Raw genomic sequence first — 565,844 nt, 5'->3', positions numbered from 1 at the left:
ATTTGTCTAATCAGCCAATGGAAGTACAAATAATTTGTGTGAATAGCATGTCAGGGGTGCAGGCAGGATTTTAAAAATACTTGGATAATGATTCCACATTATACTTTTAATGCTATGGATACGTTTCACGGATACATTTCATGTCCTTACATTGTGTCCTTAATGCTGTTTAAAAGAAGTCTTTACATTTACAGTAATGTAAACATTAAATCATATAAATAAATATAATTTTGATATATTATCAAATCTTTCTTAGGTTTTATAAATGTCTGTATTTGTATAATTTAAACGTTTTTACAGGTCATTAAAGTCTGAACATTTTCAGAAACCATATTGAGGACATGACCCCAGTAAAGGAAGAATCACGCTATCAATTGTATATGTCAAATACGTTCACAATCGTGTCATTGCACACACTTGACAAACCAGCAGAGACATAGAGCTACAATTTAAACAGACAAACCAAGAAAAAGCTATGAAAAAAAAACCCCATACAGTCTGCCCCTAGAGACAGCAGGTGTAGGCCTATAACAGGTACAACACGGTTCTATGGGGAACGCATACGGGGCTATAAGGCGCGCAATATACGTCTCGTTGTTTTTCTCATCGCTGCTTTCTGTTTTCATCTCCAGGTTGAATGCGATGTATTCGGTTTATCTTTTCGACCAATCAGAACACAATGCGCGTTGCGCGCGAGGTGCAGCAGCGCCCTCCTATTGGCTGAGGTGTTTTTTTTCCAAAGGGGCGTATTTTTCAACCCATCTCGACTGATTATTTAGCCTCATCCAAGGAACATTAATTTGATATCTTCTGAATTTTGCAACCCCTGATTTGGGGACCGACATCGTTTGACAGGTTTAAACCACAACTATGAAACCAGGTCGAGTTTATCTGTCTGACCGAAGTCACAGCGGAGAACTGAAGTACTGAAGATGACGCTGTCGCTCCTGAAATGACCGGCTAGCTAAGCTAACGGCTAGCATGTCCGCCTTGGTTGCAGCCTGTCACTAGCTGACATTTAGCTAGGCGCAGTTATCCTGTTTGCCACCCGCACCGCAGAGGACGATTTGACAAGGTAAACCACTCCCGATATGTGCAGCTTTCCCTTTAGTGAACCAGCCCGTTTGGTTAACGCTACACGACTTCTGTGTGTCCTGTCCGACCGAGTATCGTTATCACATCAACCAGACAGTCTTTTTTTGCAGGGGTCTGGAGCACAAAGCTGTAGACGAAACGCTGCACATTTGCGGTGTCGTGATCTAATGTATACATGCAAGTAATTTATGCATTGAGGCACGGTGCATACAGTGTGTCTGCTCGTGGGATGTATAATTGGGCTACTAATCAACTTGCAATCCAAATGTTGTCTCTGCTGTTGTGCGCTTAAAATGGCTGACAGATGTTAGATACTCGGGTTGGTATTTAGCGCTCGTCAACCTAACTACGCACAGCAACAGGGGAGAAAAAAAAATAGAGGATACTGGCATTTGATTGGTCCGAGGGAAATAAGGGGCGGGTACAGACTCCTGATTGGACCAATGGAGAGACAGCTCAGGCGGATACATGCAAGCAGTACAGAACTAACTGTAGTTGTGTTTGTGCAGCAAGAGTACTTGAGGTAACATGCTGTGTTTTTATTACAACAGCACCAGAGTTGACCTCCTTATTCCCCTAGTAACTGTTGTGTCCAGAATTGAAAATGGAAACGCATCAAATCTTAGGAAAAAAATTGCAAATAAGATTACACTTATATTGGCAGCAGGAGAGGAGCATGATTAATCAGGGTGACACAACATACATGTAGAATATAAAACAAGCTCTGAGGGCAGAATGTGATATAATTTTGTAAACAAATTATGAACTATTCATGTTTAAAGGCAATATTATATAATTAATTGCTTATAACATTAAAACTGTTGGTATTTAGATTTTTTATAATCAAAATAATTAGCTTAAACAGCAAGGGATAAGTTTAAGCGATGAACAGAAATGGTGATATCCTCAAAATTTACAAGGCATTGCTGTTTTTTTAATTGAAACAGCCGACACTGTAGATTAATGTTAATTTATAATTCAACATTTACTGCAGGTTTCACTCGTGGTGTAATAATAACCTGATATAAATATAGTCAGATTCAGATCTCACACTTTATTTACTTGCGACCATATATACATGGTATAGATAACAACATGTACAACTCAATAATGACAAAACATCAGCTACTGCAAATCTTAATAGATCATTTTGCAAAGTACAAAGTGTTGACACACATTGCATTAAATCATTTTTCTTCCTGTGTGTCTGCTAGGGAGCTGGTTTAAACTCCCATGCGGAAGGTGAGGAGGTGGGAATGTGAGACAGTTGCTAGCGGACTCAACATGGGTAGGGGCCGAGGCAGAGGGAGAGGACGGGGCAGGGGATCATCTGGCCAGTTGCGGCCCCCCTCGCCCTACAGACTGCAGCTCTCTCCGTCCAGGGAGACTTTGACGTACGCTCAGGCGCAGAAAATAGTGGAAGTGGACCTAGAGGGGAGGCTTCATCGGATCAACATCACGGATGCTCTGCCAGTTATTACTGAGGACGAGATGATGGCCCAGGACATCGCCGAGTGCAACAGCAACAAGGAGAACAGTGAACAAACGCAGAGTAAAACTAGATCTTCGAGGAAACCCTCAAACAGTAAAAGCAGGAAGAGCAGTAAAAATATGTCCAACCAGAACCAACGGTCTGGCTCCCAGCAACACACGGGACCTACTAATTCTCTCCAGCAACCGTCCCACCAAATCCCTCTGCCTGAGCCCATCTTTCGTGTGCTGAGTTCAGTTTGCCCCTCAGAAGCGCCTCCTCTCCCAACAGCCTACTATCGTTTCATAGAGCAGTCAATGGAGGAACAGGACAGTGTGGCTGAGTACGACATGGACGAGGAGGACCTTGCCTGGCTGGAGATGGTTAACCAAAAGAGGGTGCGTGACGGCCATGCCTCCGTATCTGCGGACACTTTTGAGCTGCTAATCGACCGCCTGGAGAGGGAATCCATCTTGGAGTCCCGCAGCCAGGCTCTGTCCCAGAGTGCCGTGGACGAGGATGCTTTCTGCTGTGTCTGTCTGGATGACGAATGTCTGAACAGTAACGTCATTCTGTTCTGTGACATTTGCAATCTGGCCGTCCACCAGGAGTGTTACGGTGTGCCCTACGTACCCGAGGGTCAGTGGCTGTGCCGCTGCTGCCTGCAGTCCCCCTCCCGTCCCGTAGACTGTGTGCTCTGTCCCAACCGAGGAGGTGCCTTCAAACAGACAAGTGATGGACGTTGGGCCCACGTTGTCTGTGCCATATGGATCCCAGAGGTGTGCTTTGCCAACACAGTGTTTTTGGAGCCTGTTGAGGGGGTCAAGAACATCCCTCCCGCTCGCTGGAAACTCACCTGCTACCTGTGTAAGCAGAAAGGCAGAGGAGCATCCATCCAGTGCCACAAAGCCAACTGCTACAGGGCCTTTCATGTCACCTGTGCCCAGAAGGCTGGCCTGTTTATGAAGATAGACCCAGTCCGGGAGACAGGAGTCAACGGCACCACCTTCTCTGTGAAGAAGACGGCGTTCTGTGAGCATCATTCTCCAGTGGGGTCTCGGCGGGACGGGTCTGGAGACGAGTCAGTTGAAGGGAGACTGGTGGGGGGCAGGGGTAACCGGGGTCAAAGGTCCTACACTCAAAGCCCCCCACCACCACCACCGAACAAGAAGGCTACCAAGGGCCAGAAGAAGAAGAACACGAAGGGGTCTGGTCGGTCGACACGCCGCTCAACTGTGCCTGTGCTGCTCGTGCCTCAGATCCCCTCTCACAGGTGTGACATTTGCATACTGTCCAAATTTACATACCCAGCATGCCTTATTCATTTACTGTGGTGTCTGCTGCCTTACAAGATATTATTAGTTTTCTTGCAGGGTTCCACAAGAAACACGTTCCAATCTAATTAGATTTTTGATCCAATGCATTAAAAAATGAATATTTTATACTTGTATTGATACTTAAAATAACACCTTAGTGGTGTTATTATGACCACCAGTACTGCCACACAGGTTTAAATGTCCAACTGTTATATCTCTACAGGCTGAACAAGATCTGCACAGGAGTTGAAGTCCAGAGGAAGAATCAGTTCATGCAGAGGCTTCATAACTACTGGTTACTGAAACGACAGTCACGAAATGGGATGCCTCTAATACGCCGACTTCATTCCCATCTACAGACCCACAGGACTGCAGAGCAGGTGAGGAGAGAGATAAGGACCAGTGTATGTGTTTAAAATGAAATATAACTAATAAGTACTTTTAAAGCTGGCAGCTTCATTGAATTTAACTTAATTAATATAAATATGTTGGGTGGAGCAAGATCATTGATTCACACCAGTATATTTACATTAATTTGAGTATTAAGCCTTCACAGAACCAATGAAGTCTGCTCAGGACAGAATCAGCCAAGTCAGTGAAATCAAACCACACCATGTTTGTATTCTCACACACTGAAATCCAAACATAAGTCCAGACATCACACTTGAAATGGCTGATTGAAATAGACGGTGGGCTTCCACAAAACTCTTCACAGCTCTGTTATCTCTGCTGTAGACCTCTCACTTCTGCAGAGGGCGACAATGTGTAAAAAGTTCTGGATATTAGTTTCAAACTATTGCCCTTAAGCTGTTAGTTGTTAAGGTGTTAAGGTGTTTTAAACCATAAAATGCAAGTTTAAAAAGATTTACTCTTGGCTGTGTATGGGATTGTAAAATGCATTATTATGACAGCATACATTTTTTACAGTAATGTCTCTATGGTTGCTTTTTTGAAAGGTTATTTAATTTAAGTGAAATTTTTTATTGTTTGCAAATTGAATCAAAATTGTGATTACACAGCTTTTGCTTATTGGACATATGACCGGGTCATAATTATTTTCTTTCTTGATGGAAAACTTGAAGTAAAAAAAGTGTAGGACTAATAAATAAACTTTCCAATAAGAGTCTGGAACCTGCTGATTGTGGTGGGATCAAGACTGATTGTGGGGGATTTTAAAACTAAATCAGAAGTGTTTTCTCTTTGTGCTGGTTGCTTTTGTGTTCAGAGGGAGCCTGATGAGAAGCTGTGTGCGGCCAGAGAAGAGCTACGATACTGGCAAAAGTTGAGGCAGGACCTGGAAAGAGCCAGGCTTTTGGTGGAACTGATCCGCAAGAGAGAGAGGCTAAAGAGAGAACAGGTGCGTTACAGAGGAAGTTCTGGGCAGGCTATAATTATTTAGGGTATTTTTTACAAGACTCCCGTCAGCATTCTCTTTCATACGAATACCTATTAGAGCTGAAACTATTTCTCAAGTAATCAGTCGAATGTGAGAAAATTATTCAGCAACAATTTGATAGTAGATAAATTGTTTAAGCAATTAGCCCCAAAATCCAATGCTTTTTGTCTTCTATGACGGATATCTAAATATGTTTGCAATGTGTACTGTTAATCGAACAGTACACATTGCATCTATTTAATAAATTATTCATCATTTAAAAGAAAACAATAGATAAATTGATTATGAAATTTGATGCACCATTTATCTCTGTTTTACTTGGCGATTGTTTTTCATCTGAACCACCGTAGCGTGACCATGTTATTCCTCTCCACACCCGTGTGTGTTTACGTCTTCTCTCCTTAGTTGAAAGTTCAGCAGGCTGCTCTGGAGTTGAAGTTGACTCCTGCGTTGGTGCTTCTGCGATCCACCTTGGAACAACTGCAGGAGAAGGACACGGCAAAAATCTTCTCTCAGCCTGTCAATCTATCAGAGGTTGGTGCAGTTAGAAAGCAGTCCGCTTAAATACACACTTTACATCAAGCAGCGTAATTGCTTTGGCTTTGACTCGGCTAACAGTCTCATTTTCATGATTTACCGAGGTCCCAGATTACCTGGAGTTTATTTCCCAACCCATGGACTTCTCCACCATGTGTACCAAACTGGAGGGACATGCCTATTGCTCCATCGCGGACCTAGAGAAGGACTTTAACCTCATGATCTCCAACTGCCTCAAGTACAACTCCAAGGACACCATGTTTCACAAGACAGCCTTACAACTGCGCGAGGTGGGTGGAGCAGTTCTCCGTCACGCCCACAGGCAGTCTCAGAGCATCGGCCTGGACCCCAGCACCGGGATGCATCTCCCAGAGTCTCCCAACAGACATGGCTTCTACAACTGTACGTGGGACGACGGTGAGTTGAGAGTGGGAACAAGCTATTTCTCCTCGATCGTAACCTTCATGCCTCATCTGTTTTTCTTCCTTTTTTTGTTTCTCTTCTTACACCCTCTACAGTCGACTCTCTGTTGGACCCGGAGAACAGACTCCACTTAAACACGGACGAACAGCTGAAGGCCTTACTGGACAAACTGGACATGGTTGCTTCCATGCGCACCAGTGGTGGTCGAACCAAACGCATCAGGTTGCTGCGCCGAGAGATCAACTCTCTCAGACAGAAGATGAACCAGCAGCAGCAAAACTCTCAATCAGTGAATGGCAATGACAAGGAGGATGAAGTAAAAGAGGAGGAAGAGGAGGAGGAGGAGGAAGAAGAAGAGGAGAAGAAGGAAAAGAAAAAGAAGACAAATAGACCTTTGAAAGCCATGTCAAACTCTGGGACAGGTAAAAAATATATATATTTCATTTAATATATTTTGTGCCATTTGAACACAATGTAGACAGTAATAGCACATTCTTTTATGTATTCAAAGCAACTAACAAATATTTGCATTATTGATTAATCTGCCGTTTTGATTTTAATAATTAATAATTTTGTCTAGTGCATGTCAAATTGTGATGCCTATTATAATTCCCTAAAGTCCAATGTAACGTCTTCCAGTGTCTTGTTTTGTCCGATCAATAGACCTCATCATCATCATCATCATCATCATCATCATCTTACAATGAATGAAACATTGAAAAGCAGCAAATCTTCATATTGGAGATTTTAGTTAATGAAAGGCATATAAGTTTTAGTGACTAATCGTTTCAGCTGTATTCATGATGATTCAATAAATGTCTCTTTGATCCAGATGACGCTCCACCTGTGCTTGAACTCACCTGCCCAGTCTCATCGCCGCTGCCAGGAGATGCTCCTCTGGAACCTCCTGTCCTGGGCATCGTACCTGGAGGGCGGAGGTCTCCTGGACGCTCCTATAAGCGCCAGAGGTCCTCCCGCAGTGGAGGCAAAAGCCAAGGTGAAGATGAGGCTGAAGTTGGTGAAACGCCGTCATCACAACAGGAGGCGGTTCATGAGGTTACTCCGCTGGGGACACCCCCGACTCTGCCTTTGGTTGGAGTCGGTCGTCGTACGTCTGTTCTGTTTAAAAAAGCTAAAAATGGGGCGCGGATGGTTAAAAACAAGTCCCCACCACAACAGAATGGTAAAACGTCTGAGGGTAAAACCAACGGGTTGGAAAGCCCCCCTGCCCGCCCAAATTCACCCAGTGTGACCAACATCACCCCCTTACCATCCACTCCAAACGCCTCCCCTGCACCTCCCTCTCCTTCCTCACACCACCTGAGGTCCAGAGGCCCCAGCTCAGAAAGTGAAGCAGACAAACTCCCTCCACCACCCAGAGAAGGAGGTAAGGAAAAAATAGATCAGTTTAATAAAATCAGAGATTCTAAAAGGTCCATATTTGTCACCATTTCATTCGTGTTTCTGCTAGGCCTGACAAATGGAAAGCACACCTTTGCAGAGCATGATGATGATGACGACCAAAAACTAAAGTGAGTATTGAGTCACGGAGGCAATGGGCCCAATGCAAGAACCACACGAACATACAGATTGGTTCTCTGGTGGCAGTAAAATAAACAGAGGGATGCACATTGAAACAGCTGTATGAGTCAGCTTGTTTCCCTTCTTCTGGATTAATGCAATGGGTGGAAATGAAATTAGGACCAAAAGCTCTATTTACAACCACAAAAAGCAAGAAGGATAAGAAGCTGTGTCTCTCTGTCTTATGACTCACCGCAGCTACAGAAACAGACAACAAACCGCTTCCTTCATTATTCTGAAACAACAAAAACAACAACAGCGAAGCGATGGCAACATGAATCTCCAGCCAGATTCAACTTTGTACATTTTTAGTCGGGGGACTCCTCAAGATTAGATAGTCTCACCGTAAACTGTGCTTTAACTTAAAAATCACCCACCTTTTGTTGCTTTTCTCTCCTCTTGTTTACAGCTGTAGTGTCTCCCCACCCAAACGAAGTCGGGGTAAACCTGCATTGGCAAAAGTTCCTAACAGTGAGAATGGAGACATCTGTGGGTCTGGTGTGTATGATGAGAAGGCAATTTGAAAATACAGTGAAATGCCTCAATTTTTCAGTGTTTAATGGATGCATAATGTAAAATGCTGCACACAACTTATTTTATGAGCAATACAATTTCATGACATTTTATGTTTGGTCTCAAGATGTGTCCCGAATACAAATTAATTGGATGTATTGGAATATCCTGTTCACAGGACAGTCTACACTTCTATCTTTAGATAGTGAGGCCGAGCTCGGACCTTTGGACCTAGTTTGGGCCAAATGCAGAGGATATCCATCGTACCCAGCAATGGTGAGGACCTATCTGCTCTTGCAGTTTATGCTGTATTATACTAAGTCTCAGAGCGGCATCCCATAGAGGGGCACGACAAACCGGTCATCTTTGACTGACATAATTTGTTGTTACAGATTGTTGACCCAGACATGCCCCAGGAAGGGCTTCTTCACAACGGCATCCCCATCCCAGTGCCTCCCGTGGAGGTGCTCAAACTGGGCGAGTGGAGAGAAACGGAAGAAGGGGAAAAGCTCTTCTTGGTGCTTTTCTTTGACACCAAAAGAACTTGGTAAGATTCAGACAGGCCAGCTAAACCTCATGCTGATTTTTTATAAACAATCACGTCTTGGTCGCTTTGATGAAAGTTGTGCCTCTTGGTTTTCAGGCAATGGCTCCCTCGGAACAAATTGCTGCCGATGGGGTTGGACGACACTGTAGACAAACTGCGCTTAATGGAAGGAAAGAAACCGAGCGTTCGCAAGTCTGTACACACTGCATACGACCGGGCCATGGTACATTTAAATCACGTGAGAGGAAATCTAAACTTCACTCCCTCCAATTTTATATAAAGTTTTAAGATTTTATCATGTCAAAAAGGCTTTGTTGTTCTATGTATAGAAGCTTCATCAATGCTCTTAAAAGGGTGGGAAAGTAAAACAAAGGGTTAACAGTTGGTGGTATAAGAGAGTTTTCTGTCATAAAACTGTTTCTCTGATTTATAAAATGTAGAGGAAAGTGCTCGAAGACATTTTCCTAGATGAATATGTTCCTTTACTCATGAAATTTTTGTAAAAGATTTTACACAACCACTGTTGCTATGTGTCTATATACAGATTTTATTTTAGGCCAAAGTGAGTCAAGACTTAGGTGAGAGAAGTGTAAATATTAAATCGTCAAAGGGAACGTCTTGATTCAAAACATATTTAGATTGTATTTGCCATTGAAATGTCACTGTGTTTAATGAAGTGTGAAAGTCCTACTTAATGTTCACGTCATATCTGGAGCAGCTGAATAGTTTGGCTTTGGAAGAAACGTTTAATTTTTGCCAAATAAAATGACTCTTTAAGTTATCAAATCTAATGCTAATTGGTATATATGTAAATGTTTTCATTATTTTCAAATGAATGTAAAGGGTACAAGACTTAAAACCATTCCTCCAGATCCTCCCTCCATTGAATCAGAGAGCCTTTTAGTTATCATTGATATTGAACAGAACATTATCATAAATAACCACATCAAACCTGCTCAAGCTGGCATTGACATTACATTTACCACTAAACCAGCAGTGGATCATAACTTTGTTTGGCTCCTAGATTATGTTTCGAGTGTGTACACACTTCATTCAACAATTCTGAGAATTGCTCAGTTAACACAAAATATTTGTCAAAAGAACAATTTGAAATAAACAGAAATACTGATAGCTGATGCCAGGGCAAACATTGAACTTTTAGTCCAGATATGACGCGTTGTAGGTGGGACTTTAGAGGTCTTTACTTATTTTTCCATATTGTGAAACTGTGTTATGATACTAGAATGTTGGAGTATCCGGTGCAGCTACTTGGTTAGTGAGGTGTGAGGCCACTACAAAGATGAAGCTGATTATTATGTGGTTATGACAAATTCTACTGCAATCACTCACTGAAGAACTTGCAAATCTGGCTGAAACGACTTGAAAAGCACAAAGAGTTTTAAAGAAGACTTGTAGGATTGGTGTCTCCTGGAGCCATATATGTGGCAAAAACGTGTGTGTGTGTGTGTGTGTGTGTGTGTGTGTGTGTGTGTGTGTGTGTGTGCGTGTGTACAGTATATACATATATAAAATACAACCTCAATGTAGTAAAGGTGCATGTGTATAGTTTTGTAAATATGTAAATGTATGTTTATATTGGCTTACATGAAGTAATTTAAGGAATGCAAAAATCTAATTTAGATTTTAATTTATAATTTGTGGCAGTCGAGAGTGTTATTTAATAAGTAAAATATTGAAAAGATTTATGTATGATGCTAAGTAGCTCTTTGTAACAGTGATGGTATTCACCAACATGTCAGAATATATTCTCTAGATTTGAGGCGGCACAAGACCTGAGCTCAGTAGGCAGCAGTGACCGCACTAGTCTACAAAAGCTGTTTTTTTTTTTTTTTTGGTTTGTTTTCTTGGGTGGAACGGGAGATTTCTGATCTTGTTATTTGAATTGTACTGCAAGATCTATAATCTGCCTGAGACAATATTTTCTCACACAAGAATAAATGCTGTTTGAAAAAAAACTGCATGTGTGTCATCTAATAATCAAGTTTCACATCAGTAAACGGTTTTATATGAGTTTTGTCTTTTGGTCAAAATATCATTACAAGACAGAATCTAAAGTATTAGAAGGGAAGATAATGTGAAGGTTTGAAGTGAAAGTGTCCCACATCACCACAGGCTCTTCCACATTTCTAGGAATATAAGAGGTAAATATTGAAAGCTCCGATGTCATGGAGGTCTAACAAAAGCCTTGAAGGTTGAGTCTTTGTATGCTGCTTTGTAACTTTGTGCGTGTAACTTTTTGCAGTGCGTTTTAACTGGCGGTAACTAGGGTAAGGGAGCTACTAAAAAATATTTACCAAGTGTCTACAATGTATGAGTCACAATTCAAAGCTTGTACTCTACACATCTTGAAAGTCATCTCAGTTAACCACTGGTATTAACACTTTGTTGACTGCTAAAAGGGAGATTCTAGGTCATACCATTTTGAGCAACAGGGCCCAGGTACATTCATTTTGGCTAATTGCTTTAACGGAGGGTCAGATGAGGGCTGGCCTTCCGTCTCGTCAAGCCCCTGAAGTTTGTTAACGGCAGAATAACACAAACACATCATGACAGTAAGAATATCAAATATATTTTGGTAATGCTTGATTTTATGGGTCCCTTAATTCCTAATACCATTCTTAATTTTTCCCAGGAAATGAACTATGTAATATGGTACTAACTAAAGTATTACCACTCCACAGAAATCCAAGTAAATATTCACTCATTTCTCATTTGTTGTTGGAAACTTTATTCATCATATTTGTTAACTGAATGCTCACCTTTAAATACATTTCCCATAATTGCACCTAAAGCTCACCTGCCATGCACGTTTAAAAAAAAAAAAAAAAAAAGACTCAAGTTAAACAAGCAATTAACTGGCAGTCTACCAACTGTCTGTTTTTCTTTTAATAAGAATAATAATTAGTACCAAATTAAGTAGTTCAATAAACTCATAGGAAAATATTTTAGAAAATGCCAGACCCAGAAAATCAAGTGTTTCTTTCTGTAAAGTGAATTTTTCATTTTCTGGTGGGTCATAAATGAAGCATATTCACTTCAACATCTCTATTTAATCAGAACAAGGTTAGACTGGTGTAACCGGGGATTTATTTTATAATACTATTGACATACTCTTAAGACTTTAATTGACAGGAAATTCCTCAAAGGACACAAAGATGAGGCTACTGTTTATAGACAATTATTACAAAACTATTATCCAAAAGGACAAGTCACCTGAAGTCACTAAGTCAAGTGTCGACTGATAGTCGTACCTGCAGAAAACACTGTGTGAGCTCAGTGGCATCTTCTTAGCTTAACTAGAGGACGATGAAAACACAAACAATGTCGATCCTGTAAAGCGATCAGTTGTAACAGGCTGGGATTTCCTACTTGTTTTCTGCACAAAATGTAACATTAATGAAACCTGATCATTTAAATTTGATGTAGAAACGTCAGTGGGATATGAAACGACACGTTTTCATGTTGTTTCAGAGGGATGAGCCACCAAATCCATAGAGGCCAGTTCATGACCCAGTATGACGCATGGTGGCCCATCCCTGTACTCGCAGTTCCAGTTCATTCATTTCTTGCATATCCTGTTTTGTGACATTGGTATGTTATTGTTCAATGAAAGAAATCTAAGAACTAGTCTGAGAAAGGTAGTTTAAGTTAATTTCACTCCTCATCTTAATTTACTGTTGTGAATAGTTATAGCATATGAATGAACTGTCATCTGTGTGATACATTCACTGTCCGTGAGGAAATTTTCCTTCTTGTTCCAGTTATAAAACAATATAAAAACATACAATTAAATATCATTGCAATTATTTTTCTACCACAGTTCGATTTAAAACGCACTAACGCTGTCTCGCCCTGACTGTTTCTGATCGAAAGCAGTGATCCAATGAAGAAATAATACTAGACTGAAAGAGTTCATTCCTTCTTAAATAGTGTAAAACTTTTGTAGTGTTGTAGAGATTCCAGTAGTCAATGTCTGTCAAGTCCAACAAGAGTCAAAAGGGGGTTCAAAAATATCTTGGAACCAGTGTACAAACTATTGTTGAATGAGGCTGAGCGCTAAGAAAGTCCTATAGAAGAGATAAGAAGCCGTTATCTGTGGAGTCTTGCTGGTCAGATTTCCCGCCTCGAGAGCTCTTGCTGGGGTTCGGGGTGGTTGAATACTTTGAAGGGTATCTGATGAATAGACGGTCCTCCTCCTTTTTAATCCACCGTAGAAGCTTAGTGATAGCAGTGATAGCACAGGCCTTCGTCACCAGAGGACTGAAGCAGGTGTACAGTTCAAACTTACTTGTGACCTACAGCAGAGAGGAAAATTAACAGTTTAGGTGTTATTTTAGCAAACTGAAACAATCTGTCACTGTCCACATTTATATAGGAGTTGTTTGATATTTTGGGGAAATACTCTTATTTGCTTTTTTTCCCTGAGCGTTAGATGAGAAGGTTGATACTATAAAATCTGTTCATTTAATATGAAGCTACAGACAGCAGCTTTGACGGCCCCTCTGTTTGGTTCCTCAGCTGTGTCTCCAGGGCTGCAGACCTGACTGGACAGTAATCAGGGGGCAAGGGACACACCTGGGCCCAGTACGCCCCAAAAATAAAAGCCTGAGCAGCAGAAATCCATGGGTTGAAGATTTCTTCTTACCCTTTAGTGCTGTGTGGTGACTTTTGGTTTCTTTGCCTTGTATTACAGCACAATATTCATGCAGGACATTTGTTCCTTATCCACTCCCTTAACCACTGACTTTACAGATTCCTCCCACCCATTTGTTCAAAGGTAAAAAAAATCCACGTACCATCGCTCGTAAAGCCCACTAATCAACAGGCTAAGTACTGTGCCCAGCCAAGAAATATTCCAGCACACAACCCTCAGTTAAACCACAACAGCAAGCTTTTACCGACTGTTTCCAGTCTTTATACTAAGCTAAGCTAACTAGCTTCATATTGAATGGACAGATATGAGTCTGGCCTTGATGTTCTCACCCAACTCTACGTAAGTAAGCAAACAAATGTATTTCCAAATATCTTTCCTGTAAAAAATTCTTAAAATATATCCACAGACTCTCATGTCAAAGATAATTGAATAAATGCAATGACAGTACTCAGAACAATGTGTATATAGTGACAGTGATGAAGTAACATAAGCACCGCTACATACCCAGGCTAGCAGAGTTTCCCTCTCAGCGACGTGGTAGATGAGCTTGAGGGGTCTTGAGGTGTGGTGGATGCGGCTGTGCATATAACGATAAAGGTCCAGGAGTCTCATTTTCTCCTCTTCACTGCTGTAGGGGGCCTCCATCTCTGGGCTGCATGCAACAACAAATTGTAAAGGTTACAGACAGGAAAGACGAACAAAGTTTCCACATAAATAAAGATATAGTGATATACATAAACACGAGGGCTATGGTGTACTGATGCAACAAAGATGCACAGCTTCACAAAACAGTCATTTTTGTTCTATGTAACTTTATTCTGAGCCATATAAATAAGTTATTTTTTTTATCATTTTAAGTGCGGGGCTTTGATTATTTGTAAGACTTCACTTTCATTGTCAAGGTTTCAAATGCCTACTGGCTTATGTAATAAAGCGCCTACTGTTTTCAGTTCAGCTCATTGAGAGATAAGTGGAGTGAATTGACAACATTAGTGGAAGGCAATTTGAATTTTCTTTTTTTCCCCTCATTTGTATTTCTCTGTGCCCTTGTAACTGGAAGCTAATTAAAAAAAAAAAAAACTTGTATTCTGAACAGGGCACATTCATTTTTAAACAACAACCACACTAGGCTGTATTTTTTTTTTTTTTAGAGGAAATGGGCTTTCATGCTTTATCTTATGCAAGGTATATAAACTTCTTGAGACTAAGAAAATGTTATATTTCAGACACATTTATAAAAACAAAAAGCACACAAACACACCTGGTGAACTGAGTTAGCTGGCGGTAGTTGTCGGGCACATCAAAGGGCTTGTACATGAAGTGTCTGAGGTCTGAGACGCCCACCTGGCTCACACTGTACGACTGGACTTTGGCTATGAGGCTCAGGGAGTTCTGAGCAATCATGGCCTCCTCTATCTTCCTCTTGCAGTCGGCTACGGCGTAGAAAGCCTCCTTGTCTGTCGAGAGCAGCAGCAAGCAAACAGTGCATTCTGGAGGGTCCAGGTAAGAAATGTATGCATAAAAGTAACAGTCAGGGTTAAAGAGGGGGAGGCAGATGGGAGTCCAGATCTCCCCAGCCTGAAAGGCAGAGGACGCTCCGATTAGGTTGAGCAGAAGGTGGACGTCAGCAGGCTCCAGCCTGGCGTCCTCAATGACAGTCTTTTCTTGGACGATGGTGAGCAGCTGGTTCTTCGCAATGAGGATGGAGAAAACCAGATTGGGGGTGATTGCTTTCTGCAGGATCAGGCTGAGAGAGTCCCTGAGAGAGGAAGCTATGGGCAAGCAGTGTACTGCTGCTAGCAGGAAGCTGGGGTCGGAATCCACCAGGTTGAGAAGACCGTCCAGGATCTTCTCCGAGCCCGCCAGGAGCCTCCTCAGGTCGTAGTTTTTCTTGTGCTCAAAGATGCGGGAGATGCTGGCTTGGGTGAGCATGCTGATGATCTGGTAGTACACATAGAGGAGCTCTCCACGGAGCTGCTGCTCAGTCTGACGACTGCAAGAGACACACACCAGCACTAGGGGCCCTTTCTGTAAGAACACCACGGTGTGCCCCTCTGATGGAAGGAAGAAAAGACATCAGAAAAGATTAAGAATATTGGAAGTAACGTTGGATGTTTACTAACAATGCCACTAGGGATAAACAGCTCTGCACTCAAATATATTGGATGTGTTGTGGACTTAGAAATGAGTGTTAATGTAACAGGCATTTCCAAAATAAAATAGTTTACTTCAAATAAACCCAAAATGAATGTGAAAACACTTCTGTAAATACCTAAATATCTGCTTGCTCATTGTATTTCTCAATGGAGCAGAACTTTCTGTCAGTTGGTATTAATTAATTTGTTCTCTTTGGTGAGCCAGAGCCACTGCTGCCACATTTACTGGCTGCTCCTACACAATTATCTGTGAAATGTCTTCACTTGCTCTCATTTATGTTATTAGACAATTCCTTTTACAATAATGTTAGAAAAAAAAAAAAATCACACTAATGCACTCACCTGAATAGACTGAGCGGATGATATTATCTCCACTTTGAACAAAGGACACCAGCGCCATCATGACTCCCATTGTAGATGAAAGAGCCTCTTCACTGCCATATCGGGAATAGATGGGTTTGCCTGCTTCACTCAACACGAAAACATGCTTCCTGTGCTGCCGCCAGCTTTCAGCTGTCACGTCCTCATCACGATGAGACATAAAAGCAGGGTATTCCTGGATGCCTGCCTCCAACAAGGGAGATGACCTTCCCTCCACACCTATTCCTTGCTCCTCCAGCTTGGCCTTGGCCAACATTGTAACGACAAACTCCCCCGAGTCGCTACGGTCATTCTCAGTGGCAGCATCCTCGGTTCCCTCGTCAGGCGGCTGGGAAGACACATTGTTCTGACACTCAGAGTTTTCTGTCTCCTCCGTCTCTGGCTCTGTTACCTGGTTGGACTGGGGCTCTTCATCCAGACTCTTCTCCTCTGCTGTAACATCTGACAGGATTGAATCTGCAGGCTCCTCTTGGTTAACAGTGGTACTGTCCTTTCTCTCCACCGGATAAGGAAACATGTGATTCCCCAGGAGGGAGAGAGAAGTCGCCAAGGTGTCAGCTAAAATAATAACAAAAACGTAATTATGAAATGAATGATGAAGGGTAAGATGTAAGCTAAAATGTGAATCGCTTTAAAGAAAGACTAAATCATTTACCAGGTGGATTTCTCTCACAGGGTGGATCACAAATCTTCACTCCCTGTGCCTCTCCTTCTTCATGATTGTCTCTCTCCATGATACCATACCAGTCTCTACAGATTTAAAAAAATAAAAATAACATTAAATACATACTTCAACCAAACAATTCCGAATAAACAGCTTTATACCCCTGCATGCAGCCCCTTCTCTTATGAATAGGAGCACTCATACTGGACCAGTGGTCAGGTCACATGATTACAGAAACAAACTGGTTACAGAGAATTACAACTTCCAGCAGTCTGGCTAATGTTATACTGCAGATAAACTGGACAGAGAGAAGAAAGTATAACAGAAAAGTACAACAGCTAAACCTACTTATGAAGCTGATGATTGCTTCTCTGCTAGCTTGCTCACGTGAAGAAAGCTCACCTTTTTAACTCTGAATAAGCATTTGACTGGGTATTCTGTTGCAACTCAGTAAATGCTGGCTGCAATTACATGGCTAACATTGCCTGCTAGCAAGCGACACACACAGATCAATTTCATGGCCTCGATTTAACAGTGAGCTTGCAGGCAATGGTGGTCCGCTAAAACTAGACAGATACAAGTCAGAGAATAACACTTACGATGTGGTGCCGTCGAAACGCAGGGTTGAACATCTAATTCACAGCATCAACTTTCATCAGCAGCCCGGCAGCAAGCAAGCTGTCAAGAATGAGAAGCAGAAAACAAATTTTCCTCTTACGACAGCAGACATCCGGAATCTCTACTGACAAGCTAAACCGACCAATCAGAATGCTCGGTGGCGAGGGCTAGCCCCGCCCTCTGACGTCACGTTTCGGATAGCAACGTCACGTACGTTTCTACCTGGATAAGCTACCGTTACGGCCAATTGAATATGGGTTTTAACGTAAGCCAAACGTAGGACGGTATTCGTCTGTGGGGTCACAAAAATACGACTCAATATCCACCCCGTGGGCACAAGAGTAATTTAGAGTATACATAATAAAATGTGCGGTTCAGCTAAAGAATAAATATAATATAACTATTTGTTTGAAGGATGTTGTTTAGCGTTGTGGGGCTGCGCAGCGTAACCTACGTCATATCCTATTCCTCAATCCTCGCTACGCAAACAGCGTAACGGTAAAGATGGCGACGCTGTTCTCGTATCTGGATGTGGTACGCTGACGCTACCTAGGCAGAACGATGCTCTGAAAATGACCCATTTTGTTCACACTGTTGGTTTTCACATAACCTAAGCTGAGACACCGGGCACCATGGAGGAACCGTGGGATTTTGAGTTTTTCTCCCGCATCGCTGACAGCTGCTTGTCGTTCCTGTCCGAGTTTGTTGACGACTGGCTCGCCAACGACATGAGAGTTTGCATCTTCAAAATCCTGCTCAGCTGGTTAATTGTAAGTCTGGTCGCAATTCACTTTGCATGGAAAGTCTACGGGAATACAGTCAACGACATGTATTATCGACAAGGTGAGTTGTCTCCCACCGTGTGTCCACATCATTTGCAGAACTAGTGCATCCCCACATCATTTAAGATAAGATAAGATAAGATAAAATAATCCTTTATTAGTCCCGGGGGGGACTAATAAAGGACATTTACAGGATTACAGCAGCATAGAGGATAGTGCAAAACAAGAGACATAGTAAAAAAAAAACAAAAAAAAAAAAAAACATCAAAATAAGTAATATAAATGAGCAATAAAAAAAAAAAAAAAAAAAAAAAAAACAGTAAAGAATCCACAGTAACTATTATATATACTATATGTAAATATTATATATACCAGTGGTTCTCAACCTCTTTTCAGTGATGTACCTCCTGTGAAATATGGAGCAAAGCATTTTAGGTTGGAAAAAAGATGTAATACACAGCGCTGTGCCATCAGTGTCTGATTTATTAAACACTGAAAATTGCATTGTTGCATTGAATTCAGTTGATGAACTTACACTTATATTTTATTGAATATTTATTAAATAACTATTTTTAAAGGATTTTTGAAAGGATGCTAATTTTAAATATATTTTTTAAAAATCTCACGTACCCCCTGGAGTGCCTTCACGTACCACCAAGGGTACACGTACCCCCATTTGAGAACCACTGATATATGCTATATGTAAATATTATATATACAGACAGAAACTATTATAACTATTGTATTGCACAGTGTATTAGTGTCATGTGGTCTACTGGGAGCTGGGATTTGCTGAACTTGGCTTGATCTCTGTTGGTGTTCAGGGACTGGACAGAACGGAGGCACACCTGACACAGCACCTCACCTGAGTGGATGGTAGGTTTCTGATCGTCCATTTCGCTTCAAACAGATAGATTATCCTCCTCACACAGTCTGTTGCCATACAGCTTCAATTGGTGTAGGCTTGAATTAGTGTGAAAGCTAGTTTTAGGATCTATGCCTAGGATTTTGTTTCTGATTAAGTGAGCATCCAATAGTTAAGAGAGAGTACAGTGTAATTGTGTTCTCCCAACTGAAGCTGCAGCATTTATTGCCAACATATCACTGAGGGTGGTGGGTAAACAAGTGTTTACTAGCGTTGTAGATGTTTTGTCATGCTGAAATTACATTACAGTTACTGCTTATTAAAATAGTTGTGTTAGTAATGACACTGTGTTATTCTTGCAGGGAAAGCAAAGCAGGAGATGCCCCGAAGACTCATCGAGATTAACAGGACAATGGTGTTGGATTTTGGACTTTATCCAAGTGAGAAATGGACTCCAGTGATGAGACAGTAAACGCACCTTTTAAAGTTCACTGATAATGAAGTATCTTCAGTGCATTCATGGATGCACTTTCTGGAAACTGCATGGAAAAAACATCTGTTATCCATACCAACAGTGTCACACTGATCCACTGTATCAACCACATAGTGCTGTGAGATATTTATTTTGGCTTGTCAACGTTGGTCATTGAGAAGAACCTTACCCTCACTACTTAAATAGTTCTGTTTGGCTATTTATACAAAGTTCTACAAATGTGACAAATGTTGCTGGGTTTGTGTGTAAATTGCACTGTGATGATAGCGGAGTAAGCATACATAAACATTTTCCATTCTGACCATGAGCAAAATACTTGATTTGAATGATGTATGGAAGGAAAATAGACCAGATCCACCAAAAGCAGGTGTACATCTTCCATAATTTTTGCCTGAAATGTTTACCACAGTGTTTCTCATAACATGCAAGGAGCATTGTGTGAGCTTAATGGGAGATATACATAGATATAATAGATATGTTTGGCCTGATTTGAGTGGTCATCCCCTTTTGACTTTTTCACATTTAACCATTCTCACAGTGAAGTCCTGTATCAAAGTGAAAACAATCTCTACAAATTTATCAAAATTAAGTTCAAATATACAATTCAAAAGTATTTATTAGACGAGCAAATTCACCCTGTTCATGACACACTTGAAGTGCATAATTTGAATTAAAATCACCTGTGTGTAATCAAGGTGTGACAGATTATGTAACAATATGTATCTGAAAACCATCAGCTGGTTAATCAATTTCTTGGCAAAAACTACACGATGAAGCAAGAAAGCAAAACTAAAAATTGCTTCAGAATAACAATTGAAATGTCCTGTAGAGGTCCCTTAAATGTCCAAACTTTAGTTCAATTCATAATTTGAAGCAGAAGGACATGAAGATTGCTGTTCATCCTGTCCCCATCTCAGTCGGAAGTGCTTGAGCAGTTTTACAAAGAATGGGGGGAAAAATGCATTATTCAGATTTGCAAAGCTGAAACCAACCTATCCATATCGGGTAGATTCAAAGTTGTGATTACTGCCAAAAGTGCCTAGTCAAATAAATTAAAAATAAAAAAATATGTCAAAGGGTTGTTGAATGAGCCATATTACAATCAGCTATTATATCTGAAGTTGAAAAAAAGACAAGTTAGTGGTAGAAGCCAATGTACTGCAGTGTGCATTTACTGAAATGTTATGATATACATAGTCTTGAACCGAACAACAAAATCATCAGCATATTGTAGATATCTGAAGAGACAAGGAGCAAAGATCATACAGCATGTTTTGTGTAAATAGCTTGATTGATATTAAATTTGCTGTGTTTGAAAATACTGATGCCTCTAATTTCACGAGCTGACTTGTAAAAAATATTTTGCAGTGATTTCAAAAAGGTATTCAGCTTAATCACTATTTCTCAACTTCTCTGTTCCTGGTTGAAACCTTAAATCTGATCATCATACTGGTGGAATTTTTTTTTTTTATTCCTCTCCTATCTTTTACTTTGTGTTGTTAGAATGTGATATACCAATACCAGTCTTGCTTTCAAGTAGAGAGGGAACAAAAAACAGGTACTACAATGCCAAGTCAAATGGACGATTAATGATTTTATTTATCCAGATCTATTGGACCAAGATCATTTTATTTGATATGTGTTTATCTCATGTTAATGGGAATTGGTGGAATAAGTAGCATGTGCACATCCATCACATTGGTGCAGGTTAGGCCAGGTACAAGTAGGCGCTGCCCGGAAGAAAGACTTGTAAAAAAAGTATAAGAATCATTGTTGGTGAGGACGTTGTCGATGTCCAGCCCCTGTGCTAGAGCCTCTTCGTACAACCCCCCATCAGTGATGGCCCCCGCTGCCTCAGTGGGTCCATCCTGACCGTCAGTTCCACCACTCAGGAAGACGGGACCATTAGGCGGAAGCTTCAGGCCTCTCAGCTCCAATCCCACTCGCAGAGCCAGCTCCTGGTTTCGACCCCCTCGACCCTTGCCTGTCAGCTCCACAGTGGGCTCCCCTCCAGCCAACAGACACGTGGAACCCCATCCTTCTGTACGGCCTTCACCCAAGACCTGCATGGTACGGCAGAGGTCCCAGCTCTCCACACCTACTTCCGGCCCCAGCCTCAGAAGCTCAGCCGCAATCTCTGGAGGAGGTTCCTCTCGGGAGCAGGCAAAGCGAGCCAGGAGGCCGTATAGTCTGGAGACTGACCTCACATCGCCACACACTCCTGGTGCCAGCACAACGGGGCAGAAACCTAACTCCCGAGCACGGCGACCGGCCCATTTGAGGGCAACGCTGTTGGAGCCGATCACAGTATTGTGAACACGTCCTGATGTATTGGATTCACCTTTAGTCTCCCTCCACCTTGGCATTGGTCTCCCGAGAACTTCCTTTACTGAGGCTGGTAGGCTGTTTAACAGCTTGTAACGTTCAAGGACTGACAAAACTTCTTCAGGCCACACCTCACTCCACACGGTGGGGCCACTGGCTATCAAGTCCAGAGGGTCCCCAATGACATCGGACAATATCAGTGAAACCACCTGTGAAGAAGAGATTAGAGGGGTGATATTCAAAACACTGCTGGAATGAGTTCTCCACTGCAATAAAAGACAATTAAGAATAAGTAGGTTACCTGGGCTGGGTGAGCACAATGCGCAAGCCCTCCACCCTTTAAATCAGAAAGGGCCCGTCGCACAGTGTTCAGCTCTTGAATAGTGGCACCGGCACCTGCAAGTTTGCGGGTCACATCCTGTTTCTCTTGCAATGAGATTGGTGGGATGGGGGCAGGTAAGAGCGCCGAGCCTCCACCTAAACACAGTTTCACCACCTTGTATTAGATATTTACATTTAAAGGTATGAAGAAAAATAAACGAGAAGATATATTTTTTTACCTGAAATCAGTACAAGTAGCAGATCGTTCTCCGTCAGTTCACTGGCTAACTGCTTGATCCCTTCAGCTGCATTCTGGGCATCAATGTCAGGCAGGTTGTGTTTAGCTCCCTCCATCACTCTGATGCGACTGTTTTCTTTTAACAAGAGGTGACTGTGATGGAAGTGAGAGATTTTATTATGCTGCTTGATCTTATTTTTTTGTAATACTTTAAAGTTGTTTACAAGTCTTTTGCTTACTTTTTTCCATGCTGCTGTAATGTCTGCTGAATCCCATGCGGCACGCTTATTACCCCTTTCACCAAATGATCCCCCATAATCCTCTCTGCCTCAGCAGCCATACCCAGTACAGCTTTTCCAAAGCCAACCAAGTGCAGGTTGTGCTTAAGCGTGAATGTATGACCACTGATTATGACTGAGTCCTCCTTGCGCTCTATACTCTGCCGGACCACCGTGTCTGGCTGCACGGCTTCCACCGCGGCTGCAAACACCTTGCGTGCCCGAGAGTCCATTGACATTTTGCACAACATAGGTTTTCTCCTCCCCACGTGGACCAGAAAAGGCTGAGGACGAAACAGGGAAAGAACACGGGCCATGGACAGTTCAGTGGTTCTGAGCCGAAATTGCCTGAAAAATTAGAAAGTCATAGTTTATAGTTTCCACAAAAACATGTTATTTTAAAAAGACCATGTTGAAAATAACCATGGTGTAGTGAGTACTGTTGAATATGTCAATTATATCACTGTGAGGTAATTGCAAAACTTTAAATACTAGCATAATGCATTTAAGATTAAAATGCCAGTGACATTTGCAGCATTGTAACAAATAAAGCCAAAAACAATTAGCTATGGCCAAGAAATCTATACTTATATTGCAACACTGTTATACTTTATAAGTTGTACAGTGCTTAAACTGATTGGTAGCTCTGATCTTTCCCGGTTAAATCTAAAGACTTAAGAAGTGCACTAGTGTGTGGTGTGTTGTATACATATTCTACTCACTTAATGAATAATGTCTTCATGTGTTGCTTGTTAGCTTACTTTTAAAGGTTGTAAACAAAATGTTGGCAACCTTTAATGTTTAAATCAACCATAACCCTGCATAGATCATAGATGTTATCATCCTAAGCCTGTTACACATTTACCTGTAAAACAGTGCTTTCTAAATACTCATGAGTTGGCCTACCTGGGAAGGTTGTAAAATGGAATATAGAGCCTGTTTATTCCTGTGGAAGCCTTTTATATGCACTCCAGCTCAGCAGTCAGGCAGTGTAGCAGAAATCTGACCAGAGACTGACTGGAGTTGTGTACCCTGTGTGTAATGATTGACTTGAATGCTCCACAGGACACATGAAACCTCTGAACACACAGCTGGGCATTTGTCGGTTCTTGGTTTTCGCCCCCCCAGAGTGGTAGCCTATCTGCAGACAGACTTTGGAGCTATTCACGCTGCAGCATAGTTCAAAGGGTACAACACCAAACACTACTTTACATTGAATTCCTGTGCAAACTGGTTTCAAGTCTTGTTTTCTCAACAAGTTGTGAAGACACCTGCATTCATAACGTTTGAAAAAAAAAACATGACAATGAGGCATGCAGTGTTCACTGTTTGTTTGTGGGAACTGAAAATTCCCTTACTATCAATTGTAGAAATGGCAGGTAGGCAAGCAAATTAAATTTGATGTGAAATGTTGGTACTGAGCCACTGGGACTTGATAGACTTTTGGTACTTTTGTAGATTTCCCCGCTGCAGGACTAATAAAGGATTATCTTATCTTATCTTATCATCAAAAACCCTGACACAGATTCAGGTCATGCAGTGTTGGAAAGTTGCATTTTCAGAATCAGAATCGGCTTCATTGGCATACATGGAATTTGACTCCGGTTACTTACACTCAATAACACACAAAAACAGACAAATAAACAAAAAAAAAATCATAATTTTTGATATGTTTTTATGCTTATTCAGTAAAGAACAACACAACAAAAGAAAAGTGTGACATCATGTAGAAGAGATTCTTTTGAGAATGACAAATAAAAACAGTTTTGTAATTTATCAGATCAGCTATGTCTTCTAAGACATAGCACATTGCCCACTGGTGGTTGGTGATATGAATTGGTCAACCATCAGGGCTTCTGCTGTTCTGTAGGTGTCTTTTCCTCTGGTTGTATGAAGCTTTGTAACAATATTGGATTTTGATATGTCGTTTTGCACCAATTGGAAGTACTTTAATTTTGCAGGTATCTGATGAGCCAGAGACAACCAGCCCCTTCTGATTGAAAATGTGTGGATAGAAAGTGTATTATACCATGATAGCCTACACATTCATGTATAGAAAAGTACAAATACCGTGAAAGAGCATTTTTTTTCCATATCACCTTGGCCTACCCTTAGTAAACAAGTGGTAAAAATTTAAAATCAAACATATTTGAAACATTTGTTTGCATTAGACCCTTCGAGAAGTACAAATATGTTATGTTGAATGACTTTAATATTTAGAGAGTGGCTTCACATTGACTTCCCTTTCATTGCGCTACACGTGTATGTGTATGTGAGGAATAACGTTCAACGGCCACACTGGTTGCCATAGTTTAATCGAACGTTCTCCGGAACCGACGTGGATTCTATTTCAAACTGCTCTGACGTTCCGAGGCTTGACTGCATTTGTACGTTACCATAGTTACCGTCGTTATAGCTCGATGTCCGTTTGGCATAACGCTGCGTTCACTTTAACGGCGACCAGCCGTCGGTGTAGCTGACCATACATGGCCGTTGTGTCGTGTGTATACATAGAGTTAACGTTGGTGTTTACCTCAGACTTTCCTTATAACAGCAGAATTCCTGCTGTTATTTTCGTCTTTACACTCCCTCGCGTCCATTTTTTGCTGCCTGGAGAAAAATCTGGAAAAACAAAACCCCCCAAATACGGGCTGACAAACAAGTGCTGCACCAGAGTGGTAGCGCTGGTGATAAGACGATAATTCACACAGACAGATAATGGGAAAGATAAATTGTCTTTAAGCCTCCCCCAAGTCCAACATGACAATGATTGTGTGCAAAACATAAACATATCTCATTTCGTAATTCATGCACAAGCAGGTTATTTTCAATTCAACAAAGTTGTTTATGACTTCTGGACCACATATTCAACTCTCGCGATAACTCCCATACACATCATTCTACCGCGCGATTTCCGACCAATGCGCGTGTCAACTGATGAGTTGCGCGTCACCGACGTCGAGAAGGCGTCGCTGGGCTTTTCCCTCCTCCTCCTCCTCCTCCTCCTCCCCTCTCCCGTGGATTAGAAGTATCGCAGGCGGGCTTTTGTCGCAGTTTTTGAATTATACTTCTTTAACCAAAAAAGAACTGTTGGCAAATATATATATAAATCATCATAATTACATTCAGTGGCCTCTGTAAACCCCCCGATCACAGGTGAAGCGAGGGCCCGCGTCCGCCTCTCACAGACGGAGCATGAAGCTGACGGACAATGTGCTGCGGAGCTTCAGAGTGGCGAAGGTGTTCCGGGAAAACTCCGACAAAATCAACTGTTTCGACTTCAGCTCCAACGGAGAGTCGATTATTTCCAGCAGCGATGACGATTCCTTAGTGCTGTACGACTGCCAGGAGGGAAAGTAAGAGAGGTTTTTCTGCATTTTGCTCCATTGTTTTTGACGTTAGCTACTTGCTATATGCTAGCTTAGCGAGGCCCTGCTGCAGGAGCGATTGAATGAGATGCAAAATGTCTGTGTGTGTGTGTGTGTGTGTGTGTGTGTGTGTGTGTGTGTGTGCAGCTTGATACATGTCTGTTTGTAATGTGTTATGTTATAAGGTAGTAAGTAATGGTAATAAGGTTATGTTGCATTGTGTCTGTCATAAATACTTGAGTTGTAAGGTTATAATTAAATAGGCTTATTGTTTGAATTCATGAGTAAACCTGGCAGTGGTGGATCACATGATCAATGCATGCATCTATACAGTACCAGTCAGAAGTTTGGACACATCTTCTCATTCAATGGTTTATTTTTATTTTTTTCCTACATTGTAGATTAATATTGAAGACATCCAAACTATGAAGGAACACATATGGAAATATGTGGTAAACAAACAAATGCTTAACAAACCAGAATATGTTTTATATTTTAGATTCTTTAAAGTAGTTGAATGAGAAGGTGTGTCCAAACTTTTGACTGGTACTGTACGTCTGAGTAATAGTGCTGAAATGATGAGGTGACGCCAACCATTTTGATATTTTGGTAATTCACTAATATATATTTATTTCAGAGCAAAAAGTCAAAACATTTGTTGCTTCTAACTTGTTAAATGTGAACATTTGCTGCTTTTCTCTTTATTAGGCATTTTGTATTGAATATCTTTGGGTCTGGGATGGGCAAACCAGGGAATATACTATTTTAATTTGTGTGTTTTTTTTAACTGTTTTTTGACAGTAATTTAAATTCTTATTCTTTTTTTTCCGTCTCACGTAATGTGATGGATGGCAGACCTAAGAGGACTCTCTACAGCAAAAAGTATGGGGTGGATCTCATCAGGTACACGCATGCTGCAAACACTGTGGTCTACAGCTCCAACAAGATCGATGGTATGTTGATGCACAAATACTTTTTTGTAATGTTTGTGTGGTAATATAGCATGTGTATGTTTCAGTTTGTGTCCAATGTAAAACTGTTCCTAGAATGAGGAACTCATTAACGAATCAAATATAACAATGTTTTTTGGAGTAAAATCATAATCTGATATGTGTGGTTGTAAATAATCGATAGAGTCGTTAATAATAGGTACAAGGTCAAACAAGTAGATATATATTGTTGTGCTTTTCACTTGACTAGAGCTGTTGTATGCATCCAGAGAGGTGAATCGCTTCACTGTAATGAAGGAGAAGACAACATTTAAATGATGTCACAATATTTAGAATATTCTTAATTGTTAACATTATGTAGTCTTGACATGTTACTTCTATCTACACTATAAGCTAAAGGTTACAGTGTGTTTGACTGGTTGAACTGTGGATGCTCACGACCCCCATGAACCGCTGCTGGATCGCCGGACACACTGCTCACTTTGGTCTGAGGTAGTTGTTTGTACAGTTTGAGGGTCTGTGATTCTGCCCCATACAGGAGCTAACTGTACAAGTGACTGCCTTGCCCACGGTCGAGTCAGCTCATCAGACCTGCCTGTAATCAACTTTGTGTTTTGGATGCCAGATGGTTTCTTGCTGCTGCTGGTCAGGTTTGACATCTTACGTGGTAATTTCATTATTGTGTTGTTTTTCTTTAAGATACTATCCGATACCTGTCTCTTCATGACAACAAATACATCCGCTACTTTCCTGGCCATAACAAAAGGTGAGAACTGGATTTATGCTAGACTGTGTGAACCTTGATTTGATGTAGTGTTGAGTTGGAAGTTCCTCGGTTCTAATGTTTTCTCCTTTTTTTTTGTCTAACCAGAGTGACATCTCTCTCCATGTCTCCTGTGGACGACACGTTTATTTCTGGCTCATTAGATAAAACAATCAGACTTTGGGATTTGCGGTCACCTAACTGCCAGGTGAGTCAGTTTTTTCTAATTTGGTGAGGATCCACTGTTGTTGTACTAATATGTTATATGAAATTTAAAACAGGCATAAAGCTGATATTGACCTTCTCTTGTCATCTGTCAATTTTAGGGTTTGATGCACCTGCAGGGGAAGCCAGTGTGCTCCTTCGATCCAGAGGGTTTAATTTTTGCTTCAGGAATAAATTCAGAGATGGTTAAACTTTATGATCTGCGGTCGTTTGACAAGGTAAGTTTGATGGCAAAAGTTCAATTAAATAGCTGTAATTTGTTAGGAGCAAAATATTCACGACGCCTCTTGTCAACAGGGTCCTTTTGCAACCTTCAAGCTTCCGTACGACCGGACGTGCGAGTGGACCGGACTCAAGTTTAGCAACGACGGAAAACTCATTCTTCTTTCTACAAATGGAGGAGCCCTTCGTGTTTTAGATGCTTTTAAGGGCGCTGTGCTACATTCCTTTGGGGTAAGAGATGACATGCACAATGTGTGAAAACATTTATTACTTAAAAAAGGAACACAAAGACTGACTTTACATCTAAATCACAGTTAGGACAGTGTGTCAGTGAAAATGACAAATGTTTAGAAAACCCTGACATTGTTGATTCAAACCCGTTCACTGACAAATTAAAACGATGAAGGTATTTATTGAGTTGTCATTACTGTTTTTAAAAATATTATGAGGATCTGAAAACTTCTAAAAAAAAAATTCACTTTGCCGAACTAATCTGCACAAATAATTAAATAATTACTCATGGATGCCTTTAATTCACCCACAGGGCTACAACAACAGTAAAGGTGTAAACCTGGAGGCATCATTCACTCCGGATTCACAGTTTGTTATGATCGGTAAGTTCCTCAGTGTTGGAAATGGATTCATTCATTATTTCACCAAAGGAGTTATATAACAATCATTAAATTAAAATTTTATTTCCAATACAATCGTGTTTTCATCAAATATTTGTTTGTTTTTGTCAATATATTTAAGGCTCTGAGGACGGAAAGATCCACGTGTGGAACGCAGAGAGCGGCATGAAGGTTGCTTTATTAGACGGGAAGCACACGGGACCGATCAACTGCCTGCAGTTCAACCCCAAGTTCATGACATTTGCAAGTGCTTGCTCCAACATGGTGAGTGGGGGGGGATTAAGATTTCTTAATGATAACTTATGAATCTGCATTAGGTAGTTAAACACAAGGAATCTCCTCCTTTTGTATCTTAGGGCTCACTTTTGATGCTTAAAAAAGTCTGAGGACCAGCTTTGCAAATAAATGAGAGAAAAAAACACAACATTACATATAAAATCGAAACTAGTGTTTGTGTTATGCCCCTTTCAGCTGTAATGACAAAAAATATATACAGTGCTTACCTTCACCCAACATTGCCAGACAATGTGAATCTGTAATTAAGGGGGTTTTCAGGGTTATGCTTCCTCACCACACAGCAGGTTGGTCTCCCGAATCGAAACGATCCATTTTGTGTCACTGCATCTGAAGCAACATAAGCAAGCTAACGTTTGTGTTTACTTGATGATGTGTTGTGATTGGCGTGGCGCTATTAAAATGTAACTGGTAACAAAGTTAGCTTTGTTTGAATTACTGATTATTTTGTGTGTGTGAATTCTTGAGCACATTTAGATATAGAAATAACTAGCTTTATAACTTACCTAAAATAATATATATTTAATTTAATATTTCCCTTTGGCAGTACATACGCATCCAACTAGGTGGTGCTCTGAGGCCCTCCAATGGGCTCCTCTCCAGAGAATAGTTTATTTTATGAGATGAAGTGTTAATAACATGTTTGTGTCATGTAATGTCACTAAACTGAGTATTTCACATTTACAATCGTTTTTTTGGTAAGACTTTTGATGCCCTCAGTGACTCCCATCTAAAACTGCAACCACGCGATATAACTGCGTGACTGACCTTCAGCTTTTCATGTCTCAAACTCAGTTTTCAGTTATTATTCTGCTCTCAGAAGACTGGAAAATCAAATAGATTCTGATGTCTAAATGTGTTTGGATAAACATGCGTTTAAAAAAAGAAGTGTGACATCACCTATGGAGCACACGCACACATAAAAACACCAGTAATTACAAAATGGTTCTAATGTGATGAAACATTTTTAATGCTTTCTTATTTTTTCAGGCATTCTGGCTCCCGACCATCGATGACTGATGACGACAAAGCGAAGGCAAAGCTTCTGTTGAAGGCCAAAGGGAGCAGCCGAGTTCAGCAAAGTCATCGCAGTGTAAATTTCACAGGAAGTGTTGCTATTAAATTCAAATTGTAAATAAGTAGTTCTCAGAAATAGATCTTTGTCTATCCTTTTTTTATATTTCTATTTAACATTAAACTGTTTCTTTGTAAGATGTTGGTTTTGTGTATTTATTATTGTGTGGGAGATATGTACATGTGTATTGCACAAGTCATGAAGAGATTCAATGATGCAAGTCATATTTATCTGATTCAACCACTGATTTTTTTTTTAATGAATGAATCTATCCAAACCTACTGAAATGTGTCTTAGATTTTTGTCCTGATTCACAGTGGTATCGGTTTAGAAAGTCAGTTTAAAATGCATCTTTGCAATATGAATCACTTTGTATAACCCTTTTGAAAGGAAATCATACTAGAAGTATGAATAGGTCATAACTCTATAAAACATTTCCTGTTTTTGATCCAGTTCATATGACTTTTTACTTTCCAATCTTGCTTATAATAAGTTTAAGTTGTCAGTGAAATATTCTTTTCATGTTTAATTTCCGGGTTAAAATTATTTTGTAATTTAAAGCAGCAGTAAGAACCGTAAATAACAGTTGTATGTTTGTGGATCTGAGGTTGGGAAAAGGCTGTCACCATGTCCAGGTGATTTGTGATGGCAAAGACATCTTACACAACCTGTTGACCATCACGGTCGTCATGTGGAAATTGAGATTCCTTAACTTTCCATAAACAACACACTCCTGTAACTGCTGCTTTTTTGCTCTTTTTATTCATTTTCCAAATCATTGATTTGTGATTCATAAACAGCAGGATATTGGTGATTGTGGATTTGCTTTGACAGTACATGATAAAACTCATTAACAGATGAGAGCAGTCCACTTCTGGGTTTTAATAGTAAAACAATAGTTCAGTGGGGAGTCTGCCCTAGAAATCTATCATCCTACCAATGACAATACATCCTACTTGAATTGTTCTTTGCTCAGAAATTGGTCATTAGGTTTGCAGGTCAAAGTCTCCTCCTCCAGCGCCTGCTGTGTGGCGTTGGGGGTGTCACAGTCCAGTACCCAGTCCTGGGCAGTCTGTCAGTGAGAGCTAAATTTGGGAAGACAGGTGATCGGGTTTCCTGTCTGTGTGCACATGATACTGTCCTAGTTACTTGAGCGATGCCCCTTCTCACACTGTCACACTCTCTCAACGAATCCAGACACACTCAGCGATCTTCTTCAGCAGTCAGAACTGCATTTAGTCACATCATCTGAAGTGAAGGAAGGCTTTTTTTGGTCAACAGGCTCCTCTGGTTGGACTTAAGTGTCTCTTGACTGGACTGAATATTTGGGCCTAGTGCTGTGGAGCTCCAGTCCTGTGTTTTTCTTCTTCTTCTTCGTCTATCTTTTAACACCACTGCTGCAGTTCTCGGTGGGAGGAAGAGACTGCTGACCCGCCATGTTTCTCGCACTAGTGGTGACGACGGAGCTGAGGGACTTCTTGGCCAGGGCAAGAGGTGGATCAGTGCGCCTCATCAAGGTGCGCATCCAAGACGGTGAGTGACCCAGGACAGTGCACAGTGGAGCTCTCAGTGTGATGTAATATAGAAATCATCCATGTTATTAGTTTAATGTTTCAGTGTGATTTAAAGCACCTATTTGATTTCTATCATACATAGATTGCTTTGAGTCTGAGAAAAGAAACATCTTACACAATCTGTTAGGCAACTCTCCAGAACTTGTCACTTTACAAATTGACGCTGAACAAATCACTGTCATCTGCAAAAACAAGTTCTTTGTGCATCGCTACGACAGTGGTGACCAACACTTTTGGGTTATGGCCCCTTTAAATGTCTACTTATGACCTCTAATCACACATTGTGGTCTTTGTTGACATGAAGTCTGAACAGTTCAGTCAAAGAGCGATTATTTAGTTTTTTACTTCCTTTCTTCTGTTTCATTTGAAGGATTGTTAGAGGTGAACGTATTTAGTGTTCACAAGAATAAAAAGCAAAGAGATGTGTAAGAGTGATGCATGTAAGTAGTTTTACTTTATCCATTCATCATTTATTGACCCCTCAGATTTATCTTGGGACCCTTTGCTGGGTCCTAACCCCCAGGTTGGAAACCACTACTTATAATTGAATTTATACCTAACAGATAGCTGTAGTGGCCTCCAGTGGCTCAAAAAGTTTTCAAACCAGTCATGTCCGTTTTCCATGAGCTTTAAACTCGTTGTTTTAAACCATAGACCTATGGTTTCCAACCTGGGGGTCAGGACCCTCACAAGGGGTCGTGAGATTAATCTATGTGGTCACAAGATGATTATAGAAAATATTAAAATACAAAATGATGTTTACTTTTAAGTATCTTTTCTAATCTTTGCTTTTTTTTTCTTGTGAAATTAAATTACATTTAGTTTTACCTCTAAAATGTATTGTCATGAAACTAAAATAAATCAGTGCAATTTATCCACAGTTTGTGCCTCTCATGTCAATGTTTCAAGTCACACAGCTATCACTTAAAAAAAAAAGAATGTACTGGTTATCGCCAGAAAAGAAACATGTTGTTTAACTAATATATTCCGTTTATTGAGCCATATAAAAGATTTTCAAGCCGCTTGTCAAGTTGACCAAAAATTACATAGATCCATGCTTGTTTTGTACAAGACAAAGAAAAGAAAAGAATAGTTTAAACTCAGTATAAACTAATGAAACTGATTTGTAAAAGTTTTGTCTTACATGTTAAGAATTAAGCAAGAACATATGTTTTATCCAGCTGCCATCTTTGCAGCAAACACAATATTTGTTCATCCAGTTGAAGAAAAGAAGAATATTTTAAAGATTGTGTTGATATCTTCAGAACTATTTTTTGGGGGAAAACGGATGTTTGGCTTTGTGACTTAAGTGTAAAGGAAAATATTCGCACACATATTTAAGAATTGACCAATGTTTCGACATGAAAGTCTTCTTCAGCGCATTCGAAGACTGTCATGTAGAAACGTTGGTAGAAAATGGTCAACACCTCTCAACCACAGATGTGCGTTCCTCTTCTCTCTCATCCTGAAAACCTGAGAGCACAAACTGAGGCTTGATTGAAAAACAATTAAGAATTCTCAGATTGTTTTCACGTGAGTAACAATAGCATCGAGGCATCATGAGTAGATATGGCTTCTTATTTAGCAGTCCCAAACCAAAAACAAAGTTGCTTAACCACTGATATGGACTTTATCTAACTTCTGGGATTGTGCCAGCTGTGTGACAGCAGACATCAGTGTGTCAGCTGAGCGATGAAAAATGGTCAGTGAGGCAATCGGTCTCTAGGTAGCAGATTATGGAGGTGGACTGACATGTTCACATGGTGTTTATATCTTGTTTTAGTATCTGACACTGTAATCTGATTCCTGACAGATGCATTCGGGGGCTATCTTTGTGAGCTGTGACACTCATATCAAATATTTAGTCTCATATCTGAAGCATTGATGTCAACAGAGATGAGCTTGGTGCTGCAGAGACGCGCTGTCGCACAGCGAAAAGACTGTCGGCCCTGTTTTACTTCCTCACTACAGCACTGTGGTCTTTCCAGGCGTCACTTGGCTATTTTGAGTGAAGTGTGACGCGACATGGTTGCCTGCTGCTGCCCAGTGACACTCATGTTCCTTTCAATGTCAAAAGAGAAACAAGTTCAGTGTGGTGGATTTCATCACCGCTGGCTTTGGTATGCCACTTGGTTTGCTCTGACCAAACTGTCCCCCGAAAGCTTATGAGTTTATTTCATTGTTTTAAACATGAAAGGAAAGAAGAAAACCTAAAGTGTGTCATTTGCATACAGTCCAATACTAATACAGACCCATAAAAACAGGGACTGAGAGAGAATGGCTGATGGAAAGTATGTGTGTGTGCAGAGCTGGAATGTGTTGTGACTCAGAATAGCAACAAGCCCCAGGAGATGGTCAGGAAATCCCCCTGCACCCCACAAGGACATCAGATGATTTCCAAGCCAGTAAAGTTTGGATTTTCTTTTTTGGTTTTGTCGATTTCATCAATAGACTTTCCCTTGTACTGTCAAGGCAGTCAGAAATCAATCAGAAGTCAGTCTTTGCCTTCTTTTCACCACAGCACATGGAGCAAACAGTGAGACCTCATGGACCGAGATTTTCAGACTGACTTGATCAATGAGTTGGTCGGAAAATATTTTCATGATCAACCAAAAATGCCAAATCTTTTCAGGTTCTCACTTCTCAAATGTGAAGATTTTCAGATTTTCTATGTTTTGTAAACACAGTAAATTGACGGCGAATTTTGAACAGTTGGTCGGACAAATCATAAATATTTGAAGGTTTCACCTCAGCCTTAGGAAAATTTTATATTTTTCCCCATTAACTGACATTTTATAGACCAAGCCATTAATCTATTTATGGATACAATTATTTGCACTTTAATCAATAATAAACATATTTTTTAGTTGCACCTCTTTATTGATCAAAACAAAAGTTTAAAGGTTGATACATTTTGACAGTTGACCTACAAGCAGTTTCTTAACATGTATAGCAAAGGTTGGGTTCAAGTTCAATAAAAACAATTACGAGAATATGTAGTTATGTTCATGAATTGTCAGATATACTACGAATGACAACTAATAATCTATTTAAATTATTACAAATACGATATATATGTTATGTACTACATATTATATACTATAAATATTTTGTAGGCAGACGATTCAAATAAAGTGTTACCCTCTTTTCTTCTTATTTTGACAACATGGACCAGTTTAGGAGTTTGTATTTGAATGCAACAACATGAATATATACTGAAGCTATTTATACTGTACTTAGAAATATTAATACTGTACTTAAAACATAGAGACTCAGTAGAGATCATACATAAGGTAAAAAATAAATGAGTGCCTGAAAGTGTTTAAAAGTTGTTTGTAATAAGACGCAATGATTACGTGTGTTAAAGAAACATCACATTCCTCTTTAATGTAAAACATTATTGTACTTCAGGTAAAAGAGTAAAAATATGCAGCTTATTTGAGTTTACAAAAGGAAAAGAACGCTATAATTTAGTGAACAGATATAAAAGTGTGATAGAGAGTATGGACAGAGTAACATTTTGTGTGGTTAACCACCTTAACACCATCAATGCATTATTTAAAAAAAGCATTAATCCTCCTAAATGTTAATCACTACTATCCCTGACTGTAGACTGTAGTCTAACGTATACTGTATGTGTCGTTGTGTTCTCTAAAGGCCGTGCTGCATATAGGGGGGTAAGGTATGTGATGAGTGGTGGTCTGATTTTCAGAGCAGCTGGTGCTTGGGGCCTACAGAGAGCCAGAAAAGAGCTGGGACCAGGATTATGATCACTTCCTGCTTCCTCTCCTGGACGACCAGGAGCCCTGCTACATCCTGTACCGCCTCGACTCCCAGAATGCACAGGGCTACGAGTGGCTCTTCATATCGTGGTCTCCTGATCATTCTCCGGTAAGCCTAACCACATGTTCTTCATTCAGCACCACATACTAAAGCTACATGCACACAATTCTGTTGATATTAAAAGCCTTACATTTAGACATTTTAAGTAAATACTTCCACCAAATTTTGTATTGCACTTCCAAACACCTGCAAGAGTCTGATTAAAATGGTCTAAATCAAAGCAGCAAAGATCACAATATACTGACTTTAAGCCCCTAGTCCGTGAATTTTTTAGAAGAACCAACAAATCCTGCACTCCGTCAATCCCTTATACTCACTTTGTTGACAACTTATTGGTCTTCAGACAAAATTCACACAGGTAAACAGCATCAGTACCATATGTGTGTTTAAACATAACCAAGGAAACAACTACCAACCTGCACCAGCAGCACTTCTTAAGGTCAATACAAATGAATGAGGTCCTCTGATTATAAACACAACCGTACTGGCATCATCCAGTTTTAAATAGTAATAGTATGTTTATCATACAGTAGGAAATATAAATGTCATGAGTTGGATGTGAACCCCCCAAAAATAAATCAAAATGATCAAAAGAATCTGAGTTTAAGAATAGGGTTTTGATGATGTCATCAGGGTTAGCGGAGTGCCCCTTTAAAATCGCTCCTGTTTTTATCTTGGTGACATACTTTATTAAAGTTATCTGTTCGATTTTCAAGGTGATTACAACTGATAAAATATAACTAAATACATTTACTCAAGTATTGCACTTTGAGGTATTTGGATACTTACATTTGCACTACATTTTGGAGGCGGATATTGCACTTTTTTCTCGACTACATTTATATTATAGCTTAAGTTACTAGTTACTTTGCAGATTCCGAATATCAATAAAAGAATAAGGTGTATTATTATTATTATAAATACCTGACTACCCATTTAAATATAAAGTAATGAAAAGTATCTTCATCTTTACCTGCTGCAACATACATGTGATGGATACATTATTGCATCCCTAAATATAAATCAGTGATATAATTCGGAAAATGGGCCTTTCTGCGATTCGTCTTCTTTCTGCTTCGATCTTGCCACACGACAGCAACATCAATACAAACAGTTCATATATTGTCCACTCTGTTGGCTGCAGGTAAAACAAAAGATGTTGTATGCTGCCACCCGGGCCACAGTGAAGAAAGAGTTTGGCGGCGGCCATTTGAAGTATGAGATGTTCGGCACAGCTGAGGTTAGAAATATTAATATATTATAATTTACTGTGACAGATGTGATGACGTGTGTTAGAGGTGTTTGTCCTGTTCTGCCTGTAAAGGGACTTTTGTTTTTGTTGAAACACTAGGAGGACATCTGTTTGCTGGGCTACCAGCATCATGTGTCATCCTGCTCAGGTCCTGCCCCGCTCACGTTAGCCGAGGAGGAGCTCCAGAGGGTCAAAACCTCAGAGGTCAGAGGTCAACATACCCTCGGCAGAGCTGTCATCATTGCTTGTGCCACAGTCTGCTTGTGTCTGCAATATAACTTCCTTTATTTGAAATGTAACTTTTTGTTCTGTTTTTCTTTTCAGGGCCGAGTTAAACAGGTATGTTTATGCATCATTTACTGTTTATATTTAATATGAATTCAGATTTCAGAGGCGAACGGGGAACAACACATCTATTGGTTGTTATAAGGCATCATTTATGAAAATGTAAAGTTATATTTTCCCGTGGAAAACTGTGTGTGCTTGCTGCCCCCTGTAGGTGAAAACAGATATAAGCGTGGAGAGTAAGCACCAGACACTTCAGGGCCTCGCTTTCCCACTGCAGGAAACAGCCAAAAGAGCCCTGCAGCAACTTGCCCAGAAAATCATCAACTACATACAACTGGTGAGCTTAAGGAGTTGATATAAAACTGAGCTCCCTCCAAAGAAGTGACGTTGTTACATCCGTGTTGACTTATGAAACTGCTGGTGTTTTACCTTGAGAGAAAAGCATCCTGTGCTTTATTAACGTTTCAGAGGTTGGATGTAGAGAAGGAGACAATCGAGTTGGTCCACTCCAACCCGACAGAGATCCGGGATTTGCCCCGCAGAGTTCCCAAAGACACTCCCAGATACCACTTCTTTCTCTACAAACACTCCCACGAAGGAGACTACCTGGAATCTGTCGGTAAGTCACTAATCCCCTGTACTTTGTCCTGTACAAGAAGTACTGGAACGCATCACACATCTTCACACCTGGACTGCAGATGCTGAGAGAAAGAGAGCAATAGTGCATGATATATCATCATACAACATTTATTTTATATTTAACACTTAAAATGATGAAGGCACTTGCAAATGAAAAGGTAGAACAAAATGTAGACCACACTTTGGTCTTTCATTTTTAGTTTTTACTCAAGATTTCATTTCAAACATACTTTTTTTTTCATTTAACAGAATGAACCGCTACACTGACAATGAGCAAGATCTTGTTTAGATTATAATGAGAATAAAAATAAAACTGATTTTTTGAAACTGAAAAAACATGTCTAACTTTCTTTACAGCAATTTTGACATTTCATAACAGGGTAAACACAGGGGAAAATGATAAAAAAAAAAAATGATTGTGGTCCCGTCCAGCCATTCCGGTGAGCCAACATGCATAAATACCATGAACATGGTCCACCTAAATGCAACGGGGCCATAATTAATGTTATTAACTACACTTGTGTTTACCCTACAATGACGTGTCTTAATAGCTACCTGTAGTTATGCCCCTTCCACTGAGGTTGACCAACCTCAGCAGACAGTTGGCTGTTGTTAGTTTCATTCAGCTCACCTGGTGCTCACTGTCTCTCTCCATTCCTACAGCTGATGTCTGACCTGCATCATCTCCAGCACAGCCACAGCATATGTGACAAACATCCGTGCACTGCTTTGATTTGCTGACATTGCTGATCTACACACTCCTTGTTAATTTGAGTAATCCATAGTTAAAATAATAGTTTGAGTTGAGTTTCATTTTAAGTTTAGCCTTGTGTGGGCTCCCTTTTTGTCACGTTTCCTGAGCCAGTTTGTAACACTTGTCAACAGGGTTTTCAGTTCAACCAAATATTTATTTTACTTCTCTAATTGTTTCATTTGTAAAGGCCTGAAGGTGCTACTTTCAAACCATTTTGTCACAAGAAAAAAAATAAAAAAAAGCTCAATTCAGAAGAAAATCAAGTTTTAATGTGACAGAAATGTATGTTTTCCTTAATTTTTTTTAATGATGAGTTGTCTTCTTCTCTTCCACTGTCTGCAGTGTTCATATACTCCATGCCTGGATACAGCTGTAGCATTAAGGAGCGGATGTTGTATTCCAGCTGCAAGAGTCGACTACTGGAGGACGTGGAGAAAGATTACTGTTTGGAAATTGCTAAAAAGGTAATGGAGGGATAGAACCAGTGAGAACACTGAGGTCACTTCCTCTGTTTATTTTTATTTTAGAGGCTGATTTCTGTGTTTTTAGACTCAATATATTTAATTTTAACTACTTTTGGCTCTGCATAAATAAGTAGATAAAGGATCATCCGTGTCCTTCACCAGACTTGTTTTCTTAGCTGTGTGTAGAGGCTTTGCCACAGACCTTCATGTTGTAAACAGTTTTTACTGAAAATATAACTGAACTTTTTATATAAAAGTATGAGGAGGGGGAATTTGGACTCATGACCTCAGCATTTCTAATATCCAGGTTTTATGCACAACCTGAAACTGACTAATAGATGTTATTTATGTTCAGCCTATAATCCAAGCAATACGTTTCATTCACCTGCGTGCTTCTCTATGTATTTTTTTTGCATCTGTGTGCAGTTGGAGATTGATAACGGAGATGAACTGTCAGACGACTTTCTGTATGATGAGGTCCATCCCAAGCAGCACGCTCACAAACAGGCCTTCGCTAAGCCCCGCGGCCCGGCAGGAAAAAGGGGACATAAGCGTCTCATTAAAGGGACAGGAGAGACCAGACAGGAGAGCTAGAGGGGGAACACGTTTCTCCCAAAGTCAAGTCTGCAGTTCCAGCCCTCCCTATTTCCCCGAACCCACTAACACCCACTAACACCTCATCTGGCCCCGAGGAACAAGAGTGTCCTCTGTTGTTTATGTACTGAAACACTTGTGCTGTATAAATGAAATGTTTTTCATGGAAAATATGCTGATAAATTATTCGTCTCTCCCACAGACAAATCAAGTCTTACATGCAAATAAATGTAAACACACAAAAGTTATAGATAACTTCCTCCATTTGAAAAAAATATATATAAAGATTCGGGCTGGAATCCTGGCAGATGGCCTTGTTATTGTGAAGCCAATCTGTCTTGTTTCTTCCATACTTAATATAATAGATGTGTAATTATTTGTACATGCTTAGTCAGGCGTCATGTCTGGCCTTCAATACAAGATTTGTACAAAAAATGTTTGTAAGACAATATGAAAGGTAATTCTAAATAAATTTTGTTTATACTGTGGTATTAGACCTTCTTGGTACAGATTTTGTGTGTTTTTATCTAGCATGCAATATTTAATGGTGGAAATACTTCTTGTTACGTGTCTGTAAATGTTCTACATAGTTGTGGCCTGTTATGTTGAGATAATTCTGTGGATCAAAATTACATCATGGTTTTAAATTAGACCAACAGCTGTACATTCAGGCATCCAGACAACAACCTACGTCCTGTAAGACCGTGTTCAGTTCAGCAGGATTTCTGACCGGTGTAGTGTCAGAATACAGAGCAAGTAAACGTGCAACCACCGACAAACAACAAATCAAGACACTTAGTAATGAGATCACTTTCCGTAACTGGTAACAGCTCTCTGACTGTAGAGCCACTTAGTTCCAACCACTCAGCTGGTGGATCAGTCTGTGTACTTGTTGTAAACTTCTTCCACAATCCTTTGCTAAGCCTGCTGGGAACAGGGTCGCTTTTTTAGACTGGTAGTAACTATATGCACACACAGTAGAAGGGCTGCTCGCGCTTAGTCTATTTGTTAACTAATCATCCATAAGTGTCTTGGTTGATTAAATAATCTTAAACTGATTAGTTGCATTCATATTTCGTTTATTGGGAATGATTGTGCTCAGTCAGTACTGAAACAAAATAATAATCCACAGCCATGCTTGCTGATCAGTGAGACAATGCTCTCAATGACAATACTATGGTGATGTTAATATTTACCATGTTTACAATCTGGTTTAGCATGTTAGCATAACAGTTGTTAATTAGCATTAAACACAAAGTGCAACAGGCAACAGTACAGCATGACGGGGTTGACATCAGTTTTTCAGGGATTTAGTCGTTAACAAAGTTCTGAATAAAGTAACATTTTGACCTGATGGTGGCGCTATATGAAAAGTCAGGGACCACTAAAACCAGTATACATCCTCTCGGGACAATGCATTTATGAATTTACCACTATATATTTCAGTCTCGACCAAAGCAGTAGACAAACTGGCAAAAAAGTCGGTCACATTTTAAACATCATGCATGATGCAACACCACAGTGATCTGCAAATTAAATCAACCAACTACTAGTTGAAATTGTTTAAGTTGACAAAGACTTTCTTTTGTGGAGGAGAGCCTTACTCAGCAGATGTCTTGCTCCCTTTAAACAAAGCTCTGCTGATCTGGCTAATTTATGTTGATGGTTTCATGAATTTGAAGCTTTTCTCGGAATCCTCTGGAAAACACCCATTTCTATCCTCCATTTTGAAAGAGGACAACAGTGATGCATTGTCCCACACATCAATCCACTTACACATTCTTATTATGTAGTGTTTTCACAAAGAAAAACATAGTTATAGGATCAGTATTTGTTTGTGTGTGTGTGTGTGTGTGTGTGTGTGTGTGTGTGTGTGTGTGTGTGTGTGTGTGTGTGTGTGTGTGTGTGTGTGTTTAGAGGCACTATTGTGCTGCAATCCAGCATATAATAGAAATGAAGAGGTTTGTCACAACTGAACATTTTTCAAGGTAATTTGCGCTCAGAGGCAGACAGCTTCAGAAGAAACTTGGGGAAAAAGGGTTTTAAGTGTTTTCTATTACAAAAACATGGTATGGTATTTTTACTGTAATATACGAACAATGGCTCAGATATTTTAATAATGGAAACAAAACTACATATCTAGTGGTTAATTACTAGTTTTTGCAAATAAATTACATTGATAACTTGTTGTTATTGTAACAATAATAATATTCCTTATCTGTATTCTATATATTTTGCCACTTGAGAATGTGTGTTTTTAATTACAAGAGATAAATGCTGTCTAGTCCACAGACTTTTTCCAGAGACATTGTCTTGTTTGCAGAGAAAGCAGCTGGCAACTTTTTAATCAAGATGAAAAAACACACAGTCAGTAGTATTTACTGGAAACGCACAACAGGAAAAGAAAAGAAACAGACCTTTAGATAAACAGCATAAAACCCATGCAGCTTATTTTAGGAATTGTGGCCACTAATCATATGGTAAAAGCTGTTAAACAAAACGTTAATGCCCTGATTGCCTTTGTATGTCTCTAGTTCTCAGAAGTGTAATACAGCGAAAAAATTGCAAATCCCAGATTGGAGTTTGTTTTGAATTAAAAAAGATTAAAAAGGAACACTCTGCACACAAATGTAATTCTGTTGTAAAGCCAAACATTTGTTCATTGACATAAGATAAATCTCAAAGCCTATAATGACATCAAGCTCAGTATGGGAAATGCAGTTCAGAGTAGTTCCCATAAATCCAAACAAGAGCTGAAATGATTTGTCAATTAATCCATTCGTTCATCAGCAGATAATAAATTGGCAATACTGTGATGATCAATTTATCATTCAAGTCATTTTTAAGGCAAAACCGGCAAAAAAGTTCACCGGTTTCTGTTTGACAAATGTGAATATTAACTGCTCGATCTGACAAAATAACACTTAAAAGTCTTCAATTTGGGCTCTGGGATTATCTGTGTTATTTTGTCAGATTGCTGAGTAATCAATTAATAAAGATCATGAATGTGTAATGAAAATAATCATTAGATGCAGCCTTGGTCCAAATATATTGGAATATCCACATATAAAATTGACCATAGATTTGGATTAGTGTGTGCAGAATCTTCTTTTCTCATATTTAATGTTTTTGTGCCCTCTTCGATTTGCTCTGAATAAAATAATCTTCTCAAGAGTAGTGCTTCAAAAATGTAGAATTATGGAAGATAGACCTCAGTGGGGACATGGGGCCAGGACGGCTCATACAGTAGTCTATATATATATATATGCTCCTTTCCATCTTCAAATTCTTGGTAATTTCCCTTCCTTCCTCATAAAATGTTCTCCAGTTACCAAACTGTCCCCATCTGCCTTTAAGCTCATTACCAGACCCAGGACCCCACTGACTCGAACCCTTACACCCTCAGCACAACTACTTACAGTGACACATCCTAGCACAACTTTACTCATATACTTAGTTTGTTTATTTTTTATTTTGAAATAAACTATGACTTTTACTATTGCATTACTGTTACGCACCAATCACCAAGCCAATTTTCCTTGTATGTGTAACATACTTGGCAATAAACCGTTTCTGATTCAGATCTGATTCGGATCCTAAGCCTCTTCTCTCTTGGCTAAACTGCCTTTTCATAATTCATTATACATCTGGAGATAACATTCACTTGAAAATGCTGCCATATCACATGCATTGCATTCAAACACCACATTCAAAGAATCTTTTATGAGGAATGTCATTTCTTAAATATGTTTTTCTTACCAGTAAAAAGAGATGATATCGTTATAATAAAAACATTTTCGAGCTGAACTTAATAAAACATATTTGTTCAATCCCATCCGGAAGAGAAAGATAAAAGTCCACAAGACTTCATAGGAAGAAAACACATTTCAGGATTTCTTGGAAAACAGGTTTTGGTTGTGGCTGTTCTGGATCAGGAGGCTCTCATCTGGCTGTGATTATATTACAGAATAGTTTCATGTGTTTCTTCGATTCCTATCTACCCCGTGCAACGTGTGTGTGTGTGCGTGCGTGTGATTTTATGGGCTGTGTGCGTGTGTGTGTGAGACGGCTCAGACTACTGCTGGCTTTTATTTTTGAAAACTGGAACAACAATATGCTGTAAATCCAGCATCAGTATAATGCTCAGCAGCCTTTTATTCCTCCTCTAATTTAAAGGATATAAAAATATATTTTCCCTAGAAAACAAACGCCAGGAGAGATTAAGAACAGAAATACGATTTAACATTCTGAACACAGACACTATTAACATTCAAATATCAAGAAGAACAAAGGTTGTGAGTAACATGACATTTCTCTCTGGCCAAACAGTAGAGTTAACCCGTTTTCTAGTTTATTGTCACAATAACAACTTGCCTTGTCGTAAGCGTAATTACTCAGACAAACCTCCGAGAAAACCTCTCGCCGTGTTTTTCACCAGGATCGAGGGGAATCTATATTACTGGAAACCGCCTGTGTGCATTCCTATTATCTTTAATGTTGAGGCGGTGAATTCCCAGAAAGAAGGCTCTGTCAGGGCCGCCCGGCGGGGCGGAGTCAAGCCCTGCGATTATTCCTGGAAAGCAGATAGGGAGAAGCTGCCGCGCGATTCTTGGGAGCGAGCGCCGGTTCAGCGAAGGCAGAAGCCGGCGGCCGACAAACCGGGGGGGGAGAGAGAGAGAGAGACGAGCCGCAAAACACGGAACCGGAGAGAAACGACGGGGCTCTGTCTGCGGGGGTTTCATCCCGACACCTGAGTGTAAACAAAGACGAGCTTTCGAACCGGAGAAAGAAACGGTGAGAGCGGCCGCCGCGTTTCTCCGGAGCGACGCGACCGGAGCGGCCGGTGCGGAGTGGGAGTTGGTGCGGCCGGTGTGACGTCAGAGCCGCCGGTGCTGTTCTCAGAATAGACTTCTAGGAAACGGTAATTTTTAAAAGCCGAGCCTTTACACTGTGTCCTTCACACATTTGGATCCCATTCCGTCGACAACACACTCCAAACCCGCTGCTGAGGAGATTTCTATGTTTTAAGGTTTATTGTTTTCATATTTTTTTTAACTGAACATTTTGTATCCGGCGTTTCTTATATAAACTACAGGAACAAAAAAACATAACCCCCCCCCCCCCGTGCTGGATAATACATACGGTGCCTTTTTATTGTCCTACTCGTTTCTTACCGATGTTAAGGCTCATTTTCTCGCTAAGTAGTTTTTTGATTCTCCAGAGCTCAGTCTCTATATGTTTTCCTTAATTTTTGAAGGAGAAATACTGAGCGGATCTTAGCCAAGAGGATTCAAGAAATAGCATGATTCTTTGTGTACCAGGGTGAGTTGACTTTTTCTTTGTTTCTGCTTTTTCTCTTGTATTGCCTGTGTAAAGAACATGTCACAAAACCATCATGCCTGTTGAAGTAATGCACTCTTAAATAGTGTTAATTTATCTATAAAGTATTTTAATTAGATTAATTATAAATATTTTCTGAGGGTGAGGTCTAAAAATTCCAAATACAAAGTCCTGTTGCACTGATGCTTGAAAAAAATAATTGGAAACGTCTTTATACTAATAAAGTAATTATACAGTACTTTTTTTTTTATTTAACCTTTTTTTTTTAGCCTGACTGTGGTTAACATGTTCATTTAGGGTGTCTTTGCCATCAATAAAAGGCAAAAAAACAAGTTACACAAAATGTGACGCATAATCTGTACAAAATAAGAATGACGTTATACAAAAAAAAAACCAAATATAAACATTGCGTGGTTGAAACTGGATAGAGAAGTGAATGTCTTCCTCTTCTCCTAATTTAGCAATAAACTATGGACGAGGAAAGCCTGCTGTGACTGTTTTTGAAACTATATTTTCCATTTTATTTTTCAGTCCGAGAGCTCCTCTGCCCGTTGCTCCGTCCTCTGAAACCCCACGGGGTATGCGGGCAGGAACTGTACCTCCCACCCCATGCCTCCAAAGCACCCCTGCACTATGGGACCCAACAAAGGACCTGCGGGCAATTGCAAGCAACTTCTGCTATCTAGAAAATTCAGGTACAGTTTGAAAATAGTTTCACCTTTACATCCGCAAATACCATTATTGAAAATTCAGTTTGGCACATTTCTATCTTCTACTGTAAGATATGTGGTTAAATGGCTTAATTGTGGACTGTAAACTGTAAAAAAAAACAAACAAAAAAAAACAAGCACTGTACAGGACATTGAAAGAACAGACTGCTCAGAGTGACTAATATTTAGGAATCTGTGTGTGTGTGTGTGTGTGTAGGTTGGTACTGGGGAGCTGTGACGGCAGCTCAGGCCCACGCTGCACTTCAAGAGTCGTCTGAAGGAGCGTTCTTGGTGCGAGACAGCAGTCACCCTCTTTACATGCTGACCCTCTCGGTCCGGACGGCACGCGGTCCCACCAGTATACGGATCCAGTACAGCGGCGCCCAGTTTTTGCTGGACTCCAGCTCCCCGGCCCGGCCCAGCCTGTCGTCCTTCCCCAATGTGCCCAGCCTGGTGCAGCACTACATGGGACCAGAGAGGAAAGCGGAGGAGGGGAAGGTGGAGGAGGAGGCCCCTTTGAAACCCTCTCAGCAGACAATACAGGAGACGTCTGTGGTATTAAAACTGAAGCGGGCTGTGTACAAGCCCCAGGGTCTCCCCTCTTTACAGCACCTCACACGCCTCGTCATTAACAGACACTCTGACTACCCCGACCAGCTACCACTCCCGAGGCCTCTGCTGCGTTACATACAGGACTACCCCTTCAAGGTATAAGAGGTCCCTCAAGTCTATGATTACGACTTCAAGGAAAAATAAAACTGTCAAACAGGTCCTGTCCTCCAGAGACTGCAGCGACCGGCCGTTAGGAGGCCAGTCACGAAAATACTGGACACAGGGTCACGTCTTTGCTGGAGAAATGTGCACAAGTTCAGTTAATACTGACGTGCCTGGTTTCAGACTTAATTTGTGGAGGACTCATTGATGAAGTACCAGAGAAGAAGACAACTTGTGAGCAGACCTCAGTACTGTAATCCCTTATTTCATGATGGATGAGGAAAATTGTCCATATCTGTATAACCTTCATCAGCTCTGGATGTACATGCTGTTCCTGAGAAGTACACTGATTCCATTGAGACATCTTTTACGCCGTTTTATTTTTCTCAGTAAAACATTTTTTCTACCTTTTACATGTGTACATTTTTCTATTAAAATAACCGATTGGAGTCCAACTCGCTGTCCTTAAAATCCTTTTCTCTTGCCAAACGGCAGTATAACTCACAGGGTAAAGAAACAAAAAATACCATCCGTCATCATCATCTTTATTAACCGGCACATGATGATTTGCTCTTGTGACACTTGTTACAATATTTTCTGCTTCAAATCACCTTTGAAACACAAAGACTTTGAGCTTCAAGTGTGCAAGAGATGTCGATTGTGTGAGGAAGTAAAGGCCACATTGTGTCTCTGTGTGTGTGTGTGTGTGTGTGTGTGTGTGTGTGTGTGTGTGTGTTTTTGCTCAACAATGCGTACAGCCTGCATCTGACTCAGCTAGTGGACGAGCGAAGGGGAGGACCGTTCATCAGCGGATTCACAGAACTGCTGAATGCTTCCTGGGAGGAGGGAGAGATTCTGAGAGGGAGGGTTCTAAGAAAAGCCTCAGTAATTACCTTCAGCTTTCAGTCTGCTTCTGCGGCACCTCGCACACAGTTTTTTATGGCAGAGCAGGATACGATCATAAATGTTACCAGATTAAAAGTGCAACAGTTACATGAAAATGATTTGAGCCTCTGCAAATGGTGAATTTGGAGTAATGATATCGCTGTGAATGCGTGCTTGGTGGCTCAGTGGGGGTAGGGGAGCTGAGGCTGTGGCGACCTGGGCTAAAGCCAGTGTAATAGGATCTCGGTTTCTCAATCCAGATCCAGCTTGTGGTCCTTGCTTGACTTCTCTTTCTGAAGGATGCAAAATCGTGGCCTAAGAAACAAAAACAAAACAGACTGAATTTGGCGTCAGTCTATTGAGCTTAATTATGTGATTATGTTAAGCTTTTAAAATGATGGCATTTTACTCTAAATCAAGAACAGTGAAGGTACAGTAAGTTAAATGATGAAAAAATTGTTAAATGACGCTCGGGTGGAAGGAGCAAAGGCGGAGAGGCTCTCTAGACAGACCTGCCGGTGATGTCGTGTCGTGTCTCCACGTAACGCATCTCCTTCACATTCGCCTCCACCCACCGTCGAATGAGCGGGGGGTGTCTGGGATCCACTTCCAAGTAAACACGTCTGTTATTCACCAGAAAGAGAACACATAATGGATTAAAAATGTATCATGAACAGGACAGAATTATCACAAGTGCCATGTCACTGGACCTGTTTTCATGGGAAGTCCTTTAAAAAGCTTAACCCATTAAAGAGGCAACATGATACGCGTGTTTTTCTCAATATGGTGTTCCTGTGACAAGCCAGTAGGCTGGTGGGAATTAAACCCAGGTGTGTGTGTGTGTGTGTGTGTGTGTGTGTGTGTGTGTCGGGCAGAGGGGTTTCTTACCCATGATTTGATAGAATCTGAGGAGCCAGAGTCAAAATCTGTTTGATTACTTTCAAACCATCTTTACCTCCATCTAAAGCAGCATGGTCTTCAAACCTGGGCACACAGTAAAACATATATCACTTAAATACATTCATTTCATGTCATTAGATAAAAAAAATATACAATCCTAAATGACACCTAATGCACTGATCAAAATTCATTTTAGACATTTTCAAATAAAATAAAATAAAATTAACCACATACAATTTAGTTGTTTTTTTGTTTTTTTAATGTGTTTTAGTCACCGAAGTATTTCAGGTTCCAACGTGCTCATATCCTCTGAGAACAGGTACGGGGGGTTACTGACCAAAGCTGAGACATGGCGACAAAGGCTCAACACAGTTTCTGTATCTGCCAACACACAAAAACACAACTTTTTTTTATTTTTATCAGCAACATGTTGAGGTTCATTTCACGACTATCTGCAAAGCACTGCTTCCACTTACCTTTCATTACATCTAAATGATGAATCTGTAATCTGTCCTGAAGCCCCAACCTGCAGAAAAAAAACCTTTATCAGACTTTACGCATTCATCTTTACACCCAAGAAAAAATTAAATAATGAATTGTGATTCTTTAACCACAATAAAAGTAAATCAATAAGGACATTTACAACTTGTTTTCGTGTGCTATGGTACAATTACCTTAACGCGTTCTCTCCTGTTAAATCCACTGCATCCAGGCTTTGATCCAGAGCAGTAACTTTGAGCTGTTGGAAGAGAAACAGACAGCAAATAAAAGGGATGTTTACCCTTTGGACACAACTACCCAAGGGACAATAATCTATTTGTCTGCATGACTGTTTTATGATCTGTTAACAGTGTAGAGAGTAAATAAACAGATATAGCGGAACTTATGACAGGATAGCAGAAAGTTTGTTTGGTTCAGCATTGAGCTGACACTTTATGCTGAGCTTTGAGAGGTGAAGACAACAGTGTTTTCTACTGCGAAGCTCTTTTACTTAGCCATGCATCTATTCTACAGCTGTGGCTAATGATGTTTGTCTTCATTAATTAACCTAATGATTTTTAAATCATACTATAAGACTATTCTATTAAGAGATAATTATTTAGTCCCTAAAATGTTAAAAAATTGACACATGGCCATCACCTGTAACCAAAACAGAATTACTTGAATAGTCTGACTAGCAGCCTAAAAACCCACAGTATTAAGTATAAGTATAGAAAACTGACAAACTACTTCTGTAATAAATGCATTTTCTCTGAACCTACTGATCACTTAACTGACTTATCATTTCAGTACTTACAAAACAAGACAAAGAGTCAGCAGACTAAATGCTGAATGTTGAAGGGGAACTCCAGATTTTACACTTTAAAGTCTTTCATGGCTACAGAGACTAAACATTTGAAAATGGAAAAACATCCGGGGGTGTGGCATAGAAAGAAGTGAGCTAAGCTTAACATATCAATCATAACACACCCACATCTCCAACTGAACTGCTAGTGGTTGTGTTGCATTTTGGGTAATGTAGGCACCATGTTTTAACAAGGAAGAATAATGCGTGGAATAAAAAGGACATTTTGACAATGTTATAGGAGTGCAATGCTAAATTGGTGGAGTCCTTTTTTAATGTCAGCATTGCAAAATGCTCACAATGACCATGCTAACATGCTTATGATTGGCAGGAGTCATATTAAACATACTAAACTAAATCAAACTACATCTTAGTTTAGTGTGTTAGCATGCTAACATTTGCGTATTATAACTAAACACAAAGTTCACCTGAGGCTCATTATTTTTGACGGTATCTATATCTAAATTGAAGTTATTCAGATTTATCCTGAGGGGAACATGAATACCTGTACCAAATTTGATGGAAATCCATCTAATAGTTGTTTCACTCAAAACCACAAATGTCAACCTCAAGGTGTCACTCGATGAAAAGTCATGAATAACAAACTCACTCAGGATACTTCCTCTGGGAACCATGAATACAAAATGCAGGCATTTTCCTCTGGCGAATGTATGTACAAAATCCCATGGCAATCCATCCAATAGATACTTCAGCTTTAATCATTGTGTTGGACTGACGGACCGACACTGCCATTCCAAGAGGCTAGCTTGGCTAAGAATCTATTTCATACAATAAAAACAAACCTAACCTGAGGCAGACTCTTCAGCAGACTGAGACAAATGGCACCGGAGCCACATCCCACTTCCAAACATGTATGCTGGCCGTCTGAACCAACTCCATAATTCATCTCCAGATCAGAGAGCACGAGTTCAACCAGTTCCTGCACCAACACACAGAAAAAACGACGCTCCGGTCATGTGTGATTGATCGATGGGATTTCACTGAACATTGTTTCGTATGTGTGGAATGTTTTTTTCTCCCGTCAAACCTCGGTTTCAGGTCTTGGTATGAACACAGGAGGTCTCATCGTCAGTGTCAGATCTCTGAAGTCCCACTCTTCAATCACATACTGCACTGGCATTCTGCATCAAACACACACATTTAGGAGTATGAGTATTCTCAGTGAAAAAACATATGAATACTTATTTATATTGAGGTGTATGTAGAAACCTTTTTACCTGGATAGGCGTCTATTGCAGAGCTTCCACATTTGCTCTGTTTTTTCTGGGCTTAGTAGCTCTGATAACTTCCCCCGCTCAAGACTTTCTATCTGGATACGGCATGAGAGAACAGGAAGGTATGTTGTTAAATGTTAATGCGTCAGTTCAGACACAGACATTATGTCAAAGTATTGTTGAAGGAGCTCAAGAAATTTCAACTCACAGTTTTAGCACCGAGCAGGTGAGCGATAATGTATAGACTGGAGTGGTCCGGCTCCATCACGCCTCTCTCCGCAAAGTGTTTCTTCCATAAATCCACCGCCTGAAGTGCGGTAATCCGGCTTGCAGGTACCGCTGGAGCGCTGTATTTACGCACCACATGGAAGCTCCAACGTCCCTGAAAGATTAAAGTGAGTTTCTAAATAACCGAAAATATACAGCTATTCTGCATTTCAGCTGTGGTTAAACAGGAACTTGTTGATTTCCACGTTGTAACTCCTCCTTGAGGGAATCCTTATCACCATTTATGTGTCGCCAAGAAGTCAAATCTAAGAATTGCATATCAAATAAGTTATGTGAGATGATTAGATATACCTCCACAATCTAATGCGGTCCAGTACAAGACTGCATGACCCTCAGTAGTGTTTCTAATTATGTGTCTCTCATATACTAAATGGACTTCTGTTCAGTGACAGGGAAACTAAGATAACTTGTTATATTAGTGAGCCGACCAAATATTTGTGGGCGAGAGCTACTTATTATTAAAAAACAGAATACCTGTCACAACTCCAGCCTGCTCACAACATTCATGTTTCCATCAACTTGACCTTCTCTGCTCGCATATTCACCTTCTTTCCATTTCCCTTATCAGCAGCAGAATACATACCGGCCCATCTCCACTCCCCATATCCCCAGAGAGGGAACATGGTTATTATTCATAGCAGTGATAAAATTTATTTTAGCATAGAGTTAATATTATTGTGTTTATTGTTATAAATAATATAAACAACATTAAAGTTTATTGTTGTATGAGTATTGTTTGTCTTTTGAGGAACAAAATCTATGGGGGTGGTAAATTACCTCTATTTATTCAGCGCTTTTCTAGTCTTAGCACGACTCAAAGTGCTTTAAAACATAAGTCAGCACTGAACATTCACACACACACACACACACACACACACACACACACACACACACACATGTACTTATGGCAGGAGCTACCATAAGATGCCCCCTGTTACTCAGCAGCGGTAAATATCCAATTAAAACTTGCAATTTGGTGTTCAGTACCAAGGACACTTTGACATGTAGACAGCAGGCCAGGGATTGGACGATACTTCACATGCCCACCGTCTAGTTACGTTTGCCTGTTTGGACGGAGTACCTGGTATTGACAGTTGCTTGTTTTTCAGAGCTCGGTAAAAAATTACTTTTATCTTTGACGGTTGCTACGTTTGGATTCAATCTTGTAGTGTTTCTGAGCAATTACAATACCTCTGTGTCTCAACTGTTAGTCGAAGTAGGCAATCAATTTTGAGACTTATCATTAAGTTCCATTAACTTGTGGTGGCCGTTTATAAAATACGATGTAAAGATTAATCAATAATGAAGTGTTAATTGTAGCCCTACAAATGTCATTTCGATATAAATGGAATCTTGACCCACTAAATATTAAAAAGGGGACAATGAATGGCTGGCTGCCATTGTAGGAGCTATTTATAGGATATTAGTATTTAGTTATTTTATGCATAAGTAATGTTTAATTATTCTAGATGTTTGCTTATTTAGGTTAGATTGTTTGATTTATTAAGATAGCTTTTCTATTGATGGTCATTTGTTTAGGTTAATAATGTTTTTGTTGTTGTTTAGTATACTTAGTTTTGGGTTTCGTAATTTGTTTTGAATTGGGTAACACTGTGGGCACCTGCGGTTACATATAGGAGTAGGCAGGTATAGGACCAGCATGCGCCGGGGTGGGCCTATAGTTTTTTACCAGAGCCAGAGAGTCAGTGACAGGATTACCTTTGTTCTTTTGTTTGTTTGCCTTATTTGTTTTGACCAAATAAATCATCAGCAACACAGAATTCTGTTTGGACATTAACCTCTCTGCCTGCGTAAAACCACAAACCCATGGTGCGTCAGTGCCCCTTTGATTTAAGTTTGTTTTAGGATTTTTCGGACAATTGGCCATATTCATTTCATACACAAGAGCCCCTCCTTTACTTTGTTTTATTTTGGCGATAAAGCGAGGCATTGTGAGTGTGATTATTTACCCAGATTTGATTGAGATTGTGTCCCTTCTGAAGTTTCTTACCCATATTCAGTAAGTCAAATTGCAATAGGCGACACACACACACACACACACACACACACACACACACACACACACACACACACACACACACACACACACACACAAACACACACAGAGAAACACACTGAAATGTAAATGCACATCAATCAATGAATGGCTCAATAAATAAACAAACAAAGCATGGTGATTGAAATATGTGCACTAGTTTGTAAGTGCCGTTGTCTAACTGCTACAAAGAATTGACCTATTAGAACTCAAAGTTTTGTATGAACAGCTTTAAGTAATAATAAGGATTTATCTTGAATTTCATACTGTTCCATTTCATGTATATATGTATGTATGTATGTATGTATGTATGTATGTATGTATGTATGTATGTATGTATGTATGTATGTATGTATGTATGTATGTATGTATGTATGTATGTATGTATGTATGTATTTTCAACAGCCTGCTTAACTCCACTGTCCTTAAAGCAGATGGCATCGTTACCAAGAGGACTCCCTGAAAACAAAAACAAAAATCCATTTGACATTTAGTTACCTTTGGTCCAACAATCCTGCACCCAAAGCTACGGTACGCTGCACTCAGAGATGTCCTCCACATGATCAATCTTTATAAACACATCCGTTTTACATCGTTATTCTTTACGTTTTACAGGGACACATCGTATATGTACACTTTATGTACCATTTGAACCGCCCTATATGGACATTAAGCTACAGTTTCTATTGATATTGTGGAGAGTATTTCCTACACATGGCGCAGCAAACCTCCTCAAGTGTTGACATGACGCACGCTGCGCACACTGACCCTAATGAACAGTGTTGCCTTTAAGGACTGTCGAATATTTGACATTTCTAGCCCGTAGCTCCCAAAAAATCAAGAGAAAAGTAGTGACAGTCACTGAAACCTGGAAGGTTTAGGGATTTTATACGTTGAGATAACATAGATTGTGTGAACAGCCGAGAGTAAATCGATGTATGCAACTTCTAGACAATGTATAAGCTTCAAACTTAAATATGTATATTATAATCGTAAATATGCTTCACCCACATAATAAGGAAACTACAGATACATCAAATGTGTCGGTAATAAAAATATATTGTGCTGTCATTATTTTTGTTTGTTAAAAAAAAAAACCCACCTCCACTGTGGTATTTAAGACTTCCGTTATCTGAAACTGTAAATAACGAGGAGCTCGTGAAGGCATCAGTGTTGTTGTTCCTCAAACTGGAGTGCATGAATGCATCGGGTATTTGAGAGTTGTTGGATAGTTTACTATTAGATTGACAGCATTTTTTCCCCAAAGCACAGTGATAACACATTGGTTGGGACGTTGCCCTGACGTTAGAGCCGCTAAACGTATCTCACACGAGGTCAATAGCTTGTTTTTCAACGTTACAACGAGAAGCTAGCAGCTAGCTTCAGCTGCTAAAGAGCAGGCAGATCAGGAGGCTCATCTGACAACTGAGCCTGGTTGGAGTTTGTTAAACTGGACATTTGGTGAACTATTTGGTAGTAGGGTTGCCCTGACAACCAGGTATATGATGGGCATGACCTCTCGAATAGAGTGTATATTTTTCAGTGAGTTTCACCCAACCCTGGGTCCCAAGATAACATATCAGGTAGGTTATAAAGGGTGCAAATGCTGTGTTTTTAACAAGGGGAAAGGTGTGTTATTAGTTACCATTGCAACTACCAACATGGCTTAATTACCCCCATGATATTGAAGTTGTGGTAATCATATGATTTGACATCAGAAGCATAAAGTATGTTAAAGTAAGTCATACAGTAGTAGTCAAAAGTTTGGACACACCTTCTCATTCAATGGTTTTTCTTTATTTTAATTTTTTTCTACATTGTAGATTAATATTGAAGACATCCAAACTATGAAGGAACACATATGGAATTATGTGGTAAACAAACAAATGCTCAACAAACCAGAATATGTTTTATATTTTAGATTCTTCAAAGTAGTTGAATGAGAAGGTGTGTCCAAACTTTTGACTGGTACTGTATATGCTGTTTCTCATTTGATAAGTATGCGGAACACTTTTTAAAAAAAATAGTATCCGTAGTTGCCATAAGTCTCGGTAAATAGTTTATTTTTACTGCATGTTTAATGATCTTAGCAGGTATTTAGTCCCTCTTTATATTCTTGTGGTATTGACCTTGGAATTGAAACGTACACAATCTTCTTAAAGCTTATATCGTATGAGATATATTATGTCACACAGTGTCCTCTATGTCCTCTCATGACAGGTCCCAGAGGAATACATTTCACGAGAGCTATTTGACACAGTTCAAGTTTATATCATCACCAAGCCAGAACTGCAGAACAAATTGATAACGGTGTATGTATAATGCTTCATTCTCCTTGCCACAATGATTTGTTTTTTGCCTTTGTGATCTGTGATTTTGCCTTTGCTGCTCTTTTTCACTACCAAACCATCCCATTTGCTCTTTTTACCTTTTTTTTAGCACCGCCATGGGAAAAAAGTTAATCGGGTGTCCTGTGTGCATTGAGCATAAAAAGTACAGCAGAAACGCCCTCCTGTTCAACCTTGGCCTTGTTTGTGACGCCCAAACCAACACCTGTGCCCTTGAACCGATTGTCAAGAAGTTGTCCGGGTACCTCACAACTCTGGAGGTTGTGAATTATGCGTTTTCATAACTGTACTTATGACTTGATTGCTCTGATGTTTGCGTAGGTTTCAGTAATAAGATATATCAGAGATGATTTTCAATCTTTTTGTCTTGTTGTGTTGCAGCTGGAGAGTGGCTTTATTTCCAATGAGGAGAGCAAGCAGAAACTTTTACCCATTATGTCGACCTTGTTAGAAGAACTTAATGCCACAGGAGCCTGCACCTTACCCATAGGTATATAATTATATTTTACTGTTTATATTCCAGTTTTATCTTTGGCAAACAACCATCTTTCTCTTTAACATACAAGCGGAAGATGGTGGTGAAATGTAAATTGTGTGTGTGGTTTAGTGAGGGACTGTAAAAGTGTGTTGAGAAGTGTTAGTAGAAAACATCTTGTTCAGCTGCTTATTTTGAAACAATAACCAATACTATTGATCCTTCAAACGTGTAAACATTTTTTACCAATGCTTTAATCTACTTTTGTCTTTGACTTTAATTTATTTAGGTAGAAAGCGCAGTAGTGACTTCCAACTGTGATTTACTCTTTTATGAAAAGTATTGAGCAATTAAAGTTCATGGTTTGGCATCTGAATATGACATTTTGGTTGCAACAATTGGAAGTATTCTTTTTTTAGTCTCTCTTTCTGTTCTGTCTTTATTTTTAGATGAGTCTAACACCATCCACCTGAAGCTGATCCAGCTGCGAAAGGACCCTCCGATTGTCCAGGAGTATGATGTGCCTGTCTTCACCCAGTGCAAAGACCATTTTATCAAATCTCAGTGGGATCTCACAACTCAACAGGTAGGCCTTGTGGCTGATATCAAGGGGCTTTGTGATAAGATGAGATGTGTCAAAATTCTAAGAAGTGGAAAAAGATTAGTGCTTAAAGGCCTGTTATCAGCAGTACATGGAGTGATATGAACACATGTATCATTTTATGGATGATAATTAGTCATTAGTGTCGGAAAAAGGAGCCATTTATGGGTACAACAATGTATAATTTCTGGTACAAACTAGTGTATAAAGATCTGATTAATCAAGCAATGCAGTACAAAGAGACTAGTACAAGCCAATAATGTTTCACTGCATGTTTACTGCAGATCCTGCCCTATATTGATGGATTTAGACACATCCAGAAAATCTCTGCTGAAGCGGATGTAGAGCTGAATCTTGTTCGCATTGCTGTGCAGAATCTTCTGTGAGTACATTTCAGTGAGTAAAGGGCAACACACACCAGCGGCGGCAGACGTTCTTCAAAACACCCTCATCCATTGTTTTCTGTGTACAGTAAGCCCGGGGGTTTATAGTGTGACAAACCACTATTCCATTTATCAGTGCTGATGACCGCCAGCAGCAATTTTATTACATTTGCTCTCTTAGAATTACTCTGTGTGTGTGTGTGTGTGTGTGTGTGTGTGTGTGTGTGTGTGTGTGTGTGTGTGTGTGTGTGTGTGTGTGTGTGTGTGTGTGTGTGTGTGTGTGTGTGTGTGTGTGTGTGTGTGTGTGTGTGTGTGTGTGTGTGTGTGTGTGTGCATTTCAGTGTTGTAAGACTTTTATTTCCAAACCAAACAAAAAGAGCGATGCTGAAATCTTCCTTTTCCTCCACAGGTATTATGGTGTTGTGACCTTGGTGTCAATATTTCAGGTATGTTTGTACTATATTTGATATTAAGCCACTGTGACTTTGAGAGTCAAATCTAAATATTTTGAGAAAAATCCTAATATTTTGTGAAAAAGTTTACACTTAAACTACAACTCTTTCATTTGACAATCTTCTGTTAAAGAGTATTAACATTTTTAAATATATTTTTCTCTCATATTTTCCACTTTAAACTTAAACTATAAACATACTTTTTTTTCTCCAAGCATCTTTTAAAAAACTCTTTTTTTTTTTGAGGCGGGTTTGCGGAGAGTATGTCTAACAGCGTCCTAGTTCTGTGTCATACCTATTTGACGGTTTAACTTTAGTAATCGTTTTCTGCCTTTTTTACCTCCCTCCAGTACTCCAATGTGTATTGCACCACCCCCAAAGTCCAGAACATCATAGATGATAAGTTCGTTCAGGAGGAGTGCCTCAACTACGTCACTAAGCAAGGTAAATAATGGTCATGTTTGTTGATGTGTTATTTTTTCCCTTTTATTTTGTGACGGTCATAGTTTGATTGTCTGTCAGGTCAGAAGCGTGCCAGTCTGAGAGATGTGTTCCAGCTGTACTGTGGTCTGAGTCCAGGAACAACAGTCCGAGACCTTTGTTCTCGCTACTCGCAGCAGCTTCAAAGGGTTGACGAGAGGTCGGCATCAATCGCCTTATCAGTTCCTGTGAATACTTTATGACTCCTGAAAGGTTAGTTCAGAGTGACTTTTGTTTACATGTATGTCATGTCATGTGTTGCTTTTCAGGAGGCTGATCCAATTTGGACTGATGAAGTCTCTTATTAGACGGCTGCAGAAATATCCAGTGAAGGTGATCCGTGATGAGAGGAGCAGGCTGCCTCGACTCTACACCGGTTGTCATAGTTATGATGAGATCTGCTGCAAGACAGGCAGGTTGCTCTCTGTTTTTTGACTAATGACAGTAACTAATGGAGGCAAACAAGTCTGCTTACAGAGTCGTTATTTTACAGGGATCAGTTACCAGGAGCTGGACGAACGTTTGGAAAATGATCCAAACATCGTGGTGTGCTGGAAGTGACATGGATTTGTAAAAGGACTGAAAGATTCAGAGATGCCTCAACCAACGATGCCTTCAGTGGTGGAAAGACTTTTCTTGGAATACTGTTCAAAGTGAAGTAGTATTAGTGTGTGTTTTGTTTTCGTTTTTACAAATCTAATCAAGAATTTGCATTCTGTTTAGGTCAAGTTAGGACTGTTATATTTATTGATACTGTAAAAAAGAGAATTTGTTATTAATAAAAGAGATTATCCTACAATGTGACATTTAAATCACAGTGAATAAAAATCATGAATTTTACAATTATTGTCATTTAGTAACCATTAAAAAATGAGCCTCTGATTGAAACATAAGATCTCATGTTATCAGACTGTGGACTAAAATATTTTTCTAACTTTAAAAATACAATAAGAAACATCGTCAACATCTGTTTTCATTTTTTTTTTTTTGGATCTATAATTGAAAGGTATAAGTACTTAACTGAAATTTTACTTTGTACACCACTAAAATAATTTGACAGCTATATTTGCCATTTGCTTTACAAATCAAAATATATGATAAGCTAGATAAGATGTTAAATGCAACAACACAATAAGTACATTTACCTTTGAATCGTATAACAATAATGTATAGAGCACTTTTTAAATTCCATGTTACAAACTGCTTCTCAAAGGCAGCAAAAAAAAAAATCAGGTTTAAAGTAAACCAGCTGGAAAAAAAGGGGTATAAAATCTAAAATAAAAGACAGTGCAAAGGAAAAGTAAAATCAGGAAAAGCTCTCAAAAAAGTAGCCTTTGTTTTAAAAAAAAAGAAACTTAAAGACATTCACATACTCAGTCGTGGTGTCCTGGACTTAAAGTTAATTTTGCTGGTAATATTTACTTGTAATGGTGTATTTGTACAGTGTGGCTGCAGCTCCAGCTCTGGGAACTGTTTTCATTCCTTACTATGCACCGCCCCTCTCCGGCGGCAGGGAGGGACTGCGCTCTGGCCTGGGTGCGCTCGGTTTACAATCACCATGACAACCACAGGAAGCTAAGGGCATCGCTGTTAGTCGACAGATAGTTACTGTCTTCTGTTTTACTTGAGTAGTTTCCTACGACGACATGGACACGTGTTACATTCTGCCTGTCGAAGCAGAGGGGCTTGTTCAAAGTCTGGAAACTTTCTCTCTCAAGGAAGTTGGCTCTGAGAGGTAAGAGGAGCTAGCTAACAACATTTTTAAAAGTATTGAACATGTCACCATTTTTCTCAGTAAATATATTTCTAAAAGTGCTATTGACATGATTTTTTCCCCAGATGCCGGTAACAACCCAAGTAATCCATGCATACAAAGAAAACCAAACAAATAAGTTCAGATATTAAGTTATGTGTAATCAAATGGAATGAGCGTTGTCTCCCACAAGGATGTAAGGGCTGTCTGCTCAGTTTATCACACACATCCATGTCAAGTCAGAACAAACCGTTAAATATAAAGTACAAATTTAACATCTGAAATTAGATTGCATATATTTTTTCTCTCACAGACAACAGATATAAATATGATTAAAACACCTTGGTGACATTTTCTGTTTGTAAAAACTCCAAAGAAAGTGTCCAGTACCAATGTCTTGTTGTGACTATAATGTTTTTGTCATGTGAGTGTGGTTTCCAGAATGTTACTCCAAAGGCTAAGCCACTTTATTTGTAAAGCACCTTTCAGCAAGGCAGTTCTAAGTGTTCTTTACATAAGTTATACAAGTCTTGAATGAGTACAATATAAGCAGGATATGAATTTATAGTTGAGTCTACGCAGACCTCTTGTTTGCATAGAAAATGAATGTTGCATCTCCATGTTAGTTTTTACTCTATGGGATAGTAAGCAGACTTGTAACAGGCGACCTGAAAAGGTTGCACGGTTCAAGAAAAAGTAGCGGTTTCGTAAAGTCTAACTGTGCTTTTTTTAAGGATTTTTCTCTTTGTGTGTTTACAGGTGGTTCAGACAGCATGCGCACATCGAGAAACTCAACATGCAGGCGATACTGAATGCTTCTGCCATGCATGATGAGTTTGTTAAAGAGCTGCTGGTGTCATATGGAAAGGTGACTGTTACCTCTCTACATGTGATGTTTGAATGTCAGTGGAATTTAGTGGAGCCCTGCAACAATCTAAGAAAAAGTCTCTTGAAACAACTTTTCTGGTTGTTTCTATTTCTTAGAATTACATCCGATGTCTCAATGAACACATTGAAAAAAAACTTTAATCTGCAGAACCTTTTTTCCCTCCCCCTTTTCTAGATACCTATTCTGGTCCATGAAATGATCCTTGTCGAAGTTTGGAAGCACAAAGTGTTCCCCATTTTATGTCAGCTGGAGGACTTCAATCCCAAGAACTCATTTCATCTTTATATGGTGGTGAGTGTAAAATTCGGAGTAAAATAATGATCATCCTGCAGCGCTCATAACCTGATTTTATTTTGTTTACTTAAATGTTTCTGTCTTAGATCCACCATGAAGCAACGATTATAAACCTACTTGAAACGATAATGTATCACAAGGTCAGTATGTACACAAACACATACATACCCCTAAATTATATTGATCTACATCATATCTTTAAATTTGTTAAAGCATAAAAGTGATCACGGGGCAAGGCAGTTCAGACTCTCTCCCTCTATTATATAGTTCTAAATGAAGCTTCATGTGACATGTTGATGAAGGTTTTTATATTGTGCAGGATTCGTGTGAGGCGGCTGGTGATTCTGTTCTTGACTTGGTGGATTACTGCCACCGCAAACTCATCCTGCTGGCCAGCAAAGCGACCAGGGACAACCCAACAGGGAAAGCAGTTGAATCCTCGACAGACCTGATGGAAGAGTTACAGATGCAGAGCGCTGCACAGGAATTTGAAATCTCCCTGAAGGCGGTCTCTGTGCTGCGCTTCATCACTGATCACACCGAGAGGTACGGAAGTGTCCGGACCAATAAAGTTTAGGGATTAGAAGTTTACAAGAGAGAATCTGAGAAATTTTCTTAAACATTTAGGCATTTACACTTCAAGCTAAACCATTGCATTATACTTACTAACGCTGAAGCTAACAGTTATTTTAATAACTTAGTTATGTTAAGTTATTTTATTTTATTTATATTAATAATTTTGTTTATAATACAAGATACAGTTGTAAAAAATAATGTGTGTTATTTCTCGGAATAAAAGTTAACATCTTCAAATTGCCTTTTCTTTTCTGACCAACAGTCCAAACCCCAAAGATGTTAAACTTACAATTATTATAAAATTGAAAAAGCAGCAAATTCCCACATTTGAGGATCTTGGATCAGGGATTGTTCTGCATTTTGCTTGAAAATAGACGATTTATCACTTATTAAAATTGATGCAGATTAGTTTTCTGTTAATGTATTAATTTACCATTCCTTTCACCTGACAGAAGGACTTTTTTTTCTTTACAGTATTAGTGTCATCAATCGCATGCTGTGCATCCATAACATGCCTTGCGTGCTGGTTCAGTTGATTGACTGCTCTCCTTGGAGTCGCTGTAAAGACGGTATATCACACCTCTTGCATATCAAATGTGTCCTTGTAAGAATGTGTGACTCTTGGCTAAAACGTGGCCCTTCATTCAATGATGTACTCTCTGTCTCCCACTGAAGGTGAGGTAGAAAAGTACATAAATGGCAGATGGCAGAAGATTCCTGTTGAGGACCACTTGAAGATGACAAAACTAGACGGTCAGGTCTGGATTTCCCTTTACAATCTGCTGCTGAAGGAAGACTGCCAAAGGAAATATGACTTCAACAATTTCAACAAGAACCAGCTTCTAAAGGTATACTTTCAATAAACTGTTGACTGACTCTTCCTTTATGTTCTTGAGTCATTTTACTTTACTGTATATAAGCTGTAAACTGAAGCGTAGATATTGTGAGTGCCAGATCAATGTCCTCCAACTCCATATCTGTTCTCCTTGCTTGTAAAAACACAGATTCAGTTTCCAAGGGTTGTTTTGACTAAGATGTTTCCTCCTATTATACCCTTTCTCATCCTCTTCCTGTACTCTTCCTTGATTATATAACCAGAGAGCCTTGTGCATCCTCTCTTAAGCACATTTCTTTTCTTATGCAGTCTGTTTAACTCATTATAGTAAGTTCTGCTGAAGTTGACTTTATTTTTGTTTCTGAGGATTCATTTTTGTGCTGATCGTTCATGTTCCATAGCTTCGAGGTTTCATGACAGAGGTGTTGATTGATCAGCTGCCAAACCTGGTGGAGTTGCAGCGTTTCCTGGCTCATCTCACCGTTACAGACCCTGCCCCTCCAAAAATAGAGCTCATTTTGGAACAGGTACACGCACACACATATCTCTGTACCTACAGTGACTACGTCCCTTGTGCGTTTACCCTCAGCTTTGCTTTATGTGTAGATCCCAGAAATATGGAACCACATTGTGAGAGAGAATTCTGGGAAGTGGAAGGCAATCGCAAAGTATCAGGTCAAAGAAACTTTCAGCCCATCTGACAGCGAACTGAAGCTGCAGGCACAGAGGTAACGCTGAAAACACAAGTCTAATATACAAAGAAATCCACTCCATCCAATATCTCTGTGATTATTATTGATATTGTTTTACCAGGTTGAACCAGGTGTACAATTTGGATGTGATGGAGAGTTTACTCCCCGAGAAGCCAAAGTGTGCATCCTGTGGGAAAGAGGCAGCAAAAAGATGCTCTCGATGTCAGGGAGAATGGTACTGTCACAGGTAAGACACATCTAGATAGAAGTACGTAAGTCAGTAATGCAGAAGCTCTGCCGGACTGTCGTGGTGAAGAGGTGGCTGAGCCTGAGGGCAAAGCTTGTGATTTAGTGGTTGATGTATTTTCCAAACCTTACTTATGATCACATGCTCTGGGTAATGACTAAAAGAATGAGGTTGTGGATTTAAGCTGCCAAATTATGTTTCCTGTCCCGACATCCGCATAGAGCTCAGAATAAAACTGCTGCTCCCTCAGGCTGAAAGGAGCTAGGTGAGGTAGTTTGCGGATCATGAACCCAGAACATGCTTGAGAAATAACATATCCTAGATGGCTTGAATCACCCACCTTACTTAGCCTGCTGCCACGGCAACCGTCTGGCAGCAGGCTAAGCAAGGTTCATGCAACCTTACTTAGCCTGCTGTAAGGTTGCATATAAACACAGACTTATATGGATGGATATAAGTCTGTGTTTCTACATCCGATATAAAATTACATCTAAAAAATGACCATTAGAAATACTCTCCTGTGATACTGAATATCTTAATAAATGTTTTGTTATATTGATATCATACACTTAATGTGTGATTTGTTTCTGCTGATGTGTAGTCTGGGTCATCTTATTTATTTTTTTTCACAGAGAATGTCAGGTGAAGCACTGGTCTAAACACAAGAGAGCCTGTCAGCTCATGGCCGAGGTCACAGAGAAGATCCAGAGAGACCTGCATGTTAACAGCTAATAAAGAGAGACTGTTGAAGAACATGTAAGGACTGATGGCGGATGGGAGACTGTTGAGTCACAAGATGGGAGGAGCAGATCTGCTTGTGCACAATGCAAATTTGGATCTTCTTTTTAATGAGGACAAGTTTATTCACAGTTTCAGTATTGTGTTGCTTCTTTTTGTTTTGAATACTGTTTATGATGGCCTTATGGCATATCGTTTTAACAAATTGTTTGTCTTTTTGAAATTTACACTCTTTTTTTGAGTGTATTTTGTTATTCAACACAGTTCATTACACACCAGCAACAAATAAAATGCTTTACCAACTCTCTCTACATTGTCTTTTTCCCCATTGCTATTAAGAAAAGAGCATGTAGGTGTGTGACCACAACAGATAGAGTCACCTATTTATGTGTGACCTAGTTAAAGAAGCTATGAATTTGTGGTTGAAAGTTATTTTCAGACTTCAGCCTCTCTGAATGTTGGATTACTGACTTTCTGTCAGTAAAAACACATCAAGATTAAACATATTTCTAGTTTAAAGTGTAAATAAAGTACATAATAGGCTATATGCGTTAGATTTTTCACTTCTGTAAATGAAACCCACATCCAGCACAGTCTGAGAAAAGTGTTGGGGGGGAACTTTGCACGCCCACTGAGCTGCTGTGCTCTGGACTCAGAGGCACCCCCTATGTGAAAACATCCCGGATGTCGGCGCAGCTCATGATCATCTTACTCTCTTGTTTTTCATGATAAGCGGCTTCCTCCTACAACACAGTGTGAGAAAAAGTATTAGTGTATAGAGAAGTGTTCAGATTCAGGTTCCACTGATGTTACAGAGAGTTGTTTGTTGCTCCGTCGCTGCTGGAACCAGCCGGTGATTATTTCCAGAGATGTAGTCGCGGCTGCACACCTCCGTTACTCGGAAGCCGTCAGAGATTCTTCTGCGGAAAGTTTTTTTTTTTTTTTCTATTCGGATGGAAGTTTTGAGACAAAGCGGGTTTCCACAGGGCTGCTCTCTCCCCTGTGTTGGTAAGTTAGACTGTAAGATTTACTTTGAAGTTGTTCATTTCATTGACCAAGCCTGTTGTTTGGGACTAAACATTTGAGTTTTCATTATGATTTTCATAATTTGATTTACAGTAATTACTGGGCTACTCGTGCTTTGTAAAACGTGTAGAAAGCTACATCTGATACATTAACATATTAAAGTGGTTTGTTTCACATTAGGCTGTTGTGGTTACTTTCATACCCTGCTTTACTTATGCTAGTTAAGCAGACTGTTTAATATGAATTACCATATTTATATAGAGGAGGCATATGCAAAACCAACGTGTCATTTTCAAAATACGGCATACCAAAAAAAATGGTATGTAAAGTAAATGTCTGAAATGTTCTGTTTGAAAACGTCCTAAGCTAAACAAACATTACATAAGAGGCTACTTATATATAATCAATGTAACTAATTACTTTTACTCTAACACTGTAATGCAACTTGAGTACAGTTTATTTGAGTATTTCCATTATATGCTACTATATTTAGCCTATACTACATAACAATTATAGTGAAATATTGTACTTTTTACTTTCCTGCATTTATTTGACAGCTGTACACAATAAGATTGGTTTAAAAAAATATGGAGTATTGATACAAATGAATCTGCCTAACAGTATACATGTGTTGAAATGAAAATGGTCTCAACCTTGCCAGGCTTAAACGTTAAAATGCTGTTTACACCTTAAGGCATCAGCAATAATAATCCAATCATATAGTATGTAAAGGGTCCATTGTGCTGCATGAGTACTTCACTTTTCATGTGTTTAGTGCATTTAACTGTTATACCTCTGTACTTTACTGAAGTTTTTAAATTGACTAACTTTTATTTAATCTTTATTAATCAGGAACTTGTTGATATTTAGTCCTCCTTTTGAAGAGAGACCTAAGAACAAGGAATATTCAGGGTAAAATTTTGATTTCTTTAGATCTTAAATTGAGATAGAACCTGTCAGTCCAAGATCACATTGTTTTAATTGTTAAACTGTTGCCAAGTCATCTTTTGCCAGTACCAGTGTGTTATGGTATGTTTTTCTGTCTTTCAGGGATGATGGAGGCAGCCGGGCTCTGAGTGACACTATGTCTTGGGGGGAGTTCATCGAGCTCCGTGACCTGAGGCTGGACAGAGAGCAGATAGAGGCGACACACGGCTCACTTTCGCCCTGCTCGCCTCCACGCCTGGAGAGAGCCAACGCCCTGAGGATCACCCCGGGGAAGGTGCCAGACCTGCTGAGCCGGGCGGGCATCATCAGAGTTCTGAGCAGCACCCAGGACCCCCAGCTCCCTGAGGAGAAGGGAGAAGGGCACAGCTTCCAGCCCTGCAGCCACGCTCAGCCCACATGGTGTGACCTGTGCGGTGACTTCATCTGGGGCGTGTATAAGCAGAGTCTGCGGTGTGTCAGTGAGTATAGGATGTCTGTGCATATACAAGAGCAGAACTGAAAGCAAGACTGAGAGCAGGTGAAAAATTGAGCAAACAGGGAAAGATGAAGCCACCGATGTAGTAGCAGGCCAAAATTGCAAATTTCCCCGCTGCGGGACTAATAAAGGATTATCTTATCTTATCTTAAATAAGACTGTACTCATTCTGATTCTTCAACACGTAGAAATCCTAATCTTTGTCTGCTTGGTTTGCCGTGTAATACATTTTCTCCATGTTGTTAGTAGTTTTTTGAAATAGAAGAATCCAACATTCATGCAGTTGTTTAGGTGGTTTTGGTGGTGAGATCATTATCTGAGGGTCCTCAACAGACCTGTGTGCTCTTTATGCTCAAGACTCATCTTTGCTATAGTTTTGAACTTCCTTTCCATCTACTGAAACCCACTGAAATGTAGCTGTGGTTTCTGTAAAGCATTTAGTGTGCAGAAAAAAATGCTTCTTAACAGTTATCTCAAAATAAAACCACATAAATCACAAAGAAACATTGACACAAAGTGTAACTGTATTAAAAACATAGATCTTTTCTTCCTCTCAAATATGTTTGTACTCATGCAAGGTTTAAATGCATCAATTATCATAACATAAAAATAAAAAAAAAAAAAAAAAAACATTGTTACATCTGGGGTTGCATGCGACAAATATAAATATATTCATTGATACAGAGTCATAGCTAGAATTTTGATATAAATCTATAAGACACCCAATATTTTTACTTCATCTGAGTATTGTATATCATAGCTCTGTTTAATTCACGACTTCTCTCAACGGATGCAGGTTTGCTAACTGTGTATCTGAAGACAGGTGTTTGCTATTTATTAATACTATATAGACTCACTGGCCACTTAATCATGTCCACCTGTACAATCTAATGCAATCCAAAACAACCGTCCAACCATAAAGTCTACTTTTATTATGTCTATAATGTTTAGTTCTTGGTGACATTGTCAGAAAAGTGTAATTTTAATTATATAGAATGTTTAGTAATGAGGTCATAGTATAGAAAGGTGTTGGTGAACTGAGCTGCATTATATGCACTGGTGTTTCTAATATTCTGCCCTGTTCTATGTATGCAAATTAAAGGGAAAAAATAGAAACACCTCTCAATATAATGTTGTCCAGTACAACACCACCTTTAAGTACAACCTCAATAACAAACACACATTTTAATTTACACATTTCAAACCATGGCAACAAGAAGGAGAAGCAGAGGAAAGCACACTTAAAGTAACTGCAATGAGCCGTAATGGTCAGAGGAGGACATCTCTCATTCAGAATCGTACTCTACAGTATTATCACAATTGTGTTAGCCGTTGACGACGTCAAGTGTATTTTATGTGTTTGGCAGCGTTTGTGTAAACCCTCGACTTTCTACACTTACAGATTGTAGATTCACGTGCCACTACCGCTGCCGTCCTCTGATCCAGTTGGACTGCAGCTGGGACCGAGGCTCCGCGGCCGACCACACGCTTGTAGTGGAGCACACCATCGAAACAGACACCAATGTGGTAAGGACCTTTTGTATTTGCGATAAGACTGGCCTTGTATTCTCTGGATGTTCATAAGCAGCCTTGCTCACAGTCAAAGAACACAACATCAAGAAGTTATTGCCATATTGTATCATTACGGTTACCATGAAAAACAAGACAATCAGTGAGGACACTAGTAGCTTGTACCAGTCTCTATTTTACATCCTAAATAACCAACTACCTGGTAATTCTGCTGGACTGCTTTAAGGAACTAAATCAAATGTAAATTTGGCAAAAAACGGGAACCATTTCACATGGCAAATTAAGACACAGCGTTAATCCAGTTCCAGTTACTGCAAACTGGGGAAGTTTGATATTGTTGAGAAATGCAAAACATTACAGGTTAAAGCTTTTGCAAGATCTGGTTCAGTTTATTTAAGTACTACAGTGAAACATCTGTTTGCAGAGTCGCTGAGCAAGTTGTTACTCCCATTGTTTTACAAATTTAAGAAAACTTAAACAACATGATTCTTTCAGAATTATGTACCATAAAATGAGGTTGACTTTAATTGTAGAGTTTCATGCTTTACTCCTGCCTTTGCTTAGTTTTTTAAAGGGGCATAAAGTGCCAAAAACATTGTAATATACCCTTTTATAGATAAACAGACAGATAAAGTCAAGTCCTAACTGCTGTACATCTTAAATCTTACTAGAAGAAGACTCCTTGCTGTGCTTTTCTGTACCACATTGTTATTTGTAAAGGGGGGAGTCAAGGCTACAAGCGTTTAGTCGTTCAAGGCAGCTGGGTTTGGTTTCTAGGTAACAGGTTTTATTCACTCTTTATCAAACAACTATTGCTTATCAAAGGATGACTGGAATGTAAAAACTTCAGCAGAGTTTAAATAGTTGAAGAGATGGCTGGATATTGTCTTGGTGCTTTGGTTTTTGTGTGCATAGGCCTTTTACACAACAGATGTTTTTACTTGACATACCAGGAGAAAGTACAGGTGGAACTAATGGGGGATGGCTCCGTTATAGTGGTGTGTACCAGTCAGCAGTGCCAGGGAGTCAGCATGCGAAGCACCAGGGCCATAATTAATGTCATTAAATAACACCTGTTTAACACATCTGCATTGAAAAACGTATAAAAAAAATCAGAGCTGTAATGTAAGAACAGCAGGAAGATTTCTGGGCGTATCAGTCCACATATGTGAACTCTTAACTTCACACTAGGAGGCTCCAAAGTATTTCCTGCCAGTACACATGGGCCAGTACTTGTGCTGATAGCCGAAGAGATATGAACAACTCCTCAGCATGTGAGAAAAACACTGGGGATATTTAACAAACGTCTCCACCAGTTGGACACATTCCCATGTTTTTTATGTTATCTGTGTTATTACTTGAACCAATGAAAAGGTTAGGCTAGGCGTGGCATGTTTCAGATAAACAAAGGCAAAAGTCTCAAAATCATAGCTTTAAATGAAGAAATTAGAGACAATTTTATAGACCTGATTATAATTTTCTGTAGCCAGATTCTCACTGAAAGGTTATAAACTTGGTACTGAATCATCATCTGTATTCATATTATTGTATTAGTCCGCCTGATGGTTTAAGAATAGTTTGCATTGCAGCATACTGAAAACTAGGGATTCATTGCATGCATTTTCTCAATTATTTAATTAATAGTTTGTTTGTTTGTTTGTTTAATTGTTTTGTCTATAAAATGTAAGAACAGGATTGCAAATATATTTCACATTTCCCAGGGTGACATTCAAAATACACTTTTTCTGACCAACTGTCCAAATCTCTAAAAAAAAATAATTTATTGAGATTAAAAAAAACAAAAAATATTGGTTTTCAGCCACTTCAGTGTCGGTAAGTGCCAACTAACATATATCAGAGTATTCAGAAAAATCTATTTGCCAGTCATAATTGGAACTTGGGACGTAAACGCTCTCTACAATTCAAAAACAAATTTAACAATTACTCCAAGAAGTCATGATAATGATGGATCCTAATGAGTTGCATTGTGGGAATTGTAGGATCCAGTGTTTTAAGCGCTTCTAGGCACTGAAAGTCAGGATATCTTGGCCTCGGCTGCTTTGATAATGTTGTATTTTTTGTCTTCCTCTTCCTTGAATCCCTTAGTTGTATTAAAGTATAATCGCTGGAGAAATCCTAATTTTCTATTGATCAACTTATCGATTGAATGACAACATGATTCAGTGCAACTGAAAATATCACACCCATATCAAAAGAGTGATTCTATTTGCATATGGTGGCATTTAGGGGGATTCTGGGTATCTCCCCCTTGTCCCCTTGAGAAATGACATGGTTTTCACCTCTCTCAAGCTTTTCAAACTAAAAAAAGGAAAATGTCACCTAACTGTCTAAGTTCTAGGTTGTATGTTTGGTGCCTATAAATCCAATATACAGTACCAGTCAAAAGTTTGGACACACCTTCTCATTCAACCACTTTGAATAATCTAAAATATAAAACATATTCTGGTTTGTTGAGCATTTGTTTGTTTACCACATAATTCCATATGTGTTCCTTCATAGTTTGGATGTCTTCAATAATAATCTACAATGTAGAAAAAAATAAAAATAAAGAAAAACCATTGAATGAGGTGGTGTGTCCAAACTTTTGACTGGTACTGTATTAACTTACAGCTCATACACTGATGATCAATAAGAGCCTCGTGTTGTCTCTGGCTTTGTGTGACCATCGAACTGACCTATCATCACGTGATAAACCCAGCGTGGAGGGTTCAGCAACCGTGGGAGAGAAGCGGCAGAAAGAGAAGGGGGAGAAGGGGGGATGAACGCCGTCCAATCGCGACCGGCACTGGAGGGATTGTGTATTTTCCAAACTCAGCTCAACGGACCTGGGTGGGGCGTCTGCGGGGGGAAGGAAGCGAGGCAGCAAGGGCGGGGACCCGAAACACATCCTGTTCTCACAGACTCAGACTTCACACAGTGGAAACGTGGCCGGTCGAAGTTAGAGAAAGAAAAAGAGACAGTTGTATTTTTTTTTTTATCGATAAGACTTTTATTATCAAGGCGCAAGAGTGAGTTATTTTCAGACTTTTTTTTTGTAGTCGTATCTCAAGTTTGTTACCGGTAGATAAGCATGACAGACGCGGCTATCAGCTCGGAGAAGGCTCCCTCCTTCGAGATGACCTGGGGCAGCTCCACCAGCAGCGGCTACTGCAGCGACGAGGAGTCCGACTCCGAGTTCGAGCAGTACTTCACCGCCCGGACCTCCTTCTTCCCCCAAACCCGGACAGCTAACGTTAATGCCACCGTGAAGAAGGTGAGGGGAACAAAAACAAAAGTTAACATGTAATAAAGTTAGGTTAAAGGTAATAAAAGTCCTGTCCTCAGTGTAAAAAGGAGAAGTGAGACCAGAGATCAGAGCTGAAGTTCCTCTCGCGTTATTTAAGGTTCCTGCTCTCTGTTCCTGCTCTCTGTTCCTGCTCTTTTTAAAAAAAAAAGTATTTTATTCACATGTTTAGGGGGAAAAAAATGCACTTGTGTTGTTGCTCAAGGGCACTCAAGCATGGATGCTTGCCAAGTGAGCTTTAAGGTTCAGGGTGGAGTTCTGGTTCCTCCAGTTTTGAGTAAATAGTCTTGAGATTTACAATTAAATGTTTATTGAGAACCTATTAAAATGCATGTCAGCACTGGGGGAAGAAACACAATCCAGCAGTGCATATTTGTAATTGTAACAAGCACAGACCCACCGCTGAACTTTTGCAAAGAACAACTCATTTGTCATGTCTTGTGACGCACAGCCGCTTCTCAAGTTTCCAGCCTAACACCCACCATTCATTGACTGGTCAGGTTTCTCATACTAATTTCTCAATCGCAGATGATTCATGTGTTGTTTTGGAATTGTTCATTTTCTGTTCCTTTTAGTCACCCACGCCCACTGGAGTATCGGCTTTCTTTACTGTAAAACTCAATGACATTCACCCTTTTTATATGCCTCTGTGCAGAAGCCATTTTTATTTCATGTTGTTGGCACTGTCAACTCTGTGTTTTTCATATGACACTCCATTTGTGGACTCGTAGAAATGCAGTTGTTGCATACGTTTCTCCTCCTACTGTTACCATATGGGGAAGCTCAAAATGGCCCACATATTGATTAATTGACTTGTTAACAGCAGCATATTAACTCTGCAGTCTTTCAATCTTCGTAAGGATCCCCACTATTGATCTTGTTCTGCTTGACATCGATTTTAGAAGCTACCCAGCCCTTTTAAGGCTTGCCTGGTTTGTTTTCATTTGACATTCCACAGTAATGAAAATAGAGGCAAGGTAGAATAAGATACATTTTGACAATATTTTGAAGAATAAAAAAACTCCCTTAATGTATAAAGCTTGTTTTTAATAATGGAGAAATCTGCATAAGTGTCAATGCAGCATCCGTAGATACTGGATATTGATTTTACTCCTCAGGAAACCCCTGCCACTAGGACCCTCAAGGCATTAGCTTGAGCACAGTATAGGACATAAATTAGTGCTGCTTCACAGTTCTGTTGCATTTTCCTACTATACAGGAAATACCAATTGGTCAGTTCACTCAGGAAAAGCCCTCATTGAGTTTATGGTCATGCAGATAGTAAAGACCAAATGAGCCTAACTGGAACATGACTAGAACATGACTGCGATGTTGCGGTTGATGAGGCAGCTGACTTCACAGGATGTGTCTGTAAAACAAGGGAGGGCTTTGTCTCTCCCCCTTGTGAAAGCCGGAGAGGGGAGGCTATTTTTACATGAATACCAAGTTGAAGAATGCAATGCAGAACCGTTGCTCGCACTCATTACAAACAGCTGCAAGTTGCGCATACCCCTCCTTCCTCTAACCCCCCCTGGGCCGAAGAATCAGAGCAGGCGAACAGGATTGGGCAGAGCTGACATCATCGTTTTTGCCTTTGCTGCGTTGTCAGGAAGTTGAGTCTGATGCAACTGGTGCTCACTGTTAGAAGTAATGGTGGCCTAACAGGAAGTCACTGATCAACATCTTTTCTGACCTTTGGCTGTTTGTGATCTTCTTCTTAACAATATAGTAACAATAGTCTTGGAAGAGGAACTTGTTTAAGTCAAAATTTGAAAACTTATTTTGAGACGTACAATGTTTTCATACAACAGCAGCATGGGTCAGCAAGATTTTCACATCTTTAAAAGTCTTACCCTCAATCAAGAGGGTCATCGACACATATTTTATGTTGTCCCGTGTCCATTCATGTACCGGTGAACTGTGAGTGTTGTGCGGTGCTTTCTCTCGGTCCTGTTGCGGTTTGGAGATGAGCCCTGCCACCTGGTGGTTTAACACTGTATCTCCTCACTGTCCCCCTCCAGGATGAACAAATTGAAGTGGGAAAGCAGGAGTTGACAACTGCAGACCTTCAGCAGAAGGTGAAGGAATACAACGCTCAAATCAACAGCAATCTGTTCATGAACATGGTGAGTAGCGATGATTTACAACAAATCCATGCATTTTTAAGTGACAGGGTTTTTCATTAAGTGTGACATTTTTTATTTTTTTTTAATCCACAGAACAAGGATGGGTCCTACACTGGCTTCATAAAGGTGCAGTTCAAGTTGGCCCGTCCTGTGTCAGTTCCACCTCCGAAGAAAGGAGGTCACGATGCTGGAGGGAGGAGGGCTACCGGAGTGAAGCGTCGCACCTCTTTCTACCTGCCAAAGGATGCATCCAAGCATCTGCACATCAGCTCACGCACTTCTGCCCGTGAGGTCATCGAGGTTTTGTTGAAAAAGTTTACTGTGGTGGACAATCCTGGCAAGTTTGCTCTGTTTGAGCGTAGCGAGCGTCATGAGCAAGGTATCACTCCACTTCATTACGTCTAAACATTGACCTCCTGCAGTGTTTTTAAATCAAAATGTGCATGCTTTGCATTCATTGGGGGTTTTTTTCTGCTCTTTCAGTTTATGTTCGCAAGGTGTCTGATAATGAGAGTCCACTCCGTCTGCGTCTGTCTTCTGGGCCAAATGAAAAAGTCCTCAGCTTTGTCCTGAAGGAGAATGAAACTGGAGAAGTCAATGTGAGTGTAACATTAATTAGAGAATGAGGGCCAGACCATATGGTTAGTTCATAAAGGGTACTAATGGCATTTTTTTTTAAATCTCCTTACAGTGGCATGCCTTCTCCATGCCTGAGTTGAAGAACTTCCTGCGCATTCTGCAGCGTGAAGAGGAGGAGCACGTCAAGCAGATAGTGCAGCGGTACGCTCTGGCCCGTACCAAGATGCGGGACGCTCTGGATGGCTCCACCCCCGGCTGAGACGACTCTGCGCTCGGGGTCAAACGTGCACCTCTTGGCTGGATAATCGCCTGAAGACGACCAGTCATCGCTGCATCCAAAGATCCCAGATAATACAACTCAAAACACCTCTTGGGTGAACGAGAGAGTGAGACAGGGCGCAAGACAATGAGAGAGAGAGAGCTAGCGCGAATGTGCGTGTGAAATGATGCGAGAGATGAGAAGTGCCTTACACCCGGAGAGTCTGATGTGCCTGAGAGAAATGAGTTGCGAGAAACGACACTGGCAGATGAGACTGTGGTTGTATTCAGTAATGACTGATAGTCCTATGTACCTCAGCTGTGTCACTTTAACTTTAAAGAATATGTCAGATGTGGTTTTAGCATTTTTTGGTTTAAAAACGTAGTTCATACACATTTGTAGATGCATTGCTGAAGAAGAGCCCCATGTTGTAATTACGATGATAATCACACGTCTGGAAGTTGCATTCCTTTTTAATTTTCCAGATCACAAAATTTGTAACATGACATTACTGCCAAGTTTAGACAAACTTAATCTGGTCCTTGAACAACCTACCATGAAAACCATTAACTTCCACATTGACATTTTTCATTTATCTTATTAGAAAGTTAAATACACATTTGTTGCTGAAGAGTATTGGGATTTTAATTTGACCCAGGCTCAAACAATCTGCCGTGTCTCGACACCCCTGATGGGTACAACTCTATTTTTTTTTTTTTTACTGTCAAATTGTGAATTTGACTGATGTATGGACATTTGTATGCAACTATGAATGTCAGAGAGAGCAGTGTCACTGTGGTTGACTGGAATCTTGAATGAATATTTGGTATACATGTGTTTCACTGAATGCTGTTTGTCATTCCTTCATATCTTTGTTTTTTTCTATCCCTTTTAAGAAAATGTTTGTGAAATGTAATGAAATCTTTCGTTCTTCAGTTCACTATCATTGTACCCGTCTATGAACGTTTTTACACTTTGAATCAACGATTCAAAATGTGACCAATGTGCAGCGCGTTCAGTAAAGAATTCCCCAGTTCAAATAAGTTTCTGTATTTATTGGATATCATAAATTAAAGTTGAAATATTCCCCTTTTTAAAAACAAACAAAACCCTAACCCCCCACATCGTAGACATAGGGTTAAATGCATTTGTATATAGATTAACATACAGTACCAGTCAAAAGTTTGGACACTCCTTCTCATTCAACCACTTTGAAGAATCTAAAATATAAAACATATTCTGGTTTGTTGAGCATTTGTTTGTTTACCACATAATTCCATATGTGTTCCTTCATAGTTTGGATGTGTTCAATATTAATCTATAATGTAGAAAGAATAAAGAAAAACCATTGAATGAGAAGGTGTGTCCAAACTTTTGACTGGTACTGTATGTGTGTTTATTTAGCTAAATTTTCCCAGATTTATAATATTGTTTTTTTTACCAGTTTGTTGCAGGCTATTAATGATAATAATCCTCACCATGCATATTGATTGTCCTTAATCTGGTTAGTTTATGTGGTGAGTGACCAGTGTAAATGCTGCATTTAATTAATCTGAAATTTAGTGTAATATTCATGAATTTCCCAGCTAACATACAGTACCAGTCAAAAGTTTGGACACACCTTCTCATTCAACCAAGTATAAAACATATTCTGGTTTGTTGAGCATTTGTTTGTTTACCACATAATTCCATATGTGTTCCTTCATAGTTTAGATGTCTTCAATATTAATCTACAATGTAGAAAAAAAGAAAGAAAGAAAAACCATTGAATGAGAAGGTGTCCACACTTCTGACTGGTCCTGTATGTGACTGTCAGTGTTTCCTTTAACTGTGTAGTTCCGCCTGTCCGTCCGATCAGCTGATCTCCACCGTAAAGACCCAAACAGACACCGCTAGCTTAACGTAGCCGCAGGTCCAAGTTATGAAAGGACACGACGATTTAATACTCTATTTTAAGGTAGGACATTGTCGACACACAGTGTATCAGGGTTAGGCTGTCCAGGGCAGATATGCTTGTGTGTGTTTGTTTAGGAGATGTGTCGCTGTCAGGTCAGGCTAACGTTAGCCGCTGTAGCTAACCTGCGTCAGTGGACAGAAGCTAACAGGCTAACTCCCCTAAGCTAACCTTACACATGCAGGTACCGTTAGCTACAGCGAGCTAGCTGCATGCTAATAGCTGCATTGGCCCAATACTAAGACGGTGTTTTGTGATGCATGTTGTGTTTATTACGTATGAAGTTATGGTTGATTTACACCTTAATATGGTAATGTAAGTAACCTTTAAGCTTAGCTGGGTGGTTGGGGTTATATATATATATATATATATATATATATGAGTGTGTAACATATAATATAACGTAGACATGGTGTTGTTTTATAGTAGATTCGCCTGTTTTAATCATGACAACAGTTATTGTGTCAGCATTTTTGATTCAATTGCGTTTCTGAATCAAATTCTGACTCCTCTGACAGTCTTTAGATTGATAATAGCTGTTCATTAAATCTAGTGTATCATAGCCATTCATCAATAAAGTATCAGATCCACCTAATAAAAAGCCCCCTGCTAAACAAATATGGTTTTACAACATGCTGCAGAGTTGCACAAGTATTCACACAACTACCTGAACACCAGGAAGTGAAAGTCAAGTCTGATGTGTGTGTTTTTGTGTTTCTTTTTCTTTGTGCACTGTTACTTCCCAGATCCGGGCTTTCATAAGGAATTGAGAGCGTCTGGTCACCAACCAGATTGAAAGCTTTAACTGGAGAATAACTATGTCTTATCTCTGAGAATGGGAGGAAGTGGATCCAAAGCCAAAGGTGTCTGGCCTTTCTCAGGCAGTGGAGCAGGAGGGGATTCAGCCAGTGATGGGAACGAGCAGTCTGTTGCCCGACTCAAAGGTTCCAGAAATGCCACACCGTTTGTTTTTACCAGGAGGAGGTAATTGATGAATGATTTAAAATTGTAAAGGTTTTGCGTCAACCAAATCATGACTTATTTGTCTTAAGTAATTCTAGTGGAGGTTGTTTTTTATGTTGTTTGAGATAGGAGTATCCTGTAAATACAATAGAGGTGAACGGCTATATAATGAAGGCATTTTACGCCTCTATTATATAGCTGAGAGTAGAGAGATGGGAATGACATGCAACAAAGATCTCAGGCTGGATGGAACCAGGGTCTCTGGGATTCAGCACCCTAACCCTTCTTCAACAGGGCGAGTCAATAAAAAGTAGTAGCATTAAAAGATTGTCCAAAGTGAGGCATTTGATTGAAACTGGGTTTCAGTCAAAGGCAGATCTCTTAATTCAATAACTTTAAATTAATTACATTAGAAACAATGGCAGAGCACACACACAGCTAATAACACAAAATAATACAAGAAATAGTAAAAATACTTAAAAGTGCAAAGTGTATAGTAACAGCTAAAAATGCTAGGTGTTAGGCACAATAGTCAGCTGTGGGAAGTAAGGGTTGGATTCTCAAAACCTCTGCAAATTAAACTTAGCTGGATGCCGCAAGAGGTGTGTGAGAAAATATAAGATGGATTTTTTTGGTAAACTTGATCATATAATGTTCACTTAAATCTGATCTGGTGCAAGTTTCCATCTCCTGACTTGTAGTTTTAGACTGACTTTGACTTGCTGTGTTGGCAGTTCTTTGTACTATGACGAGGACGGCGACCTTGCTCATGAGTTCTACGAAGAGACGGTGGTGACAAAAAACGGCAGAAAAAAGTCCAAGTTGAAGAGGATTCATAAAAATCTGATTCCACAGGTGAGCCAGGTCCAAATTTTGGCAATGCTGATCTGAGGGAAGGATTTTCTGACTAATTTGTTGATTTTAATAATTATTTTTTAGGGAACTGTGAAGCTTGACCACCCCTGTATACATGTAGATTTCCCCGTCGTCCTCTGTGAGGTGTGAAAAGTTGCACTGGACTGATCTACTATGAAGTGCAGCCACAGGTACTCTTCCTGGAGCAAAGTTTTGTCTCAGTGTCAGAGCATCAAAGTCAAGACTGGAACCGTCATGTGGAGAGCAAAAGGAAAATCCAACTGTCGTATAAAACTGATACAATGAATGAAATGTTATACATTTGAATTCAACTTCGGTGAGTGGGTGCCCTGCCCACCAAAAAACATATTTTGATATTGACAGAAGTAGTATTGGTGCAGGATGTGTGTCCACTACCCAGCTGACATGTAAGCAGTCTTTGAGAATACATCAAAAATGAATTTGTATTTCTCTTGTGTGTTTTTTTGCAGGGAAAAACATCCTTGATGTGAAAAAAGGCTTTAACAGTTTATGCCTTCTGTGAGACGTAGAGTGAAACTGTATGTGTCTTTGTATGTGTACATGTGTGCACTTAGGTTTGAGTGAGTGTGAGTGATAGAGGGAAGGAAGATGTAATTACAGGGTAGAATAATGAAGGATTGGGAAAATATATTGTATATATGGTCATGTTCTGTATTGTCATGTCTGAGTCTGTCTCAGTAACCGGAGCTCAGCCCTGCACTAGTGAACATATTGTACTGTAAATAATATCAGATTTCTTAGTTGGAAATACTTGAATAAATGGTTTACTGAGCTGAATATCTGGACTCAAGACCTTTTTTCTATTGTGTTGGTTATGGCCTCCTATTACCATTGAGTTATGTCAAATAACATTTTATTTCTTCCTCCCACACACAACTTACTTTTAATGAAAATGGGTGAAAAGGTTCACATAAAATGATTTTTTCTTTCTTGCCAAGAGTTAGATGAGAAGATTTATACTACTCTTGGATTAAACAAACATGATTTAAATATGTTAATATGAGGGATTTATTCATTTAGCTGCTTTTCCTCACATACAAATGAGGTATTTTGGATCTTGTTTACTTCAGTGCATTGAGGGCAAATTATGTAGTAAACTTTTATTAAAGTCAAACCCAAGAAATTCCATTTACCCAAATGTATCGCAATGCATTAAATGTTTTGGACGCAAAGTGAAGGTGGAAGGGCGTGCTTCCAGTTTCCGTGCCATTGTTTTTTCGCTTCCTGGCGGTGCTGAGTTCTGCTGATGTAACGATCAGGAGGCAGAGGTCAAAGGCAAGCTGAAACTAGAGGGAAGCCAAGTCATTCCTTTGTTCATTTCCCTCCCCTCTTCATTCACATGGATGTCCCCATTTTCCTTAAAAACACAGAGAGAGAAACTGATGACATGGTGATGTGGGTTAGCAAAGCTCGGAAAACAAACAGCGGAACGGGCTCTGACAAAGGAAAGCATCTTACTTCCAGGCCGTGACCTCGCCCTACAGTCATATGCTCCGGGATCCTTCAGCTCACGAGTATCCGCAAAGAATAAGTCTGATTTTCAGAGTAACACCCTAATTCAAAACCTTACTGACAGAAACACACTCAGATTTCCTTCTTCCAATTTACACAAACTTTGAAAACTGTTGGTTTATATTTGGTTAATTATGTGTCAATGCGCGGCCACTACCCTCTTCTCTAATGGTCATCATGCCTCATGTCTAAACCCGGCTCTGCACCATCCCATCTGCTGTACTTGGCAACAGGATGGCATGTGGTACTTGGTTACTTTACTGAGACATTGCCAGTGGCTGTCAACGCATGCCTCCGGCCGCAGGGACATCTGCATACCACATGCCGTGTGCCCACTGTCTGAAGTGTGCTCTGGGAATTAGTGGAAAAAAACATTAAACTCACTTCACTCAAGTAGCAAAACGAAAACGTTAAGGAAACGTGTCAAGTAGCAAAAGCTTTTTACATGTGAACGCATCAATAAGTGCTGCTTCATAATAATTATAGCCTTTAACTTTTGACACTTCTGTACTTTTGCTATTTCAATGTGAGACTTATACTTGTGATGGAGTATGTGTGTGGTGTTGCTACTTTAATCTTACTATTCCTACTTTAAGTAGAATATCTGAATACTTCCTCCAGCCTGAGCCAGGGTGTTGCTAGTCTACTGCAAAAATGAACAAAAGTTAATCACAAAGTAAATACAGCTGTATAAACGAAGAGTAGTAGAGAAATAGCCTCACAGAATAGAAGTTCAGCAGACTTGAGGGAACTCACTGCTTATAATCGCTTAAATTTAACACCCTTTTTTTTTTTTTTAAATCATCTGCTTATTATAAGCATTGGGATCCTACATGAGCACATTGCAAAACACTGTTTTTTCTCATACGAAAGCTTTTCTCACTTTCAAGCAAAAATATACTCCTCATGTTTTTAAAACTAGAATAAAGTTTTCACAACATTTCTAAATAGTCATATTATTCATAAGCTATATCTGATAGCCGAAAGGTCACAGGCACACGGTGGTCATTTGTGGGCATGCTCTTATTTTTAGGGATGTGGCTTCTGGCCCGCTGTGACCTTCTGAGTCTTGACATTTCTCTTTACAGTATATCTGTTTCACGGCGCTCGTGGCACACTTCTTGGACAGATCTATTCGAGTCGCAGCGAGAAAATCAAAACAGCAAAATGACATCAAAACGTGGACTTCACATAACTTATCCCTCAGGGTTATGTGTACATTTGCAGGTTAAAGAAGCACTTCGCTGTAACACAAGAAACGCTCAGAGACTTGTTGGGGATGTCCGGTTTGTATCGCCACTCCCCCCGCCCCCCTTTTTCTCGACATGAATGGAACATCCTGAAAGTGGTTTGGCTCGCTCGGCTGCGGAGTTGGGACTGACAACATCGCAGGGGGGCGACTTCTCTTCACTCCGCCGACGGACAGCAGAAGTTGCAGAAGAGTCCGTCCCCACCACGCATGCCTTTGTCAAGTCAGCTCGTCGTCATTTTTTTTTTCTAACTTAAAAGCAATGTTCATTTTGAATTTTTCTCATTTCTTTTGAGGCAACACACACACACACACACACACACACACACACACACACGCACACAGAGAAACGCGGCTTGAAGGAGCAGGCTTCTGTTTTTTTGGGGAATGCTTCCTCAGTTTGCTGGCAAAGGTAAGTTACTCCAGCTGCAGAGATACTGATTCACTTTGCTGTTGATTTGGCGTCATTCATTGTTAAAACATACCAAAACTGTACTATATAGTTACTATGACAGAAAGGGGTTGGGAGATTATTAGGAAACTGCACATATAACTATTCTAATGATTGCTTTTTTAAAAAAAATATAGACGAAAACCAGCTAGATTATTGTTTTCTCATTATTTTTTAAAGCTTTGTTTGAAGCATTTAATATAATAGTGCACAACAGTAAAACGTCACTTTCTGTCAGCTGATATAAATGTAAGGCTCAGTTTTTCTTGACAAATAACTAAGACGCTTTCTATTGATTAAAAAACCAAAAAACAATGCAACATCAAAGTTTGTGATTGAAGCATTGCTTTTTCTTTAAAGCATTGCACTGAAATTGAAAGCATTAATTATAATAATACATATTAAAATGAGCCTTTTGAGTAGCTAACTTAGTGAAGGAATGTACTGACTGCCACTTATTTGAAAGTATACAATAAGAAACTAAATTTCCATCTTCTCTGAAACTTGTAGATCAGAGAGCGACAGTCCCATCTGTCAATTCACATCTGAAGACATGTTGTACTGGACTCTGCCTGACTGTAAAGTACTGTTGCTGATCGTGCTTCTATGGGACCGCCTCTGTGCTTCGGGGCTGAAACCCACGAGATGGCCACTGTATTCACAAAAGCCTCTGCTCCTCGCTTGGAATGCCCCGACTGAGGACTGTGCCCCGCGGCATGGTGTTCACTTTCAGCTGGACCTTTTCCAGATTGTGGCCTCTCCCAATGAAGGCTTTGTTCGGCAGAACCTCACAATCTTCTACAGGGACCGCTTGGGCTTGTACCCCCACTTTAAACACGATGAAACGGCGATGAACGGGGGGCTGCCGCAGGTGGCCAGTCTCACCAAGCACCTGGAGAAGATGCCGGAGGGGGTGCAGAAATACATAAGGGAAGTGGGGGCTAAGGGTCTGGCCGTTATTGACTGGGAGGAGTGGCGCCCACTCTGGATACGTAACTGGGAAACCAAAGATGTGTACCGCAGACATTCTCGTGAGTTGGTGCGTCAGAAGAACCCCACTTGGCCTCCGGAGCAGGTGGGAAAAGTGGCCCAGCAGGAGTTTGAGATGTCTGCCAGGAAGTTCATGCTGGAGACCCTGAGGTACGCCAAGAACCTGAGGCCCAACCAGCTGTGGGGTTTCTACCTCTTCCCCGATTGCTACAATCACGACTACAGGCGCACTCTGGAGAACTACACTGGCCGTTGTCCTGACGTGGAGGTGGCCCGCAACGAGCAGCTCAAATGGTTGTGGACGGAGAGCACGGCCCTCTTCCCCTCCATCTACATGGCCACAGTGCTGCGTTCCTCGGATTCTGGGCGTCAGTTTGTCCGGAACCGAGTGAAGGAGGGAATGCGTCTGGCATCATCAGGCGATGGGTTGGCACGTCCTGTCTTTGTGTACACCCAGCCCACCTACGCCAACTCCTTGGAACAGCTGACAGAGGTGACACTTCCGTAGTTGAATTTGGTTTCTTTAACTTTTTTTTTTTTTTCTGTACCATTCTGGGGAAGTTTTAAATGACTAATATGTTGCGGGGAAGTGTATGCTAATGGTATATGATAACATTTAGAAAGCCGAGGCTATGGACTTTTTGTTCCAAGATTAACTCTCAGTGACAATGTAGCTGTAACATTCAGCATTCTCTCGCTCGCTCTCTCTGCTCAGTGCATGCTGCATGGAGCTATAACTTTTTCCTTATCGGCAGCCACAGCCCTTTCCTGTTCTGGGAGCTGACAAACAGTCACCCCAATACCTCCCGTTTATGTTGAGTGTGCAGGAAGGGTGTTGGTCAAGTTGAAAATCTCACTAACACCCTATAGACCGTTTCCTTATGGAAGAATGAACAGATAAGAGCTGGTGTTGAGCTTCACACACAGTAGCTTATGCCCCACTAACATCTTGACCCTGTTATAGTGATACTGAACAGTGTATTTTTCCTGTGCAGCCTTAAAAATGTATGAGGTTAAATTTGATATGTTTTTAAAGTGGTGTATTGTCTTTTTACAGACCGACCTCGTCTCCACCATCGGGGAAAGCGTGGCTTTGGGAGCAGCTGGAATCATCATGTGGGGAGACGCAGCTTATGCAAGCAGCAAAGTAAGCATCCACACGCTAATTATAAAACAAACACATTATCCTCTCAGACTCTACTTACATATTTGATCATAAACATTATCAGCTGGGAGGTTTTGACCCGGCTGCTCCTGTCAGTGAAGTATGCAGTCATCTGATAGCTAACAATTATTCCCCGTGGGCTCCAGTTCAAGGGAGGTGGCTTGAGTCACATGGACATTTTCAGATTCACAGGAGATGTGTTTGTTTTTTCACATTTAGGCTGCCAAGTGATTGTAAAAGCAGCCAGTGTTTGATCCCAGTAATGAAGAACCAGTTGTTGCGGCATATCTCGCATTCACTCAAACAGAAGAAAATGAGACAAATACTTTTCAGTTGCCGGAATGAACATGGTCCAGCAGCATTTCAGTGACTGTGTTTAAATGTACTACTTTTCTTGAAGTAGCTGAAATAAAGCAACTGAATGCTGTTGAGCAGAGATCAAAATAGATGTCTAACATTTAAAATCCACTGTATTTTAACCTTGTAATCACCAAACACAGCATTACTAGATCAGATTGTGAGCTTACAATAATGTGTCTTTTGTTTTTGATCTATATATTTTTTGGGTCTCCAACTAAATGTAATCTTCAGTTGCTGTGTTTTGTCCCTGTCTGATATATACAGTACAAATATATTTAAAGTGTGAAGTAGGCTACAGCCTAATACACAGGGAGATTCCACCACTTTATCATCCTTTTAAGGAAATGTAAGTCTGGTAAATGTTGATATAACGGACAATACTGAATTAAACTTTGTGTTACCTTATTGACACTTTATTCTGCTCTGACTCAGGTGAGATAAATGTGTACACTCCACATACACATGCATTATTATCTCTACATCCACTGGATTAAAATGGAGGCTCTGTTTACCTGTTGCCATGGTGAATCATGGTGCCGGCGCCCCTTTGATGATGGCTTTCTTCTTTCACCACCCACAAGCTCAAGTCAGAGAGAACAAACTCTGCTATTCTGGAAACAAAAACTCTTTGAGTTTCCTGTCTCAGGGTTAGTCAACTCACAAGAGATAGGCAGAGAGTTTGTAAAGGGCGTGAATACTTCTCCCACCACCGAATGTTACATCGAAAGTCACACCAATGAGCAATATAGTTAAAAACAAAGGCAGGTTTTGTGTTTCAGGCCGGCATACTGGTGTGAATGTTTACCTAAGTGAGTGATGACTGTTTTTTTTCTTCTTTTTGGCCTCTCCAGAACAGCTGCTCTGACCTGGACTCGTATCTACGGGGTGCGCTGAGTCAATACCTCCTCAACGTCTCCACGGCAGCAGAGCTATGCAGCCAGACGTTGTGTGGTTCTCACGGCCGCTGTCTGCGCCGTAATTCAGACAGCGATGTCTACCTGCATCTGAACCCCCTCAGCCACACCATCGTCATGCAGCGCGGTAAGCCAGCGGTCGTCGGTGAGCTTGGCGAAGAAGAGACGAGAAGTTTTCAAACCCAGTTTCAGTGCCAGTGTTACAGCGGCTATCAGGGAGAGGGCTGCGATCAGACAGACCCTCTACACCAAAGAGGGAAGGCATCTCAAATCACTACGTCAGCACTGCAATGTGTGATCTTACTGATAATCTCTCTGATCCTCTGATAATACACCATGAATACTGTAGATATGACTGCGTTTTATAATACTGGAGCATACGAGATGAACAGGTGGGAATTTTAAGGAGTGAGGAGTGTCCTTTTTTTCTTTCAATTACTGTAAAATATGGATGACACAAAGTGAAATTGTAAAAGAAACACTGTGGAAATTGCAAAGTAATACTTTTAATCTTTATTTTAAACAATGGAGGGCTCGCTGGAAATGACCTTGTTTACATTTTGCTCTCAGTGTCCTCTCGGTCACTGTTTCCCAAGGTGTCAAATTCCATGTTTTTCTGGGGGGGAATGTTAGGAACAAGTGGATGTGAGTCTGTAGGTGGGTGGTGAAAGTGGAATTGATGCACTTAAGTCTGTTTATAGCACAATATATTTGAAGTGCCTGATCTTTTTTCAACATGACATCTGATGTTTTTTTGGAGGCAGTTACAGTATTATTATTTATTTGAATGTATTTTTAGGTGTTTTATATAATATTTTCTTATTTTTTTGTCCAAAACATGACTACTAGTTTTCTCTTAAAACAGCCTTTTCTCTATTTCAGAAGTATTTTACATCAATATGTAAAAAAGCAAATACTTACACTTTGTATGTTCCCAAAATTTCACTTACTTGACCGTTTCTCTCTTAATGCTGTTTTCTCAACTTTGACTTTTGTCCAAGTAAATAAACTTCTTTGTTAAAGTACATGTGTAATTTATTTGAAGATTTACATAACACAGTGGAGAAGGGAGAGTAAACTTTGAAGCCAAGGCTATTTTAATAACAGAGGACTGTTCATACACAATATAACTTGAAGTGCTTTACAGATGCATATAAGTATATAAAACATAAGACTTTAAGTAACCATGAAAATTGCATTCATAAGACAATGAAAACAAAAGGAAAATTAGGACATGCAAATAAGTAGTCTAGAATAAGCTCAGTTGTAGATTAAGAATATGTGTCCAATTTATTGACAAGCAACAATAAATAATGTTTTAAGCCCTGATTTAAATGAGCTGATAGTTTCATCAGACCTCAGCTGATCAGGAAGCTTGTTCTATAGATGTCGAGCATAGAAAGTTAAAGCTGCTTCAGCTCACTTGGTTTTGATTCTGGGAACACTGCTTGTCCCAGATGACCTGAGGGCTCTGGAGGCTTCACAGCGTACAAGTAAATCATAGACTTGTAGTGCTTTATTGACGATTAATAACATTTAAAAATCCCTCCTTGAACTGAATTTGGTTTTCAGATAACAGAGGTATTGTTCTGCTTTTTGCGGTCATTAAAGGACAAGCATCATGGGGGGGAAACAAGTCAGCATTGTCCACTTAGGGGAGGCGAGGCCAGCTGGTCCTCAGGGAGGGACACTTTTTGCAGGCTGCTGCCTCATACCCCCTCCCCATGTAATTGTAGGGTACCGTTAAGCCAAGAGTTATTTTTATGACTTTTAAGAGTTGAGCAAAGCATACATTTAAATTTGCAGGAGGAAGAGAGTTCATTATGGCTTGCTTGAAAGCTATTTAGAGTATAACTATATTGCCTTTAGAGGTCAAGTCCCTTTAGTAAACTGTTTTTTTATCTTTTTAAACAAACTGATAACTTTGTTTTCAGACTTTTAACTTTCCTGTGACTTTGAATGTGCTCCTTAAAATGATCTACATATTTCCTATAATTGGCTGCCAGGGATTTTGTGCATGCTTCTGATTGGTTGTTTGAAGTATTTGCTCTCTTCTGATTGGTTGGTTGACAGTGCAGACTTTTGTTCCTTCCCCATTTTCATGTATGTGTCCTTCAGATCATGAGACTGCTGGCAGACTTCTCTTCACGTTACAACCACAAAGTCGCCTTGCATATCCTCATCCAGCTGTTGAAGAGGTAAGTTACTGTTTGTCATTTTGTACAAAATCATTATGTCACACTACATTATAGTTTATTGCTTTAGTTCCATGTATCTTCACCACAGTTGTGAGTCATCTGGGAAACCATGCTGGATTTGTGTTAGTTGAGAAACTGATTTTCTTGGTGACTTATACAGATTCTGAAAAACACAATAATGAATTTGCTTTGAGTTTTTGTATCTTACAAACATCAGTTGCCTTACAACTTAAAAAAAGAAGTCAGTTGGAAGTTAACAGTTTTGCAATATCCTGTCAAAATTTCTCAACACATTTGAGAGATTCTAACAGTGATATTGGTAGACTGGTTATATAATAGCCGAGTCGAGGTCCATGACATGAAGGACCTCTGCTGTTATCGGCTCCTGGGATACAGGAGCGCCAACCTTTTCTTTTTCTCTTCTTTCTCAATTCACAGCAAAAAGACTGTAAAGACAAAAAAAACAAAACAGTAAAACAAGACTAAAGCTTTATTCATATTTTATGACACAGTCAATAGTTATCTTTCGTATAATATGTGAGAACATGTGGATGTTCATGGTGGCAGTTCAAGCACACATTTAAATACTGTGTATTTCTGCATAGCCACCTTCGCCTACAGCTAAAATTGTTGCCATACTCATCAATGGATGTTTATTGCTTGCTAGAAAGCTAGCTAGCTTTGTTCAGATCAAATGGATAAAAATCACCTATGTTATTGTAACACAAACAATTAGTTAGCCCAAATAGTTTCATTGAAATCCAAAATAATGGTAAAATGATTTAAGATAAGATAATCCTTTATTAGTCCCGCAGTGGGGACATTTACAATTTACATTTAAATTTACATTTAAGATTTCAACAAAAAGTAAACAGGACAATATGAACAGGACAACAAAGTTACTGGTCAAAAAAAAAAGCTACTGGGCAGATCTGTACTACTGGATATCAGCAGTGCGTTCTTTTCCTTTTCTGCAGGGATGACGTCCTTTCATCATAAGGTGCCGCTTTTCTTAAACCTGATCAGCCTTGTTTCAGGGCTGCAATTTGCAACATCCCCTTTTTCCCAACTGCCTTTCATCACCATGTGGAACGCTCCTACTGCCAGCTGTCTCTCTCAGTATGGCGTGGACCTGGACTTGGGCACGTTCAGCATCGTCCGGAACGTGAACCAGACCTTTATGGGCCAAAACATAACCATCTTTTACGCTGATAAGCTCGGTCTGTATCCCAGGTACACCAGTCAAGATGTGGCTATCAATGGCGGGGTGCCGCAGAACGCAAGCCTCGAAGAACACCTCAGAGTGGCCTCTGAAAATATCCACACCTTGATCCCTGACAGGGATTTTCAGGGTCTGGCTGTGGTGGACTGGGAGAGCTGGAGACCAATATGGAAAAGAAACTGGGACAGTAAGAAGATATACTGGGAGGGATCAGAAGCACTGGTGAGGGCCAGGCATCCGGACTGGAGCCCTGAAAAGGTAGAGGCTGCAGCTCAGGTGGAGTTTGAGGAAGCCGCGAGGAAGTTCATGGAGGACACACTGAAACTCGGGCAGCAGGAGAGACCAAACGGGCTGTGGGGTTATTATGGTTTTCCCAACTGCTACAACTACTACAGCGACAAAAGCATCAACTACACTGGGGAGTGTCCTCCTATCGAGTTAAAGAGGAACAACGAGCTGCTGTGGTTGTGGAACGTCTCTTCTGCTTTTTATCCCGACATCTATCTCAGCCTGGAGATGCGACACCTCGGAAGAGAAGTGCTCCTCTACACACACCACCGCACCCTGGAGGCCATGAGAGCAGGAGCTCTGCTGACTCCATCAACGAGGCCTGTGTTCCCGTACGCTCGCATCGTTTACACCTACACCTTAGATTTCCTCTCTCAGGCAAGTGGCAAATGTTTTGACTCCACGCTATTTTTTTCTTTTTTTTGGATTGTCATGATTTGGTCTGAACGTTTCCTTTTAACCCTCTTGTTTTGTTCTCCTGCAGGAGCACCTGGTCTACACCATCGGAGAGAGTGCTGCTCTAGGGTCTGCCGGGGTGGTGCTTTGGGGCGACCATGCCTTCGTCAAATCTCAGGTAGGCCAACAGTAATTGACCAGTTACCGTGATCGATTGGATGGCTGTCAAGGTGATCCGATTATCACGTTTTACTGGAGCAGTGCAACATGTTTTAATTGTGATGGTGTGGCCGTTCTTACAGTTAGACCATTTGAACAACTTGATCCCTTTAATAAACGCTATTGTACCAATATGTTTTGGAGATTTACCTCCTTCCTCAGAGTTTTTCTTTTTATCGGTTTCTTTAAAACTTCTTAAATTGTGTTATTACTTTCTTCTTCTTTAATTCATGTGTTAGAATTGTTCTTCTGGCACTATTTTGTATCTCTTTTATTGTCAGTATATAGCATTCAATGGTTTAAACATGAAAGAAAAATATATAGTTTCCTTTAAAAAAAAAAAAAAAAAAAAAGCTAAATACTTTCCTAAAAACATGCCTTGATGTAAGTCACCTGCTGGGAAATTAGTTTATTTTTATTTTTTCAGGAGGACTGTCCCATAATCAGCCCTTTTCAGAACTGAAATAAGTAACATTGAAGCCATCATCTATGCGTTAAAGTGTTGACTTTTTGTCTTTAATACAGAGGCCTAAATGTTAATGCTTTATCCGTGAGCTTTGCTTCTTTCCTTCTTTTAGGCCACTTGTAACTCTATCAAAACCTACATCGACGAGTCTCTCGGTCCTTACCTGGTGAACGTGACGGCGGCGGCCATTCTTTGCAGCCAGACCATTTGCTCCTCTCAGGGAAGATGCCAGAGGAAGAACCCGACCTCAGGGATCTACCTCCACCTGGACCCTGCCGTGTGGAAGGTGGTGTCTGAGAAGAAACCAAACAGCCGAAAGAACTACACAGTTTTAGGTCAGATGAGAACAAATGAGGTAACATTCTTGAAGTCTGAGTTTGATTGCAATTGTTACCCAGGGTGGGGCGGTGAGAGCTGCTCTAAACCAATTCATGGATAAAAGATTTTTCTTCAGGGAGAATGTTTCTGTTTTCTTAACTAATACCTTCTTTAATTTGTCTTGATTTAAATGGGTGATCATTTTGAATAAGTTAATTCTCAGTTAATGATGTAAACAGACACATTTTTACATCCAAGCAATGATTTACAATAAATGAAGCATGATGTTTAATTGCATAAAATGTGTAAAATCTATTTACCATAAAAGTTTCAGAAATCAGCCTTAAACTCTCAAAGTCCCCCTCCACTAAAAATGTGTTTTGCAGATTTTTACCTCACCATGACGCATCAGTGTGCAGAATGATGAAGAAGTTTGTTTATGCTGAACTTAAATCTGCTTTTAATGTTTGTACGTGGAACAGGACTTCGGGTCAATTTATACAAGTGTGATGTGGAAACTTGAAACCTCCATTACACAAACACTGAAGCTGCCTTCCAAATGATATACTTTTTCATTTTAGCCCTTACAAAGTGCATCCTGTTGCATACAGTATGCACTCAATTAGGACATACTACTTCCTCATAACGTGGAGACTTGTACATGTTACATATATCTGCCAAGCAAAGGATTGTGGGTCAGAATAGCCAGAAAAGCATGCTTGTAGTAGAACATCCTGGTATTTGTTGCCTTCTGCATTTGACGTACTATCTATTGGGACGTACCAAACATTTCTTTTGGTATACTAAGGGAAGGGACTTCACAATGAAGTAGAAGACATCTTGTGTCCAGCAGCGAAAATGTGCAATTCATAGATTTGAGATTTTTCTTCAATGATTTTTAAATGGTAAATTAAAAATGTTTGTGGAAAATCATATATTTTCAAATAAAGAGACTTAAAATGTGCCTGGAGGATGTCTTTAATGTCAGTTTTTTGTTTTCAAGTAAACACCACTTATAATGTTTTGCAGTTGCTAAACCAAAATTTCTGAATCTAGGGCACTCTTCTCTCTCTACACACAAAAACCAAAACCATATACATAACATAATCATCTCTTGCAAAGTAAACACATTATTAAAAAATGTATAAACCTATCCCATATTTTTAATTTTGCATCATTACTTTACACAAAAACTCCAAATAAAAAGCGCTTTCCACATGCAAACTGCACACTGATGTAATACTGTGAATATAAAACACTATTATCTAGAGTCTCTGAATTTTTTATTTTTAGCATGCTATAAATATAGATTACAAGTACACATACATTTCCCATTATTACACACCAAAGAGCAAACCTGAATGTTATTTATAGTGTTGAAGTGATCATATTAGTTACCGATGTTTTCACAGGTGCAGGTCAGTGTGTCAGTGAGTGTGTGGCATTTCAACAGCAGAGTTATCAAACAACACACACAGGCTTTTAGTTTTAAATGATGTTTCTAATGTACATAAGGGGATTTGTTATTTGTAAAAAAAAAAAAAAAAAAAAAAAAGTTTCTAATTTAAAGCTTATGTTACATGTGTTAGAGGTTTCAATAAGTGTGTCACTGGTACCCGTCTTTGTGTCTTGGCAATTGTAAACAAACTGTAATATAGAAAATAAAATAAAAATAATAATCAGAACGAGGCCAAGACAACCAGTGGTGAAAAAGTAACTTGTAACTTATTACATTACCTCAGATACTGCACTAAAGTATGATTTGTGGTAGTTGTAGTTATCTGGGTATTTACCACCATAGGAGCCATCTCTGGAGCAGAGTATGAAGGACACCAAATCGGTCAGGTAGGTGCTCTGGGTCATCTTTACAATATAAGTAGGAACTTTCACTCAGGTGACAGGTGTTGCTGCCCGGAGGAGGAGCACTAATAGATTTCTGACCACGCGTCACGCGTTGCTAGGTGAATCCTATGTTGTTGCCACTTTGTGTTACTTGTTACTTCTGCTAGACTACACTTCAGTGTGAAATACTGGACTTTCAAAGCTACCTACTTTACAGATACACCTAAGTTATCCAATAATATATTTTATTGGAACCAAACACTCTAATGTTATTTGAAATAACATATTGTTTTGTTAGTTAGTTTATTAAACACCACTTGGATGTGATTCCACATGCTTTTGCTTTAAATTCAAATATAATTTGTGTAACGGTGTCTGACCAGCAGGTGGCGTTGTTGGACAGCTCACTAGAAGAGATGCAGGCGACATCAAGGTCAGAGCCTTGGCTGTTTATTGTAATCACAAGAAGAGTCAAATCACTGTAGAATAAAAAGACATATTTAACTTAGTATGTCAGATTCTGATAACTTTTCACCCCAAGTCTGCAGCTGAAGTGTTAATGATGAATTAAACAGTAACTCAGAGGCAGAGAGAGCACAAGGTGACCTTGATTGATTTATGAGTGGTGTGAACAATGTTGTCTTATCTGATAGCCTCCACTGCTCCAAACTGGTGTTGTTGATAGTCATTTCCCTCCTCTGTCCCCTGAGGGCCGGCGGGCTGGAAGGACAGACTCCCTAGAGGCCCCGCTGTTTCCTGCTTCCGGCTTTATCATCACTTGCTGGATTGTGAGGAAATGAGCAGGAGATAGACACTTTTTTTCTAAAGCTGTGGAGCAACATATACAGCCAAGGAGCTTTTTTAAATATAATTTGGTGTTGATTGTTTAGTTTCTAGAACCAGACAAACTGCTCAATTGGCTTCCAAAGACCGAGAACAGAATTTAATGTTTAAGCTAAAACACCATATTTACCTGCTGTTACGTGATAATGGCAGGAAGAAACACAACAAGGCTCCCATACTGATTGACATTAAATGCTGTTTGTCAGTCTGTTCGTTTTTATTATTGTCTTCACCCAGGCGGCTTAAAGTCCAACTCCCAAATACAGAGAAGGAATTATAATAATGATTTGTTTTAATTGGCTTTGCTTTATTTAAGTTTTTGTTTTGTTTGCAAAATTAAAATCCTATTTAAAATGTTATAGTTTAACTTTTCCACCTGTGTTTGCACATTTAGACCATAAACATTCAAAAATAAAACAGTTATTTGACATTTTACAACAGGTTGAAACCTCAACTGCTGTAATATTTGATATTACACAGTAATTTGACACAATTTGAGCAGCCTTTTTAAAATGATATCACAAACTATAAAATTACCTTTCAATGTCATCAGATACTACACAAACAGAAGCCAGTCTGATCTGTTTATCCGGTTTGGATGGTCCTCTTTTTTTTCCATCCACCCTCTATCAGGTGTGGCAGGCCCTCTATTTTTTCTATCCTCCCATCTCTGCATTTCTTCATTTTGGCGTCTCGCTCTGTCACCCCTCCATGGTCACGTCTCCCCTTTTCCCTGCCGCTCGGTCTAGAGATCGTCTCGCTTGCTCTTGGTTTAATAACTGTTTTGTCACGCTCTGTGTCTTTGTCCTTCAGAGGATTCGACTCTCTGATCAGGTTTTTTAAAGATCTGATGCGCACTTGTTTGCATGATTTATGTGCGTACATGTCAGTAAAGCCGTGGTGATGTGTGCATGGATCAGGCTATTAAATGTGTAACTTAAAGGAATAGTTCGACATACATTTATTTGCTTTCTTGCTGAGAATCAGGTATGAATATCGATTTCACTCTCATATCTGTGCGCTAAATATGCAGCTACAACAGTAGATGGTTAGCTTAGCTTAGCACAAAGTCTGGAAACGGGAAAACTCTTAGCCTGGCTCTGTCTAAAGGTACAACAAAAATGATAGTGTGATGTTGTTATTGAGCCACAAAGTCCAGATTGCTGTTAGTTTCCTGTTTCATATCAGTCAACTAGGGGTGTCCCTGACTTCTGCACCTTAGATAGTCGAGTGTGTTTGGTCAACTGTTGCCTACAATCAACTGATCATCAAATCATGTCTGGTTTTTTTCCTGCTCATTGATTCCCCTTGTCGAGCTTTATATATCCATAGAAAAATAGTCAAACAAATGAGATTCATGTTACCGTCATTTGGCTATTGTTTCAGAATAATGGACAGACCTGTTTGTTTTTGTGTGTAGTTGTGGCACTGTCCATAGTCAGCCTGTTGACTATATACATAGACATAGGGGCATGGTATCTTGTCCTGCTTCGTTTTCATGGTTGTAAATCCAACTTTCGGTCCTAATTCCATTTTCCTCAATGTGTACAGACAAAAGGGAAACGACAGGGAAGCTAAGAGACAGTCAACAGGAGAGAGAGAAGCAAGCCACAAACAGCTGTTTCTAAGCACCTCCCGAGTTGATTTTAAAGAAGCGTTCATAAATTCAAAAATACATTGAGCGCTCTGATTGTGGTACGTTATAATTTGAGTGCTCAGATTACTAACTGTAGGCCTATTCTTTGATTTTGAAATAACCACGTTGTTATTTATGCATGGTACTTTGTCTGTTTACCACATTTTCCATCACCTTGACAAGTCCACTGTAAGATCTAATCAGGCTCCTTGATCAAATATTCAACTGTTTTGGGGTCACCCCTACAGTCAACATTGGTTAATCATTAACTGTTACCAAGTGATTATGTGCCGAACTATTTCATGGTTGGGAGAAGTGACACTTTAAAGACTCTACAGGTTTTTGTACACATTAAAACCATTTTTTAAATTTGTCACAAAATGTTGAAATACTCTAGAAGCCCTAATAATATTTGACGGTTTGGATTTCAAAAAATGAAGGAAGATCAGCTCCACATGATCAATTATATGCACCTGTCAGATGGCAAGCAACACTTTTTGTAAGAGCTGGTATAAAATGCCACTAATTCACACTTACAGCAACTGATTGTGAGTGAGAAGGCTGTGAGAACCGATGGAGAAGGGTCCTTGAATCACTTTTTATCACATCTCCATGTACGTAAATGAAATCAGAGCAGGGAATCGGAGACGTGAAATGAAAAGGCAGAGGAGGCCAAGTGTGAGAGAGGTCACAGCGTCCTATTACTTAAGAGACGGAGCTCTGACATGTCTGCACTTAGTGAGGGGTTTTGTGGACCGGCTGGATCCCTACTACCAGCAGCAGTCAGACCACATCCTGTAGCAGTACGTCGCTACGTGGTCGGATGCAGACAAGCTGATGGTTATCAATAGATAAATGAGATCGTAGGAATGTGCAAAAGAACAAACAAATAGATCACAGTGTGTTTTAGTGTGTGTGTTGTTGAGGATTTGCTTTCTCTGCTGTATGCCTCCTGATGAGAGGTGACCTGACAGACTGTCCCATGTGACTTATCCTGAGACGGGCAGCACCCCCCCGCTCTTCCTTTAAGACCCCATCAGAGCTCGGAGAATAGGCCCACTATTTCAGAGCAACTCACATTCACACACACACACACACACACACACACACACACACACACACACACACACACACACACACACACACACACACACACACACACACACACACACACACACACTGGTGATACAAAGGTGGCTCCTGCCAAAGTCACACAATAACTGCGTGTGTGCCCTCAGGAGCCATTCAGGTGGAAAATTACAACGCCCAATCAATCGCTAATAGAAGGTCTTTCCTCCGGCAGGGGCCAATCAAATGCTCACGTTGGGCCTTCTCCTTGAAACAACAGCCAATCAGTGGCTCACAATGCTTGCAGTTGTCATGTTGATCCTGATAAAATGCAATTATTCTCCAGTTTCATGGACACATATTGATGGCATTGGGCGGTGATGGATGATGAGCATAAATAAATGCAAGCTAATAAGAAAATAACGAGAAACTGGAAGAGAATAAGCATTTTCTTTTCTTTTTTCAACCAAGACGCCCTTTCAGTTTGTAATTAATTCAAATATGATTTTTTTTTCTGCAAGCATATAATCCATTTCAGCGTTTTCCTCATTCATTTTAAAGGATTTGAACGAGGCTCATTTGAATAAACATTTTGCTCCATATCAGTCTGGGTAATGAAGTGGATCTCAGTAGAAAAATGCTTTTGTTACAAGAGTGGAGACTGCTGTGTCACTCTGGTCACCTCAGCAGGGAAATTGCTGATTGGATACCAGATTCAATTTAATACAGAATACTAATAATGACTTGTAATTTTTTTTGAAGAAGAAGAAGTTTGAATGTCAAGAGCGATGAGCTGGGTGTTTTAGAAATGGGAAAGTGGGGTTTTATTCACAAATCATCATAGATCCCACTCTCCATGTTGGATTGAAGAGTAGAAGTCTTGTCGCCACAAACAGGTTGTTGAGTTTAGCAACACTAAACTTTAATCCTCCCCATCTATAATACCCCCTAGTTACCACACTTTAAAAATATTCACTACAATTACAAGTCCTGCATTCAAAACCTTACTGAAGTAAAAGTATGTAAGTATTATAGGCTTATTTTACTTAAAATTTTAAAAGAAAAGAACCCATTCTGCAAATGGTCCCTGTCAGTGTTTTATTATTATATATCGTGTTTTTTTAACTAATATTACTACTGCATTCAAGTGCATGTTGCATTTTACTGTTGTCAATGTTTTAACTCCTGTGTACTGTTGGGAAGTTAAATATACAGCAATACATCATTTGCTGTTACATTTTTGTAGCGTTGCTGTCCTGTAAGAACCACATATCTCCAAAAACTTAAAATTTTTAAAAACAGATTTCAAATTGTTTGGAGATAGTTGTTTTTTTACTGGATGTGAAGAGTATGAAAAACTGTAAACTGAAAAATACCTAAAGCTGTCAGATAAATGTAGTGAAGTATATAGTACAATATTTGCCTCTGAGATTTATTGAGTAGAAGTATAAAGTAACATTAAAAGAGAATACTCAAGTAAAGTTTAAGTACCTCGGATTTGTACATAAGAACAGTCCTCCTTTTGCTGTTGCTGTATAGACAAAGAATGAATTAATTTAGTAAAACATAGTTGTAATAATATTAAATATTATAAGTCTTATATCTGCATGCAATCTTATTTGCTTAATGTCCAGGTGTCCACACACTATTGGCCATGTAACAGTAGCCTACTTTCTTTTTGAACAATCTCTCACAAGTAACATCAAGTCAACTTGTCGGCATCATCCTTTGTCCTGACTAAAGATTCAAGAGTCATAATTTAGCATGCATGCAAGAAAATTGATGTTTTTATAATATTTCTGTGATAAATTTAATTTAAATAAGCTCAGATGAACCTGAAAAAACCCCAAACATACATTTCTAGACACCCAGGTAAAGTGTTTTCATTTTTGAAACTTAATACACTGTGTATTTCTTTAAATGAATCCTACATTTTCAGGAAAATAACTGTTTTGAAGAGAGAAATAAACTGTTATTTTCCAAGATGATTTCACCTGTTTATATTATTTTATGTATGAATAAGGTCAACAAAGTGGTTCAAAATTCATTTCCTGCCTCTGGAAAGTGTTCTGGTCTCTGATACTAAAATACATAAAGGCAGAATGCGATTTAATGGGATTCTTGACTCCTATTTCACTATCTTAATCGACTGTCTGTTCCTCCCATATTTGATTTACCAACTTTTATTATAAACAACTACAGTATGCAGCGTATACACACACTCACACACAAAAACACACACACAAAAACACACACACACACACACACACACACACACACACACACACACACACACACACACACACACACACATATAAGCACGCACTTGTATGCATTCAAGATTAGTCCACGGGATTCAAGGATTGCTGGGTCTCAACACAAATGTCATTGTGAGTCGTAACCTTTACAGGAGCACGTTATCTGCTCTGATATAGCGTGGCCGGGGCCAGGATGGGGGACTAAACGCGATGCGATTGGATTTGAAAGGTCCCCATCCAAGTCATGCCCACCGGCTATCTTGCCTCCACAGTTCAGCAACACCAGCACTATACGGCACGTCGCAAAGTTTCAAGGATCCGATCTGTCCCGCCGAATCTGCATCTCCCTGCCCTCAATTAATCAGCTGTGGCTGGAGAATAGGAGCTGGGTCACACCGTGTTGGGAGAGGATGTGGGATGTGCAGAAACATGACACAGGATGAGATAGTAATGCAAAAATCACAAAAAGTCAATTTGACACGTGTCAGCTGCTTTTTTTAATTATATTTTGAGCTTAAATTGCAGAGAGGGTTGTGAGAGAGACGGGGGGAGAAAAGAGGGCTGTGGTATTAGAGGCAGATGTGTTTGCACAAGTGCTGACATGTGTATCTGTCACCACGGGTCATGAGTTATGAAACTGACAATGCCAGCTCCTTGCTTAAACAACGCAGATCAGAGGTTGTCCTTGATGTCAGCTTCGATAGACAAATGGAGATCTGCATTACATAAACCATGGTGCATTAAAAAAAAAAAAGGCAGCTGCAGGGATGCTGTCTTCCATCTTAACTACAGCTTTATTATTATGTTGATAATAACAGTTATAGAGTAAAGAAAGGAAACGGTTTACTCTGCATTGCAAAATAATTCATTTTTATTCATGTTTTGATCATCACTGTGTCCTACTTTCAACTTTATTATCCTCAAGAGGGAATTTGTCTTGCAGTCAGGTGAAGCACAGAACACAGCGGGACTTGAGCATAAAACATAATAAGACACATAAAACATATAATAACAAGAGTCAACAGACCCATTAGCAGCCCTGTGAGGCTGCATTCTAGTTAAGGCACAGCAGGGCTTTGACTGAAACGCTCTTCACAAATTTATACGGCAATCCATCCAGTAGCTGTCGAGATATTTGAGTCTAGACCAGAGTGGTGGATTTAACCAAACCAACACAAAGTCACACATAAAACAATGAACACTAAGTGATAAATCAGAATAAAATCTGGCGTGCATCAAGATGACTCATAGACAATTAACAGGTGATGGCATGAGACATGCAACAGTTTCTCACCCTTTTAGATTCTTCATTTGGAGGATGGAGAGGACAAAATGACTCCAGCCTTTGAAATTGCTCTCTGGCTAAATATGTGAGACAGATCAGGTAGTTTACAGCACAGATTATCCTTAAAAAAAAAATCTAATTACACCTAATTATTAGCTGAACTACAACTACTTTTTACATACACACATTTTTTTTACATTACTTCTCGGAATAAAAATGATAGTTACAGTCGTGTTGATTGGTTGGATAAAACATTTTCTTTGAATTACTTTTATCTTATAAATCCGACATGAGAAAGCTTTTAGAAGGACGATATTCAAATGGTAAGAACAATTACAATTATGTCACAGTGAACCGTTTTCAGTGCCCATTTGTGGTCAAATGAGCTGCTATTGTACTTTTACTGAATAGTTTTCAAGACAAGTAACCTTTACACCACTATTATTATTATTATTAAGTGGAGGAACTTTAATTCTACAGAGGAAGGATATTCTGATCTACTTCTGGTGAAAGTGTTCACATGTGGGTGCTTTAGGCTCCAGGTTAGCATTAATGCTCACAGCAGGGGGCAGTAGTGAATAGTGTTTCCACTCAGAGACACGTCTGAAGTCTGAAGCAAGATGCCTGTTTTCTATCAGCGTTTCTGGGCGAGTTCACGATTTTAAAGAATTCAACATTCATTTCCATCTTTATTCACCCATACTTCACGACATACATGTTTAAATAAATATTGACTGCAGTAATAATTCACCACTGAAACGTGTGAGAAATGTCCATTTTAAGAACAATTATTTCAATCCGTTTACTTTTGCATGTTTTGTGAGTCCCTCGCTTATTTTTCATGGATTACACTGAAGATAAGGATTATAACATCAGGTGGTCTCTCTGCGTTTTTTTTATCCTGGTCTTTTACCCCCCAGTCTGCCTGAATTGCATCCTTCAGTGCTTCAGTGGAGCAGCGTGGCTCCGCGGGGTTACATTGGCTCGGCATGCTGTTGTTTCTTGGGCGTTGCTAAACAGTGGCTCCCCGCCGGTTGCTCAGCCACCATCCGAAATGCTCCATCTCTGCACCTGTTTCCAGGACAACTGACATTTAAAGGGGCGGCTCTGGTTATTGACTGTTTGCCCTTGACCAGTACTCTTCTTGCACTTGAAAACTGTTTTGGCTCAACTGGCGACTGTCTCTTTATTTTCCCCCTGAAACTCGCGGCAAACTCACTGTCCCTTCATGGCAGCTGATAGCGGATGTTGTTGAAGAACAAACAACGTTAGATGCAAACTACGTGGGGACTTTTTCTTTTGGGTGGAGCAACAGTATGAAAAAAGCGTCCATTTTTAGTCATACTTTTTGAGTAAGCCGGTCGCCTTAGATCAGTTAAGTAACAGGACAACAGGTTTATAACACACACTGGCACCCTCCTGTATAACCACCATACCACCAAATTAAAAATGAAACCACGTAAGATGAACACAGTAAAATGTTCTCCTCCTTCTCCTTCAACACAGAGCCTGATGTCTCAATCTGGCAACCCATCTCCTGTTTCATACTGATTATGGTGAAATTAGTCCCTAAGAGGTGAAACCAGTCAAGCACAAATAATGGGATTTCTCACCTCAGAATAGCAGCACAGGTTTTGCCTCTGGATATTTTCAACAGGGAGATTTGTAAAGGATTCTTCAGGGATTTAGTATTGCACCTCTGGTGAAAATACTGTATAACAGAAATCAAAATTGAAGCAGCATAGTCCAGAGATCCTGATTGTTAACTGTCAGATTCCACCCATTGGTAGAACTATTGCGACGCTATAAGGTACTGTTCAGGCCTTATTCTTTCTCGTCTCATTAGCCTATACTGAATAGGAGACCACTGACATCCAATAACTGGGTTTACGTTGTTTCATTCACTGCGATAGAGAGAGTTGATTGCAGCAAGCAGAGGGTTTGAAGTGGAAATGTCTTAGCTAGATGTGTGTAACAGAAAATGAGCAGAATCCTGAGCCTTTCTTCAACTTGCTTCACTATCAACAACCTCCACTGACATCTGAAGCTTGTGGGAGCAAACAAGCTAACTAAGTTTGGTTCCATTTGGAGGAGGCGTATATCAGCTGCGATGTAGCTACGTCATAACCACTTAAAGCAGACCTATAAATCCAGATTTAGTCCTTAGTATTGGTAAGGCCACATTAGTCTTCTGTCCAAAACCGTATAGGGACTCGTAAAAGTGAGTTGTAATCTGTCAAGTGAAGCACGCCAGTGACTGTAAAGATTTGTTCAGTTTATATAAGGGGGAAAAAAACAACCTGTTGCACTGTAATATAACAATAATCAATTCTAAAAATGTTCATTGTAACCTGTTGATTTCAACTTAGTCCCACAGCAGTTTCTGAAATAGTAACAAAATGCATCTTCATGTACAGCAACATGAATTGTCAGTTTTCTTTGTGCTACTTGGAAATACTTATTTCAAGAAGACATTACATCACAAACATCATGGTCGGGTTTAAAATAACGACGTACAGTTAGGTTTAGGAAAACTGTCCCGAAAGCAACAAAACCACAACAACACTTTGAGACACTCATTCGCAAACACCGGTCTATTGGTTTAAAATGCACTGTGTTTATTGCATATGTTAAATCACATAAATTAATATAAACAATCTAATAATGTGAAATAAATATCTATTCACCGTGACAGTTTAAAGAAAGCCTTTTCTCATTTTTCATTTAAATGCGCCAAAAGAAATCTAACTCTGTGAGTGTCTCCACAGGTGTGGGTTAGATTAAATGCTATTCTATACTGATTATACACAGATTTATTTACCTGAGAAGCTGGATCTAGAGCAAGATAAACAATCTATAAATAATCAATGTTTTTAATTATATGACTTTGACTGAGGATGCTATTTTATTGGTCCAGACTTGATTCAATTTGACAAGTTTTTTTTTAACTACAATCACACAATTTCCATTATTCTATTCCTTTTTATTCAAGCAAATCAAGCAACGGTTATGCTTGAAACAAGAACAAAGAGAAGAGACCATTTATTTTTCATTTTCGCTCTTTCCGTAGAGGCTATAAAATTGTGATTAAATAGAGTGGATAGATACAGTAGACTGGACCCAATTTATTTTCTTAACCTCTAACTTCCTGTGGAGTATCTGCAGGTAAAGGTAATTTTAGGGATTCAAAGCTCAACCTTAATTTAAACTTTGAGCAGATAATTCAGAGTTATATTTATTTGCAATTTCTTCATTATCGTGTAGAGTGTCGTGTTCATCTAAAAATGCTGCTTTATCGTTTGTGCAGACGCATAGTTTTTAAAAATAGGAATGGTTTCGGTTCACAGTGGGGGCATCAGGCAGCACACCACTGTATAGATCTCACTGTAACACACCCAAAATAAACAGAAAGCCCGTTTTACTGAGTGACTTCTGAGCTGTTACAACGCTCATTTACAATTATTCAATTACATAAAGAAAATGTTAATTAGACTGAAGACTTACAGCTGTAGACAAATAAGTCCCACAGTCGTCACAAAGACGCGTTACAGCTTTAGTCATTAATTCTGTCTCAAGTCACATCAGAGTGTAAATTGTTGAGTTTAGTGGAAGCTTTGTGAGTTATTTCAGCTAATGAGGCAATTACAATGTTAACAGCCAGAATAGTGAAACCAAACAAATAAATGAAGATGACAGAACTAGATCATATAAGTGGATTTTTGCTGCATCTATTTACATTTTCATTGGTTTTGTGTCAGAAAAATAGGATTTCATTGGAGTATTTACTTTGTGATGAGTGTAGACACATCTGGGGGCTTTTAAAAAAATATTCTGCAAGAGCAAGATTTTCCAGAAGTTTCACGTCAAAGGCATTTGTCCATTCAATACGCATTCATTACAAAATGTCATGTGCTGTAACAATGTTCAGATCTCCATTTGATGTCTTGCAACGTGCCTTTAAAGGTCATGCATACAGCTTATTTTCATCTAGAAAAAAAAAGCCCATGTGAAGTTAAGGAAGGGATTCTTGAAGGTAATCAGGCAGATAGAGAGCAGACAGACAAATGGAGCAAAAGAAAGGACACTTGATGCATATTCACTCCAATAAACACCCCACTAAAAAGGGCTTTCAAGGTCACCAAGATGAAAAAGCGAAACCATAATCTTGAAGTCCCACTTTTTCTGTCTCCCTGACTAACATCACCCTCTCTCCTCATCTCTCAGTTGTTTTTTTCCCACCCTCTTTCTCTTTCTGTCTCTTTCACTCTCCTCTCCCTGTGTCGTCTCCCTGATCGGGCGGCAGACAGCGTGTAAGTGCTCTAACCCAGAGAAGTCTCCAGGAGCTCCTGTGATTGGCTGTGCTCTGCAGCACAGTTCACAATCGATTAAGGCACGGTGAGCTCCCGTTAACAGCTTTTCTCTGCTGCTCCTGTGGCTTTGATACTGTCACATAGACTCCAACTTCGCCCTTAACCCTTCAACCACTGTCCTCTCTGTCTGTGTCTCTTTGTCTCCTTCACTCTCTCGCTCTTTGCACTTTTCCTTTCATTTTCAAAGACCCAGACTATTGCCACTCAAAGACATCTCGTACAAGTCTCACTTCGGGTTGCGTTACTCTCTCTCTCTTCTCTTTTTCTTTCTTTCTTGAAGTTCTTACTCTTAAGTCACTAAGAGCCTCTTCTCCGCTCACTCACCTTGTCCTGTCATCTTAAATTTCAGTCAGTTTTGTGTACTCAGGGGGAGCAAAAGATGAAAAGAAAAGAAGATAAAAGAGAGAGATGTTCTTTACAGCAATAGGTTGCCAAACACAATGATTGATGTCTTGCATAATATTGGATACCTGAGCAAAATGTAGATGTGCCTGATTATATATGCAGGGGTGTCGTAGTCTGAAAAAAGTCCACGGCAAAGTATCCCCAGGAGATACGCTCCATTCAACACATTTCAATTTATGTCCAGTGCACATTCAGGGCCTGAAAAGTGAAGCATAAGCAGAAGTAATTCAACTTGCATTCTGTATAATGGCCATCAAGGACGACTCCTCTGGTTTTAAAAAAGTGAAGTGAAGTGAGAAAATGCCCCTACTTCTCTCTAGATTTGTTACCTTAGTAAACATTGTAAAAAATAAGTGTATGATCTCAAAAGCTACTTTCAAGTCTACTTCAATACAGCATGATGTTCCTTTAGTAAGTCATGGTCCCATTTAGAGTAAAATAGAAGATAAAGCAGGGTAGGGTTTAGGGCGTGGCTACAGTCTAATTGACAGGTCGTTACCATCATGCTTCCGATCCCGGAGTTGTCTGTGTTTTTGTCTTACAAACCTTTTATAGTGCGTTTTCAACTCATGAAATTAATTGTAACCCAAAAATGTCTTATTCAGCGTTGCGGTTGTACTTAGTTCCACCCTCTCATTCACTTCTGGTTGCAGAAAACCAAGATGGCAATAGACAAAATGCAGAACCTGAGGCTTCAAAACTGTAGTCAAACCAATGGGTGACGTCAGGGTGACTACGTTGACTTCTTATATACAGTCCAGTGCACATGTGGGGGAGGTCATTGATGTATAAAGTCAACTGGATACAGCGTTGGAGGCCGACTCCTGTTCGTTCCTATGAAATTTGCTCATATGCACATAAAGCAAACAAAGTTTGACTTCCAAGTTAAAACTCGGATAAAATTAAGCGGAGCTTCTGGCAACCTTCTGCTTTATGTGGACCATAGAGCAAGCGCACTAGCATTTTCCAAGGTGAACAGCCTCTGGCATGTTAGATCAAGGCCGGTAAGGGAAGTCGGCAAATCAGATCCGTAATTTTCTTTACGGGCCACTCAGTCCAGCCTCGTTCTCGGGCTCATCAGACGTAGTCATTGTGCCAGACTTACAATTAAGTATTTAAAAAAAATAATAATTATGAACCGTACACACATTGTATCCCTTACCTTGATATAAGCTTTTAATTAAGCATAATCCGAGGTTTTATAAATTATCTGTGTTCCCTATCAGTCGATAGGTTTAGACCCCAACATGGGGGCTCTTATTCAGCTGTCTTTTATTATGAAATACTGTAACACTTTCGCTTTACAATGGCCAGTAAGTCCAATTCCTTTTTCAAATAAATAAAAAAAAAATCATGATCCAAACACATATGAGGAAATATTGTTATATTGTGTACAGTATGTAGAAACAAAATCTGACAAAAAGTATGTGGACACCCCTGACCAAATACGTACTTTGGTTTGGGTGATGCCAATTAGCAAAAAATAAGTGACATAAAATCTTACAGCATACATCATATGCTAGACAATTATGTTTGTTTGTGGCAATAGGCTGTGGAAGGCCCAAAGCGAGTTAGGTGTTGAATAACTTGATCCGGCCCACATAGTCCTGACCCCATCAAACACCTTTGGGATCAATTTGGGGCCGGCTCTGAGCCAGGCCTTCTCACAAAACAGCACTAACACTCCTGTGACTGAATGGGTGCAATTTGCTGCAGACAGGTTTCAAAATCATGCAGAAAAAGTTTCCCCAGAAGAGTGGAGATTTTAATCTTAGCATGTTTGGAATCAGGTGATCAACCATCACTTAAGGCGTCACATTCAGGTGTCTGCATGCGTATTGGTATGCTGAGATTTCAAACTTTTTCTTTTTTTAGTAATATTTACTTACCCATACATGGTCTAAACAGTCCTTAACCGATTACTCTATAACCACAACAGATGCATGTCTATAGTTAGTTTTGTTTAATGTGTGTAGTTGTTGATTCAGTTATTTATACATGCATAAGAATGGATGTATTAATACGCTAAGGGGGGCCACTGAAACGGCCCTGATATTTTTTTAGCATCTGTAGGTTTGCATTTATTAATTTACTGCATATGAACATGTGTGTGTGTGTGTGTGTGTGTGTTCTCATCGGTAAGAACAAATATTTGCAGCCCCCAAATGTCTGTTTTACTGTCTAAAAAAGTTAGAGAAAATATGAAGCGCGTATTTAAAAAAATCTGGTCTCTTCAGTGGCAGTTGTAGCCTTGTGTTTGGGTGAACTTCTATTTGACAACAAAATAAACATTGTATAACAAAATCACAGCCTTTGCTTCTATTTACTTCTTACCAGCAATTAAATCATTACTCCGTCGCAGCCTTTCTGTAGTGAATTGTCGTATCCGCCTCCTTGGGATGGAAGGAGAAAAAAGTAGAAATGTTTGAGTAGAAATGCATGCACATTTCCAGCTTTTTGTGAAGGTGTTCATGTAGCAGCTAGCAATGGAAGGCAGCATTGCCTGAAGAAAATTATGTTTTTTTTCCCCCCATGGTTTTTATTGTCAAAAGGCAGTGAACCATTCTCTAGGAAACACAAAAGATGTGCAGTGAGAGAGGCCAATGGCTCGATCTGCCCACAGAGTGTTCTTTTCTTCTCCCCTTTTTCTATTTTCTCTATTGTGGCTCACAGAAAAAGCTTTAAGTGGCATTTAACTCTTCTACTCGCTGCAGACATTGCCTACAGCAGCTAGACTCTGCTCTATTTCTCTTCAAGTATACATGAACATACCTGCATCTCACATAGTATATCTCTTTTCCTTGCTGTTCTAGAGCAATTCTAGTATTGTTTATATTCTAAACGCAAAGTTCACAAGCTTTTTCTGGAGATTTTGATCAAATCCTATGGCCTTCTTCAGCATCATCATGTAACCTAAGCATTGAACTCTGGTCATGTGATAACAAGCGGTCGTATATCGAAAGGGGAAAGTAGCGGTTTGTCCAACTATCAGAATATAACTGCTCTTAGGGTTCACGTTTGGTTAGCTTTAGGCCTTTGAATGACTTGATTAGAGTTGGGGGGAAAGCTTTTGGTCTTTGTTAAAAGAAACCCATGGTGATTGTTGGTGGGAAACAGGAAACAAACAGTGAAGTCCTTTGGCAAAATCTGGTGTTTTGGTGACCATTTGGTGACCGTCCTCCTCTGCAGACAGGGTGAATCTATAACAACGTCGCTTATTCATTTCGATGTAAACACATGTTGTTGTTGACTATTTGCTGAACGACTGACGCTGACATTTTTCTTGTTCTTGTTCAAAGATTGGCTTCAGCGTTGGATGTCAACGGCCTCCTTGATGTTTCTAAAGTTGAAAATGATCAATCACTTTGCTGATTTGAGGTGTTCAGTTTAAAGATTCAGATTCAGAGCCTGTCAGTTTTTTCCCCTAAGCTGTGCCACCACGTTATAGTGCTCTTCAGTACATCAATAGACTGTCAGTTCATAAGGCCTTGATGTTACAGCGCCGAGATGACATACAGGACCACTGAGTCGTAGCAGGTGAGTACAAAGGTAGACACATACAAGCACCAGCAAATCATCTATTTACAACAGATGTAAGGTGAGCTAAAATGCAAAACACCTCTGATTCAGACAGTGACACTTGTTACGACCCTCTCATTGTCTTGAAGGCTGTCCTGGCCAAACTCAGCAAGCACTTGGCTCACAAGACAGGGTCGTCAGCAGGATTAGGCTGACCTGGGCTTTCCAGGCTATACAAGTCGGTCTATATGGTTACGTCTTTCTCCCTTCCTACAGCTGACATCCACCCTGCATTACCTCCTTTTGGTTTTGCACCTTCAACACTTTTACAGTACACATGGCATACATACATGCAGGGGCGCCGCTAGGGATTTTGGGCCCCATGAAAAGAATCTTTACAGGGCCCCCAACACAGCGGCAAAATTTCTCTCTGGGCCCCCCTCCATCATGGGCCCCTAGAATCCGTCTCCTTTACCCCCCCTTTTCGGCGCCCCTGCATACATGCACTGCTTTCATTACTGACTTTGCTGATCTGCACACTCCATTGTTTGTTTTGTGATAACCTTAGTTTAATAATTTCTAAACTAAAGCCTCAAACAAATCAATGATTATTAAGTATAGTTGGTTATGTTTGACGATTTGGGTTTAAAAATGTTGTCCGTGGGCCCCTTTCTCGAACGAGTCCTTGAAGATGACTTTGACTCTTTTGAAGTCCACCTGATTCATTATCAGGCGACTGAAACGCTGATCTCAGGTCATACAATGACACCTGAACAAATCCATTTGCTGAAGGAGGTTGTGGGGTACGCTCAAAAGGTCTGTTAAATCACTGTGGATGAACCACGATGAGAAAAATATTCAGTTTTTACGGAGAATGAAACTTCATTCTTGGCGTTGGAAACAGCAGCCCTGTCTCCTTAAAATTACGTTCCTGGCAATGAAACTGCATTCTGAATAACGTTTCAAGGGAAACTTATTTTGACGTGGATTACGTTTACTTTTAAACGTATTACAAATAAGCTTCAAATTAGTCTGCAGAAAACTGCATAGGGAGGAGGTTAAAAGAATCAGGGCTTTCCCCCAGGAGACTGATGTCCATGTCCTGTGTGAACCAAATTGTTTTTTTGCCTAAACCTAACCAGGTACTTTTTTGTTTTTGTTTTGTTTTGTTTCATTTTCATAGTAATTTTCAGCCAAATCATGATGTTTTTTATTGAACCCAACAAAGTAGTTGTATTGTGTTTTTAACCACGTGTTAAACTATTTTAAACTGGGACCTTAATCCAGGATAAAAATATGTTTCTCTTAAAATGCAATTGAGAGTGCAATTTAGTTGTAGGGGAGCCTTTGTAGGAGACCTGGTTGCACCACGAGGGGCCATTTAGCTGTTCTGGGGGTTTCAATCATATCACACGATCTTCCACAGCAGATTTTTTCCAGTTACCATGGAAATGTAGATGCTCTAATAACCATTTTTTGGAGCACATCGAGGATCCATATTGGCTTAAAAATTGATATTGAAAGGAGGTTGCTCGTTGTGCTTGATTGTGTGATGAATGAAAGCTGTAAAACAGCTACTAAATGGACCTTATATTGAGATTGTGTTTGTCCACTGATTCGGAGGATGAATTTTCAATCTTAATTATGAATGGTTTAAAGCGTTCAGAAAATGGAAACTTGAACATTGACAATTCGGAAATCCTCACACAGCTGAAGAAGCTCCTGTGATGTGATCGAAAGCTCCAGAACAGCTACTAAATGGAGCTGAGATTGTTTTGGCAACTATTCTTTTCAATCGCAGCATGTGTGGTGACAATGGTGGAGTATGTGGCAGTTTATTTTATTTTTCAGTATCGCGTAACAGTTTCAGTAATCAGTTGTGTGTCTATATCTTGTCTTGTGTTCGTCTCTGCCTCATTGTGTTCGTATACCTTGAATGCATTAGAGAGAAAAGCTGACAGATTCAATGCCACGCTCGATGTCATCATTGCCCAGATTAAATTATTTCCCCTCACTCTCCTGCTGTGTCTCCATGACTCCCCAGAAGATGCAGACTTGAGAGGATTGTAGCAAAGCAGTGTGTGACAGGTAATGAAGATCTCCAACACAAAATAACGCATGACGATCAACCTGTCGGCGTCTGACATGTGCCTAAAGCCCTCTGGGTGGTGTAGTTTATACTGCTCTCCCTCCTTTGGCATCAGCAGCTAACTGCTCTTGATGGCAGGTGCCACTTGTAATGGAGGGATGAGGATGTCGCACTCCTGCAGCAGACACGACCTCCAGGGTCTCGGCTCATCGCGTTTAGTCGGAGACGGATCTGGTTGGGACCTTTGCCGGTGCATGGTGTCCCCTGCCTGGCTCCGCTCTCCTCAGAGCCATAATCACAGCAGACTGCATGTCACAGCGCCCTGCTCTAATTGGCCTGTCACTCTCCATGCGCTGTAGGAGGGGGAGGGGTTGGCCTTTGTGGGGCTGCCATGGCGACTGGGCCATTTAATGAGAGCGAGCACGCTGTGACTAATGACATCCCTGAGCCCATCGGATATACTGCAAATGGACAATTTGCTGCATCACTCACACACAATACACAAACATAAAGGCACACACCTCAGCGTGGTCAAACCTCATTGAATAGAAAAGCGTTTTCAGCATGAATCAATGCATGACAAGTGGACTTCAGTATGAATGCTAAGGCCATCATCTATTCTCATACACTCTTAAGCATTAATAGTTTTATCTAATAAGGCTACTGCTAATGTTGTATGGAGATTTTAACTGCAGCTTTAGATGCACATTAACTACTAGGTGGGCCATTGCCCTGGAGCCTTTAATGGGAGGTATGAGGCATGTCATCCATAACAGGAGTATGGATTTGAAGCGAGGCGCGATAACAGTCGACCATGTTTGCAGGAGAGAGAGGAAGAGACATTTACTCGATCATCTTCCGTCTCTTCCCATCATCCTGTTTATTGGTCCATTAGTGACCAAGTGACAGCGTGAAACGCGCAGGTATCTATCAAGTATATCACTTGCCAAGCTGGACGGCAACTTGCCATATTTTTGACTTCCCAGAAGGTAACGACGTAACAAAAACAACAGTCATTCATGAGGTTTAAGGTCATGAGGCAGTCACGTTTACAAGGATAGCACGATTCAGCGAGTATGCGGCCTCCTGTATTAGATTATATATATTTTTTCATGCTTAAACTAGTCTGGGGCCTATTAATTGATTGATTAGTCTATGGAACTTTTTAGTGAATACACTTATGAACAATGGTAGACATTGACGTTCAACATTTGAAAGGCAATTTCAAGTGTTTGTAGTGTGTCTACTACAAACACTTCTGATGATTCTGATTCTGAAGTACTACATAAGTTACGTTAAAAATATTGATAATATTTGATAGGATCAGTAAATAACTGCAGAGAGAAGGCAGGCAGAAGCAGAAATAATCAATTAATTAAAACATGAAAAAGTTGACTCAAGTGAGAGAATATTTCAGGTAGTCTTGCTCACATCAGCTCTGAATTAAGCTCCTTTTTAAGTCTGAACACCTGTGTCGCATGAGCTATAGAGACACCCAAAGGCTTTTGTAGTCACTTTATTTGCTCATCTACTATCGACTTGTACTAAAGAAGAAGGTAACAGTAAGTTTAGTAAAACCATTAAGAATGCATTGCATTAGTTCTAAACTGCTTTATGTCTTTCAGCTCATTGGTTTGTTTTTTTCGGAGCCACAACTTTATTGTTTTGGTTCAATCTCACAGCTCTGATCAGAGATGTTTTCAGCATAAAAGCTCAAACGCTACCTCGCAGAATCAAACTTCAACAGACAAAGTTAGTGCCACCAGAATAACTTTAAAAGGATAAAGGAGGGGGAATATTGAACTATCAAATGGCCGACGGCCAAGTTCGGCATATCAACTTGAAAAGTGATGATGCGTTTGTGTGTTCTGCACAGCTTGTTTATTCACCAAAAAACTATCCACTGCAGGTTGAAGTTATCACATATTGTGTAATTTGAGCAACATGAACGATGCTGGGTGATGGGAGCCGGAGAATGGGAGAAACAGCAGCCAAATAAAGGAAATTAGACAGGATGTTTTTTTGTCAAACATCTGGTAATGTCTTGGTTATAGCCCCATACAGCCTTATCCTTTAGCATGGCCTATGACTTAGTGGGGAATATAGAGAAAGGGACACTGCTGTTATCTCACTCTGTGCCTTTAGACTCATTAGCATTAATTAGTGCCTTGGCGAGGCATCGTATCAAGAGTTCAACATGCTTGCAAAATCAAAACATGAATCGAAATGCCAGGGAAAATCTGTCCCTCGCTGCAATCCCCAGTTAATCAGCAGTGATAATGTTTTGCTAAACTATAATCTCATCTGTGAATATTAATAAGGACTCTGAGGGATCTCAGCTGAGTGATGAGGGAGCGCTCGTGGCTCCAGTCTGAAAAACGGCCAAACTGTGGAGGCAGACTGTTGAATCACTCAGCTCTCACTTTGGCTGCCTTTGTTGTCCTCAGTGGCTCTCCAGTGTGAAAGCAGAACATGGCTGTGTTTCAGTAACAGCAGAGAGTTTTTTTTATCAACAAACAGTCATTTTGCAGGCAACACACCCACGCGGCCCAAACAAACACACACACACACACACACACACACACACACACACACACACACACACACACACACACAACACACACACACACACACACACACACAAACACGAGGGAACACAGTAAGATGGCATGCATGAGATCAGAGTGTACCTCACTCCCTTTTCTTCTTGCAGGTTTGGGTGTCCTACAATGATGAGGAGCGATATCTCTGAAGGGCATCAGAAATGTTTACAGCCCAATGTAGCCTTTGAGAATCGATAATGACATGAAGACCCTGGGCAGGTTAATGGTGTGTGAAGGGACTGCTATGTATAATATCCAGATTGTCGCTCGTAGAAATGGTGCATGCATCACATCTGAGTCTGACTGCTGCGGCTGATCCAAGTCTGGCCTGTGACCCTCGTCGAGATGCACGTCAAATAAGCTGAATCAATCATGGAGACAGCGTTGGGCCATTACAGACCAAATGAGATGACCGATGCAGTCAGCCCGGCGGGGTTGCCTTGATTTAACAACATATTAAAAGCACATTGATGACAGTGGCCAATGAGTGTGGATGTGCTCTGAAAGCGCAGGTCCGGGTTAAGTAATCATAACAATAAACCATGATGGGAAAAAAAAGGGTAAAAGCACACTGAGATCTGGACCGAGGGGCAATTGCAGCACTGCTTTGTGGCTAACCAGCTATGGTTTGGTTTCTAGCAGGGGCATCCCCGGCTGATGGGACATGTAACCCCTCGGAGGTGAAATTTATTGGTATGGATTTTGTGCTGCTACTGGTGCATTGAATCAGTGTGACCAAGCAGGCAGCCAGAGGGAAATGGGGCTGTTCTGAGAGTGAATTATATGCAGTCACACACTCAATTTACCCCTGCAAACCTAGTTAGGGAGGGAACAGACAGGGAGGCGTACACATGCAGTGGGATGGCGCTTATGTACGCTGACCTATATGCTCCATTTAAACATGCACTCCACATTAGTTTACAGGATTAAGAACATTAAATCAAGACAGAAATTAAATCCAATTTCTCATTTGTGTAAAAAAATTAAATTAAACAGTATTTTTTGACATTTGATATTTCAGCACATAAATGTGCTCAAAATAATGTGCAACATAATAAAAAGAGCATCTTCAAATGCAGCCAGTCATTACTGATTATAATGCAGGTATCAGTTAGTTTGTGTCATTAACTTCCACTACTCATGCATATTAAACCTCAACTATACGCCGTCCCGCTATATAACTGGCCGCATTACAGGCGGCAGCCTCGCAGACAGACAGTCAGTGGAGAACCGTGTTGCCAGGCTGTTGTGTTTGATCTAGATGACTGTGTTGAAACCTCTTAATGCCAGTTCACATAAAATATTCATCTTCATTTCGCAGGCCGTGAATCATCAAGGTGTTTCTGGCCCTCCGCCCTCGCTCCTGTCCCGTTGCAGAGCAGACAGCTGTTTGAAATTAGACACCAGATTGTGTTACTTAAACCGCTAGCAGGAGCGATGCTGATCGCTCGCTAACCCAGCAAGCAATCTGTTAGTGTGCTGAATCGTGGGAATGTGATCATGAGTGTGTTCTTGTAGTATTTAATGCCTGGCCTCCCTCCCAAACTCACTTGAGAATAAAGGCCTATAGTGATGCTACTGAATTACACTTGAGAGGATAGCAAGTTGTGAATTTATTTTAACAGCAGTCTTGGGCAAAACTATCACATGCTCACAGTCAGTTTACTATTAATGACAAACTGATGCTTCGTCTGTCCAGTAATGAGCAAGATCAGTCTGTGAGGCAGCACTTAGGCACACTGGTGTTTAGAGCTAAACGCTAACGTCAGCATGCTAACATGCTCACAATGCCAATGCTAACATGCTGATGTGCAACAGGTGTAATGCTCACCGATTAAGCCACCTTAATTCAGTGTGCTAGCATGATGTTATTTGCTAATTAGCAGTATAGAAAAAGTACAACAGAGGATAATGGGTACGTCATTAGTTTTACAGGTGTTTAATCATTCATTTTTTCGATCTGATGACGGCGCAGAGTTGTTACAGTTCATGCTGAGGGCAGCATGTTTGAGCTGAGCAAAATTTCATGACAATCCATCCAATAGAGGTTGAGATATTTTACCTAAAACCACAAACTTGAATCTTATAATGGTGCTAGAGGAGTAGTTGCTGAGATATTTCAGTCTTGGCCAAAGAGGTGCACTAATTGTCATATTGGTATTTTCATCCCTAGAGCAAAACAATAAACCAGTATAGGAATTTCAGGTAAAACAGCGTTCAAGAGAATGAACGTCTGTCTACAATCCTAATTCCATTTCAATACATAACTGAGTAGAGGTGTTTGACGTGAAAAAAAACCGTCAACAGTGTTTGTAAATTAAACTTGAATAAACATCTATCATAAGGCATCAGATTATAAATTCTCTGTCTTAACTTAACTTTTTGTCTCTTCTAATTCTGTTGTATTATTTTCTTTCTATATATGTTACTATATTTATCTGTTTGAGTCCCTATATATACATTATTTTTCTTATAGCCTGACTCTAATGCTCAGAGATTTCAAATATTAGAATATGTAAATATACATACAGTACCAGTCAAAAGTTTGTACACACCTTCTCATTCAACTACTTTGAAGAATCTAAAATATAAAACATATTCTGGTTTGTTTACCACATAATTCCATATGTGTTCCTTCATAGTTTGGATGTCTTCAATATTAATCTACAATCTATGTATAAAAATAAAGAAAAACCATTGAATGAGAAGGTGTGTCCAAACTTTTGACAGGTACTGTAGTTGTGACCTTTACATCTGTGTAATATTAGTTCTCAATACTTAAATCTTGTATGCATCTTTGTATACAGTATCACTACTCATTATGTTGTCATTGTTAATGAGTCATTAGTTAAGGCAATTGAAACCTTAAATTCGGCTGTTGCACATGTTAAAGAAATGTCATTAATAAAGTGCCATGTGTTTTGTGTGATCTGCCTCTACCTGCTCCTATCTTATTCTGAAAAAAGGTTTACTTTGCAAAGCCTATAGTACTAGACTTTGACATATATGGGTATCTCGTTTTAATCCTGTTTATATCAGTCATTGACGTAATTATTTCAGAAGTTTGGCTCCTCTTTTGATTTTAATGAAGCAGCTTGTGGCTTTAATATTTTTAGTTTATGTTGTTTCATACTGTAGATCTGATACCTGACAAATGTTCACAACCATAACATTGTATCTCTAATATACTCAGTTTGCCTGAAATCAACCGTGACTTTTTACCCTTTTAATTTCATCATTGGATTAATAAACCATTTATAAAGCCATTATTTACAATTTAAAAGCTCATTATTAAGGATGACTTACTCCAAAAAAGAACCCTGTTTCTAAACCTCCAACAATCTTTAGCTTAGTTTTTGCCTCAGGTGAGATACATTGATCTTCTATTCTTAACTTTTACCAATGACCAGTGATGACTGAGGAATGTTTACTCATTCATCAATACCTACTTTGACTACGGGTTAGCATTAGTCAATACTATGCAATTACACACAGGATATGATGTCAAGTGATAATCCCCAGTAGCTGTCTTGTAAAATCAATCAGACCATTGAAGCCCAGAGACAATAGTTGTGAGATGACTAGTGAATGCTGTGGTGAAGCCAGCACGGCTTTGACTGATGGTCGTATTCTCTGTAGAAGGCAGAGGAACAGATTGTGATTAAATCTCCAACAAAGTGATTTCCGGATGTATTAAAAAGAAATTGCTGCAGTTATTCCCCCTTTTTTCTGTTAATGGTTTATGTGACAACAGTATGTGCATCTATTCATTTTCTGCATGCAGAGCTGAGAGGTTGTAATGCAAAACCACTCACTCACTCCGGTCTTCCTATCATTCTAGTGATCCTTTCATAATGACGTTTAAGAAGAAAATGAATTAGTGTCATACACCGACAGCCGGTTTTTGGCAAACATTTATTCATAACACATTAAAGGGATCGAAATGACACATGAGCTAATCAAAACTGGATATTAAGCATTGATTTGAAGCTGGTCTCTCCCGACACTCAATTCATATGAAGCTCTTTAATATTTGGTTACATGAATCAAACTCACATTAACCTTCAGCCCTGTTTCTCTTCCCAACATTCAACGCTGACTCTGATTGTCACAGAACCTGCAAGCCGTGTTTTTACATCTAAATGTTTTTGCAAAACAGACAGCATTTTGGTATTGGTAAATGTGGCTTGTTTATCCTTCAAAAGAAACCATTAGTCAAACAAACAAAGAGCGGGATGTGAGCAGACGTTACTGGCAGAAGCATTAAAATCCACTGCAACTCTCTGCCAGGTTAGTAATTGCTCTTTTTATGGTGGTAATTATTTCCTCTAAGGTGCGCACTGTTGCACACTGCAATTATACATGTGCTGCTATCTCTGTGTGGAAGGGAATGTGGATGGAGAGATGTGGGGAGTATTCTGAAAAATTATACATTTTCTAAGTATGTGTGTGTGTGTGTGTGTGTGTGTGTGTGTGTGTGTGTGTGTGTGTGTGTGTGTGTGTGTGTGTGTGTGTGTGTGTGTGTGTGCATGTGTGTGTGTGTGTGTGTGTGTGTGTGTGTGAGATGTGCAGCGAGAGAAAAGAAGAAAAATTGAAGCTGTTGAGATCTGAATTGCACAGGACAACAAAAAACCAAACAATGGTGTGATGTGGCTCCATTTGTTATATATATATATATAAATATATGTGTGTGTATTCCTGCCTTCAGTTAAATCCTCGCTTCAGTAGCACAACCCTGCTGAAAGGCAATGTACAGAAAACCCAGCATGTAAGCATGATAAGGCCAATAACCTACTATTTATAATTCTGTTTTCTTTGTCCCCATGTCCTCTCTATCTGTTTTTTTCTTCTCTGTTTGCTTCAGACAGTGTGACCTGCAGGACCAGCCTGGAAAATACTATTACACAAACACCTCTCACAGAGAAGGTCTCCACTGGGAAATAGTTTTTCCCTGATGTTTCTCAGATGCTGAGAGGACGCGGGAGCTTCTGGGCAGAAGAACAGAGATCCAGAAATCATATGGATGATTCTGTGGAAATGCAGCAACAGAAGCACTCAGCGGTTTCGGGTGATCTAAAGAGAAAACCTCCTAACCTTTATAGTCATAAATTTAAATACATTTTTATCTGCCCTATATCTCGTCCCAGAGACTGTCCAGGTAGGTGTCTGCATTCTGACAACATTAACTTATTAATAAATGACTATACCCTGTAGAGGATAAAATGCTGCAATGTCCTACTCAAGGAGGGGCCCTGAAGTATACAGAGCAAATTAAAATGTGGTCAGATTAAAAGAACATTTTGCAGATGATCTTTGGACTTCTAACAACCCAACATGACAGGGTTCATAATTGAATAAAGCAACACAACTAGAGCCATAAATTGAAACGCAAAAGAGAAGTGAATACAAATTATCCTTTTCTTCTTTGCTGAGTGACCTTCAATCGCAAATGGATTCACATTTGTATGTTTCCAGTGCGTACGGAGAATTCAGAACATGTTTTAGTTTAATGGATGTGAATTCATTAAGTGAAACGCTTGTTAAAAGGTTACTTAAGTGAAAAATAAATTGCCCGTCCTTAAATCTGCACTATTCAGTATTTTTAGATGAAAAACAGGTCCAACGAATCACATCTAACATGAAAGGGGACACTCATAGTGGAAACTAACTCTGCTGTTCCCTTCACTTGGCGAAGCGTTTTAGCATCTTTTAGCTCGTTGTTTTGATGTAACAGCTCACAACTTTACTGTTTTAGTTCACCGTCACTGCTCTCTCTAGCTAAATTAACTTTATATGGCCACTTTGATTTATTTGTTGTGGAGTTCTGCCTTCAAGTGACACAAAAAAGACTAATGCATCTTTAATGTGAGTATTAATACTACTACATACTCCATTACAAGATGAAGCAGTTAATAGTGGGCTGTTTGAAAGTGTTTAATATGTAAGCAGTATTTTTATGTTGCAGATGTTTAAACTAGTCGTTCCCAAAGAATTGGTCGGGACCCACAGGGCTGCAGTAGATTTTATTAGCATTGCCAAATAAATTAGCAAATTTCTTCCATAGCCTTTTATTTTTAACATTTGTATATTTAGTCACATGACGGAGCCTTAATGTTTGCTTTGTTCTGATAATTGTGGCCTACATTTATAAACTCTCTCACTTCCTATTCAAGCCTGACCAATACATCTTCTGGCTGATATTAAGGTGTAGGCAGAGGGGCTCACTCTAGTTATGTCACGTTACTTACCTAGTTTATATGTACTTATTTTTTTGCCAAAATGTGAAGTTTTTCCTAAACCCAACTGCTATGGCTAATGGTAATGTTGTGACATAAAATGACACACGGAAAGCATAAAATGGTTTTTCATGACTCTCAGAATGTCCTTAAAATTTGTGCTGTTTATATTTCATCTCCATGAGATCAGGTTTGACTGTTACTAGCAGTCTCCTACTCTCTGTCTGCTGTGCTGCTGCTGCGTCCATTGTTTTGGTTTAGTAAGATAAGATAAGATAAGATAAGATAATCCTTTATTAGTCCCGCAGCGGGGAAATTTGCAATATGTGTTAATATGTGTTACAATATATGTTACTTTAGTATATTTTCATGTTTTGTGTTGCATCTTTAAAACACCCAACCAAATATATTCTTCCCTCTTGCACCCACAAGCTCTACTGACTCCAGTAGCTACTCTTTTAATTTGTTAAATGAAGCTTATTTTGTTAAGTGGTGTCTCCCTTTTGTTATGTCTACTTGAACCTGGTCGTGACGGTAATTATCACAAAAACATTGCTCAGCACAAGCAGCATGTCAGCCAAATAGTAACTAGAAATCGCAGTATGCCAAAGATGCAGTTTATTTTTTAGGTTATTTAAAAACCCACCGCACAAGTCTGTTTTTTGTCTCGCTCAGTACATATTTTAGCCACAATTCCTTAATAACCAAATTGAATGGCTACTAATCTGTATCAATGAATGAATGCTACTTTCACCATTGACTCTGTCTGATCCTGGCGACGACTGTCGGAGCCCCATAGGGGGTCTTATCAATCACTCAGTGTGGTCGGATGGGAGGAGATGCAATAATTGTGCCTTCCTCTATAATGCGGTATCATAACCTAATTCTAAGAGACAATATCTCCTGGGAAGATTCTTCATCTCGTCACATTGCTCCACATTCCCATTCAGCTGAACTGGAAGCTATATTTATTACCAATTTTTTTTTTACCCCCATTAACATTTGGAGGATTTGTTATCATTGTTCAACCTGTGAATTGCTGAGCAGCTGCCAATTAACCTGACTCCCCTCTGTGTTTGACCTCATCAGTGTGGCATTAAACTGCCACGGTCACCAGAGCCCTGTGCCGTATCACAAAACTGTGCAGCCGGGAAGAGAAGGAGGGGATGAAGGTAAATCTATGCCAATTTGTGTTTTTTTTGGTGTATGGCTCGTAGGAAGGAACAAGCTGGATGTGGGGCCTCAGTGAGAGAACATTTGTGTGTGTGTGAGGTCTCGATGTAAGTCAGTCTTCACTTGACTTTATTCTTCAATGTATCTAAATTCTGTCCAACCTCTGTCCACCTCTCTGCAGCGACATGTCTTTCTGATGTGTTGAATCTCATTACACTGTGTGTGTGTGTGTGTACGTGTGTGTGCATGCATCTACGTATGCGTCTGCGTCTGTGTTTTGTAATGCATTGGCTCGCTCCTCCCAGCGGAGTGCCAGTCTAAACTAAGCAGCGTGATGATGATGCTCTCTGTGAGCTGACAAAACCCATTTGGCCAGGAGGAGCTGATCTACACCAGCGCTGCTCGTTTACAGTATGGGAGGGGGGGAGGAGGGAGGAAGGGGAGGGTGCGAGGGTCTGTCTGTGTCCGCCTCGCCCTCGCGTCCTTGTCTGGGTTATTAGTAGCAGAGAGAGAGACTTGAGCATCATTTGTTGAACATTAAGTACACTGTAACTGCATTTACTGGGTCTATACAATGTTTAATGCTCCTGTGCAATAACAATAACCCCACAACTGCTTCCCTCTGGTCGGCACTGCAGAGCACTGCACACACCATCACACTCATAAACATTTAAATCAACAATGTGGTGTCTGCAATATCCCTATTATACCAAATCCTCACCTCACTGTACAAACAGTTAACATCAAAGAGCGTAATGCGCACATTTTGAAATACCATGTACATAATATGCATTTATTGGCTCTTTATTTGTTTTAAGTGTTATCAGGTACATATATTCAATCTAATGCAATCCAGTACAACAGCCCTGAGTATCTGTCTTTATGTCAGTTATTGATGACATTTTCAAAAATGTGTTAATTTAATTATATGTTTATTACTGTATTGTGACCATAGTTAACGATGGTGTTCTACTGGACTGCAGTATATTAGAGGTGTTTACATTTTTAATTCTCCCTCTACATGAGGGGGCAGAATACTAAACATCTCTGAATACAATGCGGTAACATCTCAATGCTGAAAAATAAAAGTGAATTACACAAAGGACAAATGAGTATACACCAAGAAATGTAAAGTATCATTCAATGTTGGTCCTAAACTAATCCTAACTTTTGTCGTTTTCGGAAAAAAAATAAGAAAACAAAACAAGAAAACAAAAAAAAGATAGATTATATAATTTGAAGTTATATTTTAGAATAACCTCCCTAGAAATTGTAATAAATAGGCAGCAACATAAAACTTGTTCACAAATAGGGAACATTTAATAAAAAAAATAGCATATGAAAAAAGCTATAACCTGTGTTTGTATGAAAAGACGTGGATATAATAGTAATAATACACAGAAATTCAACCAAACTATTGTAATTAATGAGGCTGTAGTTTGTGGTGTTGTTTTATTGTAATACCGTATTTAACAAGGGGTTGCATACTGAAAATGTTGCCTTGTTGTTAGGTTAATATATTCTATTGTAGATATTTGCATTGCGATTTAAGTCAATATTCTAAGAGACCAACTGCAGAGATCTAGTAAAATTATTAAATATCTTAAAGGCATCTTTCTTATAGTCCTATGTATCAATGAAACCCTTATTCATCTCATAAGTGGAGATGGTTGTTATCACTTGCACTATAATCTGACTGTTTATTTGTTTAATGAGTCATATTAAACATTTAGTGGCGCAAACTATAATGTCAATGACGCAATATCATTGAGAGAATCAAGATCAGAGGCCCTGCAACCCCCGTCTCTACTTCCACATCCCTCCTCGTTGTTAAAGGAACAAGATAAAGAAGGAGATGCAGTGAAACAAATGGTGTTTGGCTGGCCACAGCTCAAATGGAGGGTAAGCTCTTCATTAGCACTAGTGAGATAGTGTTTCTGCACAGGGAATTTACCAGCCTTGTCACGATGTTGTGGTATTATTTAGCTAAATGATTTCAATCATTTGTGCATCAAGAAGGTAAATAGAAGACACAGTGATATATAAGTAATGCTTTGTTTTACTGGGCTGTAAATTCCTAATAATGTCCTCTGAAGTTTCCTGGAAGTAATTACAGGTAAAACAGAGACAATTACCTAATTCTAATTATTTGTTTAAATCTTGTTACCAGGACACAGCAGGTCAGCAGAATGTGTCAGACACTCCAACCAGCTCTTACTCATCCTGTTGTTTTTCCCCGCCACCTTGCTAACTCTCAAATGCGTTTCATTGGAAAGTTTCATTGGAAACTGTTTGGAAAAGGGCAGGCACCTTCAAGCAATGCATGAAAGGTTATTGGATGAACCATCTGTCAACCAAACTCGAACAGAAGCGAGTCGTGAGAAGAGCGAAAACATCGTCTCGGTTAAGAAAAGCCTTCATAGTCATTCTTCGCTCTTCTTTCAATTAGGAAACATTTTCAAGTTCTAATATAACTGATGAGCAGCATCTTTGCTTACCCCTTAGCAGCTGCCATTGCTGTTTAGAACGACAGTCGCCTCTCTGTTTCTTCTAAAGATAAAAACCTGTGCGTATAAATAAGTGAAGACCAGATGACAGACAGTACATTCTACAATAAAACTCAATATTTTACAAAACATTTTCACAATAACGACATCAAATTGTGTATTTTTTTATTTATTTTTGTACAACTTGTAGCTTGAACTGCGTTTCTTCATACCTTGGATTTAAAGTGCCCCTAAATTCCCAGTGCAGCCACCTTCACCAAATCACCACGCGGCTGCTGCTTCATTGTGTTCATAATTGTAATCCCTTGGACCGATGAAAGGGGCGAACTCTGCTGGTTAATTAAAACTGCAATCAAATTTACCCCTTAAACTGGCTGCAAAAAGGGACCTCATTCAATTAAAACATGCATCACTTTCCTTTCAATAACATACAAACAAACAAGTGAGGGGGATGGAGTCGTGTAAATCCACGTGCATGTTGATTGCCTTCTACTGCTGGGATTGTTTTAATTTGGTAAACAGTGGCTGAGGTGGCGTTTGAGGTGCCATGGAGGAGAGTCGGCGGAGCAAAGGGGATTAAAGACCCTTCCACTGGCCTTCTATTGGTACTTGTCATGCACTTAATTTGATGCTGTAATTAACTTTTGAAATCTCGAGGCATTTTTGCAGCATGTGTACGCAGGATTTTTTGCAGATAAATGCAGAGTGGGGGCTGATAGGACGAAGGAGCTGACTGCTGCAGAAAGCATTTCCTGTTTATCTCTTCCCACTACAAGAAAGGCCGTGATCCTGGAGCCCTCTGAAGGCCTGATGTTATACATCCTCATTGTGCGAATGTGTGTGCGGGCCCATGTGCATTTGTGTGAGAGTAATTATGTTGATGGAATACCTTGTGCTTGCAATGTTTCCTTCTATTTAGAGCTTCACTTTGCACAGCAGATGTTGTCCACCTGCTACTTGCTATCTGCCTGCTTGACTGAGAGAATATAAAACAGTCAAGGACCTACTCGGATGCAGTCAAGGGTATACGTTTTTTTTTTTGTACTTATATACAAAGACACACACATTTAGACACACTGAACCGTGCGTGAACAAACAGGGCATACACGCAAGCACACACGCACACACACACACACACACACACACACACACACACACACACACACACACACACACACACACACACACACACACACACACACACAGGTAAATCAATTTATGCAGGAATCCACAACGGTTTAACAGAACGGAGAGCGGTCGACTTTTTCATGTGGGCCAGCCAATCAGGAGATAATTGCTTTGAAATTAAGTACCTTTTGTATTTGAATGCTAATTAACTGATGAAAGAAAAATACTCAATAAGTCATTAACAGAAACCCAAAAGCGAATGTTGACCAAATGAGTGCTTTAAAAAATGTGGCGTTCTTTTTAATTTTTTGAGCACCAACTGCAGATAGATTGACTGTTTGAATGAGAGAAGGTAATGAATTGTCATTGACCTTGATACACAAATCATTAAAGTTTAATTGGATTTACATGCTGCCCTGTTGGTTATTTACTGTAGATGGTTGTCAATTAAATATAGCTTTGAATCACATTAAATGAGACAATATAATGTATTTAAACACTAGCCTTAAAGCGCCCTTTAAAGCTGCTAAAGTATGTATGTGGGTGGTTAATTTCATATTTCAACCCCATTGCCCTCGGCTCCTCAACTACAATTCGCTTGGCTGCAGAGCTCTCTGGGTCACTGAAAAACTTCCCATGTCAGTCTTCCCTCTTTTTGCAGCCTTGAGATAAGACCTCTGTGTTTGTTCTGTGCACATCCAGCCTCTCCCAAAAGTGTTATGCACTTCTTAGAAGGAAGAAAAATAAAACAGTGAATATCTTCTTGAGAAAATGATTCTGTAAATGCTTGGAAAAGGATCCTGTTGAACTGTTGAGATGTGAGCAAGGGCACAGTGAAGGGACAACAGCAAGATAAGGTGTCTCTGTCTGGTTTGTGCAAATGTGTGTGTAACATTCACATGCACATAGTAAAGCTGTCAGAATAGCAGTTTATTTACTCAAGTATTGGAGTTATGTACTTGTTCATTACTTGAGTATTTTATGCATCTTATCTGCTCTATACCAATACACCACTATTTCAGGGGGAAATATTGTACTTTTTACTTCACTATTCATGTGACAGAGGTATTAACATCTTTTTTACATTAAGAAACACATAATAACATTACAAAGCACAAATCATTGTTAAAGGTTAAACCAGTTGTTCCCAACGTATTTGGACTGTGACCCCTTACAAACAAACAGTTTCCTCTCTGGTGTCAGTTAAATAACTGTTTAAATAAAAAGCAAAGTTAAGTGAAACTTCCCGAAGAATGAATATCCATTTGTGCAGCAGAACATAGTTTTTTCCCTTTTCCATCACCATTTGGAGGGACCGGACCTGAACTACTGTATGCAGTTAGCTATAACAGTAAAATTCTGCTTACAGGATTATGCATAAGTATTAAAAATCATAAATAATAAAGCCATCTATCAGTCACGGGAGAACATTTGTTGATAATACTTCTGTACTTTGGTGAAGTAGGATTTTGAATACTTGTAACAGTTGCTGGTTTATTTGTACCTAAGTGAAGGATCTGTGTACCTCTTCCACCTCTCTAGATCAGGTGCTGTCAACTGTTCTATGTTAACTTGAGAAACAGTGTTTAAAGAACAGGGGTTTTGCTCCAGTTCATGAATGTGTGTGTGTCTGTGTTTGTGTGTTTAAGATGACTGTTATGTCGCCTCCTGATGTTCTTTGGCCGAGTCATTAACCTGGGATTAGCCTTGCACAGATGGAAGTCAAGGGTCAGGAAGTAAGTGAGTCACCCTGCTGCACAGTCTGGTTTCCAAGTCATGAATTGAAACTCACTCTTATATTTGTGAAAGAAAGAAAAGAAAAACATCTCCTTAACTCAAGGGTACTTGAATTAAGGACAAATAAGTGGAAGTGTTTTTCTGGGTTGACCTGCTTCAGATTTGTTGAGTGGATAGTTGGTATTTCTGTTAGCCTCTTTTTTTAATCTTCAACATGATTTTTGTGATGCTCATATACGTTTTAAGTGCTGAAGAGTTTTAACAAAGTTGTGACTCGTTTGGCCGCTGTGGAGATATGGGAGGGTGGGGTGGGGCGGCGCGTTTGGCTGAAACTTCTGAAGGGGGCAGAATTTGTTTTATGAGGGTAATTGATGCTTTGCTGCAGGAGAAGAGGGCAAAGCAGGCATGAAATTGTGCAGGGGATCAGATCCGTATCGGAGCATACGGGAGAGCTGAGGGAGAACAACGGAGCCTGGCAGCCCGGGGTGCCTGGATTAGGGTGCCGCTCAGCACTGAGGTACAGTTAAGAGCCAATTTTATTCTCTAGCAACCCAATCAGTGGAAAAGCCCTGTATCCTATTAGAGTCAAGTTTAGAGAGGAGACGCAGAGCTGCTGGGAGAATAGCCATTAAGACATTCATATAGCCATCAAAACAGAGAGAGGGAAAGGCTCTGAGAATGTAAAGAAATGTGGAAATAAATGAGAAAATGCAAAATATGTTAACTAAGAAGTCGAAATCTTGAAGTCTTGAAACTAAAAGTGATAACTTCATGCTAACACTCGTGGTCATGCAACACTTAAGGCTAAGGAAATGAAGATCTGAGCAGGGGGTTGGTTGATCATTTTACACCTGAATAGCCAGCTGATCTCTCATTGTGCTCAGGTTTACAGCGTATGAGCACTGAGCAGGGTCATCGGCCCAATTCCCTCTGTGTATTCTTGTAGCGCTGCTGTGTTATTGTGTTTGCAGCGTGGAGCTCGGCGTTGACAAATGCATAGAGGGCACAGCTCATCAGGATTCCCGAGCTGTCCATCTCTGAATAAGAAGAGGGAATTGGCTGTCAATCCCTAATTAATAAACTCTGCTCCTCTCCTCCCGCTCCGCTCCGAGTTGTCTGATCAATAACCATTGTGCACCGCCTCAGATGGAAGCCATTCAGATTTATCTGCTAATATCCTGGGTGATAGCCAGAGCTAGACTAGAGATGACAGTAGGCTCAAAGCCCATTACCTCCCTATTTACTGTTTTAAATTCTGCTGTGGTCACAGCCAGTTGCTGTCTCTAGAGTAACAAATAGGGGAAATCTCTTCTCTCTTCCTGGGACAAGTCAAGGACAAAGCAGATGGAAAACGTATGAGTGTCTCTTCATTTTAGCTCATTTTCGGGGCAGGGATATACTTGTAAACACGTGCGCATGCAGATGTAGACATTTCTGTTTCAATAAATTGAACATAATATTTGCAAGTACAAACTGCCGACCTTCTTTCCAAATAAGCCGAGAGATGTTATGGTGATCAATTCACTCCCTGTATCCTCTTTTCCGACCTGAAATCAATGCCCCTATCTCCTCTAAAAATGACACAGCATTTCAAAACAAGCTGGTTAATTCTCATCCTATTATAAATCCTGCTGTTTTTTCTTCCCCTTATCTTCAGCGCAGTCAGCACCGGTCGGTGTCCACATCTGTCTGCCAGATTTGACAGCGGGACAGATATTCCCCGTTATTCACAGTGATCTACAGTGGATGAATAAAATCAGCCTCACTTACTGTAGCAGAAGCACAAGCTCAGAAACACAGATGGAAAGCTTCACATTAACGAGCAGCACCAGGGCTGACAACAGTGTCTACTCTGGTGACACATAGAGAGTTCGAGAGTGGATTAATGACTCCTAACCTTAGCTCTCATGTCCGGTGTTTATTTAAAATGAAAGAAGAATTACTTCCTGGTTGCATTTGCTGAGCGCTGTGTTCTAATTGTTCTCTCTTTGTGTTATTTGCCACAGTGATGGATGTTTAAACTATGAATCTATTCTAATTTTATTACATCTTTGAAGTTTTGTTTTGTGGGAGGTTAAATGTAATAATGCCTTCTATTTCTGCACCACTCCACCACATTTTCACACTAAAATTCAGATTTTTTAGGAAAACAGTTGTAAAATGTACTTGGTTGCTCTGGATAGACCTTTCCAAACCTTAAAAAAGAACCCTGAATATAATATATTATAAAAAGATGGTATCAAGATGAATTATGGAAACGCACGGATCCTATGTTTTGGAAGATTTTGATCCCTAACACTACAAGTCACGATATCTGTGCCTTCAATTTTGACCATTCTTTTCATAATCTGTCACCAAACTTTGTGAAATCACAATATAAAGTCACTGGTGGGAATGGGAAGTTAGACTTTCATACTACCAAAGTCTTATTGTCTTAGTTATGTCTTTATATCAACATACCATTAATTCAGAGGAGAGAATGAAGATACAACTGTGAAAGAATCACTCAAAAGGTTCACTCAAACATCCTCTGACTGACCTCCTGGTTCAGCTTGAACCTATCTTGCAGTTGTGCACACACACAATTTCCCAAAAAGGGATTATTAATACGATTTTGGTTTAACCTCCAAATAAAGTGCAGCAGATCATCATGCTCAGCTGTTGGCTTTTTTTTGCCCTATATTGCATTTTGTTTTAGCAAAGCCCCCATGTTACACAAGTTTGTTTTAGAATTGCGCTCTCGACTACTTGCCTGGCATAGTTTCAAGAGAAGTACCAACTAGATCCCTCAGGTCCTCTGGCAGTTGTTTCTTAGTTGTTTCCAGGATCTGGTCTAAGTGAGACCGCTTTTAGCCACTATGTCCCCAGCCTGTGGACCGGCCTGCTGGAGGAAAAGAGTGTAGAGCTCTTTAAAAGAAAACTTAAAACATGCCTTTGTAGCCTGCTTTTATCTAGTTACATGTTTTATTATAATATTCTTTATTTTACTCATTTAAATGTCTATATTAATTTCCACATTTATATTTATTCATTAAACTTCTTATCTTTTTATTTCTTTATTTTCAGCACTTGGAGTTGCATTCTATGTATGACGTGTGGTATATAGATAAAGGTTGATTTATTGATGTTATAAGATCTCAACAATGACTTCACTGAGTATATTGTCATCATTACAAATGAAGAAATAAAATGGACTACATAGAAGAGAATTTTATCTTAAAGGACAAACTTTACAGTCTTGTATTACTCAATCATCATAATTACATGCACAGTCAATGCCAGGGCAGAGGACTCCTTTGAGGCTGGAGTTATTTCAGCACAGGACATGCTTCAGGTGGCCCAGACACAGTAGTTTTTGATAAGCACTCTTCCACAATCATTATTCTTGTTCAATGGACTTGAACTGAATTATCACAACATCCAAGGAGGGATTTGAATTCGAGGTGTGCCTTTGTTTATGCTCTATCGCCCAATTTCAGTGGCAAACTTGTTGTTAGTGCCGTCCTGCAGAGCGAGCCTTCCCTGATGTTATCTCTGCTGATCACTTTGGGATGATTACAGAGGCTGGTCTGCTGATACGATGGCGGCGGCACACAAATTCTGAGTGTGAGGGGAGGATTGAGGCACCCAGGGGATGCACGCTGAGGGATGACATGTTTATGCCCTCAACAGTCACCTTTCACATCGTTTTTGCAATGTTGGAAACTATCTGCAGGATCACAGCCTGTCAGGACCCGGGGATTATTCTACATCTGCTTACTGAGCTTTAGAGTGACATTTTGGAGGATTGTGTGATGTCTGTGACTTGTAGAAGTGGTCGCTTGTGTGTTTATTCAATCCCTATATGATATATTGCTGCTAGCAAAGTGCATATTTTATCTACATAGACATAATTGTTCAATAATATGATATGAAGGGATTGAGAGCACACGCACATACACATACAAAAACACATACACCCACCTACAGAGCAACCCATCCACCCACACACACACAAACAAACACACAGGCCCATTAATCTGCTTTTCTGATTCAGGTCTTAATCTCCTGTTTGCTGCTCCACTGGCAGGTCCCGCCTCCCTGTTTAGTAGCCACAGAGAGGCTGGAGATTCATGAAGAGGCTCAAACAGGCAAAGCATGCCTCATAAAACATGTTTGCAACGTTGCTGCCCATGCATGTGTGTACAGAGACAAGTGTTAAAAACATGTTGTGCTTCAGCTTTGGTGGAAATTAAAGCTAATTAATGGCAATCTTTCTCCACCGATTTAGCATTGAACTAGCTTTCAATAAAACGGTCTGACTCATCATGGACAATTAAAAGAGAAGTAGCAAGATTGACACAGCAGAAACATATCAGAGATATCATCTTTATTTTGATCAGTTTGTTCCAGATATTCTTCTTCCCTGTCCAAACCTGAGGCCCACATATCCCTCAATGCAACTAAACTGACGTAAAAATGAACCCAACTAGTTTACTTTGCAAGACCTGCAATGGGTAGCGATCATGGACACTTGGTCGATTGTAGCCCGTTGGTCTTACCAAGAATTGCTGCGGGGTTCATAGTGACACTTTGGTGGAAAATCAAGTGTGTCACGCAGAGATGAGGAGCTGCAGAGGCCTGATGAGCACACTTCTTTCTAACCACACAAATCCAGATTCGGTCTTCAGCCCCGACTTTTCAAGTTACATCACTTAAGGCAATTTACCCAATTTTGTGCAGCTCCCTCCAGAGTAACAAAAGGCTTTATACAACTTTTTTTCACATACGTATTAGTTCCCCTCAAAACCTGTAAACACACCTTGATGTGCAAAATTGTCAAAGTCCCCCTTAAAACGAGCAGTGTTTTGAATTTAGTGGCATAGCGGTGAATTTGCGGTGAGTCCAACCGACTGATCACTCCTCTGGACACCCCTCCCTTTCCAAGCATGTAGAGGACCTTCAGGTAATGTAAGACCACGAAAGGCTCTTTAGAGCCAGTGTTGGGTTTGTTCGTTCTGGGCTACTAGTACCATGGCGGTGCAAAATGGCAGAGTCCGTGGAAGAGGACCTTCTCCCTATAGGGCTCATTCTAAGCAACACAAATTATACATGAATGAAAACATACTGTAAAAATGAATATTTTATTCCATTTCTGCCAATAGATCCCCCGTACATCTCACTGTTCCTTCAAAGCAACAGTAAAATATCTCAGTCTACAAGGTACGTACTAGTAAATGCTTCTCCTCCACATTACATATTATACAACTGATAACTTGCGACTGTTTTAGTTATGGTGTACACACCCTTCGGTAAGTGTTAGCTTACTGCATGTTGGATTTTGCACTATTGAGCAAATGAACCAGACTTTGATGTTGATGCAGAATGTAAAAGCCTGATGATTTGCTACTAATAACCGTGGAGGGATTGCCGAGGCCTGTTTACTTGTGTGCAGATGTCTTGATTACTGAGCCATTAGATTAATTGAGATAAGCTTTAACATGCTGCTCACACACCCTGAATATCCCCTGTATAAATAATCAACGCTTAGTGGTGCAAGGTTAATACAACATCCTGCAGAGGCTGGCGAGGTCAGACAGCCGAGCAGTCCAAAGGCAGCTCCAGAGGTGAAAGGAGACACCCACCATAAAAAACTGTGGTGAATCATGTCTGCAGCCTCATGGGACCAGCGGACCATGTCCTGGCACTGATAGTTTGACAGATGATACATCACCATCAACTGCAAGATCTATTGTTATGACAGCAGGAAAGATGGTATCGTACTGCAGCAATATCCACAATCATACAAACACACAGATATGCACAGATGCACACACACAAGCATACTGTAACTGCAAATACACACAAGCCGGAGAACAAAATGATAAATTCACTTTGCCCCCCACCATAAAAGATGGCAGATCACAGATTAAATAAAGTTTTGTTTTCGCTGTTTAAAAATACAATAAGTCACAGTTTGTAAGGTTGATTTTTATCATTGTTATTGAAGTACTGTGCGTTTGCCACTAGATGTCTCACTCCAAGCTTGTTTATAGGCCACACTCCTGCGCGTGCACAGCAACACACTCACACACACACACACACACACACACACACACACACACACAGTCACATGCAGGGTGCACATGGTGTGTTTAATATGACCAGCCCAGCCACTCTCCACATGTGTCGCAGTCTCCTCTGGGAGGACAGGAAAGCATCTGCCTCCCTCTTTCTGTCTAACACATTTCTGGGAAAATAGCCCAAACCTGTGGCTCAGGAGAAGCGAGAGAAAACACACACACACACACACGCACACATTACATTTATATGCGTGAACAAAAACAACATTAATTTGTGCAAATATGTGTTATGTTTGCACACTAATTTTCATTGTATATTATAGTGAATTTGATTGGGCTGCATGGATTTAATGCTGCTTATCTCTACATGCTGGAAGTGATGTAATAATAATACTGATAACAATAACGCTTTATGTACGTTTCTTAGCCCAGGATGAAATAACTACATAAATAAACCATTAGCTGTAATAAGGCGAGACACTGCTGGCTTCATTAGGTGCTCAGAAAGATGCATCCCCAAGGAACCGGCTTTCTGTCTCACCTGGTTGGTTAGTTTTGCTGTGTTTAGTGTTTTAGAGTTGTTTTCATTGTGCTGTGCTGTGGGGAATCAGTGCCCTTTGGGCCAGAGAGAGCGGTGCATAAAGGAAATACAACATGCATTTTTTCGATTAGGCTGTACAGCAAAAATGGCACAAGTATGAGCCAGTTTCAGGTGGATACTCTTTAATTCAATGATTCTCTAAGATATAGGACTGTGCTCCAACAGCGCTGTGGTGTCAACAATTAGTCGATGAACTGACTGACGGGAAAGCAATCAACAACAACCTTGATAATCCATAACTCATCATTTATCAACCAAAATTGACAAACATTCATGGGTTCCAGTTTTTTAAATGTGAGAATCTGCTGCTTTTTTCTGATTTATCTTATTGCAAATTTTGGCTTTTAGACTGCTGAAAGGTCACCTTGTGCTCTGGGAAATTACAATGGCCTTTATTCACATTTTTATGGCATTTTATTGATTAAATGATTGATAGATTCATTTCAAAAGGAGTCAACAGATTAGTCAATAAAAAAGAATTATCTGTTGCAGCCCTCTACAATATACAAGTGATAGATATATATATATACACGTAAAGTTTTACAGCTGTACGTGGCATGGTTTAACTAATATTCCATACAAATGTACCACTTCCTTTGTGCCCATGCAGTATAAGATTGCAGGATAATTTATTTTGCAGATTGTAAATAGTGCTCTACCATGGCATTAAAACTGGTATTGATCCGTGCAATTGTGTATGTTGTCAATCTTGATTCTGACACTGTTTGATTTGATACCCAGAGGCCTTTGTGTACCTCTGTACCAGGTACATTTTTCCTATGTTAATCATTTTTATTGTAAATGTTGGACACACATTTTATCATCCTTATATTTCGAAATTGTACATGTACAGCATGCCAATGGACTGATTTTATCACAAGAACAATATCACTACAGATAGATAAGCACCATATCATTACTCAAAATTATAAGCATAATTGCTATATAATTAGATCCAATCTGTGTCCATTCAGATTTTGTGATAGAAATGAAATAAAAAAATGCCACTAATGTTTTTTAATCATACTTTATCACGCCTTTATTTGATAGGCTTTACAAAAAAAATGTCTCCAGAGAAGTCTATTTAGCAATTAGTGACCCTAGGATATTCAAATAGCAATTGGTTTCAGAGAGTCACATATTTTGGTATTTTAAGTTTAACAACCCACTATAATGTATAGCTTTGTCTGTAAATACTTACTTGAGACTTTGGTCATTTTCATGTAAACAAAATAGCCATATCCTGCTGAAATGTAATGGATTAGACGGGTGACAAGCATAGTCTGTTTATAAGAAGGTGACCAGATTGGATTTAGGGCCTAGCGGAAAGCTTTGGCACGTGACCAACGAAGACTGAAGCAGCCGTTAACCAATTAATTCCACGTTCCATACAGTCTCGTTCCATCTCAACCCGCAGCAGCTTCTCAAACGACAAGTTATGTAAAACAGTAAGCATTATCTGTATATAAACACTGAATTAAATGACTGCGTAGGGATTTAATAACTGTGAATTATGACTCAGCACAGCAGAGTTGTTGGTGACCAAGGTTACATTCCTCAGGTGGCTAGCAACAGAACCGAAGATTGTTGCAGGTGGCAGTTTGATGTGTAATTAAGTTAGCTAGCTAAGTTAGCTAACTTAATTGTTTGCTAACACATTATCCGGAACAATTTTGTAAAACAATAATATGTCACGGGATTTGTGGCTGTTTGATTTATTTTGAAGCTTTTCTGTCCCTCAAGTTCATCAATTATTCCTAATTTATGCTTTAAATTTAACAATATTAAAAACTCATGCTAAATGCAATACACAGACCAGTTGCACTGATGAGGATGATTAGTAATCATGAATGGGATAATTATAAACTCGGGTTGAAAAAGTATTGTATGGTATTTTGTTTTAGGACTACAACTAATGATTGACATTCAATTTTATTAATACTGTATATATTGATAAGACATTGCTCACATAACCTTAAAGCTCAAGATGACGTGCTTTTACTGCTTGATTTGAGAAACCAACAGTCCAAACCCAAAGACTGATTAATCGATTGATTGACTAATCATTTTGTGCATATTTTATTGTGTCGTTTTTTGTCTTATGTGTTGATACCGTGTTATGTTTCCTGTTGAGTTGTGTGTGTATTTGTAATCGAGCCCATCTAGGGTAAAGTGTTGCAGACTAGTTGAAGATTTTTATAAATGCTGTGATATTTGGCAGTGAGTGATCCATTGTATGTACTTTGCCATATCAGGATAAACAATTTATAAATAAATTACCCATATATACTCTAAACATAAAAGTTAAGATCATTCATTTTAATGCAGTGTTTACCTTAAAAGGTTATCCCTATCAGATTAAATCTAACGGCTCAGAGTGATGGCAGTGTACAAGCTAAGTGCTCCAGCTGCACGGCCCGAGAAGGTTAGCTGTTGTCATGCAAGGTGATGTGATGTATTAGAGGCTTTCGCTCTTGGTCCTGCCCCTCGCTGCAGGCCTCCTATTCCACCATGAATTCTTGCTCACTCCACTTGTGATTGTAAAATCTGCCAGTTTGAGTACAGCTGTGTGTTTATGTGTCTGTCAGAGTGTGACTGTGGAGAATAAGCTCCAAAATGTGTGTTATCTATTAATTCCTTCATTAAGCCCTTATCACCAGTTTTAATGCCAATTAAGATGCGCTTTAATGTGACGGCAGGGCGGGCAAGCGACTCTGCACTTCTCACTCCACAGTGACAAGAGAAGAGGGGCAGACCACGTTCAGACAGGACCACCCACTCGCCTTATCAAGCCACTAAAGGCGCCACAGGCCTGTTAGTTTTGCCTCTTTAACACTGACACTGTTTAATATGCTCTATATGGCGACACCTAATCCTTCACTCGCTGCAAACGTTTTGAAGGCCAATTTTTTTTCATGTTAGCATGCCACTGTGGAGCAGCTTGAAGTTACTCCTGCTTCTTTTTGACCTAAATTCAATCAATTCCAGATCACTTTTTTCGTGTTTGAAGCAATATGATTGCTACTGTACAAAAGCATTTGAAAAAGAGGCTAACTGAGTCTAGCTTTAACTGGTAGTAGATGAGTTGAAAATCATTGCAAAGGACAGAATTCACACGCTCTGCTGCCTGGTGTAGGACATTTAGAGGTCACAGCTTTCTCTGAATGTGGTTGTCCAACTCTCTGATGTATTTAGCCACAGGAGAGAGACCACATATAGATAGATAGATAGATAGATAGATAGATAGATAGATAGATAGATAGATAGATAGATAGATAGATAGATAGATAGATAGATAGATAGATAGATAGATGCGTACATAGCTTCATACAGACAGGTGCCTTTTGTGTACCTAACATATGGAGCAAGACAAAACTTTTACAAACACAGTCAGGGTCACAATGAACACCTTTGTGTGAATAATAATTAGATAGCATTGACAGATCTGCAATATGCAGACTAAGCAGATGGCTCATGGACAGTATGAAGAGGCGGGGGGTGTTTTTGGGGCGATGGAACAGGTCTCCTGTTATAGCAGCTGGCTGACAACTCTGGGATGCCGTGTGTCAGCAATGATGGAGAAAAAAGAGAGAGATAGATGAAGAGAGATGAACACAGAGTGGAAGAAAAGGACAGACAGAGAAATAGAGGAGTGGATTTCGTACTCAAGAAGCAGAGTAGAGAGTAGAGTATTTTTCAGTTTTTTTTATTTTTTGACGACAAATAGTTTGGTTGACGTTATTTCTTCTCTGATAATCCAGGGGTGTAAAAAGGATACTATAAAAGAAATACGCAGATTTGTTAGAAAATAAATATCTGACAAAATAATTAGATAACAAATCTGACTAGGCTATGGACACATTCAATCAGTACTATAAATGTACTGAGGTGTGATTCCAAGCCCCTTTAGAAGAGTGACAGCATTGGTGTACCATGCTGATGCAAACCTTAAATCTAAACCATGTGGAATTGACCTTGCCGTGACGATCATAAACAAAAATGAACTCCTATGAGAGCTTACTTTAGTGTGTTAACTTCACCACCTCTCTCCTCTCCCTGTGTGGCACTGATGTCTCTTTCCTCCCCTCTATTTTCCACTCTCTATCCTTCTCAATCCCAGCTTTGATGTATGCATGAGGGAGGATTTCCTGAAGACCAAAGAGGCCATTACCCAGGGGCCATTAGGCCTCTAGTAGAGCATGTCAATGAGTGCTGAGTCTTGCTCTGTTTTAACTTGCAGCCATATTACTGTGTGGGAAGGATGGAGGGGAATTCTCTGGGGGTGAGAAAATGTAGCCTTAAATGTATATATTCCATCACAAATATCTGTATTTTTATCAGAATAGCACTGTTTGTGTGCCGTGCTGTAACACTTGATATATGGTTGTTTTCTTACTGTTGCACGTGAGGAGGTTTGGTCATTAATTGGTGCTGTTCTTTCATGCAGACTAAGAGCGAGGGGAGTGAGTCATCATCAATCAGGATGAAACGCTCTGACATTTGAGCATGAAAGTCCCAGAGTGCCTTGCGGCCCGACATCGCTGGGTATGTTTGTATTTTACAGTATAGGAGGTTTGCAGTGCGCTTTGGTCTGAATGAGATATTTTTTGTTGTTGATATTAGCAAAGCGTTGAGGTCATGTTGGTAATGGTACAGAATAAAGCAAATAATGAAGGGTGATATACAAATATTTATGTAAACATGGAGGTCTGTGTGGTATTCAGATTGGATCTTTCTGTCCTGGTGAGTGGATGAAACTAAACGGGATGATAAGCTGTGAGGTGAGCAGAGAGTAAGCTGAAAAGGACACAGAGGGAAGATAACCTTGATTGCTGGAATCACTCTGTCGATCTCTTCAATATATCCCTGTAGAGGACAAGAGCACGCCGACTATTCTCAAAAGAAAATATGCCCTCAAAGAAAAGTGCGTGGTAAATGAGTGACAGTATATCATGCAACTGTTTTTACAGAGAGCACTTGAGGGGATCATTGAAGTTTGCTGAGAGTGTCGGGACTCTCTCTCTCTCTCTCTCAAGGGCAGCCGGCTCTATCATCTGCGGTGGATGCGACGTGTGGTCTTTCTCTAATCAGAAATATAAAATCTTAGCATTCAGCATGCTGACTAGACTTGGTTTTACAGAGTGTGAAACCTCGCTTTTTTTGTCCAGCGAAGCAAAACATCAGCATACAGGCCACCGAAAGAGACAGTGGAGGAGGTTAGGGAAGGAGAGAAAGATGGATAAGGTAGAGGAAAAAGGAAGATAAGCAGCCAGTGTGTTTGTGTTTGTTTGTGTGTGAGTGTGAGTGTGAGTGTGTGTGTGAGTGTGAGTGTGTGTGTGTGTGTGTGTTTGGATGTGTGGGGTGCGCCTTCCTCGAGGCCTTGAGACAGGGTGAACAAGGAGTGATTCATTTTACTCCAACCTACTTGACCTCTGTCTGGGGGAGCGGTCCCGAGAAAGTCCGATACAGAACAGCGAGGCCCTGTCTCCTTCCCCTCAACCCCTCTGGATCAATAACAGATTGGGCAGCTCAATCTCTTCATGAGAAACTGCACGGCCAATGAGAGAGAGACCCTGAGCAGCTGAGACCCGCCTCTTGTCTGCCTTTCTCGTCGTTTGGAGGACGAGCGGAGTGTGAGGTCATTGATCTGTGTGTTTTCCCTGAGCGGATCCCTTCGCCGGCCTTATCGATCAGCTCTAATAAAGAGTGGATTCTCTATGAGCAACGCAGCGTGTTCAATGAGATCCAAGGCCCCGGGGTGCCAATCACCTCTTTGATCTGCCACTCTCCTGCCCACAACCATCACTGCACACATTCAGGCAGGTGTAATTTAAATATTGATTCAAGGTATTCCTGTGACATAGTCGAGTGTGACAAGGCCATGCAGTACATCAGAAATGATTGCTTAAATTGGTTGCCGATCATCTCTTGGTCTCGGCAAATTGCAGAACAGCCAGAGGCTTCATAGTCCTCCAGAGAAACATCTCTACCCCCTGATGCTTTGTGTTCCTAGATAACCCCCCCCCCCCCCCCCCCGCTCTTGCTGGTAGAGAGAACTACATATTTGTGCATTAACTCAAAATTCAATTTGTATTAATTTTTCCTTCTCCAGGCCTCATGAGCCAGGTAAATTGAGATAACTTTGCCTAATGCATGTTTGAATGGAAGGAGAAAACAAGGGGATGCTGTGAGTCAGCAAAAAATGTTGAGCGTGAGTCAGCGAGGCTACGTCACTCTACCAGTATCTGTTTGTTGTTATCATTAATGTCCTGATGGGAAGTATGATGCTGTAAAATTAATGTGCGAGAGTAGCCATCAATTAAGGTTATTTATCTCTGTGGAGGGCATAAAACAATAAATCAAAGCACCACTGTCTGCTGGCTCTCTGCCACAGAGTTGTTCGGAGGGCTGGATGAGGGGGAGTCGCTTGCTCAATATGTTTCAAACTCTCGTAGCTTTGGGAAATAAAAGCAGATTTTTTTTTTTTTTTTTTTCACTTCCTGAGGAACAGGCCTAGATATTTGCTCTCACTGAATGATCCGTGACATCTATGTCCATAAATAGGGGACTGTTGCTGTAGCTCTTCATCCCCGCCATCAGGTGGGTTTTTCTTTTCTCTCCCGCTGAGGCCCGTGCCCCGCAGTGTGTCCTTTCTACCCACACAGCCCCGTCCTCCCTGTCAGCGAGGAGACAGAAATGCTGTGCAGCAACCCTACCGACTGTTGCACGGGTTTTCTATAGCAAAACAGAGCACCTGTGTGTCCCCTGCTGACTGACTAGCCAAGGACGACACAGCCACAAGACTGTCCGTCTCTACTTGTGTCCAGAAAATAAGCTGAGAGATGCAAGACTCCCCGAGGCGTGTCTTGAACCTGGCCTTGACTGGGAGAAAAGCGAAGAAAAAAAAAAATGTACTACTTCACCCCTTATTCTGTGCTGAGGACCGTGGGGAGAGAAACACACCTGGAACACATCATGTAAAAAGCTATATATCTTTATTGTGGGTTCTCTAACGCATGGATGAACTTGGAAATGTGTTTTGTTTAGGTGCATATGTGTCAGCCCTTCTGTGCCCTCCAGTCAGAATACGGAGATCAGAGAACAAACAGCAGTGCAGGGAAAGGTAATAAGACAGGTACAGGTGCACACACACACACACACACACACACACACACACACACACACACACACACACACACAATGACACGCACATGTGCAAGCAGCCACAAACGCACACACACGGCTGATAGAGGGAGATATTCACTTCTCGGGGGTAACTTCATGCTGAATTAGATTTACTCTGAGGTTTCAGTGCATCTCTCCTCCTTGTTTACCGCTAAAATGAACAGTATCTGACTTATGTCCAGAGGAAAACTTGCTCCACTAAAATATACCTTATTAACAAGCTTATGATTATTCAGAGGCCCCCCCGGTTACCAGAAACAATGAGACATGCCCTGCCCTCCTGTGAAGTTACATTTGAAACACTTTAAGCCCCCACTTCTAAATAGTTGGTGACAGTGTATACATAGCAAGGTAAAAAAAAAAAAATGGGGTTATTCATTCTTCTTGCATTCATTTAAATGTTCATCCACTGGACTAGCTGCACTAATAAATACAACAAATGTAGTTGGAGAGGAGCCCCAAGGTGAATGCTGAATGTTTACACTCCAGTTAATACAACCCGCCCCTCTAGAGACATCCCTCTAATTATCAAAATAAAAGTCTTGATTCATGCTCGTAATTCAGAGTTTGGGGAGAACACACAGTGCGCGTAGAGCGTGGCCTGATGCGCGCCCCCGTCTGTCGCACAGCAATAGACAGTTTGAACGCTGGAACGACCGCTCGAGCCAACAGCTGAGTCAAGTGTCACAGATAAGATGTTTAAATAGAGGAAGTCAAGTGATCGGACCTTCAAAATAAAACGTCAAGGGAAAAAAAAGAATAAAAAAAAGTCCTTGAACTAATGTTTGGATGTTATGCCAAATCGGTGAGCAAAAATTGACATGTTTTACGAAGGCAGCTATTTCCCATGTTGCCCTGGTATTATATATTTGCAAAACAAGTGCACTATTTATGATGTGTACAGACTATTTCCATGTAAACATCTGTGCTCTAATGAAGGCCCTTTATTGAGGAAACAACGGTAACATATTAACATGTCCCACTCTCCTTTCACTTATATGCTATATACACTGACCCAAAAAGGATAAATTGTTTTGTTTTTTTCTTTCTGTATTATGAAAACCGGAATTATAACATCATATTCCTGTGGTGGCGAGCTTTACTGTGTATGGTTGTTACATTGGAGAGAGTGGGAGAGAAAGGGAGCAAATGTGCGGCGGAGGAGAGGGAGGGAGGACAGCGAGTGCGCAAATAGGCAGGCGGGCACATCAGCAGCAGCGGCAGAGCATCCTTCTGATCCACAGCTCTCCTGCTGCCTTCAGCTGACAATCCTCCTGCGCATCTCTGAATTGAGATTTCACTGCCGGCTGAAGTGTGCAGGAGCCTCCGCCATCCCATCACTTCCCTCCGCCACACTTTTATCCGGAGCTCGGTTATTCTTAGCTCAGCTGCGAGGGGACTCGTCCTTCCGGTCCTTCTCTTATTTATCCCAGTTTCTTGCATATTTAATGGAAAATGGCGATCTGCGCGCAGTCGTACGGTATTTTCTGCCTCCTCACGATCCAAACTGTACTTATCATATGCGTCTCCACGCCGACGGACGGGACCCACCTCTTCCCCCAGCACTACACGTAAGTACCCTGCACCGTTTTGGGGATGGATGGATGGGGTGGTGTGTGTGTGTGTGTGTGTGTGTGTGTGTGTGTGTGTTGGGGGGGGGAGGAGGATAAACCGGGGTTGCGGAGCGAGGAACCGGGACAGGTGGCCCGCGCCGAGCCTGCACACGCGGCGAGAGGAGCCGCTGTCCCTGATGTCCAGACACAGATATAGACGCAGTTTCCGTCTCTAGATGTCGCGTTTATGGACATTTCGCATCTCACGAAGCCAATGTTGTTGTTTTGGGGCCAGTGGCATTTAATACCCAGAGCCTTATTCCATTTCAACCACGGGAAACACGCTGCAGGGCGCACGCACGCACAGGTGCCTCTGGCGAATAAGCCACGTGAGCGAGAATGTATGAGAACATCCACAGGGGATTTTCTTTTAAAAACATAAAGAGATAATAACAGTCGATGTGTCGCTGCATTAACGCATGATGGATTGGATAGGCTGAGCTACAACCAGGCTAGTCTTAAAAGTCCTCCTCTGGATACTGCAAGCGCACCAATAACCATCTCTATCCCACAGCAGGACACACTGCTGTTTTTAACAGAGCAGATAGACCAAACCAACGAGTTAATGCCGCAGGAGAGCCAGGTCTCTAAACCTTCAGCTCGTTTCTCCCCAAACTACCTGTTTATATTTCATGTTCGGAGACAAATGTATTGTCATTTGTTGTAGTGATCAGAAACTAGACGTTTTTCTTGTAGGAAACAAAAAATGACATTTGAAATGTAGACGCACTTTAGGCAGTATTACAGTGTTGCGGTTGCATTAAGCTGAGCATCCAGCTGTGTAAACTACTGTCGGACTTTTTCCAGGGCTACACTTGTTGGGAAATTGTTGAATTAAAAGCGCAATTTCTTCCAAAATGCGAACGCTGTAATAATTTCACCTCGAATGACACCCGGAGCCAGACTGAAACATAACGTCTGCACACGTTTCACTTTACCAGCTTTACGTGGTCGAACTATTCAAACAATATTTTGGCTTTTGCATTTTTTTTAAAGTGAACGTTGCTTCGTTTCATATAACATTTTCCAGTGAAGCCAGTGCAAAAGTTCTTCACTCAAGTCTCTTCGTGATGACGTGTTGGTCTGATGTGAACATGTTGTAGCCTGTCATGATGATGATTAGTCAGTCACTTTCACAGAAATGGAGAATCTAGATGATTCCTCCCTGATTCATCCACTGGGGGATCTCTTTGTTATTCCTGATGGCCAAGGTGACTTTCAAAGGAAAATCACTAATCTTATATTAGGCCTATTGTTGATTGACTTTAAAGGACAATTAGCCGCATCATTGATTCGGTCACTTGAGCACCATGAAGGAAAAGTGATGGCGATGGTTTTGGGAACAAATTCACATGGATTCCTGTGGTTAATTAATAAAATGAATTGTTTTTAATCCTATAGCAATATCTCCTCTACTTTTCCCTGGAAATACAGCTCTTGTTTTTTAGAAGTACTTAGATTATTTATTAAAACTATAGAATACAGTCACCATTGTAATATAACAGTGTGAATCTCATTAGATAAGATAAATAGTCTTTGTCTGGTAGCATACGCACCCTGTATTATTATCTCTTGGGTTTTAAAAACTGGGTATTGTGTCACCCACATCGATGTGCTACTTGCCAGTTATCTAGTTGGAGTGTATGGGGAGCGGCTGAGGCGGTCCATCGGGTGATTAGGCCTGACACACACACACACACACACACACACACACACACACACACACACACACACACACACACACACACACACACACACAGACCAGTTGGAGTGTGTGTGAGGTCTAGTTTAGGACATATGCAACGACATAATAAAAACATAGTTTATTTTTACAGCAGGGTTAAGAAAGTGTACGTCTTCTACAGGTTGCCACCTAAACGCCTTGCCTAATTTTTTTTTGCAGTGTTATGTTAATAATAATCTGTGTGTGAGTGTGTGTGTGTGTGTGTGTGTGTAGAGGTAGCCAGTGTTTGCATGGGGGAAATTATTTCTGCATCTTTAAATTATGTGGAGGAAACCTGTTTCGATAACTGTAATCTAAATGTACAATCTTCTTTAGGAATGTGAAATATCATCGCTTAGCTGAGTCTATATGAAACTCAGAGCAATTTCCTCCAAATTTTGTTATTTCCACACATGCAAAAATAGTCAACCTTTTGCCCCGAATGATATTCCTGCGTTGCACTCTGAATGACAAGATCCATTGCAGCAGAACGAATATGGTGACGGCGTGTGGCTTACACACAGGTCGTCCATCCAAACTCATTTCATCACATTTTCCCGTAATGTTTCGTTTCTAACATAAATCATAATACACAGAAAATAGTAAAAACACAGGCGCCAAATAGAAAAATACCACATCAGACTACAAAGAGCCAGAGAGCATGAGTCTGCTTTCATGTAGTGACAACTTCCCCGTTTTTAAGAGAGATCACAGCGTTCTAAACACAGAGGGTCTCCAAGCATTCATTAAAGATTAAGCCGCAATAGTGCATATCATTTACCAAACAAGCGTCTCCTTATAGCTCTGCAGTGGTTACTAAAGTGAGGGTTCTGCACATTCGGGACTGTGAAATTCTCTTTTGATTTAGAATTATTACAACATAAATCTCAAGTTATCATACAACATTTTTACAAAAGGGCCTTTAAATAAGAACTTTATGTGATCTCGCCTGATGCAGGTCAGTTGTGTTAAGGCTCCATTGTTGACTCTGCGTGTCACTTATATAATTCATATCAGTCTGCATATATAAGTGTGTTATTGATTGAACTTGACAAACTCAATGTAATGAAATTGATTAAAAAAAATGGAAGCAACAGGATGAAGGAGTGATAAGGCAGATGTGTGCATGTGTGTCTGTATAGCTGGTACATGTTTGTACGTTTTATTTTGATACGAAACTGAATGTCGCCTGAGTATTTTGTTATCACGGTATTTTGACACAGTTGAAAGGATGATGTTACTGGACTCAATAATCCACCTTTCACTTTCTGCCTTTCAAGATATATCAGCTTTGCACTTGGATCCATTGGATGAACATAGTAACAGTGTGTGGCTGACACACATGGTGTTCTTCCGAACTCATTAAATTTTCTTAATTGTCTCTGACTGAGGTGGGCAACATGGGCAAAATTAATGTTGCACTAACTACTATTTTTATTATCTTTTACTATATCTTTTGTTATTATTTACTCAAATGTTTTTTTGTCAAACTTTTAACTGGTTATGAAATAGGCTCAATTTAACACTGAAGATTCTATACAACCTTAATAAGTAAACAAGACCATCAGCGAGAAGATTGGCTATTTCTATAAAGTTATTCTTAATGCTTGTTTTCGGTGCCAATGGGTCCGATTCCGGCGAAATCCAACAAAATCATGCAGGTTCACCAGTACTGCTTGGCCCGCTGGAGGGAAGGAACGTATAGGAGAACCAGAACCAGAACTGAGAGGAGCATACTGTCAGACCCTGCTGCAGTAAAATGAGCGGTTTTCTAAAGGGAATCTGGTGCTCAGGAACACTACCACCTTTATCCACAGGGGGCGCCAAAATCAACACAAAATGAAAGTTCCTTGTAGTAGCTTTAACTGAAAAAACTGTCACCATGTTATCACTAATTTACACATCTGTCTTAAAGATCTATTGTTTTGAGAATTGCGTCACTATTATATCATTGCCCAGCCTTAAGATCCAGCTGAGTGAACTGAACCGGGTTTACTTTTTACCTGCTTAGTTTAAATTATTTATAAGTATTGCATGAAATCAGTAATACCCAATTTAGCATAATCAAATCTAAAATCTTCTGGTGATTGATTGAGTCAATATTGTGCTGCTTTACCGAAATGGCCCAGCTCTATGGTATATGTGTATTTACATATACTTAAAATATAAGAAATAAGACCCTCTTACTGCATGTCATTCTGTATATATATATATATACACACACACACACACACACACACACACACACACACACACACACACACACACACACACACACACACACACACACAAACAAATATGCACAGCGTGTGTGTAGACTAATGAAGTTGTGTAAGAAGTGTGCGTGGCCTGGGGCAGAGGTATTGTCCCTCACTGTTAGTATCACTGCGTCCTCCTCGGCTCTACTCTCACTGTAAGCTTGTTTTCATTTCATGTCGAGGTGACCTTTTCATAGTCGGCGGCCTCTCCCCGGCGGTCCCCGCTCTGCTCCGTCCTTTAGGAGGCCCTGTTGCTTGCTCTTAATCTTGTCCCCCCGTAAACACAGCCAGTGTGCCTGGTGTGTTTGTTCTGCTGTTAAACTCCTGATGAGGCCCGCTCTGGCTTTGTGATTAGGGCGAGCGCTGTCACTACTCGGCAGATTTGTGAAATGAAATAAATCCGTCTTCCCTCTTGTCTTCTGAGCAAATCTGACATTTAAAGATGACATTTGTTTCAGTCATCATATTAAAAGACAAACGACTCTGCTGTGTTGTTGATGCTAGTGATTAGCTATTATCTGCAGACTGCTGAAAGGAAAAGGTTGGCATAGAGTCAGTGGATGGCTCGCAAACACATGACACACATCTGATTGCTGAAAGATGAGCCTTCATAATGTTTTTTTGAGAATTTCTTGTTGGCCATACTTGTGCATTGTTCAGCTTGTATCCAGGTTGGCAGGTTAGCCTCTTGCTGCTGCTTTAAAGTAATCTAGTGAAAATCTTGATCCATTAAGTCATTTGTTGCTTGCTGGGAGATATACAGTGATGAGCTTGAGCCGTTTGATCTCTTAATTCCAAACTTGGCTCCGTCTAACGGAGATCAGCTCCTGCTTAGGGTGCATTTCTGTCAGACCTGAGCAGTTTTATTGCAGAGCCGCTGATCCAAGCCGAGGCCAAGACAAGCACGCTCGCTACCAGTCCTGCCAGGGCCGACCAGATATATGCAATATGTGATGAGGAGGGAAGCTGCCGATGATTAACCCAGACATTAGGAGAGGCAGGACACGGATCTGTCCAGATAGGGGTCCTTAAAAAAGGGGGAGAGTATGGCAGTTTGACAAGAGAATACGCAAAGATTGGGAGGGACTCTTTCTGACACAATCCTACTAACACACTCACTCACATCCCATGACAAGAGAAATGAATGATGATGACATGCTCAGGTGATAATGTCGAGTGAAGCAGATTGAAAATGTCTAATTTTATTTTCCCAGGATGATTCACTGGGCCGGACGCATCGAGAAGGAGCTGGAAAAGGTTCTGCAGCACGTCACCGGAACTCAGCAGATGAGATCGGTGAGTTGACGTCATACTTGCATGTGACGCGGCACTTTTTTCTGCATTATTAATCAGAAAGATTTCACTGGGCGAGGTTGTACAACATAAGCTCCCAAGTGTGAGCGTGTTTGTCTGGGATGCAATGTGTTTGTACGAGCACATTTCCTCTTTTAAAGACATTTGGGTTTTGTATTAACTCTATTCTGAGATATTTTTACTTCTGTAAATGTACTTTTTTTCTGTAATTCATTCTTTTTTAAGAATTATTTTTTGTAAATCAGCTAATCTCTTGATACTTCGATTTTTTTTGAGTAAAGGTATACTGGAAAACAAGTAAAATAATTTGAACAAATTAACACATTTTTTAGCTATTTTGAAAAAGCATAAGGTTTTAAAGTAATAGCACAAAATGACACATTTAGCAGAATATGGTGTTGATTGTTTGTGTCTGTGTGTCCTCATATGAGGCTGTGCGTAACACGTGTCTGTCTTGTGGTAGAGCAGATGGTTGAGCAGAGTGTGATTGACACTGTTTCATCATATTCCTGCCATGTGTGCATGTTCACCGTGCTTCCAGGGTTTGTAATGCACCCTGAGATAAATGCTTCATTATTGCTGTATGGGTGAGTGTGATTCATCCAGCCGGTACCACGCCTGTGGCGACTTTAATGCTAGCAGTAACAGTGGTTAGTGTGATGGCTGTTGGTGTGTTGGGGACATTGATGGATCCCAGAAAGGAGAAAGTGAGTTGACAGCGGTGGTGCTGGTGTAAAGGTTAGTGACCAGTAGAGGATATCAGGCGGAGACTCACACTGCATGATAGAGAGAGGTTGATTTTAAGAACTCAACCAGTACAAACCACACAGCAGATCATTTTCCCCCTTAAAAATATTTGTATTTCCTAGTTTGTGGTGAAAGCATATATTCATATCTGTAGGCAGTATTCAAAATGTCATTATTTAACCAACTATGTAAACCAATCTTAATTAAAGCTAGGTGACAATGCATTTTTTAAGGTTTCTGAAAGGGTTTTAAGAGCATGTGATGAACAAGACTTTTCTCAACTCATAAATGAGCATGTCATCCTTCAATATACCTGAAACTTGGATAAAATAACTAAACTTGGAGAGGCATTGTTTTTGATAAGTTGATTTATACCTAAAATGTTAGAAAATAGTATAAAAATGTCCTTCACAATTTCCAAAAGTCCAAGGAGCTGCCATCAAATTGCTTGTTTTGTCTGACCAACAGTCCAAAACCAAAAGATATCGACTTAACAATCCAATAAGCCAAAGAAGCAAATCCTCACAAATGAGCAGCTAGAATCCAGGAATGTTTTGTATTTTTGCTTTGAAAAATGAGGTGTCAGTCACCTAATCAATTAGTTGAGTAATTGCTTTAGCGACATGATATTTAGTGTGATGTTCTGTATTTTTGGTTTAAAAATTGTATTATGTCTCTTGACTGCTTGTTGTAAAACTTGGACACAGCTGAATAATCCTGAATTTAACCAGACATAGAGTTGAGATGTTGACATGACGTTAAGTGCTTTCTGCTCCATGGATTTAAACTAATTGAGGCTACATGTTGCTGAAGATTTTCTCCGTGGGCCGAACCTAGTGAAGCCAGACTGTCTAAAAAATATTAAGTCCATTCCAGTTAAAGGCTTGTGTAGGATGCCCATATGGCTGTGTGTGCGTGTGCGTGCTGGCCTGACAGCGTGCACAGAGCGGGTGTGAAAGAACATTTATCATGGCCCCAAACAGGAGTCGTCACAGGGTGTGCTAAATGGCCCAGCATGCCTAGAAAAGCCATTTTCTAAATGGATGCCTCTCTCTATACGTGTGTCTGATAGAAATCTTCCCAGGGCTATGCCGGCTGGTAACAAGATTGCCTCCCTCTGCGCCCCCTTCCTCTTCATGCGCAGTTTATTCTCCAAGACAAAAAAAATGTAAAGTGTGTGCAAATTATTTTCGAGTTTGTCTTACATGGAAAGAGACAAGGAAGTAAGTTGAATATAATGTGGTCTGTTCAGTTTCTCTCGGTTGAGATTTTTATTTTGTCTGACAAGCGAGGTAGCGGGTGAAAGAAAGGCCGAGACAGGGCAGCACAAAAATAGCTGAGAAAAAAGCCAGAGATGTACAATGTTTTGATGTGTTTTAGTTTTTTGCATACTGCCAGTTTCAAGTATATAAATATATATTTCAAAAATAAATAAAACTGAAGTTATTTAAATTGTTGTTTAAAATCACATTCAAATATACGTCTGCCCCGGTTTGGTCAAGATGTTATTCCTCCCCAGGGGAGTGAAGGGAAGGTGGAGGGTGAGTGATGTATCGGAGGAGTTGGAAGTTTGGAATGGAAGAGCGTGGAGCGCAGATAGACAAGGAGAGTGGGCGGCTTTTAGAGTGGAGGAGGGTTTTTTGAGAGAGAGAAAGAGAGAGAAAGGATGAAGAATGGCTTGACAATTGAGATGGATGTTCAGGCGGTTTTGTGTGTATATTTAGAATCTAACTACTTAAGATGGATGAAATGATAGAGAGGAGGGACGAGCAATTGGTAAATCTAAATGTGAGCAGACGAATGCTGTTTATAGTCCTTATCCTCCTCATTATCCTGTGTGCTGCCGTGTTTGATGTGTTACAGTATGTGGTGATGAGAGGCGGCGGTGGACACTTGCATTGTTTCCATATCCTCAGGCTTTTACAGAACAGTTTAAATAGACACACATGAGAGAGCGCCTACACCCACATACTGTCATTACAGCAGTTTGATGGTTTATCAGAGATAATATCATTATGTACATATTTAGACACCTGTGGACACATGTTCAATGTATTAACTGTAGCTGTATGATAACTATACTCAGAGAGATATGCTGGATGAACAAGTACCCAGATCTTTAATGTCTTGCTTATGTGAAAGTATTATCAGCTTAATGTACATCACAAGTAAAACTTCTCATTCTGGAGTAGAATGTTCCCTGTGTCTGATAAATAATTGTAATGACATTATAAGATTACTATATAAGTAGCATTTTCCTGTTGTAGCTGGTGAGAGTGGAGCTAGTTTTAACTACTCACCTTTATACAGATGGGTGGTTAGTACAGTGGTTCCCACAGAAAATACATCTAAAGGGTCGTGTGATGATTAGTGTAGTAAGAAAGAAGTTGTGCTGCACAAATTGTGTATTCAGTTTTTGGACTGTAATCTTTGCTCTTTTGTAAGACATTGGATAAGTTTACCTTTTTGGTCAATGAACAGTTATTTAGATGAAAGCATCCGACACAGTTTAAAGGGGAATTCTCTTTTTGGTGGTCCTTCTAAAAACTCCAAAACATCTGAAACATGACAAGGAACCGCGATGAGATGCTGCTTTTTTAAAGAGTCATCAGCCTGAAAGTACTGTATGTATTGTATTTTAGAGTAAAATATTTCCCTCTGAAGTAGAATTAAGTATAACAAATATTCAATGAACTTTGATTCAGTACTAAGTTACCTTCTACCACCACACCTTCAAATTAGCAAAACACACTCACACAGAGTCACGGCTTCAATTAAGCAAGCTTCTTAAATGGCGATGCCATGCAACACGTGTTGAACTCTCAGATTCATTTCAATAAGAAGAGTCTAATCAGCATGAATAATTTATCCCGGTGCACATGACTGCTCCTGAACCCTTCGGTTCCGCCCGGCACTTTACCACCCTGCACTCTGAGGATCAGTCTGCCGCGCCTCCACCTCCTCTTCCTCCTGCTGTTTGCCGCTCTTGATTACTGGAAACCTGAGAAGACGCACATCCCGATCAATATACCCACAGGTAGAAGCAGGGCTGAGAGACAGAGTGCCGATTCATGGACGTGGTATTCATCCAGTTTTCACCTGAGCTTGAATCTTCTACTTCACCAAGTATGTTTTTTTTTGACTGCACTTTTGCCCTTCATTCTGTGTGTCTCTTTTCACTGGTGGTCAACACTACATCCGTCGGCCCGCTGACCTCATGCTGGCTGCAGGTTTATCTCCCTTCAACACATGCTTTCTTGCCTTTAGTGCTTCCAGTGTGTGTGTGCATGCTCATGGCTGCATGTGTGTGTGTGTGTGTGTGTGTGCGCTCCCTGGAAGTCCCCCCTGGAAACTTCTTTTTTACGTCAACATCACTGAAGCCTCTGGTTCAAATTAATGTGCACATGTATGTTTTTATGACTTGTGGGAGATGTTGTTTGCAGGCTGAACACAACTCCCTGCTGCTTTCTAGAAAAAATAAGACAGCCTGCTCTAACAAACAGATATCTCTATAAAGTAAAGCACTGGTGGATTTACTCACTATCGCTGACACCAGAAATTTTCCAATAATCTGTCTCAAATGCCCAGCGCTTCTAGACATCACCCCTGCTTTCACCCCACAACCCCCTTCCACTCACTTTCCAGAGCTGATGTCAGCCCCCCCCCCCAGTGACTATCAGTGGACGATGATGTGAGAGCTGATCAGTGCCATTTGTTTCTTGATTTAAAAGCTCCTGCTGCCTGTAGACAGTTTACAGGGAGAGTTGAAGGTCCCTCCTCCCACCATGAGAAGTTCCCTTTAAAGGAGAGAGAGAGAGAGCTCCCCTCTCAGCTCTCGTCCATCTTCAGGCCTGGACCTTACACAACAACAGCTTGTTATCTGGCTTTTTGAAACATCACAGGCTATTTCTGCAGGATAGATAGTTTACTCTCTGGCTCTGTTTTTCTTTCCTCCTGGCTCGTCCTAAGTATCCCCTTCATTGTGTGGCATCCATCAATACGCACCTCGGTTTACTTTTATTGAGGTCTTACATGTTGATGTTTACATCAATGAATAAATAATGACTGCTATTTTAGCACATCTACAGCATCAGCAAACCCTCCACAGCCTTGTCAGCTGGTATAAAAAACTAAAGTTTATCCAAAACCGACACTGATGCCTTTTCATGTTGTGACTTTTTTTCAACTCCAGCACTTAGCTAAGCTGTGTCAACTTTACTTAAAGCTATAGATGTTGTGTTTTTTTCTGAACATAATGTATGCTTGTGTCAGCTTTGCAATTAGTTGTTGGTCATGTTCTCTTGTAGCAGTTGATATAACCCCTTTGAAGCAGAATGAAACTAAACATACTTCAATGATAACATTTCAGAACCACGCAAGGAATTGCTTCAGTGTGGGTGGGTAGTTTCCAGTACTGGTGAGACAATGAAAAATGCATCCAGGAAGTCCAGTTTGAGTAATAAATTGATGCATTTGAAGGTTTATCAGATTCCAAAACACTGACTAAACAAAATGTTATTACAAAGGATTTTACTGCCTTGTAAAATTACCATTTTCTTTGATTTTGAGGTAAACAGTAAAAATATGCCCAGTTACCTACAAGGAAAGTGCGTTAACATGTATTTGATTGGGCCAAAACAGCTCCTTCCCAGAGGACGACGCTTTTTGCTCAGCCTTCTGCGTAGCCACCCCCACCACGTGGCTGATTCAAATGAATGCGTGAGCTGTCTTTTTTTTCACGGGCACGGGGAAAAGCATCCCTAAGTTCAATGATTGCTCTATTGTGATACATGATAATCACTAATAGATTGTGCAGCTTTGTTTACCTCGTTATCTATTCATTTATTTGTCCTCGTGGTTGTACTGTCCCATTTTAAAACCTGGCTGCATTCCAATTCAGACATCGCATTTGCCATTACCAGGAAAGGGGGTCATCGGGGTTACACATCAGGGCCATGAAAGCTTAGACATGGTCTGTTAGCGAACCGCTTTTTTATTTTGTGTGGAACCCCTGTGTAACTCACATTTCTCTGTTTGTGTGCCAACTGTGTGTTTACCCCAGATGAAAACAAAAATAAAACACACAACAAATGAACTGTGGACATTAAAGGCACATAACACCAGTAGCAAGCTGAACGGTAATCATTGGTAGAGCTGGTCAGCACCTGTGTGACTCCCAGACTCACACTCCCGTGGGCTGACAGGAGAACAGAAGGGCACACAAACACACACTATTTATTTTTCTGCCTCTTTATTGGTTTTCTGACACTGGGGAAGGTTACAAGGATTCCTCAGCTCCCTGGCTTGATGGCCTGGCACTGGTTGGCGGTGTTTATATGAATGAAAATACATATATCTGCAGAGTGCAGCCCTGCATGCAGATATCCCGGGGTTGGTGTTAGAAGGAATTACTTGAAATAGCTTTGCAGTAAAAAATGTGACAGTTTAGAAAAACTAAATCCAGATTATATAGTGTTGTTGCCCTGTTTCCAGTTTCATTTTTTTAAAATATATTAATATTTTTTGTATTGTGTTGTAACCATAATCGGTGCAGATATTTTACATTTATAAAAAGTTTGTGTGGTGTTGAACCATTGCAGAACCTCCAGAATATTAACATATCCAATTTGAATTTGAACTGAATATGAACTGCCAATCTTATGATAAGGTGTATTTCAAATCAATCCTCCACAAATTATTTCTGAGGGTAAGATTCTGTTAATTAGGTAGTATTTCTTTTATCTTTTATTTTGAAACTGTCAGCAGCAGATATTTCAGTTCCTAGACATCTCTGCCTTGAAACACAAGTGTTTGCTTTTGACCTTGAGAGTTTTAACTCCTCAGTCTCATAAAGGCTGTATATACACAGTGATACATGGTGCCTGCTGCTTATGCAGAGTTTCGCATTTTCCCTCGACACATTTTAAAAACTTCTTACAGTAGTTAAATTAAGAGGAGGAAGCTGTAAAGGTCCACTGGGGTAGAAACCGCACAGAACAAACAGGAGAGTCTGAATCTCGCTGATATTCTCGAGCTGTACTCGTCTAACTAAAAAACAGATGCATTCATGCTACCAGTGTCTTTTCTGGGCAGAAATAAGGCCTTGAACGTGTTTAAAGGAAGACAATATAGCATTATGTGTCAAAATAGGATTAGAGGTCTGCTAACGCTTCAGCCCTGTCAGAGGAAGATGCTTTGTTTTGCCTACGCTGCAAAATCTTTTCTCCTTGTCTCCGTCTCTTTACACTATTATTTGCACAGTGTGTGTGCATCCTTGTGTAATTTCCAGTTGTCTTCTGTTTGATGTTTCAAATAGCGCATGACGTATCTTTGGTACTATCTCTGCTTGACAGAGAGAAAAAAAAAATCAGGTACTGTTCCCTGAGTGGGTTGCAGTGGTAATGTAGAGTGGCGTGATGCCCTAGAAAATTCCAGGTGTGAAGTGCTTTATTCATTCCACTGCAGAGGGAGTGCTTCTTTGTGTGTGAAGTGGTAGGTGCAGCTTTTACTTCCTATTGTGAACAAAATGCATTTGTTTCTTTTTTACAGCTGTTCGTTTGTGTGTGTGAGAGAGTTTGTTTGCGCTGAAGTCCCAGAGGTTTTGTCCTCCTCTTTTTCTCCTCCTCCTCCAACTGCACTAGTCTGTGATTGATTGGTCACAGTTCTGAATAACTTTAATTGGCTTGACTCAGTAGTGGGTAGTTTCTTAAACGCCACGCTTCTGTGGAAGTCCTAGAAAAGCTTTTTCACTTTTGATCTCTACTGCCATCTGAGAGGGGTCTTCAGGAGTGCTACCTACATATTTTTAATTCCACAGATCGTAATATTTTTATTCCTGTTTTATGTAAAACCTGGAAGAGAAGCTGTTCCTCCCTCCTGTCTACAACCCTCTTCTTTGGCTTCGAACTAGACTCACTCTCATATCTGCCTCTGGCCCTTTTCCCAGGGCTTCCTTGTTTGATGGGATTTGTGCTCCACCACTAAAATCGCTGTGTTACACATATACAGTACTCATGCATGTGCATTCATGCACAAATATATTTGCAAACACATACAGTTCATCCATTCAGTGTACCAACCCTTCCTTCTGGAAATAACATTTGTTTACCACAAATTTTCAACAGCATACATTTAGAGAAAAATGTATTGCCAACTGAATTAGGATTAGGATAGGAACGAGAAAACTTAAGTATCAGCCCCCTTGCAAAATGTTCATACAGAAAGTGTCTGTAAAACTCAGCTAAATAATTCATGTTTTCATTATATTGTCTAAGCACAAAAAACACAGTGAGGGAAGACAGTGTTCTTGGTAAGACGTGTTCACTTCATTAACATTCAACAGAAACCATGAAATCTTGGTCGACTAGGACCAAAATGACAGAATAGTCCACTAATCAACTCATAAGGGGCAGCTCTACAAATAAGTAGTATAGAAATGTTATTTTGAGGAGTTACATTACAACCAAAATGCATAAATGTACAGCAAATAGTGTGACCAAAAGTTGCCATATTGCTTGTAATTATACCATCAACAGTTTTATAAAAAAACAGACAAGGACATGTCAGTCTGTTGCCTCTTTTTTTTTTACCATTAAAACTTCTAGACCTGAAAGATTCTCCTCAGGGGATGTAGTACAAGGCCTGAAACTCACCATCACATGTTGGAATGATTATAAACAAAGAGAAAATCATTAACTTTTTTGGGGGGTTATTTCACATACAATGAAAAACATTATGAAAAACATTTCAATTCCCCCAACCAATATTACAGTCTTTTCTAACTAAAGCTTTTTATCACTGGTGTTCTCATCAATCTGTTCAGTAGCTTTCTCTCGAGCCAGCAAATTGTTAATGCTGCTGTTTTTAATAATAGCTTCACTTTCAAATGGTTTAAAAGTAGGCTACCACAAAAAAAAGATCAATCATTGATGGTTATATAAGCTCATTGTTTATATCCATGGAATTGTTGGCCCTTTATAATTGCCAGACTTTGACATCCAACTTCTCAGTTTGTTTATTAATAATTCTGGCAATCAGACTTTTTTTTTTTCTCTATTGTTGTGGCAGTTATATATGACATTGCTATTTAAAATGAGCATCAGCACTGTAATTACTATCACTCAGCATGTATTTGGAAATGGCACAGTTGGTCTTAATTTAATTCAAGCTAAATGCATATAATCACACAAATGACTGCATAGGTGTGATTTATATAGCTGTGGAACTTTGGGAATTCAGAAATCAATCATATGTTTGAGAAAAAACGATTGATCAAGCTTTCCGGCTACCGAGGACTAAGTCAGACAGATATGTTAAAATTCCATTCGGACTATTATTGCTGTAAAGCTGCAGTATCTGCTTTACATAGGTATTGTGTGTGTAAGCCAGCAGTCTGTTTTTGCCTACAGGCAGCTTAGCTTCCATTGTCATGTGGCTGTGGATAGCATATGAGGGAATTTATGGAGGGATGCTCAGGAGTGAAATCCTGAACAGTGCAATGGATTTAAGACTCACTGACACAGTAAAGTCGAGCTTTCATCGGTGTTTTGGTGCTACGCAGTATTTGGTATTTCCTGTGTGCTTGGATCCATGCGGCTACAGGAGAGGTCTCTTGAGTTTTTTCGCTGTGATGATTTTAAACACGTGTATATGCACGCGCGGCCGTGTATGTGTGTGCTGGCGTGTGTTTGTGTGAACTCTGGTCCACCAGCTCATTTCACACACAGACAGACATCAAAGGCGGTTTGAATTAACCCTGCGTGTCGGGGCAGCTCTGCATGCCATCCTCAATTTCACATCTCTGCCGCTCCGGCAGCACCAAACTTACATGCCCATTCATATTGAAATGAACAGATGGAGTTTTGCCGTGCACCGAATCGCCATCCTTCACTGAGAAAAGATAAAACTTCAAAAGAGCAGAGATACATTCGGATCCGTTTGCAGGTGGTGAAGCGGTTTGTCGTTGCAGGTGTAGTGAAGGTTTTCTGTGTCTCTGACAAAGTGTGGGTAAAGGGCAAGTATCCTGTTTTTCCTATTAAATCAGGTCAATTGTGTTTCCATTACAGCCCTCTTGCAAAAGCCTGCTTCCCTTTTCCTTGATTAGACACTGCAGAAATGATGTCATGGTCTCACACACAAACACACACACACACACACACACACACACACACACACACACACACACACACACACTGGTACACACATCAAAGCATGTGTGCCTCACCTCTTCTAACTCACTTTCAAATCCATAACAGGAAGCGATTGGCCACCTTCACCACGTTGTTTGCGTCTCTGTCCAAATTGTGTTTTTCTGATTGTTTTGACTGGATAGCGTTACCTCTGCCTTTGCCTCCAAACACTCATTTTCACATGTTCCCCTCATCTTGGCAGCTAATTAAATTTTTATATTGTATTTATTGATCTGGCCAACTTCAATTTCCTGCAGTGGCGTGATTCTGTTGCGCGATGAAAGCGATAATGTAGATGAACAGGCGGCAATGGCGAGGATGGAAATGGTGATGAAGAAGGCGATGATGATAATTTCTGCGGGGTGATTGTGATTGGGATGAGTTGTATGCTGATTAGAGTGGTGTCTGGAGATGGCTGCGGTCGCTGCAGTGTAGTTGAAGGAAGCCATCAGCTGCACTGTGTATTTTTAAATATCTCCCAGCCATCGGTAGGCCGCCATGACGGCTATTCAGTAAACACATTCATATTTCATTAATCTGGCCTCTCTTCTCTCTTGCCCCCTGACAACCTCTTATTGTCTCCTCTAGAGGTTGTTCAGTAACCCACTGAGACCTTACCTCATCCTACAGTGTTACCTCCACCCACGCACATACCTACTCTGCTGTATAAGTAATATAGTACAATATATTCTCTCGTAATTATTTAGCATACACCTTTTGAGTCTATGATGGTTAAATTTAAGAGTAAATGAGCATTGTTAATGGAAATACACCCACATACTGTATATATGCCTCTCTGTATTTACAGTATTGTAAGCGTTTATCCCACTGACACACAAAACCACAAAAATAGCTGTTAGGTTAAACAACTTTTAACAAGTGGATGCTCTTTAAACAACATATTACCTCATTTTTTTCACAGTGAACATGAGTAGAGATGTGTTTGTCATGTCTGGATTATGTGTGGTTGTGTTTTTTAACATGCTCACCCACGCACTGTTTCACCAGTGCTTTTTAAGACAGGGCCACGCAACACACACAATAGATTAAATAGCATTACATAACTTTAGCCGGTCTGAGGTTGGAGCTACAATCACATACTGGATAAAGGAGTATTAGGCTGACAGTTCTTGACCTTGGAAATTGCACTTGACAAAGCCATCTCAACTCAAGGTCCCTTACTTGGCTAATCTGGAGCTTTTGACTATATAAGTCACTTCTTTAAAATGACTGAAGATCCATCCAGTGGACACTGACGGTTGCACTGAAACATGTATGAAGTTTGGTTTATATATATGTCAATGGACTGATCTGCAGTGCACAGTTCTGTTCTTTAAACTTAACACATTCAGTTGATTAAATAATCTTCACTTAAGGTCAATTTACTCGTCTGAGATATAAACCTTCATCAGATCAACTTTTTTCAACATTTAACCCCCAAATCAAAAATACACATTTTTCCTCTTACCTGTAATGCTATTTATCATTCTATATTGTTTCAGCGTGAGTTGCCTTTTGGAGACAATGTTGTTGGACCTTGTTGTGAGCAGCATCATGTAGGAACTATTTTCTTTCAACCATAGTTCCTAAATAAGACTGTTCACAACAAGACCTGTGGATTATCTTGAGTAACCGGGTCATGATTTATGAAAAGAGACATTGCGGTTTAGTTTTACCAATATACTTTATTATCACTTTGATAATAAAAGGCGAGTGCCATATTGTCCCAACATATTCAAGAGAAGGAAGACATCTTCAGCCGATTTCTACAAAACTAGGCAACTCACACCAGTCTACAACAATCTACAGTAGATCTAAAAATAGCATTACAGGTAAGAGGAAAAATCTGTATTTTAGAATTTGGGATTTTGTGAACTGTTCCTTTTAATTTTAAAGCCAATATGAATTAAGGAGATGTCCTGAAGCTGCTCTGCAAAGACATATTTTTTATACAGCAGACTTATCATACATAGTATGTAAAGCACAGGTGTTACTAATAGCATTAACAATCGCTTCTTTCTATTGAGATGCACAAAACCCTGAAACTTAAGCAAATAAATGGAATTCAGGTCAAATTTCATTTTATTATTTACACCTGTGCTTTTCCTGCTCTAACATTTCAAAAAGTTTTTCATGAAAAAGACATATATGGAAGTTTGAACATCTTTAGTTCCCTTATTCTATCAAATCTGCTGATGAAGAATTTATAGAACAACTGAATTAGTGAAGTTTAAAGGACACTAATTGTTTAACGCTGTACAAATTTGAAGCAAAACTTAACATTTAAGAACAATCAACATAAATTGTCAGTAAGATCATCTGTTTTTACTGGATGGATCTTACGCCATTTGTGTTATTTTATATTTTCAGCATATCCACAGCAACTTAATTCACACTAATGGAGTGACAACATTTATAAATTGTCCATAATCTCTTCCTACTATGGCTGTAAAAAAGGGGCAAAGCTTTGCCAAGCGATCAAGTCAATGTCTCCATCATCATGTTGAGTACAAATAAGAGCCCCTATCTGCAGATCAAATTTGAAATTAACTAATGATGTGGCACTTGGTTCATTACCAACCATCTTTCAAAATTTAAAGATCATTCAGAGGGCACGACCTAAAACACAGAGACTCGAAGTTCGTCACCTGTGTCACAGCCTTAACTATATTTGACAAATGGTTCATCGTGTGTTTTTAGAGTTCTCCCGAAAGCAATTATAGCCTTGCAGAGTTCATTTCAGATTGATTGCTTATGTAATTTATGTTTGCATGTCAATAAAATGGTAATGGCTCATTGCCTATAAGGTGGCATTTTACTTAAGATCAGTCCTGTAGTTCTTGTACCATACTGAAAAGAACATTTGTCTCTGCCCATAATGAAGGCTTGCTGTAAATTTCCCTCATATGAATTATTCAGTTGCACTCAGCTGAACTGTTCTTGGTGCATTTGTACATTGTGTGCGTGTTTGTAGCTGCTCCAGATAAAGATTATGTTACAGGTCTGCAGAGCGGGAAACAGGGATAAAGCTGTTTGTATTGGATAGGATTTAGCATCAAATGAGGAAGATAAATAGTCCATCCAGGACTGATTGAGCCTCATAATGTAATACGGACTCAAGGATACAAGAGCGTAGGGAGGTGTGTGTATGTGCCCATGTGCACCTGTGTGGAGCTCATGTGTATGTATGTGCTCATGATAAAAAGATTCAGGTACCATGAAGGAGAAGAAAATATCTATGTGTAGTTACAATGAAATCTTTTTATTGCGTTCGAGTGTGTTGTGAAGATACAGGGTCTGTAATGTTAAATTCACTGTTTAATGTCTGGAGTTGTGAGTTCTGCTGTGACTCCTCCTCAGCACCTTAAATACTAGCAAGATCAGCTGACATGAGCTCATGACACACAGTCATATTTCAACTGCCCTTTTCTACCTAACCATGTCCACACATGATTTTTTTCAAACAGACTGTGAGTCACTGGCTTTTCTATGACTGACTCTTATGCCTTTAAAGTCCCGGCAAAACTGAATTTGTGTTTTGTGACAAACTCCGCATTTGATTTGACCGCTAAAAGTTGGTGGGCTTAGAGTTTAGCGCGATACGGAGCTAAAGAGAACTTTCGGTTCCACACAAACATCTCCCTCACCTGTTGATGATGATAAAAGGTCAACTTTGCCGATTTGACAAACAGTTGTTTATGTCTACTACAGAAGCTCACCATTTGTTGTCAGCTGTAGCGAGCTAGTTTAGCCCGGCTAGCCTGGTTAATCAAGCTCAATGGACAACGATATGTTGCGCCGACACTGTTCAACTAATATTTGATAAATCTTTGGAAACACTTGATTGTAGACGATACAGAATTAAATCATAAGGTCAAAGTGCTTGAGCCCACTACATGTACATTTGAGTCAGTGTTTTTTCCTGCCCTAGAGCTAGACTACAGCCCAGTTCAGGAATTATCAACAGGTCAGGTCTTATGATGGAGCCTTACATAATCAGAATTAAAGAGACTTAATTGATCCCTGGGGTGAATTGGGTAGCCAAGACATTCCTGTTATTTATTTAGTAAGAATTATGCCCAATAAGCAGCTGTTGAATGTTTAGAATATTCAACGGTACATTCATAACCGCTATTTATGTGTACCACCAAACCCCTTAAAACACTTTAGCCCACTTGTATTCAAACAAACATCTCTTCTCCATATTGCTCTTTTAGCTACACTGATCCACAAACGGTGAAGTGCGGTTTTGTATGAGCGGTGTGGCTAGCTACTCTTTGTAAACGCCCCTGAGTGCAGGATGAGTCATCAAACATTTGAAACCATTAAACTGAAAATAAAAGACGGGATCTAAAGAGGATTTTAATGATTAAAATACTCTGGTACTTGTTTTTTGATATATTGGCATATGACAGGAGATGTATGAACAATTAACACAGGGATTTTTCCATTTCACTGGGACTTTAAGATACCATCGACTATTGACTCAAAAGGCATTTGTCTAACCCAGCAGAGTCTCTCTGTATCTAACGGACTGCTGCACTCAAATTAGCAGCTTTTAGTCACAGCTATATCTGTGACTCAACTCTACAGATTGTGTGAGTTGATAGCCAAGGCTGAGGTCAACTGTGCACTTCTCTTTCCAAGTGTACGACATATTCTAATATAACTCTCACTAGAAAAGGTGCCAAAAGAATGCATCAGTTTGTCAGCAGACCATTTTACTTCTTTAAAATAATTAAGGGCATCCCTTTAAAATTAAATTGGAAATCCAATGAAAAGTTTCTTGCATGGATATCACTCATAATCAATCAATATTTTCAATTTCTACTTAATACAGGCATATGGTCTTTTCAAAATAAACTGCGGTCTTCAAAAAGAAACAGTTTAGATAGGTGTAGGAAACAAAACTACCTGGTTAGGGTTAGTGAAATGTCTTAGTTTTGGTTACAATAACTACAAAAGTGGATATTTTGTTTCACAGGAAGAAAAAATCATTGAATTTGATATATATTTTTGTGCATATGGCCGTGGATGGAATCTAAAATGGTTAAAAACACACTATTGATATAATTTTGACTTGATTATTTTTATTTAAAGGCAGTAGACACCCCTTTAAATAGAAAATCCAGGACAGCAAGACACTTGGCATTTATGACAGCGCCTACAATATTGTAAATTACTAAAGCTTTAGTCAATGACAATAAATACACTTTTCTAATGTAGCCCAGAACGGTTCAGTTAAAGGTCCAGCTACTGTCGCAGTGATAAATAACCCCAATTAATCCCAGAGTACTAACAATTAATCAAACTGGTATGTACAACAGAAAAAAACGTAAATTACATAGAGTTACTTTTCAGTTATTTGTTCTTGATTGTTTTTATGTTCTAGCTGAGATGAAGGTGAAATCTTTTTGAAAATGCAAATTAACCTGGAACTGGAAACCTATTGAAACATGTAACTGGTTGATATTACCTCAGTCTTCATTGTGTTCAAATGGACACATTCTGCTCCCCATTATCCTGCAGTAAGAAAGAGAAATTAACTAATGTATGAGGAGAAAATATGCAACTCAGGTACGAGAGCCAAAGTCAGACTCTTGTGTCGGCCTCTTTTCTCTGAAGTGGAAATTGAAACTTACAGCTTGAGGAATGAGAATTTTATGAAACATTTTCCTTTGTACTGTAGCTTTTACAAATTTATGCACCAAAGCATAAACTTTTTAGCTCTAAAGAGGATCATTCTTTTCAGCCATCAGTCAGGCTGGTTCACAGTCCCTCTGCCTCAAATATTTCTGACACACACAAACACTCGAGCAAATGTAGGAGACATAAATGATGAAGCAGGGACATCTTTCATCAGAACGTCTCTGCAGCTCTATGCCATGCTACGAGGGTTGCATCTAACATCTAGCATCCAATAATGTTTTTTTCATGTGATGCTTAATATTTGTTGTTATTTTCTGCACGACACATACTATGATCAGTGTTTTGACACAGGGATTTCTTATGTTGAATGTTTGTGTGACCCAAAATAAGCTGTGACTTTGTGTGATTCAAAACACATTTTACAGGCTACAGTGCAGGTTTTAGTAATTCACTCTAGTACAGTTGTTTTATGTAAATTACCTTTATTATCTTCAACTAGGAACGAGGGGAAGCTTTGACAACCTGTGGATTATTTTAACATTGGGACTTTTGTTGAACAATATAGTGACTCATGATTCGTAACTGTTGGTTTTGTGATTATATTTTTAAACATATTTAATAATACAGGCCGCTAAGGCCGTACCAATTGACATTCAAAGCTTCTACAAAGGTTTTTGAATACATATTTGAATGTCTGTTGTATCTTATTATGTCATTCCCCTAAAAAACCCAGAACAAAATCCTCCATATGACTAAAGCGATTCATCAGAATTAATGAGCTAGTTTTGATGAGTATAACTCGTCATGCATGCCTCCCTTTGTGTGCAGGAAGCAGGAGAGCAAACAGTTATTTGACCCCAATGAAAATGTTCCTTTTGAATGGCTTAGTACTGACAAATATGGATTGAAGCAGAATACCGTATTTTGTTAAAATATGTTGTGAATTTTGGAATTGCGTCTATCTTTTGAACTTTACGTTCAATAAGTCTGCCTTTAGTGAAATGCGAGGGCACAGGATGTTAATGATTGCGATACTTGTTGTTTCTCTACAATGAATATAAGCGGTTTTAAACAGAATAATTAGAAAATGCATAAAAAGACTGCGCAGCATTCGAATATTGATTTAGAATTGGAATATCAGCGTTAAAATGGAGCTTCGAAACTTCCAACCATTCGGTACATTCCTATCTACAGCAGTGCTTTATTATGAAATATAAGATAATGAATAAAACACCACAGGCGTATTACTCAGGGTCTTACTTGATACTGAGAGATTGTGTTACATGTGGTTTTTGCTTGTTTTTTTACAAGTAGAAAGCCGGCGTTGGGATCCACCATGTTTGTGTGTTGTATGATAACATAGTCAGCAAGGCCCTGTATTGATCTGTATTTAAATAATGTGTTTGTAGAGCTTTTCAAGAGCATCCTGCGTGTTTAAGACATTGATTGTTGCACAGTTACACACTTTTTACAAATGCTGATTGACAGCCCTTGGTGATTGTTGTGTTTGTTTATGCCACACAACTTTGAGGGACTAAAGCCGTCTCTGCCGCTGTGCATTTGTTGTTCTAAACTGTCTCTCATCAACATTGAGTTTTGGTTGAAAAGAATATGGCAAGCAATATTGGCTCATGAAATTAGTTTTTTTGGGTGTACTGTCAGAATTGTCAGACTAACAAAGGAAAAGGAAAGCTTGAGATTTTGCCTCTCATGTCTGTTTTCCTAACAAGGACTTTGAGTGCAATATTTGTCCTACTTGCCTCTGATTGGTAAACATTTGAATTTCATAAAATTTTCTCTGATTTGGTTAGTATGCAGAATTTCAATAATGTTCAATACTAGTTTGTCCATAACTATTTCTTTCAATTCCACACTACTGATTTCAGAAGCCTGTATTTTTGTGCATGTGAGTGTGGAAATCAATGAAAATGTGAATACACTATAAGTGATTTACAAGGTCCACTAAGTATAGCTAAAGTTAGGACTTATTTAAGTTTATATGCCAGACATGTGGTAAGAGTACTGGGAAGGCAGTGAAGCAGGAAGACAGCTTTACACAAGTGTGTTGTTACTGTAAGACTGTGGGACCTGTTTCACTTTAGGGCACATAGAGCTCAGTTACACGCTTAAAGCATTAAACAGGTAAACACCCAACATGAGTACTTGTACACTGTAATCAGTAACAATCAGTTGACCTTGTCTAAAGTAGTGGAGGAAACTAGTATCATCTCAAAAGGAACAGGTTTAGAAAAGAGATATGTTTGCATTTTTTTCAAACGCAAAGATACCATAACAGTAGAAGGGTGTACATGGTGTAACATTGATGTTCAATAACGCACGACCTTCAATGCTGTTTATTAGGTTTGGGCACAAGTGAATATAAGCTAAAAAGACTGCTACAGTATTTTATTATATTAGCTCTCTGTATTAGTCTTGTTTATTTCGTGTTCCTCTAGCTAATAGATTTTCTTTGGTTAACATGGTTCTATCTTTCTACTATGAAAAAGTGTGTTTCAGTAAATAATGCCAAGGATGTCAAATCTAAGCTTATATCAGCTGCATTTCATGAAAAAATGTCATGAGTTACATGACTTCAAGGGGCTTTTACATTGTCAGTTTCAGTTTGTTGAGATTAAAACTGCTGAATTTCATGTCAGATTCCTATTATCTATGATCTTGGAGATGTATTCAGCATTATGTAAGGAAAACTAAAGATTGTGATCTATTTTGTATTTGTACTGGTTGTTTTTCTTCACTATCTATTCCAGGGTTTTTATTCGAGGTATGTATTTTGGAAATAAGTTTAAACGACATTTAAGCAGTTTACAACCTTTAGAGGTCACCTTTTGTTTCTTTCCACCATTTTGTCCTCAGGTGTTGAGGACCTGAGATGTTGTCGGGTTTTACTGTAATTGGTTGTCAGTCATCCATGATTCTGGAATGTGTTTTGTCTCACAGATGTTGTGGATGTTTTCCGTAATGAACCTGATCAGTGTGACACTTTTGTTGATCCCGTTTTTTTGTATTTGCAGGTTTAATGGATGTATAATTGCTTGCTTTACGAATATCAAACCAGCATGCAAAGAGGAGTGAAATTGCGGGCTTTCAGCAGCCAAACAGCATGCTGGTCCTGATGAGAGGGATCAGACCCAGTTATGTGGAAACCAGCAAGCTCTGCTGGGAGACATCAAAGCAGAAGCACACATTGGATGTGTGTTTGCTCTCATCTGATTTGTGATCACACAGAGAATTTTCCCTCTGACCTGGAGTCTGTGGAATGAGGGTTTGACATATGTTGCACACAATTATGTCAAATATGTTAAGGTTAAAGTCGCATTATTAGCCTCTGTTTTCAAGACCAAAGCATTTGACAAGCCAGCCTCAAACATTTTGTCCAACCCAAAAATAATCTTTGCAGTAAATTCAAAAGGCTTTCATATATTTTAATATTTAGGAGAATATGACACAGGAGCCTGCTTTAACACAAGTGGAAAATGTTTTTGATTGGATCAGATTTGTATTTTAAAGTGCTTAGTTTAATTTTCTCTTTCCGCTGTTAATTTGGTTCCTGCTGTCAAGATTGATTGCCATTATGGGACTGAAAACTATGGACTAATGGTTGAGCTGAACATTGGTCTGAAATAATAAAGGATTTTATAAGTATTGGAGAAATAACAGGCTTCGTATTAAATAGAACAGAAGCACATTACTATTGCGTCCAGCTTCTACAGGTGTGTTAATACATCCTGACATTTGATGTCAGACCTGGGCATAAGTGTTTAATTTATATTGTCAGCCAAGTGGACTGAATTCTATTTTATTTTATTTTATTGTGTTTATTTAAAATTGCTGATATTATTTTTATTACCTGGTTGGGTTAAATAAGTTGAGCTATAAAATATATATATATATATTTTAATCCATTTATGGGTGTTGGTGTGGTCCATGCTCGGTATTTTATTAAGGCCACGGATGCTGTTGGGGGGACGCCCAGTGAAGTGGTTAAGCTCTGGCTCTCTTTCTACCGTGCAGAATGGGTAGGCATTAATCTGGCCCAGCTGGACAGAAGGAAATTAATGATCATTTACACTGACGACATAATCAGGCTTCACGCTGTCCTCCGATACTAAATTGCTTCTTTTGTTCCACAAGATCTCCGTCTTTCTCTCCCCATCTCTCTCTGTCAGTGTCTTTTTCTTTCTCTCGCGCTCTCAACTCTCGCCGCCTTGCTTTTTTTTTTCAGGTCGTTCTCTATTATCGGTCATTAAGTGCTATGTTTCCATGGAAACAGCCAGTTTGGCAGGAATTGGCATGCTGTAAAAGTGTCCCTGTGATGTTCAATATGGAGAACTGCCCTCCTTCCACTGAGAGCTTGTCCAGTTTAGTGTGTCGTTGCAAACCTGTTATAGGGATGCGAGTTGTGGTGCAGAGTCTGGACGTTTTTGGAGGTAAAGAACAAGGATGAAGCCGACATCTCTCAGCAGGCGGAAATATGTAAGGTTGTTGAGGGCGAAGGCATACTCTGGCGCTCTGACGACGTCCCCTCCGTCCCTTATCTGTAGTCCAGGGTTTGTATAGCTGTTCCCTTAAAGCCGTCACTTCTAAGAGCAGTGACCCTGTTGGCAGGTGACATGGGGGGCTGTCTGTGTGTAATTAGGCTGTGCTCTGTGTGTAATGACTTAGCATGGAGCCGCTCTCTATCAGGCCCAGCACACGGCCACTGTTAGTGTCAGACAGTGGGGGGGAGGGAGGAAAGAGAGTTCGGCCATCACCAAGGGCGAGCCCATAGGACATTTCAGCAGCCTCATCTCTCAGAGGGGAGGTTAAATTGAGTTCCTGAGTCAGTGAAAATCCCCCTATCGCTTATCGAACGGCAAGAGGGTTAAATATTCAGTCTGGGAGGTTTGAAATGTAATCTGCACTGTGAGTTTAAATTGTCTTTGGATTCCTCCCTCTCTGCTCTGTTCTGCCTGTGGTAAGAAAGAGATAAGTGGGCCAGAACAAAATGGCTGTCATAGCGACTGTCACTCAGGTATGTGCTGGGCCTGCAGAGTCAGACTTAAACCCCAACTTGCCAAGTGATATGTTCCCTTTAGATACCGGGTTAAAAAAATGTTATCTGATATCAATTTGAGAGCTACTTCAAAGCCAGCAACCCGAGACTGCATGATTCTGCTTCATAAATGTGTTCACTGCAAAAAAATAGGCGTCTTTACTGGTTGAGTGGACTCAGATTTAAACACCCATGACGTTATCTGAAAATATGAAATTACTTAGACTAATTAGATAATTCTATTTATTTCTTGCTTTTTCTTTTTTTTTACGAATTTACTGAAAACAATCGTCACTCTTTTGAAAGAAAAGAAATGTACCAGATTGTTTTTAGATTAAGTTGTTGTTAGTTGTAGTTCAGGTGGTCCAATTCCCAAGGTTCACCTGGCTTGAGCAAAACACTGAGGCCCAAATTTCTCCCCATACTTGATAATTTAAGGTAAAAAAAACAATGAATTTTGCTTTGAAAAGCAAATTACACTGATTCTTTAAAAATCTAGCCAAGTTCATTTGGATTGGCAGGGGATTAAGACACATATTTTTTCCCAGTGTTAAACAAAGTCTTGCATGTTTAGATAATGAGCACTGTATTCCACTGCTGTGCATCCCACGCATGCTATTTCCCCCCATTTGAATTATATAATAAAACCTCATTGACCTCTGCTGCTCTAATACCTCTATGAAGTCTCTTCTCCAAATTATAGCTGATCTAAGCTTGGCTGTCTCTGACTCTGCATGTTGCTTACTCTCAGCTCATTATCCATTTCATATTTACTGATGCTCTACCAGAGGGAACTTAGCGGTGGAGATATAAGATGACTTGTCTTATTTACAGAGTTTACAGGAGTAGTAAGGCTGCCAGAGAAGCTGTATTTTTTTAATATAATATGCAACAGAGTGAAAACAGAAAGGAAAAAAATAGTTTAGCGTTTAAACGTAGTTGCTAAAGCTTGGCAGGGATGTGCAGAGCAGCAGTATATTCAGGGTGAGAGAGATTTACGACTGTGTAAAAGATGATGAGCGGATCTAAGCTGCAGAAGAGGACAGACAGACAGATGGCGTGAAAGAGCAGCAATGCCTTTACTTTCCGGTACGCATGACCTCAGAACAACATTATGAGTGTGAGCAGTGAGCTGCAAACCAAAAATAATGCAATTGGACATTGATTATTTAAAAACATAATGAACTGAAAACACGGTCTTAGCTTTAATATTCTCAAGAGGCTTCACTTTACAATATGCTTCTCAAAGAGTAGGCTAGTTCTTCTTTGAATATATATATTTTTTCATATATTTTTTTAAACTAAGAGTGCACAAGATGAGACAGTGTTTAGCTAGCCATTTGTATCAATCGAGCGAATCAAGCCGAGCTCACAGTTAGGCTGATGGACAGGTGCCAGGCGTCATCAGTAGCGTGGAAGTGGCGCAGTAATTAGTCAAATGAGGAGGAAGTGGATGAGATGCTACAGAGAGAGAGAAACCCCCCGGGGCTCCGTCTCCTCAGCAGGAGGACCTCCACGGCCCACTCAAATTCACACACACAAACACAACCATGCAAACACAAATTCACTCACATAACCAAAACATAATATGCACAGTTTCACACATTAGAAGTCTTTTTAGATACAGAAACAAGGAGAACACAGAAACATTTTCAAGCCCACATGCTCACACACACATAGACGAACACTCATCTCGTGTTATTTCGCTACTGCTGTGACAAAATGCGATGGGATGGGCGATAAAATTGGGATGATTGTATGTTTGATAAACAGCAGCCCCTGTCTGAGACATTAGGCAGTTTTAGAGCTACCTAAAGTATTGAGTATGGGCTGGGATGGGGAGGGGCTAGAGGGAAGTCAAGAAAAGAAGAGAAATAGTGGTGGGAAGAATTATAGGGAGGATGTTTTTGCGGCTGTCTATTTGAGAAAACCTAGTGGAAGGGAAAAACAATTCCTTACCATCAGCAAGTTAATAAAAAGGCTGCAGTTTATCTCTGTCTAAAAGACAAATACCCTTACTGAGGACGGAAGGGAGGAGAGGAGCTGGGAGAGGCTGCCCCACATTTCCCTTCGTCCTTTCCTCGCTCCAACAAGTCCCTCACTATGAATCCTTCTGTCTGATAGTTGCCAACTCGCTGGATGTTTTTTCAACGAGCGCGTCCTGATGAATCCTACGATCACACGCTACTTCTGCATGACCCTTTGCTTCTGCTGATGGGTCTAATTAATGAATACATACAACACTGGGCAGTTAAAGGATCACTGTGGGCTCCATCTGTCCAGCTGGTCTTGTTTGCCTGTTGGTTTGAGCCGTCTGTGGCTTGGCAAAGTAAATATCCCCTCTCACACTGTCATATTGGCATGCTTTATCTGTTAGGAGAGTCAGGTTTTTGTTTTTTTTTTTTCATCAGTACGTTTGGAGAAGAGGTGGATCAGTGATGTAAGACACAGTGTTCAAGGTCAGTTTTATTAAGGATCTTTACTGTCTCTTGGTCAGTTAAACCTGCCCACGATGATGAATCAGTTATGGCTCTCTGATTTGAAACTTCATGCCACGGCAATCACCAAAACTAGAATTACAAGCTCGTTCAACGGCCTCTAGATCTTGTATAATGTGACACAAGTGATCTCTGGATGAAGTTCATAACCGCATCACTTATGATGTTGGTAAGATGCAGTGAAGCATTAAAGACAGTACGTTTAAATACACTGATTACATTTGAATGAGACTACACGGCACCTGCAGGTGAAAACGCTATTTCAGAGAGGAGATTAGACGAGGCTGAGTGTATGCAAAGTCCTGTCTCGGCGGGATGTTTGTTCACGTGTGTGTGGTTGCCGTCGTGTGCGTGTAAATAATGTTTTTCTTTGTTCAGACCTGTTTGTATCACCAGTTGACAATCCCTCTGATAATGTTACAGAAGCCAACCCATTCCACCCCCCCTCTCCTCCGTGTCATCTTTCTGTTTCTCCTCTAATCTCAAACTCTCCCCAAGGGGTGTATGTAAATATTTAGCCCAGCCTTTGTTTTCTATGATGAGTCCCCGGATGCTGCTAGCTCTGAGTTACTCTCTGTTGGCATTGGCACCCTGTGTTGCCTCTGAGACTATGGTGGAATTATGTCTTTTAAGTGTTCTGTTACTGGCTTTCTTTTGATTTACACATCTTTCATCAGTAGATATGTGCAAGATTATCCAGCTATAACTTGGATATCGCAACCTTATAATATTTGTCATTTCACAATTAACAGGATGCATAATAATAATCTAGCTGGCAGAGTCGTTTGCGAGTATAATTAACTGTTCATTTAGCTCCACACCCCATAGTCACTGTTGCATGTCAAGCTTTCCTTTCTGGCACTGAACATACTGCTCATGATATTCTACTTAAAGACTGAGGCCAAAGCTGCGTGCACTACACAAAGAGCCAGCATCCTCACCAGTTAATGAACCATTCAGAAGACCAAATATATTCAGACTATTGTTACATAACTCTGTTTAGCTTACTTCACGTTTAATGATCGAAGAGAAAAGGCTTTTAGGATGAGGGCTAACTAATCACATTATTGCTGATAACTTTAGCTGTGGTTGCTGGAGAGTGACCTGGAGTGTAAACTGACAGAGCTGCTAATATTAGCCTAACTGATAGTATCAAGGATAAGAGTTGGACTCGGGTTGTGCTAAAACACAGTAAGGAAATGCTACCTACACAGTAGATGTGCTTGTCCTGAATAGGTTTTCTTTTTTAATGTAACCTAGTTTGTGAGTATGCTAGCCGGATATAATAACCACTGCAGTTTATGTTGGAGCAGATAGACCCACTGTGCTAATCCATTCTAAAAAAAACACACAAAAAAACTCCCACCACCACTCAGAATGGAGAGCCTCATGCTTGCTCATGTGGAGAAATCCAAAGCTAAGTTATGGTTGCACAATCGAGCCATCACTGAATAAAAATCCAAATGAAACCTCGTTAAAACAAAATGCAAATCAGGCTGCAAAATTCCTGTTTTGGCTGATGAATCACACATCACATAGATTGTAGACTGTGTTTTTTGGCATTATGCAGTTCCAAGCTGTGGTAGACAGTCAGAGTCAGAGTAAGTATGCTATCAAAAGCAGGTGGCAGATTAGCTGCATACATGTTGACACAGTCATCTGTCTGTTTTTCTCCTCCGTCTCATTGGGACAGAACATCTCCCTGGGACACTATAGCTTCACAATAGAAGTCAATGTTTCTGCTTTTTCTGCATCTGACTGGACTCTGGAGGCTTTCAGTCCCATTGAACTATGAGAGGCTTCTGGTGTGTTGTGTCTTATCGAGCTCCTCTGAGGGGCCGCTACTCCCTGTGTGCTCTCTCTTATTGAACTCTTCCCGGGGCCCGTTGAAGCTGGGTCTGCTCGGCAGAGCCCACTAATATTCCTTAATGATGTGGCATCTGTCTCTGTCAACCTCCGTGCTGCAGCAGCCAGACACGGCCTATTGTGGCTGACTTCACAAAGAGATAAGCAGTCCTCTGGTAGACACAGACGAAGGGACAATAATATCACAAGGAACGACGACAAGCGAACATAGCGAAAAAGTCAACAAATAAGTCTTAATATAAAGTGGCAGCAGCAGACAGAAATCTTTTTCATTTGTTATTATTTTCACTGTTGATGACAAGAGGAACATTTTGAGAAATTCAAGGTTTGTGCGATAGCACGAGTTGTTTTTTTCATTTAATGCAGCGTCAACATGTTTTTTTTTAACAATGCTACTGAAGTTGAGGAGTACGGGGATTGACTCGCAGAACAGTGGACTGGTGTGATGACTGAGTTTTACGAGCCAGATGAATCTGCATAGCACTTTTTTACTGTGATTTTCTGGAGTCTCCCCACCCTCTGTCTTCCCATCTGTGTGTTTACAGTGACACTCAGAGCTTGGCTCACTGGAACCAGTCATCATGGCTTATGATGAGAATGTGAGTATGTGTGACATGTACTGTACGCGAGCTGTAGAGAGGGCGTGAATGTGAGCTAGCGCACATGTGCATTTGCATGTCTTGCTGTGTGTGTGTGCTTGACTGTCCCAACTGCCAGATAAAGCATATTGGTCGTGATTTGGCATAGTGGCTTCTGTCGTATCCTGTGTGAGTGTTAGTAGCAGAAGGTTTGATTGGCCATCATTGGCACTCTGCGGAGCCACCTCTTCTCTCTTCCTGTGAGAATGACAGGCCTACACAGAGAGCTGCCCAGGCGTCACAGCCTCGAGCCAACAGCATAACTGATTAACACTGCTAAATTGCTCCGCATCCTTTCCAATCCATGAATTATCTATCCTCTTTACAAAAAAGGATGGGCACCACTAAACAGTCACATCCATTTAATTTATTTGTATCCTTTTTTCTCTCTTAAGTAATGTTCTTATTTATATTGTAAAATGCTGCTCAGAGCTGACTTTTCTCTATAATGTAAATAGGACTTAACCATTCGCGTAATCTTTTAGTGGAAAAACAGGCTTTTAAGTAAATAAATGCATTCATTGATTGTATTGTATTTGTTCCCTTTTAGAATAGCTTGTTTGCTCTATTGTGGGTACGTTCACTGCGTAGGCGGTATACAGTTGGGGAGAGTACATTTATGTAGTACTGCAAATAATGAGCTTCAGCACTTATCTCCAATGATACTAAGATGTAGTTTGATGGATAGTAGGTTTGCTGTACTTTACATCAAACAACTGCGTAATTAGATATACGATCATACTGAATTTGCCTACTAAATGTTGTCATTTTTATAAACAATAATCATATTTTTCTTTCTTTCTTCTATTTAATGTTTTAACGTTGCAGTTTATTTATTTTTTACAAGTACCTACAAGTGGTTTGCCTCAGCTCAAATACTGAATATGATGATGGTTAAAGTTTCCTGCCACACTGCTTGTTTTTTTTCTCTCCTGTTGCTGCCCCATTACCTGTGAGTGAGTCAAGCTCCAAAGCCCTTAAATATAATTTCAGGCAGGCTGATGTGCTTATGGCCCTTCAGCAACGATGGTCACTCATCTCCAACCTCTAGCTAAAGGGGATTTACAGCTCCTCAGGCCTATCGTGGCCAGCATTACCATGTGCTGTCGGCCTGCACCCAGCGCTCCTCCAACCTAATGCTCATTGGCCGGCTGCTACTTTCTGGGCCGGAGCTCTGTCTGGTTGACAGCACAGCTCAGTCTTCTCCCAGAATAAACAGGGGCCTCATCTGCCTGTTGGAGGAGCTTGTTATGGGCCAACCTGTCAGAGAGATGAGCACCCTACAGTACTGTCTATCTTTTTTTCTGTCTCTCTTTAATTTTATTATTCCATGTAGAGTAATAAAAAAAGAATAAAACAGACTTTCCTCGGGCAAACATCCATAGAAACTGATATCCGTGCTGTTAATGTGGCAGAACACAATATACAATGGACACAGGTCACTGGAGAGGAGGACAAACTGTGTAGGAGGATACAGTACACTGCTGTCATGACCATTTACACCAAGGGAGAATGTGCCAGCTCAGATATATGATACTGTTCTGTCATCTGTTAGACTTATGTAAATTGAGTGGTGGGCAACATTGACAAATTTATATTGAAAAAAAACTTTTAAAGTCTGAAATCTTTATCAGTATGCTATTATATTTTCTAAACTATTTAAAGTTTTGAAGTTCTGTTTGTGTGTTTTTAGTACAACAAAGTCTCAACATTTCCACATATTGAAGATAATATGCTGTGACAGATTGTGGTTAAATTGAACTTGTTATTAAATTAGACATCAAAACAACAATATATCAATATGGAAATTTTGGCACAGAGTCTTATAGAGAGACTCTGCCAAATGGTAATAATGGTAATATTGGTAATATTGAATTATGTTAATATTGAATTATTGTCAAACCCTGTATTTGAACTGTATTTTTTTGCCTGGACCACTATTGACACTGATGAATAATTTTAATAGATTCTCTGCTTTTATTTGAGACCTGTGTGTTGGTGTGCGGCCTATTTTGAATATGTTTTGGACCACAATGACAGTGGTTGACTAAAATTGTCATTGGTTTGCTTGCTTATGCTTTGAGGATATAATTAAGCAGTGCATCCAAAAAAGGCTGTTTGATGATTGTAGCAGAAGAGACTGCACAATTATCCAGTACATAAGACTCATTTTAAATCCCTAAATATACAGGGAGAATTTAAAACAAGTAATGGAAGTTGCATTATAGTTTTTTTCCCCAAAGAATTTTCTCAGACGTCCTTTTTCCTCAAAAGGCTTCACAAAAGTGGACCTTCCTGCGTATTATGATGAATGAAAATATTTTGGATTCCACACATGAAGCAATATGAGTCTTATTGATCTCTGTCTTTGTCTTTTTCCGCTTTGCTTCCAAGCTCAGAGTAGAGAGCGCTCCACCTGTAATGTCCCGGAGACGGCCATGAATCTTCCGGAGAGAGGCCGACCCAGAGAGCACTACCACACATTAAGGGAATGAATATTGATTTAAAAACAAATTTGACATGGTTTTTAAATTGACTTGAAAAATGCATTGCTTAAAAGAGTCAGGGGTTTGTAGTCTGTCAATGGAGCGGAGAAATCGTCGCCCTTGTTCTATGGTTTAATAAGATTCCATTAATGGCTTTTTCCACCTTGAGAAAAAGCCCTCTCAAATGGTGTGTGCTCACCGTGTGTCACTGTGTGTGTGTCTGTGCATGTGCAAATGTGTGGGTAAATTCATGAACATCATGTGTGCAAATACTCATGTGATTATTGGTCTCCGTTATGAGGACTGCTTTATTCAGAACAGAGGGGTAATGACTAATTCCTTTGTTTGTTTGTTTGTTTGTGTTTGTGTGTGTGTGTGTGTGTGTGCGTGTGTGTGTGTGCATGTATGCATGGGCTGTTGGATCGCAGACTAATGACATATTCAGGATGAGCACTTGATCGAAACAAAACTAAAATAATTGAAACACCTGTTTCACTCATCAAAACACATTTTTAAAAGATATTTTTTTGTCGCATCATGATTGTGTATGCAGATTACACCTTCCCATTTCACTTTGAGAAGTAGTTTAAAGTGTTGTTTGAAACTAAGCACGATTCCTCCTCCCTCAGAGGGCGGCCAAAATAAGACACCAGGCAATCTCGTCAGAGTGCTCGGCTGGCATGGTCTGAGCTTCTGGGGCCAGGTTTGCCTGCTCAGTGGTCCAGTGGAGGGAAACTGCCTCTGGCCGCTTGCCCAGCTTTCAGCTCGACAGAGACAGATCGTATGGATGCCAGTGTTTTCTTTTCCTAATTGCTGCACATCAACACATCAATCCAACAGACATGATTTTTCATACCAAAGCAAGAGATTGCTACTTTCTTTTTTATGAACAATCATGAGGCTCTCAGACGATCTGCTCATTTCAGTCGTGTTTGATCTAATTGCTTGGGTGCTGTAGTGTGTGGGGATGGAATCTCAAACACCCTTGATTGTCATTGAAAGGCCACAACAGCCAAGTTTAATTGATTCATAACCTTAATCGCATGATAAATACAAACCATGACTTGCTCTTTGTGAACAGACCAAACTGATCAGCACACAAATAGCAGAGGTCCTGACTGCAATGCTGCAAAAATATTTTTACCTCAATGATTTTCTATTTTCATTTCATAATTTTTGCACTTTGTTGTCACAATGTGTAGTCTGTGACTTATTCAGTGGTTGAAAACCCAAAATAAGTTAAGGTTGTTCCCAGCATTAATGTTTTTTTGAAGGTACTAAATCTATAATTAATATACCGTTCACAAACAAATTGCAATTTTAAGGTATAATGTCTATCCGAGCAGATAGTGAAGTCACACTGCCTCTCTGTGTGTTGTAATCTGAGCTTCTCCGTGCTTTGACTATATAGCCGGTCTGGCCACGCGTGCATGTTAGTGCATGTGAGTCACTGCACTTTGCTCTGTTCATGATGTTAGCACCGTTAGCTGCTAGCCTGCCGGCTCAGCCGTTACCATCTTGAGAGACATGTGGAGGCAATCGCTCCATCATAGATATGCCATGAATTTGAATTTTGAACCTTTTAAATGACACATACAAAAGCGTTGTTTCGGATGATTTAGTCTTTTGTTATCTGAATGCTATGCCCACAATAGACAAATAAAAAGAACTATCAATCCAGATAGTCAAGCTTTTATTTGCTTGATCCTTCTTCAAAGCGTCTTAATTTTCTAGCCGTGAGCTCTGTTACTGGAATAAAAGTCAAACTTGCGCACGTTAAAATAAATGTTTAAGTGGTCCCAACCGCCATTATTTCACACACTGATCAGCTACACCTTTAACAAGTACAATGTCATTAGCTGAGAATACCTTTAGCTGCTTTGGCTTCACACTCCCTTTTGCTTCTAAGACTTGAACTAAAGCTTAACATGTGACTTTTTAGTCTTGATTTGACTTTTTTCAATTGTAGTTATTTACTTTGAATTGCTTTGCAAAGTACACATCATGTTTGTAGAGTTTAAAGTGTTTGTAATTGCTTGAGTAAATGATTGATATAAGAAGCAAATGTGTAGTACCTCAAACTAAGGGATATGAACTACACAAAACCAAAGTAAATGCAACATTTAAGCCTCACATTAGGAGATTTAAAAATACCATAATTGCTTTAAAATATTCAACAACAACAGGCTTTTCCTGGGTTTTTCTTCAGAAGAACTGTACAAAATGGTTTTATGGTGTGAAAGTGGGTCTTGCGGTGTCTTAGGGCAGCAGGATAAGTGGTAATCCCTCGGGTGGTGCTCTGTTGTAGACTACAGATCCTATATAGAGCCTGGGCCGCTGAGTCAGCAGCCTTTCCAATTCTTCCAGGGGGAGCCGACTAATCTCCCGAGTACCTTCCTCTGTCAGCGGTCCAAGCATCTGTCGTTTTGCCTCTGGATGCTTCTTTGCAAACATCCCAGTCCCTCGTGGCATCCCAAACCCGTTTCTCTTACTTGTTTTTTTTGGTGGTTTTCAAAGTCTGTGTCTGTTTGGGTCCTACCTGATTTCATTCTGCTAATGCCCAGGGAAGAGCGCTTGATTTATGGCTGTTTAAAGTGAAAATGTTGTCATTCTTACTTGCACTTTAACGAGGGGATTATGGTCCTTCATAGGTTGCAAACATTTTCTGCCCTGTTTGGTTTAAAAAAGCCTTCAGTAACCCGTTGGATTAAGTCACAAATGCGTTGTTGCCGAGCCGTAAATAAGGCTGCTTGTGTTAGTTCCAAAAGAGTTAACATTGTGGAGATACAAGGTGTTCACCCACCGCTGAGGATCTGCTGGAGTTTGCGTTTATTTAATTTGATCCCGACTGCCAGACTGCAGCTGGCTAGCTAAGTGCTTTGCCATTAGGGCTCTGTTCTGTGTTTAATTCTCCTGCAGTGCTGGGGCTTATGGGTATAACGCCAGGCTGCGTACTGCCTGCTTTACAGTAAATGTTTACTATCTTGTGTGCTACCTTGAGAATAATCAAACCGCTCCGGTAATCTGACCTGTGATTCCCCTGTTTTCTCCTTCTGCAGATTTATAACGAGAAGAAGAGCCAGTTTGAAATCAAGAGAAACAACCCCAAGGACTTGGTGGAGAGAGTGGCACGGGACATCTCCAAGCTGCTCAACAGTAAGAGGAAAGCCCTGGAGGTAAGAGGATGATGCACCTTTATAGAAACATGTTCTATGAGATATGTAAAACAGAACACTCATAAGAAAAAAATATATAAAATTAATCATATCATATAATCATATAAATAAATATTTTAATCCTGCTTATTGCTGAAATACAATTTTAATGATTGGAGATAGCCATCACTTTCCTTTATTTTGCCCAGCACTAGTTTAGTAGTTTTTTTTCTTTGTTGAATATTGGAGCCATGTATTCTGAAAGATAGTCTGCTTGATGCATGAGAAAAAAATAGTTATTTCAGAGGTTATCATTTCTATATCCTGCATTTCGGGGTATAATTATTACCACCGTTCTGCCCAGACAGCCCTGTGATTAGTTCAAATTTGTTTCGCTCTCACAGTGGGGAACCTCTAACCCTTTAGAGAAGAAGAGAGGGGGAGACACAGAGGAGAGAGGCTGATTGACAAGGAGGGAAATGAGAAAAGTATACACAATCACCTTTTAATTTTCAAAAGCCAGAGATAAAGAAAAGAAGCATGCCTACTCATCCTGAAAATTTTGATTTTAAAATCCAAATGTTGTCCCCTGTTTAGTAGTCTGTCTCACAGTCGTGTTCAAATTATTTTCACATTTAATATTACAGGACATTTTGAGAGCATATAATTCCCAAATTACCTGATTAGAATTTGTAATTATTGCTATTTAAAGATGAATTTGTTCTTTCATTCCACAATGGCAGTGAGGCACTCCTTTTAATCAGTTTGGTGATTCTCATCATCTCCACCCACACCTCCACATACAGCTGCACACACATCTACACACACACACACACACACACACACACACACACACACACACACACACACACACACACACACACACACACACACACACATACACACACACTGAGTCCTGTTAATCACTGCGATCATCTTTATCGTATCGTGCATGAGCTACACACCCACACTAAAATAGTTGAGGCTGTAATGCTTTTGACGTATCATCCAGAGTTTACCCTGCATTTATATGTATATTTTACATGTCACATGCAATACAGACAAAAACATTCAAATCACCTAAAGCTTTGGCGTACATCATCAGTGTATTTTGAGTATATAGAGTTTGAATTTCAACCACATAGCACCTTATTTAAGAATAGAGGCGACTGACTGTCCATGTTCCTTTCCTCTTTTTCTGCACAGATATGGTCACTCATGGCGAAAGCATTGGCCGTTTTAAGACAGTTGAAGCCTTATAAAGGGGCAGAAGTATGTATCTTTTAAGAGCATGAGGTCTTGTGGGATGAGGGAATATCATGCGGAGGGAGCAAATTCTCTCAAAGGCAAAGTTAATTTTACAGCTGGGATCCTAAAAGGAAAGACAGCGTTACTCTACGTCTCCCGTGGTCATGTGTAGGATTAGATTTGGAATGGCACTGACCCTCCATCCACCGTTTTTTGGTAGTGGAGGAGGCAGAACCATAACCACCTTCACCCCCTGCACTTACCTCAACACACACACACACACACCAACCCCCGCATCTTCCTAACCTCCACGGGCAACACTGTCACCTCACATCCTGTCTGGGAGATTCACTCAGGAGGGAGGAAATGAGGTGAAAAAAGAGAAGGGCTGGAATGAGAATGTCTCCCTGGGGCGTGGAAAAATCAAGAAAATGATGTTCAGAAATTCATAGATTTAAAAACGAGCAGCAAGCGGGAGGGAAGGAGAGAGAGGAGGAGGTGGGAGGGGTGGGGGGGATTGGGGTGGAGAAAAAGAGTTTGGGGGAAAGAAGAAAGCAGAGAGGAGAGGAAGGGAGAGTCAGGTGATAACATTGGAAAAGGGAACGAGGGATGCAAAGAAATAGGGAGTCAACCTTAAAAAAAAAGTATGCAACAAGTTAATATATGTTTTATTTAGGCAGGTTAAGATTTATTTTTTTCTACTAAGACTACGAGTTCACTGTAGGCTAATAAATTCATGTGGACTTATTATTCATACAGGGGGAAAAGTGAAAGCCATGTCTTAATGAAGTCTGTAGATAAGAAGGTCTCAGACTCCGCTCTGCACAGTTTTGACAGCGTTTGATATTTCTGCCTGTTTCTACCCCCTGTAATGGTTATTTAGTCCCAAATATTCCTTGCCACACATTTCAAAAAAAGAGGAATTGTGTGTATCTGTGCACAGACGTGTGTGTGTGTGTGTGTGTGTGTGTGTGTGTGTGTGTGTGTGTGTGTGTGTGTGTGCATGCAAGAGGAAATTATTCTTCTGCAACCTATTTAAATAAGGCTCCGGGTGATTCGCTGTAATTCATGTTTATATTACTAATGAGAAAATACACATTGACTGTGAATACTCAGTTACTGATATAAAGTGGGGAGGGAAACATTTCTTGGCTCTCAGGATTTAGTTGCTTTAGCCTTAATTCCCAAATTAGCAACACATTTTAATCATTTAAATACTCTGCTTATTTTGGAGAGGGGTTAAAAGAAAACTCCAGTAGGTGAGCTTTCATTTGTTTACCTGCGTGGGCTCACGCTCTGGGTTATTACAATGAATGAAATACAGTTTGTGGCTTGCAACAGTCAAAAAAGATAGCTTAATTAACACAGAGTATATTTGTACCCTGCAATTCAGCTATAATATCCTCATATGGTATAGCTAATATAGTCATTTGTATTTGCTTTTACAAAACCAATATCAAAATCGGTATCTTAAAGTCTAAACAATAAAATTTAAAGTGCCTTGCACTGAATGTTCGCCTCGCCCCTCAAAAATGGAGGCTGCACAAGCTGACTTTGTTTTTGTTTAAAAGCCTCCCCGATGTTTATTCTTTTCCTTCCCGTGTTTTAATCTCCTCCACTCCATGTCCCTGTCTGCTCTCTCTTTCTTGTCTCTGGCTCCAGCCGTCTTCTCAAACAATGATCTGATTCTCAGGTCGGTGCCAAAATTAAAATGTAACACAAACCCTGGAAGGCTGACAGCCTTACATGTAGCCGCTGGACACTTTGTTTGAATCTCTTTGTTTTCAGAGGCAGGTTAAAATATGGTTCGGGAAAGCTTTCTGATGTTGAACATTTAGATTATTTCAGTGGCCCTGTGATTTGCAGCTGACACAGGTTTGTTTATAGTTAGTTACACAAAGTAATTTATCTCCAAGTTATTTGTGTGTCAGTGTCTTTATACATATCTTATGTTGAGGCACGTTTGAACAGGAAAAGTGATCTTCAAGTCACACTTAAACTTAAGTCTTAGAAGACTTTTTGCTAAAAAAAAAAAGTATTGTTCCATTATTTATTTTTTTAAATCCTAATGATTTCCAAGATGTTTTTTAGAAACAAACTTTCATACTGATTATAGGAAAAAGAGACAGGTTCTAGACAATTTTCTTTTGCAATCAATTTTCTTCCAATTGATTGATAGTGTAATTTAGATAGTCTTTTAGTCATCCACAGCCGGTCAGCTGAACATACAAAAATGTGAAATTTGTTTATAAGCAAGTACACAGTTCAACATATACGGAGAATAACGTTGAAGCTTAAACCGTATGTACAAGCGTCAAAGTCATACAGGTAAAACATGACATTTCACTTCTGCATTTAACCCATCCTAAGCATTAGGAGCAGTGGGCTGCTGTTAAGTGCAGCTACATGGGGTTCGGTGAATTTTCAAAACCATGCCTATTCCTGACTGATCAGAACTTTTACAATTAAGAATCATTTTAGCTTATCTATATATTTGTATTTATTCATCGACACTTTCAGTGTAAAGTTTATGAAGACATGCTTTTGTTTGCAAGAAACTTAAATGCACTCGTATTCAACGAAAATGAACAAAGGAGGAGGAAACACGTGTTTATCTCGTGTCTTATCTAGCTTATGAATTGGTTTTAAATTAAATTATTTATAAAAGAAACCAATTTGAATCACTTGACTCAAATTAGGAAAATCTACTGAATCAACTCACCTTCTAAAAGCGTAATATAGATAGAGACAGTTCATTCATGTGTTCATTTATTAAGCCCTTAAACATCTGTTTGGTGCAGGTGGAGTATCACATTTTTTGCTAATATTTGTCAAATACTGAAGACAACTTAATCTTGGCAGAACAAAACAGCTATACACACTCACATTAATATAGAGCATTTAGGGTGAAACTGATAAAGACATAACCTTTTTTTATATGCATACCAAATCGCATCTTTTAGATCAAAACTTTTTTATTAGAATCAACAGTTACCATAATAAAATAGCAGGCTGTTTGGACTGCAGTCGACGCTTATGGAAAGCTCTGGTTAAGTAGGCAACACTTCCCCTCAAGCCACAGTATGAAATAATTGAATGATACACGCTGGGATATAATGTATACTTTACCCGACTCTGTTTGTTGATTATCTTATATCATATTAGTCGAGAGGTGACAATACGCTGTGCAGTAGCAGCTCTGTGGGTGTGTGTGTGTGTGTGTGTGTGTGCACATCACATGCACCCGTCTACATGTGCTTCTTTGTACTTTCGCTGTCTCTTCTATGTGCATGAGCTATCAGAGCAACAGGCTCCCACCTGAGCGATGATACAAGGATGTCTGTCTGACAGGCCTTTTTAACCCAGAGCAGCCAGAGAGAACACAGCCCTCCATGTAGCCTGTCATGTGTATACAGGTGTGATAGACCTCCCAGACTCATCTGAGCCTTCATCCCTTCCTGCGCTCCTCTTTGTGATGCTCCATGTGATCGCCACAGAGGCCTGAGATCAGTTGGGCCCCTCAGAACCATCTGAGGCTGCACCACATCCTGTACGCTGTCAGTCAGAGCCAGGCAGAGTTGAGCTGTCAGTCAGGCCGCTGCCGGGATTTTCCGGCCTCGGGGAGGGAAGATGAGGCCAGGAGCTACAGACAGAGATCATGTTGCATTTCCATCAGCTGCTGCACAGCAACACTACCATTGTCAAAGCTTTTAAGTTGTGATTTCACAGAGGGAACTGGTGGAAAGCGAGGGGACTAAGGTTGGTCTAATCCAATTACACAGATCTCAATACTATTCCAATACCACTTAAAGGCTGAAGGATGACAGCCTCTGGGCTACTCGCTGGATACACACCCGGCACACTAATGGGGTTCTTATTGAGATGGTTCCAGGGACGAGGCCTGGTTGTCTATTCTAGCATTATTACAGCCAAGAAAAAGTATTGAAAAGCAACATGTGAGTGATGTAGCAAATATCCACGGAGAGATGATAACACTGAAATGACAACAATGACACAATGTGAACTAATAAACTTTGTCCAGAGGCTGCTCTCGGGAACCTTAAGGGCACTCAGTGGTTTAAACCTTATATTTACAATGTGTCTGGATAAACTCAAGGTTAGACTTGGAGTCAATCTTGACTCTCAATCCGATTTATGAACTATAAGACCTTTGTTAAGGCTGACCCTACAAGGTTTTATGACTGAACCTTTCAACACTCCTGAGGGACACAGAGACACATCCAATTGTAAAAAATGAATTTAAGAAACTGAGTGCTTGATGCAAAATAACATGGAGAGACGTTCTCACCCAGGACACTGATTTCTGCGGAAATGTTAATTTTAATCATGTCATTTATTATGCTTATAGGTACACATGTATCTCAACATAGGTCTGTCTGTGTCATTATAACAAGGTCTATCTAATGTTCAGTTCGTTCTATATTTGAATGATGCATAAATCTTTTGAACTAAACTTAATGTAAAAACGTCAATCAATGGATTTAATTAATATACATTAATCAATGATATGAGTCACTGAATATATCTGGTCACATGCATTCTTTTTCATTTTATTTTTGGTTAATCATTATTTATTGTACTTTTTTTTTTACATTTATTAATTTATCTTCATTTTAGTAGTTTAGTTACGTAGTTGGTCAAATAAATGTGTCATTTATAAAGAACTTGATCATTTGATTTGTGTGTATATGAAAACATAGGTACCTGTACACCATGAGAAGAACTCTGTAGCAACCCTGAGATTAAGATTTAATTGATTAATATCAAATAAGGTGGCCTCCTAAATTTAATTTTATGTTAAATTTTGCTAGTTAAACCAATGGTGACTTATGGCGAATGCTGAGTACCATCGTTATTTTTATACTGATTTATGGGTTCATACATCGTAATTGAATAATTTATAATTGTAACATATTTTGATATTTATTTATTATTATTTGATAAAACTGCTACAAGCAATCGCCCTACAGTGAGGAAACCCTAATAACAAGAAACAGTTACAATAAAAAGGAATGATACTGTCGCATTTTTAGTCAAACAAGTGTGCATGCTGAGATCTGTGGTTTACTCCACCGTTATGGAACTAAAAGATTGACCCAAATAAATAGATGTGATTCACTCTGAGGTTTGTTCGCAGCACAGCGACAGCAAATATCTTTAGACTAGAAGTGAAACTGATGTGTAGTGTGCTCACACCTGGGATGTTCACACCTGGAGTTGTATTTGTGTCCGGTCCTGTCATAGCATCCAAGTGTTTATGTATCTCAAAACAGTATCAATAATATAGTTTATAATATATTTTCTCAACTTTATATCACCATATTTCTTCTCTATCTCTCTGTTGCCTAGTTTGTTGGTTCATTGTTTTATCTGTAAAGACAACAAGGTCTGTCCCAAAAATGTACATCTATTGCTAAACTCAGGTTCCACTTTTTCTACTGTTCAGGAGTTTTCAGCCACATTTCACTTTCATCCTCAGCAGAGGGAGTTACTTGGTTGTAATGGAGATACCTTACTGTGTACGTTGAACCAATCAACATTTTAAATTCAATATTTAATCAATAATCAATGTCAATCCGTTGCTTTCCATCTTGCATTAGTCCTCTTATATCGTCTGGACTGGTCCCCACTGGTTGCTGCTACAAAGCGCTAGTTTCATTTTGTGCATGCGCATATGAACGCAAGTTTTATGTGTACTGTTATTTTTCCGAGCTGCAATTTATAAACACCGTGGCCTGTTGACCTTCATCAAATGTAACAGGCTAGTTGTATTTCACTCTCTTTTTTTTGTCTGGCACAAAGTCACAGAACATAGCAGCAAGAAATGCACTCCCCAGCTAGGTTAGCCATACATACCGTCTAGAAACGGGCTGCAAGCTAGCACAGCAACTACTGGTTACTGTTATTTGCTGACTTCAAACTTAGAGAGAAGAAAACACCAAGTTTACCTGTGATTTTTCTCTTTTTGTGACCAGAGGGATAGTTACGCTTCACCCTCTTAGGTTGTATACATTGATACCCGCCTTCTCACGGAGGAAGTGAGTGGGGCCTTTTTGGGACAATCCAAGTGCACTTAGTGGCCCTCTGGTGGCTAGGGGGGCCTAAGCAGGCTCTACATCTTTCATACGGTTTCTGTACATGTCAAGCAGGCCCGTTTGATTGGAGAAGAACTTAAAGCGAAATGAAGAAAATGGCGGACAGCAGGCAGCTTCTCTTTCAGGAATGACGGCGATATTCTGTGACTTTTGCAGTCACGCTGATAGTGATTGTGAGAGATTGGAGGAGAGCTCGGACCGGACACTGTGCATGGACAGCAGAAGTGTGCTTGACAGAATTAATCAATCAGACTGCGTGGGCTCCGTCTCATCCTGACCGTGGAAACCAAGACGACACAGCCGGGTCAGGGGATGGGGGGGGGGCCTCTCCGAGTCGTCTGTCATCACGTTACATCTATCAATAATTCAATGAGACACATAGTCTCGCGTGTGACACGCACAGCCAACATGCACTGTGAAAAAGGAGTTGGAGCATGCACGTGTTGACACAGGTGTGAACGTTTGGATCTACTCACCCGTGTTAGGACAGGACATCTGAAATACACACTAAAGAAATGAGAGACTCATAGCTGATATTGAACAGTTATCTAAAGGGTAGCTGCAGGCTCCCGGTCATGCACTCACTTTGCTTCTTCATTACCTCGATTACAAGTCCTTCGTTCTGACAATATTATGTGTTTTTAAAACTCAGCATCAGTTTACACTAATAGTTTTGATCTCTAAATGACTGCCACAGAGGTTGTTAACAAATCTCCTGTCAACTCATTGGATATTCACAGACTGGAGAATTGAAGGTGTAGTGTGAGGTAATCTTTTTGATTTCTTTCACTCGTGCGACATTGCGGAAGTGGGGTGAAAATGCAAACACTCTTTCTTTCAGAAAATACATCAAGACAAAAAGGAGGTGAAGCTGCCCACACTTAGTGCTTCGATTCATATTTATTAGGTTTAGGAGCAATTTTTCAACAAACTTAGTATTAAATTAAATGAAAAGGCAGCAACAGTGTTAATTTTAATGATAATTTATATGTGTCATGTTTGTTAATGGTGGGCTAAAAACCAACAAGTTATCAACAGTTTTAATTATTGTTACTGCAGCAACACTGTGAGTGAAACCACCTCCTTGGAGTGTGAGGTTGATGACTTGTGTCGTCATCCCAGCAAGATCTCAGACGCCTCAGTGACTGGCTTTAATTGAACAGGCATCCGGCACAAATAACCAATTTATAACAGCTAAATTTAGCCCCTCAGTCTTTTAAAGAGCCACCAGTCCTAGAAATGAGGCTCCCGCTAACAAGCCACTGTGAAGCTGTTGTGAGTAGTGAGAGCTGTCACTCTGATCTGGATTGGCCCTCTGTGGTAGTGTACTAGAGCTGGAGGATTAGTAAAGTGAAGCCCTTCTTTATCTAACGTGGGTCTGGTTGCTGATTTTTACTGGTGGCTCTTTTCAATCAGGTAGCCAGTGCTGTGCTGCGTTGTGTGTCGCCTGCTGTGCGGTGAATCGATAACTACCGTACAATACTGATCTTTAAGAATACTGCCAAGCTTTTTAAATCATTTCAAACACTTGAATTCTAAGTTTTCCCGACAGCAGCAGTACGGCAGCAGTTGGTGTGCCCGCAATGAATTACACCACCGGCAGCGAGTGATTATATCCCTCCTGTTACCGTGACGCGATGACAAATGAAGGAGTCGTCTCTCACTTTCTCCCTGCAGCCTCGCTCCCCTCACACCTGATTCTGGGGCAACGTTTAGGTGAATTTTTGTGAGAATAAATGGAAGTGTGTGCATGATCATAATTACCATACCATACACTAGTCTTCTAGCATATACATGTATTTAATTCCAGGTGTATGTGTATTCTTCAACTATTATTTCATATTGTGAATACTTAATGTTCAATGAATTGGACACAAAACACATCTTTATGTCTTATATATTTACACCTTCCTAATATATCGTAACATTCTGATGTTGTCGGTCAGTTAAAGTCCAACCCTGCCCTTCTCATAGCATTAAAACTTGATCCACACACTTTACTATTAACTTCCCTGAGGCACAGCAAGCCACTCAGTACCGGCGAGCGCCCCGCGATATGGTTTGTGTTCATTTAGGGAGCTTAATGAATTACAAGGGCTTCATAATGAGTGTGTCTGAGCAGTGCTGTGGGGAGGTCAGATGGTTTGAATAACTAATGAACCCAATCAGCAGTCAGAACTTTAACATGCGTGCAACATTTTATGTATTCTGTTGTAGCAGACATAAATATTACAACCCTAGCCCACCCACCACCACCACCACCGGGAGACTCTAACAAAGTAATTTGGTTTTTCATTTCCTGTAGGCCTTTGGAGAGGCAGTTATAACTCTCAGGTCCCATCAGGGAAGTAAAAGGGAAGTAGGCCGAGCTCTACTTGGGTAAAAATAGAAAAAAGAAAACTTCACAACTTGCAGCGTGCACTGATTGGCAAAAGCATATCAAATTTCTGTCGGTGTAGTTCAGAGAGATTCCATCAGGTTCCTGAGGACATACAACATTGTGGTATCTTTTTACGAATGCCTTTAGGGTCCCGTTCTGTTCCTTCAAATTGATGTTTTGAAGGATGTTTTGGAATTTATTTCACAACTGTAAAACCCATTAAAAAGTTAATTCAGATGCAATGTAAGAGGAAAATGTTTGCTGTTCGAAATGTCGCTGCAGTGTTTATAGTACACCTGAGGATTTCTGAAATGTAACAAACACAACATAAGGACAGTATTTTTCATCTGATTTTTATGTCGTCCTTCATGATCTGATGTTTTATTGTCTCTGTGAACAATGAGTTGAGAACTATTCAAGACTGTCAAGATAAAATGAGACTTTCATTTTGATTTCCTATTACCATCTAATTCAATGAGGTGAACATCAACTGAGAACTCTTTTATTCTCTATATATTTTAGCATAAAACATAGTATTCCACAGCAGTAGTATTAGTATACCAAAAGTTTGAAGCCACACTTGTGGTTCTGTTTGTAAGGATTTATCATGATAGCTTTTGCTTATTTGCACTAAACACAAAGTAATGTTAGCATTCTCACATTTGACAAATCAAGATGTTGACCTGATGATTTTGACCACTAGATTAAACTTTTAAGGGATCATCAAAGTGATTACTATCCTTCCAGGACTGTACCAAGTTCTTCAAGACACTTCACTCAAAACCTTTAATGTCAACCTCATGGTAGCGCTAAAGGAAAAATTCAGGTATCACTAAAGTCATCAGGATTCATCATCTGGAAACACTGAAGTAGATTTTGAGAAAATTCGCTGGAAAAATTCGCTTTTACCTTCTAGTGAGTCTAGTTGAAATCTAGATCACCAGAGTAAGCAGGCTTCATTCTCTTGGGACCATGAATGTATGTACAAAACATCATGATAATGCATTCAATAGTTGTTGAGATATTTCATTGCGGACTAAAGTGCTGCACCGATCAACACACATATTGTTGTCCCTAAAGCTACATCGCAAGTGTGGCTATAAACTTCTGTTAAACATTCATCTTCATTTACCCTAGGACAAGAAGCATTAGTTGGTCTACTTTCTTAGTGATCTACACACTAATTGTGCATATGTACACACACATGCACTGAATCACGCATCCCCTCCCATAATCTCCTCCTCCAATCCCCTGGCCCCTGTCATTCAGATCTATGAACTACCATTAGCAACCATCTGTTACAACCTGCAGCAAAGCTATTACACTCCACACACACACTCAAATAGACACACACTCACCTCACTCAACGTATGGCTGAATAACTTCTTCTAAAGCTCGAGAGAATTTGCTGAAGCATCGCCTGTTTAACCTTCAAAGGGAGAGCGACGTGTAAACTCACCAACACCAGCTAACACCAGGAGGGTGGCCCTGTTAGGACCTGGCATTAATGCTTCTCAGGTGATCCGATCACAGGTGGACAGCTCCTACCCGTCAGTTCAGAGTGGCCAGTTGTGATCAGATCTCACTTCCCAGCTGCATATATTTAAATAAACCGTAAATAAAATGTAACCTTTATCATTTCACTTTGCAAAGACCAAATGTGTTGTTGTGGAATAACACCATATTTCACAAGTGGACACTGGCGACACCGCCAACACTACCAATGCCAGCGACACACACAGCGCTTCAGAAAGCAATGGATGAAAGCAGGCTGGTGACAGGTGGCGGATCCGGAACAAAAACAGCAACATATCAGCGACAAGCTATGATGCTACATAAACTAGACATTAAGTAAGGGTGTCACAATCTCAATTCTACATCAAAACTGGATTTCAACCTTCATAGTTAACAGCAGGTTTGACCAATCTCCAAGTATTTATTTTTTCTCCACCTAGGCTTACATCAACGCATTAAAAAAAAAACAAAGAAACCACTTCAAAACCAGCGCAGCTTACCAGTTAGCCTTTTTGAGAAACCAAGGTCATTGGCATGGTAAGGGATGATGGAGTAACTACTGTAAAATCCTCTTGCTTCTCTGAAGTCACCAGTATGGCAAAATTTTGACGTGAGTTATGGTAAAAACCAGAGAAAACTTTATCTGCTTGGATGAAATGAATGTAGCATTGTTAAACTATGAGATAGTCATCAGTACTGAATAAAATGTTTTTAAATCAAAAATATAATTAAATTGTGACCTTAAAACCAAAAGTCAACAGAAATTGAATCATGACAACGCTAACATTAACCATTTTGTTGAGTTGCCAATTAATGCATTGTATATATGTCTAGGGCTTTTATTTTGAAAGGTTAGAACGGAATGAGTGAAGCTGTTATGGGTTGTTGTTGACAATGTGGGAGCAACAAAGAGGCGTTATTTAATTACATTTAGAAAGTATAAGCGCAACATTACCATAAACTACATAAACTGGTGTGGATCACTTCTCTCTGTGAGTAACACACGACAAAGAATGTGACCATATGTTGCCTAGTCAACCGTCAAATATAGTATGTATGGATCTAAATAATTGATCAATGTGTCTGATGCCACGACTGAACTTTGCTTATGCTGCTGGCCTATACAGATGTGTCAACCTTCATGCTAACACACATACACACACACGCACACTCACAAAGTCGGAGGTCATTATAAAAACAAACGCAGGATAGAATACAGCGTTGCGTTTTCAAAACAGATTCTCGTATATCTAGATTATATTATCTATACTATTGGGTCATTATTATCACTCCCACTGATGAAAGGTCACAAAATACCTCCCACTGTTTCTTGGCAGCATTTCACATTAGACAAAATGTCAGAACCTGATCTGCTCCAGCACTCTTCACTCTCTTCACACTCTTCACATCCTCAATGCACACATCACATCCTCAATGCACACATTTATTTTAGCTTTGAATGTACCATTTTCAGCTCCATCTGAATGCTCTGCTTTCCCTTTTATTTCCCCTCTTAACAAATGGCAGTGTAGAGCAGAAGATTTATATATTTTTTTTTTGCCGTGTTCCTGCCTCACACAAAATCATTCATTTGAGTGACAATATGGGTTCCAGGCAGGAAGTGTGTGTGTGTGTGTGTGTGTGTGTGTGTGTGTGTGTGTGTGTGTGTGTGTGTGTGTGTGTGTGTGTGTGTGTGTGTGTGTGTGTGTTGGGGGGTTGATACAGCATCTAATTATCCAACTTCTTCTTGAAAGAGGAAAAAAATGCTTTCTGTGTTTAAGCAACTTGTTCACGTAGCAATAGCATCTGCTTCACTCCTTCATTTCCCCGTCAGCGAGAGACAAATGAATGGAAATGACTGCTTTGTGCTTTTATGCAGCCGTCTCTCCAAACTGCATAAAACATATACTTCTAGTCTCCCATGTGCTATTTTGTATCTGCAGAGAGGGAAGAGAAAAGGAGAGATAGAGACACTTGAATCAGGAATCGCTGTGCTAAAACGCAAACGTTTTTTTATTTTTTTCAATTGCAAGGCAGTTCTCTTGTCTGTTCGTTGTTTTCTTTCCTAGAGGGCACAATTGAAAAAGATCATTTTTATGAAAGGGGCTTTTGAAAAACGCCTCAGCAATCAAACAGAAAATAAATGTTATAACGCTGTGTGGTGGAAAGAAATGAAATAAGCTCTGCGCGAAAATATAGCCTTGTTCGGCCAACAAAAGGCACAGTACGGTCGTCTGCTTTTTTTTCAGTGTGACCCTTTTTGTAGAATGAGAAAATAATGTTTTATAAGATATGACATGGTTCACTAAGCAGGTCAAAATCCACCCCACCTCCAATCCCTCAGCCCTCCACCCTATCAGATCCCTCCACCTACGCTGCCTCCTCTTCATCCCAGCGATTATCCAGCAGCTCCCTCTTATCAGCTTCATCGGCTGAGAGGCCATATAGCGAAATGGTTCCCATGGGAGGAAGTCGACATGTAAAATTTTGTGGATACAGACAACGGAGATGGAGAAACCTCCCATTTTTAATCAGTCCAGTATTAAAAACTGTATAATTGCCTGAGTGATTATTCGCATAAAAATCTATGTGGCAGTGAAAATGCACATTACTTGTGCATATTTTTAAAATGTTATTCTGGTTCAATAATTAAAGTATTTATGCTGTTATTTTTTTAACTTGATCACTTGGAGCCAGATGTAGCTTGTGGGTAAAGGAGCTGTTGGTAGTGAGGTAGATAATCCTTATTTGAGAGCTGGCCGGGTATCCATAGTCTGCCTCTGACCTTCTTCTCCTTTCTTGTGGAATGAACAAGGCAAATAAGGGGCTTGTGTCCTGAAGAGGGGCTGTTAGTTCCTGACAGACCATTGATCATAACAACAGGGGCTGTTTTCACAGTTTGGTGCTCTTACAAGCAGAGTAACCAAAATGCATGTAAATCAATCAACAAATGTCTATTTTACAGCATTTCATGTTTTAGGCACAGATTTTACATTTGTCAAGTTATTCTGTCTCCACTGCAGAGAATACAAAGATACAGACAAAAGTGTTTTATTTACTTCAAGGCATACAATCAGTGACATACTAAGATGATAAACTCTGTAGTGAGGAGGCACTGGTCTTTATTTTAGTGCAAATGTGTGTGTTGCAATTATTTTGGATATCACAGTGAACCGCCACATATAGTGATATTTCCTTTCCTCTCGCTGCTCTGCTCTCTCAGTGATACATTTACTGTCGGAGGTCTCTGTCACTAACATACAATCCCTTAAACCCTTTAGAAACCCAGTTAAGTAAATGTAAACAATCTAGATGTCGGGATTCTCTGATCCCATACTTCAAATAAAAATAACTGTTTTCAGAATGATACTGCCAAATAATACAGAGATGCACGATTGCATTTTTCTTGGCCTTGACTTTTTTAAAGTTTGACCTGTCAATTCAGATTTTCTTTCTCAGAATAAATGACAGCAAGGCTCAAGAATCACACTTTCTTTTTACCCTTGTCCCGTAACTGTCCTGAAAACCAATTTCAACGACCCCAAAGTCAGTTTAAACCGTCAAAAAATGAATGCAGAACAAACTTTGTACCTGAACAAGACTTTGTTTTTACACTGTAAGAAACCGACTGGATCAAACAAAAGGTTAAAAGAAAAAAAAAATTTTAATTTCTCTATAAGGGCCTTTGATCAATATCGTCAGACTTTTAGAATAACAATTAGATCCTCTCAGTGGCAAAAACAAGAACTTTTAGTGGACCTACATTGTCTGTGCAGAAATTCCCTAAGGATGACTTTGCAGTCCATTTCTCTGCAGCACTCTCCCTCAATACTGGACCAGTTTAAAAAATCATTGTACCCATTAGTATCTGAAGTTACCCTGTAAGTGCATGTAAACACACTCTTATGATATCAGAGGAAAAACTGTTTGTTACATACATTTTGGTAATTGCAACTTTTTGGAATTTATTTCTTTCATCACAGAAACACAAGAGCCATTGGTTTGATGTAAGTTGTTGATGATGTTAGCTAATCAATTCCACTATGTAGAGTAGAGAAATGGTCTTGTAATTAACTGAATTATGAGCCTTTTCTAAATGATTGAATGTTAAAAGCAGTCTTGCAGTGTATACAGCTGACAAATCCACCACACAAAGAAAAACACTAAAAACTGAATTGTGTAGCCAATGTTGGTTTTCTTCTGATCGTTGACTTTTTCTGCAAAACTGTGGCAGTGAAGAAAAAGGTGCCCGGGGAAAATGGAAAGATCTATTTTAACAGCTTTAGCACTCGAATAATCCAAGAAATCAGTTTCACTGGACCACTACGGTTCTTGCAGAACAGCTCGGTTTCACCAGCAGAGCTCTGTCTTATTGTAACGTCTCTGCTCCGGCAATTAAAAAGATCTTCAGAGGAGCCGTTTGTCAGTTGTGCAGGTGCATCAACCAATGCTTTTGTATCGGTCTGCAGTGTAGTACTGCAGGAAATGAAAAAGTTAGACTGTATGTGAAAGACAAAAAAAGGATGAGTCTGAACGGATATGAGAGGTCATGCAGCTCATGTTGCTCGCAGGAGGAATGACATTAGTTTCTTTTTGCCCGGCCTCCTGTTATATGCTTAAACATTCCCATCATGGTTAATGTACACAATCCCCACCACTTGTCCTCACAGAGTAAGGACACTCACGCAGAGCGGCCAAAGAAAGCAGAGGTCGGCTTGCCTTTATTTTTGCCTTTCCATCAGAGCTAGCAGTTAATCTTTGCTCGGGCCCGGCTTATCTAGGCGCTGACCACCCGAGCCCCCTGCCTAGGGAGAACAGCATCTATCGCCTCAGCCCTCTCTCCTCCCACATCTCCTCCCTCCCCACACCTTCCCCTCAGCTCCGTTCTCCTTGGCCGAATGGAGAAGGTGGCTGCAGATTGAATTATTCTCCCCCGTTCCATTTCTCCCAAGTTTGCATTCATTTGCAGAGCGCTGTCACTTCTCTTCTGTTGTGTTTGTTTCTTAAGTGGAAGCCGTTCAGAGTCCGTCTCAGCTTGTTGCATTGTCTCATATCAGTTGTGGCATTGGCCTGCGATGGTGGTTATGCAAAAAAAAGAAACAGGGCTTTTATTTGTGTTAGAGCACATTTGTAGAGGCCCAAATGCCCAGAGCTCCGCTGGTGCCACTGTTTCACACATGCTGTGTGTGTGTGTGTGTGTGCATGCAGGGTTCCCTCTGCCACCCTTTCTCCCACACATAAGGCTCAGGACTATCCGGTAACTTTCAAAGTCTTTCTTGTGGCGTTAACCAGCTTTTAAATGCATGTTTGAGGTGAAGACAAACATTTTAAAGCATATAATAATTCATTTAATTATCAATAAATCTGTTGATTGTTTTTGCAGTTATTGATTTATCATTCAGTTGATAAAATATCCCAGAACATGTGAGATCTCGATGTCTTGTTTTTCTTGACCAATAGTCTAAAACCCAGATATTCATAAAAAACAGCTTCTCACATTGGAGAAGCTGGTTCCGAATAATGTTTGGGGAACAATGGCTTAAACAATTAATGATATCAACATTTTTAACTGGATTCATACTAATTATTTCGTCGCACACATACAGTCGACTGTTTTACCTGGAAATGTCACATTACGTTTGACTGTGACTGTGAATAAGATAGATTTAAGATGTCTACTCAAGTCTTCAGAAGGAGTTTTGTGTTCAAGCTATCAAACTCTGTTACATCTGCCTCTCTTTTGCAGCCAATTGCCTTCCTCCTTTTCCTCTTCCTCCTCCTCCTCATCCTTGTTTTTCTATTTCTCTGTCTTGAGCGTTGACAGCCTGCCATAACATAATGACCGAACACTTTCCATGATTGGCAGGTGTATTTTCATACAGGCCAACCAAGTAGAGGCTTGGAGATGTGGTTTGATGCACAGTTAACTTGTTTTTTTAGCCGACTGACAGGTGGCCCCCCACAAAACTACACAGACAGAAGGTCTGTTTGTTTGTTTATTGCCCATTTAATTCATCCTGTGTTTGAAAGGCTATACGGGCAGCTGTCGGCTATAGCTTTGGCTCATTGGAGGTGGTGACCAGAGAAACGGGACACTGCCTTCCTCTGCAGAATGAGTGACAGGGAAGAGGTGGAAGAAGGTAGGGGAAGATAGGAGACTGACTGGAGGCAGCGGTGGAGAGGAGGTACTGAAGGGAGGGTGGAGGAGAATCTCAAATATTGACCTTGGAAAACCACCACTACGATAATAATTATCTCACTCTCTCCCCCTCTTTTACTGTCTCTCCCTCCCCTCATGTCTCTCTCTTTTTCATGTGTGTCCTTTGCTCCTGTAATCTTTGCGACCTCAGATAAAAGCAACCCGACTCCTTTTTCTTCTCTTTGATACTCATTAATCCCTATCATTGATTACCAACTTACAAGCTCAGGTTCAGCTTATCACAATAAGCCTCTACCATTTGACCCACTACCGCCACTCCCCCCTTCTTGTACTGTACAGTTTATAATACTGAACACGGTACACTATCATAGACTGTATTAAAAGATGGACGACATGACAGCTCCCCAAATGTGAAGCCAAAATATCTTGATAACTCCCTGGGTGCCGGCTGCAAAAACGGTTATTAACCGCCGTCCACTCCTGGTTAGCAGAACAAGACATGAGAAAAACAAAAAATGAAAGTACACGTCAAATAAATCTATGTTGTTGTTTTTTTAATCAATTCAGTTAGTTCTTATTACACATAAATTTACAAGGGTTCATTTTCAAGTTTGGTTTCAAATACTTATTTGATGCTTTAAAAAGGAGGTGAGACATCATGATTGACAGCTGTGATTTTCTCCCACTAACAAGCTTTGGCCGTACTTGGCTTGTGATTGGTTGGCAGGTGAATGAGGCAGGACCTTGATACCGCGACCTCAACACTACTTTGCAGCAAATAAATGACTTGCTCTCACATAACATCAGACAAAAATTTTAAAGTTAAGATCATACCTCACACACACACTGAACGCAGGTGTTTCAATGTGAACGTCTCTGTGCATGATAATGACATATCTTAGATTGCTCAATTGTCCTCACTCATTGTTTTGAACCTCTCGCTTGCTGCACTACCATTTCAGTTGAATCAGTGGAGCTGTTTCTTAGGGGCAGCCACGGCGAACTATGCTAAGTGAAGGCGGAGGAGTACATCCATTCATTTAAATTGGTGCTAATGGCAGACTATTTAAAAGTCAATTAATTGCCAGGGGCCAGATGCACAGTGGCAGTTAATGCTGTCACAACTCTGAGTAGTAATTGGATGTGTTGATGGGACGTGCCTGTGTGCGCTGGTGTGTATTCCCCGTGTCAGAAGCTGGGTGGCCGTCTACTTCACCTCCAAAAAAACTCTCAACAAAAGGACCGCCTGTCGCAGGTGAATATTTGGCATAAAGCAGAGCACAATGGGGGAACAGCATAATAGCCTAGATTCAGTTTGTACCGACGTTTGTCAAGTTGCATCTACTGTTTGCTATAAAATGTTTCTTTTCAATTTTCAATAATTTTATTTTTTTTATTTTGCAATATTATTCCTGAGAATAATTTGAATCTCTCCTCTGAAGCCCTTTTAGTTTTTCTCAGTTGGACATCACTACCCCCATCTCTAGTCTCACCTTTTCATCCTCTTCCTCACTTCATCATCCTACTTTGTGGGGGAGAGAGAGGGAGGGGTGGGGGAGGCCTGAGATCGATGTTAGTCCTGTGCACACAGAGAACGGCAGCTGGCTGAACCGGAGTGATCGATCAGGCACAGAGTGTTTGCTCTGCCAGACTGCTGGGCCTTTGTGGATGGAGATTATTTCTAAATTATTACAGGAGGCAGATGCTTGTCAGAAGATGCTCTCTGTCAAGGTTAGACTGCTTCGGCACTACGTAGCTCCCTCCTCCTCTCTCTCTCTCCCTCTGTCACACTTTGGCTTTTTTCATCTTCTTAAATTTGTCTACTTTCCCTCCTTTTTATCTTTCACAATTTCTTTCTCTCCCGCAAGGGTTTTTCAGTTATTTTCCATATTCCACATTGGTCTTTTATATTAGGTAGCTGTCTTTGTGCCAGCCTGACGGAAGTTATGTTTAGCACAAAAAATAGGTGCGATAAAAAGCACACAATGTTTACCACTGAGGTAATGAGTACTGAAAATGCCATTGAGTAAATTGACTTCATACACATAGACAGAATGTGCTGCACAGTATAATCTTTGACCAATGTCTATAATGAACACAACAGCAGGCAGATTCAAATAAGGCATCTTCATTCCCTGCCCTTCAAAAATGCTGAGTGCCTGGGTTCTTTAAAAATAGATGTATGTGGATGGCTTTTGTGCATCTTTGTTCTGGTTGACTGCAATATGTGTGTGTGTGTGTGTGTGTGTGTGTGTGTGTGTGTGTGTGTGTGTGTGTGTGTGTGTGTGTGTGTGTGTGTGTGTGTGTGTGCACTTCTGAGTCTTTACATGTGTGCATAAGTTTAAAATTGAGTGGGTTTTCTTAGGCTGATTAGACTTGGGAACGGCCCAGGGCTCCATCTCTTGTCGTCTATTTCATTTATCCTGAGTGCTGCTTTATTCTCATGGTCAGCATAAATTAATCCAATTCTTCTCTCTCACATGACGCATCACAATCACTATGAAGTTAATTTCCCATCTGCAATTATCGAATTACGATTTCTTTATGATTTCTTAAATACTTTATTGTGTCAGTGGGTTTATGTATGATGATGCAGTCACCTTTAACCCCAAGTTTCTGGTGATTGTAACTTGTCTGAGGGATATACAGTACAGTGTAGCTTTTCCATTAAAATCCAAATGCATAGCATTATACAAAATGAACCTTCATAAAAAGAAACTCCAGGGTAGTTCTCATTAAAAGAACAGTTTGAACCCTATTTAATTTATTCAAGGTAAGGTGAACACATCCATTTCATCAATATGTCAATGTGTTTACTATTTGAGCAGTAATTATCCAATCAAATGTTCCACATATTTTAAGCAAATTTCCAAGAAGAGAATGTGTGACTACTTTCTAGAGGTTGTAAAAAGATTACACATGGTAATTAAATAAGCGTGAAGTGACATTCCATATGTTTCACACCTTAGCACACATGAATGTCAATTTATTGAATTAATTTGTCTTCTCGGTCTTCATGCATCATTTATCATTTCTGTCAGCCAACATGGGGGATATGATAGAAAACATTCCTGGATCAATTTGAACACAGCACATTGCAGTTAATCCATGTGTATTTTAGACCCAATGGCTACACGTTACTTATTGGTCATTCTTTTCAGTGTTGGCATACGAAAGTGAGTACAACATTGTGTATTCTAATAAGGTATTTTCTTTTTCCTAAACTTGTTGTACATTAATGTGCATTAAAAGGAGTGGAAACTAGCTTCTCTCAAATACGCTCTTCAACCACATGAAAATTTGTCATATTTACAAGTTTTACGATATGCTGCCTCGCTGTGTGATGACAGGCCTTTTGACTGCCCCATTGATGTGTAAACAGGTTAAAGACAGCATTCATGTGGATAAACATGAAAAAAGTCATTATTTGCTGTGCAAGGCTTAACACGTTGGAAACCGACAAACTCTTTTTTTAAACTCTTCCTCAATATGTAGCAATAATGTTTATACAATCTGTGGTCGTAACAAACATAAAGAGTCTTTTTATTGAGTGCAGATGGTGCTTTGAATTCCAGATGATATTTCACTAATAAAATACAACATCATATACCGTATTATCAGTCACTCTAGTGAATTATCAGCTCTGACAGACATGAAAAGAAAGCAGTGGGATTATTTTCTTAGACAGGACTGGGAGGGGAGAAAATCGGCATCATGGGAGTTTAAAATGAAAAAGATGGATTGAGCTATATTTTTGCATGCAGTAATTTGGAATGAGATAATTTGTCAACCAAACCTTTACACATTTCCTCATCTTTTTTCACAGCTATCCCCTTGTGTATTTGAGTGTGGATATTTTTTCATAAATTGTAGATCCTACATTATGGTAACACCACTTTCAACACATATGAATTCTGAGCATCAAAGCCCTTGTTGGATATTCAGAGACTCATCCCCCTTTGACCGAGGAGTATAGAGCCTCAGCAGAGTGATCAAACATTTACATTGTTAGCCAGATGTTGTTAGCATTAACATATGAAACCTGCTAGCAAGCTGGTCATACTCCACACAGTGAAAACAATGGCTTCATTTGTTAGTCAGAAGACATATTGACATTTGAAATATCATCATACTGTATCTGCAATTATAGATCCATCTTATATTGTCTTTGCTAATGGAAATTAAATGTTGATTAGATTTATAAAAACAACTGATCTAAATGTAAAAAAAAATTCTGGATCTGGATGACTAAAGTACATGTTAATATCCGGAGCAACGTAAACAAGAATTTTACAAGCAGCTAAAGTGCTGATGAAGAGTTGAATTGTAAGTGTGTGAACATACTATAGGCCCAGTGACAAGTGATTAGAGAAACCCCCATCACTGTTTGCTTTCATATAGCTCCACAGTACACTGTGGGTATTTATATTGCCAGGGCACTTAGCTCCATTTCTCTCTGGTAAAAAAGATCTCCTCTGGGAGAGATAGACATTGTGAAGGGGGGAGAGAAGAAGAGAGGAACGGCAAAATGGAGGCAAGATGAGGCCTGGATGGGGAGAGAGAGGATGAAGAGAAGAAGGGAAGTGAGAGGGATTAATTGTTCACCCAGGAGAGGAAGATAACATCAGATGTTTAAAAGCCGCCACAACTAATCCCGTCATTTCTTGGACTAGAATAAAGAAAATGGAGAAATGATATCTCTTGGAGAAATGGAAAGTGAGCTAATCTGTATGCCTGTAACAGGCACGTGTTTGTGATTGCTAAATGGTCTACAGATTATGGTATACTGCTACTCACATGGTATCATTTTCCAGTGTAAAAATGTCCTTTTATTGGACGTAGTGTTGCTTTTTTTCTTCATGTTTTATTATTTCCTCAGTGATTCATTTTATTTGTATAATTCTTGTATAAAATATGCTATATTTAACATAATTTGCATAGATAAAGCATTGTATTTTCACTCTATACAATAGCCAGATTATTACTATGCATTTGCATTACTCCTGACCATTTCCCAAAGCATACCCTATGGTTCAGATTGATTTTCAGTCATGGATTTGTACTTAATTATTACAGTATGAAAATCTACTCTCATTAATTGTGCATATTGTACAATTTGTGCTTTTTTATTATTACTATTTTTCTTTTTATTACTGCTGCAGAACAGCATGGCATTCAGGAGCTACAACACAAACAATAGAGGCAAACAAGAAAAGAGATGAATGTGAATTTGGTCATTTTTTGCATTTAAGAGGTTGTTGCTCAGCAGCCGGCTCTCTTGTCGTAGATGTCAGAGCATTATGATAAAGGTGACAAAACATTTACCGTGATGGAATACCAGTGTCAAGCATCTTTAAAGGCTCTTTCCGTATTGAAATGAATGTAAACCAGCGCTGCCCTGAAGCTAGGAAATCAATCCAAAAACATATGGTACGCTTTTGAAATCAGTCTCCAGTAACATATTGAATACAAAGTTTAGAGTTAATGGGCAAAAACATCTGCATGGTCCTTAAAATCCTGGCAGAGACCCCTCCTGATGTTCTCTATATGGGGCCAGCTATCTGCCCTACTTCTGCTCGGTTTGCTCTCCTATCCAAGTAGCTCTCTCTTCCTCTGTGACCCACACCTGCCGCTCTCTCCAACATCCCCCTCCACCCTGCACCCTCCACCCTTTGGGCCCGCAGCACTCCCTCCCCTCCCTTGTCATATCTGTCATAGACGTTCAGTAGCTGGTGTTGCTCCAGGCTTCAAATTTAATTTGGTTTCAATCTGCTGTAATTGCTTTGAGAGACGGCCGTGTCTGCACGTTTTTCCTCCTTTATATCTGCTGGAATACTTTATAGGGTGTGTGTGCGTGTGTGCGTGAATGCGTGTGTGTCCATGGATGAATATGACTGAAGGTGTGTGATCATGTGTGCGCGTGTGTGTAAATCCCAAACAATTGCCTGGCCACACACCGTCAATGATACACTTTGTCAAACACCAGCTGCTGTCACTGGACTCTCTGGCACTTTGACAAGGCTTTTGTCAGATACTATACACTTTCTCTTTGTAGCAGAGAAGGAGGAGGGGGGAGGGAGCGAGGTAAATCTGCAAAATATCTGTTCGGTAACACGTCATGACCTTTTAGTTGAATAATAACCCTCCTATAAGGCATGTGTAACTCCTTTCATTATTCAGCAATCTAAAGTAAGAGGGAGGATGATTGAAGTAAAGGGCAAATAATTGACAGCAAAAATAAACAGTTTGCCCTTGAATTGCAGACTGTGCTGTGGTGAGGTGAAAGGAAGGGAGATAAGCTGATGGACTGAGATAATACTGGTTTGTGTAAAAAGAAAAAAAATCACATTCCTCCATTCCTATGGTGTTTTTTTTATCTCTGTCTGTCCAACCGCCTCCTTTTTCGTCCTGGTCATCTCTGAATCAGTCTGACCATGGAAAAAACAGGAAAAAAACAGGAAAAAACAGGAAAAAAATGTGACAGCTGTCCTTACAAAATCACTGATCACACATTATATAAAGAACATTTTTTTTTTGTATTTTAGATATGATAATGGCCAGTAAAAATCCTTAAAGGGATTCCCCCGCTACCCTCCCAAAGAATCCTTTAATTTTCTATTTTGTCTTAACAACACTCCTCTGACCCCCTCCAACTGTATCAAGTGTGAGCCAGTCAATGGAAAGGGCACAGAGATTACAAATGTGTGTATAATTGATTGCTTGTTGATCAGTGAGGGCTGATTGCAAGTGTACAGTGTGTGTCGAATGAAGTTCGTGTGGGTGTAAAATGTGACCAGGCATGATTAACAGTGTGTCTTAATGCGCATTGTGCATTAAGACACACTGTTGTGCATATGCATTAAAAACACAGACACACACATAGGGACAAACACGCTTGTCTTCCAAACAAGATTCTTAAGAGTTTCAGCCGCTGCCATAGTTTTCCTGTTAATGGCGTATGTTTGTGTGTGTGTGCGTGTGTGTTTTTACATAATGGGTGTGCTTTGGCATAACTGGAGTTTGTGTGACACAAATAACAGATTGCTGTGGCTGAGTGTATGCATCAGCTCTCCGTCTCGTTCCTTTGTGTTTGTGTCGCAGAATGCGTGCATATATCACCCTCACCTTTGATCAAGGAGACATTTGCCCTGCATCTTGATGCTGTTTCGCTCTGCTCCTCCCCACTCAGCCTGCTGAGGAGACGGACGAAACAAGCAGGTCATCTGAGCAATCGCACATACCTCTTAACAGATGTACCAACTAAAAGAGAAGTAATGTGCTCCGTTTCTTTCTAGTGGAATGTCACTTGGCTTCTCTTGTCTTATTTATTTTTAGCTATCACTTGTTCCAAACAATGGGTATGTAATTTTCTCCTTCTCAGTCACCTGCAAGGTCGATGCCTCACGGGCTGCTAGAGAAACAAGACGTCTGAATCTTTTTTTTTTTGTTGTAAATCACACCTAAAGGCTCCGTTCCCCTCTCACTCTGCCTCTGTTGTCTGACTGATTCTAGTGACAGCAGGAAAGGCCGGGCAGCAGTTTGGGCATGTCTGTGACTATCCGTCAAACAATGGACAGTGAGCCCAGCCAGCCAGACACCCGCGTGTCACTGAGCTGATCCTGGACCCTGCCTGCACGCTCACCCTGAGCCCCCTGCTGGCCCCGGCATGTAGGACACTTTGCTCCTCCTGAGACGTCCAGGCTGCATGTCTGTGTGGTGTTGACTCACTACGATGATCCTGCACTGACCTTGTTTGACCTTTTCTGTCTTTTAAATTTGTGCTGGATATGTGCATTGGGTCCTGGGAATCTGTAAAGTAAATGTTGGGATAAAGCTGTTTGTAGAATATCTCCCATAGGAGGCTTAATTGAATCTACAATGATAGTTGCTCCAGTGAATTATAATGTGCAGTACAATGGTCTTTGGCCCTGTGCTGTGCTATGATGAGTCTGCCACTTAGCTTCAAAGGCTTTGTGGTTTAATAAGCAAAATGCACATTATTTTAAATGGAGTATCTCAAATTAAACAAAACGTGCCCCAATTAGATGGAAATTAATATTGTTTTTATGGAGATACTTCAGCAGTCAGTAATATGTTAGATTAGCTCATTTGCTCCCGTGACATTGCTTCTAACATAATCGTATTTTGATTATATCCATTTTATAAAGTCAAAAGTAGGCTGATTAGTACACAAGAGCTTGTGATCAAGGTCGATTATTTTCAGTGTAGCTCTGAAGACCGATAATGAGGGAGTTTAGCTGCTGCACAGAGCTACTGTTCTGTTCCAAAGGAGTGACAGCTGCCTTTCTTTTCCAATTGAACTACACACAGACGCTTTAGCACAATGCTGGCAATCTACTGTGGAAACATGTTGTTTCTGTGGGCCTGTGTGGAGTGCAGAAAGCTGGTGTTTGATTTCGAAAAAAGCTGGTGAGTAGCTGCTGCCGCGGGTAGGTGACAAGCTTGCGTCTTCCAGATCCGGTCTCCGTGGAAACAGCAGAGAGCTGAGTTGCGAATGCTCTGTTCGGGAAAAGCAAAAAGAAATTGTTAACATTTCCGTTGAGGAGGGGGAAGATTATCTGAGGGTGGGGTGGGGGGACAAAGGCAGGGATTATCTCAGCACATGCTACAATAGCACTACACACACAGCCACTGCAAACGCGCCTGCCACGGGGGGCTTTGGATCATAGAACAAAGACAGGGTCTCCCACCCATCCATGCAGATCCCCTGTCAGAGTTAGCTAATAAGGACTACAATACCCAGCTACCAGTAGCAAACCAACCAGGGACCTGGAATTAAGGGTCATTATTTGTCCTCATTATGGACTTTAACATTGTTTGGCCACTCTGAAGAAGAGAGCCTATTGTTTTTATCATAGTAGTGTGTTACTGCAACTTGAAATGGGAAGTCATCTACACCGCTTAGAAGAATGTGTAACAATGCAAGCAATAAAAAAACATGTCATAGGATTTCAAGCTTCTACCCAGTTGGTGCCTGCGTCGATGAAGAGTTCTGCGCTATGTGAAGTCAATTAAACATTTTGAAGTTGGTTTGTGACTGTGTTGTTGGAATTAATATGGATTTGGAGAAGGGGGAAAGTTTGAGAGCAGTAAACTAAGACAGATGGAGACAAATGGAGTACAGCATTTGATGGGAGGATAAAACAGCCGAGCAAAGAGGAGTGATAAAAGGATGGCGAGAGAATGAAAGGTGGTCGTGGGGGACGGCGGTTGCAGTGGCAAGGGTGCGAGGCGAAGTGAAAAGTGAGTTTGTCTGTGATGTTTTAAAATTCTGGAGTGGAAAGTCCCTCCATCTGTTATTGTGGGACGGTTCTGACTCAGTGATTTCTATGATTGGCCTTAATCCAGGCCGAGTGGAGAAGACAGAATGAAGAGCTTAAAGCAGACTGCTCTCAGTCTGACAGGCTCCACTGGCTGCTGCTGCTGCTGCTGCTGGTGGAGCTCATTGGTACGCTCGGTGTGCTGCCCCCTAATGGACCAACTGCTCCACGACACTGCACCTCTCTGCACTACTACAGCACAGTGAGCAGCAGCTCTTAAGGCCATGACACAGTGGTGACATTTTGATGTAACATGAAGAAGTAATTCGCCATTAAAAACAACAGTTTTCACTCAACTTGTAATGCTCCTTGCAATGTCTTTGACAATTTATGACCTCATATGGTTTCATACACCAGGAAAGCAATATTGCCCACAGATGTATCATGTCCTCCACACTGTCTCTAGGTAAATATGTGGTCTCTGATGCTTCTTCCTGATCCTTCATGTGTCAGTAGATACAGTGAAGTTGTAGTTCATAGTGATGCTAGGTCTGGATATCTTATTCAACAATGTGGGAAGGACCCTCAACAAAGCTGTTCTATATATAGACATATATTTTCATCGAGCTTAGTGGCTTACCATTATGACTGTCAGTGTCCACAGCAGCCAATCACTGTGAAATTTACTAAGGGTCTTCCCTCGCTGCGCTGTGACCTCAGCAGAGTAATTTCACAGTCTTTTGGTCCCCAAGGTGACTCGAGCGTTCCTAGAAACCAAGCTGAGGGGGTCATTGGGAACATGTTGAGTACCTCGACACAAGGCTGCAATCACATGTACAGACCGTACCGTCAAGTGCCCTCTCACTCAAACAAGCACATTTTAGGGCTGTTTTGGAGTGTCCCTACGGATCACACACAGACAACAGTGTGGTGTGTCGAGTGCCCTTTAAGTTAATGCTCGGTGGAAGGGCCTAACAGGCTGCGGCAATCAGACGGCCCGGTGTCGAGGTGGCACTCACCACAGCATGACGCTGTCCGTCCCTTGTGTGCTGTCATTCCCCTAGAAATAACATGACTTCGAGTGATTAAACTGCTCCCCTCTGGAACAGAGCAAACTGAACAGTTATGAATATTAAAGATCATAATCGCCTCATGCTGAGCTTTTTGTTGTTTTATTTTGCTCCCCCTGCTGTCTTTTTGCTCTGTGAGATCACATTGAGGGAGCGCGGCTTTTCACCATCAGGGCTCTTGGACAATGGAGACATTAAGAGGGTTGTACAGCCTGCAGTTGAGCTGGTTGTACAATTACACTGTCACCTACATCATTATGTACAGTGTTTGCGTACACGACAGCCTCCATTGTGTGTTGTTTAAGGCTGTAGACGTGGAGGTACTTCACATGCTCCTATCCATTACAGAGTTGTGTTTATGGTTCTTGACCTTTCCTTAAGGCTGGCTGACAAATGGCCCGATGTGATGCATTTTGTGTCAAGGTTACAACCGCAATAACATTAGACGGCCATGTTCATGTTGTCAACTCTTCTGGTGTCTTTGTGCCTGCGTGCTGTAGTGTTATTTGCTGTGTTGTGTGGGCCTGTACCGAGCTTATCTGTGCTGTACTGTGCTGATCTCACTATGCTCATCCAGTGTTTCTAAGCTGCTTGGGCTCCAGCCACCAGCATAGATGATATATCCCTGCCCCCCTCCTTCCCACATCTCTCACTCTGATTCATGGGCTGTTTGTGTTGCCCATCCATCTGGGCCAACACAGAGAGACGAAAGACACATGAAGACACATGGCTGTTTTTAGAGCAGGGGGACTGCATTAAGCTGCTAGGGAAGAGATAGGGTCCTAGAGAAATGGTGGCCTACCAGGGAGAGAGGGAGGGAAAATACCATGGGAGGACACGTGGGCTACTCAGGGGGAGAGAAATGGATTTTCTGAGGGGACAAAGTAGAGATTGTTACTGACAGATTAAATGCCGAGAAAAAGACTGAGCCAAAGGGATGAAAGGGAAGCTAGATCAAAGATCATGACAGAGGGTTGAGGAAAAAACGGTGAAAACTTATTTTTTATTATCCTTAAAAAGAACTTTGCATATATTGCAAAAGAACATAATAAATATTCCAGCTGTTGTGACACAGATTGGAATCATATGACTTTCATTTCTCAGGCTGATCTCAGAGCTGGAAATTCAGTTAGATTATTGTTCAGCTGCTCAGTGTTTATCCCTAATTGAAAACTGTAGTGTTGATAGTTTCATCAAGAGATTACCACAGTGGCGCTGCCCTATTGGAAGACTCATCCTCTCTTTACAAAACAAAATGACTAATGGACTCTTTGGTAATAATTTAAATTGGATAATTATATCCTCATTTCATTGTTTCAGTCGCCTCATCGTCTCATTAGGAAATTAAATAAATCTTATCGTTGTTATTTAATACTTGTTCAGGTGATTAAAAAGCACAATGCAAAAGTATAAAGACACAGAGGACTTGAATGGATCCATATTTTCACAAATTGGTTTAGTGATATCACATTATGTACATATTGAGACCATTCTGCTCCACTAACGTCCCTGTACACACCGCTAGAGCCTGGACTGATATTCTGTGTCAGGTCTGTGTTTAGAAGAGGTGGGGCAGTATTGTGTCTGTGAGGGGGAGGGTCAGCTTTGATGAGGTGGGCGGGGCTCCTAATAGAAATAGGACAGCTTATACTATAATGAGAGTTTATGTCTTGTGTGTTTTTGGTAGATAAAAAGCCTCCAGCGGAAGGGGACTGGTTCCTTCACTGAGGCTCCACTGATGAATGAGCTCATACTGTAGCAGGGGTCTAAATAGGGTTACTAATTTCAGGGCCCTGGCCCCCCTGGGACTTTACGGCTGATCACACTATTCTGGGACAGGAACTAGATCGCCCCCTAGAGGCCCGGGAAAACCTAGATACTGAGGCACGAGAGGGAGGGAGAGAGACGCTAAGGCTTCACCATATTTGCCACTTGGATGACTTCCTATATGAGAAGTCTACACACTTTAAGCTGTCATCATAGTAAATAGAGTTAGACTACTAAAGCACATCTTTAAGACAACATCAGTAGCTAGTGGTGTTTGATGCTAGTCGAGAATACTAACACTAGTAGAGAATATTGAGTTTTATTCTATACAAGTCATGGTGTTCAGACTTTTCAGTTGCCAACAGAAAGTCAATCAAACCATGTTTTAACTGTATTGTAATGCAACTGTAAAACTAAGAACTTGACAGCAACTAAAGCTACCAATCAGCAAACATTACCTCTCCAGCTAATGTCTGCCTACAAACATGGACATTATCATGCTAATTTGTTGGCAAACAAACCAGGAGAAAGTATACACGGCTTAAAAACTAACCTGCAAATATCAAGATCAACCAGTATGGAGTCGCACTGGTGTGGATCTACTTCAGTACCACTGATGATACTGGTCTGTGCCTTGGCGTATTACTCACACAGCTTTGTTTACATAGTATGTCATACCCATGCCAGCTCAGCTGTCAGTCAAACAAATATTCTTATATATATTATCAACTCATCAATATGTAACAACACTTTCAGCAAATGGTCATTAAATTCCCTCATTTAATCACATATTTAGATTGATGAAATTTCCCTGAGTTGGATTCTCAAGTGTCTGAAATGTTAATAAGTCCAATTGTTTTTTGAAAGACGCTAATGCAGAAACCTCCCGTTAGACCATTATAACCAAAGCCAATTTTGAGAAACAATTTGCAGCTTCTCAAAACATTTAACAATTCTGTGTAGCTGATTAACCTAGTGGCAGTGCACAAGCAGTTGTTGTCTTGTGTCACAATACTGTTATTTGGACTGACTAAGGAGGACAGTGTTTTGGGGTTTGGCGCTCCCTAATCATTTGAATTATCCCACTAATTTACAGCTGTACCACTTTTTGTAGGGAACAAGGTCACTGCCATATTCCCATCGGTTTGTCTGTCTCTCTCTCACACCTGCACAGACATACACACAAATCCATGTCCTATTGACTTCTGACACACTTCTGTTTTTATGTTTCCTTGTAGAAACTGGCCAGGGAGGCGGAGCAGCTTCAGAAGGAGCATGTATGGCAAGACGGTGTGACGGTAAAGTAGGACACCCACTCCTCTCCCTCCTTCTCCGAGACCTCTTCCTTCTTTTTTTCCCTTTTCCTTTCCAGGCTATCTTATTTGTAACTCTTTAATGACAATGTGATCAGCATCACAGAGACAATGTGGTAATAAAGCCAAATTTTATACAAGTGGAAAAAACAATAATACCCACAAACAAAAACACAAGTCCTACATGTACGCACGAACACTATAATTGCTTATTCTTGGAGTTGTTATTTTAATGCTCTTCAGTATTATCTAAAAGCCTTCTGTGCGTTTTATTTCACAGGATACAGCAATTTGAACATTGTATTCTCGTGCAGCTGACCTTTGAAACACAAGAGATCTGCTCTTGAAATCAAAAAAAAAGGAGAAATGGTTTTACTCCGGTCTGTGTTTGACTGTGTGTTTTGGAGCCTGCGTGCTCCACTGACTCTCAAATTTGCAAACACTCAAATGCCCCATGAACATGCATGCATACTGATGCACATGCACACATACACACATATATATATACATAGCCTCACCCGATTGATACACATGCACATTCCCTACTGTCACATCCTCTGTCTCCAGGGAGACGAGCTAGCTGTCATGGTACACTTCCCACAAATGGATTTTTAACCCGGCGCCTCCTGGGGGATATTTGAGAAAAGGCTTTAACTGATTTAAAACGAATAATTATGAGGCATACTTCCCTACAAAGTCCATTTTTATTCATGGTTGCTTACTCTCTGGAGCTGTAGTCTTCGGGTGGCTGAGCTGCACCCTTCCCTCCCAGCTGGTCCGAGGGAGGGAGCTGCAGTGCGGCTGTCCCTTCATCTTAGGCCGGAGGGAAGTTGATGCCTGCCTCTCTCTCTGCCCGGCTCTGATGCACCACGATCGGATGTGTAGCCAGCCATGCAGGAAGTGGAGCCTGGGTCACAGTGACCACACACAGCACACCTGTTCATAAGTAGCTGCATCCAATATGGCATCAATACCTCCTCAAGTGGAAAAGCCAGCATTCTCTTTAATCCAATCGCCCCAACCAAAACCACTCTCTCCCTCTTTTCTTCATTTTCTGTTTTTCTTTTTTCCTCTTCCTGTTTCCATCTCTCTTTCTGCCCAGTCACCAGCCTCACAACCACCTTTACCCTCTGCACCTCCATCACGTACATATGCTTATTTTGTTATCTGTACATGTCTTTGATCAGGCATGAAAATAGTTTGAATACATCATATTTTTGCAAATACTGCAAAAATAATCCTAATGGTTCTCCTCTATTAATAATGTATTGGAGCTGATTTCATTTGCCTTTATAATTAGGCCAGGTAATGAATCTCAGCAGGGGCGACGGTGAAACCATTAAAAAATCTCACAAATAAGTTGGGGGTTGGGTAGAGGTTGAGGTAGATATGCCACATCCTCGCAAGAATATTTTTCCTTTTCGTAGAGTTTTTGCTTTCCTAATTTATCTTTAGGTGAGCACTCTGCTGACTGACACTCTAATTAGATTAGCATGCTCTTTGGGCATATTAGCAGAAATGCGTTGCATCTTAAACTAGCGGGTGGAGCAGTCTGTCAAATGAAGAGAATAGGTGTTCATGCATGAGTGACGGAGCGGTTTGATAGAATTTCTGAGTGGGTGAGGGTGTATATATATGTGTGTGTGTGTGTGTGTGTGTGTGTGTGTGTGTGTGTGTGTGTGTGTGTGTGTGTGTGTGTGTGTGTGTGTGTGTGTGTGTGTGTGTGTGTGTGTGTTTGTATGGGTGGGTGGGGGCGGTTGGAAAATGTGGTTGTTTGTGTTTATCGGCGAGCAGGTATTTATTTGCATGTGTTTATTAACGGCAGGTTCAGTACCTGGACCAGCCCATCTGCTCGCCTCCCCAAAGTGGTGACATCATAGAAACTCAATGATACGCCTGTTCCTCTTAGCGGCTGCCATCGCAGCTGTTACCGTAGCAATGGGAAGACCTCACTCTTCCCCTCTCTCTCTCGCTCTCTCTCTCTCTCTCTCTCTCTCTCTCTCTCTCTCGCACACACACACATTCAAGCTTTTGCCTTGCCTAACTGCAGAGCCAGATTTCTGACCATCCCGACTGCCGGACATTATGGATGTCAAAATGTTGATCGTAACAACTGTTGTGATGGTCGTTCAGGGTTTTAAATCCATTGGCATGAAATGGTGTGTGAAATGGACATTAAAGTGTTGGATTGCCGCTGATTTCTCAAGGTCAGGTGCCCATCCCTCTGTGACACTCCACTATTGTGTTGGCAACAGACTCTTCCCAAGGCGACAGAGTCATTTCAGTGCTGCTTTGCAATTCTCATAGGGGGGAGGGAGAACAACTTCAGAGACAAATATCAAAACTCTTCTCTGTTTGGTAAACTGAAAAGTGGGAGCTAAAAGGCAGAGATCTGTAAAACTTTTCTGGTTAGCATCAGCATATCACTATTTTTTTTTTTTCTAAATCATAGAAAGGTTATAAAACAATGGGGTTTATAATATTCAGGTAATATCTAAATGTTGCTTTTCTGGAGAGGAAACCATATTGCAACAACATACATCTACAGTAAGAAGGTCTACACTTAGATTCAAATATTTACACAAACACACATTTACAATAATACAATTTCATTAGCACAGTCAGCCAACCAAAAAATTACAGCTGAAGAAATTCTTAGTTGACTAATATTCATAGGATTTCTTTGACTAATCGATTAGTTGTTGAAGTGTACCACTTTTCACATAATAGCTAGCTGTCTTTTACATTTTCTCGACTCTTGTGAGGGTGATGTCATACATGATTAGTGGCCACATAAGGCAAGATAGTAATCCAAACTTCAGGCACAAGATCTTGAGCTTGCCAGGCAGCATGGATCTGTTGATGTCATTGATGATTTTTTGCCTAAGCTTGTCTACCTGATCAGTGTTCTTCAGTATTGAGTTGCACTATCTTCCTAGATTTTTGACTGGTTTCTCTGATACAGTTGGGATTGATTGAGAGCTTTTGTTCTGTCAGTTTGTCTGAGATGCTTTTTGACTTTGATGGCTTCAATTTCATTCTGGCCTCTGTGAAGCTTCCATAGAAGGCGTCTGATCCAAGGTGCTGTTGCTGTCAGCGTTCTCATGTCATCCATGTATGCCCTGATGGGTGGTAGACAGACTCCAGGCTTAAGCAGCTAACCACCCACTACGCACTTGGAGGCCCTTATGATGATTTCAATCGCAATGGTGAAAACCAATTGGGAGATGGCACACCCTGCCATTATGCCAATCACCATGTGGTGCCATATATTGGTAAAGTCTGACGATGTAAAACAGAACTGCAGATCTGGAAAATAGGCCTTGACAAGGTTTGTGATGATCTCTGGTATCCTAAAGAAGTCAAAGAAAATGTGAGGGACAGTTCCAAAGACGTTCAAGGACATTGACATGGAGATCACTCCTTGTTCTTTGCAGTCTGGATTTTGTGCCAAATCATTCTAGTGTGTTTGAGGCATCCAGAGAACCCTGGGATACCTGCCTTTTGGACTGTTGTGTCCACAAGGTTGTTTCTCTTCAGAAAGCTGTTCATCCTCTGAACCATGAAACTGAAGAAAATCTTTCCCTCTACACTTTGGAGAGCGACGTGTCGGATTCGGCCTATATCCGTGGATTCCTTCTCTTTCAGAATCAGGACTCCTCCTGCTCTGTTTATGCTTTGGGTATATTTACCTTCTCTGTTAGCTAAGGCAGGTTCTAGGAGCCTAAAGTCTACCTGCTCAACACCAAATGGCACATAGACAGAGAAATTGAGCAGCTGGTGAACATAGTAGAGCATTTAGTAGCTACAGAGACAGATATTTCTCTAAGGGGTGGGTGGAGACCAAAAACAAATGAGAGTTAATTTTGGACTTTTATTCATCAGGTGGCCAGAAGCACAACTCCAAATGAATGCTAATGTTGCTCTGTGTTTATGTTCACCATAAAAATTTGATAATGTGTCAGTGTTCAAGTGGCCAAAAAATGTAAAGTTATTGCCGCTTAAAAGATGCATTACCCTATCTTTATACAGAGTCGCCTTTGATCCAATAATGTTTAGTTATTAAACTTAAGTTGGATAATCCAGCCATTCAACAGCCTCCAAACTGCACAAAGACATATAGAAATGGCATCAACTAGTATTTTTCAGTCTCAATGGCAATTTTTTTAAATTATTCCCGTTCTGCTAATTTTACAAAATGGAAAATTGTCTCTGGTCAGCATAATGTTGAAATTAATTACAAGATCAACAATATATTATCACCTACATTATCCTCAATCAGTTGTTCCACCACTCATCTTCCATCATATACTGGCTACAAACGATGACCGCTGTCTCTTAGCTAAGAGAGGGTTGACTTGAGATGCTACACCTTGGACCAGAGACACAAGACTGGATGAAAGAACAGAGATTGTGGAGATCGGAGGAAGACCTGTACACTTTCAATCAGATTGTGATGTGGCAGCTGCTGTACGTTTGAAATGCATTAGTGCTAATAGCGGTGCCATTAGGGGAGAGAGAGGCATTCTGTTGATGGGTTGCCATGATGAAACCAGGGAGAGGGGGTGACAAAGAGAGCCACGGAGGGAGAGAGAGGTGTAAGTGAGAAAGCAAGTGACTGAGGGAAGAAAGCATAAGAGGGGGAGAAAACGGGAAACAGAGATGGAGCCATCTTCCAGGCCATTTACTGCAATCATCACTCTCTAATCAATCAAGCCTTTCATCATAGGACAACACAGTCTCTCTTTTTCTTTCTCTTCCTCTCCCTCTGCCTCTTTCCCTCTTCATCTCCACTCAGCCACCCACTCTCATACATAACAGAGTAGTATTCATGTGACCTCTTTCTTGCTCCTCACACATGTATGTTCATTTGGTACCTTTTGTAATACCTAAAAATAGAATTCACACAGTACATGGCCTACAGTGTTCACGTCCACACTGCTAAAAGCCTTTGCTTTTTTTTAATTCATATTCTGGCAAAACATTTTTTATTATATACTGTACATTTCTCAGTGGGCATTGATTGCGGCTACATTTAGCTAGTATTTCAGCCACATTCACTGCCCTAAGTCACAATAAGTCCCCTAAGAGGTGTAACATAACAGGAGCTAGGGGTGCTAGCTAGAGTTGCAAGGGGTTGTTCACTTGACCAAGTTCGGCTCCTTTCATAATGCCTCTATTTGAGATAATTGGCCCTTCAGAGGAAATGAGTGAGAATCATTGTGGCGACTCTCAGCCCAGCCCTCGAAGCTACCAGCTCCATTAGCCACAGAATACATTAGTCTTATGAGGGCTGCCTTTGACAGATTTAAATTCAGATTCTGGTAAAAATAAAAATAAAAACTGAAATAAAGAGGTTTTGTTTCATCTCACTCTTCTCTCAACATGTTAATTTTATAACATTATTCCTCCTTTTTTTTGTCTTTGGAAAAGTTGCTAAACCCGTGTCTTCGTCTCTCACTGTGTTCACTAAAACAGACAGCAATTGACCATAGGACCAAGCACATGCATTTTAGTATTTAGTAGCAAATATTTTCTTGCTGAATTGTGACATTTTTCTTCCCCAATAGTTGAACTGAACCAAATGGATGGATACAGGAATAATTGGCAAGCTAGTGGTGTTTTATTTGCAAGTGATTCTTATTGGTTTATTATTTTATTTTTTTGCATTGACCATCGTGTTCTTCTCATTTTGCCGGTTCTATATGACCTGAACTAAATATCTATCCCTCATTTTTAAAGCCATATGCATACCTTCTAAAGCTGAAGTGAAAATACAATTGATTCTGCCAACCATCATGTGTCAGCACCACAGCTACCAAAACTGAAAAGGATCTACACAGCTCGGGCCTGAGATGCAGAGGTTGGAATATAGTATAATGTGAGCCTCTTTTTTATTTTTTATACACAGTTCTTATTTCAAACACGCAGCATAGCCATGCAGTATAATCATAAATATACTGCATCTATTTTCATTGTGAGCTGTTTTTTTTTCTATTCCTTATTGCGGCGAGACAGACCGCTTACAGCCTGCCGAGCACGTAATGGAACTCATAAACAGTGTTATCACTGAATCCTGAGCCACGGAGCGGACTTCCATCTGTTCGCCACTGGAAGGGAAAAAAATGAGGAGTGGCTACGTGGACAGAAATTCCTACAGTATACACTTAGCAGAGTCTCCTCCATATTAAATGTATCTGATGGTGTGGATGCCTCAGAAACTGGATCTAGCTTACCTATACTGAAACGTATCTGTAAAGGATGCTAATACGTAAATGAGAAAGCTTGACGTCTGTGTCTGTGTGGATCAAGCATCATTGGATCAATTGATTAATTAGTATTATGTCGATACAGACTTTACATTAAACTGGACTCCAGCTCCTCCCTCTCCTGTCGTCTCCTCTCCTGGTGCCTTTCCTCATTTTCTATCAACTGCTGCTCTTCTCACAGCTTTGTTGAGGCTTTTGGTTGCTGTGGTGACCCAATAGTTTGGTAATTTCAGCTTCTTGATTGCAGTCCATTGTAAAAAAGTGGTGCTCTCCAAGGTAGAAATGTCCATTTCTCTGTTTTTTTTTAGTACTTCTTACCTTCTCCAACTCTTTTCTCTCTACCGCTCCTTCTGTTTCTCCACATCTCACCCCTAATGTTCCTCTGCCGCTTCAAGAGAGACCTCTTGAAAACTCATGCTGCTCTACTTTCGAGTAGGGGGACATTGGCAAAGTCTAAAATGACGCAGAATGAAAGAAGCACTGAAGTACTGGGGCAGGTGGTGAGAAACCCTAAGATAAAAAGAGCACAGAGAAGGAGAAAAAGTTCAGGTGTGTCAGTAAGCCTTCAATCAGCAGCAGATTGGCCAACTGTGATGCAGCATGCTAGCCGGGAGGGTTGAGAGAGTGGCTACCATGTCTAAATCCCACTGATCGATCCCACTGCCTCACAGGAGATGGGAATCAATAGTGAGAGAAATCCAGCGAGACTTGATTTTCCCCTTTTAACACATGGCCAACACCCATGAAATGTTATTTTAAAGGCCCTTCTAGTTAAAGCAGAAAGCAAAATGGACTGATTTTGTTTATTTTATTGTATTTTTTGTTTTTCAATGACACATAAATCGTTGAGTGATACATTGATTTGTTTATTGACATTAGTTTTGGCCATTTTGTGCCTTTTGTTAGAGTTCACATTAGATATGACAGGAAATGAGGAGAGAGAGAGATGACAGAAATGACATGAGAACAACAATAACAGTGGTTCCCAGCTAGAGGGCGGATAATGTTGTCCATGGCCTGTGCTTTAAACCCCCTTTTCACCAATGTCAGAAATTGAATGTAACGATTAATCATTCATCTAGGCCCAATTAAAAGTGATGTCTGCTTTATAATTCACGTCCGAGGCTTCTTTCTGTTCCAGCCTACCAAGGTGTTCCAGGTTGTCATTTTGTGAGTGGTGACAGACTGGTCACTGCTGTAGCAGAGGAGAGATGTCTGCTCTGGTTATAGTGTTTGCTCCGTCTATTCTCTCCCTGTTGTCCTTGGTGCCCGTCTGCAGATATCTTAAAGCAAGCTTCCCTTTTGTCATTTGAATGTTCAAATCACTATGAGGGACAGCAAGGCATCTGATGGAAATGATTAGGGGGTCGAAAATAACAGGTTTCCTTTGGTCGCCGTTGATTGTTGATTGGCCACTCTCCGCCAGCCTGTAGAGAGGGGGGTGGGGACTCCTCAGGACTCTATGGACTAGCAGTGGAAGAATTGTTGAAAAACATCAGTGGAATAAAAAGCTGTATTCAACCCTCCAGGAAAAAATGGAACCTGGAAACATTTCACACATGTATGAGGATCTCCAGTGTCGTACCCGGTTGTTTGTGATTGGACACCCCGGCTACAGATGCTGTAAAAATGTTAGACGTGGATAATTGCATTTGCTTTATCAAATCCCTCTGGAATCCAATGATAGCGTTAATGTTGCCGTGGCGTGTTTATCTTATTTGTCTTTATTTGGTGTTATAGCACCTCTTTCCTGCTTCCCCTCTGTTGATCAGATTGGGGTGCTTGTTTGGGAGGCGTTGGCATGCGTGTGTCGTGTTGGATAGGCTTTTTATCTGGCACTGTGTCCATGCAGTGTGGTGATACTATCAGCGTTTAAACCTGTTCCTCAATGGAGCCCTGTCAGCCAAACAATGGAGAGCAGCATTACCCAGAGTGCAGCAGGACAAAAGCCTTCTATCGTTATCGCAGGATTGGAATATTCACAGACTGATTTAACTGCCTTTACCAAGGGGAGGTGTCAGTCTCTGAAAGACGGAGTGAGAGAAAAAGAGAGGGAGGAAGGAAAAGACGAGAAATACGGGATTCTCTGACCTGCAGGCTGTTTACAGAGACGTTTATAGAACAGATATTGCAGATTCACGGGTGAAATTGGGGGCATGAAATGTAACCGTGGCACACTTAATATTTCTTTAGATTATGTTTTTCTTAATTTCTTCTTTCTTAATTGTCCTCCCTCTTCTTCTCCTCCTTCACTCCCTCCTCTATCTCTTGGTTCGCTGCCCATCTTTGTGAGTCTTTGAAGTGAGTGTGCAGTTAGGAGGCACAACGCTCTGTCTGAAGAATAGCAAGACATTGATGAGATGTGCATGGAGAATGTCATTTACTTTGCTGAATTTGCCCTGTGTATTGGAGCTTTAATCTGGGGGCACATTTGTTTATTGGCATACAAATGAACATCTGCATGGAGCTATGCTTGGACGCCGTGGTCTCAGCAGCTCCCTAATCGCTTGAAAGCCTGGAGATGCAGAGCATGCCAATGAGAGAGCAAGAGAGAGAGAGGGAGAGAGGGAGGGAGGCAGCCGCGCCCAAGGCCTCCGCCATGCACTCCTTTATCTGAGCCTCACTCTAGCTCAATAGCTTTCTGCCTCTCTCTTCCAGGCCAACAGTTTTAATTTCCAGTTTGCTGGTTGGCTCTTTATTGACTTGACATTATAAAGAGTTATTTTGGTAACCTTCAGTGGTTAACTTTTAAAAAAACTGAAAAAAAACAACACTATAAAGGGAAAAGCAAGGACCCCCCAAGACAAACTGCAACAAGTTGTGTTCAAAGACAGTCTTGTTTGTAAAAGTAAATACAACAATTAATTAAAAAGTTGGATGTAATGGTATTGTTAGTATACTGTATTACTTTATTTGGCTTTTTAATTGTTCATATTCTTGTTTTATTTCATAATTGTTGCCGGATGAGTTTATTTTACTTGAAAAATTATGATGAACATCGTTGAGATGAATTGAGATGCAGTAGTTTTATAGGCCAAATTTTGGTCTGAAGTCGATTAAGTGTAGCAACACATAATGAAATAATTTTAATGTAATAACGCTCATAATGTTATAATCAGCACATAATGTAAGAAAACGATGAGCGCATAACATAACAGTTTTGTGCAAAAATTTTAGAAAATAATATAATATAATATGTAATATAAGAAATTCAGTGAATACTGTTATAATTTAAAAAAGGTATAATCCTTGTCTTCCTAAAATGATCGGGACACTTCTAGTTTTCCATAACAAAAGTGGAGTCCTTAATTTAACGCAACTGGATTTTGTCTGTTTGTTCTAGAGGACCTTTTCATCAATCAATTCCAAATTGATGAAGCCTCTTGAATGTGTGACAGAAGTCACACATGAATTATGATTCCCATTACTTTAACATGCCTGTTTAATTAATTTCCAAACCTGTCGACATTAGAACTAGGTTTATGCATATGATACCTGCTCACAGAACAGTATCCGTGAGCGGTATTTGACTGCAGGTTAGAGAGCGACAAAGTAAATTATTATCGTCTCCATTTGGACCTTCTAGCTGCTGGATCCCACATTTAATTCCAAGTACAATTTAGGTTCAAGTATAAATATTTTTGTCCAAATACCTTCTTTCACATTTCTGTGAATAAGCTATCTGCCCACACCCAGTAAAGGACAGGATTTAACACCCTGTGAATCAAAAAGGTTCCACCAAAGAACAAGAATCCATGTTTTATTCACATGATACCCCTACAATTCAAGATCAAAGTGGTTAAAGGGCTCTCAGATCCCTGACAAATTCCTACATGTCTATGATTAATTTACCTCTGTTTGAAAATCGTATTTCACAAGCTCACGTTTTAACACTTGTGCAAACCTGTGGACCCTATAAACTAAAGGAAATGAGCTGAAATAATTTGTTTCTAATGGCGTATGGGATTTCATTTTAACATCTCCCCTTTCAGTATGAATGCCCTTGTGCATATATTTCCTTTAAATTTCATTCTCCTGATGAAATTGAATGTCAGTCAGTACATAGATTGTAATGCACCTGTGTGCTATGTGTTCCCCATGCAGAGTATGTGCTTAGCCTGAATGATTTCATTCCCTCCTCTTCCTGGAGAGGCCTCACAAGCCAATATGGCCGAGTGTTTATCCAGTTCGAATGTCTTGAGTTTCATACCATTTGACATGTAGAGATGGGATATAAGGATGCTGTGGAAATAGAAAGACAGAGGGAGCGATAGGTAGAGACATGAGTGGAGATAAGAAAAAGGAGTTACAACCTAAAGCTCTATAACAGGGTTTGCTTCAAACTTTATGTAAGCAGTTCTTCTGTGCAGCAGAATCACATTGTTTAGTTTTTCCTCCTTTATTCTGGTTGCATTTTCACATTAAGTGAGCTGCGTGTGTGTGTGTGTGTGTGTGTGTGTGTGTGTGTGTGTGTGTGTGTGTGTGTGTGTGTGTGTGTGTGTGTGTGTGTGTGTGTGTGTGTGTGTGTGTGTGTGTGTGTGTGTGTCTGTGTGTACCTCATGGGCTGATGTGTGTGGGTTAATGAAGAGCAGTAAATGAAATCCTTTATTGTGTTTGATATAATGTCAGCTTCCATTAGGGAAACTGGGGCTGCGAATGATTGCTAGACTATCGAGGCCAGGAGAGGGGTGCAGTGTGTGTGTGTGTGTGCATTGTGTGTGTGTATTGTGTGTGTGTGTTTCTGCGTGCCTGTGTGCACACCCCAGGGCACGGCGGAGGCACAGAGTGTGTTCTGTAATTATAAAATCATTAGCAGGTGTCCAGAGGAGATATGAATATGACTGTAATCTGTCCCCACCCATGATGGAGCGCTTGTCTCACACTCAAATGTCAACCTGTCTCAGCTGGTCCATTGAGAGAGCTCGCACCTTCACATTCAAAAGATTTAGCCCCAGCAACCACACTCCGTCATTTACATGTTCCCCGACATATGACAGCCTTTATGTACCAACCATTTTTCAATCACGTATTGTTACCATGTGCGTTACCGGATAAATCATCTGTCAAGGTCCTCTTCCAATATGATGACATTTCTGGGCTTCAGAGGCTCCGACCTTCACTTGAGAGGAGATTTTGAAGTTTAAATGTGTAACTACGAGCAATGGATGACATTAAAATAACAGCATGTAGCGTTGACAAGAAAACACGATGGCAGAAGAACAGCCTCATAGTCTGACAGACTGACAGGCGTTCAGACAAACAAAAGATAGGCAGGCATGTATCTGGTCAGACATAAAAACGAGCAGACATTGTAGCCCTGGCAAGGAGACAAAGTCACATTGTAATCTAGAGCAGAGGGGCGGTTTCTATAGCAACAGTAGGCATCTAACCTACGCGCCGCTGCTTTTGCTGAAATCTGAAATTGGTGAGAGGAGGCTGGTATTGAGGATAGAGAGATTGGGAAAGATGAAGATAAGACAAGGCAGGGTGGAGGTGGTGGAGGAGGAGGAGGAGGAGGAGGAGAGATGTTGCAAAGGGAGGAGAGAGGAAGCAGATCGAGATAAGGGTGAGGAGAGGGAAGGAGATGAGCGGAGGAAGATTGATGTAAGGGAGGGGCTGGAGATCATCACCTAACCTCAGTGTTTGTCTTCTGTTTGGAATTTGTTGGTCCACTCAGCATGATAGATTTAATTTACTGATAGCACTTTGTGTCAGTGGGAATTTCTCAGACTTTGTATGTGTCTTTGCGTGCACATGGTGTGTGAGCGCACACACCCCGGCCTTGTTCGTGCACTCGCTCTGTGTTCATTCCCAAGTGTGTACATGCTGTATATGAGTGTCTGTAAGCATGCAGTTATGCATTATATATGTGTATGTGTGCAATAGCAGGACGGTGCTTGCAGAGCGATGAATGTGGAGTAATTGCTGGCTTGGTGTTGTATCAGATGTGTGTTTAACCCAGACCCTGAGTCCATGGAGACCTGTGACCGGCCGCAGCAGATGGCCATGCCACCCCTGGGGGCTGCTCAGAGGGTCATGGTGGCCTAGGACTCGTCCACATGGAGCCACCTCTTCTGTGCATGTCCGGGTGGTGTCAGAGTGTGTGGTTGGAGGCAGAGGTTGTTGGGTTCATAAGTTGGATCGGTGAAACTTTAGTGATGGTGTTATTATGTTTAGAGGGTCTTATTTTCATCATATTGTCAAATGCAACAACGTATGAACAATATAAGTAAGTATGATTTTGGTATATGACTGTAATGGTAAGAAAGAGATTATTTCTTTACTAAGTAGGTATTGTAATGAATACTATTTTCAATCCAAATAAATATCATACTCATGACCTACCTGATATGTAAAGGGCAAGGATGCAGTCTCGTAAACACGGCTCTCCAGCTGTGTAAACAGACATGATACCAATGACAGGTAGGTGACAGACAGAAAGTAAATAACATAAAGTGTCTGAGAAAGGTGTTTGTTTTAGCTTCAATGCTCCTTTGTAAAACATCTACTTGTCTGTGGAGCTCTACAGGAGGGATAACATAGCAAGCATAATTCATATAATTTCTATACTAGACCTATACTAGACCTGCCTTTATTCTGGATGTTTCTCTGCTCATTTATTCAGGTTATTGTATTATTTGAAATAAAAAGAAGTAATAAGGTACAAATGAACAACGTGCAACAATGAAGTGTTAGCAAGGGAGCTACAGTGTTGGGCCTCTCGCTAAACTCTCTCTCCAGTAATGAGTGGTATGTGTTTTTGATGGTATTGTTTGTTTTAGTAAAGCTGCTGGACTGTGTCTCTCGGGTTCAAGGAACCCAGCGTTTATTTACAGGAAGCAGTCCTGAATAATGAGTTGTAATGCCGCAGTAGTGAGAGTAAACTCTTTAGAAGCGAGGGACCAGTCTAAGCAGGACTGGGCTCCAGATCAATCCTGCTGGCAGACACAACACTGTTGCTCTGCCACAGTCTCGCTCGCTCTCTTTCTCTTTCTCTTCTCTCTCTGCAGAGGCAAAGGCTATTTTTAGCAGCTCTGTCCCCACTGCACCCACCACCACCACCACCACCACCCATCTCCCTCCTCTCAATTCATCCCTTCATATCACCCCAACCTCAGCCTCCATACTAACCCTCCACCTTAACCCAATGTACTCCCTGAACGATCCGCTCGGATCCCTCCGCTCAGCTCCTCTCCTCCGTCCTCACTCCTGATCTCTTTGACAGAGCTGTGGAGGCAGAGTGAGTGCTGGGAAGTTGAAGACATTTATCAAGGGGGGGCAGATTCTGCTCCTACTCCATCTTGTCCACGCTCATTACCCAAAGACACAAGCTGCGTCCGGGCTGGTCCGCCCCTTGTTTGGTGTCAGTGTGAGTTTCGATCATACTGTGTTCCTTTGGTGAGTTGTTAGGGACTGAGCCGAGCTGATGACTGACTCCCTGATTAGCACTGGAGATCGGCCAAGACCCCGGCCGTGGTGTGTAGAGAGGCTCTCAAGCCGAAGGGGGCTGAGAGAGAAAGGTGGGGGCTGGCAGAGAAAGAGAATACTTGTGCGTATAGATGATGTACGAGTTAAACAAACACAGGGCGCAGCATGTGTGTGAGACAGCAGGAGAGAGATGAATACAGTGAAGAGCAAGCAAGAGACAGATAAATTGACAGAAAATAAGAGAGTAAGTTGTCTGTAAGAGTCACTTTACCTGTACAGTAGACTCTCTCTTTCTCTGTCAGGCGTCCTCCCTCATCAGACCATGACCACAGCTCCTCCAGTGAGGACGAGTCAGTCACTGTGGTGCCCTTGAGAACGTGCCCTCAGCCTGCCTCTTCATGATAATGAGGCAGGCCCCACGGACGCTGCTTGCCACATGCAACCCACTGCCCGCCCTCACGGCTGCCTCTACGGGAAATAAGGACACCAGTTTCAGAGGAGAGGAGAGGAGGCTAACAGCCTGGGTTTGGGTTTTTTGCTCGGGGTTAATGCTGGGAGCATGATGGTGAAAGGTTGAATCTGGGGTTTCGACTTGTGACTGGTAATTTCAGTCCTTAATTGGAGCGAAATAGTGCATCAAAATTCCATACATTTACATTATTTTCCTTTTTCCTTTTTTTAGTTTCTGTCCTTTTGTGAGAGCTGTTTTCTTAGAGTGAAAACACAGCCAGCTGAGGTCGATAAGCCTCCCAGGCAGATTCATATTTTGAGTTTATTCTTCTCTCATTGCAAATTGAGCTCACACACAGCAGTTTATTTTCTCCACAACACATGACTATGTTCCTACAGTGTTTTTAACACAAGTTTCGAACATGTTCCACCAACATTGCATCTTATAACTCAAAGCATTGCCCAGATACATTCAGCTATCTGCTCACCTTCCCATGACTGTCATTCCACATCACACTACTTCTCCTGTGTTCTGTGATGCTGATTATATTCTCATGCTGACCAGTGTGACTGAATATAACCTTGACTCTCTCTAGCTTACCACCGCGAGGGGGTCGGGTCTGATATAGACGCTGCTATATCTTCTCTCATCACCTGTCTTTTCACTTTTCTTTTCTGCACAGGAGAATGCCATTTCATACTACGATTCCAAAGCGGATTCAGACTATGTGAGTACAGTACGGACTGCTCTCCCCCCCTCCCCCGTCTGCCTGCCTCAAACCCCAAATCCTACCCACTCGACCCCCCGCCCCCTGCCACCCTTTCCTGCAACCCCACCCAGTATCTATCCTGGCCTCCTCGGTGTTGATGCCACCTCCACCCCCCGGTCACAGGCCCCTAGGATGTCTGTGTATGTTAGTGAGGTGACACGGCTTTATGGTGAGTTGGTGTGACAGAGCAGGGGGCGGGCCGACGTGCATGTGACAGTGACTTTCGGCTGTCCTCCCTCAGTCTTATTTCCAGAGTCTTCTCCCTCCCCACGGAGTCTACACAAAGCTGAGCTGCGGGTTTGTTAGACCTCAGCACAAAAACACGGGTCATATCGCGCTTTCATACACCAGGATGCCATTTCAGCCATGCGTGTCATTCATGCTGAAGAATATGAATGACATTGACCGAACAAGCTGCAGGCTGGGAACGCAGTTTTCCTCCAGAAAAAGCCCTGCAAGTTACTGTCGTTTGGTCTCACCACGCCACCACAGCGGCTGCAGTTCCTCCTTAGGATAGGTCACACTCGGAGATTGATTTAGTTTCGAGAAGGAGTGCAAGAATCCCCCCTTAGATCACCAAAAGCACAAAAGATGGGAAGACAGTGAGATAGAGAGAGGAAGAGAGTGAGGCGGAGGAGCAATAAATCATGGTGTGATTTTCTCTTTGTGCACGCCACTCCTGTGATTAATGACACAGCGCTTTAGGGCCTGTCAGCACATCTAATTGGAGAGCATCAGTCATCATTAACATGGCACACTGAGGCCAAGCCAGTGACACACCCCCTGACCCCCACTTCACCAACCCCACAACCACCCATCGACAGTGGCAGAGGTCAGTCTGAGGGCATTCCTCATCGCTGCAACCCCAACAGTCGCCCACCAGTAGTCCCATATCTGTATCTCGATTCCTCCCACAATGCCCCCTTTCAATTAAGGCCTGACTACTGGAGAGAAAGAAATTAACACATATATGTACTACTGTACTGTACTATCTGCAAGAAATGATAAGAATCCATGTTAAAAAAAGGTAAGTGATTTGCGGGCTCTCCTATTCAAGGCTTGTCTCCTCTGTTCCTTATCCTGTACCCTTTACCCTGTTAATTTATCTTCTTGTCACTGTACTCTTGATGTAAAAGTGCAATGTGATTTTTTTTTTATTTTATTTTTTTTAACTGTCCATGTGCCAAAGCATGTCTGGAGAGCATTATATTTATTTATCTTATTCTTTGTATTAATTACACATTCAGATTGTATTGTCCTTTAATGGCTTGATTGATGCACTGGCGCTGTTGTCTGCAAGTTGCACAGTATTAGGACCTTCGAGTCTTATCAGCCATTGGTTAAAACTAAAGACAAGATCAGCCCCAACATGAAGAGTAAAAATGCAAATATTCTTTGGACCGCATGATCCCACTTTCACTGCAATACTTTTATCCGTCTGATAGAAAAATATTGTCAATAACGTTCCTTGGTAGCAATTTACAACCATTAAGCAGCTATTTAATAATTGTAATGTTGTTGTTTTTCCGTAAAGATTCTTTGTTTGTTTAAAAGGCTTTTTTTTTCTCTATCTAACTCGTGCCGGCAGTCGCTCAAATAAACACCCACACACACACATACATGGTCTTAAGTGACATGTTTGAGGTTACCCCTGGTTGGCTGGAGGTGGGAATGAAAGAATCTTCAAACTGTCATCTCTGGCCTCTTCAGCCTTTAATTAAACCTTGAGAACGGGGAGATAAAATTAACAAATTGGGTAATGAATCGAGCAAAACAGGTGGTGGATGGTTGAAGAAAATGAACCAATCAGTCTTTGCTGCGTGGATTTATTCAGCTCCTAATTAGACACTGCCTTCGTTAATTATGATTGGGCTCTTCTGACGAAAAAAAAAAAACCTCCCTGCCCGACATTGACAGAATTAGAGTCAGACTGATTGATAAACAAACACCTCAACCTCACAGTTAGTGCTGTTGAAAAGCCAGCATTCTTTCATATCGTTACAGTTACTTTCAAAGCTATTTGATTTTATTATGAGCAAAAAGGCAGATATGACCTGGAAACAGTCACCATTTTTTAAATATTGATCTCTATCTCGCTCTCTCTACTTTCCTCTTTTCTCCAACTTGTACAAAGTATCAAATAAAACCACAGGAAAATATTATTCTTACCATTGCTTTAACAGTGGAGAAATAAGACTGTTTAGCAGCTCAGATCAGGTCCCAAAGGTGTAGACTTAAAACAACAGGCAAACAGCCTTTTCTCAACAGGATGCAAGACTAAAACTAATAAAACATAAATCACGTCTAACTTGCATTATATACTGTAAGGACCCTTTCCAATAGAACTAATAAATCTGCAAGTTCTTGTCTCACGACCTTTCCCTCATCTAGATGAGCTGTCTGGTGAATAACAGGAACCCTTCCAACTTGTCATACCGAAAATAAAGAAAAGTGCTGAAGCTGTTTCACTTCACAGCCTTTTAGTTTTTTGAAAAAGTATTACAAATGTTAATGTGCATTTAAATTGACTTGTTCTAAATTCTGCCATTGTTATTCATGAAAATAAATGTCACCAAATGTATGTTCAGAAAAATCTAAACTGCTTTACTAAATATTTAATTTGATGAGGCCAATGTTCAATCAACTAGCTGATAAAGTGTATTGAAGTAATAATGTATCAGATGAATGCTTGGTGTGTCTGTCATTTGACTGCCCTAAAATATTTCTAGTGATCATATCTCTCATGAGCTGGTCTCTGTCATAACAATGCTTGTTCCTAACGTTGACTTTCAGTGGGACTTAAGCACAACTAACCCCCTGCCTGTCCCAACAACAGCTTGTAATTGCATTTTAATAGTCAATTAAAGTTGGCCCATCAATCAATTTCTGCTGTGGACATGGAGTTTTGATTTAATTTCTCCAAAAAACAAACAGATTTTATAATGTCAGATCCAATTAACCCAAGCTGCTTTATTAAAATGAAAAGGGATTGCAGTCGCACATTTGCTTCACTCAAAGATTTATATAGAAGTAAAATCATCTCTTTAGCCATCAGAATACATGAGGAATGATCAGAGATATGAGTTTTGTTTCAGTTTAGTGCTGTTTTCTAAAATCTGATCTAGAATAAGCCAATAAACTGAGCTGGAGAGAGGAATTCTATTGAGCTTGCTTTTTTTTCACATCCCACAATCACTTCCTCCTGGGGAACAGGCACAGATTGGACTCCATTGATAACTTATCAAGATAAAAAGCTTAAATGTCAGTTCCCTTTTATCTTCTGGCTTTCTTTGATATCAGACACTTTCCTAATGCAATATGTGTGTCAGGCTTTCTCATCGTGTACAATAGTGACACTGAGCAGCTGTAAAAATGCCAAAACATATTAGAAATATGCAGCATTAGTACCGCTTTTCTTTTTAACAATCACAGGCAAGAGAGAGGAGATGGTCTGTTTTGAAATATGCTATCATGTGAATGGGTGGGAGACTAAACGGTGATTAAGTGGTGTTTGTTGCAAGTTATTGTCGGGGTTAATTTGTATGGCACCTCATGTGTCTGTGATAGTCATCTCGGTTACTAATGAGTCTCTCTGTTAGGTGTCTGCTCTGATACCTGCTGTTGTTCTCTGATGAGAGGCAAACTGTAGAACCACCTTAATCTGAAGGCGGAATAATTGCTATTTTTGTGCTTAGCATTATTCAAATGCTATGTGACTCTATGAGTGAGTCAGAACGAGAGACAATGCTGTACTGTCTGAACCAGAGCCACAGATGGGCACTGTAAAGCCACAAGATGGGAAGTGACAGAATGCCGTACTATATTTGCTTGCATCCACACGCTTTTAATTGTTTGCTCACTCATGTTTGTGTGTGTGTGTGTGTGTGTGTGTGCATGCGCGCATGTGTGTGTCTGCAGACGGAGGATGGAGAAGAGGAGAACCCGCTGGAGAGCGCAACGTCTTTGGAGCTGGAGTTTGTCGACGATCCCAATTTTAAAAACAAGGTCAACTACTCCTCCAGTGCGGTCCAGATTCCTACCGACATATACAAAGGCTGTAAGTACACAAGAATACTTTGTCTTTATTATTGATCTGATAGAAGAGTGGCAATTTATACGCTTTATATGTTAACATATGTACTTATTTAGCTTATTTTCATAAGTATTACACAAAAAACAATAACCACATAACAAGCCCACGTTTCTGGAGAATATAAAGAGGACTCAACCACAATCTTTTGCAAGTGTTTTTGCCAACTTATATTTTAAAACACACCGGAGAAAAACCCATGAACTCCACTGGTTAGTATAAACCACAGGCAAACTGGTTTTATCTGATGGTAAGGTGGAAGTAGCAGTACTAGTACAATTGATTGAATAAATGTTTCTGTACACTCCAAGTCCAGGTGAGTCGTGACATGTTTTACAAGAAGATAAAATTGAGGGATTTTTAAATAAAAATACAAAATTTTTTATTTGATATATATATGTATATATATATATATATATACCAAGAGATGACACAAGATGATTTCTCGGGAAATATTATTTTTTACTTCAAGTATTTTTTGTTTCGTGTAGGCATGTTTTGTGTGCTGAATAATCTCATGTGTACTAAAACAAAAATGTGCCCTGTGAGAAAATGGTTATAAAATAATAAATATCATATATGGAGGTTTACCTATATAATAAATGTACCAAGATGTCTCCTCCTGGTTTTTAATACTTACCGCTGGGCTGTGGATAGATGACAGTCTTGACTTGACCTTTCACCTTTCTCTCAGTATGTTAGCTGGATCTCTCCATCCTTTTACATCAGTCATCACTTTAACACACCAACATGATTTTAGATGACAGACAATCTCTCACACCAGATCTGCACTGTCTTTCTTTTTCTGCGTGGGCATGGTTTCCCCCCCCTCGTGGACCCTGCCCTTCCTGCTTGGCACCGTGCTTCCCTGCGGACATAACACCCTCCTTAGTCTGTAGCTGCCAAATGGACAAAGGGGAACACATGTACCTTCTGGGACTCTGATTTCGCTTGGCATGTTCCCTCTGTTATCTACCTCTAACCTTTTGGACACCGTCTGACTGCCTCTTCAAAGACTCAAAAAACCAGAGCATGTGCTGACACATTTTCACAGTGGCAATTTTTTTCTTTCTGTTATTATCTAGCTCTTCGCCCTCTTTGTTCAACAGGCACTGTATGGCACCTGTCTGTGACAATTCCCTCCAGCTGGGTCTCCAGACAAATCTTGTCAGAATTAGACACTCGCAGTTCAGGAGGAGATGTCAAAGGCTGCAGCTAACTCACAATAGAGCAATCAGGCCTGCATATTGTTCCCCATGCCATTTTGTGCCAGCTCTGGTTCCCCTGTCTGAAGCTATGAGTCAGAGAATAAAGGCCTCTTGATTGAGCCGGGTGGAGACTAGAAGAGAAGAGTGGTACAGTGCATGAAATTAGCTTTTTCACTTCTCTTCTGTGGAAAATGTTTACTATTGATGTTGTTCAGTTACCTCCCATTGTGTGGTCTGGTGTGCTGAGATTGCCAACTGCAGATTTTGTGCCAACTCCATTGTGCACGTGTTTTAGTCGTTGTCGATAAAGTGCTTTTAGAAACATGTTGCTGCCTAAGTGTACAGTCATTTTTAAAGACCAAATGTCCTAGGCACAAATGCAGATATTAGAAACAAACATGTAGAGACTTTAATGTTTAATTCAGGGCAGACAAAGTTAAAGGGGGGCTGATTTTACACATCAAAGTCTGTTTATAGGTCTTGAGGGGAACTACTGCATATACTGCTTTTTGTTGTTCCAGAGGGAACTGCAGGAAGTCTGGTAAATGCATCATTAGGCACTGAGGGCTTTAAGTTTGATATTTAAAAAATCTGGAGGTGCAGAGTTAGAAAGAAGTGAGCTGACCAGACCTCTGTACTGCTCCTAAACCTAAGGGCTACTAACGTAGCACACATGAATCTCTGACCTAATTATCAGGTTGCATTATGGGTAATGTGGACTTTAAGTTTTGACAAGGAAGAAGAATGTGTGTATAAAATAAAAAAGGTTCTTCTGCATCTATTTGATCTTTTTTTAACCTTTTCATCATTTGAGTTTGACTTTGGCTAAATCGGTAGAGTACTCTTTTATCTAACTTAGTTTACAGGAATTTACATGAAGTTAATTTTTATGTGAGCTGCGTTTGCTTTAGCGAGATGGTAAATGTGGATTATTATATGATGTCATGTTCTGCTCTGGTCCGACCAGTGGGAGCCGGCAGGGTGCCTCTGAGAGGATGTCTGAGGAAACCAATGTGTGCGGATTGTTGTCCTCTGGGTCCGGAGAGATCTGGATCTACAGTATATCTGTGGGTTTAGGATTAGCAGAAGAAAAGCAGTGTGAGTGGGTAGATTCAGTGCTCAGTGCCCAGGGGGAGGCCAGAGGAAAGGCAGGGAAAATAAAAGTGTAGGAAGAATGGAGCACGGCCCAAAGTACTGCATAATGTTCAACAGTTGTTGTTATATTCTCAAGAGTTGTTTATTAGCACTTGCTTGCTTGTTTTGATTTGTAGTCATTGTTAATGCACTGAATAAATTGACTGTTTTTCCAGAAAATGGCAGCACAAATTGACAGTCACAGAGAAATGGGTGTCCTTGGGGATGGACTGAGAGAACGGCACAGATAGACGGAAAGATAGAAAGAACAGGGGCAAGAGGAGAGACACTTTAATAATAGAAACCATTTAAAGAAAAAAATATATATATTTTTTCATTTTTTTTTATTGTGATCCTTTCAGCAGCTAAATGAGGCGGTGCATGCGTCCTGGTTTGATTTGTCTGCTAGGCCCCATGTCCGTTTATTGAGATTGAGAGTGTTCCCTGAGCGCAGTAATGAACCATTTTATGATTCATTATCCCTCTGCTGATTCCTGCTGCCAAGCCTGCAAACTTTCTAATTAGCTTAGGTCAAACATTCATACAGTTTTCCTCTAATTATCATTGCTTATTACAGAATGGCCGTCGCAACACAGCCACAGAGGAATAAATTGATGTGGGTGGTGTCGTCTATGGAGAAATAGAAATATTCTATCGGGGAATGTTACAGAAATGGTGAGGAAGAGGCAGGGATTTGCTGAATAATTGCAGAGGAAGGGCTCCGAGAAAATACAATCTGTAAAATAATCACTGAAAAATAAAGATGAAAACAGTGAGGGAATATACCAAATTATTCTTTAGCAACCATTTTGTAGATTCAGTGGATTCTCCCTGGTAATTGGACCCAGTTCATACAGTAGAGGATACTAATCCAGATTGGGTCATCCCACAGTCGCATATCCATTATAACATGTTGAAAAGATGGAAGGTTGTATATCAGTTTTTTATTTTTAAAGGAGCAATTTTGTGTGTATAGTGTTCACATGGTGTGTGGCTACATTAGTGTTTGTGTGAGAATAACAAGCCACTGTACCCAGCAGGGAATAAAGAAAACCACCAGTGAATGTGGGAAGCCCTTTCATTGAATTTGAAGTTTAAATCCGCTGCATGCGGCGCCTTTTCTGGCGGCCTAACGTCATGTTGTCAGTTTGCTATTGTTGTCAGGCACAGTGAGAAACTTGGTTATCAGAAGTGAATGGCGAGGACTGGCCAACTGTGTGCAGATGAAAGAGCAGAGCTTAAATGTTTTGCATGGAGTGATTAACCCAACCCAAACCCACCCAGCCTCCACACACACACACACACACACACACACACACACACACACACACACACACACACACACACACACACACACACACACAGACACAGGACAGCCATGATTACCATCCTTTCCTTGTACTTAACTGTCCCATTGCTCCTTTCTTAGTTTTAGGTCCATACTGGTGGGTTCACATGTTAAGGTTACTGATGACAAAACCATGTCTATATTTCTAAAATATACCATCATTTCTTTAGCTTATGATTTTCTATCATTTATGCAGCTTTTGTTTTCCATTACTCTGTCTTGTTGGAGAATTCATGGATGCTACACGACTTCCAAGACATTTAACCTGCAATAACAAAAACTTATAACAAATTATTTTGCCATTTGGAGCGGCAGAAAAGATTTGTTAGCACAACACTCACATATGATCACCTTTTCAGCTCGTATGGCGAAATGGTTAGCAAACAGTTGCTAATCTACACATCCAGGATATACACTAAATATTAGCATTCCTTTTGGAGTTGTGTTTTTGATGTTCTAATAGATTTAAGTCCACTTTTAAGTCTCCTTGTAGTTTTTGCTTTCCACAAACTCCTGAGGGAGATTTATGTCTCTTTACCTGCTAAATGCTGCACTATGTTCTCCGGGTAGTTGCTAACTTAATCTGTCTGCCATTTGCAGACTAAAATGCTGTGCTTTGGAGAGTGGTCAGCAGTAATATGTAATCTCGGCAATAGGCCAAAACATTCAACTATTTATGAGATTTTGATTAAGAAGAAAAATCCAGAATCAGAACCTTAACCAACAGAAAGCTCGTACTCCATGCCCTTTGAATGTTAGCCTCCATTTTGCTACTGCACTCTCTGGTCTGTGGTTGGATCCCCTCTGGGAAACTCATAGCAGAAAATCATCCAATTCACCCTTGTAAAGAGCAAATTGCATGGGGTATATGTAATGTGCAGTGGAAAATTGAGTGCAACAGATAGAGAGTCAACGCAATCTCGTGTACAATTTGAAAAGAAGAGAAAGATTTGCATCTGCAGGGATTCATGCGAGAGAAACTCCCTCTGATGTTTCTCATTTTGTATAAAATGAATCTGAAGAGAAGTCAGCTCACCTGCTACTGAGGGAACAAAGGTGACTTTGGAAAGAAAGACTCAGGGCTGTTCACAAAAGGAAGGGGAAGTGAGAATGAGAGTTATTCTTTGTAACTCAGAACAGAATTATAAGCGGTGGCTCCAATTAATGAATGTTCCCACTTTACTTTGTGCTATTGCCATAGATTTCTGTAATATCACGCTACATTTGTCATCTTAAAGGCATAAGCTGTGAGTCTTGAGATTTGTTTCAGCTGAATGTAAAATGTCATCTTTGTGTGAGCGTGTGTGTGTGTGCATGCAGCCGGTATTGGTTTCACACGCCCCAGGTTCCTTCCAGTGGAGGAAGCTTCCCTGTCAACCGACTCACGCCATGCTGATCAACTCAGCCCGTCTCAACATCAAACTAGATTTAAATGTGTGGAAAAAAAGCAAAAGTGATTTGTGAAAGAAGAAAAAAAGAAAAAGAGTAAAAGTGTAAAAGGGAAAAGAAAGCGCTAGAGAGAAAGGGGGATAAGGGAAATAGGATTTAAAGTTAAACTAAAAGAGAAGAAAGAGAGTCTAAACACTGTGGGCTGTATTTCTGTCATTCTTGACTTTACCGACTGCATCTCTCTCTCTGCCCCTCTCCATCCACCCCTATAGTGTGTGCCCAGTGAAGAGGCACTATCATTTACCAGCACACTAATTAGAACAGTCAGCACAGCACAACTCCACTTCACTCACCACCAGGCTCACAAATTACATTTCATGTGTTTGTTATTTACTGCTCTTCTTTAATTAGAAAGAATATTTGGATTACCATTTAGCAAAAGGGAGCTCCTCTGACAAATACACTCGTACTAAATGCTATATTTCTGAGTGAAACTGCTTCAATCCTTCACATGAATTTTAATTATAATTAGTTAGTGCTGCTGATGCAGTTGCAAAGAAATTCTTAAAGAACCATTTTGTAAAGCACACTGCAGAGAATACAAATTAGGTTATACAGTTATCTTTTGGACGTTATTTTTTTCATCTAAGGCTGCAAAAAGACACATTTTTCTTTGGGAAGGCTTAGACTTTGTTTTAGCTTGTCTTTGTGGATGTGTGAGCTGCTGCCAGTTCCTGTTGCTCCCGTTTCCTCTGCAGGATGAAAGGTTTAATGTTCAGGCTCTTTAACACTCAGCCAGGCCACAAAGGAGCCCTGAAAGAAGAGAAAAGAAGGAGACACAGGGAGGAAACAAGAGAGAGGGGAGATGGAGAAAGAATTACAGAGAGACACAGAAGGAGTTGCGGATTCATAGATGCTGGTCTGTAAAGACTTGAAATTGTGCAGAAAGATGTGGGTTTATCACCCAAATCACAACCAAACATTTTCCTAATTTTCCTAATTTTCTTTTAGTGTTATTTAAAAAACAGATCACAGGGAGTTATTTAAGTTATCCATTGGGACCACATTGCTGAAAATACAGTACCTCTTACTGTTGAATTTGGAAATGTCACTTTTCAGTGCTGCGAGCACCAACACAATTCTATTCATTATCATTGTTGTCTCAAAATATGGAAAAGTTTAAACAAAACCGTGCAACAATCTGCATGTAGCATTTGTAGTTAGAGTAATGACCAATGATTTCCTGATATAATCCGAACCTCTTTACTGCCAAAAATCTTATGGGATGCTGTCAATTGTCAGTGATTTATAAGCTGTGCTTCTCTTATTTTTATGCATTACCTGAACATACTGTGTATGAAAAATAACCTTTTCTTTAAGAAATGACTTCGGGAAAACATACTGCCTGGGTGTTAACTCACTCACATTCCAAACAAGCTGTGTTCGTCTCGGTGTTGCGCTACCTGTCTGTTTGAATAATGTCACCTATATGTTAAAATAAGTAGAATTAAACTGTTCTATCTGTACTGGACTATCACTCTGTTTAAAGGTGGAATATGTAAACGCTTCATGGCGATGACAGGGATAATGGTTATGACTCTTCCACAGACTTAGCTAATAGCCTCTGCTCCATTACCATTATGGATGTCAGACCACTTGTGTACCGCTCTGATATATTACAGGCCGCTGTGGCTTTTTTTTTGCTTTGTGTAAACTAAATGCATGCACCTATTTCTATGATGTTGGATTAATACAGGGCATAAGGCACAGATCGGTTTGGATGTTGGATAGCTCTTTATCTCGGGTATATCAGTGTGAATAATGTGTATGTGAGGAGTTGGGGGGGGGGTCATAGGATAGGGGTGGTGTTTGGGGGTGGTTGAGAAATGATCTCACGCAGAGATGCTCCATAAATCCCTCTCATAATTGTTTCCCTACTTGGTGTGCAGTCTTGCTCCATAAAGGGGCAAAGCCAAGGGTGCTCTAAATGTCAGGGGAGCGGCGCGCTGATGAATTACCTTTTAAAGATATCAGAGAGAGAAGGGCGCGTTTCACGTGAAAGATGAGCCCAACACAGCGCTCGGAGGCCCTGTCCACCAGTGTGAGCACATTTCCTCCCAGGGGAAATTTGTCTTTTTATCAACTGTCCAGAGAAGTCACAGAATATTCTAAATGAATAAATCAAAGAGAATTAGTTTGCTCTCTTCTCTTATCTCTGATGTGCCCGTTTTTTCTGTGGAGATCACCTGCAGACGTTTGTGTATGTGTGTGTGTGTGTGTGTGTATTTGCAGGACTGGCCTAACAGTAGAGGCGGCCCACATCTACATGTGCCTTGTTTATTTTCATATGGCAACATAAGCACACATACACGTTGGTCTGTCTTATTAACCCTTGCTTGAAAGTGGATATATATCATGAACACACTTATAGTCTGAAAACGCACTGCAGCTTGTGTGCGTGCGTGCTACGTGCGTGCTACGTGCATGCATGCATGCACAGCCCTGGGCAGCAATGCAGCTGATAATCCTTGCATAGCCACAGTTCAGTTGATGCCTTGATGTTAGTCAAGGTAGCTGAGGTGGTGCTAGTTTGAAACAGAGGTCGCAGGGTGTCTGTTTGCCCTTGGCCTGTCTGGGACAGCTATCATTACAGACCCAGTGCCTCTCCAGATAAGAGCTCCCAGGACTTCACAGCACACCGATTGCCGCCGCAGCAACCTGCTGTGATAGCTCATGCCTAAAGAAACTTTTTACACATTAATCAGATGGCGCTTTGACCACAGAGTATCGGTCAGATGAAATTGAAATGCATGGTGTGGTTCCCTGATTATCTCCACAGAAAACATCAGTAAAATATTGCCACTGGTCTTGGGAGCGACTGCGGCAAGTTTGAAAATTCATAGTCAGATAGCAGAGATACTGACAGTCTCAATACTTTCTCCCTCTAGTTCACTCTTTTAGTTCTTCAGACCATCTGGACGGTTGGCAGTTGTAAACTCTGTGTTTTGACAGATAGAACAGACAGCTAATCACTTTCTAATTCTGGAAGCAGGAAATAAAGCTCGAAATGTCACCGGTACACATTCTTCAGGAAATCGTCCTCAAATAACCACATGACAAAAATCCAAAAAATCAATTAAAGTAATATTTTTCAATGATGGTGAAGCTTCAGTTGTCCCAACTCCAACAGCAGTGATTAACAACTCTTCACCTGCTAGTTGTTCACCTACAAAGCCAAGGACAAATGTGTTTTGTCATTTGAAACATAATATGAAAACACTTAAAAAAAATCAATTATTTGACCTCTTAAGTCTTTGATTCTGCCATTTTCAATTTAGTGGTTTTTCTCTCTCTCTCTTTCCCTCATGAGCGAGAAATTGCCTTTTCGGGCTGTGAAAGCAGCCACTCATTCGTGTTAATTTCTGTGTTGCTTTCCATCAATCGTCCTCCCCCTCTCCCTGGGATTTTATGTTTATCCCCATCTGTAGGGCTGCCTCTATCCTCCTCCATTCTTCCTTTGTGTATATGTCTATGAATTTTGAGAAAAACATGTTGAGGAGCTCCCCTTGGTGATGGCAGCAATTTTGCTTTCATATATTCCTATCCTCCAGATATCCTCCAGATACTGCTGTAGTGTGCTGTGTGTGTGTGTGTGTGTGTGTGTGTGTGTGTGTGTGTGTGTGTGTGTGTGTGTGTGTGTGTGTGTGTGTGTGATTGTAATTTTTTGTGTGCATTTGTTTTACAGAAGAGTAATGAAACTCTGCTTTATTTTACCTGCATTTTTAGGGGAGAGTTTGACAAAACGAAGGTGAACATTCAGCTGAAAATATTTAAAAAAATATGTTGTCATGTGATTGTGATTATTCAAGGGCTTTTTCAGCTTACAGTAAAGGAGGTAATCAGTGAATGGGGGAAGGTCCTGGCGTATTTCATACCTCTAAACTGACAGCTCGTCAAACAGTGAGCAGTAATTGAAAAGCATGTGAAAAGTGGATAATGATCGTTTATTTGTGTAAAATTCAATCCAGGGGTTGAGGAAAGCTGGACTTGCCGGTTCAGAGGCTTGTCTAGTTTTGGTTGGCTGAGTAATTAAATGAGAGCAGCTAGTTCTCCTCAGCTCAGTGCCTCGTGTTGTTTCCTCTTTAATCAGGTGGCTATTAAACCTCTGATTGCACTTCCAATTTTCTGACTTCAGCTTAGCTATTAAACACAGACTGAAAGCATGTATGGTTTGTGGGTGTGACTGTGTGTGGGTGTGTGAGAAGAAAAAAAAGGACTGTGCAATTACAATATAAGAAATAAGAGTCTGAGGTAGAGAGGAAACAAGACACACCACAACCTGCAGCGTGTTATTCCACTTCTTGTTGACTAGATGATTAATACTTCTCTCCACAACCATAAATCAATTTCACAGAGTACCACTGACCTGTGAGATATATCTGTGACCTCACGCTTTAACTCAAAACACACATGTTGATGCATTGAAGCGCGTATACACAAGGTTTTTTTCTCTCTCTCTCTTTTATCACCACGTAACCCTCAAATCCTCTTAACTTAAACACACATTCATGGACATTTGCAGAAATAGTTTGTATTTCTTTGCTATCAAGAATTCTGAAGCGGCCTCCGTCTCCACATGCTGCTAGTGACATATGACCTCCTCCAAGGTCATCTGAGATTCCTCCTCCTGCAGTCCTCAGAGATCACCCAGATTAGACTGATGCCAGGCCACCGCTGGCCGAGCTGCCTGCATACATCCATTCGTATGTACTCAGCTTACTGCTGCTGGCACGGACAAGGTTGTTCAGCAAGGAGAGTTGACCTTTGGGTTACTAACAGAGAGAACCTGGTGTTTTTGCACTTTATTTAGAGCTCATTGTTGGAGTTTTTTTATTTAAAAATCTGAGAATGTATCTGTGTTTATTATGAGTATTAAAAAACAGGTGCAAAAAGAAAGAAATAATGCAAAACTGTGTTTCAATACGATTCTGAAAACAATTTTTAGACCACTTTAGACACTCTTTGATTTTTTAATGCTTTCTTTGAGGGACTATGGCAGATAATCAGCACCTAATTTACATTTTCTCTCATTTTTCTCTTTCTCGGTCCTCTTACAATGAGCACAACTCATATTCTGAGTTGTGCTCATTGCAAGAAGACCTTGATTTTTTTTTCTGAAAACTGGGGTTTATAGTGTAGCAGGAGTCACAAAAGAAGCTTCTGGATGCAGGGGGACATTAATATCTGAGTGAAAGAATGTTTAAACTTTATCGTCTCATTTTGAAAAACTGACCTTTTTTTCTGTGCATACTAATCAACCAGAAAACAATGGGTCGTATTATTTTCCAATTCACTCTTGAGTGAGTAATTTTGATTGTGTGTGTTTATCCTTGTGTATTGCTACAGCCCCCGTCATACTAAACGAGTTAAACTGGACCCAGGCGCTGGAGAGGGTCTTCATTGAGAACCGTAAGGAGGACAGCTCTCTGCGCTGGCAGGTGTTTGGCAGCGCCACAGGAGTGACACGATATTACCCAGGTAGGCCACAGGGTACGGAGTCAACTGTCTGCCTTATAGCTCACACCAAGATAAGATCTAAATTGACCCTAGGGCTCCACGGCTGCAGAACATTGGCAATCTCTTATCAGATGGCTATACTGGTAACTCGATAGACAGAATGAAATTATGATTACTCTGATATAATCTGATGTGAAATATCCTACAGTGCCTTGTATGGCTTATAACTTATTTTTTTACCCTCTCCAGCCACTCCATGGAGGGCTCCCAACAAGATTGACCTGTACGACGTCCGCAGAAGACCTTGGTAAGTGCCATCTTTATCAGTAAGAGGATCACGATCAGTGTGGTTTTATTTATTTTCTTCCACGATTGATGTCTGTTGAAATTTTAAGGAAGAACGCCAAAAAATCCATTATCCTCTTCATTTCGAACATTGAAGGTTTCAGAGGTATTTTATGTCCAAAATGGGCACATTTGGACTGGGGCATTATTTCTTATTGAAAGAATGACACTGGTACATGGGTCCTGTACTTAATCAACAAAAAAATGTCATTGCAACGTCTGTGCTGTCAGCAGCAGCGCTGTCATGCTGTCTTAAAATTCTGACACACTGATTTGATCTGATGTGAGAACCCACGCGTTTTAAATGTATGAGTTATAATTGAGGTGTCCCCACACTTTGCCACTGCATGTGCTTTTTGTTATATTTAAGATAATTTGATTTTTTCTTCATAATCATTTTAATTCTTTGCTCAGTGCTGGAATGAAAAATAGTAACCTACTGGCATACAACTATTTTAGATTTTTCCATGTAATTACTTCTCTGCACTGAACTGAAATACTCTCTACAACAGTAACAACATGTAAGCATCAATGAAGCAATTGCTTTTGATGATGCCTTTCTAGAAAAACAGTTTTTTAATATTTTGTAATATATTTACTAAACAGACTGCCTAAGGCATATTTGCACTAGATGGCTTTGTACTTAATATAATCACATGCACAAAAAAGGCTTTTAATCTTAAATGCAGCCCTTTAATAGGATTCCTGTACAGTCCTTTATCTCTGGCTCTTGTAGACCTCCTGTGCTCCTTCTAGCCCGGAGCTAAATAATGGATATTGTTTAGTGGAATGAGATCAAAACGTTTTACTGACCCGTATTTATCTCAGTAAGTGATAATGTTGTTCCATTGTCTTTTGCTACAAGGACAGAGCAAGATAGAGGCTAATGTTTTTTTTTGTTTTGAATGCCCTTTGCCTGTGGTTCTCTGTGTAACAACTGATCCCTGTACAGAGAGCCGCGGCGGGTGTGTGTGACGGTCTGGACAGAACTAGGCTGCGTTTGGCCAAATAGCCCCCTCACCCACCAACCCGAGCTTCCTGTCCACCCTTCAACTTTCAATCTACCTGCCACTGTCACATTGACTTTGTGGCAGTCCTGCCTGTTGCCTGGTTACAGGTTGGAGTGAACTGGACATAATCATGACAGCAATGTTGATTAGACCTGACCCCGTTTTCAATCTCTGTCTGGATCCAGCTCAACCTGAGTGGCTGTTTGAGGTCAGCCCAGGCTGTCAGATGAAGTCAGCTAGCTCGACTAAACAAACAAAAGAGAAGCAGAAGACATTTTTTAATTCTTATGAAGTTTGTATGAAACTCAGGATCCAAAATGTAGCCACGTCTGAAAGAGAATTAATCTGTTCATCTTTAGGAGTAAATAGAATGTAACTTCAGTTGCTCATTTTATGTGGGGTTTAAAGGCTCAGTCAAGGCTCAGTTTATTCATCCATAAAAACAAGGATATTACAGTGCTCCAACCCTAATCAACGGGTCAATAAGTCGCTTCAAAGTCTTGTATAAGACAATTCATACAATCTTTCCAAAACAAAACTCAATTCACCAAGCTGTCTGCCCGCGTAATAGTGGCTGAGTGGTATATAATGTTACTCAGCAGTGTTTGTACTGGTAGCTCCGTTAGCGGTTAGCCAAACACACCATCTAAAACAATGAAAATGTGCAAACTGTTTTCCCTTCATGGTGTCTCTGGGTGCAGGGGTAGTAGATGGGAGGTGGGCGATGCAATCAGCTGTGTTATCACTAGCGTCCCCTACCGGCTGGGGGCCATTAAAGAGTGCTGAGGCAGCAGGCAGTCAATGACAATTTACTGCAGCTGGATGCGAGATAAGCCTTGGACGGACACAGAGGTGTATGCACGCACACATACACACGTGACCAATCACATGATCCTCCGTGTAGAGACAAAGAACAATGAACAAGGATTCAAAAAAATGTGTTTCACAATTTAGAACATCCTTACTGTACACATTTGTGAGTGAGTTGTATCCCCTGTTGGATAAAAGAGATAATAAGCATCAGTAGAGTCAATTATTTTTGAACCATTTACTGTAAATTGCAGACATATTTAGACTGAAGAATTTAATCCTTCAACACGTTTTGAAGTTATAGCAAGTTATTATTGGGAAAACCCTATTTTTTTAACAAAACTATGAAAAGTGTTTCTGCATTCATCGGATCGCTGACAATTTAATTAAGCTATTACCAGCTACACAAGTCTCCCTAGTGCTTGTGTAAACTAAAAATACGGTAAAACACAAGGCACTGTGTAGCAGGATAAGTTTAAACAAGGATCCTGTCTCTGATCTGACAGCGCTACAACCAAAGTACACCCGGGTTTAATTCTCTTACACATGTTTTGACTGGGGGACTCCTCCCTGAGATGGGGACAAACAAGGAAAGACAACGATGAGGGAGACAGCTGAGCGGCAGCAGAGGAAGAGTCACAGGAAGAGGTGTATTACTGCAGGAACACCTTGTCTCCCCACTGGTCTTCCATGTTTGTCACTCCTGTCGAGCTTTTCCTCATGTCGGAGCCTTGGACATTGCTGTGGCCCGTTGCTAAGCAACTTGTGCCCAGCCGTGCTGAGTGGCGGGGCCTTGGCAGGGAGTGTCATGATATGTCAGGTCAGACTTGTGTTATTATAGTCTAACATGCTGTCTCCCCGACTGACACTCTGTGGAGAGATCGTCCAATCACACACGTCACAAAACAGTCCATGGGGGTTAGTTAAGCCCGTCATGTGTGCTTCTGTGACAGCAATAGATAGCCGCATCAGTCACGAGGACAGTAACACAAACAACAACACAAGCATTTCTACAATTCGTCCGGATGCCGTCCATCGAGCTGTTAAGTTTGTACTCCACTTGTAAAGTTGAAGCTAACAAGCAAGGCTAACTAGCCTTGTGTTGGAAAGCTGGCCTGCCAACTCTAGCGTTGACTTCCACTAAATGTTACTATTTGTTTATGTCATTTCAACACCTAGTCATCAAGAGCTCTGACACATGCAGCGTTTTGCCCGTCTAATTTTTTTGCTAATGTTAGCCGTCTCTCTTTCATGGGACCAGCTGTGATGATGGCAAATGACCATACTGTCAAAACTCACAACAACGGGTACTCTTGTAGCCTCAGCACTCTGTATGTTACTCTGTGATTCAAAGTATTATACTGATTAATGAATCAAGTAATATTACAAACACTTTGAGTTTCCGCCCTCACAGATATTATACCAATTGAGTTACAAGTACCCATATTAAAGCTAACCAAACATTCCTTGAAAACGCTAATGTAGGGAGCGCTACATGTCACTGCAGGACAATAGGTATAATTTGAAATGTAATTTTATTGTACTTACAATTTTGACTAAATAAGTACACATCTCAAAACATACAGGCAAAACGGTACAATACATATTCTACAAGCACAGACAAAACACACTGACTCACTCATCCCCCCACATACCTGATAGCACCCCCCTCACAAACTCTCAAATGCATTTGATCATATGGGCTTATATGCCAGATTGATACTGGAATTCACAAATACCATTAAAAGCAATTGGAATACACAGATGCAATCGCATGAATATGCTTCAGTAACGTTAACACAATCTGCGGAAAGAGTCCCCCTGTCAAAGATGTGATTTACTATGGAAAGTCAAAGTAGGGGCCAGAATTCACGGCCAGTTTGTAGCGTATTAGACCTGTAGCTTTCCTGGGAAGAATGGATGGCGGCGTGGCGGACCAGGCCAAAGCTGTCCAGGTGCACCTCTGAGGAAAGAGATCGGAGGGCCGCCTGCCTCCACAGATGGACTCTCTGCCCGTCTGCTCCCCCACCAACAGCCTCAGGAAAATGAATGGTCCAGTCAACACACTTAATTGTCTCCAATTGCTTTGACATTAATTATTAACATTTGTCCATTATAATGTCTGTTCATGTTATCAAGGGAAGCGAAGCAGAGGGTGAAGTGAGGCAGAGGCAGAGGGAAAAGCAAAGGGGGGGAGGAGAGAAATAACCAGAGACAGGCGTGGAGTCCTGTTAGCCAAGCGTTGCAGAGATCCCATTACCTCCCAGGTTCACAACAGCATGTAGGCTATATCACATATTGATTTCTTCAAAAAGTCAATCTAACCTCTTTGTAAATATTATGACTGCTGTTCAATCCTCGAATCCCGAAAATACCATTCCCTGTATCTCCCTCTTTCAGGGAGAAGCAGGGTCAAAAGAAAGACCAGTGTGTTATGGGTGAGGCTGAAGGGAGACGCAAGGCTTTAGCTGTCCCAATGAAATATTTGACATTTCAGTTTGAACCAAAATGTGAGAGACACAGCTGGGGACAGTAACAGACAAGTACTTCTCTACTAACAATTGATGCTGATGAATTCAAATATGCATGACTAATTTAATATACTGTACTTTTTTTTCCCAGAAGGGAAAGTGGTTGAAAAATTGAGCATTTACATTTTGTGTGTTCATTTTAGGCATAACCGAAAATATGGAAATGTGAATCTTTATACCAACATGTCCAATAATCAACTGAAAGTGGAATAAATATACGACAGACAACATCTCTTTCTCCTGCGGGCTCTCTGGGTGCTGTCCTCCTATATATATATTTTTTTTTATAATCTTAATTCAATCTTTATTCGCCTGCCACAACCACAGGAGCACTAAGAGAGCAGCAGTCCATAAAATAATAAGCCCATCAGCACAATACAAATCCACGCACACATGGGAACATGCACACAAACACACCTACACGCACACATACACACACTTATATACAGTCCTCCCATTATTCTGTGGTTACTCTGCTTATATCTACTGTACATGATGGAGGCATATCAGAGCTCATACTGTGGAGAACAGATACAATACAGACGGTACTGTATATAAATCCCACTCATTTTTGTATGCTCTCTACAATGAGCATGGTTCCCAATGAAAAAAATATATAATGAAACATGGACACACACACCCAACTCCGAAGTAAGCTGCACACTTACTGTCGCACATGAATATGAGCCCAAGCCACTCCATGTATCATTCTCCATGTATCTATTGCATGTGTCTGAAATGTATGTAGTAGATAATTCCCCCAATTTAAATGTAATGCCCAACACTTTGTGGAATGGGTCAGGGTGCATAAACACAATCTCCTGAGAGAGTTAGCCCCCGGCACTGTTAATGTATTGATTTTACAGCGCCTCGCCATGATAAAACTATTTCATGAATTCCAATGAGACTCCTTTACCAGACTGCTGCAAAAGGAGCAAAAATACAATCAACACAACGCAGAATATGTCATTGTGTTCATTGCTTGTCTAATGCATTTCTTTAGGATTGATGGCGGTTGGTGGCGTGTTGTAAAGGTGGGGTGGCTGTGAATGTTGCTGTTGTAATCTCCACATATTTAGAGTGAGACCTCCATCCACCTCAGTGTAAAGAGCATGTCTTTCGCGCGCACAAGTAATCTTGATTGTATATATTGTAATGGTATGAACATGTTGGTATCGTGACATCCGTGATGTACATTATGGCTTTCAAGGTTTCTTTATGGGCATACAAGTTGCTGCTGCTGCTGTGGCCAAAGCTGTTTTTCAATTTATTGGCTATATAACATATAAAAATGAAGGAGAAAAAAAGCATTGGCCACTTAACCATAGGAAATTATATGTTTACTGCTATCATCTGAAATTCCTTCTGATAGTGTGTGATATATTGCAAACCTCTACACTTTACTCAGCGATTATTTCCCCTTTTCAAATATTTTTGAATTGTGTTGTTTGATAAATCAGTCAGTTTATAAGATGTTAACATTTTTCATCATAGCTCTCACAGCTCTACTCATGATTGTTTTGTCTGACTGATAGTCCAAAACCAACAAATGATTAAATGACAACTATATACAAAAAGAAAAAAAATGTAATCTTCACATTTGAGAAGCAAATGTTTGTCATTTGTTTGCTTGATAATTTACTTTTGTGATTAAGGTCACAGTGCTTTTTAGGGTTTTTACAAAAATATAAGACCTGATCAGCTGAAGAAGATATAAGGTCACTATGTGATTGGTTAATTTCAATGTATATTGCCAGTTAACAGTAACTGGCACTATACATTGCAACATGTCATATAAGATACATAAGATTATCTTTAATATTCAGAAGCATGGTCACTTTGTTTGTATTCTTAGAGGCTTTCAGGTTTTACTGTATGTATTGTGGTTTATGTTCTTATATGAACTAAGTCACCAAATTTTGTTTGTATGTGTGTTTCATTTTTATTCTGCCTATAACTGTACCTTGTCTGAAACTGGCTTGTTAACCACTAGGCAGTTGTATTCGCATGGCCAACAAAGTAGCAACTTTGAGATATACCTGTACATGATGGACAGGTATGAACAGGTTGAATTAAATCACATACAGTTTGACTCAGAAGCTTTCACATTAGTTTATCTTTTGTATTGAGCTGCCCACAGAGTAAAAGAGAATTGACACATTGTCTGAAGTAAAGTGCTTTTACTAGTTATGATTCAGCACCAGTGGTTTTGTGCCGATAACTCTGAGTGAGCGGACAGAGAGGCCATAGGCTGACATGTTGTGTCTGATGGCTGATGGTTGTGTCATGGTGGAACAGAACGGGCGACAGGGCTCAGTTCAGCACCAGCCAGGCCCATCTGCTTGTCACCTGGCCTTGGCACGCAGGCGACTGGGTAATGACAGGGAAAGAATGGCATCAGTGGGCAGAAGCTGAGAGGTAATTACTGACTGGAATCCATGCAGAAAAAACACATCTGGATCCCAGAGTCAAAATGTGGAGAATTATACACCGATATCGGCCTCAATTCATGAATTTTATCTGTCAGAACCGTAGAACCACATATCAGCCTGGAGACCGAAAATCCTTGACTCCATCCCGCTCCCTCTGATCCTGATGTTCTCTGCTCGGAGGCAACGAGAAAATTCAATTGTGCTTTAGGCAATGGAAAAGGGGAGAAAGAGAGCGAGTGCTGATACACCAAGACAATCTGTGGGGAAAATCAGCCATGGCAGCACTATAGCTTCAGTGTTGAGTGACGCTATCATGGCTCATGTGTTACTCCTGTCTACTCCATCACTGCTCACACATTCCTCCTAAACCCCATTACTGCTGATCAATGCTGCCTCTTTCACAGTTGGAGAGAAATGATCTTCTTGAAAGTGATATTTTCTCAGCAGATTTTAGGGCCAAAGCATGTACAATTCTTCATTGTGAGATTTTTACATTGGGGCTGTGGAAGATGACCTATAATGACTACTGGTATTAGAAGTCTGCATTGCCTTATAATTAACATTTAGCCCCTTCAAAATAACTTGGAAGTCCCATTAAAGGACTTTCTCATCTCCATAAGAACTAGACTGACCAGAGAAGTTAATGAAATCCTGCAGTTGGTCTGCAGGCCTCAGCCGTCACTAAATGACCCTCCTTCAATCTCCAGAAGGGGTGTCTCCGTCCGTGAGCCTGGGGGACTGGAGACGTGGGCCACATTTTGACCGAGTTTCCGTCCTGCATCGATGGTCGCTTTCACAAACCCCATCCGCTTGAAAAGAAAGAAGCAGCCACCATGTGGAGTCTTAGCTCTTTCCCGCTCTCCCTCTCACTCCCTCAAATTAAGATTTCAGTAATTAAATTGATAAAAGTCATGCATGCCAATATGCCTCATGGTTCCAGACCTGATTTCATACGCCACACAGTTGGAGAGCTGCGGAAGTTCTACCTTTGATGTGGCATTCTTTATTATTGAAAATAATTGGATTCTCCCTCCCCTCCCTCTCTCTCTCTCTCTCTCTCTCTCTCTCTCCATCTCCCTCTCACACACACACACACACACACACACACACATGCATTTTGCCCATGTTCACTCTGGGCATGCTCAGTTAATCGACCCCTTGCGAGGCCGTGCTGGTTGCCCGATTCTCTGTTGCATCGGGGGGTTTCAGGCAGCTTTTCAGTAGAGTGGGGCCCAAGTTGTGTCTGAAAAAAACAGATTTGAGCAGCCCAGGCGGCGTGCTGAGGGACGTCACTTCAACACGGGTCAGAGGTCATGCTGCAGGTTGGAGTGGCTCCTGCCAGTGAGTGGGAGCGGTGAGACTTGTGGGAGCGGTGGTGAAGCCTACCGGGGCTCTGTTGCTCTACCTCCATATCAGCTTGGCCGAGCATAAAAAAAAGCCTCTCTGGCCCACAGGCAGCTGGCTTCTCTCCACACTCAGTGGAACGGCTGATAATCAGCAGAAAGAGACCCCTGATGATTACTCTGCCTCTGCCTAAGAAGGCTGCTAACTGCTTGCCTGCTCACTCCTCAGAATACTCACATTTGAACCCCCCTTCTCAGTATGCCATAGAAACGCCTACAATGTCCATCAATCTCAGCTCTCTTTGTATCAGGGGTAAATGTGAATTTAATTGCCACTGGAACAGAATGAGAGAATTTTTGATTTTCCACTGTTTGTCACCATCTATCAACCTTCGACAGCTGTTATGTGTGTGCCTCTTCCAGGACACACGTTGTCTGGCCTTGCAAGTTCAGTGCCGTCTCTGCCTTGTGGACCAACGCTGTGCTGAGGTTGACACACATGAAGAGCAGCCGTATTTAAGGAGATGCTTTGCACAACTTGGGCCTCCCCCCAACAAAGGGGCCAGAAGAGTTAATAATGTGGTTAACACCCAACTGATGAGTCATAACGGGAGCAGAACATCCACGCTATCTAATTTTACTGCACTTAGCACAGTAGAGGATCTCTACAGCACAGGTCTACACCACTCAGGCTGCTCCTTCACAAGTTCATATGCATTTCAAGGGACTAAATATAAAGCATGTTAGACTGTGTGAGTCACCATAGCGTGACTGTAAAAAAATATATTTTTTTACGTTATTAATGTTCATTTTAAGTTCTAAAATGTTTGTTTTTGTTGTCTTTAAATAATTACAAAAGTTCCTTATCTTGAAATTATAATCAGTATGCTAAACAGGTAAGGCAGTGTAAGTTGGTAACTTCACTAAAACAAAGTGAAATTTGATTTGGAAGACCTTGTTGACCATGTAGATTGCTATTGAAAATATTCTGTCAGCTTTTTGGTAGGTTTTTAAAGAAAACTCAATATTTAAAGGGTTCTCAAAAACTTAATTTAAACATCATCTGCAATGAAGAAATTCCAACAAGGCCTCCAGCGCAGTTCATTGTGTAACTGATAAGTTTCACATTTTAAAAAATGAGCTAGTTAATTAATGCATGCTTTTTTTTTTTTTTTACAAATGGTAATATTTGGATTTCAAAAGCCTGTTTAAACACATCTAAGCAAAAAAAAAAAAAAAAAAAAAAAAAAATCTTAGCCCTTGTAAAAAAAGTAATTAGGTTTTTGGCACTGATGAACAATTGTATAAATCATCTGTTTAGACACAAGATGCTAAGTTCTGCACCTTTTAGACACAGGTCCAGGCTTTACATTGGAGTCTTGCATGCGTAGGAGGTTTTTCATCTCAGCGCAGGCCCCTTTTAGTAAATGTGTTATTATATACTTAGACCGTAAACTAGCAATTACTTTGGCTTATGCAGTAATTATTTAGAGTGGGCATTGTTATTCAGTAAAGAGGAGTATCTCTGTTGAAGTCAGCCGACAGAAGCTGGAGCCAACACTGAAGTATATAACACAACTTATTAACTCTTCTAAGCACATAAGCCTTTTCAGTATTCTGTGGCTTAAGTGGGCTCAGCCATGGTCGCTCCATATTATCATGGCTCAGCTCATTGTGACTTTCACTCCTTTCTTTAGTGCAATTCCCAAAGATTATAGGAACAAATTAAAGTCCATTCTTTGTCTCTTTTGTACAGGTATATCCAGGGTGCATCGTCTCCAAAGGACATGGTCATCATTGTGGATGTGTGAGTTTCTTACTCCTCAGTCTCTCTAACTGTCACCTCTTCCAACGTTTTCCTCTTGGTGTCAGTGGATGTTTCCTTCAAAGGGCGCTAGTGCCACCTGTTGGTCTGAGGAGAGCCTAAAGTTAAAGGAAGGCAAACGCTGCTCATTTTCCCACCTTGGTTGAGGTCTATTTGCCATTTTATCACCTTCTGAAACATGCAGATGTGATTTAGAATGCATGCCGAAACATGAAAGGTCTAGTGAGAAGATGAAACAATTAAACCATTCCTTCACAAGTTAGGAAAATGGACATGGGCAGGATTAGGACCTGTCTTCTCATAACTGATCTATAAGTGCTTCTTCAATCTCTTCTGCAGGAGTGGAAGTGTGAGCGGACTCACTCTGAAGCTGATGAAAACATCTGTAGTGGAGATGCTGGACACTCTGTCGGATGACGACTATGTAAATGTGGCCAGGGTAAGTAGAAGCTTGCATTATGATGTGCGATTAATGATACAAATAACTCCTGAAGGAATCAATAACAAAAAATATTTGTTGTATTCATTAAGCAGGGAGTCTCTGAACAGCACAGTGTGCTCAAACTCCTCCCTGTTGTTTGCTTTCAGTGGAAACACTGCACTTCCCTCATTATAGTGTATTTGCTTTCCCAGCACCGCTGTTGTCCGTGTGAGATTGTGCCTGGCCTTCTTTCCCTCACTGCTGATTACCAAGTTTTCTATTAGGACCAATGTTTAGTGGAAACATCCTATAGTATCCTATATTGCAGGACAGATAAGACACACACAAACACATCCACATGCTCCGTGTGGTGGCTCTGTTTGGAGACTCCCTTCGGTAATCCGTCATAATCCATTGCTCTTAGCCACTGTAGGCCTCTAAATCCCAGCTCTAACAGCAAGAAATGAGCATGGTAATCTGGGTGGGAACGCATCTGATTCAACCTTATAATGAAAGTGAGGGTTTACAAAAGCTCGCTGTGAATTATTTGCAAACACAAAAGACATAAATAACCAAAACTTTACTTTAAAAAAATCATCAAAAACAGATCTTTGATATCACCATGCTTCAGCACTTTTTCTTAATGAAAGTGTGGTCTCACTTCTGAAATGGTGATATAATTAGTTTTAATAGGACCAACTCTATTTCTTAGACATTTTTTAGTCTTATAGATAGTAGATGTAACCCAGCTTGTTTTTTCTTAATCTTTTTTCACAGCTACTTTATTTCCTAACATTTTAAGACACAAGAAATGTGATATTAGGAAGGGACACAGTTTGGAATATGTGGCTCTAAATACTTTTGTGTGTTTGATTTCGATGTCTGACAATTTAAATATGACACAACACCAACCGCTGAGAAATGTCAGCTTTTCTCACACATAATGTTTTACACCAATCTGTCCTGAAAATGTCAAATGAATTTGAAGTTGACCTTCAAGAATAAACAGCAGTTGAAACCTGCTATTACAGACATTGCTGCTAATGTTGTAATCACGCATAGACAGTGCACACAAGCAGAAAAATATACGCCGCAGACACACACATACACCACACACAAACATGCACACGCACACACACACAGTTTTAGGCTAATGTGGTGGATGAGATGAGACAGATGATATTACCTTGGCTGGGTTTCTGTTCAGTGGTTTGCACTGGCGTTTCAAGTGCACCTGTTCTTTGTGTGGAAAGTTGTAATTACCAGTGTTTACAGCCAGCCAGAGAGTAGAAGGGCAGCCCACATCTGCGCACACCCACGTCTGCATCCTGCTGCCATGAACTAACAGAAACGCATGCAGTCTTACAACAGTTGGACACAATTTTTTTATTTGTCTTAAAAATGTATAAAAAAAAAAGTATACATATACAGTATGCTCATGTGAGTGTTTGTATCTGCCCTTCTAGTTCAATGAGAAGGCTGATGCTGTCGTTCCGTGCTTCAGGACTTTAGTCCAAGCCAATGTTCGGAACAAGAAGATCTTCAAGGAGGCCGTCATGCATATGCAAGCCAAAGGAACCACGGATTATAAATCTGGCTTCACATTTGCCTTCGAACAGCTTCTCAATGTAAGAGCCAATAAGCATTTTTTAGGGAAGGGGCGATGCAGGGTTGGATGTTTGTCTGTGTGAATTGTGTGCCTCCAGAAAAGTCTTCAATAACTAGCTGGAACTACGTACTAAAGCTCCAGCTTGTTATTATACATCCTGTCAGATCCAGTTAATAAAACTGAATTAGCAGTGATGAAACAGAGCCGACAGTGAGTGGTCCAGGTTTGTATAAGACATTTCCAGAGTTCTGTCATTGTGGAAGGTAGGTCTGATAATAACTGCTGTTGGGACGGAGTGACGCTAACGTTTGCAGCAGCCAGCACCGCGGTGGGGTCTGACAGCAGCAGGCGTCCACGTGCTCTCGACACAGGTGCTGCCTCAGCTCCGTATGCTGCTGTGTATTTTAAGAGGCTACCACCCTAATGGGCTCTGATGGGATGATTGATGAGCGCAGCCCAGAGGAGATCAGCCACAGACACTTTATATTCCTCTGGTGGGCTTGGAGGCACAGAGCCAAGTGCCAGCTGCCCTCCCTCCCCCCCTCCCCACCTTCCCTCACCAGCAGAATGAGAAATAAAAAGGCCTGTTTAATCGCTGTCTGTGGCAGACTCGCTCCCATGATTGGTGGCAGAAGCACAATAAAAATATGTAATTGTAGCAATATTATTTATCTTTATTAGAATCTAGTCAGATTGACATGCCACTGGCCTGCATATTAATGGCAGCTGCTGTGCAGGAAGGCGGGGGAAGTTTGTATCAAAGCTGAATGCTAAAAACTGGAGACTTGCTCTGAGCATATGATGCTTAAACCAAATTTATCGCGAGAGTAATTTTGTATACTTCAAATTAAATGCTAAAATTATGATAATATAAGGAAGGAACCAACCAGGAAATATTTAACTATATGATAAAAGGAAAGAATAAAAGCTTTGATGAGTATATTGCAACCAAATGTAGTATTTAAGAATCCCTCCTTTATTTACAAAGATTTCAAGGACACACGTTCAAATCTTTCCATCCTACACTCAAAATTTACCGGCAGTATTTAATGAAAAAAAAACAGCCATATATGTTCACTGCACATTTGTGTAGACATAAGGTACAGTATATTTATTGTGGCATTTGAGTATGTGGATCCTCCTAGATTTCTACAATTGCATCTAGGCTTTAGCTCTAATTCTAGTTCTTACATCTTAAAATCATTCTAAAAGCTGTGATCATATCTGCCAATAATAACTGAAAGCACACAGTATGATATATTTGATGTTTGCAATCTGTTCCATAGTAAGTTTAAATCAGGCGTCAAAGAGATATTTGAACAAAAATGTTTTCTGTGATGTACAAAAACATACAGGAAGCTTCCCACATTATCAGTTTTATGGTACAGTATATATTGGGAATACTTTAATTTTACCCTCTCTTCCACTATTTTGCATTTATAACCAGTAAACAAACATTTAATACTGTAAACTCAATTTTGTCCTATGAAGAATATTCTAAAAATTATGACAATATGTTTTGCTATATTGTCATTCTATACCTGTAAATACACATATGGATGCACACAGGATGAGCTAAAAGCACTGCATAGGACTATATTATAGTCTGTAATAAATGGCTTATAACAATGTTTATATACTGCTTATAAATGCTAAATATAATCTTTTATATTTTGTATTGTGTTTACTTCCATTTTGCTTCTTCTGTGACATATTTATCACAGCACCAGACAGTTTTAAATTATGTGTTAGCATGATCATCTTTCTCTTTCATTCTTGCGTATTCCCTAACCTGTCTCGCTGCCTCTTTCTTTGCTCTTCTCTCTTCATCTGCCACAGGAGAGCAGTGCCCCGAGGGCTAACTGCAATAAGATGATAATGATGTTTACAGATGGGGGGGAGGATCGTGCACAGGATATCTTTGAGAAGTACAACTGGCCAAACAAAACGGTGAGTCTGTCCCCATGAGGCTGTTATCTGTTCGTCTACATCGCTCTGCCATCCCAGGAGATCATGCATGTCCAGAAACTGTCTAAGATGTCCACCTCCTTTCATCCCACTGGAGTCCTGCTCTCTGTCCTGTGGTCCACCCTTCAAGTTCAGCTTGATCCGGGATGAACTGAATTCATCCATCTTATTTTTCTGCAACCGGGCATCAGACAGCCAGCAGTATGCTGGGTAATGGAGTGGCCTTAGGTCCTAGCTGGGTTAGCTTAGCTTACATCTTAGCTCTCCTCCCTTAGGAAGCTTGGTGGCTTTTGGTCGAGCATGTCTAGCTGGTTGGTCGGCCGTGGGCATCGTGATCGTCTCAAAGTCCACTGCACTTAATCCAATTCCCACGTTTCCTATTCATATGTTGATGAATGTATTCCTTCATATTCCATTAATAATAAACAAGAAAAAAAAAAAATAACGACGAAAATGTTGCGAAATTCATGGAAATACCAGATGCAGCATGTACAAGCGCCGCCATTGCCATAGCATTGCACAGGCAGTTGTGTTAGTTAGGCTGTCGTATATGCCAAGCACTCCAATCTGTGCACATAACTTCCTCTCCAGGCTTTCTTCACTTCCATTTTGGCTCTTTTGATTCTTTATTTTTCCTCTTGTGATTCATCCCTTTGGCCTTTCTTCAACTCTCTCATTCCATCTGTTGCTGTCTGTTTCTCTGTCATTCTCTCCTCTTCGGTCTCTTTTGTTGTGTAGCTGTTGGTGTTAACAGCTCTGACCTGCTGACTAATTAGCCACTTTATCATCAGAGCATATCAAATTACAGCCAATAGATACTGAGTTTGTGTCTTTGTTCCAGCCTTGCTTTTACTCCCACCCTCCTTCCTTCACTACACAGCCCACCAATATTTATTCTTATATCCGTTACTATCCGTTTGCCTCATGATGGCTGCTGTCATACGGGAATAATCTGCACTTTGACAACTCTCTCACTGTATCCTTGTGTGACACTTGTGACTGGGAGGCTAATCTTATCATACTCAAGATTTGTGCATTGTAGTTGTCACACGACAGTGACCTTATTGCCAGAAAAAGGTTTGAGTTGTATTGTTTTGCTTTATTAGCTGTCTCTGCTGGAAGTTAGTCTTTTGGCTGTTTATTCTGGCGTTGACTTCTATTAATAATTTTTTCCCCTCAATCCAGGTCCGTGTCTTCACCTTCTCTGTTGGCCAGCATAACTATGATGTCACCCCTTTGCAGTGGATAGCTTGTGCCAATAAAGGTATGTGGATGAGGTGTTTTTATCAAAGCATGTGTTTGTATGTAAATATAAAAGAGAAATATGTGTTGGTGCAGAGTTGGTGGATTGATCCATGCCTAGTTGTCTCCACATTGCCACCGATATAGATTTTAAAGATGGACACATTTTTCCATTATACAAAACATAGTTAAAGGAAACACACTGTTGTGGAGCATTCTCGTGAATGGCATTGTCTCAGGTCAAATCATTCTCAAGTGGGAAATGCAAAGCCAAGCCATTCAACAAAAGAACTGTAAACGAATGTTTTCCGTTCTGTTGAATCAGTCTGCCCCCCGATCCTTTTGCTGTGAGGTCAAACTGCTTACCTTATAACTAATAGTGTGACTATTAGCCCCCAGTTTTTGCTGATATCCAGTGGTTAAACCTCTCACAGGTGTACTCAAGGACCCTGTGACATCACTGTTGGATGTGGTTTTACAGGTGCAACAAAACTCAAATCTGACCACTACACTCGTAAAACAAGCTTGGTGTTAATCTACTCTGACCTTTTTTTCGGTTACATATTGATAGAATGAAATTAAGTATTAAAGCCTGTTTGCTCCATTACAAATCCACCATCACTAAGATTTATTATACTACATGTGATTTTCAACATAATATTTTATTAATCTAAAGCAGCCCCAGTTCCTAAAATAACCCAGCAAACAGGCAGCACTGCCTCTGACAACCCATATGATTCAGCTGCTCTCCCTGTTAGCTACTTTGTCTGCTTTAATCTCATTTTGACTCACCACATTTAATCCCAACCTAACTCAGACTGCTGTTTCTGTGCTCAGTTTGGAACATAGTTATGTGTTTTAATCCCCCTCTTCTCCTCCTCTCTTTTTTGGCTTGATTTAATATTGTTTGTCAGTGTTTTAGTTTATCTGAAGCTGCTCCTTTATGAGGCCTTTAGTTGCCCGTATGAAGCCTCCTATAACTGCTGCTGCTGATTAGCTTATTGCCAATGGAGCCAAGTGCTTCAGAAGTATCTCCCCGGAAGTTGTTATTAATTAGCAGGAGGAGTCTGCTAGCAGGATGATTACTGTGCCATCTCCCTGTCAGGCAGGGGAAAGTCCAGGATTACGCCTCTGTGCCAACATGCTCTCTGCTGTTCGACTGTAGTGATTACCATGGTACTAAAGTCTATGCCAACATGAGACAATAGTGTTGACACACCACCCTCAGTGGAGCTGTCCTCTCATATCTTCAGCACTTATTACTCTTTGGTATCTCACTCCAACAGAGCCAGCTCCCTGACACTTTCACAGGCCCTAACCCTTCACCCGTGTCACACACATTTGACAAAACACAGTAACAGACACAAGCACAAAAACACACAACCAGGCCAGTTGGAGACGCTAGCTGTTTTCTCACTTGAGCTTCAATCCCATTTTAAGAGGAAAGTAACCTCTCTGTGACTCTGAGGACAATGAAACCATTTCTCAACGCTCACACACAAAATGCAAAACGGAGAGTTGTCTTAAAAGAAAATAGGTGAAATTGAGGGTAACAGCAGCAAATACATAATACTATATTTGTAATCCTAATACTGCCACAATAGTGATGTTTATATTCGTAAAATAAGAACAAAATGTACCATAAATTCAAGATGAGTATCCCTAAATGACGCATGGTTGGAAGTTTATTGGGTGAAATTATTAGTTTTCAAACAATTGATTGGTTTTATGTAGATAATACTGAACCGAATTACTTTATCTAGAAAGCAACATTTAGTAAAAAACGAAAATGATATATTTTTAATTCAATAAAAACAGACCCAGATTACTTCATAAATCTTAAAATAACTGACCTCTAATAGCACACAGAAATTACGTAATGAGTTTTCAGAAATAAATAGGTTATTGATTAAATTCATAATTGCCCCTCACACAGCAGACGTTTGTTGTTAACTTGCACAGCACGGAGGAGATCTACATTACAGTCTTACTTTTTAGTTAACACATATATCTTACCCTCTTCACGTCTCGCTGAGCTTTGCCCTACACCCACAGATACCACCTCTCTGGCACGCTGCCAAAAGCACTGGGACAAACCACTGCTCTGAACAAAATTATAATAAGTATGCATGCCCTGCGTGTGCGTGTGAACCATAAATTGTATGTGCATGATGTCGGCATGCTCAAATGTGCAAATGAATGAGACAGAGAAGGCAAATCTCGACACGAACCACTGTGGCACGGTGCATAATGTAACAAAATAATGAGAGTCATCTCAGCCTTTTAACATTCTGGGGATGCTGTCTCCATTTCACCGCTCTTTGTATAAACACTCGTGGCTTTAATAACTTGGGGAGCGGCGCGGTTATTGACCCAGTCGGTCACTTTCCTTCATTCCTAATCAGCAGCAGCAGTGCCTCAGGCTCAGCATTCCGAACGAGCCTCCACATTTACATCCTGCAGCACCACCACGAGTGTGGACAGGTCAATGACCACAAGCTCTACGATGCCTGCTTGCCCAACAGCATCAGCTGGAGATGATGGCGTTACGTGTATCTAATAGCGCAGAAGAGATTAGACTCCAATATCCAAATGGATCACTTTTGTATACACTGTGACTGTTAACTCTTGAAAATGGGGGGCAGAATATGATGCAGACAGAAACTATGACGCAGGCTGTATGCAAAGCTTTCTGTTGGAATAGTGTATTGATTTTCTCCTCTCGATCTCCAGGTTACTACTTTGAAATTCCATCAATTGGAGCCATCAGAATCAACACCCAGGTAAAATACATGGGATACTCAATGCACATTTATGAATCCACCAAAAAAAATAATGAAATCATAAGCAAGAAGCTAGTCCATTTTTCCTTCATGGTTGCTTTGATGATAATTACACAGATTGTAGATAAGTATTCCATAACAAACAGACAGAAGCAATGCAGCTGGATGACTACAGAAAAAGGAAGTGACAGAGATGGAGATGGAGTGATAACAAATAGTGCTGTGGACTCTCTGAGAATGTTGCTGGACGCTCTGAAGTAAAGACTTTCAGATCTCATGCTCTTTTTCTATCCCTCACTCTTTCACACACACACACACACACACACACACACACACACACACACACACACACACACACACACACACACACACACACACACACACACACACACACACACACACACCTCGGGATCCTCACACACCCAGGGTCCTGCTACCCCCCACTCTTCCTCGAGGCACCACGAGCTTCTGGAGGCCCTTGGGATAACCTCATTCCAGCTGTAGAAATTGACTCAGTTGCTGGGAGGTGGGGAGCTACTGCACACCCCTCCTCCACCTCACTCCACCCCTCCTCCACCTCACTCCCCTTCCTTCTCCTCCCCCCTCCTCCGGTGAGCGATCAGGCCCCACAATATACTGTCAGCTGTTCCATTAACTCCAGCATATTTATATTCTGAGAACTGCCACTTACTCTAATAGGTTTTCTGAAGGTGGGTGACTACAGCTCTCCGTAAAGGCCCAGAAGACACATTATTTAATCACACTCTGCCCTTCAACATCACACACTCATCGCATAGTCTCACTTGACTAAGATGGCAACAGTCAAATAACAGATGGGCCATAGATGGCAAAGATATTATTATTCAAACCGTCCTGACTCATGCGGTTATGTAGGAAGAGTGGAATAGCTTTCAAAATAAATGTCACTGTATTTTGTGTTTCTGCGTAGACTGAAGTTGAAAGTGACTTGTGTTATCCATTCAGGCTTCTTTGTGTAGGCTCTCTCAGTGGAGCAACAATAAAGCTTAGCTAGGATGTTTGTCTTTGGAAGAGTCCCCTCTCTGCGATCATGGTTGTCACGGTACCCAGAGAGACAATAGCATTTAATCAACGAGTAGGGATGTCGCTGGAGTCTATACGGCTCCGGTTCCTCTGGACCGCATCTCCAGTTGCTGACTTTTTATGTTTCCTATATTGTTCCAGCCAGGCGGAAAATTTCCCCCAATATCCCGTGAAAAGGTCTGGCTGTCATTGTCCTGATGGAATATCTCCCTGTGGCGCGTTTAACCAGACTTTTATTGAGCTAATAATAGAATAGGTTACGCCTGTCAGCACCTCACTGTTCAGGTGATGGAAAAGCAAACGGTCAAAAGCATAATACTGAAATAGCTGTGTGCTCATACAGGGGGCCCCTTTTGTCTATTGAGGGTGGACACAAGGGTCAGAAATTTGCGATAATGTTTCCGTTTTTTCCTGCAAAATTAATGTAATTTTGACCCCGAGAGAGCAACTGGATTTCCACTTATCCTGTTTTTACATTTGATTTTATTGTGTTGATACATAAAGGGAGACATTTGGCTTTTGAACGCACCGCCTGCTGAATAGGATAGGAGGGTTTTTGTGTTTTTATAAATGTTGGCAGACTTATACACAGTCTGTATGATTAGAGAATAATGTTTCTGGCTTTGGTCTTTACAATAACTAGACACTAAAGGCTCTAAGTGCGATGGTCCCGACTGTGCAGTTGCTTCATGTATCGTGAGGTCAATCACTCGATAATCTTACTAATTACACATCACATCTAAAATGACTAGAATCTATAAGTTGTTTACAAAATAAAGACATCTCAGCTGCTGTGTAAGGGGGCTCTTGAGAACAGAAGAATGTAATGTATATGATGTATTACTAGTAGACTTAACCCCTCACCTCTATTCACAATAGCTGTGGGACATTCTCATAGTGCCAGCGATGACAGCAGAGCCTCTGGGAGAAATGACCTGTTTGCACGCCGTGCCACTGACACCCTTAATGTGTTTTTAATAGCTCCTTCATAATGATGAGAAACGGCTGTGAGTGGTTTAGGACTGGAGGCTTTATGGGCTCGGCAGGACCGGGATGCTGCTGCTGGTGGCCCACTGGTTTATGAGGTGACAGAGAGGAGGCCGGTCAGGGTCTTATAGTTTTATGACAGATGAACGTTGGCTCTTCCAGCTCTTTGCTTTTACCGCCTATACATGACAAGCGCTATAAACATTTGTTTGATGTACGTGTTTGTTGTGTTTGGTCTCACGAGCATGTGTGTTTTTGCCGTTGCAGGAGTACCTGGATGTCCTGGGTCGTCCCATGGTGCTGGCTGGGACTAAAGCAAAGCAGGTCCAGTGGACAAACGTCTACCAGGACGCTCTGGTGAGAGAGAACTTAGAAAGACATTTTATTTAATTGAACCGCAAAGTAACCTTTATAAGATTTACCAAATATTTCTCATTAAGATTTTTAATTATTTAGTCCATAGATCCAAAGCTATTCAAGTGACCTTTTAAATTTGTCCAAATTCAAGCATGGTTTCTGTTAAACCGTCTTATAAGGACAGTATAAGAATATGTTATCGCAGTTTATTATTCTTGAAGATAAAATCCTACAAGAAGTTCTGGTGTCAAATCCTTTTAGTGTATTCAATTTCCCTTCTTATCATTAACATTTTTTACCGAGTTAAAATTGTAGTTGATCTATTTGCTGCTTGTTTTGTTTATTGGTTTGAATTTTTAAATATACACTATATAAAGATCTTTTTAAACATAGATTTATAATATGCTTTATCAGGGTTTGGGCCTCGTCATCACTGGAACGATGCCGGTCTTCAACCTCACTGTGGATACTGTAAGCTCCCAGGTAAAAAACAACACTGCAACACAAGACGGCTTAAAATAGCTGGATTTTTTTCATTTACGCAGCGCACATTATGATTCATACTCCAGCTCATCCTTCACATTAATGAGCCTCTATGGTTATGTAAGAACAATGTTTTCATCGTCATTGTTTTTGTTAAGGCAACACAAGGTTGTTCAAACAGGAGAAGGAGTTTGAGTAGCAGGTGTGCTTCAGGTTTATTCCCGTCTCTTTGCCGTCGTCGACCATCATCAGTCATTTGTAATGGCGTCCATCCAGCTGCTGCTCTTTGAGGCAACACCTCCCCCCTGAGGTGATAACAGACATAACAGCCGACCGTCGGTAGTATCTATTATCATCCAGTGAGCACAGATGCATCCAGCTTTCAATATCCATGACCAAAGTATTTACTGTGAGCTTATCACACCGGCTTGAGGCAATGATGCAAACCGCCACAGTTTCAGATAGACTGTAAAAATACGGACTAATCAGATTGCACACAAAGTGAAAAAGTCAAAGATGGCATTGGGATGTTCTTAGTACTCTCACGGCACAGCTACCGGCTCTCTGTGGCTCTCTGACGCCAGTGCGGTTATGGATGAAATACTAATGATTACCTCATATGTTCCTCCTACAGAACCAGCTCATCCTCGGAGTCATGGGAGTAGATATTGCAATCAACGAAATTAAAAGGAAGACACCTACGTACAGAGTGAGCATATTGTACACTCAATATCACTCTCATTTCCCTTTCATATTTATGATAATTGAATCACACCTCCATTTACTCTTCTTATGTGCAGCTTGGTGCCAATGGCTACACCTTTGCCATCGACCCGAACGGATACGTGCTGCTGCATCCCAACCTGCGACCCAAAGTAGGTCCGGCTTTAAACGCCGCCATGCATTTAATCAGTTAACGTTCCTCTCAAATGTTTTTCCTGCTGACTGACGTTATCCCCCCCCCCCTCCTCCATCTTCCCCCTGCTTTTCTCGCTCTTGTTCAGATCATTAACTTCAGGGAGCCTGTCACTCTGGACTTTCTGGATGCAGAGCTGGAGGACAGTAGCAAGGAGGAGGTAAAAACAACCTCTCTGAAGCATCATCATTCCTTTCAGCTTGTGTGTTTACTACGCGTTTAGTTTAATAATTTTATTAGTCAGTTTTTCCTTTTTTTATGTACCTGTATGCCCTCTTTCCCTCTCTCGTTTTCTCTCTCTCTCTCTCTCTCTCTCTTCAGATCCGTCGACTGATGATTGATGGCAAATCAGGGCAAAAGAAAATCACGACGCTCATTAAGTCAGTTGATGAGGCAAGTCATCAATATATGAGACTCAATCAGGATTCACACCAGCACCTTCCTGAATGTTGTTGTAATGAACCTGAATGACTCAGTATGTTTAGGATCTGTTGTTTCCCCCCCAATTAAGGGAAGAACGATGTGCTGAGGATGTGACCATTTAACATGTTTATCTTTGTTGTTGTCCACAGAGGTACATTGACGAGGCCATGCGGACGTACACATGGACGCCCGTGGACGGCACAGATTACAGGTCTGTTTGAAATTAAACATGCATTAACCTGAAACTGTGAGTAAAGTCCGATTTTTTAACTTTTGATTTGTCCAGTTTGAGTCACGAGTCTCAGATTTATGGTTGACAGCTGGTTACTCATCCACCTTCAGTGTTTGTTAACTGTAGCTGCCACTATCACGCTCTTGAAATAGACTACACATATCCTTGAATCAAGGCAATTTTCTCAATTGCCTTCTGTATTTGCATAAAATAATTCATCTGAATCACCCATATTAAAGAACAGTTGTTTCACTCTCTCATAAAAAAACCTTCTACAGTACTCAAAGCACCATTTAATTGCATAGTTTATTCATCTCAAAACTTGGTTGAACATTTGAGGTTGCATCGTAATGACATTTCCTCCAGGCAACACTTTGCAAATTACAGTTTATGATATTCAATAGTCCTACAAATGCCTGATGTGTGTTTTTTATTACATCTGCTGGCAGCATGCCCAGACCTGGCTGAGTTCATATGAGGCTTTCTCTGCACAATTCTATTTATTTCAACTCAAAGGGACATTTCAGTGTATTTAATGATCCTCATGTGTTACTGTTGTGGCCTGCAACAGTGAAATCTAACTCTTACCAGACATTCAAAGCTCTTCTCTGACATGCATTCTACATTTTAGCGTTTATGGACTTTCTTTACTCATAAAACTGGCTATATTGGATTTTTCTTTGAATCTAAATTTGCTTAATAGATAGTTAACTGTATCTGTGGCTCAGTCTGATCCTGTTACTGTCACAGTCTGATGTTCTATCTGCTCCAATGATTCCTATTAAGTGGTTATATTTTTAGCTTTGTGTGGCACCACAGATTAGGAGATGGGACATGTATTAATTTATTTTTCCATTTGATTTATGGTTTGGGTAGAAGAGTAAATATTTAGTGACATAAAGCATATTTCGGTCAAACTAACACGCTATAACAATGACATCTTTCAAAGTGATACTGATATTTCTCTTTGGTTTGAACCTACTTGAAATTTCACTTGATTTAAACAGAAACACAATCATCTATGTGGCACAAATATCCAGCATGTTTGATACCTCACAGAGTGCGCTCGCTCCAAAAGAAGTTGCTTTACTTCCGAACAGCCGGACACCGGCCTTCTCGCAGCAGGGCGGGAACATGCCAGATGTGTATTCTGAGATTTTGATTTATGGGAATCTGCATTGGAAACTTAGAACTGCTACTTGAGTAATGGCTTCATGTGAGTAGGTGTAACTAAAAACTATTACCTAAAAAGACTTTAAGATAATAACTTTACCAGTCACTCACTGCTGGTAAATGAAACTGACTTTCTCTCCATAAGTAAAAGCCTATAGACAGTGCTTAAATGTACCGTGTGTCGGTTGTAGTGTTGCTTGTTACCAAATTGATGTTTATTTCATAATTTCATTGTTTCTTCTGAGCTCTAACAAAGGAGGTTAATTAATTTACTTCCTCACAAAACATTTGGAAAAAACCTGGATTGTTCAAATTCATATTTACTTTCTAGCAGGTGTCTTATTGACAACGTCTTTCTGGTCCATTGCTGTGTTTTTCTGCACATTACTGCCACCTGACAATCAGTTGAGGAGTGTGAAATGCTCACGTCACCACATAAAAACAAACCAGGGATAAAGAAAAACATTGCTCCATTGCACTACTAGAGGTCAGGAACTCCATATGGATGTTAGGATTGATCCCTCGCTGTCTAATGACATCACTTTAAAGTAGTAATGGTACCATTTCACGGGACCTTTAAGCTCGTCGTGTCAGTTGGTGAGCGTGCCCAGCTGTGTGTGTGTTTGGATGTTGGAGAGTTCACATGTGCATTCATAACTTGTTTCTGATTTCCTGTGTCTGACTCGTTACCTCAGTCTAGGGTTGGTACTGCCCATTTATAGTGAGAACCACATCAAGGCCAACCTGAGTGACCAGATCCTTCAGGTGCAGTGTAAGTACCCAGGATTACCCAGCATCCTTCACTCGCTGTCTCTCTCTCCTCTTCTCTCTCTCTCTCTCTCTCTCTCCACTCTTCCCTCTTCTCTCTCTCCCAAATATGATCTTATGCTCTTATCCAGTCCTTTGTCCTGGGTCTCCAACATCATCATAGGGAGCGTCCGAGCGGAGTCGCCTCCCCCGCTCCCTCTGTCCCCCTTCTTGCCCCCCCGCCCTCTCTACGCTCTACGATAGGCAGGATCTTACCTGAGTCCCCCCGACTCCTCTACTGCCCCCTGTTCCCTCCTGTCTTCATGCTGTGCTGTAAAATGGTGAAGTTTTTTCTTCACACTGGCTGAAGAAAAAAAATAACTGAACTGACAGAAAGGTGAAAGCTGTGGTTTAACTGTATTACTCAGGTGAAAATAATGGTGACCTTTGTGCTATTATTTTTTTTGCCAAATGCTCTCGCCTCTTCTCCACCAAGTAATGATTCTGAAGCATCTGTGTTTAAAGTATTTGATGTTCTGGAAAAACTGTGAAAACACGCATGCTTTTCACTCCTTATGATGAGTTTTATTATTTGGGGAATTTTCCTTCTGTTATGTGTGTAATTTATTTTCTACTTTTATTTATGTATTTGTTAGATTGTGTGAGATGTTTCTCAGCTTTGGAATCATTCAGTGTACATAAACTCCCACACGGCCCGGGACAAGGGCTCGTCTAATGTGGGAGTTTGGGTTTTTGTGGGTCTGAATGGGGACACTTGTTGTCTCTCTCATTCTTTCTTTGTCCAGACCCTGTTTCTCCCCTCTTTTCCTGTTTCATTTGATTCTTTTTTTTTCGTTTGATCATGGTAATCTCTCACAATTACTGGTTTTGTCTTTACTTTTTTTCCTTTCCTGGATATCCCTTTTTTTATTCTTTCTTTCTTCCGTTGTTTTTTTCTGTTTCCTCGTTTGCTCTTGCAAATAAGATGTTTGCTCTTCATTTATTTTTCTCTCTTGTCTTGTTTGACTTAAATTGGTTTCTTTCTTTCAAGAAAGCAATATTTTTATTCAAGCAGTAATTGAATAAAATATTGTCTGTGATCCCCCCTTCCCACCCGACCCCCTGTTTCTTTTCTTGCTCACTCCTTCTCTGATGGATCCACACAGTGCCATACACCAAGGGCAAGTATACTCCATATTGGTCCACGTTCCTTCCTTTACTTCCTTCTCCCTACCGCTGCCTCCTTCCCACACCTCTCGTCCTTAACCTCTTCCTGCTGCCCCCCCCCTCCTCCTCCTCCTCCTCCTTCCCTCACCTGTCCCAGCCTGCTTGCCTCTGTTCCTGCCCGTCTTGCCTTCAGGACTTCCTCTTTTTCCTCCTCTTCCTCCTTTTATCCCTCCTTCTTCTCTTCACCCTCTTGCTGCAGCTCAGATCCCACATCTCTCTCACGATGGCTCCTCTGGTCCCCAACCTCACCCACCTCCCCACGTACCCGCTGCTCCAGAAGCAAAAAAAACAAACAAACACCTACTGCACCATGGAAGACAAATATTCATGTTCTCTGTTAAAACTTGTCTTTTGTCCCTCCTCCTAATCCTTTTCCTTCTGTCGATAGCTCCAAATGGGTTTTGTCTGCCTCCTTTTTCTCTCCCTCTCTGTCTCATTCTTACTCTTTTTTCATTTTCTTTGACCATATTTCTTTCTCTTCCCCTTCATCTTTATCCATGTCTCTCTCTCTCTCTTTCAATCTTTTTTCTTACAGTGTCATTAGTTAAAAAAATGTCTAAATAATTCTCACACTAGAGCTCAGGTTTTGATAGATCTTTAAATAGTTTTTGGTTTTAAAACTCCCTCTTATAGTTCAATAGCTCGATACATTTTTAGCATATTTAGCTTTACGTTTAGTAAAATAATTATTTCAGTAAAACACACTAAACTGAAATATTCCTTTTGTAGTGCTAAATCTGAGCTACGATAATGTATCAACACATATTTTGAATGTTTGTACTGCTATTCATTTAAAGTAGAGTAAATAGGGATCTCTTGTGGTCATAATATTTTTACATAGCTCACTTAATTCTCCATATAAAAATAGTTCTGTACTGTCTGTTAGCTACCGTAGTATCTCATCTGTACTGTAGCTGGAGACGTTGCAGCTTGCAGACTGACCCTTCAGCTGCGTCCTGCCCTCGCAGGTCCTCCCATGTTGTCAGGTGTCAGGGTGCCGCTTGGCGCTGCGCCTGATTCCTGTGTCGTCCCTGTGTACTCCCTGTCTCCATCAGCTTGTCTCCCTCCCTCCTCACCCCTCAGACTGCTGGGGGCACGGCCCAACACCTCCTCAGTAAACCTGACCTCGGATATGCACGGCATTGTGGGCGGAAAACTACCTGGGCACTCTATTTTAGCTCTAAAATGTCATCCCTCTGCTGTACACAGTTACAGGTCTTTACACAATGAGAGAAAATAACACGTTGGATTCGTTGCAGACTCAGCTGCTGAGGCTTTAATGATGGTTGATATTGTTTGGTTCTGTCTGTGATAGATGAAATAAAGTTGCCCTTTGACATGCCCTTCACAATGCAATGCATTTCCTATGATTATGTGTCTCTCTGAGCCCTCTACCCCTGCCAGTCTGAGGGGTGACCACTTCCATCAGGACCTTCACCCACCTCCCCTGCAATAGTTGGCCATGTTGATGCCTGCCTGATCTAAAAAGCACTCATTGCGGAGAATCTGTCTGAGAACTTGCTTCCTGACTCATCACGCCTTGCAAGTCAGTTCTCAGACATCCAAAATATGTTAGATTAAAATCAAATGAATCAGAAAATGTTTGATGACAAAGTGATGAAGATAAAATAAAAAGAAAAAAGGTGTGAGTGCTTGTGTAGCTAAAGCAGTCGTCCATTTAGAGTCAGGTTCTATTTTGGGCACCATATTGGCTAACGCTAGTGTTCCCATGATACCTCAGTGTTGCTATGGTAAACTCCCTTCTGCGTCCCTGCACCTCTGAAGAACAGCTGCTGTTTACCCACAACTCCCCACTTCCCTGCCCACTGCTCTTCCCGGATAATCTTCCCCTTTCTGTTGCAGATTTTGAATCACTGCTGCCAAACAGTTTTGAGTCTGAAGGACATGTATTCATTGCTCCCAGGTAGCTCTGTGTGTGAACGCTTGGTGTCGTTGACGGTCATCAGTGTTTGGTCTTGTCTTTCACTGCACCATGTTCTTATTTTTTGTTGTTGTTGTTGTTGTTGTTGTTGTTTTGGCTCCACGTTCAGCCTTTTTTAACTGTTATCTGCTTTCTTCATGTATTTCATTTGAAGTTGAGTTGCACTCTGTGGAAGTGGTTGTGTTTTATGCATTCATTGTTCATTTTCAGTAGTGTGTTAACTCATTCAAACAAATTTGAGGAAGATATAGTATTCATTATAACCTTAAAATAGATTTATTTCTTCCCTACTTTAACCTCATTACAATAAAGTATTGAAGCCACATTCAATCTTCTTTGCATGGTGTTTGTTGTATGTTTATATTACAGTAATACATTTAGGGGTTATTGGCTAGGTTGTACAACAAAATGTTAAAAGTAAAAGGGATTTCCGACAACAAACCCTACTACTGTATGTATGAAAAATATGATCCTCTTTGCATGTGCTGTTTTTTTTAATCAAACTCTCATGGCCTCCAGCTGCAACCTGACTTCTGAAACACACTTAGTGTTAAAAAAAATCACTCCTTCATTGTGATGCCTGCACTTTGCAGTAAAATCTACATTTTGTTTTGATTGACTGCATGTTTGAACTTGAGCTTTAAGAAATGCATGCTGCACATGATAGCATCAAGTAACATGTATATAGCTTCATGCATCCCGCTTCGTGCTGTGCATTCCTCTTTAAAGGACAAATAAGGCAGAGTTTAAATATTGAATACACATTTTTGTTTTAAGCTTCTTTCTCTGAGTTCAAACGCCCCATCTGTTCCTCAGGGAATACTGCAATGATCTGGAACTGTCGAACAACAACACTGAGTTCCTGCTCAATTTCATTGCTCTTATGGAGAAGGTGACACCAGACTCCAAACAATGTGAGTTTCATTTCTTGATTCACTGATTTTAAATGAGTTCATTCAAGATTGACTTCTAATGGTTATAGCTGTGATGTTATTTTTCTTATTGTCAACAAATACCACAAATAATTTGAAGAGACCAAAACCATTAATTTATACTAATAGTAATTATTATCTGTTTAGCTAAAGCTATAGAAAATATTTATCTTATTCAATTTTGCAGCCATCTTCACCAACGCAAAGCTTGCTCTGAGACAGGTTGAGTTTTGTAGATGAACTTGACTGGAAATTGGTGACCCTGTCAAACTTGGGTAGAAAAAACAAATGCCTTCATATTCTCTACGATGGCAAGCATTTTATGTTTGGTTTGGTTTTGACCAAAGGTGGACTGAGGGAGTTTTTCAATGTATTCAGAGAAGAGAAATCTACATCTGATGTTGATATAACTGATTTGTTTGCACCCTTTCTGATCATCTCCACTTGATCGTATTTAGGTGATAATTTGCTCCTTCATAACCTGATTCTGGACACTGGCATCATCAGGCAGCTGGTCGAGAAAGTGTGGAAGAATAAAGACTTGAATACGTGAGTATGACTAAAGAACTACATTTTTAGATTTGACCCTAAACACGATTTTAATAAGATTTGTCTCTTTTCTCCATCCTGACCTGTAGATATGGCTTTCTGGCTGTGTTCGCTGCTTCAGATGGAGGTGTAACAAGAGTGTTCCCCAACAAGTAAGTGCACTCCTCATCAAGGCCGTATGTCTGTAGATGTTTCTCATTTTATTCTCTTTTGATGTAGTAAGTAGTGAATACTTTAAATGTTTCAGTATAGAGGGAGGCTTGTACATTAGAGATTTACAGCTCCAGTGTCTGTGCTCTTAAATCTCAGGGCTGCGGAAACCTGGGAGGAAGACCCTGAGCCGTTTAATGCCAGCTATTACCGCCGCAGTCTCGACAACAAGGGCTACATATTCCGAGCGCCTTATCGAACAGGTGAATGATGCTCTCTTGGTCGTGGGTTATATATCTCACACTGAGCCTCGTAATGTGTCGTGGCTCATTGTTTCTAACCCCCTCCCGGCTTGTTTCTCTATTTTGTTTCCCTCTTGAAGCCCGTGACGAGACGCTGAACCCAGAGAACGACACCATAGGGATCCTGGTCAGCACGGCTGTGGAGATCACAGTAGGAGGGAAGACCATCAAACCTGCAGGTGGGTTCAGATCTGAAAGAGGAGACAAATTCTTTAATGATAGTATTAAAGAAAATGTTTTAGAGCAAGGCAGAGATATAAAAACGTCTGTGTTTCTTGTCACTTTGTGTGGACATTCATTTTTATGGCTTTTTATTATGCCTCTGAGCCGGCACAAGCATTATGTTCTCGTTGTTTTTCTGTCTGTCCAGTCTATTGTGCTAAATGAGATATGTCAGGAATGGTTGGAGGGAATTAATTCAGATTTGGCACAAACGTCCCCTTGCACTTAAAGATGAACTGATTAGATTTTAGTGGTCAAAGGTCACTGTGACCTCACAAAACACATTTATGGCCATGAATAAAGAAATCTTATGCTTATTATGAAAATTTCACACAAATGTCTAAGAGGTTAAAATGATGACATTTTGGACAGACATGGATGTAAACTGCAACATGACAACATGGTTGGCGGAGGCATACAGATGTAAGGCAGTATTCTAGTTTGCATCTCTCTTTTTATTTTTTGCATTTTCATCTCTTTCCTCTCAGTGGTCGGAGTCAAACTAGACCTTGAAGCCTGGACGGATAAGTTTAAGATTCTTGCAAGCAACCATACAGACAACCATCAGGGCTCAAACACGGTAATAAGCTATACATGAAAGGACTTTTATATGTACAAGCTTAAGTCTTCAGCAGTATTTCTAGGATGTTCAGCTGCTAACCTTTTTTTTCTCTGTGACAGTGTGGACCAAACAGAGGTTGTGAAATGGACTGTGAAGCCAACAGCGAGGTAAATATTCTGCTAATTTCTGATGTGTTTTCTGTTTTCAGCTTGAGCGTCTTCTTCTGTTTAACAGCCTATCTTTGCCTCTGTGTGCAGGATCTCCTGTGTTATTTAATAGATGATGGTGCATTCCTAATCATGTCTAATCAAAAGGAGGACTGGAACAAGGTGGAGTTAATAAATACATTTTCCAGTCACCATGTTTTCGTGTTTATGGTTACACTGAGCTTAACCAGTGTTTCTTGTTCCCTACAGGTGGGAATGTTCTTCAGTGATGTTGATCCCTACTTGATGTACGCGCTCTACAATAATTCCTTCTACAACCGCAAGCAGTCATATGACTACCAGTCTGTGTGTGAGCGGATGCCCAACAGTGAAGCTGGAGCTGCACCCAGAGGAGTGTTTGTGGTAAGAACATAAACTTAACCACCAGAGAGAGCGAGATGTAATATATTAAGATAGTAGACTAGAAGATAATACTTTGAATGATTGGCATATAGTGAGACTGATGGGTGTTGATTATAAGACGCATGTAATCCAGTTTTTATGACATGAATTTTCTTAAATTGTTTTCTTTTCTTCTGTATGTGCAGCCCACAATTGCAGATTTTGTAAACGTGGCTTGGTGGACTTCAGCAGCTGCATGGTGAGAGTTCTCAAGCTCTGCAACATATAGTACACATGAAATATAAATGAAAATGTGATGGACATTGCTGGAACGTATCACTGATCACATCTCCTGTCTCCACAGGTCTTTGTTCCAGCAGTTTATATATGGACTGGCTTATCACAGCTGGTTCGCCACAGGTAGGTGCAAACAAGCAACCTTTAAATGTTATCTTGGTGTTTTACAGTTCTGCACGTAAAGTTTAAAGTAAAAACTTGAATGAATAACTCTCTTTTGACCACTTTAATTCAATTTGGAGTTATGAGCCAATCATTTTAAAGTTCATTGATGGTTAAAAGATAAATGTATCTATATTTAATCAAAGTTCCCTTTTTTTGGGGGTGAAAATAGTTTGTTTTACTCAGTTACACTCTCCAAGCCTCAGTGAACAAACGCAAAATGCAAACTTTATAAAGAAATCAAGTAGCAAGGTTTTACAGCTTTTCCCAGACCAAGTGTAGACGTTCATCTTTGCAATCCCATTTTTAGAACCAGATCCAATAAATCAACTGAACTGACAAGTGTAACTCTTATGTCTTTGTGCTCTGGTGACGCTGCAGATGAGGTTGATGCAGAAGGAATCGACTCCTCCAAAGAGCGGAGTTGTGTAATGATCCAGACCCAGTACTACTTAAGTAATCTCAGCAGCTCCTACAACATACTGCAAGACTGTGGCAACTGCTCCAGGTCTGTACACACCATAAAACACACACACACACACACACACACACACACACACACACACACACACACACACACACACACACACACACACACACACACACTTAAACACACATGCACACACTCACACATACACATCAGAAAGAATCGTACAGTTAGCAAGACGGATTCATCTTTCTGCTGGAGCTAATAAACTCTGCTGATGATTAAACCGCATCAGCTTTAATGAAACGGTCATATCATTGGCTAAATGAGCCTTACAATACAGTCTCATGAATCTCACTGATCCATTAGCAAATGAGGCTGTGATGTAAGCGAGCAGAGGGGGGTTGTTGACAGAGTTGTCTCTCTCTTTTTTCTCTCTCTCTCTCTCTCTTTCTCTCTCTCTCTCTCTCTCTGCAGGCTGATTCATGCCAAGAAGATAAACAATACCAACTTGCTGTTTGTGGTGGCAGAGAAAATGCCATGCAACACCTGCGAGATAGAGAAGCTGTCCCAGGAGGAGGAGGAGTGTATCCTTTTTCACATTGTATACCAGCTGGCAGAGAAGAAGACAAACAATATTTTAACTCCTTATTAACATACCTGTGGAAACAAAGACATGTCACATTTATTTCAAGGTTATTTGTAACATGATGGCGAATCTGTTTGAATGTGTGAGGAATAGGTTTGTGGGGGGATGATAAAACATTTCAAAAGAAAAAATATTTTTCCTTCATTTAGTACATTTTTAGTCAAGGAAGAAAATCCATGTGAAGAATTGACTGTGGCGCGCTATCGGAAAGGACCTTCCACCTGCTTCGACAATAACATCTCTGTAAGATTTTCAGACACAATGTCATTAAGCACATTTATTTTAAGTTTGATTATCGGTTTTCAGTAGAATCATCTTGCAATCTTGTGATCTTATAATGTTAACATTTTATTTCTCCAGTCCACATAAATGATTCTGAGCAAGTCGTAGTTAGAAACTGGAAGTTAACTGAATGAAGGTTGACTTAAACATATAAAGAACATAAACGGTGAAACAGAGTCAATTACTTTGGTAATCAGGCCGATTGTCTTATATGTGATTTTGCAAACATTAGTTACATTGTAATTTGTAGCATTAAAATACAGGCGTGAGAGAGAACATACTGATTTTAATTGAGACTGAATCACAATAATAGTTGGGGAGTGGGTGCTTCCTGACTCATTGTACAAATGAGTTGATAACTAACAAAGCATGAGGAATAATATGTTTTTATTAAACACACATCTGATGTACTAGATGTGTACTTACAGCTTCAGTTTTCTCTCTGCAGGAGAACACATCAGACTGTGGACGAGGACACTCCTTCCGTCCGTCCCTCTACACCTTACTGCTCATTCAGCTGCTTCTGCTCTATCCAGCCGTCAGCCCCCACTTTCACTCTCTACTACATTAATTCAACTTCCCTCCACTTATCCTCCTTTTAGCCCTCCCCAACCTAGAACCCTCCGACCCCACCTCCACCCTCCCGCCTCCATGCCCCTACGCCCTCATGATATAGTCATAGGTAATAATGGGACTTCCCTTCACGGCAAGTTGGAAGCCCTGAGTGCCGCGCTACCCAGCTCGCTTCAGTTCGTGTCGCTTAGTGACAGCTGCCGGACGTTTGCGTCTTCAGCCAGTTAACCTTCATCTGCCGGAGGAATGGGTGGTGCAGGACCACCTGGATCATCAGAGGATTTGTCAGAAAAGAGAAAACAACCACCACCTCCACCACCCAGAGAAGGGAGGCCAATGAGGACAGTCCGATGTCCTCCCCACAGACCTCCCGCCTCATACAGACTGGAGAGTTGAGGTTGTCTGTCTGCCTTCGATCAGACAGACAGTGGGACTTCTCCCTCTTCTTCTCTCCTCCATCTCAGAGTCTCACCGCTCTGTCATTCGCCTCTGGTTGGAGGCTGTTGACCATTCGGCCAGTTATAGCCACCATAAAACAAAATAACAGAAAAAAAAGATCTGTCAAGTATACAAAATGTCAAGTATAAACCGCTGAAGTGATGAGTATTCCAGACCAACAGTATATTTAGGTTTAATTTGAAAAAGGAAGTTGTTAGGTGTTTATCTAAAAAGACATGAATTTATTTATACACTATATCTAATTGCCAAAATGAGATGGACTTTCATGTGGTCTTATTTTTTATAGCCAAAACAGAAAGAGGAAATGGCTTCTGATTTAGATTAAGGATAAACCATGAGAGGACGAGGACACACTCAGACACTGAATGCAGATTCATTTTGTGCAGCGCCTAATTACATATTGAAGCTTTTTAAAAAAACGTCCACTGCGGATTATGGAAATGACACGATGATAATCGCATTTCTTGAAGTATTTTTTCTCATATTTACTATTTAACGCTAGTGCTATCTGGCTTACACACTAGTGACAGCTGTAAAATATGAATCAGTATACTGTGACTGCAGATTCAGAGCATCGTTGATGTTGTGTTTTATTCTCAATCGACCATTCTGACCTCTGGTTTTGGACTGATGTTTAAAAAAAATGAAGAAAAAAAAACAGAAATCCCTGTGCTCGCTGATGGGAAAGCTCACCTCTGCCAATCCTCATGAGGCTTCTCCAGTAACCTGATCACAATTTGTATATGTGCTTCACTTCTGGTCGTACAACAGACACACCAAGATCTCGGCCTCATGAGCGTCTCGTAGTAGTACCTGATGGGCTTTTTTCTTTTATTTGGGGGCTTCTATTACCTTTGACTGATGCTGTTCAAACTTCAAAACCATTCGCTGCTGGGGGATAGGGGCTTATCAACATTTCCAACAAAAGTGCAGAAGAGGCAACTAAATATGGTGATCACGTACAGTAGTAGTATGGTTGTAATCCGTCGCAGTTCATCATTTGATCATTACAATGTTTAGGAGCCGCTCTGTTTCATAGTGCCTTGATGCACTTTGTTTTGGACCACATCGGCTGTATAAGAGTAAAGCTACCGTATAGTACCTTTATAGAGCAGCCACCTTGGAGGAGCTTGTGAGACTGAATCTGTCGGCTATAAAAAAAAATAGCTTTACACAGAGTCATCGCACTGACCGGCTCTCGCTTAATGTATTTGCCCCTCTCGGTTGTGGTTGCTCCAGAGCCACCTGACTGCCATCATATGGAGTTACTATACCGTTCCTTTACAAAGCCATGTATAGAGCTATGATATCCGTATACAGCGACTTAACTGGCCATAGAGCGTTTTTAGGGCCACCTGACTGCTATAGTTCTGCCTGAATCGTATGTGTTTGTGGGTGTGGATGTGTGCGCGTGTGTTAGTTTGCATTAAAAACCCTCAAAGGGAATGTCTTCAAAAATGAGAAGTGGAGTGTATGAGGGATGACAGTTGTGGTAGCATAGCTGTTTATACTGTTCCTGTGTTGCAATGGACAAAAACCCAGTGATGTTGTGGAGAAAAAAAAAAAGGGACTTTACTGAAACAAACAGAATCCATCTTTAACCATCAGTCTGCCTAAATGTTTATCTAAGAGCAGAGGTGTCCGAAAGAATGTGTAGTTCATCAGTGTTTTCTGCTTCAAATGCAACATATTTAACAAAGCCTCTCTAAATGCCTTAGTGTTACACAGTACGGAGCTCTGATACGTTTCCCTCCCTCATGTTTACTCACCCACACACAAATAGATCCTCCAAAAATATTCACTCCCTGGGTTTTCTTGGTGTTCTGCAGTAAGTATAGTGAGCTCTAATTTTGTATTTTTACGTCTTGAAATGGTTCGTTATTGACTGATGCCTGATTGATGTTTTGATTAAATGCTTGAAAGCCAAGTGGGAGTTTTTAAATTTCAAAAAAAGCCTCCGACCTTCAATGTTCACACCCACCCAAACCTCACTGTAGTGCTCCAGAGGGAAGACTCACTCTACTATCTGAACCTTAACTTCTCACTCTGTACAGTTGTTGGTACTATTTGATATGACAAACATGCTGGCACAGTAACTGCAGTGCGGCTCCGAACAAATCCGACTCAGATAAAACAAAAGACTGAAATAAAATGAAAGTGTATTTCCAATTTGGCTCTTTTCAGTGTTCAGTACCAATCATCTGATGCCGGATGCAGTTTTACTTTTCTGGCATTTGTTTGTCTCTGTCCTGTGCCATTTAATTCTGTCTGTATTTCCCCATTTCCACTGTCTGTAAATGAGTGCTACACGTGCCTGTGGAAATGTACCCCCTGCAACTTCCTCTCTCTTCCTGGTTCTGTACGCTTACAGTCCTCACACACAAACTAAGTATGTAGGCCTACAGTTTTGTTTTTTTGCACCGAGACATTATGCACAACACACCTATAAGCGAACATGTAATGACACTTATTCATGCCCAGCTGGGAGATGTCAAACACCAGGCAGAAGTAAGCCAAGGACGGCACTTCCCAGGGGATTTTTTTGGCGAGCGGGTGGGAATGTCAGAGGCAAGCTCAGGGAGTGGGTCTCCACAGAGCAGTACGGTCCCGTAGAACAGGAGGTCATGGAGGAATCATGTAGTGACGTCTGTGTGTGCATCCCGACAGAAAAAAAGTCTTCTGAAGGGACCACACGTCTGATTTCTGTGGTTTTGACAAATTTACTTTTGCCAAAATAAAAAATAAATAAAAAAATTGAGAATTGGACCAGCTTGGGGATGATGAGAGGGAGGGGTCAGCTTTAGGACAGGACCTTGAATAAGTATGCGGTGGTTTTCATAAAGCCTCTCGCCCCCTCCCGACCCTCGCTGCATCTGTGTTGGTGCGTCTCTGTGGGAAAGACACGTGCGTATGTGATTCTGTAGTCTGTAGTCTGGTGCTCTGTGACCATGTTTGACAAGTGTGTTTAAAAAATAACAGCAACATTTAGAGAAAAAAAATAAAGAGTAAAATCAGTCAAATTTTAAGTGAAGTTATAAAAAATATAGGAATACCGCACTGTTGATAAGTTTGAGATCTGAAGTCAAAATGTTTTGAATTATTTTTTGGTTTTGTTTTAATTTCTTGTACGTGTGTGAGTGTGAATGTTTGTGTGCTTGGAAGATTTAGCTCCTTCTTTTTCTGGACACTGGTCCATGTCGCTCCATTCTTTTGTACAGATGAAGCTAACAAAAAAAACTAAAAGAAGAGGGCAAAATTTGTAAAATATTGTGTCTGTGACTCCTTGTAAAATATTTTCAAATTGTTTATTACAGAGAATCAGTTATTAAATAATGTTCATATTTTTCACTTCATTTCAGCGTGTGGTGTTTTGTCTTATTGTTGAGACATAGATCGGACATTCATTTATCTGCTTACAAGGATAATGTAATATATATTATTGCACCTTTACTTTTATTTATATTACCCAATAGTTTTTATGGTATTAAAGGAAAAGTTTGAGATCTTGAAAATGCACTTATTAGCTTTCTTACCGAGACGAGACAGTTAACACAACTCTCATGTTCAGGAGCGTAATTTTGATTTCAAAAGGTAGTGGACACAGTCATTGTACAGGCACAAATCCTGTAAACAGCTTTAGTTTTTCAGATAAATCTACCAGATCAAAACACAACCATGTTTTCTTAATCTTTCAAATATAACTCGTAAATTTAATCAAGTAATTTTGAGACATAAATAACCTTTTTAGTGAAATTGTAGGAGCTGTAATCACTTTTTGCTTAGCTGCTCTGCCCTAGATTATAACCAACTCAGTATATTTTACCAGGTTGAATATCATTACAACAGTAGATGAGATATATAAATCTTCTCATTTAATTAAGAAAAGTGCATAAGCGTATTTATAGAAAATATGTTTGAATGATTTAGCTTAATTTCTCTTCTTCCACCTCTCAATTTCATTACTGGTTCTATTTAAAGAGTGAAAATCAGGTTTCTGAATTTCTCATGAATGAATATTGTGGGTTTTTTTGTGTGGCTCCTCTGAGTCATGTATGTGTGACTGTTGTTGAGTATCTCTCCACGAGGAGCGTCACAGCGTATTTAGGAAGTCAGTGAGAGCTTTGTGCCAGGTGTCAGGGTCGTCCAGGTAACAGGGGTGACCCGCTCCTTTCATCACCACCACGCTGTGATTGGCCAGATGGCTTAGGTTGTTCAGTGACGCTTCTCCGAGCTGAGTGTCCTGATCGCCGTAAACGATCAGCGATGGGACCTGGAGGAGAGACGGGACACAAAAAACACACATGAAAGTAAGAGTTCTTTCTGATGAATCATTTCCAGAGTCCCTTGTCTCCTTTTGAGTAAATCTGTTTTTGTTAGTTTGCTTTTAAATTCAAACCCGCAACTAAAGAGATTTTGTATTTGTCCTCTATTTTACCTCAAGTTAAAAAACATTGAAACAGGTCTCATAAAAAGATAAAAAACAAGCTTCTTATTTTATATGGTGTGACTAATAAATACAAGTATATAAAAGAGTAGTCAGGCAGACCTTAATATTAGCTTTTATTAAAGGCGGAGAAAGTATTTAGACCATTAACATAAATTAAGTCACACAATACTCAGACATAAATACACTCCACTACAAAGTAAAAGTCCTGCATTAAAGGGGCACTCTAAAGATTTAGTTGTGCATTTACATTAAGTTGGGGGATTTGCAAGAAACAGATTAAACAAAGACTGAAGCAACAGCGGCTGAGTTACCCCCAAACAATCTGGCATTAACACTGACCTCTCGTCGTGATTGGTCGGCTGTGCTGAGGTGAGAAAGGAGCCATGGTTCGAACTTCTCTCTCTAGCTTTTTCTTCCCTCTTGACACAAACGTTTCTGTCGCTTTTTGAGTGTGAACAATCAAGTGCAACACCCAACGACTGTATGAAAAAATGTGTCATAATTTTTTAACTATTGTTACATCTCCCTCTTCTCTAGGGCCACACGGTTTTCACCTCTATCTAATCGAGTGTTGCTGTTTGTAGGAGATATTAAAACCTTCGCCTTCTGATGACATTCAACATCACATTCAAGAGGTTAAACCAAGATAACATCAAAACGTCTTCATGAGGGATAAAGCCCTTTATGTTATAATGCAGAAAGATGAGTGTTAGACTATTACTTATTTTTAAATTGCATTATATTTTCTGATGCTTAAATGTGTAGAGATAACTGGAAGTTGTATTATGCCAAGATGGAGCTAATTATAACAACTTTATATTTTACAAGCTTATATTTTCTATGAAAAATCTCAACCTGCAAAGTAACTACAGCTTTCAAGGTAAGCCTTCACCACTTGCTTTATATCTGATTTTGGTTTTTTTTACTGTACTGTATGTATTCAGTTATTTTTATACCAGAATCTCACTTTGTTATCATGTCGCTGCTTTTCTGCTTTGATTTTTTTCCCCAAATCAATGAAGCAGCCACAACGCTCTCATTTACAATGGTTTGGAGGGGAACTACTTTTCAGTTACAAACACGTCTCCTTCATGGATAATCTGCCTTCACTTGGTTTGCAATTTGAGAAATGTTTTTTTTTTTTAAATTGTTGGGAGCAGGATGAATGCCAGTGTGAAAGTCAAATGACATCTGCTCCTCTCACAGTCGTATGTAAAAAAGAGAGAAGGTTTTGCTGGAAAATGGGGTTTGACATTCACGGTTGCTCAAGTTATCCTTAAAAGAGGAAATGAAGAGCATAAAGGGATTATAAAGTAAAACCCTACACACAGTACCTTTACACTCTGGTACTGCTCTGCTGTGAACTTCTCGGTGCAGATGGGCGCTACAGGGATGTAGGCCCGTATCAGAGCCTGGTGCTGGTGGAGGAAGGGGAGGGAGTACATCCCACTGAGGGACGGGCTGATCACCACCACCGGGCTCAGGCTCAGCTGATCACACACCTCCTTCAGGAAACCTGCGGGGGCCAGCTGTCCGACCGCTGCTGGGGCCTCGGCTGACTTAGACCGGCCGAATCCTGTGGACAAAGAGAGAGAGAGAGAGAGAGAGAGAGAGAGAGAGAGTGGAGAGCAAACAAATGAAGGCGTAAGACATGAAGAAGAACAAGACGAGGGTAGCAGGGTTTCACATTAATCTTAAACCAGAACCTTTAGATCAGATGTTTTCAAACTGTGAGGCAGAGATACTGCATGAGGAGAAGGGACCAGGTTCATACCGTTGCTCAAAAAAAATGAAAAAAAAGTTATTTGTTGTAGTTTGGCCACTGATTTGGCGTGCTGCACCGGTGACTTTAACAAACAGCTCATGGATTCAGTTAACGAACCCATAGCGCCTGATTGCCTCCACCTTCCATCAAAAATATCCCTCCATATGGGTTGGCTTTCAGGGCCGTCACACTCACCTGGCAGGTCGATGGCGACTGCACGGCATCCTGCTTTGGCCAGAGTCTCCAGAGTGCCGATGTTGAGCCAGTTTTCTGATGAGAAACGGATGCCGTGGAGGAGTAAAACGGACATCCTCACGTCCCCTTCAGAAGGTTCACTCTGTCTGTAGAACAGCGGCGCTTTGCAGCCCTCCACCTGCACACTCCCCTCCGTCATCTTAACAGCTGACATCCTGAACAGAGAAATGTGTAACTTCACATTATTATTATGTTTTGGTAAAGTTAAATAATAAGTTAAGCATCAAAATAATATACTTGTTTTAACATACTTTTATTTGTTCATTTGTTTACCATATTTTATTGTACATTTTCATATTTCTATTTTGAAAATGATGTCTTATATTTGTTCTGTGTTTACTGTTATGCATCAATAATCACCTAGCCACATTCCTTGTATGTGTAACGTACCTTGCAATAAACAGCTTCTGATTCTTATTCTGAAATATACTCCAAAATACTAGTAACAGTAAAAAATAGACATTATGCAGAATGGTCCATTTCAGAATCATACTTTATTCTTGGATTATAACACTTGATAAATTAATGATAAGCATCACTTTAGTGTAGCTGGTAAAAGTGGGGCTGTTTTGAATTCCTCTATATAATGCTGGGTATTTTAAGCTAGAACATTACATAAAAGTAGATTATTTTGTGTTAATAATTTAGTAGCTAAAGCTGTTAGATAAATGTAGTGGAGAAGTTGTAAAAAAACAGCATACAATGAAACCACTCAATTAAAGTACAAATATCTTAACATTGGACAGTAGTTGAATAAATGTACTTAGTTACCTTCCACCAGTGGTTGTGATAATATCAAATATGTCTTCAAATGAGAACTGAAATGAGTACAACCACATTAAAGTGGGTAATACACCTTTGTTCATTGCTAACTAGGGGACTTTAAGTAGAGTTAAACAGTTGAATACGTAAACAAGTACATCCCTCTGACATGTAGTGTAGTAGAAACATAAAGTATCATAAATTGGAAATACTTAAGTACAAGTACCTCAAGAAAAAACTAATGCAGTACCATATTTACAACCAAAGTTTCCATAGAAAAGTATCAGGTGAGCTGCTGACATTAACACACCAGACCATTTTTTACTTTAGCTCTCTGCCATCATTTCAAAAAGTTACACTTTGTAAGTTTCTCCACAGAAACATGTATTGCATCGGACTGCTCTGCTTATTGTGTCGTCCGCTGCAGTTTACTGTTGCTGTGTCCAGTTCTGACTAGACGAAGAGTTTGTGGACATCTGGCAGGTTGAACAGTGACCAAAGTCCAGATGAGATCATTTGATTTGTAATATCGAGCTCGCTCTCAGCCCTTCATCTAAAAACACGATGAGAAAATAGTCCGCCCTTTTCTTACCTGACAGCCTCCAGCAGTGAACCGATGATCGATTAACCTGCAAAGTAAAAGCAGCAGAGTTTAGTCTGAAACCAGCTGTAGTTTCCCGGAAAACAGGAAGAAAAAAAAAAACCTCTGGAAGATTATTCTACTGACGTCTAGTGTTTGTAAAGGGAACTGCTTTTGTTCTGACAGCAATTTAAGACAATTTCTGTATTTTTCTCTGCACAATATTTGGTTTAATCGTCAGTCACATTGCTGTCAGAGTGAAATCATTTGAGTATCATGAAAAGAAGTACATGACCAAGTACTGATGTGCCACTCGTCATTAATGATTAATACGCAGTATTGATTGGCTGTGTTCGGAGGATTAGGGCCTCTGTTTGAGTAAGAGCTCAGTGTGGGTGGTTGTGTTTAAGTCAATGTTGTATGTTTTCTGCGGGGTTTTCCAACATTCTCCTGCTGTGAGTTTATAGGAGGATTTTTTTTTTTCAGTGTCAGATTGACCTATGATCTGATGTTTAATCCTCCATAAGGACCTCAAGGCAGAGACATCAGTCTGACTTCCATTCAGTGTAATTAAACTGCCTCTATCCTCCGCAGACCACAAGAAATGAAACTGTTGCTGCAGTTTATTCTCCTGACAGTCGGACTGGCTGCTGGTAAGAAAGTGTTATGATCCTCAATGTCTTCAGTTATAAAGTACTCATATTAATAGTATGTATTGTTATGAAGAGTTAAAATGTTTATTTAAAAAGTGTGTAACAAAAAAAAACTAAACAAAAGAAAGTAGTCCATTATTTTTTGTATTTTTGAGGGTACCAGGATTATTATGTAATAAATCTGAAAGTGGTCTCAGTGGTGGAAGAAGCTTTAAGATATTTTGCTTTAGTAAAAGTGTCAATATCACTCTTTAAAAACATTTCACTACAACTAAAAGTCCTCAAAAGTAGTTTCAAAAGTAAAAGTACTAAAATGGTCCTTGTCATTGATTTAATATTAAATAGTATGTCTTGGTATTAATATTACTGCTTTATGAAAGTGTTTGTTGAATTTAACCTGCCGTAGATTTTTTAACCCCTTTGTATACTGTTGGGTAGTTTAATCTACAGCAATGCATCACTTTCTATCAGATCATCATGTTTATAGTGCCGCTGTTCTTTGTGAACCACTAGCTCTAAAAAGTCCACTTTCATGAAGAAACAGCCTGTTTTTGTTTTGTGATGATGCATTTTCCAGTTAATCCAAGATGCTTTTTAAATATTCTATTAAAAATCAGAAGTTGGAGGATTTTTTTTAACAGATAAATGAACAATTTATCCGTCAGATGATCAAAAAAATACAAATTTAGTTTTCACTGAAGTGGAAGAGCATGAAAAACAAAACCAATAATTTTCAATCTTGTATTTTTTGTGATTACTAGGATTATTATTTTATACATTTTATCACTGCGTCAATGTATACCGGTAGTAGTAATATAAGTAGGAGTATTGGTGGTTGTTGATGTAGTAACCGGTGGTGTACCGAGTTGCTGTTTAAAGCTTTTTCTGGTCTCTGTTCTCACAAACCAGCAGTGTCTTGGTCCAAAGGTTATATGTGTGCAGGCTCGTGCCCAAATGTTGCAGTTGGTACCAGTGAGCAGCTGCACTCCAGTTCAAAAACCTGGACTCAGTAGATAGAGACACAGTCCTGCCAGATGCATTTCATATTGTTTTATTGTTCTGTTCTGCATAAACAGGCTACCGAAGTCCCCTGAATGACTTCCAGCGCTCAGAGGGCAGAGAGCTGGTTCCCACCCCCTGGAACGCAGCTCGAGTGTTGTTGTTGACGGGTCTGAACCTCGAGGACTGTGCCACTCGCTGCTCTCAGTCTCTGGACTGCAGGTAATCGTGATGGCTCACTGTGAAGTAAATTAAAAGACACGTCTGGTACAATTTTATGTTTTTCTTATTTTCAATGAGTAAAAAAACCAAACAAAAAATGTATTGATTTTACCAAAATGTGTCTGTGTAGACAAAGCTACAAAAAGTTATAGTTTATTCATTGTACCTTATAGAGCTCCGTTATTGTTGTCTAAAATCTATTAAAAACACATCAATGAGCCGCACTGTTGCACTAGATGACATGCTCCTTTACACACACACACACACACACACACACACACACACACACACACACACACACACACACACACACACACACACACACTGTAGTTAATTTAAATCAATACACTGTCCCGCACCAAATGTGACCAAATAAAAAGTTCACTTTTTACTGCTGTTTGAGTAACATTTGCTTTTGCTCATTGCTGTTTTAGGAAAATGATTGAACATTATTAATTTATTAATTTATATACCTTATTGTAAGTTTCCATCAATACCCCTCATCACCAGAGCGTTCAACTACGAGACACGTCCTTTTGTCTCCTGTAAACATCTGCCGTGGGTCGGTGACGGGAGCAACGCAGAGGTGAAGAGGAACGTAAACTGTGATCTTTATGAAAAGAAAGGTAAGTCTCACTGTGTGATGTTACAGAGATCAATGTGATGGATCAGTGCGGGAGTTTGATTGATTGTTTTGTTTCTACTATGAAGTCTATGTCAGAAAGTGCATCGTGGGTAAAGGAGAAGACTACAGAGGGAAAGTCTTCCTCACAAGAAGCGGGCTCACCTGCCAACAGTGGTGGTCCAAGTTTCCTCATGATCACAGGTGAGACGTTCCTCTGATTCATCTTTGTAGAGGCTCTAGTCTTTGGTGCAGTGTGATCAGGCACATCAGGTGTAAAGTGGCGGGACAATTGTGAGGTTAACTGCTATTAAGGGAGTTCGAAGGTTCTAACATCCATATGGGGTGAACAGTTAAGGACTCACAGCCTTTTTAAAGATAATCATCAAATATACAGACAAGCTAAACAAGACATGTTTTATGGCCAAACAGTTAAATGTTTCCAGTCAAACCAGTCATGTTGCAGTTAATCTTATCACTTCATCATTTTATCCTATTAGACATTTGTATGAAAGTGTTGTAATTAGCATATTAATTCTTTAGTTATGGCCAAAGACCTGTTTTGTGAGGTCACAGTGATCTTGATCGTAAAAATATAATCAGTTTAACCTCAAGTCCAGGTGGATGTTTGTGCCAAATTCGAAGAAATTCACTCAAGGTGTTCCAAGGAACGATGAACAGACGGACAGAGGCATAAAAAGTACTAAAAGCAAAATCTAAATTGAAAAACAATCAGGAAGTGAAGCTTGCTGCAGTACAGGCCTGTCAGAGAAGACGCTTACTGTCTGTTGTTGTTCGTGGGTTGTAGATTTTAAGGCTGTCATTGACAAAAATAGTAAATATGACAATTTAATTTAAAGCTCCACTAATCAATGTTTTTTAGATAAACAGCTGATTTAAATGATTGCATGTGATGTTAAAAGGAGTCACTCACAAAAACCGACTCTTCAGAGCTTTAAAGCCTCCTTTAGCGCATTGTTTTCTGTTTTTTGCGCCCAAATACTCTGATCTACCTCGTTTCCAAAAGCAGGTGGTAGCTGTTTTGGTTTGTCACTGTGTTTTTAGGTTATAATGGATTTTTTCTGCTATCAAATGGTCAAAGTCCATAGTTGTGTATAAAAAGAGCTCCCACACTATTGATCTTCAGTGGTTGTTAACACCCTCAGTTTAAAGCTGCGAGTCGTCACTTTAACATGTTACATTTCCGAAGCAATGCAATCAATGCTCATAAAAGAAACAAATGTGACACTATAACATGTTTGACATGCTTACTGAAGCAGTCCGTCACTCACTGTGAAACTCTCTGTCCGTCTCAGGTGGACTCCCACAGCTACCAACGGTTTGGAGTTGAACTACTGCAGGAACCCAGACGGAGATCGGATCGGTCCGTGGTGCTACACCACCGACCCTGAGCGCCGTTATGAAAGCTGCAACATCCCCCAGTGCAAAGATGGTACAGCCCAAACATTTCTATACATGCTCTATGAAAAGTGCGATGGGGAACGCTTCCTTTGCGGGTCCTGATATTTCTCAATCATTTTTCTAGAAAGTTTTCTTGTTACTAATAAAAGGGGAAATAAAGACAATACTCTAAAGTGCACATAGTTTTTCACTCATTAATTTGAGTTTTTAAAGAAAGATGAGGGAAATGTAGTTTCATTGTTGTGTACAGCTTATTGCTTCATTTCTTGCAGGAAAACACACAAATCCATTCAAACTTAAAAAATACTGACTCATTTCTTAACTCACCATGTTTTCCTACAATTTTCAGCTACACAGACAATCTAATTTCACATTGTTTGCATGTTCGGCTGACCTGCTGCACTCTGACTAAAAGATGATTACTTTGGTAAAAGAAGGTTGTAATTACCAAGAGCACCAGTTGAACAGCATTCCCCTATAAGTAGCACCAAATAACATTGTCTTTCTAGGAACCTTCCATTACTAATAACAATTATGTCAGTTACTTTAAAAGGAATTGTTTGGATATTATGGAACCAGTAAAATAAGATATTTCTGGACGAGCAATGTTTTTTTTCTCTCTCATATTTCTGACTTCAAGGCCATGTTTGTGGTTTTGTTTTCAGATGTATGCATCACATGTAATGGAGAAGACTACCGAGGGCAGGTTGACCACACTGTGAGTGGCCGAGAGTGTCAGAGATGGGACCAGCAGTACCCTCACCAACACATCTACCAGCCTGAAAAGTATTGAGTATTCATCTCTACATTACCTGCCATCAGCCCAGTTAATTGATCATATAAACTGGTGTGCTCTAAACTGTTTCAGTCCTTTGTTTTGTTATTGTGAAAAAAAAGAAAATTTGTTTGTTTTTCAGATACCCTGATAAGAGTTTAGATGACAACTACTGCCGTAACCCCGACGCCTCTCCGGTGCCGTGGTGTTACACCACAGACACTGAGGTGGAGAGGGAGAACTGTGAGATCCGCAAGTGCAGTAAGATATTGGGGGGTTTTTTCATAGTAACTCGATTAGAAATGTTCATGATAATTTTAAAGAACGAGAAGTTGATTCATTGATTAGTCAATGGAAAGAAAAATAATCATGACAACGGATTAATCTTGTTTAATAATAATCATTTTTAATATTTTTTTTTCTCTATAAAAATGTTTCACTATTTTGTGACGATAAATTAATTAATTAAGAAAGTAAGATTAATCGGTGCTGAGAATAGTTTTCTTTTTTCTTCTGTTTTGTTTTTGCCATTATTTTCCTCTGGCACAGATGAGGAGGCATGAACTAAATCGAGTTGATTCCTGCGGTGTTAGGAGACACAGTTGAATAGAGAGTCTCATTAAGTCGCTGTAATTAAATTTAGAAAAATCACCTTTAAGGTGTTTGTGCGAATTACTTTTCCAAATCGTGGGACATTCTACAATTGCCCCAATGATTCTCTTTGATCAAAGAGAGAATGCGGCTAAACTTTGTCAGAGACTCGAGCCCTGCATCGTCCCCAAAGGGTTTTCAGGTTAAATAGAGGTTAATTACAATGTTTTGAACTTACAATGAAGTTATTTGTTTTTTATTAGTCTTTATGTTTCTGAGAGTTTTTACCGTGGTATACTGTAGTTTCCCTTAGGATTAGTGGGAGTAGTGCAATTTATTTGGAAAAAAATTGAAAGGTATGATGCAACGTGTTTTTTTATTAATTTAAAAACTATACATTCTAAATTAATACGTATTAGTTTGTTTTTTTCTGGTCTGATTCTAACTATTTTGCAGTTGGGACTATGTTCAATATAATGAATGACACGCCAAGGAAGAGTCAAATGCTAAACTTTTAACTTTAGAAGATAGATAAATTAATTAATTAATAAATAAACCCAACGAGGGCATCTGTGTTTTTTCCAGAATTTCAACACAAATTGTGCAAGATGACACTGCCAGCGTTGGGGTTTCCACTGAGGACATAGTTCACTGTCAGGCCCAAAATCTATAAGAGAGCACCATCTTGTGGTGCAGGCAGCATTGAGCCAAAATCAAAACCCTGCTCCAGATCAATTCTCATTCTCATCATAGATTAACAAAAAAGATAATAACAAAACATCACATAGTTCCATTTTTTATTTTGGTGTTTTTATATGAAGAGAAAAAGTCATATTTGTGGTGTAGTGGAGAGCAAGGTAGTTCTCCAATCAGAGGGTCGGTGGTTCGATACCCGGCTTCGCCAGTCGATGTGTCCTTGGGCAAGATACTTAACCCCAATTTGCTCCCGAAGGCTTGCCATCGGTGTGGACTGGATGTTGCATGAACGTTAGTTAGAGTCTGATGGTGTCACCCTGCATGGTAGCCTGTCATCAGTGTGTGAATGGGTGAATGATATGTAATATACTACTGATTGTAAGTCGCTTTGGATAAAAGCGTCTGCTAAATGACTGTAATGTAATATTTAAATTCAACCTTTTTCTTTTATCCAGTCTTTTTATTCAATGTTTTTGTATCCGCGACAGACAAACAAATCAGAAGAACATTTGTGGGAGTACTCAGTTTACATCTGGCAAATCATTTCCTGGATTTAAAAATGGGCTGAGAGGGAATAACTAAATCATTGATCTTTACATTGAGTTATCGATATTTCAGGAATCTAAGAAAAATATATAAATTACCCATTTCAATCTTCTCAATGTCACAAAAAAAATTGATTTATTTGTATCCTGGCTTCAAATTAAACATGGTAGAGAGTAGGAATCAACCTGGCATGATAATTATAAAGAAGATTGTTTAATCAGATTCATAGAAACAGACAGAGAAATACTCTATATGGAATAATAATTTGTTATTATTACAACAAAGTTTAGTTATAACAACAGAGTGTAGTTTGTAGGTAATTCTGTCATCACATTGATTGTGCTGGAAAAGAGAAGGATGGATAAAAAATAATACTTTCTGTTTGGACTTTAATTACAATTACATAACTCAAATCACAAAATAGTCTCATCCTTCTAACTTCACCCTCTGTGTGGCCCAGAAGTGACCTTTAACACTAATTTATTTCCTCTTCAACTTGCTCTTTTCCTCCAGCTGAGGTGCGGGTGGAGAAACGCCAGCGCTCCAGCTTCACCACTAACTGTTTCCGCAGCCGTGGGGAGGATTACCGCGGTAAAGTCAACGAGACAACATCAGGTATCCCCTGTCAGCGGTGGGATGCCCAACAACCTCATGAGCATCCCTTCTACCCGAACACATACGAATGCAAGTAAGAACATGTCTAACATACAGCATGGTGGAGGAGGGTTATTTTCTGCCCTCATGGCCTGTTTGTTTTAAAAGTGCTCTCTATGCCTCACACATGAATATTAATGTCAAGATGTCATTGCAGTGAAATTTCTACCGATCTTATTTCTCTGCTGACAGTTAGATGATAAGTGGTCAGCAACTGCAGATTAAGGTGCCGGTTGCACACTGAGTGGCAATGTGAAACGAATATTAAGCTTATTTGTAATGGAGAACTCATTCATCATGCCTGAATTGATTACGAGCCTTTCAATCATCCAGTTTTAGTAGATGTTACAAGAAGTGTTGGATTTTATTTGTATGTTATTTCAGTGTAATCTTTCATCTCTAAATCAGGGGTTTACAAAGTCTGAGACTGTGGAAGCTTGGAAAGTGGCTCCCCCTCACCCATTTGTTCAATTTATAATTTTATTTGATCCCACACATTTAATAATTGAACCAAAACAGCTTAATATTGCTGTTTCAGACTTCACCAAATACATTAAAAAGGTCTGTCCTAATGCATTTATTAGTTTCTGACTCTCGGTAAGTAGTGAAAACATTCCCGAGAACTACTGTATCTCTGAAATATCTTTTCTCTAATGTATCTCTAACTTAACCACAAAACATTTAGGCTACTCAATGTGATGTTATTTTAATAATGAATGTAATGATTGATGTAATTTTTTCACTTACATTCAGTGAGCCTCCCACTATGAACACCTCTGCTCTACTTAAACAGTAAACAGGCTAAACAGATACATTAAAGTCTGACTGTGTAACAGGTCACTTAAAGCATTCGTGATGAGAGAGTGGGCATTGTTATATTAATGCCTGTACATTCTTAAATAAAAATATGGCCTTGGTATAATCAAGAACTAACTTTGTATTTAACTAGGTATTATTAAACAATGACCGGCCCGCTTATTAGGATCGTTAAAAATGTCCTTGATTATTAAAGAAACTGGACATTTTAAATCACTGCAATGGTTAAATGTTTACATGTAAAGTATCTTGCAGCAAGTCTTGTTCATAAATGCCTGAATGGACCAGTACCAGACTATTTAAAAGTGTTTGAGTGCACCAGAGATCACAGTCAAAATCCTTGGAGGGTAGTTTTTGATCTAAATATAAAGATAGAGCACCCCAGATCAGGTAAGCTGTCTTCATGCCTGGGAAATTAGGTATTTTACCTTCATTTTTAACCTGTGTTATTCTCCAATTTTATGCAATATACTTTGTTTTATAAAGTTTATAATTTTGTTTGTTTGGTATGTCTGGTTTTAAGCGATTATCTGTATTAAGTGTGCTGTGTTTAGGTTTGTTTATGACAAACCAATTGACTGTGTATAACGTCTCATCCAGGGGTTTGGAGGAGAACTACTGTCGTAACCCAGATGGGTCGGAGGCTCCCTGGTGCTTCACATCTGTGCCAGAGATGAGGACTGCTCTCTGCTTACAGATCAAACGCTGTGCAGACGACATAGAGGCTGAAGGTATGACTTTTTATTCAGATTTGAGCAAAAAGATGAATTCAGTTTCAGCTGTCAACTGTAATGGATAAAGATGATGTTGTAAAGGAACCGAGTCTGTATGAATATTTATATGAGAACATACAGGACTTTAACCATGATTATAGAAACACGTGAGTCCAAGTTTTATCCAATGAAACCTGAGAATATTTGGACCAGGAGCTGATAATCATGGTATTTTTAATTTCTCTATATTTTATTTCCCAACATTGAAGCAACAATCAAAATGTACATTTCTTAGCAATACAATGCTCTCTTGCTCAATTCACTCCACCAGGAGGTTTCTCTGCCACAGCCTTAATTGATATGACCAGTAGCTTCAGATGGCTAATGTTGGCTGATTATAGCTCATTTCTTCTTCTGCAATCAATACACTTCGATTTGCATTTACCATTCTCATGTTATTGTCACTTGTGGCTCCTGAAAACTTCGACTCATTCCCTCTGATCAAAGAAGCTTTCATGATAATTATTTCTTTAGATTGCTACCACGAAAATGGAAAAAACTACAGAGGAATGGTCCGCAAAACTCGTAAGGGGATCACCTGCCAGAAATGGAACGTCAACACACCTCACCGGACCAAGTACGGCGATCATTTAAGTGCTACAAAGACAGAAGCTCTTTTATCCAAGATGAAAACATCAATGACACTAAACAAAGAATGTAACGGGCCCTGCTTGTTTTCTTTATGTTAATGCTGGGTCCATTACCCAATATGCATAATACTTTAAAACAGGAGTTTGTTGTGTATTCACACAAGAAAACGCACTAAATTAAGTACATTTTAAACAGTCATGCACACTAAAAACCCTTGATTTTTCAATGTGCTTTAGAGAACACTGTTCTCCCTCAATGCAATGCACGTAAATGTGGGAGCTTTCTTACAGCTGGAAAAATCTAAACTAATTATTGATGGTGGTGAAACAGCTGCAGGAAAAAGTGTTTAATTTTTGGACAAACATTTAGCCGTCTCTTTGGTATATTGTGCAGTGGCTTTTTACATCAGGAATAACTATTAAATATGTTATATGACTACAAAGTTCCATCAAGACCAGTACTTAGTAAATAATGTATACAGCTGGTATATATAGTAATGTTTATAACTTGAAAAAAATCATTTAAATTTTCCAGGATAAACCCAAGGACGCATCCTGAGGCCAACCTGACGGAGAACTACTGTCGTAACCCAGATGGGGACCAGCACGGACCCTGGTGCTACACCACCGACCCCAAAACTGAGTTTGACTACTGTGCCATCAAACAGTGTGGTACATAACTCTGCTTTTGTTTTTGTATCTATTTCAACATCTTCAGAGTATACAGTAACATAATCTGTCTGCTGACTTAAACGATTCATCTGTTCCTTGTTGTTTTCAAACAGCTGGAGAGAAAGTGCCAATGACTGAATCAGTAGGTTAGTTTCTGAATGAATTTGAAGAAATATTTTGTTGTTGACAACAAATCTTTTCATCTGTTTTTTAATTTTTTTTACAATAATACGTACAACAATACTTTACCCTTTTTTGAACACAGAGAATGTGGAGTTCAGTGAGTGTGGGAAGAGAGACGAGCGCATCCTGAGGAGGACGCGTATTGTGGGTGGGATTCCTGGGAATTCGCCGTGGACAGTGAGCCTCAGAGACAGGTGAGTCTGCGAGCTGACAGTGTTTGAGCCGGCGATGAATACATGAAATACGCTGCACTGTGCTTTATGTGACCTCTGACCTTATGTGTGCAGGAAAGGAAACCATTTCTGTGGAGGATCCATGGTTAACCCCAGATGGGTGATCAGCACCAAGCAGTGTTTCTCCTCCTGGTAAAGCTTGTTTATTTAACAGTTTTTGGAGCACAGCAGGGAGTTAGCATCCTCATTGTAAACATATTAGCATTTAGCTCAAAGCACTGCCGTGCCTAACTACAGCCTCACAGAGCTGCTAGCATGACTGCAGACTCTTGTTTGAAAATGTCTCTTGCACAGTCCTTATGGAAGAGCTTTGTTAAATAGACGTAAAGGCATGAAATAAAAAGTTTTGCTTTTTGCTTGTCTGCATTTGTGCACAGCTACGTTGACCTGCCCGGATACTCGGCCAGGATGGGAACACTGTATCGTGATCCTCAAGAAGGAGAGCCTGGTGTGCAAACTATCCCTCTGACAAAGATTGTCTGCGGACCCTCGGAGTCTCAGCTGGTCATGCTTCAACTGGAATAGTGTGTACTTTAAAGTGCCCCCAGAACACACACACACACACACACACACACACACACACACACACACACACACACACACACACACACACACACACACACACACACACACACACTCACACATACTCACATACCAATAATTTCCCGCCGCCTCTCTCTCCTTTCTGTAGCCCGGCTCAGTTTAATGAGCGTATCTCTCAGATCTGCCTCCCTCCTGAGCGCTACATTGTAGCTGAGGGGACTACTTGTGAGATCGCAGGATGGGGTGAGACCAGAGGCAAGTATAATCCTTTGGAAATGATAAGTTGACACTGAATTAACTACATGCCGCGCTTCATGCAACTACAATATGCTTCAATTGCAGTAATTGATAATAGATGACTTCCTTAGAAACAAGCATCTTGTTTCTGCCCTTGAAGTAATGTTGCATCTAAATGAGAAAACTGTTCAGACCATTGAGCAACAGATGGCTTTGCTATTTCCAGAAACATTCAACATCTGTCCACCTTCCTTTTCTCTTTTCTCCATCTCCCTCAACACATTGGCCACTAACTCATTCCTCCTTCTCGCTGTTTTTCAAGGGACTGGAGATGAGACTGTCCTCCATGTGGCCCAAATACCAGTTCTCAGTAACAAGGAATGCAACAAATACTTTAGAGGTCGTGTTCGTGAGAATGAGATGTGCACCAACTCTTTCCAGGGCGGAGTGGGCGCCTGTGAGGTAGGTGTCCATGAAAAGTGTGCACAGCATTAAAGCTTCATTGTCCATTTTAGATCTTTTTTTCCCCCCTTTAGCAGCTTCATTCAAAATTTTCTTAAATATATATCTTTACATATATTTACATATAACCAGTTTTTACTTTATTTTAACTTTAAACACCAGAACTCAAAAAGCTGTAGAGGGAAAAAAGACAAGAAAGAAAGGGGAAGGAAATCATATAAATTGATAAACAAACTAAAACCAAACAACAACCCAAGAAAAGGAAGGAAACATTTTATTGTTGCCTTTTGCCTTTATTAGAAGAGATGCTTTGTGGGTAACATGGTATATGTCTTAACACCTAAAGTCACCATGACACACCAAAACAGACTGTTTTTCTTTGACATTTATAGCAGTGTGTAATGGCGTTGAAAATCAATTTGGAAAATACAATCGTTTTCTTGTTGAGAGTTCAATGAGTAGATCAATACCACTCTCTGCTAAATATGAAGATGGAGCCAGTAGCCAGTTAGCTTAGCACAGCTAGCCAGGTTTTGTTTAAAGTATACAAAATCTACCTACTTACACCTGTATGGCTAACTAATTAACACATTATATCTTGTTTGTTTGGACAGAGCCAAGCTAGCCCGTTCCCCCACTTTCCAGTTTTTATGCTAAGCTAACCGGCTGCTGGATATAGCTTTAGCGGTATCAATCTTCTCATCTAACTCTGAGCAAGAAAGGGAATATGTGAGATCCCTGAAATGTCAAAACAATTCCTTTCAATGAACAAGAATAAGATTATTTTGTGTGAATTAATATTTCGAATACTGGGGTTGAAAAAATCTTTTGATGATGAAAATCACTTGAAGTAAAGAGCATACATCTATTTATATGTTCCTATAAATTAAACACATTCACCATTTGGATAATGGAGGAGGACTGGACAAGATGTGACTGCAAGATGTTTCCGACCTCAGCACTGACAGTCAGTCATAACAAAGACAAATAATGACTCCAGAGTATTGTTCCTGTGTGTCTGCAGAGAGACTACGGCGGCCCTCTGGCGTGTCGGAACAGCGACTGCTGGGTACTTGAGGGTGTGATCATCCCCATGAGGCGCTGTGGACACCCGGGGCAGCCCAACATCTTCATCCGTGTCTCTGTCTACGTTGACTGGATCAAGAAGGTCATGGAGATGGCTTAGAACCAGAGACTGCCATCCAGCAGGAACTGATCAAATTTGCTCAACCCTCAGGACCAGTTTTTCACTTAACCATATACATTTTTTCCTTCTAAGATGTCTGTTTAAAACATTAAAAAAATTTACATTAAGATGCATAGTCAGATTTTATTAGTTAAAACATTAAGTTAAAATGCTATTATATCATAAAAAAGAAATGTTCATTCATGGAGAAAATGCAAAGACGGCACAGTCATTTCTTACAGTATTTGATCTGCTTTAAATTAATTTTATATATGCATTTACATTTAGTGAATTTTCACAGCCAGACTAACTGACTTTCAGACGCATCAGTCGGGGCATTTAAGCTATGAGCAGAAAACATCTTTATCCCCAAAACATAATCAAGTTCGTTGAGATGCAAAACAATGCAGAGAAGATTTATCATATAAATGAAGTTCAGTAAAATTCAGCAGATTCCGTGTTTAGCATTTATAAGCAATGCATATACATTTAAACTATAATGTAGTTGTTGGCAGATATAAAGACATTTAATTGTTTACAGTTTTGTTCCATGGTTATAACTTTTCCCATATATTTTATATTATTATATTGTGTATTATTATCTGTTTATACACTAGCCTCCACTTGCTGCATGCCCACATGAGGTGTTATAGTCATTGACAAATACATTAATAAACACTGCCTGCAAAAAAATGTTTTGTGTTTTACAAACAATTTATTGTAAGTTTATATACTGCTTATAAATGCTAAACATTGGGACTTAAAGTTAAGTGTTAGAACTGTTTTGTTATTTATTCTCTAAGAAATAAAAGGGATGCAGGGGTAAAAAACTAATTTAGCCCCACAGGTTCAGAGGAGAATAACTGAGAATAAGTAACTCCCAATAAAAGTGGAGGTGTGCAGGGTTTACAGCACACATTTTAAGTTCCTAACATCCCCTGGAAATGCACCCTTTACCACAAAACTGTATGCCTCCCCCTCCTCCCCTTGGCATTGAATGGAGCTCCAAAATACCTTCTTTGCCCCCAGCCTCTAAAGAAATCCCTCCTCTGCCTGTCTTTTGATGCCTGCCCCCACCTCTAAAGACATGCCTTTGTGCCTTATGCAGAACTGTATGCGCTGCACATTCTTTCTAGTTCTATAGGAGGATTTTTGTAACCCGGTCCTGATGAGCCCACGGAATTCAGCTTAAATAAACCTCAAGATCAGAGTCCGACCGAATCTCAGACACACCGGCCTGCAGAGGGCCACTGAACTCACACACACATACACACACTGACACACACACACACACACACACAATTCTTTCTCCTGCCCCCCCCCCCCATATCCCCCATTCTATCCGTCTGTTTTCTGTCGCTTCGATATTTTCACACTTTTTCCTTTTGTCTGGAAAATCTGAAAATACTGACATTTCAGAACTAGTAGGACTGAAGTGTAGAAGAAGTTCCCTTAAACTAATGATGCCAATTATCCTCCTGCTGCACACAGCTTTTAGAAATGGCAGGTTGACGGTTATGATTTCAGCGTCATTCTGTTCACTTTCATTTAGTAATATCTATAGTGGATGACTAATCAGATTCATATGAGACTAGCAGTTCTCACCAACTGTTTAAGCATAAAGCTTCTGGGAAACCTGAATACATTTTTAATACATAGTAATAATAATATTAATTTCTTTTTTTTAATTTTGTTTAATGCCTTTAAATGTGTAGGTTGAATGAGATCATTTTCAATCTGTGAATGAATGTGAATGTGATGCAGGTTTTTTCTTTCAAAATGTGTTAGTCAGATTTCAAGGGATATTTAATCTATGAATTTATGAATTATATTAATAAACTGAAACTATAAAGAATCTAAATGGAGCCCTGTGCTTCATCTTTGTAACCTAAAGCTTTATATTTTGGTCTCATGCCAGCATGCTCACCTGACATGACTCCACGCCGCCCCTGGAATGTGTATTCACTGTGGTTCAATCATGTCGGTCTCTGTTTATCAGTTTGTGCAAATGTACAAAGTAACCAATGAAAATCATGGAGGCAAGTTAAAAAAGACTTTAAACCTTCATAAAAAATATTCAACATAAAATCAAATGGAAATATTTCATTCCAAAAACACTACATGTCCACCCAGGAAGGATGACATTTTCAAGGTTTTATTTCATAAAATAAAGAGAGAATAACTGAAGATAACAGAAGAAAGATTAGATGAATAAAAGACAAAATAGTGTCTAATAAAAACTTTTTACACGTTCTAAGTAAGAAACTTAGATGGGAAATGTGTCCATTAAGTGGGTCATAGCCTATCTGTTCTACTCACTTCTAATGCATGTTTGCAAACTGGGGTCAAATTCTCCCCCAAAAACAAACGCTCATCTTGCAGACTTTGTTCTTAGAAACCCCATTTGATATGTCTGCCCTTTGTTATGACTTACAGAGTGATATCTCTAACACTGTGGGTGGGGAGACAGAGAGAATGAAACTTCTACTCGAAACAGTCTAGACAGCCTGATCTCAACAGAATTTCTACTAAACCTTTTTCCTCTCGGGGAACTTCCCAGCCCCCGGATCCCACTTGGGAACCCCGGAACCAGACTCTACCCTCCTGTCTGATGCCCGTCTCTCTCTCTCTCTCTCTCTCTCTCTCTTTCCTTCTCTCAAGTGGGTGGTCCGGTGAGCTTTTCGGGGCGGGGTCCTCTGTTCCAACCCTCCTACCCTCGTTCCCTCTTGAAACATGCTTTAATAGAGAAAGTATGCAATGCATACTGCTCAGCTACAACCCCCCAATTATACTGCAACTGGGGTATTCGTGACTGGACGTCTGGGGGGGATCACACACATTTCCGATTAGAGGAGGAGGAGAGAGAGAGAGAGAGAGAGAGAGGAGAGAGAGAGAGAGAGAGAAAGAGAGAGAGTTTACCCTTTCAATCCAACCAATAAGACTGTCGATACGCTTAGATTTTCATAGTTGTGCAGGAGCACAAAGTGAGCCGACTGTGAGAACTTCCAGGTAAAGCTACAAAACCGTCTCAAGGTAAGTTGAAGTCTCTCCGCTCTCATTGTTGCATTTGGCGCTGCCTGCATGAACAGGAGCACTCAGCCTGAACACGGAGCCTATAGCCTGAATGTATGTATGTACGCTGTGTGTGTGTGTGTGTGTGTGTGTGTGTGTGTGTGTGTGTGTGTGTGTGTGTGTGTGTGTGTGAGAGAGAGAGAGAGAGTGTGTGTGTGTGTGTGTGTGTGTATGTTCATGGCTGGTTGCAAAGGAGAGCTTTTGCACCTGTGTTCCTCGCCTTTGTCCTTGTTGGTAAAGTTTTTGCAGCTCTTTCGGCTCATCTATTTCAGCGGACCTGTTATCACTGCACAAAAAAAAAAAAAAACACACAACACATTTAAGATCGATTGCGCAAGTGATGGGAGCAGGGGGATGTTGTGTAGTGAGCGCCGACTTTACGCGTTAAAACACCGATGGCCTCGATCGACTGTTGTTTTGGCGTTTTTGCATGTGCCAGCTACTCAACCCCCAAAAAAGAAAGGTTTGCAAGGTTTGAATACACGAACACTCTTTGCAGGAGCGATTCACGCACATACTTTAAAGACTGTTAAAAGTACGTGTTTTTTTATGCTTGCTATTGCCGCCCATATGTAAAAAGTACATTCAGTCCCAGTGCTTGAATGCCAAACACGGACTCGTTTAAGCGGACGGTCTGCCGCTGCAAAGGGAGTGAGGACGCTTGTTGTGCTGCTCCGAAGTCATGTTTATTAGCGAAACGAAACGACTTTGTGCGTCTCGTTGGGTTTTTTAAATCGTTTCAAAGAGCACGTAGATTTCTCAGATGACTCTGACTTCCTTCTTCAGTGCGGCCGTTTTGATAGGCTGTGTTGGCAATTAGTGTTTGGCACATTCCTTACAGAGCTGTGGTGAACGACCACCTTGGGATATTACCAACAGCCAGTTTAAAGTTGACATTCATGGTTTACTCTATTAATAAAAAAGTAAATAATATAGGGCATTAGTTTTTCGGAAGTAACCATAGCTATTATATGTTTATTACAAAATGATACATTGTCTACAGTATCAAAGGGTGATATTAAACAAATATGGCCAACATCTTTTATCTCAATTTAATTCATTTCAAACCTCGGTAATGTAGCATGTTTTCTGGTAATTTGATAAATAAATATGAAATATTACACTATTTCGTGTACTTCTGTTTGAATTAAATACTTGACAAAATGTATTGAGCATTTTCTAATTTAATTAAGAACTTTAGAGCAAAGTAAACACAAGTTTTAACTAAAATTATAGAGAATAAAATAATAAATAATTTCGAACTATACACACATGTTTATGTGCATGCAGAGTAATCAGAATAAGACAATAGTTTGATTTAACTACACTTGGGTGTTATAGCAGAATTCTTATCATTTCCGATTTTCTAAGGAATTTGAGTTAGTATTTGCTTGTTATTATCAATTAGGATGATGTATTTGTGTTTCACAATACCTCGGTATAAGATTACATCACCATACGATTCCATTGAAAGATGATTCAATTATCATAATGAATCATCGCCCAGCCCTAATATGATGGTAATCTGAATATCTGGTGATTTCGGGCTGTTGGTCATACAACACATTCAGTTTGAAGATGTCACCATGAGATATGGGAACTTGATTGGGGCTTTTTTCACTATTTTCTTACATTGTATTGACTATAAATTTAGCAGTAGAAATTAATGTCAGATTAAGACATTTGCTTGATAAATCAGTTATTCAATTTGATCACAATTTCCTAAATTCCAAAATGATGTCTTCAGATGTCTTGTTTTTTGTGACCTACAGCCCAAAACCTAAATATACTTAAATATACAAAATTGATAAATTTGATATTTTTGCTTGAATATGTAATGATCAATTAATTATCAAAATAGTTGCAGATACATTTTCTGCCTTTTGACTAATCAATGTATCAACTTTGATTTGACTCAGACATGTAAATAGTTTATCATGTTGAAGTGATTCTTTCCATTAAGATTTTGAATGTAGTATATTTTAAGTCTCAGTTACACAATTTTTAGAGTAAAAGTTTCTGCAGCACACCTACTACATGCACAGCCTCATTGAGAAATACCTGACAGAGGGCAGATGGAAAGGCAGTGTACAGTAGAGCAGATGCAGATATTGGATGGTAGATTGAGTTGTGAATATCTGTGCTACTTTTAGTTGCTGGACACCACTCTCATGTTTCCCTGCGTCTGCCAGACCCCTGTCTGTGTTTCAACGAACCTGGTGCCAAGGCTCATGTATAAGCAGTTCCCACGCTCGCTTGTGGAAAAGTATCCTGTGTGATTCTGAATTATACTTTCAATGATATTAAACACTGATTGAAAGTCACTGTGGTAATTGTGCAAAAAGAAAAAAAAATGATTTGAAGTGATATATTATCGCGAATTATCCTAAATAAAGGTGATTTCTGCCACTTTTTCTTTGCTCACATCTACAGGTCCTCATACTCAGGTCTTCTCCTCTTTAAGCCCTCGAGGCTGCTCCTCCAGGTTTTGATGCCCACACTCTTTGAAGCAGGTGGACAGACACAGGCATGAGTAACAGTGGGACCAAAGAACCGTCTCCCGAGCCGAGCACTGCCCAGTCACCTCCTGAGCCTCAGCGCCGGGGCAGGGGTCGGCCACGGAAACAGCTGCAGGTAGGACTTCCTCCTTTAAGACATCAATTTGATCAGCTCTCTCTTTGACCTCAAATCATTAAGTATCTAAATTAAAAAGTAATTCTGAATAACAAAGCTATATGTTTCTTTGTCTGTATCTCCTGGCTGCTCATGCAAATATATGTTTTCCACTGGTTAGTTATGGCTCTACATGTGATGTCTCTCTACAGGAGCCTGTTGGACCACCAACTCCAAAGCGACCGAGAGGACGACCAAAAGGCAGCAAGAACAAAGGCCCCAAAACTGCACTGAAGGTTGAACCTATTCAGAGTATCTGAGATGTTAATAAATAGATCTATACTTGAACTAAAATCTCAGAATTGTAACAGCGCCTTGTTGCACAATAGAAGTACAATCTAAATTGTGAGTGAGAACTTTTTGGATATATACTATACTCACACGCACACACATATATATATATATTTATTTATTTGTTAAATCACAATATTTGTTGTGAATTTATTGCAAATGTATTAAGAAAGAAATAATCGTATCTTTCATTTCTCAATTTAGTTGAAACAACCCTTATCTCTGTGACTCCAGAAACAATAAACCAGTAACAGACAACTTGTGTCTACATGTTTATGACATATTGTATATATGATCTTAATGGATTTATCTTTTCAGTGCATCTAAGTGTTTTCCATTTAATACCTCTTGACCCGATGTCTTTTGTAGAACAATATGAAACAGATATATCATTATCAGTAACATTACTGTTTGCATTGTTTTTTTTTAGAATTGTTAGTATTAAAAAAAAAAAGGTACCCATTGCAGTTTTGCTAAATCTTCTCTTAAATTTAAGATTTGAGGATTTTCAGAGGCATGTTTATCAGGAGGAAACTGATAAACATGCTGGGGGCAGTAAACATACTGCCCCTGCTGGCAGTTTTCCAGTTTGCCTGTGCGTTTGTAGCATGTGGTAAATGAATAACACATCAAGTCTTTTACAAAAATGTGGGGGGGAGATAACTTATTTTCTCTATTTTTGTTTCGCTCTGGGTGCTTTTTCCAATATTTCAAGAGAAACTAGAGAACTTTTTCAACTAGTTACATCACAACAGAGCAACATGTTTTTAAGCCTGTAATTAGTTATGCCAATCACATTTGTCTGTTGACATTTGGAATAATTGAACAGTCAGATATAAAAGCAAAATATGCCATCAATATGTGTACTTTGATCTTGATATTTTACAATTTAATGGTTTAAAATCATCCCCATTTTTTTCAGATAGAAACACTGTAAACACTGATGCATGTTCAGTATTTAATTGAATGTACAGGTCTGCAGGCTCTTCACTTGATGACATTTCAAGGGATGATTTGACTAAGAGAAAATATGTTTCTGTCCTTGTTAATCACCGTAGAGTGTAGTTTTATAGCAGTGTTGTTTACTCTGCTGCCAGAGTCTCAAAAACAAAAAATGAAAATGTTAAAGTCCACAATCTTAGTTAGAGGTAAAAAGAAAAGGATTGTTGAAACGTGAAACCTCCTCTTAACCATCCATCTGTTCTTTTTCAGAAAGTAGAGCCTGTTGGGGAGAGACGACCTCGTGGGCGACCAAGGAAATGGGTATGGAGCAATCGTTGACAGTTGGAAACATAATGGTGTTCAAAGCCTCCAAAGTGTCTCCTGGAGCTGTACAGTCCTTGAGTGTGCATTTACCTTCATATTTAATTAATTCTGTTTCCTCTCTTTCCACAGCCCCAGAAAGTAGTTCCAGTAGCTGAAGAGCAGCAGGTGAGGAAAACAAAATCTTTAAAAGGCTGTAGGGTAAAAGTTTTGTCTTGACATAGCACTTTTACCCACAGGTTCCCTTCATGTATTGAGATTTATTTTGTTAAAATGATTATAGAACATTTGTTATAAGACCTTATTTCAAACAAACTGAGCAGTGGATTGGTTGCTGAAACTTTAAATCTTTAAAAGCGTTCCATCCCCAAGCCTCTAAGCACATGCACACTTCAATGTATTACCTTTCTACGAATTATTTTCACCTTTTTATTTCTTTAAATGTTTGAATAAGTCACTTATTAGTTATTAGTTATCATCAAACTGAAGCTTAAGTCACTTTGAGAGTTTGTGACGGTTTAGAGAAATTCTTCAGTTGAACAGAAATCTCAGTTTGTGTCACACGTTTTACCTTTTGACTAAGATCAGTCTCATTTGTGATGAGGGAAAGGCAGAGCTGATCTCATTTAACTATTCATGAATATCTTATGTTCACCAAACCTAAACCACATTCAAAAGGCCTTTGCAGTGGTGCTGCAGAATACAAAACCATGTTCTTCAGACCTTTCTATACTTTTTTACACTCAGTTATTAGATATATCCATCTATCAGTGATGCAGTTTTCTCATGACAAGAATCATGGAGAGAGAGTATGATGAAAGCCAAAGTGATCCTTGTCTTTGCCACCAGGCGTCCAGGTTGCTGTTTTAAAATGCCTTAGTTTTATCTGGATCTACCAAATAAACTGGAAACTGAGTTAATATGATACAGTATCACATTCACGTGAAGTTGGCCTATTTTTAAGTCACTTTTAGTTTAAGTCATACTAGTCTACAGTAACTATTCCAGGTTAGATGTTCTGGCAAACGCCTCCAAAACCACTGATTCCAACATAGAAAGATTAGGAAAGAGCTTTTTTACCCCTGAGCTCTGTATATCCTCCAGCTTATGCAGAACATTGTCTACAGCAAATCTTTTGTGCCTTTCACATTTTTTTAAATCTCTTAATTTTTTTGTTGTATGCCTTATTTTCGCACCAATCTTTAGCACAATCTTAGGAGCACGGCACATTGCATCTTTCTAAATGTGAGAATCCTATTGCACTATGTGTTATCAGACATATAGAAAACTGCTAAAAATGCTGTTGCTTTGGAACACTTGACAACCAATGTACATATCCCTTGTGCTTTACGTACATTGACTTCACGAGGATATGACGAGTTCTTGGTAACGCACAGATGGCAGTGCTGAATTCCCCGGATACACCTCCAAACATCCTTTCAATACATCCAGTTTTGGTGAATGTACGCTGTGTTTCTGAGAAACTTTGGTTCTTGTAGCCACCTTGTTCATTTTTCAAACAGAAAGCATTGCACAACAGTTGTCACCAAGGCGGACCGTTCTCTTCATGCCCCTCGTCTGCCTTATCGCATCCTCTCCTCTGAGCAGTTTGTCAAAGATGCTTCAAGAACTGAAACCGTTGAGAAAGACTCCCTTTCTCAGACGCACGCACGCAAAGGGGAAGAATGAGTCAATGTAAAGAGGGGAAACTTGATCTAACTGTTCTCTTCCTCTGTCTTCTTGGTTTCCTGATCTAACTGTCGTCTTCCTCACATTTATACTTCTGACAGCTGGACCTACTTCCCTGCACGCAATCACTCAATGAATTTGTAACACTCGTTCTAGTTTTCCCTTGCTCTTTCTAGTATTGATTCATTCTCTTGCACATAATGACTCACTAGATAGTGACAATAACAGACAAAGTGAGAGTGTTTTATTTTGGTCTTTTGCTGTTCCAGGGCTCTTCAGACGAGGCTGAGGAGGGTCCCTCGCAGCTCGAGCCCTCAAAATCTCAGGTTCCAGCGCAGGAGGAAGGGGAGTAGATAGGATGCCTCTCTACCTACCTCAAGGTTTGGCCTCAAACAAACAGGGGTTCTGTCTGACTCCTATCTGTGATGGGGATTCAGGAACACACACACACACACACAGACAAAAAATCATTGCAGACAGTGGTTTATTCTCTCTATCTGATACTGTACCCTGGTTTTATTGGTTCACGCTAAGAGTTTGGTGAACAAACTCTGTTTTACATCGAGGAATTCCATCTTCGAACAACGCTTTTGGTGAGGGAATAGTTTCGTGAAATTCATCTTTTCACTTTGCAGCAGAGAGTTGCATAAGAAGATTGATTCATCTCATATCTGTACGGTAAATATTAAGCTACTTACAGCAGCTGGTTAGCTTAGCTTAGCATAAAGACTGGAAACAGCTATTCTGGCTTTATCCAAAGGTAACACAATCTAACTACCAGCACCTCTAAAGCTCTATAATTTACACTCTCTCATTTGTTTGATCCGTACACAAATGAAAGTGTTGAAAAACATTTTTTTTAAGACTTATTTTTCATTTTTTGTGTTTTATTTACGGAGTTCAAGTGCCTTTTGAGTTTCAGGCTGTTTCCAGTCTTTATGCCAAGCTACACATTCTACATTGTATCAATCTTCTTATCTAACTCAAGGCAAAAATGCTGAGAAGTGTATTTCCCAAAATGTTCACTTACTGCTTCAAGGATGCCTGCTTTCCTGAACCTCTCATTGTGTTTGTGTGTGTGTGTGTGTGTGTGTGTGTGTGTGTGTGTGTGTGTGTGTGTGTGTGTGTGCATGTGTGTTTGTTTGTGTGTGTTTGTCTGTTTTGTGGTTGTGTGGAGAGGGGACGAGCTTGCGGGTTGAAATGAGAAGGGGGTTAAAGTAAAAAGGAACCAACCTGAACCGTTTTATTGACACGTTTCTAAATAAAGTGTCATGAATCCTCATACGAAATGGGAGCAAGGGGGTGACATTTTTAGCGATGTTACAATAAAAACATGGTGTGCTGAAGTCATTATTATGAAAGTACATGTGAAAGGTTTTTTCCAAGATGAAATATCCAATTTGGTAGGGGAAACATTAGATCAATTGTCAGAGTAAGCGAAATTTCAGGTTAGATTAATAACCTCAATGATTTTTTTTCAGCACCCAAAGGTTTGAATGGATATCTCATTTTGGAAAGAAAACCCCTCATACATACTTTGTTGAAACGTCATTTTACCACACTCAGGAGTTTACTATTACAATGCTTTTACACCATATTGAAACCTCAGGTACAAAACTATTCAGGATCATGTTGTCAGTCTACTCAGTAATAATTATTGTGCTGTGTTTGTTGTGCATTTCTGATCTGTATTTGACATTACCAGTATGCCTTGACACAAAGACCTCATTTAAACCTCAGTTGCCCTCAGTTTCTTAATCTCTCATACTACCTCAGTAACACAAAGAGATCTCCAACAAACTTACTCTCCACTCCCTCAGCAGTAATACAAATACACACACACTCAGACACACACACACACACACACACATACATAGGTTCATGTGCAGGTATACAACACGGACGGCAAGTTTTCCGGCCTGCATACTTACACACAGAAGCAGACATCACCCTCCCGCAGAGGATTTTACTATTGGTGAACAAATAAAAGCATCAGTGCCATTACTTATTTTTAAACTGTATTTGATAAAAGCTGAAGTGAGACTTGGTTTGTTCTCCTGGGAAATAAAAGAACAGCCAATAGTTTACAACAACATGAGCTTTCTAGGGTGTAGTTCCTTATGAAATACTTTTATTTTTTTCTGTTAGTTCTTCTCATTTTTACTACATCATGTATTTTCTCATTCTTACACTGTAAATTGTTTGTGTGACACTCTTAATACATGTGATTTGCAAGGAAGGGCAGCAAATAACCACACAGTGCTGAAATACATGACAGTTATGGGAAACAATAACACAACAGCACCACAGTAACCTTGTATGAAAGTGCCTAAATAAATTGTGGAAAAGTGGTTAATACTTAACACTGTAACCCTGTCAATGTTTTAGCAATGTATGAGAGAAACAGGACCCAAATTGTTCCTTCCTTTTGGATTTGACTACAAGCGACCACTGTGGTCACGAAGTGACAGTAATGGGTGAATGGTAAATGCAAAAATTGTGTCACAGAAGTATTTAGAAATTAGTTATAAAGTGAGCAATCTGACTTGCATTGTTTATTAGTAACATCTACCAAGTGATCAAATGAGACTTTAGCAAAAGAAACCCCTGATGTTGAATTGAGGGATGTGTTTTATTGCTTATTACTTCAAATATTAATTTGTTGTTCTTCTTTCAACATTTACATAGTCTTGCTTTAAAGGGTCAGTTCACCCAAATTATCAAAAAAACAAAAAACAAACACATTTTCTCATTCTTGGTCACTTTACAGTTAGACACCAATACAATGAAAATTAATGGAATTTTGTTTTGGTCACACTATTGTGCTCATGGTGTTGAAAAGAGAAACTATCAGAATGATTAGATACCACAAGAGGCTTAATGTAAAAACTCACACTTATAAAGTTATCTCTTTTATAAAAAATACTTTATTTCCACTGTAATGACTCAGTGTTGACTTGTAGTGTAGCATAACAACTCTGTACTCATATAGAATAACATTGGTATTTTGGAAGGATTTTTTTTACAAAACAAGACAGCCTATTGCAAATACTTCAACTTCTTCAGATTCTGTCCCCGTGTCATCACACGTGCGAGACATTTATCCAAAATGAACTCCATATTACTTACTATTTGTTTATTACATGACTTGAGTATCACCCATCAATTGCTGTATATACCAGGTCTTTCTTAACCCCTAAAACTTGCTTATTTTATCCATGATGATTAGTTGTATCCAAGTATTTTCATGTATTTCAGCATTGTTGACCTAATTGTTGCCAGGGGAGGTAAAATTCATTTACAGGCAGATATGTTTTTTTGTTCAACTGCATTGACTTTACTTGTTTTGCCCTCTGGACTACCTCTGAAAACTAACAAGCCTGGGACGCATCTGAAGAAATGTTTTGGTTTTATCTGATCTTTTCCATCAGACCTGCAGGCGATTTGCATCATGAAATCTTGAAATAACTGTCAAACTATTACTGTTGTAGTCCACTCATCTCATCTCACTACATTCATGTCACCATAATGAATGGAAGTCAGCCTGAAGGGTGCCTCTTAATTTAACTACAGCTGGGTCAATGTTTGTTGTTTTACACGCGCTGTTTCTGGATATTTACTCTCTATACTTGGACAACGTTGTTCTGTGATCTTACTGAAAGTGATATAGTTACATACAGTACTTGATCCATTTTCAACTATTGAAAAGTTGAAGTGTAACTTGAGAAATCATCTTCTATGCCTTACTTTTTAACACCATTTTGTAGTTATGTTATTGATCCTCATCCACTTCATTAATACAACTCAAAAACCTGTGATATCTATTTTGTTATGATTCTTTACCGTGTGATTTGTGTTATTCTGCTTCTTTATTGCTTATCAATAAAATATCACACCTATTGACTCTTTTGTTATAGATTTGTACAACAAAACCCTTTTTTATAAAATTGGTTTAAATAGTTTTAATGTACACAGACGGAAACAATCCTTCATTGCTCAATAAAGAAGAAACAAAATGGAGAGGGACAGCTCCCTTAAGGATGGTAACATATCCAGAGTCCAAGCTTGTCAGAGACGAAAGACCACAAAAACAGTATAACACAAATTTACACTTCTCTTTTATCAAACATGGAAGTAGATATTGAAGCTCAGAAGAACTTCACTGACAAGCTACCAAACATTTTAACACTAATGACACAACAGGATTCAAGAAAGGTGCATCACACTTCATTTGTGAGCCAAATGACAACAGTGCAAGATCATATGTGATGCTGCCCGTTATGCTCCCTTATCATACATGCACCCTTTTTTTTTTAACCCCGGCCATTCCACGTACTGTGTTGTAGTGAGGAAAACGTTCACCAAAGCTCCAGTTGTTCCCAGAACCAGTCCATTTTTCCATTTATTTTCCTTCCTGAGAGACAGTCTGTATCTGGATGATTAAACTAACGGAAGAGAGCTGTTAAGCGTTGAGAGCTTTGGCTACATCTGTGAAGACCAGACGACTGGGCCTCTGCGTGGTCCCCTGGGAGGTTGTGAGTGTCTGCAAAAGAGTTGGGCAGCAGGGCAGGTGGGAGATAAAACTGTAAGTCACATTCAGATCAAATAGGTTATCCAGCCTTGGGTCATAAGAAGTAGTGATGACTGCTAGTAGTCTCATTTTAATTCATTTTAGGACCATCAAAACAGCTGAATCAACTTAATATTTGCAGAAGAAGCGTGTGACTGAAACCATGGAAAATGTGAAAAGACCAGCGGCTACATATAAAACAAAAGAGAATGCACACGGTTTATGTAAAAATGAATGTAAAAAAAATTACAAGTATGTAAGAAATGTCAACCTGCATCAATCGTAGTGCTGATGAGCAGATATTGTTTATTCAGAAATAAGGTTTTGACTAAATAATCTTGACTAAGATCAAGTTTATAGCTATTTTTGGAGGAATGACATTTGTTCACTTTGGTTTAGTTGCCATGTGTGAAATGGAGTTGAAAGCTATGAAAAAAACTAATAACTTGAGGTTGAGATTGTGAGTTTGTAAGTTTGTGAGCTATTTTACGGAACATTGGCTACTGAACAAAAAAAATAAAAAATTCACAAATAAAACAGCACTTATCAGTACTTTTCATCACATCACTCTGATTGTACACCTAGAAGTCTTCAATGTGTTATGGAGTTTGTATTTAACTCAAGAATGGATGGATTTGATAATTAGAAATTATCACAAAAAGTGGTGTTTTGCATACTTTTTGAGTGCATGTGGCCCCTGGAATATTTGGTGATCAAAGTATTATCTTGAGGGAGCACAAAGGAAAGGATGAAAGATATAATAGATGTATGTTTAAAAGTGAAGGTTAAATGTTTTAGTGTTTCCTTTATTAGCATATGCTTTAATATAGATAAGTTCATATGAAATGATAAATAATAAACATTACACAACATCTAACCTAATGGTGTTGGTTTGAGATACTGAAATAATGATAGAATGAGGATTGAGGGAGAAAATGAATTTTAGAGAGATGGTTCAAAAAACACACAGGTGATACTTTACCATGTTTGTCTTTTACCAATATGCCATTGTCAAAACTTAAAACAAATCAAAGTAAATAAATGATTAGATAAATTATGACAAAAAACAAACAAAAATGATACATTGAACAATTTTAATTGAACAAAATAAGCTGATCATTGATATATGGCAAAAATGTATAATTTATAAAATATTAACATATGTAAAATATACAGTGGACATTATTAAATCTACAACTAACACGTGCCAGAATAATTGCTTTTTTGATAAAAGTCTGTGTTTTGTTATTGATAATGGTAAACTCTGTCTATTTCATTAGAATATTGTTATCATGAAATAAATATCCGGTGAGAACTTTACCTTGGCATTGGGACCTGTGAGGCTGCCGTCCCGGCCGTGGTCCAGAAGTTCCTGTTCCAGCAGGTCATCTTGTTCTTCAGCCGGGTCGAAGTTGTACATGGGCATGAGCTGGTGCCTCAGCTTCTCCAACCTGTATGACAGTGAGAGTGAGAGTTTAAGGATGAAGAGTCACAAGTCTCCAAGTTCCTAGTGCAACCAGTGCTCCTATGATGGAATAAAACACAAATTTGTTTCTGTGACAAATAATACAGCTTTTTTAATGAGATTTTGACACTGACCCTCTACAAGACAGCCATAATATATACCTTATACTGCAGGGCTTAGTTGATACTATGTTTTAGTGTTGCAAATTGAGCAAATAATCAAATTACTCAAACTAATTGGCATGTCGTAAAACTAAGGCTGTGGGATCAGCATAAAAAAGTCTTGGTAAACTTACCGCTTCCGTTTCCGAATGTACAGCATCTAGGATGAAGAAAGAAAGATATAATGACAAACAAGCAGTGTTGTTGATAGACGTAATGTGCACAAATTAAATGACTAAGTGCAAGTATATATAACATATGACATGCGTCTGGACAATTATACACAAATGTGTGCAACTGTGGCTTAGAAGTTAGAGTGGGTCGTCCCTCAATCGGTTTGATCCTTGGCTCCTCTAGTCCATGTCAATTTGTCCTTGTGGGTAAGACATTTAACCCCCAAAAAATCCCAAAGGTTGTGCCATCAGTGTGTGAATGGGTGAGTGACACATAGCGCTTTGAGTGGTAGGAATACTACCAAAGTGCTGTACAAGTAAATATACCATTTACCATAAACATGATATCGGGTGAAGAATCCAATGGGTCAAGACAGTTCATTAAGAGAAAATTAATTTCTACTTATTTTAGGGATAATAATTATATGATTCCTTACAATTGCCACTGCCAAGCCAATGACAGTTATGATGCCAAAGGGTACGAGCACCATTCCCATTCCCGCGCCCTCAATCATCGCCCCCGGAAATGCCGTTGCATTGAAGCTGGTGTCGTTTGTTGTTATGGTAACCGTCATCAATGTCGTTCTGGAGGTGACATTGTCTCTGGCGCTCTTGCTCGTCGAGAGGAAGGGGATTGCGGTGGAAGTGGCAGTTGTGGAGAGAAAACTTGTAGTTGTCTTAGCTGCAGTAACAGCCATGGTCAGGTGTAACAGTTCAACTGAAGGATGTATTTTTTTTTTTTATCTCTGTGCGTGGTTGTTGTTGTGTCGCTCAGCCTCTAGTGCATCTCATGGTCCACACAGGTGTCTTCCCTTTGGGTTGAGGTCTGCTGAGGCATTGATGATACTCATATGATGGTCATATGATGTGAAGAATAAAACCTAAAACTGAAACAAAAAGGTTAAACAGTATGTGATAAGTAAATGGATATTGTAGGGAGCATGAATAAAGATGAAGTGATTTCTTAAGTGCAGCAACATTGCTTATTTATAATTTCCAATTTGCTCCTGTGCGCTGATTATTTTACTTAAATCTTTGTATTTAAATAAAATTCAGACATTTTACTTTTGGCACACCTCACCCTCGATTTCAGTCAAACCACGGCTGATTGTGCCAGCAGGCGTGTGGTGGGTGTTTTTGGGCAGGATGTGGGTAGCAAAGGCACAGGAGGAAAGTGGCATAACAAACTTGATAAAATACAGAGGAATAATAACCACTCAAACTGTAACGTGCACTGTGAGGAAGTGTTTTGGCAGCACGTTCAAAACGTCAAAATCAAGCTTACACCCACACTCTCGCTACCACACACACAGCTTCCATAAATATCCACTGCATCCAAAACCTCAGTGCATTTACCTCCCACCCCCACACACACTGTACACATCCCATGAAAGAAGGGAGCAACGTATGCCAAAGATTTGCATATATCATGAGATATAAAATGTTTCCTTTAAAAGCAGAAAATAGACACATGATCCATTTCTCCTTAGTGCATCCTGTCTGCTGAGCTCTTAATGAGGAACATGTGCAGCTGAAGCAAACAAACAATGAAAACCAAAGGCTGGATTCAGTTATTATTGCTGCCTAATTAACAACCTCTGCACTGCAACAAGACAGACATCTTTGTTTGGATCATGTTATGGTCTTATTACTGTGTGTTACTGACACATAACGTGTATCTCATCTCAGCTGTCCTGTCCGAGCAGCTGAGCTGTTAATCCCGCCAACGTGACCAGGTCCTACTCCATGTGTCCTCTCAGATTAGAGATCCATACGTACCTTAACATGCAAACATGCATGACTTCAGAGGTGATCTGCGGCAGGACAGGGTTAGCTATAGAGGGGAAATTTTCATTGGAAGAGGCAGCATTTCCTCCAGCGGCTGCTCCTCCTCCTCCTCCTCCTCCTCCTCCTCCTCCTCTTCTGCTTCCCCCTTTAGCAATGCAGGTACTGCACAGGCAGTTTACATTGACAAAACAGCCATTTCTCTGTGAGGATGGACTCCACACACCAGATTAACCCCTTCCCCGACAGCCTCCAAGGGATCACCTTCCTGCTCTCCGGTTGCCTCCTCGGATCTCCTCCCCCTGTCTTGCTCTTTCTTGTATTTGACACAACAGAGCAACAGAGGCTGCTCCAGGGATGCTGCAAACAGAGATCACTGCGGCCAGCTCCCTCCCCCTCCGTCCTGTTATTGGTCTAACGGCTTCATGGTGAAAGATGCGGTTGGCTGCCTCTGCTGTCTATTTGGCTTTGTGGGATGAGAATGGGATTTCATGGCTCTGGACACCAGATGCTGTCAGACATGTGAATGACTGCATCCGGGTGGCAGCTCTGGGGAGATTAACCCTATGATGTCTTTTTTTTAAAGTCTCAATGATCAGAATTTACTCTTTGACAAAACAGACAAGGAAAGGAACAAAAAAAAAAAAATCACTGACAAATCGCCCTAATAGATTCCTTTTACTATACTAGGATTTGTGCAGTTATTCACAAATCACACAGATATGTGAGAAACAAAACTTTTCTTATAAATGTGTTTAATAGTAACATATTTTCAAAATAGCTGCATAATATCCACACAGTCTTCAGCTCATTTTAAACGAGTCCCCAGTCATCATGGCCAAATTCTGAAAGAGATCAAATAAGCAAATTCATTATCATTATGTCACTTACATATTACCTTGTCATCCCATGTATTTTAATCTAACAACATGTCTTTGAAAATACTAGTGTATTTGGACGTTTTTGAATACAAATAAATAAATGAATGCAGTCCTTGTAAGAGAAAACTACAATATGGTAAACTAAGGATAATATATTTTATAATTAAATTAAAGTAGGTCAAAGAGTTCTGGAATCAATCTGAAATATCAGCAAAGGAGAATGTATCTTTTGAGAAACATTTACAAAGTTTAATGAAAGCTATAATGTTTAAATTTACACAGGCATGCATATATACAAGTTTTTTTTGTGTGCGTGGTTCTAGCCTGTAAGTGAAGTATACATTCAAACCTTCATAATTAATGGTTCCATCTCCATCTTTATCTGCCTCCTTCATCATCTGCTCTGCCTCAATCTCATGTTAACACTGAGTAAACACAAAAAAGTGTACATAATTATTTTCAATTTCATTTGTTTTATCTGGATTTTAATTTGGGATCAAAACAAACAATATTTGACAGTGCAGTGTAATATATACAATATATCAACTTAAGAGTTAATAAGGAATGCAAATATGTAGTGTAGGGGAAATTGTATGTTTTATTTTTCTATTACTTGTGTTTTTCTTACTTGAGTGTGTTCCAGTCGATATATCCTTTGGCCTCTTTGTCAAATACTTTAAAAGCAGCTCTGAGTTCAGCATTCTGGTTTTTGGTTCTTTCGTGGTACAGTGCCATCAAACCCAGGAAGCTGTCACAGAAAATAATCTGTTTAGGAAAAAAAAAACATTGCATGTGTGCAGCACAGTAACTTTTGCTCAAAAGTTAGTTGGACAGACACATAGACATAAGTGCATATTGTACATGGAAGAGAAAAACAATATATTAGAGATTGTGAAATTTAAAAATAATTAAACATCACAGCCGTTACAATTAGCTAACCATCATTATCTGCATCCCAACATACTGTATCACCGGTCACAATGGATGAATTGAATGAGTTTGTTGAGTGATATTTTCGCATTAAAGAACGTCTTCTGTTTTCTTACATTTTTATGAGAACCCAAGCATTTTAGCTGGATTCTTGAATTTGGATAAAAATGATATGGTGTATAAGGCTGATATCTAAAAAATCCCCATTTTAAGACGTTAGGTTATAATACATTTCTGCAAAACATTTTTCACATCAAAATGACAAAATAGAGTTGATAAAAAAGGCTGCATTATATATGTTTTTTCCCCTTTTCAGTTTAGAGAGAGAGGGGAGACATAAAGAGAGAAAGGTAAGAGTAGGGGAAATGGGAAATTATAAAATGTGTTAGATGAGGTTAGCCTAATGTATTCGTAACTTAATATGACATAAAAGTTATACCAGAATAAAGTCAATTCAAAAGATGCCTCCTCCTTAAATTAGGATAAGGCAGAAAATTATGGTGCAGTTTATCCATGCTTTGCTGGGCACATAATGAAGCCTCCAAGTCACATGACAGTGATTGGAGATTTTGTATATTTGTTTGATGAATTTTCTGTGTGATTCCATTTTAACAGTGATGGCAGTAAACTATGTTTCTATGTTATGAAACTAATTGTATTTAGTAGGCTCTAAACTGAATTTTAATTGGGAAATAAAATCAATAACATCTTAATTAAACAAATTAATTAAACAAACTTTTCCAACTGCCCTATTGCAGATTGTTAACTTTAACTCCAAAACGACTCTGAGAATATCTTGAGGTAATTAGTTGTGTGTATTGTGTATTGTGTGTGTGTGTGTGTGTGTGTGTGTGTGTGTGTGTGTGTGTGTGTGTGTGTGTGTGTGTGTGTGTGTGTGTGTGTGTGTGTGTGTGTGTGTGTGTACGGTGCAACTTGGGTGCACCAACAGTCTTTTTAAAAACCCATTTTACACACATAGTGAAACATTGACACCTAGTGACTCATTTTGTAATCTGCACTAAAAACAGAAAAACTGCAGTTCAGATCATTTTTCTTGTATAATTAATTTAACTCTTAAATCTCTTAAAATTACGCTATACATCTGGAATCTATCTAGATTTGCATTAAAAATCCAAATTTGATTAGGTGCAAAGAGTAGTTCAAAATATGCCTTAAGATTACATTATCTTTACCTTATCAGAACAATTGGCAAACATACATTTTATCTACTTTCCTACACTTAAGGGTGTGTTAATGGGCAGGCTATTATTACAGAGCCAAATTTATCACTTTAATTACTCACTCGGTTTTGGGCTGAACTTTAGACAAAGCTATTCCTCACCTCCAGGTGCAGCTAATAATACATACATAGCATTGGAAGGCATTGGAAGTGGAAGTTCAAATGTTGTCGCAGGTGTGTGTAATACCTTGATATGTATAATTTAAAACTTAATCAGTGGCCCGTAAAGGTAAAAAAAGTAACTTAAATGCAAAAATGATACATTTCCATTGTATGGGTTTATATTCACAATCTTTGTCCACATCTTTGGCCATCTGGCTGAGCTCTCGCTTTGTAGGATTGATCCCCATTAAACTCATCAGCCTCTCCAGCTCCTGTGTCTTCACATCTCCATTTCCCTCTTCGTCAAACATCTCGAAAACTCCTTTGTACTCTGTGATCTGCTCGTGTTAACTTGCTGGCCTGCAAGAGAAAAGGGTGATTGTTTAGAGAGTTGCAGCATTTGATATTAGCAGTTAACAAGATGTAAGAGGAGAATAGATTAGCACAATATAGCGTCTCGAATTACTTCATGTCGAATCTAACAATGTTAATTACATATAGTAGCATAGACAATTTTGTCTGTGAAGTAAGTTCCTTTGTTATGAGGTTCTCACCGTTTTTTCTGGCAGTCCAAACAAAGCTGAGGACAAGTACTGTGGCGGCAGTTACCTTAGAATGAGAAGATATCTTAGCCTCATCATAACCTCACCTTTAATGCTCTTTCCCCAGAGTTCAGAGGAGCGCCCTTCATGGCCTTTTATGGATGGACATGCTATTCACCCATATTAGGCTACTATAATAACAAATGGTAAACAGCATTATAATACTGGAATACAAAATATTGGAAGATAACTGGTTTGATAAACGTGTAATTAGTTAAAATATGCTGTTTTCAAAGTACCCAAGACAAAAAAAAAGATTACAAATTGTGAAAACTATCAGATGCATTCTCACATGGTCTTCTTATGGGAACTGCAATTAGCTTGCTTTTAGCCATTAGCAAGTGTTTTGTGCAGCCCCCAGTGACTCATGAATGCAGACAACCAAATAAGGAGGCACTTAACAGCAAGAAGTTATTTTCCACATTGCAATGGGAACATTAAGATTTCACATTTGTTAGTAAAGGGGCAGGGCTTTGATTCTTTGTATGCCACACGCATACAGTAAAATACAGTACAGTAAACCAAAATGAAAACTTTGACAGAATAATATTTACATTATAGGATGGTCAGCAAGTTAATCCACAAAAAAATAGCATTGAAATGTATATTGTTCTAGTTCTGTACAATCATGATGCACATAATCCCAGTTGAGCCGTAATTTAAACCACAAAGGAAGTCATGTTAGACAGAACCAGCCATTATCACAAGATGGTTCATTTTAGACAGTGAAGTTTGGATCAATCTTGTGGAGAAATCTATAAATAAATGAATTAAAATTGTGGTCAATTTAACGGTAAACACACCTTATTACAGTCAGTGGGCTCTTTCCGACCTACACTATTCAGCAGAAAAAATGCTGACAGTGTTGTTGTAATATGCATAAATTATGTTGTTTATGACACGGCAAAACAATGTTGGAATACTGTCTTCTTCCTGCTTCTGCATCTTTGCAACACAATTAATTTACATGCGATAATCAATGTTTTAGGCATTGGGTGCCAAACCAAGCCTACCCCGAGTTCCAGACAGTTATAGCTATAAAAAAAACAGAGCGAAGAGAGAGGTAAGGAGTTAAACAAAGAGGGAGGATGAGGGATATAAAGGATGGATGGAAGCTGATTGGAAGATGGAAGGGAAGGATCGGTTGCTTGAGAAAACTGACACAGACAGGAGAGTATTGTTTAACCAGCTATAATGCAGTGGGCTTGACAGCTGATTAGAGGTGTGGCTGAGGTTTGACCCTGCTCCCGAACCTTAGTTAATTTGTTCACTTCATTTACTCAACACAAATTCTTATTTAAAAGAAAATGCAATTCAACACCTCAATCCAATGTTTGAAAGCAACTATTTTATGTGAGTTCCGACCATAGACTCTATTTCTATGCATGGAATCTATGACTTCAATCCTTAAATATGAATGCTTGTGTGTTTTTTTTTTTGTAAACTGTGCACCTGTGTACCTACTTTTACTGGTGTCTGGTACTATGCAGCTCAGTACTAAAATGAAATGCAAATCAAATTGGAGTTAGAGACAATTATTTTTTTGGACTTTAACATTCTACTTAATATCTAAGTAATAGGACCCCTTTATTCTGTGATGACTGTTTTGTGTCACTGAATTGTCTTGTTGTAATTTATATTATGTAAACTATTTTCAGGTCTCTCCTGTAAAAGATATGTTAATGTCAACTAAACTTCCAGCACAAATGAAACGTAACTACTATTTGTTGGAGATATCTTAGCTGGAGCGAACAATTTAACAACAGCACATAGATCATTTATGATCATCTTGTGAAATTGTGAAACTACTTTGAAGAATGTAAAATATAAAAACATATTCTGGTTTGTTGAGCATTTGTTTGTTTACCACATAATTCCATATGTGTTCCTTCATAGTTTGGATGTCTTCAATATTAATCTACAATGTAGAAAAGATAAAGAAAGAAAATAAACCATTGAATAAGAAGGTGTGTCCAAACTTTTGACTGGTACTGTATGTTAAACTGCCACAAAAGGGCCAATAACTAGTTAGTTTGGTGCTAAAGAGTCTATTTTTTGTAGCCTATTCTGAATACATCTCTGTACTCAGGCACCAAAGCAAACTGCATAGGCTACACTAATTAACTATGGCCAGATTATGTTGTTGACAGTGCTATTATTAGCCATAGAGCCTTGCTGAAATCATTACTACCACTTCCCACTTCAAGTCCAGCTGGGGCCCGACCAACTGACTCAGCCTTTCAGTTGGAGGGGACTGAAACAAATCAAACAAAACCCCCATGTTCTCTTTGCTTTTAGACCAGTTTAATGAAAAGCCCTACTAAATGAGAAGCGCTACCCATTGTTCAAAGTGAATGAGAGTATCCAACTGTATCGAACGTTCTCTACCCAACGTTCAAAGTGATTGAGAGTATCCAACTGTATATAACGTTCTCTACCCATTGTTCAAAGTGATTGAGAGTATCCAACTGTATCGAACGTTCTCTACCCAACGTTCAAAGTGATTGAGAGTATCCAACTGTATATAATGTTCTCTACCCAACGTTTAAAGTGATTTAGAGTATCCAACTGTATACAACGTTCTCTACCCAACGTTCAAAGTGATTGAGAGTATCCAACTGTATCGAACGTTCTCTACCCAACGTTCAAAGTAATTTAGAGTATCCAACTGTATATAACGTTCTCTACCCAACATTTAAAGTGATTTAGAGTATCCAACTGTATATAACATTCTCTACCCATCGTTCAAAGTGATTGAGAGTATCCAACTGTATATAACGTTCTCTACCCATCGTTCAAAGTGATTGAGAGTATCCAACTGTATCGAACGTTCTCTACCCAACGTTCAAAGTGATTGAGAGTATCCAACTGTATCTAACGTTCTCTACCCAACGTTCAAAGTGATTGAGAGTATCCAACTGTATTTAACGTTCTCTACCCAACATTTAAAGTGATTTAGAGTATCCAACTGTATCTAACGTTCTCTGCCCAACGTCCAAAGTGATTGAGAGTATCCAACTGTATATAACATTCTCTACCCAACGTTCAAAGTGATTGAGAGTATCCAACTGTATCGAACGTTCTCTACCCAACGTTCAAAGTGATTTAGAGTATCCAACTGTATCGAACGTTCTCAACCCAACGTTCAAAGTGATTTAGAGTATCCAACTGTATCGAACGTTCTCTACCCAACGTTCAAAGTGATTGAGAGTATCCAACTGTATATAACGTTCTCTACCCAACGTTCAAAGTGATTTAGAGTATCCAACTGTATATAACGTTCTCTACCCAACGTTCAAAGTGATTTAGAGTATCCAACTGTATATAACGTTCTCTACCCAACGTTCAAAGTGATTGAGAGTATCCAACTGTATATAACGTTCTCTACCCAATGTTCAAAGTGATTGAGAGTATCCAACTGTATATAACGTTCTCTACCCAACGTTCAAAGTGATTGAGAGTATCCAACTGTATCGAACGTTCTCTACCCAACGTTCAAAGTGATTGAGAGTATCCAACTGTATTCGCGTTCAAAGTGTGATTGAGAGTATCCAACTGTATATAACGTTCTCTACCCAACGTTCAAAGTGATTTAGAGTATCCAACTGTATCGAACGTTCTCTACCCAACGTTCAAAGTGATTTAGAGTATCCAACTGTATATAACGTTCTCTACCCAACGTTTAAAGTGATTTAGAGTATCCAACTGTATATAACGTTCTCTACCCAACGTTCAAAGTGATTGAGAGTATCCAACTGTATATAACGTTCTCTACCCAACGTTTAAAGTGATTTAGAGTATCCAACTGTATCGAACGTTCTCAACCCAACGTTCAAAGTGATTTAGAGTATCCAACTGTATCCACCCAACGTTCAAAGTGATTTAGAGTATCCAACTGTATATAACTTCTCTTTACCCAACGTTCAAAGTGATTTAGAGTATCCAACTGTATATAACGTTCTCTACCCAACGTTCAAAGTGATTTAGAGTATCCAACTGTATCGAACGTTCTCTACCCAAAGTGATTGAGAGTATCGTTCTACCCAAAAAGTGATTTAGAGTATCCAACTGTATCGAACGTTCTCTACCCAACGTTCAAAGTGATTTAGAGTATCCAACTGTAATAACGTTCTAAAGTGATTTAGAGTATCCAACTGTATATAACGTTCTCTACCCAACGTTTAAAGTGATTTTAAAGTGATTTAGAGTATCCAACTGTATCCAACTAACGTTCTCTACCCAACGTTCAAAGTGATTTAGAGTATCCAACTGTATCGAACGTTCTCTACCCAACGTTCAAAGTGATTTAGAGTATCCAACTGTATATAACGTTCTCTACCCAACGTTCAAAGTGATTTAGAGTATCCAACTGTATATAACGTTCTCTACCCAACGTTCAAAGTGATTTAGAGTATCCAACTGTATATAACGTTCTCTACCCAACGTTCAAAGTGATTTAGAGTATCCAACTGTATATAACGTTCTCTACCCAACGTGATTGAGAGTATCCAACTGTATATAACGTTCTCTACCCAACGTTCAAAGTGATTGAGAGTATCCAACTGTATCGAACGTTCTCTACCCAACGTTCAAAGTGATTCATCCAACTGATTGAGAGTATCCAACTGTTTAGATGTAACGTTCTCTACCCAACGTTTAAAGTGATTGAGAGTATCCAACTGTATCTAACATTCTCTACCCAACGTTCAAAGTGATGAAGAGTATCCAACTGTATCGAACGTTCTCTACCCAACGTTCAAAGTGATTGAGAGTATCCAACTGTATCGAACGTTCTCTACCCAACGTTCAAAGTGATTGAGAGTATCCAACTGTATTTAAGTATCGTGTCTCTACCCAACGTTCAAAGTGATTTAGAGTATCCAACTGTATATAACGTTCTCTACTTCAAAGTGATTTAGAGTATCCAACTGTAACGCTCAAAGTGATTGAGAGTATCCAACTACCCAACGTTCAAAGTGATTTAGAGTATCCAACTGTATCGAACGTTCTCTACCCAACGTTCAAAGTGATTGAGAGTATCCAACTGTATCGAACGTTCTCTACCCAACGTTCAAAGTGATTGAGAGTATCCAACTGTATCTAACGTTCTCTACCCAACGTTCAAAGTGATTGAGAGTATCCAACTGTATATAACGCGTTCTCTACCCAACGCTCAAAGTGATTTAGAGTATCCAACTGTAAAGTGATAACGTTCTCTACCCAACGTTCAAAGTGATTTAGATATCCACCCCCAACGCTCAAAGTGATTGAGAGTATCCAACTGTATCGAACGTTCTCTACCCAACGTTCAAAGTGATTTAGAGTATCCAACTGTATCGAACGTTCTCTACCCAACGTTCAAAGTGATTGAGAGTATCCAACTGTATATAACGTTCTCTACCCAACGTTTAAAGTGATTGAGAGTATCCAACTGTATCTAACGTTCTCTACCCAACGATGATTGAGAGTATCCAACTGTATCGAACGTTCTCTACCCAACGTTCAAAGTGATTGAGAGTATCCAACTGTATCGAACGTTCTCTACCCAACGTTCAAAGTGATTTAGAGTATCCAACTGTATCCGTTCAAAGTGATTTAGAGTATCCAACTGTATCGAACGTTCAAAGTGATTTAGAGTATCCAACTGTATCGAACGTTCTCTACCCAACGTTCAAAGTGATTGAGAGTATCCAACTGTATATAACGTTCTCTACCCAACGTTCAAAGTGATTGAGAGTATCCAACTGTATATAACGTTCTCTACCCAACGTTTAAAGTGATTGAGAGTATCCAACTGTATCTAACGTTCTCTACCCAACGTTCAAAGTGATTTAGAGTATCCAACTGTATATAACGTTCTCTACCCAACGTTCAAAGTGATTGAGAGTATCCAACTGTATCTAACATTCTCTACCCAACGTTCAAAGTGATTGAGAGTATCCAACTGTATCGAACGTTCTCTACCCAACGTTCAAAGTGATTGAGAGTATCCAACTGTATCGAACGTTCTCTACCCGTCGCTGCTGCTGCTGCGTGGGGTTTCCCAGCGCTGACTGCAGGGTTACCGCGCCCATCTCCCCCTCGTTCGATGGCCGGACGAGAGTGTCGCTACAGAAGGGGCAGATGTTAAGCTTGGCAAACGGGAGACAGTAGGCTGTCTTGTTGAATGAGGTATAGTGATTTTAAAGATTAGCCCTTTTTTTTGTCTGCCTGGGCAGTGTCTTCAGTGCAAGGCTAGTGGGTGTGATCCCCCCCCCTCCTCCTCCTCCTCCTCCCCTCCCTCCCCCTCCCCTCTCCGGTTGGTTGACTGAGGTTGTCAAGCTCCCTAGCCGTAGCCAGCGTTCGGGAAGGGCTGCTCCTCGGAAAACTAACGCTAGCTGGCTAGCTAGTTAGTGAGCTAGCGCGGTGGTGGTGCTCGTTGATGCGTGGATCGGAGGTAAACGCCGTCTTGCCTTCCAGTCAATGCCAAAACGCAAAAAAAAAAAAAAAAACCGCAAATTGAATCAGGTAAGGTTGAAATAAAGCTGACAGGTAACATTGCTCTCTCTCCACGGTCCACTTAACACCGTTTTAACGCCGTTCGCTGGTGGATTGTGGCAGAGAAGTGTCCGGGGGTGGGGTAGCGTTAGCGGGGGTTAGCTTCCTAGCTCCTCGGTTAGCCACGGTTCGCTAACGTTCCATCGGGCGTTCTATCGCGCGCGGCGCGGATAAAGGCTAGTCTGCAGCGGTTGATCCTCGCGCGCTGTATTAACGGACAGTTCCAGAACACATCGCCTCACAAATCACCTCCTGCACCAGGCGGCTCAACGCCACGGCACCGGGGGCGAGCACCGTGCGTGTTGGGCCGGGGAGGCTGCAGAGGTGCATCCCGGCCTAACCACACAGTACTTTAAAGGACTGTGTGGTTATAATGCCCCCAAAACGCTCCCCCTCTGAACACACATTAAGCGGTAATGTCGGCTCACGTATGTGGGGCTGTGGGTCGCTTTGTACCGAACATGTTACGGGTGTCGCTGTCAGAGGAGGGTGGTGACACATTGGGTTGGGCTGGAACAATAAACGTCCTGTAAACAAATTAAACAACACATATTGGGGTGGGTATTTTGCAATAACACAGCAGCCAGGATCACAAATGCACATCCACACTGCAGGCTTTACATAACGATGCATCAGCTCGGTGGTGTTGAGAGGAGGCTTCAGCCGCGTTAACACCCTTTTTTTTTTTTTTTTTTTTTTTTTTTTTTTTTTTTTTTACCTCCACTAATAAGTTAGCATTCTGCTGCCTTCCTGCAACGGGCCGACAACGCCTTTAACTTTAAGTCAGTAACGTTGTTTACTTATTCATGTATCACCCCCTGAGCTCATTTGCAGGTTTGCATCGAGGGATGACAGATGGTCGTCCTGCTACTTTGTGATAAATCAGCTGGTAAAGCATTTGTTGCTGACTGGAGACCAAGCAGGCCGTCGCCGCCCGACCTTGCAGTTCCTACAGGCTGAGGTCCACTTTAGGATTAGAGAAGCCATTAAATATCTGGATACATCCTAATCGAATCAACCGTGCAGTGTCGCCTTTAAGGAGATTGTTGGTATGTAACTAAGTGGATTTCTGGAGGCCACGCAGCCGCCGAGACTGTAGTTGTGCCCACTACACATCGGCTTAAAGCTAACTGCATAGCACTCCATGCAATTGCGGAAGAGCAGCTGAGTCTACCTTTAAGTAGCTGTGGTTGTGTGTTTTTTTTTTTTTTGCATTATATGCCATGAGTTTTGAGTTGTATCCACTTCGTTTGTACAGCAGATTGTTACATTAGAGGTGAGATTGTTACATTTCTCTCTTTTAAACCAGCTCTTCCCTGCCTGCAGGCCTACACTGTGAAGCTAACTAGCGGGCAGCAGTCTGCAAGATGGCGTGTAGCTGCATCCTATCCGATGTCCATCAGTGCAAGTCATATTATCATTACACTGTGCAGCGTTAAGTGAATGTAGGAATCCGATTAGGCGTAGTCAGATGTTTATAGTCTTATTTTTTTCTATTTTTCCACTCTATGGGGCTGAATTGCAGCTCATTTTCTGGTGAAATATGTGTATAACCTCAGTAGCCCAACCCTCTGAACATACTACAGTAACACACGGACTAAAACGGCTATCCAGCAGCCATTCAAATACAATGCAAACCAGCCTACTGTTGTAGGGAAATCACAGAACTGCACACAATGACTAAGTCAACTATCAGCACTGAACACACATTGTTGGGTAAACCTGAACATTTACATCATTTAGAAAATATGCATGTTAGGTATGTTGATCAGTTGCTTTACACTCGTATCTATCAGTCTCAATAAATTGTTGTAACATTACTTTTAAGTGGGCCTATTGTTATGTAATTTGCAAATTACTTGTACGTAGCTTCCTTGAAAAATGCAACTTCATCTTAGTTTATTAAAGCAGAGTAGTTACTAATTATACTGTAGCTGGTCAAACTAGACAACTGAAAGAGGGACTGTACTAGGATCGTGATTTCACCGGCAGTGTTTAAATCCAGGCAATTGCTTTAAGCATGTTGTGTGTAAAAGAATTAAGATTAAACTCATCCTTTTATGATTGGGGAAAACATATTTCTAATGCCTGGAGTGGCTTTGCCAGCTGTTTCTGTGAGTGGACATGGATAGGATTAGAGACTCATTGACGGAGGATTTTAGCTTTTAGGATTATGTAGTTGCTCAGTGATATTGCTGGTTATGGCTTTTTCTATGATCCAGCTTTAGACCTTTGAAACATTGCATTATCATCGTTCAACAGTACAGATCAGCGGACTTGTCCTTTGAGAACAGATGTAGACTACTGCAAAAAGATACATTTATTTTAATTTAACTCGAAATGTAGGAGACACCTTTTAAAAGTAGCAGGCACAGACTGCCCTTAAGGGACCTGAGAACAGCTAGTGAGCTACAACACCAAGCTGTTTGCCACTGCTCATTGTTTATCATGCAGTCAGCTGACCCTGATCAGGCGCTCGGAAAGGAGAAGTGATGAGGGAGAGGAAGTCTTTAACTGTAAGCATCCACAGAGGTCAATGGGAAATAATATTTCCAAATGTGGAATATTTAAAACTTGGGTGTATAACATCACTCCAGGCTATCCCACTTTTGGATTCACCAGCAGTTTTAGGGTTTGGTATACAAACAATCAAGAATGAAAATTAATTCCATCTTGGTATTATTTGATTGAGAACAAAGTGTGAATTTGATATATCCCTAAAGTAAATAAATTAAATGAATAGCCACTTGAGGAGATCAGTTTAGTTGTGACAGAAAATGGCCAGGTTTACCTAGATAGCCTGTCATTTGATTATTCAGAATCGCATTTGAAAGCTAAATAATGACTTAAGAGTTGAATGAAAATTGACATTTTAGTTGTTTCCTTTTCTTTATCTGTTCTTTGCTAAATACATGTTAATGGCCAGGAAAATACAAATCTGCACAACTGAAACAGCTTAATTTTCTCACTGAATAGAAAATAATCTAATTTAGAACAGTTTAGAATATTGTTTAATAATAATTTCAGAGGTTTATCAAGGTTAGAATGGCATTCTGCTGTCCCCTGATGATAATGCATAATAACAATCCATGACACATTTATTTATAGATTAATGAGTGTAAGAGGATAACTGAAAAAGGTCAACCAATCAGTGGACCTAAAGGATAACAGTAAGGTAGAGAAGATGTTGAGTCTTGTTCTGGATCCTCCAGTGACATAGGCCTACTGACTGATATACACCAGGTAAGGTAACTGGGAAGGCAAGGTTGGTCCAACTTGATGGTGCATTGCTGTTTGCAATCTGGATAATTCTTAATTTGATTATAGTTTTATTTAGTCAGAGTTTTTCAGGTTTTACGACAATATATTTGCACTTTGAGCTGGTTTCTGCTCTATGCAAACATGTGCTTTATTGTTTGTTTTTTCTAGATACAAGGGGGCAATACGAAGACAGCTTGCACAGACAGTGGTTTTTATAAGTGATGAGCCACTATGTACTAAGAATGTAGTTTCTAGGTTGTAATCTCCTAATGTCATCTAAATTATCTCCAGAAAATCATTTTTATAATGAACTCAACTGTATTCTTACTTTATCAGTAGAAAATCCTAATTGATCTTGCTTTTGGTCAAAATTGTGTATGCATACTTAACTTTGTTAGCCAGTTTTCTAGGTGCATTTAGAAACCCGTGTCATGATTTAGTATTACTTCCTGCACTATGCAAACATCTGCTTTATTGTTTGTTTTTTCAAGATACAAGGGGGCAATACGTTTCTCATAGAAGGCAGTACAGACTAGTTTTTATAAGTGATGAGCCATTATGTACTTAAAGAATGTGGTCTCTGGGTTGTATATTCAGTAAGCCATATACAACTAGTTGTGGACGTGTGGTTGCATTGTGCTTTAAAAAAGTAGACTTGGACTTTGCATGTGTCATCAAACTCATTGATTGCACACCGTGTGCTACAGCAATTGACATATATAAAATGTTCATTGATAAAGTAACTAAAATTAGAATAGTGGACTCATTTTTCTTATTCTTACTCAAAAGCTTATTCTTTGCTTTAGGTTTAGGGTATCTGAAAATACGGGTTACATATAGTGTAGTTTGGGCCAGTAATTGTCTTATTAGGTTTTTACTCTGATCTCACAGTCCATGTAATGTGGTCCGTGTCTTTCTACGGACATGCCATTATGGCTGGAGGACTTTTATGATTTGCTTTGGCTTCCCTAAAATAATTATCAATAAATGGACTTGAAATAATTTATTTCTTCGCTTAAATAAGTGAACGGAGCAGTTCAAGATGATTTTATATTTGGAACATGTCCTTTGTCTTTTAAGATGTTATGTTTTAGATGAACTTTGAGACAGCCACAAGGCTCTGTCTGTATAAATATAAGTGGCTTATTGATCACTAGGTTAAAATTATATCCAAGGGATTGAGGTCGACAGGATAATGACTGCTTTTCGGATCATCGGAAAGTCATACCTTAACAAGATTTATCCGGCAATCTTAATTGTGTGTCAGGATTATTTTGGTGACATTGAGGTAGGAAAGTAAGGTTGAAATGTACCTGTATGTTACAAATATTATGTACTAGTATGTGAACCCATTTAGTTGATTGAAAAGTCAGTTACAGTTATAGTGAACAGGCTGAAAGTCCTTCTCTACCATTACCTTCTACTGTAAAGAGATTTTCACGGTTCTTTGCTCACGGTTGGGCTAGATATATATTGCCAAAGATTTGGGGCACCATTGTTTTACACCTGGTAGAGTTTGTGCCACATGTACTAAGGCTGGTTTCTTAAAAAAAAAAGAAGCAAAAAATTGATTAAGATTCATGCAAATGATTAAAGTGCTTCTCTTTCTTCTATTTAAGATCATCAAGTGCCCCAGTGACTGGAGAAAGGTAATTAAAAAAGCAGAAGAAAATGAGTGAACTGGACCAGTTACGCCAAGAGGCAGAGCAGCTCAAAAATCAGATCAGAGTGAGTAGCAGGTTTTTAAAACCACTTTTTTATATGCTATACCATCAATTATTGTCAAATTAAGTTCTAGTATACAATGGTGGATGTGAGAAATCTTTCTCTAAAGGTTTGAGTTTGTCTTTTATTCAGGATGCCAGGAAAGCATGCGCAGATGCCACACTATCACAGGTAACAATTAACATTATGATCATTGTCTTAGGTTGAAAAGCATTCGATCTGAAATTTACCAGAGTACTTAATGTTTTGCAGATCACAGCGGCTATTGACCCCGTTGGCCGAATCCAGATGCGTACAAGACGAACGCTGCGGGGTCATTTGGCTAAAATCTATGCCATGCATTGGGGAACAGATTCCAGGTAAAGTATCTGCCAGAGTTATTACTTATGGTGTAAAGGTCGATTAGGTTTATGTTTTTGCCTTCTGTTGTTGCTTGTCAAATGTTGAGCAAAGTTAAACAATGTCTAAATTTAGGAGTTGTAACACTGATGTATATTTTTACATTGTTTTTCAGCGGTGTGACAGGCCTCTTTTTATCCTGCAGTCTTTTTTTGATTTTAGCTAAAAATAGATTTTGTGTGATGACTCTGATGTGGTGGTGTTAATATTGCTTTTTTTAATTTTTGCAGGCTCTTGGTCAGTGCTTCTCAAGATGGCAAACTTATTATTTGGGACAGCTATACCACAAATAAGGTAAGTCATGTTTTATTTTATTCTGACAGGGATCAATTAAGTAACGGTTGAATTTGCAAATTGCAATCTGTGTCAGCTATAGTGATTGGAAAGCAAAGAAATAATGGCGTTTTTTTTTTTGACTAGCAGATGAATCATATGGGCTTGTTTTCTGGTGCTTCACATCCATGATTCTATACATCTCTAAGCCTTTTCATATAGTTCCTGCTCCACTATATTTTAAAACATGCACCTATTAATATAGAGCTCATAAGGTTCTGCTAGAAGTAGAAGGAGGGTATCTAATCTGCCCATGCTGAATTCATTTTGAATAAATTCAAAAGCATTGCAGATCAACTGAGAGAGAAGCATTTGTGGCCTTTGCCCCGGGGCTGCTGTGTCTCGTGTGCAGTAAGTGAGATGGGTGGATGTGGTGCATAGTTTCTGTACCCAATAGGCAATTTGCTGGTGTCCAAACTACAATTAAAATATTTAGCATTAGTTAGGCTTAAAAATGTATATTTCAGATAAGTACCCACAGGCAATGACACTGGTTAAGGATATTTACACATGAGCAGATTATAATGGCATCCTGGTATTTCCATAGTGCTTAAATGTCAAAAGTTAATGATAACTTCAAAAAGTACGACATTTATTTTCAGGTTATCAGGATAGTTAATGTAGACAATGTAAAAAATACTCACTGTAAAGTGGGCGTTTAAGTAAATTAACATATTTGTGTGTGTGTGTGTTTTGTCACGTTTGTTTTAGGTTCATGCCATCCCACTTCGATCTTCCTGGGTCATGACTTGTGCATATGCACCTTCAGGAAATTATGTGGCCTGTGGTGGCTTAGACAACATCTGCTCCATTTACAACCTGAAAACACGTGAGGGAAATGTACGTGTGAGCCGTGAGCTTGCTGGACATACAGGTACATGATCTACTTTGCTTGTTATTTTACTACTGCTAGTTATGTATCTGACATGAAATTCCATATTAATGTCTCCTCTTTTGATTCTTTGAATATCAGGATACCTGTCCTGTTGTCGCTTTCTTGATGACAACCAGATTGTTACAAGCTCTGGAGACACCACTTGGTAAGTAAAAGTATTGCCTGCGTTGAGTTGCTATACAGATATTGGAAAAATATCAAAAAGGTAATATGATTGTGTATTTCAATTTATAGTGCACTTTGGGACATTGAGACTGGCCAGCAGACAACCACATTTGCTGGACACACAGGTGATGTCATGAGCCTGTCATTGGCCCCTGACTCACGGTTATTCGTCTCTGGTGCTTGTGATGCCTCTGCTAAACTCTGGGATGTTCGAGAGGGCATGTGCAGACAGACATTCACTGGCCATGAGTCTGACATCAATGCCATCTGTGTAAGTCATTTAAAAAATCTCTACTGCATCGGATGTATCCATTTCTTTCTTTTTTTTTAAAACCGTTAATATAGGTGTAATTTTTGTTTATATGTATCCCTCTGTTGTGCATTAATGATTTCTCTTTTGGTATCTTTAGTTCTTCCCTAATGGCAATGCCTTTGCCACGGGCTCCGATGACGCCACCTGCAGGCTTTTTGATCTGCGTGCTGATCAGGAATTAATGATCTACTCTCATGACAATATCATATGTGGGATCACCTCCGTTGCATTCTCAAAGAGTGGCCGTCTTCTTCTGGCGGGATATGATGACTTCAACTGTAATGTGTGGGACACACTAAAAGCTGACCGTGCTGGTAAGCAATTGAGGCATTATCTAAAAAGGCAGCCCTATTTTTGTAACACGAAGGAACATGATACATAAATGCGCTTGGGTCAATAATTACTTGTGATAAAAATATACTTGCTTGCTGTCTTGTTGACTAAATTACGATTGTTGTGCTTGTCTAGGTGTGTTGGCTGGACATGACAACCGCGTTAGCTGCCTGGGAGTTACTGATGATGGCATGGCAGTTGCAACAGGATCCTGGGACAGTTTTCTGAAGATCTGGAATTGAAGCCTGAAGGTTCTTTTTTTGTAATTATTATTATTATTGTTTTAATACATTCGTACCTAAGCTATTGTATTCTTAGTTAAGTGCTAGTCCAAAACCTGTAGGTGCACATTTGTTGAAGCCTCATCGTTTGCTTGACTGGAGTGGAAGCTGATGTGCACTTTCACTACTTTTGTCCCCTTACAGGAATAAGTGAAACACAGTTGGCTCAATTTAATATCTTTCTCTTTCCTAGTTTTTTTTGCCCGGCTGCATATTTCAAACACCTGCTAGCTTAAATGGATCCTAGCATTATTTGTTGACTTATAGTGGATAATAATATCCAGGCCAACATGTCCTCTTCCGTGCGCAGATTGTTTCCTAAGTGCATTTCAGCCAATGGTTTCCACGGGGATGGGTAGTAGCAGGTTACATTTCCGCCCTTACATGTACTCACGTACATTTTTTGAGTCAATTGTGCTTTTCAGAGTAGTGTTAATGCAGCTTACTTTTTACTCTTACTTGAGTAGATTTTTTTGCGAAAAGTCATTACTTTTTACTCCTTTACATTTGGGTGCATCATCATCATTATTGTGCTACTTTTATTTTCATGCATTCATGATCAGTTATGAAGAAGGTGGTCAGCTTGACCCAGGTCTGCTAGCCCTTTCTTATCCTAGTGCAACCACGCCCCCACGGGACTCTGTTGAAAGCAGCATTGCCATAAATGCAGCAGGAGTAAAGTTAACGTTGTGGCTTTCAAATAGCGCTAGCAGCTAATATTTACAGACGCAATGACAGCGCACAGTGCAGTAACACTGAGCTGACAGAGAGTCTGTTTTATTTTTGCTAATAAGTGTAATAACATATCCACACAGTATCAACTACTACTACCCCTGCTTCAGTCATAATGTAAATATTCAAGCTAAAGTTATGTGAGCAGTATGTATTTACGAGTCATGAAGAGAGACAGAAAAATAGAGACCAAATTATGAACACAAAAAAATGAAACTTATTTTATTTCTCGTGGACATGACAGATATGTTTCCACCACAGATAGTCTTACTCAGTTCAAAGTGAAGAAGACACAACTGTATTTAATAGGCAATTTATCCAGGCCAACATGTCCTTTTTGATCATAGCATCTCCTAATTAGCATCTCCTAATTAGCCTAAACCATTTGAATGTTGGGTGTTGACCCTAAAAAAAACTGCAGATACCTTTTTTTCAGTAAAATGTGCTTCCGATTGCCGATGTTAACAGGTAGCCGAAAAATTGTGAGCGAAGTGATGGGCAGTACCATAATTGAGTAACTGGCTACTCAATTAATTAATTTTGTTCAGCTCCTGGAGGACTTTTTTTTTTTTTTGTAAAAGCAACAGTACTTTTACTGGAACACGGTTTCTGGCTGCTATAACCACCTCTGGCGTCCCGCCTCTTTTGCTCTCCACTCAAACTGTTTACCTGCATGCAACCAAGGCCCGTTCAAACGTGCTTGGCCAATACATCTCGGAGCACAAACGGAAACCAAAACACTTCCAATACCAACATCTCCAAATAGGCCAAACATGTTTTATCTTGTTCTGCAGCTGGTTGCAGATGTCTAAACCCTAACCCTAACTCTATAATGAACACAAGCTGCCGCCTGCATTCTTATATCAATCTTTATTAGATAGCTTTTTGTTTAGACCTTTTCCCATTAGGTCTTACATTTACAAAAGGTTCAGGTGGCTACAACTGTAGGTCAAATTAGATGAGCTAAATGTTCATTTTGGTTGTCTTTGTTTCCCAGATGTTCTTTTAACTCCAAAGTTGACTGGAAGACCATTACAACTTCAGAATGTTCACAGCATCTTCTTCAACACTGTTTAAACTGACTTGGACACCACAAAAACGAAGGGAAACCAATGCCTTTCCTACACAAAGAAGAGCACAAATGTTTATCACCTAGTTAAGAAAGGATCTCCTGTGGTATCAAATCAGAAACTTGTGCATTCCTTCTTGGACCATTTTATGTTACCTTGAAAGAGAAAACAACACTATCATCCCATGCAAATGTGTGCGTCTTGAAAGCAAATGTTGGAGTGTAATTGTACAAATTATTTAACTTTTTTTTTTTTTTTTTTTTTTTTTTTTTTTTTAAGAATTCTATTCTGATGGTTTGTTATTCTTGATGGCTTTCTTTTTGTCATATTTCTTTAGTGGTTTTAGATATGTTTGAATTACAGCTTGTCTTTCTAATCCAGTTAAATCATATAAAACAGATGACGGAAAACATGCAGCAAGTAATGCAAGTAAAAGCTTGGATCATATTACACGAGCAGCTTTCAAAATGTCCATTATGTATTTATATACTAGCTGTTTTTGTTTCATCACAGCCTTTTGCACATGAAGAAGCTTTGCCTCTCAACTAATACTATGTTAACTAACCAAGCACATGCTATAAGTTATGAATGCTCATTCCAGTACAAAAGGAGTTATTACGAGTAACTTATCCAGTTAACCCCCTTAATTCTTGTACATGCCTTTGACTTTGGGTGGGAAGGGGTGGGGTAGCAATGGAAGGTGCTGAGATAGTTGGGGCATGGCTGGATTTTATTATATGGATGGGGGATTGTGTTTAGTATCCACTTTGAGTGAAACACCTCACCTGACTAAATAGACACTTCCTTTGCTTGGGACTGCAGTTGCAACTCTGTGAATGAAATGTACAAATCAATGTCTGAAAATAATGGTCTGATGTTTTAAGTTAAGACATTTAATTTTGTCTGCCATGGGTTAATTTAGATGTGCATGCTGTAGACTTGCTTTCAATGGTGCAAAATCCTAGATTATTTTTTTTTCTGAAAAGGAGAGTACCTATTGATTGAATTTAACAGAAGCCAATTTCTTTTTGGCTCAAATTCTGCATACATGATGTACTAATACTGGTAACGCTATGCACCAGAGTGAGCAAGAATGGAGACAGACTTAATATTGACTGCATACGTAGTGTAAATTATGCTTACCAGTTCTATTGATGCCAATTTTTGTAATAATTATAACAATCATTGTAAGAATTCTATCCTTGACAAGTCCTTTTTTTCTCTCCTCCAAATCTTCACTCTCAATGGAACAAAAACGTCCTCACATACTGTCCATACTTAAACTTTTGTACATTTTTTTTTCTTGGTCTTAAATTGAAAATCAGAGCATCTGAATGACAACATTTCACTGTATACAGAAGCACTTTTGTTAAAGTTGTGACATATTCTCACTTTTCTTTTTTTCTGCAATGATGTACAATAAATGTGATGTATTCGTGTGTGGCCACAAGTGAAAATGCAATTCAACTGAGATGGATTCCCTTTTCTCTTTTCATTAATATTATAGAGCTCTGCACCCTTATGTACCTTTTCACTTTTTGTATTTCATTTCAGTCTGTTGGTGTTACACGGTGAGCTGGATGCAAGATAGATACTGTACTAAATTGTACTGTTATTGATTGAAAAATGTAATAAAAAGCTGTTTGAGATCTCTTTGTTGAGTTGAATCTATGACCTGCATTAGATTTTAATTGTGTATATTAACATTCAGATTTAACATTTCTCTGCTTTCTGATCCGAAATTGGTAGTAGTTGTGCGTAGATAGATTTCTCACTAAGTAAAACAAGCAACACTAGACCAAATATATTTTGTTAAAAATGATACACTCCAAGCTCCGCTATAATAGATACTGTTACCACTTTTTGAAATTCTTTGAGTTTTTAGTTCTAATTACATAAATATTAAAATATTATAGTATGAAATTAAAATGTCAATAAGGTACGTCATAAAAAAGGTTAATACAAATGTAACAAAATGTCATAGTATGTCATGAACATGTCAAAAAAAGTCACTATAACATGTTATTAAAAATGATGTACAGTTTTTCATAAATATGTGGGGGAAAAAAAAAAAAAATCATTGTACAGCATTTCTTTCATTATTTCATCATTTTTTAAAAAGTATTACTGTATTCCATAAAAGTGTCATAGTATAGTACAGTGGGTACGGAAAGTATTCAGACCCCTTTAAATTTTTCACCCTTTGTTTCATTGCAGCCATTTGCTAAAATCGAAAAAGTTCATTTTTTTTTTTTTTTTTTCATTAATGTACACTGAGCAACCCATCTTGACAGAAAAAAACAAATGTAGAAATTTTTGCAAATTTATTAAAAAAGAAAAACTGAAATATCACATGGTCATAAGTATTCAGACCCTTTGCTCAGTATTGAGTAGAAGCACCCTTTTGAGCTAGTACAGCCATGAGTCTTCTTGGGAATGATGCAACAAGTTTCTCACACCTGGATTTGGGGATCCTCTGCCATTCTTCCTTGCAGATCCTCTCCAGTTCTTTCAGGTTGGATGGTGAACGTTGGTGGACAGCCATTTTCAGGTCTCTCCAGAGATGCTCAATTGGGTTTAGGTCAGGGCTCTGGCTGGGCCAGTCAAGAATGGTCACAGACTTGTTCCGAAGCCACTCCTTTGTTATTTTAGCTGTGTGCTTCGGGTCATTGTCTTGTTGGAAGGTGAACCTTCGGCCCAGTCTGAGGTCCTGAGCACTCTGGAGGAGGTTTTCTTCCAGGATATCTCTGTACTTGGCCGCATTCATCTTTCCTTCAATTGCAACCAGTCGTCCTGTCCCTGCAGCTGAAAAACACCCCCATAGCATGATGCTGCCACCACCATGTTTCACTGTTGGGATTGTATTGGGCAGGTGATGAGCAGTGCCTGGTTTTCTCCACACATACCGCTTAGAATTAACGCCAAAAGTTCAATCTTGGTCTCATCAGACCAGAGAATCTTATTTCTCATAGTTTGGGAGTCCTCCATGTGTTTTTTGGCAAACTCTATGCGGGCTTTCATATGTCTTGCACTGAGGAGAGGCTTCCGTCGGGCCACTCTGCCATAAAGCCCCGACTGGTGGAGGGCTGCAGTGATAGTTGACTTTGTGGAACTTTCTCCCATCTCCCTACTGCATCTCTGGAGCTCAGCCACAGTGATCTTTGGGTTCTTCTTTACCTCTCTCACCAAGGCTCTTCTCCCACGATTGCTCAGTTTGGCTGGACGGCCAGGTCTAGGAAGAGTTCTGGTCATCCCATACTTCTTCCATTTAAGGATTATGGAGGCCACTGTGCTCTTAGGAACCTTGAGTGCTGCAGAAATTCTTTTGTAACCTTGGCCAGATCTGTGCCTTGCCACAATTCTGTCTCTGAGCTCCTTGGGCAGTTCCTTCGACCTCATGATTCTCATTTGTTCTGACATGCACTGTGAGCTGTAAGGTCTTATATAGACAGGTGTGTGCCTTTCCTAATCAAGTCCAATCAGTTTAATTAAACACAGCTGGACTCCAATGAAGGAGTAGAACCATCTCAAGGAGGATCAGAAGAAATGGACAGCATGTGAGTTAAATATGAGTGTCACAGCAAAGGGTCTGAATACTTATGACCATGTGATATTTCAGTTTTTCTTTTTTAATAAATTTGCAAAGATTTCTACATTTCTGTTTTTTTCTGTCAAGATGGGTTGCTGAGTGTACATTAATGCGAAAAAAAATGAACTTTTTCGATTTTAGCAAATGGCTGCAATGAAACAAAGAGTGAAAAATTTAAAGGGGTCTGAATACTTTCCGTACCCACTGTATGTATTAAAAATGTTTGAAAAAGTAATTGAACAGCAAATCAAAAAATTCCAAAAATGTCAGTGTTCTATGTCATATAATTGTCATAGTTTAGTTTGTCAGAATAATGTTAGAAATCATACTGTATTACGTTATGAAAAATATTAAAACTTTAAAAAGAAGTAATATCATAATGTAGTATGTCATGAAAATGTAAAAAAAAAAGTCATAGCATGTCATAAAAATAAGAAAAAGCAATATTATAGTACATCAACAACATGTCATAATATAGTATGTCATTGAAATGTAACAAAACAAAGTCATGTTATGGCATGTCATAGAATTTGCATACTATAGTAAATCAAAACGTCCTATTACATCTTATCATGTTTGTCTGTTAAGTCTCTTTCTGTCGGCAGTTGAGATGCTGCTGCCCCAGCAGACCACTCCATAAAAAAATGGCTGATGCCACCACAGAGTAAAAAGGTCCTCTGGAAAAAATGAAGAGACCACTTCAAAATGATCAGTTTCTCTGGTTTTACTATTTATTGGTAGGTGTTTGAGTAAAAAGGACAGGACAACTGGTCAAAATAACAAAAAAGATGCAGTGTTTTCAGATCTCGAATAATGCAAAGAAAACAAGTTTATATTCATTTTTAAACAACACAATACTAATGTTTTAACTTAGGAAGAGTTCAGAAATCATTATTTGGTGGATTAACCTTGATTAACAATCACAGCTTTCATGCGTCTTTGCATACTCTCCACCAGTCTTTCACATTGCTGTAGGGTGACATTATGCCACTCCTGGCGCAAAAATTCAAGCAACTCGGCTTCTGACCATCCATCTTCCTTTTGACCACGTTCCAGAGGTTTTCAATTGGATTCAGGTCTGGAGATTAGGCTGGCCATGATAGGGTCCCGATCTGGTGGTCCTTCATCCACACCTTCACTGACCTGGCTGTGTGGCATGGAGCATTGTCCTGCTGGAAAAAACACTCCTCAGAGTTTGGGAACATTGTCAGAGCAGAAGGAAGCAAGTTTTCTTCCTTTGCTTGATTCATGCGTCCTTCACAAAGACAAATCTGCCCGATTCCAGCCTTGCTGAAGCACCCCCAGATCATCACCGATCCTCCACCAAATTTCACAGTAGGTGCGAGACACTGTGGCTTGTAGGCCTCTCCAGGTCTCCGTCTAACCATTAGACGACCAGGTGTTGGGCAAAGCTGAAAATTGGACTCATCAGAGAAGATGACCTTACTCCAGTCCTCTATGGTCCAATCCTTATGGTCTTTTGCAAACCTCAGCCTGGCTCTTCTTTGTTTCTCATTGATGAAGGGCTTTTTTTATAGCTTTGCACAACTTCAGCCCTGTGCCTGAGAGCCTGTTTCTAACCGTCCTCGCCGTGCACTTCACCCCAGCTGCCGTTTGCCATTCTTTTAGGAGGTCACTTGATGTCATCCTAAGTTTGTTGCGTGACATTCGAATGAGTTGGCAGAGAGTCGTTTTCTACCTCTGCCGGTCTGTAGCTTTGTTGTCCCTAATGTCTGCTGCTTAACCTTGTTCTTATGAACCGCCGTCTTTGAAATTTTAAAGGATGGAAGCAACCTGATGCTCAATGTATCCCTCTGCCAGTAAAAAAACAGAATCGAACCCTTCTTTCCCTCACACAAAACTTTTCTTTTTAACTCTTTTGGCATGGTCAATAGTCACTTTTATTTTTATTCCAATTACTTTTGAGGTACTACTATCACTGTTTCTGCCATCCAGCTGCTCCTATTGCAAGAGGATAGTGATGACCACAGCAGTTTTTTTGATACTTTTCTTCAATAAATAAGATTTGTTTAAGGTGATCACCTAATCAGTCCCACATTAAGTAGAATCAGATGTGCCTTTATTATAATTCAACAGACACTGTCTCCAACGTAATTGGCTCATTGTGACCGCCATCTTCCCATCACTGCTCTGACACAAAACAGCGAACGGAAGCTAGTGGATATACTAAGTCTGGTCCACCACACTCCTTTACGGGGAGGGGGAATCCAAATACAGTTACATATCAACAACACTATTAATCGAGTTGTATTGTCTTCCATACAATTTAAAATCATTTATTACATTTTGAATATTGTTGTTACAACTTCATACACACCAATCATTTACTTACTCGCCTATATTTACAACACACTCCAGACACAAACACCACCACATAATGAACTCGTCCAACCTCGTGACGTAGTTCCTTTTTCGATTGGATTAAACCATTTCGGTAGGCCGTACATGGTGGTTTCATATTTCTCCTCGTGGAAGAAAAAGATATACATACACCCCGCTGCATTCATAACACAGCGTTTGATACGAGACCAGCCTTTATTATTATTGTGGAAGTCGGATCACTTCAGCAGAGGACTTGGTTCAGCGGGCTCAGTCGTCGTGGGGTACGCAGTTGTTATTGCGCGGCTCAGTTGAGCGGAAGTAGTGCAGCGTCGAGGACACAGGTCCCCGTGGTCCCGACGAACAAAGGAGCAGGAAGGCCGCCGCACGCTCGTTAGCGCAACCAGTGCGGTATTATTCATGAAACACCTTCAACCCAACCTCAAGCCTTGTTTTTGTTATCGTATTTCATCGGGGACGCGTCTTTAACTAAACACAGCTGACCAATTAGCGCAGTCTTGTTAGCATCCCCGGCTAACGTTAGCCGTCATTGTGGACACCTAGCCGCTCGCCGTAGCTGTTTTGATTTAAGCGAAGCGTGTTCTGGTTTTTTTGGGGGGTAAAAAAAAAATAACATAAAAAATGGCTGAAGTGTATATTCGAGTGGCGGAGGAGGAGAATGAAGAACCAATGGAGATCCCGTCCGAGGACGACGGCACTGTTTTGCTCTCCACCGTGGCCGCTCAGTTTCCAGGGGCGTGCGGCCTTCGCTTCAGGAGCCCCGTGTCTCAGTGCATGCGAGGCGTGCGTCTCGTGGAAGGGATCCTGCACGCGCCGGAGAACGGGTGGGGGAACGTGGTGTACGTGGTGAACTATCCAAAAGGTAGATATGTGACCACAGTCAAGTCATTTGTGTTTACGTAAGACTTTTTGCAAGAGTATATTTATAATTCATGATGTAGCTTCAGCTCACTGGAAATAGATGACAATGACGTGACCTGTAGTTTAGTCCACGCCCACTAAAGTGCGCTTTGAGACGCCACATCTATTTACAAAACATGAGGGGGGAATAAAGGTCAACGTTGTGTATATTTGGCTAAATCCTGCAAAAAAGCAGACCTGCAAGAAATGCAATCTTCTTTGGAGGTTACCATGTTTTATTGAAGCTGGTGTCCATTTAACTTTCCGGTCATTGGTGACGATGACGTTGTTGGTATCAATGACTTTTAATTATTCAGGTCTACTGCTGTCATAGATTAAATATATATGTGTCATTAATAATTATATATAATTGGAGGGGGTATTGTAGTATGTTATATGTGTGGAAAAAAAAAAATAAACCTATGTGCAGCTGTAAATTCTAGCAACTGCATAATTACTAAACATCTATTGCATGAAAGACATGCATGTAAACGCTCATTTGTTATTCAGACAGTGGAAACCATAAATAATAAATAAGTTGCATATTTTGCTCATAGAAAAGGACTTGAGTTTTGCTCTCGCCGATTTATTTACAAAGTGATTGTATGTTAAATTGTGTCTCAATGTCTGTCAGGTTACACATTCAAGGGATCTCTCTGTGTTGGTCACATTTTAGACAACAAAAGGAAAATGGAAGAAATTGACGCCTCCTCTGCTGTGAAAATGAAGAGGGGGGACATGAAGACATCTGATCTGATTGTACTGGGTCTTCCTTGGAAAACAAGCGAGCAGGACCTGAAAGACTACTTTAGCACATTTGGAGAAGTCATCATGGTCCAGGTATAACATTACTAATAATAATAAAATACACATTGCTTTTGGTTGTATGTGGCGACAACTGATCTTTATTGCTCCGTGTTTGTTCTTCTCTCAGGTTAAACGAGATGCCAAGACTGGAAACTCCAAAGGATTTGGCTTTGTGAGATTCACAGAGTATGAGGCACAAGAAAAGGTGATCTCCCAGCGCCACATGATTGACGGCAGATGGTGTGACTGCAAGCTCCCTAACTCGAAGGTGAGTCTGGTAATGTCCATGCGTATACGCAGACATTATGGGCATTCAAATCGTGTTAACATTATTGCTGTTACATTTATAAGCTGTAGTATTAAATATTTTTTCCCCTTTTGTTTACAGCAAGGTCCAGATGAGCCTTTGAGGAGCCGGAAAGTGTTTGTAGGCCGTTGCACAGAAGACATGACCACTGACGACCTACGGCAGTTCTTTATGCAGTATGGGGAAGTCACAGATGTGTTCATCCCAAAGCCATTCCGTGCTTTTGCCTTTGTCACATTTGCAGATGATCAGGTATGCTGTTAAATGTGTAGAAAGTACTTCCTGTTGTAGTGGTACCATTTCCCAGATGACCTGATTCATGTCTTTTTTCCCTCCCTCGTAGGTTGCCCAGTCTCTGTGGAGAGGACCTAATAATCAAGGGGATCAGTGTTCACATCTCAAATGCTGAGCCCAAACATGGCAATAGGCAGTTTGATCGTACAACACGGTTTGGCAACGGTTTTGGCGCTCAAGCATTTGGTAGCAGCCGTAGTGGGCTAGGGAGCAGCACTAACAGTAGTCTGGCTAATTTTGGTTCATTCAGTCTGAACCCTGCTATGATGGCTGCTGCTCAGGCTGCCCTGCAGAGTAGTTGGGGGATGATGGGTATGCTGGCTAGCCAGCAGCAGACATCCACCTCAGGCAGCACCTCCAGTGGAACAAGCTCTAGTAGGGACCAGAGTCAGTCTTTCGGTACAGGCAACAGCAACTATGGCACAAGCTCAGCCAGTCTTGGCTGGGGAACAGGGTCAAACTCTGCAACCAGCGGTAGTGGGTTTAGCTCAGGTTTTGGGTCCAGTATGGAGTCAAAGTCATCTGGGTGGGGTATGTAAGCTAAATATTTGTATGGTAAGTATTGTGACAAAGATGAGTCTTTTTTCAAAATTGATTTCTGGTGTTGATGCGTATCTGAAAACTTAACACTTTTGTGGACGATGTTTTGTACATTTGGAAAAAATGCTTAAGATTTAATTTAGAAAGTGTTGAAGTGAATCGTTTACCAGGATGTCTGACTTAAGTGCTATTTTCGATGTCTCATTTGTTTGTATCCATTTCAACTGGATTCTCTAATGCATGTATTGTGAAATGTGATAACCATTTTGAAAATGCATGAATGTTCGTGGTTCACCATTATCCGGCTTTGTCATCAACTCAAAAGGCAATCTTGCATTGGGAAGAATCTGGTTGAAACCTAAATGTTTTAAGTGCAACTTTATTTACAGTCAAGTTCTGTGGAAAAGCCTTCATTGAAATCTCTTCTGCAGTTCACCTCTCTTCCATTTTCCTGTGAGGAAGCTCCTCTTTGGCAGCATTCTTGGGATGATATCGGTATCATTCTCCCTCTTCCCACCTGTAAATGCAATGCCATCAAAGAACGGCTTCACTCCGCATGTTCTAAGAGACGGTGGGTGTTTTCACTTTTATCCACTTTTAAATGGAAAGAACTGCCCAACTGACATTTTAAGAACTGATGAGTGCGATTGAGGATGGCTTGTGGCGAAGAGTGAAGCGATGAGTGAGCGAACGGAGAGAAGCGTGAAACGGACTGGCTGTGCAGTGAAAGAGCCCGAATTTGACTGCTTTCTGAATGTGTGAGTGGAAGCTGCGGATGCTACGAGCGCCTCCCCTAACATGGACATTCTTTAAGTAGTACTTCAAGGATTATTTTTTTTTTAAAGTCTTTGCAAGTTTTTCCCTTACTCTTAATTAAGTATGTCTTTCAAGTGCAGAAATATCAAAATGTAGTGGAATGTTGTGATGAATATTTGTATTGCTTATATTACCTGATTTGAATGCTGTATGGTGTGTGCTTTCCTGTTATTGAACTGATCTGTAAGTGTGTACTTGATGTGGATGACAACCTGCTGAAGACTCTGGGGGACGCGAGTGATGGTGTGAGAACGTGGAGTGGTGTGTCCAATGGATCCCAGTAGCTCTTGTGTTTGTGAGGTGTTTAAAAACATGTCAAATGAAGGGGGTTCTCTAATAAAGTTCATTTGAATAGATGCTTAGTTTACATTACTTTGGGTCAGTTTGTCAAATAAAAAAACATCTAATTCGATTCACATATCTAGGGACCTTGGGCTCTGCTGGTCGAGGTCTCCGTTTGAACCCTGACTGAAGGATGAAGACGGAAGTTCCAACACTTTCAGTGTGTGGCCTTCTCAGACATGACATGGGGTAGTACCTGTCTTTTTGCTGCTTTTGATAGCTTGTCGGAGTTCATTATCCCTTTTTGATTATCCACAGCTACTTTTAAGTTTGGAGGGAAGTTCTAGGGGGGTTCTTTGTGTGTAGATGAGCTCAGAAATGTGCTGTTACCTCAAGACTTTGGCTCAGGTAATAAAAACACTAATGGCACATTGCTGAGCTTTGTAATTGGTGATTTTTAGAGGGCATATTCACTTATTGCTGCTTTATTAACTACACCTGTACAATCTATTGCAAATCAATACAACAGTTCTGTCATTTCTAGATTCAGGGAGTTCAAAATGTTGTAATTTTTTTTTTATCATTGTTGTAAATATGTAAATTAAGTTATGGTTAACACTGAGGTCATAGGTGGTGTTGTACTGTACTACATTATGTTGGGTTTTTAATTTGTTGGTCCTCCCTATTTACCTACACAAGGCGGGCAGAATATTAGAGACACCTGTAAATACTGCAGAGCATTATAACAGCAACACTAACTGTGGAGGTAATAGTTTAAGTATCAACAAAAATAACAGACTGTATGACAGATGTATTGGATTGCATTTGATTATACAGGTGTACCTAAAGTGGTCACTGAGTTTACATAATGGGTAGTTTCCCTGACAGTAACGATACATTTAAGTTGTCCCCAAGTGTAAAATACAGAGTAAGATAAGTTGTGTAAGTTTGGAAAAACAAGGCTGGTAAATCATTTAGCAGAGTTCTTGTAGTCAGTGTAAATTTGACAAAAAAAAGCTTTATTATTTTTATAATGCGATCATACATCGTTTTTATTGTGTGTCATACTAGTGCCAATGCACTACAATATGATATTACATCAACAGGACCCACGACAAAAAAGTCAAGTTATTTTCTCCAGATCTGCAGAAAGTGTAGGTAGAACAAATAATGTATAAAGATTTATTTCTGTAGAATCCTTGAAAATTGAAATGCATAATTACCATAAAATAATGTCTATGGCAACTTTTAATGACACTTATTGTCATGTATTAATCAGCTTTAATGTTTATTTGAATGTTGGGCACAAGTGAGGCGCTGCAGGTCTGCCTGTGTCTTGTCCTTATTCTCTGCTCTCCTCCTCAGTGTCTCTGCTCTTCCTCTTCCCAGTATTCTTCTTTTTCAATTCCCTCTGCTCCTGGTTCAGTTCTTCACTTTTATTTTGTATGTAGATCGACTGAAATAAATAAAGGCGAATTAAACATTAAGTTTGATGTCTACTGTAGAATATATACCCCTACATGGTTTCAGTATTCTGCATTACTAGGATGGAATGTGTTTGAGTGGCCAACATTGATTGGTTAACTGATGTATTTGAGAATGTGTTCTGTAATTCCTTTTTGACAATACAGTTGAAATAACTCACCAATGCAGTACTACGACGGGCTACGAGCTTTACATCTTCTGAAGACACCGTGCTTCTTTTAGCATGCCTGAAATCAAAGATTAGATTGTAACTTAGATGTATTATGGAAAATGGAGATAATATTAGTTCTAATTGCTTGTACTGAGACAAATGAACAAAAGACCTCACCAGGTATTTTTTTTAAATGAAAAGACAGCACATGGTTAACTCATCTGTTGAAATGGTAACAAAAATAAAGATTCTCACCTTGCAAAGGCCTCCAGGTCTTTAGCAAATATATCTGAAAAAAAGTGAGGGGTTTTAATTTAGATTGTGGCAATTAGGAAATACAGTTATGTTGACTGTTGTTGATATTTTGTCCAGCTCTATTTACATACATGAGTATATAGAGATAGATAGATATTACTTTATTGATTCCCATGGGGGATATTCAGGTGTTGCAGCAGCTCAAGTACAGGGTAAACAGACTAAGATAATAAATAAAATATTATATATTATACATAAGACAGCAATAAAATAAAAATAAAATAGAACTATAAGACAGCAGCATACTATGAAAGCTTTGTTTTCATACATGAAAATATCAAATATAAGTAGACACCAAAAGAGCTAATATTTGTAAACGTTATTGTATGTTAACCCCCAGACACACGGAGGGAGCAGAGTGGCCATGAGACGGTGAGGAGTGTGTTATTTGTCGTGGCAGTGCCATGAACAATGGACAAACAGTTGATAAATAGAGAAAGATAACTGAGACATCCTCTATTTCTTTTTTGATAGTGTTTTGGTTACATTTGGGCATTCTGGGTGAGAGATTTAATTATTATACCGGGCTGCATGCTGCTGAAGATCTGTATGGAAGTTTTACAAAATTCGGTATTGATAAATGCATTTAAACAAGGATTTAAAAAAAAAATGCAAACACTACAATATAATTCAACGCAAGTACTAAACTCAAGTACAATTACTCAAGTAATGTACAAAATTCCAATATTGAGGTGCTTTATGTTGTATTTACATTTAATGCTACTACATTAATGGAACATTACCATTAGCCCTAGAGACCGGTAGGTTTCATTCCACTCCAGAGGAGGACAGAACCTGTTTGTCATGTGAGCTCGGTGAAATTGAAAATGAGGTACACTTTTTGTTTTACTGTCCTGTCTACGAGGACATAAGGGATGTCCTCTTCAGTAAAATGACTTCCAGTTATGTTGATTTCTTTTGGCTGGATGACTATGAAAAACTCAAGTTGTGTTTTAGGAAAAGAGCCTTCTTTGTAGCAGATTATATTTGCCAGGCCTGGGAGAGAAGGCAGAATGTTTTGTTTAAGATGGAGCGGTGAAGCAACATGTCATTTTGTAATCAAATGTGACCTGATGAGATGTGGATCCACTGCAGCTGTACTGTTGGTGTCTTGTAAACCCATGAGGGTTGGGCACGTTTTTGTGCATGACACGAAAATAAAAAAATATCAATATCAATATCTATATCTATCTATCTATCTATCTACTACTATTATACTTTTACTCCATTACATGTCAAAATGAAAAAAAAATACTTTTTACTCTTTAACAATTGATTTGATTTAGTCTCTTTAAATAATCCAATTATGTGAAATGACATTCTGCATGATGACTACTTTTGCATAAAATGTGCAAATATACCAATAAAGTGTTATAAGTTTGTTTCCTGAACAAAAACAAACAGATAACCCTAGTAAACTAAGATGTGATTCCTGTTCATGCACTGTGTGTGTGTGTGTGTGTGTGTGTGTGTGTGTGTGTGTGTGTGTGTGTGTGTGTGTGTTGTTTGTGTTTGGTTTCTGCTGCACTAGTATCCTTGTTTGACACACAAACCCACCACATTGTCTGAACGTGGTCTCTGCTATCGCTGCTGTGACCTGCCGGCTGAACTGTCTCCGGTGGTCCTCTACCATCCTCTGACACACGCCACCCACAGCAAAGTGGACTGCTGCCTTTAACCTCTGAAGTCAAAACAATTCACCACATTACAATAAATATATATATATAGATTAATAACCTGCCTGCAGCTGTACCAGCCAACGTGGATGACAGACAAACACAGACGTCCAATAACCTTCTTACCTGCTCGGTCTCGTCTTTACCAACAGACATTTTGCGTTCAGTCACAGCGGCTTCAAATACACATTTCAAGTGGGAAAAACAAAAACTCGCGGCAGAAGTAGTTCACACCAACAACTTTAATTCAATGTTTATTATACAGCACCACCGTGCGGTCCGGAGGAGGTACTACATCATGGATACATTTAATCACACACATTAGCCCACACTCAAGTTACATGCTCTTTATAAAGTATAGAAACGACATTGTGTGGCTTTTTATGCCGTTTTATTTACTTTGAAATACTGGGATTAAAGTTTTCTGAAATCTGACATTGTTTTAAAAGGCAAGATCACAAAGTCTTTTTATAAATTTGCTTGCAGACTTGATCCTGACAAGTAAGTTCCTGAGGAGAGAAAATATAAAGTTTTAAAACATTTCCAACATACATTAGTACATAAATAAATAAATAAATGCTAGAACGATCATATAGTGGCATGAATTATATCAGTTTTCAGGGGGGAGCAACATTTTCTTGTGTATAACCAATTAATATATACATTTTCTTTGCGCATGAATCCACAAAATACTATCACAAGCACTAACTGGACAGTAAGGGCCACCAGAATAAACACTGTAGTCTTACCAGATGAAGCTCATCTCCCTGAATCCAGTGAGTCCACCCTCGGTTCTTCTTTTCTCCTTTCTGAACACACACCAGCTTATCATTTTCCCAGTTCACCACAGTCTGATGGAGAACAAACATGAAATACAAATACAGTAAACGTTATATTATGTTTTCATTTTTTTTGTTGTCTTAAAATTGTGGGGTGATGTTCCTTGCACCAAAATGTCTTACAACAATATTACCTTTTACTAAAGTTTTTACCTGGCATGACCGGTTGTCCATCCCTTTAGTCACCTCTGTGACTTCTTCTCCAATTTTAAACAAAGTCTCGTAATTTTTAAAAGTAGTAAATGTCCTGATTGTGAAACAATCTCCGTCTTGCTTAATCACTTTCTGGGGCTTCAACATCGAGGCAATCTTGCGAGTTGCAAAATCAATGCCTGCGTGTGAAAGTAAGACGCATTTGTTAAAACATTAACTTTCACTGGACACATAACACTCTCCAGGACATCGACACAAATGAATGCCCACTGGTGATGAATCAAGTAATTTATCATGTCATTTATTTGATGGACAATTTTACATTCACACGCGTTAACCTGCTCCATCCACTATACATTCATGTTTTCCTCAGATATAATCAAACATTCATTGAAAGAAAAACATACCATATTTCAAATTCTGTTTAAAGAACAAGTGACACCTACCAAGTGCGACCATGTATCCCTCAAAATTCACATTGCTGACAATGTCCCACGTCCCGCTGTAGTCGACAGGCATCTTGATATGTTTGTCTCTCTGAAGACTGAAATGCGTGAGTATCAGGAGCTCACAGATTTAAACTAAATGGGAGGGATGTTTCATTGTTTGTCAATATGGGGCAAGGGTAATGCATTGCTGCCTTGGACACATACCAAGGAGGAGCACCGGAGGGTGGACCTGGACTTTATACACACATAATATGAGGAAATTCTTCTTTTCCTGTCATTAAGAAAAGCTTCTACACTGGGAGTTATTTTTAATTTCATGAGTATACTTTATCACTTTAATACCGCCAGCTTTGACCAAAACCATAGCAAACTAATCTTCAAGCTTAAATTTCTGTACAGATGCTCAGCTTGCAGTGAATACAATATGCAGCAGAGGTCTCTGTACATGTGCAGCGTGAACTACAATCCTCCCTCCTGCTCACGTTTGGAGCAGTTACTTCCTCAGCAGAACAGATCCAGCCATCAGGAGTAGTGTTACACACGAGTCTGCCTGAGTGTCTAACATCCATGTTTCTCTACTTGCTGGTATTCATGGCGTATCATAGCAGCAGATGGATACCAAGGAATCAGAGGTTAAAATTGTAAGTGCTGTTTTCATTAGAAAAAGTTTCTGTTTTGATCTGATAGAAAAAAAAATAACCTGTATGTCATTACAACAGGTTTTACTTTGATGTTTGATTCCATTTTATAGTCAAATAGTGAACGCTGTGTTCGTGGCACTTGTCCTGGTCCCCCAGTTCTACGTCATGGGAAGGTAACTAGAACGTAGGTGATGGCATCGAGCCATGGAGCTCATGGGTCACTTGTACAAGAAGGAACGTGGCATTAATCACGCCGTCTTCTCTGTTTAAAAGGCCCAAATCCTCAAGATACTGCAGGCAGCCTCTTCTGAACAACTTATCAGCCTCAGTCGCCTTGTCCTTCATAGCTTCAGGTAAATCCCATCACATCAGACACATTAAAAAAAAAATGAAAGCATGACATGCCACAAGCAAAAAAAGGATTAATATGGAAATAACTTCAACTCTTTCAATAGGCTTCTCGGTGATATTCACATTGATAGACCCAGTTCCTCAGGGATTGTGGGCCTCCTATCATGTGTTTGGGCTGCTGACATGTGGACAAGGACTATGCACTGCCATCCTGACTCTGACAGCGGCAGCATGTGTAAGAAAATGAACGAGGTGTTATCATTAGGTGACGTAGAGAAACTGCAGCATTCAAACGCTTTATATATATGTATATTCACAGGACAGAACCACCCCGGAGCTGTACTACGTGTCTGTTATTCTAACTGCTGCTTCCATTTTCAGTACAGGTGAAGGACATTTCTTATTAATTATATGGAGACCATTCGTACACTAGATAGTCAGTTCAAAGGAGTAACACCTGCCCGTGTCTATTCAGGTTTTTTCATGGTGAGAGGAGGACTATGGTTGACCAACAGGAAGCATGCAACGGACCCAAGCAGGAACAATGAGCAGGAAAGCAGTCCAGCTGTCACACGATGACATCTGATACTCCACACATTAAGATTTCATGTGGTTTCCATGGCACCAGCAGCTGGTAACTTTAAACCATGAGAAAGTGACTTAATCCTTCTCAAGTTTTAATGCTCACTTCAGAAAAACATTACAAAGCAGGTGTTTTGTCTCGATTGTTCAAAGCTGTTTGCTTTTTATTTGTTGGGACATTTGTTTCATGTAACTATTAGCCATAGAAAGCTAATACATATGTATCTTTTGCTTTATTCAGTGTAATAATCATTAATACAGTACTGAATGAGAGGTTTAGCTCACTGGAAAAGCAACAGATTATAGCAATACATTTCAAGGGAAATGCATTCGATTTGAATCAGTTTATAACTCTCACAAAATGGAAAAAGATATTTATGAAAAGAAAATCAAAATTACAACACGTGGTGCTCACCTTACAATTCATGTTGAAATGTTTTGTAGATGTAATGACTGTATAACACAGACTGTTTTCTACTTGCTCTTTACACACCCTTACTGTTTTTCAAAAACAGGATGCAGGACAATGTCTCCTCTCTTCAGCTGAAATAATGCTCACCAAGATAGATCAAACTGAAACACAATAACATGATTGCTGAAACTCAGTGGCACACTAATCCAAAGAAGGTATATAAATCAAAATATTAATAATCTAAATAAAGCTGCTCTTGTTTGGACTACATGTATAAAAAGTATTCTAGTTCCACATTGTTTTACAGTGGAATGTGAATGGGTCAGTAATGTGCTGCTTTATTAGTTGTGCACCCACTCATTTATTTAATTATAATAACCTGAAGCATTTCAAGAACATATATTAATAATACATATATTAATATTATATGTATGTATATATTTGAATGACACCAGTCGCACAGTATTTTCTCACTGATGAAATGTTAAGTGGGTCACTGCCACTTAACTATAGAAAACATACAATCGAGAAGTGTGGATTACAAATTGAACATCTGCCAATTCACAAAATCACCTGAGATCATACAAGCACCCTGGGTAATAAAATAATAATAAGTAATAAATCTTAGTTTGTTAGTTGGCACAAGATGTTTACAGATATGCATAAAGTGCTACATACCATGTACTCTGTGAATAATGGTAGTCTAGATTTTCACTCATCTCACACATATATAGGCATAAACTATGAAAATAAGTCTGCATATGTATTTCACACACACAGAGAGAGATTTGAATGAATTTCATATTGTAAAGACTCAACATTCCTGAAAGCAACCTGATGGAATAAAGTAGAAAAATACAGCAGTAAAGGAAGAGCTAGGGCGGGTAATGTAATCTCATTACTTCACTACAGAAATCAATAAATCCTGTGACAAAATCTAAATCTATATCTTGTATCTGTTGCAGGACTGTAATGACTGTAATCAGCCAACCTGCACTCATTGTGCATCAGCAGTCTTTCACGAGCTGCTGGGTTGACAGCTGTGTGTACTAACAATAGGTTGTTGTTTAGGTTCATTATGGTTATTTTGGGGGAGTAGCTTCAGAGGGAGACCTGAAGGGGATTATAGTTAATAAACTAAAACATGTAAACCCACTGGTCCTGCTGGCTCATTGAAAAAATAGTCTGATTGAAAGCAATATGAGCCTATCCTAAAAGTGCGTCATAGTCTATGTACCAGACTAGCCTGCCGTCATCAGGCTTCACCCCGGTGACGGGCCACTTCTCTGGGTTTTCCTTCACTCGGCTCAGCTGGGTGATCAGTTCATGCTTGCCTTTGCCCATCACTAAGAGAGCCACCGTACGAGCTCGGTTAATGGCACTGAAAGTGAGGCTCATGCGTTGGTGAGGTTTGATGGGGCTCTCAGTGAGCGCCACCAGACTCTCCCCCAGTTCATCCACTTTACTAGCGGGGAACAGAGAGGCTGTGTGGCCGTCATAGCCGACGCCCAGCAGCACAAAGTGGAAGCTGGAGTCGTTAACCAGGTTGCCGATCTCTTTCTCATACAGCCGCGCTCCTCCGTCCTCCTCCACACATAGACGCTGGTTGAGCTGCACTGGCATGGGGTGGATGTTGTAATAGGGAATCCTTACATGTTGCAGTAGATGGTCGTGCAGGCCGTGAAAGTTTGACTCCAGCTCAGTCAGCGGCACGCACCGCTCGTCCACCATCCACACATGGGTGTAGCGCCAGGGGAAGGAGAAGTGGTGCAGGGCCAACCTGTGGAACAGAGCGAGGGGAGTGGACCCACCGGAGAGGGCAAGATGGAAAACGCCGCCCTCACGCACAGCTGCCTCCGCTGCTTCATGAATGTCCACAGCCAGCCTCTCCACCAGCTCCTCAGGCCAGGCCGACACCATGTCAGCACTACGGAATTTGCCCTGCATTACTTGGAAACTGTTTGCCGCAGAGCCACCCATCTGATCAGCGCCGATTATCACCACCTCAGTGTTGTATTCGATGTCTTTACCATTCACACGGATGTCCAGCAGGTCTCTATTGTCGGTTCCCCCGGGGTAAATGCGGGGATAAGAGCTGGCTAAGCTATTGAGTAGTGGAGTCCATAAGCCCCAGGAGGCCAGCAGGTTTTCAGCACTAATGAAACTATTTTTATTTCCAGCGAAAATGTGAGAAATAAGTTCTGAATAGGCCTCCTTCTGCTTTGTTGGAGTTTGCACATAGTAGTCTGAAATAGGTAAACCTAGAACATTGACATCTTTATGCTCCGTCACTTCCTTCCATTCACCGTCCATCAAAACTGGCCGGAATAAATTCTTACTCACAAGAATTGCTGGATATTGAAGATTGCCATGCCCAAAGTAGAAAACTATTTGTTTGGGCTTGCAGTGGACGCTATCGGGGTTCTGAATACAGAAGATGTCATTCTTGAAAAGTATGCGTGCATATCCCACCCGTTCATCTAACATCTTCCCTGAGATCAAAAGGATTGGCACACCTTCGTACTGGGCCTCATCGATGTGTGCCAAAACAGCTGGAAGACACAAAGAGGATCAATTATTAGAAGAACCATATTCGTTGATTGGCAAGTGTTTTAGTATAGAATACAAAAAAATCATGACGATTTAAAAGAAAAGCCATTACCTGCAAATGTTGGTGTGAGACTGACATGACCTTTGGTCTTATTCATCTCCTGCTGAACTGCTGCTTGGTATGCCTGGTACTGGCCGACCACAACCTGATTCTTTCCCAAAGGCAGCATGGAACTGAAGATCTGCAGCTTGTTTTGGAGGACTTCTTCACTGCTGCTGAGGTTCACGGGAAGCCTCATCGTCAACAGGGTCATGACCTCAGTCAGGTGGTTCTGTAGCACATCTCTGATCACCCCGTATTGGTCATAGAAGGAAATCCGACCTGAGGACAAAACGACAAAGAGAGAACACATGATTGTATTAAAGCAATTCTTGCTACTTTCTCATATCGCAAAATAATTTATTACAGTATTAGTAATTACATTTTTAAAATCACCTTTAACGTCAAGGGTCTCTTTCATTATGATCTCCACCCTCTCGATGTGGTGCTTGTTCCAGATGGGATCCAGAAACTTCTTGTTCTCTATTCTGAATGGAAGTATCTTTGCAACCACCTTTTCACAGAAAAACATACCGTGAGTTCACACATCTGAATTACAGACTCACGGTGACGAGCACACACTGTAACTTTTTCTCACCTGTTTCCCCAGGTAATGGTCAATTCTGTACATTTCTTCATCCTTCAAGGAGTTCCCGAGCTGAGTTGCAAGTACCTGAGCACTCCTGAAGTCATGTCCGAAAGGTTTCTCTAGCACCACTTTCAGCCACGCCCCGCCAGTCGGCCTACAACTATTATTTATCTTATCAGCCACATCTGCATATGCAAAGGCTGGTACTGAGAGGTAGAATAGCCTGCCTGCCTCGGTCATTCCCTCTTGTTGAAGCTCTTGCTCAATGTGCTTGGCCAGATCCTGGTATTCCTCTAAGGTCTTCAGCTGCCGATACTGTGCGAGCCGCAGGAACTGCTCTTTGAGCAGAGCACAGCGCTCCTGTGATACATCCTTTGAGCAGGACACCGCCTTAAGGATCTCAAAGAGGACCGGTGTGGCCGTGTCGGCAGGTGACAGTCCTCCGCCATAGAAGGAAAAGGTGTTTCCACTTCCGACCTGGTTAGCGTACAGCTGGAAGAAGCCCTGCCACAGGTACTTCTTTGCCAGGTCACCTGTGCCTCCCACTATGACCACTGAAACATGGCCGGTTCTCTGTGCCTCTGCTCTCTCCTCGCCATGTCCTCCCTTGGCACACAGAGCGACCAGAAGCAGGAGCGCAGTCACAAACATGCTCTGGTCCTAACTGTCTGAACTCCTGTATGAACACAGCCAGGAGAGACAATACGTGTAGGTCAATATCCATATCAAAATCATATCAAAGATTAATATTTGATTAACACCAAGCATGAAAATGTATGTTTATAGGGTTGCAATAAAACGTTTTTTTCAAAATTGTAATTATTTTCTTGATCATTTATTTTATCTATAAAATGCCAGAAAATACTGAAGAAAATGCCCATTATAATCTCCTAGAGCCCAATGTGATGTATTCAAATGTCTTTGTCCTTTCCAGTCCAAAACCCAAAGATGTTCAGTTTACTATAAGATGTCTCCAAGAAAAGCAACAATCCATCACAATCTAGAGGCTAGAAAGCAAATATTTTGCATTTCCGACTGAAACAATCAATACATCAAAAATACTTGCTAAATCGCTTTTCTCTTGATCAACTCATTGAATTATCAGCTAATTTTTCAGCTATAAATGTTTTAGATAAAAAGCAATTTGAACACATAAGTTGCCCCCTTTGTCTCATGAATGCCACATTGCAGAAAAGCTACAAGTGAGATACAAATTCACAATCACATTTTTAAAAACGTACACATGCAGTAGATACAGCTGAAGTTTTTTTGTAACGTCAAATATTCATGAAAATGTTTTGAACAATCAAAATTAAAAGTCCCATTTAAACATCTAAGAGTCAAAACATACATAATCTAAACGCTATAAATATAAAGTAAGAGTTAATATAACCTTGAAAAATACCCTGGAACTTACACCAATTTCCAGGCAAGGAAGATGAGCAATAAATGACTTGGCACTGTGTCTTTCTCCAGCTGCTTTAAAGTCCCTTGAGAGCTGGTGATTTGGTGAACTAATATAGTTCTGAGCGTAATGATCAGTGGATCCTAGTATACTGGTGGAGCAAGGGGTGTAGACCTTGCACTTTGCTCAGGGGCATTGAGTTTCCTGTAAAACGGCTCTGCTGTTGACAGAGCGCTGGGAATGTTCTACTATCTCTTGATGATGATTCTGCAATGACCTAAAATGGCCTAAAACAAGGTATTTAGCAAGATAGGAAGGTTGCAACAAAGGCAAAAGGTTCAGAAAGAGTACGCCGAAGACAACGCCTTCTCCTGTGCAAGCAATTGCCACCCTCAAGCATGTGTGCATTTTGACTATCAATGAATACATGGTAAGTTTGTCAGCTCACAGTGACACAGTACAAATATTTATTTAAAAATACTTGTAAGTGACTTGAGTCAAGAAAGTAAAGTGTTTCAGGTGCTAGCTCGATTAATCTATCAAAGCTATCTGGACAGCCTGTCGGGTCATAAATATATCTTAAAAATATTTAAGGGCTTGTACCCAAATTGTCTTCTTGCTCTTAAGCGGTAGAGCTCCAAGCTTTTAGGCGTAGTCAGACTTCTTTACTTGATGTGTAAAAAAGTTCCCATTTAAACCATCTTAAAATATTAATGTCTGCCAAAGGTCAAAACTGATCATAGGAATGATGCAGCTGGGATCAGTCCTTCAATTGTGGAATTATGATGATCCATATTCAATTCAGTTAACATCTCGAGCACAGATTCAAATAATGAAAGGACATAAGATCAGGCAGTCACATATCCCAAAAACTAATAGGAGTCAGATGGTAAATATCTTTAAGACAGTTAATTATCTCCACTCACCACAATGTGCAAAACAAAAGGGACACCAACACACATTTCAAATCACCCGTGTAGATAAAATGTCTTAATTATTGCCTTCACAGACATTTGTCAGATGAAAAACAGACCTTATATGTGAGGAATCTAAGTTTGTGTTAATACACATGCCGCTTTAATTTTTTGCAGCCAAGTAGCGTCATAGAGCTGTAGTTAAAGTCGAGGTCTAGGTGTTTTTAATGACAGAGAACACTTTATTTTACCCCCCTCTCTGTAGGGGGACTGAAAATTGTACACTTTGAACAGAACACCCACAGTATGAAGCTCATTTTATGACTGAATGCAACATCTGGAATCCCTCTATTCCACAATTGTGTTTACACAGTAGCAATGCAAACAGCAAAGGCCACCTCACTGCTAAACCAACAGCTGAAATTTAGGTCTGATTTACTTTGTCAAGGATCACTGCAGTCAAAATATATATTTTTTTATTAACAACAGCCCTAGTCAAATATTATATGAGGATTAACAACATACAAAAGGCGACTGCTAAAAGACAAAGACATTTTGTTTTCATCGCTCACTACATTGCTTTTTTTAAACACATACCACTTGTACTCTTCACTTTTTCTCTGTTGGCTTCCAGCCTGTTACTTTTCTGCTTTAACTACTCACGAATCAATTAAGCGGCATATCATCTGAAAAGACACTCTCTTCATTCAGCTTTCGATAGCATTCCTGTGCAGCTCTTCCAACAACACATGATTCCACCACATACACGCTCCAAATTGACGGATCACTCCATCAAACTTGCCAAACAGAATGAGCAAAAAAGGCCATCTTCTCTTCTGCTGAACATGATCCTCAACTAACCGTCACACATTCTTGTATTCTCTGGAGAAATTCCTTTAAAGAGATTTCAACTTTCAAACAAAACCACCAGAGCACATTGCCCCCACGTACAATGAGGACTTGTCTTAGGACTGAGCAGGTTTGTTGATCACTGAAGAAAGCACTGCAGGGATATATGGCTGCATCTTGTTTGAATCTTTGTGGCCACATTAGTCACAGTCAAGTGGCCTGCAGTAAATAACATGATTCTTCTGCAAGGGATGTTTCAACTATTCACTCTTCATCATAAGGAACTGGTGAGCCCATTCAACAGTCCTGCTTTGTGACTAGTATTCAAGTCTTTAGCCTGAAGTTAACGACAATCTTTAGCCGACAGTCTGTTGAATTTGGAACATGGTTTAACAAAAAGATGTGAAGTATTACCCTTGTGAATAGCTTGTGAATGACAAAGGCATCCAAAAGATACTTTCTGTCACATAGTGAAGATTCAAAGAACTTAATTTGGCTGTCAAGTTATCTGTAATCAGCAACTTTTCCACCTGTGTGCTTCATGCAAAATAACGTTCAACCTCAATAGTACCTTAAACTCAACACATGAATAACAAGGTGAACGTATGCAAATGTGGCCAACGTTCAAATTGATAACACTGAAAGACAGAGCACATAGGACATTTTTATACTCATTTACTGTGTCCAGCTGAAAATGATTCCCTCTGTTGAATATTTTTAATTTAGTTCACAAAGTGTTACTCTATTTCATCCACCAAACAAAGATGGCAACGTTTTGTGGTGATCTTAAATGGTTAATATACTGGAGAATTTTTGTTTTTTTTAAGTCACATTTTTCTGAAGAAAAAGAAAAGCTGGAAATAAATGGAGATTAAAATTTTGAAGACATATTTAATAACATTTCTGTATTTGGATTACACGTGAACATACCATTTTGTTTCGGCCAACTGTTCCAGTTTAAAATATTGATTCATTTTTAAAGAGACAACTTGAAGTTCTATGAGCCCAAAATACTAGTAAATAGATTATTTGACATTTACATCTTGTCAGGTAAGCCAAGAGCCTGGAAGACGTTCAAATCAGCCCATTATTGTACATAACATGTTCTGGTGTCATAAAATATTGATTCATTTTTAAAGAGACAACGCCAAGTTCTATGAGCCCAAAATGTTTTGCTACATTTCCCAAAAATCATGTGCCTTTAAGGGAACACAGCAGCTTAAATAAATGTATGCATGGCTTGTGACACACACACGTCAGCCCGAATCCAAACCATCCCCTACACCCCCTCCAACCCACAACCACTCCTTTTGCACGTATACTTGGAGGGTCTGCAATATTATCCCAAACCTGCAGGCAGTGGAAGTTGGTTATAAAACCATTAACAGCTAGTCTATGGCTCAATCCCAACGTCCACACTCACAGACTCACAGACTTTGAGGCGTACTCCTGCAGAGTCAGTGAGGGTTTAGGGTGGCCCCTCTGTCAAATGGTCAAGTGCTTGAGGGCTCTCTCGCAGACATTTCCAGTCCTTTATGAACACTGTCTGTAAGTCTGCATTTCTTTGCCACAATTCATAGCATTGTGACTTTAAACACGGGGTTACCAGAGAGGAAGCCTGGTGGCGTAAACAAATGAAGAGTGTGGTATATTCAATTTACAAAGAAACATTAACATTAAGGATTGAAGATGGTTTATAAAAGCACATGAAATCAGAGGAATGCAAGCAGAGACTCTTACACAACTGGTTTATTCATCAACCATTTATTTTATTAATTTTGCTCTCTGAAGCTTTTTTTAACAAATACGAGTAAATAAATGATTTGACCTTTGCCTCTTGTCTGGTAAGGCAAGAGCCTGGAAGACATACAAATCAGACAGTAAAAAAATAAAAATAAACATATTGTACATAACATGTTTTGGTGTCATCGTGGTCCCAGAGAGTTCCAGAGAGTTCAGGGTTTAAAGCTTAAAGGGGGACATTGGGATTGGGCCTAAACCAAGCTGATTTGCGCTTACTGAACATATGCAACGCCGTTTTGGGTTCATCATGAAACAAGCTCCATACAAATGGTTCCATATGATAACCTGAACAAACATTTAGTCATAAATTGCTCAAACTATGACGACAGGCGTATCATATTGTTACAGACGATAACAACTTAAAGATTACATTGTATTTAGGATCAAATAGACCCATGTCTCGTCTAGAAACAGTAGATGTGTTCATTTGATTAAGTGCTGTAAATTTACATACAACATACATGTATATTTATTATTTTGTACACCTATTAGAAGCTACACCCCCATTATCTATAATTCAACTGTGCAATACTCTGGTTTACTTATTTATATTGTCTATTTAAACAAATATTCTTGTTTAATTATACTATTCATGCATTTTTTTCCACACTTAATGTTACGGAATGTGGTGTGGACCCAAAAAGCAGAACGACCAGGAGACGGATACAGTTCTGGCGCTTTATTTAAAGCAGAGAACTGAGCATACAGACAGGCAGGATAAGACTCACAGAGGGAAACAGGCAGGGGATCAGGCAGACAGAAATCAGAGGAAGCGGAGGTTAAACTCGGGGTCGGGGACAGAAGGCTGAGTCGTTGACCGGGGCACAGGCAAGGCAGGTAAGTCCAGACAGGCAGGCAGGCAGGCAGGCAGGGTCGGCAACGGGAAATCAGTCCGGGGGATAACGCTGGAAGGTCTGGCATAATGCGGAGTACGATCTGGCAGTGAGTGTGTGTGTGAGACTGGTGTTTAAATACTGCAGAGTTGATGAGTAGATAGAAGGCAGGTGTGTGGCTTGGAGCAGGTGAGTATGCTTGTGCTGATGAGGTGATTAGGTGAGTGAGGGAAGAGTGTGGTGAGAGAGTGGGAGGGGTGACACACCCACCTCAGAGACACACACACAGAGATAACCAAACAAGGGAAAACACATGAAACACAAGGAATAAACAGAGACATGGCCATGGTCATGACACTTAATCATAAATCCCATTTTCAGCATAATTTGTTATATAGTTTTATATATTTTAGTGTACATCATTTACATATATTGTTTATATTTTCCCCATATATATTGTTGTTTTATTGTAGTATAATGCACATAACGAAAAGTAACCAGTAACGTTAGAAACTTCACTAACGTTCACCAACGTCGTGAACGTGCTACGTAACGTAACGTAGTGCTACGTAACGTAACGAAGTTTAACGCAACCCCTAACGGACAGTTCCCTGCATAGATATATATATCTATGGTTCCCTGTGTATATACCACGTAGCGTCACTTTACGCAGCGTCATGTTTATACGACGTAGCGTCACTTTACGTAGCGTCACTCTACGCAGCGTCATTTACAGCGAATGTATTATTAAACTTTACAAGCCCCCCTTTGTTGTCTACTTTACGACAGATGAACGGCTCGGTCGACATGACAACGATTCCACCTGTTAGTTAGCTGTCAAACTTCACTTCCGCTTACGTTACAAACAAAGAATGCTCCACAATCTTATTTATTTTTTACTGCTATTTAACAGGAACTATTGCTATTAAACAACTACACAGAACAGCATGCAACAGCAGCTGGCAGACTTAGAAAAAGTTAATTGGATACGAACCTGCCCCGTGGTGGCATGGACGACGATACACCATCAATAAACGCTTCCTGCATCGGTCACGTGACACTGTTCTGCTGCTTACAGCTGCAGATGGAGGTTGTGTGTTTTTAAAGACTAGGTTGTACAATAGCTTTAGGTGGATACAGTTTAAAATGGGGGGTTCTTTCTACTTCAGCTGCAGAAAAAAAGTGCTTCTGGAACCTCATCAACAAAAATGCATCACTGGTGGGATCTTGGTTCGATACCCGGCTTCGGCAGTCGATGTGTCCTTGGGCAAGACACTTAATTCCAAGTTGCTCCCGAAGGCTTGCCATCAGTGTGGACTGGATGATGAATGTTATTTAGAGTCTGATGGTGGCACCTTGCATGGTAGCCCTGTCATCAGTGTGTGAATGGGTGAATGATATGTAATATACTACTGATTGTAAGTCGCTTTGGATAAAAGCGTCTGCTAAATGACTGTAATGTAATGTAATGTAATCTATAGGTGCAAGGTTCAGAGGGGGGAATTACAGAAATCTAAATTGGTGCAATTGTCTGTCTTGAAAATTATTGTATGGGGGGAAATAAATAGGTAAAAAGAAAAAAGCTGGGTTTCTGGCCAAAAGATGATGTGGACATAAGCCAATATGACACTGTACAAGAGGCTACATGAGGTCAAAACAAATACTATAAGTCATTACCACGATAACTTGCTTCAGCTAACGACTCCTTTAACACATGTTATGTTGTAAAGCAACCCAAAAGTGCAATGTCCAAAATAAGATACACTTAAAACTGATACAGTCTGTTTAGATTGATATTTGTAATTGGTACGCTGTAGATATTAGATTAAGGATTTATTAATATAAGTAACATTTGACATTGTATGGATTTAAAGTAATGTACCAAAGTTGTTAAAGGGGGCCCTCAATGTACGAGTCCCCTCTCCCTTTCATCCTGTCTTTCTCTGCAAACTTTTAAAGTCTATAGTCCCACTTGCAGCAAATATCAGAGTAATTTAAGTCAAGCAATATAAGAAAACGCTTTTCACATTTATCAGCAAAACAAACTTTTCTTGTAGTGATGGAGTCCAAATGCTCTTTTGACGTCTTAAAAAAGGTTAAGAATATTAGATTATTAAACATCTGTACACCTATTTGTCTTCTATGAGCTGTAGTTGGTGTCATTGGCTGCTGCCCGTCACTTGGGGGCAGCTGTAGACCCAATGTGTATTATCCACACAAGAGGGACCTCTGTTGGTGTCTGTGTGGTATAGCTGCTTTGTACTTGAGTCATTGACGTTCAAAGTCGGAAGCTCATCAATCAAATGCCATGAGCTCTAAATTCTCCATTTCCAACTGAAAAATAACAGCTGTCCTCTGCAATTTATCAGCAAGCTGCTATAGTCTACACTGAACCTCTTACATTTTTAAAACAGGAATAAAACATTAGAATAATACAAACTGCTGACTTTGAGTGGATAAACATTTAGCTCCTGTTTGCTCTGCATTGTCCAGCTGTCTCATGTCATCACTTCCTGAACCCAGACCTACCTCAAACAAAGCAGGTGCCCTTTTGGCCAAATAATGGTCCAAGTGTTGTTGACCACACTGACTGTCGCCCTTTATGGTCCTCTCTTTTCCTCCTCTGAACAGTTGTGGTCGTTACAGCAACTTGACTCAGCAGCTCCATGATCACATCTAATACACATAATGTAATTTAGCATCTAAAATTAGACTTTACCTTTACCTTCAGCTTTACCTTTTAAAAATGTTTTTATTCTTAAAATTGTACCACCTAAAATTGTGAGTTACTCTTGTTTTTCTATCCCCAACTGATAGTTTCTTGTGTTGTTTGGATGTTCACATTTTATAGGAAAAATATGAAAATCAAGCTGCACAGTACGTTGTAAAAAATAAATCTCACCAGATCCATTTAGTAGCTATTCTGGAGCTGTTCAAAGACAAGACAAGACTATCAATCTCAATTTCTAAGAAAATAACTCCTTAAAGGGCTCAGTAAAAGTATCTTTTCTTACCTTTTCATCTCAACAACGTGTTTTAGTTTAATCCCAATGTAATGTGGGCTACACAGAAAACACACACACACACACAAACACACACACACACACACACACACACCATTACCTCACAAACAGCTGTAATGCCTGTGATCACGCTGTATAGCCCTCCCAAGTTGGCCAGCCACTGTGAAATGTAAACAGTAAACAGGATGGAGCATCCTGTGTATGTGCCTGTTTGAGTATGTGCTTTCCTGAACCTCTCGTTGTGTTTGTGTGTGTGTGTGTGTGTGTGTGTGTGTGTGTGTGTGTGTGTGTGTGTGTGTGTGTGTGTGTGTGTGTGTGTGTGTGTGTGTGTGTGTGTGTGTGTGAGAGGAGGGGTCAGCTGCTAAAGAGAGAATGAGCCCATGCAGAGCGTGCTAGCCCAGCTGTCACTGCTATAACTTCAGACTTGAGAGACCGCAGGACGCAAGTGTGTGTGTGTGTGTGTGTGTGTGTGTGTGTGTGTGTGTGTGTGTGTGTGTGTGTGTGTGTGTGTGTGTGTGTGTGTGTGTGTGTGTGTGTGTGTGTGTGTGTGTGTGTGTGTGTGTGTGTGTGTGTGTGTGTGTGTGTGTGTGTGTGTCGGCCCACACCCCCAGGCATTCCCCTCAGCCCCTGGCTTCCTTCCTCCCCTTTGTTAAGCCTGCGAGGCAGACTTTGTCAAGCTGAGCCAACAAACGAATGCATATGAATGTGTGCTGTCATCTTTATTAGGCCCCTTTGCCAACACCCATTACATTTAACACGGGTCCTTACTGAAGGAGATTTCACTCTCAGTCATTCCCTCAACCCCCCCACCCACTCTCACTTGTCAGACGAGGAGGATTATAGTGACCTCAGTCTGGGATAAGTTGAATACACAACTAATACGAATCTAATAAGATAAATAATACTGAGCAACGAACAAAGGGGGATTTTGTTATGGTTGTTTATGGGTGATTATTTGATATGTGACTTTAAGGGCAAAGGTAATTAGTGGTAGTTTTATATTTCAAAGGTGAGACCATCTTTCTTTGGATTCTCACAAAAGTATCTGTCTTTACCTGCAGCGCTCACTGCTCTTTGATGAGGTCAGTGCCAATGCAGGTAGTGATGACTGACCGGGGCGATGCCACAAATAGACTCACCCCATGCATGTATGACTAATGATCTGTGTTTTAAACCACATTCTTACAGTTTGTCTCCTCATAAGACAAAAACTTGTTGGAGCGTGTTCTCTCTTTTGTTTCTGAACGCTACGCCGCACACAATGTAGCCCACATAGACAACAGACACCCACCCCAAATTCCAGGGAAGAGAGGTAGTGTTTTTCAGAGGTGGCATGTGGAGCTTTTTAAAACGAGATGACTAAGGGCATGGAAGGGGAAAAACAAAAACAATGCAGAGCACAGAATGAAGAAGCTTCCACAACATCCATGCTGTTTGTTAGGAGCATAAAAGGATGGTGGTTTGGGATTAGTGTAATTATTAGATCACACTATTGTTGGCAGGTGCTTTACAATGTGTGCTCCCGTGGTTTTGATTTTGTTTTTGTGAGGGACAGCCTGTATTGAAGTTGCAGAGATTAGTGACTTTAAAAACTTTTTTCTGTTGAAGTTTATGTGTAGTTTATCAGTATGGTTTCATATTGTGTCAATACAAGTACAGTAGTGAATTGAACAATGGCGTGGTTGTTGAGCTAAGATATCTTGTGTTTTTGTCGTCATCTCTGATTGTTTTTGCCTTGTAGACTTTTTGTGTTATCATAAAGATTACACATTCTTTTGTGAGTTGCAACGTTCTACATCATAGGGTCAAAAAACTATAAACCAACAGGATTATCTAAAGAATGTTATGTCTCCTTTAGCCTCGTTCCAGACCTCTGAATCAGAGCACATGTCTGATCTCTTCTGTGATTCGAATCCAGCCTGATTAACAGACTCAAGTCACCAAGTGAAGTCATCAAGACTTCTTTTTTAACTAGGCTACATTGTTATCACTGCAAAGCAGAAAGCTCTTCATTATTTGATAGCAGGCAGACTTTTAAATACTATTGTTTCTATAAAAATAAAGATATTGCTTGAGTGTACATGCTTCAAATTATGATAATTCACATATTGTGACAAATAGGATTTTTAAAACCTAGTTTTAACATTAAAAGCAAATATGTTTAGTTAAAGAATTAATCAGCACCAAGGATATCAATCAAATGTACACATGCAATGTTAGCAGAGGTAAACGTAACTGTACAAGTACTTCACAACTTTGAGGTACTTGTATATATTGCTCTTTTTATTCCACTGCTGTTATTTAACAGTTAGAATTAGTAGTTACTTTTCAGGTTAAACATTTTCGTACAAAACATATAAGATAAGATAAGATAAGATAATCCTTTATTAGTCCCGCAGAGGGGAAATTTGCAATATGATGATTTTACAGTTTATGATGCATTATTATGGATTGAACTAACAAATGAAGGAGTTAAAACTAGCTCCGCTTTGACAACCACAACATTAAAGTACACTTAAATGTTAAAGGATCAATGATAATGATTCCATAATATAATAATGAAATACTGACAGTCTTTTCTATATAATGAATACTTTTGATACTGTAAGTATGTTATGTTGCAAATACTTTTATACTTCACCTAAATGTAGTAAATGTAATGGAGTGTTTCCTCTTGGTGATTGTGTGGCATTGCTATTTTACTTAAGTAAATAAGCGGAGTACTTCTTCCACTACTGATGGTTGTGCTGTAGTCATCAAAACGTGTAAACAAAGGTGTGAATTCATTAATTCCTAACTAGGTTTTCGGGGGCCCTCACTGAGATGGTGGAATGGTGGAAAACAGTAGGCGTATTTTATGTTGGCAGTACACAAAAACTCCCCGGTGTTTTCAATAGTGTTCTACCTCTCTGTTTGCTGATACCACGAGGCGTGTTAGGAAAGCAGGGGGTGTGAAGGGAGCAGGGTCTGAATGATATGGTGTCGCTGCTTCGGCCTGCTATTCACTGACCCACAAAATGCCGACCCAGCCCCCAGTGTGAAGTACTTTTGTGCTGTCATCACCTTCAGAAGCCGGGGACCAGAAGGGGGGGGGGGGGGGGTTGTTTGGGCACCCGGGGGCTCAGCGCCGATGTGAGGCCCCAGTCTGCTCTCCAGCAGCATGCATGCACTGTTAGGTGGATAGAAAGAAGCCTGTATTGTAATGAAAGCATTTGCATACTTGTGTGTTAAAGGGGATGTTAACCTTTGACACCTTGGAGAACTGGATGACAACAGAAACCACTTCTCAGAGTCTAAGCGTTAACACACTCGAGAATAACACCTTAGCGTACCTCAGTGTGCATCAAAACCATTGAAGAGAGGAGGGAAAGGGCTGCGTGAGTGCTTAAGATGGAAGTTTCCCTCAAGTGGCAGTTCACACTCAAAACAGAGTGTGTCGGATCATTTGAAAGTGAGGGATGTCGGTATCTTAAAGCACGGTGTCAGGTCCTTGTGGGAATGAAAAGCAGATTGCATTATTTTCCTCAGGATAGACATGATCATTTTAAAATGTAGCTGGTAAAAAGAGCTAATATTTGAGAAAACAAGTTCAACCTGAAGGAAAACAAACACATTAAGTCTAATTATTAGAATAGAGGCGTATCTTTACCTGCAGTGCATGATTTAATAAGAAGGCAGCAGTTTTCTTCTTCTTTTCCTGTCCTGTTGGAAATACTTATCGTGTTAAACTACAATTTGTGTTTGAGCAATTAAAGTATTTGTCATTTGAAGGTCAGAGAGCCATAATTCAGCCCACACTTAACTTGTTAATCTTTTATTTCACCAACATCTTTAGCCCTGTCTGTTGAATGATTAATGTCCGTGTATGGTAACGTCGGACAAGACAATGTCTGCCTCTTCAGTTGGTTTTTTGGGGGGTCTTTGTCAGGGTGGCGGGCTGTGTTTGGCTCTCAAATCGAGGGGCTCTCCTCTCCAAGTACACGGCGCTTCACAGAGAAGACTTGACTCTGAAATTCCTCCAGATAAGAGTTGCTAGGTGATGCTATTGTCAGATCTCCTTTGTGGTCACATATTCATACCCAAATTGTAAGGTTCTTTATGAGGAGCGTCTCATTAGTAGTCATATATTCATACCAGACCACCCCCTCCCACTTGACCCCTCCTTTACCAGTCGTGGGAAAGATAAGTCCTGGACGAGATGTGGAGGATTCGGGCAATTACTTGGGCGACGGTCAAAAAAGATTGTCCAGCTTTAACACTATTTCATTTTGAAAGGCTAGTTAAGCCCAAACATATTTTTTACTCTATAACTAACACTTATTGTTGGAAACATTTAGCCCGCTGCCACAACGTAATATCCCAGCACGGATAAAACACCCAAGAAGGTTTTTAAATGAACATTTAAACAGCCAAGTGCAAATGTACTCAAGCAGGACTAAAATAGATATTTTACAACTTTATGCTCTATCAACCTGTGCAAAACACTAAAGCTACAGTTCATGCTAAGAAACTCAACAGAAGACCCAAATGAAAACTGACACATAAATGTTAGAACATGTAATGTTTGTTTAAAGATGCGTAAAGTTCAGCCTTTAATAATGGAACTGTAATGTTCAATTCAGTGTATTGCCCAAAATCTCCTCACCTGTGAGAAAAATACTAATAAACAAAAGTATATATAAACAATAGCACAAGACACGGCATAAAATACTAACATATTTATTCACCTTCAGAAAATCCTATTTTAAATGCTTAAAATGTTTTAAATCTTTTGATAACTACCAAGTTTAGAACTATTGTTGTATTGGAAGTAACTATATTAACTTGAGTACTGTACTTAAGTACACTTTTATAGTACTTATACTTTAATAATATTATGAGACTACAGTACTCGACTCCACTACATATCAGGGGGAAACACATATTTTACTCCACTATTTATTTGTTTGCATTTGTTATAGTTTTAGTAACTTGTTACTGTACAAAATAATATTTGATACAGAAAACAGATGATCAAATGCTAAATAATGATGAATTGATATGGATCAAACTACCCATATATGCAAAGTGCTCCACCTCACCAGCTATAACACAAATGTTGGATACAATGCATCTGTAATAAAAACCCATATTACAGGCTATAATAGTAGGAAAGAGGTGATTCCAATCAGTACTATAACTTTTGATACTTAAAGAATATTATTTTACAACTTGTATACAAGGGGTCTACATACTGAGTGAATATAATAATATACTCTGGAAGGGTTAATTTGTATGATACAAACTTTTGATTCTTTAAGTTATTTAGCTTACAGCATGTTTAAACAATTACTTGATCTTTTGCATTTAGCTTCTTAACATAAGTTACCTCGTGCTGACTTTAATATACAAATGTGTTTGATATGTTAATTAACATGAAAGTATAGAGTTTGATTAAATATTGATTTATTAATTTTACCAACACTTCAGTATAATGACAGTGCAGTTTATTAGAGCCTTCATCCTTCTCAATGAAACAGGTGCGGTCAAATAGTCCTGGCCCCGCCCCCATTTCACCATATTTGGAGAACTTCAGCATTCCAGAACGCGAGGGGCGGGGCGATGACGCCACCTGTTTGTCAATGGGCTGCGGGGCTCGTGCTCACTCAGCCTGTAGAGTGAAGTATTTGGAGAAGAGGAGCCAGCGGGCCAGACGGAGGAGAGCAGCGGCACTTTGGGATTTCTAACTTCTTTTTTTTTTAAAGTTGTGTGGAATCATGGAGCTCCGTCGGGTCAACTTGTTCTTGTTTTTATTCATCAATCAAGTATTTATCAGCCTGCAGTCGAAAGAACGTAAGTTTTTCACGCGTTGAGTAAAAAGAAACGAAGTTTAGCCGAGTTTTACCGGACAGTGTGAGTCAGGAGGTCGGAATTTGATAGCCTGCTTAAGTTTTATTTCTGTTAAAAAAAACAACAACTGTAAAATTAAGTAAATATAGGTTTAAAGTGGACTTTCTGTTCTGTTTAAAACATCAATAGTGTGGTGAATAGCGCTTTTGAAAATACCCATTAACCAATTGAACCTTGTTTTAATTAGTTTGAGAAGTTTAGATCATTTCGATCGTAGCGAAACAGATCCGATTATCATTTTTTAATTAAAGCATTCAATTTTTTTAAGGAGATTTACTTTTTTTTTGTTACTGGCCATTGTCAAAATGTAATGTTAAAGGGCACCTGTGAGATGCCGTAACATGTCCGAGTTCTTGTTTCACTTGTGGCGCATATTCATGTAATTCTCCCTTCATGGTAATTTAACTGCCTACGCCTTTCTCAGACATTATTAGTCCAGTATCCTGGACCTGGAGGACACGGTCAATAAAGTTGTGAATCAGACCGACATGCCTGATTAGACTGTCAAAGCATGGCATGTGCCCCTCATAAAGCTGCTGCCCCCTGAGATCAAGGCAGAGAATCTAATTGTACAGTCCAATTGTAGTCATTTTCTAATTTAACAGCAATGTCCAAATACAAATTATATGTATATATATGTATATGCATTTTTTTTTATATATATATATAAAATGTTGCTTCTGTGCATGTTGTAACTGTGTCATACGTTTCTCTGTTTGTCTCTGTAGAAGTATTGCTGGACATGAAAGCTTCAGGATCAGAGTTGGGGTGGTTGACGTTGCCATATGAGAACGGAGTAAGTATTTATACCTCAACAGGCATTTTTTCCAGACTTCAGGTTCAAGAGTAAAACTGTCTCTCTCTCTCTGAGTAAGACGACAAATGATTCAGAAGGGCAGCTGAAGATTAGTTGATGTGAGGATTTGAATACCCTTTAGCAACAATACCCGAGGCCTCTCAATGCTCATTCAGTCCACTAAAAAAGCTCTGGTGGAGAGATGGAATGAGTGGCAGCTCGATGAGGTTTGGCAGAGCTCAGATAGTCTTGTGTTAACGCTACCCTTTCATAAAGAACTTATGAATGCCATTAAAATGTCAAGGTTTAACCTACTTTTAAATTTACAGTACTTTCGAGCATTTCACACAATCAGATGAGGTTGTTTTTAATTCCAGCAATGACCCAAGGAACAAAAATGTAAGATTTTCTTGTAATTCTTCTGTGAACTAGATATAACAGCAGTGAGATTATTTACAGTTGTGGGAAGACATAAGTAAAAGAGAAAGGAAAGAATGGTCCATGTGTGGAGAACATCCCTCTATCTATAGTTCAGTGGCTTTCCATCTAAAAAAAGCAACAGGACATGGCCACTTCCACCGTGTGGGCAAAGTTTCTTCTTACGTTCTCAAAGATCTAAGGGCTCTCGTTCTCTCGTTCACTCGTAGTATTTCCCCCCTGTCCATCAAACTTTGCTTTGTTCTATTTCAACTTTCTAACACTTGAAACATGTATTTTAAATGTGTACCAGGGGTGGCTATTTGCAAGGTGTGGTCTTGGCTTCAGCAATTTCGAACAGTAGGCATTAGAAGTTGGATTGTAATTATAAGTAATTGTCTGGAATTTAGTATTAATTTGGTCAAAATATAGAGGAGAAAATATGTGTAACTATGAAAATGACAGATTTAAACGATTTACAATGACTCATAATGTGCTGCTTTAATCTTATGGTACCAATTTAACTTTTTTAAATAGTGTAAATATATATGTTTGCCATTTCTTTTCTAACAGGTTAAGTTAAGCATTGATGTATTTCTTTAAACACTGCAGTAGCCTACTATAGTGCTAACATATGAGGTGTTAAGTTTAATTGTTGTATAGAGGCTTTTAATCTTTCTGCTCGTCATCGCTTCCCTCTCTTAAAAAACTCTTAATTGCTGCCAATTTTGCTGCCACTGGGCTTGTAAAGCTCATTTAACTGCCATGAATGTTAGTTGGTAGTCTACAGTAGTATTTTCTGGATTTCGCAACACATGCAGTGGAAAACCACACACGTCGTGAGCACGGCACATGTACGGCCAATAATCTTAAAGTGTGGAAAAAAAGCTCCAACTCACTTCTGCTCTTTATGAGCTTCTCAGTCAGCATGAGAGAAGAGGTGTCTCATCAATAAAACGGGTTCTCAGCAAGAACAAAGCCTCTGAACCCTGTACTTATTCCCTGAAGAAAAAAGTTTTTCTCCTTTTCATTATTGTAGCTTTGTAACAGTGATTTATTTGTTTTGCCCCTCAAACTAATCCATCTCCTCTGTCTTTATCTTTTTTTTCTGTTCTACAGTGGGAGATAGTCCAGACGGTGGTGAACGGCTCACTTTTCTATACTTACAGCGTTTGTAGCATTGACTCTACTGAACAGGACAACTGGTTACGCACAACATTCATCCAGCGGCGCCCGGCGTCCACACGAGTCTCAGTGGAGCTCAGATTTATTGTGCGAGACTGCAACACCTTTGATGGCGCTTCTGTTGCCTGCAAAGAAACCTTCAACCTTTTCATCTCAGAGGCTGATGCCGACGTAGGAACCAACTTCCGTAAAGGCCAGTTCCGTAAGGTTGCCACCATCGCTCCCGATGAGGTCACGCGAGGCCGCATGCTGAAGGTCAACACCGAGACGAGGACCGTGGGGCCTCTGTCTCTTAAGGGCTTCTACCTAGCTTTTCAGGACATGGGTGCTTGTGTGGCTCTGCTTTCTGTCAGAGTGTACTACAAAACGTGCCCGTCCACAGTGCAGAGCTTGGCCGCCTTCCCGGAGACGGTGGCGGATGCTCTCAGGGAGGTGGAGGGAGCCTGTGTAGAGAACGCCGTCAGTCAGGCCACCCCACGCATCTACTGCACTGCTGAGGGAGAATGGGTGGTTCCTGTGGGCCAGTGCCAGTGTCTCGCCGGCTACGAAACCACCGGGGACTCCTGCCAAGGTAAGCACTGCCAGAAGTACGCCATGCACTCAACTGAGGCGTGTTTGTGCCGCCGTGCACTTTGTAGTAAATTAAACTCCTCCAACAACTACTTTGGCAAGGCGTGAGGAATGAGCACAGAGGAATGTTAATTGTGTCTGGTTTGTTTGGAAATCTATCACAAAAACATCATCATCGTCATATCTGTGTTGAAGTGGGTCGGATGGCACAGACGGAGCCTTGGGAAGGGAGGAAACGGGCAAGATGTCCAAACTTGTTTGTTTTGTTTCGATATTACGGCAACCACAGATTGCTCCATATGATACAGATAAAAACCACTGGGAAAATTTCAACAGCTTAATTTCTCATCTCTCTACCTGTTGGCCAATAGCACATTCTTTCTGCTGCCTTTTTTCTCAGGACGCAGGAATGGGGCTGGGCCGAGGCTTAGTTTTATGGATAGGTCGATGTCTGGAGGTGATAATGTACAGCACAACAAGCTGTGTCCCAATTCCATACTGTACAATTCTGAGTGTACTTTGAGTTTGTCGCGTATTTACATTTGGAGATTAGACAACATGTACTCAAAGACAGTTTGTGTCCTAAATTTGAATGCGTTTTGAACGGGATGTTGACTGATACTATTGTCCCACAATTCACTGCTCGGTAGTGAAATGAAGAGCTAGTTAAAGCTGGAAAAGAGTTGAAACTAAAACAATGAAGTATTCAATATTTGGGAAACCATTTTGCTTTCTCTTTGGAAGAGATTCATTCACTCTGAAGTTGTAAAGTACATTATTTAGAGTATACAAACTGCAAAAGCCGTGTACTACAGTGCCCACCGTAGACTGTTGTAATCTAGTAGCCTGTGAAAAGGTTCTCCTTTAAAAGGAAATGAGAGTAAACACTTTAACTATTCAGATAAAGTGTTTACTCTCAGGAGAACTTTTTCACTTTTTCATTCAGATATTTATAAGCAGGTAGTTTTTAAAAACAAAAAAAAATCCAACATTATAGCAATTGGGGAAGATACTTTTGAAGGTTTGTTCTTTAACCTATTCATGAGTCACACCTAGAGTAAAGTAAAGTATGCAAAAACCTTGTCCTCAAGACAGACCTGTGAGTTACATATACAAAAAACAAACAAATGGATATTTATAGTCTAAGACATTACTGCGGCGCTCATATTGAACTGTTTGTGTGGAATTTGTCTTTCTCGGGTGTGGTGTGTTGAGCCGTCTGGAGGAAACGTGGGAGGAGAGAGGGCACAGAGAGAAGAGAGGAAGGAGGAAGGAGGGAGGAAGGGCACAGTATGCTGCAGGGATTTCTGAAAGGAATTCTTTCAGCCTCACGTCACCTACAGCACTGATTGACTGAAGGAAAGGACCGTGTGAATGTGTCGGAATGACTACCTGAGTGGTGCGTCTTCTCCTTACTGAAGTATTTGTTTTGCGCCTGTTGCTAAGGCGACCGGAACCACAGATTACAGGGATGGGGCCGACACGCCTATCAGAGGTTAGACTGAGTCAGGCTGTGGTTTGTGAGAGTCACCTTGACTGGCAGAGTTTGGTCTCTTTTTGGAGTCATTCCTGTAAGACAGCAGATCGTTCTTACCACCTTCAACAAATAAGCAATTAGTTGACTGACCAAAAATATAAAGCAACTATTTTGATAATTTATTCATCCTTTAAGTCCTTTTCTCTACCAAAAATGCAAAGAAATAGTTTCTACCCTTTCAATTTTTCTTCTCTGTGTTTTATATAACTTAAAACTGAAAATCTTTGCCTTTTGCACTGTTAGTCGGACTAAACAACACATTTCAAGATGACACCTGGAGATTTAGGGAAGTTCTGACAAGCATTTCTTTTCTTTCTTTTTTTTTTACATTTTATAGACCATATGAATAATCTATTAGTTTCTAGATTAATAGTTAATGGAAGTTTTTATTGTTATTCACAGCCCTAGAAACCACTGATAGATAAGTACAGTGCTTTATATAGTAATTATTGTCCTGAGGTTGTAAAAATTAATAAAAAGAGGAACGCAGAGAGGAAGTCATGGCAGAAGATTGTTTCAGTCTTTGAAGTTTCTGACAACATGTGGACTCTGAGCTGAACACCTGAAACGGAAGTTGGCAAAGTAAGACAGGAAATGTCTACGACGGGGAAAAAAACTTTGATTTCAAAGTCTGGAGGATGACCTGATCATTAGGACGCAGGAAACATTTTATAACAAAAGTTAAAACACGATGAGTATGTTGATGCTTGTTCCAACGCCCTATTTTCAGTTAACAAGAGAAAATGAGATCCGTAGAGGCTGTTCTTCTTCTTCATGTGCATTCCACTGAAGAGCACAACTGTTGTGGGAAAAGGAAGTTAAGCGACATGAGGAGGAATGCTGACTGACACAAATAAGAAGGTTGTCTTCGCTCGGAGCCGGCGAGGGCGGGGAGTCGGGCGACAGTTGGTGCATGAGGGTGGTTAGCTTCGTGGCTGCTTAGTTAGGTGTGGAGTGTAATTTGGTGAAGAGGATTAGTAGAGCAACAGGACAGCTGTTAGCCAATGACATTCCCCGCTTTGCCTCCCTTTGCTCTTTCATCCGGTGGTTGAGACACACAACGAGCTCCCTAATCCATGTTCCCACTCATTAGAACAATGGGTCCACACAAAGAGCAAAAAACAGATTCAATTAACAGATGCACCGGTGTGGAACTTAAGCCCTTTTCACAAGTGAGTCGTAGTCATAAAGGAGCGTGGGACGATTTAAGAGAACAATTTCATTCGGGACGGGGAAATAAAAGTTTTGGACCAAATTAAAACAATATTTCAGCCCCTTTTTTTTTTTTTTTTTTTTAAAGATAACACAATAACCCTGAAACTTTAATTCAAAGTAAATATGCGAATCCATCTTTGCCAAAGTGTGCATTAACAATGTTTGTATTCCTACACTGCGCACATGCCGCCATTTGTGAGCTGTATAATGAGTGAGGCAACATATTTATGGCACCACTCTGTCCAATCTCAGAGACAATAGATGAATGGGGCTTGAGTTTCTTTGGTACGTGACAGAGGTCCTGCTGCTGCAGCTCAAGATGAAATGGGCTGGCCCCCTTTTCTTATGCGAAAAGACCTCAGCTACACCCCCTCTGTCGCCGAGTGACTCCCCAGAGAGAACTTCTGTTGGTGCTCCAGACCTTTACCCCCATCCCCCATCCATCTATTCATCTCCATCCCTCCTACTCAAACTCAACCTGCTCCTTCTCCTCCACTGCGGCAATACTTGGAGTGCAAAGGTCTTTCTGCCTGAATGGTGAAGTAACGCGACGCGTCTCCAATCCAGGGATCACTCGACCTCTTCTCACGGCCACCAGCACAGGGGCCAGATGAAAGCCCCCTCCTCCCTTCAGAGAGACAGAATAAAAGCAGAGAAAGATCTTTCATAAGATCCATTATTTTAAAGTTTTATTTTTTTTTACGGTTCTTGTGCTCCTTATCACACCAGAAAGTACATGTGTCTGTTTTCATGAACAGACTGAAAATCATACTGTTTTCCAGCAGCTTTTCCTATTTCCTGATTCTCTCTTCCTCTTAACTATTCAACCTTGGATGTTGTCATTTGTGATTTGGTGTAAGAGGTTAGCGGAAGGAAGGAAGGAAGAAAGAGAGGAAACATCAGCCTCAGACTAAATTGCAGCTCCTGCGTCCTGGTTTCTGTCCACTCTGCAGGTTCATTAACCTCGCATGCCCTGGAAGGCTGTTTATCTGTGTGCTCAAATGTCCATCCAATTCTCCACCAGTGTCGAAGGTGCCATTTCCTTTGGCAAAAACAGAAATATTATCTGCCAGAGAATATGAGCCAAGAGTTCCGGGGGTCAGATCAGATCACATCACCTGATGGATTTAATGCTCTGCTGTCATCCGGTTGACACCGGCAGTGTGACCTGAGATTAGGCCCTTAGGCGAAAAAAGGCAAGTAGAGGCAGATCGTCAGGGAAATCCCGTTTTCACTCCTGAGTACAAAGTCTCAGTGATTATAGGTTACTCACAACAAATGCTTCCTGTCGGGTGGAACGGACTGGTATTACCAACCGCTTCATTGTTTGCATCCAGATCAATCATCCCTTCCTGTGTTTGTCCGTTTCAGTTACTCCTAATGTCAAGCTTAAACTAACACACACACACCTTCTCTCTATCTCTCAAAGAATGCAAACCAGGCTACTTCAAGACATCTGTATCGAGCGAGTTATGTCAGGTTTGTCCTGATAACAGCAAGCCCTCTGCAGCCGGCGCCACCGAATGTCAATGTGAGGAGGGCTTCTTCCGCTCCCCATCAGACACTCCTTCGTCACCATGCTCCGGTAACGACCGCGCTCACTGTCCTATTACTAAGTCATATATTGGCTCATTACAGTTGGGTCAGAAGATCAGGCTAACTTTTCTGTGTCCTGTACTTCCTCCCATAGCTCCACCCAGTGCCCCTCGTGACCTGACCTCCACCACCCTGTCAGCAGAGGGCAGGCTGCAGCTGTCCTGGAGCCCGCCGCTGGTGACCGGGGGCCGCAGTGACCTCACCTACAGTGTGGTGTGCGAGCTATGCGACGGGGCCTTGTGCGTCCCCTGTGGCGAGAAGATCCGTTTCGAGCCGGGTCCGACAGACCTGCAGGACACCACTGTCGTCGTTGGTGACCTGGACTCTCACCTGAACTACACGTTCACTGTCGAGGCTCACAGCGGCGTGTCCGAGCACGGTACCGACAGGCCGATCGCGAGCATCACCACTACTCTGGACTACACAGGTAAGCTTGATCACACGAAAAGCTTTTTATCTGTGCTTTGACTTAATCTTGTGTTATTGTTTTGTCATTAAATTGGCTTTTAAATTGCAACAAACTGAACATGTACATTTGGTAAAGAAGTGACCATAACATTTTGTTATTACACCAAATGGTGAAATATTTAATTCGGTCGACAGGTAGGAGAATACTAAGGGTAGACAATATATAGAAAAAAACCTCCCGCACTTTAAAATATTCCTGTAGCAGACTTATGAAACATGTCATCTGTTTTAAAAAAATGTTTATAAGAAATTCTTAGAAAATTAGAATCAAGTTGGTCAAACTATAACTTTTTATATGTTTTTTTGAGCTGTTTAAAAATAGTCTGTCTCCAGAATTTAGATATTAAGACATTGTTTCATGTTGTATTGTATTTGCTTGTTAAAGCCATTGTAAAAAAAGAGGAGCTTAATAAACAGAGAGGAATTCCGTCTGACCCACTGAATCCCAAAGGCTTTTATTTCCAAATCTCCTTTCCAAAGACTATGATTAGTCACTAACCATTATTTTGCTTTCTGTCTCTCACCAACTGTTAGATCCCCCAAAGGTGACGTTGATCCATCTGGATGATCGCAGCCCCACCAGCCTGTCTCTGTCCTGGACTCTGTCTCGCAGGCCTCCAGCCCACATCAATCACCGCTATGAGCTTATGTACCGCAGAAAAGTAAGACAGAGTGCTTTGTGCTCTTTTTTTTCCTCTCTCTTCTCCCCTCGTTCAAAGTTAAGGCTGTAAATCGTTCCAAAATTATTCTAATCCACCCACTTTCCTCTCGGCAGGATGATGAGGGCGAGCGTGATGTGACCACCTACACAGTCCTGCTTTTGGAGAAAAGTTCCGTTCAGATTAATGACCTCACCCCAGACACTACTTACATGTTCAGGGTCCAGGCAGTGAGCCCTGAAGGAATCCCCGGCAGCTACAGTGTGGAGCACGAGTTCCTAACCTCACCATTAGGTACCAACAGCCCTAAATCTACAGCAGATGAAACTAGTCTATCCGTATAAACTCTTATTTCACATATTGAGTTGCTAAACTTTTCTTTTTCTGTGATTTTTTTATTTCTTTCACAGCTGAGTCTCAGACCCAGAACAACTCCACCATGGTGATGGGAGCCGTAGTTGGCGTAGCGATTATTCTGCTTGTTGTGGTGGCCGTCCTGCTGCTGCGTAAACGGTTGGTAACAACATGCTTCACATCCACATCCAACGCATGTGTCATTCAGATAAATGTTATCTACAGACCTGCAAATCTGTGTGATTATGTGCCACAAGCTCGAGTAAATGAAAGATTTTCTGGTACGACGGCTCAGGGAGGGTTTATCAGTAATAGCTGGTGCTGCCATTGAAAACAGCTTTGGTTCTTTTTCAGCAGAGACTGACCTGCAATTACTAAAAAGCCAGTCTGTATTCTGTTTAGTCCTGTAGTGATTATTCGTGTTTTCCTCTCAGGAGACTGAACTCTCGTGGCAGGGGAGGACCTGAAGATCCCTACTTCTCAACAGGTTAGAAAACCATTCTGTACATGCAATAATAATAATAATAATAATAATAATAATAATAATAATAATAGTTAATTATGTTTTTATTGACTCTAATATTCTGGTCATCATTTCCTCCTTAGATCAGCTCAAGCCTCTGAAGACTTATGTTGATCCACACACGTATGAGGACCCTAACATCGCCATCCAGAAGTTTGTCACAGAAATCGACCCCACTGCCATTAGCAAACAGAAAGTCATCGGTGTTGGTAAGTGTTTTAGTTTTAAAATAATCACCTGTCTTCCATTTAATGAAGTATCAGAGTGCAATTTTCTAATGTTTCCTCCTGCTGTGTCCGTCTGCTGATCAGGAGAGTTCGGGGAAGTGTTTTGGGGCGTGATGAAGACTCCCAAGAGAGGGGAAGTGGCCGTGGCGATCAAGAACCTGAAGCCGGGGTACTCTGAGAAGCAGAGGCAGGACTTCTTGGGCGAGGCCAGCATCATGGGACAGTTCTCCCACCCGAATATCATCCGCCTGGAGGGAGTTGTCACCAAATGTGAGTCGATAACCTCCGACTAAAGTCAAACAATCATTCTCAACTCATTTGTATCGACTGTTTGTATGCTCTGCCTTCACTAAACATAAATTTTTGTTTGGATTTTCAGTCAAGCATGCCATGATAGTGACAGAATACATGGAGAACGGAGCTCTTGACACATATCTAAAGGTAGGTACATGCATTTTTGTTTAGGGTCACATGACTTGGATTCAAATTGAGCTTAAGACTTCAATTTAATAATTTTTAGTCCTTAATATTCCTCAAGGGCGCAAACTTAAACCTCAGCAAACTGTTTTGAGTTTAACAATCTTATCCTTTTCTTTTCTTTTGTGTTTCTGTATATTTCTTAACATTAGATTATATTAAATGGTGTTTTTAATTTTTGTACAAAATGTTGAACTATTCTTTAATACATTAAATGAAGTTAAAAGCCCCCTAAAAATGGAATTACATTGGTGTTTGACTGTAATTAATGACAGAACAAAATTCTTGTAAGAATTAATTATAAGAAAGAGTTATTTAACAGATGTATTGTTTTCCTTTAGGACCGTGATGGAGAGATTCCGTCATATCAGCTCTTAGGGATGCTGCGTGGAATAGCTGCCGGCATGAAATACCTCTCTGTCATGAGCTACATCCACCGTGACCTGGCAGCAAGAAACGTTTTGGTCAACAGCTGCCTGGAGTGTAAAGTGTCTGATTTTGGGCTGTCGCGTGTGCTGGAGGATGATGCTGAGGGCACCTACACAACAAGAGTGAGTCAAACAGCTGCATGTTTAACAGCCTAAAAGCAAAGATGGAACAACCCCATTTTTTTCTAGTAATGAATGCCAGACTGCTAATGGTATTTTCACTCTCAAGTGTCCAATCTAAAGTGTTGGTCTTTCAGCGCTGTGTGTTTCCACTCCATTCACACATTTAACATGATTTGCTCATGTTTCTCTTCTGTCAGGGAGGTAAAATCCCCATCCGCTGGACGGCCCCCGAGGCCATCGCTTACAGGAAATTCACTTCAGCCAGCGACGTGTGGAGCTTCGGCATCGTCATGTGGGAAGTCATGGCATTTGGAGAACGGCCCTACTGGGACATGAGCAACCATGAGGTATGTCCAACTCTTGCGGTTGAGATGAAGGATTGTTTCGGCCTGTGTAGGTCAAACTTTAATGTTTTTAACCACTGAGAGTCTGTGCTGGGAAGGTGGTGGTAGAAAGTTTTCTGAAGTCCAAAAAGTTTCCCACCATCCTCTTCAAATTAACTGATGTCAACAGACGAACAAAGCACTTTTTCCAGGCTGTCTGTCACTGCACTCATAAATATGCTTTAGATCTAAGAGCTGCCTTCCCTCTTCCTCAGGTCATGAAGGCTATCAACGAGGCCTTCAGGCTTCCTGCTCCGATGGACTGCCCATCCGCCATCTACCAGCTCATGCTCCAGTGTTGGCTGAACGACCGCTCAAAACGACCTCGCTTCACAGACATCGTCAACATTTTGGACAAGTTGCTCCGAAGCCCAGAGTCTTTGAAAACCATTGCTGACTTTGATCCACGGTATGAACTATATTTTCATTGAAGTTTATGATTTGGTAAAAAAGTAAAAGAGTAAAAAATGTAAGTAACTATTATAACTTTTTTTTTAAACTTTTTTTATTATAACACACCAATCCTCTCAGTTGCATAATGATATTCTGTGAGAATAACACAATTTAAACTGGATATTTATAAACCCTTGTTGTGTGTTAATAAGTATATGAAACTGATATTCATCTTCCATTTAAATTCCAAGATTTGTCTACGATGTTTTTCTTTAACTAGAGCTGTATTAGTCTTGGTATTTGCCATTAAATAATACAAATTATTGAAACATCTCTGGGTTAACAGTAACATTGGTTCCCACTTGTTCAAACATCCTCACATGCACTCAGTGAACATAATGTGGCATTAAATGTTGACTAATCCAAATGTACATTGTTCCTCACAGCGTGTCCATCCGCCTGCCGAGCACCAGCGGCTGTGACGGCACCATGTTCAGGTCGGTGCCCGAGTGGCTGGAGTCCATCAAAATGAACCAGTACAACGAAAGCTTTGCCCGCGCTGGGATCACGACCATGGAGCAGGTGCTCGCCTTGAGGCATGAGTAAGTGCACATATGGCACAGGTGCAGCTCTGCTGCCCTGCTCTGATTCAATCTGGCACCAGGCCACTCTTTGTTGTAACACAGAGGAAGTATTGAGCTCTCAGCTTTAACATTTGTCAGCCAGTTTGTGAATGCAGAAATACCTCACTCTGCCACGTCATTCCTCTCATTCTCTACTGCCATAACTTCAACAGCAGTGGCCTTTTTTTAAATCTGGTGTACTGCCACAGTCCTGCCTCAACAGTTAATCAGTTAATTCAGTACTTTAAACAATCTATTTAAACCATTTATGCATTACTTTCAGCTGAAATATGTGGATATTGTTTTCCAAATAAAACACAATTTATATATTTTTTAAATTAGTTTAGAAACTCCCCAATGGGAATCCGTGCTTTACAAATACCTCTGTAGTGTCTTTATGCAAAACAGACTCCATATTGTTTTTAGCACTCTTAAAACGGTGTCATTTATCTTGTCCTTTCAGAGACATCCGGAATATTGGAGTGCGGTTGCCCGGTCACATGAAGAGGATAGCATACAGCATCCTGGGTCTGAAAGACGAGACCAGCTCCCTCAGCGTGTTTGCAGTGTGATCTAAGCATTCCTACAATTCAAAGTGCACTGACCGACCATGCCATTTCACTCACGAACGAGGAGGACTGAAGTGTGTGTGGGGGGGGGGGGTTTGAAACTGAGCTACACTTCAGGGGGTTTATTTTGTGGCGCGACTGAAGAGGACCCTCCAAGCCGCTTGGAAAGGACTGAGATCAAAAACACTTAAGTACTTTATGATAACAGAAGACAAATAATTTATCTTCATGTAAAAAAAAATGTTTTATATGTTGAACATAAACATAAGTTATGTGATGTAGTAAATCAAACAATTATAAGAGTAAGTGCAAAATGTGAGACAATGTGAGAGTGCTTGGTTTGTTTTTACTGAATGACTGAAAAATGTAATGCTCTTTATGATTTAAGGGCATTTTCTTCCAAGCACTCACTTTATCCTGCCAGTGTTTCTGGAACTTTAAATATGTTTGTTTTCTACATGTTTTATGATCAATGACATGAACTATTTTATTTCTACTCAGGGCAAATAATCACACATTCTTATGTTTAGTAGTTGGTCTCTGTATCACATGCATTCTTTTCCTCAAGGCTTGTTTGTTTACATCATGTCTTAATACAACTGTACCTTTTTTTTTTTATTTAATATTTATTTTATTTTGTATTTATGCCATTTATAACATGAGTATTGAGTAATGTGGGGCACATTTGCCAGGCTGTGTATTTTTGTGTTTGAATAAAATTTGTTTCCTTGTGACTGGATCACTTTCTTGTACTCAGTAGGTAACAGGTATTTGTTTTAAATTTTTCCAGAATTAAATATCCAAACAACTGTTGGATGGATCGCCATGAACTTTAGAACAGACATTATTAATATTATTATGGTGAACCCTACCGACTTTTCATCCAGAACTCATAGCAGGCTGATATTTATGTTTAATAGTGAAATGACTCGTCACCTATTAAATGGACAGTCTTTGTGAACTTTGATGAGCCCCCAACTTTTCTTCTAGCACACTAATTAGGTCATAAATGTAACTATTTGCATGCAATTTTGAAGCTAGGATGGTAAAAGTGACAAAAACACCGATATTGTTTAAGATGTACAGAAATGACAGCCAATAAAAAACTCTGCAAGCCTAAATGTTAAGAAAAAAACAAACTGTATTCCTTACATCTTCCTAGCTAATTTTTCATATATTTACTTACCCAACACTAGAAGTGACCAAATATGATTACTGCATCCTCACACAAACCAACTATGCAATACTGCCACACATAGCTCTCAACACTTTGTGCTAAAAACATGTTAAACTCTTCTTATATAGGTTGCCAAATGTCTTTCTTCTGACACCACTCACATGCCAATTGTTATGTTTACCTTACCAATACAAAAAAATCTAAAACAAGTCCAGACCTAAACTTTGTTGATCTTAACAGTTTGGTTTTCTTTACAATTTAACACTCCAGCCTCACAAAGCTTGTTTTAGGTGACGTCTGCCATCCAGACGGAGTTTATCAACCTCTGTGTCTTTGCCAAGGTGGAGCAGAATGTCACAGCTACACGCAACTCTGCTCCATCATTTTACAGTCACTAAGACTTGTTAAGTTCTGTCAGGTTTTCACTGGGATGTATTGGTGCGGTACTGTTTCTGTGACAACCATTACGGATATAGCCTTAAAAAAAGCAATGTCTTTATGAATTTGATCTAAGAGCTACTTTATTATGTCGTATTGACATTTTTATTATAAGTTGTGAATGACAGTTGATTTCATTTCCCACCTGATAATTATAGCATATTCCTTCACACAGACACAGCTCCACGCCCTTTCTCACACAAACACACACACACACACAAAGACTTATAGGCTCCTTGTTTGGGGTGCGGCTAGAAATTTAGAACCAATTGACCAACAGTTGAACAACCGTTCTGACACATTGAATATCTGCAATCCGTGTCATGTTCCAGTGAGGCTGAATCATTCTGGCACACACCCAATCAAACACACACCAAGAGGGACTCAGCGGACTATAAAAGACTCATAAATATAGAGTGACACTTTTTTCAGACACAAGAGGGATTAGAATGACCTATCTTGGATCCATGTTGTAGATACAGTCAGATACATAGAGATAATCCACTTACTCAGTCTGTACGGAGAAAGGTCAAAGTATTTTCTCTGAAGATTCAGGATCACCTTAGCGACAGCAAATTTACAGGTCAGATTAACAAAGACTGATAGATATATATTCATTTGTTCCCCTTTTTACACAAAGCATGTTTGACCTGTTTTTATTTTTTTATAAAATCAGTGAATCTTAGAAACCTGGTGACTGTCAGTTTGTGCCATGTAGTAATAAAGATTTACAAGCTGTAAATTATGTTTTTCAGGGAAGATCCCGGTCATTGGAGATATTTTCCAGTTCACTGTCAATGTTATTATCATATTTTCCAACAACCTTATAGAGGTGAATGCTGAGAAGGTGAGTCATGCAGTCAGCCCAGTTTATAAAATAGGGACCAAAAAAACACTGAAGAGGCTTGTTGGTTGATTGCCCATTTAGGCTTCAGAATAATAATATATTAGGTAGTTTGATATAAATCTGAAATTCAGCAGAATATAAATTAATTATAGTGTCACATTATGGCTATAATGGCTTGAATCAGATGGATCACTGGAGCTGGATTACACAACATCTTGTGACTTTGAGATAGGGCCAAAATCTTGAGTTTTTAAACTGTAATTAAAAACAGACGGGTTAGGTTACCTCAAATTGAGAGAGATCTTTTTACTTTAAACAGTTAATTTAACCAACCCTTCTTACAACGCTAAATGTGTAAAATTAAACAATTCTCTGAATGTAACTTTTCCATACCAATAATAAGATAAGATAAGATAAGATAAGATAATCCTTTATTAGTCCCGCAGCGGGGAAATTTGCAGGCTTACAGCAGCATAGAGTAAAGTGCACACAAGAGACATAGTAGAAGAAAGACAAGATAAAAGTAAAACATTTAAATAAAATAAAAAACAAGTATTATAAATAAGCAATAAAAAACAGTAGAAAATCAACAATAACTGAAATATTATATTTACAGACAGAAAAAACTATTTTAACTATTATTGCACAGTGTAAAGTATTGCACAGGTTTTTATTGTCATGTTTTATTGTCATGTGTCATGTGGTCTGCTGGGAGCAGAGTTGGTTGTGTGTATGCCTTCCTTATATTCTCACTCCTTATGCAGCAAGGAGAAGATAGCACAGTCATAGATACTTTTTTCCCACCAATGCAAACTACCATCGAGTGTGGACTCCATATCTGGGACCATGACGATGGGGAGCAGTGGTGTCCAGACTGTCAGAGCTCACAGGGTATATTGATGCCTAATATCTCCTCCCTGCATTTAACGTTTCAACGCTGGAGTTTGGTGACCTCTGGCGGTGGGCGAAGCGAAGCAATGCTGCATTCACGTACTACCTGTAAAATCCCCTTCCAGTGCACTTGGACTCAACAACATTGGACATGCGGTATAAAATGGAATATTTCATGATACTGTTGTTAACGTGATGTGAGAGTTGAGGCCAAATAGCGGACGACGGCGCAGAAATATTCAAATCACTGTTAAATATAATAATAATAAAAATAATAATAATAACTTAAAAAAAGAAAATCTTAACATAACTGAAACGTTATCATTACATCTGCTGCAACTATATGAGTCTACATATCTAAAGTTAACTCACATTGATTGCCTTTTGAATGCATATTTTTGTTTTAGTTTAAAAACGAAAAAAAATACGTAATTGCCAACTTTCTGAAAAACCTGAACATCACAAATTACAGCAGCTAACGGAAGTGACGTTGGATATTCCTGTCAGCTTCCGGGTTCTGCCCATGGATACGTGACGTCAGGAAGCGGTCGTCAAGTGACGTTTTAGTTTACGGAAGTTTTGATCAGCTGGCTGCACTTTGAGGCTTAACACGCTATTTGGCGAGAATATTCGTTATTAAAGCACTTTATGATGATAAAAGACTGTTACCAGTATTTTTACACTAACACTGGTTTAACGAACCGTCTCGTGCCGCTACAGTGTGACTTGTTTGATGAAACACTGACTGTAGCAGTGTGATGCTAACTTTAGCTGAGCAGCATAACTAGCACAACATGGCACGAGTTCCTCCTTCCTCCGGGTCAGTCGTAGTAGCTGACTGGCATCAATGTAAAGACAGCAAAGAATATTTCAGCAAAATTCTGCACAAGAAGAGACGCAAAAAATTCGGTATGACAAAAGTGACATTTTTGTTAAATCACAATGGATGTGCAACTGTGCTTATACAACAAAGTATCTAAGGATATTTGTTCTACAGTACATATTTTTAGACTAAGAAAACCTTCACATATTCTCATTTTATCATAAGTAACAAAACACTAATAAATCTGTGCAATACTATAACTACTTATATTTTAGTTATTGTGGATTTTATTTATTTTTCTTACTTACTTACTTATTTAAAATACTTTTGTTTTTTCTACTATGTACCTTGTTTGCACTATATCTATGCTGCTGTAATCCTGTAAATTTCCCCGCTGCGGGACTAATAAAGGATTATCTTATTTTATCTAAATGCCCATAAAGTAAACAGCAACACTGTTTTAGATATTTTTTAAAGACATGATGTTGGTTTTGTCATTATGGCCTATAGATGTAGGAAGAGTTGGTATCATCTGTAAACAATATATCAAGGCTAAACATATGTTTCATCATTTTTAACAGAACAATGTAAAGAAAATAATGTATAACAAGCCTTACTCAAAGTGTTTTAGTGTACTGTTTTACTGGACAATCAACATGAAATCAGATGACATAACAAAAAAGCCTAAGATTGTTGTGTGAGTGTTAATTGTTTTAAAGGATTTGTGATGTGTCTAATGACTCAGTTTTCAACTCTGGATAATCATTTCCAGATATCTAAGATTGACATAAAATAAGATAGACTTTAAGCTACTTCCACGCTGCCATGTACAATATTAACACCCTACTTTTAATCCCAAAGAGTTACACTGTGATCTTTGACCAGCACACCGTCTCGACACTGAAAGTAAAGCATCGGACATTAGCTTGTGATACAAGTACACAGCTGTAGGTCCATGTGGAGAGTATGAATTCCAAGCAGTACACAATATTAAATATTTAGACGGCCCTTTTAAAACTTGTTTTACAGGCCTCTTGGAGTCCCCGGTGATGCCCCCACATGTAGCTGTGGACACAGTTCACTATAAGATCTTCCTCTCTGGCAAGAGTGGAGTCGGGAAAACTTCTCTTGCTGCACGTCTTGCAGGCCTGAATATTCCTAACTTGCACTATGAAACCACAGGTAGGTCCAGAACCAATGTGAGTCCGTTGCTTTTAGAGTAGATTACACAATTAGCTTTTCAACTTAAAAGCTCATGAGATCAAACAAATATTCATTCCAATTTATCTGTTCTTCAAGGTATTGAAACGACGGTGGTGTATTGGCCGGTGAAGTTGAGAGAGAATGGTAGAGTGCTTTTCTTCCGTCTGCAGCTGTGGGACTGTGGAGAGAACACTTTGCGTAGATTTGACCATTTGCTTCCAGTATGTATAAAAGTGTTTTACCACAACATATTGTATTGAGTTATAACAGAAACCGAAAAAGCAATACACCCATATACTAGCTCAAAATAAATACCCTAACACCATCTCCCAAATGTTTTGTAAAATCACTGTTCCCTGTGTCTTCCAGGCCTGTAAGGAGCAGGTGGATTGCGTCCTTTTCCTATTCTCCTTCACTGACAGAACATCCTTTGACGATCTGTCAAATCAAATTACTAAATGGACCGGGACATCTGTGGGACGTGTTGTGAAAATGGTGGTTGGCACCAAGTATCCTCTTATGGTCTATTATAAAACTTGAATGTTGATTTTTATGTAGTAGTTTCAGTGATGGGCTACATTTATAACTACTATATCAATACAGAGATGAGCATTTGACCTCAATGTTTTCTTCAGATTTGACCTTTTCATGCACTGTGATGTGCCGGAGAGAGACGTGAGGGACTTCCAGGAGACGTGGAACTTACGAGTGCTGCGTGTGGGCGGGGAGGTCAGTGACGGGCTGGGTGACGTAGCGCCACTTCTCAACTGCCTGGCGGAGAATCTGTGGCATCAGGACTGTGTTACAGCTGGATCAGCCAGCCATCGTTCACAGCAGGAGACAGTGACTCTCCTTTAAGGGGACATATCGTGACTTCACTTTCTCAGTGCTTGTGCACATACATTTGGGTATCCGGAGTGCCTACCAACCTACAACACAACAAGGTTTCTTGGCTGCCTATATCAGACCAGCAATTCACCTAACCGTTCAGATTTCACTCCACTCCCAATGTCACATGCAGGCTAATTAGAATATACTGCTCTCCATCTAAGTATCTCCTGCCATGGATTAAGAAGTACTTTTTTCCCCAAAGGTGTGCTATATTTTTCTCGCAAGCCAATTACAGCAGGATGTTTTTTCAGGAGAGGGGTTTTAAGAAAATCTGAAAATTAGCATATGATGTCCCCTTTAATACTGAACATGATTTTTTTCAGTCAGTTGAGTTCAAGTCGACTGTAGGGTCCAGGTAAGGTCACATCTGGGTGACTGCCTTTGTGGGATTGCAACAGATTTTCCGGATTTGTCAGGATGAGGACTGAAGCTGCTGTTGAGATTAAATGGATTATCCTCTAATGCTGTAATCCCTGCTGTGTGTTTTAAAATACCCACCTTATGTTAGCAGGGTGTTCGATCAATATCATGATATGAGACCAGCTATTGTCTGGTACTATTGGTTAAACTAATGTGATAAAGCTAGAATGTGTAATCAGCTTGCTTTTCCATAAGGCCTTTTTACAGATTTCATGGATTCCTGTTAATGTCATTTAAAAAGCACCAGCACAGTCAAAACATCATTGCTGTGAGATTATGTATTAAATATTTTGTCAGTATTTCACATTGAGAAGATCAGGGCTGTTTTTGTCAAGGTCACTTGTTAATATCTTTTTTCAGTTGAGGCAATTTTTTTGTTGCATCAGGCTGATCTGACAAAGTCCGAAGTTTAAAAAAAGAATTAGGGCACATGGCTTAAAAGAGGTCATTTTAATACAAGTGAAAAAATATATTCCAATATTTCAAAAAAATCTTCCCCCAATATGTTGTGTGTGTTTATTGTGACAAATTCAGTGCATGTGGGAATCCCTATTGTGTTGCATTGTGCTCTAGAGTGCCATTATCAAAATTAATAAGTGCAGTAAAGTTTATATAAATCTTTCTATTATTAAACTGTATAAGTAATTTGCAAGTTAAAAACTACCTTAGATTGTTTTATATAAAATCAAAATTGCACAATCATATTTCCATCACTGTTTAGATGACAGCGCCTTCATCCACTCCTCTTTATCTGACCTGCAAAAAAACAGACAAGAATCCCAGATAAATGACTCGCTGCTTTAGGAGATGTATTAGTCACTAAAAATGTATCGAAATATAGAAGATGTCCACTTGTACCTTGTGTACGCAACAAGAATCATGGCAGTCGGTTGTCCGGTGTGACTCTGGGAGAGATGCAGCAGGAAGGAGTCTGGGGGTAAACCCAGGACCTCAGTCTTCAGATGCTCAACGTGCACATGTGAGGGGAATGCAGCATGATCCATAACTGTGAACCTCGGAGCCCTGACGTGAGAGAGGGGCAGTGCGGTTAAAAGGCAAACACAAATGTGAGGAAAATTCAGTGTATCACCAAATAAGAAATTAGGATTAGTGGTTTTAAAAAATGAAAAAAGGAATCATTAGTTAACTGCCCCGTTTTGCAATCTGTTGAAATACTTTTTCGAGGAGATGATCAAAAGGTCATTGAAGAGGTGGAGGTAGATGCTGTTCAATGACACTCTTGAGGTGTAAGTGGCCTCCACAGTCAGCTGTCTAATGGGACCCTGGTGCACCAGGAAACGCCCGCTTACAACCAGAGGGACTGACTGGATGGAGGAAGATGCAGTTAGTCAGAATGTGTAGCAGACTGTTATGTAACCTGCAGTTCACACTAAATTCCGTTAGAGGAAAAAAAAAAAAAACACTTGTCACCTTAACTTTGTCAAAGTCCAGCAGCATTTCCAGGCAAACCAGTTCCTCAATTCGTTTCATTTTTTGGACCCCCTTGTCACACTCTGTCACTATCTGGTCAGAGCAAACGATGGCCTTTTTGAATGATCAGAGTTTACTTTTAAAGTCATTTAAAACAGCAATTCAACTGCTCAACACCCTTCCAATAACAAGCTCATTCCCCTGTTCTTCTGTCTTAGCATAAATGTGCATCTTTGAACACCTGAATGTTAAACTGCATTACCTCATGGATCGCTTCAATTGCTTTTTCAAGATTTGAAATTGAGTCAGAGTCTGGTTCAGTCAGCTTCAGGATGCTCTGAAATGAAAGAAAAACCCAACAGAAGCGGTTAGTTGACTTATGTTACGCGTCATACGAGTTCAAAAGATGTATTTGGATGCATATGATTCAAATATCATCAGATGCCTACCTCAAGGATGAGTTTTATACGAGTAATTCTCTGAAAGGGAAGGACAAGGAATGACTTCAGGCTCTGTCTCTGACACACTGGGTCACTCTCAAGCTTCTTGATTGAACACAAAAAGTCTCTGTTCTGCTGCCTTGAAGAAAAGAAAAAGATACAATCGTATAGATCTAATGTAACGGTTGGTGTGGTGGAGTAGCATGTACCAGCTGCGGCATCAAGTACAGAGCAGAAACTTACAGCAGCTGGTTGACAAGAGTCTCTTGGTACATCATGTTAGTCACATAAGGCACATAGAGGCTGCGAAACTTGGAGCAGTGCTGCAGCACAACGTCTCCAACCTGAGATATTAACACACTCTCTCCCAGTCGTGTTTCCAGATCTATAAGAAACCTAGAGGAGACATGAAACCAAACCAGCTCAGCATACACACTAACAAAAAAACAGTTCAAACATACAAGAGGAGGTACAGGTATGAAGAGCTCTCACTTTTCACTGGCTGCCATCACGCGACGGATGTTGGAAAACAAAACGTGATGCTCCATTTGATTCAGTGTCTGTTTCAGTGCCTTCGATGAGTAGAAATGATTGACAGCAACTCCGAGGCTCCTGAGATAAGACGCTTCAGAGCCGATTAACTCAAACATGGACTTTAGAGGAGGAAAACGAGACAACAGGAATTAAGGATTTCTAGAGATGTTTCTATTAAACTTTAATTTGAGACTGATGATTTTGTTTGTTATTGTCAGCTAATCCCATGAAAAAAATCTGCACAACATTTAGACCCGTTTTATCTTTGAAAATAGTTCCCATGCAGCTGGTGACTATTTTACTAATGCATTAGCTGTTAATGAAGTTACTGAGCCTTTAAAAAGGAAGAGGAATGGATGCAGAGGCTGTGTGCACCGGATAGAGCCAAAAGGTAAGAAAGCATTAAGAGATGCACTTAAGTCTTCTCATGGGGTTTGTTGACAATAGGAATATACAAACGGCAAGCTCATCCTGCAATACACAAGTACAGCCTGTATACTGTTAAAGTAAATATTTGAAGGGTAACGTGCTAAATGTTATGCTACACTCTTAAGTTACATGCTAAATTTTAATATGCAAAAGTTGACATGCTAAAAATGTTAACACGGTAAGGGTTACATATCAAACGTCAGCTGTCAATATTCTCAATGTAAGCATATATAACGGCCACTATAACTGCTAAATGCTGTATGTACATCATTAGCATGGTTATCCAACTGAAAATGGGGAGGTTTAACCCTTATCTCCTGCCAAACTTAACACTTAAAATGCTGCTCAAAAAAGTTGTCCCCCCCCACGTCACAGTCCTCCAATCATTTGCTGGTGTGTAATGAGGATTACAGTGTCACAAGGCCAATCATTTTTCTACACTTCTGTCTTGTTCATTTTTACATAATCATATCTGCAATTGTAATGCCACTTGTTTTCAATTATACAACACCGCTCTAGAATGCAACATATACGGATTATAACGGAGTGTTAAACAGGAAATAAAGAGCTTTCCACACCTCCTGAAGGCGAATCTCTCTGTTTGTCAAGCTGCTGAGAAGACCAGATGCCTTCACCTCTTCTAGATCTTGCCAAAGGGTACATGGAGTCACCCTGACAGGGCGAGGTAGAGGTGAGGACGGAGTCGCTTCAGGAGGGTTTAACTGATGGGATGTGGGCTCAGAGCGGCATTTAGCAACGAGTTGGGACTGCAAACCCGGCAGACATTGGGGCGTTAGCAGTTCAGACACAAAACTCTTGCTCAGTCTGTGCAGATCATCTTTCATCGGCTGCAGAAAGTAGTCCTGATACAGTGGAACTGCAGAGCAAAGCAAGACATACAGACAAGTTACTTTACATTCCTCTAATTATAAAACTATTCAATGACTGACGAAGCACAAAGAAAAAGATTAACTTACAAAAATTAATGAACTTTGACTGGAATAATTCACTCAGTCCTTCCTCCTCACTTGGATCTGCTGCCCTGGATTTGTAAAGCAGGCCACATTTAATTAAAAGTATAAAAGATTGTAAAGGCTATAAAGATTTAAAGCCTCTCTTACCCTTCTGTACTTTTATCCTGATCATCTAATGGAGAAAAAGTTTGATTGTCCTCCTCAACTACTGAGAACAGCTTTGGCCCATGTGCACATTGCATTTCTTTCAAATCCAATGTGCGCATTAAAGCTACTGACCGGAGAGCTGAAGACATGTCTGTGGAAGAACTAAAAAAAAAAAGGTCAAAGATATTTAATCGTCATAATCCTACACACAAGGTTTACTGAGGTTTTCCAGAGGCACCATGTGGTCCTTACCTGCAGTCCTCCAGCTGGTTCGGGGAGTCACTGCTCTCACCAAGGCCTCCACTGTCCTGAGCGCTACTGGATTCCAGAGAAAACTCTAAAGAAAGCGCCTCTCTTGTCCACATGGTTTGTATTTGTGAAATCAAATGATTCACTGGATGACTATCTCCAAAGCAGGAGTATAGATTAGCGATAGTGCTGCTGCTCAAACAGTGGCTGTTTTCATCCGTGGCGTCAAATTGAGCCATAACGCTTCAGTCTGGAACTGTTCTCTCACACAAGGCTGCCACCAGGACTCTTTGTTTGAAATTCCTGAGCAAGTAGTAAATGTTGATGTGTTTATCTACTGAATGCTCCTTCATTTGCCCCAGAGCCACATCATCGTATGCAGTGGGAGCTTCACTAGCAGCAATCACATAAACTGGAACCAGGTGTGGCTTTTTTTTTCAAGCTTCTGGCAATCTGCTTTTCATTTGCTGGCTCTGTCCCAGATCAGTTCATACTAATTAAGGCTGAATGAAAGGTGACCTGCTGGTCTTCTAAGGTAGGAAATGTAATATGTTTTTTTTTTTAATGCTGTTGAATGAACAAAACAAGCAATTTGTCAACATCACCTTGGCCTTTGGGAAATTTAGGGAAAAACAGGATTGGCAACACCATTTTCCCACAATGCACTGCACAAAGGAAATTGAAGAGATTCAAATAAACTTTGCATGGTGGTTTGTGAGCTTTGTGGACGACTCAAAAACATCAAATTAACCATTAATCTGGAAAAATGCTTTGATTTGATGTTAAATTGGCAGTGACATTTGACCTGCATTGGTGTATTGTAGCATTCCCCGTTTGTTTTTTCTGTAGTATCAAACACTTGGTCTAGTTGGGTACATTGATTTTGTTGTTGCTGTGTATGTATAAAAATAATGTGACATAATTATTCAAGTGCAGCTCCAGTCAAACTGCATTTACTTACAGGAAGAACAAAATGAATTCACAGTGTACAAATACTAGTTCCATTTTATTTGCAATTTAAAATTTCATACAAGATAAAAGAAGATAATTCCATCGCCTGAACGTTGTTGGTATATGACTCAAATAAATCCATTAAAATCCTTGATATATGATGTATTGACATGGCAATATTATAACAGATTACAAAATGAAAATGGATGATTTTAAGGTATGAACACACTGTGATGATTTGTCACAAAATAAAAGGACTTTCTGAACAGGAGCTACAAACAGTTTTGTAACTACACATTACAAAACTTTCCAACTGTGGAAAAATAATACATACAGTACAAGATACCTTCCGTAATACACTTACTGAATTGAAAAAAAAATGCCATCTCTGATCAGACGTCAACAAACGCACTTGTGGCTCCATTGATATTTTGGTGTGATAACGGCCGCGGATAAAAGGTGGCTTCCACTTATCTGGACAAATTTTTTGTAAACTAAGCCCTTCTAAACTGTTGCACTTTTCACAAGTTGGCTTTTCATCATTGGGTTCTGATTTGTGAAGGGGCTACAAACATAAAAATCAACATGACGCTTTATTCATCAGCAAATAGCTTCAAATATCCATATTTGTGCTGAATGATCTATAGCTCACCAGTGTTTTTCTAGAGAGGAGTAACACTTTTTTTTTTTTTTTTTTTTTTTTAAATTGAAGCTCCACAACTTAGACAACAATATTTTTTTGACACATATTAAAGGTGAAATTATAACAATGTTCAATGGCTAAATATTCAATCATACATTGGGCATTTAATAATGTGTCAAAGTTGGACGACAAAACAAGAAAAAAAAACAATGTATCTACCATAACAAATCTCTAAAAACCAATGAAACAGGTGGCCACCCAAAACATCTGCATGCAAACACACCTCACATATCTGCAATATCCAGAAAAGTATTACCAGTTGTCCTTTTTGTTCTTGGATATTCTATTAAAAAAACCCAAGAGACAGCATTTCCCTGTGTTTACACGTGCTCCCTGCTAAGGAGGGACTGAGACATCGGGTTCCGTAACAAGGTATAAATAAGACAGATGCTGAATTTGGAGGCTGGGGACTCGTATGACTACTTAGGAGTCTTGGTGGGCACAGTGATACTGCGGGCTAGTAGTGCCAGCAGAGCAAGCTCCACAACCCCGTGGGCTTGTTCCAGCGCCTCTGCAGCCTCCCTGGCAGAAAACCCTGCTGCCTGGATTCTCTGGATGTGCTCAGCGGGAAAGTGTTCTGTAAAGGGATGCGGAGAAGGGAGAAGAGGGGCTGGAGATGTAAGCTGGGGAGCCTGAGCATGTGGAGGGGAAGGGGGGGAGGAGGCGCAAGAGACTTCCGCAGGTGAGCCCACTGCCATGGACAGGGGGCTGAGAAAAGTGTCCTCAGTTTGGAGGCCAGGAGTGTCCGGGGTGTTTGTGCCAGAGGCTCGTCCGTCTGCAACCCCTCTCCCCTGCTGTCCCTCAGGAGGTTCCCTGAACTCCAGGTCCTCTGCAAGATCAGGAGGAACCTCTGGCTCAGGCTCAAAACCGCTGATGTTATTTGCGTCGTCTTGCCCGCATCCATCTGCCTTCATCTCGACGGAGCCATCTGGACACTGCGGTGGTCCTCGTACCTCCACAGTTTCTGCTGTATCCCCGCCCAGATGCTCATCCTGGCCAGAGGGGTCAGGCACAAGACACTTAGATGGTCCCTCATCAGACACAGCAGCAGCATGGTCGGCTTTGGCATCGTTTGGTTCTGCACCGGCTGAAATGGCAGTAGAGGGGATCCCCTGGGTGTTTTCGGACGTTGGGGCGCATGGCTCGGGGGCCACTTCATCTGTTTCCTGTTTGAATGGATGCGATGGGGAGCAGGAGGTGCTGCGGTTTTGGGACTGAGCACGGTTGTTGGAAACCAGCAGCTCGTGAAGTTCCATCAGAGCGGCAGCCAACGACGGGATGCTATCGGAGCTGGAGCAGTGCTCTCCTTCAGGCTGGTCCCTCTCAGAGGCCATTACGCCCTGGGAGGCCGTGGGCGACTCCATTTCAACCGAGTCCATTTGGCTGACATCACTCAGACAGCCTTCTGTGGCATCAGCGGTGTGAGACTCAGTGGCCTCCTGCTCCATGGGTTGGATGGGGGAGAGTTCCTCAGGGTAGGGGAGCATGGGGCTGTTCATCACCTCATCCGATTCAGTATTCCCCTCTGTGTGGCCAGGCTGTACCTTAGTCCCCGGATTCTGGAATACTGTTGTCGTGTCTGCAGGAGGGGTACACGTACGGAGGACGTCTGTTGAGGGACTCGGTACAGGGGGAGCTCGGGAGTCCGTGTGGACAGGCAGAGGGTGAGGGGGAACCTGATGAGGTGCGAAACCAGCATCCTCTGCTGAGAGAGAAGGCTGAGGAAGCTCCTGGAGGCCGGGTTGGTCATGGCTCAGCCCCGGTGATGAGGCCTGCTCCGTGGCGGCCGGGTCAAACTGAGAGAGATCCAGGGTTTGGGGCTGGCCAGAGGAAGGGCTTTGGGGAGGGGAGGTGGATGAGGACATTTGGTCTAAGGTTCTGGGTAATGTAAATGGTGGGGGCTGCGGTGAGGTAGTTTGTCCATCTGCAGTGTCTATTGTAAGAGAAAATATAACTGGGAGTGAAACAGTGTGACGCATTACTTTGCATAATATGCATTTAAGGAAACAACCCATAACACAAATGTTGGAAACTCTTGTAGAACTCATGAATACCTGGTGTGTGCATTTACATAGTTTATGACTTGTTCTACTTTTTCCTATGTTTAACAGTTATATGTATTCAGAATAAATACATGAATGCTTAGAAACAAAAGTACAACATCAATTAAACAATCCAGCAGCAAAACAACAGCAAAATAAAAAGACATAAATAGCAATGGACTTAGCACTCGCAATGGACTTGTGATTTTGCAGTACCTGGTTGGTAGGTCTCTCTCCAGCTGTCTCCAAATGCATCAGTGCTGTCCTGCTCAGGGGTTAGGGCGCACACACACACCACACATCATGCAAAGGGACGGAGAAAGTTAGCGGTCACACACACAGAGCATGCACCAACCTATAAGCCTTTTCACACACAGATGTGAAAAGTGTCATCCCAAAACAACATGAGCCTGTATCCTAACAGAGAGGTCATAGAGTAATCACATAACCTGTCACTGAACCTCAGGAAACTCAATTGCGGTCACGTCAGAAGGACATTTGATCGAGTCCTTTAACCATGAAAGTCAAACCAAGACCAAAATTGAATAAATAAACAAACAACTGATTGATGCCTCTTCTCCAGTGGAGGACTGCCTCATTCCCCAAATATGGCAAAAAGTCACTGCAAATGAATTGCTACTTTATTGCTGCTTTTTGTTTGAATTCCATTTGCTATGTGCAGCCATTACCGGCATGACTGGCCAGTGGAAACAATAAGAAAGACTAAATGTATCAATGGCAATAGCACAAGTGTTAATGTAAGCCTCGAAAAGCATTAAAGGGAAACACTTGCATGAGTATGTTTTGACAGTCTCAAAAGTTACAACAAAGACCCCACTTTCTGGGTACAGTCAACCTCGGAGAGATGCTTTTATACCCAAGTTGGAGAGAAACTGCTCTGTCGCAGAATATGTAACTTTATATCCCCATATTGTTATATACCCTGACAGTGTGTGTTTAAAATGTTACTGAAAAAGTAACTGATCAAGAATGTCTGTTATGTGTTAATCCAGTAAAATAAATACCCGATAGACCACGAAACTTCACATGGATGCTAAAAATATCTAAAACATTGGCCAAAATTGACTTGTGCACTCAAGAGATATGGTGGGATATAAACTATAGCTACAAAGGCATACACTCAATGACTGCCCGGTCAACACATGGTATATTTTGTCATATTGCCCAAACACAGTGAGTTACAGTCAACCATCATTAGCATTTTGCGCTGCTAGTATTTGTGTCGGAGCAAGCAGTTTGACTAATAACTACACCCAAGTCTTAATGAGAAAACTCTTAATTATGTGACCGCCATCTAGTCATAATCATTAGAAAGCTTTCTCACATTGTGCAATCATTTTTAGTTATGGTTCAACCTCATACAGAAATCATTATATGAGAAAAGGTGATTTTCTTTCCTTTAAAAAAATGAAATGGAATTCTGTAGTGCTGCTTATAGCTTACTGTATACAGAAGTCCTGCTCACACAAAACACCACCTCCATTTCTACTGGCACTAGATGTCCGTTTCACTTTGTCTTTGACAGTAGCTTCATGTTCTCACACTCAGATCAATCTGCACCGTTGGCTCACGAAAAATCTGACAAAGTGTAACAGTCTATGCTGAACTTACTGCATAAGACACACTCAGCCTCAGTACTATTGATTAGCACTGATAGCTTATAATGGAGCCATCAGCACTATTGCTGCTTCAGTGTTTTCTCCAAAGTTCCTCTTGACATAGGCATTTAAAAACACAGTAAATGACGACAACATCACATCCACAAAGAGCAGCTAAAAACAAGGCGAAGGCATACAGAAGACTGTTCAGTGATATGTCTGCTAATGGATCATATAGAGATAAAGGTTGCTAATGAAGTGGAGGTTAACTAACCACCACATACAAATTGTTTCAAATCATAATAATAATAATAATAATAATAAGGGCCTTTCGCATAACCCACACCCACTCTACAAACATAAAACAAGCCAAAAACAAACCAAATCATGCGTTTCCCTTTAAGCCTAAGAAGCTTGCTTATATTTTACTGACAGACATCTCTGAATTTCCTGAACTCATTGTATTCTAGAGCATATATAATTTGCTGAGGTGATGACATGAAGTGATCATGTGACTGAAATTTCAGATGACTGCATAAATGGGGTTGAGAGTAAAAAGCTTTAAGTGGCGCATGCAAATGTTGTTCTAACTGAGCTGAAACCAGTCCAATGAAAAACAGCCGAAAGTGCAGAGATGAGTGACGCTTTCTTACCGCTTTCCTGTATTGACCTCTGAAGTGCCTCTGCCAGTTCTCTGTCTGCTAGCTCATCTGTACGGGCGTCTTCCCGCCCCTCTGCTCCGTAGGCCAGTCGGGCACACTCTGGCAGCTCTGACTCAGGCAGGAAGAGAGTCTCGGTGCCTGTGGTGCTTATTAGAAGAGTGTTCTTCTTCAGGTCGATCGAACACTACAAGAAATTCACGACAAATTATGCTCACAGATATTCTTCAACTTTCTTGTACATTCACTATACAGAGAACAGAAAATGGAAACCCTTAATATGGAATTAATTACAATACTGTACTGCACACTATGATCAGCTAAAATGGGGCTCACACCTGATGTCTCTTCAGCATATCCAGGCCAAGCAGCATGTCCATTGGCTGGTCCTCCAAGATGGAGAAAGAACAAGGAAGGAAGTCCCCCTCTATCTGGACCTGAGCTACATGAGTGCAAGAAACCACACAATTTAAATACATTACAGTCATTTATTTTTTTTTAAATAATAACACTTGAAATGTCATGCAGAGACTTAAATATTGAGGCAAAAGGAAAAGATCACTGGAAAATGATTCTGCCTACCCAGAGTCAGACAATCTCTGGCACATTTTATATCTCTGTGTGCAGTTTTAAAAAGATACATTAAATACTTACTTAATGCTTACTTTACTTCACTTGGTATATGATAAACTGTGTTGACAGTGTTTCGTTCTGAGCCTATTCATACCCACACACTGTACAAAATAATCAACACTTAAATTACCATCTGGAAGTACTTATTTGAACCCATAACTATGGATAAACGTTACCATTAAGTGGACTTAAAGACATCCAGTAATTGTGCTTAGTCAGGCTATCTAACCATACACATTTTCAAACTGCATGCAGAGTTTGTCTGACTGTTGGCAAGTAGGGAAAAACACAGCAAGAACTGAAATATCATACCTTTATGCTCAAAGAAAATACTTCAAGAGAACCCAACACTCACCCAAATGAACTCTGCCAATGATCTTCTGGGTGCCCACTCCCTTGGCAATTCCAGCCCAACGACGGTCCACCAGCCGCATGATGTTACAGCGCTCAGCACATGCTTGGCTCATGATGGTCATCTGGGCTCCTAAAAACAAGGAACGTTAGGGCTCTACAAAATGTTTATTTATAACCAAAAAAAAACAACCTGTGCAATGTAGATGGGAATACAATACTGTGTGAATTCAGATAGTACAAATAGTGTATCAATTAGTGTATCATATTTATGTTCCGATCAGATGGCTGAGTCATACTGGTCTTGTAAATATCACAAGGAGAATGAGATCACTGATACAAGCGGCCGGAATAGATTATCATTTACAGACCTCTATTATTTGAGTACAGTAAATGTAGATACTGATGCAATTAAACAAATATATTCGTTAGGCCACAAACTTAAATTACACCATATCATAGCACACCAACATTAAAGTATCTTTCTTGTTCATGGTCAGAAAATTGTAACTACTACAAATGGGATCAGGATATGATGGTCATTACCTGAGTCAACAAAAGCTTTCACAGGGTGCCCATTGACTTTGCAGTTAATGTAGAGCATAACCACCTGCCCAAAGCTTTCTGGGGCCTCCTCCATTGCAATGGTCATGTTTTCTTCCACATTGTGCTGCCTGGAATGTGCACAAATGGATGGATAAGACACTTGAAATTTAAAAAAGAATGATAATATGCTGCCTCACTGCCGTGAGTAAGCTGCTTTATCTTATGTTTGCTGCAAATAGAACAGTTAAATTCATGAAAATCTTAAATGACAATTATATTACAAATGATTACATATCAATGTCTGGTTAAGGAAGTAAAACGGGGCTGTACCATGCTGAAGACAAAGTTGTTGTGTATCAATATTCACTAGTATGCACCATACCTGATGTCCTCCTCAATCTTTGCTTGGGCATCCAAATCAAAAGGATCAGCAGTCAGAAGTCTGATCCTCTCTTGCTCTCTCTTGGCTCGATCCTGCTGTTGCTCCAGCAGCACTTTGGTGAAACGCTCTGAGAATAATTGACAGTTACAATAACTTGACTAATTCACATCTTCAGTAAAAGAACAGAAACAGAAACGGTGGCATGAAACATCACCAGCTCTTTTTTGTTTACCTAAGTCTCCGCTCAGCAGGGCCTCAGCAAGTGGCGGGTTTCGCTCTTTGAGGAGTGAAAGTTCATGCGGATTGGATAACAGCATCTGCTGGAGTAAGGCAGGGTCATCCAGCCCCTGAGGAGAGGAGCCACGAAAGGCCGTTGGCGTTGAAGGTTGTGCAGCATGCGGTGGCTGCTGTTGGGGCTGCGGCTGTGGCTGCGGCTGGGGAGTCTGTTGCTGTTGCGGCCTTATGGCACCACGTTGACTAGTTGAAGAAGAGGTGCCGGGGATTGTGATGGAACGAAAGTCAATATGGGGCAGACCTGAGGAGCACAAAGGAGAAATGGTGCGGGATTAGCATTTTGCATGTAGAACAACTCACCAAAAAGATAATGCATTAATCTTTTATATAGCGTTGCCTTGTGTTCCTAGATGAAGGACTCTGCTTTTTAAAATGAACCCCTTTCTCTGACCTGCACTTACTGTCCTCATTCTTATGATGCTGGTCTGCCGGTCGCTGACTAGAACAAGTGGCAGTAATACACGTTGAATAAATGTATTTGGATGAAGAAGCTTAAAGAAGCTTTAAGTGGCGCATGCAAATATTGTTCTAACTGAGCTGAAACCAGTCCAATGAAAATGTATATGTAATATAAATGTATTTGGATGTAAAACAACATCAAGAATAACAGCATTTTTGTTTTTGTCTTGCCTATTTCTGAATCTCAATTCAAATCTGTCTCAAAGTCAAGTTCCCACCCATCATCTGTCTTCTTGTGTAAAACATCAAAACCACCTTCATATTAAGTAATTGGAACCTTAATTTGATCTTTGGAACAGATGTAAATTTATAGCTTTCAAAATAATTCCAACAAACTTGTGTGTTACCTGGAAAGGCTGGTTGAGTTGGTGGTGGCCTCCTGTCAGCTTGCCTGAGAACCACCACATCTCCATCCTTTACTCCATAGGTCCCCAAGGCACGAGTAGGGTCTTTGAGGGGCTGTTCTACATATGTGATCTGTTTATGGAAAAATACAGAACTAATGTTAACATCATCATACAGATGATTTGCTTCTGTTGTATTTGATGTGGATATTAGATTAAAGTATCCACAACTGAATAAATTAAGCATACTTAACACAGATAAGATATTTCATTAGATCAAATTGTACAGTTGTTACAAAATGCTGTAGACATATGGTCGCACTTGTTTTTGCAAAATCTACTTTTCAGTAAGTAAATCAGACAGCACTATTTATGTTAGTGCTATAGTTTCAATGGCTAGCCAATGCAATAGACTGCATGACAAAAAACTTGTTTCAGATGAAGTCATCCACCTCACTTTCTTTTTCCCGCTTGCCCACGAACATATTTCACAACAGACCAAGTTGTTTTAAGGATACGAGGCATCTTTGAAGCCTAATAATGGCATGCATTGTACAGTCTGTACATCCACATAAATTAGAAAGTGAAATTAGATGACGTTTGGGATTTTGCTTGAAAATTGACTCAAACAATTAACCAAATTATCAATATGTTATCGATTCATTTTCTGGGGACTGACCTGACCAATCATATATCCTACATGTTATTTGGCCTCAATCCAAAATAAATCCCTGCTCTAAAGCTTAATAACGTTACATCTGATGGCTCCATTTCCCCAAATAAAACTTAAAAACTCCAACATTATTAATGTTAAAATGATTTTACTCACACACCCCCCCACCACCACCACCCATCACCCATCAATGTTCAACCCTGTGGACTCTGTTGGAGGCAATACGTCATCATTTCATGTCAAGATAACTTCATTCACAAATCCTGAGTTAACTCTAGAACACCGTTAACGTAACAATGACGTCACTGGGGACACGGGTCAGCACACTCATCTGCCGGCTGATAAACAGAAGTTTCGCAAGAACCCCGTCCAAGCAAAAGTCCGATTCATGCTAGCAAGTCAGCTAGCTAGCTGTTAGCCACGTTAGCTCTCTGGCTACGGCTAGCCCGGGTCGTACCTGGATTTCCCCAGCTGGGATTCCTGATTCCAGTTCACAAAGTGCTATAAAGTCTCTCAGCTCCAGCTCCGGGGACACATCGAGGGCGAAGGTGGTTTCTGGGCGATCCCTCGGCGCGCAGAAAACGGTGACCAGCATCGCTTTTTTGGGTCAGGATCACTAGACAAACCCGCTGCAACAGACTGCGGTTAGTGTAGCTCCTTGTTTCACAGGGGGGAGAGAAAAAACACATTTATTTATATTTTCACAGTTTCAATACGTGTTTCAATACATAACGCATCAAAAGGGAAAGTGATGGTACACCGAAAGACAGTGACTGCTTTGCACTTACTGGTTAAACGCCTGGCGTGTCAGTTTCTCTTTTAACAACTAAACAACATAAGTATTGCTCAGTTGTGCCGCATTTCAACCAGCTCATTTTACGGCATGTCGCAAAACGTCGTGAGTAGTTTCTTCTTCTAATCTCAAAAACACTGCAAACCAGAGTGCTATTACCACCACCTAACGGATCCTTGGAAATTACACACATTCAACACTAGGTTTAGTGTCATTTGGAATTATTATTAGAAATTCCGCAATTTCATATATATATATATATATATATCTTCAAACTTTTGACTGGTACTGTATATATATATATAATCTTCAAACTTTTGACTGGTACTATATATATATATACAGTACCAGTCAAAAGTTTGAAGAATCTAAAATATAAAACATTCTGGTTTGTTGAGCATTTGTTTGTTTACCACATAATTCCATATGTGTTCCTTCATAGTTTGGATGTCTTCAATATTAATCTACAATGTAGAAAAAAAAAATACCATTGAATGAGAAGGTGTGACCAAACTTTTGACTGGTACTGTATATATTATATATAACCTATATGCATACAGACTTTAATCAGTCAATGGTCACAATTTTGAGGAGCCTTAAAGCAAATAAATGATATTGCATTCAGAGGTCTGAAGTCACTATGGCACTTTGTTCGCTCAACTGCAGGGCAAAAGGAAGGTCTTCACACTGTAAGCTCCAAATAGATAGTTTGTTTCTCTTTTTTCTTTTCAATATATTTTCATATTCTATATACACCTATAGGTGTTTTGCTTGCCTGTTTCCAATATGGGGTTATTTGCAATCAAAAACAGAGTGTAAAAAGGTCCTGCCCAGGAGATTAGGCTCAACAGCAAACAAACTTTTGGATTCACAAACAAAACGTTTGGGTTCACATTAGTCCATTTTCAATCACAAAATCCTTTCGCTTGCAATAAAATATTTTTTGATTAAGGTGTAGATAGTTTACTCTCAAATCATTTCTGTTTTTCGCACAATAACTACACATAGAAAACCAAACCTGAACTAAAACTCTTTTACTGTCTTTCTTTTTTTTAGCTGTACATGGTATCTATATTTTATTCACCACACTGAAACAGCAAATGTTTAGTTTTCATTTCTGTGTTACTTCAACATGGGTGCAGTCCCATTATCTACAGAGATAGTTTTCTGTGCATCGATAATGAGGATGACAGTGGAAACTCGATTTGACTGTCTACCTGTTGAACTGGGGAAATGAGGAGAAAACTGTGCGTAAAAGTTGCCCCAGTTCAAATCCAAAGAGTGTCATGATACATGATCACTGATACAGTACGAGGCATGTCACATTCTTAACTTAAGTATTTGTAGCTGGGTTGTCCAAACTGTACGAGCGGGAAGCCAGGAAACTTGCTAAGTTATGACACTACAAGAACAATATTGAAAGTTTTACTTCCCTGACATGCTATTAAGCCGGTCTTGGAGTTTGTTGGTTTTGACGCTGTCTCAGGAGCAACATTTCTTTTAGGGAGATTCTGTACTATTTCTTGTGACACTTACTCACCTACAGTTAGAAACCAGAGAAGAAGTGGCCTGATTAAAACCTTCTTTGATGTCAGAAAGAGACAAACATTGTACAAATCTTGGCAAATTAAATTCACTTTCGCCATCAGAGGAACTCTATTTCAGGGATGTTATGTACATTTTGGATATCCTAACTAAATAGTTTTTTGTAATTTCACTGAGCGAGAACCAGCTAAAACTAGCAGAGGTGTATCCGCAACATCTGTTTTCAAGAAGAGAGCAAGCATTTGTGTGGTTGTATCTTGCAGAATGATCTGTGAATGATATGAGAATGATATGTGGTTTTTTTTCCATCTGCTCTTTTGGGCCATATGCAAAGGTACTATGACATGTTCTTACTGGCATGTTCTTACTGGCAGAAAAGCTGCATAGTTTCCGATAGATAAACCACATAGTTCTTACCATTTTTTCTACTAATCCTGAATGGAAAAAAAGGCCAAGATAAAGGTTATTAAAACGTGTCAAATTTGCTCTGTTTTTATTATAAATGACAACACAAAGTGCATCTTATAAAACAAACATGTGATTATTTATTTCATATCAGATGTAAAGGCTGTTTGAACAATATAATTATTGTGTAATTCATCATTGTAGGTTATAACAGGTGTATGTGATAAGGAAGTATTTATCCTCCTTCATTATGGAAGTAGAATAATAATACAGTATCTTTGAAACCCCAATATCTGTCATCATTGACAGGTTTACTTTGTAAACATCCCTTGGATGTTTTCCCCTTTTGTTGCTTTTATACATGAAATCATGGTCAATATAGTTTGGCTTTTTTGACAAGAATTTGAAAAAAAAGCTTCTTTCATGTCAAAGTTAATTAAAAATAAATAGTGTAAAATAAGTGCATAAATATTCACCCCCTTTAAAGTGACTGACCTAATTCAACAGAGGTCCAGCTAGTTGATGCCAGCAGTGTCACAATCACTGAAAAGGAGATCACCTGAGTGCAGTTGATGTGTGTCAAGTGATTGTAGTATAAAAACCCCTGTGTCTGGGAGGTCCAGTCTCTGGTTCATCAGTATTCCTGCTACAATTGCAACATGAAGACAAAAGAACACTCCAAGCAACTCAGAGAAAAGATCATTGAAAAGTATAAGTCAGAAGATGGCTACAAAAAGATTTCCAACTCACTGGACATCCAACAGAGTTCAGTTAAATTCATCATTAAGAAATGGAAGGAGTATGGCACTTGTTTAAATCTGCCTAGAGCTGGCCGTCCTCACAAACTGAGTGACCAGACAAGAAGAAGACTGGTGAGGGAGGACACCTACGACCACTCTGAAGGAGTTAAAAGCTTCAGTGGCTCAGATGGGAGAGACTGTACATACAGCTGTACCCCGGGTTCTTCACCAGTCGAAGCTGTATGGGAGAGTGGCAAAGAAAAGGCCACTGTTGAAGAAAGCACATATGAAATTGCGCCTGGAATTTGCCCAAAGGCATGTGGGAGACTCAAATTCTTGTCAAAAAAGCAAAATTATATTGACCATGATTTCATGTATAAAAGCAACAAAAGGGAAAAACCTCCAAGGGGGTGAATACTTTTTATAGGCATTGCAAATCACATGTTAAGTGTCCCTTCTTGATCTGGGAAACAGTAGTATGACAAAGAAAAAAACTAACTAAATAACTATGCTGCATGATTAAAAGGTTTGTATAAAAAAACCAATTTTCTGCTTTCTTAAATTCCTAAAATAGATAACACATAGACAAAATAAAGCATGAGTGCTTACTTGCAAACTGAAAGTTATTAATATCCTTATTTCTCTTTTCTTTAATTATCATTGCAAAGTATTAAAAGCACAACATTATAATACATTATAATTTTGGGCTTATTAGTATAAGCGTCTGCTAAATGACTGTAATGTAATGTAATGTATAAGCCTGAAATGTTTCCAGTTGTTGTGGTTGATGTGATTCATGTCACGTTGACGTATTTAAAAGGTGCTCGCTCCACCTTCGTTTCACTCTCTGTGGTGTATCACACAGGAAACACTCAGTGGCACTTGTCGACACCGAAATATTAAACATGTTTCTTTTCAAACTGCTTATAGTAACTTTAAGTTTTTATGATTTGGATGCTTTGAGGACTTGCCCAAAAGGTAAAATATTACTTTCTTGTACTAATTTCCCTCTTCATTCTGGATAATAGCTTTAAAACTTCGGTTTATTCCTTGTGTGCTTTATTAATAATCCAAGGGCAAAGGTTAAATCCTAAGGCAAATGGTTGTGATGTCTGCCCAAATGACGCTTTCCAGCCTGAAGAGAATGATTCCCAAACCTGCAAAGTGTGTACAAAGTGTGATGGCGGTAAGTGTTAAAGCTTTGGAATGATGGATTTTAGACAAAAAACCTAACACAATACTGTGAGCAATAACTGATAACCTACATGATATTTCACATACTCTAGCTACAGCATAATTAATCTGTTAATAAAGCCAAAACTTTGCATAAAACTGGTCCGTAAAAAATGGGGTTCATATTGTGCTGAAGAAGAAAGCTTCTTTTTAAGTCTCATGTGATCTCATGCAATCTCATTTCTTTTGGTTGTTGTTGTAGAATCGGGAAGTGATGTTAAAGAGAATTGCACAAAAGAGACAAACACAAAATGTCAGTGCCGGGAAGGATTTGTTCCCTGGGAAAGTGATTCTTCCTCTTGCAAATGTGAAATTGGATTTGAGCTGAAACATGGAGGTAGAGAATGTGTAAAATGTGACGACGGATATTTCAGCACACGTATGACCTCGCCCTGTCAAAAATGGAAAGAGTAAGTCTTCTGTATTAATGTTTTTTTAAAACTCTGAACATAAATATTCTAAGAATAATAGTAATATTAATATAAAAAATATAAAATTATATATATATATATATATATATATATATATATATATATGCAAAAATGATCTCAACCACGTCTAAAGTAGTTAGTTACCTGTTGTTTATGGCTGTATCCTTTATACCTCACTCTAGATGTAAATGTGGAGTGAATACCAAAGGAACCAGCACCTCAGATGTCATCTGTAATAAAGAGTTACAGGGATGTAGTGACACAAGTAACACTTACTTCACTACACCCCGCACATCAACCACAAAGGTTTCTCTAATCACACTCTTAACATCCCAACATCCACGTGAGAGGGTCCATACTCAGAGAATGCATACGACCACCACCACCACCACCACCACCAAGGCTGCTTCAGAACACATACCCACCCACATTGGTACAGGTAAACATTTGCTGCTACTACATGACACAACCTTATAAGGTTAAACAGATCATTTAGTAACCTTTAACTTGCTTGTCTTGCTCAGGTATGGCCTTCCTCATCCTTGGAATTATTGGACTGCTTGTACTGACCGCTGTGACCTGCAAGCTGCACATTTCTCCTCAACCAGCAGCACCAAGTATGTCTCATGATTTAAAGTAAAGTGAGTCAGCACTTAAAGGGCGGTTAGCTTAGCTTAGCACAAAAAAAATTCAAATTGTGAAAATGTCACATCACATTGTTATAGGGGATAAAATGCAACACTATTTCTCCGTACTGTCACTTCCTGATTACCACGAGGTTGCCAGAGAACCAGCAAGGACTCAAGGACTTCTTTTTAGCATCTTTCTGCTAAGCTAAGCTAACCAGCTGCTGCCATAATAACTCGGCAAGAAAGCACACAAGCATATTTCCTGTAAATGTATTCCTTTGACCATAACATTCCTTGCGCAGGCTAAAGTCAAAGACATTATTCTTTTTTAATGGTTCACAGGCTTTGTGCCATTTACAAAGTAAGACAAGGAATATAATTGTGGATATAAAGAGTATATTTTTTAAAATCAATTATGCTTTAATTTTTGTTTACAGAAAATGACTCATTGTGTCGGAGGCCAGTTGAGGAAAGCGGCGAGGGCAGTCTGGCCTCTCTCAAACTGAATCCAGGAGAGTACTGAGGTCTCCAATTAATCTGTCAACTAAGACTATGAAATATTGGATCATAAAATCATCATAGGAATCATTTTAGAATGACCACTTATATTTTCCTTGTATTGTTGCTTTTATATTAGAAGATTGTCACATCAGAAAGATTAGTTACTGTGTCTGTATTGTCGCAGGTGTAAGCAGTATTGTCAATATTTGACTTTTGTTTGTTCTGTTGTAATAGAATTATTGTAAATTATGTGAAAGAGATCATACCGCACTATTTGTCATTTAACTGTTGGTCGGGTTAAGGTTAGATAGTAAAAGGTAGCTTTTACTACTTAGGATGCCATACTTACTTTTAGTAAGATAATTATATGCAAATTTACTTTCTGTGTTTCCTAGATATATATAAAACATTTTAGATTTTTTACAATGACCTCAGAGATCATGCAGCTATTTTATATTAACAATTCTTGTTGCTCTCGCTAAAATTCATATATATACATATACATATGTTTTAATGCTTTTTCAAGCCTTGTGACTTTATATATTGTGATCTGGTTTAATGGGGCAGGAGACACAAGTCTGAGAAATACACAGTATGAACAGTATAGTAAAAGTAATAACAATCAATACCCATGATTATCAACGGCTGGAGCCTTTGATAAATACATTTTACTTTCTTCCCACAGTCTGTTTGTCTCTATTATTTTCGTTTTGTTGATTCAGTTCTGTTCCACCGGTAGCAGATCTTGCGGTAACTGTGCATTCAGTGGTGTGTGGGGTTGGGGGAGATCCCCATGTGCCTCTTTTTCCCACTGAGAGATACTTGCTCTCATGTTTTCGTTTGAGCCGTAGGAAAGATTGATGTTGTAAACGTATAGACTTTCATGTTGTTTATACCTCACTGGAGACTTTCCCCGGAGCAGTACAGTCAGAGGAGTATTGAAAGCATACCCTCATTATTTCTATTCACTAATTTCCGCTAAGAAATCAGATAAACAAGCCTCCAAGTCACAGGTGTGTAACTGGCTGGCTCTAACTGACTAAATCTACTTGGTTACAGCTCATTGATTGCTTTGACAGCGCTCTCTGTTGGAATAAGCTTACATTTCTTGGTTAAAAACTGGTGAACAAAGTAACACGATCATTTACTCAGGTACAAGTACCAATACACAAATGTAAAAATACTCTGTCACAAGTAAAAGTAAATATGTTTTAGCAGTAAAATGTGAATGTGAAAGCATGAGTAAAAGTACTCTGCAGAAAAATAGTACAATATGTTTTCATATTGCCTTCTATGTGTTTTTAGATTTTACAATCTATAAAATAGAAATACTCAACCAAAGTAGGCCCACCTCAACGTTGTTTACAGTGCTTGCGTACATGTACTTAGTAACTTTTTTTACTGTTTAAACAACAACTCACTAGTTATCTGACTCTTATTGTAAAGCACATTTTTTTGTCAAATATTGTCTCCGATTGATTGTTGTTCTGTTTTCAAACTGCCATGTCCTGAGAAAATGTGAATAGATGTTTGGTCTTCTTTACAAATAAACTATACCCAATTGAGTCTTTGCATTTGTAACATAGAGTATACACACACTGTACACTGGAACAGATTCTGTAAGCACGTTCAGTAAATGTCATTGATCCAGGAAGTCGGTGGTTTCAAAGAAATATACACCACGCAAACCAAACCTGTACGTTTTATAGAATTAGCTGCAACTTAACTCATGCGTTATGACCCCTTTTTCATCTAGTAGAAAAGGTGGTGACGATAACACAACAACCAAAGATCACGAGTCAAAAACAAGAAGAATAGGATTTATTCAAAAACTCAGGTGCAAACAAAGGTTCTCAAACAAATGTGGGAGAGGATGGGACAGAAATGGTCGGGCCAAACTAATAGAAATGAATTTAACAAAAGAAGGCCTGGCTAACTCTCTCTCTGAAAACAAAACACAACAAAAACAGCTTTACTGGCTTTTCTAATAAATATCTTCTCCAAAACAAATACAGGGGTGGCATCGGCCAATAAACCTAATGTGTATATACAACAGTGAACTACGTGAATGGAAGAATGTACAGGGTACCCCAACAGTCACCTATAGTCCTCAACCTCTCACCAAAAACCTTAACAAACAATTTGCTGCACAGCTCACTCAGGCAGAGAACAAAAAAATGAAGAGGGTAAACTTCTCCTTTTATTTAGGGCCTGCTCTGGTGATTGGCCAGCTTGAAGATTGTGGAAGCCAGAGCAGCATGATTGGGCTGCACAGGTGGAAACCAATCACCTGGAGAGGGAGAAAAATACAGAGAGAGAGAAAGAGAGAGAGAGAGAGAGGCAGAAGGGGAGAAAGCACACACACAGACGCTTCGCCCCTGCCTGACACGTAACATCATTGAATAACAAGAATTGATGCCACTAAGTGAAAAAAGACAACACACATATCTTGTGTTGTAGTGACCACTCACTAGCAGGACAATATTGGTTAGAATTCACAGCGAGCTAGCCTTGTTGACGTTATATTTACTTGTTAGGTTTATTCAACTACATTACCCATGACCGTTAGCGGGTTGATGAGGTTAATGATGTGGGACGGGGGAGCGCTTGTTGTGTTGTCAGCGCGAATGCAGAGTGTGAAATAAAGCCGACGTTTATTTACTCCGTCCACAAAAAGCCTTTCTCAGCCCTTTTGTTTCCCACACTCCTACAGAGTATACATATCTTTTAAACCAGGTTTTTACAGTTTACTTTTTTAAACATGTTGCAGGTGATATGTTAATTAATTCTGTAAGGATAAGCAGACTCTATCTGCTGAGGAGACTGAGGTATTTTGGAGTGCAGGGAGCACTCCTGAGGACCTTTTTCGACTCTGTAGTGGCATCAGCCATCTTTTATGGAGTGGTCTGCTGGAGCAGCAGCATCTCAGCAGCTGACAGGAAGAGACTCAACAAACTTGTCAAGAAGGCCAGCAGTGTGCTGGGGTGTCCACTGGATATGGTGGGAGACAGGAGGATGATGGCTAAGCTATCATCCCTGATGAACAACACCTCCCACCCCATGCAGGACACCCTGGCAGCTCTGTGCAGCTCCTTCAGCCACCGGCTGCTTCACCCCCGGTGTGTGAAGGAGAGGTACCGCAGGTCCTTCCTTTCAGCTGCTGTCAGGTTGCACAACCAGCTCTGCTCCCAGTAGACCACATGACACATGACATTAAAAAAAACCTGTGCAATACAAATACACTGTGCAATAATAGTTATAATAGTTATTCCGTATATATAATATTTCCGTTATTGTGGATTCTTTACTGTTTTTTATTGCTTATTTGCTTATTTATAATACTTGTTTTTGATCTTGTTTTTTTTACTATGTCTCTTGTTTGCACTATCCTCTATGCTGCTGTAAATCCTGTAAATTTCCCCGCTGCGGGACTAATACAGGATTATCTTATCTTATCTTATCTTATAGTTTGTCTTCCAGAAAGCCATTATCTCAAATCATTGTCACAGCAAAGGGAAAACATCACACAAATAGAAACCCAAAGGTTATGTGTGTAACTTTTTTTCCTTGGAGTGTTCGTTTGTCTTTGTATTTCTATTTGTAACGAAATGCTCTAAACAATGTATTCTTCACATTTGTGGAGCAGCCTAAACAGTTCCCCTTTCAGACAATACAACATGAATCATATTCCATACCATAACCTTTAGTGAACTTTTATATTATCACGCTCAGCTACAACAAGTATGCGTTAACAGCACGTATTCCACCCACCCTCACCACAACACCTACAGAGTGGGTGCAGTGCATTGTGAAGGGAACTCCAGCTGTCTACAGACGCCCTTCGTGGTTACAGTGACGTTTCACACTGCTGAGAACTACATTTAAATACGTCTATGGTTATCTCACATCCTGACGAAAGGATTCAGAGCGGCAACTATGTGGTTGTGAGTGAGTGTGAATGAGTGAGAGAGGGAGCGGTAAGTGTAGCGGTGGTACAGCTCACATGTGATGAGGTTTTGATTGGTGTGATTTCAGCAGGGGGATGCCACTACAACATTTACCAAAACACATGACTTTGTGTTGTTAATTATTGTACATTGTACCATAATCTAAGGCACGGGTTCGCCAATGACCACACCCATAATGAAGCACAACACACAAAATCTATGCAAATGAAGACCACAGCAAACATCAGACTCTCCCGTCAAAAATGTACAGGACCACAAGTCATGCATCAATATTAATCACTCACTAAAGCACGCTTTCATAGTGAGTCAGAGTGGACACATAAAGTTATTCATTGACTGTGGAGCCCACAACAACTGGATAAAGATCAACAACAACAGCAGGGCTGTAATCAATGATTGTTTTTTATTATAGATACGTTGTTGATTATTTTATGATTACTTGATTAACAGTTTTTTTTACACAACAGGAGCTCAAGATAATGTCTCCAGATGATGTGTTTTGTGCAATCAACCAAGATCAAGTTACAATGATATTATAGTGAAAAAACCACCAATCTCCAATATTTAAAAGGGTGAACCAGAAAATGTTTGGTATGTTTGCTTGTTAGTTCATAACTGACAAACAATGTAATCGATTTCCAAATTGCTGATGATTTAATTTCTGTCAATTTTACGTACTACTCATTTCAGTGCTACTCAACAGTGTGTTGCATTTGCCAGGAAACTCCCTCCTTCTGCATCAAATGTCAACAAACCCAAACACAATACCAGTTGAGAGCAGGAAATTCTTTACAAATCATTATGCATTTCTACTCCTGCATCATAGAAGCTACATAACCACCAAGCAAAATCACATGTTTACATATATGCCGCATATAGGAGTGTTGATCAACGCACAATGAACTGCAAACCAGCCAAAAAAAACAAAACCTAACCACGTTACACACTTAATGTAATGTAATCAAGGACTTGAAAAAAAGATTTACACTGGGTTTCATCTTTGAAATAGTCACAGCATGTGACTCTCCAACATTTTATTGAACTACAAACATTTTAACTTTTTCTCCCCCTTATTATCTTGGTTGTTGGTAATGCTGCTGTAAAGTCAGGGAAACCCTTCAAGCAGAGGAGTTGAGTAGGCTAACAGGTGGTATAAAGGCAAAATTTACTGCAGGGACTTGTTTTAGAATAAATGATATTATGCAGGTGTCTGTAGACTTTGGGGTTTCCAGGAACCAAACTGAGTCATATTTAGAATATTGTAATTGCGTTTGTTTGAGTGTCATGGCTTTCTTAATGTCATGTTCGCTATGTCATTTGGAAAAAGAGGATCTCTGCTGAGTTAATGTCTAATGGTACGAACCATTCCTCAACCATGGTAACACATGAGATATGAGCAGAGCTTGCTTGAACAAATCACATGTCCCGATTTCCATAGATTATAGTTATAAGATAAGATAAGATAAAATAATCCTTTATTAGTCCCGCAGCGGGGAAATTTACAATATATAGCACATAAAGGTGTAGAAGAAATGTACAATATATAGCACATAAAGGTGTAGAAGAAATTTACAATATATAGCACATAAAGGTGTAGAAGTGTGAATGAAAATAGATGACTCAACACTTCACTAGAAAAAAGGACAGTTGCTTTGATGACGCCTGCTCTGAATGCAGTATCAAACTTGAATACTTTTAAATCCCAATTAAATCTCTTGAGGTTTCAGTAATCCTAAGTGACAAGAAACAAATAACCTTTAAGAACCGAATAGATTGATGATAAAGAACTAAAGAACCAAACCATATTGTTAGAAATTGTTAGAAATAATATTGCAGGTATTTTACCAATATGGAAACAGTATCACTTACTTTCTACCTCATATAGTCCATCAAATTAAACTTTCAAGAGAGTTTCAAGAGTAAAACTAGTTCAAATTTATCTCCAGGTTCACAGAACAGATTTCCAGTCTTGTGCCTCTTCTTTGGTTGGCTATTTAGGAAATGATGCATCCTGGATTGAAAATAGCCAACATTGGAAGTCAGAGATTATGTACTTGAGCGACCAAACATAAAACCTGTATGGACCTGGACATTTCTGGAAGGAAGTCATGTCAGAAGTCAGAAAGGAGATGCACTTATGACTTCTGGTGACTAGTAGTTCTCTTGAATACCTATGTTGAATACACTTCCTGTAAGTCGCTTTGGATAAAAGCGTCTGCTAAATGACTGTAATGTAATGTAATGTAATGTAATGTAAGATCATATCAACAGCTACTCATCATGGTTTAAGAGTTTATTAATGTTTCAATAGTGACCCTTGAGCATGCAGAAGCTGGTTAATCTGCTTTATCTGCAGTTTCTGCGGAAGTGTTTGACGTGACAAAACCTGAAACATCACCTCCAACACCAACACATGCTTTAAAGAAAGGCAGATCCATAATGGTGAAGACATGCTGATGTCTCTGTTTTGTCTTTATTTCTCTGTCCCCCCTGTAGGCTACATATTGGGTCTGCTTTTGATGAACAGACACTCGGCTGTCCTTCAAAAGTCAAGCTAAATAGCCCTGTCTTACATATATAAAATAAAATTACACATTGAAATAAAATCACAAGGTACATGTTAGGTTAAAAAAAACAACACAAACTAAAAAACGACATAAACCAAATACTTTTTTAATTCAGTTTATACTATTGTATGATAATCTTAAATCAAGTGGGAGTACAAGTGGTCTTTCACTTCCTGAACTATAAGTCTCGCACTGTGGTTCTCGGAGAGCTAACCACATATCTCGCTGACGTCAGCAAACACAATAAAACCCTGAAGGCACAAGCAGAGCCCTGGTCATAATGATTCCTCTGAGCCGCTACCTGGCATTAATGTGTGTATTGAGTATCTGGACTATAGCTGCAGGCTGTGGTGATGGACAGGATGAGGTGAATGGGCGCTGCTGTGACCTCTGTCACCCAGGTAAAACAAACACATAATTCATCTTTAAAATAAGCTTGAATGTGTCTATATAAATCTGTGAAACTTTCTCATCTAAGTGTGTGAATGTAATCCTACGTTCTTGAGCGTGACTGATTTAATTTGTTTCTGATTTTCAAGGTACATATATGAAGGGTTTTTGCTCAGAGAAGCCATCTGTCTGTATTCCCTGTGAAGAGGGCCACTTCTCGGACAAATATAACATGTTTGACAGATGTCATGAATGTCGGTCATGCCAACAAGGTAAGACTGTAATTAATGGTATATATTGCTCTTGCTCTATGTGGATTTCTAGAAACAAAAGTTTATGTAGCTAATGCATTTAACTAAAGACAAATCACTGTTGTCACCTAAAAGTCCTGTGGTTTGCTTTCTCATCCATCTACAGATTATGCTAAGAAATGCACAACGACCACAGATGCAATCTGCTCGTGCCGCTCTGGTTTCTTGTGCTCCAACAATGCCTGTTCAAAGTGTGAGGAAAACAAATGCGTCACAGGGGAGAAACCGAACAGGACAGGTGAGAGTGTACTTTTGTTTCTTTTTCTAGAACAATTAATATGTTGTGGTTTTTAAATGAATTGCTGCTGGCACAAAAGCTGGTTTGACAATGTCAATATAATTGTTTTTTGGGGGTGTCATGTCAGGGGGTCTCAAGGTGTGCAAATGGGTTAACCAGCCATTTATAATTATGTAGGTTGGATTAATGCACTCAGTCTACTTTTTACACTTAATAAATGTATTTCAAGACCACATCATTTATAATTGATATATATAAAAAAATGTTTGAGTATTCATGAAATAAATTTAAATCTCCTAATCTCTCAATTCACACACACAATTGGGGAGGTTTTTCCAAGTTGCTGTGACATCTGTCATTCAAAGTGTTAATGTGGCCCTTTCGTACTTCAAGTGAGTAAAAGGAGAGCAAACTAACAGTGTCAGGAAGGATAGTGTCAAGAAGTTTGCCACCGTGTTTGCCACATGAAATCTGAGGAAATGCAAGCAGAACTGACTGGCGTGTTTTCGTTCTTTGATCAGACGTCAAACTCAAAGATGACCTTTTTGATAAGGGGAAGACAGAACATGGCCTACTTAACCCAAAGACAATGCTAACGTCCTATGCTGAAATGGTATAATGTTTACCATGTACACCATCTTAGTTTAGCATGTTAGCATGCTAACATTTGCTATCCAAAACTTAACACAAAGTACAGCTGAAGCTGATGGGAATGTCTTTAGTTTTCAAATAATTCCCAAAGAAATACAAATGTAATCCTCACGGTGGCGATAGAGAAAATATCAAGCAGACATTAGATTTCAGTAATTTGGACCAAATTTGGAAAAGTATTGCACAAAAAAGGAAGATTACTTTTTCATTGAACAATGTTAATGGATTAACCTTTGTGTCTGTCTGTCTGTCTGTCTGTCTTTGCAGACAGTCGTGGGGTTAACAGGTTGATAAAGTATTCATATACGTGTGAGCCTCAGCCTTCATGCCCTGATAACTCATATTTTGATGTGAAAGCGGATGTCTGCAGTAGGTGGAAGCAAAATAAATGTTTTTTCTATACTGTTACACAAATACAAAACTACAATATTGCTGAGTTGAAATAACCAAAATTTATGATTCACCAGAGACGCACAGAGAAGGAATAGACTCCATTCATCTGATCCTTGGCATCGGCTTTGTTTTGCTTTCTCTCACCCTCCTTATGTTTCTATCTCTTGCCTGTATAAAGAACTTCAGGAAGCACAAAGCATGTAAGTGGGCCTTAAAGGGAATACATATATATATATATATACAATGAACATTATGAACAGATTTTCATACAAACAAAGTTTTTCAGAAGGATCTAATATATATATTCCCTTCCTTTAAAAAGCAAATCACATTTCATATTTTTTTTCTCCATTATTTACTATTTTAAATACAAAAATGTATGAAAATAATATGTTGGAGATATTGGTTATGGTTGGAGATATTGGTTATGGATATTGATATTGGATAGAACAAAAGAAACACTAAAGTAAGCTGATGAGATAAGCTGCCTCAGATATGAAGCCGGATGGGAGGTTTTTTTTAAGTTAACTCTGGTTTTTGGGGTTTTATTTCTCAGATGTTTTTGTAGTTTTTGTGATATTATGTTGGAGTTAATGTATACATTATTTGAGGGACATCAATGGTGAAAAATAACTTATATTTTAATTAAATCATAAAATCACAGACGAGATGAAACTGGAAATTCATAGACCAAAACTGAGAGGGGGGTCAAGAGTATAGGAGATTGGTACAATCGGTATATGATTATGACATGACTTCGGCTACTGATTTCAAGATATTTGTTTGTATTTATTCTCTAATCCAGATAATACTCCTATGGAAGTCTTAGCAGTCCCCACCAAAGCCAGTGACTTTCACCTGTCAAAGGAGGAATGTGGGTTTGAGCTCATCGTTCAGGATGAATCCAAGAACAGCAACAGTTTTGGCCCCCTGCATCTGGAAGAAGTCGGCACTTGTTGATAACAGGTGTAAGAAGACATGATTAGTCTGTTTACTATCATGATATTGATGTAATGATATAAAGCATCTCGCTTGCTATCAGCACACATTTAAATATAGAGAAACCTGTTAAGGGCAGAGATGCAAACTTGAAAGGTCCCTGGTTTGATCTCCAGCGGAAAGTAAAAGACCAGCTTTGGTCTGACTAACATATGAAGGTTTAATGAGGAACGTTTGAAACCATGGTCGAACATATGTTAAGTCCTACATTCAGGGTTTTGGATGAGAATTGTTATTTTGCCCTATTTGGTTTTAAATATGGGGCGGCTGTGGCATAGTGGAGAGCAAGGTAGTTCTCCAATCAGAGGGTCGGTGGTTCGATACCCGGCTTCGGCAGTTGATGTGTCCTTGGGCAAGACACTTAACCCCAAGTTGCTCCCGAAGGCTTGCCATCGGTGTGGACTGGATGTTACATGAATGTTAGTTAGAGTCTGATGGTGGCACCTTGCATGGTAGCCTGTCATCAGTGTGTGAATGGGTGAATGATATGTAATATACTACTGATTGTAAGTCGCTTTGGATAAAAGCGTCTGCTAAATGACTGTAATGTAATGTAAATAATGATAAACCAAAATGCTTATGGTTATACTTTACGTTTATTTTAAGACACATTGCTTAAAAAGTGACTGATGGTCTAATGTAAATGTTGCAAAACACATGCATTGAAGCAATGTATTATACAGGTATATTCTACTGTTAATTGAATTAACCAAATAATCCATAGTTTTAAAAAACAGTTCCATCTATGAAGAAGTTCTTCCAACCGCACCAAAAACAAACAAACCAACAAACATTTGGGACCATACACACCAAAGGATAGCACATATTGGTAGCCCTTTAGTTTGTTGAAACAAATTATTGGCATGACAGAATTGCAAGAATTATTTATGTGTGGGTGCTGTATTGTGAATCCCCCCCCCTTATGTTTGTCTGTTTGTTTTGTTACAATATATGTATTCATGCTGGGACAGCAGCATATGAAAGGTGTGACCGTATGTCTATTTTTCTCTTTTGACATGTCAGTTCAAGAAAGTAAAAAAAAAAAAAAAGGTGGATCCTGGTATAATAATCATTAAATCAAATATTTATTAATAAAAAAATAAATCCCAATAGTCTTTATGGGAAGTGTTCTCTCGTATGTAATTCCCACATGCTCCAGCGGGGGCGCTGTCGGACGCGTTTCTGCAGCCTGATCATATGACAGCTGCATGCGTCCCACTTCCCTTCTTCGCTGGGAAAAAACGCCACATCTGACAGGGAGGAAGACACGGACACAACCACAGGGGAGCGTGAACACCGACCTCAAGATGCTGGCACTAATCAACCGGATGCTGGACTGGTTCAAGTCTCTGTTTTGGAAGGAGGAGATGGAGCTGACGCTGGTCGGCCTCCAGTATTCAGGAAAAACAACATTTGTAAACGTGATCGCTGTAAGTCTCCGGCTGCTAGCTCCCTTGCTCGGGGTAGTGCTAATACTATTAGCTCTAATAATGGGATAAGAGTTAAGCTAACGTGGTGTTTCCCAAACTGTCTGTTTTATAGGACCAACAACGATGTAAAGTTGCTCTGTAGGGACAGCAGCATCCATAAAAACACTCCTGAAACTCAGTCATTTGTTGGACGTGTGTCAACAAGTCAGCTGAGCTAACTAGTTTGCTGCTCTCGTCTATGTTTGTCTATGTTGTGGTAGTTAAGCATGCTAAACCCAAACGCACCATACACATATTTGCTTTGTGTTATTTTTACTAGATTGTGGGATCATTATACACTTATGCACTATACACAGAGTTCAAAGTTGAGGAGGATAACATAAAACCATGTTGACAATAACAACACCTGATCACACCACACAGGCCTAGTCGTGCAGAAGTTACAGGTGTCCTGAACAAGTCTGAAACTGACAGCCACTCCAAAAATAATCAAATTATACTTAAGCAAGTTACAAAGAGGTCAAACTGGAGCTGAATCATTTACTTTTTTTGTGGCATATTTACAAAACATATCTATGCCTCAGTTATTGTTGGTGTTGATGCAAAAATGCAGGTGTCCAGTGACATAAAACAATTAAATGTAGCATATAACATAAACAGAAATTAATGCTTTCCATCTGACATGACTCATACTGCAGCAGCTTTATATACAAAGAGTGATAAAGTTACACACGCAGATTGTATCTTTTTGCTTTTGGAGAGTTTTTTTTTCATTTTTTTTTTTTCAGAAAAGCCATTTCTCTTGTGCAACGTTATGCAACTTTGAGATTTCTCAAAACTGGCGGTTTTCTGGTGGAGCAATTTTTTCATTAGCTAATCAGCAGACAGCCACTGAGTTTTTAACAGCATATTGTAAAATGTAAGGTTAAGTTTCATGTTTGGAGTTGTTCATCAGTTGGCCTTTTACTCCGTCAGCTCTCTGATGACCAATCAGGTTTTTCTTCAGTCTATGGTGGTCTGTCCTGCATCGTTGAGTTATTTTAATCTGTGCGCTTTCAGTACTTTCACAAAGTATACAAAGTTTTTAAAAGTATTTTCAACTGGATTGACAGGGTTTTAAGATTTGGTTCAATTTGATATGTATCTAAAAAAATAGAGCTGAGGCAATGAATCGATTAATTGTTTGGTCAATTGATGTGTTTAATATCTTTATATACTAAATATATTTATGTTATGAATTGTTGGTTGGACAAAACTAGCTATTTGAAGGTGTCACCTGGGCTTGAGAAAACAGACTTTTTCAGAACTTTAAAAATATTTAAAAGAAGAAACAATTGGTAGATTAATCAGTAATGGACATTGTTGTTAAAGAAAGACAGAATTCCAATGAAAATACCAACAGTACAATCTGCTTAGGAACTGGTGTCACTTTTAGCAGTGAAGCTCTTACTACTAATGTTGATGTAAGTGTTGAAAGCAAAACACCAGTGTATATTTTAGAGAAGATGTTGTTTCAACAGAAAAGTTCACAGTTTGTTAAATTGGATTTCGGTACACTCTTGGCGTCAGGTAACAGGACAGTTGCCTGAGAAGGAAGTTGGGTAACTCAACGTAACTCTGATGCTTCCTTCTCACGACGAATACATGGAGAGAAAAAAAATGCTCCACCAGTCCGCGACACAAGAGAGTTCATGAATGGTTGTTGCGGGGGTGGATCCTCCATCCCAGTCATAAGACTCCTGCACTCACTTCCACTTAGCTTCATCAGCTGACTCCAGCAGGTCATGTGCTGTGAAGTGTGGGTAGAGCAGACAGTGCATGATCGCGGGTTTACAAAGGCGGGCTGGGAGAAGGAATAGGAACAGCTTGTGAGTTATGACGTTAAAGGGTAAATGCCACTGATTCTGTATGCCAAAGTTGATTTTTCTTCCCACTTCTGTTTGCAATAATTAGCGCTCACAAAAGCCAGAATATGTGGAGTCATAGTGTTTGGTTTGTTTGTCATTTTGGTGAAAAAATATTTAAGCCTATTCAGTTTGTAGTTTTAGTTACAACATTTTCGCTTTTCACAAATACCAGTCCCTGCCTTTTCACACAATTGGATATAGTAAACTAGGTTTTTAGTCATATATTGCAGTATTTATTTTTTGTAGTCCATTTGAAACTTAAATAATGTATAGTGAGCAGTATTGGATGACAAGCTACTAAAAGCATGTGAAACTTTAAAAGTGCAAGAGATCCAAAGCAGCGTGGAATAATTATATTACTTATCAAATTACACTCAGCTGCACATATGACTCCTACAGTTTCCTTGTGTCCTTTATATTTAGTATGGATGTATGATACAGTTGAGTGATCAATTAAACTGTTCTCCTTCCTCCTATGTTCCTCGTAGAACATACCTGATTATGTAGTATGGCTATTTTAAAATGTGTGAAGTAGAATATACTGTGGGACTAGTTAATTCATTGTGTACATATGCATCATGCCTATCCCACCCCACATATGCTCTCTGCAGGGAACTAATACAGTTTTATAAGAAATAACTTAAACTTGTGTGTCTCCTTTCAGTCTGGGCATTTCAGTGAAGACATGATCCCAACAGTCGGGTTCAATATGAGGAAGGTCACTAAAGGAAACGTCACCATCAAGGTATTTTAATCCTTCTGCTGTTATCACAGTGTAACTGTAGTAAATGAAATGAAACCAGCACACTGGTTTTACAAGGACGCAATAACTATTGATGATGTGCCGTTCATTTTGTACATGTAGATCTGGGATATAGGAGGGCAGCCGAGGTTCAGGAGCATGTGGGAGCGATACTGTCGGGGAGTTAATTCAATCGTGTGAGAATCACAGTTTTGATTTTCAAGTTTGTCTGAAAAATAAATGAGAAGAAATGTATTCTGCACGTACTGTTAATGTATGTAAAACACATCTAACTAATCATTTCGTTGTTGCTCATTTTTAGGTACATGGTTGACGCAGCAGATCGGGAAAAAGTGGAGGCATCTAGAAATGAGCTTCATAATTTATTAGACAAACCTCAGTTGCAAGGAATTCCTGTAAGTGTGATTTCTGCTCCAGTAATGCTAAACTATGTGTGGGTTCTGCAAATGATTACTTGCTGCAGTCGCAGATTTCAATGGAAATTCTTTTTTCAATTTTAGGTTTTGGTACTCGGTAACAAAAGGGATCTCCCCAGTGCTCTAGATGAAAAGCAGCTCATTGAGAAAATGTAAGTATGAAAGATGGTTATCCTTATTGTATTCAAATTCATTACAGCTGAGTGCCAATTTCTGACGTTTTTTTTGTGCAGCAGTGAACAGTAGATTCTTAATGTCATGAAAATGGCCCTATTTATTCTTGTTTGGAGGTTTACTGGAGGAATAATTTGGGATTCATATAAATATTATTATTTTAAACTATGTATGTCTATACACATTGAAATTTCTTCTTATATCTGTATTTTTTTAAAAATTCCATATCAGTTGAACCACCTACATGCTAAAGATTAATAATAAATACAAAATTAGACCCTTTTCTTGTTTCATTCCTATTTCGTTATATGCAGCTGTGTCAAGTTGTAGTTTACTGAAAGGAACTGGCTCCCTCTGCTGTCAGGTTGGAAACATTTGTGCTCATAAACTGTGGCCCATAAGCTGCAGATGAGTGAGGTTGATGATCAGCCTGTGTGCATACTTCACATATTTATTTTTCACGCACCTTCTTTTCCCTTCAAAGGAATCTGGCAGCTATTCAGGACAGAGAGATTTGCTGCTACTCAATTTCCTGTAAAGAGAAAGACAACATTGGTGAGTTGCAATTAATGACTCAAAGGGCTCTGTTAAGGAAACTAAACCTGATATTAAGTTGGTTAATATATTAATAACGCAACAATTTACACAGCATTTTTTCAATGTAATTAATAATTTCTTTGATTCATTGATTGTTTAAGAACATCAGGTTTCATTGTGAACATACACCCTTTTGTTTCATGCAGTTTAAGTGAGGGAGAATCATTATGGCAAGCACTAAATAAGATTATGATTCTATTTTAATGGAGTTCTGTGTAGCTGTTTTCCAAAATTGTATGCAATCATATCTTGTGTTTCTAGTGAGTTAGAAATGCCTGAATTATAAACCGATCCTCAGACTGACCCAGCATGTTTTCTTTGATTGCAGACATCACACTTCAGTGGCTCATCCAGCACTCAAAATCTAGACGGAGCTGAAAATAAAGTTGTTTTTCCAGCCATGTTATTATCATGCCCCCGGCCCCAACTCACACTTAAACTCACATGCTGCTCTGCTCTGCTTGTGACACACATGTATTTTCCCCCTTTTCACCTTCATTCTTTCACACACCCTGAGAATGCACTAAAGATGTGACTCTGATACCAAATTTAAGAAACGTTCTTGGCATTATTCGTCCTGTAAAGCTGTTCTTTAACTTGGAGCGGAACCTAATTTTGGTCTACCATTTAGGCATTACCTGGGTTGATCATACCCAGTGTTTTTTAGAACACTAAATAGGTATTCAACAACGCCCTCTTGAAGGAGGGTTGATACAGGCCTCACAACGAGAAATGTTATTCACACAGTCAGCTAGTGTGGTTTTTACTGATGGTGAGATGTGTGTGTATGGATATATGATTATATTTAAAGTCTGAATGTACTAAAGTTATGTGGTGCATATTAGCCTCTGTTTGTAGGTAGCCTCAGTGGAATGATGTTTGTGCTGCCTCAAAGCTGAGAGAGTGGCAGAATTCAAAGTGCCTTGTGCAATGTCTCTCACTCTGAAGCGAAGCAGCATGCAAGGTGTGCCTACCTGGGAATAGTAAAAAATAATAATACAATAAACACCACTTCAGTATATTCAAATAATAAAAAGGCATGCTTTTTATTTAAGACATTTTCCTGTTATTTGTACACCAACTTTTATACATTATTTTGTTTTGTTTTGTTTTGAACCGTCTCTCTGGTCAGTTTTATAGAGTCAAATACACAATTTGACTCTAAAACAACATTGTAAAAAGAAGCACCATTGCTTAGGTCGAGGTTGGTTAGAGCCATGCAGTTTGATATGATGGCTGAGAGCTCATGTATATATAGTATATATGTGTATGCTTTTATGTATGTATGTATGTATGTATATATATATATATATATATATATATATATATATGAGGTAATATATGCATTGGCAGGTGCTTAGTACCGATATACCGGTATATTTATGTGCAAGTGAAGTTTTCAATATTGGCCTCGGCTGCTCATCATCTATCTAAACCTCACTATTTCGCTTTTAAGCTCCGTGCCCCTGAACGTCCCACTCTTGTGTCTGTTTTCTATTGGCTCAGAAGTTCAGTTGCGACACGTCAGGACTGCCACGAAACGCAACCAGGAGATTGACAGCTCCTCGGCCAATCGCAGGACGAGCTCGCTTCATTGTGTTGCGTGACGACACAAAGAAACAGCCAATCACAGCTCAGGATCAGGGAGGGGCTGGACTGTTGACAGGAAGCGTGCGGAGAGGAATCACCACAGCCTCTCTCTGTCTGTGTGTGTGTGATTGTAGTTTAGCCGGACAAACAGAGGAGATCACAGTCGTTCATACCTCGGATGTGTGTGGACGTAAATTATGCGTTTTAAGAACGAGCCGGGGCAAATATGCAATGGAGGTCACTCGTAGTTGGTCTGGTCGTACTGAGGCTGTCCCTCAGCTGTGTGCTGTGGCTAGCTTTCGGACTCGGACCCAACGTTAGCCTGGGCTTCAACTTCCCACTTAGTTTCAGTTTGCAGAAATTAGACCAGTTATTCAGGGACGAAAAGGCGACCGACCAGAGCGGCAACTCGTGGTCTCAGCGGATCCACGGCCGCAGACATGAAGAGGAGGCGACCACCTGTACGAAGGTGGGAGAGGAGTCACCCAAGAGGTCCTACCTGAGCTTCTTCGACAGCAACAAGGACGAGTACGCCCGGAAATACAGCTCCTTCCCGGACACACTGAAGGCAAAAATGAAGGACATGGCCAAAGAAATGTTTTATTTCGGGTATGACAATTACATGAAATATGCCTTTCCCGAGGACGAACTGAACCCCATTGACTGTGAAGGGAGGGGACCAGACGTGCATAACCCGTGAGTCATTCAAAGCTGTCCTGACTGTCTGCACCGGCAGGTTAATGTCTTCTTCAATACAAGTGTATTCATTGGTGTGCTGCTGTTATAAGTGGTGGTGGTGGTGGTGGTGGAGCTATCAGGCACCTGTTTGCAGGACAGACAGTCTGTTGCATCCTTACTGTCCTCTGCAGACTTTGATATATGCATGTGCTTTATTATCATATTAGCCTGTAACAGCTCTCAGTGCTGCCTGCTGCTGCTCAGTAATGAACAGGTTATGTTTCAGACACCTTTTTGCATTGGACAGTGCAATAAACTGGGGTCCCCAAAAAGGTCGTGGAGGGGTTTCTGTCACATTTAAGGAGCTGTTTAATGTCTTCATCACTGTTGTTCATTTGAGTTTAGGATTAGACCTTTTGAAAATAGGGAATCTTATGAAGATAAAGGAAAAAATTACACAAGGGCTACAACTTTATTTTATCATCAAGTAATCTGCTTCATTTTTTTTTTATCAGATCATTGATTGGTCCATTAAATGCCCATCACATTCACCAGAGCCCTTTAGGTTGAATCTTCAAGTTGCTTGTTTGGTACAAACAAAAGTCCAACACCTAATCCGTTTGTTATCACAAAAGTCTAAGGAAACCAGCAAAAAAATTGACAAGCTGGAAATAGTAAAAATGTGGCTTTTTTGCTAAAGAAACGACTTCAACGACTTTAATGATTACTATACTAGCCAAATCATTTTGGATTCATTCCATGTTGATTAGCTACTTGGGTAATCAAGTTTTCTCAAGCTCTTTAAAACATCACACTCAACTAATGACAAAAAGGGAAGAAGGAAATCCAGAAAGCACAAGATGTTTTTTGCATACCCAAATACCCAGTTATTATGTTTGCTCAGGGGAATATATTTTTTCAGTGTTAAATGTACACCTGAAACATCTGTGCATCTGTTATATCCCTGTGCTTAACACTGAAACAGAGAGACTAGATTTACACTGAAATAGCCAATCTAAAGTTTCACTCCCCACACCGTTATCTAAGACTTTCAGAGTCAACGGTTTGCATTCAAAGTGAAACTCATGCAATCATTTCATGTGTAATGGAGTGTGAAAAAAAAGACAACCAAGGTTAAAAAAAGCTAATGTTTTACATTCCCCAATTCCAGCTTCTCAATTGAAAGGATTTCCTGCTTTACAGTTATTATTAAATACATTTCATATATTTTGGTTTTGGACAGTTGGTCAAAACCAAAATATATGTTTTTATAAATCAAATGATCAAATAATAGAGAAAATAATCGTAAAATTAACCGATAATGGATATATTTATTAGTTGCCGTAAGCCTGTACTCATAATAATGATGTAATGAGGGAGAATAACCACCCTTCGTCTTCAGATCAACTTTGGTGATTGTTTTAATATTCTAAAATGTTGTGTGATGTCAGACTATTGAAGAAGGAAACCCTATGGCAACAGGAAATGCAAATTATAATCCACATGTTTTACTTAACCTGGTATGTGCCTGTTATTGCACTTGCATCTAAACAGTACACTTTGTTGTTGGATTTAAAGGATTCTCTCTATTGTGATCTCTAAATTCATTCTCCCTTCTTTTGCAATGACACCACTGAGTCTGTTTCACTGCTTTCATATCAGGTCAAACATCAACATAAACGACGTCTTGGGGAACTACTCCCTTACCCTGATTGACACCTTAGACACCCTACTAGTAAGTTATTCTGTGTCTGTATGTCATACAATGTCCTGAAAGGCAGCAGAGTTCTTCTTTCTCATGGCTCTTATAAAGACAAAGTTGGGAAATACAGAAATAGAATCTGTGCAGGATTGATTATATATGATTAGTATTAGTTTTGGCATTTAGCAATATATATATATATAATAAACTTTAAATAACAGGTTGTAAAGCAGTTTAATCAATTTTATGAGAGTGAGTTTTTCCCCCCATGGTCTGAACATCACCTGTTTTGCACCATATTCGGTGTCACAACGTCACAGTGGTTAGCACTTCATGTGTTGTAAGTTGTGTGTTTCCTGCCACAGTCAAAACTTTTCTAGGACATGGAGTCAGGTGGAGCCAATAGTCCGTGATGTCTCTTAAGGCACCAACATCATTTCTATACATAAACATGTTGCAGTTTCATAAACATGCACGAGACTCTTTTATGAAGTTGTAACAGAATGTCTTAAATATTTAACCGGAGCTTCTTCCCAATAGTTGAATAGAATTTTGAGCAAAATACCTATCAGCCATTCCGTAGTTATGCGACCAGATGAACTTGTTGCTGCACTATAATGAGGTCACATAACGTTGGTTTTCCTCTACAGGTGCTCGGAAATGTGACAGAGTTCCAGAAGGCTGTCAAGCTGGTTATAGATACTGTATCTTTTGACAAGGACTCAACGGTGCAGGTGTTTGAGGCAAACATCAGGTACAAATGTTTCTACTATCATTCAGCGTCATACACAAGAAAAAAATGCCAGGCTTGCTGTAGAGAAAAATCTTTAAAGCAAAAACATTCTCATAATATTGATTGTGATCACGACATTTATTGCTTCTGTAGCCACTTAATTGGACTTTTGAATTACTTCAGAAATAATTTGTAATGCCTTCCAATCTTTTTCTCAGAACCTGTTACTCTGTGGAACCCCAGTGAAATATTCCCTTTTTTTTCTCCGAAGGATCCTGGGAAGCCTTATCTCATCTCACATCCTGCTGACGGACCCGAAACATCCATTTGGCGAGGTCGGCTTTGATGGTTACGATAATGAGCTGCTTCACTTGGCTCATGACTTGGCTGTCCGCTTACTGCCGGCCTTTGAGAACACCAGCACAGGCATTCCTTACCCCAGGGTGAGTGGGACTGTTGTTGTGAAGTTACATGACCTTCCTGGAAACCTTTACTGTAACGATTGAAATGTAACTCAGCATCTTTATTGATTTGTATCTAAAATCCAGGTGAACCTGAAGACTGGAGTTCCTCCTGATAGCATCAATGAGACTTGTACGGCAGGAGCTGGGTCCCTGCTGGTGGAGTTTGGGATTTTGAGCCGCTTGATTGGAGATTCGACATTTGAGTGGGTGGCAAGGCGAGCTGTCAGAGCTCTGTGGAACCTGAGGAGCAAAGAAACCGGTCTGTTAGGTGAGTAACGCTGTGTAGTTACATAAAAAGAGTTTTTCCCTCCTTTTCCCTTTATTTTTTATTTGCTTTCTTGTTGTATTTTATTAAAGCTACTGCTCAGCATGGTTAAGTCTACAACATGTAGATATGATGCCAACAATTATCATAGAATCTAATGCATTTTCTGTTATTCTTTAGGGAATGTAGTTAATATCCAAACAGGCCAGTGGGTTGGCAAGCAGAGCGGTCTGGGAGCCGGTATGGACTCCTTCTATGAGTATTTGCTCAAATCGTACATCCTGTTTGGTGAGAAAGAGGACCACAGGATGTTCCAAGCTGCCTATGAGAGCATTCAGAACCACATGAGGAGAGGGTGAGTCCCACACTGAAAGAATGTGACACAGAGAGTATTTGGGTGACAGTGGGTGTGACTGGGAGCTTCACATGAGAGTGCACCTGAGATGATAAATTATCTCAGCTATGCAAATTGAAAAAGAATGTGATGGTGTCTAGTATTGTTTGTCTAACTGGTAAGCTGAATTCTGAAGAAACTTAACAGGTTCTTTGGCCTCAGTAAACACTAATAAATAGCCCTTGAGCAAGGGACACAACCTGTAGTATCTTAGTTCAGCTGGTCAGTGGCAAACAGAAAAAGAAGTAGGTGCACTGTGGTTGCTTCTGCATGAAAAAAATAATAAAATAAAAAGAAGAGATTTGGATGTTGATGATGAAAAAGCAAACATACTCACCTAAGTTTTGTATCATAATGTGAACCCTCTTCTGCCTCTTGTGTTTTTCCAGGAGAGAGTCATGTAATGAGGGAGAAGGTGACCCACCTCTTTATGTTAATGTGAACATGTTCAGTGGTGAAATAATGAACACTTGGATCGACTCACTTCAGGCCTTCTTTCCTGGGCTGCAGGTTAGATTACACACATGACCGGTTGTATAAACAAGTTTCAAACGCATTGTTGCGTTCAACTAAAGTAATGTGTTGCCGCTCTGTGCACTAGGTGCTGAATGGTGATGTCGATAATGCAATTTGCCTGCACGCCTTCTACTATGCCATCTGGAAGCGCTTTGGGGCTTTGCCAGAGAGATACAACTGGCAGCTGCAGGCTCCTGATGTGCTCTTCTACCCTTTGAGACCAGAGCTGGTGGAGTCGACCTATCTGCTATACCAGGTACTGACCTGTTGTAACACAGCACTGGTGGTGGTGGCTTGTTATCTTTTATACAAGAGTTATTTTCCTTCTCTTCCCACAGGCGACCAAAAATCCTTTCTATTTGCATGTTGGAATGGATATTCTTCAGAGCATTGAGAAAAATACCAAAGTCAGGTGTGGAATATATTTCTAATTGCTATATATGTGTAATATATATCAATATATCAGTTTTATATATATATACACACACACACCTTTTCTGGGAATTTTACAATGCTTTGATAATATAAAACTGAGCCTAGCTTTTCATTTGCAGATGTGGGTACGCCACTCTCCACCATGTCGTGGACAAATCCAAAGAGGATCGCATGGAGAGCTTCTTCCTCAGTGAGACATGCAAATACCTTTACCTGGTGAGTAACAGCCTGAGCATATCAGAGATAGAGATATGTGAAATTTGATTCAGATATGTTGTAAAGTTTTGATAGTTGTAATAAAAGCTATTGCAATTGACGAAGTGGTATCTTTTCCTGGATTTAAGGTCTGAAGTCGAGAGATCTGGTACAGATCTGGTACAATTTCTCAAACTACACCGTTCTAGTTGAGCAAATGTCCATTTATACGACATAATATTGTGTTTATAGATTCATTATCGGCCTAATTTATAGATGAATTCATTAGTTGTTTTTTTTTAGAAAATGTCAACAAAATGTTGTTAGAAAATGTTTTTTTCCCCCAGAGTTAAAGGCAGCATCCTCAAATTACTGTAAAAAATAAATCTCTCTCTTGCCGTGCAGCTGTTTGATGAGGACAACCCACTTCACAAATCCGACAACAAGTACATCTTCACTACAGAGGGCCATGTTGTGCCTATAGACAAGCGCTTCAGGGAGAAACAATGGAACGACTTGTTTCCCTGTGAAGAGGCAGTGCTGGCAGACCGAAAGCCAAACAACCGGCCACCACCAAGCAACAGCAGCAATGTAAGGCCACGCCCAACAACCGTTTGTTTTTTTCAGTCTCATATATAACTCATGTTGTGATTAAAAAAAGAATAATAATTTAAAAATACTTTTCAAGGAGCAATAAAGGACATTCAGAGCATTAATGTAGCAGAAAAAACTATTAGCAATGTAAAGATAATGTGGAGTAATGTCTATCTGAGACTGAAGTCACTCTTCCTCTGTTTGTGTTGTTATATGAGCTTCTCCTTGCTCTATGTATGTATGTATGCGCTTTTAGTGCACGTGAGCGTGCCCCACTGCTTAACTCATGGCCACCTTGCTGCACTGCTCACATATGGCGGTTACAGCCGATTACCCCACCAACAGTGTCATCCCAAGAGCGTAGTACCGCCCTCGCGGCCCCCCCTCAGGTAAACACTGTTGGCTCTGTAAGCCATTTGCCTTAATTTGCCTAGTTTGTAATATCAGCATTGTTGGCACCGTTAGCTAGGCGTCGCCATGTTGAGAGCTGTTGAGAGGCAAACAAAATGCTCCCAATCTGGTATTATGCACCCATCATATACATTCTGTCTTACTTTTCTCTCTAACAGTGCAACAGGATCCCAGAGGAGCGACGGTACACTCTACCATTGAAGAGCGTCTACATGAGGCAGATCGATCACATGGTGGGACTTTTCTGAGTAGGAGGATGCATGAACAGGCCTTCAGTACATCCCCGCACCACCCTCGGGTGCGGATGCAGTGGGGTTAAAAAGGATCCACTTTTGGTCAAAATCCTCGTCCCATCTGTGCCACTGCTTCAGATCCAGACAGGAAACTGACACTAAAGCAAACCTGAGAAAGCAGCTTGATCACTTGCTGTATTACGTAAAGGTCTGTGTAAAGGTCTGTGTAGGTTTTTTGTTCTTTGGTGGGCGAGCATGTGGTCAACAAAGGTGAAAAAAAATTGTTCTGGAAAATGAGGAGTCATGCTTCGTTACCGTTTGCCTGGTGACGAATCGAGATTGTGCAAGTGGATTTTAAAAATGACCGGTGTGTTTTTGTCTGTTTAGGTGTTGGTTCAGGTATGAGTGTGTGTACTCTCTCTCTCTGTGTGTGTGTGTGTGTGTGTGTGTGTGTGTGTGTGTGTGTGTGTGTGTGTGTGTGTGTGTGTGTGTGTGTGTGTGTGTGTGTGTGTGTGTGTGTGTGTGTGTGTGTGTGTGTGTGTGTGTGTGTGTGTGTGTGTGTGCGTGCATATTTGTTATTACAGCTGAGCTGTGAATCATAATGTGTTACTGGGAACAGTGCCATCTAGCCACACATGTACAATGTATAGCCTATAAAAAAACAATATTTCTCTTGATTAGTGCCTCTTTGCAGTTGATTCAATTGACTATATCAGTGCTTCGAAATAAGGGCTGCACATTAACAAATACTGACAGTGAGAAAAAGGCTCAGGATGGCTCGCTGTTTTAAAGTGCCTTCAATTTTTCTTGATCTTTCTGGATGCGAAACAGCGCATATTATTTCTGGGTAACATTGTATGTTTTGAGGCCATTGTCGATATTGCACAATAGATGTGATTCCATGTGTATGAACTGTTTTACACTGATTATGACATTAAGCTCATTTATTTTTTTCTAACAAGACGAAACAAGCCATAAAATGTATTTTTTAATGTCAATGAGCAAAAAAGGTGTTTGTTTTCTGTCAGATGTATTCATACACAGACTCTCCTGCATAGTTTTAATCTTGTTTAGAGCAGATTGAAGTTTCCATTTGCTGTTTCTTTGTTTCTCTGTCACATAATTGCACATCATCATACCCATTAATTGCCATGTGGTGAGAACTCAGGGTTAAAAGGAAAAATTAAAATCAATGAATGCTTTCATAAAAAATACTTTCTCGAAATGTTGTTGCCTACAATGTCTTAGGATTGTCTTAGGTATTTAGATTGCAAATCTTCCAACTTGGTTATCTGAGATCAACGAATAACCGCACTGAACTGAAGTACAGTTGTACTGTGAATATTCATTATTGTTCCAAACAAACAGAAATCTTGTGTGATGTCTCCTCAACTGTGATGTTTGATTTGTGTACAGCTCTACTGAGGTATCTGTTCTGGGCTGGTTCATATTTTACCAAACATCCTGAGTGTCTGTAAAGCTCAGCAGAGCTTCAGGCGGCATGGCTCGATTACATCACAGCATCGGCATCTTCTTTGGCTTCAGGAGACAGCTGTTCATATTCTCAAGTGTTGTCAAAACTGCTCCAGGCCACAGGAATGATATCTCTGAGTTTTAGATTGGCCGACATACCCTCAATCACTTTGTCTCAGATTATCTTCAAAGAAATAGTGTGACATTTTGGGAATTAAGCTTGCTAAGCGTAACTTGCTGAGAGCTAGATGAAAAGGTCACAGCCACTTTGTACCATTTTTGGGACCCGTTTCACAAATGTAAATGTGTTAGAATGGCTTGCACACAGATCACATAATGATTTAATTTCACAAATGTGTGTTCCAGAAATTGCAGATATATGCAACTCGTGCAGGACTCTGTGATGCTCATGCGCTTGTCAGCAGTTTGTTGTTAGTTTTGTTTAGTAAAACACAAAAATGAATTGGAAAGGAATTGATCTCTGGGCCCCTGTATGTTAATCCACCCTCAGCAACTGGTTAGGTGAACTGGAAAACAGGAAACGGGGAAAGGGCTCTCAGGCTATTAAAAAAAAAAAAAGAACAAGAACGTGGTAATCAGTGAGCTTCTAAGATGCTAGTAGGCAGATTTGGTTGGACAGAGCCAGGCTAGGTATTTACCTCTGTTTCCAGTGTTTGTGCTAAGCTAAGCAACAGCTGTAAAGAGATGGTGGCTGTAGCTTGAAATTTACCTCACAGACATGAAGTATCAACCTTCTCACATGACGTTGGGCAAGAAAAGGAAATACGTGTATTTTCCAAAATGTCAAATTATGTCTGTCTGAAATTAAAGTTAAAGGGTGTTGACTTCTAAACATTAGTGGTTTCATAATGCTGAAAAAAAGAATCTGAAATATTAAATAACAAATTATGAACAAGACATTGCTGTGTGGTTTTTTTATTGGTGAAAAATGGGAAAGTAGTCAGTTTTCTACAGAAGCTTTAATAGGTTTAGTCAAGGTTTACAAATATTTCTTTCTGTACAGGATAGTTGGCTCAAATGCCTGTAGATTCAAATAAACATGTTGATGTTAAAGTTCATGTATCACTCTACAGTGTTGCAGATCGACATGGTATCACCACCCTTCATGAACTGTCTAATAGAAAACAGTTTAATTATTTACACTGGCCCCTTTCAACTATTGCAAAAAGTTTCATTTTCTAAATCTAAAAAAATCAATTTCTTATCTGTTTGAATTTTGTTTCAAATTGTGCTGCAGAGTTTCTGTACATCAAAGCCGTTTCTAGTGACAAGTTCTTTTAAAATCTCTAACAGGCTGAAGTGCGTCTGCAGGTGGGGAGACCCTGTTGTTGCTTTTTGGCTGTATACTGACCGGTTACTTGAGCAAATATGCATTAGCCTGACATCTACTCACATAAGTACATGCGAGTAGAAATCATTATATGCTGACAGAAGCTTTTAATGTCTTAACTACATATTGCATAGCCCTCCAAAAGATGAGCTCAAGAGACTCATGAGAGAAGTTAGCTTGACTAAAAATCAACTCATCTGAAATCTGCACAGGATTTTCTGACTGAAGAGCTGTCTTCTGGTCTCATCTGACCGAAGTATTTGGTCAAAGCTACAACTTGGTTTAGAACACAACAAATGTTTTGTATTTTTTCGCATTCGCTGGTTTGAGGATGACGGTTTGAGGGGAGTTTTCATCTTCGTTCCTCAGTTTGAATTGAGAGGGGATTTGTGGAATGTGACAGGGCTACAACATCACCCTGTAAAATAAAAAGAAAGAAAGCTTTATCCGCTGGTCCAAAAGTTTGAATCTGAATCATCATTACAATACGATGCAAACTTTACTCACCTTCGTTGGGTTTCTCAGCATGGCTCTTAGAAGAGACCACAATCTTTCAAGTTTTCTTTGATGATGATATCGGTAACGGCGTCAAACACAAACTTGACGTTCTCTGTGTCTGTGGCACAGGTCATGTGAGAGTAGATTTCTTTGATGTCTTTGCGCAGGTTCAGGTCCAAGAACTGCATTTTAATGTAGACACCAGCATCCTCATAAGTATTGGGGCCTTTGCGAAAAGATATCGAGATGAAGAGGCACATTAAAACAGTTTAGCACTTTTTAAAGTCTTCAAATGTGCTGAAAATGATGGGGTTGATGAACCTCACCATCGTATTCTGGGAAGCACATGCTGAGATGAGCCTTCTTGATCTTCTCAACGAACACATCTTTCTTGTTGAGGAAGAGTACAATGGAGGTGGCGGCAAAGTAGCGGTGGTTGCAGATACTGTTGAACAAGTGCAGACTCTCGTGCATTCGATTCTGAAAGAAAGGATTAGTTTTTTTTATTAGGGGAGAACCTTTCAAATTAACCAGCTGCTCAAAAAGGAAAGACACAGATAGTGTATAATACTATTATCATACCACTTCATCATCCTCCACCAGCACCATGTCGAAGGCGCTCAAAGCAGCAATGAAGATGATACAGGTCACACCTTCAAAACAATGGATCCACTTCTTCCTCTCTGACCTCTGGCCACCCACATCAAACATTCTGCACGGAAAAAGAAGCCAACATTTAATCTTGCAAGCCAGAGCAGTGGCAGCACCGACGATGAGTTATTGGTGCCATCCACTTGAGAAATCCTGATCTGATTCACCTGAAATGGAGATCTTTGAAGGAAAACGTTGTCTCGATGATACCAGTGGTCTTCACTCTTGATCGCAGCACATCCTGCTCAGTGGGCACGTAGCCCGGTTGGACCAGTCGCTCCAAGTCGTTCAGGTAGCTGAGGGGAAATTAAATTAATTCAATTGTAAACAAAAATGGGATCATTTTAAATCTCAGCTTGTTTGATTTCTTACTATCCGGCGGAGTCGTTGAGTTGGTACTCTGAGGCCCTGTCAAAGCACGCCTGTATGCCAGAGTCCTTCCACAGGCGCAAAATGATTTCCGACAACTCTTTAGGCATGAAGCCTTCCTCAATAGTGTCTGCAAGATGCATGAGTTTCCTGGCATCATCCTGCAGGGCAGATGTAAGAGGACAGGGGCACATACAGTGAACATTTAGTAGTCTGCTACAAACCTGAAATCAAAACACATTGAAGTCTTTCTTACCTGCTGATCAGCATGGCCAAAGTTAATATTTAGTGTGGTCATGGCCTTCACAATGGCCATCATGGACTGCAGGGTGTTGCTGTAGATGATGACAATGAACTCCAAGCATTCTTCAAGTGAGTAACCATCTTTGTGGATAATTCTGATGGGGAAAATACAGCATTAGTATGTGATTTGTTGTCGGTTGGACAGGAAAGGAGACACTGCTTTGTTGCAAAAGTTAAATATCTTACTTCATCTGTTTGACAATAGTGCTTTTGCCTGATTCTCCAGCACCTATATGAAAGTAGAAAAAGCATTTAATGTCGTTATTTGCAATAAATAAAACATCTATGCTTTTATTCCAAACTACATTTCAAAATGGTGATAATTTATACGAATAACAATGAAATATGACTTTATCTTAACCATGGTTTTGGTGCTTTTATTTATGTTGTGTGTTTCATTTATGATACTAACTGCAGGTAATGTATTAAAGGATCCCAACAGGTCATCATACTGCTTACTTCAGGTCTAATCTTGTTCAAAGCTGTTGTCAGGTGGAACTTTCCCTGCCCCTGACCTACATTGTCATGGGGAGATGATTAAGCTGAGTGTGAAACAATATCTGTAACAATAATATGCCGACTGCATGATATTAAGATATTTTGGTGTAAACACGTTTTGGTCCTTAAATAAAAAAGAAAAACCTAACCTAATTAAGAGAACATTCTAATTTCCCCCCTCGATCGACTATCTATTCAGGTTATTGTGATTTAATGCTACAGCCACAGGCACTGAATGTGTTGGGCAGTAGAGTATCTGTGTCCTTCAGGGTTAAGCCCTTTGTGTTGGAGGACCTGTTGTTTAAGGATTACCAAGGGATTGAGTTGAGTGATTATTAAAGTGTCTAATTCAATGACACAGGTTGTTAAGCCTTTACTTTACTAAAACAAGCTGTTTGTTTTCATCACCGTTAATATACACAAACAGGCTTTTTAAACCATACAATTAAGTACATTTTAAAGGTTGTTCAGATTAATATGGTACATCCATAACAAATTTACATCTATGTTCTGTCTATGTTGCTTATTTAGAAATGAAGTGTAAAATGATTAAACCAAGATTTTACAAGAGACGAAGTAATGCACCAACTACAATTATGTATCATAGACTGGACTTAAGGTAAATAAGCTCCACCACGGGGCCTTATGAGGCCCTTAAATATGTGTCACCAAGGGGGTTACCAAAGTTTCCTGTTGTTGTATCCAACTTGACCATCTTTACCTAGAAGCAGCAGCTTGACGGTTCTGGCATCGATGTCGGCATCCTCTTTCAGCTTCTTCTCCAGCTCTCTGGAGTGTTTCTCCTCGGCGCTCGCTCCAGCCCCCATCCTACTCTTCCCGGCTTGGGCCCCTCTGCTCAAAAGCTAAGTGTAAGAAAAAAAAATGGAAGTAGGTCCTAGCTGATCACCTCCTTTCTGACCGGTGCCGTCAACTGCGCTGCAGCAAACACTGGAGAGTGTTTGAGTATTTTCCTGTCTTAGGAGAGGATTTTGGGCATCCTCTGCCCACCTGACTGAGGAGGGCCAATGGAGCACAAGGACAGGAGTGTTTTAGGGCAGAGCCAAAGGTGTGAGGAGAAGCGGACATACATCGGTGCAGGAGTGAGCTAACCTTTAGGGGGACTTTGCTGCGCTCAGCGGAAGATGAACATCGGCTCAAGTGCTTATCTCTCTCTGCTGTTCTTAGGTGCCTTTAAAAGAGAAGCGTGTGAAGCTAAATAACTTGGTCCTCAGTGTTGCATGTGCCTCGACTGGATGCTCAGATACCCAAACTAGATTCATCTCACATCAGGACCAACATAACATTTTTTACCAGAAGTGGGGGTTAGTGTTGTCTTGAATGTATGGTGTTTGCAAAGAGGTCAAATAGAGGGATTAAAACAAAAGAATACACTCGGAAAACTATCACACCAAATGGGTTCACTGAAAAACATAACCAGACCCTCACCTCCCAGTCCCCAAATGAAGAAAGATAAACTGACATTTCTCATAAGATACTGCAGACTGAAGGGTGAGCTCTGAAGTGCTTAAAGAGCTTTACAGTTTCACCTGACAAATCTCATTGACCTCAATCTGAAGCTGGTTCAGGATCCTAATCTACTCACTTTCAATTATGTATGTATGCGTGTGCAGTAACTGTGTGTTAGCATTGCAAAGCGGTTTTCTAACCATTACAGTAACTTTACGGTTAGTCTGTTGAAAACACTCTGAGAATAAATTAACTCTTTCCTCAGTCTTCCCGAGTCATTACCGTGAATCAGCAGTGGTGGAATGCAACTAAGTACATTTAATTGAGGTACTTGTACTTTTCTTGAATATCTCCATTTCATTTCACTTTATACTTACAGTCCAAAACATTTCCTGAAGTTAATTTACAAAAAAAATAGTTGCGCTTATAAAGCATGATAAAATGTTATAGAGCAATTAATACAAGTTTTAAAAACAGCTTTAACTTGAACAGCTAAGTTCATAATATATAAATAATTAGCTAATATGTGGGTCATTTTTCAAAGGGCCATTTTTCTGCATTGTGTTCTTTTACCTTTGATAATCAAGTACATTTAGCTGATAATTATACACTTTTATTTACATAAAGTAACAATGCAAGACATTTACTTGTAATGGAGTATTTACAGCGTGGTAATGCTACTTCTACACTGTGGTCAGAAACACAAACCGCACTGAAGTCAGTGTGTTACATATCACATAACAAACCCTGCAGACTATGGAGCAAACAGAACAGTATCTCTGTTATTATAAAATATAGAGCTTTAATTTATTAGTCAGCAACATTGATGAGGAAGAAAAGATGGTAATTTTTTTTTTTTTTTTTTTTTTTACATCATTACAATAACATCAACTGTGCATTATATCATACACTACTTTACCTCAATGACCCAGAGCAAAGTCTGCCAAACAGAGAAAATAAAATAGATGCACATGTTTGAAATATATGCATCTTTTTGAGAAGAGAGAAAAAAAATAGAGAACAAGAGACAAACAAAGAGAGAGAGAGGCAGAGAGAGAGAGAGAGAGAGAGAGAGAGAGAGAGAGAGAGATTTAAATCTAAAAGCACACTCTGACCCTTTTGTACTTTCAGCATCTTTCTTGCACTGATAGTATTTCCATATTCCCACAACGAGAAAGACATTCACTGACATCCACAGTAACGTAGCATTTTAGACAAATACCATATACATTACACTGTACATGCCATGCACAATGAATAGCCACCTTCTGAAGATTTTGGTACATGTTTCTCTTCAGGTTTAGTGGTGATCAGCATGTTTGTGGTTGTTGTGACTTTTGTTTCACTGTATGGAAGTTTTATATGGATTATGTGGCACATATGAAAGCAGTATATCACTGCTTTGGATTGACAAAAAAATTGCTGACTGTAGTTAACCAGCTGATACAGAAAATACAGAACCATTTGTCACTGTAAGTTAACAGAAGCGTAGACGTTACATGATTAATGATAAATATTCACTCAGAGAAACCAATATTTAGCATGAAACTGGCAGGAATGCAACCTTTGGATTCATTGAGAGCCAAAAAAAACCTTAGAGCATACAAACTACATGCTCTGCCTTACAGAATACACTGCATATGCCACAGATGCATGTGAAGTATTTACCGTTTTATCAAGATTACCAATTTGGCAACAGAAGGTGCTTTGTGTCTTTTTTTTTTCTTAAATCACAAACTGTCACAAACTCACATATAGCTGCCTGCTGGAATTTCTTATCTCGAAAGAGAAAAGAGAAGGCAATGTTATATTTTCAGCTTTTTGTGTCGTTAAAGGACCCTTTTCCCCCAAAACACAGCTTATCACAAAGATCACGATTGTTAAGGATACAACATTGAGATGTGATATTCACATATAAACAAAACACTTGGCAGCAGTTGATTTTGGAAGAGTTTGATAGGGTGATGTCATCATTACTTGAGGCCAGGCTGGACCACAAACATTAAAGGAGAGCAAATCACCTGCCACAGAGAACTTTCATTAACATGCGACTGTTTGACCGTGACATGTTGTCACAGCTGCAGTCTGTTGGCATTTCTTCTGATGCTTACGTGTCCCAAGAAATGCGGCGATCATTCTGTTAGCTGCTCGTATCTTGCAGTGAAACAAAACTGTCTGATATACAGTAGAAAGTTCTGGTGAGGAAGTTTATGGAAGTTCGAGAATTTCTCTGAACCAGCGATTCGACTTCCAGCTTAGACACTGAATACTGCCAGCAGTCAAGTGATCCAACATGGTCGCCTGTAACAGTTTTCTGAATGCATGTTCATCGGTCCTTGTCCATCTGTGAATACTCCCCAAGTCCTCGGTTATTGTTGCCGTTTTTCAAAAACACCAAACATAAAGATATTCTTAACATAATAACACATTGTAATAAACAATAACACTAACAATAATATAATAACAATATTTGCACAAATTTACCTATTCACAAAAAAAACATGTTTTCTAGGTAGGTACAAAGAATTACTTTTTACAACCTACAATAAATATTGTGTTTTTTTCCCCAACAGTTACATAGAAACTGTTTGATGCTGTTGCTTTTGGTTGCAGTATCTGTCTTGTCCGTTAAGATCATTTCATGTTTCTAACTGGAGTCATTCCCCTAAATGGAGGGTTGCAGTGTTTAGGAGGTGGTGTGGAAAGGTAGACAGGGGGAGTGTGATGAGTCGTACATCCAGCTCCTCATGTCTCAGCGGGAGTTGTTTGCTCGTCGTGATGCCGACGGTTGCGAGGCTTCTTCTGTTCTTTCAGCTCCTTCAGGCTTTTGGCTTTGTTGTCCCCGAGGCTGACGTCTCCATGCTGCCAGTAATCCTGGCAGTACTGGTTGATCAGGCCCATCTCCGGCTGGCTTAGGATGGTCAGCAGGTCTTTGTACTGACCGGCGCTCGGAGTCCAGGCACTGGACTGCAGTGGAGGGAGGGCCGGGCTGCCCGTTTCCACCAACACGTTGTTGACCGTGCGACTGGAGAGGACCACAAGCTGCATTTTGACGAGCGTGTGTTTGAAGTTTTTCTCCGTGGATGTGCACTGGTAGATGCCGCTGTCGGAGGACTGCAGCGAGCGGATCAGAAGACCTTGTTCTGTTTTTAGGATGCGGCCCTCTGAGCGAATCTGAAAGAAAGGGCGGTTAAGAGAAACATTCAAAAGCTGTGATTTTTAAGATGTTGCATTTAAAACAGCATTCATTCATTTTAAACATTGTAACTGCTTTGCAATTAAAGCTTTGCTCACCTCTTTTCTCCTGTCACTGTTTTCCTTCTGCAAGTGCCACTTGAGAGACACATGAGGAGACCTGGCCTGGCACTCCAGGAACGTAGTGCTGCCCTCCACCCCATACTGAACTGTCTCCAGAGTATTCTTATTGGCTATAAAACAATATGTAGAATAGACGTGATGCATTATTTACTGAGAAAATATATAAGAAATGTGGATGGATGGTAAGAAATGAATAAGAATAACCAGCCAGAGGCACGATAATCATTTCAACAATATTCCTTTTTTCCATTTTTCATGTTTGTTCCCAAATTGTCTGTGTACTGTCTGGGCTCAATACAAAGTTGTCCTGATACTCACTGTTAGAGTTATAACCTCTGCATTGGCGGATTGGGTTGCCGTACTTTACATCCTGCCGACGGCTCCGTCTAGAGGGGTCAGATCAACAATCAAAAATAAAAAGCTTAACGTCAACATATTTTCCAAACATTACGTGCTAAGGTAAGAATGAATACTATCTTAACTCTCACCTCTTCTGTGAGGAAGAGTATCTGGAGCAGGTTTTGCCGTCCCAGGCGCAGTATGGGTCTCTGGCCAGACAGCAGTCAGCGCAGACCTCACCGTACACATCACAGCGATGGAGAGCCAGGTGGGTCACCCCCAGGACTGATCCCACATACAGTTGTTGCTATTAAAATAAAAAGGTAAAGCTCATAAAATATCTAAAATCAGATAAGATACAAACTGCTTGGAAACTACTTTAATACACAGTTCTGCAATTTCTTTATAATTTCCTAGAAAGATTAAAAAGGAGGGAACTATGTAATAGGAGTTTTGAGACATGAGGTTCTTGTATTGAATTTATAAGCAGTGGTTGTTTTTCTTGAGGAATTTCCTTGAAAGAACTCCAATTATTAATTTAGTGCATCATTGGAAACATTACTCTCCAGGCTATATGTAAAGTATTTTGCCCTTAAGATAAATTCCCCATTAACGCACATTCAGGTGTGCAATGAGAACTGTAAAATGAAGTGTTACCACATTTTGTTGTAAAACTTATACAAATTTGAATTAATGACTACATCAGATGTCTGATTGCTGTGCTACAATTTCTTTAACAATTTGGTCAAAGCCACTTCAAAGCAACATACCCGTTTCGATGAAATCTTCATGGTGGTAATTGCCGTGGGAACCTGCAGTTAGAAGTTAACAGCTTTAAATGAGCAGACAAGAAATATTTTGTGTCTTATTTTTATGTCTCAGACAACAAACTGGCAGAGAACAGAGATGGAGAACGGAGAGAGTAGAAGTAAATACAATATGTTCAGAAGACTGACCTTGAAGACCTCTACTTCCTCTAAGACCAACTCCTCAGTCTGTAGGTCGTCTCTAGGCAGGACAATCACTTTCTGGACTGTCCCTCGATCTGTAAAACATGATAGAAGTTCAACTGCAGCCCTGTTGATGTTTTGAGCCATGTTTTGACCTGTGACCTTAGCTTAGGTTGAACTCATTTCTTTCATCTACTTAGATTTCTGTTTCACAGAAAACTGGTTTGAGAATTCCCTAAATTTAACCCTTCTATGAATAAAAGGCAAAGCAGATCCTTCTTGTGTGTGCACCTGCCAGTCAGAGCCAAAGTTAGAGTTACTGAACTTAAAACTGACTAGAACATTTCGGACAATCAGCACATGATATCAATTAAGGGCTTAGAGCACCGACCTGTGCCCAGGAAGAGCACCTCGTAGCTCCCGTCAGCAGCTGTCACTTGGTCCACTGCAATTGTGGTGAACTCATAGTCCACGTTGGTTCTGACCACCAGGGGGCGCTTGTGCACTGGGTATATAGCATTGTGCATGGTGGGGTGGTTTCTCATGAAGTTGATCACCTCATCTGGGTAATCCTTTGTGGATTGCATGTTGGGGGTGAAAGTGCCTCCAGGACACTGTTGATGAAAGAAAAAGAAAAAAATAATCAGATCCAACTGTAAAACCTGCAATTTACCAAATTCCTTATGCAGTAAAAACATGTTCTTATGAAAGGATGACACACAATTTTGTGTGTAATGGGAGGAGGCATGTGTGTTCATGATTGTTTATTGTTTATAACTCACAGTGCCAGGTCGTGGGTAAGGGATCTTCCCAGTGTACGCCACCCACTGGTAGTTAGGCCCCTCCTTGTGGGCAAAAGGCCCGTTGAAGACCATCCGGATGTCGGCCATGGAGTAGACGCACACTGCCGAGCCTTTGAACACAGCTCTGGAGGAGGGCAGGAGAAAAAAAAGGGTGAACACACAGAGAAAGCGGATAGATGGATACAGATAAACTCACTCCCTGAGATAATTACTACGGGTGCTCTCTGCGGCTGGTAGAATCTACTTCCTTCCCACGTACTCAGCTGGCCTCTTACAGAAACGAAATGAAACATTATGACGCACAAACACTCTCAAACTGACTCATCTAGAGTCAAGCTGTCTGACACACTGACATACAAACACCCACATACTGCAGTGAATCGCCAGAGCTCAGGCTCCTACTGCTGTGTGGTGGGTGTACCATGTTTGTAACTCCTGTCATGGGCCTCTATCATTAGCGCTGCATGTGTTTTTATCAGCTGGGTTTAAACGTGCCTGATGCCTAAGGGGAGGATGGAACAATAACAGTATTTGTTTCTCAAATACATTAATCAAGACATGTTTATTTTGACTCGGTGCGCACCTCTCCCTGCTTGAGTGCAGACAGAATCTCAATTTATGTCTGGTTGGTTTCCTTGAATTTTAATGCTGTGTGTTGAATGACAACTTGCTATCAAACCTGACCTACGAAGAACTTTAGGCTCACTCAGTCTCTCAGACGAGTGCGACTCCCTGTGGGCTCCAGATTCACAGCATTTGTCTTTGTAGCCTGAATCTGACAGGCCATAAGCAACACGGCATTTCAATATCAGAGAGCGCTGACACCTTCAGGCTGACTGAAAATGAACAAAAACCGCAGGAGGGAACCAAAATACACTTTCCCTCTAAACTGCATGAAAGTTAGAGACTCAGAGAGCCGTCAGTCACTCACCCTGAAACTGAGAAGACACCATAGATGACAGGATTCTTGTTGTCTTGAGTTGGCTGGATATACACATCCCCTAAAAGATAAAGACATAATTTATAGTAATTAGTCAGAGTCATAAACCATGAAAAGCAGTGGTGAAAGTACGTCTTAATTTAAAGTACAGTGACATTAATCAGAAAACACTAAATTACAAGTAAAAGCCCTGCTTTCAAAATTCGTTAAATTACCTATACGATTTTCATTCAAATAAACAATAAGGTAACGAACTGGTGATTGAGCCTAGGCCCACTGGGGAAAGCCTTTGCATTTGCAGTATTATGAACTGGGCGTCTGTGGTGACAAGAGGTACTTGTGACGCGTTTTCCCATCACCCAGCAGTGGGTGGTCTGCTAGAGAGAGTCAGCGGAGCAAACGCAACAGACTCGCTCTTCAACTCACTTGTGTCTGACACCTTGTATTGTTTTGTTCCGGTCTCTGATAGCGTTGCGAGTAAACTGTTACTTTTGCTGAACAAACAAAACAAAACAAAACAAAACAAAACAAAACAAAAAAAAAAGAGTGATGACTACAGATGAAACTTCCAAAACATTGGCCTACTACATTCCATCCTTGATCAAAAAAAGGCAGCCTTCCTATAGCAGCACAATAACTGAATGGTCGGACAAAGAAAGCATGGTGCATTAATTAAATATTAGAGTCTGTGTCTCCTATCAAATCATCCCAAGGCTTTATTAGTTCCCAGATTCGACCTGGTTCCAACCCAAAGTAATTGTAATTGTGACATATGGAGACTTTCTGCTTCCTAGGAGGGGGAGCCAAAGAAGACCTCATGAATTGCGGTTAGCAGAGCCTCAATGAGATCCTGAATCCAAACTCTTCCAATGCTTAAACTACAGTTCTTGAGTCTCAGCAGGGAATATAAGTGAAATAGAGATCTCTGGTGAAACATGACTTTAATAGGAGCCATATGCATCCAATGACTGCGGGGGTGAACCCTGCATATCCTCTTGATGGCTTAATGAAGGAAAAGTGCAAGAAAAAACAATGTAGAAGAAAAATGGAAAAAATTCAAACTAGACGGGTTGAGTAGAATAACACTCCATCCACATTTTAACACACAGGTCCATTTAATGCTGTGCATCAATGGGAAACTAGTGGAGAGGTTTTAATTGACCTTGAAAAGAGAAAGACAACAATGACCTTTAGTCAAAAGTATTAAGAAAACACCACTTACAATGAAGAGGCATGAAATCCCATCCTCTCTTTTGTAACCTGAGATCTCTTTCATTGTTATCCGTGAAGCTTGAGGCAAGACATTAATTTCCCACACTACAGTCAGAAGGTAGAGCCGTCCACTCAGACTTATCCTTCAAATATCAACTGAATTAACTTGAGAAGCATTAAGTAAAAGAACAAAATGTTAAGCCACATTTATGCATGTAGAATTGAGGGTGAAATGTGACAACACATGACTTGATCCTTGTGGCCACTGCTTTATCTAGCGTTCACAAAAAAATAACAAGCTTAAACTCACAGAATCAAACTCTTTTGATCATGAGTTTAAAATCAATTCAGAAAAAGACTTCCTTAAATGCCAAAGTATGAAAATGGCAGGTAATGGCTGCACACGAAAGCAAAAATTAACTTTTGGCAGACGAGGAAGAAATTCATAACCCATCTGACGCCAGTTTGACAGACCTCTTGGCTGCAAAACGAGCACATTGAAAGAGAAAAGAAATAAATCAGCAGAGAACTAGAACAAGTTGCGTCATTGCAACTTTAGTTTCTGAAGTGTCAGATCAGAAACAGTCTTTGAGGCGCTCTCAGCATCACATTAGCAGAGAAACATCTTTTTAAGAAGTAGAAACAGGAGAAAGTGTATGACGCGCTCAGGGAATATTCACAGGATGGAAGATGAATTGTCAAATCACTAGAGATAGCATATCATTACCTCCTTGACACCCGCCCTTAAAGATGTGCTCCTAAAATATGTTGGTGAAATGTCCACCGAGAATAATTACAGAGAAAACTGAAAAACAAACAGAAAGAACCTATGTCTTCATAGAGAGAGTGAAGTGGATTTGGGGATTTGTGGAACACACAGAAAAATAACTCAATGACAAAACATTGTTTCCCTTCATAATAAAATTTCAGAAAAGGCAATAAAACTTTATGGCCCACACATTCATTCTCATTTCTGTCTGGCAGACATTTTCATCTCTCACGCGTCTGTGTGTCTTTTCCACTGTCTTTATATTCCTCTTCTCCCTTGGTAGAACACTGAATGCTTTCTCTTTTGCTAGCCCCGACTGTGCCTCACCATCTGAATCTACTCCCCTCTCTCCCTCGAGTCCTCATACAACCACTCTGATGCTTCTGCTGGGCTCCATCAGGACCAGCAGGACTGGAGACAGAATACATTTCTAGCAGACTGTCTGTGGTTGTAGGAAGACTGACCACAGAGCTGTGGGATGTCACACTGCACCTCAGGACTCACAATGACCTCACCACGAGTGCTCGTCTGCACTAAGACTACAACTGACCTGCAGTCCTGTGGATAGATGAGTATAAGTGCAGCAACGCTGCCAGAGGAGCTTTTTTCTGTCATTGACACCGAGTGCTCTTAATGCAGAACATATTTTTGCAACGCGCAAAGCCTCATCACATCGGAATAAGAGATGCTGCTCTACATTTATCTCAAAACTGTGCAGGATGCATAGTTACTGGGTGAATTATTTAACACTGCGACAACTGTGACAATATGTAGGCAAAATAGGAATAAAATTATATATTCTCAAAAGGTACATGTATATGTGTATGTTGCTGACAATCAGCTGTGGTCTAAACGGTGTGTTCAAGTGCAACTTTTAAAGGGCTACTGCCCTTGATACGGCGCTTCATGGGTGAGCTGGCGGCTCGCAGCTATCAGTGCAAACAACTGTAAAAGTAATGACTGCACTAACAGTGTTTACCAGAGCGGAAACTGGAGGGTTGGTGCTACGCTAACACAACGACACTGTCCGGGATGGACTGAGTCATCAGCCTAAAACGTCGTATGAGAGCAGTGCATTATGAATTTTAAATTCAGAACGTTTAACTCAAAACCTGTGTGATTGACTATGTATTTCATTATTTAGATAGCTTTGGACAAAAGGTTTTTTGAAGACATTTTTGGTGACTTGAGGCAGTCTAAGCCTGGCCTGAAGCATTTCAAATTGTGGGTACGTTGGATTGGACGGATCACTTGTTATATCAAGAGCTTTCTTCTTGGTATTCAGTACATGCCTGCTGCTTAGTTGCATCTGTCTTTTCCCCTTTAATTTTACAGGCCTTGTTCACCACTCTTGACAGTTTGACTTCACATTTGACATTCAGGTGTCCGTACCACGTGACAATGTAAAAAAAATTGCACTCCACCAGATTCTTGTACACCATTTCAAGAGGTATATCCTCTGTGTATTTAAAATGTAAGGTGATTATCGATACCAGCTCTAGGTTGTAGCAGTGGTTAGCCTTTTTTGTCTTGCAGAAAGGGAGCATTTAGTGCCACAAAATTACACTGCATGATTAAACGTCAAGCTATTTTGCACAAAAATGTTTAATGACAAATTTCTTAGAAAAGTGTATTACATTGTAGTCATTCCAGTTTTTTTTATTACAGGCCATGAGATGTATTCAGTGGCACCTCAAGTACTTTATCTTGTGCCATTTCTTTAAAAAGCTGCTTTACAGAACACTTGAATCTTGATTAAGCTTATCCATTAGAATTTAACTTGAATCCATCTTGTCAGCTGGATTTAGGAAAAGTGAGGTGGCTGAAGGTAAATTCAAGCTTCAGTTGAAATCACAATGATTCTTCTTTCCATCACTGAACTTTGTGTAATGAGCACGTTTTCTACTAAAACTGAGCAAAAACCAGGGAAAGTAGTTTAAGATTTGCTGCTCATACCACCAGTCATAATTTCAAGGATACTACAAATCCCTTGTTAATCCTGTCAGTCATGTGAATGACGGATGGGCCAGGATGATCCACGGGGGTTTGACTGATGCCAGCTGCTTACTACTCTGATTACTCTGTATGCATGCGTGTGTATTTGGTTTTCAATCTCTTTGCTTTTTTATTTCTTTAAATACAAATTCTCTGCAAAACATGTGGATGTTGTTCGAAAGCATAGCGATCACAGTCTTACAGTAAGGGTGTTACCTTTTAGGATGTTACCTACTGGAGCCATGTTGATGTTCAAAGGAATAGACATGTCAAGCTTAACATGTATGAGTCAGTGATACGTTAATCTAAAGCTGCAGCTTCCACAGGATTCTTCCCAGCATTGCTGTACATAAGCAGACATATGCTGCTGTAAATGCCTCTGGTAAAGTGAGCTGTTGGTTCACACGCACTGTAGCAAAATCTGAGAAGACGCTAATGCTTAAGGCCTTAAAACTGTAACATCATGGTGAAAGTATGCAAAGCAAAGGGAGTGCAAAATGTGAAGAGAACTCTGCAAATGAGAAAGTTGTTGATACTGAGTCTGTCAACGAGGGGTCCATCTGGAGACCCTCGCTATGAATTGTAGTTACACGGTCACGTAAGAATTCCCACTTTCCATCTGCCACGTATTCCTTACGTGCTTCACACCAACTCTATAAGCAGATGCATTATATGTTCCCAGAGTTGTGGAACATGATTTGTAAAATATATTTCATACATTTGGTTTGAAGTTAATATTTAGATCACAAACACTGACTAAATGATCAACAGGTGGTGGACACAGGACACAGCTGGTAAGAGGACGGGGTGAAAAAAATGTCTAGAGATAAAAGAAAGCACCATAGATCCTCTGAAAGGGTCAGTGATGGAGGGAGACTCTTAAACAGGGAAATAATAACTCACTTAGTTCATCAAAGTGTGTCTCGACGCCGTCAGGTCCAGGCACTGAACAAATGAGGCGAGCTTTCAGAAACGTGCTCCACTTGTTGACCAGACAGCAGTGTCCACCATCATCATTCTGTAGGGAAAAGACAGTAGTCATCCAGCCACCTCCACAGAGAGAGACTGACCAAGATCTGACTAACAGCTGTTTGAAACAACCGTCTAAACTAACTGCACTGGGTCCGTTGTTATTGGGCCTGTATGAATAAAGATCAGCTCTGTGTTTTAGCTTGGCCCATCTGCACACGAGTCAGCCAACTTCTACTGCTGAGGTAGAGCTTCAGAGCCTTGGGGAATGATTCATGGGCTGGGACTCAACACATTTTATGGAGTCAAAATGATTTGCAGAGCTGGAAAAAAATACATTTGGTGTCTTTTTATTGACTGTAACATCAAGGGGGGGGAGGAAGAATCCTGCTGTTAGAGTTTCTTGTGGTAAAAGGGTAACATGTTATAATATCTTACAGAGACAGATAGTAATGTTTATTATTATTATTATTATGGTTGCAATGTGGGTCAGTCAGTGCAACACTTTGTTCCAGACTGAAATATTTGAACAACTACTGAATGGATTACCATGACATTTTTGAACGCACATTCATGGTGGCCAGAAGATGAAACCTACTCATTTTTGTGATCCCTCTGACTTTTCTTCTAGCTTCACCAGCAGGTTCACATATGTGGTATGTAGTTTAATCAATGACAGCTGTCAGATGGATGGCATAAGATTGCCATCAGCAGGTCAAGCTTTTTACTTCATCAGTGAAATATCCATGTTGAAGAAATATCTTCAACATGTATTGGAACCAGTATTGTACAGATATTGATAGTTCTTAGTATATGTCTCTTAAAGACTTTGGTGATCCACTGACGTTTCCTCTAGTTCCACCATTAGCTTGACATTTTTGTACTTTGGTACAGATATTCATGGACCCCAGAGGAAGTTTGCCCAATAATCCCAAAGTTTTGGACAGAGCATCATAAACGGTCTGTCTTAAGTGAAAAACAGCACTCTGTTTCAAAGCACTGTATCGCTGAGTCAACACAGCTCTAGCTTTCTACGGATGTATATGAGTGTATACAGATGTGGACTAAAGTAAACTCTGCTGCTCAAACATTTCGTGCAGAGAAACAAAAATATCAACACTTTCCAAACATAGCAGTTGAGGCAAGCGGCAAAGATTTTGTAACTGGTATTTCGTTTAAGATACTGTTACTGTTTGGCAATTACTGATGATCGTGGGGAACTTTCTTTATGGACCTCTAAGAGACTTTGAAACAGGCATCAGACTATAACTCACCATTACGGAGACATATAAACCTTTCATTTGTGATGATCAACATGAGGTTTGTCGACTGGCGTGATAACTCACCAGGCAGATCCGCCCTATCCTGGACTGGGTCATGGGACTCTGGCCCATCTCAGAGGATTTCTCGCGGAAGAAGAAGTAGAGCTTGTCATCATTCTTCTCAGCGCTGTCTGGGATGAGGTGTGCGTGGATGAATGTGGGATCTGTAGAAAAGAAAGAAGAGATGGGAGAAAGAACAAAAAATAAATAAATAATTCAGACCAGCTATGATGTGATGATCGCCAGCTGAGACTTTAGTGTGAAAATAAGTCTCAAACAATTCAAGAAATCAAAAATTGTGCATTTCAATCTCTGCCATTGTCCTATTTTTATTTATCCTTTAAAAAAGGATATATTACAACATAGATAGATTTTAGTCGTTTTTAAACATTTCCATATGTACATTGTTAAGATATCCATCTACCTGCCTCCAGTGTAAATTATGGGGGACCTTGTTCAGTGAAAAAAAACATTCTTAAATTCAGCTTTTCAATTCCCTCTGTAGCCTCATATTAGTTTAAACTTAACTTTGATATGCCTGTTTAAACATAATTAGGTCTGCAGATTGTGTCCCCCATTATTTACATTAATGGCCAGCATCAATAGGAGAAATGATTATAACAAGCAAAAATGGTTTCAATGTCATGAAAAAATGTGAACCTATCCTTTAAGAGTCTGTGAAAGCAGTACAAAGAAAAATACATTGAAATGCTCAGGAACTTTAAGTCTTTTCCATGGTAACAAGTGAGGTCTCTTTTAGCCTCTCGGGGCCAAACACCCACACTAACTTGATGAGAGTGAACAGGTCACAGAGAAATTGGATGAGCCGAGGTCTATTGAGAATCATTACTGCTGTAACCTAAATAATAGTAGCCTGGAGCCAAGAATAGCACTTAAACTCTCCTGACCCCGCCCTTTTATTTCTTCCTAGAGACAATGCTTTATATGGCATCACAGTTCGCTCCTACTGGCTGACTTAGTGGGTCACTGCTGGGCGGCCCTCCCCACTGTGACTGACCAGTGTCCCAAATGAGGACAAACCAAAACCAGGAGGAGAGGGATAACCCAGGAACCGTGTATTGGGGGAGGGGGAAATATCCGAGGGATTCCACATGGCTGATTAGCGGGACTCAGGTGTCCCTATTCAGTGTACCCCCACCAGGGGACTGTTGTCAGGGCAACAGTGTCAGAGGAAGCCAACGACACCAGGGGGAGGCCCCGATTGATTTGGCAAAATCAACTGAAAGCTCCCGACAAGCATTAATGATGCTGTGACAATCACGGTTCATTAGAGAGCGGAGGCCACTCTGAGTTTTATTGACATTCAGTTGTTTGCCCCTGCTACTACACTACTGACCTTGTGGTTCTAGCTCTGCAGGCATGCAGTCAACAATTAGCGTAGCGCATTTTATGATTCGAGTAAAATGATCATGTGGCCATGTAGAGCAAGCAGATAAGATCAACAATTTAATTCCTAGACAACATAGCTCCAGGAACAGGACGATATGTAGGGCAGTGTTGAAGCTACATACAGGAAGTTGCGAAAAAACATTACAGCAGTATTCCTCAGGAGCAGAGGAATAAATTAAAAACAGTCTGGAAAGAGATGAGTGAGAGAAATGATGCTGGCTGCAGAACAAGCCGCGAGTTGAGACATTACCGTTTAACCATCTGGAGTTGTACTGATCCGTCCTCATGGCGGTCTGCTTCCCCAGTGTACGGAAGATAGCGGAGTCGGTTCCCATGAAATCAATGTAGACTCCTGAATACAGCTCTCCATCTGTCAGTCACAGAGGGAGAAGGAAGGTTGTTGCAGAGGTGAAGCCACAACGGATGAAAAATGTTCAGGTTTCCGTAACGAACATGTTGTCTGACACGTCTCATTGAAACTTGATTTAATCCCTCCAGGTTTCATCCAAATCAGACTAGTGGCACGGAAAGCAGCTGTGGCCATTCAGAGTTAAGATGTTTGTACTCTGCATGATAATTATAATTTCTTTAAAAACAACAGTGCTGATGCACAGATAAACCAGATTCTTAAAATCTCATCAAACACAGTCCAGTAGTGCCAGAAATGTCACATCTGGGTTGAAAATATTGATCTTCAATTATGTTGCAATCACACTCATTAGGCCAATCAGTGAAATTCCAAAGTAAAGCCGGATTTACACAATTTCATCATGTTTGACATCGGCCTTGATGAATCATGGTCATTTCCTGAGCATGAAAAAAGCTGAACCTTATTAGTCTTCACTGGCCATCTACTGTAGTGGTATTTTAAGGAGGCAAGTCATAGGTGGTAAAAAAAGTAGTAAGTGTAAAAATGCCTAAACCACGGGAACTCCAGCTTCCTCTGTTGTCCTCAGTGTGGTATGTTTCTGCCCTGCCAGCTGTGCCAGACAGCCTGTAGCTCATTTTCTTGGTGTTACATTTTTTTCTCAGGTCAGCTGGAATTAGGCTGACATAGTGAGATCTCTCTCTTTTTCTCCTTCACCCTCAAACACCCGCATGCAGGGCAGGAGGTCACAGACAAACTGCCATGTCTGACCACCTGTAAGCTGCTGACAACAAAAGACCACCCACCCACATGAGAGCAAACACATCAGCCTGACAGTGAACACATTAATGAAACTATTATTGCACTAAAGCGGAAATGATCAGCATAAAATGCCAAAATTCTCTGGTTGCAACTTCCTAAATGTAAGGATTTGCTGATTTTCTCTCTCTAATATGATTGTAAAGTTACTGTTTTGGTTTTTGACGGTTGGTCGGACAAATAAACAAACAAAAAACATCGCCCTGGACAAAGAAAAATACTAGTGCCATTTTTTTTAACAATTCATTTTCCTTTCATATACAAAAGAAAAAAAAAAGATAAATGGAGAAAATAATGGGCAGATAAATTGATAATGAAATTAGATGCAGCTCCAAACTGTACATTGGTACAAAAACTTCACCAATAATAAGACTGTATTACCTTATGGGCAGCTACTTTAACAACCAACTGAGATTGCCTTCAAGTTATTACTTAGAAAAACAGAAAGATAATATTTAAATCGATTAACAAGAGTTTCACAGCCAGAAGCATACACGGACTAAAACAAAAGACATATTAAGGAACATTTTCAACAGATAACTATTTAAAGCTGCCTGTACATGTTGTATGAGGGGAAAAACAAACGAGCAGGGACTTACTGATCAAAGCAGAGACGCTGTTCAGTTTGGGGTCATAAGGACATTTTCCTTTGCCAGAATCCACTTTACCAGGTTCAAGTCGGAAAATATATTCCTATAAAACAGAAAAGTAAAAACAGTAAAGAATTAGAAAAAACATAATTGATCATTTTCTTGTTTTCCTTTTATATTTGATGACAGATTTATTGTGTTTAAGGAATCTCATGTATGTGTGGTGTGTGGGGGTGAAGGTTATTCTTTGAATGAAGCATGTGCAAGGCACTTTGAAGTATACTTGGATATTAAAAGCAGTTTTAAACAGGCTCTCACAGCACTATTGGATCTGCTGAGGGGAACAAAAAGCCAGTTATCTGTGAGATGGGGAGGTGGAGGAAAATGCTGAGAGTAATCCAAAACTCATCCACCATGCGTCTGATGTTAGTGGCTCAAACAAGAATTCATTATTCCACAGTGCAAAAGGACATCTTGAACATCTGTGTCAACACTGGGTATTTGTCTACATGGAGTTTTGTCGGGTACTTCAAAGCTGGCTGATGGTGTCCGACAGGTAGGAAATATGTAAGGGGAAGCAGAATAATGTCAAAGCTGCGTTATTGTTTTTACCCGTACTTGGATATTTTTTTCAATAACATACAGACCCCAAAATGTGTGTGGACGACAGCTATCGTTTGGAGAGAACAAATCAACCTCTAAAAGGCGATGATAATGGTTTCAGCCTGAAACAGTTATTTTATAAAAAAAAAAATCTGCAGCAATAAAGCCTCCAAATTTTGATAATGTCAATGTTTGGGAAAAAATATCCCTATGTAATAATCTATCAAGAGTTAAATACTGTTTACACAGACAGAAACTAATAAATATTTCATGTGAAAAAACTAAATAGTCTTGACATGGGGAAAGAAAGTTTTTCAGTGCCGTTAAAAGGCTCCATTATCACGACAAATTTAACTCTACCAAATACTTTTTTGTGTTGAGTGCTGTTGGAGGGAAACAAGTTTTTTTACTAGCAAAAATATATATATTCACATTACTATTTTGAAAGATTTTTGGAGATTCATCATGATGTTTATGTTGCGTCAAGATGTGTGAAAACCAGTTACTTTTTGGATAGCTGTGCTATCTGTACTACTCCAACTGAGACTGAAAAAGTACTCCAGGTGGGCACCATACTTATGAGCCTTTATAAAACTCCCTTCAGCCCACCTTAGCCTCCAAAGGCTCTGACGTAGTGCTGTAGTCTGCTGCCCGACTTGTTCTCCCTCCAGATTGGGGTGCCTGTAGGTAGTGGGACCCCTAAAACAGAGACATGGCACAGTGGGCCATCTCATTACGACATGCCAAAGCCCAGAACAAAGTGTATTTAAGTTGATGATGACCAGGACATAAACAGAAGACGAAAATAGGAAAGTGCAAAAACGAAGGATCGGGAAAAAACCCTAATCTCGAAGAACTCAAAAAAAAATAATAAAATGCCAAAAGTAGAGTGACGAGAGCCTGGTGGGTGACGTTGATCATTTAGTAACTATGCTGGATTAGAATCAGTGTCAAGCAAACACAGCTGCAAACTCCATGCATAGACCATGCAGTGCCAGGAAAGAAAATAGAAAAGCAAATGCACCGAACTGAGACAGACAACTGAAAAAAAGACATTACATCAAGCAGTTAGTAAAGTGAAGTACAGAACAAATTTAAACAGATACATTAATATATAGATTTCCCAAAATGTGTAGGTTTTCTATGTTGCACCCAACAGATTGACACAAACTCTGCAAAAGGAGCTCTGAAACAGCAGAAAAGCAGGAAGATTGATGCAGTTAAAGAAAAAGTTTTCAGTTGAGAGGAAAAGTTGAGTTAACTGAGGATTGAAAATGGTTTTAGACCTCCGTGTACTAAGCGGAAGAATTTCGGACAATTGGTTTCTGTTTACATCTACTCTTGCTGGAGAAAATCTTTACAGTGTGAAGTAACATAGCATTTAGGCCTTAAGGGAGAAGCTGAATGACAAGAGGCTGGATGACCTTTACATTGAAATCTGAACCCTCCATTTGAACAGTAAGAGTAAACAGGCAGAGCGGTGAATGTAAGTGTACGGACTGTAGCCTGACCGGCAGCTGCTGCAGCTCGGCATGGCCGTTGTGCGGGAGCGAGGGAGGAACGGAGGGGTGAGCTACGAGGCTGATGATGGATGAGAGCCTCCATCAGTAATGATGGCCTTTCAGAAGCTCTCAGCCAGATAGAAAGACAGGCCACAGGCTCTGCTGTTTGTAAAACAGGTGAGGGGGGGGGAGTACAGGAGGGTATTTGCTACATATATACTGTTAACATGCTACTCCGAGCGGTATGAGAAGATTGGTGTCTCAACAATCTCTAAGCGGCGGCAGTTAGGTATCTCACCAACAGCAATTTTGCAATAATAATAGAGCCCGTCCATGAGCTTCTTTCTTTGAGTCTCCCAGACCGTGAAACAGCACAAATCGATGAAAAGTAAAAAGCAGAAAAATTATGGAGGAGAAGCAGAGCCGTGAAACCGAGGAGCAGGAGCAGAAGGGGATTCTCTGACCCGAGATTGATTGACAGATAGGTTCTTCAAAGAACCTGAGAGTTTAGGTCAAAATGTCTCCACAGCTGCCGAGCAGCGTCTTTGGTTACCTGTGACCTGCGTCCTCGGTCCACGTAGGTGCAGATGGGGTTGTACGCGCCTGTTCCACAAACATACAGGTGGGTCCGGTTCCACGGCTCAATCAGACGGATAAAGTTTCCACATTCTCCCTGTTGTAAAAAAACAGGATTAGAGGTTTAGGTTAAAAGAAATACTCTGATTACGAAAATGCAATGGAAGAAAAGAGTTACATAATACAACATGTCCGACTGATGGTTAACCTCTCTGCCTGGCTTAAAACCATCAAATGTATCCTTTTCCGCCGGTGGCTGGCTTGTGTTTTGCAGCTCTGTTCCCTGACTATGTGGGTCGGCCTGGCTGAGGCTTCAGACCACACCGGAATAAACCAAGAAAAGCAGAGCATCTCAGCTGTGAAGTGTGTCTGCTGTGGGGACTGAGGGTAGACGCAATTCAATGTTCTGTCAGACTTGAAAAACATTTTGGTTAGACCAAACAAGACTGTTGAGTGAAAAATGCATTTTTAGAAAACAGAGATTCTAAAATCCAATTAAGTTTTTTTAGAAGAGACATGCTTCCTGTTGTGAGCTTTTCAACAGCTCACCACTGGTGTGGTTTATTTTGATATATAATTATCTAAGTGGTAAATGAATTTAGATGATGACAATTTTTCTTTTTAGAGTGCGCACAAAGAAGTGCTGCTGGTGAAAACAGCTCTTTGCTTTCGAGGTCTGCAGCTTTCTAATCTGTATTTGTCCAACCAGCTGTCTGCCTTCCTGGTCTCAATCCACCCAAATCAAAACTCTCAACAACAGAAATGTACTGGCCGATGATATCTGTTCAGATTTGTCCGTCATGTCAGCCGCTAGTGACAGCTGGCGAAAGAGAAAGGATGTACCAAGCATAAAAAAAGATTGTATGCGGGATGGGGGATGAGCTATTTTGGCAGATCTTAGCAACACGACAGAGGTTTTGAGAGGATGTGTTTTTGTGTGTGGGTTTACGCATGTGGGCCTGCGTGTATTATTCAGCGCACAGTCTTGCTCCCCCACAGAGAGCACAGTGGGGATGATTGCCTTTGACCTCCTGCCTGAACCGACATCCCCTCTGAATTGCTTTTGAATTGTCATCATCTGTCATTCCCTAAAGAGTGGGCCAGGATTGCCAGGATATCTCACGGTAGCCAATTGTATTTTCTTATTTTAGTGATGAAATTTCAATCCCACCGCTAACACACACACACACACACACACGCACACACACATACAGGGGCAATACGATGTAGCCAGAGGCAGTGAGAGGCGCGGGTCACCAAACACGCATAAATGAACATTCCAGTTGGATAAACAGCAGCCTGCGCTCTCAACCAGCAGGGGAGAGCAGGGTTATTAGCCGGAGCCTCATCACCCTGTCGGTGCTCACCGCTCCTGCCAGCGCTCACCCCTAACATGTGTGAGACGAGTGTTTCGGGGGGGTCAGAATGGGTGAATAAAATCAAAAGAGAAGGATCTGTTTTTTATATGAATTTAAATGATTGAGTTTCTTTATGGAGGCTGCACCGGCGGTGGCTCTGTTTGAACGTCTGAATCGTATTAACACTTCAGACAGGCCCGTAGCTTGAAAGAGGCTCATTCATTTTGTCTGCCCGCCTGGACAACACAGCGTAGAAATAATTGTTTCGCAAAAATCGGAAATTAGATAACATTAAACATGAATTCAAGACATCTTTAACATGTACGAGATATGTAGAGAGGTGCATGCAATATGTTTTCAGCTCTCGACGGAGTCGACTGAATGTCACACACGTCCCAAGTTCCTGCCAAAGCTTAATTGGTTGCAGCTGTATGCAATCAGCAATCAGGGATGAAGAGACAGTAAATAAGAGCTTCACAGCAAATCACACATTGGAAGGAGCTTTAAAATGTCCTCCACTGACCCCAGTGCCACATTCAAATCCTGTATGTCACCAACACAAAAACACACTCCTGATTTTAACACCAGGGTATCACCAGATAAAATGTGAAGCTGGTCAAGAGGGACAACGGTTTACAGCTATGCTTTTATCAGTAGGAGTGAATTTTTGCACGGGGTCTTTAACTTTAACAGGTCTTAAGAATTGATGAATTGCTTGAAAGGAAATAAACAAAATATTCAGGAGGTCACCGGCATGGGAGTTTTATTTTATTTTAGGGCTAGTGGATTCATTTTTTTGTCCATAATATCTTAGAATATATCAAAAAGATTATCCGACAGTCTAAAATCACAAATATAATACATTTGCAATAATACAAACAGATTAAATCCATATATTTGAGAAAGGAACCTGGAAATGTTTGCCATAATTCATCCCATTATATATATACTATTTGAATACTTACATTGGTGTCTTTCCCTGACAGGACACATTCAGTCTTCCTCTGGGGGGCAACAGGCCAGTGGATCTGACAGGGAGAGATCAAAAAGCTGGTTAGATAAAAATCTGTACAGAGCTAAGCCAGGATTATTCTTTGTGTGGGACATTTCTTACTATGAGCGGCTCCTTGTTGATGTCGTGCAGGTCCAGAGAGAGTATATAATCTTTGCTGCCCACATACATGCGGTCGTGGTCCTCATCCATGCGAAGGATCCGATAGTCAGTCGAGTTCAGCAAAAAGGAGAAGTGATGAGCTGTGCCGGTAGACTTTAACTCTGTAAAGAGACAGAAAGAGTGGAGAAATGAATGTTTTTTTCCTTCAAGCTGTGCCTTCTAATACTGTATTAGAAAAACATACAATACAGTCGGTAAACTCAAACCACAGACATGGCCACAAGGGTAGTGTGTAGGCTTCTCACTTTTGGCACACAGACGCCCTTTGGTTTGCCAAAGTTATTTCATTCTTTCACTAAGAGGGGATCTCTCCATTTCATTTACAAATCTAAACCACACTCACTCACACACACACACACACACACACACACACACACACACACACACACACACACACACACACACACACACACACACACACACACACACACACACACACACACACACACACACACACACACACACACACACACACACACACACACACACACACGTGAATGCTGATGTCAGGATAGTATTCTAATGGTGTGCCAAATCTTCCCTCGGACTCTCCTAAATTAAATTACCAGAAGCTTTTCTTATTTTTCCTTTTTTTTCCAACAATTACATCCTGCCATTATGTGGTTATGGACAGGCTTAATCTGGTTAAAGCAGGTTTGACAAAAGCAAGGAGGCAAACTGTAAATCTCATAGGAGTCAGAGCTGAATGGCAACAGACACACCGTAAATCACACACTAATGTTAGACAGCATTAAGGTGTCAGGAAAACTCAAAATGACCATTTATTTTGGCCTGTAGTTTTTTTTTCCCCCACACAAGAGGATTCATCTATATTGCATCACATAACATGGCTGTTGTTCAGGACCTGGCAGTCTGACCATGTCTTTCCATTACCTTTTTTTGAATTGTATCGGGCTGTGGTTGAGATAATATCTTTCACTATAACTCCTTCTTGCAAATTCACACACAATGCCTACATTATACATTGCAACATCCTTTCCTCCACATAACTGTTCAAACTATTTCGACATAAAACTTCTTTGAAATGGCTCACATGCTGCTCTGAGCAGATCCCTGGTGGGTGAGCCTGAGTTTAAGTTACACTCGGGGTGTGCAGGGAGATAAATGGAGATCTGGTGGAATGGAAAGAAGTTTTTCTCTCGGTCCTCTCATTACCTACCGAGCTTTTAAGAGAATCTGATAGGAGGACTCTCTTTCTCTTGCTGTCTTTCAAAACTAAGCTTGGGAAAGTGGAGCTTGAGAAAGTTGAGCCTCCACTTGTGCTGTTCTATTTACGGGGAAAAACTAGAGGACCAGATAGAGGACCTGTTCATGTTCCACTTCAATGGAACCAGACAAACACTCCTACTGTTCTCCTCAGCAAAGTCTGAGACTCCCTAAAATACTCTTTCTTGACCAGGAGGAAGCGGAATGTCTTGTTAAATTCCCGGGAATAAAAGGCAACATGATGTTCTCCACCTGCACAGGACATTTTTTAAATACTGACATGAATCCTCTGCTAGAAAGCTTCTCAGCTGCTTGTGTTCTGATCTCCTTCAGGAACTGTGAAATGCTGCAGTCACGCTGCAACATCACGGCACGCAGTGGGGTGGATAAGGTAGGAAATAGGAATAGACGCGTCTGTCACCCATTTAATTCTCATAAGTTGCCTCTTAACACACATATGCTTTAATACTCGTTTCAACTCTCAGTACAGTCACAGCATCACACAAGTTGGCGGTTTCGATGTTCTTTAGCATGAGTGAAGAAGACATAAGTCTTGCAATTTGCAAGTCAAAACTAAGTCTTGGAGGAACAACTAACTTAATCAGATGCTTCTTATATTGTAATTTATTTCCACGCATGCTGCTCAGAGTAATTGCAGTGACAGGCTTATCTACAGATAGCGAGCTCTCTCCTTAGCACAGTCCTGCTTGTAACTGCGAACAGCTAATGTTAACAGAGATGACTTTGACTTGTTTCATGTGTTCAAGGCATTCAGTGAAAATTTGGCAGGATCGGGCAAAAGTAAATCATCATGCTAACATGATGTGTTCAAATTTATTTTAAAAATTGCTTTGGGCGAGAAACTTCAATTAATACAGTTGTATGAAGATGTTTTCACAGCAATACAAGATACATATTAGAGAGGGAATAGTGATCTGTTAAACTTCCTAACACTAGCTCTTAGCAGTTTAAAATACATAATTAAAACAACTGAAGCCCAGTTTTATTGATAAAAGTATTAATGTATTTAAATACAGTTAAAACAGTTATATATTTCATAATCTTTAAATAATGCATTGTTATGCAAGTAACCACTTTAGACAATAATAGTTAGAAGCATAACATTTGGAATTTTGACGGTTAACATTTACTTCGGGTTTTAAATTATTTTTCAGGATAGTAGTGAAAAACAGTAAGCCTGGAGCCTTACTGTCAATTATAGTTCTTACAAACAAACAAAAAACAACTGAAATTTGAAAGATTAGAACTTGAATTAATATTGATTTGAACCTTATCGCCCAGTCCAAGTTAAGAGCACATACATGCATCAGTAAAGTAGGACACCGGTGCAGGCAGTGACAGCAACATGATGATGAATCACAGCTTCTGGATGTCCTATGTTAGAATCTGTCCTCATGCTAAAACAGCACAGGCACACACACAGAAAAACATCCTAAAACTGTACATCTCCATTCTTTCTCCATGAACGTCCCGTCTCATTTTTAATCCTTAACTGTGTGTTCACCACACACTGAGCCAGCTAGCTATTCTGGCAGGCCTGGCGTCCATCGATACTGGAGCTTCAGAGACACCAGACGTCACCAGCTGACATCCCACATTTATCACCTCTGCACTCAGATTCACACTCGGGGACATCTGAATGGGAGCCTACTGGTGGTGACTGGCTGTCACAAGTCCGATGGCAATTAGGTCACCGAAAAGTTCAATGAGTGTGGAGGGACAGACAGATGAGACAGACAGGCAGACAGACAGATAAGTTACTATGTTACAAATAAACATTCATCAAATCACATTATCAGTTAGCAGCTACTGCGTTTGAGTGTCTGACAACCTTTCATCTTTCTCCCTCTCCTCAAGTCTAACTCCATTCATGATCACTGGATCAATATCTATTACCTATAGAGCAGACCTAATAAAAAAACAGCAGCAAATGAGGTCCAATCTTTTAATCAAAACCGATTGCATAGAAACTTATTGTACACGATAACTTTCAATTTGGGAAGAATATTTTGTAGCTATGACATAACCGTTAGAAAACCTTTCTTGGCAGTAAAAAAAATATAAAAAATTAGATTTAAACTTTTCTGAAAATTGGCAGGAAATTTTTCCCAATTTTGGTTAGAACAACTTTGAATCATTCAACAACCACATTAAAACACACTGTTCTTGCCCTATGTTTTTCCAAATCATCATCATGCATGATACATATAATGGGGGAATCAAGAGTTAACCAGGACTGCATCTAAAACAAATGGGACTCATTCCAAAGTACAACTATAGCCTACATTAAGACTACATGTCCCTTCAGCTGAAATCCAATGACTCTATTATAGTTCCACTGTACATTAACTGTATTCATCATGACCTTTTGATTGTGAAAATGAAGTGGCAATCAGGAGAAATGCTACACCTTTGCGAGATGAGACATGCAAAAACACATTTTCTTTGAAATAAAGCCTGTGGCGTGGTGAGATAAGGAGTAAGGCATGATAACAGTCCACCTCAAAGCGCTCATCCGCTCTATTGTCAGTACGAATTCATGTTCCCAGAAGCATTCCTGTGTGTTGCATCTCGGCCCAAATTGAGAATGCCTCTGAAGCCAAGAAAAATGTTACAAAACAAAACCCAGCCTTGACATTGTGTGTCAAACGGTTGAATTTATAACCAGCTGGTAAACTCAGCAATGATAGGGTACTAAGTGTTTGTCTCAGGATCTGGTGTATATCACCAAGTTTCCCAGCGAGGTCGTTGTAATTACTACCAGACACACAGGCAGACAGATTTAAATTTCCTTTTTATTGTGTGTGAATTGTCTTTGGTTTGTTGAAGCTCTTTTTATGTTGGATAAAACTCTGTTCCTACGACTGCGCCAGAATATGAATGACATCTGCTGGTAAACTGGGCCTGGAGTCTGTCCACCTGTTGATGTGATCCCTCTGCACTGTGTCACTCTGCTTTGTTCGGCAGCCAAGGTATGTAGCCATGGGCCAAGAGTTGCACCGTGGCGTGGTTTTCCTGGGTCACCCTCAAAGGGACATAAGGGACCTCTGTTTTTAATCTGTGAGGATATGTCGAAAGACGCAGCACTCAGACACCACTGCCACTTCTTTTCATGCCATTATCAGCCTCGCAGATCTTTCCCGTCTGTGTGTGTGTGTGTGTGTGTGTGTGTGTGTGTGTAACGGATGAAAGAGAAGGTTGGTCTGAGGAAGCAGGCAGCAGAAAACCCACATACCTGCCCAGGCATCCCTGGCATGTTGTCTGAATTCCCCAAACTACTCATATTCACCTTCTCATAAAGTAAAGGTGTGGCCCCACCTTGCTGCAGCTTGTCTGCAGCCAACCGTGCACGGATGTGTCACTATGTGGATTTTCTTTACCAAGTGAGGGACACACATAGCTTATATATCAGGACTTTCTTCACCAAAATCAAGACAGCATTGGTTGTTTGTTACATCATGTAAAGGTTCATGACCTGCTCTTTGTGCTGATTATGACATTTTTTTTTATCGCATCTTTAAAAAGATCAATACCCCTCTCATGGCTGTACATTAAGTATAGAGATAAAGCCTGGAAGCGATTAGCTTAGCTTAGCATAATGAGCGTAAGCAGGGGGAACGATGTACCCTGGATCACTCAAAAGTAGCCCCTCTTAAGCTCACTAATTAACTTGCTGAAACCTACTGTTTCTCATTTGTTTAAGTTGTACGTAAACTTCAGTGTAAAAGGACCAGTTGTGGTTTGACAGGGAGGAAGAACCCTTAGCCACTGTTTGCAAAGAAATTACAGCATGCATCAATTCGTAAAAACACTATTATCCATTTATGGGGTTTTTTTAAACACGTGAGAAAAAACATCTTAAAAAGTGAGCTTTAAAAATGTATATTTAAAACAATGGATAGCTGTTCCTGACTGTTTACCTTTTATACTAAACTAAGCCAATATCTTCTGGATTGTATAACTCCAATACTTGACACAAACACAAAACTGGTAATGATCTTCATCTAACTCTCAGCAAGAAAGTAAACAAGCATATTTCCCAAAATGTCAAGTATTACTTTAACCTTAATTGCAATCTTTCCCTAACTGTATCCAAGCAGCTATAGTTGTCTAAACTCAAGCAGGCCTTTCCTTAGTTGTTTAGGTATGAGGACGTTTGGATTCGTAAACGCAAAAACTCAGTATGCAAATCCCAAGTGCATACTGAGTGGCTGACTCCGGTGTATCTTTGGAAGTGTAAGCGCACAGGAGGGAGAGGTCATTGCAGATATCAGAGGGGCTGAACAGCAGTGGGAAGCCTTATCAGTCCAAAGTGTCACAGCTTTGTGTTTGCCTCCGCTCAGCACCTCATAATCAGCCTCTCACCACCCACTGGGGCCAGGACTATTGACTCAGAACACATGTCAGTGGAGCTGATTGCTGCTTACCTGTGCCTGTCAAGGACAAATAATTGGCACCAGATTACGTCTTATCTCCGAGCTTCCGGATGCTGTCACTCATATGCTCTTCACGCTTGCCTGCCACTGATACACTGTGTATGTGTGTGTGTCTACATAGAAATAGAAGTAGAGCTCTCTGATCCCTGCATCAACTCAGAGGCACCTGTCTCCCACTGCACAAATCAAGAGCAGAGAAAGATTGATTTAAGTAGTGAGTTTGCTTCCTGAGTGGCAACTAGAGATTATAAGAAATCTACTTCTGCTGTTTCCGATGACGGTAAAGGTTAATTAAAGCACGAGGGAGTAGAGGAGGAACTCTGGTTCAACTGACAGGAAAGGTTGTTTTAGCTTTTTTATCCCACTGTGTCTGGTCTGTAAACCCAACCTTCATTAAGTTCATGTTATACTGTATATGTTGTCATCAGAAGAGGATGCAGTGGGATTACATGCAGAGAGGGGATGCACAAGGCATGTAATTCTAAATCTTTTTCACAAAAGGATGGACTATAATAAATTAATCTTCTTTATTTTCAAGAAAACAGTCAAGAAACAAAGATTAAAAAAATTAAATTACATATATGAAAATCTCATATCTTGTGCATAGTCGTTTTGATATACAATCAGTAAAGACCATGCCAAAACCAATGCAGTGTGTCTCATATGAATACTACCAATGCTTTCCCGTCACACACTACCACAGACAGCTGCCCTCAATAGCCCTGCTGCAGGGCCGCAGGTGAAAGGTTAAAGGACACGAGGGGTTTGGGGTGAAAGCTCGTCCCTGGACTCCTTACACATTTCAGCATAATCAGGATTATCTCTGGAGGGGTCAGGCAGGGTGCCTGCTCCAAGCTGGGCCAGGAGAGAGCAGGGTGGTCATGATACTGGGGATACGGGGATGGGATTGTTTGGGGAGAGCAGGGAGGGATTGGAAAAATGCCCCTCCTTAGAGACGTCTGCAAGGGGGAAGAAACACTGCTCAATTGAGATACGATACGTTTGCAGTTGCCGCTTCACAAAAAGACAAAGCAAGCTGTTTATCTGGTTTTAAGAATCACATTTTTGCTTGCTTACACATAAATAAATGTAGTTGGATACATTCAAGAGGCATACAGTTTGTAGTTCTTAAGCCTACCTTCACATTTCATAGGAAAAAATCTCTAGGTGCCAAGAGAAATCCATATTTATGCAGTAAATACTATAAAGCCGTGCCATTCAGAAAATCAGTGTGCAGGTCCTTTACGACAATAATTTATTCTCTGGATTATGGAGAGCATGAAAACACTGGTTGGCTTCTTACTTTGTTTATGCTCTTTCCCAAGGCGCTGCTTGGGCCCAAGGCTGGCTGTTGTATGCGCTAGTATTTGTGTGTGTGGCATTGGGGCTCTGCAGATGCTGCAAGCTGCTGCGATAATGATGAAGCTGTGTTTGTTTTTGTAGCCGTGCTGTCGCTTGCAGCGAGCTGGCCAGAGTGACGGAGGTGGTCAGCAGTGACAACACAGGTTAGGGGGATTATGGAAAGGGCTGAATAATGAGACAGCACTGTTGTGAATGACTGAAAAACCTTCTCCTCCCTGGCTGACCTCTGACCTGGCACTCTCTCCCTCTCTGTCAGCTGCACCAACACGCTGCCAGATGCACAATGCTTTCTCTGAGGAGTCTGTTCATTCTTATTTATGGATTTATCCTAATCCTCGATTCGATTGGGAGAGTTAAATTTGCATAGTTCCCCAGCCAAGATGTCAATAAATCAGTGTTCGTTCCGCGGATTTTAACCAGAACTGAACAAACAATAATTTTCAGCATAATAATTTTGCTTCTTCGTGTATCAAGGTCATAGCCACAGTCTTACTAGCTGGGGGCAATAAGAGAGGGGGATAATTAGGAGGTAAATTTAGAGAGACCATTAGCAGCAAGTGTTGACTCAGGGTCCACTGGGGACAACAGCCACCTCTACCCACTTTGGGTGATCCAACCCATCCATTATAATCCCTGAGGTAATTTTTCACCCACAACAGCAAATGGCATGGTAGAGAGTGAGAATGGAGGGAGGAGTCTCGAGGGATGAGGAGCCTGACAGCGACCCTAAGAACTTCCATTTATCAAAGCATGCAGGAGAGAGCCATGGAAACTCTGAGTCAAACTCTGAGAGAGCTCCTCTGTGCAGCCAACACACAGCAAGGCTGAGATCCCTTCTACTGCTGCTGAAAGGGCAAAAAAGAACACAGCTCACGAAGGCACAGAGAGGCTCTCCAATGTGTATTCTAATCATGGTTTGGAGGACAAAATACCTTGATTGTGCACCCAAATACACAAAAACACTGATTGAGATCTCAGCTGCCAGCTTAGGTAGAGAGCAGGAGTGAGAAAGAGAGGCGAGAGAAGTTTTCAAAAGTCACATTTTTCCCAGAGAGGAGAAGGGTGGGAGAATAATGAGGAAGTAAGATTTGGCTTAACGTATCTACAGACAAATTCACAGACGGCACATACCCGCATATAAGAAGCTATGTGCTACATTTTCCCTGAATGTATCCGCCAATCAGCAAATAGGCACTATTCTATAAGACATACAAGATGCTCACTATTGGCTCTCTATTTTTGTAAATGCAATAGATTCAGAGTGGCATGTGCTAGCAGGCGGGAAGAAATACTTCAAACGATATTAAGGGGACTGTTGAGAAATAGAATGGCCTTTGGGATGGAACTAAGACCTGGTTGTCTTGTAGTCCATTGGCAGGGTTGGAGGGTTTAATCTGTTCTAGTGCAATGCTTTTTAGCATTTATGGTAGACACTCTGGATAGAATGTCCTCCAAGCAAAGGACCAAAAACCAGCCATGGGAATTACGACTAAGTAACGGAGAGTGCTATGAGATGTTTATGTTATAAAGCCACAAAGTCCACAGAGGGAGGCAGTCGAGGTGGATTGATGGGTCAACAAATCGTTGGACTCTGACACTAATGCTATTCTTTTCCTGTTTCCTGTCGACAGTCAACGTCTTTTAACCATGACCAATATGTTTCCCTAACCAAGTCTTCTTTGTGACTAAAGCTTACTTAACTTGAACCATAGCAGTCTCAGATCAGAATACTGTTTTAGTTATACACCAACAGTAATTCGTAACAATTTTGGAAGGCACTGACCAATTATGTCCCAATCAGAAAACGCTTATATGTGTCATTCTGAAGGTCATGCATAGACAAATTATCTCTTTTAATCTAGAAGACGTGTTTTTGAATGAGTAGAAATGCACTTCTTTTTCCAGCCAGTGATGCAGCTGTTCAGGATGATCTCTATGATCCCAACATGGAAAAGTTGGTGTCAGGGAAACTATAAGTAAGTAGAGAGATCACTTTGCTTTCATGTGCAAGGGTTTAAACCTCTAAGTGCTATTTGTCCAGATAAAGCTGAGCACCATCTGATATAGAGATGTAACTGCAGTTAAGACCAAAGCTCTTTTATATTAAAAACAGGCCAAAACATTTTCCTCCTTTTACCAATCAACCATTCATGTGGATGATTTTAAAACGCGATGGCCAAAATCAGATAACCAGATTGCAGCTTCCTCTGTTTTGCAAAATAAAACAGAATTATCTCTCAGTGGGGAGAGATGAGGAAACAAATATCTCAACAATCATTTATCACTTTCCTGTCCTGCATCAACCTCCTAACGATTATGAGCATTTCCGACAGCTTCCAGCACACCATCCAGAACATTGTACGACTTCTTAAAAAGATGCTTTCATGCATGCAACTCCGAAAAATTATAGCATCCTCATTTATCTTTAATCTCCCACTCTATGCCTGTGTAGTGCCTCATCACTTAGCTTCATCCGACACCTTTCCTTTTCCTCAGCTTGTCTGATCCTGCCAGCATCCACTAGCCCCTGTTTGCATACCAACCTATTGAGATAACACGCTCCTTCTTTAACACCCGGCATGCCACAGGTGGAGGAAGCAGGGTGATGGGGGAACTGCGTGCATGATGTGTTAAGTGATGATGTATTTTTCTATGAAAGTCAGGCTTGTGATTCACCCATTAAAAGTATTTAACTCTAGCGTGAAGACAAAGTTAACAAGAGTTGTTAAGAGACACGTCTAATGAGATTCAACAGTTATGCTTCAATCAAAATGCTCAGTTTCAGGCAAATTTCCTCAAAAGTTGACGAAATAAAATCCTTGTGGTCATGTAGTTCCATCAGCTAGTGTTGTGCAAATTACTGAAGAGGAAGTGACACGACAACATATTCAAAAAAGGAGAAATAACTCTGACACATCTTGACATTTCATAGTTGCTTCCCAGCTGAGATGGCATTTATGTTATTTTAATGAATGACTTCTTCTGTCTGCAGACACACACAACATGTGGCGTTTTTGGTCAGCTACCCCAGAGACAGTGACAGGATGACAAGCAACAAAGCCGCTGGCTGGATCTGAACTGGGGATGTTTCTTAGTGTGTGACTTGAACCAACAGGCCACCTGGAGAGTCAGGGCAAATGTTCTGAACTTAGCCAAAAGACAAAACTTTTTGGAGGCTTTTTTTTTTTTCAAACATGCATTAAAACAGTTGAATCGAAATGCACTCAATAGCCTCAGCCAGAGCATTCAGATTAAATGTGCTAATGTAAAATGTGGTATTATTTGTTAAATGCGCAGCATTGATCAGGAAATGCCTTGTATATGCCTTATCCTATATTTCCAGTGAAACGATATGGTCAATTAGAGCTTTGTGATGTGAATATTAACGTTTTCTCGGTCCCAAATGGCCAGCCAGGGCAGCGAGTCGAGCACTGGGGTTGTGGGCGAGCGCCAAGACCATCTGCCTCTGCACGGTCGACATAATACTGCATGCTCCTCTGCTGCATACATCCACTTGACCCAACGAGGCTGCTAGACAAAGGCAGGGTCACCCCCAACCAGGTACGTGTCAGCGCAGATCCTGGGTCCAGCCTCGTGCACTAATGCCATATGACAGGCAGTGGACAACCAGATAATGCTCAACAATCAGGCGGCTGGTTGTTGAGCAGCGTGGCCTGGTCCTCAGACGGGGTGTTGGGAGTCCAGGCCTGCAGTGAGGAACTGCTAATTTGCCTGACAGGCTTTGTGCTCAGTTAACAAACGCGTGGTAGTTTTACCACAAAGACTGAGGCAGGGATGCATAACATAAGACTGTTGTCGGGTCCACCACCTAAATCAAGACTGAAATAACTCAACGACGATTAGATCGAATCCCATGAAACTTGGTAGGTACATTCACTGTCCCGAGAGGAGGAATCCTGGTACCTTTGTTTATCCCTTTACTTTTCCTCTTGCTTTCTTATTCCCAATACAGTACATCATTTCTGGCTAAACTCACTTTCTTACTGTCTTTGAAGAGTACTACAGAGATATCCAATACAATATAAATAAATTTCAGTCTGCCTATTCAAGTCTCGGGTTGATTGGCACTTACATGGACGTAGAAGGTCAACATTTTTCAAATCACCTCCCCTAAGGAAGAGCTCCTTTCAGACAAATCAAATATAACATTCCTCCAGTAATCCATGAACCAACATATCAATATGGCATTGACCTCAGCAGATAATTCTGAAGGTAATTACACTCAGATCACAAACTCTGCCTTTCCAGTCTCTTAAGCTCTGCAATCCCAAGCTTAGCGAAGAAAAATAAATCAACCAGCAACGTACTCGGACGAGTCTTGAGTATATTCTCAATTAAAAAAACACAGATATTATCTGCTTAGTTATTACAGGTAACTTCTGAGCATACTATTACTTGGGAGGAGCCAAGAAACAATATTATTATTTATTCTGGTGGCCTGGGTGAGAGCAGCCTGAGCCCCACAAATGTGTGATGTTTTTGCCAGTGTTTCACTTTTGGGGTTTTGGCCCGGCACTGGCTCTGCTTATATTAGGTATCCTCTATCCATGAACACTTCACAGAACAAGCAGCACCGTTATCTTTAGGTCTCAGAGTCTTCTTTTAGTGATTATTTGGTGTTGAGTTTCATGGTGTGCAAGAACGGACTGCAAACTGATACTCTGACCTGACTGCATCACACTAGCTCTTTTCATCAGAACCATCTTTTGAATATGCCTCCTTCAACAATTACTGTTTTTTTATTTTGGTACATTTACAAGCATGACATTTAAAACAGCCTCATACCAATACACTCACACAAAAGACCCATGCACACAAACACAGATTAGATCCAAACATTCAATGAAAAACAGCAGGAAAGTTTGGTGAGAGCTGTGGGAAGAAAAGATAGTAGGGAGACCAACTGGTGAGAATAAGCTGACTGGATGCTGTGAGACATAGAGCACATGTTAACTTGTCCATTTGCTGTCTGTCCGACTGTTTGGAATAAATGGGGGCAGCCTAGTGGAGGACAAAGTGGGAGATGATGACTGTCAGTCAAGGGCATTCATCTTTTCTAAGTGGGAGAGTGGCTGTATGACGGGTTTTGGTGTTAGAGGAAGGGGAGGGAGTTGGAGCAAAGGGCTGAAGTGGGGGAAGAGGTGGCAGAAAGGAATGTGAAAGGACATTGTTATGGAAATAGTTTTGTTTGGTTACATATCCAAACTGTAATGACTGCAGTAAAAAGTGAATATTAAATAATTTTTGCATTGATGCATGAATCTTTAAGCTTTCGCAAGATGCCAAATATTTCCTGGGTTGATTTTACTTTTCCCAATTCATGACCATATGCCACCTGTCTTGTTTCTCTGTCAAAGGGACTCTGTGCGAATTTGACAAAGTGGTAGCTTGGCTTTACAAAAGTGTGAAGGAAGAAGTACATCACACAGTTGCAGAAAACCAGCAAACGGGTGAAGAATTGAAGAGTAATCTCACAGGGCAGCAGTCAGCTTCAACCACCATCAGCATTGGAATTACGTTTGTTTAAGTATCCTCCAAAAAGGAAGTGATTTCAGAATGTGACCAGAGGAATGTTGCATATGATGGTCTTTCCCAGCAGGAATGGCCTGCATTAGTTACAAAACCAGGGGGCTTCACAGAAAAGAATTACAGTCTAAAACATCCATTTACATTCCAATAGGTTAAAAATGTGCTTTGAAAGCAAAAATGTCACTCAAGATGAAACATGTTGGCAGCCATTACAACTTAAATGGATAATGTGAATTGTCTGCTAAAGGCGGGCCCCACTCTCTCATCCCAGCCTGCAATTAAAGCAAAGCTACCCAAGGTCAGGCTGACTGACAGGCCGACAGACCTATAGATTACTGTCTGTCTGTGTAATCCGTGGCCTTTTTACTCCCTTTGCTGACTGACGCTCTCACCCCTCCCATTTAAAGCACCAGCGCTTGTTGATTTGACTGCTTTCATGTTTGATGGACAACTGGGACATCCTACCCCGTGACCCTGCGACCTTTTTCTCACCCGTGACGATAAGGGTAGGTCTCCAGAGTGCCGCTGCTTTGGGGCTGTGGGGAGAGGGTATTTGAATGGCACTAGTTAGTGAGAAATTCATATTAATAAGGATGAGTTTCCAGAATTGAATTGTGTGGTTGAATGGTGAGGTTTTGCAGACAAAGGAGGCACAAGTTGCAAAACTGAGAAGCTATGAAGAAGTCTTTCAAGAAGTAAGTAAACATAATACAAGATAACATGTCTGCCCTACACAAATCACATACAGGCCTCTGGTTCTCGTAAACTCTTCATGTCAATACTGCACTACTATTTCTGCACACAAGGCATGAAATGGGCAAATAAGACTATCCCCTGTTCAGATTTCAGGCTATGCACCCATATATCAACAGCCAATAAGAAAAAGGTCATTTCTCTGGCATGTGATTGTTGGTAGTTCTAGTCTGGGAGATTAAGCATGCACACTAATGGAGATAGACAATTGTTAAAAAGACCTTTCCAACAGTTAAACAGTCATGGTGCAACACGGTAGACTCTACTAACCTTCTTAACATTCTTATCTATTTGCCTTCAGGCTCGCACTACAGTACTAATAGCAACAAGTCTGTACTTAAACATCCAGGGGGGAAGATGCTCAGACAGTTCTGACAACAGAAAGTATTAGCTGGAAGTACCTGTTTTGATTGGAGAATACGAGAGAGATGGCAAGATATAAAAGAAAAGGAGAAAAAAAACAGAGAGGAAGGCAAGAGTCTTATCAGATAGGAGACAACATGCGTGACAGAAGGAAATCTTAGTCACAGTCCCTCCATCCGTCCTCACATGGGGTGTTGAAGGAGGCCAGTGATTGCACGGACACATGGAGGCTAAAACACCTCTTATCTTACACTGTCATACCTTCTCATAAATCAGTGCTTAGCCATTCGCTCTGCACCGATAAGGCAACCAAACACAGACTGATCCAAACCAGAATTAAAGAGAGAGAGATTTTATTTTATGAGCTCTCTCTCTCACACACACACACACACACACACACACACACACACACACACACACACACACACACACACACACACACACACACACACACACACACACACACACACACACACACACACACACACACACACACACACACACACACACACACTCCCTTCTTCTATCTTCGCTATCTGTTTTTCATTCATCAGATCTGAACAGAAGACAAGTTTTTTTTTCTGCTTGGGGCTTGTTTGTTTGCAGCTTGCCATATTTTCTCTTGTAGCTTTTCCAGCAGTCTGGTTAAGATCATCTGAAGAGCTAGTGAATCTTTCCCAACATTCACACAAGAAAGATTTGGGAGTGCGGAGATATAATCTCTTGATCGTCCTGCAATAAAACATTAAAACAATGTGTCGAAAAGGCTGGATCTCACTACCACAGGACTACTGCGATACAAAAAGTGTGTCAAGGACAGTCCAGCTCATGATACAAAACATTAGTCCATTCCGATGATGACATTTCTATGGCAAACCCATCTCAACAGATGCTTATTTAACGTCATAGTTTGTGGATTAAGGGTGAAAAAAGGCTTTGTGTTAATACAAATTTATGACAATTAGTACCAAGATAACTTGCTTTTAATAGCTTTAAAGGAACAATGCAATATTATTGCAATTTCTTGTCCAGAGTTAAACTTTAAAAGACTGATCACAAACAGCAATGTGGCACCTTAAACCTGGATGTAACATAAAGGAGCTCTCATAGCTTCCTCAAAAGTTAAATGAAAAAATCCTTTCTAACAACGTTACACTGTTTTAATTAGTTGGTGTGTCTTGGGTATCATAATGAAACATTTAGTTTTTAAATGCACTTAAGGCACTTTCAGACATGACGCGATTTGCACTAAATAGTTGCTGAGTTCACAGCACATCTGTTGTCATGGTGTGTTTGAAAGGGCCTTTACGTGTTTAGAGGTTTAGTATTTAACTCTATCATCCCCAAACAAAGTGAACTGCACACTTAATGTACCTAGAAATGCTGTGCAGTGATGCTGCGTGCTTCAATATATTGGTAGTTTGCCAAGAAATAGCATGAGTACAATTCATCTGCAGAACTTGAGCATTTATTACTGAACACACTTGCATATATAACATTGTCTTTGCAACTACCAAAACAATTTGGCTTTTAGTGAACAATCCTGTTAAACAGCAATGAACACATTGTGGCGTGGTTCCTGGTGATCTTTGGGTCTAATTTGCTTGAAACGCATCACAATGGTTCGTGACTAATTAATCATGCATAGATGGTTTAATAGGACAGTGTAATCTGGCCATGGTGGTTAAAAAGGTAGATTTCACGCTGTGCACCAGTTCTTTATGCGAGTGACATTGGTGTAATAAAAAGCCACAGACTAATGAATTCCAAGTGTTTTATACTTTCTAAATGCGATTACACTTGAACAAAGCATCATTTAGGCTGGAGATCTTCCCCAATGTCAAAAGACACCTTTGTTTCCTCTGTGTGTTTCTCAGCCGAGTCGACCACATTAAAACTCGATCTGTCAGCCATGGAAAAGAAAAGTTTGTGTCTCTGTGTTTGTGCCAGGAGGTGCCGCTTCCTGTAAGCTCTCTGCGGGGCTGTCTGTGGTCTTCCATCATTGTAGTGCGGCGGAGCACATGGTCCAGAGGAGCACATCAATTCATCTAACATGGAATCCTACAGAACATGAAAGCCCCAGATCACAGCCTAGCTTTGAGTGATGACTGTTTCAGCGTTTGTGCCAAGAGGAGGAGAAGTGACGGACGAGAATGTTGAGAGACAGAAAGAGAGAGAGCGAGCAGAGGAAGGAGGAGGACGGACAGAGATGCTTTGAGCGTTAATGCCGTGCCAAATGTGCCACTCCCCCTCTGCTTCCCCAGGGACATGAATGAAGTAAATGAATGATGGACCCAGCCCACACAAACGCCCCTCTTCTATTGAGACCAAGCAGTCCATTCACGGGGATGAGTGAGGCGTCGACACCAACAACAACAATAACAACGGCAACATAGGAGGCCCTTGCTCCTATTTCTCATTCATACATATGTATGCAGTCACACAGACACCCACATGTGGCACGGATACTATGGAAAAACACTGCCAACATACCATTAGGGACACCTAGAGAGGGTTCCTGAGAACAGGCCTGACTAACAAAGCGTGGAGGCAAAGGGGCGTGAACGGGGCAGCCACGAAAAAAAAAAATCTTGGCATCATGTCAATGCAACCGCCACAATGATCAGGGATGAGAGGCCATCTCCTCCCCACCACAATCAGCACATTATCAGGAAGCCCATCAGTGCATGAACCCAGAAAACAGGGCCTGGAAACCTCATGTTCCATCATATTCTGCCCTTCCTCCTCCTCCTCCTCCTCCTCCTCCTCCTCCTCCTCCTCCTCCTCCTCCAACGCTTGGCTGTCATCTCACTTGTTCTGCCAGGACAGCATGGGTTCAGGGGGTTCTCGCCCACACAGGGGTGATCTCACTCAGAGGATTGACCTTCAAACTCAGGCATTACTTGCCCGAAGCCACAGCTGCTAATGGAACGTGGGGAATACAAATCCGATTGAAACGAGATCAATCTGACAAGAGAGGCTTTGCTATTTACTAAGCATTTACATCTTGAACCTTGAAGGTGGGCTTTGTAATGATGTTAGCATCTGACTGAGTGCTCAGTTTTCACCAATTATGCATCCTGTAGAGAGAAAGTATGAAGAGCGTATGAAAGCAGGAAAGGGCTGAAGATGAAATGCAGCTCTGACAGGAGCAGGAGGAGAAAGAGGAATGTTCTGGCTTTTTAAATCCAATAGTGAGACACCACTACTGCAGCCTCCCACAGTATCATGGTCAGGCTCAACCACAGGCCTAATTTCTCCCATAATCACATAGACAGCTACTTGGTCTTCATCCAACGTATACTGTTCACACGAAGAGGCTTGATGGACTATTAGTCTGAATCTCCCACACCTGAAAATATTCATGGAGCTGTGGGTGTTTAAGGTTGCCCGGCTTCTGCCTAAAAAACAACTCTGACCTTTAATTTACGAAAGGAAGCACTTCCCATAAAACCTTGGCAAACTGGCACGGAGAAAGCTGCAGCACTTTGATTGCATAAACAGTCCGCAAAAATAAATATTCGTACTTTGGCTTGATGTAATTTTGTATCGTCTATGAATAGATGTATGGTTCGGAACGCACTTTTGGCTAGTCCAATTATTTTCAGGTGCCAAAAAAACTTTTTCTAAGACAAACTGTATGACAACATGTGAGTGTGAGTAAAGTCAGTCTTTTCATTGACTCTTACATCAAACCTTGCGGTGCGAGGTCAATGCCGGGGCTTTGGCTCTGAGCTGAACAGTCACCGGCTGAGGTGAACCATCTCAACCGACACTCATACAGCGCTAATGGGAAGCAGACACACAATTTGTCCTGAGTATGCCTTTGTGCACCCACACTCCTCTCCTCCTTCTCATTCTCAAATCCCTCCATCTATTCACGGTCTGGCTGAGATAGCAAACCTGACACTGATGCCCTGTAGTCCATTAGCACTCTCGGAGAGCCCCGTCTCAGTCTGCGCTATTGCTCCCTTCACATTTCCCTCCACTCACCCTATCTTCCTGACAGTCCACACTTTGACTCTTGCTCTGCTTATCTGAGTCTCTCTGTCTTTCTGTCTCTCCGTCTCCTCCCCTTCCTCCTTTCCTCCTGCATGAGCTCCTCGAGTTCAACATGTCGGTCCATGTCCATGGGGAGGAGAACAAGTCACCCATGTCCAGTTCAGATAACGTTAATGTGATGGGGTCTCCAGCCTGTCTCCACTAATGTAACGTCAGACACACCTGTTATCACTGATAGGACAGACAGTTGTCTGTTCCTACATTGTGAGCTCTCTACCTCCAACAGTTAATCCCTGTCCAGCAAGGCTGCAAGTGAAGATTATTCTCCAACATTGAATCATCTTTTGATAATTTCTTAAATTCATCAGTGTATAAAAGAAAAGAGTAAAACATATTTATTTAGTTTGTTTTGTCTGATCATTTCACAACCAAGTGATATTTAATTTGCAAATACATAAAAATAAATGCATTTTTGCTTGATAAACCACTTTGAGAAACTGGTTATCCATTATCAAAATTATTAAACCGATTTACCAACTAATTGTTTCAGAACCGCTGACCTTGTTGTCACTTGCTCTACGTGTTGCTCCCTGTACTACGTCAATTGATGTAGTGCAATGCAAAGAGTGGACCGAATGCAAAAACCTAAACATTCAACATATACATCATTTGCAGACACTTTGCCACCATTTTTCTTGCTGACTCGGCTGAAAAATCTGGGTAGAATAATACCTGATCTGTGAACACTGAAGGAACACAATTCCATTCTCTCCATACCACTATTGTATATGGAAAAAAAATGACATTTATGTTACTTTTTTCCCTTGAACCAGATATTTAAATTAAGCTATCACTGAAGTAGCTTTGCAAGTTGCATGTGATAAAGTATCACAACACACACACACACACACACACACACACACACACACACACACGCACACGCACACGCACACGCACACACACACACACACAGGTCTATGTAGCTTTATTTGAGTGTAGTTTTCCCACCCCAAGTGTTCACAATCGCCACCATATGAAGGAGGTCAATGGCACTGCAGTAACAGGATCCCAACACTGACAGACAAATGATAATGAATGATAGCTGTCTGAGTAAATAAGTGGAGAGGTGCCCTTGACCCGCTGTCTCCTTAATTTCAGTCCAGGCTGACGACCCCCCCACCCCCTCCCTACACCCAGAGGACTCCCACACCTCGGCTACATCTGGAGAGTGCGTCCAGTCGGGCAAAGCGTCAACACAGAGAAACCACTTATTCCCTCATTAAACTCTAAAACCCTTCCCAACACTTTCACAAGACTGCGCCACAGCTTTATAAAAGTCTATTGTTTTAGCAAATTGATTTTGTAGTTTGTCTTAACTAAGCCTTGAAGCATCCACGCTGCTTTACTTCAGGGTTTCCTGAGAGCAGAAGAGACAGCAGACACCAGGGGAAATAAGCACAATGCTGTGATTACATCCCGAATCTCCTCTGTGGAGAGAATCATTTGAACCCGATTCGGTTTGTGAGGAGTGACAGGTAGACGCTGCCATGGCAACCAAAGCAAAGCATGTGTCAAATATAGCGCTTTACAGAAGCTCTGCAAGAGTGTGAGCACACCCATATACACAAACAATGTAGACATAACCATATGGACTTGACATGAATATTAAAAAGACTCCCCCATTCCTCTCCGTCACTTTAAATCTGCAGAGAACCACCTCTTGTAAAAAACATTACTCGCTCTCTAATTCTGTCTCTAACCACAACAACAAAGCATGCTTAATAATCTGACTCTAATAATGATTAAAATCACACCTCAAGAGTTATGGGCTCTGTTACAAGCCAGACAGAAAACAATGGACAGACACACTAAATACTTTAACTGCACAAGCAAATCAAGTTCCTTCAACATCAGAAAGAATTGACATCTGTCTGATGTACCACTGTGGCTTACTTCTATTTTTATGCTGTCTGACACATTTCGATCCTAAAAAAATGACTGCAGGAGGAAACCAAGAGACACAAACACACACCAGGATGCAATGTCTATCACGTGCACACACACACACACGCACACGCACACACACACATCATAGTGTCTGTCACACCCTGCTGAGCGTTGCCCCTCTTTACACAGCAGACAGAGAACTGGAAGGGCTATTTATCGTGCCTGCCAAAGCATCCCCCTTTAGTAAACTATCATGTACACACAAAAGATTTTAAACAAAAATAATAATAACGAAGAATGTTTTAAAAGTAAAAGTACTGATATTTTTTTGCATAAAACATTAGGTGACTGTGTTGAGTTGGAGCACTTCCAAGGCTTGGATGGGCATTAAACTCTTCATCATCTGTGCATGTGACACCAACAGCAAGAGAAACTTGATGAAACATGCTATGCAAGATCAGGCTAGATTCAGATTCTGCCTCAATGTCAGATGTTATTAGCAACTATGGCAAATTCTCCAGTTACAATGATGAAGACGCTTCTTCTCTGTAGCAGTGTTGACTGATGCAGATGGGTACTGTGGTATTTCAAGCCATTTACCATATCAAACCAAAGACAGAAACAGGATTTCTCAGAAATAAAGTTGAAACCTTTAAACAGTCATATGATAGACATTAGTTTTGTTATATTATCCAGAGTTCTTTGCTTCTGGTTGAGGAACATTTTGGGTAAAAGGGGAAAAAATGGGAATGCAAACAGTACTAAAAATAAATAAATAATCAAAATCAAAAAGATTTTTTCAGTTCTATGTATTTCATGCACTTTGTTGGTCACTTGAGTTGTGACAAAATAAAACTACCCAGGAAGCACAACGTGATAAAAACAAATATAAAGTTATTAAGACACATCTCACAGAGGAAGACAAGTTTATTCTAAGGAGGCTGGATGAGTGGTTTCATTTGGATGTTGTGCATTTGTATCACCACAGGGGGAGATTCCAGCATTAATAAGTGCTTAGGCATGGGCTCTGCTTGACAGCTCAGAAGAAATATTCAAATTCAGAAAAGTGTTTTCAATCTCAAGCTTTTCACTGGGAGCAACGATTTGTATGTGTATTTCTCTCTGTGACACCCTTAAAGAGTGGGAAGCCAGAGATTTATTGAGTGAAAATGACTAAAAAAGGCTACGAGTGAATGGAGACACATTATTTTTCTTTCAAGCCTGCGATCTAAGTTAGCACTGCACTTAATGCACGTTTGCTGAGCTGGTAGACAAAACCCTTCCGTGCATATATCCACCCACTCCTCCCTTATACATTCCCCTGCTCCCTCAACGTTGTGCCCTCCTCTCAAGGAAAGTCTGGGCACTTTAGAAAACCCCCCTCCCCTTTTGAGTGTACAAAATCAGCTGCTGTGGGCGGCATACTGGGTGCGCTCGTCCCTCACCTCACACTGCCAACCTCCTATCAACAAGCAAATAGAGAGGGTGTGAGTGTAGAGTAAAGGCAGAGGAGTAGGACGAGGAGGCAGAGGGAGATAAAAAGAGAAAGTAACAGACAGGAAGGACACTATATTTAGCACTGGAGCTGTCGCCTTCTGTTTTTCTCTCCTGAATAATCATAGTTTGACAGCATGCATCCTGCAGAGCAGGGGTTGCTGGGATGCACTACCCCCCCTCCCCCTCCCCTCCTCCATCAGCAGCATCATCTCTGGAGAGAAAGTAGAAAAGTATTGTAATAATTGCTGCAGGCTTGCGTGCCACAGCCACCACGCATTACTCTGTGGAAACATTTTGCAGTGCCCTGACATTCTCTAATGGAGATAATAGAGGAGGGAGTCAGCTTTAGAATACTTTGCCAACAGGTACAATGTCGCATGTGTGATGCATACCGAGAGCCCAAACCGAATCCAAGTACTGTATGTACGAATGAGCAGCAACGTGACCAAAAGACATTTATAAAAAGCATTCTGCCATCCATAATTTCTAAGAATGTGAACGCATGTAGGAGAGGGAGAGTAAAAGGCTGTGACAAACTTGTTACACTCGTGTACCGATGATGATTATCTGCTGGGAAAGGAGTAAACAAGCACAGCTGGTAGGGAGAGGGGCATGGAGGATGGGGATTAGATAACAGTGTATGTGCACAATGGACTTGAGCCAACGCAAAAAGCTTCTTTGCTTTTGTGTTTTTTTATTTCCTCAAGCTTTAACTAGTTACACTACTTTTCTTTCATGGCAACATTGCTTGGTGGTTATTGTTATTGTGATTTCAACAGTAAGTCCATTTACAAAGAAAATGTCAATATGTCAACGTTTAGGAATGTTGACCACCTCTATACTGCACACGAATGTTCATCACACAAAGCAATAACATAAGCACCTCACACTGTAGATGCATTCTATTATCACTATCATTACCCATAAATTAACAATTATAGTGTGCAATCTGCCAAGTAAGTTTCACCATGCAGAGATGTTAAACATAATGTCTCATTATGTTTAACATTTCTGATGATGCATGTAATATAATGCACTGTAATGTGTACTGTGATCCAATAAAATGGCTTATTAATGACACTACTTCTGTAGCTAAACAGCAGGAGGGTTTCTGGGTTATGAGAACAAGCAATGGCCCTGATGATTAGCCAATCACATCTGGTTACATACAGCCTGTTCACTTGTTTTGAAGGAGACAGAGCAAGACAACCAAAGCAGCTCAGGGATGTGTGTCTGAATTTAAAAATGCTTTTATTTGATCTTTTTGTACGCTGTGGGGTTGTTGCAGGCGAACACCTTGTCTGTCAGGTTGGTCTGGTCTTCACTGGCCAGACTAAAGTTCCATCCAGGGTAGGCAGAGGTCATGTGCTTGCAGGATAAGCTTTCAGCAGCTCATTGATTGCTGAGACTTGATTGCAGCGAGGCTTGGCTGAGGCACTTTGCTCTGTCTCCAGTGCCACAAGTAATATACCATCTTTAAGAAGTGAGGAGGCTGGGTGAGGTGCAAGGAGATATACTTACAATGTGTAATATCTCAGGGCAAGACAAGGATAATTATGAATGAAATACTTTCTATTTCAGCTGAGAAGTCAAAAGGACATCAGCAGTACAGGACCACCTACAGAGAGGAACGTCACACTGATAGTACTTTAGTAAGACAAAGGGCCTCTCTCCTGTTCTATATATACACATAAATCTGCCTATAGAACATAATCTGTGGAAGATGAGGTCTATTGTTGTAGAGAACAAGCAGTAAAGTTCAAACTCAGTAGCAGCTCCTAATTATTCAAAGAATAAAGAGGTGGAGGACATCTCGCGATTTCTGATCTTAACCCTGAAAACTGTCAGGAGAGATGAGCAGATAGCGAAGTCTTTGTTCTGGCGTGACAATCATCGACGCATTATGTGGGACACAGAGAGCGTCAGGGAAAGTGCAGAGGCTGGAGTAACCTTAAGATTGTCCCTGAGAATGACAGGACTGCCTGGCTTTGTCTGGCTTTCTTCCCAGAGCTAACCTTGCACCCAGGTGTTCCATCGAGGACTAAAGAGGCCGAAATAAAAACAAAGTTAAACACTTTCAAATGGGGCCGGGGATTAGCGCAACAAGCTATTACTTGTTAATATGGTGCCATTCTCCCACAGTTTGAGGGCAGTTAACCTCGGGTGTGACCAGCTTCTGTTTAAAGGGTCACAACCTCGCAGAGCCCTGCTCACTAAAATAGCACGTGATTATAGACCTTGTTTAAAAGTAAATATAGGAGGTCTGAGCAGCTGATTTAAGCCAGCCCGTAACTGTGACTTTTTTTGTTTATGGAATATCATCTGCGCATCTAATTGCTATGTTATGTGAAATTGTAATTTACATAACCTGAACTTCACTTTTGAATGAATGTATACTAAATATAGCATGCTGTTATAATTATTTTGGGAAAACACACGTTGTTTAGTTTGAGAGAAGCATTGCAGCCTGGTGGTTTTTGTGTGTGTGTGTGTGTGTGTGTGTGTGTGTGTGTGTGTGTGTGTGTGTGTGTGTGTGTGTGTGTGTGTGTGTGTGTGTGTGTGTGTGTGTGTGTGTGTGTGTGTGTGTGTGTAACTCTTTTGAAGTCTGGGTTGATGATCTATCCCTACAAGCTTTGAATGGACATTCCTTTGGTCTTAGCCTCTGTTTGCTCCCTTGGTCCTTATCACAGTTAATAACTCAGCTTGCACAAACACACTCAGTAGCTCCTTTAGGTACCTCAAAAGACAAAATGATCTGCTTGTTTACTATGTAAACCTTAGTTTCAAGTTACCTGGTGGTGAAAATGTTTTTTTTCATTTGGTGATCCTGTAGACATGGAACTTAAATGTTGAACAAGATTTCACATTCAATAACAAGCAAACTACAAGTGCAAAAAAAGATTTGATTATTTATGAATAACGGGCAATGATTTAACAATTCATATTAATAAATCAGAGCCAGATACTAAAGTGAGGGATTTTCATCAGCAATTAAACGTAACCTGCTGTGATGTTACATGTGATCTTATTTGTTCTGGCTTCAAGCATGAAAATCATTTAGCTTTCAGTTATGAAGAGTTCCAGGAAAACTGTACAAACGGAACAAAATGAACACAGATGGAAAGTAGTGATTAATAAATGGCAGAATGGAAATTCAAGGCAAGGGTTCATAGCAGATGATCACACTGAAATGCAGTACTAATACCGTATAATGTATTTGCCATAGGGGATTTTATCATTTTTCTTAGGAGAAATGTGTGTGTCTACTATATGTATATAATCCCTTGTCTGTTGCTTCGATAGAGAGCAATAAAATTGAAAAGCAAAGACAAGCTTTGGATTTCAGCCAAGAGCAGTCTTCTCTAAAAGCTTTATAAAATGCAAATAATCAGTGGAAGGTGATACTGTGTACCCTTTGTGGATGAACATGTGAGGCTGGGTCAGAGACAGAAGCAAATCCAACAATGCAATTAAAGAAAAAAAATACTCTTTTAGCTACTACAGTTGGCAGACTACATTTGTAGCTCGTCTCCTCGATCTGTTTTATCAACAAAATTGAAATGCTTATTAAAAATTAGCTTGGATTATGTTATCAGAAGACACTTATTACAGCAAAGCTGTGTGTCAGCACTAGACAGTTATCAAGAAACCTAAAGCCAAGTATTTGGTTAAGTACACTTGCACATAAAAAATTTATAAAAGCACTTTACGGAGCTATTCCCAGCAGTACGGTGCAAAACCAATACAATTAGGGAATACAAAGCCTAGGGTTCATTTTTATTCTTCAGCTATCTGAAGTTGCTCTGTGAGGCATACAGTCACCTCCAAAACTAATTAAAAACCAAAAGGAACTCGATTAAAAGAAGTAGAAAATAAATGAACTATTTTCTACCAATTAAATGTCAGACCAGTGGAGGGTGAAATCCAACTTGATTAGAGACAGAGAGAAAGATGGTGAGAAAGAAAACTAACAGGTAGGCAACATATCTGGGCGAGAGAAAGGTTTTAATCAGCTTAGCAAGAGACCATGACATGAAGTTACAGCAAACAAGTTCATTCTGCTATTCCAGGGTTGACTAGATATGACCAGAGACACTTGACAGATTGTAGATGCCATTGAAAAAAACACATTTTCTGCATTCTTCAATGCCATGATTAGCAGGGAAACCTCCAGTTCCCATTCAGTGTTTCCACCTGTTCAAAATCGACACGGTGCTGATATGTGAAGTGTGGCCACTTCATGACCGACGCTTATTAAAGTCTTCTTCAGAGGTAGGCCTTCTATAAAGCCTCAAGAGCTTTACAAGGACACGATGGAAGCGCCGACGCTGGAACGACAAAGCACCGGAGACTGCACCGCTGAGACCTATTTTAACATGACAGTTCAACACACACAGGGCCTCATGTGGCACTGGCAAACATTCATAACATGCTGGATCTGCGCCCTGAGTGTGTGCCCAGCCAAGTGTTAAATCTGACTTGATTTCAGAAGGGAGCCGAGGTCGCACAAAGGCCTTTTCGAGGAACTAATGGCAGCCAGGCGATTAGATGAAGACATGTTCTCTGGTCCTGAATAGTCAGGACAATCAGCAGCACATCTCCTCATCCCTCTCATCACGACACACAATCAAACTCTCTGTTAGCCAGTAAAGGAATAAATGCCAGTCTTGCCAAGCTCCGAATTCAGCTAGTGCCAATAGTTTACCCACAACAAGACCGAGAAATAAAAGACTGATGACAAAAACGACCATTACTCTGGTGATTAAATCTACATATCTGTGTAGAGAAGCACAGAACTAAACAAACTGGGTCACAGATGCAGCAAGTATTCGGAGTGCCTTACCTTTGAAGGACAGGAAGATCCTGGGAGCAGAGAGGGGCTCGTTGGAGGCGGGCAGCGCCGCGTACGATAAGGCCAGCAGGGCCAGTAGCCAGCACAGTTTGTCCCACAACATTGTCCCTCTGTTAGTTAACAGAGCAGAAGGAGAGTCCAGGAGCTGAGGGACAGAAAGGGATGAGCATCAGTCAATAGGCCTCTACTTCAAACCAACTGCAGGGACCAGCTTCAGCCACTTAGCTTCATTGTGTAGTCTTAATAAAGCTTTTTGGTACTGAAGTCATACACCAACAACACAGACCATCAGGCAGGGACAGACACACAAAAAACTGGATCTGTTATGTATCCTTCTATAGGTTCCATGCTTTGACTAAATATATTATGGGGGAGTTTAAATGCTTTAAATCTTGACCAGGTAATTATATCAGGGTGTGCAATAGGTATAGACCATGTAACTTAACCCCAACCATAAAACCTGACAGTTGCAGGAGTCTTGAAAGTAACTCTGCTGATGCTGCATTGATTTCTTTTCTTTTTTTTTTATCATTACAACTGGGTTTTATGATGAATCTCTCATTGTAACGTCCCTCTACTGTTATTCTTATCCGTGTCTGCTTCTGTGTGCTGTGAGAGCAACAGTGTGGACGAACCAAGTCTCCTTCCAGAGGGAGAAAGAGGAGCTGCGTGCACCTCCCTCCTTACTTTTCATACTGACACAAAACGTGTGTACGTGTGTGTGTGTGTGTGTGAGAGAGAGAAAAGAGGCAAATTCCATGGTCAGGAAATGGTATCACTATTACACGCAAATAAATTCATTTCACCACAGAGATTCCTCATTAAACGAGCAGTGCTCTCCATCAACGTGCGGATATCAGCCACAAAGGGAGCTGAGGTTAATGATGTCCCCATACAAAGATTTTAAAGACGCTCCAAGTTATCAGCGTGTGGACGAGCTGGTCTAACAAACAAACAAACAAACAAACAAACAAACAAACAAACAAACAAAAAAAAGCTTGTACAATGAATTGACAGTGCCACGTTTGGAGAAAAAAAAACCCAATTTTAGTGAGGGTGTTTCGCTTTAATTATCCATGCATCTACTCGTAAACGTGGATTTGAGTCGGAGGTCAAACTGTCAGTCAGGGTTTAAGATCAAGTTCCACATTGAGCCCTGAAGGCACAACTCCAAAGCAGACCGTTAACCAAAATAAAGCGTGACGGGGCTTTGAGTTATGAGGACATGAACATGAACCACGTGCCATTTATGAGAGGATTTTAGATATTAAAAAGTAACGTTAAGGGGTAGTTACTAGACTACATTCAATCACTGGGGATATATTAGATTGATAAAATACAGCATCATATGCAGCCAAAACTTTCAGTGCACGCTCCTTGTCCACCAAACACGCACGCATATACTCACAAAAACACACTGCTCTTAGTTCATGCAGTATTTGAACATTTGTATTGGAGCGTAGAATGTCTCATTTAAAACTACCTCCCACTCGCCAGAGAAGACCCGACAGACACATACACACATATATCCGAAGTCTGTCGCTTAAAATAAACCGTTATCAATATTCAGACTTAAAAATGTTCCCTTTTTTTCGACAGAACTTTTAAGATATATTTGAAATATCACAGCCATAATCTTGCACCTGAAGCATGCATCTTTTCCTTTCGACTCCACCAAATGTGGCTTCTTACTGTTTTATAAGCACATCTGTGTCAATACAGATAATAAATAAATAAATAAATAATAATAAATAAAAACATCACTTGCATTATGACCTACCTTTTTTTACTTCCGTCCAGTGAATGTTGTGTTAAAAGCTCGTCAACATTTAAAACCATCCACTCCAGATCCTTTGAGCTCCTCTGTCCGCACGCAGGAGAATCAGTGTATCCGCCGCAGATCCCGCACGATTATCCCCAGAGCCAAACAAAGCTTGGATTTAAAATTAACTTGCAGCAGCCGCCTTAACTTGAAGTGATCTCTAAATCGTATCAACAGATTCGTTATTGTCCACTGAAACAAAGAGTTGTTCCTGGAGAAGAGTGGCAGAGAGAGAGAGAGAGAGAGAGGAGCGTCCACCACGCACAGCGACGCTCAAGTCGTGTAGTGCAGGGAAGCGGCTTGTGCAGGTGGATACACTGAGGTCTCCCGGCAGTGGACACACCCATGGGGGAGGGAACCTACCTTAGCATCCCTGCGATCCGTCCCGCCCCGAAATCTAGCACAAAGCAAGTCTGCTATGCATCCTCTCCCACTCCAGAGGGGCTACAGAGGTGAACTCACTTAAAATGATGAAGAACAAACTGTATCCTACATGTAATATAGGGCAGCTGGCGTTATTCAAATTCAAAACATTTTTTTTTAATCTCTTTTTAATTACTTTAAATGAATTTGGCAACATATATGTGCACTTGTGTGTCCTCATTGTAATACGTTTCCCACTGATCAGTAATTATAATATCTCTCATATGTTCATATTCAGTTTTTATCATATAAAGAGTGGGAACCCCCTTTTTTTGTGCTTATAGTATGTTATAGTTTTGTGATTTGTTACACTGAAGTTGATTCATAGTGTTCAAATGAAATACTGAAATTAACCCTGAAGCCTTTAGTACGATAGAATGATGCAGTTTGTTTTCATTGCCATTAGCATTTGTCATTGTCACCAAAGATAGACATTTAAAGATCAAGATAAAATAGGCAAAGGCATGCTTTTTTGTGGAGCTCTCAAAAAACAATTACTATTACAATTAAAATATCCCCATAATGACTTTACTGCAGAATACACAATGTAAAATACACATGAGGGCTGTCATACAGAACACATTCAGACTTGTGATAATGTAATGTAGACTTTATTTTGCCTCAGAGAAGCAATATTCTTCTGAGACAAATTCACAAACCTGTGTCCAAATTGCAAGCAACAATAAGGTTTAAAACACTGCAATCAGATGCACTTATTTTTAATGTCCAGAAGAAGCTGGAGTATCAAAATAGCACTTGATGTCATTTCACAACTTGACCAGCATGTGACTGCCAGCTACTGGTTTTTATTTTCTGGCTGGTGCCAACATTGAGTTGTGCTGAGAAGCGTTCAGACGCCAGGTCTGAGCCAAACAATTGTTCAGTATCTGCTGGTATTGGCAGTCTCACAGTATGGAGCAGTGTTTGCTTTTTGAACGAAACATTAATCACCTACTATATTTTGACTCAAAAGGGGAAGAAATAATATCCAATCCAGCAGTGATTTCAGATGAGAAGGAACATTGTTATTTGATGCAAACAGCTTCTGCATAACTTTGTGGCACAACAGGAATGTGGCCACACGTTCGCTTAAGAAACAGTTGAAAAGTGGCCAGATGGAGATAAGGTAGATTTATTCCGACACCTCGACGACCTGACAGAGGATCACTGGCTCTTGCCTCAGATAGGCATCAGATATTCATGGGCAAATGGAGCCTTAAATCTTTTAATCTCCCCCGATCCCTCCCCTGATCACACTGGCTTATTTTGCTTCTTATCCAGTCAACGCACATGCAGCTGACGCCCAGTCTGCATGCTTATTATTCTATAAATGATAAATACTGTAGCGTAGGTTTCATGCATGTCTTGGATACGCTACCATTGCAGAAATGTATAGAATCAGATAGGAATTTGAAGGATACAATGACTTACTTTTATTGAATCATGGCTGTGGAGCCGATTTACTGTTGCCTTTGTGTTAGTTCACAGGAAAGATTATGTTACAGCGACAAACTATAAAACCTGCACCACTGAAAGAACTGACTGGGTGGTAATTTCACTGAAACTTACTCTCGTGCTCCATGTGAAATTACCAATTTGTTGATGAATGACTCTGCATGTGAATTTTGTCATTTATTTTGTCAAAAAAACGTGTATACTTTCTATTTTTTCCTAGCCTTTGTGTTGAATAAATTGGATTCATAACAAAAAGGTACCTTCATGATAAATGGGAACAAAAAGATATGGGATCTCTGGCTGTGACTTTGAGTTTTCTGTCCTTTGAACAATGTCTTAGAAAGACAATCGCCACATTAGTTTGTATGCAAAAGAGGCTGAGCAGTGTGACTCCAGGCTTTGATGCTCATAGCAGAGGAAGGAAGAGAGCTCAGCATCAGCATTTGCCATTAAAAGTGTTAAATTTCCCCTGATACCGGAAAAGAGCTCTGGGAAAAAATTACCCTCGCGCTGACGAGCTCACGCACACAAAGTGGAAGTTATTGATATGCTTTAGTCCGTCTGAATCTCAGACGTTCTTGAAAAATCATCAGACTCTTTTTCTCACTCACTGGTTAACATGTGCAGGTGGGCGTTTGTGTTTGAAGGGTGGTCTGAGCACCAGACGGTACAGAGCCAAATAAATAACAACTTTCATAAATATCTGGAACACAACTCCCAGTCTCTTAGCACCCACTGAGAATAAATCAGTCAAACAATGAAATCTCTTTCCCAAAACTTCACATATCAGCAGTTCAAACAATCCCCAATCTAAATGTGCGTGGGCCAGCCAAGTTTAATTGTGTCATTACCAATATTCTTTTTGCTATTCCCATTTTTCACTCTTTCTTGTTTGTCTTTGTCTTGTAGCCAACAGCTGCATGTTGTTTCCTATATTTCTTTTTAATCAACAATATTATTCCCATCTTCAGTTCTCTGGTGGCCTCACCATCTGTCACTTGCGTGAGACAAGAGGAAAGCAATTATTGAATTCTGGCTTTGAGGAGTGCCCGCCTTCGTAAAAGTCCCTCATGCTTTCCAGTTTTTCCTCTAGCGTTGCTTTCTCTAGCAGCTATCTGACGAGTACAATATGATTGATAACCATGAAACCAAAGATCACCATCGGGTGTCAGACCACAGAGGCAACATGTTTAGAGGAATTCTGCAAGAAAGTGAAATAAAGCCTTTTTGTTCCGCAGAGGGGATGCCAGGTTTGTAAATCTGAGTTTGAATACTGCTGGTGGGAGACTTTTACTTCTTTCTCTTGAGAAGTTTAATGTTTAATACAGATATTACATCACGTCACTTCTACTGCTTCACTTTTATCAGACTAAACCTGCCAGTTTCAACAAAGCAACTTTGACTGCAAGTCGAACATATCTATTTAAAAACGTTGTCATTTTCCTGGAGGACATGAACGCAACGCTGCATAGATTATTCATTTCGTTCTTATTGAGTTCTCTGAGAGTTGCACATAAGGAGCGTTTTACATCTATTTATCCACTGTAACTCTATAACGAGGAAATAATGCACCACATTAACATTCACTGTGGAAGACACTGGCGGTTTTCATGGAAACAGGTGCCAGTGGTGAATACAAATCCAGACAGTATAAGAGCAGAGATCATTCTCTCATGAGAGTTTCATTACATTCAATGAATTTACCTCTAACCTTTTGTCATTAATGACTCCACCAGCTCACGGAAAGTAATTATTAACAAGCTGTGACAACCTTAGCCTCTGTCTGCTGGCACATGATGGGGAGGCAATTAACAGCTGTTCATTACTGATGAGGTGAAGAAACAAGTGCACCTGTACACTGCTGCGCACATCTGCATGTACGCACACATCTAAATGACACAGACAGATGTGAGTGCTCACAACTGACCACACACATCACATTAGCAACACACACACACACACACAAAAAAGGCCCTCAGTTTGTGTAGAATTTAATGAGGGAACATGTACTCATCCCTCCACCTCACCGGGAGAGCTGTTACCTTTTGGTGTGATAAGATATTAAAAATTCACACGGTTTCTGCAGCGCTTTGACTGGTACGGCAGCACGCTCATTAGCATTTAAATGGAAAAAAGATAACGCCGCACTTTGCAGAGTAATACCTCCAACACAAAGCTGGCAGACAGAGGAGAAAACTTCAATCAGGCCATGAAAACTTTGGTTGTTTTGAGACACCTGAGAAAGGAAAATTGACATTCTATTACTGGTGACTTTTTTACTTTGCTTTTTTATCTAATATTTACTACAACCATTTGTGTACCTAACTTTAGGCAATGCATTTTAGACATTTTAAAGCTGAGTCTTAAACTTCAACGCTGCGAACCTTTAACATTTCCACATCAAATTTCACATTACAGTTCTTTATTAGGGAATTATAGGACAGTTTGCTTATGTGCTCAAAAGCTAAACGATACAAAAGTTAATTGAATGTGAAAACTAGAACCAGAAATGCTGACTCTAAGTCCAGTCTCTTGTTGTTGGAGGAGTTCCACGAATTGTGTCTTGTTGCTGGAATATAAGAGCCACAATGCTATGTTTTTGTTGAATAAATACAGCAATAAATGTCTATTATTCTTCAAGTTCATTCATGCCTGCAGAAGAGACTATGGAGATTCAAATTCAGACCACATACTGTTAGTTTGTGAGTAACCCCAACTAGATTTTTGTTATTTATGTTGGCCTGACGTGATGCTGGCAATGTTGACTTTAACAATAAAATAGTGAAGAGACTGTGAAGATAAAACAATAGCCTCTCTGTAATGTTAATAAATGTAGAGGACAATGTCATTGCTTGCTCACAAATCTGCAATCAGCCAAAAATATATGCTGTTACTTTTCCTCCTTTGAGGACTGACACATGACATGCCTTTTGAGATTGTCTCTTAAGATTAATGGAACTCTTTTCTTCATGCATATTTTTCTCATCCAGATCTCCCTGTGCTCGGCTTGATTGTCATATTCCTGCTTTTTTTTGTCTCTCAGTCTTTTGTCAGAGAAGCTGACTGTGACTCAGCTGGAGCTTTGCAGGGCTAAAAATGGGACAGCTGCCTCTTTTTTTTAAATGACACAAGTTTGTCTCATTGTATCTGGCTCACATGTCTCCTGCTTGGGAAATGGAGGGGAGGAGGGCAGCTGTGGTGGGATGATTTGGTATGAATTAAAGCTGTTTCCTAACAGGCTCCACAGGGTCTGATCCTGTCCCCTGCTTGTCTGGTGGATTCTCTCTTCCAGTATCAACCAGAGGAGAGCATGTATTACGTTACATCAGCTCTTTTTTTCGCCCTTGTCTTTTTCTTCCTCACAGTAAACTTTACTGCAAACAATAACAATGGCTTTATATATAGCATGACTTTGTGGTTGAAGGTGCTCCGGGTTGGTTGAAGGGGGTTTGTGTAATAGTTTTCCCATGCAGCAATGTTGGCGCGGGCCTCTTGAGGGTCCAGTCTGACAGCAAGAGGAAATGACTGTGCTTTTTGTTTTACACTGCACTAGAATGTGGTCAGCTTTGGTAGCTGAACTCAATCTAATGTTGTCTGTGGTCTGATAGGGGAATACATGGGACTTTTGTGTTTTTACCATGGCTAGTTCTTTAATTAACTAAAGAGAGTGGAAACCTTTTCAGTAGTTTCTTCTTTTTTTTTTCTTCAACATCATGATTATTTTCAGCTACAGAAAGATTGAGAAAATAAGTGTTGGCTTACAATACAGCACTTTGCTTTTCAAAACAAAACTGCACCACAGATGTGTCATTTCCTTTCTTCTTCTGCTCCATTTTCTTTATCCTTCATCTTATTCTTATGATTTGTTTGGAAAGAAATGTAAACTATAACTAAGGGCAAGAACAATTAAGAGGTTTTGTGCGATTAAGCCGTCATAATCGGCTCTACAAGGTATTAGCTATGCTAGCGCCATGGCTCTGGCAGTGTCTGTCAGTCGATCCACCACCGCTGAAATATCTCAACAACTGTTGGATGGATTGACATTGGTTCCCAGAGGATAAATCCTAATAACTTTGGTGATCCCCTGACTTTTCCTCTAGTGCCACTGTGAGGTTTGTGGTTTAGAGTGAAATTTCTCAACGGCTATATTGGAGGGATTGTCGTGGAGTTTGATACACACATTCATGTGCCCCTCAGGATGAATTAGAAATACTTTGGTGATCTCTGACTTTTTTCATTTGGTGTCATCGTCACATAACAATGTAAATGGTTCCTATACTTTATTGTGTTTATTGCTTAGCAGCAAACCTTAGCATGTTAACACACTCAACTAAGATTAACATGGTAAACAATATACCTGCATCAGCATTTTAACATTATCACTGTGAGCATGTTAGCAGGATGTTAGCGGTTAGCTCGAGTACAGCCTCACAGCGCTGCTGCATGGCTTCACAATCTCTGTCTTGTTTGCCATCGTCTGACAAGGACGGGGATGTTTGTGCTCATAAACTAATCAGTGTTTATAATATAACTTACAATGTCTGTCATTAATTTACCTTCCATTTGCAGCAACTCTGGCTGGACTATGCCGAGTCCCTTGTCCTTCACCCTTCCTCTCGCTCCCCATCTCATCCTCCTGTCATCACTTGCTCTGAAATGCATGAAACAGGTGGCTCAAGAATTCAAATGACATGGGAGGGATGGTGACCAAACAGTTGTGTGTGTTTGTGTGTGTGTGAGAGAGAAACAGGAAGATTTTGCATGTGTGTTCATGAAAGAGAGAGGAATAAAGGGAGGGGGGGTCACCCAAAACAACAATAACCAACTACAAAGTTGCTTGTTTTTACTGATAATTTCTGCAGAGCCTGCTACCACTTTTCTTTCAGTTCTCCCTCGGAGTTTGTTCAGATTTCTCTCTCTGCCAAGACTGTCAGCCTTCTGCCAGAACACACCTTAATTGAATTAAAGTTAATGAAATCCATCTTGATTCAAAGCCTGGGCTATAAAGTAACACAGATGAAGAGCTGGAAGCAGGGACAAATTGGACAGTTTACACAAGACAAAAGCATTCAGGACTGTGGCTATGTATAGCTCAGTGAAAACAGATAAAGTGAATTGCTCTAGTAAGAAGAAATACTTACTATGTAACATGAAAAATCCTACAATGGCCTAAAAGAAAAGTTTTCTCAGCACTGCCGAAAGAGAACAAATCTCCCTGGACATCTGTTGCCAGAACATCCAGCAGCAGTTGTGTTGTAAAAGATCCGTTGTTGGAGACAGTATGGCACATCAAGCACATATTCTAAACTATGTCGTTCTCTGAGGCTTAGTTCTCAATTAAATTAACTGTGAAAATGTTGTAGGGGGATGTCACAACTGTGGGCGGCTCCCCAGTCAATCCCAGAAGAAAGTCCCTACGTCTTATCACCTTCTGATTGCCCATCAGCCCTTCATCCTCCCAACACCCAAGTTACAAATCAATCTCACACATTTCGCCAAAATTCAGTTTGAAAGATTGTTGTAGTGTTAGTCATTCATGTTGGAATTATAATAATGGTTTTCATGTGAAATACAGAGAGCAAAACAGAATAAAATGTCAAAATTGTCAATACAATAGTCAATTGACATGTCATGTCATGTTTACAGTTAAATGATCAATCTCTGGGGACAATGTCCTGCCTTAAACAGCTGCCAGTAAATGGCACATCTGGCTCCTAATTCTGCAATATGAAGAAGAGCGATCAGTAGAACCAGCTGTGCCAGCAGTCGCCAGCCAAAGTAAGCTAACCTCATCTTTTTCTCTGTGTGAAGTTGACAGAAAGACACTTTAGAACTGCTGCTGTTGTCCACTGTAATGAAGTGGACTGTGACTGTGTTTGTGTGCAGCTTGTACGCATTTGTGGAATGGAAGTTCCTTTACGTTGTTGTTAGTAACTCACACAGAGAAGACAGATATTTTATTATCTTAGCCCACATGGATACCAGCTTTGAAGTTGTTTAATAATTACTGAAATAATTGGGCAATACTTGAGGAGCCAGGATTCCATGTGTCTCTGTGTTTAGTATTTCCTTGTTTCTGTCTCAGTCGCTCCAAATCTGAGGATTTTATTTGAGATGTGTGGCAGAGTTGCACAACCTCCCAGCAAGATGTGTTTCTGATACAAACCAAGTAAATTCAGCCAAGACTTAGATGCTCCAGTAGTTTTTTATGATGGATGTTGGCCTGTGCACATAGATTCCACATTAGCACATGCACACTAAAGCGATGTTGACAGATTCGACTGTTGAATAAATACCCTCGCCTCCACAAACGTGGAGCACTTTTTTTGCTGAGACACAATGTAAACTGTTCAGCAATTCTAGTATGTGTGTGAGTTTTGTACTAACTGGAAGAACATGAGGATTTTCTGTTTTACAAAGTTGACTGGCTAGTTTCCAAAGTAAAATCAACTATTACTGAAAACAATATTACACTCGAAGGCTGGAGACTGACAGGAGCAGTTCAGTTGCGTTGAGTTTGACATGTTCATTCAGTTTTTGTCGGAGGTATTAACATCACTTCCTTATCTGAGACATTCTAACAGACTTACTGAGCAGCTAACACACATTATACTCACACACACAGACACATTGACACACAGTCACTCTCACTCTGTAAGTAAAGCAGCAACACATGTAGTCAGCAATCTGATTGGAACAGAGGAGACGATCAGACAGACAGCCCAGGGAGAGGTGGCGCCTGTCATGTGGAATGGATCTCATTAAAAGTGAGCCCCAGGTCACACTTTGATGGACAGGGAGACGTCAGTCATCTGCCAACTAGATTAACAGGGACAGACGGCCCCCCGTCCTTCCTCGCTGCCCCTTGAGAGCCCGCAGCATACCAAGTGGGTCCAAGCAGACTCGTATGTGTGCCCCGCAGCCTCCATCAAACCGCTCACCTCTGGCTTGCCAATCACAGAAACCCAAATCCCAAGGAAAAAACACACCTGCTGTGTCAACAGGCAGGTGACAGCAGACCTTTTCCTATCCACCCATTCCCTGGTGTATCAGTCTCAAAGGCCCAGTCCTCTCTGAACCTGTACCGCTATATTTGTGTGAACACCTGATATCATAATTCACATACTGCACCTCTAGAACCCTAAAGTTTTCTTCCCACAGGTTCACTAAATTGAGAAAAATGCTATGACCAGCAACAGTTTTGATTGCAGTCAATGTGCATATTTTGTCTCACACACAGTTTGATTAATTTTGTTGAGGTTTTCTCTGTGACTCATCCTCTGCACAGAGGAAGTGATGCATTTTGTATTTCTGGCACTAGCAAAAGAGGTTTATTTAAAACAAATGCAGAAGCTAGTGGAGGAGAGGAGAGCGTCGCTTAGCATCATAAGGCTCTCTAAATGTAGTGGGAGCCAATAGCTGGTAAGCTTAGCTTAGCATAAAGACTGGAAGCTAGCCTCACCCTGCATCTCTAATTAATAATATAATGATTAAAATAATAATTTGTGGTTTAATGGGAGCTTGTGTGCAGGACTATTTGGCTAGGAGCAGTGAGACTCCAAGTCACTGCGACCAGGCTTCATATCAGCGTAAAGGGATGAGACGGGTATCAATCTAACCCTCGGCAAAAAAACGAATAATCACTTTTCCCTTAAACAAACTTTCCATTAATCCAGATTCACAGTAATATAACTTATAAATACGAATACCATTCATAAATTATATACAGTATTACTTGCCAAAACAGAGCTATGACTATCTTTTTTTGCTTTTTGGAAAATTAACGGATATCATGCAACACTGCATGATTGCAACATTCTATAAAATATAAATATACTACTAAACTGGTCAAAATTGTGTCTCTCATTGACAAGAGGGATAAATACCTTAAAGATGATTGTTGTATCCCAGATTAATTATATAACATAGATGCTGCCACTGGATATTCCTCCTCTAATTGCTTGGTTTAACAGAGCCATGAGTATCTTCTGAGAAAGAGTCCCTCTTTCAATGAAAAGGAATTATGTGCATCAGTGGAGGAGGGTAGTCTGGGATGCCCAACAGTAGATTGGTATCATTAGGCCTCCACACTCAGTGTCAGTTATCTAAATCAGATCTAGCAGAGACATGTGCTCCTGCTTGGGTAGCAATGGAAGGAGCTGGTGGAGCCCTTCTCGATGAAAGCTTTCCTTATTAAGACAGGAGGGGATATACCTTTTAGAAACCCAATGCTGGCATAGAGACAGCTGGAGAAGATCTCATCAGATCTGTAACATGAATCCCTATTATACCAAAGGATACCTGTTCTTACAAGTGTGTTCTTGGGTGAAACTAGCCTTCATAACGGGAAGCAAGACAGGGCTGAGGCATTGGAGGTCAAAAGAGAAGCGCTTTAAGGAATGGAGATGAGCTGGCCAGGATTTCTTCATATCCACAGAGTTGATAATAGTTTTAAGGTTTTCAGGAATATCTTGGATCCTGATCTGGAAGATAGGTAGAGATTATCACCATGACAATCCCTTTGCTAAACCCCGCCTCCTGCTGCTACTCCGTCAAACAGAAAAACGAAAAAGTGATTTCAGAGAGGAACAGACAGATGTGTCTACAATGTGTTTGAAAGTTATATCCAGGATGTCAAACTGATTCAGCAGCAAAGACAGGTTGAAAAAATAAAGATAGAAGCTAAAGGCTGCAGATCGCCTTAAAAGTGAACCACCACCATCACCTGGCGATTAGGACAGAGGACAATGAAATTAAGGAACAACACTGTTCCCATAAAGCGGGGACATAGCGAAGAGTCAATTGATATTCCTGTATCCCATCCTTGTTTTCTATGCATTGTATAATCGTTTATACTCAGAGAAAGAATATGAGGTGTGTGTAATATTGTATGATGACAGTCACTGTAACACAAACCAAGAGGAATGTGCAGGTGCTGCTGAACAAGCATTAAAAAAGTTAACAGAAAAAAAAAGATACAAATATACTTGATTTGAATGCTAATAACAAACTGTATACCACTACTAACTTTGTTCTTGTTTAGTCTCTTCCTCTTTAGTGTCTTTTTGTCTTACAGGAACAAGAACATGCGCTGTAATCGTACAGTGACCTACTGTTTATCCCAACATTCCCAAGAGTTCATTTCTCCAGCAATAGACCTGTGGCATGATGCCCAGGACTGAGGCCATGCATGGCTCACTTTGACAAGCATGCTAGTCAAGGCTGTGCTAGCCTCACAGATAGCAGTTAAGGATTCCCAGCAATCTCTGACACGCTGGCTGACGTAATACAAGGTCCATTTGAATTGCATCTAAATCTGGGGCTGGTAAAATTGAAAAAAAGTTTTGGCAAAAGATGAAAATAATTCAGAGCTATTTACAGAGCTGAGGATGGGTGGTACGAAATGTGTCAGTGTTCAATAACCCCCATCGGCATTTTCATTTGTGACAACTCACAGAGATATATGAAGTATCCCACATTTAATCCATGCTGGAGTCCGATCGGCATGCAGCGTGTCATGCTTGATGCATCCGGGGTTAGAAAGGCCAAAGGGAGACAGGACAGATATGAGACGACATCCTCTCCATCATCCATGCCCGGTGGCTTCTGTAGAGAGCTCCAATCATGAGCACCAGTCCTTGCAGGCAAAATAGAAACAACAAATCCTCTCTACTGAAAGGTCTGCACTTACTGCTTCCAGGAGGTAGCCACAGCCTCACAATCTGAGTCTGACATGACAAAATGTCGACTTCTGTATACTTTGTTTTTATATATTACCTGTTTTAATATATAACCAATCCAAATGACAGTGATCAAAATACAACCTCAAACACCTCAGGGCCTTGTGTTGCTTTATATTCTCGTTATGAAGCTCATTCAGCTCTACAGACTTGTATACGCGACTCAACCTGACTCTGTTACATATCCATCCTCCAATACATGCCAAACTGCTGCCCGTGTGCCGAAGAATACCCAAGATACCTCTTGCAACCTCGTCTTATTTCACTGATGTACTACAGTCATTCAGTAGTCTCAGTGCATGTCAGCCTTTGGAGTTTGACAAGACTTCTGTTTGTGCTTGTAAGTCCTAATAATTGTCTCATGTCTTATTTCTGCATGTCATGATGCAACATAGTTGAAGGGTTTTTATTTATTTGCTGGTAAAATAATACACTATAATAACAACACAATTGTCACAGTAAGTAAAGTAAAACACGTTATCAGCTTTAAGTAGCCTACAATTTACAATTTAAAATTACAACACCAATTTAAGCATTAATTACTTAACTTCAGCGCATCATGTTAATCTGCCAAGGCCTACTAAAAAATCCCCAATACTACAATAATATAAATTTTATATACTTAGAGGTCAGAGTGCCGCAGCAACATAATACTCAAACTTCCCGGCACTCAATAAATGTATGACTCTCCAAATAACAACTATGGATTGCTGGTTGCTGGGTTGTTTTGTTTCATCAGAAACAGCAGATATATTTTTTGCAAGAATTATTAGGTCACTAGGGAAAATAAAGGCATTGAAGTCTTCGGCACATTGACTGAGGGGTCAGAGGGGCGCAGCAGTGGATGTGATATTAGCCTACTTTTTCTGAAGGATTGTGACTTTTAGACATTTTAGCAATATGAGCTATCCCAGAACGCCATGCTGGGACTTCCCCCCTGAGATGCCAAGGACCTGGGTCACTGGGCTCTGACACGACCCCTCACCTCTCTAGTACTTACTTTCCCAACCAATGTTATGTAAACTGATATGTCTGGGAAATGTTAAGCGGCGTGCATGCTTTGTTGTTTTCCTTTGGAATGTCTTGAAGATTGGGTGAGGCTTGTTCATTTGTGTAGAACATGGTAATTAATTAGTTGAGGTTATTAGTGAAATTTTGATTAAATTCAAATGAGCTGGGATGCCTGAGGAATGGCAGACCTTGGTGCTTTGTGTACAATGAGAGATGAGGAGGAAACGTTAAAGATTATGCAGCAGTAATCACAATAGATTTACTAATCCCTTCCTGACAAAAGTAGAGGAAAACTTCACTTACAGCTCTTCCTGAGGCACCAAGACCATCAGCCGCTACATTTCTTTGGTATAAAATAAGGTTTTGGGGGGTGGAAACCCCTTATTATCCAAACAATGAATATCAGACTTATAAATGTCAGGAAAGGGCTTTTTGACATACAGAAAAAAGGAAAGGGATGATGGGATGCTTTTAGCCAACCATCAAATTAGCTGACCTCACACTGTATTCACTTAAGAGTGTGTGTTAAGTCAATACTGTGATCTGCAGTTTACATGTATGGGAAGGCAACTGTGGGAATTCAATACAAGAAAATGAGGAAGATTAAGTTGTGGTATCCTCAAAAAAATAAGCTAAAAACATCAGCAATTAGACGGCAATGATACACTACACTATGTTTATTGTTTCATTTTTCAGACATGCCATGGTTAAATGTCAAATGCAAATAGTAAAATGCTAACAGCAAAAAAAGTCTATAAATGGTCTCCTGATTCCTCTGAGGTGTTAAATGTTGTTTTCTCTGCTGCATAGATAATAGCACATGCCAAATTCATTCAATGTGTAATTCTTCCCCCCCAGTGCTAATAGATACTCAGCCTGACTATCTGCATCTGCATCTTTTTCTCATTAAAAATAGCTGGGGAGCCTGCGTATACTCACAGCAGCCACAGAGAGAGAGAGAGAGAGAGAGAGAGATCGAGTAATGAAGCTCCTGCCTCTCACAGGTTGTTGCCTCACTCGTTTCCCTCATTTGACTGTCACTCAGCGAGATACCACTTTCTGCCGCTCCCCTTTAATCATCCGTCATCCCTGCTAATGCAAAGCGACTGCCAGGGCCATGTAGGAAAGCTGCCACATCTTTAGTGTCACTTCTCATTAACATAGGCAGCCAGGTAGGAGAGGAGGTTTGTCACTTACTGTATATCCACAGGGACCTGGCTGAACCTCTGACAGTGAAATGATCTACTTGCAATACAATCTGCAGATATGGGTATTTCCTGTTGCAAGGCATTTAAAAGAAATGATGTCCTAAATGTGACAGTTGGTGCCATTAGCTGTTCTGCAATTGTCTTGACACTTTATAGCTCCACATATAGGTCGTTACTACACCTTCACCAGCACTTTACTGTCCCCAGCTCCCAGAGTCTTTTGCAGGTCTTTCTCTCCATTCACACAGCAGGAGGAGCCCTCAGCCTCACCCACATCCAGTTCTCAGGGCACAGCTGTTCTCGCTGCCTGCTGTTGGGTCCAATTTTTAATATTTATGAAGATTCAGCAGATTCAAGCCTGACACTCACCTGCAGTGCAGCGTACTGTGCGAGCGAGAGGAAGGGAGGGAGACCTCGTTCATGTCTGACAGCCCACCGTGGAGAGAGGGGCTACTGACACACTGATGCTTTAAGTCTCTCCTCCATCTTCCCTGCATGTATGTCGTCCCTCGGTGCAGCAGCTAAAAGCCCCTGCATGTCAGAGCAGCGGAGCCCATGTGGGGTGATGTGTGTTCACCTGTAGCGGCATCTGAATCTACTGTACATGCCTGACTGTTTTTCTCCTCCCTCCAGTCCCAACTAGAGTTCTGTTACCATGGAGATGTAAACTGTACAAGGCTCTGGGATGCCTCTCATGCAACGAGTCTACAGGCACAGCGGGATTGCACATATACTGAGAGAGCATGTCTCTAAAGTGGATCCACATTAACCAGTTCTTGTCATTATGCTGCAGAAACATTTTTCTATGGGCTTTTATCGTTGAGGACATTTTGACAAATGATGACTGAATTCCATTGAGCTGCTTTAGCTGGTATTGTGCATGCTGGCCCACACACTCTCATGACTTACTGATGTTAATGTTATAAGTAACAGCTGTGCCTTTCCTACTATGACTTGTCAAAATGTCTGCTGTGAAAGAAATACCCAAGAAGACCTTTAAATGAAACAATTATAAGTCATTTGTAAGTGCCATTTAAAGCAACACATCATTTATAACACCCTTTCATGATGTGACAAGAGGTTTGATATGGTTTATGAAAAAACATGACATGTGGTTTGGATTAGAAAAAAATAATAAGTCAATGTTAGTGAAACATTGTCTTTTGGGTTACAATTTTTATTTCATTAAGGCTTGGGGATCTTTGAACCTTTGGTTATAATATTAACCATGTAATAACCAATGATCCTGGTCATGGTTTAAAGAAAACCAAAATGACTGTCAGTAGTAGATGGGAATTTTCTGTGTGTTGACATATCTGCTCCTCCCTCTGTGGACTGTCATCACTTTATTTCCTCCTCCAGATGGACAAGATTCATAATTCCTCCAGCCATTAGAATGTTTTGTCACTTGAACTTGTAATTTTGAGGCATTTGCTGAAATGATAATAATCCTTTTTCACGTGAGGACAGTTGTAAGTGAGCCCAGCATCTCAAGCACCATCTCATTCTAACCTCTGCAGCATGTTTGCACCAAGTGAAGGTCTTTCCTAACCCACCCAGCATGCTGAACTCCGACCTTGCAGCCCCACATGAAACCCATCAGCACGCCATGCCTTTTTATGTCCAACCCACAGGCATGACGGTACGGCTGGCCTACATATTAAACCGGTCATGCTCTGAATTGGGGTTATCCCTACACCCACTCTAGCAGACCACCCTCTGGTTGTTTCTCCTTATGTGCACAAACAATCCTATCTGTTGTGGTAACAGGGCTGTTAACAAAGGGGCCGGATTATCCACTGTGGATTCATCCCTGCTGTCATGCCATCACATCCATACATTTCTTTACATCGCCGTATCTTCTTGGCTGATTAAATCACCACTTCCTTGACTTTCACTAACTGGCATTAGCTAGTGTCACCAGTCCACTTCATGGGGTTGTGTGAACATGCTTATCATGATATTCTGATGATCCTGTTGTAATTTGACCTAAATACAGCATTAAATCCTGATTCATTCAGTGCACATATCCATGTAAATACATATAAAATAAAGAAGTAAAGCTATCTACATAACTATTGACCTTTTGATAATCATCATAAAGACATGGCTGGCCACGCCTGTTGTGTATAAATAATTAGATCCAAAATGGATTTTAATTGATTCTTAGGCTTTTTATTAATTTACTTATGGATTTTCATAATTATGTATGTTTCTATCTGATTGTGTAATCTCTTTGTAAATCGCTTCAAATCTATCGTTTTTAAAGTGCTCTATAAATAAACTGACTTAATAATAATGACAGACTGGCAGATTGAATGGATTATCGTCAAAAGCTCATACTAGTTCAGACCATATAATCTCTTTCTCCTCTGGCATCTCCGGAGATATCATTTCCTAGGGAACAGCTGTACAAGGTGATAGGTAATGCACCCACATTCCTGTGTGTGTTTTTGTTTGTTAAATATTTTCAGAAGTGTGTGTTGTTATGGTCCTGCGAAGGGACTGAGCTGAGCTACCTACAGCACGAGGACGTCACTGGCCGGAGGCAGCTGACGCGTCCTGTCACTGTGACCTGGCACTGTCCTGCCTTTGCAGACACAGCTAAGCCTGAGCGCAACCACAGCCAAAGTCCTACGCTTCACAGCCAACACAGGAAGCACATCTAACCACGCGCACACATACTCACACACACATACTCACACACACACACGTTCCAAGATACACACAGTTCCCCAGACCTTCCCCTTTGGAATATTGTCACCTGTTATGTGTTTCCATGGAGACCGAGCACACTAATGAGGCAGGGTGTGTGTTTCATGTGAATACTGTGTGTGTGTGTGTTTACATACATATGGGGGGGGGTGTCATTAGGTAAGGGCAGGTGATGGGAAGCAGCTTGGTTTATTACCGCAGAGTTTTGCCTGACAGGAACATTTTATCTGTTGCAGAGAAAGAAAAATATTTAACCAAAATATTCTTATTGCATGTACCCATTAGATATTCACTAAAAGGTGAATTTTTAAGATATATCATTCATAAACAGATTTGTTAATATTCCTAACCTCCATTTGTGACAGTCGACCTAGTGAATCATAAATCTGTGTGTCCAGAGAGGCGGGATAAATGAAGGAAACTGCAGCCAATTAGCAGTGGAGATAAAGCAGATGGCTCGTTTGGCTGCTAAAATAGGATTTTCATTGACTCCCATGACCTTGAAGACTTTCTGCCTTGTCAACAAAGCAAACACCTCAAACTTTTGATTGGTCACATGAGACATCTATGAATAAGGATGCAAATGATGTCAAACGTCATCCAAAAACTTTAAGGTGTTGGAGCTAGCCTGCAGTATTTTATTAAAACATTATAATAACAGCATTTAAACAATGACAATAATTATGCATTTTATATTTTGTGCGATTTAAATCACTGTGTCAATCACTGTGCCAACAAGGGCGTTTGTCATCTAGAAATGTCAACGACATGTGGGAGTGGATTATTGGAATAAGGCAACACATGTTAATGTAGAGGCCTCTGGAGTATATGAAGTAAAAAAAAAACGCTCGATTGATGACAAAGTTGCTCATCAAGTCTGAATCTCTCATGGTGGTCAGCTTTATATGGTCTGACCTTGCAGAAACAACCATTGGATCTCTGACATAAAAAATATTTTACTTTAGATAACGAGGAAGATGTCATTATTCACTGACAATCCAGCACATAATGCTGCAGGCAACATAGTCAACATATGCTTAACACATGGGCTAATAACGCCTTCATTGAATGACCCCTTCCAAATCATTTTAAATGCTGATTGCAAATTTGATCTTTATGTTACTACAGTCACATGTTTTAATTAAATGGGCAGAGAGAATTGATTTCTTGTTTTTTAAACCAGCTGCAAATTGTCACAGTGACTGTTTTTCACATTCCACACCTTTCCCAAGCACTGAAACCAGGTCATGTAATCAAAAACCCCTGCGCAGAAAGCTCATGGCCCCATTTACCATCTGTGAAATGGAGGCCCTCCTCCAGACTGGGATGAAAGGCCCCAGGTGCAATGGCCACAACACTAGACACCACATCTCCCCTGTACTCTTTTTGGTCTTTTTGGTTCAATACAGTTTGTGTGTGTGTGTGTGTGTGTGTGTGTGTGTGTGTGTGTGTGTGTGTGTGTGTGTGTGTGTGTGTGTGTGTGTGTGTGTGTGTGTGTGTGTGTGTGTGTGTGTGTGTGTGTGTGTGTGTGTCTGTATGTGTAGAATTAACTTTCCCTTTTTCAGTCAGAAAGACACCCATAGGATTTGTGCTCAATAAACTCTCTGCCCTCTGCACCTTAAAGGAAGTCCATCTGCTCTGGAGAGTGTTGAGCAGCCTCTAGGCAGCTTGTGAGATGCGTGCTTACTGTACGGTTCACCACTGATGACTGCGAGGAGATTTCCACTTCCTTAGCGGCACGCTCTTCCTTTCCAGATCCACTCAGGCTCTGTGACATGTTTAGCATTGCCTGTAATTAATGTCTGGGGTGCTGCAACAAGTAGCTCCAGGTAAAGGTCACAAGACCTCGAGGGGAATAAGCAACAGCTGAGGAAAACGACTCACCTCATCCACATCTGTTAGACCACTTTAGACTATTTCTGTTTTAAAATAATAAAAAATCCCATACTTCTTATATTGTTTGACATGTTTAGACATTATAAATGTTTTATCTTCTACACTTTACACTTTATATCATGTTTAACAGCTACAGAAGTGTAGCTTCTGTACAGGTCATTGCAGTTTCTTATTTCATACTTTCTTTCATATCTTTTATTTAAGTTTGTAGATAAGTTTTCCTTTGTTACTGCACAGCAGCCTGCAAGTAGTAATCATTGCCTCACATGTGATATTTCTGCCCAGCTACAGCTACACAGGATATGTAGACAGCTTAACGTGTCTGTCAACATTATGGCATTTTATTTGGTGCTTCTAGCATCCCATAATCCCCCTGGATCGTTCAACACACAGCCTGGTAGGGGAAGAGTAGCAGGGATGTGGTGTTGGCATACCAGAGATTTTCAGTGTTCATTTACTGTACATTTGATACTAAAATATGTTCACTGACTTCAGAACCATCAAATGTGACAAAATGATATCAATAAATTGTGGAAATATCCTACCTGGTATAGATATGATCTGTCTCTCTCATGATGACCTAAAACATTCAAAATGAAGGACTCACAGAAATATAATTAACCTGCTCTATTCTCTCTTATTGAAACATTTGAGTACTCTGACTAATTCAAACCGCTGTCACTGTAGATCTGCTACTCTCCTCTTCCCTGGTCCCAAAGAGAGTAACACCATCAATCAAAGCTTAATGAGCTGCCTCATGCATTTAAGGAGATCACCAAAGACATTGTTCCACTATTCACTCTCTTGGTCTGGGTGTCACAGAACAAATGATTAATGGGATAATAGGGACTTTGTCCCTGTGTGCCTTAGAGAAAAAAATGGCCTGTCCACACCAACTCCACCTGGAGGTTTGTACCTTGTAGCTTGCTGGCTGTTTTGACTTTTGCCTACAGCTCTTTATGACCCAGAGTGCAGTTCATAGTATTTAAAGAATAACAAACATAACTGAAATGATTAGGTATATCATTAAGATGCCCTCATTCAATGGATATTTGACTTGTGTCCGTGCCCCATTATTCCGCAATATTTTGGATCATCAATCAAAACTCTTACTAAAGTGGTTTAGAGTGACCTTACCACTGTTAGTCAAACTATATACAGTATGAGGAGAGTGAACTTCTCAATTAAGTTATGAATCATGACCTGTCCAACATCACTATTTCCTAAATGTGAAGAGTTCAATATGCCTGAAAAAAACTTCATACTACGTCAAATATACAACGTGTCACCTTACCACATCTAAAACATGGCCATGTTTAAAGGCAGTCTGAAAAGCCAACCATCAAAGCCACTTACTCTCTGCATAACGTATCATTCTGATCTCTCTCTGCACCTTTCTTGCCAATTGCTGCACAAAATGGGTGTGATTAACTGTATTTACATTCAATTGTCAAGTGGAATTTTACTTTTTAAACTTTTAAAATTATGCAAAAATTAAATGCAGATTTGGCACGTTTCGATCAACTGGTTATGAGCAAATAAACTAGCGCAGTGCCAAGTTCGAGTATAAATAAAGCTTTATACTACGCATGGCTGTAATCGCCCAGCAAACAGAGTAGAAGTAGAGGTGCAAACAGGAAAGTCCGTGGGCCACGAAACCTATCTGGGAGAGAAAAATGAACAGAGGTATTCAGAAATTTATTTCAAATGGGTAGGTTTTAATTGTTCCTTCATGTCAGCTACTATTGGTCATGTTTCATGCTATCGGTAGATGAAAACAAGCACTCGCAAGTCATGAGAACATCAGAGAAGACAGAAACAAAGTATTAGTCATATGAGATAAATTGTCACGTCAGAATTTATTCGGTAAAAGGTGTTCCCATTCTGTGAATAAACTCTTTCTCGACAAAAATCACCTCAAATGAGTGTAATACTGAAGATTTATCAAATTTTGCCATTTACATACAGCTTTTCTAATGGCATACCTGAAAATGTGCACCAAAATATGTGAATGGAAACACAGTTATTAACAGTTTATGTGTAAGGAAAGTTACAAAAAAAACAATCTAATGTCAGAAGGCTATCCTTGACTTATTCTTGATAGAGATGGGACCAAAATCTTATATCGATAAAATAAAATAAGAATAAAAAAATGTAAAGAAATAAATGATTACCTTCCACCCACTCACTAAACACAATCATTGTACATTGTACATTCAAAACTGTATCCCTTATGTAATTGCAAAAGAAATGGGACACTAAGATGACCCAGAGCCATATTGTTTTGAAAGTGGAAAACCACCTGGGTTTCTCAGCGTAGGCCGTTGTTATTATTCGGGCTCCTGACTAGACCACAATCACAGCCGTTTCAGTGCCGTTCTGACAGATTAGGAGAGACAGACCTGCTTCACAGCTATCAAGCTAAAAGGATATTTTCACAGGGGAAAGGTGACCAGTTTAAATGCTCTCCAATCCCCTGCACATGTGTGGTAAAATACATCACCGCTGCTGTCAACCTGTGTCAGAGTTAATCAACCTTTGCAACACAGACCGGGGCACCCACACACATAAATCTGCACATGCATGAAATCCAAACAAATACCTTTTCACTGAGTGTTGATGGAGCTCCTTGTAGATGGGACCCATTTTGTGTAATGTAGGAAACAGGAATTCAAAACGAGAAAGCTGCCAAGACAGCGACACACAGCTTGTGTGCACTTAAAATTGAAAGTTAAATGAAAGCATGTTGGAAACCAGAGGGGCAGCAATGTTTACTGTAGCACTTTTTATGCACTGGTAGGAGTCTAAAGGAGAGGGATATTTAACGGAAGTGTTTACAGCTTTACAAACTTCTCCCCCTGCGCACTGGGGGTCTCTAATTACCGAGTCCACCGCATACTGTCCGTGCTTTCTCCTCACACTTCAAACATGATGCTCCATTCACACAGTGTCTCTGAGCTAAAAGAACAGCAGCCACAGCTGTTGCAGTGTCATCAGAGGCTCATCCAGCAGCATGAGGTCAAAGGTCAGATACAACGGAGTTCATGTTTACACGGACATGCCAGATATTCAGATTCACATTATACAAAGGAATCACTAAGCAATGTTTCGTTGAAAGAGCATTACACGATACAGTATATGACCAAAAGTACACACATTCATACATTTGGGTAATTTGGTGGCTTCATAGTTTGGGCTTATTAGTTTTAGTTTAGGGAAATATTTCTGCTACATAACACACGGATATTTTAGACAATAGTGTGCTTCCAAGATTGCAATACGTTTGTGGAGCGCAACTTTTTATGTTTCAACATAACAATTTTCAACTTGCCTGCGTGCACAAATCCGGGTCCATAAAGAAATGGTTTTCTGAGTTAAGTGTGACAGAACATGAATGGCTTGCAGAGAGCTCTGAGCTCAACCCTATCCAACACCTTGGGGATGCATTTAAATGCCAAATAAGAGCCATACTTTTGGCCAGGTGGTAGCATATATCCCCAAAAACACAATGATTCGTCTCTCTCTACCTATCTACAAAATATTGAGTTAAATGATAAGGTTGGCAATATTTTGTATTTTTCTTTGACCCAAGCCCATAGGTTAATCACTGCTATATATTTTCCTAAAACCGCTGGGCATTGTAGTTGTTAGCAAACATTACTCAAAAAGAAATTATTAGTGTATATTTTGGGCTATTTCCAGCTGTGTATTTGGTGCCCATGTTCATCATAATGAAGGTGACCCAGTGCAACGAAGATTGAGATCTATAGCACATAGGAATAATATTTACCAAGCTTTGGATACACAGGTAGTACTTGTAAGGTCAACGGGATTTGTTGTTTAGAAGATAGTGAATAACACAATGAACGAAGTTTGGAAACTATGCTGTCACAAAACCATTCAAAAATGACAGGTATGTGTGATTGGTTGGGTGAGGTGATAACCTCTCTCTGGGGGAGTCAGGAGGAAAAACAACGACTGATCATCAGTGATGGCCGGTCATGCATTCCTGACAGAAAGTCTGTCCAACAAAGTTGCTCTGAAGACCCTGGAGTATTCTCTCAAAATGAATAACATGGCTCTCTTGAACTTTGACTCTCTGCCATGCTGTGTTGTGATTGTTTTGCCCCCAGTTGGAGTATGATTGCATAAGGCCCTTGATTCTAACAGGCCTCCACTTTCTGTACGAACACACATGCTGGGGGAGAGGTGATGAAGTGAGGGAATGTTAAACCTCAGGAGAAAAACACTTTTGCAGCTCCCTTTTTAACCATTGCACTTAGACTTGTAAAGGCATGACACCAAAACAAGAGTGTTCATGTTAATGTACTGCAGCCGTCTTGAGGGATTTTTTTGAGGGAGCTATATGAGATATTTTTTGCTAAGCTATAGTGTTTCCAAGAATGCAAGTGAAAGGAAAATGCCTGGTTAAATCCTGACGCATGCCCTTGGATAATAAAATTAGGGAAATGAGATTAGAACAATAAAGCCAATGGTTATCATAGTGCAGTCTTTTAACTGCTCAATTATACTGTCTTAAGGGGCTGCGGGGATCAGATTCTGCCTCGGGCCAATCCACATGAAATGTCAGCTTCATAGAAATGGCTGGCTGTTCCCTCAATTACATACATGTTCTGGCATTTTAAGCAAGCTGAAACAGTGGTGAGGTCAAGGCAAAAAGAATTCAGCTTTCTAAAAGTAATTTCCCCATAAAGAATAAAACATTCTTAATTATTTTGGGGATCATCACCCTTATTCCAGTTTCTACATCACTTGTGTTTCTGAGATATTTAGCACAATAAAATAAATAGTTTTTGTTTATAATTGATGTAAGATGACACAACTTCACCATGCCATTTTAATAAATATATTTATAATGGGAACTTTGGTCCACAGAGATAGAAATTAAAGCTTTTTAAACTTTAAAATCGTTGTAGAGACTTGTAACTTAAAACTACAGCTCTACTGTTGTGATTCTAGGAAATAATAATTTTAACTCTTGCAAGAAAATCTTATGGTCCACCAGTGACCTTCAAGTTGAGCTCACTTGCACAAGTTCAGAGCTATCTCCAGTTACCAGAAGCAGATTGTGTGTGTGTACTTGTCTGTTAAAATGTCTGACCTCTGACCGCTGCAATAAACAGACTTATTGGGTTATGTCTGTTCCTCCAACATGTAAAGGGGTCTTGGAGTCTGAGGACGCCACTGACGAGACGGCGGGGGTTGAGGAATTAGGGGACTGGACGGTAGGAGGTAGATACAGCAGGACAGAGAGGGTTTTTGACTGAGATTGTATTTAAGAAAAATGCAGCTAGTCTGGGCTGATAAATCCCTCTGTTGAAGTCATCAAAACACTAAAAAGAACTTATATCATAGATGCTTTCCAACTGGCTGGAGTACAATAGTCAAAACAAAATGAAATACTTCACACTACCCAAGAGAAACCCCTTATTGTTCTTTGACCACTTTAGCATCCACACGCTAACCAGCCAAATTTGTTCAATCAGTCAGTAATGTCCTTTGATTGTTTGACATTGTGCACAAGTGAGTTGATGAGTATTTACTACTTTTTCTAAGGGGCTTTGCGAGTAGGGTCTGCCCCCCGCTGAACTCGCATGCTCCTCCAGATGACATGGCTGCCACTAAACAAACAGACCCCACGCCACAGCGAGTGGATTTTTTGTTTCCAGAAGCACATTCAACAGCAGTTCATAAGCCCTGGAGAACCTGCCAGATTCCCTTTTGTTTGGAGTACACAGCTGGACTTATGTTAGCATTAAAACAGTGGTATTGGATTACATTTTACTTAAAGATATCCAAAGACAAACCAATGAGAGGCTGCTGCTAATGTGAGGGCAAAATATGTTATTCAATACCAGATGTTTGTAATGAAAGAATCAGAATCAAGATTTATTTCTATTATGTCTTTACATTTTGTCATAAGGTCTTTCAGAGCTCCAGTCGAGCACCAGTCCTCCCTCACCATCCGTCCGAACTTCCCTGCAAGCTTCCGACTTGGCATCCCCTGGGGAGCCTTCAGCCCGTGTCTACACTAATTGCTCATTGATACAGATTGTGATTATCTGTGCTTACGGGGTAATTATGTAGTGTCAGAGTCACTAAATCAGGGTTGGAATGAGGCTATCGCAGTGTTGCCTCTCCGGGGATTAAGGGGGGCATGTCTGGGCCTCCGCGTTATCTCGATGCCTCTCCTGTCCTTATCTCCAGAGCGTGAGCTGGGAGAGAAACAACAGCCGGGCCAGAGCCAAAGCAGACAGATAGTTGGACTGCCAGGCATGCAATGCAAAGACACAAAGTGAGAGAATGATCCACACACAGAAACAGACACACAAACACACACACACACAGTCCATTTTGTTGCTTTTGTGGGAGCCAGTATGAACAAATTCCATTTCACACTGAAAGATTAAACATTTTCCTGTAAAAGAAAACAACTCCAATTTAACAATTTAATTAAAATTGGGCCGTGAATTTGGCTCCATCATCTTTTCAGCCTCTTTTTCTTTTTTTATGTGTTTCACCATGCTTTTATATGGAGGCCAGAATTTATACGTCCAACAAATACAGACTAAACTGGTGTTCGACCATTTCATGGCAGGGTGTTTTGACATCACATCATGTGGTATTATATACAGCCTGTGCAGCCACAAAACTAGGCCAAGGCTGAGTGAGTGCCACAATTGTCTTAGGCCCCATTTGTTAAACTGAATGAGAGCCCAAGGCACAAAACAACACCAGCACAATGACCGCCGAGAAAACATTACGCCTAGCTAAAAAGTGACTTTGTGCACTTTTGTTTATTTAAATGCATAGAGGGAGAGATAAAATGAGTCATATATTTAAAATGACCCAGATTTCACTTTGTGACCTGTTTATAAAGGAAACCGCACTGATTTACTGTTTATGAAGAATGAACAATGCTTCCATTACAATATCCTCTTTGTATCCCATGACTATGTGTGTTGTATTGGCTTTATACCAGTTCACTGTCTGCAAGGGTGCCTGTCAGTCAGAATAAGTGAGCCGAGGCCTCTATCCAGAAATTACATGCATTAATTATTCAGGTTAACAGTCTGCCTCTAATTGAATTTTCCATCCAGGGACATTCAATGTAGATTTTATGAATGGGGTGGGGGTCATAGAACTGTGGAGCCTCATTTGTAATTGTGGACAAACTCTTTTGTTTATTCTAGTGATGGTGGGTTATTTCCTTCTAATTCCCTATTTCCATACCATTTTACAAACCATTACAACGGATCACCACTGAAAATGTCATCATGCACTGTGTTTTACAATATTATAAGCGTTGACATCTTCATCTAAGAAGGAAGAAAAAAAACCTGAATCTTGATGGATTACAAAAGCTAAATAACATTTGGTTCATATTTTCAGCTGGCAATCGCAATGTGGAGTCCACTTGCCTTGATAAATATGTGTTCACTGTATCAAGTGTTTTCCAAAAACCTTTTATTTGTACTTGAAAACATTTTTAGGCCATAAATCTAAATCTTGTCTCCTTTTCCCTCTTATTTCTTTTGCTGACTACACAATGGTTAAACTACTGAATTAGGAACAATATATCCTTCTAAAATGTGACGATTTTGATGTGATTTAAGGGCTGAATTACCCTATTGCCAGACAAAACAATATATTGGACCAGTCTGTAAAACCCCAGATAAATTCTATGTTGTTTTCATTCAAAGCCAATGTTTTTTAAAATCCCTGTGCATGTCAACCACATGTATTGTAACGTTAGAGAAAACTCTAACAAGAGAAAGATCTAGCAAAACGACTATGGTTAGATTATGGTTGAGGTTATCCAACTGGTCTGATCCCCAGTTCATGTTTGTAACAATTGTGGTTACGGTTAATAAAAAGACAAACATTCATTTTAGGTCTGTGAGGGGACAAAAACTCCTATCTACTGCAAGAAATTCATGCATTACAACACAATAGATGCACTACTTCCTACATTGGAGTTCGAACATTCAATGTAAATTATGAGTTGCAGAAAAATCCAATATGGATTCCTGGGATCCCGGGCTGGATTTTACTGTTTTACCAAAACCATTCAATGACAGCATAAAATATACAGCTTCAAAAATGTTTTGCAAGTTGGAATCATACCAAAAAAAGAGTCAGAGTTATGCATCCCTGCCATTGGGAAAATGATTTTGATTCCATATGGAGAAAGTTCCCTCAAATGAAGTCAGAATGTTTCTCATCAAAACAGAGAAATAGGGAAAGTTTCATAGAGAAATAATATTTAAGTCTGAGAATATTTTCAAGGTTAGCCCTTTGACATTTCACTTTCTGCATCTGCACAATGTAACAGCTACAATTTGTCACAAAAACTTTCAAGTCCCAAAGTATCTGCTCTGATGACAGATACTTCCCACGACCCCACATCCATTCTTCAAATACTCTCTTTCCCCTCTGAGGTCCTCCTTCCTTCACTTTAGAGCATTAAGAAAGTAATTTTTTTTATCTTGGCTTTAGCTCTTTCTTGTCTCTGGCAGCAGTTGTTCAGCTTTAATGGGGGTCTGGATAATATTGTGGAAAACTTTAAAGCCACTTGGAGCACATCCACTTTGCTCAAGACATTAGATGAAAGTTGTAACATGTTGAGGGAACTGCACAGCAAGAATTTAGACTCCAACCTCCCATGTCTCTGAATTTAGATATAAGGACATTTAACATGACATTTAACGTCTTTATATTGCAAAATCGCACTTAACCACAGTGGTAACAATGAAGCACAAGTGATGGACTTATGATTTTAAATGCATCTTTGGACAGCAGAGAGGGGAATGATTGCTCTCATCATACAAAATATTGAAATCAGTATGAATAAACCTTTTGGAACTTGACTTTCTTAGTGTCCCGGTGCAGGGAAAGACCCAAGTGCAGACTCCGAGACTTGCAGATACTTTCCCAAATATTTTTTTTTTTACAGCTGGTAGATACAGGTCAACTAAACTCCTTAGTGCAAGTAAAGATGGACACTAAGAACAGAGGAACTGAGCTGGTATAAATAAAGAGTGACTAATTGGGAAGTGGGAATAGGTGAGCAGGAGGTCTGGTGAGTACGGACATACTAAGGGACAAGTTAACCTAATTGGGGCAGGGCAGACATTCAAAACAGGAAGGAAGTGATCTGAGAAGAGAGGTTAACAAAATAAAACAGAAGACACTAATAAATGAGTGATATGAAGCTACTGAACATTACCTGAGAGGTAGGGCAGATTATGTAACTTGGTGAGAATTTGATGAAAAGAGTGATACTGCTGTCACATCAGTGAGCTCAATATGAAGCTACAGCCAAATGCCAGACTGTAACAAATCCAAATTCCCTCCCAACATTACTAAATCTCACTAATTGATATGTCATATTTGATCTTTTTAATCCGCACAAGAAACAAAATGTAAAAACAGCAAGTTTTGTTTTTATGGGGGGTTATGCGCTGGACTTTTTATTTCTATAATACAAATGATTCTAATCAACATATCAGCTCTTAGTGACATCTGAATAACGGCCTGCAATGTTGAGAGTATCTGATGGTCTCAAATTATATCAATGACCTAAGTTCCCTCACAGTAATAGTAAACAAAGTATACTGTATATGAGTTTAGTGCCCTTTTCCAGCTGCTCTTAGACAATAGGCCCTTTTCAAAAGTACATTAATTATGCGCCGGTTTCATCTGTGTGGACCACGGTCCTGGTATTGTGCATCCTGGCTCTCTGGAATGGCTGTGACACTTAATAGAACGGAATCATAATACATTTTATCAATTACACTTGTGTTTAATGACATTTCAAAATGGCTTTGTCTAATGTCTTGATTCAACCTTCATGCATTATTATGACCATGCCATTGCTGTTTTGCCATCGCTTTGCACGCTATTTACTTCATGGTAATTGCTGGACTCTCAGCCTTTTTCTCTCTGATCTGGCTTTCTTATCTCCCACTTCAAACAAAAGTCACTCCCCACCCAAAAAAACATTGTCTAACAGCCGCTAAAGATGCTCCTGCTGCTTTCAACTCATTTGTAGCTTCCCCCCCACATCCCTTTCACTGTCAATGCACGGAATACAGATTATCAGCAGAGCATCCCTTTGTTGTTGCGTAGAGGGGATGCGGGTATTTGAGTTAGATCTCCTGGATAACATTCGAAGCACCCAGATTTCAATTCACGCAAGTCTCTTTCATGCTGACAGAGTGGCTCATGGGATGCTGATATGGTTATTTATATTGTTTGGGACGTTTGAGAGCAAACTAGCCAAATTCAGTGTGATACTCTTTAAGAAAGATGAAAAAAGGAATGTGTGAATGTAGTTCATGTAGTTCATGTTTTCTCTTTCTCAAGCTCCCAAGCTGTCTGCCTTTTCATCTGTTTGCTCAGACTCTTTACTGGAGGAGGAACTGGGAAAGCAGACTCCTGCCGACAGACAGCTCAGTGATGTTGTTGCTTTTTATGCCATGATGGACTGGCCTTATCTGGGGTCCATACTGGCCAAGCTGACAGACTGAAGGGGGAGATCTGATCTGCGTTTTTGTTTTGATCTCCTCAGACTTCTTATCTCTGAGTGAGTTGGGTGGAATCCAGCTGCAGACGTACTGTCCAATGAGGAGACGACACGCTATGGTTACAGGTTATCATCTCTGCTCAGAGACATGCGACCCATCTTGGCACCAGCTCTGGCATCTGTCGTCATGGTTACCTCCCCAAACTGTTCCATACTAAGGCAAGATTTTGGTCTTTTTAGCCATTTTGTTAACTGTTGATTGTTTTGGTTTTAACTGCCTTTCTATTTTCCCTTAGCAGCACATAGTTTTACTTTTTTGCTGAGAATTAGATGAGAAGATCCATAATGACTCTCATGTTTGTACAGTAAATATAAAGCTACAGCCAGCATCCAGTTAGCTTAGCTTAACATAAAAACTGGAAACATGGGGAAACGGCTAGCCTGGGGGTGTCCAGAGAGAACAAAATACACCTCCTGGCACTAATTAACACAATTAGCACATAAAACGTTTGTTTAAGCCGTAAAAAAACGAAGCCTTTGGTAAATCACAGATAGGTTTTTTACACAATTATCTTGAATTGTATTGGCCACTCAGGTGGCACAGTCTAATGTAAGCCATCTGAATGGAAAGTAAACACAATGAGAAGGTCGCCACATGAGGCAGAAACAAATATTTTGATTGAATAATACATCACCTGGAGAGTGACTGTGATGTTTGAGTATCTGCTGTATTCAGAGGCCCACATCAGCAGCATCACATTGCATAAACCAATAACTCTCACCTCCATGTGTAAACCTTCTTAAAGCAATATTTACAACATCTGAACCATATCTCCAAATGTGGATTGTTTATTTGGGATTAAAGAGTGTTGACTAGGCTTCCTGTCAGAGATGCTGTCATACATGAGAAGATTGTTTACAAGAGCAGAGAAGGCTCTTCAGAGCTATATACGGCATCTGTGAAAGCATTCGTCTTCAGATAAAACTATTAATATACCACATTATTACATCTTCTGTATCCTCTTGTTAGAATAAGTAGTGCGGCTTTTAGTGCCTGGTGCAACTGATAACATAATGCACCCCAATAAAACAGGATTGGATTTAAAAGAGATGTCAGACAACGATTTATCAAGTCTAGTTCAAGGAATGCCCATACCTTACTTATTTCAACACTCCCCATGAAGATCATAAGGGTCAAAGTGGAGACAATTATCCTCAGGCTAAAAACAGAGCTCATCCATCATGACATGCTTTAATGACGAGCAAAAACAAAACTGTTCTTAGCAATCCAGAATGAGCTCATATAATGTGAACCATCTCACTTCACTTCAAAACGAAACCAGGATCAGAGAGTGTGGATCGGGCCGAGTGTCTTGCCAGACTCAGAGCTTTTCCCTCTTTTGGCCAAACATGAGTTTCATGGAGAAGTCATCACACTCAACACGTGCATTACCAATACAACAGATTTATTCCCATGAGGAGGGTTCCCATAAATTGCTTTTGAGATTTTAAATCCTCTTTTATTTTTCTAGAAGATTGATGTGGCATGAAGAATCTCTCTGTCTCATTTTGTATTTGTCTTATTTTTAAAAGGCCACTGTCAACAAAGTTAGTGCTTCTGTGTGTTTGTACCAAGTCGCCCATGGAGATAAGACTCTTCAGGATGGCTCTTGTACCAGCGCTTCTTGTCTCACACTCAGTGCGGGTTATATGTCGATAATGAGTTAGAGTGAAGGTATCATTCAGGGATTGTCAATAAAATCATGTGTTTTCTATTATATTCACCTGCCATTTCTATCCACCCAAAAATACAGATATGTTCTATCATCTGAATTCATCAGAATGGATAAACCATGCTTGCCCTGACCTGAGAGACATCGACAGGATGGAGTTAGATGGGTGGTAGGGAGAGAAAGTATACAAGTTCAGTATGAGAAGTGGCGATGTCTTGCTCTCATTCCACACACACCAGGTCCAGGGAGCGGCCCACGTCAGACGATCCTCTCTCTGCTTCAAACGCCGCCGACAGAGCTGTCGTCAGAGGGATTTACCAGCGGTGTCTGTGAAACCTGAGAGTCGCTGGACAGGCTTCACACTGGGGGGCAAGAGGTGAGGGAGGGATGGGTTGGTACTGTTGAAGAGGTAATGCACACCTCGTGTAGTAGGGCAACCGTGGCTTGGTGGCTTGCCACAGGGCTGCCTGAGTGTGAGGAAAGCCAACCCGCCGCCCCTAAGAGGATCAAGTTTCCTCACAACTTGTTGCCCGATGCTATATAAACTCTGGCATGCGGCGCTGACACCTGATCTGGACTAAAAGGGCCGCTGGAGAGCTTCGCTGCACCCACTGTGTCCCCTGCTCTTTCAAGTCCAGTGCCCCCCTGCCACAGCCAAACCCACTGGCACAGTCACCCTCTCTGGGGCCCCAAGTGGACCTCCACCACACCGCTCTCACTCAATCTCAGTCATCACTGCTCTGCTAATGAGTGTCTTAAGGGACAGTCTGCCCCAACTAAAAGGACACTGTGTGAGCAGGGAGTTCCCTCTAGCTACTGAGGGAACCTCCCTCATCCACTTTAATGTGTCCCCCGATGTGTGACAGCTGTCCATCTGTCTGCCAAAACACTCCAAATTCAAAACCGAGACACGATATCGCGTTTGACAGGCCCACACACAATCACAAAAGCTGAATGTTGCTGTGAAAGGGAGACTTAAAGGGGCACTCCATCAGTTTAATCGTCATGGGGGGTACTACCCAACCTTTGACAACAGTTAATTAACGTTTTCTGAGGCTCCAAAAGCAGTTTCAAAGTAAATAAAAAACCTGATGATGTCATAAGGGTTTCTTCAGATTAGGCTTAGCATCTACTTTTAAACAAAAAGCCTGATTTACAAATTTTGGACGTGTATTTCGTAAAACATTTACCAGGAAGGGAGAGTCGGTTGAAAGAGGCTAGAGTTGTTGGAGCTTGACCCATAGTTAGGACTGAAGTCAATATATATCCACTTCCATATCCATATGTCTGCTCTTCTGTGACTTGCAAATCCCTCAATTTATGTAAGTGCAATTCTAAATCACCAGCGTATCCTTTTAAAGTATTGTCTTGACAAAATCTAGACCTTATACTTCATAAATTAGTGGTCATGTTTAACATTCTTTTTTTTTTTTTACATCCATTCATTCATTGCTTTATGGAATATTTCAATACAGTGGTGCTAATGTTATCTGATCATTTTGTATTTCATTTATGGCTTACACAAAAATAAAAACTTGTTAAGTGATGTTTTTATATATTGGGTTTGGTCCAAACAATAAAAGTACACTGATTGAGTGTGAATTGCGCACCTTGATAGTTGCTGATATACATGTCACTAGAATAATTTCACAACTGTTATTCATGAAAAATCTGAATGAAGGTTATCTCTATAATCGTGCAAACATACAGTAAATATGTCACACGTGCAAACAAGCACCTGCATTAACCAAAGCCATTAAAAACCATGACCGCCATTACATCAATAAACAACTCAAGGTTGGCCGTTCCATGAGCCCTGAATGCAGTAATGACTGCTACAATCATCAATAATTCAACTTTATTGAGTGGGTTATGAGTTTTCTACTCTTCCTACATCAGAGACCTGGTGAGCTGGCAGCTTCTGAGAGATGTCCACAGTCTGACAGAAATTAATCATAACACAGAAATCTAGTGGTCAATAACACATACTTCTGTGAAGATCAAGCTAATGCACATGGTTGACTGAGTGTTGTTAGGCTGGAGAGATGGACCGTGAAGGAGAGATTGAGCATGAATTGGGAAAAGAGAAGCAATAATCTGACACCAGCAATGCCTGTCTCTACATACATACAAGTCCTTAAATGTATAACAGAGTCTACGTATGTGGAAGACATGTTTTCTGTGTTTGTACCAACATTTTTATTGTAGGTTAGGAATTAAAAAAAGCAGCGGAAATGAAAGGTATTAGAGGACTCCTGTTAATACACAGGCTGAAAATGAACTCGTCTGATGTCACATAGCGTTTCAAGTGGTTTTCTTCTAATTGTGCAATAGCAACTCTAGTTTTGAACCACACGGCTATAAGCTGCATAGGCCTCTGGTTGTTGTGTCAGTGTCAGTTTGAACAATCCTGCCTGTGACCTCCGAGATGCCTTAAGCTCTATGGAGAGTCACTTCAGATGGGGATTATGACCGGGTGTAGAAGAAGACTCCAGCAACAGGAGACAGCCCTTTTGTTTCAACAAGCGGGGAAATGGAAAACGACCACATATTTCAGCAAAAGCTGCAAAGAAGCAGAACAAGAGGAGAAAAAAGAGAGATTAAAACACCAGAGGGCCCCTTCTTTCTTCACTCAGGATGTTGTTTATATTGTTGACAGGCCTTTTAACCTCCCTAAGCTCATTCTGTGAGGTCTCTTTGGGAGCTCACTTTGCGTTTGTAGCCCGTAGTCTCCATTCAGCCTGTATCCAGTCAAGCAGCTGCATTATTTATGAGTGCTGCAGCTGTTATTCTGACTCCCTTATTGAGATTGTTGGTACCTCATCATGGAACAAAAATAATGAGGGGACAATAAATTTAAGTGCTGTCAACAGCCACTTGAGTGAACAACATGTCAGGTTTCTCTCCCCCAGATCCCGATGACATCAGACTTCTCTGCGTGTGATGTGTTTTCCTTTTGGACAGGTCCAACAGATTGGCCTTGAGGCCCATTTCACACTCGATAAGTTTCCATTTCAAGCCCCCAGCCCAACCCCCACCTCCTGTATCGGAGACATGAAAGGTAAAATCCTCAGAAAGTTCTTTTCATATTTTGTCATGCGTTTAAAAGCAATGTGACATAAGTCTGCTTTGGGGACATAAATTATGTCAGGTCAGGTCAAAAACAGACTCTCATCAAATTGTTTTAAATGGATCTAAAAATGTGATTGTGAATCACGGTGTTGTGCTGAAATGTTGGATAAACAAGCAAAAGATGCAGTTTCATGCTAAGCCGTCTTTGCGTGAATGGAAACTGGTAACAATATTCATCAGACCACCTACGTACAGTGCGGAACATTCCTCTCTTCTCTCATCAATGCACTTTCTGTCTCCCACACTGTATATACACAGGTAAACAAACACGTTTATACGCATGCCTAAAGATGCACATTGCAAACATTAGAGAACAAACACACACACAAGCACACACCTGCCTAGATGTGCAGACAGACTTAAAGCGTACTGAACATTTCTCATAAGGGAAGTATTTTAAGTAGACAGCTGTACATGTATAAGCCATGAGCTCCTCATCAAAGTGTACTTCCAGATGTGAACACAAATCAGTCACTCAGAGCGGCTCCACTCTCCATCTCCTCACGCATGCACACAACAAAATGGGTGTTTGTATCAGGGGAAATCATAACAGGAAAGGACCAAAGCGGGAGCGTTATTCCAGCCGAGGGAAAGTTCCAGTATATCAGACACCTCATTACCATCTGTCCATGTAGCATCTGTAAATGACAGAAAACCAGAACACTCAACCAGTCATCTGACCGCATGGTACCAGCAATGACATTTCTGCAATACCAAAAATGCACAGATATTTCAAAGCATTTCAGTAAGTTGAAATAAGTGAGAGTAATGGGTTTAATCAGTGTAATTTCATAGTGTTGCTACAAATCTTACATCAACTTCTTATAATCAAGTTCTCTCAACAAGCTCCTTGTCCTGTTACTGAATCAGAATTAACTCTTGTCCTGTAACACCTCATCACAATAAACTTCCAGTCACACTACATTAGCCATAGCTCAATGAGGCCAGTTTTGGGAGTAAAACCACCCCTGATCTGACCCTTTGACTCCAGTTCAAGCATCCCTCACATTTTCTCACTTGCATGCTAACCGACCAGAAAGTGATATAAAACGCTCAATTCTGAGATAGAAGAGGCATTCGTTTCTCACATCTGATGTGATTACCTGCATCCTCGATAACAAATCTCAGATGGGCATTAAAGTTAAAAAACATTTTGTCACATTCAAATCTCTTCTGTTTGTTTGATTAGCAACAGAACACCGATGACACAAGCTGGGCTGCCAAATATTGCTCAAAAGTACTGATTTCTATTTTAAATTCTAGTCGAGATTGAAGTTTCCAAACATACTAAATATGTTGGGTTGAATTTTTGGGAAATTATACACAATGCAATTATAATGTCATTGGGAACAATGGGAAAAACTGTAAGTTAAGGGGTAATTTGAACTGTTTGCTGTGAGTCTGTAAACTGGAGCTCGTTTATGGGCTTTTGGCATAAAAATCACTTAGCTTAAACTACCTCTGTTGTATTTTGATCAGCGTCAGTCTCAAGGAAGTAATAACTGAGTGGGCTCATTTCTCATTAACAGTGGTTTTGCTCTGGGGCTGTTTGTGGCGCTGCCTGCAGGAGCTTAGTAACAAGCATGAGGACCCTCTTAGTCCAGCTCTCCAGCAGAGTGGCATGTGGATGACTTTGCCACAAAAACTCGAGGGGTTCTGCTGGCCAGCCTGCCTTCATTAGCGGAGTTAACCTTCAAAATGTACCGTTGCATCCTGCTTTGCCCTCGGGTCTGTTATGGCTGAGAGGAAGCTGGAGCAAGACTTGTGTCAAATATACTGTCAACGCGCTAAACAGGAACAGCTTGGACACAGCCAAGTGGCAGTCAAGAGCCCCACTGGGCAGAGAAAAGTTTACTAAATACCACAGGAAGTGTAGTGCTTGTCTTTGAAATAAAACTGCCTCCTGTCTGCAAGAAAATGTTTCAGTTCCAAGCTAAAACTTTTATCCGATAACATGCCACCGGTGAACTAACTGAATGAGGACCAAACATGTACACCAGTGGCTATAACACACTGCAGTCTAACTTCACCACTGAGTGAATGGTAGTATTTATGGGGCATCTCTGTAAGGTAATGAACCAGCAGCCTCTGATCATGGTTTCACGATGCAATTTTTGGATTAGCGGTCAATGGAATCCAAAGACCATTTGCAATGCGGCATGGATGATATCAATACATGAAAGGGGAACATAGCTGTCCTATATGTATTAAGTATACACAGTAATCATGATGCCCGCCCTCCATCTTGCACTGGTTTACCTTTCTCTGGAGACCAGACTCACGCTCTGAAATACGGGAAGTATTATATGACCTGAAACTAATGCAAAGAAGCTGTGGAATTTGTCAAAATGGATATGTATTGATGTCAAATGATAGGGGCTGGTCTGAATCAGTATTTTGGAGTCTAAATCCATTAAATGCAAAGAAGACCAGAGCTGAATAAAAGTATTTTCTCATCACATAATGCTGTAATTAACTTTTACCCCAGATCCCTCTTATAATAATGTCCACACTGCTTTTATTTCAAAGCCATGTCTTTGACTTTGAGATGAGTCTGAACTCATCTGGAGGAACTTAAATAGAAAATGAAGTGAGACCTAAGGTGAGGCTGGCTCACCCAGGTGTCACACCTTTGTTTCCTTAATTTCCTCTGCAGAGCACTCTTTTGCTCTGTGTGAGTCTGTTTCACGCCTCCCCCTCTGCTGGATGAAGGCCTGAGGTCCAGATGTGGTCCAGATGAGGCCCCTGTCTGATGCACGGACCTGAGAGGAGCTGTAGACTCTAGGGGGCTCATCAAACTCCCATAGGTTATGCTCAGTTTGATTTCTGACCTAGACTCAGTGCTTTTATGTATTTAAAAATAGCATGTTTGTTTGTGAACCAAACAGGATACGCTAATACATGATTTACTTGGCTCATTCGGTTTGAAAAAGGTCATACAAACCTTTTGTATTCAGTCTAAAACATTTTATAATTTCTATAAATCCATGAATTTTCATTAAATGTTCAAATAAATGCACTCTGAAGCACTTTGTATGGGATATCTATGTTTGCACATGCTCGGCCAGTGTAAGATATTTGATGATTAATGGTGTTTGTTGCTTCGGTACAAAAAAAAACCAGTGCATGCAAAATACTCAAATGAGATACTACTTTTTCAAAAGTTTTCTGGCCATGGAGTCATAGATTTAATGTCAGAACCATTTTTGTAATGAATAACTGTGACGCATGTTAACTGGACAGCTTCATTTTTCAAACTACCTCATTAATGTTGGTGCTTATTTTGGACTAATCAATTAGACCGATGTATTTGAAAGAAATTATTTGGCTTGTGTAAGTGCAGCACGTCTATATGGTTGTGTGTTTATATGCTGGAAATGTTTGCTTTCAGCCACTCAGACACAAGCAACAGTACTGATCCAAAAACCCCAATCACAATGTTTAGCAATTTAATTAATGTAATACATCAAATAAAAGTACTGTTATGCTTGGTGTCTGACAGTTTCTGGGTTCCTTTTTCCACTCACACTTCATGCCATGATGGAGAGACAATGTGCTTGAGTGTGTGCATGTATATACCAGAGATGACTGGTTATGATGTTACTGTAGCATGTGTAAACTGTGACTGTGGTACAGTGCAGGCAAAGCTCATTCCACGCAGGGAGAGCTCCCCATAGCAACAGCTGCATGATGTCAGATGTTGAGTAGAGATTGGACAGATGTGGTGATTTGAAGAACGCAGGAGATTAAGCATGCAGTCTACAGAGAAATCAGAAATGTTAAGCGAGTGCACGGCGGGACAACCTGCTTAATTTTTTAGCTTAATATGAAGATAAAGGATATGAAAAAGCAATTAAAAAACACAGGAGAAACAATTGTTTTAGAGAAAATGTATAAATTGGAGCTCAGGTCACAATTTCAGACAATACATGACTTACTTATATGGAATTCAGTTACTTAACGTTTTTGGCAACGTTTTGGATTTGCCTCATTAACAACCTGTGACATTTGTTATGCTGCTTATCAGTCAGTAAGCCTTTACAGGAAATAATCATGTGTTTCTTTTGTTTCTTTTGTTTTGCCACAGGTCAGAGGTTGATATGTGTCAGACATGCTCAAAGTTCACTTCCAGGCCATGTAAGTTCTCGCAGGCCCAGGCCTCAGCATCCTTGAGAAAATCCATGGACAGTCTATTGAACGGGATTAGATACACAGAGATATGCTTAATTGCCCACAATTCCTGTCTGCTGATGTGTCTCAAGCCATTGCGTCAGCGAAATGGATCCCATGACAAAAATACATTTTACAGACTTGAGGATTATCCAATGCTGCAGGGAGAAATGCAGCCTGATTTATCCAATTATCTTTTCTGTGATGACATATTTCTCATGAGCTTCAGGTGGAGGCACTGGGACAAAGACACTGTGGTATTTTGTTTTTTCAGGCAAATGTAAAAAAAGAGAAAACTAAAAAAAAAACTTAAAGAGTTGAGTCATTTAAATCTCTAAACTACACATTTTCTCACTGAACTCTAATGACAGCTATATTTTTTTTTACTTTTACCCAGGTTTTATATCTGCATCTGAGATTTCTGCTGACATTTCAAAAAACTGTAATAGAGCTGAATGGATTTTAATAATGGTGATTAAACCACTGACATGTTCCATTTGAAAAACTCAACAGCAGTGTGTCTTTCCAGAGACAATGCCCTTGTTACTCAGCATAAACCACAAACCACACTGTGAGCAGTTTTCATTGAAAATATTTTCCCAATGAAAACTGTCTCTGCTGTGGCTACATATTTAAATTCACCCTTCTATTATCATTTGTTTGATCTGTTGCCATGTTAATGTGTAACATTGAAACAGCTTTTTGGCCGCAAATACTCACCAGACTTTTTAGTGCTGACATGATTGGTCATGAAACTTTCTGCCTTGTGTTTAATATGTGAAAATAAATTAAGTCACAATATAGCAAATAGTGAGTAGACCCAGTTGAGGAAGCTGACAAAGCACAAAAGAATTAGCAATGAGACTGTGAAAGAAGAAAAGAAGGAAACTGACTAGCAGTGTAGTTTTAAAATGTATTTTGTTTCTATCCCAGTGATGGACAGTTACCTTACATTTGGTACCAGGTATTAGGTTACCCCACTGGTGTTTAGAGGGAAAGCAATGGGGCAAATATGAAAAACAGTGTTGAGCATCAAATGTCAATGGACACATACATTTATGACTAAAGGGCATCAAGGTAAGCTGTTTTTTCACATTCAGTTGAAGGCTATATAATCATGTATTTTGCCTTTACAGGTTGTCCAAAGCTTATCTCTCTTTCCTACTTATAGTTTACCAATGCTTAGCTCACACACAGATGAGGGATTTTATTTTGTCGAGGAAATCTCAGTAAGCTTAGAAAAATACAAGTAAAGTTAAGTAAATGGAAAATGGAAATGTAACAGAAACCTGTAAGGCCAGGTAAGATCCTATTGAGATTTTTGGTGATTAAAGCACCTAGACCAAGACTAAATGTGGTTTTATTATTATATCATGAATAAAACAAATTGATCTTTGAAAAAAGCAACATGGAAAAATGAATGAGAGGGTTTAAGAAAAAAATCAACAACACTGATGCAGATTTATGTAGATTCATTAAGTGCATGCAGCCTGTTAAACATACGACTAAGTCATGAGGTCACAACGTGGGGTTGTAGTTTTTTTAAACGAAACTGTTCTTTGGTTAAATCACTCCACATTTAGCCTCTGTTCCAGCTGCATGCATGTGGCGACACTTCCTTGGCTTTACATTGTTGTGTTTGGCACCAGATGCACAGAGCCAAAGAAACTTAATCCTGTGTTGATCTTTTATTTAACCTTAGAAAAAGAAAAATACCTGTTTCCTTCAGGGCAAAAAAAAAAATGGTAAGAATTGTATGAGCCATTGTATTAACAGTTTGCAGCAGCTCAATTTAAGGGAAAGATACATTACAGCTAATATATCAACCACATAACTTATTACCCAGCACCTCAAAGCCGGACAGAAAGCTGCTTTTCTCTCTTTTCATTCAGAGGTTTCTGAATCCTTATCAGCACCTATAGTATAATGTAGTCCACCTCTATCAGCACTGTCTCCAATATCAAAGTGTGTGGTGTGATTGAACACCCGGAGAATCCAGGTAGGTTTCTTAAGCAGAGGAGGAGAGAGACAAAAAGTACTGATAATTAATGGCTGTCACACGATACGTGTGGATGCAGAACGATTACAGATGACATATAAATTGCTGTGTAATTTCAGATGCTATGGGCGTCTTCTGTCGGAGCAGGTCTCCTCTTGTACAGTCTGACAGATGATATTGAAATGGCAGTCAAGGCCGGAGGGATAACATGCCATTGTTGAACCATTTGATATGCCAAGGACATATAATGGTCCGGGCAACATGCAGAACAGCAGATCAAACACCTTCTAGGATTTCAGGAGAACGCAGTGTAACACAAAACAAGCTCTTAGAAAGAACCCACATCATTATATTCTAGTGGGGAAGCTCACATTGTAGGTCTTCTGACAGACATGTGAAGAGGAACAACACTATGTTGCCCTCCATTGACTGCATTAACAAACTTGCACAGTTGGCGGATTCGACATAATCCAGTTTAAGGGCATTCATGGTCACTGATTAGTCAAATATGCCCACACGCTTTCTACTACACGGCCTCATCAAGTTTCCTTGTTTGATTTATGTCTGAACAGCTGCAGAGGCGGCACGCACAACAGCCAGGCCTGACACACTAACGCAACATAAAGGTGCGTCTGTAACACAATCTCCTCTGTCCCTCAGCTACTTCAGAAACAGTTTGATGGTCTATGAAGGTGATTAGGTTCATGTCAAAGGGAAGAAATGCAAGGCACTGGGAGTCTTAGCTTGTTGGAGTTAATCCAAGTAAAGTACTGATGATCTCTGTGTTCATGGAGCTTGAGCCCCAAACAGCACACCGTGACTATAATAACATTTTGATCAATGGTCAGAGAGACCTAATGGCATAGCTGAGCAGAATTGAACAAATCCATGAAAATTAAGACAGATCACATGTGACGTGACCCTAAAGTAAACCTAACACAAGCTAGATTAAAACTCACCAATCACCAAAGTCATAAAAATTCATCCTGAGGAGATGTGAATATATGTCGAAAATTTTATGGCAACCCATACAATAGATGTTGAGATGTTTCACTCTAAACCACAAATGTAAACTTCATGTTGCCACTATGGGAAAGGTCAGAGGATTACCAAAGGCATTAGGATTCCTCCTCTGGATTTCATTGCAATCCATCCAATATTTGAACTATTTCTGGATCCACAGTCCAACATTTCCAAACCAGTTTCAATACTGGGCCAGACCAGATTTTGTCATTTTAAGGTTTCTATGTGACACAGGCATCCTATTAAATAACTGCAATCCCATAAATCTTTCAACGTCCAAACATGCACGGATGAAGAGTAATCCCACATCTAAATTTAATCATACTGCAATCATTGCGGTCCAGATTTGAACGTTCATAACAGATTCTCATGCGTGATATAGTGGATGTAGCTTTGGTTTTACAGTTTGCTAGGACTCTATCTTTGTTTGTGCATAAAACCGACATAAAGGCAGCTACAGGGGATCAAATGAAGATGTACTCTAGTGACGAATTTGAAAAAAGCCCTTCGTAATCCTGTCGTACTTGACTGAGATGCTTGCTTTGACATCAGATTTGTACAGATTTGATTTGAAAATTTGCATCAGTGATTTCTGTTCCATATAATGCTTATAGATACCAGAGCAGGATACATGATAAAACCTCCTAATCACCCCTGTGAAGCCATCAATCAGGCCCTGCTAACAGTAATCATTCACTGTTGAGGCTATTTGGACAGGTAGAGGGGCTGTTAGCCCTGATAGGATCACCCAATCTGATCTGTGATTGAGGGTGGCCTGTGTCATGGTGTCATGCAGCCCCTCCTGTTGGGATGATAGTTGCTACACTTGATTCTTCAATGCACCAGCAGCTCTACAGCTCTTTCATTTCAAAGAGAAAAGATTCACTAATGTGACCAGCAGAAGAGAGATTAAAAGAGCATGTGGAGGAATAATTGGCAAGAGTCACAGTGTTGACACTGATTAGGGAGTGAAGGAACTTCGAACTGCAAAAACACTTTGAAAAAGTCTGGGATTTCAAAGGTAAGAATCTGAGATCAGATGCAACGAGGCTTAAAAGACTTGCATGCCGACGTTCTGAACATAGACATTCAAAGACAGAGAGAAGGCCTCACAAGAAGTGACAGAGGTGCCTTAAGTGAGCATTAATATGATGAGTGTTTATCGCAATAAACAATCTCAAGTGGTTATGGTGATTTTTTTAATACCGTTTCAACGAGTAAACATAAGCGAAGAAAATAGTTTCAAAAGAAGATCAAGAAAGCAGTCACACTGTGTAAAAAACAGTAGTTTGCAGCTGTCTGATTGTGTAACAATAAAAGGAGATAGTCTCTTTATTTTTCTTTGATAGAAAGTCTTATATATTTGGTTACATAAGAAAGGTAAAAGACACAAATACACATTTTAGAGACATACAAGTGCAAACACACAACACTGAAACTACTGAAAAGATTATTAGAGATCATTATGATTGTAATGATTTTTTTCTCACCTTATATAATTATTATATAATTATTTGTTTACCCATTCATACACTTTTGTTCCTTTCTATCGACAGTCCTTTTGTTTGTTTCTATCACTACTTCTGCCACAATTATTAATGACTTAAATACTTTCATACCTAAACAGCCTCCATTCAGCTGCTTCCCTACAACAATTAATCACCATACATCTTCTTCTTCATGCACATCTGCAGTTAATCTCTCTATTTCAATATTCTATATGTTGTTAACCTGTATCCCCTCCTGCCTGCCATTCATGTTTTTTGTTTGTTGCAAATAAATGATGTATTTTAACCAAAAAAATACTGGTAATATGTATGTTATGATCAGTTAGTGAGGACCCAAATGCAGGATACTTACAAGTGGTAGGTTAGATGATAAGAAGATTTATTTGGTTGTGGATGGCGAACCAGGCTGGATGCCGGTTAGGCTGAACGTGAAAAGCAGAAAGACGATCCTGAGACACAGGAGGAAAGAACAGTTATCGTCACCAAGCAACCCGAGGAAAACATAAAATCTACAGAGGCCAGCAGCATAAACTGAGACACTAGCTGAAACAACAATAATAATGGTATAAATAATAATCATCATGATCATAATAGTAGGGAGTAATTTGAAATATAAATAAATATTAACTCTGAAAGCAGAAAGAGACACTAACAGGGGCCGATACACTGTGGAGTTGATGAGTAGATTGCTGACAGGTGTGTGCCGAGCACGGCGAAGTGATAAGCTGATTGATGGCAGGTGTGTAGGTGGATTGGGCCCAGGTTGATGGCAGGACAGGAAGAGACTTACACACACACACACACACACACACACACACACACACACACACACACACACACACACACACACACACACACACACACACACACACACACACACACACACACACACACACACACATATATACACACACACACAGAAAGACAAGCCAAGGACATGGAAGTCAAGAGGAGTAAGGAACTCTGAGAAACACAAGGAAGAAGGAGAAGCAAGAGACACTGTGAAACAAGTCGGAGCATGGCCAAGGCAAGGATAATGTACACCTCATTTACAATACTCCTATTGTGAATCAGTAATCACACACAGAATTAAAACAATTCTACCTCTGTCTGATGGCCTGAGAATCCTTGTTGGAGGATTTTGACTGTGATAAAATCTGAAATGAGCAGGTAAATACACAGTTCACAGTAAACGCATAATTTAACCAGCAGGAAATTGCTGGTTTATTACAATCCCAAGGTAGATGCATTTCATGAAAGCCCAATTGACAGGATCATTTCTCTCCCGAACCCAAGATATTCTCAAGAAACTAGACCCCTGCTAACATGCAGATGCGTCGACACACTTGAGGTTTAACAGGCTCCCATTAAGACACACACGTTTACAGCCCTTCTCTCATTGCTATCACACCCACGCGGCATTCAGGGACCGGCTGCCCCAAATGGCTGTGTTGTCGTCAGTTCTGTCTCCTGGGAGGTGAAAGTGTCTCAGATTGAGAGAGGCTCTGTGGGAAGCACAGAAAGAGAGGAGGCTGGTATGTAGATGAAATAATTTCAATCTTAAAGCTATAGAGGTGTAATTTAAATATATTCAGAAAAATAAACTTACATATGGAGGCATTTTATTTGGAGCTTTACATCCTTGGTAAATGTACAGTTTGAGGTCTGCATTCTGAAAGAGACAAAATGATTTATGGCCACCGTTTGTCACCCACTGGGCCTCAAGCACTTTATCTGAAGACAAATGAAAAGACCTCTGTTCCCTTCACATATACAGGCTGACTTTGTTATAGAAATGGTGTTTCTTTCAGTTGACTTTCTTTTCTTCATGCGCAGACATAAACATTAAACTGATTTGATTTTCAAACTCCATTACGTACAGTAGATAAGCGCAAAGGGGGATTTACCTATCATGGCGAAAATCAAGAGAAGACAATAACATTTGCATGTTCCCCACCAGCCCTATCCATTCTCATTTGTGTAAGAGTGCAGACAACATTACAGATTGCTATAATCCCTCAAAGCTGACAATCGTGATATGGCTGTTAATGTTGTCACTGTACTGGTTTGTGCCTCCAGGACAATGAATAATTTTTACAGTAATTTTCACTCCAGGAATTGGCTTCAACGCAGGTGATTGTGTTTCAACAATGCTGTTGTATAAGAAAAATGCACTGAACGTTTTAAAGCCAAGAGCAGGAATGAAAATATCCTGCAGCCAGCTTAGAGTGGATCAAGTTGTAATGTCGGCTGAATGAGAAAAGGCAGCAACACTACGTCTTCATCTGTTTCCTAACACTGTGCTGATAGGTTTATCAGCTGAAGAAAAACTAATGTAAACCTACTGCTGATGAAGCTACCCATGTGTTCTCTGGTTCCTTCCACAGAGGTAAGACAGAGTTGAGGAGAGCTTTAGTTCTGGGGTAAAAATGTGGTGTTGTGAGCACCTTTCAGCACCCTCTGATTCAGTGCACATTTATGGGGCCCCACTACACAGGTATTGTGCCCTGTAAGGAGATTGAAAAGCATAGCCATGATTCTGTCGTCAGGGGTCCACAACCAGGATCTCTGTTCCAGCTGGGACAATGCATACTTGGCATGTAAAACGTTCCTGATACCCTGAGAAATGCCGCAGCAGCAGGATATGATCATTCCCACTTGTAACTTCCCAAAGGTATTGAGAGGAGGCTGTGCTTGTGATTTTTATGCCAGGGATATAAAGCAGTAGACAGACAGGACACCAGGGGAGAAGTGAGGCTCTTCTGCTGTCTAACCTTGAACTGTGTGTTCCCAGTATAATATTTATCAGTAAGCAAAAGGTGGGATCTGAATTTTATAGTCCTGTCCTACCAGATGTTGAATGCAAAGAACACCAAGTGCTCCAACCAACTTTAAAGTGGCAATACATTACAATATATCAGAAAAAAGGTCAGTTCAAGTTTTAAACCTTAGATAATTCGACCTGAATGGTTACCTACTAATTCAAGTCAATTCTCAAACAGCATAAAATGAAGGCAGCAAGCTTTTATTTTATTCTTATAACACCCATAAACACAAGCTACAAGCGTTATCATGCTACAGAGGTAACAGCTGCCAGGTGATGGATCGAGAGCAGCTAATATGCTACCAGAATGGACTATTAGAGGTAACATTATATAAATGCACAACATAGCAGTCATGGCTGATTGCAAAGATGGTTATTTCCACTTCATGGGACTTGCAATAATAAACTGAGGCAGGGAATTGACCTGAAATGATGTTTCATCCATATGGCCCCTATGTTAAATTCATCAGACATATTCCCATTGGTTATTATTATTACTGGGAAATGTTAACAACATAACTGCCTGCTATTTCCACACCAAATGAAAAAAAAAATAGAAAGACAAAATAATTACACAATTTCCCCCTGCTACCTGGCCATGTGAGTAATTATAGACATTCCCTCTGCTAATATTGACTCACTATATTATTGTTTCTCCCCTCAACCCTATAGTCGCTCAGCCCTTTGCTCACTCAGCCTTATATTACATTAAAAATTAAACAGGCCATTAATAATATACAAGGATGAGTGCTTGAACGCCACGGCTGTGAGAAATTGTATTAGCTGGACAGAACCTGATTCTGAGAAAAAGTTGCACACTCCAGTTAATCATTTAGTTTGGCAAGTTGTTATTTTGATTGAGCTCTTTGGTAGCTTGAGCACAAAGCTGACTGGTGAAGAAGTAATTACCACACCAAGTTTATTAAACATTGCAGGGTCCTGGTAGATGCAGATCATTTTGGCATGTATATCTTATCTTGTGAGCAGAGACTGGATAGATAATTACTCGCTTTTGTGGCGGGTTTATGCTGATGTCTTCAGGCAAATATATTGCTTCCTTATTATACTAATGTGATTATGGTGGAAAAAAAAAATCCTCCTGGTTCCCTCTTATACAACAATTAGCATGAATGCTGAAGTATCTAAAATATGTTTGTGTGTGGGTGAAGGGTAAATATTAGAATTGACATTTGGCAAGGTGCAAGTACAGGATAAACAGACGTTTGTGCAACGCCACCTAATCCCACTTTACTATAGGTCTATACAGTAAACAAACAAAAATATTATCATTATTTTGTCTTACTTCGTTTTTTTTCTCCATATAATATTTCAATGCAACTAGATTCAACTGTATGTTTTAAATTTTCATATTAGCTAGCATAGTATACGGAGGAAAGGTGAAGCCAAGAAGTTTATGACATTAACATTAGTTAAACTATGTGACTGCACTTTTAAGATTAAGTTTCCCTGCTGTCCAAACTTTGTGAAGTACATATATTATTTGTCAAAGATGACAATAATTCAGAGAGCCTTCAAACCAGCTGCCAAGCTTCATGATGGGAGACATAAAGCAGAACTTCCAACTTTATGGCAGCAGGGTTACAGTACGATTATAACAGTGCGAGGAGTCCAGATTTGCTTCACAAATCATTGAAAGCTCTCATAGGGAATGTTTTTTCCCCAGTGTGTTTACAAAAGCAATGTACACGAGGACTGCTTAGCTGTGAATCATATTAAGTCATCTGGGTGATAATTAAATGAGACAACTGTAAATTACACAAGGCTACACACTTTTGTTTCAGAATCAAAAAAGAATAGAATAAAACATTCCAGATGTCTGTTTTCTATATTAATATACTACTACCGCTGCTGTCATTCCTCCGTCAGTGTTGGAGAGCAGAACCATGACTTCATTTCCAAACATTTTGAATGTATATAATGTTCTCAGTGACAGTCTGCCAGGGAAATTGGTTCTGCTACGAGCAATGGTCCAAACTCAAAAGAAGCTGTTCTCTGAAGTATGTCCCACACCTGACAATCACAAGGACATTTTCAAGATGATGTTATAGATTAGCAATCAATAACAGACATCCTTTTTCAACTTATACTTGAAAGGATAAGCCAGATGCTGAAAGTTCTCAGATATGCATGATTTCCGTGTGAGCCTGTGATGGTATGGTCTCTATTGTGTGCTTGGAGTGACCACAAACACATGCTTCTCCTTGAGGGAGTCATTCTACAAGGGGTATGTTTTTTGATCGTTTGTCAAAACGGACAAAGAAGAGATTTGAGATGACCACACAGTCATCCAACATGTAAGCATATTGTACAATAATCCATTTCATCTTTAATACTACATGGACTTAATTTCATGCAGAAATTTGCTTCTTTAAACTCCTTCTTTGAAAGGGGAAAGAAAATGGAAAAACTAGATGTGGTCTGGTGAACTGCCCTTCATTTGTAGTTGATGTTGTCGGATGTAAAAAAACAACTCAATTATATATACAAGTCAAATAAGCTTCTTGATGCGTTTTCAACATTTAGAGCATCTTTGTCTGTCTGCAGCAGCCTGTTGTCAGACCTCCATTAAAGCAATCAAATGATGCTTCTCTCTCCTCTTCTCGCCCTTGTGGACTGACAGCACGTTTCGACATCTGAGAGTCCTGCTGACTGTGTTCTTCTGTCTCGTCCCTAGACTGCTGCTAAGAGCCGTCCAGCTGAGATAATTGGCCCCCCTGTCCACCTTTTTCTGACATTCACGCTGCCTGAAAGCTCTCCCTCACACATGCACGGGTTACGAACACAGCAGCTCTGCTACACATACATTTTCATTCTGGAGACTGTTAGGACTGGCTAATGACGGCATCTGTCACTGGGAGCTGAGAGTGTCTTTGGGGTCTTGTGACAGAATGGAGAAAAGAGGAATGGAAATTAGTCCACATAGATTAACAGTGAATAGGCAGAGTTTTCTACTCCAAATGCACCCCTTCTGCCATTTGGGTAAAAAAAAAAAAGGGAAATGCCAGCTTGTCCGTCACATGCCTTTTTTTGAGCTGTCTATATAAATAAAATACTAATAGTGTTGGCACTGTCACACAGTTTTTTTCTAGTATCTGGATGGATAGGCTAACATTGGTGTCAGCAAGTACTTTTCATTGACTAACGGCAGTTTGTGCTCTCCCCAAGACTAACATCTGAAAATTGTATTTCATTCCAGTTTATTTGAGGTATTGGCTAGGTGATGAAAAGATAAAGTGCATGAAGCCTAAATCCATGTGAATTTTGGTAATAAATACTCTATTTATATGCAAATGCACAGTGTGCAGAAATCTGTTGCTCTGAAATTGTATTCATTTGATTGATGTCTTAGGACATACTGACCTACATGGAGTTAAAATATGTGATGATTTCAACCGACCAGCAGGAAAAAAATTATAATAGAGTAGCAATTTAAATGACCTCACAACATCACATGTGATTAAACCTTAGGTTTCAGCAAATGTGCCAGAAGTCTATTATCGACACACCACCTCTGACCACTGGAATAGGTACAATTATGTTTTACTTATTTATGACACAAAATGTGAATTATTGCAGAATCTGGTCAATTTTCTTGTGTGTATGAACAGAATGCACGTTTATTTATTCTACATAATTTCTGTGATTAAAAACAGCAACATTGGCTCTTCAGATATAACCTATGTAATCTGAAGCATTTTACCGAGATAGGATATATTATTAAGTTAATAGGGTTAAGTTAATGCCTATCTTTAGACTATTGGTATAGTATAATAGTATGAATCAAGATACAACATAAAATACGTAACAAAGATGTCTCTGTAAGAAGCACAGACATGTAAACTTCAAGGAACAGAACAAGTTTAGACTCATAACAACATAAGGTTTCCCCACCTGAGGGAAGGGTGTGATGTTTTATAGCTTGCTGTCAAACTTAAATAATGTGATTTGGATACAAGTTTGATAGATGGTCCATTTGAATCTTGACCAAAGCAGGCTGGAGGTTTCACCTTTAATCCTACCGTTTGTCCAGTTGTGCCCTTATGACTGATTGAACTAAATGTTGTAGTTGTTACTTCTGTTTCCTTCTAGACAAAGTTAAGATAAAAGTACTAACCCGTTAAATAGAAATATGGGTTCCTGAATTAGTTTTCTTAACCGAAAAGCGAATGCAATGGCATGTTGATGTGTCAGGCCTTCGCTGCACATCTGAACCTGCAGATAATCAACATGGTTTTGTTTATTGTGCTTCCCTCTGTTTTGTTGCCAAGCCACAGAACAAGGTCTACACTACAGTGAGGCTGTGTTACCATGTTTCCCTGTATCCTCAGACAGAGAGACTCCATATGCTGTCAGCCACTTTGAGTCAAATTATGACAGCCTTTTTTGCCACTGCTGGTTGAAGAAAGACAAGTCCGGGGGAGAGAGAGAAGTGCTGTTGATAAACAGAACAAGCCCACATTTCCTCATTTGGTTATTGTCCAAAAGTAAAAACACACAATAGGAAGCATAATTGCTCTTGCACACTGTTCTCCACAGTTTAGAGTGTTTCTGCTGTTTGTCATTGACTGCAGCTCCTCAGGCTCCCCAGTGTTCTTGTTACTGCTCTCAAAGGAGCTAGTATATCCACACACCACACCCACGCAACCCTCTATACTGATTGAACCACAGCCATAGAGAGGGTGAGGGCTGATTGATTCACATCAGTAAAAGGTCAGAGGGAAGGCTTCATTTTCTAATTCCTGCGGTGGACAACCGGGCAACATTAAAGTTGCATCTACTAAGAACTGAAATTCTAGCTGCAAATTCACAAAGACAAGTTGGCAAGACCAGCATTTACCTGAGTCCATGGGGAAAAACTCCTAACTGCATAGACATCCACTTGAAGTTCAGCATGTATTTTTCTTGCAACACAAAACAGATTATGGTCTCTTGCTGCCACTTAGTGGACATGAGGGGTAACACACCCACAGACACACAAAATTGCTAAACATGCACAAGAATGAGGATCTTGATAAACTGATTCTGCAAAAAACAGAGACCCATACCGTACTAGATCCTGACCTGACCTGTATTGTTCCCAACTGGCCTCATTCAAGTAAAAGAAACACTTTAGAATAGGAAAAGTTAGTCCATAATATTTTTTACTTAAAAATGTGTACATACAACATAGCAATATCAACTCATGAAAATGAAAATGTAAAAATTGTTGTTATAAAAAAAAAAGAAAAAGAGGAAAAAAAATGTAATTGTGGCCAGTGTGACAGTATCATAACAGAAAAAAAAAGACTACCTGGACACATTTCACAATTCTACTTACAGGCCACACATAAAACATGGGCAAAAATACTTAAATCAATGCTGTGTATAAACACCTTGTAGACCTGTAAAGTGATTTATACACCACATATTTTCCTCCCTTCATTTCACTGTAGAAAACTGGTTCTATAGTGTAATCATGTCCAAGGCAGAGGAACAGTAAAGACAGTCAAACGGATTTCTCATGCTAAGGTGGGCAAGCATGTCATATTAACAATTCACATATTATCAAAGTGAGGATGTGTTCAGATGAGATCACTCGAGTTCCTTGAACCGTGCGAACATGGCCTTGCGTACTGCTTGTTTGTAGGTGGTGTGGTCCCAAACGACAGGCTCTTTCTTTTTCTTCTGCTAGAGAGAAAAGTGCAATGAAAGGTTTAAAAATATATATATATATATATATATATATATATATATATATAAACAACAAACGCCACATGCGATGCAATAAAAGTTTCACACCTACCGGGACAGGTTCAGATCCTAAACCAGGTCTATCACTGACTTTATTCATCTCCCTGAAGAAAATAAACCAAAAAACAGTTAAGGCCAAATGTTATAAAAATCACTTAAATGCTTTGTTTTCTATTTGACGAAGTCAGTTAAAACACACACACTAACACACCTGGAGCTTCCAGCCCAGCTATTATGATGCTGCGGCTGTTGGTGGTGTTGTTGTTGTTTTCTTCTTTTCTGTTCTGGTGACCTGGAAGGTTCTCTGGAACTCAACTGTGAACGACACATTCCACCTTAAGTAATCAACCGACAACACAATACTCTCCTCCTCATATCTTCTCCACAACCATTTTTTTTTTCTCACGTACTTCTTTTTCCTGGTTCTCCAGTGCCTCTAGCTCCTTCTTTGACCTCTTAATCTTAAGGTGGATCTCCATATTTTGCTGTAGAGAGAATACATCAGAGTATTAGAGGCTAGAACTATAGAATCACTGTCTACTATTGTTTCATACGGAGGTCAATAGTTTGTACTTTGTGCAGGTCGGAAAGCTGCTGGTGGCGGATCAGAGCGTCCTTGTTGGGGAACTGTCTCCTACATAGCAGGCAGGCCATCTTCTTCCAGTCCGTCAGCTTGGTGTCCGAGTCTTCAGACTGTCCACCATGACTGCTTCTAGCTGCATCCTCCTTATCTTCTTCCACCTCTTCATCACTTCCAGCTGCATAGTCTGATGCCAGCAGACCCAGGGAGCCCATTGGACGCTGGGGAAAGCAAACCACACAGATGTTACAAAAAAATGTATCATATATATAAAAATATGTATAAAATAAATAAATAAATAATTATAATAATTTAACGCCAACATTTATAAAATGGTGCTCTGAAGGAGGTTAACACAGTCAGGTATTAGGTGCACCATGAGTAATGCAAAATGGGCTGAACATGAGAATTCTTACCTTTGACTTTTCATCTTTCTTAAGAGGAGCGAGGGGCTTCTTAAACAGATCATCTGCACCGGATATCTAAGGATGTAAAACGATAACCGGGACAAAAATATTTAGAACATATAATAAATAAATACTTCTATCTGCATTCATAGTAAAAAAAAAATATATGTGGTCGTTGAAGACGAGTCTCTAACCTTCCTCTCGAAGATGGCGAAACCAGCGTCAGCCGTCTTGGACTGCCTCCTGTCATCGTCAATTCCGAACTTTAGCACCGGTGATGCGGAACGAACACTATCCTTTTGACGATTCTGGATCTTTGCCCAGCGCTCCATATCTTTCATTATCTGAAAAACAGCAACAAATGTCTAAACTCTCCTGTTTACACAACTGCATTTCACAATGTGTGACCGGGTATTGTGACCACAGTAATACCTTGACAGCGGCAAGACTTCTTGGCTTCTCGACGTCCTTCTCTTTGTCCTTTTTGGAGTCGTCGTCGTCTTTCCTTTCAGAAGCTGCTGATGAGGAAGTTGGGACAGGCTCCAGAGCAGAGCCGCCATCAGAAGTGGGAAGAAGTGCTAGAGCTTCCTCGGTGGTTGGAGGATCCAATGCTTTCTTCATTTCCAGAGGAGCATCTGCTGCTGGGTTGGAAAGAATGGCCTGATCTTCAGCAGTCATGATTATTGGTTGGCTCGGTGTAGGGTTGCCTCCTGGAACTGGGATGTAAGTCTTTGACGCAGCATCCCAGTACATGTACTCTTGTGTTTGAGCATTGTAGAAATACTATACACAAACAAATGAGAAAAAAAAAAGTAGAAAGGAGAACTTAATTAAAACCAAAAATAATAATTTAAGACACATTTATTGTGGCTACAGGCTGGCTGATTAAGGAATAAGAAGCTTCAACTGCCGTCTGTGTCCTTTTGGTAAGAAATCATTTAAAACACATACCCCATTATCATAACATTTAGGTTTTAAAGTGTACATTTCACTCACTCATTCAGATTTTATGCCATTTGTACATTTTTGACACTGCTGCAATATAAGTGGGAGGTTCTGGCTGAATGTCAGTCTGCAAACTAAAATAAGATAATAAATACATGTGCATGCTATAGGACGCAGTTACTTCTGGTTAGATGTGTATTAGCTGTACATAATTTAACATTATGTGGTTAACAAGTGTTAACCACATAACACTTGTGGTTAACACTATGTGGTTTTTTGATATCCATCATTACAAACACTGTTTCTCCCTTGCTAATCTTTAGCCCCCTCATCGACTGGAGAAAGCACTGGATCACTGTTGTATTCTCACCCTAGAGGTAGGGTCGTAGTAAAGTGTAGTCTCAGGATCGTAGTAGAAGCCTGACGTGGAATCGTACAAGTAGTTGGTCATGTCTGGAATCTCAGAGCCTGAAAGATTGGGACAAACAGATATGACATTAACATTACATGTATTTAATAGGCTGAGGTCCAATCCAACTAGAGTGGATCAAGCGGAAGTCCTCGAGAAAAAGTGCCTCAACATTAAGTGTCACGTTAACTGTCGTATACATTTAGGAACTATTGTCTGGAGTTCGTACTTTGTTTAAATGTAAGATTTAAGTTAGATTTGTACTAGTGTTGTCAATAACAACACAGCTACACTGGTGGTTTACTACAACACAGACACAAAATGATTCATACTTTCTCTGGATTCAAACGCTTCATTAGCTTCTTACCATAGATGTAGGGCTGTGATCCATCTGCAGGGACCGTCATCCCAGCTGATTCTGTGGGCACATGGGGTCCACCAGCCTGGTAAGATGGATCCACCGCTGGAGTCTCACCATAGCCAACTCCCTACGAGGGGTTAAAGGAGACGTACAGTTTACTGCACAGCTTTGATAGATTGAAGATATCCATCCGTGATCCCTGTCTTTGCTTTTTGCTTTGTAACCTACCTGTCCAATAATGGGGTCTGATGACAAAGCAGGATTAGTGCTGCCAAGCGTGAAATCACCTGGTGACAAAAATATTTAGGTTTAGTAATAATAAAACAGAGCCTGGGGACCAATTTACCAGAATGTGTGCCCGACTCCCACCTTGCATTCCAGCGGAGGCACCAGCAGGTGGCTGCAGAGGTAGCAAGTGCTGTGGAGGTAGTGGGAACTGCGGTGGCTGTTGCTGATGCTGCTGATGTTGCTGCTGCTGATGATGTGCCAGAAAAAAATAAAAACACAGGTCACCCTCTTCTTTTCACAACTTTGTAAAACAACACAATTAAGACCACAACTTACCCCCATCATGATGGGCTCAGGCGGATACCCAAGGATGGAACTGTTTGTTTTATCAAAGTCTCTTCTGAAACTGAAACAGACAGACAATCATGAGATGGGATTTCTCTACTTGACAAAGCAGATAAGAAAACTCTTGCAAAATTCTTGACCTACTTTTGGTTCTTCAATGGTTTTGCCACCTCCGCATAAACTCTGACTCCATCAACATAAAGGGGTCTGGGTTTAGTGAGGAGCTCGACCAGACGTGTCACTTGCTACAAAAGAAGACGAAACTGTAAGTGCTGGGAAATCACAGGGAACGTGATAGAACATGACATAATCAACAGCAAACTGTGTGTGCACTCCTATTTGAGATACCTCATGGGAGTCCATGTCAACAAAGCAGAAACACTTGGCTCCTGGTGGCTTGGCCTTAACTAGGCGAACGTTTCTTTCATCCAGATACGCAAAGGGATCCAAGGCCTTCAGGATTGTCTCTACTGTGGTGGTGGGCTTCACATTTTTTATTATCATGGCTGCAGAGTGAAACAAGGGAAAAGTGTTGTTTACCATAACAAATATGTTAATGAGTTGCTCGTCGTTATGGCTATAAGCTTTAGAGTAAACCCAAGAGCTTAAGTCAACATACTTTTGCTGTCTTTAAAGATGGAGTCAGATTGGTGTGAACCGTGATGAGGAAGGTTGCGGTTGCCCCATGACTCTGCCTGATGATCGGTTTCCTGCTGTTGGAGCTGTTGGTCCACCTGCTGCTGCCAGGCCTCAGGAGTCAGGTCGGAGCTACGCTGCCACTGGCCGTGGGACAATGGCTCCGTAGGGCCTTTGGGTTTGGACTCATCCAGGTTGGTCTTCAACTTTTCTAAAGGCTCATCTGGTCTGGGCAACTGGGGATCCTGGAGTTGAGGTACTTTGTGATCTGATTCCTAATTCACAGAGACAGGAAGGTAGGGACACTTTCAATTGAACTGTTGTACAGGTAACAACATGGTGAATTGATACTGCACATTGTGAACTTCTGTTTGCAGTTATACAAACGATTACTCTATCCGGGATACAATCAAAGGTTTTTACTGTCAAATATCTGCAGGAAGTGTTCAGTTTGTTTTATTGGATATGTTGAAATGATATAATAATGTGGGAAATATGTCAAATTTACCATGGAGAGATATTAAATTAAAGCTAATTTTGTTTTAATAGTGCCTTGTGGCCCAACCATTACTCAAATACTTTTTATTTTATTTTAGAATTTCTGATAAAATAAAGAAAAATAATAATTCTCTCAATGCACTCACATGAACACTTCTTTCCCGGTCCTCTGGCTGTATGTACTTCATGGATGTTGTTCTAGTGCCAACCTTTAGGGATCCCTGGATGAAGAACAAAAATGATCAATTAGCATCATACGACATCTGTGACTTATATTTAAATAAAACCAATGACACCCAACATGCACTGTGGCAGGTTAAGCCCTCCTCTTCACTGCCGAGGATGAAACGGGCGAACACTTATGGTAGTGAGCAAAGCCCAGATTGAGGATCATACTTCAAACAGGCAGTTTGCCCCGACACTACACTAAATAGAATAAACAGAACTACAAATTAGGGCTGCGGCTAAACTATTTTCAGTATTTACTAATCTGCAAATAATTCGAAAGAATTAACAAGTGATCATTTGGTCCAGAAAATGTCAGAAGAAAATGTCAGACTGCCCACGTCAGACAATTTCCTGAGGCCCAGGGTAACATCTTCAAATTGCTGGGTTTATCCGACCAAAACCCAAAGATATGCACTTTACTACACCAAAATACAAACAAAAGCAGCAATTCGGCAAAACTTAAATGCAGGAACAAGGGAGTGTTCAGCTTCCAAATAATGAAAGCAATCAATGGATTTGTAAAATAAGTGCCGATAACTTTTCCACAGTACAATCCGAAAGAAAACAAACTGAACTACGAATTGCAAAATGAGAACCAGGCCCTCTGTAGGTAAAGAGTACTAACCATACTAGCCCATCAAAAATAACCCATTTCCACAACTGGACTGCAATACTATGAGAAATAAGCAGTTTCAAGGGGGGATACTTTGCAAAACCGTAGCACTGCGCTAAACATCCATAATTCTAATGTGGGTTGTTCATCAAAAAGCTGTATTTAAATCCACAGTGGTTAATTCCAGAGAATACCTTTATTTGCACAAAACAGAATAAATGACCTTGAACTACCTGCATCCTCTAGTTTGTATCCTGGGTCATCAAGAACATTGGCAAAAGGCAACAAAATACGCCAATATTAAAAAAAGCAAAGCCAAACCATAAACTGCTACTCATTTAAGCAACAATTCACGTGGTCCCAACTACCCCGAGCTAATGGACTACTCCATAGTTTCACACACATAATCAAAGCACATCAATTCTGGCCACTGTTGAAGACTTTGTTTATGGTGTCAAGATGTGAAATGAATCCACAAACTGCTCAGAGCAGTTGAAAGAAAGAAGAAATCCTGGTGCCTGAAGTTAAAAGATGATGAGTTCAAGAGAATCCCATCAAGAGGAAATGCACTGTTTAGGAAAGCTGCAGATGACTAGAAAAGGTCTTGAACTGCTGGAAGAACTTTGCCTAAGAAGGACTGCCGCAGACACCTAAAGACAACAAGAGTCTGCAGGCACACAAGCGGCTTTGTGAGGCTGTACTGCTCATTGTGAAGAAAACCAAATCGTCAAATAGATAAAGAAAAGTATTGTAAAAATAACAATGTTGACTTGATTGTCCTAATGAAAAGTGAGCGGTTAGCCAAAGTGCACAAAGACCACAAATGTCACCATCAAAATACATAATTATCCATCAAACAGTTGTTGAAAAATGTCACCACATATTCAACCTCACGGTGGTGCTAGAGGGAAGGTCAGGAGATCCACAAAGCTGTTTCATCCTCTGGGAACCATGAATATCTGTATCAAAATGTGTGCCAATCCATCAAGTAGATAAAGAGCTGCTTCACTGGATAAGTCAAGAGGGTAACCACAACTGCTAGGAGAGCTTGATATCTGCACCAAATTTAAGGAGAATTTATCCGATAGCTGTTGAACCATGTCACCAAACACTAAAAATATAAACCTCATAATGGCGCCAGAAGAAAAGTCAGGGGATCACCAAAAACAATTCTCTAAACAAAGTTTCACTGCATTGCATCTTATATTTGTTGGGATATTTCAGTCTCCTCCAAAGTGGACTTGCTGTCATCCATAGAGCCACCCCACAGGTATATCTAAAATACAATACATTTAAATACAAATTTAAAAAAAGCAATGTAGACCCGTATAAGGCTCAGAAAGGTATACCAAAGTTGTGATACTACAATGCTTTTCCTGCCTTAAAATTCCTATTGAAAAAAATATTCTTCTGGGTTACTTAAAAAGATAAATAATAAATGCTAGTTCTCCCTTGTGAACAAGATAACAAAATGTGTGCTGTACATCAACAGTTAAACTATAGCTGCAGTGTTCTCACTAACAAGGTAGCCTTCTCGTTCATTTGAATGAGGCCAGTCCAGCAGAATAGCAGGAGCCATCACGGCTACGTCCGACAAATAACACTTGTCAAACAGAAGTTGCACCATGCTCGACCTCTGCCGGGCGACAACGCAACATCCTCTGGCCAGGGTGTGTGGTGGTCAATCAATTACAGCTTACGTCGAAAGTAAAGATGAAATACTTGCCCCATCCCCCAACAACCAGCTCCTTGCATTGTTTTAACTTGGGGCTGTTTTGGGGGTTGAGCGTCCCCCAAGGCATTTGTAAGCAATGTGTCCATTTCTAGAGTTGCTTCCTTGACAACAAAAGCATCTTCAAGGGTCGCGCAAAGAAGAAGCTAATATTTTCTAAAGACATGAAGACTTGAAAGCGAATATTCCTTTGATCCTCTTCGTTACAAAAGGCTAAATCGCAACAGTTACCATGGTGGCTTCGTACAGTACTTTCAATGTCATCATTTAAGTCTACATAAAGATATAAAACCTGTTGTTAGACAAATCTAACAGACTAGATTAGACTGATTTTTTCCCCCAAATATCTGTATTTTTATGGTTAGGTACATTACAAGATCAGACAGTTTGGGGTTGAAGTTTTAATTTGAAATTAGGACAACTAGGGCAAGTAAACAATAGGAGGCGAACCTATTGTACGTCTGTGCAGATAAACAGTTGAAACTTGTAAAATATATTTACTAAATATTTGAAATGTATATAAAAGCATCCCCTTCCCAGGTTCTCTCCCTCCCCCATCTACTAAATGCCCTCTCAACCCCTCATAATCCTGATGGGAGAGACGGCCTTCGTAGAGTGACGAGGATGGGCCACCTTGTTGGACTCCATGAAGTGGACTGCATCCTCGAGGTTTAAAAACTCCACATAGGCCGTATCGTAGCTGTAACCTGGGGACAGCATTTGAAATACAGATGGGTTTTTGTTAGTCAATGCCAGCAATGACAGTCACCCACTAAAACATGAAAGACAGCAGTTCGTGAATACATCGAGATCAGCGTGAGCGAATCATTCACCTTAAATACATACCTTTTCAGGAAAACACACATTTTGGTTAGGTTTATTTCTATTCAGTCTTCTGATGACTGATGTCATATCAGACTTTGTCTGTTAAGGCTTTATCAAAGCCTTTCCTGGCAGATATTCCAAACCAGTGGCAGTGAACGACTGCGTGGTGAGCACCATGGAGACAGAAAGTTTACCAGTCATGTTTATATCAAATGTAAAAGGGCGACTAATATCTTTCTGTGATGTCCATTTTGATGCATTATGCAAAATTAACAGCATTTGAGACATAATAATCTTCACAAAAAGGCTTGGCATCATCTATGACCATGATGAGCCACTGTGGAAAACTCTCTAAAGCAGATGTTTAAAACAGCAGGATGAACGAAGCACTTACAAGACAGTCTCCATTTCAGGTTTGTGACATTCTTTTCTAGTACTTAAAGTGTCACATTCAGTGAGTCACTTGTAACAAATCTTTTATAACTGACACTCTCCAAAGCTCCCAATATTGACTCCTCTATTTGTCACAATGACCAGAAATCCTCGGACATGAAAAAGGATGGTATAAAAGAACCCCCCCCCCTCCTTCCTTCCTTCTTTACTGAGCGAGTTCACACACACACACACACACACACACACCACCAACAACAACAAAAGCAACCAACATGGTAAAAGGAAAGAATGCGGAGTTTCGAATGTCGTAAAAGCGAAATGTCGAGGGACTTGTTAGCGATCGATGCCCCAAACAGCTTCACAAAGAAACTTTATTCTTACCTGGCATCACATTCTTGATTTTCATCCCCTGCATTGGCACACCATCACGGACTGCAAAGGCCCCAAGAATCTGAAAAAGAACGTGTCAAAACGAGCGAGTTATGCCATTGCTTTCTAAGCAAACTAATACAGACACAGTCTGGTAACCATAGGGATTAACATTAATTGGCTTTTCTGTTTGATTATTACCTGCTCCATTGTGGCAGTCTTTGGAATACCGATTATGGATATTGTATTGGAAACTTTGTCCGCCACAGATGCATTCCTGTAATCTTGATCCTTTCACACAAATGTTGATTCAAATTTAGGTTATGAAACATCAAAATGGTATGATAAATGCAAATACAACTTATAAACAAATACTGACAAAATAAAAAAAACACCTACCTGAGAACCAGACTCGCTAAATTTTGACGGTGGAATTGGTTTAGACTCTTTGATGAGTTTCTCTGGTGCTTGAAGCGGCTGGTGCTTGTAATCAAAAGCCCTCCCTGGCCCCGTTCTGTAATCAATGTCCCTGTAGTCTTGGTCTCTCGTCTGTACAGTGCTGCTGCTTTGGAAATCACGTTCCGTGCCCATCTTACCCCTGGCAGGTCCTTGATTATGTGGGATATTTTTCAGCCCTTCGAAACAATCATTTGGCTTCTGGATCAAGTGTGAGGGCTGATTCTTCTCTTGATGGTAAAGGAGCCTTTCGTCACAATGTGATTTATTCTGAATAGGCTTCGGGTTCCTTTCTCCAAGCCAAGGTTCGCTCACATTTTCTCTCCCAAGAGGGCCGGGAAGAAGACTTATTTCCTGGCGCGGATGGTCTTGTGGAGCTTTGTTGGCAATTGATGGTAGATTCATAGCAGGAAAGTGGTCACTATGAGGAAAGCCGACATCTTTCCCCGGGAATTTGACAGGTGGCCTATCCCTTTCCTGAAATGGTGGAGGAACTCTGACATTCACATCTCGGCCAAAACCTAGAGGGAAGTTGGGTTTTGGTACATCTCCCATACCTTTACCAACTTCTAAGAGAGGAGTCTTGTCCTTTCGACGGTTCTTCCATTCCTCTGCAAGAGTCATCTCTTCACCGCATCTATAATCCATAAGGGGGCTGCCACTAGAATCTGGATAATCTCTCTCTCTGGTTATGTTTTCTGCACCCATAAACTCTGATCTTTGAGGGCCAGCAACATCCGAGGGCATGTTTGATCTTGCTCGGTCCGCTGGTGGGACATCACTGTTTCCAAATCGTAAGGGAGATCGATCCCTACCTCGAAATTCAGCCGATGGACGATTTCTGAAATCCATATCAGAATCGAATCTACCTCTCGGATTGAAAGGTGGTCCTCCTCTTCGGTCGATGTCCATCACTCTCCTTTCACGTGGAGGTAAGTCCATACTATATCCATCACAGTCATCAATGCCCACTGGGGGCCTATCACGCATGTCCCTAAATCCTTCATTTCGCTCCATCCGGTCCATTGGAAACCCTCTTCTTCCATCAATATTGGGATTGTTGAAAGGTGGCGCGTCAAATGACTCTCTGTCTCTTATGTCCATAAACCTGCTGTTGGGCTCCCGTGGTGGCATACCCCTCCCTCCCATGTCTACTGAGTTCCTGCCTGGTCCCGGGAAGCCAGAAGAATTAATCAGTTTGTCTCTGATGCTAACTTCATAGTGCCTTCTTAGACTAAAGTCCGGCTCTTCTCCAGGTCGGCCAAAATCTCTGTTTGGCTCTCTGTCTCTCATATCACGCTGGTCCATATCACGCCCCCTCATGGGTGGCCCGTCCATCCTTCTCATGTCCATAGGTGGCATATCTAGAGGTCTTGGGCCCATATGACCCATGGGACCCATGTTCATCCCATCTCTACCTCTAAAATCAGGCATGGGACGATCTCTGCCGCCAAACCTCTCTCCATGATGATCACCACTGGAATATATACACACACATCACCATATTAGGGTATTGATTTGTTTGAAATTCACATAACCAAAGGAGAAAACCTTACATCAGGAGTGGAGCCATATAATGCAGAACTGAAAGAACATTTATATGCTTCATATAATAATAAATACATATTATTTCTTACTACCAAAAATATGTAGTAAATGCTGAATGATGCTTACCGAAAGGGCGGTCCTCCCCGTGGTCCTTGCCCTGGCCCTGGTCCATCCCACATGTTTGTAAGTCAGTATCTTCTCTGGAGGCAAAGTTAAAAGAATGCATTATTTTCTCGGTAGATGAACTTTTGAATTGGCAGTGGCAGCTATATCAATTATAATATCACTGAAAATAAGTTTAGTCAACTTTAACTGCACACCCCAACATTTGTGATAAGAACTGATTCAAAATATTTGAGCGCAGTACATTTGTTATTTAAGTAGCCCAATATCACGACATTTTCTGGATAGGAAAATAACTAATTTTACAGGGAAAAAATGGAAGAAACCTCAGGAAGAACAACAGAGGAGCAAAATCGTAAAAATCACAGCATGAGTAAATGACAAACAACTTTATAATTGAAAAATAACGTAACGTATCATAAATAAGTGACGGGATACATGGTGGTCAGAGTGTCATGTCGGTGCTTCAGTGTCAGTGACGATATTTAAAAGATGGCTGCAAACGTCAGAGCCGGGGCTCTGCTGGGCGGTGTGACTGCTAACGTCGGCCCGCAGCTTAACTCTGTCACAAGGCCTTTCAAACCTACGCCACAACACAGATAAATGTAAATGGTGTTGAAAACGATTGTTCTTCGATGAACAAACTAAATCAATGGAACAATTGCATCGTAATAACAACGTTGGCGTGATTAAATCGGGGGTAAAATGCCCTTATGACAAAGGTTAGCACGTCGCAGGAGATCATTCACAGGGCGAAGCGGTCGGAGCTAACGCGGCTAAAGTGAAGGTCCAGAAGCCGGTTTCTTTGCGTTAGCTCGCATCTTTGGATCTTCCGTCGATTTATTATTTCAGTATTATCGAGTAGATGTTGTTTTTTAAGACCAACCTTGCTTGTTCTTCAGGCTCAGGATCGCTGTTCAGGTCGTCGATGACTTCAACGAGCTGACGACAAATGGAGGCTGTCTTCTTCTTCTTCTTCTTCTTCTTCTGTTGCTACAGCGGGGATGAGTCTTCTTCTTCTTCTTCTTCTTCGTTGTATTCCTGACATACTACAGGCAAATTGCTGCCACCCAGCGGTTGTTGAATGCAACTACTGTCACATTTGATTGTATGCATGGCTCGGCCTTGAAGCATTTTCATCATGTTTTTTCATGTAAGGAGCCATGAAAAGTAGTATATCCATATGTATACAGTACCAGTCAAAAGTTTGGACACACCTTCTCATTCAACTACTTTGAAGAATCTAAAATATAAAAACATATTCTGGTTTGTTGAGCATTTGTTTGTTTACATTACATTACAGTCATTTAGCAGACGCTTTTATCCAAAGCGACTTACAATAAGTGTATTCAACATAGGTATTCAAGAGAACTACTAGTCACCAGAAGTCATAAGTGCATCTTCTTTCTTAAACAAGCATCTAAAAGCATAAACCAGAGCAAAAGTATAGTGCAGAAGCAAATTAATACGAATACAATAAGTGCAACAAACTAATACGAATACAATAAGTGCAACAAACTAATATGAATACAATAAGTGCTAAGAGGAAGGCTCAGGGTAGTACTTCTTGAAGAGGTGAGTTTACCACATAATTCCATATGTGTTCCTTCATAGTTAGGATGTCTTCAATATTAATCTACAATGTAGAATGTTTTTTTTTTTTTTAAATAAAGAAAAACCATTGAATGAGAAGGTGTGTCCAAACTTTTGACTGGTACTGTATATAGACATATGTTTCGGTTGTAAATAAACAAATCATAGACGCAAGATCAGTGCAAGAGCTTGAATTGACATTCATCAAACTACTATTAATTTCAAAGTAAAATTTATATGAAAGTAAAATAAAAGTCCAGATCCATTTTCGTTGAAAAAACAGCTCCTCTGCTAGCTAATTTCCCACTGGGTAGTTTTCTTAATTTGTTAACAATTATCGACTTCATCAGTCCCTAAAAGCCATAATAAAGATTTAAGTTTTGATATGGCTTTGAAGGCTTAAGTGGAAAATAGTGACACATTTAAAATGCATTATTCATTGTGTGCTAATTGACATTAATTACACAAAACCTTGGTTTTACTTTCTAAAAATTGTGTTTATCTTGTTTTGAAATGAGTACACACTTGTCAAATATCTTCTCGGCAAGCATCGGTATTGACCAATATCAATTCTGAAATGTTCTCCTTTTTAAGTACTGACAAAAAGTATACGGAAATAATATTCTGTAACACTGTTCTTAAAAGGGACCAAGACTGCTTGCATTTTTTGCAATAAAAAAGTTGGATGAAAGTGAAATGGTGATTGGTGGTATGGCCTAAAACGTCAAATACTAACACTGTCTGTGAGAGACAACTTGAGAAAAAAAATCACAGTTTCAGCAATATCAGTATTGCTCATTTTATTCATTCACAAGCGTTGTAGCAACTCGTTAGCTCAGCTAAATGTTGCTAAATACACACGTAAATAAAAAAAATACACATGTTTACAATGCAAAAATACATAGTGGTACAGTATATGGACTCAGCTATAAACTCTGAAATGTTCTTATCACAAGCAACAACACAACAACAACATGACATCTAAAACATCACTCCATATACAACGCTCTAAATGTAGTTTTCTGTGTTTTAATTGTATTGTCAAAGAGGACGGAACACAAGTATCAATACAGCAGCATACAACTAAACAGAAGGGCAGCTAAAACATTTAAAAGAAATCAGAAAGTAATTATATTCAAGTTGTTTCTTTTAAAACATTTCAGCACAGTACATTACTGCAACAAATATTAAGGCACTTTAACTTAAAAATATGCTTTCTTGCTGCCTTAAAATTGTAAGTTGACTGAAGTTGTACTGCACTGAAGATAAACCAGCAGACCTCTAGTCTCTTTGTTAAGTGGAATCCACTATTTGTTGACTGTATCTGATTGTTACGTAATTACTTGTAAGAATACTTTAAAGACAGTAAATCAGTGTATCATAAGTATTTACATTTTTTTTAATCTAATATATATATATATCTCTGTAAATGTTTTCCAATTAGAGGCATGGTTTCTGAAGAGTTAACTCAAACACGCATTTGAATGGAAAGTGTTTCAATAAATTAAGGAATTTGAAATGGTCAATTAATTAAATCTCTCAACTCAGAATTTTAAGTCACAAGACATGAACTCAGGATTGTAATTTCTGAAGCTAAAAAGTAGCAATTTCTTAAAACGGACAAATACACCTATATACAAGGATTTCACTAAATTACACTGAGGTTTTTTTTAAGGATTTCAGGGAAAAGGAAACAACAGAAGAGCTACGGTTCCACTAGCTTTAAAGAGACACGTACACAACATAACGAGGGGGAGTGGAGAACACTATTCAATAGACCAATCACTACAGAAGGCAAAAATGATGAAATGCATGGTGTTATGAAATAACTCTGCAAACTGGGGGGTAGTCGAACAGCATAGGCATGGTATCATCATGCCAAATTGTGTGGCTCTACTCTACATGTGCTTGTTGGTTGGCAAGGGTCCTCTTCTTGTATTTGACTGACCCCTAGTCTCCCTTTTCTTGTGGCAACATCTGGGGAACATCTCCATTGCATCGTGCCTGTGGCTGCTCCTCCCGTCTGGCTGCAGTGGGCAGGGAGAGGGCAGAGATGGCGGCAGTCTGTGTGTCAGGAGCCTTTTCACTAAGAGCAGCCTTTATGCTGGCAGCGACACTACCACTGCTTCCAGCTGGAGGAGCAGGAGCTCCACCGGGTGTGTTGGGGTCGGCTGCGGCCCCTGAAGCGAGACCGGAGGCCCCAGAATCTCCCTGCTCAGACGCCCGAAGTCTCTTCATGAGGGTGGTCACCCTAACAGCTTTCTGTGAGTAATTAAAATATGGTAGGGTCAAATTAAGTGAGAGCACACAACACATTTTGCTGATTGATGTTGATGCACGCTCTGGGGAAGGGTTCTGATTGAAACGAATTACATTTTGATAAAAATATGAAGGTGTGAAGTTGTTGCTGCTTTGGTGGTGTGCCTCCTTCTACTTTGATAACTAACTTTTTTGTTATATCTTTTAGGCTGAATTCACAGTCTCACATTCTTTCTCGCTTTCTCTCTTCAACACACACTTTTTTTGGGAAAAAAAACTGGCTTCAGTAAGGAAATCCCTAATAGCAAACAACAATGTAAAATACAGCTTGTTTTAAACTTAATGTAGAAAAATTATATGTATGGATAAACATACATAATTGTTACAGCAACTTATTGTTGTTGTCATGGTTGTTAATAACAGTGAATACTATTTGTATATTAATATGTATTTAGTTTACAATGGTGGTAGTATGAAAAAAAATATCTATGTTTTTTTATGTACAGAAAATCCAAAGTATTGCAAAAAGACAGTGCAGTCCTCCTAGTTGGAGACTTGGTTCTTAAGATGTTGTAGTATTACCTTCCATTTGGCTTTGGCAAAGTTCTTTTCTATTTGTGCACAAACGCCATCCTTGATGTTCTTGTCTGAGGCAGCATTTCCAGAAATCCTGAGTGAAGGAACAAGGGAATGATTTTTTCCAGAATGTTATTATATTTGTGGTTCCTGTCTTACAAAGTTCCTAACTTAAGTTTTTTTGGTGTTACCATTCATATAATAACTTTATGTTTTTACCATTCATGGGCAATTGCTTCCTGTGCAGTTAATCGCTGATCTTGGTCCACTTCCATCAAAGATGCCACTAAGTTTTTGGCTGTAAAAAAATGAAATAAACAACATTGAACTTGCTTGCCAAAATTTCCACCTTTGAACACATCATCTGTGAAATATGTTTACATTGATATGCATTTTAATACACTGATTATCTCTTACCAGAATCTGAAATGTCATCCCAATACGGTGAATCAAACTCATAGTCCCCTGACAAAATCTTTAGGAAAAGATTCTTATCCCGATCATCATCTCCATCAGCATCATCATAGAAAGGAGGGTTTCCAGACAAACTATTGAGTTGGCAGAATGAGAGCATTATAGGGCAACATACATTTTGATAGTCACTTAAACATACTGTTATATATTTGTGAGCACTTACAGTATATACATGGTGACACCTATGGCCCAACAGTCAACAGGTCTTCCATATCTCTGCCTCCCTACCACCTCAGGAGCTGAGCAACAGAATAGAAACGTTTGGTTTCATACGACTACACACAAATCAATTGAAGTTAGTTAAAATTGCATTCTGGTTTTATGTCACTTACCAAGATATTCTGGGGTTCCACATGGGTCCTTAATGAGTCCATTTTCCAGTTTAGCCAACTGGAAGTCACTGATAACAATTTTGGAGTGCTTCAAACGATTTAAGTACACCAAGTTCTCCAGCTGTATGAGTAAACAAATACAGGTTAATCTAACTTGAAAGCATTCCCAAAGAGCAGTTATTATATATATTATAATGTATATTAGATATGTATTATATATATCTTGTTTGGCCTGGATGGAAGTGCTAATATTTTTCACTAGGTGTCAGCAGTGTAATATACCTTAAGATTTCTGTGGACAATTTTCAGAGAGTGCAGGTATGCTACGGCTTCCAACACCTGCCTCATAACATTGCTGGTGTCCCTCTCAGAGTAGTATCCTTGATCTAAGATCCAATCAAACACCTCTCTGCCTGTAGCACTGGAGAGACGGGACATACAAATAGAATGCATGTTGCTTACTGTATAAAAACACATTTGGGGAAGTACAGACCCGTCTGTGCCAACATTTATCCCAAGTGCCTCTAATAATACTCACAGCTCCAGAAAAAGGAAGTACTCTTTCTTAGTTTCAAAAGCGTCAACCAGCTGGAGGATGTTATGATGTTTTATCCTTTGAAAAGCAGAAACAAAGGGGAACAGAGACATAGGAGGTTGAGGAGAATAGAGGGATGTAAGTTGGGTTAAAATTAGCAATAAGTAGAGTCAATGTGTAGTACAAACTATAGAGCTATATGGTCTTATGTTGGGAATTCAGGACTGTTACGGTAAAATTAGTAACTGATGTTATTTTCATTTGATTTGTTAACAAAATATAAGAATTCTAGAATAGCACCATACTCCTCCTTGTGTATTATTCTAAGAATGTCCAAAGGCAAAATTTCAGGATGTTGGTTTTTGAGCTTTTGCACCACAGTCTGCTTTGTCGTTGGCTCAACCTGATGAAAGAATAATGCTGATCATTTGTGATTACACTTTGTCGCAGTGCCAGGACAGTTCCTCAGGCATTTATAATGAGGAAGACTTCACTTACATCTTTAGGATCATTATCTCATTCTTGGCAGCTTTCCTCACTTTCCTTCCGTCCTTTTTGTGGAACTTTTTACAGGTGTACATTGTCAAAGTGTTCCTATCCTTTGCCCGGAATATCTCACAAAACTCCTCTCTGTTAAAATGAGGAAAGAAGAAACGTACATCAAATTTTGGGCAGATCTCTCAAAAGTTTTATGCACTTATCAACATTACAACAAAGATGTACTCACGATTTAACAATTTGTCCGAGGTCATATTTGTCGGCCACCTCTGAGGGATTGTTGTAATCCTTCTTCTCCCCGAGTGTCAGACAACCGAATGGCATGGCAGCTCGTGCCCTCTAGCCAGGGAATGTCCTGCCAGAACACAACCTGTTGACAATTTGCAACTTGTTATAATTACCTGAATAGCAGAGCATCTCCACAGGACAAAGTAGATCTGAACATGGGTGAGCACCTGAATCGAAAAGCCCATAGAGCTTGAGCTGTGTGCTCATTACTGTATGACATAAAACAATATAACTGTAAATGTGTTGTTGTAAAATAAAAAAAAGCTGAACAAATTGCTTTACAGAGAAATTATCTGTTTAATTAATGGCAGAATTACAAATTTGGGAAACTGTTGCTCAGCGAAGGCACTTAACACAAAATGAATGCAGTAAATCAATGCACGCATTTATAGAGAGCAGTGTGGGCATATGATTATTTCTTTCTCTGAAACCTTTTTGATCATACATATGAGAATAGGTAAGTGTAATAGAGCTTGTGGGAGCAAATTATTTCAAATTACCACAGGAGCCAAACAACATAAAAATGAAATTTTGGAATAACATAATCATCCTCAGTGAACTCTGTCAGACTGCCAGGCTTGTTTCTTTCCACTCTGCAGTGAGTCAGCTCTGTACTGCAGCAGCATTAGCAGCTGTAACATTATTCATCTGTCTGCATTCTACAGGAAAACTATTCAGTTGGACTTGACCCTGTGCTGTTGCTGCAACTTTTGTCTCCTCTTTTTTTATTTTGAAAGACTATTGAAAATTGTGAAAGCTATTAACTCAACAGCTTTGGAGGAACAAATGTAGAACAGTTTTGTTTGCTTCAGACTAGACCAAAGTTTTCACATTCACTGAGGTGCTTGTAACAAAACTAAATGGTTGAAAATTAGACAGCATAACAACTATATGAATTAGGGCGGCTGTGGCGTAGTGGAGAGCAAGGTAGTTCTCCATTCAGAGGATCGGTGGTTCAATACCCGGCTTCGGCAGTCGATGTGTCCTTGGGCAAGACACTTAAACCCAAGTTGCTCCCGAAGGCTTGCCATCGGTGTGGACTGGATGTTGCATGAATGTTAGTTAGAGTCTGATGGTGGCACCTTGCATGGTAGCCTGTCATCAGTGTGTGAATGGGTGAATGATATGTAATATACTACTGATTGTAAGTCGCTTTGGATAAAAGTGTCTGCTAAATGACTGTAATGTAATGTAATGTAATTACAATCTACTGCATGATCACATAACTTTTGCCATGATCTATATGCAGTACAACCAAGCTAAGTCATTTTCCTGTAACACAAGTAAAACAAGAGGTACCATTTGGAATTAATATAAGCGATATGGATAAAATCCATGTGCAATTTGAGACTTCATTTAATCTAAATATAGTAATATCATTGATGCAAATATAAAAATACAATATTGCCATAAAGCAGAGGTTTTTGTTGATTTGCCACATTGCCCACAATGAATTGATACAACCAGAGATATTACTGTAAAGTGATACAACAATGTTAATGGTATATAGAAAACATCTATGATGGTAGGCACATTTATAATCTCTTAGAATATCTTGTCTCATCATCCAAACCTAACACAGTACCCAAATACTGCGTAAAAAAAATAAATAAATATACACTCTCTACTGTCAAACTCAGTGGTCTTTTTGCTTCCCAAGGTAACACATCTGACTTTATGTCTGAACACTGCAGGATAAATCATTGCATTCAACGTAATACTTCGAACTGTAATAAAAAGACCAACAAATTAAGTTCACCCACATGAAGTCCTTTAACACGTTTTTATGCCAATTTCACAGCCTCACTTAACAAAATCATTTAATAAATAACATAACCCTGCTGCTTTTTTTCACCATGAAAACTAAAAAAGGGGGGTATTCTTGTGATGTAACACTGGCTTATTTGCTATAACCTGTTTTTCTGATGTAGCTTGAGCAATTAGGCCTTTAATGTTTTGAATAAAATATATACTTCTTTAGTAACTTTCTGATATATGTTTTTTAGTAAATGCTAGTTTCAAGTGAACCCTTTTGGTGCAATTAACTGCAGAAATGGAGTTACAACTTTGTATGAGGGTGACCTGAATCGCTGCAGCTGCACATCAAAGTACTATAGGTCCACCACGAGCAGCTAAATATTACTGGTGAAATGGGATGCTTGTATGGAAAAGAGACCCACTTTTTTGGCAGGCCTAACAGAAGAAATGGCAGCCAGCATGAGGAGAGTGGGAGTAGAGAAATTCTGACTGAGGTGCTGTCTGGAGCCTCAGTCAAGACCCTATCAGAGGCTGTAGCATCCATCTGCAGTACAACAAAGAGTGTTCATATAAATATGAAAAAAAAATGTTTTGTGGACTGCACATGTTAAGGGGATGGTCTATTTATGAGCCTGTTACTTGCAGGCAACAAAGGAGAAGGTCGTACGGAGAAGATCTCATGTTTTGTGAATCAAGAGAAAGCCCTTTAGTTGAAGACAGTAGGCTGTAGTGTATGCAGCGTGCTACTGCCCACAAGGGGACTCATTACGCTATGATCCAGTCTCCTCAGATCTCTGCTGCTAGGCTCATTATAAAAAGTGTTACCTTATGCAATTTGCTTGGTTATTGTAACTTAAAGAGAGTCCATTTCTACTGATGGTCCTCATTTTAGCCTCTTTTTTGATAGTAATTTAATGGAGCTTATCCATCTTTGATCCATATACAGCAGGGAGAAATAATACAATGTTTTTAATAATTTGGATACAATCCTATACATTTATAACAGGCTATTGAAGTAGCTGTGCTCCAGTGCTGCAGGTCTCTTTCTTCCCCCCACAGACAGATTGCATGACCTTTTCTTGACATGGGATAGGTCAACATGTGTCACTGTTATATCTAATCAAGTCTTTAAACCTGACAGTCAGTTTGGTATTGAATACATGTCTTTCAAACATTTTAGTGGCATCGTTACTACAGTACCTCAACATGTTCAGAAAAAATAATCTGACTTTGATTACTTTACACTTCCTGTTATGAAAAACAGCCGATCCATTAGTATGAAGTGTTAAATGACAAGTATGTGTTCAACTTGACAACTTGGCTCTCAAGAACAGGCATGTCACGCATCAACAGAAACACTGTGTTAAATCCTTTTCTGCCAGAAGAATTACACAAGCAAAACAAGATACATTTTTAGTACATTTATGATAATACTTCCATCCATAAGTGCTCATCCCAATAACAAGATATTTTACTTGTATCTGATGCTATCCAAATTTCTCAGTAGTGCCACGTATTTACTGATCTTCACTGCAGTTTTTACTAATCCAAAGATTATTGCCAAAGAAAGAGCTTCAAGAAGAGACAAACAAAGTAATTTGAGATGAAAGTTCCTTGCCGTATTCAATACTTACGGAATTGCAAAAGTGGTGCAGTGATTATCAAACATATGCCATATTTTTACAGAGGTAAAATACAGTTTAATACATATCAATTCATGATTTTTTTTTTTCATGTTAGGCTACCGATCTATTCTGAAATTTCAGAAGGGAAAACATAAGGTGTTGTATTAAACTTGGGTCCTGTAATCAAAAAATATAATAAGATATTAAGGGTTAACCAGAAGTGGTCCAGAAGGATGTTGACTTGTAAGGTAGTTTCAGAGCAGGTGGGCTCCAGTTTTGCCTTTCCTTTCCATCTCTAATGTCTGTCATAAAGCTTACCTCCCACAGTCAAAATTATTCTTTAGTTTGGATTTTAAACACAAGCAGAAAACCACCACTGTTTCTAAATCACTACAGTAAAAAGTAAACCACATAACACCACCACTAACAATAAGCAAGACTTGCATAATCTTTTTTAAGTGTATGTGGAGGTCAACTTGGAGTTGCCAAAGGGATTCTCTTCTCTATTCAGTCATTCCATTCATTTTTTAGGTTCATCCCAGACAATGATTTTTACTCAGGGCTGTATTTTTTTCCAGTCGTATGAACAAGTAAAGAACACATTGTGAGTAAAGAATGTCGGAGAATGTTGCAAACTACTCAAACATAGAGTCCATCTCTTACTGTTGTGCTCGAGTCCAAACAATGATGTTTGTCAGATCACCACTTGCCTGATCAATGCGTGGCATAATAGCATGCCTGTCTGTCCTGAAGAGGAGGGCTGTTAGTTCATAATTAGTCTTCAGTATGATCAACATTATATGTTCCGGCTAAATCACATCCTCTACATGATCGCTGCAGGAACAATACCCACACTCACCCTTGTTTGTTCTGGCTCTCGCCTAAATTCACACAGCTGTGCGGCCTGGGTTCCAGAATTATTTCACTTAATAATAAATGCTTCACTCCAGAGCCATGCTCTTTTAGACCAATAAAAGCACATAGACTATTCACACAAGATATGATAAGAATACTACTCCTTATTTCCTTTTTGTCATGCCTAAACTCTTCAATAATGTTTTTCAAGGTGTATTCAATTTACAGACGTCATCAGGATAGTGGTCACTTTTGAATGGGTTTAAACCAAATGTACAAGAGGAGTCTGAGTAATATTTCTTCTCATCTTGAATGAGCGTCTACACCTCTGTCTCTTAAAATACCCACACCACCAAATAGCCAGCTTCAAAGACATACAATATCATGCATGCCAAGCAGAGTTTAGGGGCGGGACTAATGCGAGACCATTTAATGCAATCATCACACCTACCAATGAATCATCCCTTCACCTGTTCTTGGAAGCTTGACTCACAGTGTCACCATGTACCAAACATAAAATACTAAGAATGATAAGTCAGACACAATTTTCTGCCCACTTGTTTTTCCCCCATTTCAAAGCTATCTTGGAGATAAAAGGCTGCTCTCCTTCACCAGAAGAAGAAAAAGATAGATAACACTTGACTATTGCTGAATCAGGGCTCTTTTATCTTTGCCTTTTGAAAGATCTGAATGAAGTGTTCCTCGCTAATGGGAATCTAAATGATGTTCCAAATGCAGACTGTCGCAGAGCTCGGCATTGTGAAAACTTAACTATGGACACCCTTGGAGGATAATGACAAACGCAGAGCTGTTGCATTTGATAATCAGACTTCAAATCTGTATCCAATTAATATTCCAGTAGCATAAATAAACCCCTTCAATTTAGATTATTTTGTTTTCAAGTAACGGCCATAACATACAAATTATAAGACCTAGAGTTATATTGCAAAGATTAGTAACTTGCATGATTGCTTTTATATGTCAGAAAATTAGTTTGTTTAAATGTTTTTAAATGATGACTTACTGCATGGTTTAATGAAAAATGTAATGAGAGTTATAATGAGGGAAATGTGAAATGTGGGCTTCTGAGGTGGGGGTAATTGATCTACTGCCACCTAAACCAGTGCTCAGGTCAGTATTTCCAAGCACTTAAGGATATGTTTGTGGGTGTTACGAAATAAAACCAGCTGTGTACATTTACTTTGAGCTAAATTATCATTGCCCCCAGGACAACAGGAGCGATGTTACAAACTTAAAAAGGGTTCAACTACTGCTGTAAATCAGGGAAAAAAACAAGCTAGAATTTGAAGCTCTACTTACAAGAGTGGAACAGAATGTTCATACGGATAATGCTGTAGTAAAAGTTATCAAAGGTAAAGCCTATGCGGAAATAAATGAAATATGAATGGAAAATGGTTGCATAATGGTACGTTTACACAGTTAATAACATCATGATTGAATTAATTATTGTATAATTATCTTGGTCCTAGCGTGATTGTTTTTTTGCTTTTTCTGCTTTGTCTGCCAACCACTTTGTAAACTCTGTTTTCAAAGCTGCTATATGAAAAAAGTTATTATTATAAGTTATTATTATTATTGTGATGCATGGGGTTTGGCCATAGACTGTATATAAGGGTCTGGCACTCAGACATTGACAACTCCAACTTTTGGATCCACTATCCAATAGATTTGAAATCCTGCTCAACCAATTATCCAATGAGAATAGCACCCTGCCTGACTATATGTCTATGTTTGCCTTATGTCTTTGTCCATTTTAACATTCTGATGAGAAATCTGAAACACTAGTCTGTTTTACACAATGTTTAAAACATCTTAGATACTTGGACTCCATCTTTCCTGAAGGGATGATGCAATTTGGCTCACAGTAATGGCATTCAATAACATTACAAGTGGCTTAACAAAGGCGCAAAATCCATTCTAAAATTCACACTTTAAAAGTCTTAACTTAGAGCAGGATTACATTGATGCTATGCCATATTTTGATGAATGTCTTAAAGGTTCTCTATTAGAAAATCAACGCAATAATATAGCAGCAAACAACCAGAACTAGTGGAGAAATGTTTACCTGAGCAGAAAATAAAGTCACTCTCCCTCTGTGTGTGTTGTTATCTGATTTTCTCTGTGCTTCTTTAACATAGCCAGCCAGCCGGTCGCAACTGACGGAGGGTCCAAGAGGGTCATAAAAATGATTAAATTAATTTTTTTTATAATTTTTTAGAGTTTCCAGCTTCCATAATCAATTCAGTGTCAAATTGCCATGAAGCTTCTTACTCTAATACAGCTAGACTGCTTTTTAACTTTTAGAAAAACATAAAGTTAGCTTGGTTCACTGACACTCTGAGGCGTGCCAAGCAACTGAGATGAAACACGGATGACGATATGGCTTTAAGTAGCTGCTCATTTGTTTACTGTTGACTTGTTATAGTTTGTTGTTTGTTTGTTTGTTTGTTGTTTGTCTGAGTAGCACTTGTAAGTCTGCAAGTGGAAACATGGAATGTTAACCGTGTGTGTAAGAGTGTAAGAGGATATTTATGAAGTAGCCTGTCAACTGAAATTTCTCAAGCATCTTCTGAATGCAGTTTGGTGACACAGTCCATCTCAATTAACTTGAAATAATCTGTTAGATCACTAAATGAAGATGTAAGCTAAGAGTAGCAGTGTTGTGCTTTTTTATTTGCTTCATTACAACACATGCGGTTTGATAACATAATCATTATTTTGCTATTTTAGAAGGTTTGTTAGTCAAAGTCATGTCTGACGGTGGCAGCAGGCCAGAGAGAGCCGAGGATTTGGCCACAGAAGAAGCCTTTTTCATAGTGAACGGCTCGGTGACAGAGGGCAGATGGTGGTGGTGATGTTTGAGCCAAATTTCAAAGCCTGTAATGTCTCATTTATGGCCTAAATGTCGCATTCTCTAGCTGTGAACACAAAGAACACATTCACACTTCAGATTTTCAAGGACATTTTATCAGACTTGAGCAGACGCAGAGAAATGTGTTGGTTTCTCTAAAAGTCCAAAAAGAAAGGAACATTTCGACGAGGTATGAATCAGTCGTCCTTTGTGTTTGACTGTGCTATGCATTGAGTCGACCATTCATCTCTTCTTGGGCATCACTGGCTCATCTGACCAATTTCTTCTGATGTTGTTTTGTTGCCATGGTCACCAAGTGCTACTGTATGCACCATGTTACTGTCTGTGCAGAATAGCTCTCTGCGTACTCATGGACATCTCTGCCCAAGACCACTGACACTGCATGTGGCTGAAACTCCATTTACTGATCTGAACACAAACACAGTTTACAAAAAAATCCAGAATACTAACCAAACTAATAATAACAAATAATTGTTTTTGCATTTATTTGACTATGTCAATCTGGAAACGCTGTGTGAACCAGTTATCTGACAGCTACATTTTTACTTATAATCTATAGCTGAATGCACAATGACACATACCACGGCTGAATTTATTGTGAAGCCTGTAACATAAACTAAAGGCTGAAACTCTATTCAAATAAACCTTCTAGATATTGTATTCCTGTTTCTCAGAACGAACTATCAAGGCTAAGGGGAAGAGAAAAAATAGACACTTGGACAAAGGTGCAAACAAAGGTGTGTGGCAGTATTTCTGAAAAGCAGAAGAACATTCAGCAGCTTATTGTGTATCATGGGTTTTATCACTATCGGTTTTCAACGAGTTTTCTTGAACATTAGATCTCGCCTAATCATAAATAAGCATAAATCAAATTGCGTCCAAAACCCCCCCTTTAAAGTTTTACTGGTCTCTCTAACACAATATTCCTTCTCATCACATCTGACTGGCAGTGCAGCAGTGTTCCCAAACTCTTTGCACAGTTTACATGCATGTTACACTATTTATGTGATGCCCTGTGATTGATCTAAGTGCATTTTTCCCAATGTTGAAATTCCCAACACTGGAGCCATTGCAAAGAAGGACCTCTCTGTGTCTCTCTTTTTATGGTTTACTCAGAAGATGACAGGTAGCTTCATATCCTGACTTGTCAGAGCAAATTGCCCTCCATCCTTCTGGGGGGGTATGAAGTAGTGGCTTGGCATTGGCATAGTAAGTGGGGTATTGCAATCACAAGCTCTTTGGGCGTGAAATGATGACAAATGATGACAAAGAGGCAGGGACACCGCGAGACCGTAAGACTGAAAATGTGAACTGAAGAGGTGCTGCAGTCTGAGTGCATGAGCAGCATGCCTTATGTAAATCCGAAGCGCAGTTTGAGCAAGTCTTTATGAACTATAAAGCTCATATGGTGAATGGACTTGTTGAGCGGCTCGCAATGAGGACAAAAATACGCCTAAACTTTGGCTCTAACAGCAAAACAGGTGGGACCGATTATAGTCTGTAAACGTACTGACAACCTCACAGCTCAGGCAGCTGGACAGTTCACATACAGTAGGCTATTTGCGCATCGCCCAGGTTACATTGGTGTTGCAGACAACTCCTGCAGGCTTTTTAAAATCACGTGAGCACGTCTGGTTTTTTTTTTTAAGCAAAAATGTTTTATTGTCGCAAAAGTTTTCGAAACCAATCATGAGTCCTACATTCAGTCAGACGTCAATTACTGATTGAATAAAGCTCAGAGAATATTCCTCGACATTCTTCACTTTAATCTTATGCTGGTAAACAAAAGATTACGCAAATTGCGTCCACTTACCTTCAATGAAGTAAGATGGTAATGATCAATAATCCAGCTATCTCTAATATTTGAGTATTTTCTTGTCGGGGCTTCACTTTTTCTTCCACCGATGTTACAGTCAGCGTGCTCACCGGAGTGTTACGTGAACGTGTGATGGTAACAGCGGACTATGATGCAGGAAGGAGGGGAAGAGTGTGTGCGACATGCACCATTACAACGTTTGTGTGTGTGTGTGTGTGTGTGTGTGTGTGTGTGTGTGTGTGTGTGTGTGTGTGTGCGCGCACCAGTGCAGCAAATGTTTTGATAATAGTATCGTCATTTTAGCACTTTTACCAGTGATGAGCAGGGTCCAACGTTTTATTTTTCCCTCCGGAAGTTGGTGCTTATAATGTAAAAACACCATTTGATCCCAGAATAAGAGCATTTTATCTCGTTTCCAAAACAACAACAACAACAACAACAACAACAACAACAACAACGTATTCATTATTCCTTGCACACTCAAAAGCTCCTACAGATCTCTTTTACAGGACAGATGCCTATGTGGTCATGGGTTTGTTTGCTCACTGATTTTCAATATCAGCATTAGTGGTTCCCTTTGATTTTAAGAAGTTTTGCATATTTTATAATGAAAGTTAAATCATAAAAGATGAACAGATTCAATAAGTAGTCACAGCACCATGGGGGCAGGAAGGTAGAAAACACTGCCCCGACACTGATTGACCTTACATAATACAAGTAAGTTATAATAATACCTGCTGGTCTACGGAAAAATGCAATATGTTGGAGAGACAACCAACATACATTGATTGCAAACTGTACTAATATGAACTGAAACCAGGGCGGCTTGGAGGGTATGAAATTGCATTTCCAATGCAGCTTGTACTGACAGTAATTTAAGCAAACCATATTAATGATACATGGGCATAATACCTTCTTCAGATTTGATGCATGACATAGAAATGAACCTGTAGAAAAACAACATTGTCTCTTCTCCTCAGGTGATGGCTACGCCCCTGGAGAGGTGATGAAGTAAGGTAGAGACAACATTAACACCCTAATGCACACCTGGAGCAGTTGCCACCTTTAACCTCTTCACTGACCAGGTATGTGTGTGTGTTTTATGGATTCGACTGTAATTTATGGATTAGACTTCAATGTCCAGGTATCATGGTTCATGGGCCTTAGTGCATTCTGTTGTAACATTTCTGTGAAAATGTCATTTTTGGGGATGTAGAGAAGATAGGAAATATTTATTTTAGGTTGAGATTTATCTTAAATATCTCCAAAAGTTACCTGGCTACCGCAGACATTTTACATTTTTACAGAGACCTCTGTGTGCATGCAGCAGCTGAACCATTTCAAGAGAGAAAACTTATCTGACCATCAGTAGCACGTTGCAATTATGTACAGGTATACAGAGGATATGGTGGGATGTGGTAGGCAGACTCTGTAGCATTGGCTTATGTAACATGAGTGTCTCTTCCTAAAATGAGTAATGCCGCAAAAAGGCCATTGGGATAACAGGAAAGAGAGTGGTGGAGCATATTTAACCTGCTCCCCACCTACCCACAAAAACACCTACTCTCTCTTTTCTTACTCCCGGTATCACAAAGCTCACTAGAGCTCTGGTTGTTTTTGCAAAACAGGTTGTGCTGTATCGAAAATCTGAGTCCTGGATATCTTATATCACTGTCATTATTTTAGAGCAGGAAGTTTATAATCCTCCTCAAATCCCCAGCTGCAGGAGGGAGTCAATCATAGCGTTTCTAAGTTTAAGTCTAAAAGTGTCTTTGAGACGTCAGCCTGGGATGGGGAAACCTGAATTTTAATGGGGACAGGTAAATTTGAAATTGTTTAAAGGTAAAAGTACACTTGGAAATAGAAGTATACCCCCAGTGACACAGTTTGCTAAAGTAGAATGAAAGCATTTATTCTTCAAAATCAGTTAGGAGATGGGGAGTTTATAAAAATCCAAAATAGTGCTCAGGTACGCCCTAGATTTGAATATTCTTCGGATAAGAGGTGAGGCAACTCCATTTTCGGAGACAGCTCTGACATATTGCCAAAGGCTCAAATGTGGCTAGCACAAGCCATAAACGATAGACATAACATGACAGCATTAAGACATAACTCTCCAGTTTCTTCTCTGAACTACAGGCCACCCTCATGAGTGTATATTGAAGAATTTTTCAAATTCTGCAAAATATGGCTAAACTCCAATTTCACGTGTTTATGTTCTAACAATCAATGTCTATGCCCTAACAACAGCTCATTTGCAATTGACATCAATCATTTTGGTGCGCTGTCACCATAGTAACAGCCTCTACAGGGACATAGATACTGCACTGTTTAGTTCCATATGAAAGAGGAAGCTATAATAAAAGTGATTTTGCACAAAAAAATCTCATGGCGAGGGTTTGCTAAAGCAACTTTAAGAATGATTTAAAAATCTCTGAAACTCCAGCAGTATTTGCAAAATTATGATTATTGCTAAATTTAAATTAAAACATTCTGGTGGTTGGAGAGTCCGTATAGTCATATTAGAGGATTTAATGAGTCTTGTAGTCAGAATAACTTTTTATGCCTAGGTCTTTGACTCAGAGTACACTATACTTTAGTAGATCTGCTGTTGCCATTTATTTGGCACAGTCCTAATTAAATTAATCTGTTTATCTCAATATTATAAACTGTGCCATGAAGTCAGTTAAAACTGTCATTTGAAAGTCCACATGGAATTTTGACCTTCAACACTCACAGCTGTCTTATAAATGAGAAACTGGTAACTGTTGCTGTTAAGGTGACGGAATATGCAGGATTATACATGTCATAATTTATTAGCCATCACTCAACTAATTTTCTATGACATTTAATTCAGTCGAGATTATAATATCTCCTAAAAAAGAAAGCTTTCTCAGTGCATCCCAATAAAAACAGTACCTCCAATACCCCATGCAGCATATTCAGCATAATATGATTTATATCAGTTGTAATTATCCAAAAGGAAGCTCTTTAGTTTGTCATACAGTAGAAGCATACGCAAATATGGAATCTGCGTCACAAAGCTCGCAGGCAGTACCTCACTGTGCTTCTCTGAAACTATCAATGCTCTGCTCATCCCTATGTTACCATGGCTGCATCTAGTTAATCCAGCATTTGTAAGTCTATGAATGGACTCGAGTGACTCCCCTGCTTCACTGTTTCAACATGTCTGTCTTCTTGCCTGAAATCCCTGACAGTCTCTTCATGGAAGATATACACATATGTGTGTGTGTGTGTGTGTGTGTGTGTGTGTGTGTGTGTGTGTGTGTGTGTGTGTGTGTGTGTGTGTGTGTGTGTATATATATATATATATATATATATATATATATATATATATCCTAAAACAAGAGAAACTGCACCATGATCAAATAATGTCAGGTCTGGCTTTGAGGCAGTTAGTAAGACAGGGAGTTAAGAGGGATATTCTTTCACACACACACACACACACACACACACACACACACACACACACACACACACACACACACACACACACACACACACACACACACACACACACACACACACACACACACACACACACACTCACATATATATATATATACACACAAACACACATATGTGTATATCTTCCATGAAGAGACTGTCAGGGATTTCAGGCAAGAAGACAGACATGTTGAAACAGTGAAGCAGGAGAGTCACTCGAGTCCATTCATAGACTTATATATATATATTTAAAAAAGTGGTAAGTTATCACATAGGCCAAACAATGTCTTTAGGTCAACCGATGTTTTAACAAAATATGATTTATTTTCTTTTTTTCCCATTGCAGGATTCGCCCTGAAATCCAATTCTGCCCAAAATATTTTTCTCCACATTCATGTTCTCAAGCTTGTAAAAGATGAGTCAACGTATAGTTCAACTTAGTTGTCATAGAAACCAAAACCAATAGTCATGGGGTCTGTGGAAACCTTTGAAGGGCTGAAGTCATGCTTCTCACAAGCATCAGTGGAGACCTTGACGGCTAGTAAAGCAGTTTCTTAGGAAATTTAAAAGGTTTCCTGAGAAAACAATTCTAATTTTACATTGTAACACGTAATCAATCCTAAAAGTGACTGCATAAACATCAAAATACATAAAATCATGACTTTATATCAGAAAATAAATTATGTAAAAGAAGGTTTCAGCTACAGAAAAGTGCTTCATAAGACAATATTTAAAATATCACAAAGGATTTTAGAACTATGAGGCCCTATGGAGTATTAGTATAGCAGCAAACCTCAATTTGCTATGTAAAAATATAGAGGATTAATGTCTACCTGAGGAGAGAATGAGTGAATCGTGAGCTGCAAACCATTGGCTCAGCGGTCTTCTTGTTAAGAGCCGTTGAGAAGCAATGGAAATGATCCCAATTTCGTATATCTCACCTTTTATGTATTTATAATTTAATTGTGAAATATTTTTGGGGAATGAATGAATGCATAACTAAACCAGCCTTATAATACAGTTAATTTATGTAGAAGAAGTTCTGAGATCAAGTTTATTAGTAAAACTGCTGACAGTGTTCTGTGGATTACTAGAACAGTGACACTGTTTCTAGTAAGATATGTTACATTTTAGATTTCAAAATGGCTGAAAATGCCATTTTGAATCACCCCCATTATTGGAAATATGGCAGAAATTTCAGAAAGCAAATAAAACCAAAATTTTAGCTAATGTCAGAAATGTGTCGTTTTGGGGAATTTGGGTGAATTGGTCCTTTAAGATTAAATCATTTCGATCGTTGGAAAAGTCATGTGGATTTTTACCGTTTTTCTTGCCTACAGGGAGGAGGCACAGTGTCACAGATGATACCCTCACACTTCAAGCAGAACATTTGGTGCTCTTTGAGGTTACCATAGCTACCACAACACAGCAAGACCGGATGTCCATAATGTTGATCAGCCCGTAACAGGTGGTGTATCTCTGATATCTGTGTCAAAGCAAACAGTCCATAACAATCCACTTCATTGTGAAGATAAATGAGCTAAATTGTAAAATATCTTGTGTAATCCGAGTCCCCAACTTTTAATTCAAAGTCTTAACAGAGTAAAAGAGTACAATTCAATGGTAACAAACTAGTTTTGTCCATTTTTATTGGCCCATGCTCTTGAGACAAAGCAGAAACAAATAAATTAACGTTCTTCAAAGGTTTCACATCCTTGTTATTACTGTGGTCTCTCTGCTCATGTGGAAAGGTAATTTATCTCTGCGTTCTCTTGTGCTTCAGAGTTTATGAGGTCTGCCTTTGGGCCTGCACTGACACTTAACCACTTTTGATAAACAGTGGTAATCTTTTTCCTAATTGCTGCAGGTTACCACTGATGTAAAACTATTACGGCTTATACACTGTTATATCTACAGTTAAAAATATAGCTTTAGGTGATTAGAATAATGCAAAAATGGTGATGGAGGTTTTTTTTCTGAAACACAATTACTTAATTAAATGACAAAATGTGAAGTTGAATCATTTTAGATATATAACATTGGATGTAGTTTCTGCTCGTCTCTGAATTCATTTTTGCTGTTGATAATCTTCTTTATTATTAAGAATTACTAATGTAATGCGATGATTCATTTTATTCTACTTTTGACTCTATGGACACGTGTTTAATGATCACTATTGACTACTTTGTAAAAAACTAACTCGTCTTGAATCAATAAAGAATTTTTAAAAGTCCAAATTGAAATGCCCCTCAAAGGTACAAACCTGTATGAAAATAACATATCATTTAATTTGATATGTTACTTACAGGAACTGGGCTGATGCTGATTCTCATGAGAGATGTGGGTCACTACCATATCTCCATAAAAAGGATGAGCCACATATGCAATTCAGTGAGTAAGTGAAAGAAAAAGTATGTATTCAATGCACCCGCAGTAAAGTATTCAGTTTGAGGCATATACAGTATAATAATCCTTGAATTAATCATGGGAAGATATGAGCCAGAGTTACTCAATACATGAATGAATGCTATTTTGTGTGTGTATTTCTCTTCAAAACCCATTTTATTCATTACCCTGACACAAACACACATACGTGAAAATTATGAATAGATTATAAAACATGCATAAAGCCGTTTGCTAATTTTCAGCCATATCTCTATGCCTTCCTACACACTACTGGTATTAAATGGTGGTTGTCATAGCAACAGGCTCCCAAGCCACAACAGGGCTTTTGGAAGACAAATACAGATCAGCATAACAGAAAATCTTATATCCACCTTTTCTGTCAACAAACCTGTCGAAGCCACTAACGAAAGCTTACATGATTGATTATTGCTTCTCTCATTTAAGACACAAGGAGATGACCGTTAACATGGGCAACAAAAGGACTTCACGGAATAACATACACTAATAGTATCGTATGCAGCATTTCAGGGATGGGTGGCATGCAGGCTCAGTCGCAGTGGGTTGCAAAGCCTTAAGAACACGCAGTACTAGAACCCAATCTAGAAGGCTGGGTTCTGTCTGTGTGGAGATGTGCATGTTTTCTCTCTGTGTCTCGATGGGTTTGCTCCAGTGCACCAGTGTCCCACCAGTTAAAGGCCTGTTCGAGTAATAAGTTTGAGCATCTTACAAAATTATTATTTCTCGGGGGTTGGTGGTGGGTGAGTGGGTTTCAACTTAACTGAATACAGGTCGAGAAAAATAACTTAATTCTGTAAAATTAAATTAAAACAACTACCCATCGCAGGTTGCAAGCATCCAAGGTTAGCCAAAGTTCTACTGATCTATTACTTCTATTGAGGGAATTGTTAATATTTAACATACACTGTAGCCCACTGATATTTCAAGATTATTAGTATTATCAGTTAAAGAGTTTAGAGAAAATTTGATGTATGTTATTAATTTCGTTGGATTGATCCCAGAAATGGCTCTCCAAAGATGTCTGGTTTGTAGCTCTATTCTATATTTTTTAGGAAATGAAAATAAATGACTGAGCCTCATAGGGATCATCATTTAAATTAATTTTGTCATTATGCCCATGCATGTAAAAACTAAACACAAAGAAAACACGTAATCCTGTATATTCTTTTGACCCTATTAAAGTAATAGAGGTGATAAATCATTAAGCTCGTCATCATTGAACTTGAAGAAAGTAACTTGGCTGAGCTTTTTATAACTGTTGATGCCTCAGTAACTGGCGTGGACATTTTCGTTCAATGTGCCTGAAGCCACATTATGTGACACGGACAGGATATTACTGAATGTTTTGTCAGTCCATTACAGTACATACCAGGCACTGAAACTCATCACACACTGTTAAGCTGTTTCCAAAGCTGGGG

General features: G+C 40.0%; 38 protein-coding genes across 56 annotated transcripts; 23 read left to right on the top strand and 15 right to left on the bottom strand.

Annotated features, from left to right (window-relative positions):
* Positions 1 to 770: 770 nt before the first annotated feature.
* On the top strand, positions 771 to 10,837 carry brpf3a (bromodomain and PHD finger containing, 3a). 3 transcript variants are annotated; one of them, XM_054616364.1, is made up of 13 exons: positions 771 to 1,075; positions 2,310 to 3,839; positions 4,106 to 4,262; positions 5,108 to 5,239; positions 5,684 to 5,812; positions 5,920 to 6,217; positions 6,334 to 6,660; positions 7,071 to 7,625; positions 7,710 to 7,770; positions 8,229 to 8,317; positions 8,511 to 8,608; positions 8,725 to 8,879; positions 8,976 to 10,837. In XM_054616364.1, exons 2-13 carry the CDS (start codon positions 2,329 to 2,331, stop codon positions 9,157 to 9,159), a joined length of 3,696 nt encoding a protein of 1,231 aa, XP_054472339.1. In that variant the 5' UTR covers positions 771 to 1,075; positions 2,310 to 2,328; the 3' UTR covers positions 9,160 to 10,837. The 3 variants fall into 3 exon arrangements, with proteins under 3 accessions (XP_054472339.1, XP_054472340.1, XP_054472338.1); XM_054616365.1 differs by having other exon boundaries at positions 5,920 to 6,232; positions 8,535 to 8,608; XM_054616363.1 differs by having other exon boundaries at positions 5,920 to 6,232.
* Positions 10,838 to 11,625: 788 nt separating this feature from the next.
* On the bottom strand, positions 11,626 to 17,882 carry mon1bb (MON1 secretory trafficking family member Bb). Of its 2 annotated transcripts, XM_054616591.1 has the most exons (7): positions 17,828 to 17,882; positions 17,355 to 17,433; positions 16,747 to 16,841; positions 16,053 to 16,649; positions 14,816 to 15,608; positions 14,059 to 14,206; positions 11,626 to 13,195 (listed from the first exon to the last, which is right to left on the bottom strand). In XM_054616591.1, the coding sequence occupies exons 3-7, from the start codon at positions 16,823 to 16,825 to the stop codon at positions 12,968 to 12,970; spliced, it is 1,845 nt and encodes a 614-aa protein (XP_054472566.1). In that variant the 5' UTR covers positions 16,826 to 16,841; positions 17,355 to 17,433; positions 17,828 to 17,882; the 3' UTR covers positions 11,626 to 12,967. The 2 variants fall into 2 exon arrangements, with proteins under 2 accessions (XP_054472566.1, XP_054472565.1); XM_054616590.1 differs by lacking the exon at positions 17,828 to 17,882 and having other exon boundaries at positions 17,355 to 17,480.
* Positions 17,883 to 17,994: 112 nt separating this feature from the next.
* Positions 17,995 to 20,834, top strand: tcta (T cell leukemia translocation altered). The gene is made up of 3 exons (XM_054616594.1): positions 17,995 to 18,216; positions 18,980 to 19,031; positions 19,383 to 20,834. The coding sequence occupies exons 1-3, from the start codon at positions 18,006 to 18,008 to the stop codon at positions 19,423 to 19,425; spliced, it is 306 nt and encodes a 101-aa protein (XP_054472569.1). The 5' UTR covers positions 17,995 to 18,005; the 3' UTR covers positions 19,426 to 20,834.
* Positions 20,835 to 21,082: 248 nt separating this feature from the next.
* glyctk (glycerate kinase) lies at positions 21,083 to 23,736 on the bottom strand. Its single transcript, XM_054616593.1, has 5 exons — positions 23,582 to 23,736; positions 22,637 to 23,023; positions 22,399 to 22,550; positions 22,140 to 22,315; positions 21,083 to 22,047 (listed from the first exon to the last, which is right to left on the bottom strand). Exons 2-5 carry the CDS (start codon positions 22,990 to 22,992, stop codon positions 21,157 to 21,159), a joined length of 1,575 nt encoding a protein of 524 aa, XP_054472568.1. The 5' UTR covers positions 22,993 to 23,023; positions 23,582 to 23,736; the 3' UTR covers positions 21,083 to 21,156.
* A 1,878-nt stretch (positions 23,737 to 25,614) lies between these two features.
* Positions 25,615 to 30,318, top strand: wdr82 (WD repeat domain 82). The gene is made up of 9 exons (XM_054616716.1): positions 25,615 to 26,031; positions 26,899 to 26,996; positions 27,693 to 27,759; positions 27,865 to 27,964; positions 28,083 to 28,199; positions 28,279 to 28,434; positions 28,748 to 28,817; positions 28,957 to 29,099; positions 30,120 to 30,318. The coding sequence occupies exons 1-9, from the start codon at positions 25,871 to 25,873 to the stop codon at positions 30,147 to 30,149; spliced, it is 942 nt and encodes a 313-aa protein (XP_054472691.1). The 5' UTR covers positions 25,615 to 25,870; the 3' UTR covers positions 30,150 to 30,318.
* A 1,322-nt stretch (positions 30,319 to 31,640) lies between these two features.
* Positions 31,641 to 39,809, top strand: LOC129106079 (twinfilin-2). Its single transcript, XM_054617402.1, has 8 exons — positions 31,641 to 31,737; positions 35,491 to 35,669; positions 36,766 to 36,861; positions 36,973 to 37,077; positions 37,373 to 37,498; positions 37,630 to 37,780; positions 38,897 to 39,018; positions 39,445 to 39,809. The coding sequence occupies exons 1-8, from the start codon at positions 31,641 to 31,643 to the stop codon at positions 39,610 to 39,612; spliced, it is 1,044 nt and encodes a 347-aa protein (XP_054473377.1). The 3' UTR covers positions 39,613 to 39,809.
* A 4,480-nt stretch (positions 39,810 to 44,289) lies between these two features.
* On the top strand, positions 44,290 to 46,831 carry cish (cytokine inducible SH2-containing protein). Of its 3 annotated transcripts, none has more exons than XM_054616585.1 (4): positions 44,290 to 44,533; positions 44,870 to 44,934; positions 45,484 to 45,647; positions 45,880 to 46,831. In XM_054616585.1, exons 2-4 carry the CDS (start codon positions 44,915 to 44,917, stop codon positions 46,374 to 46,376), a joined length of 681 nt encoding a protein of 226 aa, XP_054472560.1. In that variant the 5' UTR covers positions 44,290 to 44,533; positions 44,870 to 44,914; the 3' UTR covers positions 46,377 to 46,831. The 3 variants fall into 3 exon arrangements, with proteins under 3 accessions (XP_054472560.1, XP_054472561.1, XP_054472559.1); XM_054616586.1 differs by having other exon boundaries at positions 44,290 to 44,641; XM_054616584.1 differs by having other exon boundaries at positions 44,290 to 44,934.
* A 40-nt stretch (positions 46,832 to 46,871) lies between these two features.
* hemk1 (HemK methyltransferase family member 1) lies at positions 46,872 to 53,829 on the bottom strand. The gene is made up of 11 exons (XM_054616583.1): positions 53,584 to 53,829; positions 50,950 to 51,123; positions 50,745 to 50,836; positions 50,555 to 50,648; positions 50,315 to 50,446; positions 48,836 to 48,900; positions 48,638 to 48,687; positions 48,437 to 48,542; positions 48,150 to 48,245; positions 47,774 to 47,884; positions 46,872 to 47,576 (listed from the first exon to the last, which is right to left on the bottom strand). The coding sequence occupies exons 1-11, from the start codon at positions 53,644 to 53,646 to the stop codon at positions 47,513 to 47,515; spliced, it is 1,047 nt and encodes a 348-aa protein (XP_054472558.1). The 5' UTR covers positions 53,647 to 53,829; the 3' UTR covers positions 46,872 to 47,512.
* Positions 53,830 to 54,246: 417 nt separating this feature from the next.
* Positions 54,247 to 58,689, top strand: nprl2 (NPR2 like, GATOR1 complex subunit). The gene is made up of 11 exons (XM_054617345.1): positions 54,247 to 54,668; positions 55,306 to 55,397; positions 55,525 to 55,693; positions 55,815 to 55,923; positions 56,358 to 56,494; positions 56,794 to 56,891; positions 57,302 to 57,338; positions 57,695 to 57,788; positions 57,867 to 57,984; positions 58,094 to 58,236; positions 58,318 to 58,689. Exons 1-11 carry the CDS (start codon positions 54,588 to 54,590, stop codon positions 58,383 to 58,385), a joined length of 1,146 nt encoding a protein of 381 aa, XP_054473320.1. The 5' UTR covers positions 54,247 to 54,587; the 3' UTR covers positions 58,386 to 58,689.
* Positions 58,690 to 59,470: 781 nt separating this feature from the next.
* Positions 59,471 to 64,114, top strand: zmynd10 (zinc finger, MYND-type containing 10). The gene is made up of 11 exons (XM_054617566.1): positions 59,471 to 59,559; positions 60,337 to 60,445; positions 60,641 to 60,757; positions 60,847 to 60,900; positions 61,080 to 61,306; positions 61,811 to 61,905; positions 62,012 to 62,184; positions 62,573 to 62,698; positions 62,778 to 62,899; positions 62,985 to 63,110; positions 63,743 to 64,114. Exons 1-11 carry the CDS (start codon positions 59,471 to 59,473, stop codon positions 63,840 to 63,842), a joined length of 1,338 nt encoding a protein of 445 aa, XP_054473541.1. The 3' UTR covers positions 63,843 to 64,114.
* Positions 64,115 to 64,615: 501 nt separating this feature from the next.
* On the top strand, positions 64,616 to 75,494 carry LOC129105559 (ras association domain-containing protein 1-like). Of its 2 annotated transcripts, XM_054616638.1 has the most exons (7): positions 64,616 to 64,856; positions 65,925 to 66,280; positions 67,700 to 67,824; positions 73,153 to 73,257; positions 73,351 to 73,636; positions 73,741 to 73,856; positions 73,949 to 75,494. In XM_054616638.1, the coding sequence occupies exons 2-7, from the start codon at positions 65,959 to 65,961 to the stop codon at positions 74,093 to 74,095; spliced, it is 1,101 nt and encodes a 366-aa protein (XP_054472613.1). In that variant the 5' UTR covers positions 64,616 to 64,856; positions 65,925 to 65,958; the 3' UTR covers positions 74,096 to 75,494. The 2 variants fall into 2 exon arrangements, with proteins under 2 accessions (XP_054472613.1, XP_054472614.1); XM_054616639.1 differs by lacking the exons at positions 64,616 to 64,856; positions 65,925 to 66,280; positions 67,700 to 67,824 and adding an exon at positions 70,675 to 71,101.
* A 31-nt stretch (positions 75,495 to 75,525) lies between these two features.
* Positions 75,526 to 78,680, top strand: tusc2a (tumor suppressor 2, mitochondrial calcium regulator a). The gene is made up of 4 exons (XM_054616636.1): positions 75,526 to 76,052; positions 76,796 to 77,033; positions 77,747 to 77,867; positions 77,952 to 78,680. Exons 2-4 carry the CDS (start codon positions 76,885 to 76,887, stop codon positions 78,015 to 78,017), a joined length of 336 nt encoding a protein of 111 aa, XP_054472611.1. The 5' UTR covers positions 75,526 to 76,052; positions 76,796 to 76,884; the 3' UTR covers positions 78,018 to 78,680.
* Positions 78,681 to 80,787: 2,107 nt separating this feature from the next.
* hyal2a (hyaluronidase 2a) lies at positions 80,788 to 85,543 on the top strand. The gene is made up of 4 exons (XM_054616975.1): positions 80,788 to 81,082; positions 81,632 to 82,604; positions 83,169 to 83,258; positions 84,488 to 85,543. The coding sequence occupies exons 2-4, from the start codon at positions 81,675 to 81,677 to the stop codon at positions 84,875 to 84,877; spliced, it is 1,410 nt and encodes a 469-aa protein (XP_054472950.1). The 5' UTR covers positions 80,788 to 81,082; positions 81,632 to 81,674; the 3' UTR covers positions 84,878 to 85,543.
* A 1,115-nt stretch (positions 85,544 to 86,658) lies between these two features.
* hyal1 (hyaluronidase 1) lies at positions 86,659 to 90,620 on the top strand. The gene is made up of 4 exons (XM_054617146.1): positions 86,659 to 86,748; positions 87,726 to 88,636; positions 88,743 to 88,832; positions 89,452 to 90,620. Exons 2-4 carry the CDS (start codon positions 87,728 to 87,730, stop codon positions 89,776 to 89,778), a joined length of 1,326 nt encoding a protein of 441 aa, XP_054473121.1. The 5' UTR covers positions 86,659 to 86,748; positions 87,726 to 87,727; the 3' UTR covers positions 89,779 to 90,620.
* Positions 90,621 to 139,627: 49,007 nt separating this feature from the next.
* On the top strand, positions 139,628 to 274,180 carry cacna2d2a (calcium channel, voltage-dependent, alpha 2/delta subunit 2a). The gene is made up of 37 exons (XM_054616969.1): positions 139,628 to 139,775; positions 145,013 to 145,094; positions 176,297 to 176,413; positions 207,168 to 207,227; positions 226,078 to 226,216; positions 236,735 to 236,866; positions 237,095 to 237,152; positions 247,073 to 247,123; positions 247,481 to 247,580; positions 249,029 to 249,190; positions 251,011 to 251,121; positions 252,325 to 252,403; positions 255,115 to 255,164; positions 257,481 to 257,570; positions 257,985 to 258,053; positions 258,688 to 258,762; positions 258,854 to 258,928; positions 259,058 to 259,129; positions 259,291 to 259,362; positions 259,542 to 259,603; positions 261,493 to 261,569; positions 264,635 to 264,695; positions 265,530 to 265,627; positions 266,104 to 266,194; positions 266,284 to 266,346; positions 266,504 to 266,607; positions 266,727 to 266,825; positions 267,357 to 267,448; positions 267,550 to 267,597; positions 267,688 to 267,759; positions 267,847 to 267,999; positions 268,185 to 268,237; positions 268,343 to 268,398; positions 268,819 to 268,945; positions 269,342 to 269,451; positions 269,674 to 269,756; positions 270,244 to 274,180. Exons 1-37 carry the CDS (start codon positions 139,660 to 139,662, stop codon positions 270,364 to 270,366), a joined length of 3,282 nt encoding a protein of 1,093 aa, XP_054472944.1. The 5' UTR covers positions 139,628 to 139,659; the 3' UTR covers positions 270,367 to 274,180.
* Positions 271,078 to 279,006, bottom strand: abhd14b (abhydrolase domain containing 14B). Of its 2 annotated transcripts, XM_054616968.1 has the most exons (5): positions 278,784 to 279,006; positions 278,649 to 278,685; positions 277,235 to 277,449; positions 276,609 to 276,850; positions 271,078 to 275,097 (listed from the first exon to the last, which is right to left on the bottom strand). In XM_054616968.1, the coding sequence occupies exons 3-5, from the start codon at positions 277,446 to 277,448 to the stop codon at positions 274,918 to 274,920; spliced, it is 636 nt and encodes a 211-aa protein (XP_054472943.1). In that variant the 5' UTR covers position 277,449; positions 278,649 to 278,685; positions 278,784 to 279,006; the 3' UTR covers positions 271,078 to 274,917. The 2 variants fall into 2 exon arrangements, with proteins under 2 accessions (XP_054472943.1, XP_054472942.1); XM_054616967.1 differs by having other exon boundaries at positions 278,649 to 279,006.
* Positions 279,007 to 279,015: 9 nt separating this feature from the next.
* mst1 (macrophage stimulating 1) lies at positions 279,016 to 293,516 on the top strand. The gene is made up of 19 exons (XM_054616965.1): positions 279,016 to 279,091; positions 279,231 to 279,289; positions 280,366 to 280,510; positions 281,021 to 281,136; positions 281,222 to 281,336; positions 282,449 to 282,585; positions 283,220 to 283,340; positions 283,472 to 283,590; positions 285,676 to 285,850; positions 287,233 to 287,363; positions 287,880 to 287,982; positions 288,531 to 288,667; positions 288,781 to 288,813; positions 288,933 to 289,044; positions 289,138 to 289,215; positions 289,461 to 289,607; positions 289,775 to 289,881; positions 290,186 to 290,325; positions 291,350 to 293,516. Exons 1-19 carry the CDS (start codon positions 279,057 to 279,059, stop codon positions 291,509 to 291,511), a joined length of 2,172 nt encoding a protein of 723 aa, XP_054472940.1. The 5' UTR covers positions 279,016 to 279,056; the 3' UTR covers positions 291,512 to 293,516.
* A 737-nt stretch (positions 293,517 to 294,253) lies between these two features.
* si:ch211-161c3.6 (high mobility group AT-hook 2b) lies at positions 294,254 to 300,852 on the top strand. 3 transcript variants are annotated; one of them, XM_054617638.1, is made up of 6 exons: positions 294,254 to 294,544; positions 297,048 to 297,217; positions 297,409 to 297,492; positions 298,760 to 298,810; positions 298,943 to 298,978; positions 300,769 to 300,852. In XM_054617638.1, the coding sequence occupies exons 2-6, from the start codon at positions 297,113 to 297,115 to the stop codon at positions 300,850 to 300,852; spliced, it is 360 nt and encodes a 119-aa protein (XP_054473613.1). In that variant the 5' UTR covers positions 294,254 to 294,544; positions 297,048 to 297,112. The 3 variants fall into 3 exon arrangements, with proteins under 3 accessions (XP_054473613.1, XP_054473612.1, XP_054473614.1); XM_054617637.1 differs by having other exon boundaries at positions 297,017 to 297,217; XM_054617639.1 differs by lacking the exon at positions 294,254 to 294,544 and adding an exon at positions 294,986 to 295,055 and having other exon boundaries at positions 297,017 to 297,217.
* Positions 300,853 to 304,602: 3,750 nt separating this feature from the next.
* Positions 304,603 to 308,786, bottom strand: si:ch211-161c3.5 (uncharacterized protein C3orf18). Its single transcript, XM_054617636.1, has 5 exons — positions 308,648 to 308,786; positions 307,306 to 307,755; positions 306,830 to 306,855; positions 306,391 to 306,520; positions 304,603 to 305,042 (listed from the first exon to the last, which is right to left on the bottom strand). The coding sequence occupies exons 2-5, from the start codon at positions 307,564 to 307,566 to the stop codon at positions 304,962 to 304,964; spliced, it is 498 nt and encodes a 165-aa protein (XP_054473611.1). The 5' UTR covers positions 307,567 to 307,755; positions 308,648 to 308,786; the 3' UTR covers positions 304,603 to 304,961.
* Positions 308,787 to 309,456: 670 nt separating this feature from the next.
* On the bottom strand, positions 309,457 to 319,275 carry LOC129106329 (calglandulin-like). Its single transcript, XM_054617715.1, is given in 8 exon segments — positions 309,457 to 309,498; positions 309,876 to 309,972; positions 310,160 to 310,307; positions 311,994 to 312,151; positions 312,153 to 312,166; positions 312,361 to 312,399; positions 318,423 to 318,539; positions 319,195 to 319,275. Coding segments are annotated over 8 exon segments (696 nt in total).
* gnb1b (guanine nucleotide binding protein (G protein), beta polypeptide 1b) lies at positions 318,443 to 330,105 on the top strand. 5 transcript variants are annotated; one of them, XM_054616227.1, is made up of 11 exons: positions 318,443 to 318,579; positions 323,826 to 323,934; positions 324,064 to 324,102; positions 324,184 to 324,290; positions 324,561 to 324,624; positions 325,375 to 325,537; positions 325,637 to 325,703; positions 325,793 to 325,994; positions 326,134 to 326,350; positions 326,505 to 326,620; positions 328,380 to 330,105. In XM_054616227.1, exons 2-10 carry the CDS (start codon positions 323,878 to 323,880, stop codon positions 326,609 to 326,611), a joined length of 1,023 nt encoding a protein of 340 aa, XP_054472202.1. In that variant the 5' UTR covers positions 318,443 to 318,579; positions 323,826 to 323,877; the 3' UTR covers positions 326,612 to 326,620; positions 328,380 to 330,105. The 5 variants fall into 5 exon arrangements, with proteins under 5 accessions (XP_054472202.1, XP_054472203.1, XP_054472200.1 ...); XM_054616228.1 differs by lacking the exon at positions 318,443 to 318,579 and adding an exon at positions 318,699 to 318,844; XM_054616225.1 differs by lacking the exon at positions 318,443 to 318,579 and adding an exon at positions 318,699 to 318,915.
* A 4,372-nt stretch (positions 330,106 to 334,477) lies between these two features.
* Positions 334,478 to 337,249, top strand: tardbpb (TAR DNA binding protein b). The gene is given in 5 exon segments (XM_054617873.1): positions 334,478 to 335,264; positions 335,979 to 336,142; positions 336,237 to 336,377; positions 336,498 to 336,682; positions 336,760 to 337,249. Coding segments are annotated over 5 exon segments (1,221 nt in total). The 5' UTR covers positions 334,478 to 335,023.
* A 1,242-nt stretch (positions 337,250 to 338,491) lies between these two features.
* Positions 338,492 to 342,181, bottom strand: cenps (centromere protein S). Its single transcript, XM_054617872.1, has 5 exons — positions 342,102 to 342,181; positions 341,857 to 341,980; positions 340,240 to 340,273; positions 339,994 to 340,060; positions 338,492 to 339,804 (listed from the first exon to the last, which is right to left on the bottom strand). Exons 1-5 carry the CDS (start codon positions 342,129 to 342,131, stop codon positions 339,691 to 339,693), a joined length of 369 nt encoding a protein of 122 aa, XP_054473847.1. The 5' UTR covers positions 342,132 to 342,181; the 3' UTR covers positions 338,492 to 339,690.
* A 29-nt stretch (positions 342,182 to 342,210) lies between these two features.
* rbp7b (retinol binding protein 7b, cellular) lies at positions 342,211 to 343,497 on the bottom strand. The gene is made up of 4 exons (XM_054617870.1): positions 343,414 to 343,497; positions 342,968 to 343,146; positions 342,725 to 342,826; positions 342,211 to 342,484 (listed from the first exon to the last, which is right to left on the bottom strand). The coding sequence occupies exons 1-4, from the start codon at positions 343,484 to 343,486 to the stop codon at positions 342,431 to 342,433; spliced, it is 408 nt and encodes a 135-aa protein (XP_054473845.1). The 5' UTR covers positions 343,487 to 343,497; the 3' UTR covers positions 342,211 to 342,430.
* A 486-nt stretch (positions 343,498 to 343,983) lies between these two features.
* On the top strand, positions 343,984 to 344,987 carry LOC129106466 (uncharacterized). Its single transcript, XM_054617871.1, has 6 exons — positions 343,984 to 344,057; positions 344,168 to 344,230; positions 344,331 to 344,410; positions 344,513 to 344,643; positions 344,728 to 344,794; positions 344,884 to 344,987. The coding sequence occupies exons 1-6, from the start codon at positions 343,984 to 343,986 to the stop codon at positions 344,985 to 344,987; spliced, it is 519 nt and encodes a 172-aa protein (XP_054473846.1).
* Positions 344,988 to 345,131: 144 nt separating this feature from the next.
* On the bottom strand, positions 345,132 to 350,169 carry h6pd (hexose-6-phosphate dehydrogenase (glucose 1-dehydrogenase)). The gene is made up of 5 exons (XM_054617869.1): positions 350,059 to 350,169; positions 348,651 to 349,317; positions 348,449 to 348,566; positions 348,065 to 348,334; positions 345,132 to 347,954 (listed from the first exon to the last, which is right to left on the bottom strand). The coding sequence occupies exons 2-5, from the start codon at positions 349,290 to 349,292 to the stop codon at positions 346,609 to 346,611; spliced, it is 2,376 nt and encodes a 791-aa protein (XP_054473844.1). The 5' UTR covers positions 349,293 to 349,317; positions 350,059 to 350,169; the 3' UTR covers positions 345,132 to 346,608.
* A 12,904-nt stretch (positions 350,170 to 363,073) lies between these two features.
* On the top strand, positions 363,074 to 376,631 carry epha2a (eph receptor A2 a). The gene is made up of 17 exons (XM_054616197.1): positions 363,074 to 363,300; positions 364,086 to 364,153; positions 365,690 to 366,326; positions 370,507 to 370,662; positions 370,768 to 371,100; positions 371,676 to 371,803; positions 371,917 to 372,094; positions 372,211 to 372,313; positions 372,589 to 372,641; positions 372,761 to 372,886; positions 372,989 to 373,174; positions 373,284 to 373,345; positions 373,723 to 373,932; positions 374,130 to 374,279; positions 374,531 to 374,724; positions 375,155 to 375,310; positions 375,795 to 376,631. Exons 1-17 carry the CDS (start codon positions 363,225 to 363,227, stop codon positions 375,901 to 375,903), a joined length of 2,925 nt encoding a protein of 974 aa, XP_054472172.1. The 5' UTR covers positions 363,074 to 363,224; the 3' UTR covers positions 375,904 to 376,631.
* A 3,258-nt stretch (positions 376,632 to 379,889) lies between these two features.
* Positions 379,890 to 382,952, top strand: cplane2 (ciliogenesis and planar polarity effector 2). Its single transcript, XM_054617175.1, has 5 exons — positions 379,890 to 380,162; positions 381,106 to 381,258; positions 381,376 to 381,500; positions 381,649 to 381,788; positions 381,915 to 382,952. Exons 1-5 carry the CDS (start codon positions 380,048 to 380,050, stop codon positions 382,135 to 382,137), a joined length of 756 nt encoding a protein of 251 aa, XP_054473150.1. The 5' UTR covers positions 379,890 to 380,047; the 3' UTR covers positions 382,138 to 382,952.
* Positions 382,953 to 383,068: 116 nt separating this feature from the next.
* si:ch73-15b2.5 (rho guanine nucleotide exchange factor 19) lies at positions 383,069 to 387,435 on the bottom strand. 2 transcript variants are annotated; one of them, XM_054617173.1, is made up of 12 exons: positions 386,798 to 387,435; positions 386,546 to 386,707; positions 386,402 to 386,466; positions 386,003 to 386,301; positions 384,954 to 385,114; positions 384,705 to 384,857; positions 384,471 to 384,600; positions 384,284 to 384,358; positions 384,022 to 384,135; positions 383,767 to 383,915; positions 383,449 to 383,613; positions 383,069 to 383,346 (listed from the first exon to the last, which is right to left on the bottom strand). In XM_054617173.1, exons 1-12 carry the CDS (start codon positions 387,031 to 387,033, stop codon positions 383,301 to 383,303), a joined length of 1,755 nt encoding a protein of 584 aa, XP_054473148.1. In that variant the 5' UTR covers positions 387,034 to 387,435; the 3' UTR covers positions 383,069 to 383,300. The 2 variants fall into 2 exon arrangements, with proteins under 2 accessions (XP_054473148.1, XP_054473149.1); XM_054617174.1 differs by having other exon boundaries at positions 384,022 to 384,114; positions 386,798 to 387,433.
* A 2,895-nt stretch (positions 387,436 to 390,330) lies between these two features.
* On the bottom strand, positions 390,331 to 397,348 carry ddi2 (DNA-damage inducible protein 2). 2 transcript variants are annotated; one of them, XM_054617647.1, is made up of 11 exons: positions 397,239 to 397,348; positions 396,908 to 397,107; positions 395,781 to 395,910; positions 394,913 to 395,215; positions 394,681 to 394,807; positions 394,299 to 394,426; positions 393,757 to 393,885; positions 393,107 to 393,210; positions 392,763 to 392,955; positions 390,707 to 390,755; positions 390,331 to 390,381 (listed from the first exon to the last, which is right to left on the bottom strand). In XM_054617647.1, the coding sequence occupies exons 2-10, from the start codon at positions 397,043 to 397,045 to the stop codon at positions 390,745 to 390,747; spliced, it is 1,263 nt and encodes a 420-aa protein (XP_054473622.1). In that variant the 5' UTR covers positions 397,046 to 397,107; positions 397,239 to 397,348; the 3' UTR covers positions 390,331 to 390,381; positions 390,707 to 390,744. The 2 variants fall into 2 exon arrangements, with proteins under 2 accessions (XP_054473622.1, XP_054473623.1); XM_054617648.1 differs by having other exon boundaries at positions 396,908 to 397,079.
* Positions 397,349 to 400,729: 3,381 nt separating this feature from the next.
* si:ch73-361p23.3 (tumor necrosis factor receptor superfamily member 4) lies at positions 400,730 to 404,273 on the top strand. Of its 2 annotated transcripts, none has more exons than XM_054617548.1 (6): positions 400,730 to 400,911; positions 401,009 to 401,119; positions 401,369 to 401,576; positions 401,780 to 402,030; positions 402,122 to 402,214; positions 402,664 to 404,273. In XM_054617548.1, exons 1-6 carry the CDS (start codon positions 400,839 to 400,841, stop codon positions 402,747 to 402,749), a joined length of 822 nt encoding a protein of 273 aa, XP_054473523.1. In that variant the 5' UTR covers positions 400,730 to 400,838; the 3' UTR covers positions 402,750 to 404,273. The 2 variants fall into 2 exon arrangements, with proteins under 2 accessions (XP_054473523.1, XP_054473522.1); XM_054617547.1 differs by having other exon boundaries at positions 401,780 to 402,036.
* A 5,269-nt stretch (positions 404,274 to 409,542) lies between these two features.
* Positions 409,543 to 412,205, top strand: LOC129106326 (tumor necrosis factor receptor superfamily member 5-like). The gene is made up of 6 exons (XM_054617711.1): positions 409,543 to 409,663; positions 409,802 to 409,924; positions 410,070 to 410,201; positions 411,120 to 411,221; positions 411,320 to 411,445; positions 412,051 to 412,205. The coding sequence occupies exons 1-6, from the start codon at positions 409,543 to 409,545 to the stop codon at positions 412,203 to 412,205; spliced, it is 759 nt and encodes a 252-aa protein (XP_054473686.1).
* A 1,241-nt stretch (positions 412,206 to 413,446) lies between these two features.
* Positions 413,447 to 418,571, top strand: arl8ba (ADP-ribosylation factor-like 8Ba). Its single transcript, XM_054616896.1, has 7 exons — positions 413,447 to 413,674; positions 416,246 to 416,326; positions 416,447 to 416,520; positions 416,646 to 416,739; positions 416,845 to 416,912; positions 417,419 to 417,489; positions 417,860 to 418,571. The coding sequence occupies exons 1-7, from the start codon at positions 413,453 to 413,455 to the stop codon at positions 417,907 to 417,909; spliced, it is 660 nt and encodes a 219-aa protein (XP_054472871.1). The 5' UTR covers positions 413,447 to 413,452; the 3' UTR covers positions 417,910 to 418,571.
* Positions 418,572 to 419,200: 629 nt separating this feature from the next.
* On the top strand, positions 419,201 to 427,802 carry edem1 (ER degradation enhancer, mannosidase alpha-like 1). Its single transcript, XM_054617480.1, has 12 exons — positions 419,201 to 419,817; positions 421,462 to 421,534; positions 422,152 to 422,255; positions 422,506 to 422,677; positions 422,783 to 422,966; positions 423,144 to 423,318; positions 423,747 to 423,867; positions 423,959 to 424,129; positions 424,212 to 424,285; positions 424,428 to 424,524; positions 424,909 to 425,094; positions 425,667 to 427,802. Exons 1-12 carry the CDS (start codon positions 419,348 to 419,350, stop codon positions 425,754 to 425,756), a joined length of 1,917 nt encoding a protein of 638 aa, XP_054473455.1. The 5' UTR covers positions 419,201 to 419,347; the 3' UTR covers positions 425,757 to 427,802.
* A 1,296-nt stretch (positions 427,803 to 429,098) lies between these two features.
* gnat1 (guanine nucleotide binding protein (G protein), alpha transducing activity polypeptide 1) lies at positions 429,099 to 431,711 on the bottom strand. Its single transcript, XM_054617785.1, has 8 exons — positions 431,606 to 431,711; positions 430,573 to 430,615; positions 430,340 to 430,481; positions 430,087 to 430,244; positions 429,882 to 430,010; positions 429,646 to 429,775; positions 429,390 to 429,543; positions 429,099 to 429,289 (listed from the first exon to the last, which is right to left on the bottom strand). The coding sequence occupies exons 1-8, from the start codon at positions 431,709 to 431,711 to the stop codon at positions 429,099 to 429,101; spliced, it is 1,053 nt and encodes a 350-aa protein (XP_054473760.1).
* Positions 431,712 to 434,959: 3,248 nt separating this feature from the next.
* On the bottom strand, positions 434,960 to 479,518 carry LOC129105240 (semaphorin-3F-like). The gene is made up of 18 exons (XM_054616144.1): positions 479,369 to 479,518; positions 453,308 to 453,468; positions 453,159 to 453,221; positions 450,813 to 450,932; positions 449,367 to 449,456; positions 448,164 to 448,257; positions 446,629 to 446,748; positions 444,993 to 445,132; positions 443,581 to 443,695; positions 438,693 to 438,762; positions 437,741 to 437,885; positions 437,350 to 437,572; positions 436,965 to 437,053; positions 436,779 to 436,820; positions 436,158 to 436,315; positions 435,988 to 436,055; positions 435,646 to 435,779; positions 434,960 to 435,525 (listed from the first exon to the last, which is right to left on the bottom strand). Exons 1-18 carry the CDS (start codon positions 479,478 to 479,480, stop codon positions 435,097 to 435,099), a joined length of 2,373 nt encoding a protein of 790 aa, XP_054472119.1. The 5' UTR covers positions 479,481 to 479,518; the 3' UTR covers positions 434,960 to 435,096.
* A 52,218-nt stretch (positions 479,519 to 531,736) lies between these two features.
* On the bottom strand, positions 531,737 to 544,012 carry LOC129105801 (RNA-binding protein 6). 3 transcript variants are annotated; one of them, XM_054617001.1, is made up of 23 exons: positions 543,919 to 544,012; positions 543,036 to 543,109; positions 541,305 to 542,838; positions 541,107 to 541,196; positions 540,918 to 540,987; positions 539,952 to 540,025; positions 536,892 to 536,966; positions 536,231 to 536,522; positions 535,960 to 536,117; positions 535,756 to 535,856; positions 535,603 to 535,672; positions 535,408 to 535,513; positions 535,267 to 535,325; positions 535,045 to 535,165; positions 534,639 to 534,736; positions 533,756 to 534,106; positions 533,518 to 533,667; positions 533,333 to 533,398; positions 532,910 to 533,137; positions 532,747 to 532,821; positions 532,548 to 532,651; positions 532,389 to 532,440; positions 531,737 to 532,273 (listed from the first exon to the last, which is right to left on the bottom strand). In XM_054617001.1, exons 2-23 carry the CDS (start codon positions 543,086 to 543,088, stop codon positions 532,178 to 532,180), a joined length of 4,023 nt encoding a protein of 1,340 aa, XP_054472976.1. In that variant the 5' UTR covers positions 543,089 to 543,109; positions 543,919 to 544,012; the 3' UTR covers positions 531,737 to 532,177. The 3 variants fall into 3 exon arrangements, with proteins under 3 accessions (XP_054472976.1, XP_054472977.1, XP_054472978.1); XM_054617002.1 differs by having other exon boundaries at positions 531,737 to 532,270; XM_054617003.1 differs by having other exon boundaries at positions 535,408 to 535,510.
* Positions 544,013 to 545,423: 1,411 nt separating this feature from the next.
* On the bottom strand, positions 545,424 to 558,631 carry LOC129105914 (caM kinase-like vesicle-associated protein). Its single transcript, XM_054617185.1, has 11 exons — positions 558,532 to 558,631; positions 549,529 to 549,669; positions 549,300 to 549,431; positions 548,805 to 548,879; positions 548,549 to 548,687; positions 548,267 to 548,387; positions 548,098 to 548,173; positions 547,878 to 548,008; positions 547,680 to 547,758; positions 547,467 to 547,554; positions 545,424 to 546,887 (listed from the first exon to the last, which is right to left on the bottom strand). The coding sequence occupies exons 2-11, from the start codon at positions 549,621 to 549,623 to the stop codon at positions 546,576 to 546,578; spliced, it is 1,248 nt and encodes a 415-aa protein (XP_054473160.1). The 5' UTR covers positions 549,624 to 549,669; positions 558,532 to 558,631; the 3' UTR covers positions 545,424 to 546,575.
* Between the last annotated feature and the right edge of the window lie 7,213 nt (positions 558,632 to 565,844).

This window comes from Anoplopoma fimbria, chromosome 17 (genome assembly GCF_027596085.1).
Source record: "Anoplopoma fimbria isolate UVic2021 breed Golden Eagle Sablefish chromosome 17, Afim_UVic_2022, whole genome shotgun sequence".
NCBI classification, from domain to species: domain Eukaryota; kingdom Metazoa; phylum Chordata; class Actinopteri; order Perciformes; family Anoplopomatidae; genus Anoplopoma; species Anoplopoma fimbria.
This window is presented reverse-complemented; position numbering and strand designations above follow the sequence as displayed.

Coding starts and splice junctions, on each gene's coding strand:
- edem1 (XM_054617480.1), top strand. CDS start 419,348: ATGCAATGGAGGTCACTCGTAGTTGGTCTGGTCGTACTGAGGCTGTCC. Junction 421,535..422,151: donor ACACCTTAGACACCCTACTA/GTAAGTTATTCT, acceptor TTTCCTCTACAG/GTGCTCGGAAATGTGACAGA. Junction 422,256..422,505: donor GTGTTTGAGGCAAACATCAG/GTACAAATGTTT, acceptor TTTTCTCCGAAG/GATCCTGGGAAGCCTTATCT.
- tusc2a (XM_054616636.1), top strand. CDS start 76,885: ATGGGAGGAAGTGGATCCAAAGCCAAAGGTGTCTGGCCTTTCTCAGGC. Junction 77,034..77,746: donor TTTGTTTTTACCAGGAGGAG/GTAATTGATGAA, acceptor CTGTGTTGGCAG/TTCTTTGTACTATGACGAGG. Junction 77,868..77,951: donor ATAAAAATCTGATTCCACAG/GTGAGCCAGGTC, acceptor ATTATTTTTTAG/GGAACTGTGAAGCTTGACCA.
- LOC129105914 (XM_054617185.1), bottom strand. CDS start 549,623: ATGCCATTCGGTTGTCTGACACTCGGGGAGAAGAAGGATTACAACAAT. Junction 548,688..548,804: donor TACTTCCTTTTTCTGGAGCT/GTGAGTATTATT, acceptor CCGTCTCTCCAG/TGCTACAGGCAGAGAGGTGT. Junction 546,888..547,466: donor TTGCCAAAGCCAAATGGAAG/GTAATACTACAA, acceptor AATTACTCACAG/AAAGCTGTTAGGGTGACCAC.
- si:ch211-161c3.5 (XM_054617636.1), bottom strand. CDS start 307,566: ATGGCTGTTACTGCAGCTAAGACAACTACAAGTTTTCTCTCCACAACT. Junction 306,856..307,305: donor TTGGCTTGGCAGTGGCAATT/GTAAGGAATCAT, acceptor TCTTCATCCTAG/ATGCTGTACATTCGGAAACG. Junction 305,043..306,390: donor TCACAGGTCCCAATGCCAAG/GTAAAGTTCTCA, acceptor ACTCTTTTGCAG/ACACTCACAACCTCCCAGGG.
- LOC129105240 (XM_054616144.1), bottom strand. CDS start 479,480: ATGTTGTGGGACAAACTGTGCTGGCTACTGGCCCTGCTGGCCTTATCG. Junction 453,222..453,307: donor TCAACAAGGAGCCGCTCATA/GTAAGAAATGTC, acceptor TCTCCCTGTCAG/ATCCACTGGCCTGTTGCCCC. Junction 436,316..436,778: donor TGAAGATTTCATCGAAACGG/GTATGTTGCTTT, acceptor TTATTTTAATAG/CAACAACTGTATGTGGGATC.
- epha2a (XM_054616197.1), top strand. CDS start 363,225: ATGGAGCTCCGTCGGGTCAACTTGTTCTTGTTTTTATTCATCAATCAA. Junction 366,327..370,506: donor CACCGGGGACTCCTGCCAAG/GTAAGCACTGCC, acceptor TATCTCTCAAAG/AATGCAAACCAGGCTACTTC. Junction 371,101..371,675: donor CACTACTCTGGACTACACAG/GTAAGCTTGATC, acceptor ACCAACTGTTAG/ATCCCCCAAAGGTGACGTTG.
- abhd14b (XM_054616967.1), bottom strand. CDS start 277,448: ATGTCAGCTGTTAAGATGACGGAGGGGAGTGTGCAGGTGGAGGGCTGC. Junction 276,851..277,234: donor AGTCGCCATCGACCTGCCAG/GTGAGTGTGACG, acceptor CTTTGTCCACAG/GATTCGGCCGGTCTAAGTCA. Junction 275,098..276,608: donor AGCAGTACCAGAGTGTAAAG/GTACTGTGTGTA, acceptor TCTCTCCTCCAG/GTCCCATCGCTGATCGTTTA.
- si:ch73-15b2.5 (XM_054617173.1), bottom strand. CDS start 387,033: ATGGCTCAATTTGACGCCACGGATGAAAACAGCCACTGTTTGAGCAGC. Junction 386,467..386,545: donor CAGGATAAAAGTACAGAAGG/GTAAGAGAGGCT, acceptor TTACAAATCCAG/GGCAGCAGATCCAAGTGAGG. Junction 386,302..386,401: donor GTCAAAGTTCATTAATTTTT/GTAAGTTAATCT, acceptor TTTGCTCTGCAG/TTCCACTGTATCAGGACTAC.
- rbp7b (XM_054617870.1), bottom strand. CDS start 343,486: ATGCCTGTCGACTACAGCGGGACGTGGGACATTGTCAGCAATGTGAAT. Junction 343,147..343,413: donor GGGATACATGGTCGCACTTG/GTAGGTGTCACT, acceptor TTTCACACGCAG/GCATTGATTTTGCAACTCGC. Junction 342,827..342,967: donor TGGACAACCGGTCATGCCAG/GTAAAAACTTTA, acceptor GTTCTCCATCAG/ACTGTGGTGAACTGGGAAAA.
- cish (XM_054616585.1), top strand. CDS start 44,915: ATGATTCTTTGTGTACCAGG. Junction 44,935..45,483: donor ATGATTCTTTGTGTACCAGG/GTGAGTTGACTT, acceptor TTTATTTTTCAG/TCCGAGAGCTCCTCTGCCCG. Junction 45,648..45,879: donor CTGCTATCTAGAAAATTCAG/GTACAGTTTGAA, acceptor GTGTGTGTGTAG/GTTGGTACTGGGGAGCTGTG.
- LOC129105801 (XM_054617001.1), bottom strand. CDS start 543,088: ATGTGGGATGGACCAGGGCCAGGGCAAGGACCACGGGGAGGACCGCCC. Junction 533,668..533,755: donor GAAGTCTTGCCGCTGTCAAG/GTATTACTGTGG, acceptor GCTGTTTTTCAG/ATAATGAAAGATATGGAGCG. Junction 533,399..533,517: donor TCGCCATCTTCGAGAGGAAG/GTTAGAGACTCG, acceptor TTACATCCTTAG/ATATCCGGTGCAGATGATCT.
- mon1bb (XM_054616591.1), bottom strand. CDS start 16,825: ATGGAGAGAGACAATCATGAAGAAGGAGAGGCACAGGGAGTGAAGATT. Junction 16,650..16,746: donor CTGTGAGAGAAATCCACCTG/GTAAATGATTTA, acceptor TTATTATTTTAG/CTGACACCTTGGCGACTTCT. Junction 14,207..14,815: donor CAGCTAACTCAGTTCACCAG/GTGTGTTTGTGT, acceptor TGTTGCATGCAG/CCCAGAGATGGAGGCCCCCT.
- glyctk (XM_054616593.1), bottom strand. CDS start 22,992: ATGGCCCGTGTTCTTTCCCTGTTTCGTCCTCAGCCTTTTCTGGTCCAC. Junction 22,551..22,636: donor TTACAGCAGCATGGAAAAAA/GTAAGCAAAAGA, acceptor CTTCCATCACAG/TCACCTCTTGTTAAAAGAAA. Junction 22,316..22,398: donor GCTACTTGTACTGATTTCAG/GTAAAAAAATAT, acceptor AACTGTGTTTAG/GTGGAGGCTCGGCGCTCTTA.
- hyal1 (XM_054617146.1), top strand. CDS start 87,728: ATGACGTCCTTTCATCATAAGGTGCCGCTTTTCTTAAACCTGATCAGC. Junction 88,637..88,742: donor CCTTAGATTTCCTCTCTCAG/GCAAGTGGCAAA, acceptor GTTCTCCTGCAG/GAGCACCTGGTCTACACCAT. Junction 88,833..89,451: donor ATGCCTTCGTCAAATCTCAG/GTAGGCCAACAG, acceptor TCCTTCTTTTAG/GCCACTTGTAACTCTATCAA.
- zmynd10 (XM_054617566.1), top strand. CDS start 59,471: ATGGACACGTGTTACATTCTGCCTGTCGAAGCAGAGGGGCTTGTTCAA. Junction 59,560..60,336: donor AAGGAAGTTGGCTCTGAGAG/GTAAGAGGAGCT, acceptor GTGTGTTTACAG/GTGGTTCAGACAGCATGCGC. Junction 60,901..61,079: donor AAACGATAATGTATCACAAG/GTCAGTATGTAC, acceptor TATATTGTGCAG/GATTCGTGTGAGGCGGCTGG.
- nprl2 (XM_054617345.1), top strand. CDS start 54,588: ATGATGGGCATGACCTCTCGAATAGAGTGTATATTTTTCAGTGAGTTT. Junction 55,398..55,524: donor CAGAACAAATTGATAACGGT/GTATGTATAATG, acceptor CCTTTTTTTTAG/CACCGCCATGGGAAAAAAGT. Junction 55,694..55,814: donor GGTACCTCACAACTCTGGAG/GTTGTGAATTAT, acceptor GTTGTGTTGCAG/CTGGAGAGTGGCTTTATTTC.
- gnb1b (XM_054616227.1), top strand. CDS start 323,878: ATGAGTGAACTGGACCAGTTACGCCAAGAGGCAGAGCAGCTCAAAAAT. Junction 324,103..324,183: donor CAGATGCCACACTATCACAG/GTAACAATTAAC, acceptor AATGTTTTGCAG/ATCACAGCGGCTATTGACCC. Junction 325,704..325,792: donor AGCTCTGGAGACACCACTTG/GTAAGTAAAAGT, acceptor TTCAATTTATAG/TGCACTTTGGGACATTGAGA.
- brpf3a (XM_054616363.1), top strand. CDS start 2,329: ATGCGGAAGGTGAGGAGGTGGGAATGTGAGACAGTTGCTAGCGGACTC. Junction 6,661..7,070: donor CATGTCAAACTCTGGGACAG/GTAAAAAATATA, acceptor TCTTTGATCCAG/ATGACGCTCCACCTGTGCTT. Junction 7,771..8,228: donor GATGACGACCAAAAACTAAA/GTGAGTATTGAG, acceptor TCTTGTTTACAG/CTGTAGTGTCTCCCCACCCA.
- cacna2d2a (XM_054616969.1), top strand. CDS start 139,660: ATGGCGATCTGCGCGCAGTCGTACGGTATTTTCTGCCTCCTCACGATC. Junction 247,124..247,480: donor ATGGTCATCATTGTGGATGT/GTGAGTTTCTTA, acceptor TCTCTTCTGCAG/GAGTGGAAGTGTGAGCGGAC. Junction 265,628..266,103: donor GACACCAGACTCCAAACAAT/GTGAGTTTCATT, acceptor GATCGTATTTAG/GTGATAATTTGCTCCTTCAT.
- mst1 (XM_054616965.1), top strand. CDS start 279,057: ATGTTTTCTGCGGGGTTTTCCAACATTCTCCTGCT. Junction 285,851..287,232: donor CCGAACACATACGAATGCAA/GTAAGAACATGT, acceptor CGTCTCATCCAG/GGGTTTGGAGGAGAACTACT. Junction 289,608..289,774: donor GTCATGCTTCAACTGGAATA/GTGTGTACTTTA, acceptor TCCTTTCTGTAG/CCCGGCTCAGTTTAATGAGC.
- cenps (XM_054617872.1), bottom strand. CDS start 342,131: ATGTCTGTTGGTAAAGACGAGACCGAGCAG. Junction 340,061..340,239: donor GACCTGGAGGCCTTTGCAAG/GTGAGAATCTTT, acceptor CTTTGATTTCAG/GCATGCTAAAAGAAGCACGG. Junction 339,805..339,993: donor CCCGTCGTAGTACTGCATTG/GTGAGTTATTTC, acceptor TATTTATTTCAG/TCGATCTACATACAAAATAA.
- h6pd (XM_054617869.1), bottom strand. CDS start 349,292: ATGTTTGTGACTGCGCTCCTGCTTCTGGTCGCTCTGTGTGCCAAGGGA. Junction 348,567..348,650: donor ACCATTACCTGGGGAAACAG/GTGAGAAAAAGT, acceptor TTCTGTGAAAAG/GTGGTTGCAAAGATACTTCC. Junction 347,955..348,064: donor TCTCACACCAACATTTGCAG/GTAATGGCTTTT, acceptor TGTGTCTTCCAG/CTGTTTTGGCACACATCGAT.
- ddi2 (XM_054617647.1), bottom strand. CDS start 397,045: ATGCTGGTCACCGTTTTCTGCGCGCCGAGGGATCGCCCAGAAACCACC. Junction 395,216..395,780: donor AACTCAACCAGCCTTTCCAG/GTAACACACAAG, acceptor TGTGCTCCTCAG/GTCTGCCCCATATTGACTTT. Junction 394,808..394,912: donor CCTGCTGAGCGGAGACTTAG/GTAAACAAAAAA, acceptor AATTATTCTCAG/AGCGTTTCACCAAAGTGCTG.
- LOC129105559 (XM_054616638.1), top strand. CDS start 65,959: ATGTCTTGGGGGGAGTTCATCGAGCTCCGTGACCTGAGGCTGGACAGA. Junction 66,281..67,699: donor GCAGAGTCTGCGGTGTGTCA/GTGAGTATAGGA, acceptor CTACACTTACAG/ATTGTAGATTCACGTGCCAC. Junction 73,258..73,350: donor GCAATCTGTTCATGAACATG/GTGAGTAGCGAT, acceptor TTTAATCCACAG/AACAAGGATGGGTCCTACAC.
- LOC129106326 (XM_054617711.1), top strand. CDS start 409,543: ATGATTCCTCTGAGCCGCTACCTGGCATTAATGTGTGTATTGAGTATC. Junction 409,925..410,069: donor ATGTCGGTCATGCCAACAAG/GTAAGACTGTAA, acceptor ATCCATCTACAG/ATTATGCTAAGAAATGCACA. Junction 411,222..411,319: donor TGTGAAAGCGGATGTCTGCA/GTAGGTGGAAGC, acceptor ATGATTCACCAG/AGACGCACAGAGAAGGAATA.
- wdr82 (XM_054616716.1), top strand. CDS start 25,871: ATGAAGCTGACGGACAATGTGCTGCGGAGCTTCAGAGTGGCGAAGGTG. Junction 27,760..27,864: donor TTTCCTGGCCATAACAAAAG/GTGAGAACTGGA, acceptor TTGTCTAACCAG/AGTGACATCTCTCTCCATGT. Junction 27,965..28,082: donor TGCGGTCACCTAACTGCCAG/GTGAGTCAGTTT, acceptor TGTCAATTTTAG/GGTTTGATGCACCTGCAGGG.
- si:ch73-361p23.3 (XM_054617547.1), top strand. CDS start 400,839: ATGTTTCTTTTCAAACTGCTTATAGTAACTTTAAGTTTTTATGATTTG. Junction 401,577..401,779: donor CCCTGTCAAAAATGGAAAGA/GTAAGTCTTCTG, acceptor ACCTCACTCTAG/ATGTAAATGTGGAGTGAATA. Junction 402,215..402,663: donor TCCTCAACCAGCAGCACCAA/GTATGTCTCATG, acceptor TTTTGTTTACAG/AAAATGACTCATTGTGTCGG.
- si:ch211-161c3.6 (XM_054617638.1), top strand. CDS start 297,113: ATGAGTAACAGTGGGACCAAAGAACCGTCTCCCGAGCCGAGCACTGCC. Junction 297,493..298,759: donor GCCCCAAAACTGCACTGAAG/GTTGAACCTATT, acceptor GTTCTTTTTCAG/AAAGTAGAGCCTGTTGGGGA. Junction 298,811..298,942: donor GTGGGCGACCAAGGAAATGG/GTATGGAGCAAT, acceptor CTCTTTCCACAG/CCCCAGAAAGTAGTTCCAGT.
- gnat1 (XM_054617785.1), bottom strand. CDS start 431,711: ATGGGGGCTGGAGCGAGCGCCGAGGAGAAACACTCCAGAGAGCTGGAG. Junction 429,544..429,645: donor TGGTGGAGGATGATGAAGTG/GTATGATAATAG, acceptor CCTTTCTTTCAG/AATCGAATGCACGAGAGTCT. Junction 429,290..429,389: donor GTGCTTCCCAGAATACGATG/GTGAGGTTCATC, acceptor CTTTTCGCAAAG/GCCCCAATACTTATGAGGAT.
- cplane2 (XM_054617175.1), top strand. CDS start 380,048: ATGGCACGAGTTCCTCCTTCCTCCGGGTCAGTCGTAGTAGCTGACTGG. Junction 380,163..381,105: donor GAAGAGACGCAAAAAATTCG/GTATGACAAAAG, acceptor CTTGTTTTACAG/GCCTCTTGGAGTCCCCGGTG. Junction 381,789..381,914: donor AAAATGGTGGTTGGCACCAA/GTATCCTCTTAT, acceptor TGTTTTCTTCAG/ATTTGACCTTTTCATGCACT.
- LOC129106466 (XM_054617871.1), top strand. CDS start 343,984: ATGTTTCTCTACTTGCTGGTATTCATGGCGTATCATAGCAGCAGATGG. Junction 344,411..344,512: donor CTTGTCCTTCATAGCTTCAG/GTAAATCCCATC, acceptor CTCTTTCAATAG/GCTTCTCGGTGATATTCACA. Junction 344,644..344,727: donor CTCTGACAGCGGCAGCATGT/GTAAGAAAATGA, acceptor GTATATTCACAG/GACAGAACCACCCCGGAGCT.
- arl8ba (XM_054616896.1), top strand. CDS start 413,453: ATGCGTCCCACTTCCCTTCTTCGCTGGGAAAAAACGCCACATCTGACA. Junction 413,675..416,245: donor CATTTGTAAACGTGATCGCT/GTAAGTCTCCGG, acceptor GTCTCCTTTCAG/TCTGGGCATTTCAGTGAAGA. Junction 416,913..417,418: donor AAGCAGCTCATTGAGAAAAT/GTAAGTATGAAA, acceptor TTCCCTTCAAAG/GAATCTGGCAGCTATTCAGG.
- hemk1 (XM_054616583.1), bottom strand. CDS start 53,646: ATGTGGAGGACATCTCTGAGTGCAGCGTACCGTAGCTTTGGGTGCAGG. Junction 51,124..53,583: donor GCAGGATTGTTGGACCAAAG/GTAACTAAATGT, acceptor TTAATCTTTCAG/GGACGTTGGAGCTTCCATGT. Junction 48,688..48,835: donor ACAGGAGAGAACGCGTTAAG/GTAATTGTACCA, acceptor TTTTTTCTGCAG/GTTGGGGCTTCAGGACAGAT.
- tcta (XM_054616594.1), top strand. CDS start 18,006: ATGGAGGAACCGTGGGATTTTGAGTTTTTCTCCCGCATCGCTGACAGC. Junction 18,217..18,979: donor CGACATGTATTATCGACAAG/GTGAGTTGTCTC, acceptor GTTGGTGTTCAG/GGACTGGACAGAACGGAGGC. Junction 19,032..19,382: donor GCACCTCACCTGAGTGGATG/GTAGGTTTCTGA, acceptor TTATTCTTGCAG/GGAAAGCAAAGCAGGAGATG.
- hyal2a (XM_054616975.1), top strand. CDS start 81,675: ATGTTGTACTGGACTCTGCCTGACTGTAAAGTACTGTTGCTGATCGTG. Junction 82,605..83,168: donor CCTTGGAACAGCTGACAGAG/GTGACACTTCCG, acceptor GTCTTTTTACAG/ACCGACCTCGTCTCCACCAT. Junction 83,259..84,487: donor CAGCTTATGCAAGCAGCAAA/GTAAGCATCCAC, acceptor TGGCCTCTCCAG/AACAGCTGCTCTGACCTGGA.
- LOC129106079 (XM_054617402.1), top strand. CDS start 31,641: ATGTTTCTCGCACTAGTGGTGACGACGGAGCTGAGGGACTTCTTGGCC. Junction 36,862..36,972: donor AGATGTTCGGCACAGCTGAG/GTTAGAAATATT, acceptor TTGAAACACTAG/GAGGACATCTGTTTGCTGGG. Junction 37,781..38,896: donor AGACTACCTGGAATCTGTCG/GTAAGTCACTAA, acceptor CACTGTCTGCAG/TGTTCATATACTCCATGCCT.